The sequence below is a fragment of the Mauremys mutica genome, chromosome 1 (genome assembly GCF_020497125.1).
Source record: "Mauremys mutica isolate MM-2020 ecotype Southern chromosome 1, ASM2049712v1, whole genome shotgun sequence".
Lineage (NCBI taxonomy): Eukaryota > Metazoa > Chordata > Testudines > Geoemydidae > Mauremys > Mauremys mutica.
The window spans coordinates 176926599-177474941 of NC_059072.1; the positions used below are offsets into that span (position 1 = coordinate 176926599).

The following is a 548343-nucleotide window of genomic DNA, read 5'->3' on the forward strand; positions in this document are numbered from 1 at the left end:
TTCGTTGTCCCTATACCAACGATCCTGGACTACCTCTGGTCACTTAAGGAGCAAGGTCTCGTGGTCTCATCGTTGAAAGTGCACCTAGCGGCCATATCCGCCTTTCGGCCGCCCGTCGGTCACCGGTCCATCTTCTCCGATCCGACGGTTTCCCGCTTCCTCAAAGGCCTAGATCGCTTGTTCCCACCAGTGCGGCGTCCCACTCCGTCCTGGAATCTGAATCTGGTTTTGACCAGGCTCATGAGGGCCCCCTTTGAGCCCTTGGCCACGTGTTCCCTGCTCCATTTGTCGTGGAAAACAGCTTTCCTCGTCGCCATCACCTCAGCGAGGCGCGTTTCCGAGCTTCATGCCCTGACGGCTGGTCCACCGTACACCATCTTTCATGCAGACAAGGTTCAGCTTCGGCCACACCCGGCCTTCCTCCCTAAGGTGGTGTCGGCCTTCCATTTAAACCAGGACATATTTCTTCCTGTTTTTTTCCCGAAGCCTCACGCCTCGAGTCGGGAACAACAGCTTCACACCCTGGACGTCCGCAGGGCCCTTGCTTTCTACATAGAGCGAACAAAACCTTTCCGCCGTTCGCCCCAACTATTCGTAGCAGTTGCGGAGCGTATGAAAGGCAAGCCGGTCTCCTCTCAGAGGATTTCCTCCTGGGTCACTGCATGTATCCGAACATGCTACGAGCTTGCTTGTGTACCAGCTAACCGTCTCACCGCTCACTCTACGAGAGCTCAAGCCTCGTCTGCCGCCTTCCTGGCCCATGTCCCCATCCAGGACATCTGTAGAGCGGCCACCTGGTCTTCTGTCCACACCTTCGCCTCCCACTACGCGTTGGTGCAGCAATCCAGAGACGATGCAGCCTTCGGCTCAGCAGTCTTACACTCTGCCACATCTCACTCCGACCCCACCGCCTAGGTAAGGCTTGGGAATCACCTAACTGGAATGCATAGGAGCAATCACTCGAAGAAGAAAAGACGGTTACTCACCATTGTAACTGTTGTTCTTCGAGATGTGTTGCTCCTATCCATTCCAGACCCGCCCTCCTTCCCCACTGTCGGAGTAGCCGGCAAGAAGAAACTGAGGAGCGGACGGGCCGGCTGGGGTATATATCCAGCGCTATAGCGGTGCCACTCCAGGGGGCGCCCAGCCGGCCCGCCGGTGTTGCTAGGGTAAAAATCTTCCGAAGAGCCGTGCACGCACGGCGCGCACACCTAACTGGAATGTATAGGAGCAACACATCTCGAAGAACAACAGTTACAACGGTGAGTAACCGTCTTTTATATCAGTAATCAACGTGGAATTAACAGATCAAATTATTAATGACCAGTGGATTGCTTATTTCCCTTTCTGTAGGTTAATGCCATTTGCCTACTTCTTACATTCTCTCATAATCAATTAGGGTCTCCAGAGAATTGTGGTCTGAACCGGTTGTTGCTGGTGTAAGAACCAGCTGCTGCTTTTCAATGTCAGGCATCTTGAAAGTGACACTATCATGCATGTTCATAGGTGCCCCACATTAAAATTCTTCTAATGTCTTAGAAATATATCTAACACGTTAATCAGGCTGAACATTTAAAAACAAAGAGGAACAGATGACTGCAAGTCACAAGAAACTAAGCAGCGAATGAGAGTTTTCTGGTATAATACACAGACGCCTGTTTATTTCCCATAGGACATGTACACTCACGGACATGTTTATCTCGTGTTACACAGGTGTCTGTTTTCTTCTTTCTACAGTAGCCTGTCACTTTAGATGTGGCAAGGCTTCTGTTTACACTCTGCAGCTGCAAGGGATGCTGGAAATTGAGTGGGAGGCCTTAGGAAAGCAATATTTTCACTCCCAGAGGGGAGCAGCTGTAGTAAGACAAACTCCTCTTCACTGTCTGTTGGGAGCATCTGAAGCAAGAGCAGGAGCCAGGAATTCTTCCTTATACTTCTCTATACAGAGTATTGGCAAATGTGCAGAGGGGGAGGGGCTAATCCCCTTGGAATGCAACCATTAATACTTGTTGTGCAATCGTTACTGCATTTCAAGGGGATTAGCACATAGAGGCAATTATAGCAGAGTGAAGCTTCACTATAAGTTCCAATGCACTAAAATGCAGTGGAGCAATAGAGGACTGACTGCCTCTGGACTGGGGGTTCTCAGGACAAATTTTTTGGTGGCCTCAGAGTACGGCCACCAACTCTTACTGGTGGCCGCTCTCACACTTTTTCCTAAAACACTTACCGGTAATTAGCATTAGGAAAAACAAATAAATATGCACATATACATGTCCAAATCATTGTAATTTATTTATTGCTAGCTAGTAAGTCTGCTGTGAAAAATGATATTAACAAACATACAAGTATCACTTTTCACAGCAGACTTACTCAGCCCTGCCAAGCCTGGGGACAAATTAAGGTCCTGGATGGGGGCTGGGGGAGGCATCGGGGGACTAGAGCCTGAATCCCCGCTGCCAGAACCTGGGGCTTGTTGCAGTGCAGCCAAAGACTGGGACTGGAGTCCAGAGCCCCACGGTCAGAGCCTGACACCCCACTACGCCAAGGCTGAACCCCAAAGCCTGAGCCCCACCGCCCCGGGAAGGTGGGGAACTCACTGGTGCCTGCTCTTCCAGCATTGTGCCCCAGGTGTCTCCAAAGGAGGGCAGGGCCCAACCCCTGCTGGCAGCCCCAGCAACCAACACCAAGGCAGGGCATCCAGGAGTAACAGGGACAGGGCGGGGCTGTTACTTTGCCCCCCCCCTTCCCCAGCCCAGGAGGCTGTCGCCACAAGAAAAGTCCCTGGTGGCCGCATTTGAGAAACGCTGCTCTAGACTACATTTTGTCAATGTAAGTCAGTAGCTTGCATACCATAAACAGTGATATGCAGACTTCTCTTTTCTTTGCAGTGTCTTGTGCATGAATGGCAGGTCCAGCTGTGGGCTACATCCTGCTCACCATACAGAACTACTACTGTCTATTTGGTATCCATTATCTTTGTGTGAGCATCTCCAAAAATGATTGTAAGAGCTTGGTGTTGAATTAGTTTCTGGGGACTACAACACTACCATTTATTGCTGAAAATAGGCCAGGCTCTACAGACATTGTCTTTCTCCAACGTCTTCCAGATCCTCCAACAGGTGACAGAGGTATTACGTTTGTCTGAAAGTACTAACTGTAGCAGGTAGGATCAGGAGAATCAGATCTGCTGATAACAGATCTGCCCTTAATCCCAGCAGTCTGTATTGATGATTACAGGTAGGGTCTCTGTGGTAGCAGTGCATGAGCCAGAGGGCAGTGTGTCATTATTTTTATCCTCAGCTTGACTGTGGTGCAGGTTCATTTTTAGTTTTCATTTATTTCCTGTTTAAACTCCAAACCCTGCTGGTTCTTTATACCTCAAGCAAGCACACCCAGCAAGAATGAAAACAGGCTGCCTTTGGGGATGGATTAGCCCCCTGTATCAGAGAAGCTTGTGCTAGCCCTGCCTATGGCCAGAGAGAGAGATTGCCATATTGACACAGCATCTGGTGAATGTATGCTTTGTGTACTCTAGGACATTTACCAATCATAGGCAACAGGTGTCAGAAACAGGTGCAGCTTAACAATGCTGAGCACAGTTGAAATGGAAGTGTGCAGTATACCAAACTGTTCAGTACATTTCCAGAAACCATGGTTAAACCCATCTCCCTCTGCCAGTAATGGGTAATTTCCCCAATAGACATGGTGCTAGACATATACTCAAGATAGCTAAAAGCTTCTCTTAACCCTTCAGAGAAGGTCTGCTGTCTCCACTGTGAACTTGACTCGCTATAAAGTTGCAAGATTTGACATGAGCGTTTTGTCCAGTTTTGTTATAAATATTCCAAGCAATGGAGTTCCGCACCACTTCCCGGTGGAGACTGTGCCATAAGTTAACAGATCTCCGTTACAAAGGGTTTTTTTGGTATTCAAACTAAATTTCCCCTTTCTTAATTTCATCTCATAATTCTTAGTTACCTCCTTTGTACCAGCCTAAATAATTCTGCTCCTTTTATAGGCCCGTTGCTGCTCAAGTCAATGGTAAAACTCAATTTCATTGGGTAATATTCAGGGAGATATGTGCTCTGACCACCCCCTTAATGCTGTTTCTTCTGTCCCTTTAAAAATTCTGGCAAGCTAATTTCTCCATCTACATACTGGGCATAATAATGCTTAGCTGCTGCATCAGGCATGCTTGTGAGGCTAATTGAATTCTTTGAGCTCCTCAAGGAAAAACACCGTGGAATGGCTCAGTATTATTAACACTGTGAGCTGACAACAGCTAGCCAACTGACTAAGAAAAGAGCCCTGGAGAATGAAATCTGCCAAGTTACTGTTCACTTGAAATAACTCTTCTGTTACTGCCTATATCGTTTGTTAAATTGGAACTGGGCTACTAAAAGGCGCCTTAGTAGTCTCCTATTTGAGTCTTTTATTTTGAATTGTATATTAAGTGCTGGTTGAAGGTGTTAGATTGAAAGCCCCAAGGAGTCCTATTAATTCCCAGAGCATAACAGTTCAGGTAGAAGCAGGGCAAACATCCCCCTGCTGCACCCTGCTAGTGTGTCTCAATATCGTCATGGAGGGACCACTTCTAGGGATGAGAGGGTTGTTCAGTCTCCTGGCCCACTCAGGCCTTTAGTGAGAGGAGATGTGGAGTATGTAGCTCGGACACTGCAATGCCATTTGTTTTAAAAGGTACTACACCTTTAAATTTTCTAAGAACTCTCCCTCTGTGCAGAGGTCAACAGCCATTTTATTCTGAGTTGTGGCAGCCTGTCCAGGGGGCACAGACAGAGTCTCGCCTACAGGCTGCAGCAACTCTGAGAACAAAATGGCAGCTGAACTCTGAGAGAGGCAGTTCTTAGCTATGTAAAGGAAGGGGCGGCGGCACCTTTAAAACAAAAGGCATTGCAGTTTCCCAGCTACCTACACCCAACAGGGGCCTATTAGTTCCAAATTTGATGGTGCTTTCCTGTCATGTGGACACTTGTCTATAAAGAACAAAATTGAGACCAGCTCCTTTCACACAGGCCACCGAGTAGCCGAAAGAGGATAAAAACTTGTGGTCCCTAGTGGCCGGTTCTGGATTTAAATCAGTGACCCAAGCTGAAGAGCTCCACCAATCACCGGAGCCATGTAGTTGTCCGAGGATGACTGTGTTATGCCCCGAGTTGTATTTTCACCTCGGTTTCTGATTTACTATACATTGGACATACAGTTATATTCCATCTCTTTTGAACTGTGAATGAATATCGTACCATGCGTACTTCATAGGCTTCTTGTAGAAGTTCAGCTGCTGCTGATTTAGAATTTCTGAGGCTCCATCAGAAAAACTAAAAAAAGAGGAAAAAAGAAAACCCCAAACATCAATACCAAGAATATGAAACCAAACCTCTAAAGCTTCCTGGTTGTGAAGCAAAAGAAGGAGCGTGTGTTTCAGCCACACTGCCGGCAGGTGGACTCTGAAAGATCTTATAGACCTCGCACTTCCTGTGGAGGCAGCCAGAAGAACAAAGCCAGTGGAGGTGCCTTTTCTCCTCACCATCCCACTATCTGTTAACTCGCGGCCTCCAGCCCCCCAGTGCAATCCGGGGGGAGCAAGATGAAGTGGAAGGGGATTGTTATCTCTGCTGTCCTGCAGGCACAGCTCCCAATTACAGGTAAGGCAGGCTTTTCATATGACAAGGAACTATTTTAAAACCCTTTTGAGGTGGGGACGGAACACAACGTTTCTGTCAGCTCCCCGCCCTTCTGGTAGCAGGAGGGCATCTGCGTGTGAACCTCTAGCATGTCTGTCCTCCTAATTATGACTAGTTATGCACTAGTTCAGAACCGGCAGCTGCAGAACTTGCTGAAAATGAAGTCTTTGCTATAAAGAAATCCTTTGGAAGGTGGGGAGGGGCGAACGAGGCAGGAGCTACCTACTATTGATGAGGCCTGCCTTTGTTGTGTCAGAGTAAAAGATAGGATAGCGGAATAACATCTTGTAATTAAATGGGGTTTCTAACCCTCCCCCCAACAGTTCTCTGTTTGGGATTTAAAAAATGAAAAGTTGATATGCTGAGTGCAACCACCTTCAATATGCTGCCCAAGAGATATCTTTAATTTAGCTGGATAGAGTTTGGGCTGCACTGATCCTTAGTGGCACGTTCAGTGCTTGGTTTCCAATAAATGTCACACCCTAGCAGCTCAGAAGCTGCTGTTGAGGGATTAGAGGAAGGGTAAAAAGGCTGTGATTCCCCCCATCTTTTTCTATACCTGCACACTTGCTTTCAGGTAATTAAAATGAATAAAGTTTCCGTATCTTATGTGTTTATTTGGTTGGTGTTTATAAACCGACCCCACTCAAGCAGCAAATGGAGTGGGTTTAACATGCAAACATCCATGATTTAAGTTAATTTGGGGGAAGATGGGCATACATTTTAATAATCTATAAAATCAAGGAAAACTAGATCAATTTAATTTGCATCTAGAGAAGGGGCAGGAAAAGGCCTGAATTTGAGTAAGTCAGCAAACATGAAAGACAGCGAGGCCACCTTCGAGTGTATGCAGAAAATCCATATGAAGAGTTTCATCCATGTTTTCTCTAGTTAATGTACACAACCAATGCACCATAAACAGCACTTTTATATCAAGTGTTTTGGGGACCTCAATAAACTTTCAAATAAACAAAGTTTTTGATGATTAGGAAAATGACCCAAAGCATTCACTGATGCTGTGCGACATAATCATGTTCCAGTTAACCTGTGTACCATACATTTCAACAGGATTTTAAACTAGATTTGCATTATCCACAGTAAGTACTCACAGCTACATTTATGTTAATATATAACGAGTACATGTCCTTTGGGATATTAATGAGTTTCTACATACATTGAGCTGTGTGTGCACATGCACAAGTATAAGATGTGTACCAAAACTAGGAAAAGCATTTCTTTCTGTCCTCTTAGAATATTTTCAAAATGCATAAAGGCCTAGGATGTCTGAAGAAAAGGTGATTGTACTTATGGGCACGTAAAGATTTAGAAACTACTTAAGGTCAGCATTTGTTTCTCTGATCCTTCTTCTTTCCTTCTTTTATAAAACATCAGTATCTAGCATGCTACAGGCTCTTGCTCTTATTTGTTCTTTTTTAGCAGAAAGGCCGTACTGAAAAAAAAAACAGCAATTCAATCAAATCTGCTAATTACTAAAGTATCAACTTTATTATGGTCTCTCTGTTCACACACCTTGGGGGATAACCACGCTCACAGGAAGAGACTATTTAGCTACGACACACCCTGGACCAAATTTTGCCCATAAATTTGAGGATGTTCTGATTTGAGGTTTGACCAATAAAGCAAGAGGAGCTGCTGGAGAAATTCAGATCCATGTTTGGATTTTGGAATGCTTCCCCTTTTCAAAGTTCAGCAGGAGGAGATCTGGAGGTCTGGTTCAGGCCCTCCTATAAATATTTCACTAGAAGGAGTTTATAAAAGAAAATAAATATGTTCTGAGTCTCTGAGCAGAGTGATTTTGTTTATCACACTGTTCTCTGCTGCTTTGGGAAATTCTGTTAAAAGACATTTCTTCTGTCTGTACTGAAAGAACCCCCCCAAAACAAAAACAAACAAACCAAAAAACCAGGAGAAACCAAAAGCCCTGCAACAGGGGCGGCTCTAGCCATTTCGCCGCCCCAAGCAGGGCGGCATGCTGCGGGGGACGCTCTGCCGGTCACCGGTCCCGCGGCTCCGGTGGACCTCCTGACGGCGTGCCTGCGGATGCTCCACCGGAGCCGCGGGACCAGCGGACCCTCCGCAGGGACGCCTGCGGGAGGTCCACTGGAGCCGCCTGCCGCCCTCCCGGCGACCGGCAGAGCGCCCCCTGCGGCATGCCACCCCAAGCACGCACTTGGCGTGCTGGGGCCTGGAGCCGCCCCTGCCCTGCAATATGCTGCAGTGGTTTGTGTTAACCACTGCAGTTTCCAATAGTAATATGGCAGTGTTTGGGGCATACTACCTTTTTTTCCCGTGAGGGTGATCAGCTTAATATGAGAGCCATATAAAGACGTGCAACAGGATCCTAAAAGAAGGTTTCTCTCAAATTCTCCTCAAAATCTCCTGTTGAAGTGAACCCAGCACTGGATTATTTGGCTGTAGTGAAGCTAGAACATGTCCACCCTGGAGAGACATCACTCACACAGTTCAGTCAATCAGCATTTAGCTGCCCTGTGCAACTGCTTCTTCTACCCCTAGGGTAGCGTGCAACTCAGGAGCGATTTATTAATCACCATATGGGTAACAGGAAGAAATGGGCAGCGTTGTGTTTTAAGGGTTCATTTGTTGGTTCATTCGTTCCTTCCTTAAAATAAGTTATTTAGAAGATTTACCCTTTAAAAAACAGAAAAAAAAATCTTGTTTACAAATACATCCTGGATACTTCAACCAAATATAAAGATAGAACATTTTTAGGTGCCACTCTCCATACTGTCTACACCGTCCTTGCTGTATTCTTGGCACTAACGCAAAAATCTACCAGGGACTTAATTTAATAATCGTGCTTCTTTCTACTCACAATGATTCATTAATAAATACTCGGAAATGGGACATTTGCGCATCAGACAAAATGTAGGCAAATATAGCCTCTCTTTATGACGGGCTGTTTATTACTCTCCTACAGTGCTAAATTCAGTTTCTTTAGCGATCGTTATATGTTATATAGTAAGCATTCTCTATTAAAACAATACCATGTTAAATTCTTAATGAGTGAGGTAACAGGTTAATGATTCACTCCATCTGATTCCTGTATGCAAGAGGGAGTGTATTTAAAATGGAAGGAGCCATTTGAAAATATATTTATACATTTTGAGTACAAGTCTATCCTTGTTATACTATTGTACTATGTGGATAAATTGAAGAAATTGGGTAGCTTGCTAATAATGGATACAAATTCGTACAACATGTAATTTAAATACCCGTTCTTTGTGGAATCAATGCACATTGTTAAATTATGATTTTGAAATACAAAATATCAAACAACAAAAAGTTTTAAATCTCAAAAAATAACACCTCCCCCCCCAAAAAAACCCCATTTAAATTCTAATTAACTCCATGTTTACACCAGTAAGAATTTTAAAATCTTTACCACTATATAACTATAGCCAAGTATTATAAAAAGACAACACCCCCGGCCACCATCTAGAACTTTAAAATGTGTCCGTGAAGAAACAGATGGGGACCTATTAAATAATATAAATGGTACATTTGCTCATTTAGGATGGCATGGGCAGGAGACACAGAATTTAAAAAAAAAACCTGAGAAAATATCAGGCCTGCTAAAAGCATCTGCTCTGTCTGTGTTTGTGTATGTTGAAAAGATTTCAGTGTCATATGTATATAACTTGGATCAAAACTTACATTAAAGTGTTGTTACTCCTTTTATTTTATTGCTAAGAAAATGTCTATACTTACTGAATCTTGGAGAAGTTGGGTTTTACAGCCTTTCTTTGATGTGTAATAATGTGCTACCTGAAATTTGGAGATTAGCTCTGACTGTAGATCTGTTGGTAACTAAATTCATTTCTCTTCCTTTAAAAAAGTATGTGCAATCTGTATCCTTTAGGAATGAGGTTTAGGATCAAATTTTTCAAAGAAGGGGTGAAAGCTATGCTATGTGAAATCCCACATTGCCATGCACAGGTGACTAGTATTCACATATACAAACCAGATAACTGTTCATGCATATGAGTAGTTGAGTTTGCAGTTCCTCAATTTGCACATGCAAATACTTCTTTGCCAAAAACTGGGAAGAAAATGGGTGCGTGAGTGTTTAGCTGTGTGCAACTGGTGTGTTAGCACTTGCGTGTGTACAAGGGGTATATGGAAGTGTTTGTGGATGCATCTTTTGCTCCCTCTTTTGACAATTTAGCCATTAAAAACAGAGAAGAAAGACCATACCTAGCCACGCTCTTTCCCCAACCCTTAAACACACACACTACTGTCAGTGCGTGTACAAGTCTGTTCAAGGACATGGAAGCTGAATTTTAATTTTAAATAATATATGTTTCAAATATTTAAAAAAACAAAATTGCTAGAAACAAACCATTGCAATTTGAATGCCCTCTCTGCTTTTTGTTTATGGTCATTCTTTATAAGATTGGGTTAGTCTACTGAATTGGAAATGACCACAGTCAACTTGGAGAGAAAAAGAATCCTAAACCAAAGGAAGAAAGACAAAATTAAAAAGATGGGACATGGCCACTTTCTGCACCATTGTTATTATGCTGCAACATGGCCGAAAGCAGGTTCCTGAGCCAGTTCAGATATTATTGTGTACAACATACAGCCTATGTATTATTTTGACATAATTACAGTGAAATAATAATTGCACATCTCCACCTGTCTCCTGATGCTTTCTGAAGAAAATAGTACTGACTGATTTGTGAAATTTCTAAGTGAAGGCAAAGCCACCCAAATAACGATATGCTCTTTGGATGCACAAATATTACAGTATAAGAACTTAGAATTGAATAGAAGTGGTGGAGGAAGGGACTATAATATTACCAAGCAAGTGATATAATACAAGGCACAGTAGAACAGAATGGGAGTGCGTAAGGGGTAGCAGTGTTGCCAATTCTCATATTTTCTTCTCAAGTCTTGCAATATTTGGTGGTTTTCTTAAAGCCCCAACTCCTGGAATCATGGGAGTAGGTGCAAATCTCAGCTTCCATTAAAAATAAAAGTTTTCAGCCCTCATGATTGCAATTCAAAGCTAGACAATGTGAACCAGAAAGGCTCAAAAAACAGAAAGCAAATTTCCTCCCTGAATTTATTATTTTTTTAAACTCTCATGATTTTTTGGGGACCTGACCATGATTTTTGAACACTACGGGTTGGCAATATTGAAAATTCATTCTTTGACTGGAAAGCTATTGAACTTTTAGAGCCAGGGAACAGATAGTTTAGAGGGAGAGGGGATGCCGATAGCTTCTTCCAGTACAAATAAATCTCTGGAGCCTGTACATTAAGAGACACAGTTCTTAAATGAGAGCTGGAAAATGGCTACTCTCAGTAACCTGCTCTGAGTTTTAGAAAGCCTACTCTGATGAGAGATTGACAAAGGATTTAGTACCAGGACAATGTCTTATGCCAACATTGCCACGGCAAAATCTATTGCCAGTGTCTTCATTCTGTGTTTGCCCCCGAAACTGTGAATAGTGAAAACAAGCAGACAAAACCAAATTTATTTAAAAAAAACCAAAACCTGACGCTACGCTGGTCTACAAGGACTGGTCCCAGACACTACACTAATGGTATTTTAAGCTGTAGCGTTTTGGTAACGTCAGGGTAGAATATTGATTTTTTTTAAAGTGATTATACAACAAAACTGGGTGAATACTGCACACTTTTAAAAACGGATAGTCATTCAGATTTTGTAATGAATTTGCTCTAGCCATAAACGTGCCCCTTTTGTGTTCACTTCTGATCAACATTAGAGTGATAGAGTTCTTTGTATAAATGCAGCAACCAAACTTTAAATCCACTTGGACAAACATTCATGTCACAATCCCACCAATGCTTGCCCACCAATCCAGTGATGGACCAGAAACAAATGTATTTAGCTTAGATGATAAATCCCAATTAAATGACACAGCTTGGCTATTGTGTACTGAAGACTGGCAGTAAGATATTTGCGATCAATCAATCCATACAGTTAAAATAATGTTCTTTTTAAAAGATTTGGGGAAACTCTCGTCTGCTACAAACATTCCACAGCAGAAAGCTACATTAATGAAGTATATGGTTCACTAAATTAGATGCACATTTTTTTCAGCATAGATTGGACCTTATTTTTAAAACTTCAGTCATATAATATTTCTTTTCCCCTTCTCCCATCCTTTGGGACAAATTTCTTAATGAGATGGATAACATTTCTGATCTGCATTCTGATTCACATGGGTGGATCCCTATGCCTGTGTGGAGACCTGTTGAAATTGGCCTATGTGGATTGGACAGTAGGTTGGGAGCTTAAAGTCATGGTATTTGTACTGTGCATACACACATCTTGGAGAGAGGCATTTTTGCAGATAATCCTCAGAGGACTTTGCTATTGATTTTATGTGGAAGGTGCTCAGATAATATGGTGATAGGCAGCAACTGAAAACTATAAAATAGGTAGAGTTGGAGAGAGAGAAATTACTGTCATAGCAAAGATTTCCATTTTGGATTTTGTTTTGATTAGTATTACCAACCATCAATCTAAAAATGTAGCTTTTGTGCGTCAATAAATGTATGCCATCATATCTAAGTCCACCTCTTTTCAGGGTTTTAAAATTCAGCTGTAAATAATTGTTGTGAGCGGCAACCTGCAGTATATGATTTCAACCCAGCAATCCAATGTATTTAGTCCTTTAAAAGATGTCATACAAACCATCCAGCTATTTTTGAGTATAATGGTCAAAACAAAATTAGGTTCTATGACTAGAGGGCTTTAGTCACCAATGTTATCAGGCTGGTATCTTTCACTAACACACATTTCACTGAAAATGCTTAAACAGTGATAATACTGCACAGCATAAAAATGGAATTTTTGTTTTATATTGATCTTTCAAAATCACCCATTTTGCATTCATTTTTATCACTGATCTTTTCCATGCATTGTACAGTAATTAAATACAAATCATATTTCCATACTAAGTAACTCAGGCTATTTTTTTGTAAATATGAAATATGTGGCCTGAAACAAATCACTAACGGCCCTGATCCTGCAACTAGATCCATGTGGACAGACCCTTGCATCCATGTGGAATCCCAAAGGAGCTCTGTGCAAATACAAGGATTTGCCCTTGCACATCCCATTGCAGGATTGGGCCTTATACTCTCTTTGTGAGCCTCAGTTTGCCGCCCATGTGTAAGATGTAGATAATACTGCTGACTTTATAAGGGAATTGTAAGGCTTGATTAATTTAAAAAGTGTGTGTGTGTTTGTATACACATATATATAAAAACATTTATTTAAGAGCTTCAGATGAAAGGTGCTATACAAGTGTAAAGTGTGTGTATGAATAATTTTTTTGTCTTTGATCTTTTTTTGGTGGCATCATTTCTTATTTAAATAGTTCCCAGGAGGTGTATAAATGGCTGCTAGTCTTTCAATCCACCTTTCTTCTGCATTTGATTTAATTTGTATCTAACTATTCAAATCTGTATGTGTTTGTCCCCTGATATGGACCAAAATCATCTGTGCTGAACGTCCATTGACTTCATGAGGTGCGCCTCGGGGATAAATTTGTCCGTATACTCTCCCCAGGTTCCAGGTCACATTCTCTCACCACTAGTAATGGACCTTTTCTGATCATTATGATTCCTGAACTCTGGACGTCCTTCTGAAATTTTTTTAAGCCTGGGTCCTGAGATTTGTGCACATTTTACTGGGGCTACTCACATGAATAAAGTTAAGCAGGCACATAAATCCTTGCAGGAGCTGGGCAATGAAAGGTAGATTAAGCATTTTCATCACCTCTACTCTGATTTCCTTTCCCTGTGCAGGAGGGAGTGCACAACACCCATATCAGTCATGATTTGGCTCATTTTTCTCTTAATTTTTTAAGTATGGAATTTTTAAATTTGATTTTTAAACAAACATACAGAGCTCAGCAGATAGGTGTTATTGTGAAAGTGACCCCTCAAAGTCCAGTGAAAACTGATAATCTGGTAAAGTTTGATCTTTCACTGAAAGTTGAACATTGCACTCAAGGTCACTTTTGAAGTTGGTTTCTTAAAAGCAAAAATTTTTATTGGATATACCTGAAAAGAAAAGTCAGTTTTCACAAGCCAATTTGACTGTAACCACTTTTAAAAATAAACACAGACCTATGAGTATCACTAACCCTGCTTCAAATAAATGTCTGTTCTTGTGCTTCTCAGAGGGACAGAAAAACAGGTCTGAACTAAAAAAAAAAACCAAAAACCCTCCACAGCTAATATAAGACCTGGCAAGAACAGATAACATTCAAAGGCTTCTTCGAGTAGGGCCTGATCCCATCGGGTCTTTAAAAGTTAGTGAGAAATCACTGAGAGTTTTGCCTGTATATAAGCACAGCCAGATTGCATCAAACATAGTGTGGCGGGGGGGAACCACCCATAATCCAGTGTAGCTTGACTTAGAGTGGGTAAGTGATAGTAGACTGTCATGGACAGCCACATAGCTTGGGCAGTTACCATTCTAGTATAATTATAACCCAGCACCAATTTTAGGCAGTGTGTACTTTAGCCAGATAAGGATTTGCTACTCCAGAATGTAAATTCTCCCATTTCTCCCCTTGTAAGTCATGTACAGCTTTCCTGGAAACACTGCTACCCAATTTAGCCCGTCTGTTTGAGGGATTGTGAGAGGGCTTGGAACAATTAATTTGTTTAAGACAACTGCTTCCTCAAGCAATTAGTAGCAGTGTCACAGCATTCTGTGACAGTTCTGATGATGAATGCTTATAACTTTGAAAGTATTGCCAACTCCAACCATTCCAAAATCATGAGTCAGGCCTCAGAAATTCATGAAATTGGCTTTAAAGTTATGAAGTTTTAGAAATAAATAAATATGGGGTTCTTTATTTGCCTTCTGGTTTTGAGCCAGTAGGGTTCATTTAGGTCACATCTTCAAGCTTTTTTTCCTGTAATCATGAGAGCTAGAAACTTACTTAACTTTTTAATGAAAGCTGAGATTCTCACATAACTACTTGTCTCCAGGAGTTGTGGCTTTAATAAACCATCAAATATCACGGGACTCACAATAAAATCAAGAGAGTTGGCTACATTGCTTTGATCACCTGCTTTAGCATTTGAGGTGGCCGGAGCTTATGTGAAGTGGACAGAACTGGAGTTCTCTGTTGCCAACCTGTTCATACAGCTAAATTAATCTCTTAGTTTGAATAACCTCAGCTGTTATTTTACTAACCTGCATTCAGACCCCACATTGCTAAAATGTATTTGTTGTTGCTGTGGTTCGGTATGTCTGCATTGGCTGAAGAACAGTAACAGATTTTCAGGCTTCACATGATTCTACTTTTATAACTCTCTTAAAACAAGTGTCAGATGTAAACCTATCTTGCTGTAACATCTTTTCCAAGACGTTTTTATCTGATTTTATCTCTCTCAGCTGCGAAGAAGTAGCTGGCAGGTTTGCCCCCTTTCTCTCTTGTTGTTCTTTTTAGGTATTGAAGCCACAGGCCTGTTTGCTCAAAGTGATCACTTAGTAGTCTACATATTAGGTTTAAAATACCTATATTTGTTAGATCAGGAACTACAGGTTCAAACCCCAGCAGAATTAGTTTAGTTCTTCCAAAGTAGATTAATTGAGTACCATTGTAATGCCAACAGACCCCAGATGTTGGGGGGTGGGATCGAACCCTGGACTTCTAGAAATTAGTGCATGAGCCTCTACCACATGTGCTAAAAGTCAGCTGGCTGTTAGTGAATACTGTAGAGCAGACTCATTTTATCTCTCTCTATGTGGTCTTGCTGCCGCTAGATGGGCCAGAACACCACACCCAGAATGCGTGTGGGTTACATACTTCCGCTAGCTGAGGAAGCATGTCCCGAGCTTTGGAGTCTTCCAGGTGAAATCCCGGACAAGCCCCCACTTGTAATGCCAACAGACCCCAGTTCTTGGCAAGCAGGATTGAACCTGGAACCTCAGTGCATAAGCCTCTACTGCATGAGCTAAAAGCCAATTGGCTGTTAGCTAAGGCCGTAGAGCAGACTTATTTTCTCTCTCTTTAAGTGCCACAAGATGGGACAGAACACCACACCCAGAAGGTGTGTGGGTTAAACCAGGCATTTTGCTGTTCTTTCAGACAAGAGGTACGACACCACAGTCTTGCCAGTTCTGTATGTCCTTTGGGTAAAGATAGTTTTTTGCCCCCATTAGTGCCTTTGCCCCAGAATTTCTCTTTCCACTGATAGCTGCCCTGCACTTCAGAACTGACTGCATTTCATCAAGTCTGGATTGCCCAGCCAGGCCCTTGCATGTGGGAGGGTCTGGAATGGGCTACAGGATAGCTGCTGCTCTCTCCCACCTGCAGGACAACAGAAATATGAATATTGCTACCATGTGGTTAGCTGTTACTGAACCCTAATCTTGCCACTCCTGAAGCCATACTTGCTCATCCCTTGATCACCTAGGCCCAGTTCTCCAAACTACTGTGAGATGGGTGGGAAAAATGATGGAGAGGGATTGGGGGAAAGTGCTAGAGTTCAGGCCAGCTCTAGTCCCCAAGGGATACAGATGGCAGAGGGAGGTTGCACACACTCTGAAATTAGAGCACTGCCTGAGGAGTGCTGTTGCAGGAGCAACAGAGCTGGGTGCCCACCTCTCTAATCTGGCAGTTTTGGGCAGCTGCAAGTCTCCTGATAAGAGTAATGGGCTTTATTGGAGAAAATGGCCTGGGAGTCAAAAGCTTGGGATACAGTTCCTGGCTCTGCCATAGACTCTGTGCAACCAAGTCACATAATCTATCTGTGCCTCCGTTCCCCCTGTGTAAAATGGGGATAATGCCTCCTTTCTCTCATACTTGTCTGCCTATTTAGACTGTAAGCTTTTTGCAGCTGTCTCTCACACTTTGTACAGTGCCCAGCATAAGGGGGCCCTAATCTCAGTTGCAGTTTCAAGGCAGTAGTGTAATACAAGTAGCAATGGGGCCTGCTGCCTTTTCCCATTTTAAATGCAACACAAGGAATTCCTCCAGGCTCATCAGCAGGCAGGATTAGGGGAAAAGCCACAGATCAGGTCCCCAGAAAGGGAGTTTCCTCCAAGCTACCATGCCCATATGTAAAGTGCTTAACCCTTATTTAGGGCTTTCCAGCCATACAAAGGAAAGGAAATATCATTTCATCTTCCCATATTGGAAGGGTGGGGAAGGTAAATTGAGGCAAAGACTTACCCAAAGTCACCAGAAGAACTAGGAATAAAACCTATGTCTTCTAATTCCCAGGCCTATGCCTAGTGATCAAACTACATTACCTCCTATATATAGATAGTTCCAAATTCTAATACTTGTGCTACTACTTGTGTTGATGATGCAGGCTAGGCAACAGCCTCTGTGAATAGCAGAGATTCTACTTCCATAGGGTCTATAAAAGCAGAGTCCTATTAAACTGTCTGTCTTCTCCCCCACCCCGTGTGTGTGTGGTGGATAAGGCAAGCAGTTTTAGTGAGTGTGAGTGGATATGAGGTGCAGGTGTGTCACTGGATAAGCATGGGCAGCTGTGTGGCATGTCAGTAAACAGGAATTAAGAGGTGGGGGGGGAAAGAAAAGTTGGTTTAGAGTATTGTAGAAAGAAGGAATGATCACAATGATATGGAAAAGTAGAAGGAAGAGAAAAGATGAAAAAACATAGGGGAAAGATGGAGCAAATAGAACTTGTAGGAAGAAAACAATCATTTTACTGTAGCTGAAAAGCTAGTCTGAGGGGGAAATGATTCCAGCATCTATCATAAAAGGAAAGGAAAAGAACTCGGGGGCGGAGAGAGAAAGAAGAACAAATCCAAGAAAGGAAACCTAGTAAGTTAAAGTGGTTTTTTTTTAATATATAGTGAACTAGGTACTCTAATATTACAATGAAATGTAAGTAAATAATACTAATTTGTACACTCCTCTTAGACAGAGAATTAAAAGTGTATAGGGGCTCCAATGAACTGCTTTCTCGGGGAAAGCCCAAATCTTTTCTCCACTTACCCTCCCAAAAAATAAAATAGTGCTGCTCTAAAGATATTCCCTGAGCTGCTTGTAACAATGGCTGGGATGGACTGCCTGTATCTTCTAGTCTGACCCTAGTGGTGGAAGAAGTGATTCCCCCTCCCCCATATAGATTACTTGTAAACTCCTTTGGGATTAAAGGCATTATCTAAAAGTAAGAAACTATTTGCTATGCCATTCCTCATTATAATTTGCATACCACTAACAACTTGATTTATAGCAATTTATATACGGCAATTTATAGCTAGATATGAAGACTGGGTCTCTACTTTTATGAGTTTATAACCTAAATAGCTCTAAATATAGTTCAAATGTTGGAGATGCTTACCATTGAGTGATGAATGTGACACTGGTGAAAGGGTTTATTTGAAAATGCTTCTAAGTGGATAGAAACAGTATTCTCTCACAACAGGGTGTGATCAGTCAATGGGAGTTTGTTGTGCAGTTGTAATGCTTTAACTTAATTTCCTTCTGGAGATCTTGGATGGGTAAAGTTCCCATGGATCTAGAATTCTCCCTTTCTAGCCTGCTCCTGCAGTTTCACCTACGTTCAAATTATTTAATGTCCTTTTCCTAAGGAAACTCAGTTGTGTGTTTTCTAATATGCTGCCACATTCTTAATTATTCTGCCTCCACTGAAATGCTGACTATTCTTTAAAGGGCCTTGTGATGCTTTCAATTCTGTCTAGCTAGAAAATTAATCTTGAAATACTGGAAATTATTGCATATGAATGGAGAGATTTCAATTTTGAATATTCCTCTTTGTGAAAGCTTCTCAAGATTAAATATTGGGGTCTACTGTTGTCTCATAAATCTGGTATCTCTCTCAGCCGAGAGCAGAAAATCTTTACGATTCTTATTGTCTCCATGGCTGCACAAAGTAACTCTGGCTTTATTGCAAGCAGTGTGGCTCAATGGCTAAAGCAGGGGACTGGGAATTGGCACACCTGGGTTTTGTTCCTCGTTCTGTCATTGACTTGTTGTGATCTTGAGTAAATCATGGGAATGTGTTTGGGTGTTTCTGCTAGGATAGTGTCCAGGCTAGGCTCCCTTTAGGATCAAGGTGCTCTACAAAAATAAAGGAAGACACAGTATTTGCCCGAAGAATTTACACTGTATTAGTAATTTATTCACCTGTAAGTAGGTATAAATATTTGCTTCACAAGGGTATCTAGAGGATTGATTGATTAATTCTGTAAAGTATTGTTGAGACCACTGATGAAATATGCTATGTAAGTGGGACAGTAGAAACAGCACAAGTGGGCAATTTGCTGCCATAGTCTTACTGCTTATAAAGTAACCTTCTCTGCACTGGGGAAATGGACACTTCCCCCCCCCCCAAAAAAAAATCCACCACACCAGGTTGAACTGAACTGTTGGGATATGTGTAAAAATAAATAATTGGTATAGAGACAGCCTTAATCTCTATAAGAGGGACATAATTTACCTACTGTGCAGTGAGGCTATGAGGATTAATTAATATTTGTAGAGCACTTTGAGCCCATCAAAGCACGGTGCTATAGAAGCACAAAATATGCATTATTTATGCGGAACTCTCTGTTTACCCAGGGAACACTTTACCTCATGGAATGCAGCAAGCCTGGACTGCCACTGTCTAAATGTTTGTACCGGACCTAGCCTACTGGGGCCCAACCTGGTTGGCCTCTAAGTGCTAGGGCGATAGAAATGGTGATAATATTAATGGTCTTATGCAGCTAGTCTTGCTGCCCTCTGCTCCTGCAAAATCACCCACATGGTGGTGTGATGATTATAATGGCTGTATTTCTTATTTGGGCTAGTTAGCGCATATGGATTATTTGAATTGCTGAACCTTTTTATAGATGTTGCTATGTCAGTAGATGCAGAAATTCATATCTCTCCTTTATCACCCAGTTCTCTCTTTCTCCCCCCCTCCTCCCTTTCACCCAGAAAAATAGCTTCTGACTGCTGGGGGCCTGCCCCATGCATTAACTATTTACTAGGCATGAAGACGCCAACTTCAGCTGGGAATTGACTGCAGCTCATTTGCTACATGTGTAGCCTCTGCTGCCTCAGGCACAGAGCAGCTCAGACTTGAACTCTGGTGTCCTTGCCTTCTCAGAAACAAGGCATCCTTAGGGGAGCTACACAGCTGCCAAGCTTTTGTTCAGAATGTTTATGACTTATACAGGGGTAATATCTGTATTGTAATTTAGCCAGGTTCCATATACTGGGTCTCTCACACTGAGGGAATAACGGAAAGTGCTCAAAGAGGTGTCTGGTGTTGACCGAAAGCTACTTGGGATTTTCTTCCAAGGATATTTTTCTGCCTGCTGGCCTTGAGGGCTAGATCTGAAAGGGAGGAGAAAACTGAAATATTCTGGAGGAGAATCCCACAGGCAAGTAATAATTTGGATGGAATTTGCATACAACTAATCAAAATGCTAGCTCTCCAACAGCTGTATATTTTGAGATACCTACTCAGTTTGCATATATGTAAAGAAACATGTATATCTGGGAGGTATCGAACATTCAAGCATGCACATGCAAAGGTACACGTGTGATATAAAACAGTACATACATACATGTACTTGCACACGTGTAAACACATGCACATCTAGGGGCATATATGCAAACATGCACCGAAAGCTACTGCATGTGTGTGTAAGCGCATGTACTGATGTAGATCTATGTAAATGCTTTATTAAACTCATGCCTGCAAATACACAGGTGAACACATAAGTATATTGAGTACGTCTATGCAGCAGCAAGGAGCATGGTAAAAATAACAGTGTGGCTGCTGCAGCAGGGGTGGCGGCTTGGGCTAGCTGGCCTAGCACAAACCTGCCCAACTTCCTGCGTATGTACTTGGGCAGTTAACCTGAGCCGACACCCTTACCACCATGGCTATGCTGCTATTTTAGCAGGCTAGCTTGAGCAGAGCTAGCATGTCTGTCCATGAATGTTGGGAATCACCCCTCCGGCTGCTGTGTAGACAGAAACTTAGAAGCAAATCCTCCTCTGTTCCCCACGTCAATTTTTCATATTTTTTCCCCTCTAGGAACATAAGTGCTTTTTAGCAGGTGTTGTATAGTACCATACATGTACATGCTTCGTGAAGTAGTGTAATATCTGCTAGTACCTTGCCATCACATCTCTCACGTCTGCCCTAATGCGAGAAAACATTGGCAGGGGGAGAGCAATTGCCTCCCAGCTGGTGCCCAGAGGAGCGGAGCAACAGTTCACTGTTAGCTCTGTTCACCTTGCTCAGAGGCTATTGCTACTGCTGCTTCTTTTTCTATTCCTCCTCCAGGGGCGGCTCTAGGCCCCCGCACGCCAAGCGCGTGCTTGGGGTGGCAAGCCGCAGGGGGCACTCTGCCGGTCACCAGGAGGGCGGCAGGCGGCTCCGGTGGACCTCCCGCAGGTGTCCCTGCGGAGGGTCTGCTGGTCCCGCGGCTCCGGTGGAGCATCCACAGGCACGCCTGCGGGAGATCCACTGGAGCTGCGGGACCGGCGACCGGCAGTGCTTGGGGCGGCGAAATGGCTAGAGCCGCCCCTGTCGTCCTCTGCCTCCCTTCCCTTGCACGTCTTGTCTCAGTTGTGTCCTCTCAGACACTGCTGCTCTATATTAGCCCTCCCACTAATGGGGGTGTGAGGTGATATAAACATCACCACCAATCCTCTGCATGGAAGAGGCATGTAGCAGCAGAATCCTCTGCCCATCTTCTGCAAGCCTAAGAAATGATATAATGATTTTTGTATTAATCAAAAGGAGACTATTTGGAAGTCAGGAAATCCAGGGGTGCGAATCAGCAAACAACCTAAATCTTTCCCTGACCACCCTACACTTACATCCCTGAATTGTCCTGAAACCCACGCAGTCTACCTTTTCTGTATTTTCAACATGTCACCTGCTCCCTATTGTTCCACCCCACCCTTTACAGATTGATGTGGCCACCATCCACCCACTACACATGCCGCCTCCAATTCTCGCTCCATTTTAACCAGCTACAGCTTCTCACCTCTTATTCTCCGTACACACATCAAAGACCTGTCCATTCCCAACCCACCTTCTCACTATAATAAAGAAACCAACAACACTTACCCTCTCCGACAGTCTGCTAACATCTCTTCTATCCACCCACCCATGTATAGAAACGTCCCTATGCTTATCCATCTTTTCAAAGACCCAGCTACCCACATAAATATGTTTACTTTAACCTTGTCAACTTTACAAGTAGTAGCCACAGACCCCCAAATGTTAGGTTAACTAGCATTTTACTTTATCTGGTCCACATATGGAACAGAGTTGACTTGTGCATACACCTTTATTGTAAAGAATTTTAAAGATTTGGAAATTTGTTGAAATATTTAGATGTGTATTTACATTATACAAATGATTTGCTGGTCTGGTCTATGCTACAATATTGTACTGTATCCAAATCCTCTTGGTAACCATCACGTTAGCTGAATGAGGGTTCAACACTGTTTCCCGGTCAGGGAAACCAGCAGGGCTTTGGAGCGGAGCCTGGAGCTGGAGCACGGAGTAGCTCTGGAGCAGTGGAGCTGCAGGTTTTTGCCTGGAGCTGGAGCGGAGCACGGAGCACAGTTCCAAAGCCCTGGAAACCAAGACAAACAGGCTACTAAACTGCGTTCACCTAGACAGCTAACGTGATTGATGAAAAAACATGTTCAGATGCAGTTCAATTTTGTAATGTAGACCAGGTCACAATGTTACAGGCATGGGACAGAATTATGTTTGTCTGTGAAACCTTAACTCCAAATTTCTTGACATTCACAAACACAAGTTTGTCAAACTTCAGAAGTCTAAGCAATGTTGAAAGTCTACTTCTTATTTAAGGGATGTGTATTTTAGCCTTGACTTGTGATGAAGGTTTATTCTGGAATTACAGCCACTCTGTACAGTCGACGTTAGCATTATTGTCCCTGTTCTGCATGTAGGTAAATGGACACACAAAGAGTTCAAACAACTTGCTTCACATCTTGCAGTGGCAGAGCTGCAAATAAAACTGTCTGCGTGACAGTAAAAGGAATATAATATGGTATTTGCCTACCCCACAGGGTGTCATGAGACTTAATATATTTGTTGCTAGAATGTATTTCATTAGATTATACAGAGCATTTTGTTGGGGAAATACAGGAAAGTGAGAATATGTAGGTGATAGCTTTAGTGAAAGGAAGACGCTCCTGGTTTTTCTTGTGATGCTTGCTTTCTGTTCTGTCCTCTTGTTCCCTCAATAGATGCTTTTATTGTCTTTTAATTGGCTTTGTGCATCCCAGTGCCTAAAACCTGGCACTATACTTGGCAGCAATTTTGTTTTTATGGCGAAAGAGCTTGCTGAAATATTTAAAATAAAAAAAGGAAAAATGGCCAATTAGTCAGAACCTCTGCTACGTCCTGAGAGCACAAAGCTTTGTAGCTGGAAATTTGAGGCAGAGAGACAGAAGAACCTGAGACACACACACATATGCACACACATGCCTATTAACATGGAGAGCAGAGCTGTGTTAGCTACAACCAAATTCAAACACAAGTCTTGCTAGCAGCCCTCTCACATGTTTTCCCCAAATGGTGGAGGTAGGGATTTTTTGTCTGGTCTAAATGGGCTCTCAATGTTATAACTATGTGCTCTGTGATGCACTGGCCCTATATTCTGCAGCACAGTAAAGCTGAAGTCTGCAGTAGAGTGATATTGTCTGTGGCAGCTACAATTAAATTCAAAGCAGAGTTTGTTTTATTAAAATAGAAAGGAATGATATAAGTGCACTGCTCTGTATTTGTTATTATGTCAATAAAAAATCTCCATTTTGGAATGTCCCTACCCAAAATTTCCCATTTTTAGCATGCTGCAGAATCTTGTACTGACAATCTATGAAGAACTACACTGTAGAAAATGATGTGGAGTGGAAGATGGGAGGTTTTAACAACAGGATAGGGTGCATCCAGGCAAGGGAGAGAAACAGATGAGGCATTTGAAGATTTTTAGATGCATCATCTCTGCAGTGCTTTTTCCCTGTCCCCTTTGCAGGCAGACATGAAGGCGACTTCAAAGTTTAGGCAGAGGAGTGGGAGAAAGGGACTCAAACTCCTAGTTACCCACTCCACATACTGACAGAAGCCAGTAGCCCTAATGTATCTCCCCAATACCCTCCCCTGCAATATCTGCTCCCGAATGTAACCATGATGGATAAGTATGTTAGCTGAATGACTAACAAAATGATTAGCAGTGAAAGAGTTAACAATGTTAACATCGAAATTGCTATTAGGTTTCAATGTTAATATCTCCATTGGGATGAATGGGAGTAGTTCATGCCTCAAGGCTATGGTTTCAGGCTGGCTGCTTGTTCAGGAAGACGGAATGCTGTATCAATTTACACTCTGTTCAGGTAAGAAGATTTTTCTTAAACTAAAGGGCAAGAAACATAACTGGGGGGAGTGGTTCTTACAGCTGGAGAATTCTGTGACCACACAGTTGTACGTACATGGGAACGCTGGTTGTAACCATGCCGTTGACTGTGTAAAGGTGTTAATAAGGGTTAGCTCTCTGGAGAGGACGAACTCCCGCTCATGCTGGGCGAAGAAACCACCATAGAACCTTTATAGCTACAAATACTGTAGCCAGTAAATCCTGCAACGATGTACACTTCTTCTTGGAAAAATCTTCCACTGGTGCTGCTTTAACTAACTTCAGCTAGTCCTCATCTGAACAGGTCTAGACAATGGGGGTTAAAGTGCTGGTGGCTGGACCATGACACTGTTCTATCATTGCTAGAACCTGTGGAGAGCTGCACCATTCTTGCAACAGTATGTGGGAGTTCTTCAGAGAAAACCTCAGTGTTGACTAGGCCCTACTGTGAAGATAGACTGAGAGAGAGGCCACATCTACATTGCAAAATCAACCATGTAGGGACACCCAGTTACAATGTGGTTAAAGCACAATTTGGTCTTGCAGCATAGACAGGACTGAACTGTGTCTTAACCATACCCCTGAACCATGCTATAGCCTTTCACTTCAGCTGGGCTGTCACATGATTTGGGAACTTGGCTTGGCACCATCTACACTGCGAGAACGAACTGTGTTCTAGTGCAGGATTTAGAAACGGCCATCTTATAATCGGGTTTTCTTCTCCCCCTCACAGTGTGGTCTTGTGTTTCTTTGATTCCGTGCTTGACACTTATGTTACTTTGCATTTATCGAGTGATTGTCTGGCTTCTCAAGAACTCTGTGCTTTGCAAGCACCAGACCCTCTCAGAGATCCAGAGAGTTCTGGGCCACTTCCAGCTTTTGAGGCCCCTAGCCATAATAAAAATAAAAAATGACGACACATGAAAACAAAATAAGGAACCAAAAAAAGTGAGGCCTAATTTGAACATTTTTTTTTAATTTAACAAATGCTTTTCTAGCCTTTTTCTGTGCAAATGCACTAATTATTGAGGGAAAAATCTAGATTTTGTGCAATGTCACAGCTGATGTTAAGCATGGCAAGCCCATTCAAACGCTCTTGTCCCATAGTTGAACGGTGATAGTTCTTTACCTGCTTCAACACGTTGAAGATGCGTTCACCTGAAGCCACTGATGCAGGCAAACTGACAAAAATATGCAATGCAATTGTGGTATTAGGAAAAATTAATAAGTGTCTAAATTTAAGGGGAGAAGGAGGAACCACCACTGAAAGTTTAAAAAAAAAATAGTAGTCATTAAGGGAGCAGAACTAAGGGAGGACCTTAGGTGTTTGAAGAGGAGAGTGATCAACTGTATTGAAAGCTGCAGAAAGATCAAGGAGAACCATCACGACACCTTGGCAAGGAAAGAGGCCTTTGGAAACCTTGGAGATAGGGGATCCAAGGCAGTGTTAAAGGAGAGAAAGTTGGGGCAGGGTTGTAAGTGATCTATTTACAGTGCTTGGAGGTGAAGGGAGATGAGATGCTAGTTAAATCTACAAGTTGGGTTGATGGGGAGGGTGGGCAATAGAATGAGCATCTATCGAGATTGAGAGGGAGCACAGTAGTAAGACAGATAAATAGCTGGGAGGGGAATGAGTCCAAATGACACCTGGAGGGGTTTGGAGGTAGGAAGTAAACGAGACACGTCAGTCAGATACCATGGTAAAGCAGGAAGAGGGATTCTGGGAGGGGAAAGTCCTATCTGATGTCAGATACAAGGCTCTAATGAACACTAATAACCAGGGACTAAATGCTGCTTTGTCATGGGAAGGCCAAAGTTGGGTGGGAAACTGAGACCCTGAAGCCTCAAGGTCTCTGTCAAACCATCCGGTCAAGGGCAGTTGGGAGCTGGCCTCTGTTTCGGAGTTCTGGCCATGTAATACCACCCCTGGGGATTAGCATTATTGGGGAAATACCATGGATTGTGGGGGGTTCATAGAGAGTTGGCAGAAGCCCAACCATTCCCCTGGCAGAACTGCTCCCTCACCAAATGTGCTGCTGAGGCCCTGCTGGTCACCCTCAACTCCCTCGCCCTCCATCGGAGGCTGACCGTATGCAGTCAGAGTTGATGTACAGAGACACTAATAGCATAAATATAACCTTTGGGCAAAAAGTGGCAGGGATAGGCTGGCCCTGAATACTAAAGGAGCTGCTACAGGTCTGGGTGTCCCATCTGTATCAAATTAGAGACCATATCAGTATTAATGCTAGGGTAACAAATGCCGACCAGGCCTGTTGCCAATCTCCAACAAGGAGCAGGAAGGTGGTGGGTGTCTGAGTTAGTCAAAGAGTTGGAATGTGTGTGACATACCAGGGCACAATCCAGACTAGTGGGAGGCTGTCACCCCTGCCCTGAAACCTTGGGTGCCTTGCTGTGGTAGCTCCCACATGGGTCACTCACAAACAGCCAAACTGCATGCAAGCCACGCCCTGAACGTGTCTAACTGCAACCTGCCAACTACACCCTGGCTCTTGCCAGCCTGGGTTATACCACAGGGTGACCCCAACACAGGCCCAGTTCTGCAACTTCCCACAGAAATGTGTGTTTTGCATTGCCCAGTCCTCTGCTAGACAGTACAAATATATTAAGTCTGTTATTCCTTTAAGGGTGTAATATGCTGGTGTATTATCTTAAATGGAGTTATCCAGACACTTCAACTTAAACACACTGGATAAGATAAAACAGTCAAACATGTTTACTAAGTACAAAGAGATTTTAAGTGAGCACATGTAATGAGGCATAAGTCAGAAATAAATATAAAACACTTACTAGTATCTACTTAAACTATTTTAGTTGCAAAGCAAACTTCTCACCACATGCTCCAGCAGACTACTGACCAAACTTTCAGGTCAGGAACCTCCCTCCCCCCGCAGAGTTCAATGTCTGTTTCCTTTTGTCCTCTCAGGTGCAGAGAATGAGGTGGCCAGGAAGAGAGAGAGAGAGGGGTGCCTGTGCCTCCTTTTTATAGTTTCAGTCCCTCTCTTGAAAAAAAATTTCCAGCTGAGACCCAGGAGACAGTCTATGTGGAAGGATATTCCCTGATGGGCTTTTCCCCCCGACCTATTTGCCCTTCCTTTGTTTTCCCTTCCTGCTTGATGAGTCTGTATACTGCTTAAATGAAAATTAAGGCAAGCACATAGTCCTTTGTTTAGGACAGACCTGTTTGCCAACTTCTGCTTGGGCAGGGCTGTGGGGTTTGGAACATGTGTTAACACCATATGGGGGAATCTTATAAATTGACATACAATGTTGACACATTTTTGTCAGGACAATACTGACCAGCAAATTGCGTTTTCAAATGATACCTTACAAGGCATACTTTGTACAAAGATTATTACTATAGGGTGTGCATACAGGGGTGTATTCTTTCACAGTATGTCATGAAATTTAAGTGAGTAGTAGGATTTTTTTCAAGGTGTTGAAAAGGACTGAAGAGGGATAGGAGGCATCACATTATCATAATCTGAATTTCTTCCACATTGGGAGAGGCTGAAATCAAATATCTTAAATGTGTTACTTAAGAATTGTTTGGCTAAATTAACGGTAGGAACTGGGGAGGTTTCCAAGTGTGTGCTGGTCGGTGTTGCAAATGAAAGCATGGTGAGGCCGCAACCTTTAAAATCATATAGTGGAAACCGTGAATTTATACATGAGGTTTAGGGTTGCCACATTAATTCTCTTGGTCTAGCAGCTGGAGAACTGAATTAGGAGAACTGGTCTCTATTCCCAACTGCGCCACTGATCTGGGCAAGTAACTTCATTTCTTTGTGTCTGTTCCCCCCGCCATCTTTGTCACATGGTAATTAGCCCCGTTGATTTTACACAGTGCCTAAAGTTAAATGGATGTATTAAGACTTTGCAGGTTCGGAGCCTAAATAAGCAAGTGACAAAGGGCGGCTGGGGAAACGGGCACAGAGAAATGAAATGGCTTGGCCAGGGCCATACACCAGGTCAGCTCAGCAGATGCATAAGTCTTTGCAGGTGCAGCACTATAAATTTTTAGGGATGGGGGCTGTCTTATTATGCATGTACATGAGTTCTAGAACAATGCACCCTGATCTCTGATGGGGCCTCTGGGTGCTATTTAATAACACTACCAATAATCACAACATAAAATTGTCATTCCATGGGAGCAACACACACCTAACAAAGGTCAAAACTTGTCCCTAAGGTAAGGAAGGAGGTTGAAGCCTGGAGTACAAGGTGAAGGGAAGATAAATGGCCAAATACACTGACAAAAGCCAGGAGCCAGCCTACGGCAAACTATACTCAATACATCTGGAAGGTGTCCTTTATTTTCCGAGGGTGTTATTTTCGTTTTCTTGCTAAAATAACTCATGCTATCTGCCTCTTCCTCTGGTGACTCTCCTTTGGTACAGAGAAGGGGGTTTCACCAATGAGGAGGCTGACCCCTTTGTTTTCAGTCTCTTGTTATGCACAGCTTCTGAAATATGCAAGTGTCTGGTTGCTTTCCCCACAACTCAGCGGAAAACATTAGTGCCACCAATCTCTGTGACAGAACACTGGTGACAAACTGCCTTGTCATTTCAATCAAAGCCACCCGCACTTGTCATCTGATTTATCCAGGGTTAAACCGTTTATTATGCGCCAGCTCAGGCTGCTCAGGGTAGCTGTTTTTCTTAATCTTGTGTCATAAGTGTTGTTGGGTGGCGGTCGGAGTGAAAACATCTGCTGGTTGAAGTGACAGCTTCATTCTGACAACCAGGGATTCTGTTAAAAGCAAAAACAAATGGGGATAAAAATGCAGTGCATGCAACTCCGCAGGGTGGTGCCTTCTACAGAATTAAGGTTATTTAAAAGAAACTCTACCACAGTTCTTGTCTCCTCCACCTTAATGCTCTCCTCATCTCCATCTCCCACCTGAAACTCCGGGTCGCCTTTTGTGTGCCTTTTCTGTGTAGGTGCACTAAGAGACTTTATGCTTCAAATCCCTCTTCAAAATTCACCACTTTCCACCAGTTTCCAGCCACTGATTTTTCGCTCTGGCACTAACTTCTTAACATAAATGCAAAAGGAAAAGACAAAGCAGAACCAAATGGTGTAATCTGTCAGCCATTGTTACAATGATCACCCAAATGCATTTATCTTTCCTTTGTCTTGTCATCTCTTCTGCTTTGTCATTTCTCAGCATTTTAACTCTCTCTCTCTGCTTTCCTCTTTGCTTCTAGTGCTCTGACAACTGGGACTTGGGGAAACCTCAGTTCAATTCTATTCTTCACTCTGCCCCCACCTGCTGTGTGACCTTGGGCAAATCACTTCGCCCCTCACTATTTTGGTTTCCCCACCTGTAAAAAGATACTTCTGTCGCTGTGCCTGGTTTGGATCACAGTTGAGAGTGCCAAATTCAGGGCAGACTGTAGGAAACAGAGCAGACACACCCCAAAACAAAAGTAGTGATACAGGAGCTCATACTAGTTAACAAGGAGCTAAAATAGAGGCTGGATAGCCACCTATAGGCAATCACCACCCACACAACTGTACTTTTGTGATGTAAGGTTATTAAAACCAAAAGCACCACTTATAAGGTTTTCCAGTTCCAGAGAACCAGCCAAACATCCCAGGTCAATATACAATTCAGATCTTACCCAAAAATCATGTTGATGGCTAATTCCTTTAATAAACTAAACTAAAGAGTTATTAATTGATTCAAGGAATCTTGTACATTACAATTGATTTCAGAGTCTGTAGGTCAGGATACAGCAGTGATGGTAATTCTGCTAGCTTTCAATAAGTCTCTCTGGATCATCCAAGAATTGGGTGAAGATTGGGGATCATCAGTCCTTTGCTCAAAGCTTCCCTTTGTTAGAAATCAAAGTCCAGAGATGAGGAGCAGGAATGAAGACCATGAATGATGTCTCCATGCACCTGGAATAAGAGGTATAAATTGTAAAGTTACTGGCACAAACATGGAGTCATTGGTCACGTGCCTTGCTGAGTCATGAGGTATTCATTGGCTATGTGCTGCCAGAAGAGACCTCAGGAGGGGTCCCTGGAAGAGCTGATTGTCCTTAATGGGCCACCAAACAGGCAGGCTAGCCTTGATGTAAATCTGTCTTGGGGTGTGACCCAGAAAGGCAACAGGTTTCTGTTACTAAAACATAGCAAAGTTTCATAACTTCATATACATTGATAATTCATGCATATAACCAGGATAGTCCTACTTAGCAGACTATAACTTTTCCATTGATACCTTACATAATCTATTTTGTACAAGATTTATCACAATTGTGCAACAGGGGTGCTACATCAGTGATGACACATTAGTGTAAACATTGTCACTTTTCTTTAATACAGTGTCACAACTTCGTTTTGTGAAGTACTTGGACAACTGTGGCTGAAAAGAGCTAAGTGAGAAAAGTCAGGCATGTGGATGGTACCGTATACTTTATGAAAAGAGGAGCGGCCATGTCAATTCAGGGTTATTGCTTCAGAGAAGGAGTGATAGAAGAAAATAAATTGTTTAGATGCTTATTTTTAAAAATATATAAACTTTTTTTTTGCAAAGTATTTTTCATGCAAGAGTATCACAAAACACAGTACAGATTCAATAGCAACGTTACAGAATGAAGTAACGGAATTAATAATAGACATACAGAATTACATAGTACAGCTGTACATGGCATAGCTGCAGAGTACCAGAGGGAGAAAGGAACTATTTAAATAGATCTGTTTTTCCAAAACAAATTGCTGCAATTCAGTTACTCAGAATAAATACCTTCACAGCAGGCTCTTTGATTGGATAAAGTGTACTCCAGGTGGAGATTTAGACTTATAATTGTGTTTATACAGAAAATCACTTTTGTGGGAGAAATACTGCCCACTAACTTGTTTCCACTGGACTTCTAACTTTCCAGGAACCCAGCATTTAAAAAAACAACAAACCTGCTACAAAAAGTTTCCTTATTTCCATTCTCAAATACACTGGCCAAAGGGCTGTGATCTGTAAGAGAACAGGTTTGAGGTTTAATACCTCAGGACCCTGCATGCTAGTGTTGTGGAAAATTGACCACATGGATGATTTTGGATCAGACAGCCTGAGGCTCCTTTATTTCATACAAACATATATGCAGGGAGAGTCAGCATGGCCCCACGCAAGAGGCAAACTGCTCTGCTCTCCACAAATTTTACCAAGCTTATAAAGGCTAAAACCGCAAGCACGTAACGCACTCGATACATTTTCAGTTGACTTATTTGGAATACAACATTAATCAAGACCAAGCTTAATAATTAGTTTTCCATATACGGTTTTTCCTGTTATTGTTATCCCTAGGCAAGTTTGCGGTTTGACTGTTCTAACACCTTTTCTGTAGTCCCAAAAGCATTTCTGTCCTATCTCCTGGTTCCCCTTTATCCAATTCCAGTTCCTCTTTCATGGGCCCCTGACCGCACCATTCTGCCCACGCATGCCCTTTGTACAGAAGAACAAGCCTAGCTGAAGCTCTTAAGTTTCATAGCTTTGTTACAGGCCTTTGCTAGAGGCCCAAACCCCTGGGGAAAGGTGGGGGGTACCAATTTTCTTTGACACTAGCAATGGGAGTTCAAGCTATATATAGACTAGTGGTTCCCAAACTTGTTCTGCTGCTTGTGCAGGGAAAGCCCCTGGTGGGCCGGGCCGGTTTGTGTACCTGCAGTGTCTGCAGGTTCGGCCGATCGCGGCTCCCAGTGGCCACGGTTCACTGCTCCAGGCCAATGGGAGCTGCTGGAAGCAGTGCGGGTGATCGGCCGAACCTGCGGACGCGGAAGGTAAACAAACTAGCCCAGCCCGCCAGGGGCTTTGCCCGCACAAGCGGCAGAACAAGTTTGGGAACCACTGATACAGACCATTGTAAAAGCTGCCCACTGGAATATACAGCACTTGCTCTTCTGCTGGTGTAGGTCCTTGTGATACTGGTTCTCAAAACCATGGCTTCATTCTATATAGAAAAGCTATTTTAGGGTAACTTTTTGAGACTTCAGCGGCTGTATTATATCAAAGATGCCTCTCTTTATAGACCGGGATGTGGGAAACAGTCACATAATTTTTAAAAGCTTTGTAAAATAGTTTTCTGTACACAGCACGTATGTTACAGAGAGACATGTTGCTGTGTGGGGGATACAAAAGTTTGTGACAATCACTTGAGAGTAGCTGCCCAGCTCACTTTTGGCTTCACCCACCCCAAATCTTTACACCACATCGCATGTACTCTCTCTGTATCTATTATGCGCAGGTGCTACTGTGAGTAGGTGTGCATGTAGGGCCTGCAAATTGTGGAGGAGAGGGACAAAGCTGGACTATGAAGAGAGTCTTGGCTCCATCCAGGGGCCTAGCAACAAAGAGGGCTCCAGAGTAGCAGGGAGAGTGAAAGGGGAGCCAAGTAAGAGGTTGTGGCTTGGAGAAGCCTGCAGTTCTACTCCCCTTAGCCATAGAAGGGGTTGTGGGGGCTACTGCGGGAGCGGGGACAGCTGAATGACTTGAAATATGCAATGCTTGGTTACAATAGTCCTCTTCCATCCCATGGGCACTAATTTGACCCCCTTCTTGGTTGTCTCAGCAGCACAAGGCCAATGACTGAATGGACCATGGAGACTGATTTGTGCTTTCATCCCTAGATGTGGGTCCACCATGGCAGGTTTGAGCCCTATCAATGAGATGGTGTGAAAAAGATTCTGACTCTGTTGCATGGCTCAGTAGGGGAGTCAGTCTTCAGGGCTGTCAGTGCAGACCCCTTCACCAGCACTGATTTTTCCCACTGAAAAAATAAAAAAAGAGGGTGAGAAGGAAAACAAACGGGTGAGCTTGGAGTGTCTTCCTCTCTCCTTCCTGCAAAGAAAAGTGGGGAGCAGCTGTGACTGGAAAATAGCAAAGATTACATGGTATTTACAGGGAAACGGGGAAGTTCCTAAGTTACTGTGGGTGCTGCCAGACAAATACTAGGCAGTTTGTAAGGTACTAGCATTTGAAACTCTTGGCCTGATCCTTTGAGGTGCTGAGCACCTGCAGCTCCCACCGAGATCCATAAGAAGAGTAGAAGCGTAGCAGCTCTCAAAAGCAGGCTCTCCAAGATCAGAGACAGTGCTTTGGTCATTCATGTTCCATTTTCAGCTTGATGTAATTTGTTCTTATCTGACGAAGGGAAACTGAAGAGCTTTTCTGTGGGGGTGGGAGGTGGGGAGGGAGAGAGATGAAAAGAGTGAGAGGGGGAGAAAGGAGGAAAGATCATGAATAAGGTTGGAAGGAGAAATTATGCTGTAAAAGGTTAAACTACTTGCGGAGGCAGCCAAGATGAGAACAAAAGGGAAAGCATCTGTGAGTGGATCAGAGGATAAAAAGCAAAGTATTAGATTAAGGGGGAGAATTGAAGACATGATGCTCTGGTAACTTACCTTTATGTCGTCCCCTTCATGTTAGAAATGATCTGTGGAAGCCAAGCTGTGATTCAGGGAAAAAATGCAAATCAAATATCACTTTAATCATGACCTCTGAGGCAATGGTAGAATTGCTCTTCCCAAATCTTTGCTGCCAGCAATTAGGGTCGGCACAAAATCCCAACGAAAGCTTTGAAATCCTCTAGTATTTAGCAAATATTGTTAGTACTGGCTGAATTTCTCAAGGCTTGGGGGTTCTTTTCAACTATGCTTATCCAACCCTAATCAGGTTTATGGTGGACGTGCACCAGGCCTGCGCGTTCTCTTCTCTAACACATCCCATCCTCAAACGCCCCAGCCACCCCTAGATTAATCTTCAATAGTTTTCACTTATTTGACCATGACTGGATCTCTGAGTGGGGGTGGCTTGGTGGCCCACACCCAATTTGAGCTGGACTGTCTCCTTGTGGGAAGCCTTCTTTTCAGGCAGTCCCCTGGATGGCAGTTCTTCCTCACCTACTTGTTTTTAAAAGCCTTCATAAGGGGGTCTGGGAAGGCTTCTCCTACCACCCCCCTTCTCACCTTTCCTGGGGAAGCCAGGCTCAGGAACTTGCCCACAGGCCAATCAATCCTTCTTTTTTCCCTAAAAAAAATAAAATAGCAGCTCTTTGGGGCTTCCCTGCAACTTATGCCCCAGACTGTATTGTGCAGTTGTAAATCAGTTAGCTTATGAAATCACCTTCCCCCTCCCCACAGGAACTGCTAACATCATGGAGGGAGATTAAGAAGAGGGCTTTCAGTCAAATTTCTCTGAACTTCAAAAAAGTTTTGGCCCAGTTCTAGGAGTAGCTGAAAAATCACCGTTGTGGGGCTTGCTTTTTATTTATTTTAATTGAACCAGTTCATTTGTCCATACTATTATAGTGTCTCATGTCTGTGGCTGCATTTAATTCAGTGATGAGGCATTCAAATCAATTCATGTCATCTGACATGTCAGAACCCTCCTTCAAATGTCTTGAATGTGTTCCCTAGATGTAGGACGTATTGTACTTTTGTTTTGTCCTTTTTTTACACCGAGGGAATGAATGGCAAAAGTGCTTAATCTTAATGCAACATTTTGGCTGGAGCGCCAACTCAAAGCTATGTTTTCCCTGAGAGCAACTATAATCAAACATATTGCACATTCATTTACTTCTAATGTATTTTAATTAACCTAAGATGCATTCTATATGATATTAATTAAGAATGAAACACCTTTCTCAGCATCGTCTGTAACACAGCTACTGGAAACATTCAGAAATATCATGGGTACATATAGGGTCTGAGCCTGCTCCTGGAGCTTGCCTTTGGCTTCATTGGGAGCAAGACTAGGCCCTCAGAGAATTCATGAAGACTGATGACAGCTATGGTGTTATAGTGCTGTGTACTGTGAGTTCAGAAGGTGTATTGGTAGCTTTCTAGAGAACTGTACTGAGACATTGCTCTCGACAGAAAGCTGCTGATGCAGTTTCCCTGCTCGCTTGCAGGGCCAAAGGATCCTAGGGATATGAATAGCAAATTACATATAGTTATACAGACTAGAATCTCCCTAAAACATTCTCTGCATCAGTCTTGCCAGCTCACATGATTTTTATCATGGTATTTGTGGCATTTCACATTTTACTTATAGCCCCAGCTCCTGGAGACTGTTGATCTACAGGAAAATTTCAGCTATTAAAGCTTTCACCATTGCACAGGAAAGACTGAAAACATGACCTAGGACTAGAACCCTATTTTTTTATTGTTTTAAATCGTGATCTCTCATTGTTTGCAGTGTTGTGTTATTCACAGGATATTAGAGAGAGAAGGTAGATGAGGTAATATCTTTTATTGGTCCATCTTCTGTTGGTGAGAGAGACAAGCTTTTGAGCCACACAGAGCTCTTCCTGAAGTCGTATGTTTCCCAGAGCTGAAGAAGAGCTCTTTGTAAAGCTTGTGTCTTTTGCCAACAGAAATTAGTCCAATAAAAGATATTACCTCGCCCAGCTTGTCTCTCCAAGATCTCATGACTTTGGAACTTCAGGGTTAGTAATACTTTGGCTATGATGATCTGCTTTGGCTCATATCCCGAACTGCTGGGCACTATTAATGTGCTCTGCTAAGCAGCAATCATATTCCAGCTTACCCCTCCAAACACTCACTGCACTTTTATGGTGTGTGTGAAGTGATTCCAGTTTGTGTAAATGGCTGTGAGTTCCTTTGGCATGTATTGGATGTTTATTAATGATTATTCCTTCATGTATTCTCTGCTCTCACCTTAATACACGCTGCTCTAAAACTTCAAAAGATCATTCTTGTGTCTGCGCAGCTGAGCTGACTAATAGGAAAGCCTGGTGTTTGCGGTGGGGCAGGGTATACTGGCTAACAGGTCAGACTGAAATGAAGGAAAGCCTTGGTGACTGCAGATGATCAGTCAACGACTTGAGTTTTCATAGCATCAGCAAGTTCTGCACAGACCTCCGCAATGGAACATATGTAGCTACATCACTGAGATTAAAAACAAACAGGAAAAAAAACCCACGTATGGCCAGAAACACAATGACTTCTGTGAACCATTGTGCGTGCACGTGATGCTGGCTCCCGGGGGTCTGTTACTGCCTTTTATTGTAAATTGTAGCAGCGTGCCGCTGAGTCGGCCCTTGCCAAGCAGTGTAAGCCACAGACTGCTGCCCGTAAAGGTCAGAGCTCAGCAATGTGCCAAGCCTGAACTCTGACAGGATGCCTTGATATATCATTTGTTAAATACTGACAGTGTACTCAGGACTGTACAAGATGCAAAGGTGAAGGCAGTCCCTGCCCCAAAGAAAGTAACCTGCTAACTAAGGTGGAGCGATTTTTTTTTTTAAATCAGTGATTTTTAAATAACTGAATTTACTTCAATTTAGACTTTGTAAAACTAATCTGAAAATTGGGCTATTGCAACTCTAGATTAAAATTTATAATGAACTGATTTATAAATATCAGAGGGGTAGCCGTGTTAGTCTGGATCCGACGAAGTGGGTATTCACCCATGAAAGCTCATGCTCCAAAACATCTGTTAGTCTATAAGGTGCCACAGGACTCTTTGCTGATTTTATAAATGTTTTTTGTTTTAAATGGAATTACAGTTAGGTAATCTTTTTTGAATCTTACAAAACTGCTATAGGCAACACTCTCTCCCTAGCCCACCAAAATATTGAAAATTTAAGACTGATTCTTCAAACACTTGCACAGTTATGTAAATTTATTCTCACACAGTCTCATTGATTTCAGTTATTCATGTGCTTCAAGCTAAATGTGTGCATAAGAATTTGCAGCATCAGAAGCTAAAATTGTATTCTTATTCAATTTTAGTGTTCTAAAATCCTTTCAAAATAAAACTTCACTGTTTAAAAAAAGTAATTTAGATGTTCAATAAATTAAAGTTCACAATAAGTCTGTCTGTTCACACGTGCTTAAAGTTATGCAATAAAACCCATATTAGGCACCTAGGGATGTGTTTTTTTTCAAAAGCACCAAAAGTGATTTAGGAGCACAAATCCAAGTGACTTCAAACTGCAAATGCCTATGGAAGATTATAGCCTGGTCAAATCACTTCAGCTTTCGTGACTTCTGGAAATTTGAATTTATTGGAAGGTGGTGATGGCAAATATTTGGTTATCAGTTTTTGAGTTTGTTGTGTTATTGCAACAAGGAAGTTATCTCTTTCAGCACAGATGAGCATTTCAAGTGTGAAACTTCTTACAGAAAATAGCTATAACATCTGAAATTCTAACAGTTAAAAAACTAATTACAGACACAAATACAAAACAAATCCTATTAGTGATTTAAAACTATAAAATGAAAAGAAAGTGAAAAACTAGCAACATGTAAATACAAATCAATTTTAAAAATTCATGCTTTAAATAAAATTAAGTGATTTCTATCGATCCTGCTGTTAACAACACTCCGGGCTTGTGTACACTACCAGTTACATCAGTATAACTTATGTTGCTCGGGGTTGTGAATGAGCCAGCTCCCTGAGTGACATAAGTTACACCGACCTAAGCGCTGATGGACAGTGCTGTTAGCCAGAGAAGCTCTCCCGGCCGACATAGCTACTGCCTCTTGTGGAGGGGGTTTTATTATGCCAATGGGAGAGCTCTCTCCTGTCAGCATAGAGCATCTTCACCAGATGCTGTAGCGCATCTAGTCTAGACTAGCCCACAGTCCTTATTTTCAAAATGCTTTACAAACATTAACTGTGTGTGTAGTCCGTCGGTTTGACAATGACATTTTCATGCATCTTTTTGTGGATTCTGGAGTGACTCTGACGTCCAAAGCGTGACGCACATGCTCATGAGTAGATCGGGCAGACAGTCATTGGTGAGCATCTTGGTATCTATAGCAGTAGTATGATGCTTTTCCCTTGCAGCTAACAATCAATTATTTCTGTCCTCTTCAAAGGCCTGGAAAGCTCTGAGTGTTGTGTACTTCCATGTGGATCTATTTAATGCAGCCTTCTCAAGATCATCGGGTTTTATTGCACCAAAGCGTACGTTATTCTTGATGCTGTCCTTGTAGCACTTTCTGGGGCGGCCTTGATTCCGATGTCCTTGTGCCAATTCTCCATAGAAAATTTTTCTGGGGAGTCGATACTCAGGCATCCTAATGATGTGTCCAACCCAGCATCGTTGGGCTTTTATCAGCATGGCCTCGATACTTCTGGCATTTGACTTTTGAAGAACCTTCAGGTTGGTAATTTTGTCCTGCCAGTGGATCCCCATAATGGTGCACAGAGACCGCATATGGAAGGCCTCTAGCTGGAGATCAAACATTAACTAACTATGCCTGATATGGTAAATTTAGTTGTTTTTGTTTTCTGTGTGATGCAACTTTTAAATGTCTAAGGGTATAGTGTCTGCAGAGTAGCGGCTATTTTGTGATGCAGTTAATGCATTAAATTAGAAGAGCGATACATTGCACTCTCCCAGAGAGACTTTTTAGTTTGTTTATTCTCTTATAGTCACCTTGATTGACAGTTCTGACAACTTGGGGAATCTGTCAATGTACAAATCATGAATTCTAGTTGATATTATGAAGCTGCTATTATGAAACTACAATATCATGGAATTCCTTGATGTGGAATCCACCATTTGCTGATGGATGGGGAAGGCAGGGGATGTTGTAGCACATTGCCGCCAGGCCATGGACAATGAAGAGGTGTTACCTTTTAATGACGTACTCGGACTGAACAATGGGTGTGCTGAGGAGGGTACCTGAGTGGGGGGGAAACCAGTTTAAGTTTCTCTGCGGGGGGCTGGTGAAGTAAGAGTGGAAAATGGCCAGCAACATCACAAAGACCCCAGGTGTTGGTAGGGAGACAAACTTGAGGGACTCGCAGAACAGGAGACACAGGAAGCCTTGGGACATGGATAGTGAGGGGGATCTGGCTTTAACTGTGGGACTAATCAGGGTCAGAGAAGGCTAACCAATCTAGAGAAGCTCCTTGATTCTGAAGACAAGCCATGGGCTGTAGGGGAAGGATCCTGGGCACCTCAGAGGACTTGGTCCCAGCCCAAAGGTCTCACCAGTGGTAAGGAACTTGAGATGTGGTAGTGTGTATAGGTGTGTTTTGTATAGATCTGTGTGTTGCTTATGCTATTCAGTAAAGAGCAGTGGTGTCTGAAATCCCATGCTGAGTCTGTTTGTCTGGCTCTATTTGATTTCAACTATCATGTGCCCCTGAAGAGTTAAACTGTAAATCCAGGGCGCCCCTCTGGCTGGAGGTCTGGGAGAAGGTGTGCTTAAATTAAAGGACACTGAGGGGTCAAAACCAGTCGCAGGGGCTAAGCCGTTCGAGTGCAGGGTCTCAGCTCTTGGAAGAGGGTGCTAGAGAGGGTCTGCACATCCAGAGCATGCTTAGAGACCACAGCGAGGGGTGGTGCCTGAATTTTGTTCGGATTAGAGGTTTTAAGAGCAGGACCTAATGAGGTAGGCCAGCAACTTGGGGAGCCTCCAGCCAGAGGGGGAACACTACCAGGGCTGTGTGTGACAAAAGTATAGGGTTTCTGTGACTGCAGTGATCTGTCTTAACAAGTGCACAGAAGCTAAGAGCAACAGAAATAAACAGTTCGGAAGCTAGTTGGGGATGGGGAAATAACGGCTGAGTTTAATAAGATCATAATTGAACTGAATATATTGGAGAAAAGGACCATAAACCTGGGCTTTTGCAAAATCCCACCCCAAACTCATCTGTAGGCTACTGATAACATACTGCCAAAAGAAATGCCAGGTTAGAAGGTTTGCACTGCAAGAACAACTTGCTGTCTCAACTCCACTCTCATGATTTTGTCACAAGTCTCTCAGTATTGGGGTTTTTTATTTTTAAAGCCCTGGCTCCTAGAGTCATTACCTGAGTTCCTGGAGACTACCTGAGAATCTGGAGTATCGTTTTCAAAAAAGTAAGTTTCTAGCCCTCATGCCTATGGGACAAAAAGCTTGAAAACATAAACCCTAAAGACTCAAGAAGACGCCAGGAAGCAAATGAAAAGAACCCCAATTTTTTTTTTAAACCAACATGATTTTAGGTGGCCTGGGTCCAGTGTGTTTGAATACCTGGAGCTGACAATACTGGATGCCATTATTTGTAACATCTCCTCCTCCAAATTAACTTTTCCATGGGTGTTGCACATTCCACCATGGAGTCCTGCAGCAAGCTGTGGGGTTAGTGACATATGGCTGGGTTACCGCCAGCTGGTGACTGTGAGGAGCATAATAAAGGCTGTTTCTATCCTGTATATATCTCTGTCTGCAACAAAGTGCAGGTTGGTTAAACTCTGCCAACTGGATCTGGGTCAAAAAGCCTAGCTCGCCCAACCCCACTAAGGCTTGTGGTTAGTGATCCATTGGCAGCTGGTGCAGTGCTGTGATAAGCAGTACGTCTTGGCGGCTCGCGTGTGCCCTAGGGACGCTTCCTGAATAGGAGGCAGAACTTGGTCACTGAATGAACTCTGGCCAAAGCAGAGCAGCAAATGGCATGTGAACTTAATGGTTTAACTTTCTTCCATTCTCTTTCCGTGCTTCCCTATTTCCCTCCTCTCATTCTTAAATACTGTAGGCTGAATAAAAAATGAATTTGCTGCTCTGCAGTAATTGCTGTGCCTCAGATTGGAAAAGAGGTGATAGTAAATGTCCAATTTTTAATAGAGACTTCTGTATCCCTTATCCTCCTTTTCATAAGACCACCTGCCCTCTTTCCCCCTGCTGTTATCCTGTTCTGTATCACCCTCCCTATAACTCCCTCTGACCCTCTTCTTCTAAGCAGTGAGACCAGTCTAACTGAGAATGACGTGGCAGTAAAGCTGGGCTGTGTTGATGATTAGGTGCTTTCATGCTGGCAACAGGCACTCTTTTTCCAACCCAGCGTAGAAGGGAGAACCTGGTAAGGGACCCTGCAGAGGAAATCACGTAGGAGGTCTGAGCACTGCACTAACAGCAAGAACAATTACAAAGGTGATGTGACTTTCTCTGTGCTGTGGCTTCAGTGTTCCTTCCTGCTGGGGTAAGGCAGGGGGTTCTCTCTATCAGAAAAGGAAAGCCAGGCTTGTTACTGAAATGGTCTTGTTGTCACACTGGGGTGTGTGTGTGTGAGACAGACAGACAGTGGGCCAGATTCATGCCTGTTGAAGTCAGTGTTGTTACTCTAATGCAGGGGTAGGCAACCTATGGCACGCGTGCCAAAGGCGGCACGCAAGCTGATTTTCAGTGGCACTCACACTGCCCGGGTCCTGGCCACCGGTCATTTTATTTTAATTTTAAATGAAGCTTCTTAAACATTTTAAAAACCTTATTTACGTTACATACAACAACAGTTTGTTTATATATTATAGACTTATAGAAAGAGACCTTCTAAAAACATTAAAATGTATTACTGGCACGCAAAACCTTAAATCAGAGTGAATAAATGAAGACTCGGCACACCGCTTCTGAAAGGTTGCCGACCCCTGCACTAATGATTTGTTTGCCCCAGAGAGTTGCATTCTGTGCTGCTGAACACGGTGAAACTGGGAAGGAGAATTTGTGCAGGTTGGGACGGGGGAAGAAGGGGCGGGGGAAAGCGAGCACTCCAGCTCTGTGGCCTTCAAGGAGAAAGTAGTAATGGCTGAACCATAAAGGCTTGGGGGGTTGGTTAGATTCTGAGAATCACCTATCAATCTTTCTGAATTCTATGGTTCTGAAAAATCTCTCCAGACTTCCTATGGGCACCATGATGACAATGGCATTTCTGCCTGTCTCTGCTGGTCCCAGAAGCAGGACACACAGAAGCAACATTAAAAATGGGAAGTAATGGGGAAGGGAGAAAATGAACTGAATATTTTTGAACTACAGATGTTCAGTGAAGGCTTGATATAGCCTTACTTCATTCTAACTGGTTCTCCCATCTCTCAGGATAGGATCATAGAATATCAGGGTTGGAATGACCTCAGGAGATCATCTAGTCCAACCACCTGCTCAAAGCAGGACCAATCCCCAGACTGTCTTTTGTTACGCCAGTTCCCTAAATAGCCCCCTCAAAGATTGAATTCACAATCCTGGGTTTAGTAGGCCAATACTCAAACCACTGAGCTATCCCTTCCCCCGCAGTGAGGATGACGTGGTTTAGATTAAATAAGAACCCATTGAACTTTTGTCCAAAGTGAACTCTTTCTGAAGTTTGAAAAAGTTCACAGAACTTTTGTTGTAATGCATTTTTACTTGCAAACTAACTCAAGAAGCCCCAAAATATTATGAGAATAAAATATGTCTTGTATTTCCCAGTTGACTAAAATTGGGAAATACCAGAATTCTTTCAGTAAAGTATGATCTCTCCTGACTAAGCTATCGGGATATGAATCTGAACTTTCGGATGCTTATTCAAACAATGTCTGAACTGTGGTGCATATAGCTATGTAACTGGAAAACGATGTTTTTCTGTCCTGCATCTTTAAATTTCCAAGAGTCTGCGGCTTTGCAGAGGCAGTGGCTGTTGTGTCAGGCAGAGCTGATGCAGCATGTTACAAAGCACACAAACAGTGCTCTCTCCTGCTCTTTGTCGTGGAAACTTTACTTGTTGTTTTCCCTAAATCTACAATAGAAGTCATTCTGACTGAAAACACGTGATTGCTCTTTAGATATGGAAAAAACATCGCATAAACATTCGGAAGGTCCCTTATCACTACTGTGTGTATGTAAGGAGAAATATAGTCTCTGTACCAGTAATCCGACTGAACTGATGTGAAGTTGTATAGTTTCAATTCCCTTCTGGCTGCTTCATTTCTCCTCAGCTCTGGTATCCTGGCCAAATTCTCACAAAAGTAACTAACTATATTCTGCCTCCCTAAGTGAACCCAGCATCTTCAAATGATACAAAATTCTTCACTTCCTGTGCCAAACTGAACAGGCACCCAAGGCTGGCCAATCTTGCTTTGTGTAGTTAGGCAGCTGTCGTATTCTACTCCAGAAATGGCTGTGTAACTCACTGTATAAGTGTGGTTTTCTGTTTCTTGCTAATAGCTGGACCACACTGAGGTTTGAGAGTTTTAGCTCAGGCTGGTGTGGAAGGGGCAGCAGATGCTGCTTCTGGAGTTGCAAAGGAGCCAGATGCGCCACCAGAATTCCAGGTCCAACTGCCAGCCCCTCTGAAACGTACCGTGCTCCGTGATCCCCTTTGGCAGTACAGACTCATAGAAATGTAGGGGTAGAAGGAACCTCCAGGTCATCTAGCCCATTCCATGCTGAGGCAGGATTAAGAATAGTGGCTCTGACCATATTTATTTTAGTCAGGAGACTGTGCTCTTTCTCCTCTCCCCCAGAGAGTGAGAAGCCATAGATCAGAAGTTACTGCTGCTTCTTGCAGCATTAACTTCCATGGGGGGAATCTGTCAGATATTACATGGCTTTCCTGGGGACATATGCTGCACCCAGACAACTCACTTTGAAATCCACAAAGCCCCAAATGCACAGGAGGATGTCAATGACTGAGCTGCAAGAAAAACCATGTAGACATGGCCATGCGTTAGTGGAACTCTTGGTTATATTATCTCCTATTTTTAAAAAAGGACCGAAGAACTAAAAACCACCCAAATAACATTTGGGCCTAAATAAAGACCCATTCTATATTTAGTTTTTTCTGAGGTAACAATTTCTAGCTCAGGTATTGCAGCTCTCAGCTACTTTGTGTCCTTCCTCAGATAAGCTTGGTGTTGCCTGTCTTTGCTAACAAACTTCTCAGATGTGTGTTTGCTAGGGCGGGTAGGTTTGGGGGGTAGATTAACATCTGTCTTTAAGGAAAGCGTAGTGACTCACTTTGAGGTTTCAGAGTGGCTGGGGGGGTGCTAGTGAGGGGACAATGAGCATATCTCACATCTTCTATACTGCTGCAGGGAACTCAATTAAAAGGACCTGGCGGTTATGGACATTGTGATTTTTGTGGTTGGTTGCTACAGAAGCTCACAGTTCTCTGTCTGCCAGAAAATGGGAACAAATCTCAGAGGTCAGAGCTGTTGGTTTCCCCAATGGGATTGAGAACCATCTTCGCAACTGGGTTGCAGAAGTGTCATGAATCAGCTGGCCTTGAGCAAGAAAGAAAGAAGAGAGGCTGAAAAAATGGATCAGGAAAGTTCTTGACCTTACTGGCATTTAAAATATTCCTGTCTTTGGTCCCCTTTCTTCCTTCCAACCTCATTCAGAGGTCAGGAGGTATGGATTTATGAAAGAATCCAGTTTGTGCACAAGAACCAAGTGGAGTGCAGCTGCAAATGTGTTCGGAGAGCCTAGCAGAGCTCCTGGAGCCTAGGGTTCTCTGCTGGCTGCACTGCCTGCCTGGTGGGGAGTATTAGCATGCAATTTGTGGAGAAGCCATTTCCTGAAGGCATTCATAAAAAGCAGGGTTAGACTGACACTGCCTTAAGGGGGCATGCTAGGAAAAGTTTTTCTCAGATGGAAATGAGGGAGAATTTTCCAAAGCTGGATTGGTGCATAGTAGCAGGCCAATGAGGTGAAATGCCAAACTGGTATCATTTTGCCACCTTCAGGAATTCCAGCACTCATGGAAGCAGAGTTCAGGGGTCAATTTAACAGAAGGACAATGGGCAGGGTATAGCTAGAGATAACACCTGACATTGTTGCCTCTGTGGCTGCTGGCAGGTACACACACCATGTGTCATAGCATACAACTTTTAATCCCTGGGAGCAAGCTTTCTCATGGTAGGCAGCAGAGGTGTGTGTTCATGTTCTTCCTTGGGTTTATTAAGCACACTGCTAGCTCTTTCTAATAGTGCCTGCCATGTTAGTGATCCTCTTTATGATGGTGTACGTGTATGTGAACCTTGGGAAATTATGGGCATAATCCAGATGAGGCAACATATCAGCCAGTGTTCATGAACACTTCCAGTTGCTAGCTGTGTGCCAGCATAGCTTTGATTCTTTCTCCTTCTGCAGTTCTGAAAATATGTTCCTCCAAGGATCAAGAATCCCTTTTGGGCTTGTCTGCTTCTCCTTCCCTTTAGATGTCCAAGGTGCCATGTGACTAAGGGCCCAGACTCCTACTGGAGGAAAGGAATATCTGGGTTGTTCAGGAGTGATGGTGTAAAGCTCTGAATTAGCCCTCCTGGGTCAGACCTGTGTTCTAATGTGCAGCATATACAGAATTTGGTAGAGCAGAGGGGGTAAAGAGAAGGAGTTTCCAAAAGCTTTGTAACACCTAAAGAAAGATGAGTGCTTGCTAGCATGGAAAGTAATTTTGTAAAAGTAAAAATTAACAATAAGGACAGAGAAATGTAACAGATCTGAACGCATATTAGTATTAGAAATGTGACGTTCCCATCTGCAGAAGATAGTAATATACCTTCCCACAGTAATGTACCTATTAGCTAAACCAGCTCATGAGACTGTTCAACGCACAGTGCACATGCAGGAAACCGTAAGCATGAAACTATGCTGCATGTTGAAATCCCTGCTGTGTTTTTGTCCCTTTTCTAAAATATCCTGACTGGCGTTAGCAGAATTATTCAGACTCTGAGTTTCATTTATCTAGATCCCTTTGACAGTAGAGTGAAAATCAAAAGACTAGGAGAACTTCTTGAACATTCTGTGTAGTTGCAGAAAACAATTTTAAATATTCAGGCTACTGGTTTTCTGCAGATACAGATTCTCTGTATAAAAATTATTTCTCCTCTAAAGGACTTATGACAAGTATTCGCGAAGTCTTATGCATCAGTTGTTTGGGGAGGATTGCTGAGGTTAAAACAGTGTAAATATATTTTTATTCCTATCTATAAACATTACTGTGTGTTCTTGTTTTCAAATAATCCCAACCATCCTTTTATAAGAATTAATAAGAGAAGAAAAACTCTTAACTCTCATGGGAGCAGGATTGGGCCTTCAGGGTGTACGGCACCCCAATATAGATATAGGTGAATGAAAAGAGAGACCTTTCTTCTCACCCCAGGTATTCCTGAAGATTTGGCGTTACCTGCCCCTAATTTTTTATGTTCCATAATATAATCTTTGCCCTATTATGTAAAAACATCTATATATTTTTTTTATTTTTGTACTTTGGATTGAAATTGAACAATCAACAACTAAAACTGCTGTAACAAGCATCTGCTGTGAGCATTACGGACATCATGGACCTAATCTTGCTCTCTGTTGCGCTGAGGTAAACCTGGAGTCAGTGGAGTTATTCTGGATTTACAGCAGTGTAAATGAGAGCAGAATATGACTCCATATGTTTATCATTGGGTCTTCTGAACACTACTAATAACAACCTGGCAATGGAGATTGAATGAACGGTAAGATTTAAACTGCTCCTCTACTACTAGTGCTCGACTGTTTGTAATAGAGAGCATGTCATGAGAGAGTTAATTCACCCAACTTTTGCAGTAAAATCTCAAATGTGAAACATGACCTTGATGAAAAACAAATTGTCTCCATTCATCTGATATACAGGCAAAGGTGTGACTTTCAGTAGAATCGTATTAATTTACTAAAATAATTTTTTAAATTTTAGATTTGTCATTTCTAAAATATAGGCTCGAAGAAATATAATTTAATGACACTGAATACTGGAAGAAGAGCACCACTAACTTTGAAATAAGATCTCATCCTTTTTTTTTTTTTTTTCTTGTTAGCTACGCAGGTCTCAAATTACAAACCCATTGTATATGAAATATAATCTTGCACTAGATCTTATTGTGTTCATTCAGCCTGTTGCTTTTTTCTGCAGGCGGTTTTGATAATTTAATGGAACCTCTTAGAAACTGGACATATTCTAATCTTGGAGCAACCAATCTAGAAGACGTTTATTTCTAAGTTGCAGCCAGTTGAGAACTTCAATTGTAGCAGAGTATTCAGTGCCATGGTTTCAGCTGTGATATATGGTTTATAAATCTCAATATAAACCTCACATTATCTAGCTGTCCAGAGAAACGGAGTGTGCTGTATATTACATAGGAGAGAGCTTTTGTCTAGGATTTATTAAGCTCTGGGTAAAATATTTTTTTCTGTTTTTTTAAAATTCATTAGCCAATGCTTGGTAAAAACCTATCTTACTCTTCGTGTGTATGATCTTTTTACAGGCAAAAATGTTATTTGTGGTAGACATGGCCAGGGGGATGGAATGTTGATACAAAGTGATGACCGTGTCCTAAAACAGTATAACCTAGGTCACTCATCACCAAACATGCTAGTCGAATAACTGACTAGAAGCTTCCTCTCACCTTTCAACTGGCTGACTTTTCCCCCCCTAGGTTTATTAGTATTACATTGATTGTAGTGTTATGGCTGAGTACTGGAGCAGACTGAAGCTCCTACCAGAGAAGGAGAGCTTTGGAAGGTTTGCAGAACTGTTTCAGTGGAACGAGGTACATCTGGCTGTGTGTGTATGTGCATGTGTATGTATGCCAATGAGAATTGGGGGAAATTAACCTCTGCTTTTATTTCTCCATTGCAGAGCTCTTTATTTTGCATAATACTTGCATATGAAATAAAAATGCATTTTGATGTGCATTACGTTAAATTGCTTTTCTAGCCCTTTTTATCTGAAGGTAGGGTGACCAGACTGCAAATGTGAAAAATTGGGATGGAGAGGCAATAGGTTCTATATAAGACAAAGCTCCTAATATCGGGACATCTGGTCACCCTCTCTGTGGGTCTTAAAGTACTTTACAGAGTTAAGTGTAATAATTATATATGCAATCTGTTAAACAGTGACATTTATCAGTTTTGCATCATTTTAGACACAAAACCAATGGAGAGGATGCACAAATCATGATGTTTGATGTGATTTCTGAAATCTATAATTTTGTTTGAAATAGGAGCTGTTGTTCCTGGATTATATTGATCCAAAGGGTAACTGTTTCATTATTTAACACATCCAGAACATGTCTGCAAATGTGTGTGTGTGTGTGTGTGTGTGTGTGTAAGATTCCCAGTGAAATTGTTTAGAGAGTCGTACAATCAAAGGCAGAATTTTGATCCTTTGCAATGAGCTAAACTGTCTGTGTCTTTTCCTTCTCTGGTTTTGCTCTCCAGGAATAAACCCTGCTGATGCAGTTCCAGCTTTTGAATGATAATTATTAGAACCATGCACACTGGGAATTTACAAAAGTGAGGCAATTCAGAGTTAAGGTCCTGCAGTAACTTCATTGCTGGCCTCTGGTGCCTCTGACCTGTTTTTTATAACCGATTTGAAGCGTTAATCTGAAAACAGGGCAGTATTGGTAGAAATATCAAAGACCCATAGAAGAGGGGGAGAAAAATAATTTTACAGGAATATCTGCTAATCTTCACAGCTTCCAAAACTCAACAATGACATTCCAGTAAGAAACAGCTTCTTGTAATACTAATCATAACTAATTTTATGCTGCATGTTTCACATCAAACTTTCACACTGTAAGTATTTTTTCAGAGCAATATGAACAGAACCCTGTCATGCAGTGCCCACTGTTTTTTTGGCTTAGTCCCAGATAGGCCCCAGGAACTTTAGGCATTAGTATAATATTCAGAACATTACATATATTCCAAAATAAAGTTGTTGTTTTTCTTTTTCTTTTTTAAAAAATGCTACTGCGTGTATTTTTGTATTCCCTGTGTGGCTTATGCATATTTGCTTAGAGTCCAAACCTGCTACTTCTGAAGTTGATGGCAAAATTTGTTTTGACTTAGATCTTTATCCTGCAGTTAGATCCATGCAGGTGGATCCCTGTGCCCTTGCCAAATCCCCTTTAGCTCAATTGTGCTTTGCATAGGCCCACTCTGACAGAACTGATTGCAGGGATGGGGCCTTAGATGGGAATGGAATTGTGCAGTTTATTTGCATTCACTTATATTTCATTTGGATCCAATGGACCTGAATATAATCACCCTTTCATCAAGGAGATTCTAATAACATTATTCCTCATTTACCCCAGCATGGATGAGATCAGAATTGAGCATCATAGGGTCTGTACAAGCAAGGTAACTTTTAAATAGTTTTCAAATTGTGGATTTGAAATCATCAGCATTCATTTCAAAATGGCTTATTCTGTGGGATGTATTTTAATTAGCACAAAATAAAGCAGACTCTTTAGTGAAAAGAAGAAATGTAATGTATAATAGCAGAACTAGGGTTTTCATGTGAGATGAAACAGCCGGCAGGCTCAACAGAAGTATAATTGACACCAACAATCCCGTACATGCTTGAATATTTTCTGTTATATAGACATTTTAATTACTCGCCACTGGTATAGTTTTGCAATTGTGCTCTTATTGCTTGTAGTTTTTATGAATTAAAAGTAGTTAAAAGCTGTATGAAACAAATTCAGACCTATCAGAATCACACTTGTACTTTAACACAATTTTAGTTGCATGTAGAAAATAAGTCCGCTGCCAGCCAGCCTTATTATGTAGCTCATGGTCCCAGAGGTTTCCCAGTATCGTGGATTTTGAAAGTTTATTCGGATACATAAGTATCCCATCTCTATTGTATAAACTCTGGTTATGTGGTGCTGTCTGTAAGCTATTTCTAGAGTAAAATATGGCTCTAGAAATAACCCAAAAAGACAAAGATATGGAGCAACAGAAATTCTACAATAAACCTCATCTTAGTACCTTATCAACTTGGACCCAGTCTTAAAGTCCACAAAATAAATGTGTCCCCCCCCCCCCCAGCCCTTATACTGATCTGTTTTCCAGGTTAACAGTGGTACAAACAAGGATTAAAATCACAGAATTAAAGTGAAAAAAGATACATCATGAATATAATTTATTTTAAGTGATCACTTCAGGGACATGCAATAAATGATCATCTAAGAAATTAAAGGTTGAACAAAATAGTACTGGAATCTATCTTGGGCATAAACACGTACTGATTATGCAGGCGAAAATGCCATTGGTTTGACGGAGTTTTGCCAGCATTAGTAATATAAGATCAAGCTCAGAGAGGTACTTTTAAAGCAATATCTCAAGACGGGGGATTGATCCATAGAGCAGGCTTTGCAATATGAAGAGTCTGACTACGGTGGGAGTATCTCTGATGTTTCTCCTGGAATTATGGAGGAGGTAAATGCATATATGTATATGCAAGCAAAGCAAGACTGGGCTTCTGGAATTTCTCTCTGCAGTGTTTTTCAGATAAATATAATTTCCCAGAAAGGTCCAAAAGAAAAACATATACATTTTGAATGCTATACTCCACAGATTAGATTGTTGTTCTATAGAACAACAAATCACCTTCCCATGCATAGACTGTCATCCCTCACTGCGTTTGTCTGACCTGGTCAGAGAGACCTTCTGGGAAAAGGATACTATAGTTCTAAGTGATCTATAAAGTACCATATATATGTAGAGCTCCATCAATAAGATAATCGTGGGTTTACAGTGCTTTTTGCATATTTTACTGTGCTGTGCTTTCATACTCTTGTAATTCAGTCTGTTAATTTTGTTTAGGACTTTTTGTATTAAAAATAACAAGTTTGAAAGTGTGGAGAAGATTCTCCTGCTATGAAGATTCATCCTTAATAAAACTGCTATAGATAAAAACCCTACAGTATTCCCAGTAATGGGATGACATCAGCCTCTAATGCTATTGCTCCAGTGGTTTGATCATTACGGTAGAATATTGTGGTATTTTTTTCTTAAGGAATATATATATTTTTTTATTTTAAATGTAACATGTTTGTTCTCAGAACATATTTTTCTGACTGAGGCCAGAATATCTATAAACAAACATGTCCCCAATTTCTTTTTCCATCTTTGTGTCTGGGTTTTTTACAGCCCTCCATTTCCTGACTTGACCTGGTTCTGCAGCTGTTTTTTGTGCGTAGTTCTTGAGACAGATAGGGCAACTGCCTGCAATATCTGCAGGAAATGAGTTTAGATACCTTTCGAGTCCATTGTCTTCCATGCTAAGATTAAGTATTATTGTGGGCCTGCATGATCAAAGGGCTATATTGACCAATGTGGCAGACAAGAATCAACTTTTGGGACAATACATGAGAAGTGGATTTCCTGGGAAATATCTAGGGGAGGTGAATGCAAGTACCCTCGTTTCATGTTCCTCCCCTCCCACCCCTCCGGTTTTGCAAAAATCCAGCTCTTGGAAGCTACAACGTGAGAAGAGGCTGACTATCTGTTCCCAGGGTCCCAAAATCAAAGGCCCAAATTGTATAAAGGAGTGAGTTTCAGATTCTTGGGTCTGTTTGTTGTGAGCTAACAGTATTGTGAACTTGTAACCACGGAGAAACCCCATGGTGGGGTTTCAATGACCAATCACCTGTTGGAGTCCATGGAATTGGGGTGATCTCTGGTAAGCTTATTAGCATGTGCATAGGTTCCTTTTATTGTTTTAATTTGTTTTCTCTGTAACACTTTCACCTTAAGAAAAAATGTGCTTGCTTAGGAAGGGTTTTGTGGAAACTTCTGTGGGGCATTATGCTATTTATAGATAGATTGATTCTTGGAGAAAGCAAAGCAGGCCTGTTATGGCAGTCTGACTTGCTTGGGAACTTGGTGTAGGCAAGGCGGTGTGCAGACAGGAAAAATCCCAGTCAGCAGGGGGAGACACATGACTCTGCCTGAGAGCAGTGACGGCCAAGGCACCTGGAGTCTAGAGTGGGTTTCTTGGCTGGACCACAAGGGAGAGATGCAGATACAGTTCCCTGAACTGTGACAATTGACTCCAGTGAGAGTATAGGAATTTCATGCCTGGAGAGGCTGCAGGATTGGGCCCAATATTTTCAGGTGATTTGATGCTGAGTATTGCTGTGTGCAATTAAAATGGTTTTTGTCAGCAACCATTTTGAGTATTGTACTAGTGACAAAGTCAGACAATTGACTCCAGAACTGGACAAGTGAGTGTTTTTTGGGAAGGCTTTATTTAAGTGGATCCACAACAGCAGCTTAATTACTACACAATTTGCTTCACTGTTAGGACCAAATAGAATCAAAAGTCTTAAAAGTACAAAAGCAAATGTTCTTTCAGAAAACGTGCCACATTGTGATTTTTTTTTTTGGTTCAGTTTTTAGGTAAAATTTAACTTTTTTTATAATTGGCTTCAAAGATAGAAGAGGTTATGCTTTGTTCAGTGCAGATTATGAAATACTGTGAAGTTTCATTACATATTAATCTTTAGGTAATTTTGTTTATGGATAGATGCACACTTTCAGCATTAATTGTTTGATTGTATGAACTGCATTTTTTAAAATGTGATGAATAAATTAATACATATTGTTAATAGACATGAACTAACAAAACAAGTGACACGCATGAATAAAAACTGATAAATAACACACTTAATACAATTTTTTGTCTAACAATTATTACTATCCATTAATGTTGATAAGTTAATTTTATTAGTAATAAAAATTGATACATGCAATAAATACCAACATTTGGTTGATAATTCATGCAAACGAATATTAATTTTTAATGTACACATATTGATATGCTTGTTTACCTGAAAGTCTATCACCAACACTGTCTGACATCAAGGACAGATCTGGACCCTTCTGGTAAATCTTAAGAGAATTGCCTTTTCCATGAGATATATATTGTTCTATCTCTAACTTTTTCTACAGCAAGAGCATTAGAGCTGGGCAGGAAATAGATTTTTTTTCATTCCAGGAGAACTTTTTTGAGATTTAAAAATTTTTCCCATCAACAATTGGGATGAAAATTCACTCAAAAAATTTTGCAAACCAAAAAATCTGGAAAGAATGGATTTAGGTCAGTTGAAATATTTCATTTCAATTTCAACTTTTAAAAACATATTTACTATAAATTAACTTCAATTTTGAAACAAGTCATTTTGAAATCAGACAATTCAATTTAAAAACTTTTTTTTTTTACTTTTTTCTAAATGAGAAATTTGAAACCAACCCACTTCCCACAAACATTTTAGGTCTTGACACATCAGCATTTTCCAACAAAAGTCTAGTCAAAATATTTCTGACCAGCTCTACTCAGCACTGAAATATCTAAGCATATAAAAATTCTTAGCACTTGGTATTTTGAAAGCACTTCAATGCCCAGGAGAGTTAGGTGACTAAATATTGTTCCCATTTTATGGATGAAGAAATGAAGGCACAGAGGGGTGAACACCACAGAAGTCAGCGGCAGAACTGAGATGTGGGTGTTTCTGCCCACTGGTCTTTTCATGTTCCTAGAATGCATTATTTTGTAGCAAATTTGCTAGCTCCCAATAATTTAAAGTCCCAAGTCTGTACATTCACATATACAGCATTCCTTGGTAATATACTGTACAAGTAAGTACATCACAAAAATTTGGTAAATGTAAAGTATTACGATACAAATAAAATGACACTGTAATCTGAGTTGGTGTCCTCCAAAATTGGGTGCAATGCTCTATTTGTGTAGCAATATTTCATTTTGATTTTCAATTGAAGTCTATATAACAAACTGTTGCACTGTACACAGCAAAGTAGCGATGGCTGTCAGCCCCAGCGGAAATGATAATTTCAGAGGTGGGTGAAGCGATCACTGTCTTCTCAAAGGACATTTGTGAGGCTTAACTAGTTAGTATTTGCCAGACAGTCTGAGGTACTCAGATGAAAGACTCTTAGGACCTCCAAAGCACGGTGTGTTGATTGATGTTAGTTAATTAATATATAAATTTTAATGATTTCACAGGCTCCTTTTATACAAGGCTTATGAAATGCCTAAATGTTCAAAGTTACATTCAGCTAAAGAGGATGAGATGCTGGGAGAATGTTGAGGGGAAAATATCTGATGGTGGTAACAATAATAATAAGAAGAAAACCCCACCCCAACGTTCAAACTCAACCTCTCTCTTTACTCTGCATTTACTGTAGCTGCATGTATTCTGGCCACGTTTCTCTTTCGCCACATGAGAAGGGAACAGAGGCAGGGGAAGTGACACAAATGGCTGTTCATTAAATGGGTCAGCAGCAGGGGATTGAATGTAATGGGAAAGCCTGCTTTTAACCTTCTGCCTGCCTGAGACAGAGATACAGAGCCTCAGACCTTATGACTGGTGTAAACTTCTTTCTGCCTGCTGCCTCCTCATCAGGACATTTATAATTCTCTCCCTGCCTGGCACCATGCTTCATCTGTGCAGTTGCTCATGCATCTACACCCTTCACTATAAACGTACAAAGAATCCAGCTTGCAAGTATATATCTATACTTGAACAGATATAAAATCACCTTGAGTCACAGCTCTTTGAAGTCGATGCCTACAGTGCATTACGTCAAGTATCAGAGGGGTAGTCGTGTTAGTCTGGATCTGTAAACGAAGTGGGTATTCACCCACAAAAGCTTATGCTCCAATACTTCTGTTAGTCTGTAAGGTGCCACAGGACTCTTTGTCGCTTTTTACTATGCATTATGACATACAATGCAAAATAAACCCACTGAACTCCCCAGCAGAAATCCGTGGGATCTCTCTCCAAGTGCTGCCGATGATGGTTGATGATGATAGTTGGTAATTAGATTTTAACCAGGTGGGAATGTGTCTGAGTTATGTAAATGCTACTGTTGCAGGTGTGCAGATCAAGGGCAGTGAGCAGAACCTGCTTTCTGGGTAGCACCCTCAAATTGGGGGCATTTCTGAATGAATCCAACCATTTCTCTTGATTATCACTTCTCCCTCCCTAGTAGATAGCAGTTTCATCTAGTGGTTGGAGCAGGGGACTGGGAGTTAAGGCTATCTATTCCCAGCTCTGTCACTGACTTCCTGTATGACCTTGGGCAAGTCTCTTAACTCTTTGGTACCTCCATTTACTGACTCATCTGTAAGGTGGTTGTAAGGGTACTTCCCTATATCATAGGGGTTGTGAGCCTTCATTAATGTTTGTAAAGTCTATTGAGAACCTTGAACGATAGACATCTTACAAGTGCCTTTATACTTTAATCCAAATTTGGATGGCTTTGACTGTCAAGCAGCTCTGCCCCCTACCATGAGGTAAACGAAGGGTCTGCATGTGCCTTTGCTCTCTGGCATGGGCTTTACTTGGCACTCCCAAGTGGTGTAGAAAGCAGTTGATTTCAGAAGAGGAACTGGCTTCATGCCAGCAGGATGGGGTGTGTTTTGTGTGCAGCCCGACCAGTTCTTTCAAGTGCTCACCAGCAGCAGCACCTGCAGCTGCGGCAGCTTTGATCCACGTTGACTGCATCGCAACAAGTTGTTCATACGTTGTAGCTCTTGCTCGTGTGCTACTTCCACGCTGGTGCCTGGAGTGCCCCAAAAGCATATCTATAAAACACTTGCTGCTGTAGTTTCTCCTCCTGTCCCTCCGTCCTAGTTTGCATGATTTTGGAGTGCTGAATTGGAATATATTCTCCAGAGTTGGCATTGAGCTCAGCGGAGAAGAGTGGTGCTTTTTTCACTAAGCCAGCGAGCTCTGGAAGCCAGTGTCTGCCTGAGCCGAGTTCAACGACAGGCATGAGAGCAAGGCTCTCTTTCCATCCCCAAAAGCCCACTTGGATACCGTGGCCAATTGTCCCTCAATTCTGCTATTATGAGATCACCTCTAGGCATGAAAGAGTCATCTGGGCTCTGTGGCTGCTATGCTGAGATTGTGTTTAAATGGGCTCCTTGTTAGCAGTCCAAAGACAGTGCTCAGTTTTGACTATTTGAGCACCGGTAACATTATTACAAAATCATCCAGCTGATGGAATTCCCCATCCAAGGAATAGGTATATGCAGTATCAGGAAGTTGAATTTTACAAGATGGAGATTTGCGGGGCTAGGGTGGTGTGGAGAGAAGATATCGGTTAGGTTATCCAGTCCAAGACTGTTCTCTATACTATTAGCAATTCTTCACTTGTGTTAAGCACCAGCAGCAAGCTGGGTGCTGTACCAGGCATAGTCCCTGTCCCAAGCTGCTTGGTGCTTAATATCTTTCTAATATATTGTTTTGTTCAGTCTAACTTTAAAATTCCATGTTGGTGGTGTTAGGGACTTTAACCCCGACAGCAAAGTTTGTTGTTTGACCACAGAGAAACAGGCAACACCAGCAAGGTTTGATTAGAAGCTTTTTATTGACAAGTGCACGGATTAATAGCGAGCAGCTTGTTTTCAGAGAGAACCAGCCCCACTTTACAGCTTAGTGTTAGCCTATATAGACAGTTTTATTACGTTATACATTATTTACTTGAGCAACCCACCCCCTTTGTTTAACAACTGGAAACTAGACACTTTTAATATACACACATGCCTAGTTTTTATGTTTATAGCATTAGATTAATAATATCTTAACAAAACACCAAAAGTTAGGAATGCAGGGGAGTTTTAAACAAGCCTATCACTCAACCTGAGAGTTAGAATTTGAACTGTGGGATGTTAGGGTTTTTATTAGTTTTTTAGACACTATTTTTAACACAGCACAGCTGGTACTATGCCAGGAATGCAACCCCTGGCTTATTTTACTCTTTTTTCAGGGCTTTGTGAGACAATGCTGCTTTTTAGTATTTTTTACTTTGGGATGACCCAGAAACCTTTGTTAGCCTGACTTCAGTCAGGTTGGCATACCTGTTTTGTTTGCTATATTTTTATTTAGGCCTAACAGTGGGATGCCCATCTCTCTTGGGTGATGATTCCACAGCAAAAGAGCCTGATGCGTTTGCCTTCTTGAATGCAGCTGGATATGTGCACAATAATATATTTACACTTGATCACTCTTTTGTGTCATCCTTTCTCCAACTCCTCATATTTTGTCTTTCTCGCTGTCCCAGGATGGTATTTCAGATAGGGGAAAATTTAGTCTGATTTTCTTAATGTCCTCTGATTACTCCCAGTTATACATTAAATATTTTCTCTTCCTTCTTTGTTTATACGCTTTACAAGTTTGTTGGCTGTTTATCAAGTTTTCCCCCTTACCCCTTATACGGATTCATCTTCTTCTTTTTTTATAATCATCCAACTGATTGTTGAGATGAGTTCTACAAATTGAATCTTAGCTTCTAAAAATGACAAAAACAATTCTGCAAATATAGTACCATATTTAGCTGCATATCATTGCAATAATATTGCTTTTTTTCTTGGATATGACATATGATCTCATTGTCAAGACTTGATTGCAAATGTAGGGGAAATTCCCTTTCTAGTGGCGTGTGAAATGTCCTTCTAGACTAGCAGCTGGAAGAATTTGTAGCTACTAAAAATTTCCCTGAGCTGAGGCTTTTTCTGAGGGGATGGAGACAGCGGCTGTCTATTTACATATTGTCCTTTCCCCACTCCCCCACCCCCATGATCTAGCTTGGTCATTTATTTAAGAGCCTTATGCATTTGCCTGCTTGAATGGTGGATATGTGTACAAAAATATATTTGATTGTCCTTGTCATCCTTACCTCATCCTCTCATATGTTGTATTGCTCTGTACTGGTGTGGCTTTTAAACACGTAAACTCCAAAAGAGAGGCTGATACATTAGACATCTGGTAGGGAGAGCTAAATTTGGGTGGGGGGGGGGAAGGAGGGACGAAAAGGTACCACCCACCAATCAATAAATGGAGAAGTAACCAAGCTAGAAGCAACCTTTAAAAATATAATACAATAGTGATGGTCCTAATTGCTACAGTATCTCTATTGTAAGCTGTAGATCTTTAGGCATTCCTACAGAATACGATTTTGGTTTCACCAAGGGGACTTGAAAGCTTCAAACAATCTCTACTTCGCAGTCTATATAATCTGTTTTATTTGGGCTCCTGACTGGAAACTCCATTAGTCTGTAAAATAATTTCCCAAGGGAAGTGGTAGAAACTGTCAGTTGGGGGCACTTAAAATAGATTGGACAAAGCAGTAGAAAATATACTGTAGGGAACAGTCCTGCATTAACTAGATTTGACCTCTAAGGTCTCTTCCATCTCTGAATATGGTTCTGTGCTCACTCTAGAAAAACACCTGTCTAGTCTAATACACCTCTAAGAGCTGAAAGGGGCTACGTGGCTAATGTCCGGGTCCGACATTGCCACTGGATAGGAGGGTTCTGTCCGCATTACTGCTCAATTTGCTGTCACTAGGAGCCTTAATCAGGTTTGTGTCAGGAAAGCCCTCTGTGCAGAGTTCTTTCATTTCTCAGTTTTGCAAGCAGTTGCTTTTTCTGAGAATGACTGACTGTTTTGATGAAGCTAGGAGTCCCCTTCAAGAGATGAGCAAGACTCTCCCTCCCCTCTGCTTCTGACGGAGGATCAGGAGACATTCAGAGATGAGGATGGTTACCGTGTTTTATGGGTATGTTGAAAGTTCATCTCTTTCCTCCTCCCCCCTCCTTTTCCCCCACAGCCCTTCAGATTGGGAAGGCAGGTGATTTCTCATGCTTGTGAGCGTGCTATGTCCCCTTGAAATAGCTCAGACAGCTGGGAGGAAACTCTCTTGACTTGCTTCTGTCACCATGCACTGGACCTTTTTATCCGTGGTTTTTATTCTGTGCTGTGGTAGAAAGGGCTCAGATCTCTGATTCTTATAACACCTTTTAAGCTGTGGCCATACCCATGGAGGAAAGACAGTGCTCTCTTCCCCTGTTCTTGAACCTATTGCTTTCCTCGTGAAACCTTCCCATAAGTGTCTGCCTGAATTGTGTCTAAACACTGGGACTCCAAGGACTTGCCAGGAGCCTGAGGGTTGCACAAAATGGCAAGAAATGGAGCTGTCTGTAGCTTCCTTCATCTTCCATATGGAGGTGTAGCATGTGGAGACGACCAGCATGCAATGGGTTATTTTTATCTAAGCAGCCTGACTGGCTCAGAAAGAACATGGGCCCTGCAGTCTGTCTGTCTGGGCTGCCCCTCCATTTTAAGGATGAGAGCAACAACGGGCCATGTTGTAGAACTCCATGGGGTGCCAGCTGCACTTTGGCCACTGCGGGTTACGTGCATGGATGGTGATGAGCTAATAGCGAATACAGAGTTCCTCCTGAGCTCTGAAATACCACCTGGGAAGGGAAGATCTGCTGCTGCAGTATCCGTGGCTTTTGGATGCGTTCACTTGCTGGTTTTGAAAGTATCTGGCTTGAAAAGGCAGAGCTAGAAAATCTCTGTCTGGAAACACATTCTGCAACTCTCCAGCTGTGGTGAATGATGTGATTGCTCACATCTGCACATTATAGACCTTGAACATACACTGGGGGAGCCTCCTGAACTCTTATTTCCAGCTCTGCACAGGAACTGTTTACTTTTGTGATTACTCATTTCTAACTCCTAGCATTATTTACTAGACCCATAAACAATTCTGCACTTGCTAACTGGAGAGGTGTGAGGTAGCCAATCCCTGTGTTCATTCCCTTCTTGGCTCATTTCCTTCACGCTGCTTCACCAAGGTGCCAAAACTCTGGCCTAGAGGATTCCCCTCCACCCCCGTCCTGTGGTGAGAGGGGTGTTTGGTCCCCGTGTTTGTTCAGTCCTGGGTTTCTCCGCAATGTACACTTCAGCCCCATGTTTTTGTGGCCTGTGATATTAAGTGGGCAAATAAACTAAGCCAGTAGCTGATGCCTGAACTACTTTTTTTCTTCACAAAGGCAGCTCAGCACTTAAGGTCAGAAATAGAAATTGGGGTTGTTCCTGTCCTTTCCCAAAGGAAAGGAAGCATGGGCTAGTGAGTGGAGTATATGGGCCAAAGATCTGGATTCTGATCCCAGCCTCTTCCAGTGCCTTGCTGAGTGATCATTGGCAAGTCACATTCAGCTGAAATTTCAAAGTTGGTCACTATTTTGGGTGCCTCGGATTTGGGACAGGGATTCTTTTTATTCTGTGTTTGTACAGCACCTAGCGCAATGGATTAGGACTCCTAGAGGCACGAGTGCACCATAAATAATATTTGATGCTCAGCTGCTGGAGAGTCAGTCTTATAGCGTCTGAAGTGCTGAACAGCTGCAGTTCCTGTTGACTCAAATTGGTGTTTGTCAAAGCGGGGCCCAATGTGTCAGAAGATGGGAACTCGGAATAGTGACCATGTTAGAAAATGTTGGACTTAATTTCTGTGCTTCGACTTCCTTATTTGTAAAATTGGCCTAATACTAGCCTTAGGGGATAAAGGTGCTGCAGGCCTTAATGCCTTCATGTTTGTAAAGCAACTTGAGTTCCTTGGATAGAAGTTGCTATGAAACTGCAGAGCAGTGGCGGTCTAGAAACAATGACTCCTTTATCCAAGTTACAGAGTATAGCGCTGCAGTACCCAGGCTGGGTCAGAGGGTAGTGCTAAGAGGCTATAGGATCCCGATCCCTCCGTCTAATTGTCTGTCTAGATGGCTCCTTTAAAATGGAATCTACAGCTTCCTACTGCCAACAGAATGTATCCAGAATTTCTTTTGTATAAAGGTTCTTATACTGTGCTCATCACTGCAGTTTCTGAACATCTTAATTTAATTAAGCCTTTGATTCAGCAAATCACTTACGCAAGTGTCCCAATGTGACTACTACTCACATACATGCTTAAAGCTAAGCATGTGCTTTGCTGAGTTGAGGCCCAAATGAGCAGGATGAACAACAGTTGGCTCCTGATTGCTGGATTGTGAGCGGGATGGTTTGGTGGCCCACTCTTCGGGACTGAAGCACCTAGAATCCCTCAAACCACAGGATTGAAGCCTGGCAACATCATGTCAGCTTCTTGTTGTTCTGCGGCAGGTAACCAAGTTGCTTGGAGAGAAGCCCATAAAATCCATCATCCTGGATGAACGCGTCAGATCCCATGGCACTTTCTGCATGAGGAGTTTGCCTTGGTGTCCTGGCCAATTCTCCTCTGCCCTTAGGAGGATGGATGGATGGATGGATGGATGGATGGATGTAGGTTATGAAATGTCTGAATAGCACCTCTAAGGTTGTGTTTTGAGGCAAGAATATTGGGCTCAATTCTGTTAGCGCTCACCAGTTCCTAGGAGACGCTGGAGACTGGCATTCGTGAAAAGTGTTGTGAGGCTGCTAGTTTCTGGCTCTACGTCAGTAGGGGGGAGGTGCGGGGGTGTGTGCATGCTGCGTGTATGTGTACATCGGATAGATAGATGACTGGGAGATAAGCCCCTGGGATTGCAACATAGCACAGGAAACCTCGCGCTCAAGAGACACAGCTGTCAGCTCTGAGTAGAGGGGTTGAAACTGCTCTCTGTAACCACACCGAGCATGCAGGCTGCGTTCAGAGCTGAGCTCTTCTTTGACTTCAGCATGGCCTCTCTCTCTCTCAGGCCCACAGGCTTCCTCTCCTTTAGTTACTATTTCACTCAGTTCTCACTAAATAGTGTGGTGGTATTTGGGTTGGGTTTTTTTTTTTGTTTTCTTTCCTTTTTTTTCTTTTTAAGAAAAAGGTGCAATGGGTTACCCTTGTGGGAACTGGGAATAGTCTATCACTTTTCTGCTCTGTGGGATATAAATGGGGCCCTACCAAGTTCACGGTCCATTCTGATCAATTGCACAGTCATAGGATTTTAAAAATCAAAAATTTCATGATTTCAGCTATTCAAATCTGAAATTTCATGGGGTTGTAATTGTATTGTCCTGACCCAAAAGGGAGGGAGGGGTGTGTGTGTGTGTGTGTGTGTGTGTGTGTGAAAGAGAGATAAGGTTACTGTAGGGTGGGTTGCGCTACTGCTACCTTTACTTCTACGCAGCTGCTGGTGATGGCGCTGCCTTCAGAGGCTGCCTTCAGAGCTGGGCTGTCGATCAGCAGCCGCCACTCTCTGGCCGCCCAGCTCTGAAGGCAGCAGTGCAGAAGTAAGGGTGGCATGGTATGGTTTTGACACACTTACTTCAGTGCTACTGCTAACGGGGCGCTGCCTTCAGAGCTGGGCACCTGGCCAACAGCCAATGCTCTCCGGCCACCCAGCTCTGACGGCAGCACAGAAGTACGGGTGGCAATACTGCCACCCCCCTAAAATAACCTTGCAGCCCCCTTGCAACTCCTTTTTGAGTCAGAACCCCCAGTTTGAGAAAGGCTGGTCTCCCCCATGAAATCTGTAGAGCATAGGGTAAAAGCACACACAAGACCAGATTTGTACAGGGGAAGACCAGATTTCACGGCCTGTGCTGTGTTCTTCATGGCGGTGAATTTGGTAGGGTCCTAGGTATAAATGCAGAGGGGGATTAAGGCTGCCTCAGTGGTATTCGGACTCCAGAGTCAGAGGGGACTTTGGAAGTGGTAGTAAGTCTTCAATGGAGCAAAAGAGTGGCTGCTTCCAGCTGACCACCTGCTGTGGAGGGGTAGGGTTCCTCACTTGGGAGGAGAGTCTGTCTGTGGGAGGGGGCTGGGAGGAAATTTCTCAGGGGTCTAGGCTAGGCTGGGAGGAAGTCTGGCTAGTGATCTTAAACACTAGGTGGGTTCCACTGTGTAAAGTTCAAACTTTGTGTTACAAAGCCCTGCATGACTCTGTCCCTCCTGCTTATCCTCCCTGTGTCATTCCATGTCTTCTCACATCCCACTGCTCTGCTTACCGTGCCAGCCTCATCCACCTGAGTGACGGCTTCTCGTGCATTGTCCTTAGGCTGCCACTGAGCATTTACCTATATGATCAAAGTACCGTATAGATCCTAGCTAATCCTCGCAACGCCCCAGGGAGGAAAATGGGTAAATATTGTACCTGTTATACTGGTAGAGCAGCTGAGACATCAAGGTGCAGTTACTCACCCAAGGCCATGCAGTGAGTGAGTGATAGAGGCAGAATTAGAGCTCAGAACCTCCCAATTCCCAGCCTTGCTGCTTTCTTAGGTGTGGGACAGCTGCCCGTCCTGAGCTCATCCACAAAGCCCCGACCATCTCTGCATTTAAGTTCCTCCTAGAGACTTAATTGTGTGTGATGCCTAAGGTGAACTTGCTGACTATCTATCTGTGACAAGTTTCAGGAGTAATCTGGAAATAGCTTACTTGTTTAAAATATTAAGATAACAGTACCTTCTCTCTCTTTAATTTAAGTTCCTTGGGGCAGGGATTGTGTTGTGTTCTCTGTTCAGAAAACACCTTGTGTTACCTCACCCCATTTTGACCATCCCTAGTGCCTGACGGTAGAACCTCTTGCTTTAAAAATGTTAGTTGTCTATTGTTGGACTCATCTAGCTGGGAGCAGCAGCAGACTCATATCCCTCTGTGGACTGGCCACGGAGGGAACATGTAATGTGCTCTGGACGGCTGAGTACCCAGGACCTATGGGCACTACTGTAGATAATCATTAATATTGAAGTAGCCCTGTGTGATTTTTAGGGCAAGAATCCTATAGGGGGAGTATTAAATTAAAAGTCCTTATTCTGTTAAAGAATTTTCACAGATTTTAAAACGTGTACGTGTGTGTGTGTGTGTGTGTGTGTGTGTGTGTGTGTGAGAGAGAGAGAGAGAGAGAGAGAGAGGATACTGTTCAGTGCATGTCATTGTATTTGTATCTTAGTATGGTTAATGTATGACAGTGAATGGACACAGACACTTTCACTGTCGTCTTGTCCACAGTGAGCCATTGATGAGTGATTATGCCTTAAAGCAAAAATATCCCCATCCTTTTAAGCCATTTAAAATATATATAGGTAAGCGTAAGCTTGCAGCTTCTGTGGTTAAATGAGTTACTGGTGTGTGAATTATCAAAGCCAAAAAAGCCTATTTATCAAAAGATAACGATTGCGCAGAGCCCAAGTTACAAAATGAGAAGCCATTTAAGAGGCCTGCGTGGGGTTTAATTCCTTTTTTACTTCAAAATATCTAAATATATATTTCTGTGTTCACCATATACCACACATGCTGTAGAAAGTATGTTAATTTACACAACAATAGATGGTTCTCCCATAATGTGGTTCTGGTCTACTTGTGTGACATTCTGGGGAAACCTCTTGTCTGATGCTCTGAGCAGCTCTGCAGCAGGTTCATTTCCTGGCCCCCCTCTTTCTCCCTTGGCTACTTTGGGTTTTGCTGTCTGCTGTGGGGGTGGGTGGGGCCTGTGGAGGAGGGGTGAGTAGGAGCAGGCTCCCCATGAGCAGCTTTCCTATTGCCTTTTCAGGCTAGGTTATGGTCACTCCTTGCCTGTCATTCGCATTGTCCCAGCTCATCTCCTGCTTGTCAGTCCTGAGGCCCAATTCGGTAAACCCTCACTCACAAATAATGTCATTTTTATTTTGGTAGCACCTTAAAGGCACTTGGTTGGGGCTCCATTGTGCTATGCACAAGCATAGAACAGAAGATGGCTTCTGCCCTGAAGCGCTTTCAATCTAAAATAGTCCCATTGAAGTGACTTGTAGGACTAATAGGTGTTCACAGCAGAACTTTCCTTATTACAGATCTAAGGAATGTAGTGGAATCTCTGAGTTAGGAACACTTCGGGAATGGAGGTTGTTCGTAACGCTGAACCAAATGTTACGGTTGTTCTTTCAAAAGTTTGCAGTTGAACATTGATGTAATACAGCTTTGAAACTTCACTGCGCATGAGAGAAATGCTGCTTTCCCCCCACCTTTTTTTTTTGTAGTTTACATTAACACAGCACTGTACTGATTTGCTTTTGAGGGTGGGGGTGTCTCTGCTGTCTGATTGCGTACTTCTGATTCCAAATGAGGGGTGTGGTTGACTGGTCAGCTCATAACTCTGAGGTTCTACCGTACAATGAAAGAAATGACTTGTCTTTGGCCAAGGATTCAGCATATACTTGATCTTAATTCTCCATTTATAAACCTGTTTTATTCATTCTTATATACCCTACTCTTTAACAATGAAGCAAGAAGGTATCAGGTTCTTTGTCATTCTTGAGTTGGCAAGGATCAAAAGGGTTTAATCAGCTAGAAAGAGAAGCCGAGAGGATTTAAGCACCGAGGAGGCAGGTTTGGCCCTTGTATCTTTGAAACTGGTGGCAGGTTTGAGGCCTGCCAGTATGTGTCAACGGGGATTTCCAGGGTCTGGCGTGCTGGCAAACAGGGTGCCTCCCAAAGTCAAGGGCCCTGTGCCACTATACACCAGGCGTACGTCTTGAGCTAAGGCTGCACAACAAAGTGTGGCCCACTGAATGATTAGAACAAGAAAATGGGCGTTGGGACTCTCAGGTTCCGTTCTGCCATAGATTTACTGTGGGACCTTGAGCAAGTGACCTTGCCTCTGTTTACCCTTTTGGAATTGGGGTATAATCCAATAGCAGATGAGTGTGGTGATGAAGATATTAATTAATATTTGTAAAGTACGTTGAGTATCCTTTAAAAGGCATTTATAGACGTGTTAGGATCATATATCACTTTCTTTCCCTAACTTCTACACTTAGAGCTAGAGTGTAGGTGTGGCAGTGCAAGTAGTGGAAGAGTAGCCACCCTGAATACATACCTCTCTAGATGCTACACAATTATTAAGGGTGGCTAGCCTCTCCTGCTGCAAACACTGCCACGGCTATATTAGTGTGCTAGCTCCATCAAAGCTAGCATGGGTGTGTTTCCTCAAACTGGATATTACTCCTCCAGCTCGAAGAGCAGACATACCCTGTAAGTGTATGGTTTCTAAGCACGTGAAATGTTTTGAATTGAATGCCAATTCCTAGTTTAGAAAAATCATTTTAATGTATTGACAATTTCATCTGTCTCAGTGTAATAACCCCTTCAGTTTAAACACAACTAGCAGCAAACATTTGTGTCCTGGAATAAATTCTTGTATAGTGCCCACATTAGAATTTACAATTGTATTATCAACTGTCAAAACATGACTAAAAGTTTGCGTGTACACAAACTCTCTCTGTATGAATATAGCTCTTTAAATCCATCACCGTTAACTTACTGGACACTTTGATCCTGCAGAAGGCAGATTTCCTCACATTGATGTGGCTGTTATATAGTTTTTTGCAGATAATGTTTTTTTCTATAACTAGAGCTTTTTAGAGTGAGTGGCCTGTGTGGGGGAACAAATCGGAATAGAGAGCCAGCATATAGAACATTCTATTCTGTAAAGGTTCCTATACTGCCCTAGCGTGTGTTTCAGTAATGCATTAAGCAATGTGACTAACATCTGTCATATGTGGTGCATGGGAATTGCCAGGCTGGATCAGATCCAAGGTCCATCTAGTTCAGTATCCTGTCTGACAGTGGCCAGTAGCAGATTGTAAAGAAAAAGGTGTAAGAACCCCGCAGTAGCAGATGTGCGTCTCATCCTGATCTCTAATAGTTAGAGGTTGGCTTAGACTCTGGAGCATGAGGTTTTATTCCCTTTCCAAAATTTTTATCCAGAAGTATCATAATTCATGATATGTTTGATATCTGTATTAATGACAAGTTTGAATCATGCTAAAGTCTTGGTCTCAACAACTTCCTGTGGCAACAAGTTCTATAGTTTAATCACATGTTATGTGAAAAAGTATTTCCTTGTATCCGTTTTGAATTTGCCACCTTTTTTATTTAATTGTGTTATGAGACTGGGAACTTCTGTTCTCCCTGTCTACCTCCTCTACACCATTTATTATTTTATATACTTGTCCCTTATTCATCTCCTTCCTAAGGTGAACAATCCCAGACTTTTCAATCTCTCTTCATATGAGTTTTGCGTACTCTTGATACTTTTTTTTCCCACCCTTCTCTGAATTCCCTCTAATTCTGCAATTCAAATAACCTGTTACCTTCCTCCTTTTTCCTGGAAAGGTGAGCTTTCTCTGCTTTTTAGATTACACTGTAGCCCTTTCTCTACAGATTTTTCTAGACCAGAACCTTCGATCTAAGACTGCTCCAACTTTTGGACCTGAACTGTTGGCTCCATGGCTGAACTTCTCAGCTCTGGCTCCTCTTTTTAGTTCTCTCTGAACAGGTGTAGTCATGACTATAATAGGTGCCACTGGAGTCAGGGTGTTCTGCTGCCTGCCATAAGATGGGATTGGGAGGTAACCTTAATCATGTCATATGACTGGGCCCAGGACATAAACACCAACGCTTAACAGCATTTCTATATCACAACTTCTTGTTGCCATGACTCCCTGCAGGGGATAATATTGGATTCTAATGACCGACCTGCTGGGTAATAGTTGTCTATGTCAGGCATTCTTCAAATAACTACATTGTTGCTGATCTTGACCATAGATATGCAGATATCCTAGTCACCAGCTAAACTGCACACACGTGCCACAGGGAATAGAATTTGGACTTTCTGCTTCATAACCGTCATCTTCAGCCTCTTTCGCTAAAAGAGAGTCTTCCTTTACTGCCAGTTGCCTTGGGGCTTTCATATCCTTTTGCAGGCCTCCAGCCGCTATGGGGGTACATAATCTCATACACTGAACTGGCTGTTGCTCTGTTGAGTAGAGGGCAGCACTGCCACATACACGCCAGCCTGTATATTATAATGCAAATTACCTTGTTTTTATTAATGTACTTGGTATTTCTGTACAGATGCTGCACCGGTTCCGGGACTGACAGACCCGAGACTCTGCTACATACTGGATGGGATCCTCTTCATCTATGCAGTCATCATTACGGCCCTCTTTTTGAAAGCTAAGGTTAGTCTAATCACCACCGTGCCTCCTCAAAACACTGAACCATTTGGTGTTTGTCAGGCTGTCTGTGGGCTGGGAAGTGGTTGGGGGAAGATCAGATTTTCTTGGATAGTTGCCTGGTTTGAAAGATGTTGTATAAGCCTATGGTCTTTTGGCTCTCATTGCAAATGAGACGTGCCAGGTTTTCAGATTGATCGTTGTGATGCCTGAGAGCCTGTTGCTGAGCACTGGGATCTGGCAGGAGTGAAAGCAGTTCAGTATTTGAGCACTGAAGATGTAGGGAAAGCATGGTAGGATTATTGCAACTTCCTTTGTGGTAAGGCCTTTCCTTTTCTGAAGTGGGCTGTGAGCACTCTTAACTGATTTTGTTTTTCCAGAGCAGGACCCAAAAGTGCACGAGTCCCAAGCATAAAATGCAAAATTTAGCAAAACGTTTTGTTAGATGATCTGTCTTGGTGGGTTAATTAAAAAGAAACAGGCAATGCTCCTTCAAGAGTCGCACCCACTCACCATCAGACTATGGAAAGTACAAGGAGGGGTCTGGGAGATTTCAGAAAGTAGCCAACTGAGTCACTGTGGGTGATGTTGGCAAGGTTCCCCAGAGTCAGCATCCTGTGGGGATTCAGCATCTGCAGCATTTTTTCTCTTTCCACCTTAGAACTTGCAGGTGATTTTTCGCTCATGTCCCACCTTTGGCCTGGTCTTTGGACGAGGTATCAACATAAAGAATAATGCCAACTAGCCCCAGCCTGATATCACCTCATTCAAGCCGTGGTCAGTGCTCTTCCTGCCTTTAGGCAACATGATGGCCATGTGATAATAGTTCAGCTCTGAAGGCTCAGGGACCCCAACATACCCTGCCAACAGAGCAAGGAATTGTGGGTCTGGTAGCCATTCTGAGTACATGTTTATTATTGTTGTGCCATGGGGCCTAGTCAGGGTAATGAAAAGACAGTCCCCGCCTCAGAAAGATCACTGTCTCAGCTTATGACCAGACAAAATGGGTGTATAAAACAGACAAATGGGAGTGGGGAAGGGGGACAAAATATTTTGCAAAAGCATCCACATTTTACTGTCAAACAGTAGCCTCTCCTTTGAGGAAGGATAAATTAGTGGGTCAACCCATTTTGGTGGGGAATAGTTTTTTCCTTCTCCACAAGGCTTGGTGTGGAAGAAGTGGGCAGTGAAGGTGGGAATTTTTGCCAGAGAGGAGACAGTGTCAGACGGATGGACGGAAACTTGAACACCAGTGGCTGGGGAAGTCTAACTGAAGTAGGCCTCCATGCAGTTCAACTGTTCCCAAACTTCAAAAGTGACTAGTGATGTTGGCTGTCTCAGGTGAAAGTAGACATAACCTTTCCCTGAAGGGAGGAATGGAGAGGAAACCTCACATGATAGATGCCAGTCTCCTTGGCCCAGAGCTGTAATGGTACTTAGCCTCCTAACTTTCATTGACTTCAACGGAATGAAGCGTAAGTACCTTGCTGGTTCTGGGTTCTTGTTAACTCTGTACGCTGCTCTAATACTACAGTGGTGGACATGGTATCAGAAGCTGCACAGAATAGGTAGGAGATGCTGGGTCAGCACTGCAAGTAGGTTTACGTCTCTTTGAAATGAAGAGACCGTGATAAATGGAGAGAAAGGAATACCTCAGGAACAGGGTCTGAGCACTTAGGAGAAATCCCAAGCTAAACTGTGTTTTAAAAAAAATAAAACCACTACTCCGGATGTCGAGTTGGGGATTGGTAATGGATACATGGAGTCTTAGGAGGCTTGGTGCCAGCTGGGAGCTGTGACAGAGGTAAGTGGGCAGTGATGGGCTGTTGTTGACATCTGATGGCTGTTCAGTGACCCATGAAGGGAGTTGGTGGCTTCAGTCCAATTCCCCCCACAGGCCAATTTAAGGGAGCTGGGGGGAAGCACAACCCCACCCCCCTTTCTGCTAAAAGCAGAGGGGAGCATCTCTCCTCTCCCTGGCTTAGGCAAGCAGCTCTTCCCCAGCATCTTCAGCCCAAAAACCCACTCAAAATGGGCACCTTCCTTAAGAACATAAGAATGGCCGTACCAGGTCAGACCAAAGGTCCATCTACCCCAGAATCTGTCTACCGACAGTGGCCAATGCCAGGTGCCCCAGAGGGAGTGAACCTAACAGGCAATGATCAAGTGATCTCTCTCCTGCCATCCATCTCCATCCTCTGACGAACAGAGGCTAGGGACACCATTCTTACCCATCATAGCTAATAGCCATTTATGGACTTAGCCACCATGAATTTATCCAGTCCCCTTTTAAACATTGTTATAGTCCTAGCCTTCACAACCTCCTCAGGTAAGGAGTTCCACAAGTTGACTGTGCGCTACGTGAAGAAGAACTTCCTTTTATTTGTTCTAAACCTGCTGCCTATTAATTTCATTTGGTGACCCCTAGTTCTTGTTTTATGGGAATAAGTAAATAACTTTTCCTTATCCACTTTCTCAACATCACTCATGATTTTATATACCTCTATCATATCCCCCCTTAGTCTTCTCTTTTCCAAGCTGAAGAGTCCTAGCCTCTTTAATCTTTCCTCGTATGGGACCCTCTCTAAACCCCTAATCATTTTAGTTGCCCTTTTCTGAACCTTTTCTAGTGCTAGAATATATTTTTTGAGGTGAGGAGACCGCATCTGTACACAGTATTCGAGATGTGGGCGTACCATGGATTTATATAAGGGCAATAATATATTCTCAGTCTTATTTTCTATCCCCTTTTTAATGATTCCTAACATCCTGTTTGCTTTTTTGACCGCCTCTGCACACTGCGTGGACATCTTCAGAGAACTATCCACGATGACTCCAAGATCTTTTTCCTGACTCGTTGTAGCTAAATTAGCCCCCATCATGTTGTATGTATAGTTGGAGTTATTTTTTCCAATGTGCATTACTTTACATTTATCCACATTAAATTTCATTTGCCATTTTGTTGCCCAGTCACTTAGTTTTGTGAGATCTTTTTGAAGTTCTTCACAATCTGCTTTGGTCTTAACTATCTTGAGTAGTTTAGTATCATCTGCAAACTTTGCCACCTCACTGTTTACCCCTTTCTCCAGATCATTTATGAATAAATTGAATAGGATTGGTCCTAGGACTGACCCTTGGGGAACACCACTAGTTACCCCTCTCCATTCTGAGAATTTGCCATTAATTCCTACCCTTTGTTCCCTGTCCTTTAACCAGTTCTCAATCCATGAAAGGACCTTCCCTTTTATCCCATGACAGCTTAATTTACGTAAGCGCCTTTGGTGAGGGACCTTGTCAAAGGCTTTCTGGAAATCTAAGTCAGCCTGTCGCAGAGAAGCCAAGGATTGAATAGGCCTGGAACTGGATCTCTCTTCTCGCGGGTCCCTCCAAGGCAGGACGGAGGTGTGCTAGTTGGGGCTGGCAGAGGGGAAGCTTGCCCTGGCACTCATCTGTTCCACAGAAAAACAGTGTCCCAAGGCAGCGTAGCCACCACGAAACAGATGAAAGTGCTGCTCTAGGAATGCTAGTCTGTGTGAGCCTGCCAGAGCGAAAAGACAGACAGATGGATGCCCCCCACACGCACATTGTACTTGACTGCGGGAGTCATGGACCTGTCCTGCTGTTGGGGAAAGAGAGCGATCATTAGGGAGGGCTCAGTAAAATTGCCCAGGAGTTTGTGAACCTGGAGCAGCAAGATGCTGAAGCAGGGGTGAACTAGCCCAGCAGTTGCTTGTTCCCAGCCCAGAACACCTCTAAAGTGAGAAACCAAAGTGAGAGAAATTCATTCCCCTTCTAAGCTTAAAGCTTAGTGACAGATTTGCAGGGTGATTTGAATATTGGCAGCAGTTGCATGTAATCTGCTTGGAGATGTGCTAGGCAGTGGATTTTACCCAGGGCCGCCCAGAGGGGGGGGGGCAAGAGGGGCAATTTGCCCCAGGCCCTGAGCCCCACGGGGGCCCCCACCAGAGTTTTTCGGGGCCCCTGGAGCGGGGTCCCTCACTCGCTCCGGGGTGCCTGGCAAACTCTTGTGCGGCCGGGCGCAGGAGCTTCTGCCGCTCCCGGTCTTCGCCGGCGGGGGGTCCTTCCGCTCCGGGGCGGAAGGACCCCCCGCTGGCGAATTACCACCGAAGACGGAGCGGGACCCGCCGCCGAAGTGCAGCTCGGTCTTCGGCGGTAATTCGGCGGCGGGGGGCCCTTCCGTTCCTGGACCCGCCGCCGAAGTGCCCCAAAGACCCGCGGCGGGGGCCCCCCTCCGCCGAATTACCGCCGAAGACCGGGCTGCGCTTCGGCGGCAGGTCCCGCTTCAGCGGTAATTCGGCGGCGGGGAGTCCCCGCCGCGGGTCTTCGGGGCACTTCGGCGGCGGGTCCAGGAACGGAAGGGCCCCCGCCGCCGAAGACCCCGGGCCCCTGGAATCCTCTGGGCAGCCCTGATTTTACCCATAGGAGATGGAATAGCCTACCTTCTGCAGTGTGTCTAGCTGTTAACTAGATGTGTATACAGTAATAATTCAGTGATAGCAGATAAATAAGTTGCTGCTTCAGAGGAAGAGGCAAGAGGATCAACCCATCCCTTTAAGATGGAGCTAAAAAATTGGACGCTGCAGCCTTCCTAGTGTCCTGATGGGGAGAGCAAAGAGGAGCTGTTCTGATTCCCCTCAGCAAGAGGAGTCCATACACGCAAATCCCGTCTACCTGGTGTTCTTCCCTCTAGAAAGTGGTGTCTGTGTACAAAGTTCTGTACATACATGCAGTGCAAATCCCTTGCCTAAATTCATAGTTTAGGGCCAGAAGAGACTGTCAGATCCTCTAGTCTGATCTCCTGTATATCACAGACCATTACATTTCTCCCAATTACCCCTGTATCAAGTCTTGAAACCCTTTGATGTAGACAAAGCTTCCATCAATCTTTTGCTATGTAAGCATGCCTGGGGTAGAAAGCTTTTTGTGTGATGCTTTCTTGTGTAGAAAGTTGGCTACAAACAGGCTTTGCTGAATTCCCCAGGTGACCCAGAGCAGCTTCAGTGGGATTAAAAATGTAACTATTTCCCCAGCAGCTCTCATAAATTCCTAGAACAGAAGCGATTTTGTCTTGTGGCACTTAGAGGCTCTGTAAAGCTTGTCAGTTCTTTGCTTTAGCTATTGGGCTGTAGAACTGTTATCTCTCCTGGCTGCTGCATAGGCAGAGCTGAGGGGGCCTTCACAGAACTGCTGGCTATCTCATTGCCCAGTAATGGAATTGTATTTAAATGAATTGATATTGGCCCCTGACAAGCCATCAGCCTGCTTTGGCCATCTTTGCTTTGGCAGGGTCTGTGTGACTACAATTGCTCCAGCCCCCTTTTAAGCCTGCTACAGCAGCCGCAAGCACCTTCAGACTGCAGAGGTGGTGAGATCCATACTGATTGCTAGAGCCCCCTCCTCACCCATGCAATGCTGGGGTCACAGAGCTCTTAAACGCAAGTTATGAATGTGCTGTCTTTGGTAAAAGCAGATCCAGACTAACACGGCTACCCCTCTGATACTGTCTTTGGTAAGCGCTTTAGCTGTAAGTGTGGCGCTAACGGGTATACAGCGATGCCTGCGTCCCTTCCAAGTAGTGGAGGTGAGGGATGCCCCAACATGCCAGGCACAGCTGCTCTGTAGAGATGTGCTTGGAGCCAGTGTCCTACTGTACCTGATTCAAAATGGCATGGGCAAAGAACCCGCCTTAAGGAGCTGTCATGGCTTCCAGGGATCAGCCTGCACTAACAGACCTTGTAGACTGTGTAGGTTTGGGACTTGGTTCCATGAGATCATCTTTCTTCCCATGAATACGTACTACGCTAGTCAGGATCAGCAGAGGCTGAAGTGGAGTGCCCTCCGTGAAAGGGAGGAGCTGCTAGCAGGGTGCTCTCTGAGAAGCCTCTATTTTGAACCCCACCCCACAATCCATTGGAGACCAGACTTCTTAATCTCCCAAGCATTCAGCAAAGCTTGTCTCTTCTCTCTTTTCTCAGTCAGTCTGCTGAGGAGGGCCTCATTTGATGTGGATATATTTATGGGTGTACGTTTGTCTGCTTATATTGTGATTAAGAGCACTGGATGGGCCCCTAGAGAGGGCCTGCCAAATATCCAAAGGAGGCTATGCCATTCGTGTGTGTGTGTGTGGGGGGGAACTAAATGTCAGACTAAGTTTACGTTTCTGGAGTCTGTCTGCTAGTTTTCAGCACATAAAGCAAATCTGAAGTGTTTAGGACAAGCTCCTTTGGAGCTATGAGAGGTTAAAACACTTGTAAAAATTTGGTGGTTTTTCACTTTTTGAAAAATCTCAGAACTCAAATGTCTGCTTTTAATTTATACGCTTTCCCTTCCTCCCTCTCCCTGCTGAAAAAAAACAACAACAAACAACTAAGCCTGGGCAGGCCAAGAAGAAGTGTGTGTGGCTGGTTGCAAAAGTTGTGCAGACGGGAGCAAAAATATTCAGACTTAAGTAGAAAATTTTCAAACACCCCTCCCCCAATCTATATAGCACCTTTTGCCACTGCACAGCCTGGGGACTTAAAAGGTGTCATAGTCTTTTAGAACTGGATCCTTCAGGGCGGGGCCAATGAAAGACCTCATTAATGGTCGCAGCCCTTGTCCTCATGAGAGACTTTCCAATAACGGACTGCGTGCATTGGCTTGGAGCTCGACGCTGCCCCTGCCGTAACATGCCAGTGTGCACATGCATAGTGGAGGGGAACACTCAGTAGGAAATCCTGTCTGTGTTTAAGCTTCCAAAGGGCTGTTGTAAAGCACCATTGAAAGGATGACCAATCCCTGAGAGTGGACTGAAATACAAAGGAAAGCTCCCGCGGAGAGCAGGGCAGGAATTTGTATAGTTTTTTGGCCCTTTTAGGCACCCCAGATGGCAAACTCTTGATGGCACTGGCAGGGCCACAGGCTGTTCCTTTGTAGGTTCCCCACCTAAGGTAAGAATAACTCCCCCAGGGGCTGTATCTACTATGCTGCCGTTGCCAGGTGCTCACTTTGCTTTCTCTCTCTTTCAGTTCAGCAACGCCCCTGAACCTCCGGCTCTGCAGGGCCAGAATGACGTGTATAATGTAAGTTACTGCTGCTCTTAGGTCAACATGTTTTTAATCCGCTCATCCAGACATGCTCTCTCCTCTCCTCCTGCTGTCCTGTGAACGAGGTGGCAATCTTCTGGCCAGAAGGCTCTCAGGCTGGGCTGGATGAGGCAGACTAATGAGGAACAATCACAAGTGGGCAGTGTAGTAGCTACAAGGGGAAGTGACCTCCCACCGGGGCTGGCTCCTAACCGCTCACCTTGAGGGAAACTTCCTTCTCACTCCCCTGTTACCAACAGAACACTAGGACTCTGCTTTAAGGCTTGACTCTATAATGTGCAGGAAGTGCACTTGGCACGTCCATTCACCAGAAAGTTAATTCTAGTATTGAGCTGGTGTGCTCCAGTTGGCAGATGCAGCCTGTCCAGTGCATGCGCGGGGGCTGGGGTGTGGATCACAGAGTGCTGTCTGTGAGTCCATGAAACACACATGTGCCCATCTGCATATGCTTTCCTCTACAGAGGGCCTGACCCTGCAGTACTACCTCACACTGCGTAGCGTGTACTTATTTGAGTAGCCTCATTTTAAGTCGCCTGCATCTCTTCACTGCTCCGTGTGATAGGGTTTAGAATATGGATCTCTGGAACGCAACACTTTAAGGGTCGAAGGTGAACGCTTCCCAGATTATTTATTAACTATTGCTTGAATTGCATTGTGGGTCGCTGGAAAGGGAGTTGATTATAGATGGTCTATAAGGTACCAAGTCTAACCTCTATGCTTATAAAGCGCACTCTAGTAAGGGACCAGAGCACTACACTTGTAATAGTGATAGTACAGTATGTGATGCTAGTGTACAATATTATGTATTTTCACAAATAAGTGTCTGGGTATTTTTTAAATAACCCCACAACGTCTCAATGTGCTGTTAATCTCCTGACAGGAATTAATTTTAGGTTTACTAGAATTTTATTTAATTTTATTATTTTATTTTATTTAATGAAGGAAGGTGATTTAAGGTTTATAAACTAACATATTTACACTAATTTTTACCTGCTCTCAGGTAAAGAGGCTGGCTAATGCTGAGGGATCAATTTAGTTATATAGCTTTTCTTCTACACACTTACACTGTGTCAGATTCTCTCTTTGCTGATAGAGACAATATGGCACAGCACAGTGGCATGACTATCTTCCATTCAACCATGACAAGGCACTAGTATAGTAAACTCTTGGGAAGGGGAAGAGAGAGAGAGAGAGAGAGGGATCACCCTACCCTTGCTTAATTAACCAGAATTCAGCATTAGACCTAGAACAGGAACATGCTTGTAGTGATGTTTTACCTGCCTCTCAGGCTTGGTGAGACCAGAGTAAGTGGAAGAGCCTGCTGGTCAGAGATTGATCCTGTCTTGAGCTGTAGGAAATGGATGAATTTGTGTAAACTGAGATTCACTGACCTACTGGGGTCCAGATCTAACTTCAAATACCCCCAGAGGTAACATTTGGAGGTTGGATTTTTATTTGACCCTGACAGCTGGCTGGGTCTGAATTTGGATCCAGCATTAGAATCCAAATGGTGGACATCTCATTCCAACATGTTTGCTTGCTTGCCCTCCCTCGGCCCCTGTTCTCCCACATCCTGTCTGTCTGCAGGGCCCCCACTCACTGCTCCTGTGTTTTTAAATGCGTCATCCACAAACCCCTTCCCATACCTGGCTTCCAGATATTTGGCGCTTTGCAAGAGATAGGAATTGACTTAACCCTCTTCTCCCCACTGAGGGCAGCCAGGGGCAGCAGCAGCATCAATGTCTGCTCCCTGCTGTGGGTGTGCCACACAGGAACTGCACACCCAAAAACATTTGTGTAGTCCCTGAGGTGGCTCCATTCTAAAGAACCCAGGAAGGGTGGAGGCCTGTGGCTCTTCCTCCCAGAAGGCAGCAAGGGTGAGTGAGGGAGGATGGGGCAGGGGGATCTGGGCAAGATCAGAGCTAGACCCCAGAAGTAACAACTGTCCATTTCCAGGTTTTGGATTTGAATGGTAGATGAGGTGGGATCAGACATGCAGAATCTGAGCACCACTGGGGGGATTCTGGTTCTTCTTTAAGTAACAGGGCTCACTTTATCTCCTGTGGCTCATGAGTCACCATGTCTCCATTGGTCTAGTCATGTGACTTGCTGTGTATCCTAGAACATGGGAAGTACCAGACTGGCTCAAACCTGTCTTTTATAGTGGCCGGTATCATATGCTGAATTGGACAATGCAAACAACTCCACAGTAGGCAGATGTGAGAATCTGCTCCTCATGAAGTGTTTGCCGAGCCCCAGATAGCTAGAGATTAGTTTAAGATTTGAAGCATGGAAGTGTTAGATCTCTTCCAATAATCTTTTTAGCATTAACTGTTAATCTCTGGATAGTCTTATCCATATAAATGTCCAGTCTCTTTGAATTTTGCCCAGTTCTTGACCTCAACCAGATGCCCACGGGATCATCTAATCGTTGAACGGATGAAAAAGTATTTCTTTTGTATGTTTTGAATTTGCCATCTTTTCAAGTCCATTGAATGTCCTCTCATTCTTGTGATATGAGATAGGGAGAATAGAAGCACCTGATCTATCCTCTTTTTATATCATGCCTTATTTTGGGTACTTCTATCATGGCCATTTCATATTTGTCTACTTTGTAAAGTAAACCATCCCAATTAAGAGTTAGCTCAGGCACAGGATTTACTGAATGCAAATCATGACTTTTTAAAGGGGAAAAGAAATCAATTATGTAATGTCGTGGCTGATGTAGATATGGCATCAGTGTATCTTCTGTTAAATAGAATCAAATCTGCTCCATGTATGAGTGTACATCCCCAGCTACTAGAGGGAGGCAGTATAAAAGCCATAATCCTATTTCAAGTAATTGTGATTTGCCTTTAGCTCTAGCGGCAGGGTCCTGTGGTTCTGGGGCAGGAAGATCTGAATTCTAGTGGGTAGACTAGCAAGCAGGGTGGCTGGTGCATACAGCCCTACATCATTAGTGTTTATTTTTCCTTTAAAACTACTTCTTGGCTTATTTATCAGTTATAACTTGTGCAGTAAATTGGATGTTGAACTGGAATTTCCTTCCAGTGTTAACTAAGCCAAGATCTAAGTTGCTTATTAGCACAATCTCTGTCACTCTGACTACTTTTCCTTTTTTTCATTGCAGAAATTGTCTCGTACAACCAGAGATGAATATGATGTTCTGGGAACTAAAAAGAGAGGCTCTGACCTTGAAATGGGAGGGAGAAATCAGGTAACTTCCTCTCGCCTGCACTCTTGTTTAACTTTCCTTTTGTGCTCAACCTCTCTCAGAGATGTGCATGTGCCCATTCACACGATGTCCTGGGTAGTGTGTACAGGGCACCATTATCCTGTTAGCCACGCACGTCTGATGTGCCATCTCCACTGCCCTGCACGACTTGTCCACAACCGGAGTAGATGCCTTAATGCTAAAGCAGTTACTGGAGAGCCAAGTGATAGTTTAACCTTAAGCAGGCTTTTGCAGCTGGCACGCTGCCATGGTGTGGCTAGAATTGAGGGCTGCGGGCTAGTGGCAGTGCATCTTATTTAAAGGGCAACATAAACTGACTTGGTTGTGGAAATCCCGCACCAGCTCAACTTCTTGAGACGAGGGTCCTGCATGCCCTTAGCCACAGTGGGTTTAAGGCTAGACGTCTTTCACTTAACCCCCTGAAACCTTTCCCTGGCATAGCTATGTTGTTGAGGGGTGCATGCATTCTTTGTTTTTCAAACCAGCAGAGCTGCACTCTAGATTGTTTGGTTCAGGGAACTGACCTACGCTATGTGCAGTTTTGGCAGCATACCTGTGCCCATTCCAGGAGGGCATTGCTAGTATATCTCCACTGCTGCTTTTTTTTTTAATCATCTCCCTAACATAGGCTAAAGATTGTTGCGGCACAGCTAACACCCCCCTTGCAGGGGAGTGTCAAAACACCCTGCTAGCTGCTTGTGTTGCAGCCTGTAGTTAACACTCTTCATGTCTCTCACAAGGCAAGGGATGACCATGGATAGAGACAGGAGAGTCCTAACAAAGCACAAAGCTGGAGTCTTTGATGTGCAGACAGTAAAATCTTCCCCTCTGCGCCTTTCTTAGGAGCTCACAACAGCCCAGAATAGGAAATCACACTCCATCTCAAACCCAACGGATGTGGGGGCAGGGCATACAGGGGCTGAGTGTCTCACTGTAGATCTGTGTGACACTTTAGCAAGTGCCAGCGAAGTAACATAAGAGTCATAATAACTGCACTTGCTGAGACCTCACTGCTGTTGGAGAGGAAGAGGGAGGGGACGCCTTCCCCTTGCTCAGTGTTTCAGGGTTTTCCTGCTGAGGACAGCTATGCAGATCAAGGGAGGAAGGATTAGGTTTCAGTAAGCAGAAAAAATAAACAACTCCTTCAAAGCAGCAGTAGCTCTTCTACTCACATCTGTCCAGGTGCCAGGCTGGAGAGCAGTATGCAGAAAAAGATGGCAGTAATATGCATCCACTCTGTACACTGGATACATAGAAACATGTCAGTACATAGCCATAGCTATGAAAACGGGCATGGTTAATACACAGCCATATGCACAGAGGTAAAGGATGCTGACACTATGTTGATTACTCAGCTCTTCCCCTTTGTTTTTCAGCAGAGAAGAAAGAAGTCATCTCAGGACACAGTTTACACTGTGAGTAAATTAAGGTGCTGCAGGCAGTGTTTGAGAGACACTCTCTCCCTCTCCAATGTCTGTGCTGATGTTGTGGGTCAGGTTTTGGATATGTTCCCCATGCTGTCACCTTTCCCCAAAATGAGCTAGACTGACCTGCTTCATAGCGAGAGGATGGGGACTGCACAGAGATATACAGCCTACCCCTGCACTTACTGCCCCAGTCTATGGAATATTTTTGCTTCCAGCTGGCCCCCTGCCTGATCTCTCAGAAGCAGCACTGGCAGAACTTCCCTTGTAACTAACTGCATCCCCAGTAGCATCTTACTGGGGATACTGGCTCATTAACACAACCCCAGGGAACGGGAACAACATCCTACCCTAGGGGGTAGCAGAGAACAGTAGTGAACTGGAGAGTTAGCACTGGAGTCCTGCTCAACTTCTCCCTGGGTTTTCATCCTGTGCTGGGAATTTTCAGCTGCACGTGGGAGTCAATCGGTTCCCCTTACAGACTTTCAGCACCACCTGAGTTAGCAAATCCCCTTCCCATAGCACATCCAGGAGGATCTCCTCTTTTTCTGACCTTGCAGAGTTCCTTTCTCTCCCTCCCTCTATAGCCTGAGGACCACCCTCTGCCTGGCCCTCAGTTCAGTTTCTCTCTCTGAAGGGGGTGCCCTGAACCTTGGTGATATGGTGATGAAGTGCTGGTAAAATAAATAGTCCGTTTGATTCCATCCATGCTGCATACTCAGTGGCTTGCCCCATGCACTATGCTATACAAAGACCAACTGGTCTGAGGTATAGAGGAAAACCCTGCACATAGTACTAATAGCTCTTGAGATGCTTCATGACCACAGTCCAAGAAAAGTCATCTGGTGGTGTATGAGAATGAAACAGGTGGCTGAAGGCTAGCCAGACTCATCCAGGATCTGTATCAGGGGGCTGTTACCACTGTTAGAAGGCCACGTGGAGAAACTGAACAGTTTCTAGTAAGAGCTGGAATACACCATGGCTTGGCAAAAAGTCCCTTTTTATTTACATGGGTACTTAATGCACTTTCAGAAAACAGCCAGAGAGTGGCACCCTGCCGCATGCTTTTTGCAGCTGATGATGTGCTTGTGGGGGAGAGCAAAGAGGAAATGAAAGAAGATTTCAGAGAGATGGAGGGGCATACTTGAAAGAAATGGCATGAAAATCAGCTGCAATAAAACGGAGTATAGGGGTTGTAGATTTGATAACTTGCAGGAAAGTGCCAAGACTAAGTCTGGAGGGCAGCTATTACTAACAGGTACAGAAGTTCAAGGACCTAGGTTCGATAGTAGAGGATAAAGGTGAGCTCAGCAATGAACTTAAGCAGAACAGGAAAGGCATGGATTAAATGGAGAGAAGTGAGCTGACTGCTCTGGAATAGGCGAATGCCTAGCAAATTGAAAACAAAGATCTTGCAAGACAGTAACAAGGCCTGCACATTTTTATGGCTCCAAATTCTGGGCACTGAGGGAGAGAGAGAAGCAGATCTTGAATACAGTGGAAATGAATGCATTAAACTGGATGCTTGCAGTTAGAAGGATGGAGGAGAAGAAGAAGATTGGAAGAACATATAAGAAACAGGATTAAACCCTCCATTTTTAAGTTTAAGAGAAGGGTTGGAAGACTCAGAGCCAGATGTCATACAAAAGGATTTGATTAGCTGTCGAATTTCCAAGAATCTGCTTTAAGACAGACTGGAATGGAGAAGGTCTCAAAGAACTAACCTCATCTAGATGGAACTAAGGCTAGGAGTTGTCTGAGGGCGGCGGGGGGGGGGGGGGATTAGAAATGAAAGTGAGGGAAAGGAGCAACTCTGCAGTGTGGCTAAGGATATCAATGGGGCTAGCATGGCTTCTTACACTGCTAACGCTGTTCTCTAAATTTGGTTGCCAGTCTTTGCAGAAGGACAAGATGGGCGAGGCATACAGTGAAATTGGGAAGAAGGGAGAGGTGAGTGGTACCTTTCTTTTCAACAAGGGCAAGTATAATGATGCTAAGGATTTTCCACCCCATATAAGAGGTTCCCACTACAACACACATCCTCATGACTATCACACACAAGGTGAATTCCCAATTTAAAAAAACCACCACCCCACTAAAGCAAGAATTGACTTCTTTCCAGTAGCAGCTGCAGTCTACTAGTGCTTTCCAAACAGCTAATACATTAAATATGGACATGCTTTGAGAGCTACTGATGAAAAGCACTCTACAAAAACCAGATATATTAATTATCAGAGGGGTAGCCGTGTTAGTCTGGTTCTGTAGAAGCAGCAAAGAATCCTGTGGCACCTTATAGACTAACAGACGTTTTGCAGCATGAGCTTTCGTGGGTGAATACCCACTTCTTCAGATGCAAGTGCATCTCTTGCATCTGAAGAAGTGGGTATTCACCCACGAAAGCTCATGCTGCAAAACGTCTGTTAGTCTATAAGGTGCCACAGGATTCTTTGCTGCTTCTACAGATATATTAATGTCACTTTTACTTTTCTGTTCATGACTTGAGTGCAACCTTAGAGGTTAGACAGAAGGTAGCATCCCATGGATACTAGAAACAAATGGTTACACTGCTGCCCTTATGCAGGGCATTCAGTTCTGTGCCTGCAGAATAACTTCAGGGGAAAAAAAGTAAATGTGCTGATTTTTAAAAACCATGATACTAATTTTCTTCCTTCCCGGCTTAATTTAAGTTTCAGTGGAAAGTCTGAAGAAAATCAGTTCTGTAGTTCCAAAGTTCTGAATGTTTAATATCAAGTGAATTTTGGAATATATTGGAAAAAATCTGGTGTGCACGCTTGGTGCACAGTTTACAAGTGCTCCCCCTCAAACGAAGTAAAGGAGCTCATGGTTCTGGGTCAGGATCATACCCTTGCTCAGTTTCACCTCTTAAGCATCTTTATGGTAGTTCTTGCTAAAATTGTGTCGGTAGACTTGTTTTCAAAAATGTAAATACCCCTTTCCCTTTCCTGTCACTCAAACAGGTACGCGCCTGGGCTCAAAGTTCCAAACAAAAATTCACCCCCAGAAAAAGACAAATCAGAGAATTTCATCCTCACTAAGAGTATTTTGTTTCAGAAAGCTGTAAAAACAAGGGCATTTAGTGTAAACTTTAACTTTAGTGGGCACTACAGCTGATAACGTCCACCTAACCCCCTCAGATGGGGGTGTGCATGCACCTTTTCATTCACCCTTTCGCGCATACATTGTAGTGCCCACGGACTGCTGCAGCCACTCTTTGAAATGTCACACTTGGAAACCTGCATCTTGCATGATACTGTGGTCAGCTGGTTAATCTGACAAAACACCATTCCAAGGGAAATGTTTCATTGATTGGCATCCAGGTCATAAGGCAGGTTTTTCTCCTGAAAGCCGAGAGAGACAGGGGTGGGGCTATTTACATGCATGTCATTTTACTGAATGCTGGCTGTGTGTTGTTTCCTAAAGGGCCCATGAGTGCTTCCTTTGCATCATAAGCTGTTCACAAGATTAACGCTGGGTGAATAGCTGAAGGTTAGGAAACTTACTGCATTGTCCTCTGTATTTAATAGAGTGCAGAGTCACTCGGCCCCCACATGGCATGCAGCAGTCACCACCTGAGAAATGAGGGCTATTTCTTAATTGTATCTAGCCTATAAAATAAGAGGCACTTTTGTGAACACTATATATTGAAATACAGTAAATCACAGCACCCCCACTACATAAAGCAGTAGTGGCTATTAATCCATGGCTTCTCTTTTACTTCCCAAAGCACCAGAGGCGGCGAGGCAAAGGGAATGATGCTGTCTACCAGGTAGGGAGTGCATACATAGCAATGTTCTCATCAAATGCAGTGATTTGATTGCAGCTCCTAACTGTATGTCTAACCTTTGCTAATGGATGATGCTATGGGGCTTCAGAGTGTCCGTCTGACCAGAGGTGATGTGCTGCTGCCAGGGCCTGCTCTAGACCCCAGCGCGCCAAGTGCGCGCTTGGGGCGGCATGCCACTGAGGGGGCGGCAGGCGGCGCCGGTGGACCTCCCGCAGGCATGCCTGCGGATGCTCCACCGGAGCTGTGGGAGCAGTGGACCCTCCACAGGCACATCTGCGGGAGGTCCACCGGAGCCGCAGGACTGGCGACCGCGAGAGCGCCCCCCGCGGCGTGCCGCCCTGCTTGGGGCGGCACAATTGCTAGAGCAGCCCCTGGCTGCTGCTACTTCAAAGCTAAGACCGCCCCTCAGTAACCCTTTGTTAAAAGTAGCCCAGATCATCTTAAATGTCCCTGCTATTTGGATTCTCTAGCAGGAGAGGGAGCTGCTCTACACTGGTTCCAAAACTCTGGCAGCTGGACTTCCTAGAAGAATCATTTGCTCCCTCTGTCTGCTCTATAGCCCCAGCTCGAGATAGGTCAGCTGTACCATGGAAAGGACATGGCTGCTTGTTCTTGAAGTAGCCTGAAGTACCTGCTATGTAATATGACCAACTGTTGGTTAAGGGCTGCCTAGCATCTGCAGCGACTCAAAGGTAAAATCAAAAGCTTAGTTCTCCTGGTTGAGGGCAGGTGGTGACCACCAGCTCCAGTCAACAAGCAGCTTTCGTTATCTTACAGAACTGAACAGGCACGTTCATTAAAGGATTTTCTTTTGCACATGTAGCATTGATCACTAGCGGAGAGGGTAGAGTAGCAGCAGGGAGTCAAACCAGCACTGCAGCACCAGGACAAACTGGTATTTTTACCTGAACCGGAACTGAAAGAAAAAAAGTTGGGTGAGGGGTTTAAAATAAAGGTTCGGGATTTTTAAGATCAATATTTTAAGCTATTGTGAACTTATTTGAAACAATAAACAGGCCTGGCTTGAGGCTTGTTTATACTAAAAAGGCTGTAGCACTTCAGTGAAGACGCTACCTATGCTGACAGGAGAGCTTCTCCGGTTGGCACAGGTCCTCCATCTCCCCAAGAGGCAGTAGCTATGTCTAGGGGAGAAGCCCTCCTGGCACCATGAGTTAGGTCAGTATAACTGTGCTGTAGTGACGCACTTAAGTTGGTTTAAGTTGCTAGTGTAGACCAAGCCCTAGTATAAGGAGAATAGGAGGAGGCAAGTCCACAAGCATGGGGAGGGAGAGGGGCAGCTTGGGAGCTGCCTGTACACCAAATGAGGCACCGGGGGCCCTAGAGATATATGAAGCGTTGCTGGATATTTGTATGTGCCAATACAAACCCATGACAGTGAGTCCCAGAGCCCAGGTCAGCTGGCTCAGGCTGAAGCCCAGACTTTGAGACCGGTTTCAGAACCAAAACATCTACACTGCTACTTTTAGCCCCACCACCTGAACCCTGTGAGCTCATTGGGCTGGGCTCTCAGACCCTGTACCATGGGTCTCTTATTGCTGTGTAGACGTACCCTCTGAGGTTGCCCTGCAGGGAGAGAAGAGGTGGAATGCTCCCTGGTCCCAGGAGTTAGTAACTTTTCAAGCCCCAGGGAAAAAGGTCATCTCTCCATCCTCTGGGGCAATGCATTCCTTCAGATGCTCCACCTGAGGCAGGGCCCATGTCCTAAACTCACTTATCCTTTCACTGCAGAGGTCCTAGATAGGAAAGAGCAAATGGTCAAAGATGTGATCTGAGGGAACTAAAACAAAGTGTTCATAAAAAAAAGTTTAACAGAAAACACTATGAAAACTCATGTTAAAGTTGCAAAATAAAAAAAAAGCTTCAATTAAGTTTTAACTCTTTGAATTTACTTTCACCAAGACTGAAATTTGATGTGAATCAGTTCTAAACAGTAACCAAACTTTGTTTTGTTTTTGGTGGCTTGAAGCAGAACTGAACTGAACCAAAATGTAGGTTTGTCCCCGCCCCCGGATACTATCCCAGATGCCCTACTTCAGTACAGAAGTTTATTTGGGCTCTTGGAGGAGCCTGGCAGATGTATTAAAGGCACTGAAGCTCAGATGATTATCTTATATTCCCTAGGAAAGTTCCTCATGGAGAGTCAAGGTGGGGGAACAGGGGGGAAAGAGAGCTTTTTTTCCTTCTCTCCTACACTTAACTTCCGGTGAGCAACTTTGTCATGGTGGTCATACTTGTAGCTGAGGACTGAGTGGGATCTCCCCGAGAAGCTGTCTCCACAAAGGCCTTAGTTACAGGCTAGATCGCTACAGATTCCCCAGTAGTAGAACAGAACATTTTTGCTAAATGGAATGGAGACTGACTCATGCTACAGCTGGGTCGTTGGGTTACTGGCTTGGGATGTGGGACACCCAGGTTAAAGTCTCTACTCTGCCTGATTTGCAATGACCTGGGGTAAGAAAAAACCCTCTGATCTCAATCAGGCAGAACAAAGACTTGAACCTAGGTCTTCCACATGCCAGGTAAACATAACTTACACAGACCCATACCTACCTGAAAAGTTGCCATGAACCTGAATTGTCATTGGCAGGTCAGCTCTAACCAATGATTTTATTCGAGGTTGGTTTCAACTAGGCCCTTGTGAGACTATAGACTCACAGAAAGGTAGGACTGGATGGAGGATCAAGTAAACCTAAGAATATTCAGTATCAGCCAATGAGCGAGGAAACCTGCCTTTTTAAAGTGGCACAGAGCATCTTGCTTTTAGCCAGTATCCACAGCCTGCGGGAACCTCCAGCAGCTTGTTGCTCAGTTAGCTGTAGATGGCGCCTTTGGGCCTCAAGTACCCCAGAATCTTGTGTGCTGGTTGTTTATCACTTTAGTATACTGTTGCAATCAGTGCAAAGGATGCTGGGACAAGTAAAGCAAATAAAGTGGAGAGATGCCAAAGACCATACATTGTAGTGGAATAGAAAATCAGAGGGGTTGAGGTGGACTGAACTGGGGAAAAAGGGATTGATGAGTACTCTTCCAGCTGCAGTGCTGCTGCCATACCAAATGCACCAGGCTGGTGGCAGGAGGTGGTGTTAAACTCAGATGTCCTTCCCAAATTCTTACTTGGGTCAGTACAGAGGGAAATTTAGGCAGGCAGAATGTACTTTCAGTTGGATATAGGTTATTGTAGTGTGTAGCTCTACCTAGCTGACACGTCTGCTCGCTGTTCAGACACAGCCACTATGTGAGTGGAAGTGCTGCTGCTGAGGTTAGTACTGTAAAGCACTGTGTGAGCTTTCAGGAGGAGTTGCTATAGCAATGTTTTTCATTAACCCCTATTCAGCATGCATCTTACCTTAAGGGTAACTGACAACCATTGACCTTTCATCTTCAAGGGAAGTAGTGATTTGAACAAGTGCCTCTCATCACTGCTACAGAACAGATTAGTGTGCTGAACACCCGCTTCCCATTTCAGGCAAGACTAAAGGCAGGCGACTGGTCCAAGGTCTACCTCATTCATCTTACCCTCTCTTTCTTCTTTCAGGGACTCAGCTCCGCAACGAAGGACACATATGATGCCCTCCAGATGCAGCCATTGCCCCCTCACTAAGTGGCATTCGTGCAGTGGATGGGCAAGACTGAGAAGTCCAGATGCTTTGGGCGAGGAGAGAAGGGAAACAATTTTCAATCCAAAAAAGGCCATTCAGTCAACACCCATTTTTTCAGGACTGCAAATTTCATATGCATGGTTCGTTGCACCAAGTAGGACAAGTCTGGATTTAGTTCCCCTCCTCCCTTCCCCCCTTCAAAACTATACAATCTCAAGCTTTAGCTTTTAAATGTACATATCTGTAAAACTATTCCTAATGATAGTGGCTGTTTCATACTAGCAAGTGTCGGGCAGGAGACTAGGACGTTGGGTTCTCTTCCTCCTCCTCACTGAGCCAGTTTCTCTGGCTATTTAAAAAAAAACCCCAAAACTACACCCCATATACCCACCTCACAGGTGGTTGACGTTTAATTATGGCTAAAGCACTTCTAAGGTCCTCAAAAGGAAGGTGCTATAGCTACACCCAGTATTATCTACAGGAAGGCTAATCTGCATCAGCATAACTATGGCAGTCTAGCTCCAATATTTTTCTGCTGTAAATTTAGCTTTATTTCTAAGTTGGTTTTAGCTGTGGAGAGCTGTTCTTACTGTAAATGATGACACGTTCCTAGAGTGAAAGACAAATGCTAAAAGCAGGCTCTACCGTGACAGTGTGAGGAGGATTCAGTGCTAGGCTGCAACAAGCAATCAAGAAAATAACATCCCAGTGTGACCAGCTCTTGCAGCACACGGACAGCATCCAGAAATGCTAATGGAAATATATGAAACGTAGGACACCTTTACCGGCGAGGTTCCATGGTAAAAACAGGAGTGGTGCAGCACATAGATTATGCTCGAGAACACTGGGAAAGTTGGAATTTAATTAAAAAGGGAAGTTTTTTAAATCAACAATCCAAAACTTGAGCGCTCTCTTCCATCACTATTGCTCAATCCACACAATTTTTAAGGGCTATTCCTCCCCCACTTAAAAGACAGCACCGAAGTATGTTCCTGTTATATAAAACAATGCCAGCAAGTGATGAGTATTTTGCTGAGGAAAGTGTACAAAAGCCGAAAGAAAAGTAAGAATTTTTAAATACCTGGTAGGATAATTTTAAAGATGAGGAGTACAGATTCAACGCAAAGGTGATGGTGGCTCAGCAATTCAGATGGTTTTTGATGAGGTAATAAAATGGATGGGAAAGCCATGGATGTGTAAATGTGTTTAACTGAGTTGTGTGCTAGTCCTGCTGTTGCTCTCCCGCCACAAAAGCTGCCTGCACCCACCTGAACAGTCACAATTGTCACGTCAAACTAAGCCAGGCTGGACAAGGTTAGTACGTGCTGGAAGGCTGCCATCCACGTATTGCTGAAATCTTCAGGCCTGGTCTGTATGTAGGTAACTTTTTTGTACTGCTTTAATAATGATATTGGTTTAGAAACAGGTAAACTTATTGAAATGAGCTATACCAATATAAGCACCTTTTTAGAGTGATATAAATGCATCTGCAGTGGGGGGTTGGTGGTTCTACCACATTTTTTTGTACCACCTGAACTATATAGTTTCTAAAATCAATACAAATACTGGCAGTAGGCAAGCCCCTTAACATGGCACTGGGGGCTCTCTCAAATATAAATTTGTGGACTTACTATTCTTGTTGTGAGACAAAATGATTAGAGGCATGGAAAGATGGAGTAAAGGGGATATGCTAGAGTGTCCGCTAAAATAACAAACAGAGAAGGTCAATCAAACACTCATACTTTCATAATACAAGACCAAGCTGCCAGTCACTGAAATTAGAAGACACTGAGTCTACAACTGCCAAAAAGAAATTGTTCTATACAACACAAATAAGCTAGGACCTAACAGCTATAGGGCAGTAAAGCCTAGAGTTTCATATTAAAAAAATCTCATAGGTGGCTAGGGAATAAGACAACCACTAATCTGGGGGAGTTAACGAGAAAGTTTCCCTTTATGCTGTCTCTAGCTGTGAGAGGATGTTGGCTCTCAGAAGTTCCCTCTAGTATTTCTTCCAGGACTCGCAAGGCATCGAACATGCAAGGTGGTTTGAAAACTAACAAACTGGCTTTTGCGGGAGAGGCTGGCTCTGGTGTTACACACATGGTAATTACATCCTTTCCTATTTTCCAAATTCAGTCTTTACATTCAAGAACCTTTGTCCACAGTCCCAAGAAGACAACCCAGGCTGCTGCTTCTCTTTTAGAAAAGAAGAGTGGACAATGCAATGGTGGCAGAGCAAAAGCTTCTCAATGAGAGCTGATCACCTGCAATCTGTTTGGCACAACTGACAAATAGCAAGAGGGAACATCTCTCAGGACCAGCTTGATGGATCTGAGGAACAGAACTAAGGAGATTTTTGCCCTCCAACTATTGATGTATTTAAAAACCACAAACAAGTACATACATGTTAAAACACTTGGAAAATGGTTTAATGATGTTTACAACAGAAATGAACTGTACAGTTACAGTAAGTTTAATATATATAAAAAATTACAGCAGACAAATGCATCTACACAAAATCTACCATTTCATCCTGATTCACTGTAATCTACACAATCTCTCAATGCCTACAGCCACCTGCAGGCAGCCACTGGGAAAAAAATAAAAGGCATCTTTAAAGAAACAGCATCCCTTTTATCCCCCCATCAAGAAAAAGATGTCAATTAGTTTCAAAATCATAGGGGTCTTTCACATTTCAGTCTCAAGACCAGATGAGAATGTATTTCACCTGGGTACAAGTATCGCATTAAGGTCCCTGACTTCAAGTGTTCAGCTGACACCAGGTGTACAAGTGATAGTATAGGAGGAGAGGTGAGAAAAAGGGTTAACACCCAGACTGCAAATTTATCTTTGGCTGAAGAGATGCATAAAAGGATCCCCTCCCGCCCAGGCTAATCACAACTCATTGCTTCATCAAAAACTATTGGCCAGCTTCAGCAGAAACATTTTTTCCCAAATTCCAACTGATGTTTTCAAACTAACATGCTTCCAAGATTTTTCTTAAATAAATCTTGCAACCCCCCCGGCCCCCCAGGAAGAAAAAAAAAGAAAACACCCTTTGACCCAGTTATGTAAAAAATAAATTCAGATCTTTAGAAACATTAAGGATGCTGTCTCCTTAAAAAAGAAATAAGGAATCCCAGCTGGGAATGGCAATCAGTGAAAATGCAATCCAAATTGACAGTCTGGTGGAAGTTCATTATGGAATATTATGTACACTTTAGAACTTTTTAATTATGAACACCTAGGCAGTGAAAACTGTTATGTTAATACATACATAGACACACCCAAAACATACAAAAATACTATTATTTCAAACTACTAAGAATAGGACAGTTCAGTTATCTCCATGCTATGACTTTAAGAGCATTACACTGAAACAAACAAGAATTTAAACGACAATTCTTTTAATATCCCAGAAATATACCAAAATATACATCTAAGCTTTGGAATTACTGAGGTTAGACTAATGCAAGTGCTGGGTAATCGTACTTAATACACAAGTCTAAGGTTCTGCAGGAAAGAAATTATCTTTGGTATCTGCATCAGGCTAATATTATTAACATTTGGATTTTGCTTTGGGATAGAGCTTGTATGACCCTAGAACCAAACACCCCCCAGTCAACTGAGATTAAAAAGATCCATGTATAAAGTTCCTTCATTTGCAATCCCCCCCAAAAGTTAAAAAGTCACAGGCATCTACCTAGCATAAAAGGTTGAGAAATACAATGCATAGTTGCACAGTGGTGCTGCAAAAATAATAAAAATATAGAAAAAAAGAAGCTAGAGGAGAAATGAAAAGCTTTTTTCTTCTTTCAAGAGATTTCTCACAACAGGACAGCCTCTTCCAAGCAGTTACGTGGCGGGGGGGAGGGGAGGGGGAGAAAAGCTCAGAAGTGCACCTCAGCGTGTATTAATCATCATCACCCAGCCCCCAAAGGGTTAAAGCACCTATCAGAGCAGCCAATCATGCACCAATGTCTTCAGCTTCTCAACCAATCTGTGGAGTCCCATTGGCTGCAGCAACTCATCTGCTCTCCCAACCCACCTCCCCCAGTGGCTGCACCCTGGTTTCTGTGAGCTTAAAGAGCAAGTTTCCTCCACAACACATTAGCAAAGGGTGGGATGGAAATTGCCTGGCTCAGATTGAGTCCACTTTGCTGTGGAAGAGTCACACAGTGTCAGGCCATGGGAAGCCAGGCATTCCACTTTAGCAGTCTGCTAGGAACCCCTTCCTCCTCTACCAGGGCTGGCCTCCCAGATGGGATTGCTGAAGACGCCCCTTTGTCTTTGGTTTGTTTGTTTGTTTTGAGTTTATACAATCATTAGGAAATCTTTGGTTTTGGCTGGAAATTTTAAAAGAACAAAACAAAACAAAGAAACCGCCCCCCGGCTTATAGCAGCGCATCGTGACCTGTCAAAGCTTCTCTTTCCCATGGGGGTGGAGGAACTACATTCAAAGTAAAGGTGGAAGGGATCAAGGATGCAGCGTCTGGACAGCCCGGGGGATACAAGATTGTCAAATAATAAAGAAGAAAATTAAATATTTGAAGAATTTTCTTTTTTGGTCCTTTTTTTTTTTTTTTTCCAAAAAGGATGAGTAGTGTGTGCGCAGCACTCAGCTGAAAGACGCCTTCAGGGACCTGCCTGGCCCTGGAGTTTCAGTGTAGTCCTGACACCAGGAGAGCGGGGAAAGGCAGTTGTGGACGTTTCATGCACGGATTGGAGGGAGGGTGCCTTTGGATATTCAGACTAATCGAGAGGACCCCTTGTAACCAAAAGAAATAGGATAAGATTGCAATTTGCCCTCATTTTGCAGTAGCTTTTAAGCAGCAACATTCAGAGGCTTTAGGGGGTCACTCCCCAGGTTGCAGGTCACGGGCTGCTATATGCCAGAGTTCAACGTTAATCAAGGGAGGGAGGGCAGACTTGGCAACTCTGTAGGGTTTGGAGAAAGTTAAAGCAAGTTACTCAGTTACGAGTTAGAAATGAGGTATACGACAGCTCCTGTACCTGTGGCGGATAAACACCCCACACCTACTCACACCTAGCCTTAGACACTACTGCAGAGGAAGGAAATGGAACAACAGCAGCACTGGCAGGCCTGGGGATGGCTACTGCACTGATCTTTCCGATAGACAGTGGGCACGTGATGCTCTCCAAGGTGATCAGCACTTGCCCCTCCATCAGAATTGCCCTATTCACATTACTCCAAACCAATGGCGGGCAGTTCTGTAGCACCCCTTTCCTCTCCCTGTTGCAAAACGAGGGGCCAATCCTGCTCCCAGTTCTCAAAAAGTAGCAGAGCTGGGCGATGAGTCTGTATAGGTGTCTCAGCTTGCTGAGATTTCATCCTTCGGCTCACTTGTGCAAAGAAGGCACCAGGACCAACACAGTGAGGGAGACCATGGGGAAGGACTGATTTTTATCTAAACTGCCTTGTTCTGAAGGACACTATCAAGGGTGCTGTGTTTGATTTTTATAAGAGCTTTCATTTCTGAAGGGGGCTGTGTGATTTCCATGGTTTATGACTTGGCATAAATAGTTTCCAGTGTCCTGGATGGAGCCAAAACAGGATCCTCTTTGTTTAATAACTTAGGATTTCTATAGCACCTTAGCATGCCAGCACCATCCATAACATTAGCACAGCTCAGAGAACAATGTTTGTTAGCTAGATGTTGCTACAAAAAATCAGCAGGGGGCAATACATAATTTTAGTGGGTCCAACAATACTAGATTGAGAATTTTGGGGGAGGAGAAGGAGGAGGTTAGTTCTTGGGGACAGAGTGGAGGAGTCAACATTATTTTATCGTCTATATAAAACTCTGGAGGGAAAAATTCCCCAGCAGACTAGAACAATTTTAAGGTAAATTACATTTTTGGCCTGAGCTATTTGACAATGTCTTGTTTGGTAGAGAGATGAAATAAGGCAGAGGGGGTGCTCCAGTCCTGGGGCAGAACAACTCAATAGCACTAAGGAATCCCAAAGGATATCACCCTCCCTTCCCTCGCCCAGGTTGTTTCATTTCCTTCCTCAGATTTGTTTACCTTAAAGCACACCTTGTTTTCCACATCTTTTGTTCCAAGTGCTCTTATAATTGAGAAGTCATTTCTTCAATATCCCTATTACCTACCTATAAATCTATCTAGCTCTTTGAAAAGTCACACAATATTAATACCACTTTTACATAATGTCAGAACAACAATTCTATTAGTAAAGCTTTCAGTGAAGTTCTGCAACCCGATTGGTTTCCGGAGGAAGAGTAGCTGGACAATTCATCTATTTTCCACCCTTTCCCTTTCTTCACAAGGTTCACTGATAAAACAACTCAACCCAATAGCACAATACATGACAATGTACATGGCTATTTTGGGGAGTAAAGAAAGGAGTTTCCTGGGTCCCCCATCTTCAGAAGAGAAAGACAACACATGCAAGATGTTGGAAGGGACTCTGACCTTGGTACCACTGCTTCAATATTTGAAGGGAAGAAACAGTTTTTCCTATTTCCAGCAGTAGCTGAGACCTAGGCTGCTGCACTGAGCAATCCCCATATGCAGTTTGTCCTCACAGAGCCAAAACATCCCTGTGCACAAAAAGGCGGCAACACCCATAGGAGACGAGATCCTTACAGAAAGGGACATCCACCCAAAGCGCGAAAAAGGCCCAGCTTTTCCTCTTATCTGCTCTGACAACAGCAGAGCTGACGACTCATCAGTGCCTTTGGTTCTCTACCAAGCCATTGGAAATTTTCCCATCCCAATGGAGCTCTGAGCTCCTTGGAAATTCAGCTCTTTAGATCCACACAACCACTCAAAAACTCACTCGCTCACTCACCTCCTCATCTCCCCCTGCCCCCGCCCCCGCAGGGAAGTCGGAACAATGGAAGGGATGCCTTGAAGTCAGGATGGAAGAGGCTAGGAATCCCTCCCAAGTCAACACCACTTCCCCCAGTAGTCCCACCCCAAAGCCAAGACAAACACCATGAGAGGAATGCACCTCCCTCCTCCCCAAACACCCCTCCCCCCAGATTGACTCACAGTATTTCGATCCTTTCAGGTACACCAGCCAGGTGTTAGGAGCAGGTTAGCTTTCACTTCTCAGTTTGGTTTTTCTTTTGTAGTTTTTGGTCTAGACAGGATTAGCATTGCTATTAGAAAAGGAAGTGTTTAAAAAGTTTTCCACTTATTATCAAGCACTACAAGCCCTACATTCAGTAACAAGACAAGGGGGATAAAAGGAACCTGTTTCATTTTTTCTCTCTCAGTTAGATTAAGATGCAACAACTGTTCTCTCTTTCCCAAACTTAAATGCCATGGCCCCAATTCAGCCCTGGTGCAACACCACTGGCTAAAATGGATTTATACCTGGGCTGAATATAACCATCTCCTCTCCCCCAAGCTCCCAATATATACACACCTTGCCTAATCTTTAGATCCCTACAAGGGCCCTTATTATTCATAAGGAAAAGGCAGGGAGGGAGGGGAAAGCATGTGTGCACCTAAAGGACCCTGAACAGCCACCCAATCAGTAACCTGCATGCCATCATGTGCTGTGCTGCAGATTAGACCACAGATAAACCAACCAAACAACAATCCCAAACCCAGGAGCAACAAAATGTTTCCTTTGGCAAGACAGATACAAGGAAAAAAATTCATGAGCAACATTTTCCTTCTAACAGAGTCAACTCCCTTCGCTCCGCCCCCACCCAACATCCACCCACCCCCACCCAACCCTATAAAGTTGTAACCTATCAACAGGATCTCAAATACATACAGCATAATCATGTTTATCAATCATAACAAACATCAGTTCAACTAAACTCTACAGCTAGAATTATCTCCACTATTTATAAAGTTTGTTTTTCTCTTCTGATTTTTCAGTTTAAAACCAGTTATGTGACAATGCTAAGCTATGCTGAGGTATTTTATGAAGGTGCCAGAAGCCAGCTGCTACCCACAAGCATTGTTCTCACAGCTCTGTGGTGCTACCTCTTACTGAAGGAAGGGGAGGGAAGGGCAGGAGTGGGACCCAGATTATTCCAGTTGGGGACCCTCCACTTACTCAGGGACAGGAACTGAAATGTCTCCCAAGGAGATTCACCCAAGCAAAGCATGCTTTGCAGGGAGTATTGGCATAAAGCCCAGGAGATGCTCCATGAACAGAAATTTAGTCAGAAAAGCCATATCTGGTGTGTTTGACATACCTGACCACACCAATCTATTCTGTCAAACCACTCTCTCTTCCCCAAGGACAAAACTATCTGTAGTTCCACTGCAGTCTCTAAAACCCTCCAGATGGAGTCCCAAGGGAATGAATGAAAGAGTAGTCTGTTCATTCATGGTATGAGTATGCATATGAGAGAAAGAAAAAGGAGGACAGAGTTGGATTAGTACAAGTATGCAATCAGATTGACATCTGAATTGTACTGACTAGGGATGAAAGTAGGTGTGTGTGTACATACCAAACTGATAGGAAGAATACATGAAGACTCAACTCTATTATCACCTTAATCATAGACAGGATAGAGTCACACAGGAAGCGGTAATTAGTCCATTTATCCTCCTTGTTGATGATGAAAGTCAGAAGAGAACAATCATGTTTTTATATTGTACTGTCCGTGTGTATAGTTATATGGGTGCATGCACGTGTATAGACATTTCATTCCTTCCAATGCTCTTTGACGTAAACTGCTTTTAGGTTTATGGAATCTGATCCTATTCTGAATGGGTGGCAATACATAAGATACTGAACATAATTTGCAAATCATGAGTCAAACAAACAACAGATTTGCGTTAGATTAGAAAAAGGAGCAGATGACACTATATCCACATGCAATGCCTTTATCTTAACAATACACAAAAAGAAGAGTGGTTGTGCCAAGGACATATGCATGTGAAATGCTCTGTAAGATAGGAGATCCATTGTCAAGTGCCTAAGGCACTCTATGATCTGATCCAACTCCCAGTGGAGGCAAGGGAGACTCCTACTGACATCAATGGGAGTTGATTTTGACTCCTCTAAGGAGCAGAACCAGTGCAACTGAACTTCCTGAACTGTGAATTGTTTTAACAACTTTCTGGGTCATATTTTTGTAACAACTGGCAACAGACCCAGAGCAGGCTGGTTACAGATCAATAACTATATAATAGATGTATTCATCAACCAGTCAGATTCCTCCTTTGATAATGTCCAGTCTATAAGTATATAAGCCAGAACTAAATTTATTTTCAATATGTGTGTGTGTGTGTGTGTGTGTGTACACACACATACATACAAACTTAAGATAATCCTATTCTTCCTCAAGACAGTAGAATTCAGTTTAACTGGCTCTAACACAGTTAAATGGACATGTTAAGAGTTTACATTTGGGATTTTGCCCAAAGATAACCATAAGATAATTGGAAATGGAATTTTTTGAACCAAATGTCATCAATAGCTAGGATCTGATGTAGTATTTAGTCTGTCCCAAAGCCTCTATTTCCATTACAAAAAGAGCTCCTTTCTGACAATTTTGTAAAGTAAGGTTTCAAATTGGAAAGAGAACAATTTTATTTAGTAAAATATTAGGCGTTGACAATTAAGGTAAATTAGAAGTAGTTTTAATTATGCCTCCATTATATGGCTCCAGCTGCAATGGAGCTAAGATGTTCTGTTTTATGAAAAAAATGGTCTTTGTTTTATTGAATGTTAGTTACTCTACTCCAAGAATATGCTTCACAGAGGACTTAGCAATTCTGCACTTTCAACACCTCAATCGGGAGGAAAAATGGAATCTGCTCCAGTGGACTGCTGGGTACCTTCTACTTAAACCAACAGAGGAACAACAAAAATCTAACTCTTCAGTGATGTTCTTCATAATAGTAGCAGTGAACAGGAAATCACTATCACTGACCTAATCATTGTTACTGATGTGCAGGGAGAATTCTCTCAAGTTGTTTTGGTAACAGACACACTCCTCTGTTGCCCCCTGAGCACAAGGAGAGTCTCTTATTCCTTTTTTATTTTTTTTAAGTTGCCCAAGTTATTTTGATGTTTAAGAAGTCCATTGGAAAGACACCACCCATAGATCCAAGTTACATTTTGTTTTCATTTAATCTATAGACTAAAAAAACCTCCCTCCCACGCTATATGGGGAAGAAGATCAAGAAAGGGATGAGGGTGGAGGGGCAGTGGAATGCTCAATCAACACAAATGGAAGGCCATTATAACATGAGTTCATATATTGTTCCTACATCTGTTGAGATCAAGATTTGTTACCCAAAAGGGGTAACAAATGATGAAATGCATTTCCAAGTAAGTTAACATATATATTACATACATCCTGAATGTTTTCTTTAGAAATCTCTCCATTATGGCCATAACAGCCAGTTCACTTCCAGATTAAATTTAAAGCTGTAATTTTTGAAGCCTACAAGAATATGCAATTCAAATTACAGAAGAGAATGTCTCCATTTCTGGGCTCTATCACAACTGTTAAAATCTGGTGGATGGTTTTATTAGTGACTTGAACACAGATGTCCAGTATTACCAGCAGAGCATTTTCATATGAGGACCCTCTACTTTCCATTGTGTTCCCACTGATAGTCCATCAGAGCGCAAGTGTTATGGACTTCATGGCAAAGTGGTTTTTGGGGTCGGATATGGCTTTTAATTAATTTGTGTGACTTTACTTATTGAAGGCAGAGGATTTGTTTGAGTAGGTCTGGGGCAATGATGTGTTGTCAAGAGTCTCCCAATTAAAACAATTTTTTAAATGTAAACTATATTGTACTTAGGCTCTGAGTATGATACAAAACTATTATAAACCTGGATTTTTCTTATGTAAGGAGTATATCTCAGTACTAACTGGTATAGGGCATGTGTATACATACACATACATGCATATTATATGTAGCATTCCTGCATATACACTAGGTAACAAGTCAGTAAAGAAACTAATATTTTAACTGGCTTAGGATTCCTCACAAAATTCACATTTGTCAGGAGACTCCATCTAAGGGTGAGTATGTGCATGTGTGTGAACAGCACATGAATCTTTCATCCCCTAACTACTGGGGCAGAGGTCAACTGGGTGGGTCAGATTTGTCTGAACCAAACCTGAATGAGTTCTCTACCAAAATTCACATGACCACCACCGTTTAAGACTTTTTCCTGACGAAACATTTGTGCGTTTCCCCTTCTCCATATCTTTTTTGGGAAGGTCTTTATTTCGTGTGTATCTTCATACATATGTCCCTCCCCGGGCCTAATATACAGATCCTAATTGTCCTTGGAGATGATAAAGTGAATTGGTCTGTCCCACTAGCTTTTACCTGCCATGAGATATGCTTGGAAATGAGAAAACAAGCCCAGACACCTACATATATGGAGTTTTATGGAGTTGTGGTAGAGAAAGATGCACTACATAACTTGCAATTTTCCCTTCTATGTACAAGGGCTTTAAGGAATTTCTTCTGGCCCTGGCCAACAAAGCCTGATTTGATTTTATTTCAATTTAGTTATTTGTGTGTGTGAAATTCTATTGAATTCAAAATTCTCAGAGATAATCCCATAAAACAACAAAGGAACAGTTTGTCCACTCAGTGATGGATTTAAGATAAGGACTATGACATTTGCGGGCAAAAGAAAACCATTTTTGGTAAGACATCTATATGGACTTGTATTTTTGGATTATAAAGAGTAAACTATTGTCCTTTGGGGTGGAAAAGTGACCTCAACTGCAAAATAATGCCCTCAGCCGCTGTTGGCTAATTTTTGAATCTGTGGGACAATACTTTTTCACTCCAATCCTTAAATCTTCAGTCTCTAATTCTCAAAGTCCATATATCACCATCACTATTGAATCTCCTTGTAGACACTTCAGTTTCTGTTGCAGTCATGATCAAGGTTTAAAACAGCAATTTCCACTACATTCCAATACCCGATCATTCATCCATCTCAAGTTCTGAAAGACTGTGCATGTATAGTCTTACTAGGCAAATATAATTCCGCTGCAACCTCATCTCTGGGTTCTTCTCCTCTCTCCTTTAACTAAAATAGTAGAGGTGACCAATGTTCACAAGAGGAAACAATACTACCAGTGAGGAGCAGGGTCCAGGCAGATCAACTGAACAAAAGAGCTACAATCAGATGTTGACATGTTATGATAGGAAATAAAAACACACTGGGCTTGAGCCAATGGGGGGGGGGAAGTGGAGGGTGTGGTAGGATATGATAATCTACTGCCAGTTCCCCAGGGCAAAAAGAAGAGCATTTCAGCCAAACCTCCCTGGACATGTGGCTACTTAAAGTTTCCAGTTTCTTTCAGAAAAGACCACTAAGAAGCTCTCTGGAGTCTGGGCCCCTTAGAGGGTGATTGGGTAGCAGAGGATGAGGGAGGGAGAATTTAAGGTGCTCACACCAAAGCCATGTGACCAGTGAAAAAGGAATCAGGAAAAATCAATTTGTTTATAATAAATAACCATCCAAGCTGCATTAGTGTTCCAGATATGTATGCATCACACCCCCCTCTCAACCACAAACCAACAAGAATGGTAAGTTAAAAATCATCCAGACAACCGATGGCACAGTCCCTTTGAACTGTGGAGAGAGGTTTTGATGCTGATTTAAGGCCCACATTCTTTGTATTTCCTAGATAAATGCACAGGACCCACCCCACAGTCTCAGATCCATCAGAAAATAGAGGATACAGTGGAGAGGATATCATCCAAATGCCCTTTAACAAAAAGGCTCTTGGTAAATTTTACTTTTACGAGTGTCTGAAGGTGACTGGGAATTTTCAGACCCAAGTGCAAGCATTGTAGCTTCAGCATTTCCTGCCCTCTTACTTGGCTGACTACAAGTCCCATGGGACTGATATTTCCTTTGGTAGAAACTATAGTCAATGCTATGGCCTCTAGACCAACATAGTGGGTAACCAGCATCTCCTCTTCCACTTCTCCCTCCCTGAATCATACCCATCTATACCTTTTACTGCTCCAAAGCTGTTACACTATGAGCAATTTATATTCTATATTATTCATAGCCCTAAAATCTTCTCCACAGACTGAAGTCACAGAGACTTCAGTCACACCAGAATATTTAGATTTATTTAACTGGTAGGGTGGAGGAGTGGGGGACCACTTGGATTAGTAATCACCTGACATTGCCATTCTATTTACACACCAAACAAACAAACAAACAAACAAAAAAACCTATTTAAAAAAAAATCAAGTTAAGAGTCTGCCCCAAGGATATACAAATTATCAATCCCCCCCCCAAAACAGATTAAAACAAGCAGCAACTTTTATATAAAATTAATAAAAAACAAGACAAATGAAAAAGAAATTGTCAGTAGCATCTATCGCGCCTCTGCGTCTGAACTGCACTTATACAAACTAGTCCATTAGTACAGCAGCTTGCTAGAAATTGACTTTGGTTCAAGCTTAGTTTTAAAAAACAAAACAAAAAAAATCAAAGAACACATTAAAAATGGTGGACGGACATTTGTTAGTTTCCCTGCTTGCAGTTCACTAGTTTTGAAATCTCATGGATAATTATCTTAAATAATCTATGAAACAGGAAGGTGGAGAGAGAGTTAGACGTGAACAGAGAAAAACATGAGGGGAAGAAGAGATAAGAGTTTCTGCCATTTGAGTATAAATGTAAATCCCACACACTTGGGTCACAGACCCAAAAGTGTATGTTGGGTTTAAGTTCCTGTCTTATTGATCTCAGGTGGTGAGAGATTCCAAGATCCCTCCTGATAATCAGCAAAAGTGAACAGAACTGCTGCATAAACTTGCTATCCTGAAACTCCCTGGTGACATCCCCCGCCCCCTCCAAAAAAACCAAACCAAACCCAGAGAGGGCACTTGTGACACCTTCCCCTAGCTGAGTGTAAATGTGTTTTAAACACATGGCAGAAACTTTTAAATCCAACAGGAATGGAAAGTTCAAAGTGAACTGCACTGCAGCGATCCAGTCTTCTCTTCAGAAATCTTTTTGGTTCAAATACTCGATTGATATATTAAAGAATATACATCACTAACCTCTGGAAACCCACTATTCTTCCTCATCCATTCTCATAAGCTCTCTGTTCTCAAATGCTCCTTGCTATGTGGATTGGAAACAACCCTGGAAACACAGCTATGTCAGCAAGCCAACACTGAGTCTCTAGTCCGAGATGCTTATTGCCATTTTGATCAAGGTAGTAACATCACTCTTCAGAGACCACACGAGAACACCAAGATGTGTGCAAAGTCCCAGCATTGACTAGATTGGTGCTATTTCCCACATCAGGCTGGACAATTCCAGCTGATTGGTCACTGTCTTCTATTTCCAAAGCACCAAGTAAGGTGGTGGTGAAGAAACCTACAAGTTATTTCAAACAGAACAAAGGCGCAAGGAAGCCAACAGTGCTTTCTTACGGTTGTGTGGGCATGAAATTGGCAGCAACTTCTGTTCCAATAGACCTGACATCTATCCCTGTAGATAGAAGCACTTGACAATGGAAAACTGTTCCAATGCAGCTCCCTGTACACAACAAAAAACATGCAAAGGAATATTCCTTTGATTAGAGAAGCCAGTTTCACCTTTCAAAATCCTGTACCAAGTTAGTTGGTAGGAAGCTTGGACTGTGGATGCCTTTAGATATTAGTGATATTGGCGTCCTCAGGTAACTTTGCATTTCTAGGATTTTTTTTTTTTAAAGGGGCAAAATCCTAACAATACAGGAGAACCACCAAAACAGGTGTCTGAAATAGATTGGGCTCTAAGTGCCAAATCCTGCTCTCTGACGTCAATACGAGCAATGCACATGCAACTTAGAGCAAAATTTGGCTCTTTAGCCTAAGTAGTTGGGTGAAGGAGAGCTGCAGTATAGAAGTTCTCTCTACCTCCCTCACCACAAAAGCACAGACTAGCCTGGAGGTTTGCACACAACTTGCTGCCTCTACACCGAGATTCCTGCAAAAGTGGTGAAAATGATCTCTCTCTTGATACCTCTGGATAAGTCACTGTAAAACAAGTTCAAGGATGAGGAAACTGAGGAACGCTCCCAGGAGATTAGGACAGAAAGCCTCCTTATGTTCCCCTCTCTCTCTCCCCCCTCCTCATGGTGTGGGAGCTCACTGAAAACAATCCAGGAGCAAAGACAAATGCATCCAAACCATATATATAAAAATAATAATAATAATAATAATAACCATAATAATAATAGAGATACACCAGTAATACAGGCCTGCCTAAATTGTACCAGTTAAGAAAGGAACCCCCAACACGATTGATACGATTATAAACACCTTGTATGACATAACGGCCTGTACAACAGACCTATAAAATGATAATTAAAAAAAAAAAAAAAGATATTTAGACCAAAAGAACTAAGAAATCCCCTTCCTATGTTTGAGTTGATAACCCACCTTAACTTGTCATTGTGACTGCTGGAAATGATAAGTAGTCCTTTCACTTTTTTTTTGTTTTTTTTGTTTTTTGTTTTTTTACATTTTTGGTTAGAAAGCTCTCCGATCCATGAAGCGATCCTGAAAAGACAGTGTTTATTATAAAATTAGGCAAATGTCTGTCCCAGCTTTAAATCCTTCCTGTTTTGTTTTTATATTTTCCGTCTCTCTCCCTTGTCCCCAGCAACATGGCGAGAGGAAGCCGATCACATTTTTCAGTTTATAAACCCAGCTGGCAGCCAATCCCACTGCAGAGTGAAACAGGCTGGTGGTAGCACAGCTCAGCCCGGCTCACTGTGCCTTGGAGGCAGTAGTGGTGGTGGAAGTGGCCCCACTGGCAGAGGCCACTGTGAAGAGAGAGTTCTGGATGGACTCAGCTGAGGTGGAGGTGGCATGAAGGCTGGCGACTGGTCCAGAGGCCCCTGCGGAGGCGGCAGCTGCAGAGACCAAGCTAACTGGGTTGCTGGTGAGCAGAGAAAGGTTCTGAGGGTTCAGGAACAACGGGGCAGTGACGATGTTAGGAGTACCTCCAGCATTGGCAAACACTAAGTTCCCAGTTGCATCCAGTGATGTTATTGGAAGAGAGCCACCAGATGCAAGAGCTAAAAAGGGAGAAAAGTGAAGGGAAGAGAACATTAGCATTAACAGCACAGAGCAATGCAGCAAAGTGCAACAGAACTTTAGTTTTCCCTCCTATGAGCATAACCTTCTTTCCATGACTAAAGATTCCTTCCTCTTGCTTCAACCCAACAAAAAAAGATTCACAAATCATTTGAAAATGGGATTTGGCATTATCGAGGCTGGCAGAACTAAGCACGTAAGAGAGAGGACCCTCTCACAATCCCAAAGAATAGAGAAGGGTCAAAAAGAAGTTTTTTGCTATTCATTTTTACCTATATCTCCCTAACACATTTCTCTATATAAAAGTAATCCAGAGTTTGTTTTTAACAAGATATGTCACAAAAAAGAAAAGAATAGATGTTATGAAATATTTTAATGCATTATATAGTGTATAATCCTAACTCATTTTCAAACTATCTGCAAAAAACTGCTTTTATCTGCTTCTGAAAAACCAGGATCTGTTCTACAATAACTGTTTGTTGTCAACCTCATGCAGCTAAGTAACTGCGCAAGCATGTGGCATAATTCAACCATGTGGTACCAGATGTCTTTGGAGCATCACTTCACACTACCCAGATCAGCTGCAGTTGGATTTTGGCTGGCAAAGGCTGAGCAGCTGAAGCTAAGCACAAGCTGTTTCTAATTTTTGTAAAAATATAAAAATAAAGTTCCTATCTAGAATAAAAATTAAAGGCATCTCGCTGGATACTTTCAAATCTTAAAAAAATAAACCCAAGCACGAGTCATCCGATTGTTCTCAGAATTTCCCATCTGAATGTACTCAAAGCATCAGCACAGGGTGAAATGTCTGGCAGCAGGGAAACTGCCCTCCACTGTTCTGCCACCCTATAACAGGACCAGTACTTATTGAGAGAAACCTCCTTGAGAGCACTGGATAAGATTTTGCAGAAATTGAAATGGCTCTAAGGGACTGATCCAAAACCAATTGAAACTGAAGGGGGTCTTTTCCATTGACTTCAATGTGCTTTGGATCAGGACCTTGGTGGGGACACACTGCTCCATCCTATTGGCAAGAGAAAGGCCTAGTCAAGGAACCTAGAAGCAAAAAGGGGTGTAACACATATTCACACAGAATGGGAGCCACTACAGTATTTCTACATAGAGTGCTTCCGCCGACATGCATGAGCTGAAATTGAAGAAAAGCAACATCAACTTGCCCCATAACCTCAGCTATGCAGAACAACGCAATCCACAGCCTCAGAAACAACTCTGACATCATAACAAAAAATGTTGACAAAGGGGGTGCTGCAGTCATCATGAATAGGTTGGAATATGAACAAGAGGCTGCTAGACAATTCTCTGACCCCACATTCTACAGGCCATTACCCTCTGACCCCACTGAGGATTACCAAAAGAAACTACACTGTCTGCTCAAGAAACTCCCTAAAGAAGCACAGGAACAAATCTACACTGACGCACCCCTAGAGCCCCAACCAGGGGTATTCTATCTGCTACCCAAAATCTATAAACCTGGTAACCCTGGACGCCCCATCATCTCAGGCATTGGCACCCTGACTGCAGGATTACCTGGCTATGTAGACTCTCTCCTCAGGCCCTATGCTACCAGCACTCCCAGCTATCTTCGAGACACCACTGACTTCCTGAGGAAACTACAATCCATTGGTGATCTTCCTGAAAACACCATCCTAGACACTATGGATGTAGAAGCTCTCTACACCAACATTCCACACAAAGATGGACTACAAGCCATCAGGAATAGCATCCTCGATACCATCACGGCAAACCTAGTGGCTGAAATTTGTGACTTTGTCCTCACCCACAACTATTTCAGATTTGGGGACAATTTATATCTTCAAGCCAGCGGGACTGCTATAGCCCCATAATATGCCAACATTTTTATTGTTGACTTAGAACAATGCTTCCTCAGCTCTCGTCCCCTCACACCCCTACTCTACTTGCACTACATTGATGACATCTTCATCATCTGGACCCAAAGGAAGGCGGCCCTTGAGGAATTCCACCAAGATTTCAACAATTTCCACCCCACCATCCACTTCAGGCTGGAACAATCCACACAAGAGGTCCACTTCCTAGGCACTACAGGGCTAATAAGCGATGGTCAGATAAACACCATCCTATACCGGAAACCTACTGATGGCTATAATTACCTACATGCCTCCAGCTTTCATCCAGACGACATCACACGATCCATTGTCTACAGCCAACCTCTAAGATACAACTGCATTTGCTCTGATCCGTCAGACAGAGACAAACACCTACAGGATCCCTATCAAGCATTCTTAAAATTACAATACTCACCTGGTGAAGTGAAGAAACAGATTGACAGAGCAAGAAGGGTACCCAGAAGTCACCTACTACAAGACAGGCCCAACAAAGAAAGTAACAGAACGCCACTAGCCGTCACCTACAGCCCCCAATTAAAACCTCTCCAGCGCACCATCAAAGATCTAAAACCTATCCTGAAGGAGGATCCCTCACTCTCACAGACCTTGGGAGACAGGCCAGTCCTCACTTACAGACAACCCCCGAGCCTGAAGCAAATACTTACCAGCAACTACACACCACACAACAAAAACACCAACCCAGGAACCAAACCCTGCAACAAACCCTGGTGCCAACTCTGTCCACATATCTATTCAAGGGACACCATCATAGGACCTAATCACATCAGCCACACCATCAGGGGCTCGTTCACCTGCACATCTATCAATGTGATATATGCCATCATGTGCCAGCAATGCCCCTCTGCTATGTACATTGGCCAAACCGGACAGTGTACACAAAAGAATAAATGGACACAAATCTGACATCAGGAATCATAACATTCAAAAACCAGTAGGAGAACACTTCAGTCTCTCTGGTCACTCAGTAACAGACCTAAAAGTGGCAATTCTTCAACAAAAAAAATTCAAAAACAACACCAACATGAAACTGCAGAACTGGAATTAATTTGCAAACTGGACACCATCAGATTAGGCCTGAATAAAGACTGGGAGTGGTTGGGTCATTACAAAACCTAAACCTATTTTCCCTAATACTAATTCCCCCCCCACCACTGTTACTCGCACCTTCTTGTCAACTGTCTGAAATGGGCCACTCTCATTACCACTTCAAAAGTTATTTTTCCTCCCTTGGTATCCTGCTGTTAAGTGAATTGTCTCATTAGACTGACCTCACACTTGGTAAGGCAACTCCCATCCTTTCATGTATTTATACCTGCTCCTGTATTTTTCACTCCATGCATCTGATGAAGTGGGTTCTAGCCCACGAAAGCTTATGCCCAAATAAATTTGTTAGTCTCTAAGGTGCCACAAGGACTCCTTGTTGTTTTTACAATATGAAGGTTACTTAACTTGTTTGAGAAAAGCCTTTTTAAATTTTGGTTCCCCTTAATAGTTACAAACTACCTCACAAATCTACCCAGAGTTCAATTTGCCATGAAATCTGCCCTCAAAATAACATTCTTCTCTGCTCTTTGTGCACTTGGTACCAGGGCCGGCTCCAGACACCAGCCTACCAAGCATGTGCTTGGGGCGGCACCTTGGGACGAGGCGGCGCTCGGGGTTTATTTTTGTTTTTTTTGGTTTGGCCGGGCAGCACTGGGGGGGAGGGGGCGGGACTTGGGCGGCGCGGCGTGACGCTCGGGGGGGGGGCGGGGACTTGGGCGGCGTGACGCGACGCTCGGGGGGGCAGGGACTTGGGCGGCGCGGTGCGGTGCTCAGGAGGGGTGGGGGGCTTAGGCGACATGGCGCTCGGGGGGGGGCGGGGGCTTAGGTGGCACGATGCGACGCGACACTCGGGGAGCGGGGATTTGGGCGGTGCGACACTCGGGGGGCAGGGACTTGGGCGGTGCGGTGCAGTGCTTGGGAGGGGTGGGAGGCTTAGGCGACATGGCGCTCGGGTGGGTGGGGACTTGGGTGGCATGGTGCGGTGCTCGGGAGGGGCGGGGGGCTTGGGCGACACGACGCTCGGGGGGGGCAGGGACTTGGGCAGTGCAGTGCGGTGCTCGGGAGGGGTGGGGGGCTTGGGCGGTGTGACGCGACGCTCGGAGGGGCGGGGACTTGGGCAGGGCCGGGCGGTGCTCGGGAGGGGTGGGGGGCTTGGGCGGTGTGACGCAACGCTCGGAGGGGCGGGGACTTGGGCAGCACGACGCGATGCTCGGGAGGGGTGGGGGGCTTAGGCGGCACGGCGCTCGGGGGGGCGGGGACTTGGGCGGCGTGACGCGACACTCAGAGGGATGGCGACTTGGGCAGCGCGGTGCTCGGGAAGGATGGGAGGCTTAGGCGGCACGGCGCTCGGGGGGGCGGGGACTTGGGCAGCACGGTGCGGTGCTCGGGAGGGGTGGGAGACTTAGGCGGCACGGCGCTCGGGGGGCGGGGACTTGGGCGGCGCGACGCGATGCTCGGGTAGGGGCAGGGACTTGGGCGGTGCGACGCTCGGGGAGAGGTTCGGCGGGGCGGCGCTCTTTTTGTTTGCTTGGGGCGGCATAAATGTTAGAGCCGGCCCTGCTTGGTACAAGATTTTTTTTTTTTAACTGAATAGCTAAATTTAGTTTATAAATAAATTGCCTGATTTTCAGAGGTGATGAGTATCCAAATGGTTCTCAGTAAAGTCAATGGAAATTGCTGGATGCTCCACACACCAAAAAAAAAAAAATCAGGCCACTCACTTAGACATTTGAATAAGGAATTAATTCCTTATTTTATGGATTTATAGCTCCTAATTAAGGACTTTAGATACACATTTTGAAAGTCTTGATCTTGGATCTGTGTGTTCAGGTTTCTTGTTCTCTGAACTGTTCTGCTATTGGCCTCGATCAAGGCAACTATACTAAAGTATCTGCTAAATGAGCTGTAAAAAGTAGATCTCTAAACAGCCTGTTAAAATTGTCCCTCCACGTCCACTGAGAGGAGCAAAACTAATGCAGCGCCCAGCCACTCCCTGCACCACATTCTTCCTTAACATCACCACCAAATCCCTGAGATTGTATACTGTCCTAACCTGCCTCCCAACTTTGTATCTTACCATTCACAATTCTAAAAAAAAATCTCTGTGCCATCTTTGTAAAGCTTCTGTCCCTGACTGAATGTTGGGGTTCAGGAATGTTGCCTCTCTTTTTTTGGTGAGTAAAACATACAAATAACAAAATCAGTTAGATATTAAAAGGAATTTTACTAACCTTGAATAGTTGCCAGTGTACTGTTGCTCATCAGAGCTGGGCTGAGAGCACCGCCTAGCGTCCCTGGATTGAGACTGAGTAAGGCACCTCTGTGATACCAAGAAAACAGGAAAGGAGATAGATCAAGGGAGGTTGTGTTACTATTCAGAGACCATCATACAGAGAAAGAAGGTAGAATTCAAGGGTCTGATTTAAAAAAAGAACAAAACCCTTTCCTGTAGTATTTTAATTTCTCTCATACCACAATGTGGTCTTGGATAAACCTTCACAACTGCCTTTCAACACTTTGCTTAACAACAAACCTGAAGAACAGGCACCCCAAAAGCACAGATTGTAGTGTATTACTGCTGTGAATTACACTCAAAGTGACTTCTTGGGACACTGCAACTCTTTAGAGAGCTATCGGAAGGAAATGAGAATAAAGAGAAACTGAAAGAACTACAAGGCATTTACAGCAATATTTTTTTAGTCACACAGCATCAACAGAATGATTTCCAATAAATATTCAGATGTTCTCCATCTTGCTCTGGGACCAAAGGAACAGAACTGAACACAGGAGAATGAAGGGACTCTAAGATGCCAATTCAATTTAAAGTTAGCAGCATGGGTAGTGTAGTTTAATGGTCACAGCAAAGAAATAGTAGTCAGAGCTCCTTGGCTCTACACCCAGCTCGGCCACTGACTTAATGTATGACTGATCAAGTCACTAAACCTTTCAGCTTCCTCATATACCAAATGGGGATAACATCCCTATAGGGGTATTGCAGGGCTTAATCCATTAGTATTTGTAAACCCTTTGAGAGGTGTAGGTGAAAGATGCTAAAGTGCAAAACACAGTATTAAAAAATCATGATAAATAGAGCCCATGTAAATAATTCCAAGCATTGCTATTTTCTTCATTTATCATCTAAAATGCAAAGACAATCCTTACCCAGCTGCAAACTGTGAGGGTGCCATCAAGCCTGGGTTTAGTCCTGCTGCAGCAGCCATGGCAGCGAGACTTGCATTTGCAGGCAACTGTGCAGCACCTTGTAGTGCAGCTGCTGCCGCTGTTTGCAACCCTGATGCCGTCACCATCACCTGGCTGGTCCCAAGAGGGGAGGACAAGGGAGTAGAGGTTGTCTGTGTTGTGCTGGTCTCACTGGCACTGGATGCCTCGGAAGTGGAGGCTGAGGCAGAAGGGGAAGGACTCAGAGAGGGTGAAGTCACTGCTGAGGAAGCTGGAGGTGCTGTAGAGATCACGGTTGCTGTGTTGTTGGAGGTGGTTTCTGTTGTGCCTGGAAGGAGGATTCCAGTTAGAACAGTCCAAAGCACAGGCATGCCTGAACAGAAACCTCTACCACCTGGACTGGTCAGCATAGGAAAGAGGAAGTGAGACAGACATGTCTCTGTGAGACTGAAGGGCACAGTGAATTCAAGAGACGAGGACTAGTGAGTGTGGATCTCAGATCACAACTGTCTCTTCAGGAGGAGGCTGGGTGGCTCAGGTTGGTAATGGGAGTGCCTTTCGCTTCTAGGTCACCACAGGGTGTTGGTCTCAGCAGAGAGGCCAGACTGAACAGCCATGAAAAATGAATTACTCCAACATAGGACTGAGGCACATTGGCAGGGCAGTGTAAGGGAAGCTTGCACGGCAGTTGCCCACACTGTCATTTCAGTGGCAAAACAGAGGACTTCACTCTCTATGACTGTCAGTCCAGAGTTTTCCATCAGCACTGAATTGCTTTTTAATTAAAATGTTTAAAAGGACAAGGTGAGAGTGAGATGAGAGGAAGGAAATCAGACTGAAGTCAAACTGAGTATCTGGGCAGTGAGAAGGGAAATCCTCCATATTGTTTCTTTGCATCTGTATACCTTAGCTATATTTGTGAGTTCCCAGAGAATCCTTTGCTCCCCACAAAGCACTGCTTTTGTACTCTATTTTTCACCTTCAGCTAGGCAGGTTATGGCATCTGAGACTCCTACACAACATGTCTTACAAGGATACAGCAAATCCAAGAGCCAGTTCTCTACAGAGATTTTAGACTGCAACACAGGAACATCAAAAAACTCAAAAGATTGTTCACCTTAAACTCTTTATCTGTTTGATATGTAGACGTCACCAGTAATCCACTGGACTTCCATGCTATTATCTGAATTGGTTATCCCTGACTGCAGGGGTTTTCTGAAAAACCTGCTGTGCTGATGCAGCTTAGGTTGTATCTTACCTGTGACTGACAGACTAGTGACAGCAGCACTAGTTAGAGGGAGCACAGGGTTGACAGTCAGAGTAGTAGCTGCACTGCTTGTCACAAGGCTTGGCGTGGTTGCCACCTAGAGGTTAGAAGAGAACATAACTGTGCAACTCATAAGAAGGAAAAGAGTTACCTGACTTGGGTTCTTATCTCCTCATCCTCAACTGAAGATGAGGATAGGAAATGTGCCTAAAACTCCCAGATGAAAAAACAGGGTTGACACTTCTACTCCTCAGGCATAATGTAACTTTACACCACAAGGTAAAACGTGTGATTGCAGGCAACAGAATTTTCTCAAGGGCTTGTCTGAGACTGGAATGAACTTCCACGGGAACTAAACCTATCACAAACCTCACCACCTTCTGCTTCAAGTGTAACGTGCACGTCTTCCACCTTTCCTTCTCTAGCATAAATACACAGCAACATGTACAAAAAACCACCTTCTAAAACAACTGCACTACACTGCACACATAATTTCATCCCTGAGGAGAGGATGACAAAAAGAACAAACCACACATGACAGATGTTAGTCATGACATTTAATATACTGCTGGATGGTGCTCAGATACTACAGTGATGAGGGCTGTATAAAATCATATGTAGAATAGACTAGCTAGAGGCTACATGAAATGCACAGACTTCATATTTTCAGAAGCACAGCTACCATCTCCAGATAACAACAGACCTCCCTGAACAATGGTGGCACAGACCTCCCTGAACAATGGTGGCATGGAGCTCAAGGAACCTTGATGAATGCACTTTGTTTACTTATGTTTTCAGTAAGTTTGTGTTTACTTCAAATATAAGGTTTAGAAAATGAGTTACAAAGATTAGCTAAACTTTTTTTTCACTTTGATATACATTAACCCTGCCCAAAAGGGACAAAAATAGTAGAATCAGGTTTGGGTGACTTAGTCTGCCAACTACTGCCTAGAAACTGATAGGATCTATGCATGATTCAATGCATTAATGTGACTGGAACAAGATGGAAAGGGTGGAACTGGGTAGCATTTTTTTCCTTTTACAGAAAGGGGTTTGGATAAGTACACCGATATGGAAAAGAATTCAAACACGAATTATGATTTCTTAGCATATGTCCAAAGCAGTAATATAAACTGCATCTTTGTGAGTTGTATTCAATCAGCTGTGAATTACTGCCAGAGCAAGTTAGGAGTTCAGTTGGGCATTTAAATAATGCATTCACACTGGCTGATTTGTAACATTTACCTTTTGTTTATAGTACACAGTGGGAACCAGTAAATATAATATTGAAAATGCCAATTAAGTATCTCAGTTACATTTGTGAGCACAACTCTGCTGCACAGAGCAGGTGAAAAATGTGTGTAATTCCCATTATTGCCAGAAGGAGAGGAGTGACTGATCTTTTCCAATGTGCTGAGCCATCTTCATTTCTTGATTCTTACCAGTGAGGTTGGGCAAGGGAAAATTGCTTTGATGGGAGAGCTGCTGGTTCCACCACTACTGGGTGGGTTGATCCTTTTCTCCTTCTGGCGCCGGTTACAGAACCAAACGCGGATCACCTCCTTCTCCATGTTCAGCTGGTCAGCTATCAGGGTGATCTCCTCCGAGGTAGGCTTTTGGTTCTGAAAAATGAGAAATATTTGAAAATCATGGAAATTACTTTGATGAGTGCTGCATTATGGGTCCAGCATAGCAGGATTCTAAACTAAAGAACTGGAGGAAGGAACAACATATAGCTGGAATAGGCCTTCCTGTTTTACCAAAGCAGATGTTGTCAGGAAAGGATTAAGCAAAAGTGGGACCTGATGGACCATCCTCCCAATCTCCTAACCTCAGATGGAGCCTTCCTGTTCAGCATCCCCAACACTCAGAACTACTTCTTCTCATCCAGCCCCGCCCCAACTAAACAGACTCTTTTTTCTTCCTAGCTGCCAACTTCCAAGTTTGTCATTTTACCGTTCTCACCCAGCTCCCCAAATGCTCCTTCCTCTAAGTTGCACCCAAAACCTCTTCTGCTTTGTCAGGGGTAAGCCCTCTCCCTGAAATGCCTCCTTACTACACTTTCCCAACATGACTGCTACTGAACATGGGTGTTCCTCTAGCACTTCCTGAGCTAGATTCTCTTTTGTGTTCAAGCAGACAGGGTGCCACTTACTGCTCCCTGACATGGGGGCTGGTCTGTGCTGGCCCCATCGTTAGTGCGAGATACCTTGGGCCTGCACTAACCTACACCACTTGCCTAGGGACCCTAAGCTCTGCTATGCATCCGACATGTGCCTTAAACATGTCCTTTCAGAGAGAAGGGAATAACCATAATTTTGGCAAGGCAGAAAGCCAGGGATGAAGCCTGAGACCTTGCAATAAGGGGAGAGTCTTTCATCACCTCATGGGGAAGGGAGAGGCATCAGTGACGATCAGATGATCTGCAAGTTGTCTGCCCTGAGAGCACAACAAAATGATGTTCGGGAGGCACCTGCAGAGGTGAGACTTGGACTCTAATTTATCTTGCGCTTGTCACCACAGTACTTAAATTACCAAAGTTACATATAGTCAACTAAGAGTCTAAACATAAATGATGTTTGGTTCTCTTTCCACCTTTCCCAAGTGCACAGACACTTATTTCCTTTTCTTTTCTCTTTCCTGGTGTGCACAATATCATGGCTTAATCCACTGCTTGATATCCTTGAGTAAGAAACTAAGGGGAAACAGAACTGTCAAGAACCAATGGGACAGCACTTACATTTTTTAATTTATTAAAATTAGGTGAATACAGATAATTTTGCTTGGTACAATATTTACTATTTCCCCTTCCTTGGTACATACACTTTACTAAGTGGATTGAAAGATTGCCTAAGTATGGCCCTCTCTGAGCCTCTGATGAAATGATACTCTCACGGTGGCTGGGCCTTTAAGGGAAGTCAGGGACAAGACTACTCATGACAGGCTCCTATAAGGGAGAATGAGCCAATTTAGTTACTGGTAATTAAATCCCTTGGTGGTTGGTTGACAGCTAATTAATGAGAACGATCAAGGGTTGGCTCCTAGAGACAGAAAGTTCATGAGAGCTATTTTCCTCAGAGAGCTCAACAGAGCCAGGGGCCTGGAAGGCATGGTCTGAGGGACAGGGAACTCCCAAACAAAGGCAAGAAGGCAACTACATGTTGCCCCAGAAAAGAGGTGCAGTTGACAGATAGCAACAGACCTCTGGCTCTGGGGAAGGATTATTCCCAGATAGTGTCAAGAAGTCTAACTCCAGGGAAAGGGGTTCAGCCGACAGAACTTTGCTGTAGGGGAATGGTGGACCCAGAAGTGGAGCGAAGTTTTGCTTGTATTTTCATTGAGCCTTTGGTTAATAAACAGACCTCTCAGTAGAGGTATTGTTCCCTGTGTAAAGCTTCACTGAACTTGTTGATGACATTCAGGAAAACTGAGGGAGCAACTACAGCACCACACTTGGCCAGTAGAAGCGCTATAGGGAAAGTACACCCTCTGACGATTTGTAACTGTTTTGCAATACACTTTCACAACTCACTACAGATTTCCCCACCCTTTGACAGGAACAATCTGCCCACAACATACAGATTGATAGACCTGCAAATGTATGAACACAAAGACTAACACAGCTAAAGATATCAGCAGATGCACACAACAACAAACTTATATTGTGCTTTTCAGTTGAGGATTTTACAAACCTTGTTTTATATCTGAGGAAACAGAGGCAGAGCGATTATATGATTTGCCTAAGGTATCACAGCAAATCTGCCACAGAACATGAGGGATGAGAACTGAAGAGTTCTGACTCCCAGTCCTGTTCAACAACTAGATGACAGACACAGATTGAAGATATACTAATTTAAATATTTAATGTCTATTATGTTTAATATGCATCTTAAATATACTATTTCTTATATTGTATCCACAACAATCATTGCATATCTTAAAATGTTTCCTAGCTGCAGAATTCTTTTCACCTTAATGGACATGTTCTTGAGCAAAGCCATTATTCTACTTTATTACAAATTGGCTGAGTAGAGCAACTGATTCACTGACCTCCAGAAAACTCTTCTCTAAGGCCACACGTATGTTGGTCTCTATGCTGGTGCGTTTCTTCCTCCTACGGTTCAAGCCCTCAATCCCCAGCCCCGGGGAATTCAGGGCACTTGGGCTGGAGAGAGCTGAATCAGATGAGAGATTTTCTGAAAGAGAACGGAAGAGCATGTATCAGCAAGAGACTTTGTGTCAGTGCACTGCAATCCAATTAAAGGATCCCACACATTCTACCTGTGTAAGAGATGGCAGAACGTACCCCATATTCGTTCCAGACCTGGGTGGGCTCCTTCACAGCAGAGGTATTAACCTGGTATTACCATTTATATCTGAAATTTACAAGCTATGAATAGGGCCCTGTGTCCTTTGTGACAAACAAAAAATGACTGCTCATCTTATGCAGTAACTGTGGTTCTTCAAGATGTGTCCCCCTATCGGTGCTCCACTCTAGGTGTGACAGAGACTCCCACACCTTTGATTAGAGAGTTCTCATAGCAGCGTCTGTTCGTCCCATGCTTGTGTGACAGTCAGTCTTGTGCCCCCATCCTGTTATATAGCACTGCACGGGTGAACTGCCCTCGGTTCCTTCTTGTCAGGGACTCGAACCCCGACAGCAAAGTTTGTTGTCTGACCGCAGAGAGACAGGCAACACCAGCAAGGTCCGATCAAAAGCTCTTTATTGACAAGTGCACGCATCAATAGAGAGCAGCTCGGCTCCAGAGAGAACCAGCCCCCCTTTACAGTTTAGTATTAGCCTATATAGACAGTTTTATTACATCATAGATCATTCACTTGAGCAACCCACCCCCCTTTGTCTAATAACTAGAAATTAGACACCTTTTAATATATACGCATGCCTAGTCTCTACAGTATTAAATTGTTAATATCTTAACAAGCGCCAAAAGTTAGGAATGTAAGGGAGTTAAACGCACCGAAAACTAAACCGGGGAGTTAGAGTCAGAACTGTAGGATGTTAGTGTTTCTTACCAGTTCTTCAAACACTGTTCCTAACATAACACAGCTGGTACCAGCCCCTCACTTATCTCACTCTTTCCCAGGGCTTTGTGAGACAATGCTGCTTCTCAGTATTTTTCCACTCTGGGATTACCCAGAAACCTCTGTTAGCCTGACTTCAGTCAGGTTGGCATAACTGGTTTTGTGCTACATCTTTATTCAGGCCTAACATTCTCTATCATGAAGCCCCATAGCAGAGAGCTCTGAAGCAGATGAGAAGGAGGGCAAGTGGTGGAGCACCTATAGGGGGACACATCTCAAAGAACCACAGTTATTGGACAGGGTGAGTAACCCATTTCTTCTTCTTCGAGTAGTGTCCCTAAGGGTGCTCACTATAGGTGATTACCAAACAGTACCATCTAAGGTGGAAGGGACTTTGGAGTCGAATCCAGTACAGCAGAGAGTACAGTCAAGCCAAATATATCGGAGGCAGAGTTGTGGGTGATTGCATAGTGTTCAGAGAACGCATGCACAGAAGCCCAAGTGGCAGCTTTACATATTTCAATGATCAGTACGTTTTTGAGGAATGCCGTGGAAGTGGCAATGGACCTTGTCAAATGGGTGCGTATGAGTGAGAATGGCTCAATGTTATGAGATCAGTAATAAGAGTCTGAAATCCTCTTGGACGCAGACTGGAGATTGCAGAGCCTTTTGATGTGTGTGCAAAAGACACTTCTCTGTCTTTCTGAAGACTTTTGTTCTGTCTAGATAGAAGGTCAGAGCTCTTCTGACATACAGGGTATGTAGTATTGCATCCTGGGGATTCATATACTGATGGAGTAGAAGTCAGGAAGTGAGTGGTCTGACTGATGTGAAATGCAGACGAGATCTTAGGTAAGCATTTGGAGTGAGGTCAAAGCATGATCTTCATCCTTAAAAAACACCGTGAATGGGCTGTATGCTGTCAGGGTCCCTAGTTCACCAACCCATTGCGCTGATGTGATGGCTATCAGGAATGCTGTCTTCATAGACAAATGGAATAAAGCAAGAAGCCAAGAGGTTCAAAGGGCGGTCTTGTGAGGCATTTAAGCACCAGGTTGAGGCCCCATATTGGAGATGGACATTGAACTGGTGGCTAGAGGTTTCCCGGCCTTTGAGAAACCTTGTTATGGTCAGGTGGATAAAGATGGACTAGCCCCCTATAGAAGGGTGAAAGGTCATGATGGTTGCCAGGTGGACTCTTATTGAGCTCACTGATAAACCGAAAATGTTTAGGGCTTAGGTGTAGTCTAGTATATCTGGAAATGATGCAGTCCATTGGTGAAAGCTGTCTACAGCCACACCAACAGGCAAAAGGAGACCATTTCTGACAATACGTGTAGCCAGCAGGTTGTTTCCCGCTGTGTAGTAGCATTCTTTTTACATTGTCTGAACAGGCTGCCTCCACCCTGTGAGCCATTAAATTAACCACACTTTGAGATGAAGTGTCGAGACTGGAGTGAAGAATCCTCCTGTGCTAGTGGGAGAGGAGGTGGGGAGTGTTGCGAAGAATGATCGGAGGGCAAGGAAGGTAGCTGTAGGAAGTAAGAAAACAACGTTTGCCTGGGCCATGTGGGTGGCTATTAGGATGACTCTTGCCCTGTCTCTCTCTTGGCTATTAGGGGAGTTGGAAGGAATGCACATGGTAGGTTTGACAACCACTTAAGTTGAAAAACATCCCCTAAGGATTGGTGGCCCAGTCCGCCTTTGAGCAGAAGTGGGTACATTTTTTGTTTGCCTCTGTGGCAAAAAGATCTATCGGGGGGGGGGTGCCCCATTAGTGGAATATGTGGGATCTATTTCCCCATTCATGATCTTGGAAGAATTGTCGGCTGAGTGCATCTGCAGTCACATTCTGGATACCTGGGAGATACGCTGCTGTGACAGTAATCTGGGTTTGTATGCACCAATTCCAAAGTTTGAGTGCCTCATTATAAAGGGAGGGAGATCTGGATCCTCCGGGCAGCTGATGTAAAACATGCATGATATATTGTCCATCATGATTTTTATATGCTTTCCTTTTATTAGTGGTTGGAATCAGAGATAAGCATATCTGACTGCCTTGAGCTCCAGGAGACTGATAGGTGGCATCGTCTCCTGCGACATCCACTTGCCTTGGATCACGTAAACGTCTAGACACACTCCCCAGCCTAGCAGAGAGGCGTCTGTCATTATAACGACTGTAGAAGCAGGATATGTGAAAGGAACTCCTGTGCACACGTTATGATGGTTCTTCCACCAATCAAGGTATTGTTTCACGAAGGCAGGTACACAAAGGAGCATATGTAGACTGTGTTTGGTGGGCAAATAAATGGTTCTGAGCCATCCATGGAGGCAGCATATTTTAAGTCAGGCATGCTCTGTCATGAAGATCATGGCCACCATGTGGCCCAGTAATTGAATGCAGTTCCTGACCATGGTGTGTGGACTGAGTTGAATCATGTTCACTATGTTGGAGGGGGCCACGAACCTGTGCTGAGGAAGGCAGGCTCTTGCTGTCACTGAATCGAGATGTGCCCCTGTGAACTCTAGGCTCTGTACTGGGGTCAATGTGGATTTATGTATATTCAGTTGTAGACCCAATTGGAGGAAGAGGTCTATGGCCTTGGAAGTTACCCAAGACGTCCTCTCTATGGAGCAGCCTTTTAGCAACCAATTATCTGGGCAAGGGAATACTAAAATATCTTTCTTGTGGAGTTGGTCGGCTACCACCAACATGACCTTCGAAAAGACCCCGGGGCAGATGACAGATCTAAGAGGAACACTCAATATTGGAAGTGATTCTGGCCAACAATAAACCAAAGGAATCATTTGTGGGATGGGCAGGTAGATATACATATCCTGAGTGTCGAGGACTGAAAACCAATCCCCTTCCTCTAGTGAGGGAATTATCCTCTACCGTGGACATCACCATTTTGAATTTCTACACCTTTACATAGGTGTGGATTAGTCTCAGGTCTAGGATGAGTCTCCGCTCTCTTTTGGTACCAGGAAGTACCCTGAATAAAACCTCTGTGCTGCATGGGGACAGGTTTTATAGCTCCCCAACGTAAGAGAGCACCTATTTCTTGGTACAGTACGCTCTCATGAGCGGGGTCCCTGCAGAGGGATGAGGACTGAGGGTGGTTGGTGGACGTGAAGTGGCTTGAGTAATCTGTGGAGACCATCTCCAAGACCCACTTGTCCGTAGTGATCAACTCCCAAGACCGCATGAAGTGGTGAAGGCGGTCACTGAAGGGGGGTGTGAGGGGGAGGGCAGATGCAGTGGGAGAGGATGAGGATGGTAATTCAGACCCTTGACCAACACGTCAAAATTCCTGCTTGAAGATGGACAGATCCAAGGCAGAAGGCTGAGAAGCGGATGGTGTCCTTCTTTGGAACCTTTGCCTTCTTTGGTTCATATGCCTTCTGAGGGAGGAGGAATTGGGGTGGGGGTGGGGGTAATCTCTGCGCTGTCTGGGCTTGATGAGTTCGCTCTTGTATGCAGGGGTATAAATGTCAAGAGAATGCAAAGTAGCTCTGGAATCCTTCAATGTTCATACAGACTCATCCATCGATCTGCGAACAACTTAGAACCGTTGAAATGAAGGTCCTTGACTGTGATCTGAACCTCCTTAGGGAAATGAGATAGCTGGAGCCAGGAGACTCTTCTCATTACCAACGCTTTGGCCATCAAACAAGCGGTGGTGTCAGCAGCATTGAGGGAGGCTTGCAACATTGTTCTGGCCAATAGCTGGCCTTCCGTCATAAATGCATGAAACTGCTCCCTGTGTTTTGCAGATAGGAGGTCGACAAAGGACGTGAGTTTGATATGGTTATATTTTGCCATCGAGGCCTGATAACTGGAAATTCTGAATTGAAGTGAGGCTGAGGAGTAAGACTTTCTCCCGAATAGGTCCAGATGCTTGTGGCCTTTATTGTGAGGTGTTGATTTAGTGTGGTGCTGCCTAAACCTTTCATTCACCACATCTACCACCAGGGAGTTAGGTTAGGGGTGGAAAAATGAAAACTCCAAGTGCTTTGCTGGGACATAACACTTTTTGTCTGTTCTTTTACATATAGGCGGAATGGACACTGTACTGGTGTGTGCCAAACAATATTGCTGGATGTAAAAGCCTCATTAACAGGTAATGCTAGACAGGCCACTGACGGTGAATGGAGGATACTGAGCAGCTTATGATGAGGCTCCGTAACCTCCTCAAGTGGAATCTGTAAGGCATCTGCAAGTCTCTTGATCAGATCCTGGAAGCGTTTAAAATCATCCACCAGGGATGAGAGAGGAGACATAGCTGCTTCATCCGGGGATGAAGAGGAGATATTAGCTGCATGCGAAACCTCTTCATCAGCTCTAGGCTCTGGCTCCTCAAAAGATTCCTCCTGAGGGTCAGGTCTTCTGAGGGGAGCAGGTGATGCCAACTGTTCTTGCCCATGGTGGGTAGTACTGGATGTCCTGGAGAACTGTTGACTATAAACAGCCTGAAGTCCCAATATGGCCAAGGAGGAGAAACATAAGGCATTGGTGGAGGCACCCAAAGGTGCTCATACCAGTAAGGCACTAGGTAATCATGGGCCGTGAACAGTCGCAGCTTCAGTCAAAGCCTCTGGAAAGGGATCTCTGAAGGAGTGAGGAAGAGAGCCCTGGACCGACACTTGTCAGATCGAGGTCAGATCCTCAACAGAAGCCTTCTCCTCTGGTTCACTCAGGAATGATGGAGCACCTTGAGAAACCTGAGGTGAAATAATTGGTGCCAGGAACACCTGAGGTGATCTGGATGTCCTCAATATTGAGAGCACGCCGGAGCTGAGCAGTCTCTGATACAAGCAGGTCCCGAGGACCATGGAACGCCTGCGGTACTGCGAGGGGCATCAGTACCGAGGCTGACAAGTGTAGTACAGTAGTTGTGGCTGAGGGTGTTGTTGGTGCTGTAGACTTTGATGTTGCCAAGTGCTTTGTGCGTTCTGAGGGAGGTGCAGTTGGAGCCCGAGCGGGCTTCTTCGTTACTGAGGGAGCAGAGGAAGAGCTGTTCTTCCTGCCTTTGTCTGATGCTGGTATCGAGGGTGTCTCTGAAGCTGAAGCCCTGCTGCCATGCAGGCTAGCTATGCTCTGGGTACCAGTGGGACCAGGAACCTCGTCAGTACCTAACTGGAAAGCCGGTGGTGCCAGAGTAGCAACAACCTCAGCTTTTTAGAGGTAGAATCTCTACCTGGAGAACCTGGGGCATGATCCTTCGAGAGCTTGTGAGAGGAGTCCTGTATCTTCCTCTTGGGCATCCTAGAAGTGTGGTGTTCCAAGACAGCTGACTTATCTGGGGACTGGTGTACAGTGGGGGTCCCTTGACTTGTATCAGAGGCTGGACGTAGAGAGCTCCCCATCATAAGGAGGCGAAGCTTAATTTCTCAGTTTTTCCTGGCTCTTGATTTCAACGCCAGACAAAAAGTTATACTTTTGAGTGACATGTGACTTCGCAAGGCCCCGGATACATCATGAATGTCTGACACTAACTACCATCACCTCCTGGCATGATAAATAGTGTTTAAAGCCTGGACAACCAGGCATTGCCATGCAGACAGAAAATGTCTAACCATCTAAAACTTATCAAAATAGAGTATAAAAAAAGAGATTTTTTTTAAGAAGCTAGAATAAAGGAAATTGACTACAATGAAGTAACATTAATATTAACACAACCACTAACTAACAGTAAGGTTGAGGAGATCTGAAAGGACAACTACTAGAGGTCAGTCTCAGGCCAAGGTGATTGAGAAGGAACTGAGGGTGGTTTGCCTGCGCAGTGCTAGATAACAACAGGATCGGGCACAAGACTATTGCACACATGGTCCGAACAGACACTGCTATGAAAAATCTCTGATTGAAGCCACGGGGAGTGCTATTGCACCTGGAGTGGAGCACCTGTAGGCACACTACTGGAAGAACTCCTAAATTCCACAGCAATGTTAATTCGTTGCATCTCCATGAAATACCCTTCATTCCCATCCCTCATGCTTCAAACACACGTTACTATGGCAGTTAAAATATTCATTGATGTACAATTCATCAATGATTATTTTCAGCAATAATTCTTAATAATTATGGATTTTTTTCACTATTCCCCACAGCCCAGCTCTATGAGCTTCAGCAGTTGTCTGAGCAGCGTAGTACAGAATCTCTTTCCCCTGCTCCACATGTGCCTGGGAAGGAGGGAACTAGTAGTTGGCTTCAGTGGCTCATCTCAGCTACCAAGGTGTTGTCTGATGCTATATTCTCTAGATCAGGGGTTCTCAACCTTTTTCTTGCTGAGGTCCCCTTCAACATGCTATAAAAATGCCAGGGGCCGGAGAGCGGGGAGAGCGCGGGGCTCCAGGGACCCTTGGGCATTGGCATAGTTTTACTTCGGGGGGGGGGACGGGGAGGGGCAAGGGCTGGTGGGGCTCAAGCCAACTCCGCTCGAGTTAAGTGGTGGGGCTTGGGGGAACTGGGTTTTAGCCATGGGGCTCCACGGCCCCCCTGAAAGGGCTCATGGACACCCAAGAGGCCGCGGACCCCCAGTTGAGAACCGCTGCTCTAGATAACCCAGATGGCTATCACACACTTCTGGCCCTCTCCTTCCCTCACTGAAAGCTGGACTTGAGCTCTGGCTCCCTGACCTCCCCACTCTCCTGATTCTATAGAACAGTGAAGGAAGTACTGTAATCCAGTTAATTCCCCATTGTTGGAAAGGGTGCAGGACAAGAGGCAGTTGAAGGCAGGTCAGGTCAGGTCAGATAGGAAGCAAAATGCTGGAATAATAATAAATAATGAATTCAGCTGCAGAATCATGGAGTCCACAAGCTCTGAGTGAGATGAAAAGGGCAGCTCACACCACTCAGAACTACTGTTCTAGATTCCTTGCAGACTCAGATGGGCATCAATTACATTCAGCTCATGTTTCCAAGATTATCTTTGTAACTGTGAGGGCCAGAAACTTTCATTTAAAAAAGTAAGCTGAAATCCTGGAGTACAATTTTGTAGCAAATTGCACAATCATGGAATACACAGGGTCCTGGCTGAGATGCTACATCCTTCTATGTACTTCTACTTAGGTTCCAATTAAACTACTGTTGAAGTCAATAGGAGTCTTTCAACTGACTTTAATTGTAGCTGGATAAAATTCTAATGCAGGGGTTCCCGAACTTTTTGACGGCATGACCCTATTTTAATGAAGTATTTCCTGCCAGGACCCCAGACAACATGGAAGATTTGTGGTGCGATTGTGAAGAAGTTCACAGACTCATTCACCTGCATCATTGAGCCACTTTTCCAGAAGTGGCTTTAACTTGCACATGTTTTTAAAGCTGAGGTTCAAGGCTTCAAAGCGAGAGATGGTAGTTTGGCTGAAGTCATTTCCATAGAGTTTGCCCATAGCGAGCCCAACATCACCCTGCACAGAGAGAAAGACAGAGGGATTCATTAACATATGCCAATCCAGATGATGACAAAAAAGATTCAGTCTTTCCAAGTCTCTCACACTTTAAACTGAACTCTTTCCAGGATATCTCAGATGTCTTTGGCTTGGTCTCCACATTATCATGGAGCGCCACATCCCACCAAATATTAATTCAAGCATTTACAGCAAACACTATAACTCTTGGGAGCAGAATTGGAGATGTACCTACTTAACTCCAAAAAAGAGAAATTCAAATAAAAGAATTGGGAAATACTAATTATTTCAGGGCAACAATTCAGTGCAACATCCTGGAGATGCAGCAAAGAGTCTTGTGGCACCTTATAGACTAACAGACGTTTTGGAGCATGAGCTTTCATGGGTGAATACCCACTTCGTCTGTTAGTCTATAAGGTGCCACAAGACTCTTTGCTGCTTTTACAGATCCAGACTAACACGGCTACCCCTCTGATCCTGGAGATGGTGAGAGGATCAGATTTGTCCATAAGCCAAGGTGCTCATCTCAACTTTTACTGTATTTTATATTTTGAGGTTCAAACTGAGTCTCTCCAGCAGATCTGTTTCAGAAGCAGAAGAAAAGTTAAACTGTTCTCAATAATGGTCAACTATTCCATCAACATCACATGTCTGTCCAAAGAAGTCAGGAAATTTGCAGCCAGCCAGACCATCTTTACCACTACATCTGGAGTTACTTTTCCAAATGGAGGGTTTTGACTCTGTATCAAGCATTCTGCTTGCACTAGCATTTATATATAAAAGGATCTTAAAGTGTTTTACACACAGGGGTGGGCTCTTATCAAATTCAATTAAATAGTAGGGAGTCCCATCATTAATTGGACTGGAGACCTCCAAAGAAAACCCAGTGTGGCCTGATGCCTCAGAAGAAGAAGTCTCTATCCTTTTAGTAAGTAGTGAGTTACCCATCTTGCAGGTGGCTCAAGGGCACTATTCTTCAGGAGCTATCATTTTAAAAAGTTTCATTAGAAAATTTATTTCCTGGTTGTGGTCACTAAAAATCCTTTGGTAGTTTTTGCAAGGGCAAAGGTCTTGCCCATGGTATATACTTTAAACCACCTTAAAGAAAACAGCATGGTATAGGAGTAGTTAATATAGTTTAAATCTACAAAATTTAAAACCCATTTTGTAACAGAGCCGAAAAATCCTTTTAAAAAAAAAAAGAAGAGAGATTGGCGGGGTTGGTTGGGTTGAACACAGTGTAGTTTAAAAGTGGTTTAGTTGGACTGTGAACAGTGCTTACTGTATTCTCCTCTAAAGCTAGTCCCACAACCCAGCCTCATATCAACAAACTAAGGGAATGAAGAGTGGCTACTTCCAAGCCAGAGAAAAAGAACAGGCAGTCTGGTAAATTGCACAATGCATGTAAAGGGAAAAAAAAGATACCAATGTGGATTTGAAAAGTAGACTAAACCCATTGATGGTTCACCAAGCTACACGGTCAGAAGAGGAAACCTGTATGAATTGTGAGATGCTACCTCATATGTCCCATAATTCTGTGTATTCCTAAGCCCATTAACTGGCTCCCAGAGAGGCAATGTGGATACTCTAGCAGGGTTTATGCATCTGAAACCTTGTTATTTCAACCATTTTGGAGATGGTTCTGATCTGTGCTTAGATTGGACAGATTTATTAGGAGGCTTGTGACAGCCCCCTGAACAACGTCCAACTCTGCTATTTATGCTCTTCCTACCAATATTTGCCCTTTGGTTTAACTTAAATAAGGAACGGTTACCCACCGTGTACAGTATCTGGAGTTCTTTGAGATGTGTGTCCATATGGGTGTTCCACTTCAGATGTGCACACATCTGTGCACTCTTGACTGGTGATTTTCATCAGCAGTGTCTGTGGGTCTGCACCTGTGCCCTAGATATCCTTATGCTATGATACAAGGATAGATGGGGGGTGAACCACTGCCACTCCTATTCCTTCTCAACCAAGGAAGTCCAGTGAGAAGAGATTGAGACAGACAGGAAGTAGGGTGGGTAGTGAAGAATCCACAGGGGGACACATCTTGAAGAACTCCAGTTACCGCACAAGGTAAGTAACCTCTCCTCCTTCTTCAAACAGAGTCCCTATGGGTACTCCACTTCAGGAGCTCCTTGAGTAGTACCTCAGTTATGGAGGAGGGTGCTGATGACGTAGATTGAGTACAGACTATAGAATGACGTCACTGAAAGCCACATCAGCTCTGGAAGCAGGCACGATAGCATACTGCTGGGAAAACGTGCACTGGAGATCAGAGCATACTTTTCGGTAGGGCCACAGAGGTAGACTGAGCCTTGGTGAAACAGGCAAACACTCTAGAAGAGTGACGAGTCCCTGAAGCATTATAACAGGTCAAGTTACATCCCAAAACATATTTGGACAGTCTTTGTGTAGAGATAGGATGCCTCTTCATTCATTCTGTGATCCAGGTTAGCTTAAAGCAGGGTTTCTCAAACAGGGGTTGCCGCTTGTGTAGGGAAAGCCCCTGGCAGGCTGGGCCGCTGTGTTTACCTGCCCCGTTTGCAAGTCCGGCCGATTGCGGCTCCCACTGGCCGCGGATCACTGCTCTGGGCCAATGGGAGCTGCTGGAAGTGGCGCGGGCCAAGGGACTTACTGGCTGCCGCTTCCAGCAGCTCCTTTTGGCCCGGAGCAGCGATCTGTGGCCAGTGGAAGCCACGAATGACCAGACCTGCAGATGGGGCAGGTAAACACACCGGTCTGGCCCACCAGGGGCTTTCCCTACACAAGCGGTGACCCCTGTTTGAGAAACCCTGGCTTAAAGAGTTTAGTCTGGTTACGGAAGAAGGCGAGAGTCTTTCCTACATTGTGTATGGAGGGTTGCTTCTTCTCTTGATGAGTGAGACTTGGGATAAAACACCAGTAGGTGAATTTCCTGATTAATTAAACTTACCTCATAGTGGTTGGGTGAGTAAAGATTGAAAACCTTTCAGGGAAGGGGGAGTGAAAGACTGCATGGCAGCCAGGTGAACCTTAATCAAGCTCAGCAATAAATGAGTGTTTTTAAAATTTGGAATGTAATCAAGAATGTGGGTCAGGCAGGACTGGAGAGGAGCCTGGAAGTATTTCCACTTCTGCAGACAAGTCTTCTTTGTCGTGGGTTTTCTACTATTAAGCAGTACTGTTTGTACACATCTGGGAAGCAGTCCTGTTCTATACGAGAGAGCCATTTAGAAACCAGGTCTTGAGGTGCATGATTAAGCATGACTCCTGCATGAGGAGATTCGCTGTCCAGGGAGGTGGAGAGAGGTGGTTGCCAAGACACACAAACCAACTCTGAGAACCACATCTATCACAATCACAATGGTGCTATAAGAATGGCTACTAATGTTTCCTGTTTCAATCTGTTTAGGATCTTGAGAAGTAAAGATGGTGGGGGATAAGTGTACAGCAATACGTGAGGCAAAAGGATGACTAGGGCATCTCTCATTGAGTTGCATCTGTGCCCTCCCCTGGAAGATAATCATCTGCACTTTGCACTGGATGATATCATGGAGAGATCTATCTCCGGATGACCCGTGGTAAGACATATCCTTTTGAATACCTCATTATTCAGCTCCCACTTGTGGTTGATGTGGAAATGGCTGCGGAGAGAGTCCACCACTATGTTCTGCAGTCCTGGTAGATAAACCGCTAAGATCTGCATGCACTGTGATATGCACCAGTTCCATAGTCTTATGGGATTTGGCACATAATGACTGGGATCTTGCTTCTCCCTGTTGACTGATATAGTACCTTGCTGCTCTGTTCAGTATTATTTGTATTGTGTAGCCCCTGATGTGGAGTAGGAAGACCTGGCAACATAGTGAACTGCTCTGAGCTCTAGTATGTTGATATGAAGGATTGGCTTCTGAGAGGTCCATATGCCCTGAATTGCTAAATTCTAAAAGTGCGGGCCGCCTCAACTTATCAGAGAGGCGTCCATTTGGGATGATCGCTGTGGGCAGAGGCTGCAAGAACAGAACTCTTACACATACTTTTTGTGGCTCCTTCCATCACTTTAGAGAACCAAGGACCCTTGGAGGAATGGACACCTGCTTGGATAGACTATGCTTGTTGGGAGATTGTAGACAGTTCTCAACCACATGTGAAGACATCGGGAGTGTAATCTTGCTAAGGCTATTACAAAGTACAGGATACCAGAGGGCTCAGAAGCTGTAGGCAAGTAGTTGCTGTGGTTTGAAGGCTGGACTTTGGGGCAAACCTATCTGTGTGCAAGTATGCTCTGACAGTGGATGAATCCAGAGTGGCCCCAATGAAGTCAATGCATTCAGTGGGTGAGTGACGATTTTTCCACGTTGAGGCGGAGGCCCAGGGAGTGAACTGAAATAAGGAGCTTGCTGGTTGCTTTCTGTAGCGGCTCATTGGTCTAGGGGTATGATTCTCGCTTAGGGTACGAGAGGTCCTGGGTTCAAATCCCGGACGAGCCCTGTTTTGGGGGGGGGAGGGATAGCTCAGTGGTTTGAGTATTGGCCTGCTAAACCCAGGGTTATGAGTTCAATCCTTGAGGGGGCCATTTAGGGACCTAGGGTAAAAAAAAAGTCTGGGTATTTGTCCTGCTTTGAGCAGGGGGTTGGACTAGATCATCTCCTGAGGTCCCTTCCAATCCTGATATTCTATGATTCTATGAAATGAATGACCTTTTTAGGAGCCAATTGTTCATGTAGGGAAAAAAGATTATTCCCATCAGGAGAAGATGGGCTGTAGCTGTTGAGAGGACTTTGCTAAAGATCCTTAGGGCAGTGAAGAGGCTGAAGGACATGACGCAATACTAGTAGTGGTCCTTGCCCATCATGAAATGTAGGAAAAACTTCTGCAAGGGGCCCAAGGCTATGTGAAAATAAGCATCATGAAGGCTGAAGAACAAACCAATCTCCCAGATCCAGGGAGAGAATTGTCCCTGCTAGGGTTACCATTCTGAACAAGTGTGCATAGATGAAGGTGTTCAAAGTCCTAAAGTCCAGAACTGTCTCCATCCCATTCTTATTTGGAACCAGGAAGTATCAGTTATACAACCATTTCATGATGAATTCCAGTGGAACATGTTCTATCACCCCCATTGTTAGGAGGGACCGGATCTCCTGCTTCAAAAGACACTCGTCAGAAGGGCCCTGAAGAAAGATGGGGAAGGGTGGGGCAAGTAGGAAGGAGATGAACAATGAAAAAATGTACAGAAATAACCTCCAAGCTCCATCTATCTGAGGTGATGAGCTCCCAGGAAGGTAGAAAATTGGAGATGACCCTCACAGGGTTCGAGGGGAGATAGATGCAGTGTAGTATCCAGAGCAGGAGACAGTTCATGACCCTAGGCCAATGGGTCAAAATAGTTGTTTTGAGGATGTTGCCCACTAGCAAGTCATTGTAGAGGTTGCCCTCTTTCTTAGTGACTCTAGGTTTATTTTTGCCAGGTTGAGCTGGTAGTGGACTGGGTGACAGAGTTGAGCCATCTGAGATACACTTCATTTTTTCTTTTTGCAGGTGTATAAATGCCCAGAGATCATAGTGTCACCTAGGAGTCTCTAAGTGAATGAAGAGACTAGTTTGTGGCATGACTGAACAACTTGCTCTCCTTGAAGGGATGATCCTCCTTGGTGATTGTCTGGCCTGTTATGAGGGCTTGGAATTGTTCCCTCTGGTCCTTTGGTAGGTGTTCAATAAAAAAAGAAACCTTGGAATAGTTTGCAAAAGTCTTGATAACTGGCTACTCTGAACTGCAAAAAGGCACAGGATTAGCTTTTGCAGCCCAATGGTCTAGCTGTTTTAGCTCATCAGATGGAATCAAATGGGATCGATGTCTATTTCATTTGTTGACTGCCTCAACCAGCAAGGAATTAGGCGTAGGGTGGGAGAAAAAAAACACTCAGTCTCTTGGTGGAATACAGTATTTTTTTGTCAGCCCGTTTACATGTAAAAGACGGTTACTCACCGTAGTAACTGTTGTTCTTCGAGATGTGTTGCTCCTATCCATTCCAGTCAGGTGTGCGCGCCGCGCGTGCACGGCATCTCGGAACTTTTTTACCCTAGCAACTCCGGCGGGCCGGCTGGCGCCCCCTGGAGTGGCGCCGCTATGGCGCCTGCTATATACCTCAGCCGGCCCGTCCGCTCCTCAGTTCCTTCTTGCCGGCTACTCCGACAGTGGGGAAGGAGGGTGGGTCTGGAATGGATAGGAGCAACACATCTCGAAGAACAACAGTTACTACGGTGAGTAACCGTCTTTTCTTCTTCGAGTGATTGCTCCTATGCATTCCAGTCAGGTGATTCCCAAGCCTTACCTAGGCGGTGGGGTCGGAGTGAGACGTGGCGGAGTGTAATACCGCTGAGCCGAAGGCTGCGTCGTCTCGAGACTGCTGCACCAACGCGTAGTGGGAGGCGAAGGTGTGGACCGAAGACTAGGTGGCTGCTCTACAGATGTCCTGGATGGGGACATGGGCCAGGAAGGCGGCGGACGAGGCGTGCGCTCTCGTCGAGTGAGCAGTGAGGCGGCATGGTGGCACGCGAGCAAGCTCGTAGCATGTCCGAATGCATGCTGTAACCCATGAGGAAATCCGCTGTGAGGAGACCGGCTCGCCCTTCATGCGGTCGGCGACTGCTATAAACAGCTGGGGCGAACGCCGGAAGGGCTTCGTCCGCTCGATGTAAAAAGCGAGCGCCCTGCGGATGTCGAGGGTGTGAAGCTGTTGCTCCCGAGGCGAGGCATGCGGCTTCGGAAAGAAGACCGGGAGGAAGATCTCCTGGTTCAGGTGGAAGGCCGAGACCACCTTAGGGAGGAAGGCCGGATGCGATCGAAGCTGCACCTTGTCCCCGTGGAAGACAGTGTAGGGTGGACCCACCGTTAGAGCACGGAGCTCAGAGACTCGTCTCGCTGATGTAATGGCGACGAGGAAGGCCGTCTTCCAGGAGAGGTAGAGCAGGGAGCACGTGGCCAAGGGCTCGAAGGGGGGACCCATCAGCTTGGCCAGCACGAGGTTCAAATCCCAGGTCGGGGCAGGACGCCACACCGGCGGGTACAAGCGGTCCAGGCCTTTAAGGAAGCGGGAAACCATCTGGTTGGAGAAGATGGACCGACCTTCCACGGATGGACGAAAGGTGGACACTGCTGCCAGGTGAACTCTTAAGGAGGAGACCGCAAGACCTTGCTCCTTAAGGTACCAAAGGTAGTCCAGGATGGTAGGAACAGGGACTACGAAGGGATTGAGGCCTCGTTGGTCACACCAGAGTGCGAACCGCTTCCATTTCGCCAGATAGGTGGAGCGAGTGGAAGGCTTTCTGCTCTCTAGCAGGACTTGCTGTACTGCCGCCGAACAGTCCCTCTCTGCGTGGGTCAACCACTCAGGTACCAAGCTGTAAGATGGAGGGACTGTAGGCTCGGATGGCGGAGTCTGCCGAAGTCCTGAGTGATGAGGTCCGGCCACAACGGAAGGGGGATGGGATCCCGAACGGAGAGCTCGAGCAGCAGGGAGTACCAATGTTGCCTCGGCCAGGCCGGAGCCACGAGAATGACGGTGGCTCTGTCCCTCCGAAGCTTCTGTAACACTCGGTGGACGAGCGGGAACGGAGGGAAGGCATAGAGGAGGTGATCCTTCCAGCAATACAGGAAGGCGTCCGACAGGGAGCCCGGCGCGTGACCCCGGAACGAGCAGAACAGGTGGCACTTCCTGTTCGCCTTGGAGGCGAATAGGTCTATCCGGGGAAACCCCCACCTGAGGAAGATTGTGTGCACCACGTCGGGACGGAGAGACCACTCGTGGGAGAAGAAAGACCTGCTGAGATGGTCGGCCAGCGTCTTCTGTACTCCCGGAAGAAAGGACGCTTCTAGGTGAATGGAGTGGGTCACGCAGAGGTGCCACAGGAGCATCGCCTCCTTGCAGAGGAGGGAGGAGCGGGCTCCGCCCTGTTTGTTCACGTAGAACATAGCTGACGTATTGTCCGTGAACACTGTCACACAGCGGCCTTGCAGGTGGGTGCAGAAGGTGCGACAGGCCAGACGGATCGCTCGCAGCTCGCGGACATTGATGTGCAGAGCGAGCTCCTGGGGCGACCACAGGCCTTGGGTGTGAAGATCGCCCAGGTGAGCTCCCCAACCGAGCGCTGAGGCATCCGTGGTCAGAGTGGCGGACGGGCGAGGAGGATGGAACGGGACTCCCGCACAGACAATCTCCGGGTCTAGCCACCAGTTGAGGGACTCGAGGGTTGACCTGGAGACTGTGACCACCATATCGATGGGATCTCGATGCGGCCGGTACACCGACGCGAGCCAAGACTGGAATGGGCGGAGGTGAAGGCGCGCGTACGCGGTGACGTACGTGCATGATGCCATGTGGCCCAGGAGGCGGAGGCAGGAGCGCACCGTCGTGGTTGGGAAGGAGACGAGGTCCCGGATGAGGGCGACCATCGCCTGATGTCGAGATCGCGGTAGGCAAGCCCGGGCCAACGAGGAGTCGAGGACCGCTCCAATGAACTCCACCCGCTGCGACGGGATCAAGGTGGACTTCTCGGTGTTGATGAGAAGACCGAGTCGTCGGAAGAGGGACAGTATGTCTGTCAACTGGCCCATCACCAGCTGTCGAGACTGTCCGCGAACCAGCCAGTCGTCGAGATACGGGTAGACATGTATCCGACGACGGCGGAGGGCTGCGGCAACTACCGCCATGCATTTGGTAAATACCCTCGGTGCGGTGGAGAGCCCGAACGGCAACACGGCGAACTGGTAGTGGGCGTTGTTGACCACAAACCGGAGGTAACGTCCATGGGGAGGATAGATCGCGACATGGAAGTAGGCGTCCTTCATGTCGAGGGCGGCAAACCAGTCTCCCGGATCCAGAGAGGGAATGATGGTCCCCAAGGTGACCAGGCGAAACTTGGGCTTGAGCAGGTACTTGTTCAGCTCGCGAAGGTCCAGGATAGGACGTAGCCCCCCTTTCGCTTTGGGGATGAGAAAATAACGGGAGTAGAATCCCCTGCCCCGCCTGTCTTGAGGCACTGCTTCTATGGCACCCACGCTCAACAGAGTCTGGACCTCTTGTAAGAGGACTTGCTCGTGAGAGGGGTCCCTGAAGAGGGACAGGGAGGGTGGGTGGGAAGGCGGGGGCGAAACAAATTGAAGGCGGTATCCCGACTGGACTGTTTGAAGCACCCAGTTGTCTGTTGTTAATTGGGACCACGCCGAAAAGAAATGGGAAAGGCGGTTGTAAAATAAAGGGGTAGGATCCGGTAGGGAGAGTGATGGGCCGTCCTCGTGCGTCCCATCAAAAGGCCTGCTTGGACCCCTGAGGGGCCTTGGAAGAGGCCTGGCCCTGGCTACGCCTATTGCCGGAAGGACGACGGCGATTTGGAGCCGGTCGCCGGCTATTGTACGGCCGGTAGCGTTGTTGCTGGAAGGTCCGGGGGGGTTGCTGCCGGAAGGACCTGCGCTGTGTTGCCGGCGTGTGCATCCCGAGGGTGCGGATGGCAATGCGACCGTCCTTCAGGGTCTGGATCCGGGAATCAGTCTTCTCGGAGAAGAGACCCTGCGTGTCAAACGGCAGGTCCTGCAGTGTATATTGCACCTCCGGTGGCAGGGTGGAGGACTGCAGCCAGGTGATGCACCGCATCGTCACGCCGGAGGCTAAGGTCCGAGCTCCCGAGTCCGCAGCGTCGAGGGCGGCCGTGATGGAGGAGCTGGACGATTTCTTTCCCTCGTCCAACATCGCCGAGAACTCCTGGCGGGAGGCTGTCGGCAGGAGCTCTGTAAACTTCGCCAGGGACGTCATGATGTCAAAGACGTACCTGGCGAGGAGGACCATCTGGTTGGCGATGCGCATTTGTAGGCCGCCCGCCGAGTAGATTTTGCGGCCTAACAGGTCCATTCGCCGCGCGTCCTTCGACTTGGGCGCAGGGGCAGGTTGACCGTGCCTCTCCCTGTCGTTGACCGACTGGACGACCAACGAGTCCGGGGTTGGGTGAGTATAAAGATACTCATAGCCCGTGGGGGGGACTGAATATTTGCCCTCAACCCCACGAGCCGTAGGGGGGATGGACGCAGGCGTCTGCCAAAGTGTGGTGGCGTTTTTCTGTATTGTTCGCACAAACGGTAACGCCACTCGCACGGGAGCCTCTGCACCGACGACGTTCGTGATAGGGTCGTCGTCTTCCTGAACCTCCGCCACCGGAAGAGCCATAGCCGTCGCCACGCGGCGAAGCAGGTCCTGATGGGCCTTCAGGTCTATAGGCGGTGGCTCCTTGGTAGACGCTCCGGCCACCGCCTCGTCCGGTGAGGAGGACAAGGACAAGCCCTGGACAGCGACCTCCGCCGAAGGACCTGCGGACTGTTCATCGGCTGGGTCGGGCTGCATGGTCCCCTCGCGGTCAGGCTCACGTGTAGGAGACGGGGGCGGTCGGCTAACCGTCGCCTCTGGTACCCTGCGCTCGGAAGCAGGGGCTCTCGGGGGCAATGGCACCCCCTGAGTCTCGTACTGGGCCCATGGCACCCAGAATCCCCACTGCTGTGCCCCCTGAGGTTGGCTGTGCGGGGTAGGCAGAAGGTGGGCAGTGCTGTCCACCGCGGAGGCGACCGATGCAGAGCGGGATGGCCATGGCGGTGCCGAGGCGCTGATAGATTGCGCCGCCGATTGAGGCAGTCCGGCCCCGGACGGAGCCGAGGATCGGTGCCGGTCGTCACGGTGCCGGGACGGTGACCGAGACCAACGCGTGCCGCGGTGCCGGGAGCTCGACCGGTGCCGGGAGCTCGACCGGGAATCGGACCTGCGGTGCCGGGAGCGGCTGCGCGGGGAACGGTGCCGGGAACGGTGCCGGGACGGAGACTTTTGTCGGTGCCGACGCGACGGCGATCGGGACCTGGTTCGACGCCGGGAGTGCGACTGGTACCGTGATGACGAGCGGTACCGGGACTTCAACCGACGTCGAGACGGCGACCGGTACCGCAATGGCGAGAGGTGCCGAGATCGCGATCGACGGGACGGTGATCTACGGCGGGACCGGGAACGTGACCGGGAGGGTCGTCCGTGCCGTCCGTCCGGAGAGGGCGGCCGGAACATCATGGCCGGTTTTCCTGCCGACACGACAGCCCGCGCCGGCGGTGCCGGGGGCCGGAGGCTCGGTGCCTCTATGAGCTGTATCAGCTCTCGCGCCGAGGAGAATGTCTCCGGCGTAGATGGCAGCCGGGGCTCAACCACGGTCGGTGCCGGGGAGCGTGGCGATGCCGGACTCGACGGCCCTTGCGGCGCCGGAGTCAATGGCCCGGTGCACATCTTGTGCACTGCCACCGCAGGGGTCGCAGGTGGCGCAATCGTCTTCGCTGAGTCCTCAGCGCGGGCCTTAGCAAGTGCCTTCGCCAGCTTGTGTTTTCTTGAGGGCGAGAGCGAGCGGTGCCGGGTCTTCGGAGCCGCTGGCTGAGGCAGTGGGGCCGCGGTGCCGGAGCGGCTTGGTGCCGCCGGTGCGCTCTGCACCGATGAAGCTCTCGGTGCCGGTGCGGACGGTGCCGGGGGCTGGAGCGACGCCTCCATTAGGAGTTGTTTCAAGCGAATATCCCGCTCCTTTCGAGTTCGCGGCTTGAAGGCGGAACAGAAAGAACACTTATCTGTCCGGTGTCCTTCGCCCAGGCAACGGAGGCAGGCGTCGTGTGGGTCACCGACTGGCATAGGCCTCTGGCACGCTGCGCAGGGCTTAAAGCCCGGTGCTTTGGGCATGAGCCCGCACCGGGGAGGAAAGGGAGGGGATACCCCCCTTAACCCTATCCTAAAACCTAACTAACTAACTATGAACACTATCTACACTAAGTACTAACAAACTATATACACAGAACAGTAGCGAGAGCTAGGGTAGTGGAGGACAGAGAGCACTCCACAGTTCCAACTGGCCATCACGGGCGGTAAGAAGGAACTGAGGAGCGGACGGGCCGGCTGAGGTATATAGCAGGCGCCATAGCGGCGCCACTCCAGGGGGCGCCAGCCGGTCCGCCGGAGTTGCTAGGGTAAAAAAGTTCCGAGATGCCGTGCACGCACAGCGCGCACACCTGACTGGAATGCATAGGAGCAATCACTCGAAGAACTGGTGTGGTTGCTGGAATTTGCCATACCACATGGGCTGTGGCCAGAGCATCACAGATGGGCATGTTGAGTTTACTGTGAGGAGACATATGGGGGATGTTAAACAAGGAATTTCAGGATTCCTGTTATCTCCTTGTAGTGAGTCAGTGTGGCTCCCCTCCCGCCCAGCAGAGGGAGTGCCCCTGCAGACACCGAAGTGGGCAGAGCCACCGCCGCCTGTTCCCGCCCCCCGGAAGTCAAGGGGCAGGACAGGAAGTATAAAAGCCGGCCGCCAGAGCTCAGTCAGGCCCCAGCCGCCGCAGGGAGCAGACGTGCCGCTGGGAGCTCGCGACTACGAAACCTCCAGGACCCGAGGCAGTTGCCCTGACTGGCCGGAGCTTCCCCGCGCCTGCTACGAGGAGGAGCCGCCGGAGCCCGCCGGTGCCTGTTACTGGGAGGAGCCGTTGGAACTTCCCTGCGCCCGCTATGAGGAGGAGCCGCTGGAGCCTCCCCGTCCCTGCTGTTACCCGGAGGAGCCGCCCGAGCCCGCCTGGCCGGACTTCCCCGAGGAGCTGCCATCTTAAATCTGCTACTTTTCCATGTAGAAGGAGGGGTGGGGACCCAGAGAGACAAAAGATTTCTGCCTCATGCCAGAGCTATAAAAGGGGGTGAAACAGGACAAAAGGGGCCAGTCATGAGAAAACCTCTAGTTACCACCTGCCACCAAGCCCCGGTCGAGAGGAACCTATGCTGGTAGACTGGCCTGGGACCGGTGTCACGGATGAGGTAGGCCCTGAGGGGGGAAGCTGGAAGTGGCCTGGGGGTAGCCGACCCTAGTCAGGCTGCAGACACGCATGAGCCTATGTCAGTGTGTTGCAGTCAGGACCCCACTGACTGTCAGCGGTGATAGCCGCTGCTAGGACCCCAGGCTGGGACGCAGTGGAGTGGGTGGGCCTGCGTCCCCCCTGCCACCCCAGTCACGGGTGGCAGTTTTCCCCCTCACCCAACGCTCAGGTGTAAGGACCTGGGCCTATATACCAATCTGTTTGTTGCTGCTCCGCCCCTGCACCAGAGGGCCTGAGCTTCCTTGAACTGTTTGTTGCTGCTCAGCCCCTGCACCAGAGGGCCTGAGCTTCCTTGAACTGTGTACTGTTGCTCAGCCCCTGCACCAGAGGGCCTGAGCTTCCTTGAACTGTGTACTGTTGCTCAGCCCCTGCACCAGAGGGCCTGAGCATCGTGACTGTCTTTTGGTGCCCGCCTGACCCTAGGGTGGGGCCCCTCTAAGTGGTACCATTGCGCAGCCCCGAAACAGGGAGCCCGTGCCGTGCGGTACTGCGTTGGTCACCCCGGAACGCCGGGGCCAGACCAGAACAGAGGACGTGTAGTGAGCCGGCGTGGCTCCCCTCTGCCCTCAGGGGGGGGTCGAGCCCCGGCGCGAACCTTTACACTCCTGTAACAGAATTTGTAAGATCTTATTTAATGTGATCTTGAAAGGCCTTGAAATCACTGGTATAAGATGGCGGGGGTAGGCATAAAAGCTTTATAGGGCAAGGAGGATTTGTGGGAAGGTGTTCGTGATATTGCACTCCGTATGCTTTATGAAAATATGCTTAAGAATGTGAATATGATGCAACTGGAATATGCTTTATGCAAAAGGTCTCTTGTAAAGTGTCATTACAAAGGTTATAATCTACTGCATGCGTTCATCCTATTTGTTTGCATGTATTATTTCTATGTCTGGAGTTAGGAGAAGAAGATATAAACTTGTATTACTGATGAAAATATATTAAGTGGAAGCCATTAAGGGTGCTTCATAATCAATTAACTGTAAATGGCTCTGTTTACTTGCAAACCTTCCTGTGTACATGTGGGCCAGCCCAGGAAGAATGGAGTCTGGGGTGTCACAGGACAGGTGACCACATCACAGGATACTGGAATCCATCTTAAATCTGGTACTTTTCCATGTAGAAGGAGGGGTGGGGACCCAGAGAGACAAAAGATTCCTGCCTCATGCCAGAGCTATAAAAGGGGGTGAAACAGGACAAAGGGGGCTAGTCATGAGAAAACCTCTAGTTACCATCTGAGATGGCTGCTGGAACTAACAAGGACAGTACATGGGGAAAGGATTGGACCCAGACTAGGAAGGAGTTTTGTCTGTGAAAGAAGCTTATTGGAACATCTCTGAGGATGAGATATTACTTGTAATCACTTTCTTAATGTATTAGGTTTAGACTTGCGTGTTTTTGCTTTATTTTGCTTGGTAACTTACTTTGTTCTGTCTGTTATTACCTGGAACCACTAAAATCCTACTTTTTATAACTTAATAAAATCACTTTTGTTTATTAGTAAACCCAGAGTAAGTGATTAAGACTTGGGGGAGCAAACAGCTCTGCATCTCTCTCTATCAGTATTATAGAAGGTGGATAATTTACGAGTTTATCCTGTATAAACTTTATACAGAGTAAAACAGATTTATTTGGGGTTTGGATGCCATTGGGAGCTGGGTGTCTGGGTGCTGAAGTCAGGTAACCTGCAGAGCTGTTTTCACTTAAAGCCTGCAGCCTTGGGGATGTGACCCACACCCTGCGTGTGTGTTGCAGCAGGCTAGTGTGTCTGGCTCAACAAGACAGGGTTCTGGAGTCCCAAGGTAGCAAGGAAAACGGGCTCAGAGGTAATTTCAGCACATCAGGTGACAGTCCCAAGGGGGTCTCTCTCTGATCGAACCCATCACAGTGTGTTTCTTCTTCCCCTGCTGTCACTAACTCTTCTACAAATTGTTCCTGTGGAGCAGGGTCCAAGGATGGTGGTGGTGGTTTTTGGTGCGTCTTCTTGTGAAATGGAACATTGTAGGAGTTAGTCGCCATAAGAGACTGATGAGCTCCAATAAGACCACTGAGATAGGTCATAAGAGAAGGGGCAATACCCAGGGTTCTCCTTGCCACGTTTGCCAGCTGTATGTCCTGCAGGGGGTTTCTTGCTCAGGGTGCATCTCAAGGGAGGGAGGCTTATTGGGGAAAAAATGATTATCAAGGCCCTAAAATAAAAGGCGCCCCTCAAAAATGCAATAGGTAAAATTACTAGCAAGGCTTTTTAATAATTTACAAGCATGACGCTAGAACTCTTGAGCAAAAAAATCCCCTAGAAACCAATGTTTGAAGACAAGAAATGCTGACAGAAGTCATTGTGTTCCCTCATAACTTACACATTCAAATAAAAAAAATAAAGGTTAATGAATAATGTAGAATGGCATGCATGATGCACATATGCTGATTTATGATACTGAAATATTAAGATGAAGAATGGCTGAATGGTAAAAATAGGTCAAATAGGTTGTTTGGATATGATAATATTTGCGCCAAGGTCTTGGCCTAGCTTTTGCCTGCATGAGTGCTGCCTCTCTTTCTAGTATATAGATTTGTTTAGATAATACTTCTTGCTGATTGGAAAAATGTTTTGTTAGTGTGCTGGAGGAAGTTAAATAGTGTAATAGAGTGGTTTTCAACCTGTGGTCCGTAGACTCCTGGGGGTCCGCAGACTATGTCTAAGATTTCCAAAGGGGTCTGTACCTCCACTCGGCATTTTTTAAGGGGTCCGCAAACGAAAAAAAGTTGAAAAGCACTGGTATAATAAATACACAAAATGCAATGCTAAGAGTCCCTATTACTGGGACAAACCAGAGGAAGGTGATATGAGGACATGATGACATGAAAATAGTGTAAACAGCAAAAGTTGTGTAAAGCTTTCACATGCATATTGTATGGATTATGCAAGATACAATGCTTAATGTTGATTGGAGGAAGGCTGATGAATACATAGTATGAAAAAGTATAAGAAGCCTAGTGAATAAGGGCCCAAGTCCAGATTGCCAGTTCAGAAACTCAAGGAATGAAACCGAAGGACTGGACCGGAGAACAGGGACTGACCATGAAGTGCAGGAGAGCTTCCCAGTACCCCAGAACTTGGTAACTTGGGTCCCTACCTGTTCTGTCTTATCTGTTTGTTGTCTGGCATAAATATATGTTGAGAAACTGTCAGAATTATTGTTATTTATAAATTATGTAAAGACGAAAATTAATTAAGCCTAAATTGGGTGTATTTGGGATGCTGTTACTCACTTCTTACAGGCTGGACCAGAAAAGTAGAGGAGCACTGTATGGCCACCTCAAAATCAGATGAGATGTCATCCCTGTGTCCATCAGAAGGGCAAGTGGTGCTGGTACCAGGGATGCCGGAACCTCCGTAGAAGTTGAGGGCCCCACTGCTGTTGGGACAGTGGCCCCGCCCCCGTTCTTCCTCTTCTCCTGGAGGCCTGTCCTCTGCTGCTCCTCTTCCCCTTGAGGCCCCACCCCCAGCCAAGCCGGAAGCCAGAGCTGGGACATGGTAAGAACTGCCCCGGGAGCCAGTACTGCTGTGGGGAGCCCTGGACCCTCCATTTTCCCTCGGCGGGGAGCTGGGGTGCACCGCCCAAGGCACAAGGAGGGCCCAGGGCTCCCCACAGCAGCTTGGGTTCTCTGGATGGCCTTTACCATGGTATGGCTCTGGCTTATGGTCTGGCCAGGGGGGTGGGACCTCAGGGGGAGGAGGAGAGAGAGGGGGGCCCATGGTGGTGGTGGGAGGCTAAAGCCCACCTCAGCCCCCCACCGGGAAGAGACTGGGGATCACCTTATCAGCTCTCCTGCTGTGAAGCGCAGCCCCCTGCCACTGCCACTCCATGCCTGCCCATGTTAAAGAATGGGTAGGCATGGCCTTTCCACTTTTAAAAGTATGGGGGCTATAGTCCCTCTGGAGTCCCCCACAACCCCGGTATAGGCACCTGTGGCTGGTACCAGGGATCAAGTGGGCACTGCAGACCAGAGAGGATCTGGTAACTGCATCAGTACCAGAAGTAGAATCTTGGCTGGTTGGTGAGACGGTACTGGAGGATATGTCTGTACCAGCCAGAAACTCTTCTCAGTACGCTCCATGGGTTTGTGTGGAACCAGTGACCACGTCAGTACTGAGGATGAGTCACCATTATAGATAGCAGGACTGTAGGGTAGGTCAATTCCAGGAGGTAAGTTGGTACCAGCAGAGTGTCTCTCTTAGTAACTCTGAGCAATGACGACTCAGGTTCTTCTAGGATCCAAAGATCCTTGTGGAAAAGGAGCCTGGACGGTACCAGAGACTCCAAGTAAGGACCCTCAGGAGTTAGTACATAGAGTGGCACTGGAAATGGTACTGAAGTGCTATCTGTGCACTCTTCTCTGCTGGCTCTGGAAGGTAGTACCAATGAAGATTTCAGCTTAACTTTGTCATTGTGTTTCAGAGGTGCTGGGTCCAGTGCCAACTCTGGTGTTTACAACATGGCTTCTCAGTACGTGGTGTGGTTTTCCTCGCCAGTACCAGGGTCTTGGTACTAGAGGAGATGAGGCCTCAGAAGAACCCTTGTTTGGATGAAAGGTCTCCTGAGAGCTGGATCCACAGGGTGATTTTTTCCTTCTTTGACCCCATTTTGGGGAACAGACTTGTTTTTTATGATTTGAGCAGTTCTGAGGGGTCCCCAAGATGTTTGTTTACTCCAGGAGCGGTGATGGTCGCCAGGGCTTTTTGAGTAACTGAATATATATATATATAGAGAGAGAGAGAGAGAGAGAGAGAGAGAGAGAGGAAAAGGGGGAAAGGCAATCTGATCTGACTCAGACCCTGCAGGTCCCAGGCAACATTCCAACAAGAGTTTTAACCTGTTGTCCCTCAATTTTTAGGTCTACTTTTAAATCCTGAGCAGATACATTTGGAGGGGATGAGAGTCTCTCCCAGGCAGCGGAGGCAGAAGCATCTCTTTCTGCAGGGAAAAAGACCTATGGCATGTGTGGCAGGGCTTGAAGCCCAGGATCATGGGCATAACCTGTTACTCAAGACCACGAATTGAGGCCTAAGAAAAAACAAACAAGAATGGAAGGCGCACTCCCCCCAAATACAAACTGTGCAAGATAACAGAAAAATAAATAAAATAAACTACTAACAGAGTAAAAAAAAATAAGCAAGAGAAATAGCAAGCAGCTTGGCAAGCTAACAGACTCTACAACATTCTCTCAAGTTGCAGGCAGTTGAGAAGGACCTACAGTGATGGTGACTCTGCTCCCCCAAATATCCTCATATTGGAGCAGAGGGTTATCTAGGGCACAGACAATCTCCAGGAACAAGTGCATGTGTAAATGCACATCCCGGGGAGCACCCATAGTGATACTACTTGAAGTAGTAGTTATTCATTTCTTTGTGAACAATTTTCCCCAAAGATGGTGAAGGCATTACTGTATGGGAATTAGCAAAGAGTCACCCACTACTGAAGTAGAGGAAAAAGATACTTTGCAATAAACAAGTTTGATCCACTTCATAGAATGACTGAATCCTCTTACAGACCAATGAAAACAAATATGGAGCACAATATGAGCAGTTACACTTCATTACAATAGTGTCATTCGTGCCAGAAGAGCGGTGACAAGAGAGAATATTCCAATCTGTTTGTATTACATCACAAGATATTATAACACGTCAAATCATAAGTTTCCATAGTAGGAATACATCTAAACTAGCCAGTGTGAATGTAGATAATGTCTGTATTTCGAGGATTATCAGCTATCTCAGATGGAATACTTGGCTTGGATTTAAATGCATCAAACATGCAGCTATTTTAAAAAGAAATTAAATTATATAAAACCCCTAAATTAATCTGTTTTGGGCACTTACTTTAAAATGATACAGAACTATCGCAAGTCAAAACCAGTTTATTATATTACCCCCAAAATGGAATGTAATAGGCAATTAGTGTACAATGCAAACTAGATCCTTGTAATTATTTTTGAAAAGAACAAAAGTAAATCCAATGAGTTTGAAAATAACCTACTATGTCACTGGCAATGAATTTTTCTGTTATCCTTTGGCATGCAATCTAATTATCTGACTATAGGAAACCTTAGTAATAAGATCCTTAATTACTACACAATTATGTAATTAGGTAATAGTTATCATTAAAAACTAACTACATTATGTACATATTTACTCAAAGAATAAGAATAGATCAATCAAGTAAATACTATGCCATTTAGAACAGGTTGTTTTTTTTGTTTTTTTAAACAAAGGGAAATTTAATACAAACAGCTGCCTTTGTATTATACTGGAATTGTGATACTAAGCTCAAAAGCCAGGGCTGATCTAGAATCCTTGAGTTATTGTGTCTGCTTTTTCCTCCACAGTACAAATTCAGGACAGTGTCAGTAAGGAGAGTTAACCCCTTAACTTAAAAATCCTGGTTTCTGCTGCATAATCATTTCACAATGACACAGCAAGGCAGGCTAATTGTCACAATTGTGATGAGCACAAACTAGAAATCCTCGGTCAAGCAAGAGAAGCTATTCTATTCAATACAGGTGCTTATATCATGCTTATCACAATAATATCTGGGTAACTCCTTCACCTCATGAGGGAGAGACTGAAGTGTGCCAACAAAACACTCTTCATCTTACTAAGAACAAGCTGTTCTTGTGCGGTAATGAAGATTCTGGCAGGAACTTGTATTATGAACCCTGATTTTTCAGGCATTTAGAATGTTGTCAGAAAAATAAATCTGATCTTGGACACATGCTTTCAGCTACAGTGGGTTCACTTATTCTGAATTCACAAAAAATTGGATTGGCTGCTTTGAATTCAGACTTCTGATTTTTGTTTTCTCCTTCCTCTAGCAAAACATGCTAATGTGTAACAGCATGCTACCAGACTTCTTGATAGGGACAGCGGATTTTAATTTTTAAGGAAAAAACATTTAATTTTAATATTTTCAAGAAGCAACTCCTGAATCCAAGCACAGTGTCACTTAGCAACAAGAAAATGGAATATATAATCATACTTTGCACTACTAGTAGCACCTTTCATCCAAACATATTCAATATATTCAAAATTATTTTCTTCAGCCTCACCCTGATGGGTTCTTGTGCTCTGACGCCACCAACCTAAATGGATTTCACCATTGGGCTTTAGGTAAGCAGACAAGTGAACCTTTGCTCTGATGAGCCCTATCGGGTGGATGTTGCTTTCCCTTAATTTTGCTTCTCTATCCTCACTTATACACTGCTAAATACTTAATGGCAAAAATGGGTTTTGTTTTTTTAAGGTGGGTTTTTTAGAACTCAGGAGTCCAGGCACCTACTTCCTTGCTCTAACCCTAAAACAGTTCCTTCCTTATCAATTATTTACATATGAACCTGGTGAAAGGAAAATGATTGATAAGCTTGTCTTCAGAGTATTCAATGTGAACACTATTCCAGAGTGGTGATCAAACCTCATATACTTTAAGTTTATTATTTTCTTATTCAACTTATCTTTTCAAAACTTGTTTCTGAATCATCTTTTAAGATTTCTCCTCTGCCATTTGAGTTCTTATTTGCGGATCCTTGCAAGCCTTAAACCTCAAATACAGAATCACTAATATTTAAAAGGAAAATGAGTTCAAATGATAAAACCCTTCAACATATAAAGCAGCTTCATCAGTTTTGGCACAATCTTTAAACACTTAGAACGGTGCAGTGTGCTATATGACTTTAGAGGTTGCATTTCTGAGGGCAGCTTTTAAAGTGTTTTGACCTATTCTTTTTAAATCTTCTAGGCTGAACAGTGCACATTCAATAACAGCCTGAGCTGGTAAATGCATGCACCTGCTGGGAAAATGGCTACCTTTTAAAACCAACAAGGGAGCAAGTAAGATGTGTATGGCCTTTTCTGTTCTTTCCTAGAACCCTCATACAGAAGGGAAAGACAAGAACTTAATTCTATTTAAGAAGGCTCTGCTTAAGAGGGGGTGCTATTGTCCCCTCCCTCCAGATCTGAAAACTGATTTAACCCTATATTGGGAGGTATAGGGTTACTCAATTTTACCTGAGTGAATCCAAGTTTGATCCGTCTTTGTTTGAAAGTCTTGGCAAACTGCTCAAGCTCCTCAAGGTCACTGGGCTCCTCCAAGCTGGGAGTGTCAATTCGCTTTGGTGTTGATTGGCTCTGTGGAAGTGGCTGAATGGGGGTTGCTGCTATTGTGCGTGTAGGGGTTGCTGGCTGTTGAAGGCAGGAGACAAGAAGAGAAAAACAAAAAAATGAAAAGATTTTTAGACACAAAATAGTGGAAATAAATCTCACTCGGGAGTCCAGATTCCCACAGGAGACAGGTTGGATACGAATATATCTACCATTTCTAATAAATCCCAAAGCGCTCTCAAATTTATTGACACTGCTCAAATAAAGGCCGTCACAATGCACTGTACTGTATTAGTACACAGTCTTTCAAGAAGGACTCAGTCAAAACCAGCCAAGGAAAAACAAAAGATACATTGTACCAGTTTACCAATGCCTTCTACCTGCTCCAAGAACAGTTCAGCATGACTCGTAATATATTTCAATATTTTTGAAGAGTTTGGCATTCATCTCCTTTAATTATTTTAAAATTCAATTTACTGTGGGTGCAGTATCAAGTTGACAGCTCTACAGACTCAAATTCTCTATTTTTCCTCAGAACAATCTCAGCAGAGGCAGCAGCACAAATATCTCTAACATTTCCCCTTGTGAATGTGACACAACCTTGACCTGGAGGGACTACTTTGGGAAGGGGAGAAGTTTGTTCCCTTGGCACCTCTGCTGAGACTGCTCACAAGAAGAGTATTTATAATGGTGACATTATATGGCAATAATTCCTCTTCAAAAAAATAAATAAAAACTTGCAGAAACGAATTTCTTTTAGGTCTCTGATTTTCCCAGCATAACCAGATAGTTTCCTAGGAAACTACTGAAAAGTTTGCTATTCCTGCCAATTAGCCTATAAAGATAATTTCCCAATATAAAAGTAGGAATACAGGGTATCAGTAAGAGTCTGAGATATGTCTGTGTGCTATGGAAACCACACTCAGGCTAGGTTTCACACAATCAAAATATATTAAGAGAACATTGGGGTTGCACAGTTAAGGTTTTGCACATAATCTGAATGTTAGAATTTCCTGAGCTTTGAGTGCTTTACTCCACCTCCTTGGGTGTATGCATTGTTAAAATGCAGAGCTGAATCCTCTTCTTTGGCCAAATTCTGTTCAGTGCAGCTGAGGGGCTTGGGCAAAGATGGTTTTGTGCCAGTTTATGCCCTCAACCCAATTCTGACGCTGTTTATGCTCCCAATGCAACACAGAGAAGCTTCAAGATCGCTCTAAATTGCGCTGGTTGGTAATAGCCCCCAAATGGCCATTCCATAGCACCTTAGTGCTACAGCCATATCTCCTACAAAGCTGAACCTCCAACTGGCTCACTAAAGTGGCTTTTTACTTTGGTTAGTGCTAGTGATATTCTGCAATGCAGAGCAGGTGGTTTGGGGGGAGGGGGAGAGGGGGCAGGATTTAGCCCACTATCTTTAAGTACACGAACACGTATTATTGCTCAAATAATATACAATCTTTTCAAGAACCGTAGATACATATGTTGCACACTAATTTTTTTTCAGTATTTTAAACTTACTTAAGCTATATTGGACTATACAAACATATCTGACTTCAATTTTTATTGAAGTTCTTTTTTTCCCTATGTTACATATTAGAGCAAATCTTTGTTAGGGACATGTGAAGCTCCCCAAGCTGTGAGCTAGAATAGATAATTTCCACTATTCTTCATTGCATATAGAAAATGTAGTAAGCAATACAAGTACTGGTACTATGTACTTTTCATATATGGGACTTTCACAGACTGTTAACAGACGCAATAGTATGTGCTACAAAATACTACTTGCGTTCAAAGAAAAACATCATGTGATAGTTATTCTGTTATTTCAGAAATAATATGTGATCATATAATTAGAGACTATTGTAATGCACCAACACAAGCAAGCAGAGTTAAAGCTGCAGGCACTTTAACATTACTTTTCCAGAGTTTTGAAAGCTTAACCATAGAACTTTAATAGTCTCTTAAAATAATTTAATTTTTTTTTAAAGAAATAAATAATGGAAAAACAGCTAAAAATTAGCTTTACTCTTTTGCTGACTTGCAAAACATTGGCAACAATATAGAACTCTTTGGCTAGAAAATAGACCACTTTGCCCCCAGATCTTTGGAAAACTTCCAGGAGAGAAACCCTCTCTTGCACACTTTAGGAAGCCCTCAACCCTTTTCCTGTAAGTTTTAGGAACTCTGAGAAGCTTATAAAGAAGTGGAGGCATTGATGCTAATGTTCCTATGGACATGTTGTCTTAAACCCCACACATCTGCTAAGTAAGCAGCTAAATTAACTGCACACTCCTGAATAGTATAGCCTCTTTTAGCTGTGTAAAGTATACACAAAAATTATTCTAACTATATAACATGAAGTCTTCAGTCTTATAATTTAGTCAAATCAAAAATACTTTTCACTAGAACAATTAAAGGCACTTTTACTCACTGAGGGCTATTTCCATGCCAAATATCAATGTACAGCCCTTTAGGTTTTAAATCTATTAAAAACAAGGTTGCAAAAATGTTTAATATAATGGGAAAAGGGTATTGTTCCACCACTCTACTTGTACTCAAAATTGACTCAACCATTTTTGTTCAAACTACTAAAAACTTCCACCTTTAGGAAAAGGCCAAGCATGGAAAATTTCAGTCCAAAGAGTAAAAGTTTTGGTAAATTATGAGTGAATGAAAACAGGGAAATCTGAAGGGAAACTATTATGCAGCCTTAATATGCAGATAACTATCACTGCAGCTGGCACTTCTGTTGGATTGTAGTCATCTAGAAAAGTTAGAAGACTAAGTAGCTTAATGTTCATTCTTGCAACAAACATGTATGTGCCCCTCTTGCACATTAGTTTGAGTCCCTCAAAGAACTGCTGAAAAGCTGCAGGAGGAAAACTGACCTGTGAGGTGAGGGTGATGCTTGGCTGAGACTGCAGGAGGTTGGCTTGGCTTTGCTGAGGTAGTTGCGTTAAGAGATTCTGCGCTTGCAGGAGACCTGAAAAGAGGTGGTTTGGCAAACAGTTTCAGAAACTTTAGAAGCAGACTGAAATGAAACATTTATTTAAAGATAAATGAGAGGCTGACATCTCCAATGTCTTTAATTCTCAGTCCACAATTCCCCTGCATTCCTCTAAAGCATAGGGAAATTCAGCATTACTTTAGCTGTGATGCAGACACAATAAGTGCTGACTGGGGCTGCGCTTATATTATATGTAGGAAGTGTTTCATCTAATGACAGTACTATCAGCTTAATGCCTTGGAGGTGTCACTTGGCCTTCCCTTTCTGATTTGGTACTTGACGGTTAGTAGATAGCTGAGGGTTGAAGAGCCAAGTAAAAATAAACTGAAGCCACTGATGAAAGTGATTAAATGTTACACTCTGCACAATATATTTCAGCTCTTGGAACATCCCTTTAGAATGAATGAAGAATGAAATGGCTTTAGCAGACAAGTAGTATAACACACAGAAGAAACATATCCAATCACTTGCAAATACAAAACAGAGAAATAATTACTCCTTTCTAAAGAGTCAGTCTATCTCAAATGTTAGATAACATACTGAACATTCTTTAGGTTGCAGCACAAAAACGGAGGTTACTTACCTGTAACTGGAGGTTCTTTGAGACGTGTGGGCCCTATCTGTGTTTCACAGGTGGGATACGCATGTGCACCATGAGCCTGAGCTCAGAATATTTTGCAAATAGAGTCCATGGGCCCACACATGCACCATAGCTCTCCTCATGCACCGAACCAAGGACATAAAAGATTGCGTGGGCCAATGCCTCTCCAGTTTCCCAACCTTACCACTGTTCAAACAATCCACAGCAGAGGGGATTGCGGATGTGTACTGGAATACAGATAGGGACCACATACCTCAAAGAATGTCCACAATTACAGATAAGTAACCTCCATTTCTTCTTCAAATTAAGGTCCCTATGTGTATTCCACATGTGGGAGATTAACAAGCAACAGTCAACAGGGGGTGGGTACGAGGACACCGAAGTGATGGCTGACTGTAGCACTGCTGTCCCCACAGCTATATACACAGTTGACAACTGGAACAGAATGTAATATCTTGTGATGGTATGCAGAGTTCCAAGTAGCTGCCCTATACATCTAAGAGAGGTAAGTCTCTCAGCTATGCAGTCTAAGTAGCTTGCCCTCTAAAAGAGAGAGAGAGAGAGAGAGAGAGAGAGAGAGAGAGAGAGAGAGAGAGAGCGTGCGTGATGAGCTGAGGGATAGCTCAGTGGTTTGAGCATTGGCCTGCTAAACCCAGGGTTGTGAGTTCAATCCTTGAGGAGGCCACTTAGGGATCTGGGGCAAAAATTGGTCCTGCTAGTGAAGGCAGGGGGCTGGACTCAATGACCTTTCAAGGTCCCTTCCAGTTCTAGGAGATTGGTATATCTCCAATTATTACCTTATTACCTATTAGTTGGTAACAACTAGCTGATATCCATTTTGAAAGTCTCTGTGCCAATACAGCTAGACCCCTTGATCACTCTGCTATGGAAACAAATGCTTTAAAGTGTCTTCTAACATCTTTTGATCATTGCAGATAGAAGTTCGAGCCCTTCACACATCTAGAATCTGTCCATCTCTCTTCATCTGAGGCATGTGGGAAAAATACCTATAAGTGGGTTACCTGACTCACATGAAACTCGGAAACTACTTTAGGAATGAATCTAGGGCGGAGTTGTAATCACACCTTTTCTTTATAGAATGTAGTATATGACACCATGAGCGCTCCCAGCTCACTGATTCTTCTGGCTGACACTGTGGCTATTAGAAAGGCCACCTTCATGGACAGATGGGCCATAGACCATATGGCTGGAGGCTCAAAGGGGGGTTTAGCGAACAATGATAATATAAAATTGAGGTCCCACTGAGATGTGAACTTCACAAATAGTGTAAAGGATCTGAGAATTCTCTTCAGAAATCTAAATGTGACAGCGTGAGTGAATATTGTACCGTAATCCACAGGAGGATGGAAAGTGCTGATCGCTGCTAAATACACTTGCAGAGAACTGAGTGTGAGACCCAAAGATTTAAGGGTAAGTAGATACTCTAAGACAGGGGTATGCAATCTATGGCACACATGCTGAAGGCGGCATGTGAGTTGATTTTCACTGGCACTCCCACTGCCCGGGTCCTGGCCACCAGTCCAGGGGGCTCTGCATTTTAATTTAATTTTAAATTAAGCTTCTTAAACATTTTAAAAACCTTATTTACTTTACATACAACAACAGTTTAGTTATATATTATAGACTTATAGAAAGAGACCTTCTAAAAACGTTAAAATGTATTACTGGCATGCAAAACCTTAAATTAGAGTGAATAAATGAAGACTTGGCACATCACTTCTGAAAGGCTGCCGACCCCTGCTCTAAGATGATAGGGATCCTGGTGGATTCTGGAGACAGCTGCATTGGTGAGCCCAAGTGGAGAAACATTTCCATTTTGCTGAGTAACAGCTCCTTGTAGAGACTTTTCTGCTTTGGTTAAGGATGTATTGCACCCTTTTAGAACGTGAGTGCTCTATTTCTGATACCCATTCAAATATCAGGCCTTGAATTGCAGCGGTCCTGGATTGACGTGCTTGTACCTACCCTTGTGCTGTGTTAGAAGGTCCAGCAACATGAACTGAGAGCTTCAACAGATCCGTAATAAGAACTGCCTCGGCCAGTTGGGTGCAATCAGGCTGACTCAAGCTCTGCCCCGGTTGATCTTCCATAGAACTTGTGGTATCAGTGGGATGGGAGGGAAGGCATACCCCAGGCAACCCTTCCATGACACCAACAGGACATCTCCCATTGAGCCTTTGCTCAGGGAAGCTGTGGAGCAATGCCAAGGAAGTTACCTGTTTTCCCACAAGGCGAAAAGGTCCCAGGCTAGTGTGCCCTATTGGGAGAAGGCATCATCGAGAACCAAATTATGTATCGCCCATTCCTGATTTACAGAAAAATGCCTGCTTAGGCAGTCTAAGGAGTTTTGCACCTCTGATAAATATGCTGCTGACAAGGTTACATGATGGCTGATACATCAATTCCAGATAAATCTTCTCCAGTTTTGTTCTCTGGATGAGAGTCAAACTTTGGGCAGAACTGTCACTTTGCTGTTTATTTTGAACTTCTCTGGTGAGTACAGAGAGAGAAGCCAGGCTTGTAGGCAGCTAAGATAAAGCGTGACGAATGATGTCATGTGTGCATGAGGCCAAGGAGTGAAAGGCAAGTTTTGACTGACGTCCCAGGTCTGACAGTGACCTGATTCATGAGTGTGTTAATGGCATGAAACCTCTCAAGTGGTAGATACGCTCTTTCTGTAGTCAAATTCAACTTCACCCTATAAAATGTATGAACCTCATGGCGGTCAATGTGGATTTTTCATGATTGACAGATATCCCGGGAAGGCAGAAGACTGAGCAGAACACTGGTTGCTCACTGGACTGTCCTGTAAGAACTGCCCATCAGAAGCCAGTTGTTGAGGTAAAGGAAGACTATAAATCCCTCTCTTCTCATCGAAGCTGACACTACTGAAAAAACTGTTGTAAAGACCCTTGCTAGACCAATAAAGAGGACTCTGAATTGGTAAAGCTCTTGATCGAAGAGAAACCTCCAGTGGGCTGGCTTGATGTTTGTGAGAAAATATGCATCTTTCATATCAAGAGCAGCGATCCGTGTGTTCTCCAACAAGAAAATTATTGATGCCAAGGATATCATGTGAAATTTTAGTTTTTGAATGAACCTGTTCAGCTGTCTCATATCGAGAACTGGCCTCCATCCCCCATTCTTATTAGGGATGAAGTAACGGGAACAGAATCCTTTTCTTTGATGTTGAGGTAGAACCCTTCCTAGGGCACCTCTTAGGAGAAGGGAATTTACCTGCTGTTGAAGAATCTCATTGTGAGAGTGGTCCCTGAAAAAAAACTGCGAGGGGAGTTTGTGGTAAGAGGTACCAGAAACTTGATCAGATACTTGCCATGAATAATCTAATACACATTTGTCTTTAGTTAAGGCCCTCCAGTTTTTGGCAAATTGGATAAAGTGACTTCCAAATATCAGAGAAAGGGAATGAAGCAGAATCCATAAAGAAATGTGGGTCTCAACAGTCCCATTGAAAGAAACTCTTTGCTCAGGGTTTAGAGTATAATATGGTGGTGGATGTTGCAGAGGCTGGGTTCCTGGGTCTACAAACACTGTCTCTTGCATGGTGGCCTGAGGATGCTGGTGGTAAAACTGCTGAGGTGGTGCTCTTAGCCTATGCCCCAATCTATGGTGTTTTCTCTTAGAGGCAGGGGTATAAATGCCCAACGAATGAAGTGCTGTCCTCGAGTCTTTGAGGGAGTGGATAGACTCATTCATTTTGTCATGGATTAGGTTGGTGTATTGAAGGGCAGATCTTGGATGGTACTCTGCATCTCTCTAGGGAAACCTGAGGATTGTAACCTCAAGTCACTCTTTATAAGCATGTCTGTAGACATCCCCTAGATATAGTATCTGCCACATCCACCATGTCTTGGAGGGAAATTTTGGCTACCAATCTCCCCTCATCCACTAAGGCCTGGAAGCAGGGTCTATCCTCCTAAAGGAGCTTGTCCTTGAATTCCAAAACCTTCTTATAATTAGTAAAATCATATTTGGCCAAGAATGCCTAATAATTTGAGATCTGAATTCAAGAGAGGTGGAAGAGAAGACCATTTTCCCTAGAAGGCTGAGCTGCTTGTCTCACCTATCAGCAGGAGCAGACTTTTGGTGTGTTGTTTGGACCACTCTGTAGCTGCTTACACCAAAGAATTAGGCAATGGGTGAGAACAAAAATGCTCTCCCCTTGGATGGAACAATGTAGTGCTTCTCAACCCTCTTAGGGGTGGGAGCACAAGAAGCAGGTGTGCACCAAACCCTCTTTACCAGGTCCATTGTAGGGGTAGGATTTTACGTTTGTATTAAAGGTCATAATGCAGTATGTATTATATGTATTAATGTATGTCTTGAGTTCATCCTGCCAGCCACCCTTTTTGAATAGCAGAAAGGAATGACTCTTTGAGGCACTGGTAGAAACGCATCTGACAGACTGTCAGTGTCTGTACTGACATTAAGGCAGGAACAGACCAGAACAGTCCTTATGACTGATTATGCACCCTTTGTTTTAGGATAAGTTGTATCATAAAAGATGGGGTCTTGTTTCCTATATGCATAACAAACTAGGCCCTCTGGTCATTTCTTTGTTTAAAGGTTTAGCAAGTAAGACAGGACCTTGTATTGTGTCTGCTAATTAGATTGGAGGAATACTGAAGGCCCAGGCCACAATGTGAACTGTTTTGACCACAAATTTAGTAAAGTTTAATTTACAATGCCTTTCTTCTCAATATAAAACACTGCTGTTTGTATACCTTTGAAGGTCTCTGTAAAAGACTGTTTGTGTGAATAAGGGTGTATGCATCAGGAAAAGATAAGGTGTGAAGGCCATTGTTGGAGCCAGATGGTCAAGGGAGGAGGAGTGAAGAGACTTAACGAGACTTATTGACGCCAGAGAACCATCAATGCGCATCCATGACTGAGGGAAGGCAGATTGATGACCCTGAGGTGGAGACTAGCACCCCTAAAGACAACACAATTGATTAAATCAAAACCAGGACAGGATAACCCTCTCGGGGGTGCTTTGGAATGTTTACGTCAGAGGATAACACCAATTAAGGAGTAACCAGTCAAACTGACACAGCAAAATTCACAAACTTGAACAGAGAAAAAGGACTATAAGAACAGGGTGTTTTGCCATTGGGCTTTGGGTTCGTCTTGCCACAACTCCAGGAGCATCGGATTGTGACCGACAGAGCCCGGCTCCCGATCTGGCTGGCCACTAGATTGATCCAGACTCTGGACTGGTAACTTTAAACATTGACTGGAAGGAGAGAGAGAGAGAGAGAGAAGGAGAAAGAGAGAGACTGAAAAGCATATGCTAACTGCTGTATTCTCAATAAATTTGGCGTGTTGCCTTCTCCCCTATAAAAGATCTCGTGTACTTTGTATAAGCATAACATCATGATGGCCTCGCTGATAGGGAGGGCCACTCAACTGGGACTGGAAGACTGCAGCATGTCTAATAAACTGTGGTGAGGCTCCTGGACTTCCTCAAGCTGAATCTGTAGTTCTGCAGCCACCCTATCCATGAGCTCTTGATACTGTTTCAAGTCATCTGGAAGGGACAGAGAAGACTGAATAACCACCTCATTCAGTGAAGATGATGAGACTGCTCCCAGAACTGTTGGACTTGACTCACCTTCCCCTTTCAAATATTCCAGTGGGGTTGGCTGTGGATGTCCAGGCGATGGCAAATAGAACTCCTGCATGAATCCTAGGTGTCACTAGAATGGATTAACTAGTGGAGATGGACCTCTTGGCATAGGGTACCACCTCTCTCTTGGCTAAGTGTATTTGGTTGGAGGTTGGAACCCTGATCTTCTGGGGCTCCTGTCTCATACCACCTCTGTCTGATGCTGAAGACACTCCTGCAGGGGCCTCAGACTCATTTAAAGAGAAAGCCGGATCCCTTATATCTGGCAGAACTGATGGTACTGTTGGTTGCGCCTCAAGACTGGGAGGTGGGATAGGAGAATGACTGTGCCTCATTGGGAAATTCCTTTCTTTTGGTGTATTAATGTCCTGGAATGTCTCAATCGGAGGGTTGAATGCAGACAGAAAAGACCAATATCTCCTCTGGGGGGATGCAGGTCTCTGATCATCATGAGATATGAGAAGAGTCCATTGGTGGAGCGGTCAGAACTGGAGCTTCCCTGGCCACTGGGGCAGTTGGCTCCCTCCAGGTCAGGGTTGCTACTAGTATCACATTGGCACTAGAAATAGATGGGAACACCAGGAGCTGTTTATCCCAAGCCTTCAGGGGGGGGGGGGGGATGAGGGGGAATTTGATAGCTGCTTTCAACTACCTGAAAGAGGGTTCCAAAGAGGATGGATCTAGACTGTTCTCAGTGGTAGAAGATGACAGAACAAGGAGTAATGGTCTCAAGTTGCAGAGGGGGAGGTTTAGGCTGGATATTAGGAAAAACTTTTTCACTAGTAGGGTGGTGAAGAACTGGAATGGGTTACCTAGGGAGGTAGTGGAATCTCCTTCCTTAGAGGTTTTTAAGGTCAGGCTTGACAAAGCCCTGGCTGGGATGATTTAGTTGGGTTTGGTCCTGCTTTGAGCAGGGGGTTGGACTAGATGACCTCCTGAGGTCCCTTCCAACCCTGAGATTCTATGATTCACCATTGGAGCTGACATCAGAATCACTGGATTCATACCTCTGAATGCCTCCTGCTCCTGTTGAGAGGATTTACTCATGACTAAGGTCTTAGTGCTCATATGCTCTCCTGATTCTGATAGGGTCGGGGAGCGATCCTCTCTCTTTAGGAGCAGTTTTAGATGAAGATGCCTTGTCCTTATGTCTGTGAATGTGACCGTTGCTTCTTCTTGGGTGTAACAGTCTTATCCTCTGTTCCTGAGCTCATGCTCAGCAGTGCACTACCAGCCTGGTGACAGTGATGGGATAGTCTCCGGCCCAGATCTCACTGGGGCCTCATTGCCTTCTCCATGAGATGTTTTCTGAGTCTCAGTTCCTGACCCTCATGAACTCTGGGAGGAAAAGAGCGGCGGATGCTGCACTTCGCAGAAATATGAACCTCACCCAGACAGCAGAAGTACCACTGATGTTTGTCGCTCACTATAAAGGAGCGAGGGCAGGAAACAGTTTTTGAACCCTAGAAATAATCCCAGACCTTTTGGGGGATGGGGGGAATCCCCAAAGTGGGAAAGAAAACTTTTTAAAAATGAAAATGTAATTGGAGAACGTTTAATTTGTTAATTAAAACTAATTAAATAAATATATACTGGCGATGAAATGTTGAGGGTTGATATTCATGGAGAATAAAGCCCTCTGCTTATGCGTAGAAGAGGTTCAGCATAAGCAGCAGTGATCCAAACTTCCCCAAACACCTAGACAATGTGCTTCAACCCTGCCCCTCAAGTACCACTGAGAGCAAGAGGGCACAATTAATCCATCGTTCCTTTGCTGAGACTGTCCATAGCTCTACTTATGCCGTGGTTTCTATGATGTGGACATCTGTCTAAAAATTTGACTGAAACTCCAGTTGCAATAAATAAATCACTCAGCCAGCTGACAGTAATGGACTTCTCAATTTTACTGACCTGCAATGAACTCCAACTAGTGACCTAAAGATGAAAGGCTCAGACTGGTTTGGTGATGCCACCTGCTGATATACTGATGATGGATAAAAATTAGCTGTCCATGCTGATGTCATCAGATCTCTCAACTGCCTTTAACACCACTGATCATGAGTAGAATTGGCAAAAAAAAATTGTGAATATATAATTTGCTGAAAAATGAATTTTTCAGAGCACCAAAACTAATCACAAATTCAGGTTCTATTTGGCAAAAGTTTCAGTGACAAATTCTTAATGTTTTGTTTCAAAATGTAGCTAATTTAAAAACAAAGCTAAGGTAAAACACACCAAAAACCAACCTGAAACGACCCACTGAAAAAAATTAATTTTGGGTTAAATTAAATGTTTTGTTCAAACCAAAACATTTTTGATTTTTTCAATTTCAGCAAGAAAAAAAGACGGTTACTCACCGTTGTAACTGTTGTTCTTCGAGATGTGTTGCTCATATGCATTCCAGTTAGGTGTGCGCGCGCCACGTGCACGTTCATCAGAAGATTTTTTTACCCTAGCAACACTCGGTGGGTCGGCTGGGTGCCCCCTGGAGTGGCGCCGCTCCTCAGTTCCTTCTTGCTGGCTACTCCGACAGTGGGGAAGGAGGGCGGGTCTGGAATGGATATGAGCAACACATCTCGAAGAACAACAGTTACAACGGTGAGTAACCATCTTTTCTTCTTCGAGTGATTGCTCATATGCATTCCAGTTAGGTAATTCCCAAGCCTTACGTAGGCGGTGGGGTCGGAGTGAGATGTTGCAGAATGCAAAACTGCTGAGCCAAAGGCTGCATCATCTCTGGACTGTTGAACCAATGAGGCAAAAGTGTGGACCGAGGATCAGGTAGTTGCACGACATATCCCCTGGAAGGGTAAGTGAGCCAGGAAGGCAGCAGAAGAAGCCTGAGCCCTGGTGGAATGTGCAGTAAGGTGGCTCGATAGAACATGGGCCAAATCACAGGAGGTGCGGATGCACGATGTCACCCAAGATGAAATCCTCTGGAAGGAGACAGGTAGGCCCTTTGTCTGGTCTGCCAGTACAACGAGGAGTTGGGGCGTTACGAAAGGGCTTTGTTCGCTCGAGATAGAATGTGAGCGCCCTACGGACGTCTAGGGAGGGCAAATGTGCTCCCCTCGCGATGAGTGTAGCTTCGGAAAGAAGATATCCTGGTTGATATGAAAGGTCGACAGCACCTTGGGGAGGAAGACCGGACGTGGTCACAACTGCACTGTGCCCTTGAGAAACACAGTATACCGTGGGTCCACCGTGAGAGCCTGAAGCTCGGAGACTCGTCTGGCCGATGCAAAGGCTACAAGGAAAAACTGTCTTTCAGGACAGGTATATCAGCGAGCATGTTGTCAGTGGCTCGAATGGGGCAGTCATAAGACTGGTTAGAACCAGGTTGAAGACCCAGGTTTTGGCGGGGCGGCAAACTTGGGGGTATAAACGCTCCAAGCCCTTGAGGAACCTAGAAACCACAGGGTGTGAGAATATGGTGCGGCCACTCTCCCCTGGGTGGAAGGTAGAGATGGCTGCCAAGTGTACCCTCAATGATGACACCGCCAGGTGCTGCTGTTTGAGAGACCAGAGGTAGTCCAAGATGGAATGGATCGGAGCCTCAGTGAGAGAAACATTGTGCGTTTCGTAGCAGCAGGAGAAACGCTTCCACTTGGCCAGATACGTTAACGGAGTGGAAGGTTTCCTACCACCCAGGAGAATCCTGTAGAACCGAGGCAGAACAACGTGACTCGGATCGGTTTAGCCACGCAGCAGCCATGCTGTGAGGTGCAGGGATTGCAGGTCTGGGTGGTGAAGTTTGCCGTGATCCTGCGTTATGAGGTCTGGGAAAAGAGGCAGGGGAATCGGGTTGGCTACCGACAGATCTAGCAACATGGTGTACCAGTGCTGTCTGGGTCACGCTGGAGTGATCATGATCAGGTGCGCTCTGTCCCTGCGGAGTTTTAGCAGGACCCTGTGAACCAGCGGGAACTGTGGAAAAGCGTACAGCAGACAGCTCGTCCACGGCATCAGAAAAGCCTCCAAGATCGAGCCCGGGGAGAGGCCTTGGAATGAGCAGAACTTCTCTCTTTCTGTTCTCGTGAGAGTGAAGAGGTCTATGCGGGGAAAGCCCCACTTCCAGAAAATGGAATGGATAACGTCCGGAGAAATCGACCACTTGAGAGACAGGAAGGATCTGCTGTGGAGAAAGGACGCTACCAGGTCTATCGATTGGGCTGTGCAGAAGTCCTGGAGTTGGATAGTTCCCTGCAAAGGGGGGAGGACCGTGCTCCTCCGTGCTTGTTTATGTAACACATGGCTGTTGTGTTGTCTGTGAACACCGAGACACAACGGCCTTGCAGGTGCTGCTGAAACGCCTGGTACACAAGGCAGACTGCTCTCAGCTCCCGGACATTGGTGTGCAAGGCCAGCTCTTGAGCCGACCGAAGGCCTTGAGTGCGAAACTGACCCAGGTGAGCCCCCCAGCCGAGAGATGGGGCGTCCGTCATGAGGGACACCGAGGGGTGAGGTGGATGGAACAGCATCCCTGCACACACCAGGGAGGGCGTCGATCCCCAGTCGGGGGAGCCTAGGACGCTCAGGGGGATCGAAGCGACCATGACTATGCTGTCTCTGCCTGGGTGGTACACCGAGGTGAGCCATGATTGAAGTGGACGGAGGCGAAGCCTGGCATGTTTGGTTACGAACGTGCAGGCAGCCATGTGACCCAGGAAACCTAGGCAAGTGCGAGCCAAAGTTGTCGGAAAGGTCTGTAGACCTTGTATAATTGTTACCATCGCGTGAAACCGAGGCTGAGGTAAGCAGGCTCTGGCGAGACTGGAGTCCAGGATGGCCCGAATGAATTATATTCCCTGTGTGGGAATCAGAATGGATTTCTGTGTATGGATCATCAGGCCTAGACGCAGGAATAGGTCCTTGTCAACGCCCACATGACTGGTAACTTGTGCCCCGGTGGTCCCTCGAATGAGCCAATCATTTAGATATGGAGAACGTGTAGCCGACGGTGGCGGAGAGAGGCGGCAACTACAGCCATGCACTTTGAATACACTTGGGGCTGTATAGAGGCCAACCGGGAGGACCGTAAACTGGAAATGACGGTTGGCCACGAACCGGAGGTACCTTCTGTGTGGAGGATAAATGGCGACGTGAAAATACGCGCCCTTCATATCGAGGGCGGCATACCAGTCTCCGGGATCCAAGGATGGGATGACGGTCCCCATGGATACCATGCGGAACTTCAGGTGTATCATGAACTTGTTGAGTTCCCGCAGGTCTAGGATAGGTCTGAGACCTCCCTTCGCCTTGGGGATTAGGAATTAGTGGGAGTAGAACCCTTTGTCCCTTTCGTCCTTTGGTACCTCCTCTTTAGCTCCGATGGTGAAGAGCATCCGCCCCTCTTGCAAGAGGAATTGCTCGTGAGAGGGGTCCCTAAGAGGGACGGGGATGGATAGGCTTTTGCACCATTGGTGGTTAGAAGGACCCTGATTCTGGCCCCTTTGGGGTCGACTGACGCCTATGACTGCCTCAGCGACGCCTGCTGGCAAAGTCCTGTTTTTGTCTAGGCGCAGAGTAAGGGCAGTGAGCGGAAAGGTCGGCGCTGAGTCATCGGCGTGTGCGTGCCGAGAGGGAGCGCATAGTGACCTTGCTGTCCTTTAGGCTTTGCAGCCTAGGGTCAGGTTTTTTTTGTGTTTTGTTTTTTTTGTTTTTTTTTGGAGAACAGGCCTTTGCCATTGAAGGCAAGTCCTGTATAGTGTGCAGCAGCTGCGAGGGAAGGCTCGATAACTGGAGCCATGAAATGCGCCTCGTGGGAACACCCGAGGCCAGAGTCATGGCTGCGGAGTCAGCTACATCCAACGAGGCCTGGAGGGAAGCTCTCGCCACCTTCTTCCCTTTTTCCTGGAGGGCAGCAAACTCTTGACGGGAGTTCTGAGGAACCGACTCCGTAAATTTGCCCACCGCTGCCCATAGTAGCGGCTAAGCAGGGCTTGCTGGTTTGCTACGCGAAGTTGCAGGGCCCCTGCCGAGTATATCTTACGGCCCAGGAAGTCCATTCACCTAGCCTCCTTGGATTTAGGGGCTGGTGCCAGCTGACCATGGCATTCCGTCTCATTGACGGACTGGACGACAAGGGAGCAGGGGGGAAGATGTACATATAGGTACCCGTAGCCCCTGGAGGATACCATGTACGTGCATTCGACTCCCCTGCCCGCGGGCGGGATAGTAGCTTGAGACTGTCAGATAGCATCCGCATTGGCATTGATCGTCGGAATGAACGGTAGGGCCACTCTAGTGGGGGCGTCAGCCGACAGAATGTCTACAACTGGATCCCGTATCTCCGAGACTTCCTCCACTTGGAGATTCATATTGAGTGCCACCCGTCTCAGGAGGTCCTGATGGGCCCCCAAGTCGATTAGAGGAGGGCCCGAGGAGTAGGCTCCTGCCACCGCCTCATCTGGGGAGGGGAAGAAGAAAGGCCGGGGACAAGCGGGTCCTGTGTGGGCTCGCGCTCCTGGATGATCTCCTGATCCGGTGGGATGTGGGAGTCCGGTGGCTGAACCGGGGCTTCCTCCATACCGGTCGGAGGGGGGCGGCTAACTATCGCCTCTGGCACCCGGTGCTCTGACGGAACAGAACGAGATGGGATCACAGGTAGGCCTTTGGCCTGATGGCACGCCCAAGATGTACAGGGTGACCACTGATGGGGTCAGGGTCCTGGGCCTGGGGCACTTGGAAGACTCTGGTGTGCACATCCGAATCACAGTCCTGCGCGTATAAACTGCCTGCGCAGGACGACACTGATGCATATCTGGATGGCCATGGAGCTAAAAAGCCCTGGGCAGAGTCTCCCTCTCTAGCTGACGTCGCTTGACGCGGCACCGGGGATCGGTACCGGGAGCCATGCCGGTACCGGGAGCGAGAACGGGACCTGCAACTGGAGCGGTGGCGGGAGGTAGACCGAGATCTCGTGGCTCAACGTCGGGAGTGGCGACGGGAGTCCAGTGCCTGGAGCGGTGCCGGGAGCTGGATCGGCGCCGAATGTACCCGGCCAGCGAACGGGACGCTGATCGGTGCCGCGAGTACGACCGGTACCGAAATGGAGAACGGCGCCGGGACTGTGAGCGGCATCGGCACCTGGATTGGCGACGGGACTGAGAACATCTGCGAGACCGCGATCGTGAAGGGTGCCGCTCTGCAGTGCCGACGCAGGGTGGTCTGATCAAGGCAGGCTTGCCGATCGACTATATAACCCGCACCAGCAGTGCTGGGGGTTGAGGCAGCGCAGGCGCTGTCATTGCAATCAACTCCCTCGACGTGGAAATGTCTCCCGCGTGGAGGGAATAGTGAGCTCAACCACGGCTCGCACCGGGGAGCTTTCCGGCACCGGACTCGACGGCTCTTGCGTGGCCGGAGTCGATGGTGCCGATATTGTCGGTGCCACGGCAGGTATCGGTGCCGGGCGGTCCAACTTAGTATAGCGCTCAGGCTGCGGAGCAGGCGGCTTGGACGCAGCAGGAGTCTTGTGCCTCTTCATCCTCCAGAAGAGGGATCCGTGCCGAGCGGACGTCGGTGCCGGCGATGGCCGGTGCCAAGAGGCCTTGGCGGTACCGGCGATCCGGTGCCGAGGGAGCGCTTCTTGAAGACTGACCAGCGCTCGGTGCCGAGAGCGGAGGAGTAAGAGCTGCCTCCCTCAGGAGCTGCTTGAGACGAAAGTCTTGCTCCCCTATTGTTCTTGGCTTAAAGGCCTTACAAATGCGGCACTTATCTGTTAAGTGAGATTCCCCGAGGCACTTAGGAGAGGATCTCTTGCCGGCATCGGCTTGTGGCCAGCCGAGCACGGTTTGAAACCCTGTGAACTGGGCATAGTACCCGGCACTGGGTGCAGGGAAGGGGATAATCCCCGAACCCCTGTGAACTATATACACTAACTATACTACAAATAAATAAAGTTAACGACAACTATATAAATCTGAACTATATATACAAGAATTAACGAGAGAAACTACGAATAGCTAGGGAAGTGGAGGTCAGCTAAGCCATGCTCCACTGTTCCAATGACCGACACGGGCGGTAAGAAGGAACTGAGGAGCGGATGGGTCGGCAGGGGTATATATTCGGCGCTATAGCGGGACCACTCCAGGGGGCACCCAGCTGACCCACCAAGTGTTGCTAGGGTAAAAAAATCTTCCGACGAACGTGCACGCGGTGCGCGCACACCTAACTGGAATGCTTATGAGCAATCATTCGAAGAAGAACTAAAATAAATAAATCAGTTTTGGTTTAGAAACAAACCAAGGTAGTTGTTTTTTCCCCATGCCCTCAGATTTTTGGTTCAGTCCCCAAACAACAATAAAACAAATTAATTATTCACTCCATCATAATCATGAGGCTTTTACTCATCTGGTGATTGTGGAAGTAGATTGTACTTGTCTTTTGGTGATTATGTTATTTTCTCTCAAAAGAAATCTTGGGGATTAGGCCTGGTCTACACTACAGAGTTTTGTTGACAAAAGTCAGCTTTTATTGACAAAGCAGTGGTGATGTACACACTACAATGCTTTCACCGGCAAAACTCTCCTGCTTTGCTGACAAAAAAAAACAAAACAACCTCGACAAGAGACAGAGCTTTTTGTGGCAAAAGTTGTATATACAAAGTGTCAGTGTAGACACTGCGCTTGGCTATGTCACTGCAAATGGCCTCCAGGAGTTGTCTCAATGCCCATCCTGACCACTTTGATCAGCAGTTCGAACTTCGCTGCCCTGCACCCAGGTACATAGGCTTCTACCTCTCCCCCTTTTAAGGCCTGTGAATTTTTGAAATGCTACTTCTTGTTTGCTCAGTGTGGACAGCTCACATTGCATCTTCCCAGGTGAACATGGCAGTTCCATGCAGCAAACACTCACCTGCTTCAAGCACACCTGAGTTCTTGGATCTGCTAGCACTGTGGGGAGAGAAAGCTGTCAAGTCCCAGCTCAGCTCCAAGCATAGGATCTTCAAAACCTACAGTCAGATTTCTCATGGCATGTTGAATAAGGCCTATGAATGGGACACACATCAGTGCCATGTGAAGATAAAGGAGCTGAGGCAGGCATACCAGAAGGCAAGGTAGTCAAACCATCACTCTGGTGCTGCACTGAAGATCTGCCACTTCTATAAGGAGCTGGACACCATCCTCAGTGGCGACTTCACCTACATTGCCAAGAGCCCAGTGGATACTTTGGTGGGGCTGGAGACAGCGGACTCAACCCCAAGGACGAAGTTGTGGACAAGGAGGTCGAGTTGGAGGATGATGTGGAGCACGTCAGGGTCATTTGGTGGTGTGGCAAGTCAGGACCTCTTTTCCACTCCAGAGGAGTCTAGTCAGTCCCAGCAGTCGTCTCTGGTGCATAAGATTCAGGAGAGGAGAGCTGTGGTAAGTGATCTTTTTGAGTTGCACAGTTAATGAGGTAGAGCTGTCCTTTGCTTTGTATATTCTAGACGTGGATGATGGGACAGAAATGTAAAGACTAGCTGTGTTTGAGTGTACTTCACATTCCCCGGTGTAGCTAAGCTGTGCAGTGGAACAGCATGTTAATGCACACCAAGATTTCACAAGAATCCTCCAGAAAGATCTCTAGGAAACTTTCTGGAGGCATGTGCCAATCCTCTGTTGAAGGTTCTTTGGCAGAGCTGCTTTGTTCCTTTCCCCGTTGCAGGAAACTTTCCAGTGCCAATTGGCAATCACTTGTGCAAGGATCAAACCAGGACACAGGTGAGCAGTATAGGGACCTGGTCTGAAGCCGCACACATGCAGGAGACACAACTTGCATCCTTGCTTACCCTTAGGAGTGAGATATCAGCTTCCATGACCCTCACCAGTGGAAAATGGTGGCAGAATTTACAACATTGTCCTTAGTTGCCTGCAGTGATCCCCTTAAAAAAAATCTGAGATCTTCTGCCCCATCTTGAGCACTCCCCAGGCCTAACTCACCATGTTTAGGGTGTTCGCCGAGCTGTGTGCTTGCCAAGGGACAGTGAGAAAAAGACGGTTACTCACCGTAGTAACTGTTGTTCTTCGAGATGTGTTGCTCCTATCCATTCCAGTTAGGTGTGCGCGCCGCGCGTACATGGCTTCTCCGGAACATTTTTTACCCTAGCAACTCCGGCGGGCCGGCTGGCGCCCCCTGGAGTGGCGCCGTTATGGCGCCTGTTATATACTCCAGCCGGCCCGTCCGCTCCTCAGTTCCTTCTTGCCGGCTACTCCGACAGTGGGGAAGGAGGGCGGGTCTGGAATGGATAGGAGCAACACATCTCGAAGAACAACAGTTACTACGGTGAGTAACCGTCTTTTCTTCGAGTGATTGCTCCTATGCATTCCAGTTAGGTGATTCCCAAGCCTTACCTAGGCGGTGGGGTCGGAGTGAGACGTGGCGGAGTGTAATACCGCAGAGCCGAAGGCTGCGTCGTCTCTTGACTGCTGCACCAACGCGTAGTGGGAGGCGAAGGTGTGGACAGAAGACCAGGTGGCCGCTCTACAGATGTCCTGGATGGGGACATGGGCCAGGAAGGCGGCTGACGAGGCTTGCGCTCTCGTGGAGTGAGCGGTGAGGCGGCATGGTGGCACGCGAGCAAGCTCGTAGCATGTTCGGATGCATTGCGTAACCCAGGAGAAAATCCGTTGTGAGGAGACCGGCTCGCCCTTCATGCGGTCGGCGACTGCTACAAAGAGTTGGGGCGAGCGCCGGAAGGGCTTCGTCCGCTCGATGTAGAACGCGAGGGCCCTGCGGACGTCGAGGGTGTGAAGCTGTTGCTCCCGAGGCGAGGCATGCGGCTTCGGGAAGAAGACCGGGAGGAAGATCTCCTGGTTGAGGTGGAAGGCCGACACCACCTTAGGGAGGAAGGCCGGATGTGGTCGAAGCTGCACCTTGTCCCCGTGGAAGACGGTGTATGGTGGACCCACCGTTAGAGCACGGAGCTCAGAGACTCGTCTCGCCGATGTAATGGCGCCGAGGAAGGCAGTCTTCCAGGAGAGGTAGAGCAGGGAGCACGTGGCCAAGGGCTCGAAGGGGGGACCCATCAGCTTGGCCAGGACGAGGTTCAAATCCCAGGTCGGGGCAGGACGCTGCACCGGCAGGTACAAGCGGTCGAGGCCTTTAAGGAAGCGGGAAACCATCTGGTTGGAAAAGATGGACCGACCTTCCACGGATGGACGAAAGGCGGACACTGCTGCCAGGTGAACTCTCAAGGAGACCGGAAGACCTTGCTCCTTAAGGTACCAGAGGTAGTCCAGGATGGTAGGGACAGGGACCACGAACGGATTGAGGCCTCGCTGGTCACACCAGAGCGCGAACCGCTTCCATTTCACCAGATAGGTGGAGCGAGTGGAAGGCTTTCTGCTCTCCAGCAGGACTTGCTGTACCGCCGCCTAACAGTCCCTCTCTGCGTGGGTCAACCACGCAGGTACCAGGCTGTAAGATGGAGGGACTGCAGGTTCGGATGGCGGAGTCTGCCGAAGTCCTGGGTGATGAGGTCCGGCCACAACGGAAGGGGGATGGGATCTCGAACGGAGAGCTCGAGCAGCAGGGTGTACCAATGTTGCCTCGGCCAGGCCGGAGCCACCAGTATGACGGTGGCGCGATCCCTCCGAAGCTTCTGGAGCACTTGGTGTACGAGCGGGAACGGAGGGAAGGCGTAGAGGAGGCGAGTCTTCCAGGAATACAGGAAGGCGTCCGACAGGGAGCCCGGCGAGTGAGCCCGGAACGAGCAGAACAGGTGGGACTTCCTGTTCTCCTTGGACGCGAATAGGTCTACTTGGGGAAACCCCCACCTCTGGAAGATTGTGTGCACGACGTCGGGACGGAGAGACCACTCGTGGGAGAGGAACGACCTGCTGAGATGGTCGGCCAGCGTATTCTGCACTCCCGGAAGAAAGGACGCTTCCAGGTGAATGGAGTGGGTCACGCAGAAGTCCCACAGGAGCATCGCTTCTTTGCAGAGGGGGGAGGAGCGGGCTCCGCCCTGCTTGTTCACGTAGAACATCGCTGTTGTATTGTCCGTGAACACTGTCACACAGCGGCCTTGCAGGTGGGACCGGAAGGTGTGACAGGCGAAGCGGATCGCTCGCAGCTCGCGTACATTGATGTGGAGAGCGAGCTCCTGGGGCAACCAGAGGCCTTGGGTGTGAAGGTCGCCCAGGTGAGCTCCCCAACCGAGCGCCGAGGCGTCCGTGGTCAACGTGACGGACGGGCGAGGAGGGTGGAACGGGACTCCGGCACACACGACCTCCGGGTCGAGCCACCAGCGGAGGGACTCGAGGGTCGGCTTGGTGACGGTGACCACCATGTCGATGGGGTTGCGATTCGGGCGGTACACCGACGCAAGCCAAGATTGGAACGGGCGGAGGTGGAGTCGGGCGTACGCGGTAACGTACGTACACGATGCCATGTGGCCCAAGAGGCGGAGGCATGACCGCACCGTCGTGGTCGGGAAGTTGCCGAGGTCCCGGATGAGGGAGACCATTGTCAGGTGCCGAGAATGCGGTAGGCAGGCGCGGCCCAACGAGGAGTCGAGAACCGCTCCAATGAACTCCACCCGCTGTGATGGAGTCAAGGTGGACTTCTCGGCATTGATAAGCAGGCCGAGGCGTCGAAATAGGGATAGTATGTCTGCCAACTGACTCATTACCCGCTGTTGGGACTGTCCGCGAATTAGCCAGTCGTCGAGATACGGGTAAACGTGTACCTGACGACGGCGGAGGGCTGCGGCTACCACCGCCATGCATTTGGTAAACACCCTCGGTGCGGTGGAGAGTCCGAATGGTAACACGGTGAACTGGTAGTGTGCGTCGTTGACCACAAACCGGAGGTAACGCCGATGAGGAGGATAGATCGCGACATGGAAGTAGGCGTCTTTCATGTCGAGGGCGGCAAACCAGTCTCCCGGATCCAGAGAGGGAATGATGGTCCCCAGGGTGACCATGCGAAACTTGGGCTTGAGCAGGTATTTGTTCAGCTCGCGAAGGTCCAGGATAGGACGCAGCCCTCCTTTCGTTTTGGGGATGAGAAAATATCGGGAATAGAATCCCCTGCCCCGCCTGTCTTGAGGCACTGCCTCTATGGCACCCACGCTCAACAGAGTCTGGACCTCTTGTAAGAGGAATTGCTCGTGAGAGGGGTCCCCGAAGAGGGACAGAGAGGGTGGGTGGGAGGGTGGGGGCGAAACAAATTGAAGGCGGTATCCCGACTGGACTGTTCGAAGCACCCAGTTGTCCGTTATTTGGGACCACGCCGAAAAGAAATGGGAGAGGCGGTTGCAAAACAAATGGGGAGGATCCGATGGGGAGAGTGATGGGCCGTCCTCGGGCGTCCCATCAAAAGGCCTGCTTGGACCCCTGAGGGCCCTTGGAGGAGGCCTGGCCCTGGTTCCGTCTGTTACCAGACGGACGGCGGCGATTTTGGGCCGGACGCCTGGGAGTATACGGACGGTAACGCTGTTGCGGGAAGGACCGGGACGGTTGCTGCCGGAAGGACCTGCGCTGCGGAGCCGGCGTGTGCATGCCAAGGGTGCGGATGGCGATGCGCCCGTCTTTTAGGGTCTGAATACGGGAATCGGTCTTTTCCGAAAAGAGACCCTGTGCTTCAAACGGCAGGTCCTGCAGCGTGTACTGCACCTCCGGTGGCAGAGTGGAGGATTGCAGCCAGGAGATGCGCCGCATCGTCACTCCTGAGGCTATTGTTCGAGCACCCGAGTCCGCTGCGTCAAGGGCGGCCGTGATGGAAGACCGAGAAGACTTCTTCCCTTCGTCCAGCATCGCCGAGAACTCCTGGCAGGCGGTTGTCGGCAGGAGCTCTGTAAATTTCGCCAGGGATGTCATGATGTCGTAGACATACCTGGCGAGGAGGACCATTTGGTTGGCGATGCGCATCTGCAGGCTGCCCGCCGAGTAGACCTTGCGGCCTAGCAGGTCCATGCGCCAAGCGTCCTTGGATTTAGGCGCGGGGGCAGGTTGACCATGTCTTTCGCGGTCGTTGACAGATTGGACGACCAACGAATCCGGGGTCGGGTGAGTGTAAAGGTACTCATAGCCTGTGGGGGGGACTGAGTATTTACGTTCAACCCCTCGGGCCGTGGGAGGGATGGACGCGGGCGTTTGCCATAGTGTGGTGGCGTTCTTTTGGATCGTTTTGACAAACGGCAATGCCACGCGCACGGGAGTGTCTGCGCCAACCACATTGGTAATTGGGTCCTCATCCTCCTGGACCTCCGCGACCGGGAGATCCATGGCCGTCGCCACCCGGCGAAGTAGGTCCTGGTGGGCCTTTAGGTCAATGGGCGGCGGATCCTTAGCTGAAGCCCCGGCCACCGCCTCGTCCGGAGATGATGATGAGGACAAGGCCTGCACAATAACCTCCGTCGCAGGGGCTGCTGACTGTGCCTCGGTCGGGTCGGGCTGCACGGAGGACTCGCGTGGAGGTGACGGGGGCGGGCGGCTAACCGTCGCCTCGGGGACTTTGCGCTCGGATCCCGAGTCTTTTGGGGGAAACGAAACGCCCTGCGTTTCGTACTGGGCCCAGGGAACCCAGTAGCCCCACTGTTGAGCCCCCTGAGGTTGGGCGTGCGGGGTCGGTGGCAGTAGCCTGTTGCTGTCAGCGCCGGAAGCTACGGATGCAGGGCGGGATGGCCAAGGAGGTGCTGATGCGGTGCCGGATTGAACCGCCGACGGCTGTGGCCTATCCTCAGATGGCACCGAGGAACGGTGTCTGTCCGCACGGTGCCGGGACGGTGGCCGGGACCATCGGTCACCGCGGTGCCGGGAGCTCGAACGGTACTGGGAGCTCGACTGGGAGCTGGATCTGCGGTGCCGGGAGCGGCTGCGGGAGTCTCGGTGCCGAGAACGGTGCCGGGACGGAGACCTCCGGCGGTGCCGACGCGACGGCGATCGGGACCTGGATCGGTGCCGGGAGTGCGACCGGTACCGGGACGACGACCGGTACCGGGACTGCGACCGGCGGCGGTATGGCGAACGGTACCGCGACGGCGAGCGGTGCCGAGATCGGGAGCGGCGGGATGGCGACCTGCGTCGGGACCGGGAGCGTGACCGGGAGCGTCGTCCGTGCCGTCGGTCCGGGGAGGGCGGCCGGATCATCATCGCCGGCTTCCCTGCCGACGCAACAGCCCGCACCGGCGGTGCCGGGGGCTCGGTGCCTCTATGAGCTGAATCAGCTCTCGCGCGGAGGAGTATGCCTCCTGCGTCGACGGGCGTCTTGGCTCAACCGCAGTCGGTGCCGGGGAGCGTGGCGGTGCCGGACTCGACGGCCCTTGCGGTGCCGGAGTCAACGGCTCGGCGTCTGCCTTGCGCACGGCCACCGCGGGAGTCGCGGGTGGCACAATTGTCTTGGCTGAGTCCTCAGCTCGAGACTTAGCGATTGCCTTCGCTAGCTTGCGCTTTCTAGCAGGCGAGAGCGAGCGGTGCCGGGTCTTCGGTGCCGCTGGCTGAGGCTGCGGGGCCGCGGTGCCGGAGCGGCTCGGGGCCGCCGGTGCGCTCTGCACCGATGAGGCTCTCGGTGCCGGCTCGGCTGGTGCCGTGGGCTGGAGCGACGCCTCCATAAGGAGCTGCTTAAGTCTAAAGTCCCGCTCCTTACGCGTTCTCGGCTTGAAGGCGGAACAGATCGCACACTTGTCCGTCCGGTGACTTTCGCCGAGGCAACGAAGGCAGGCGTCGTGTGGGTCTCCAACCGGCATAGGCCTCTGGCAAATAGCGCAGGGCTTAAAGCCCGGTGCCTTGGGCATGAGCCCGCACCGGGGGAGGAAAGGGAGGGGAAACCCCCCTAACCTTAACTCTAAAACCTAAGTAACTAACTATAACCACTATCTATACTAACTATAAACGAACTATATATACAAACGAGAGTAGCGAGAGCTAGGGTAGTGGAGGACAAGAGCACTCCACAGTTTCAACTGGCCGTCACGGGCGGTAAGAAGGAACTGAGGAGCGGACGGGCCGGCTGGAGTATATAACAGGCGCCATAGCGGCGCCACTCCAGGGGGCGCCAGCCGGCCCGCCGGAGTTGCTAGGGTAAAAAATGTCCCGGAGAAGCCGTGCACGCGCGGCGCGCACACCTAACTGGAATGCATAGGAGCAATCACTCGAAGAAGAACTGACTTGTATTTTAAAAAAAGGTGCATTTTACTATGATTCGATACTGTGTGCACACTAACAATCATGCTTCTGTTTATTGTTTCTTGTGCTTCTGCAGATGTGGCTTTCAAGAGAATCCCCTAAACACTGGCAGAGTGCCTCCGCCAGATAAGGAAGCGACCAAGGAGGACATGTTTTGAGAGGTGCGCCAATCCTCAAAGGCTGAAAACCAAGAACACAGGGTGTGGAGAGAGAGAGAGAGAGAGAGAGAGAGAGAGAGATTTTAGAAGAAAATTATAAAATAGACAGGCAGGAGAGAAAGGAAAGCCAGGAGCAAATTTTAATGGGCCAGGAGAGAATGATAAAAGTGATGGAGAAGCAAATGGAAATGTTGAAGTCCCTAATCATGCTGCAGGCTGTGCTCAGTACCCCCTGCAGCCGATAAAAGAACTGCTTTCCATGCCCTCCCCAAACTCCTCCTATGCATTGCTTGCAACTTCCTGGCCTGTCTTGGTATCCCGTTCACTTCACCCCTTTGTACAGCTTCCAAAATGATAGCTGGACTTACACACAGCTATAAGAGCAGACACTGCCCTTCATTGTTATCTCCCTTTCCACCAAGCCTTGTGTGTGTGTTAATTGGTATTTAATAAAAACATACTCTCTGAAAGATAACCAACCTTTATTTGTCTCCTACACACAGTGGATGCTAATGGAATGAATACACAGTGGCAATTTGATTATTTGCTGAGTACAAATCATGGTAAGGAATCATCAAAATTTTCATACAAGGCGGCAAATAAAGCATGGCAGAGTGCTGTACAGAGAGACATATTACTGGAGCTCATTGTCAAAATGGTGTCTCAAAGCCTTCCTGATTCAAATAACTCCGTTTTGCCCCTCTAATAGCCCTCGTTCTGGCTGCTAAAAATCAGCTACCAGATGATCCACACTCCACCCCAATTGAAACTCTTTACACTTAGCCTCACAAATATTATGGAGCACGCAACCGGCTGCTATGACCATGGTAATATTTTCCTCATTTATGTCTAATCTGTGATAAAGGCAGTGCCAGTGTGCTTTTAATCTCCCAAAGGAACATTCTATGATTATTCTGTACCTCCTCAGCCTATGGTTGAAGCGCTCCTGTCGAGGTTTCCTGTGTAAGGCGTCATGAGTCATGGGAGTAAGGGGTACACTGGGTCTACAAGGATGGACATTTCAACATCCCCAGTTGGAATCTTCTGGTCAAAAGGAAGTCCCTACTTGCAGCTTTCTGTATGGTATTCCTGAAGATGCATTCGTCATGAACCGTCACTGACTATCCTGCTCTGATGTCAGTGTAACGGCCACAGTGATCCACATGCATGTGCAATACCATAGAGAAGTACCTCTTTCTATTGATGTACTCCATTGCAAGATGGCGCGGGGCCAAAATTGAGATATGCGTGCCATCTATCGCCCCGTCGCAGTTAGGGAATCCCATTGCCACAAAGCCATCCACTATTTCACGCACATTGCTAGAGTCACAGTTCTTCACAGCAGAATATGATTAATGGCTCTGCACACTTGTGTTAATGCAGCCCCAACAGTGGACTTCCTGACTTCAAGCTGATGACCAACTGGTAGCAGTATGGAATTGCCAAATTCCATGCAGCGATCGCCATGCCCTTCTCCAAGAGGGCAGCTCTCATTTTGGTATCCTTGCGCTGCAGTTGGAGCAAGCTCCGAACACAGTTCCAGGAAGGTGGCTTTCCGTATCCAAAAGTTCTGCAGTTATTGATCATCCCAGACCTGTATAATGATGTGATCCCACAACTCAGTGCTTGTTTTGTGAGCCCAAAAGCAATGTTCCACCGTGTTCAGCTGCTCCGTGAATGCCAAAAGTAATCTGGTGTTGTTTTTTTCCATGGCACACAGAAGATCAGGCACCTCTGCTTCCTGTTCAGATTGGGTGCTCATAATATACTACATAACTAGCCATGATGTGTTCATAACACTGACCACAACAGTAGACAGCAGCGCAGGATTCATCCGTCCACACAGAGACGGTGGGCGCACAGTAAACTGGGATCATTGAAAAATGCCCTGAAGTGCAGTCAGAAGCCCGTGGAATGATGGGATGGAAAAAACTGTATCATGGGATGTTAAGCCAGCACCCATGATGCACTGCAATCTATTCTGCCTTCCCACAACCCTTAGCTATAGAAGGTGGCAAGTAGCACAGTGGGATAGCTATCCACAGTGCACTGCTCTCTCTGTCAATGCTAGAGCACCAACCCTGGACGCACTCTGCTGACAGAAAAGCATTGTGTGAAAATAGACAAGCGATGTAATTATACAGGTTTTTGATTGTTCACATATGTAGCCTTATAGGGCTGGCCTGCTTGCTTGCCTATATATCTTTTCTTATAGGTTTTTTATGGGTTTGATTATTCGTTTTATTATAATAGGTTTATATTAGAGTATGTTTTGGCTGTAATGCAAGGAACCTACAGGCCACATCCTATATTTTAAGCTAAGGCAAAGTTAGTGTACATATGATTGGGACCTTTCACTTAAATAGGTGGTGATGAGCTAAACCATAAGGTCCATATATAACTAACATTTAACACAGATAGATATAGGATGCGTTGAAGCAGGGTAGCATAGGGGGCTTCCTAAGTTCATACCCTCTTTAAACTTAACAGGTACACAAGGAAATAACCAGAATAACCTATTAGGACAGAAATAACATGTGAGAATGAGCCAATGTCATTAATATGTATGTATAGGTCATCAATACATACAAATGTACCAGCCTACGGAGTAAGTGTACCCTAACATTTTGTGGGTGAGGCAACTAAGTATGGACACAGAAAGAGGGCTCAAGTGCTTAAGGTCTATAAGACCCACTATACCAACTGAAGGAGGCTTCAGTTTTCTAAGCTTCTGAGCTTCAAAGCTTCTTCGGTCTTAGTTCTTTGTTTACTAGTCTATTAGACTGTTAGTTCTTAACTAATTAACTTAAACTTATAATTAAGTACAACTCTAAGTTAGCTTCTTTAGCTCTTCGGCGTCACCTAAGTTCCGCACCTCCCACCACGTTATCAAGGGTGCGAGCATATTAATCAAAAGCTTTATTGTACATATCACCACATGTACTTCTACAACATTATTGCCTTTGTAACTTGATTTTACCATTTGATTACTATTCCATTTACCTTAATAGAAGTCTTTAAGTCTATATTTGTCATACATGTCCTTGTCATACATCCCATGGGTCCTTCCCAACCCTGTGTAGCCTAATTCTGGGACAAGAACTATACTATCTTCTGATCAGATTACCTGGTGAGCCTATAATCCATATCATCCCAAATAATAATATTAACCTCCTAAAATCAGGCAACAACTTGCATTGACAAATCTTTGTAGTGTAGACAAGGCTGGTTTTGGGCAATATATCTTCTGCTTCAAGGACATTTTACTGCAGGGTTCAACACAATGCCACTCTCTCCCTCATCTTGTTCTTATGTGCATATGATAGACGAGTTAGTGAGGAGGCATGAACTGAATGTTTTGAGCATACTGAGTACACCTAAGCCTTCTATATTCATTTTATCCAACCCAAAAGATGTGATCAAGCATTTCTTTGTTTCTGGTAGAGACGGAGAATGAGAGAGAGCAAGCTGGTTGAAGCTGTCTGGATAAGACTAAAGAAATAATGGTAGAATGGGGGAAGCAACCAAAGAGTATGGGAAAAGATTATACCTGTCCCTTTGACTGAGGATCTTTCAATCAGTTGTCATGAATTCACAATTTGGGGGTCGTTAGAGTCTCTGGTAAGGAAACTAACTCATCTTTTGGATATCAACCTCACTACGATCAATCCAGTCCCTTATTATCTTGAGAATAGATTACTGCAACACATTCTGAACAGAGCTACACCTATAAGCCATTCAGAACCTGAAGCTGAGCAGAAGGTGACATTGTACTTGTTAAGTGGAGCATCTTGCTATGAACAATAACTATACCAGCACTGCAGGATCAGCACTATATGCCTGTTAATTTTTGGCATTTAAAGTTCTGTCTTGACCTATAAAAAGACAAAAAAGACTAGGACATGTTTGCTTGTGAGACTGGACTCTCTTTACACAATATTGCCTCACTTGCAATCAGCAGAGATTCAAGAGCTCAGCCCTTTTGATATGAAGAGTGAGCTGCTAGCAGGGCATTCTCCAGGAGGGCCTTTCAACATTGAAATTCATTTCCCACTTTGGTGTGAAATGGCATACATTTACTGACCTTTAGGGCACAATGCAAAATCCATCCCTTTGAGACGGCATTCTGGGAGGGCTTAAGATGTGTGAAACACCGGGCTTTCTGGGAGCAGTTTTGTAGATGTTTTGCTTTTTATGACTGGCAGCTCCTCTGCTACTATTTTTGTTGCAGTTTGCATTTTAAACCATTTGTAAGGGTCTAGAGCCTTATGTCATTTGTTGAAACCAAAATAAACAAGATGTTTGTCAAGCATTCAGATTCTCTAATGAATGGCATTTAATTATGTACAAAATATTACTAGTAGTAGTACATTATGGAAATTTCAGAGAATCAGGTTATTTTACACTTATTTGTTGGTGTTGTCTTTTGGATCCACATGAGTTTTCCATCAGCTTATTTGACTGTATGATTTATTTAATCTTTTAGGCACTAATGTATGTACAAAACACATCCTTTATGTAACTGCTGTGATTTTGTGCATTTCAAACTCTTCTGTATGCTTTAAGTAGTTTAAAAGTAGGAAAAAAATCTTCCCAGAGAAGAGCAAATTAAGATTTTCAAAGACACATCATTAGGCTTTTCACTTCAAAATGAATACTCTAACTCTGGGCTTGGCTACACTTGCAAGTTGCAGCGCTGGTAGAGGCTTTCCAGCGCTGCAATTAGTAACCGTCCACACCTGCAAGGCACATCCAGCGCTGCAACTCCCTGGCTGCAGCGCTGGCTGTACACCTGGTCAGGTTGGGGTGTAGCGATTGCAGCGCTGGTGATCCAGCGCTGCTCATCAAGTGTGGACACACACCAGCGCTTTTATTGGCCTCCAGGGAATAAGGAGATATCCCAGAATGCTTTTAACTAAATTACTCTCTTTGTTTTGTTATGCAGCCTCTCTTTGTTTTGTTGTGAACTCCGATCGGAGCTCCGTTGAACTGCTTATCTAAAAAAAACAAACACTGATCACAGCAAACAGGAGCTATCTGTACCTGGCTGTGAACGATCAAATGAGAGGCAGGGAGTGAATGAAACAGCGTTGGATGCAGGCTGTTTGCAATTAAGACTAAGGGTTCGCGAACATTTTGTGATTTTTCAATCCAGGAAGCTAACACACAGTGTTGGCTCCAAAAATCCACTCTCTCTCTATCTTCCCCGCTCCCTGTCACAGTACACCACCCTCCACCCCCCTCTTTTGAAAAGCACGTTGTTGCCACTTGAGTGCTGGGATAGCTGCCCATAATGCAGCACTCCCAACAGCGCTGTAAATGCTGCAAATGTGGCTCACAGCTACCAGCGCTGGTGTGTGGTGTGGCCACACACCAGCGCTGTTCCTGCACAGCTGCATGACCAGCGCTGTAACTCCCAGTGCTGCAACTTTCAAGTGTAGCCAAGCCCTCTAACATAAGATCAGAAACACAAACTGTTTTTGATTGGCTTTCGCCACAGATGTGAAGAGCATGATGGTGGATTGCCATTACAGTAGCAATGCCAATCATAATACATATGGTGCTCTAATAGAATGAATGTGCTTGGGAAGGTAAGGGTGTTTGAGAGATCCTTACTTTTAATTTTAAAAGAATTAAAATAAATTTAGCTACCTCAGATCACAAAATTTCCTGGAATAGTTAATGACCAGTGAGAATTAATAGCCCAAGGCAAAAACTCTCCCTGCCAGCCAGCAATCCCCAAGGAACAATCTGAAACTCAGTTGTTTCTGTCTAAAATTAACACAGGAAAATTAAACTCATTCTCGTGTAGATTTTCATAGAGTAATTTTTTAAAAGGTAGCCCAGATGTGTAATATATAATTCACATATCTAACTGATCTCATAATAGAAGGATATTTTCCATCTAAAAAGGAAAAAAATCCCCTCCCCCATCCTCTGTAAAACCACTAGATTTTCTAGTGGTCATATCCCAGAGGTTAGCTTTCAAGACAGCACTGTGAGACTGATTCACAACAAAACTGGGAAATATCTGGTGGGGAAAAGAGGTTCTGTAGTACACTTTATACATTAGACACTTATCTGAAGCATCTCTGCTGAGTGTAGTTGTGTTTCAGGGGGAAGAGGGTTGAAGAAAGTGGTGGCCTTTGCTCTAAGTAGGTTCCCTATTTCATTAAGGTATTTCAAGATTAGGACCAGGTCCTTGAACAACCATATCTGGGACTGTATTGGGAGCCAGATAGAGGAACAGAGTACTGATCTGATGTGTTCCCATCAATCTGCTCCACTGAGTTGACAAACTAATACATGCTGCACCATTTCCAGTTTACAAGTGTCCTTTAGGATCAGATCCTGGCAGAACATGTTGCAGCAGTCCAGCCCAAAGATGAAAAACTGCTTTCTGATGGAGACCCAAATACAATGCAAAAGGAGAAGTTGCATTGTCAATCTAAGATGAAAGGCAGCATTTCTATCCACTGATACAATGTTGATGCCTAGAAGCAGTGAGGATTCCAACAGGACTCCAACATTGAGTACCTCTTTGAAGACTTGAGGCAAGGTGATAAAAAAAGCACCAAAAAAATCTGGGGTTTTTTGTGTGTTTAAATCAGATTTTTGTTTAAATTAACTATAGATTTTTTAAAATAAACCTATTTAAAATTGAATGTGAAATTATGACAACTTATGTTAAGACCTAAACTTATTTAAATGATTTAATACATTATAGTAAAATATTAAGCAGTGCATCTTTGTTAACAAGATCACTGGCTTCTTCTTGTTCTGTTCTTCTTCTTCTTGTTGTTCCTGCTACATCTGTGCATATGTAATTGCCCGATCGTTGAACTCCAGCATGTCACTGGAAGAGCACTCATGCTCAAGCACATAGCACTGCATGAGATACTTCACATTTTGAAGGTCTCTGCTGCAATCACAGGTATTGGGGCCAGTGGTGCAGCTCCATTTGTTCACTGTGTCACCAACCCACTCCAGTGCAGAGTCGATTTAGGCAACACCATATAGTCCAAGGTTGATGTGCATCGGGTGTTATGTGCTCAACAGGCAAAAGCCGGAGTGCACAAGCTACACAGTCATTCTCTACTCGTTTGCCATAACTGATCCTTTGTGGGTGACAATATTAGGGATTTAATGGTGGCAAGAAAAGTCTGCCAAGACTTCAGTTGACTCAGTCAGTGTTATGTTATACACTGTATGTCTTGGATCTATCAATACTGTACCTTGTGATCTCCATACTAGTAGTAACTTCCTGGTGTATATCAGGAGGAGCAACACCTATGAGGATGTAGAGGCTGTCGATGTGAGTAGGCTTAAGGCATCCTGTAATATAGCAGCAGACAATGTCAAGTAGAGGGTCTAGTGTCTTTGCGTGAGGGGATCTTGCCAACATTGCAAAGGCATATTCAGCAGAGAAGCAGCAAAGTGGCTATTCTGTTGGATCAGATTGGACATGTCTGCATCTCACTTTTATATAAACACCTTGCTGAGAATGTTGTTTGGTATGCTAACCTTGGGTTGTTTTCTCGATGTGAACTCTAAAGAAGAGTTTGTGGTCAAGAATAACATCAAGGTATTCAGGATTTATGGAGTAAGTAAGTTTCATATCAAGCGCTCTGATGTTGAGTTCACGTTTGGCCTCTCAGTTTTTGAGATGGAATGCACTGACTTGGCATGTTAGACACTGGCTAAGCACCTAGAACTAGTTAGCTGAAGCACTAAGCCAGCTTTTGCTAGCAGAAGCCTCTTCTACAGGAACAGAGAGACAATTTTCTTTATTTCAATTTACTCAACTAGTTCAGTTCAATGACTAATTCATACAAACTTAAATTGGCAGTTGAAAAAGCAGAAAAGCTTGTTTTCCTCTTCCAACCGTATGAATTAAAAACTAGGTGTGAGAGAATGAGATCTACTAGTTCTAAAATTTTGACAACACGGTGACCAGAAGTAATCAGTTCAACTTCTTAACTACAAAAAAATAAGTCCTTTGTTTAACAAACCAATTAGTTTTAATGAAATCAGGTTTTGATGAACTCATACTTTTTTTCTTATGCATCCAGTACATTTAAGGGAGTTTTATTTAGCTAATAAGAGTCAAATTTTAAAATGCCAGTTTTGTGCATTTAATTGAATTTTAGTTTTCATCTAACTAGAGCTTGACACAAATCACAAGTAAAAAAAATAATCTAGTAAATAAACGATCATTTTCTAATGTAATAAACAATGTAAAAATTAAGAATCTGAATAAATGTAAAATTAAGCTATATAATTGCTTAAATGTGTATAGCTATAGCATATCCTCCTGGTTAGCAAAAAGAAGCACCAAATCTAGTGTAAAACCAATATGTTTTAATGGTTATGGATCCAATCAGAAGTCAACCTCTCTAGGAAAATAACTAAAAAGTACAAATACAAAACATATTAAAAGTATGCTTTAAATTAAGATTTCTCACTTACTGATTTAAATCATGACTGAAATTGATGATTTTAAACTCCTCTAATTTAAATTAATCCACCCTGCTTGAAGATAGTGTCTTCAGCAATAGGAGAGATCACAATTTAAGCAATTTCTTCCAAGTGCTTCCTCTTTCCATTTAACTCCTCCTTCATTTTACTTGTAATGAACTTGAGCCACTACTTTTCATCCAGGTTCCCAATCATTTGCTGTGTCAGCAAATAAAAAAGCATTAAGAATTTGGTGAGGTGAAAGATCTGGATAGCCTCATCTGCATATTGATGGCACTGAACTCTATAGTTTTTATTCACTTTCAGCAGGCTCACATATGTATTAATAGTAAAATGAGAAGACAGCCTCATGGGACTCTGCAGGCACAGGCTCTCAGAAGGGTAGCTGCCCATCAGAACTCTGACACAGCAGAGCAAAATGAACAGACAGCTTAAAATTCCTTTTTCCATTCCTGACATGTTCTATAGCACTTCATGTAACAATGGCATGTAGCCAATCTGCAACAGCTAGCAGCAAACATCTCCAATGGCTGGTGATGGGACACTAGATGGGGAGGGCTCTGAATTACTATAGAGAATTCATTCCCAGGTGTCTGGTAGGTAATTCTTGACCACATGCTCAGGTTCTAACTGAAGGGTCTATTTGTGGTCGGGAAGGAATTTTCCCTTAGGTCAGATTGACAGAGACCCTGGAGCTTTTTTGCCTTCCTCTGCAGCACGGTGCTTGGGTCACTTGCAGGTTTAAACTAATGTAAATGGTGGATTCTCTCTAACTTTAAGTCTTTAAACCCTGATTTGAGGACTTCAGTAACTCAGCCAGGAACTAGGGGTCTATTAAGGAGTGGGTGGGTGAGGTTCTGTGACTTGAAATTGCAGATCAGACTAGCTGATCAAGATGGTCCCTTCTGACTTTAGAGTCTATAACAGGGGTCTCAAACTCAAATGACCCCGAGGGCCGCATGAGGACTAGTGCATTGGCCCGAGGGCCGCATCACTGACACGCCCCCTTGCTGCCCCTGGCCCCACCCCCAATCCACCCCTTCCATGAGGCCCCGCCCCTGCCCTGTCTCTTCTCCACCTCCTCCCCTAAGTGCGCGCAGTTTTAATAAATATATACACTCAGTAATGCACCTCACTCAAAGGACAAAACACGCACTTAGATTTACTGCCTAAGGCTCTGGGAGGGAGTTTGGGTGGGGGAGGGGGTCTGGATGCAGGCTCTGTGCTCGATGCAGGCTCCAGGCTGCGGCAGGGGTTGGGGGTGCAGGCTTTGGGACGGAGTTTGGGGATAGGAGGGAGTGCAGGGGTGAGGGCTGTGGGGCTGAGGGCGAGGGGTACATGATGCAGGAGGGGGCTCAGGGCTAGGGAAGAGGGTTGGGCTGTGGGGTGAGGGCTGTGGATGAGGGGTTCATGATGCGAGGGGGCTCAGGGCTAGGGAAGAGGGTTGGGCTGTGGGGTGAGGGCTGTGGATGAGGGGTTCATGATGCGAGGGGGCTCAGGGCTAGGGAAGAGGGTTGGGCTGTGGGGTGAGGGCTGTGGATGAGGGGTTCATGATGTGGGGGCGCTCAGGGCTGGGGCAGAGGATTAGGGTGCGGGGGGATGAGGGGTTCATGATGTGGGGGCGCTCAGGGCTGGGGCAGAGGATTAGGGTGTGGGGGGGATGAGGGCTCTGGCTGGGGCTGAGGATTAGGGTGCAGGGGGAATGAGGGCTCTGGCTGGGGCTGAGGATTAGGGTGCAGGGGGAATGAGGGCTCTGGCTGGGGCTGAGGGTTTGGGGTTGGAGAGGCTCAGGGTAAGGGCAGCCTGCCTTGCCACTACTGGCGGAGGGCAGGCACTAGGACCCTGCGGCAGCAGACAGCAAATCTGCTGGGAGCCCTCCGGGCAGCAGGCAGGGGAGAGGCGCGCTGCGTTCTGTCAGGCAGGGACGCAACACAATGCGGCGGAGGGGGGGGGGACACGCGGAGGGGGGGTGGCAGGCGGGGGCTGGGACCTGCTCCAGGCAGGGTCGCGGCGGCGGGGGGAGACCTGCGGTGGCCGGGGCCGATCCAGGCAGGACCGGGGGGTGGGGCGGGAAGAGACCCAGCTCCAACTATTGCTGGAGCAGGGCGCCCAGCCCTGAATATTGCTGGGGCCCGGGCCCCACACAAGTATATAACCTGCCACCCATGCCCCCCGGCCCGGCCCGGCCCAGCCCCGGCGGGTCTCGCTTCCCTTCCCCCGGCCCGGCCCCGGCGGGTCCCGCTTCCCTCCCCCACCCCCCGGCCCGGGCCGGGCCCGGCCCCGGCGGGTCCCGCTTTCCCCCCCCCTTACCCGAGCGCGTCTCCGGCGAGGCCTGAGCTTCGTCCCGCTCAGAGCCGTGTGGTGAGGGGGCGGGGCTGGGAGCTCCACGCCGAGCGCAGCGCTCAGCCCAGAGCTCCCAGCCCCGCCCCCTCCCCACGCGGCTCGGATCGGGGCGGGGCTCAGGCGCTCGGACGGAGACTCGGCGCTCTATGCGCCGAGGCTCCAGGAGAGGGGCGGAGGCGGGAGCCTCCGCTTTTCTCTTGGGGGCCCCTGCGGAGCTCCCCTGGGGAGCTCCGCGGGCCGCAGGGAAGAGCTCCGCGGGCCGCATGTTTGAGACCCCTGGTCTATAAGAACATAACAGCAGCCATACTGGGTCAGACCAAAGATCCATCAAGGCTAGTATCCTGTCTACCAACAGTGGCCAATGCCAGGTGCTCCAGAGGGAGTGAACCTAACAGGTAATGATCAAGTGATCTCTCTCCTGCCACCCTCTGACAAACAGATGCTAGGGACACAATTCCTTACCCATCCTGGCTAATAGCCATTAATGGACTTAACCTCCATGCATTATCTAGTTCTCTTTTAAAGCCTGTTATAGTCCTAGCCTTCACAACCTCCTCAGGTAAGGAGTTCCACGGGTTGACTGTGTGCTGTGTGAAGAACTTCCTTTTATTTGTTTAAAATCTGCTGCTCATTAATTTCATTTGGTGGCCCCTAGTTCTTATATTATGGGAAAAAGTAAATAACTTTTCCTTATTCACTTTCTCCACACCACTCATGATTTTATATACCACTATCATATCCACCTTTAGTCTCCTCTTTTCCAAGCTGAAAAGTCCTAGCCTCTTTAATCTCTCCTTATATGGGACACGTTCCAAACCCCTAATCATTTTAGTTGCCCGTTTCTGAACTTTTTCTAATGCCAATATATCTTTTTTTAGATGAGACCACATCTGTATGCAGTATTCAAGATATGGGCGTACCAAGGATTTATATCAGGGCAGTAAGATATTCTCTGTCTTATTCCTCTATCCCTTTTCTAATGATTCCTAACATCCTGTTTGCTTTTTTGACTGCCGCTGCACACTGCGTGGACATCTTCAGAGAACTATCCACGATGCTGACCCCTTCAAAGAACTCTAATAGATCAGTAAGACATGATTTTCCTTTACAGAAATCATGTTGACTTTTGCCCAACAAATTATGTTCTTCTATGTGTCTGACAATTTTATTCTTTACTATTGTTTCAACTAATTTTCCCGGTACTGACATTAGACTTACCGGTCTGTAACTGTCGGGATCACCTCTAGAGCCCTTTTTAAATATTGGCGTTACATTAGCTATCTTCCAGTCATTGGGTACAGAAGCTGATTTAAAAGGACAGGTTACAAACCATAGTTAATAGTTCCGCAATTTCACATTTGAGTTCTTTCAGAACTCTTGGGTGAATGCCATCTGGTCCCGGTGACTTGTTACTGTTAAGTTTATCAATTAATTCCAAAACCTCCTCTAGTGACACTTCAATCTGTGACAACTCCTCAGATTTGTCACCTACAAAGGACAGCTCAGGTTTGGGAATCTCCCGAACATCCTCAGCCGTGAAGACTGAAGCAAAGAATATGTCTGATGATACTGAAGGTCCCTGATTTATACACCAGTATGAGTATGAATGGATGTTTGACTTCTATCCATTGTCCTAAAGAAAATTTTTCAGAGCTACAAATGAAGCCTTTGTACTGCTTCTACGTCAGTAAAAGAATTGGAAAGGGTCTAGAATATTGAAAGAGGATGTTACTGGAGTTGACTTGCCATCACTGTCTCAATTACTTTATAAAGAGATTAACAGCTGAGAGATAATGATTGATATCTTTGGCAATAAATGATGGTTTCTGGAGATCAGCCTGGTTATAGTGTATTTCCTGCCTATATAGATATTAAAACCATGCTTTATCACAATAGTATGCAAGTTTTGTCCAAAGGCAATTAGTCTTCTATGTGGTGTTGATTTCCCCATGCCTTGTCAACCTTTGCTTGCTGGATTACACTAAGTTCCATTAGATGAAAGACAGCACAATATCCCCCTTCTGCTCAGACTATTACTGTAAATCTAGAGAGAGTCTTTCATGAAATAAATTTTTTTTCTGTATAAAAATGGATGAAAGCTCATCACAATGGGAGATATAAATTTTTATTATTTTTAAAGAGAATTTTAGTGATAGTGAAAGCTAGCATACTGACAATTACAAAGATGGAAATCTTCTATTACTAACAGAAGAGTCAGGGAATGTTAAAGACTGTGCAAAATACCACCACATTGCCCTACTAGTGTGCTTCAATAAAGATCTGGATAAATAACCTCCATGGATAAGAGTATTCCAAATTTCCATTTCCATTCAATCTTTGGCTCATCTACAGAGAATGGATACATTTATGATGTATTCACCTGTCTCCTAGGAGGAAAAAACTCCACCAACTTGTTTCATATAAACACTCAAACAACAATAATCAGACAGAAATTGATCTGTTGATTATACTAGATACATGGTGATGATTTTATATAGAAAATTTCTCATCTGCTGCATGTTGGGGAAGTTGAAAAATAAAAAGCCTAAACAAATTAGACAATGTTTGGGCTTTAGATCTTGTATAAAAAACTTAAAAAATAGAAATCCTAGTTTCTCCAAAACTGAGTCATGCAGTTCAGTTTGAACAGACAGACTTTATAATCCAGTTGGAGTAATTGATGATGCTACTGCACTTTTTTCAAGAGTAAACGTGTTACCTTTGGTGTACAGATTCCCCAGTAAGTTTTGCTTGGAGAAGTTAATTTTCACACTCTCACCTATTGCAAGTAGTGTCAACAACACAGAATGGCTGCCATGTTTTTCTTCATAGTGCTACATGATATATTTTATTTACACACAAACACACACACACACACAGATTCACACAGCTTGTAAAGCACGATTTTCTCATGGACAGAAAGTGTTTTACATAAATCTAAAGTTATTCTGTAATTACTAAAGGGGTGGATATATATATATATATATATACACACACATATACATACATAGATATACATACACACACACACACACACACACATATACATACACACACACACACACACATACATACACACACACAAAATGCAATAGGGGTTTCTCTGAAGAAACGAAAGACAGGTTCTGTAATTAGTCCTCCGCATTCAGAGCGGAAATATTCCACTAGCTTTTTATGAGACAGAATCTCTGCATGCTGCACTAAATTGTGTCTAAGATGCCTGTCCACCATGTTGTCTAAGTAACACTCCAGATGGTGAAGGGTTATCCACTGAAGTTGCTTTCAGCTTGCTTTAAAGAAAGCTCTGAACCACCTCTGTGTTAATGACCTCAGAAGTAATTAATTTTGTGTTAAGAAATTTCCTGATGGAGCAATAAGATTAGAACAATGCAGAAAACCCAGCTTAGCAAAAGGCAGTTTCTGAGTCTGCCTTCCCTTACAATTGGGGGGAAGTGTTTGATTTGTTCAAACTGCTGCCTGAAACCCTGCAAAAGCCACCCCAAAAATATGAGATAAAGGGTATATTTATGGCATGCATGTTACTTTATTTCCATGAGCAGTCAGTGGTAGACATGTTCAAGTATTTCAGCTATTAACTATGTCACACTAATGGCTGAAGATCTAAAGAGAAAATGTAAATCCTGTGTTTCTGAATCAGTTCTGTTGTCTAGGCTGCAGGTTAATACTTAAATGTGTGTGTGTTTATTTACAGGGTCACAGATAGCAAACAGAACATTAACTGTAGATGAGTGGCTTGTGAAGAAACTTATTTTGATTTTCTTGAAAAGACAATACCAAATTATTTTCTGATGGAAGTTCCACCTCAGAAACATAAAAAGAAAATTTCTCTAACAGTTTTATCTTTTTCCATGTGCCAAAAAATTCATTTCAAACTCCCCCCATATTTCTCAAAGTCAACATAACATTTGATTAGATTCCATGTTTGTGAACCATTTAAAGAGATTTATTCATTGCTATTATGAAGGCATCAAAAGCCACATGAAAACTGTAGGCCTATATAAACAGTGACTGATTAAAAAAAAAGAATCTCTAAAAGCAGTGGTATTGTGGATATTTTCCCCTTAAAAGAAAGATTATTTGGATTCTGAGGCTCCCTTGAACCAAATTTTGGAAGTTCTAAGGTAACTCAAATTCTGTGCCCTATGTTCTCTGAACTGTGTCCCTGTAGCAGGTCTTACGTAGTTTGGCTTCAGGCTCTACCACTATCTCAGTTTACCTTCTGTCTTGCAAACAAAAACTACATCTGATGTTTTCACAAAACACCTCTGCTTCTGATTAGCATAAAAACAAAATTCAAACTTCCAGCCCTCTTCCTCAGGATCAATTAGTTCTTTCAATCGACAGTGGGCTTCAGTATCCACATAGCCCGCCTTCTAGGCTCAAAAGACTTCCTAGTCCTTTAGCAGAGCTTCCCCTTCCTTATAGCCCTGCCTCCAGTTTGTAGTCCTTTGCAGCCCTTATAGCTTGGCTTCTCACCCAGCAGGCTCCTGCTTCTTGTAGGTGTTTCAGCTGAGGCTTATCCCTCAACAGGCCCCAATCCTTGCCAGTCTCTCTCCTAGGCTTTCTGTCTACGAGCTCTGGGGAGTCATCACCTGTCCTCTTCCCATCAGGCTCTCTCTCCTTGAACTCTTTCTGACTGAACACAGGCTGCTTTCATATTCTCCAACAAGCCCAGCTTTTAGTAACATGACTCCCATCGTGTGACCCCTTGACTCATTCCTTTCACCTGGAAAGGCAGGATACACGTAGCACAGGTGAGGCTGAACCTCAAATTCTTTAAAAGGGGCAGCTCACACTGTGACACTCCCCCTAAACCCAAACACTGCTATTTCCATGAAGGACTGTCACAATGGCAGAAAGACACAAAAAGGACCCCCATGACTATTCTTACTGAACCCAGCTCTGAATTTCTCCCAGAAAGGTCACACTCACCCTGCTGCCCCTGCGGCGTTTGTGAGATGATAAACTGTGCTGGCTGCAAGTTGGTTGTTGGATGCACCAACACAAACTGTTGCAGGTTGAGATTCTGCTGTTGGAGCTGCTGCAGGTGCTGCAAATCCTTAATGAAATAAAGAGGTGTGCATTAATCATTCAAATCAGTCACAACTCCTAAAACATTTGAGATATCTAGGACTTTTCTCCTAGCACTGGGAGATAAAAGGGGATCTAGCACCAGAATGCTTGCTACTGAATAACTTAGTTTATTCTTTCATTTTTAAAACTGAGTAACCATTACAAGTGCTTCACTGGCATACCTGGAACTGCACACAACACGGTTTACTAAATGTCCCAGTAAACAACGTCCAACATTGTAAAAAAATTTGCAGCATTTATATAAGGTTAAGGATCTGTCAGCACTTCCATTGTCAAACTTCTGCTTTTCTGAGGTTTGTAGAATCTGCCATCGCTGACAGATGAAATAAGGATTTAGCCTGGGAACTAGTGGGGTATTTTGGGGTGCTGAGGATTGTTTAGTTTTTTAAACACAATTTTTAAGAAATCTGGAATGGCTATTTATTGAGCTACAGGAAGGCAAAAAGAAAACAAAACTAGAATTTGTTAGTTTGCACTTTAATCGTTAAATATTGGACAGAGTTAATCCATAAAGTGGACTAATCTATTTGAGTAGTTTAAAACAAAATTGCTTAGGTTACTATAGCAGGTATGATAGACATACCTGTAGTTAAGGCTCAAGAAAAACACTGTCAACTATTATGATTCTTGTGTTTTCATTAACTCATTCATTTTGCTGCTCAGTCTCTACCTGAACGGGAATTTTTGAGGAATATCTCTTGACCTGCTCGAGCTGGAGTGTGAAAACACACAATATAGCCTCATTTTCTCTTTTATTTTAACAGTGATACACTAAAAGCAACTGAAGTTGAAAAGTTGAAGCCTGGCATGCAGATAGCCAAGAGGCTGACCTTCTAAATGATTTCTGTTATTAATCTCATCATTACTAGACTGCCTTTTAAGGATTAGTGCTTTTGCTGAGTTTGAAAACAAATTGCTTTTGATTGCACAAAGTTAAGAACATTTGAAAATTGAGTATTGAGCATGCAAAATAAAATTTATCATTACACTGAGAAGTATGCACTTTAAAAACACATGCGATGTGTGGGTGTGCAAAACTCAGGAAGTGAGCATGTTCCAAAAAAGACTGTTACTCACCTTTGTAACTGTTGTTCTTCGAGATGTATTGCTCATATCCATTCCAATTAGGTGTGTGCGCACGCCTCGTGCATATTCGTCGGAAGATTTTTACCCTAGCAACACGCCTGGAGTGGCGCCGCTTTGGCCCTGGATATATACCCCTGCCGACCCATCCGCTCCTCAGTTCCTTCTTGCTGGCTACTCCGACAATGGGGAAGGAGGGCGGGTTTGGAATGGATATGAGCAACACATCTCGAAGAACAACAGTTAAAAAGGTGAGTAACCGTCTTTTCTTCTTCGAGTGCTTGCTCATATCGATTCCAATTAGGTGATTCCCAAGCCTTACGTAGGTGGTGGGGTCGGAGTCAGATGTTGCAGAATGCAAAACTGCTGAGCCAAAGGCTGCATCATCTCTGGACTGTTGGACCAGTGCATAATGTGAGGCAAAGGTGTGGACCGAGGACCAGGTAAGCTGCGCGACATATCTCCTGGATGCGAACGTGAGCCAGGAAGGCAGCAGAAGAAGCCTGAGCCCTGGTAGAATGTGCAGTGAGGTGGCTCGATGGAACATGGGCTAAGACACAGGAGGTGCGGATGCACGACGTCACCCAAGATGAAATCCTCTGGGAGGAGACAGGTAGGCCCTTCGTTCGGTCTGCCACTGCGACAAAGAGTTGGGGCGTTTTACGAAAGGGCTTTGTCCGCTCGATATAAAATGCGAGCGCCCTATGGACGTTTAGGGAGTGCAATTGTTGCTCCCTTCGCGATGAGTGTGGCTTCGGAAAGAAGACTGGAAGGAAGATATGCTGGTTGATATGAAAGGCCGACACCACCTTAGGGAGGAAGGCTGGATGTGGTCACAACTGCACCTTGACACAGTATATGGTGGATCCATCGTGAGAGCCCGAAGCTCGGAGACTCGTCTGGCCGATGTAATGGCTAAGAGGAAAACTGTCTTCCAGGACAGGTATAGCAGCGAGCAAGTTGCCAGTGGCTTGAATGGGACAGTCGTAAGTCTGGTTAGAACCAGGTTGAGGACCCAGGTTTGGGCGGTGCGGCGAACTTGGGGGTATAAGCGCAGCAAGCCCTTGAGGAACCTAGAAACCACAGGGTGCAAGAATACGGAGCGGCCACTCTCCCCTGGGTGGAAGGTAGAGATGCCTGCCAAGTGTACCCTCAATGATGACACCGCCAGACCCTGCTGTTTGAGAGACCAGAGGTAGTCCAAGATGGAATGGATCGGGACCTTGGTGGGAGTAACATTGTGCGTTTCGGACCAGCAGGAGAAACGCTTCCACTTGGCCAGATATGTTAACCGAGTGGAAGGTTTCCTACTACCCAGGAGTACCTGTTGTACCGAGGCAGAGCAACGTAACTCGGATTGGTTTAGCCATGCTGTGAGGTGCAGGGATAGCAGGTCTGGGTGGTGAAGTCTGCCATGATCCTGCGTTATGAGGTCTATGCGAAGAGGCAGGGGAATCAGGTTGGCTATCAACAGGTCTAGCAACATGGTGTACCAGTGCTGTCTGGGCCACGCTGGAGCGATCATGATCAGGTGCGCTCTGTCCCTGCGGAGTTTTAGCAGGACCCTGTGAACCAGCGGGAACGGTGGAAAAGCATACAGCAGATGGTTCATCCACGGCATCAGAAACGCATCTGAGATCGAGCCCTGGGAGAGGCCTTGGAATGAGCAGAACGTCTGGCACTTCCTGTTCTCATGAGAAGCGAAGAGGTCTATGCGGGGAAAGCCCCACTTCCGGAAAACGGAATGGATAACGTCCGGACAAATCGACCACTCGTGAGACAGGAAGGATCTGCTGAGGCGATCCGTCAGAGTGTTCCGGACCCCTGGGAGAAAGGACGCTACCAGGTCTATCGATTGGGCTATGCAGAAGTCCCAGAGCTGGATAGCTTCCTGCAAAGAGGGGAGGACCGTGCTCCTCCCTGCTTGTTTAAGTAATACATGGCCGTTGTGTTGTCTGTGAACACTGAGACACAATGGCCTTGTAGGTGCTGCTGAAACGCCTGGCACGCAAGGCGGACTGCTCTGAGCTCTCGGACACTGATGTGCAAGGCCAGCTCTTGAGCTGACCAAAGGCCCTGAGTGCAAAACTGACGAAGGTGAGCACTCCAGCCAAGAGATGAGGCGTCTGTCGTGAGGGACACCGAGGGGTGAGGTGGATGGAACAGCATCCCTGCACACACCAGGGAGGGCGTCGACCCCCAGTCGAGGGAGCCTAGGATGCTCGGGGAGATCGTGACAATCATGTCTATGCTGTCTCTGCTCGGGTGGTACACCGAGGTGAGCCACGATTGGAGTGGACGGAGGCGAAGCCTGGCATGTTTGGTTACGAACGTGCAGGCAGCCATGTGACCCAGGAGACCTAAGCAAGTGCGAGCCGAAGTTGACAGGAAGTTCCGTAGACCTTGTATAATTGTTGCCATCGCCTGAAGGCGACGCTGAGGTAAGCAGGCTCTGGCGAGATTGGAGTCCAGGATGGCCCCAGTGAATTCTGTTCTCTGTGTGGGAATCAGAGTGGATTTCTCTATATTGATCATCAGGCCTAGACGCAGGAATAGGTCCTTGACGATGCCCACGTGACGGGTTACTTGGGCCTCGGAGGTCCCTCGAATTAGCCAATTGTCTAGATACGGAAAAACGTGTATCCGACGGTGGCGGAGGGAGGCAGCGACTACAGCCATGCACTTTGTGAATACTCTTGGGGCTTTAGAGAGGCCAAACGGAAGGACCGTAAACTGGAAATGTTGACGGTTGGCCACGAACCGGAGGTACCTTCTGTGTGGATAAATAGCGACGTGAAAATACGCGTCCTTCATATCGAGGGCGGCATACCAGTCTCCAGGATCCAAGGATGGGTTGATGGTCCCCAGGGATACCCTGTGGAACTTCAGCTTTATCATGAACTTGTTGAGTTCCCGCAGGTCTAGGATAAGTCTGAGACCTCCCTTCGCCTTGGGGATTAGGAAATAGCGGGAGTAGAACCCCATGCCCCTTTCGTCCTTTGGTACCTCCTCTATAGCTCCGATGGCGAGGAGCATCCGCACCTCTTGCAAGAGAAATTGCTCGTGAGAGGGGTCCCTGAAGAGGGACGAGGATGGAGGGTGGGAGGTGGGGGACGAAATAAACTGGAGGTAATGTATCCTGGGTAATAACTGGTACGCCGTCGTCGGGCGTGCCTTCAAAAGCTACGCTTTGGCCCCATTGGTGGTTTAGAGGGACCCTGATTTTGGCCCCCTTGGGGTCCTGACTGATGCCTACGACTGCCTCGGCCACGCCTGCTGGCAAAGTCCTGTCTTTGTCTAGGCACAGGGTAAGGGCGGTGAGGCTGGGGACGGAAAGGTCGGCGCTGAGTCACCGGCGTGTGCATGCCGAGAGAGCGCATAGTGACCCTGCTGTCCTTTAGGCTTTGCAGCCTAGGGTCAGTTTTTTCGAAGAACAGGCCTTTGCCATCGAAGGGCAAGTCCTGTATAGTATGCTGCAGCTCCGGGGGAAGGCCCGACACCTGGAGCCATGAAATGCGCCTCATGGAAACACCCGAGGCCAGCTGACCCCTGGCAGCGGAGTCAGCTGCATCAAATGAGGCCTGGAGGGAAGTTCTCGCCACTTTCTTCCCTTCTTCCAGGAGGGCAGCAAACTCTTGACGGGAGTCCTAAGGAACCAACTCCGTAAATTTGCTCCTGGATGACCTCCTGTTCCGGTGGGATCTGGGAGTGCGGTGGCTGAACCGGGGCTTCCTCCGTACCGGTCGGGGGGGGGGGGGGGAGGACGGCTAACTGTCGCCTCCGGCACTCGGTGCTCTGACGGAACAGAGCGAGATGGGATCACAGGTACACCTTGGGCCTGGTGGTACGCCCAAGGTGTCCAGAATGGCCACTGATGGGGGCCAGGGTCCTGGGCTGGGGCTCCTGGAAGACTCTGGTGGGCACATCCGAATCACGGTCCTGCACGTATGAACTGCCCGCGTGGGACGACACTGATGCATGTCTGGATGGCCACGGAGGAGCTGAAAAGCCCTGGGCAGAGTCTCCCTCTCTAGCTGACGTCGTTCGACGCGGCACTGGGGATCGGTATCGGGAAGCATATCGGTACCAGGAGCGAGAACGGGACCTGCGACCGGAGCGGTGCCGGGAGGTCGACCGAGATCTCGAGGCTCGACGTCAGGAGTGGCTACGGGAGTCACGGTGCGTGGAGCGGTGCCGGGAGCTGGAGTGGTGCCGAGTGTACCGGGCCGGCGAACGGGACGCTGACTGGTGCCGCGAGTACGATCGGTACCGAAATGGAGAACGGTGCCGGGACTGCGAGCGGCGACAGGACCGAGAACTTCTGCGGGACCGCGATCGTGAACGGTGCCGACGGAGGGTGGTCTGATCAAGACTGGCTTGCCGATCGACTGTATAACCCGCACCGGCGGTGCCGGGGGTTGAGGCAGCGCAGGCTCCATCATTGCAATCAACTCCCTCACCGTGGAAAATGTCTCCGGCGTGGAGGGAATAGTGAGCTCAACCACGGCTCGCACCGGGGAGCTTTCAGGCACTGGACTCGACAGCTCTTGCGTGGCCGGAATTGACGGTGCTGATATTGTCGGTGCCACGGCAGGTATCAGTGCCGGGCGGTCCGACTTAGTATAGCGCTCGGGCTGCAGAGCAGGCGGCTCGGACACAGCAGGAGTCTTGTGCCTCTTCGCCCTCGGGGAGAGGGATCCGTGCCGAGCGGACGTCGGTGCCGGTGATGGCTGGTGACGAGAGGCCTTGGTGGTACCGGCGCGATCCGGTGCCAAGGGAGCGCTTCCTGAAGACTGACCAGCGCTCAGTGCCGAGGGCGGAGGAGTAAGAGCTGCCTCCATCAGGAGCTGCTTGAGACGAAAGTCCCGCTCCTTTTTTGTCCTCGGCTTAAAGGCCTCACAAATGCGGCACTTATCTGTTAGGTGAGATTCCCCGAGGCACTTAAGACAGGAGTCGTGGGGATCTCTTGTCGGCATCGGCTTGTGGCATGCCGAGCACCGTTTGAAACCCGGTGAACTGGGCATAGGCCCCGGCCCTCTGAACTATATACACTAACTATACTACAAACAAATAAAGTTAACTACAACTATATAAATCTGAACTATATACACAAGAATTAACGAGAGAACTACGAGTAGCTAGGGAAGTGGAGGTCAGCTAAGCCGTGCTCCACTGTTCCAACGACTGACACGGGCAGTAAGAAGAAACTGAGGGGCGGATGGGTCGGCAGGGGTATATATCCGGTGCCATAGCGGCACCACTCCAGGGGGCGCCCAGCCAACCCACCAAGTGTTGCTAGGGTAAAAAAATCTTCCGACGAACGTGCACGCAGCGCGCGCACACCTAATTCGAATCTATATGAGCAAGCACTCGAAGAAGAACTGCAACCTCCCACGTCGTGGCCAGCCTTCTTATTGTCCCTTTGCCCACACCAGCATATAAGATTAATTGAAAATTGTTAAACTAAAAATAAAACAAAATCAAACCAAATTACAACTACAATTTGGGGGACGAAGGAACAAGAGTTCTTACAGATATTTTGTCAACTGTGCACTTATAAGGCTATATACGTGTGCACACACTGAAATGAGTTCCTAGTCTACATTACAAACACATCCTAGCCATCATTTGGCCAACTTGTTCTTGGTAAGTCAGCAAGTATGCACTTTACCAATGAGGTAGATAAACACTAGTTGGCACTGACTGAATGATGCCTGTTATACTATTGTAGACTTTTACTGCAGTATTTAAATTGTGATCCCATTTTCACTACTTGCTTTCAGGAAATTCTGGAAGCACTGCAACCACCTCCTCCAGTTGTCTGCCAAGTTTGCTGTTCCAATTTTGCCAGAGATTCAGTTTATTTCTGTCCTCATTTAAATAATGCTATGAGATCCAGGAGTGCTGGTAAAAAATATCTATTTCTTGGCCCCAGACACATGATATAGGTCAGGATAACAAAGTTAAACCTTTGCCACATGACAGGGGTCAGTATCCAGGATTCCATTGGTTACTGTTACAGAAAGGAATAAGCAACTTCTGAACAGATCACCACCATGGAGAGAGCCTCAAGACCACTTGGATGTGAGGAGCAGATGCAGGGGAAGGAGGAGGTGAAGAGTTACAGGGCAATGCAGGAAGCCAAAAACTCTTGGAAAAAGACACTCCAGGGGAAATAGAAATCAAGAGAGACCAAAGGATGGGAGGTCCTGCGAACTGAGAGAGAAATGGGACCCTCAATTAGGGGTGCTGGAGAGAATCTGGAGAAGAGAGTATGGACAAAAGAATGAAGGGAAACACCAGAAAAGAGAACAGGTAGCCCACCTCAGGGGAGTTGGGGAAGAACCAAGAACAGAGATCTCAGAAGTGGGAAGAGCACTACATTTAAGGAAAGAGTGGGAAGGAAGAGAACAAGGCAGACAACACTGAATCTAAGAGGCAAAGAGGTAAGAAAACATATGGATTTATTTCTTGCCTATGCTATGAAATCTAGCAAGTGTCAGACTCAGTTAAAATATGGATGCTCCTGTTGACATGGTTAACTTTAAACACTGTTGAGTCTCAGTGAAGATCGGAGTAAGCTGTGTTTAAACTACAGATCTGATTCTGAACTCTCACCAGTTTTACTCCAGTGTAACTCTACATATGTCAGTGGAGTTACTTTTCATACACAAGTGTAAATCAGAAAGGACTCAAGCTCATCTTGTTCCCAAACTGCCCTACACCCTACAACTGGACTATTGTACTTTGGGAACGTGGATTAACAGAGTTTAGCTTCGCAAATGTAGATGGGACCCAATTATATTTTCTATGTTCATTTCACAAAAAAATATATTAGGATGTTTGGGAGCCGGTGACTGCTCTTCTTTGCACCTTCCCACAGTGTCTATAGTAGTCATCTACTTTTTTTTGGCCGGCTATGATCTTGGATAAGACCTGTTAGGTTATGCAATCTCTCTCTGCAAGTGCAGGATTGTTCCCTACAGCATATACTCTATTTTTCCAATACAGCTTTAAAAATTCCAAACAACAGGGCTTCCAAAGCCTAATAAACTTTATGCCAGAGAGTTTGAGATATTTGGCATAAATTTTGCCTTTGACAATTAAATCTCATTCCCAGTCTAGTCTCATCTATCATTCTAGTTCCAGGTCTCACTCTAAATAATTCCTCTCCATCCTTGGCATTTAAACTCTTTACAATATTTATAAATTTATCTCAGACATACATGAATTTAAGGATGGGACAGAAAATGTATGTATTATTTTACAGTATGAACTCAGGTAATTTAAGACTGCCAGGAGGAAGAGTTAAGGTTGCCCTTTCAATAGTAATTTCCACATTTCATCATTTTTGAGTGCCAATTGTGCAAACTTAAAGTTGCATTAAAAGAGTATTTTTTGGATTTAACTGTTTGGAAATCAGTTTACATAGTAACATTTGAATTAGCACAAAATCTGGAAACTGCACCAAACAAATCATGTCTGTGGCCAATGTAGCAATGTCAGAAGTTGCACTGAAGTATGTGATTTGTAGTATTGTTCTATTCTTCTTTCTCTGCTCAAACACACACAGTAGTGAGGATTTATTTATTATAATACTTGACAAGTTTATTTTGTCATATGCCATTGGAGCCACTATGGTGCAGATCTACATCATGGGAATGGCATAAAGAACCAGCTATCATAAATCCAGGACAGGCAGTAACCTTGCACACCACCAGAGGGTTAGGAGAACATACGTGAGAAATGGTCTTGCTTTGAGTCATCTTAGCTAAGAAGATAGAAACTTGATATAATCAGTACCATTCTCCTAATCTTCGTCTTGGTAACTAACATCTTGGCTGAGCCTTCTTTGAACTGGAAATTTCACCCTAGCTATGTTGCTAGCAATGCTGTTTGGAAGAGCTTTGTGGAAGAGATGTGCCTCTTGGACTCATTCAAATTCTGTCATTTATGCCTATTCCTAATGCAAGTATGTTTTATTTTTCAGGTAATTATAGCACTATTATAATTCTCACTTTAATGACCAAGTAAACAACCACTGATCATGTTTTCCTATTCAGATCTCATTTTTCTCTATTGCAAGCTTGTATTACATCAGCACGAGAACAAAAGAAATTAGATGGGAAAAACACTTAGGTCATCTAGTCTATCCAACCAGCTAACACGATGGTTTGTAGAGTATACAATTTATGATATTTTGTCAAATCTGATGCGACTTCCTTCACTTCCTTTAGGAGACTATTCCATGACTACATAGATCTTTCCAGGATGAAGCTATTCTATCTAAAGTTCTCTGAGCTCCATACCATTACGCCTACTTATAACCAATGTACTAACCTAAATATTTCTCTCCCTCTGACATTTATTTCATTCAAATATTCACCACGGATCCCAACAGAAGATGAACAAAGGGCCCAGTATCTAGGTACTAAAAACTTGGTACAATTGTTAGTGGTACTTCTGCAGTAGCACCAACAATCTTACCCACATCTCCGCAGTAGATGGCTTGTGTTGACTGCAGAGCACATTAAAGAAGCCATGCTTGTGCAATTAGTTAATTAAAATAAATACGGTAATCCCTCTGCTGCAGAAACCTGCCAGTTAATCAATTATTCAAGAATCATCAATTAAAACAAACAGTCAGCTATTTGGGTAATCAGCTCTGTGTTTACAATAGCAATGCAAATAAGCAAACCTGTGTGCTGTTTACAGATCAGTGTCAAGATGGAATGGAGAGCCTGGTCTCATCCATCTGCAACTGTAGAGGATACAAGTTTTCCCACAGAGTCTCTCAACTATGCCCAACACAGGGCTGCACTTTCATTTTACCAGGAAGCCAAGGGTCACACCTACATTTTATAAAGAGGATAGAATGCAGTTAATTTATAATTACATACCAAAAATCTATGTTAAAAGAACATTAATTGTAAAGTCAACAGTCAGGAAATGTCAGAATTAAGATTGCCTGTGCAATCCAAACGCAGTCCCCTTGTATATGCATTATGATACAATCTTTACTTGCATGATCACATACTACTTCTTCCATAGGACTGCAGCCTTATTCAGTGCACAAGATGGACTGTGCTTGATTGATGAGCAGCTATTCAATATTTTGTTTCCTCCTTGGTCAGTGTATGGCTAAAGGTCTTATTTACTGCACACTATTCAAATTCTCCTCTAAACACAGAATTAATATCTACAGGGGCTACTATATTGTGCTCATCACTATAGCATTTAAACACTTCACAAACTTGATTTTTATAGCACCCCTGTAAAATGAGATGGTGGTATTATCCACATTTATAGATGGGGAACTGAGGAACAAAGAGATGAATGTAAAAAGGTACCCATCAATTTTTGCTACCCAATTTTAGAGCCGAGAACTTAATTTTTCAGAGTACCTAGCATTATATAGCACTTCACATGTTGAAAGCACAGTTCAGAGTTGCACCTGATGTTAATGGGAGTACTCAACACTTCTATAAATCAGCCCCCGGATTGCAAGTTCAGCACCCACAAAATGAGAAATACAGTTAGTGATCACCTGCGAAAAATTTGGTTTAAGTGACTTGCCCAGAATCACATAGGAACTCTGTGGCAAGGGCAAGGAAAGACTCTAGAATTCAGTTCTGCAGGGGGAGCATTCAGCTTCCTTAACCATAAGGTCCTTTCTCTTCCTGCAATCTCCTCCCTCATTCACTATCTATCACAGGGGTAGGCAACCTATGGCACGCGTGCCGAAGGCGGCACACGAGCTGATTTTCAGTGGCATGCACACTGCCCGGGTCCTGGCCACCAGACCGGGGGGCTCTGCATTTTAATTTAATTTTAAATGAAGCTTCTTAAACATTTTAAAAACCTTATTAACTCTGCATACAACAATAGTTTAGTTATATATTATAGACTTAGAGAAAGATCTTCTAAAAACGTTAAAATGTATTACCGGCACGCGAAACCTTAAATTAGAGTGAATAAATGAAGACACGGCACACCACTTCTGAAAGGTTGCTGACTCCTGATCTATCATCTTCCAGCTTCTGCAAAAAAATGAATCAGGGGTCCTACAGACAGCAGACACCTTTATTACGCAACCTGAGCAGTTCTATCCTGTGCATTGAATGAGACAGGGGCCCTCAAGAATAAGCGGTATGCAATCATGTAATTAAAGACTATATCATAATGCATAAGCACACAAAGGCAACCTTAATACTGGCATTTCCTAATTTCTGAGTGTTTATTTATGCAGTCTTAATAATGTTCTTTTAACATAGTTTTGTATGCAAGTTCCTGAATTTTCACTGAAAAAAAAACCAACCCAAATTCCATCATGTGGCATCATATTGACACTCACATGAGTCATCAGCAGGGTTGCAACATTTAGATCCATTGCACAGACCTTTGCCACTTCAGATTATGGTTTAACTGAGAGCAGTAGTAGGTTCTCATCCTCTACGTGAACCAGTACTAAAAGAGGAGGGGACACTGTCAGTGGGTTTCACAGATATTTGCTGACAGCAGAGGAATGGTGAGTGTCAGGAATCTTGGGTCCCACTCTGCGGTGGGGAGAGGAGTATGCTCTAGTTTGCACAAACTCTTCTGCCCATTGCCCCGAAGTGTGACCTCTTCTACCTAGTCCCCTCCAACCTGTCTCTGTTCCGTCTCTTCATCCCAGACCTATTCTCATCTAGCCAGTCCCAATATCCACTCAAGTTTTTCATCCCAGTCGCATTCTCCTTGTCCATCAAATCCTAGTCTGACCTATCTGGACTCCTAGTCCAGTCTCCTCACTCAGCCATTCCCAGTTCCCACCCAGCCCCCAGCTCTTTTTCCCCAGTCTCCTTACTTAGTCAGTCCCGATCTCCTACCCCCTCCTTCCTGGCTCACCTGATCTGTTTGTCTTTACCACCTGTCCTCCAATCTGCCCTCCCCCACATTGCCTATCGCTAATTTTCTCACTAGACTCCTCATCTTATCTAGTGTCCTGTCCATCTGCCCACCTAAATGCCTTGTCTCGGTCTCTTTGTCCACTAAGTTCCAATTCACCCCAGCTCTTTGCAGATCTCCTTTCCCCCACTCTACTCATTCGCAGTCTAAATCTCCATGCCCAGCCACTCCCAGTCCCTGCATCAGACAGGCCCAGTCTCCACACGAGGCTCCCAGGCCCAGTCTCTCTCCCCAGAACCCCTTGGCCAGCCTCCAATCCCCATCTTCCCCTTCTACCTCAATCAGGCTCTTTGTCCAAATTACTCCCTCCACTCCTCCCCCATGTCTGGCTCTTTTCTTCTCTGCATTCAAATCAGGCACCTTCCTCCTCCATCCTCAGCAGGGAGTGATTGAAAGCATAGGAGAGAAGTCTCTGGGCTCTCCGTTCCAGTGGCAGGGACTAGACCCAAGATAGTCTAGTGCAGCCCAGAGCTGCAATTGTAGAGAAAATCCTGTCCTGCCCCAGGCTGGCATATGTCAAGTGTGGATGGAATCTCTGGGGAACTGAACTGCTAAAATCTAAGAAGTCTACTGAGCATGTGAGAACTGCAATTTTTCAAACACTGATAACTTTTTCACAGAGGAAAAAACAAAACAAAAAAAAAAAACCCTAAAAAAAAACCCACATCTGTGTCCCCACTTCCAAATTGCAAGCCCTGGCTCCAAAGCATGGGGGAGCTACGGATTCTCAAAGCAAACATCAGCAACAATTTTTAAACCTGGGCTCAGAAACAGCTGCACAGTAAGTGGTGCTACCAGCCGGTGCAGCATGTGGAGACTACAGGATGCAGGATACCATGCAGCCAGGTTACTCAGATCAAGATAAAATATTGCATGCTAGGAACTATAATTTCCAGGAGACTGGGCCTCCATGTTGAAGATGAGGCCCAGCAACAGGTTTCATTACAGAACCTTGTGATCCACATTTGGTTACTCATGTCTGGAGGGATCTAGAGACTTCCATACTGTACATGTTAAGCACAGAATCAATGGTGCCAAGTCCTCCACAGTGGACTATGTCATCCTGGACAGACCCAAGGACTTCACTACCACTCCTGCCAGGCACATACTCACTTTGGTTAGGAGTTCTTCAGAAGTAAGGGTGCCAGACCCTCAGTACAGGACTTCAACCTGGTGGATCCAGGCACCAGAATCATTTTGGCAAGCAGTTCTCCAGTGACAAAGGGTGCTGGATCTCTGATGCTGGACCTGATGCACCAGGATGGATCCAGGAACCTTAGAGACACTGGCATGAAGAACACAGCCGGTGTGGTGAGTTAAGTCCACCACATAGCTGACTTAGCATGAAGAGCCTTCCAAGTCAGTGGGGGTACAAGGCCACCCTCCTGCTCTTGTTCGTCCTACAATTCCCATTTCATATGAGCATCGTTTCTTTCCCTTCTTTCTTAAGAAAAACTAACTAACTACAAACAAAAATAGGCCCCAAAAAGAAAAAGTGAAAAACAACAAGGGAAGTGTTGAGGACAAGGTGTGTGATAAAAGTTTGTGGCACCATAAGCAGTGAAATAGAACTGAGGGATAGTTGGAGACACACCTTTTTTAGATCCCCTGAAGTCCTCCATGAAGGGGTGAGAAGAAGAGAGGAATGAGTGATCCCAGGGGACACTGCTCAACACAAAAGATTCTGGAAGCCTGTGATCCCACAAGTAAAAATATATAGAAGCCACTTGAAGAACAAGTGGGTGTGTTTTTTCAGGTTAAATCTGCTTCCCTCAACCCACACAAGCCCCAGTGCTCACCTGTGCAATCTGTATTGGCTGAGAAAGAGGAATCTGCGTCATCGGCGTCGCAGCGGAGGCCGAGATGGTGGCGCCTGCAGCGCTGTGCTGCTGACTGGCTGAATGCTGCACTGCAGCCGCCAGCAACTGTGCCTGTGCCTGTTGTAATAATAACTGCTGCTGGGCTGGCGTCAACGTGAGCTAGAAAAAAATAGAACAAACAGTCATTAACAGCAGAAAGAATTGTTCCCATTACAAACTACCAGCTATTAATCAGGTAACGGACATTGGCCAACCCAGGCACCTTATGTAAGGGCAGCTGGCTACTCAACATAACATAGCAATCAACCTACAGCACAATTTTGGTAGAAGCATTGAAACTTTAAGTGTTATGCTGCAATCAGAACCTGAGGAATCACGCAAGCTTCTCTACAGCTCTACTCCAAGGTTCATGCAAAAAGGTAATTAACTAGCAGGCAAAAAGAAAGAATCAGCCCTGACAGGATTTGAAAGGAAATGTACACCAAACAGAGCAGCAAGTGATTAGCCAGATGAAAGAAAAGCAGGAGTGCTGGCTATGGCTACTGAATGAACTGATAACATCCCAGCTGCTTCACATTAGCATGAATCCCTGCCATATTCCATCATTTCCATTATGTCCTAAGATATAAGTGAAGAATATGAGCTCCATTTGTTTCACTTCAAGTCTCCCCTCCCATCTGCCTTTTTAAAAAAAACAAACAAACCAGAATAGAGTTGGCAAGTTTACATCCCTTCATCTTCCAAAACACATTATCTCTATGAAACAGGTGGCTAGTCTCTCCTTTACATATAAATGAATCCTGATGTCCATATTTAATACAATCCTCATCTACACAAACCTGGAGTTTTGAATGTCTCAGTACTACAGACATTCATCAGACAAAACAAAAATGACTTATTTAGAATAGGTTTTAATAACTTCCTTCCACCACGTAATTTTTTTTGTTGTTGAAAGCAAATGTACTTTAACATAGTAAAATACAAACTAAATTAAACAAAACCCATTAAATGTGGGCCTGGATCATTTACACAGCTATTCTACTTTGAGGATTCTGCAGCAAACAGGACTGAATTAGACATGGCACCATTCAAATTTGCAGGTGACATCACCCAACAATTTAAATCATAGACCCAATGCATTGATGGAATAATCTCCTAATACCCCATTCATGGGCAAAAACCTCAATCTGAAGAGCTGATGAAATGGAAATAACCTCTCCAACCAAACCAATCCTCTCAAGTTTGTTTTTCTAATTCATTTTAAACACTTCTGGCGGTTGCCGCAAGCACAACTACCCTTAAAAAAAAAACAAAAAACTTCCACACCCCCAAAACTTTACTATTTAAAACAAACAAAAAACTCTAGAAAAATCAAGACTGACAGGTTAAATGGAGGGGCTGAATTCTGTGAGCATAAGCAAAAAGGTTGATGGTATCTAAAGATTGAGTTGCTCAGAAAACACAAACTTTATGACCTTTGCAAAATATTTAAAAAGTTTGGAGATATAAAGTTTCCATCACTTTTGCTACACATGTACCCACATTTTGACATGGTGTTTCCCTCTCATGCTTCTATATGGTCCCACAGTAAAGTTAAAATGTTGACTTTCTGATATCCATGACTTCTACAATAGTCTAATGTCAAACCTAGAGTTCTGATTTCATTGCAGGGTCAAGTAGGAGAGAATGAATAGGAACCAAGAAATTCTAATATTGTAATACACATTTCTCCAACAAACACCAGGCACTAAGAACTACTGACAAGCAGACTGCTTTTTATATAAAAATGTTCTCGCTCCCCTTGTCACCTGTGTGAAAGTTCCTCTTTAATGAAATGACAGTAACCTTGGACAGCCACTCTATCTGTTGGTGGGCGATTCTAATTGGATGGCGAATGATAGCAGTACTGCCAGACAGGAGGCTTACTACAATTCTCTTGGGTAAACCTTACCCCGGTGATCTGTCCTCCGGCCAGCATGAGCTGGGTCTGGGGTATGGCCGCCTGCACTGAAGGCTGCTGGGAAGGCTGGCTTGGCTGCTGGGTGTCCCCAGATTCTTCATTAGATTTAGACTAGGAAAAAAATATAACTCTTTATAGTGTAAAACAGATGTTAACGTGTACACTACTATCTCTACACTGTACATCAAAATCTTTCATCTGCATACAAAAAGCCCTTGGGTTCATTTTAAGAGTGGGTTTTAGAAATGGCTCTTTCTGCCCACCATCTCAGCTATGACTGCTCCAACATGTGTAGCTAACACAGCTTAGGGTTAAAACAAAATAAAACGCTCAGTTCTTTTGTACCTGAAATATTTTCAGATCTCACTTTGTTTGCTGCAGCATCACTGAAGTTGATGCTACTTTTTACCACAAAGAAAAAATATTTGCCTACCGCAAAGCACTTAAAATTATTCACGGACTAAAATCCAGAACAATGGAGTGAAGGGAGTATATGTTTTTCAAACATCTGCATTAAGGACATTAAGTCAACAGAATGCTAGCTAAACGGGGGACTGGTTTGAAATTCCCTCATATGCTTCACTAAATCTAGCAAGAAGCCCAACACAAATGGTCTTAAAATAAAAAATTAAGCATTTATATAGCTGTGCAGTGTGTTTTACTTAAAATTAGTTTGTTTTTTTTTAAAAACGGAGAAGAGAATACTGCAGCCATGAGGGAGGAAATGCAAGAGAGTGTCTGAAGAGGAAAGAGAGGGTTTTATGGTAATTAAAACTGGTTATGCAGAGCATTAAAATTCTGCATAGATTTGCATATTTTCCACCACCTGTTTTGGGGACTGCAGAGGAGGCTAATTAACATAAAGCCTCTGATTAATTCTGCCAGTCACTGAGAGATAATTACAGCATAGGACTGTAAACATTCTGCACTAGTGATACAGCCTGTTTGCCAACATCTCTCTCAGGGATGGAAGTTTACCATGGCAACCAAGGCAATTTTCTGCCTCCTTTCTCTTAAAAAGGAAGATCACTGTATTTCTCCTTCTTTCTAAAGCATCATCACATGTAACTGGGTCCATGTTCTATTTGGCTTCATGGAATGCACTATCCCATTTCTTTAGTATACTGCAGTATTGAAACCAGTTTTCAATAAAACTACATCCCTTTCCCCTTTCGGCATGTTGCTTGAATATTGTATTGAAAGGAAGCAGTAGGTTGATTGAAATGCTATGGAGCATACTGCATCACACAAAGTTTGAATGCTTTTCTATACCATGCAGATCAATGAGGAGCAAGTAGCCCAGTTTATTTTTAAATTACTAGGTATAATTTACTTGATGCTGTAGGAAACCCAAGTGATCCACACCAGCAACCTTAAAAATCAATGCTACATCAGCCCCCTATGTTCAGCTTTCAAAAACAGCTTGCAAAGTAATCTATGATTAAAATAAGGTTGGAATCAAGGAACATGTGAGATTATTGGAGTTTGTAATGAAGCATGAGAACTATTTACAACAGCTCACTAACCTCTGACACAAAATTATTAGCACCAATGAATTAACCAGCTCCTACTGCTGACCATCACCCAATCTGTTCTGCAGCTGTGAAACTATTACTACTCAACCTCTCTTTTATTTTACAAACCCAAGCAAATGTAATTAGAATGGGTCAGCTTGCAGCCTGAAAACTATCTTTAATGAAACAGATACTTGATGGAGAATGGGAGAAGGAGGGGCAGTCCTTACCTGTACATTTAAGGACTGAGCAGCAGCCTGTAAACTTGTTCCAGCGAGCTGGACCTACAACACAGTGCAAAGAACTGAGATGAAATGAAGTAACGGTCATATAAAGCTTTGAAAGATGAAACAAGGACCCCGTAAAACATTCTGCAGTAGCTGAAAGTAGGGGCAGTGCTGAGAAATATTAGACACAAGTCCATATGGACCTTGCACAGTGTTATCTGTCCACCTCTTACTGAGAAAAGATTCTGTCAGTTTAGGACCTCTGGATGGTGATGTGAATCTGACTATGAAAGGAGCATTTTTGGGTGGGTGAGTCTTCTTTGGGAAATATAATTTTTATGCAGAAATCTCCTACATTCTTAAAATGAAAACCCTATTAATCAACTTCTTAACTTCAGAACAGACATTACCCCAAATACGCATGCTGCATTCACCACCTTCCTTACATCACACAATGGGAATTTACAGCAGGAACCTCTTATACCACATAAAAACTGTTCTCACCCATCAGTCCACGACCCAGGCACTCTCACTGTCCCTAAACACTGCAAAAAGAAATTACATACAGAGGACAGGACACCCTTAACAAGGGCAGCATTGACTGAAGTGTACTCAAACTCAAATTCAATTTTTGAGATCGATGACCTGGGCCAATACTCCCAGGAAAGTGTTTTGGGGGAGGGGAATGGGGGGAGCAGGAAAGTGAAATGAAAGCAACATTCCAGAACTTGGGATTTTTAAAAGCAAGATAGAGACAAAAATATTACGAACAGGAAAAAGATTCTCTCTCCTGTTACCACATAAATTATACGCTCATATACTGTAGTCAGCTTCAATAACTCTATTCATGTTACCATCATCAGCATCACTCCTACTACGAAGGAAGAATGTTACGTAATTGCCAATTCTTCCAAAGGGCGGGATTATAGCCTGTAGACTATTTCGTCACTGACCATGCTTGAAATCCACTGCTTTACTGGGAACCAGGAAACACATAATGAGTACAAGAAAAACAAATGATCAAATGTGGTATGCTATCCTTTAAGAAAAGGAAGACATCCCTATACGGAGATGTGTTGCATGAGAGTAACAACATATTTAACTATACTTGCTTTACTGTTGGCTTGTGTGGGTTGGAGAGCTTTAATTCAGATCCAGATACAAAAATTCCATGCTGTGGCAGCTCTGACCTTACAGAGCCATCTCTTGAAATGTTTCATACGTTTCTATAAGGTTTTCTGCATTTCCTCTGTTGCCAAACAGAGCTCATCTCTAGAAGTTAAGTTTAATTTGCCTTGCCTGTTGTGTTCTGAGATTTCAACAACATACAGCCCAAACAGCCTAATCAAACTGCTGTCCTAGTGAAATAGCCTGGATATAATTATTTTTACCTTTCTCAGCACTAAAGGTTGACCTTACAAACTTAGGTCTCTTAAGTGCAGCCAGCACACACTTGAACATAGATCGTGTTGTTCTCTCTCTCCCCCACCCATCTCCATAACCTTATGCACACACTTTCCTATTAGAGTATTTTATAAGACTGTTTCTGAATGGCACCTTGTATTGTATTTGGCATTGGTCAGTAAAGCACTCCATCTTGAGAGTAATCACAGCTGTCACCACTAAGAATTCCTATAATGGAAGACACTAATAGTTCATATCTAAGGTGGTAGCCAGCCTGACACTGGCCATTGCCAGATGTATCAAAAGAAGACTTGGAGATTTCTTGAAACTAGAGAGTCAAGAAATGCAGCATACATCGTCACAATAAAAGTTATGGTCTTAGCAACTTTTTAAAAAAATACTTTTCAGGGCAAGGTGACAAAATACTGTACTGATAAAAGTTATTGATTTCAGGTAAGTTCATATGACAAATGAACATTAAAACAAACTGTACTGGAAACACAAAAAAGACCTTCAGCGCTCCTGAATTTGCATACCATACTGACACACAACCTTCAGGGTACTGAGAGTGAAGTGTGCAAGAACGGCATTCTCAAACAGCCTATTGGTTCGGTGTACTCAAACATTCACACTGTTATTCCACAGGTCCTAGGTAAATCTCTATCCTTTGGAAAATTATAATTTTGTGACAAAAAAGTACTGAATGCTCAGTACAATAAAATGGCAGCTCTGCGCTCTTGAAAGTGAACATAAAAGCTTAATTATACCGTAACAATTGTGTAACCCCAGACCCTGAACACATGGGGTCAGCCAATTAGTTCCAGTAATTTTAAGTTTAAACCTGGTGCCAAGGAAGGGAAAGACATTTGTTCTCAGATCCTAAGTGTGATCTGACACCCTACCTCTGAAGTATATCTTTGACTCTGTAAGAATAGGGGCTGTAGAGAAGCAATTAAGGGAAACAGAAGCCTGAATATCCTAAGGAAAACAACTCCATGAAATAAATCTTCCTAAAAATGACTCAAATTTGTAGAAACATATGCTTGTCTAGTTCCATCATTTTAAGCTTTCCTTGAGCATGGGAAGCAACAGGAGGACTTGAACTGTGTACTGGTAGCCCTCACTATCACTTCTCCTTTCTTTAACTAGGCATTGACAAGTTCCAGGTCCATGTTGGAACAGTTATTGGTCAAATATAATTCTTAAGAGAAGAGACCAATTCTGGCCTTGTCTTTGGACACTCGTGATTCTAATGGACACTTTTCCAAAGAGGAGTAAACATTAAATCCTAGTGGCCTGTACCGTTCCAGAGTATTCATTTCCTATGCTCGTCTCCAGATTTTTGAAAGAACTATGAAAGGCATATGGTGTTTTAATTATAGGTACTCTCATCTGTAATATGGCCCTGTGGTGGCATCTGTTATCTAAAAGTTTCCAAAAGAGCTATTTCCAAATAATAATTCTCAGTGTATTTGATATGTGGGCTACAGACCAGTACAATAATTCATGACTAGCCTCTAACTTTAGCAGGCAGAAAAAAAAAATCTCACATCCTACTCAGGATGACAGTGCTCCCCTACACTACTCATGGATTCAGCTGCCAACTGTACAGGAAAAAAAAAAATCTTTCCCCATCCACTTCTTTCCCAAACCACCTCCAGTTTAAAAAGTGTCTTGGTTTTACCTGATGAAGGTGTCCAAGGAAGGCCTGAGCCTGGGCTGTAGAGATTGCCCCTCCAACGGGCACAGGCTGCTTCTGAAAGTCCAGGCCATTTGTCTGTGTGCCTGAAGAGGCAGAAGAAATTACAAAACTGTTGAACAGGACTCAAAAAAGAAATTATATTAAGAAATTTTAAATTAATTCTTGCTGAAGTCTCTTGCTACTCTGGACTTCTAACTCTGAATTCCATGAAACATCCTCCAATAACAACAAGGGTTTGAGTCTCCCCAGAAATGAAAGCAGCACTGTCACTCCCAGCCAGTCAAACATAAGCAATTTCATAGCACCCTTAATGCCTATCATCTTGATCACCCTGCGCTATCAGTGCTGACAATGGTTTCACAACAGGATGCTCTGTAACTGTATGTGCCAAGGGTTAAACTCATAGTTCAGTTTTGCAAGTACCCTCTACCTAATTGCTGCTGATGGCAATTTTGAAGTTTAGACTTCTGCGAAAAACAAGGATCACAGTGGTAATAACACAATCCCTACTTCTTTTTCATCAGTAGAACTCAAAGCGCTTCATGCTTAAATGTATTTAAGGAAAAAAAGGATTCTTTTCAAGAAAGTGAAGGGTGAGGGGAGAAGACAACAGGGAAATAATAGTGCCACATGTGCATTAGAACATGGGGACATAGTCCTCCTGATAACTATATACCAGTGTTCCGATGAATATTTGTGCAGAGATCTTGTTACACTAGATTGCTCTTGCTCTATTATCTTTTATCCACTTTGAAATAATTTAGAACTGATTGCCTCTTTGCAATCTTTTCCCGCCCAGGCCTGGAAGAAGGGAAAGCCCAAAAGCTAATGCTGGCACATCTGGTTGAGAGAAATGAAAAGTATCGGAAACTTTTCTCCAAGATATTGTCAAAGTTTTTCTCTTCTGCTAAAAAACAGCTGTACGGTGGTTTCAGGAATCATTCCTCCATGTTACATGAAGACAACAGAATAAGTATTGTAGACAACTGTTTTGGTACACTGTTGATATTATTACCACCCACACTACAACATCCTCCTGGACTACTGGTGACTATGGAAAAGGATATTTCCAGTTTATAAAATTGCACTGATGTTCTGTAGCAGATGATACAATACATAGATTCCAAGGCCAGAAGGAACCACTGTGATTATCTAATCTGACATCCTGTATAACACAGGTCATAGATTTTTTCACAAATTCCTAGTGCATATTTTTTCTAAAAATCCAGTCTTGATTTAAAAATTGCCAGTGATGGAGAATCCACTCGGACCCATGCTACATTGTTCTAATGGTTAATTACTCTCACTGTTCAAAATGTACACCTTATTTCCAGTCTGAATTTAACTAGCTTCAAATTCCAGGCATCAGCTCATGTTATACCTTTCTATACTAGACTGAAGAGCCCATTATCAAATATCTGTTCCCCATGTAGGTACCCACAGACTAACCAAATCATACTTTAATCTTCTCTTTGATTGAGCTCTTTGCGACTATTACTACATAAAGCATATTTTTCTAATCTTTTAATCATTCTCATGGCTCTTCTCAGAACCCTCTCCAATTTATCGGTATCCTTCTTGAACTGTGGGCACCAGAACTGGACACAGTATTCTAGCAGCAGTTGCACCAGTGCCAAATACAGAAGTAAAATAACCTCTCTACTCTTACTCAAGATTCCTGTTTATGCATCCAAGGATGCATTAGCCCTTTTTGGCAACAGCATTACACTAGGAGCTCATGTTTACCTTATTATCCACCAGGACCACCAAATTTTTCTCGGAATCCCTGCTTCCCAGGTTAGAGTCCCCCATCTTGTACATATGGCCTACATTCTTTGTTCCTAAATGTATACATTTACATTTAGGTTATTCAAATGTATATTGTTTGCTTGAGCCCAGCTTACTGAGTGATCCAGATCACTCTGTATCAGTGACCTGTCCTCTTCCTTATTTACCACTCCAATGTGTGAGTCATCTGCAAACTTTATCAGTCATGATTTTATGTTTTCTTCCAGGTAACTGGTAAAAATGTTAGTGTAAGGCCAAGAGTCGATCCTTGTGGGACTCTGAGAAACATACCCACTTGATGTGATTCCCCATTTACACTTACATTTTGAGACCTATCAGTTAGCCAGTTTTAATGTATTTAAAATACACCATGTTGATTTTATATCTTTTTAGTTTTTTTCCCTATCAAAATGTGGTGCGGTACCAAGTCAAATGTCTTACAGAAGTCTAAGTATATTACATCAATACTATTACCTTTATCAACCAAACTTATCTCATAAAAAATATATCAAGTTAATCTGAAAGGATCTATTTTCCATAAATCCATGTTGATTGACATTAATTATAATATCCTCCTTTAATTCTTTATTAATCGAGTCCCATATCAGCTGCTCCATTATCTTGCCTGGGATCGATGTCAGAATGACAGGCCTATAATTACCCTAATCTTCTAAGAAATGGGGTGACTAAAATGAAAAAAAAAAAGTGCTCAGATTTGGAGGAAATCTCAGTAGGATCACTGTACTGCTATCAGATTTTGTCTACCGGTGATGGATAGGTGCTCAACCAGTGCATGAGTGCCCATGGCTTATTATAACAATCCCATACCCACTAGCCCCCACTTTTGTCCTATGACTACAGTAATATTAACAGGCCTCTTCACCTTGAATGGTCCCTTAGAATATGTGCTAACTACTTATGCTAATCTGTTCGACCTTTTATTTAGCTGAAGAAGAGCTCTGAGTAGCTCAAAAGCTTGTCTCTCTCACCAACAGAAGTTGGTCCAATAGAAGATATTACCGCACTCACCATGTCTCTCTAATATCCTGGGACCGACACAGCTACACCACCACTGAATATCCCCACGCCCCCGGGCCACATCTATTCAGATTAAAAATTGTGACTAGCATATCTGGGTTATTGACTAAATGAAAGAGATGCAGTTGTTATATCATGGGACTTAGGCATCACTTTAAAAATCCATGAAAGCAAGTATGGCTTATTTTCAGGAAAATCAAGGAGGCATATACTTAGGCTTGGGAGGATTAGATTTTATCGGTAAATGTCTGTAAACATCAATTTCACCAAACTGATGAAAAAATATTTCCACTGATAATAGAAATTTACAGTTAGGTAAAGTAAGAAAAATGCTGCTTGAGAATTTACTAGAATTTGATTTAAAGATATTTACTTCGTATATTTTGACACATGTTGATGACAACTTGTGTTTTAACAGTTATAAAGCTTTACCTTTTTGAATCTCAGTGTCCACTGTCATTATTTATTGTCTAACACTCCCATAATTTCCTGCAACTGTTAAAAGTTAATTAAATAAAAATATTAAAAAAGGTTTAAAAATAAACACTCACTATTATCCAGTGAACTTTTAAAAAAAGAAATGGTTACTCACCCTGTGTAGTAACTGTGGTTCTTTGAGGTATGCCCCACTACGGGTGCTCCATTCAAGATGTGCTAGTGCCCCCTGCACCTTTGATCAGAGATTTCTCATAGCAGTGTCTGTTCAGCCCGCATATGCATGCTAGTCAGCTTCATGCCCCATGCCACTGTTATATAGCACTGCACAGGTGAACCACTCTTAGGGCAGGTCTACACTACCGCTTAAGTTGATCCAACTTCTGTTGCTCAGGGATGTAAAAAAGCCTTCTTCCCCTCCCAATGCAAGTTCTGTGCTGTCCACACTGGCGCTATATTGGCGGGAGACACTCTTCTGCCGACATAGCTTCCACTTCTTGCTGACATGGAATAACAACACCGATGGGAGTGCAGTCTCCCATCGGCATAGCGTGTCTTCATCAGGAGATGAGAAGCGGCAGGGAGAGTAATTGGTGAGCAAATAGCCAGCTGAATCTGGTAAGGAAACCATATTTGTCAGGGCCAGATTGGAATTCCTAGGATAATTCTGGCTTTGCCTTTTTGTATTTGGTACATAACTTTAGCTATTAAAGGAGTCAATAGGAATGCGTACAAGAGAGCTGACCAATGAAGGTGAAAAGCATCCTCCCCCCGCCTCCCCCAGGACTGGTGACCCAGTCCGTCTCTCAAGCAAAACTGGGTACGTTTCTTGTTTCATTCTGTGGTGAGCAAGTCTATCCGAGGGATGCCCCATTGACAGAATATGTGGTATAATGTGCTGTTGTCTATTTCCCACTTGTGGCCTTGGAAGAAGTGGCTGCTGAGTGCATCCATGGTCACATGCTGATCCCCTGGAAGGTAGGCCGCTGTGGTGATGATCTGTTTCTGTATGCACCAATTTCCAAGCTTGACAGCCTTGCTGTAGAGCAGTGGTCCCCAACCTTTTCGTCTGGCGGGCACCAGACGAAGGACCACTGTGGCGGTGGAGCACCCGCCGAAATGCCGCCGAATTTCGGCGGCGACGCTTCTCGATGACGCCGCTTGCCATCGACAAGTGACATCATCTTGAGCTGTCGCCGCCGAAATTCGGGAGCGACACCTCTCGATGACATCACTTGTCGATGGCAAGCAGCATCATCGAGAGGTGTCGCTGCCGAAATTTGGGGGCGATGCCTCTCGATGACGCCACTTGTCGACAGAAACTGACATCATTGAGAGGTATCCTTGCCGAAATTCGGGGGCGACGCCTCTCGGTGACGTCACTTGTCGACGGCAAGCGGCATCATCGAGAGGCGTCCCTGCCGAAATGCCGCTGAAATTCGGCGGCATTTCGGCGGGTGCTCTCCCGGGGGCCAGGACGCGGGTGCATTAAGATGCCCCTGCGGGCACCGTGTTGGGGACCCCTGATGTAGAGGGAGGGCTATCTTGCTCCTCCTTGGTGATTGATGTAAAACATGCATGATAAGTTGTCCATTATGACCTTTATGTGTTTGTCCCTGATAAGTGGTAGAAACTAGAGACAGGCCTACCCAATCGTTCTGAGTTCCAGGAGGTTGATGTATTGCGGTGTCCACTTGCTCTGGGTCGCATGAGCATCTAGATGCACTACCCACCCTAGCAGAGAGGTGTCTGTCGTTATGATGCAACCTAGATGGAGCTACTATAATGGGAGTGCAAAACTGGTTGGAAAACTGTTCCCAGAGAATTGTCCAAGAAAAACAGAGTTCTCACTCTCAGGTTGGGTGCAGCAAGTTATCAGTGGTTCAGAGTCATGCTGGAAGGGCATAACGAGTGGGGTCCCACAGGGATCATTTCTGGGTCTAGTTCTGTTAAATATCTTCATCAATGATTTAGATAATGGCATACAGAGTACACTTATAAAGTTTGCAGATGATACCAAGATGGGAGGGATTGCAAGTGCTTTGGAGTATAGGATTATAATTCAAAATGATTTCGACAAACTGGAGAAATGGTATGAAGTAAACAGGATGAAATTCAAGAAGGACAAATGAAAAGTACTCCATTTAGGAAGGAGCAATCCATCAGTTGCGCACATACAAAATGGGAAATGATTGCCTAGGAAGGAGTACTGCGGAAAGGGATCTGGGAGTCATAGTGGACTACAAGCTAAATGAGTCAACAGTGTAATGCTGTTGCAAAAAAAGCAAACAATTCTGGGATGTATTAACAGGAGTGTTGTAAACAAGACATGAGAAGTAATTCTTCCACTCTACTCTGCACTGATTAGGCCTAAACTGGAGTATTGTGTCCAGTTCTGGACGTCACATTTCAGGAAGGATGTTGACAAATTGGAGGTGGAAGGGTGAAAGTGGAAGGCTGAGAAGTGGACTGTTTCCTTCTCTGGAATCTGGGTCTCTTTTGATGCGGTTCATATGGCTTCTGGGAGGTAAGAAATTGAGCAGAACAGGCTCTCTGAGCCATCTGGGACTTGCTGAGCTACCTCTTGTAGGTATATTTATATAGATACCAATAAAATGCAAGGCAGCCCTAGAGTTCTTAGGGATGAACCATAGATTCATCTATGCTGTCCAAAACCAACTCAAACCCACCAAAAGGAAGCTCCCCCACTGTATTCTGGATCTTTTTTGGAAATCTTGAGAGCTGGAGCTAGGAAGCCCTTCTCATAACTACTGCTGTAGTGACTGAATGGGAGACAGTATCAGCAGCATTGACAGAGGCTTGTAGAGATGTCCTGGCAAGTACTGGTCCTCTGTAATAATTGCCTGGAATTGCTCCATGTTCTGTGCTCCGTGTTCTGCCAGTAAGTGGTCAACAAAAGAGTTCAGTTTGGTATAGTTTACGTGATTAAAATTTTGTCATTAGCATGTGGTAATTGGTGATTCTAAATTGTAAGGAAGCTGAAGAATGAGATTTCCTACCCAGTAGGTCCAGACGCTTGTGCTGCCTTCCACGTACATTAACTGTATTGAGTACCAAAGAGTTAGGTGAGGGACGAGAAAATAAAAATTCGGAGTCCTTTGTTGTGACATAATATATCTTATACACTCTCTTGCATGTAGGCAGAATAGTAGCTGGAGTGGGCCAGACGATCTTTGCTGGATCTAGAAGGGTTTTGTTTATGGGCAAAGCTATGCAAGTAGATGAGGGTGAATGGAGGATATCAAGCAGCTTATGATGAGGTTCTTTAACCTCCTCAAGAGAGATCTGTAAGGAGTCAGCAATTCTCTTGACCTGATCTGGAACTGCTTAAAATCATCTGCCAAGGATGGCGGAGGCATGACAGCTTCATCCAGAGTTGAAAATGAGATGTTGGCCACAGGAGAGACCCCCTCATTGGCTCTAGCTCCCTGGTCTTCAAAGGATTTATCTTGAGGGTCAGGTCTCCTGGAGGGAGCAGGTGATGCAGGTTGCCTCTCTCTGCGACAGGTGGTGCTCAATGCGCTGTTGGCGATAGGCAGCCCAAGGGTCCCAATATAGCCAAGGAGAAGTATAAGGTGCAGGTGGAGGTGGCACCCATGGGTGCTCATACCAATGAGATGTTGATAGTAATCTTGTGCCACAAGTAGTTATAGTCTCAGACTTCTGGAAAGGGGCCTCTATAGGAGTGAAGGGGAGAACCCTGAATTGATATTTGAGACACTGAGGCAAGGTCTTTATTAGAATCCTCTTCTTATAAATTGCTCTGGAATGGTGGGGCACCTGGAGAGATCTGAAGTGAAACCACTGGTACTGGGTGAACTTCAGGAGATCTTGATGTTCTTAGTACTGACAGCACATCAGAGCCAAGCAACGGAGAACTAGGTGCCTCAGATACAGCCAGGTCCCAGGGAAAACAGAAATCCTGGGGTACTGAGTGTGTTATCGGTATCAAGTCTGTGGTCCGCATCGAGGTGATGATGAAGGCACTGATGGTACCGTGAGTCTCCAGCACTTTGAGGGAAGTGTGGTCGGAGCCCAAACCGACTTCTTTGGTACCAAGGAAGCAGAGGAAGAGCTTTCCTTGCTGCCTCAGTCTATTAACTGTACCAATTATCTATCCGGGCCTGAGGTTTTGCAGTCTCTCAGTCTAGCAGTACCCTGGGTACCTGAGGAACTAGCAGCCTCATGGGTACTTGACTGAAGAACAGATGGTGCCAAAGTGGCTGAAGTTACTGACAACCTCAGCTTTTTAGAGGTAGATTCCCTACCTGGTGAGCCCAAGGAACATGGGCGAACTGCCCTCAGTTCTCTCTCAGCTGCCTCAGCCTGAGACAGAACTCTGACAGTTGTACCCGTTGAGATTTCCTCAATGTTGTACTCATTTCTTATTCAAGTAGTTAGTTGTAGTAGCTCTTAGCATTACTCTAATTAGTCAGTAAGTAGCAGTAGTAATTTTAGCTTTCTAGTTTAAAAAAAATAAAAAATAAAAGTTCTCTCATATATACTATATAGTAGTTCTTGTTCACTGGGTGGTTTTGCCCAGTTCTCCCAGCTTCAAATGTCTGTTGTACAGGGAGGTGATCCTGGTAAGTGATGGGCACTCCCACTACATCCATTGCCTCGGGGAAATCGCACGTTGCCCAGAAGCGTACCTTCTGTCTGGCACTGAAGTCCAGAGCCAGAAAAAACAGGGAGATAAAACTTAGTCTTCTCATGATGGAGAGAGCTCACCATGCCTCCACTATATCAGACTGCAAACCAGCCTCCACTATATCAGAGCCCCAAACCTCCAGGGCCACAAAAGGAAGGCCACAAAACTCCTCTCATAAGTCCTCCAAGGACTGTTCCCAGAGCTCACCAGGCAGGGAATCTACCTTTAAAAAGCCGAGGTCATTGGTGTCTTCAGCCACTTTGGCACCATCTTCAAAGCCGAACAACAGATTGATCTATTCCCTCCATCACATACATTGCTGCATTAATCAAACCACCATACGGGACATGAATGGCAGTCACTCAGATACTCCGGAGTTAGCAATGGAAGATCATTGGTGCATATTGGACAGACTTATACCAGGAATAATAATTATACTATGCATCTGTTTAGGGGGAGGGATAGCTCAGTGGTTTGAGCATTAGCCTGCTAAACCCAGGGTTGTGAGTTCAATCCTTGGAGGGGGGCCACTTAGGGATCTGGGGCAAAATCGGTACTTGGTCCTGCTAGTGAAGGCAGGGGGCTGGACTCAATGACCTTTCAGGGTCCCTTCCAGTTCTATGAGATAGGTATATCTCCATTTATATTATATATAGTGTCTTTCAACAGAAGGAAAAGTTTTACAAAAGGTGTACAAATACAATCACTATTTTACAGATAGAAAAAACTTAGATACAGAAAGTAGCCCAAGATTACACAGCATTTCATTTATAGAATCAGGACTTCTGATTCTCCTTCTCAAGCTCAAGAGACACTGAATTTATGCTGTCTCCCCTCTACTTGCATCTCTCTTATAATACACAGATACAGTAGACTAGCATCCAGGAACACTGGAAAATTGTAGTTGCAAGATTATGGATTTTGCAATTTTGCTCTTTTCTACAAATTTAAAACATTTATTCAAATACAATAAAGCTTTTATAGTACTCTCCACTGCACAGTTACTGTGGAAAGCCTGAATCAGAAAACAATTTCTGGCCAAATAGTGGTAGCAATTTAAAAAATAAAAGTTTGTTATGTTCAAAGGCCTCTGTGACAAATTAAAATATTAAAATCTTAATCCCTCCAAAATAAGTTACTTCAGTGAGCTATGAAGTTTAAAGACTAGGGGTCTGATGACAGTCTTTCTATTGACTTGAAGGACTCTGGATTAAGCCTTAGTTTACGTTACTAACATTAAGCATGGCAGTCAAAACAACTAGTAAAACAGCAGCAAAATGAACTTATTTTTAATGCTCACCTCCTCTTTTCTTCAAGCCTACTGGTGGACCTCTGCTAGACCACTAAACCAGAACTTTCCTGTTTGTCAAACAGCCTAGGCTAGAATGAGGCTGGGGTCTACCTTTCCTTTTAACCTTTCTGTTTGTTCAGTTTCCCTTCTGGGAGGGACAGGTGATAGAGAAAATTCCCCATATCCTTATATGACCAACTAAAAACTGCATTCAGCTGACCTTTGAAATTTCATATCTGTTTTTAAAATTCTTACAAGTCTATAAGGCATGAGTGTTTGGCTTTACTTTCTTAAAACACAAATCCCTCCACAATTTCTCAATGTTCTATGCATATCAGACAACACAATTTCCTGAGAATAATTTCTTTGTAGCAATTACAGTGAAGTGCCTTCACCTCCAGCCTGGACGATGGACCCAAATTCCAAGGCCAGAAGGGACCAGGGTGTAATTATTTAGTCTGACCTCCTGTTATAATACAGGCCACAGATCTTCCCGAAAATAAATCCTATAGCATATATTTAAAAAAAACATCCAAACTCGCTGACTCCTCTGTTTCAAAGCTTCATAAATATCACTTATTAAAAGAGTGTTATAAAATGACCAGACCTCAGTCTTATATTTGGAAATCCAGCAGAGTTATCCCACTTTGCTGCCTGATTATGCTTTATGTGAGCTGTTGCATAAAAGATTAAGCATTCTTGATAATGTAGCAAGATTAATCGATTTGTCAATGTGTGTATATATAAAATATCTTTGTTTAGAATGTATAATACTGGTTAAAGATGAATTATAGATTATTCAAATTGTATACAAGTTCTGTTCTTCTTTGGGAACAGACCAGTCTACATATGCTCAACAAAAAGTCCATAGTCACCCTCCCTACTTTATGACAGTAGTGAGCAGTCACTTTGTTTGAGGGCAACCTTATTCAGTCCCACTGGAAACAATAGGGGACTGCAGCCATCTTTGCAGATGGTAGATAGAGGCTCCCCCAGTAAAGGATGTAAGGCATCTCCAATTGCCTCAGTTCTTTCCACTAAACTGCACAATCCTACTAGAGTAGAGCTCCCAGGAAGAGGAGAAGGTGGTTAGGTAAGCATGAATATACACAGGCAACACTCCTGACAAACCACTATTGTAATTAAATAACAAACCATTTTTTCTTCCTTCAAGGTATCATCTTGTATATTCCCTCTTGTGAGGCTCTACCTGGAAATATATTCCCAGGAAGTTGGGCTGAGGCATTCTAATTAACTGTCCCCTCCCAAAGAAAGCATCAAATCAAGATTCCATGTTAGGAGAGAACTGCTGTGTAAATGTGTATACAGGACTCCAGGTAGCAACCCTACAGCTTTCTAAGATGAAACCATTATGGAGGCATCCCATTAATGCTGCCTTAAGCTCTGGTAGAGTGAGCGCCAAGACTCTTAGGTACTGACTCCCTAGCTAATATATAACATGTCTCAATGCACGGCTTATTCCATTTAGACAGGTGCAGAAAAGAAATGGCATTTCCTTGATAACGATCCTCAAAAGGCTACAGAAAGTCTTCAGAGCAGCAAAGAGTCCTGTGGCACCTTATAGACTAACAGACGTATTGGAGCATGAACTTTCGTGGGTGAATACCCACTAACTTTCTAAATGCCTTAGTCCTATTAAAATAAAAACTGGAAGCACTCTTGACATCTAGGGAATGGACTCTTGTTTCCCCTATACTTAGAACGCAGTTTTGGTTTTGGGAAGAACCCTAGGACCTTACTTGAGTCTACTACTGAATTTCCAATTTGCCACAGAAACAGAGAGGGTGGGGTGGTGTAGAGGGTCGAAGGGGGGAAAGTGGGGCCTTGCCTTAGATTTCTGAGAGAGCTGGTGAGATGAGACTGTAGCTGGCATGGATTTTGAAGATCAAGAGACCAGAAGGGGCATGAAGGGACCAGAGAGTCTCAACTCCTACTGTGCTTAGGAGCTAAGCACAGAAAACTAGTGCTGCTTAAAGACAGCAGACATGGGGCCCAATTCTTCTGAACAATAGCAATTACTATCTGACCTCTCTACCCACACGTCTTAAGGTGTGTGGGGGTTGAACTCTCAATACTCCATGCTATCTTGGTCGGTGTGTATGAAAAGTGGCAGTGGACATGGGGCTGGGGAAAATGCCACATAAATCCGGGATGCCCTAGGTCTAATGTGCTTGACTGCACATGTCTACACTGCAAAAAAAACAAACCAAAAAACAAAGCCACAGGATTGGTCATAGGAAATAACTTTGGAATGAGTGATCAGAAGTTGATTCAATTTAAATTAAATGGAAGGATAATCAAAACTAAAGTCATCAACTGTGATTTTTTTTATTTCAAAAGAGCAGACATTGGGAAATATAGGGCATTAGTTAAAGCAGTAAATTGTACTGAAGACCTCTGGTAAATTTTATGCCATTCTCTCTCTTTATAGGACAAAAAGACTCCCAATTTACCATTAGGTGCCTGGACAGAGGTTAGGAGAGATGTCCAGAGGCTTGCTATTCTCTCTATCCTTCAGTGCCTCCAGGGGACATCCAGTTAGCTTTCCTGGCTAAGACTGGGGTTAAGAAGCAGGATTTGAGAAGTTTGCAGAGTTTTGTTTAGGGTAGGGAGGAATCCCAGTTTGAGGGCAAGTGATTATCACAAGTTCCATAACTTCAGCAGCAACTAGCTCCTTTTGTGCCTGAGAAACTTGTATGAGATCCCTACTAAAAGTTACAGTCTCATTCGGGCACATTGCTGACACTAACCTGCATGAGATCCCCAAAAGGAGCAATCTACTTTATGCATTCTGTTGAGACTGTAGTCTCTGCAGGGGGGACCTGACTGAAGTTCCAAAGGTTTAAAGTATCATAAACGGCAATTTGTCTAATTTCTAACTACAATACTTCTCTAACTTCTATGAACCTTAGCTATTAGTCTCATAGACCTTGCAAGGTATGTTAACTTTACCAACAATGATTGCATTTTTTCTGAAGTTACAATCTCTGCCAAATGTAAATTCCATACACCTTAGCTATTTCTGTCATTAAATGTATAAGCTCCATCAGTGATTCAAACAGAGAAAAACAGCAATGATTCATTGTGGTTAAGAGATCTGCTGGCAGTGTATACACAAGAGACTCACATGAGTTACAAGCGCCACTGGGAAACCAGCAGAGTTTGTAACTTCTTTTAGCCCTGAAAGTGATAAAAATAAAATTCTCTGAGATTAACATCTGCCAGCTGCCTGGTGCTGCCTGTAAGGTGTTTGAACCCTGGATGGAATGGTTCATAAATGTTACTAATTGCTAGCTTCACTGGTTTGTGAGCACAAAAACAATGAGACCTAATACAATAAATACAGAGAACCCTCCAAAATTCTGGGTTCTGTCATCTTGCCTACTGAGTTTATAAATTATGAGCCTAAAATGAACAGCTCAGGAATATTTTAATTTACTAGAGATGATACTTATAAAGGTCCAAAACACATGCCACTGCAAAATATAAAAGTTTAGCCTCATACAATACAGTGATTCCCATCATTAGGGAACGTAAATGAGGAAATCACAGAAACTATAGCCCTATGTTGTTGCAAAGACATCCATACACATCTCCATAAATCAGCAGGTTACCTTAGGTGATCAGCTCTTGAGGAGTTAGAGCCTGTTCTACAACTGAGCTAGGGTGTTGCTACAACAGCTATATACGAGAGGAAGAACAGCCCATGTACAAACCATGGCACTCTCTTTGGCTGCATACTTTAGTCAAGAAGTGGCATGATAATTGTTTACAGCATAAAGTTACATTGCACACACTGCCAAATGGCAGTGCATTCCGTCCAGTGTATCTTATCCACCACACTTCTGTGTTCTGTTCCTACTCTGAGGTTGTGCTATAGGCAGGAAGTTGCTGTGACTGACGTAGAACATCAAATTTTCCTCAGGGCTTTCACACACCTCCAGCTCCAGTGCTTTTGGAGGAGAAAGGGAGAGTTAGAACCACTGTCCTCCTGAGAAAGCCTACACAGTTCCAAAGTAGGGCCACTTGAGAGAATCTGAAAGGGATTAGAACTTTTAAACCACACCGGAGAGTCTTTTAAATTCATAATGGATTATTTTTATGTACAGAAAAACAAAACTCTTAAGACTCAGGGTTAGTCTACACTGGCAATGCTACAGCGCTGCCATGGCAGTGCTTTAACATGGCTTGTGTAGTCATGGCAGAGCACTGAGAGCTCTCCCAGCGCTCTAAAAAAAACCCACCTCCATGAGAGGCATGGCTGGGAACACTGGTGCACTGTTTACATTGGCACTTTACAGCGCTGAAATTTGCTGCGCTCAAGGGTGTGTTTTGTCGCACCCCTGAGCGAGACAGTTGTAGCGCTATAAATTTTCAGTGTAGACAAGCCCTCACTGTAGCATCAGCACTACTGTGGAAGTTACAAAAACTGAAAAGGCAGTATCAGGGAACAGACATGCGAATGAGCTGAAAAAATTTGACTGATTCCACCTATTGACAGGAAAACATCCATCAGCCTTGGATTAGTACAGGGAACACTCAATTGTCCTTACGTGTATGTTATTAAAGCCCTGCACAAAGAACATGGAGAGAATCAACAGCATAAAATGCTGCAAATTGCCAGGTTCATTACTGTTCCTAGAATTGAAATGAAGGAAGAATACTCTTATTGTTATTGAGGAAAATGAAGTGAAAGAATGATTGTTTATCCCATTCAATGAACCCAGACTTCTCTAAAAGCAATGAGAAATGATTTCTTACAATTAAAATTTCCCCTAACTCATAACCTGGACTGGTCTGCAGAGAGAGGCTAATTATGAGTTATTTCATTCTATTTACTTTTTCATTCGGAGTTCTCATTTCTACTCCTTGTTTCCAAAAAGAATTACTAAATTAAATGGCATCTAGAAAGGAACTAGTAGAACAAAATAGTATTTTTTTAAATCTAACTAAAGGTAAAAACATGAATTATGTTTTTAATACAATTTTAATTTTAAAATAATACATAATGAACTCTTTACTCTCCATCACCTACAAGCAGCTCTTTAGGGAACTCTTAAGTAAAAGTGTCCTAGAATTGTGATATTAGGGAAAATAGCGAAGAACCTAATAGGTGTCAAAGTCTACATCAGCTCCCATCAGCAACCCTCTCTCTCTATAGAGGTGACCTTGCAAGAATGGGAAAAAAAATTATTATTCTGTGTGAGGAAACAATAGATCTGCATAACAGAACAGTTAAATATACTGTAGTTAATATATTAAATGGCAAACAGGGGTCCCTAAGGATATGACTACACTGCAATGAGACACCCGTGGCTAGTCCATGCCGCTGACTTGGGCTAAAGGGCTGTTTAACTGTGGTGTAGATGTGTGTGCTTGGGCTGCCACCCGAACTCTGGGACCCTCCCACCTCACAGGGTCCCAGAGCTCAGACTGCAGCCCAAACCCATGCATCTACACCACAGTTAAACAGCCCTTCAGCCTGAGCCCTGCGAGCCTGAGTCAGCTGGCACAGGCCAGCCGCAAGTGTCTAACCGCAGTGTAGACATACCCTGAGGCCTGGTCTACACTGGGGGATGGGGGGGTGTATGGGGGGGTGAATCAATCTAAGATACACAACTTCAGCTACGAGAATAGCGTAGCTGAAGTCAACGTATCTTAGATCGACTTAGACTGACTTACTTTGCATCCTCGCAGCGCTGCATTGATGGCCACCGCTCCCCCTTCGACTCCGCTTCCGCCTCTCGCCCTGGTGGAGTTCCAGAGTCGACGGGGAGCGCGTTCAGGGATTGATGTATCACGTCTAGACAAGACATGATACATCGATCCCCGATAGATCGATCACTACCTGCCGATCCGGCGGGTAGTATAGGCATACCCTAAGACTAAAAAAAAACCATAAGAAATGTACACAAAACAGCCCAAGTATTCATACACAAATAAAGGAGATTCTCCCTTTTAAAGCCATCCAATTCTCCCAGAAGGCCAGATCTGAACACTAAATGTTCATTTCTTACCTGTGTTCCCATCCCCACTCTCCATTGGTGGTTTACTGGTTTCTGACGGATTGTTCATTCTTGAGTCTGGATTAAAAGAGAGGTAAAGAGAGGTAAAGAGATATAAAAGTAATAAAGTGGAAAATATTGATGTCTTTTCTAAAAAGCTAAGTATAAAATATTACAAGCCTGAATGACATATCTCTCACATACAATGATGATGATCAAGGATGGGATCACAGAAATGTAGGGCTGGAAGGGACTTCAAGAACACCAAGGGATGCAATGGCGAGTCTTCCAATCATGGACTGGGCCATTGTTTTAAAGGATAAATCTCAGCAGCCATATACACAAAACAAGAAAATGTTGAGGGAATAACAGAAAGGATTCAACAGGGCAAGGGTGTCCAATACTGTGAAAGAATTATAGATGCAAAGGTCTGGTGAAAAAAGCAGCAATTTATAGATTAAAAAATGCTGGCTTATGCTATGTCCAAATACATTTTGTTTTTCATAAATTAGGAAATTCAGTCATTAGAAGGAGAAATATTTATCTAGTCCTGCATTTTTACTTGATAGGAATGTCAGCGTTAAATTATTTTTTAGGTCTCTTTTCAGTCTCTTTGTGGGTCAATCTCAAAGTGTGTGCTCCTAATTTTCAAGTTTGTCAATTTAATATGGTTAGGCTTGGCAGAATTTGATTTTTAATTTTGTTTTATAACTTTGACAAATAACAGATTTATTATAAAGCTTTTTTATTTTTATTAATTTAAATTTTCACAGTTCTGGATATTATGGTGGAGGAGGGCTTTCAGAAGGGGTCAGACAATTATTTAATGACAGTAGATATTGAGATTGAAAAAGTTAAAGCTTTACGACCATTTAAGCATAATTTGTCAACATCACATGTCAAAACATAAAAAGTAAATATCCTTAAATCAAGCTCAAATAAGTTCTCAAGCAGCTTTTTTCTTACCTTACCTATCTGTAAATTTCAATTACTATCAATGGAAATATTTTTTCATCAGTTTCTGTGTATGGTGAAACTTACATTTACTGATACTTATCAATAAAAATCTGATCCTGCCAAGATTAAATATAGTGAACACAGCAGAGAGCCTTCCCAGGTGGCAGGGAGAGAATACAGTTTCTAACAGCTGCTGTCAGTACAGTATCAACTCTAACTCAGGCCTTCTCATGTCTTGCTGGTAACCGCAGCATCTCAGATTACCATAGATACAAGACAAGACAGACTATGTCAAGTGGTTAAACAGAATAATTTGGACGGAGAAAAACAAACAAATCCTCAAACACATCTTCCATCCTCAATTAGCTCAACATAAAACTTTTGATTCAGGGTGTTCTTTTGATGGGTGTTTAAGAGGGTTGCTCCTGTAATTGGTTTTCATTAAAGCAGTGGTTCAAAAACTATGATCCATTGATCAATGGTCTGCAGAGGGCTGGCCACTGCCACTACCTGCTCTAGCTTGTTCCAGTTGCTTCTATAGTCGTCCAGGATCTCTGTTGCCTAGTGGACTGAAAAAGCAGCTGGAAACAATGAAATGAAGCCGGCCTCTGTCTACTCGCATCAGCTACTAAATAGCAGAGGAAACTGGAGTCACCCTCAGATACCACAACTACCATTGGTACTGAAAATGACAACCAGCAAAAGGAAAGGCATGACAAGAAGCACAAGAGAAAGAATGATCAGAGCTGGACAGCATGTCCAGCCAAGTGGGGAAGAAGGGAACCAGCCACAGAAAAGCTTGTGTGGGAAGAAAGGAAAACAGGCAGACCAGGCAGCAGAGAGGCATATGCAGGGCTGGAGGAGAAGAGATAGGAAGGAGAAAGTCAGGTGAAGAGCAACAAAAGTGAGTGAGTAGTTTTTTGGGTTTTTTTAAGTCAAAAGTCATTAATTCAGTTAAAAATACATCAATAACTTTCCTGATGTAACTTTTCCATGTAAATAACTGATGTAGTTCACCTAGGTATGGCTTGAAAAATCCAGTCACCTATAACAAGTAGGAACTTTTCCCAAGTGAGGGGCATCAGCTTTTACAGAATCTCAATGTTTGTTGTGTTTTTGTTGTTGTGTTGGGGTTTGTTTTGTTTTTTTGGGGCGGGGGGGGGAGAAGGGGGAGGATATTCTAGCCTGTATGGCTGAGATTAAACCTTTCGAATTTGAGCCAACTGTAATGGATACGTTGATGTCTGCCTGGGGTAGCTGACACACATCCAGAGCCAATGTCATTGAAGAGTGTAGGAGGTGGCACTGCCTCTTAGAGTGTCCAGGAGAGGCCTAGCTGCCACTGTCAGGGAATAGGGAGCACTGGTGTGAGTGTGTCTTGCAACATCCCCCATCTCCTGAAACAGGAATATGTCAGTCCCACTTTTGCTGTAATGGGCATGAGGAGAGAGAACACTCCAGCAGAGGGGTATTAGTCAACTATCCCAGTAGAAGGGTCTATGGCAGGGGTGGGCAAACTACGGCCCGCGGGCTGGATCCGGCCCACCAACCGTTTTAAGTCGGCCCTCGAACTCCCGCTGGGGAGCAGGGTCAGGGGCTTGCCCCGCTCCAACTGAAGCTGCAGCATGGCCACCTCCAGTTCCTACGCGTTCCAATAGCCCCACTCCAACGACCCGCTCCAGCATTCCAACAGAGAAGGGACACGACACTGCTTCCAGGAGCCGCTTGAGGTAAACGCCGCCCGGAGCCTGAGCCTCTCCCCACATCCCAGCCCTGATTCCCTTCCCTCCCTCTGAACCCTTCAATCTCAGCCCGGAGCATGCTCTTGCACCCTAAGCCCCTCATCTCCAGCCCCATCCCAGGGCCTGCACCCCCATCCAGAGCCCACACCCCTTCCTGCACCCCAACTCCCTGCCCCAGCCCTCATCCCCCTCCCACCTGCCAAACCCCTCGATCCCAAGCCGGAGCACGCTCCTACACCCCAAACTCCTCATCTCCAGCCCCACCCAAGAGCCCGCACCCCCAACCAGAGCCCTCACCCCCTCCTACACCGCAACCCCAATTTTGTGAGCATTCATGGCCCGCCATACAATTTCTATTTCCAGATGTGGCCCTCAGGCTGAAAAGTTTGCCCACCACTGGTCTATGGGATGTGACTGGAGGATTCCTTCAAGCCCCTTCCCATCCATACAGCCATCAACTTGGTAAAGTACTGTCAACAAGACCTCCATCCCAATAAAACAGCCCTCAGCCAGGTGGCCAGGAGAGGGTCTACTGCCACTGGTCCTCAAATTGGCTGGGCCCTGGTTCCTCAAGGCTGTAACTCCCCAGGGAGAACTAGTGTCAGTTTCTGGAAGAGGGAAACCACTGACACCATAGCAAAGAGCTGTTTGTATGCCCCCCGCCCTGCCCACCTCTCACAGATGGGTCTGTGTGTAGGACCAGCATACATGGATTTACTTAGATGGGGCACTATCCAGCACTAAATTTGTTGAGGGAAAGCATTGGAAGTGTCAACTGGCATTAATTGCAGGCTCTGATTTTAGTCAACAAGAAACTGGAGACTTGATCCAAGTAATGATGAATGAATGACCTGTAGATAAATAAGCAAGAGGACTAGGAATACCAGTGTATTTCAGTGTAGTGGCAACCTTGGGCTAGCAGGGTTTTCAAGCCCTGAATACAGGGGATGTTATGAATTCATAAAGGGGAAAGAAGCTGGTCAGCATGATCACAAGTGGAAGGGGCAGAGGGCATAAGATCATTTCTCCATTAAACTGTGGTCCACACTATGAAAATGGATTAAGCCTCTGCATGAAGGAAATAGCACTGTGCTTCCCATAGGACTTCATTACAGAGACTAAAGCATTGGGGCCCTGATCCTGACTGCGGCCCTCTAATGGCACATTATAAATAAATTGTTATTATTAAAGCTACTGAAGAAAATTAATTGGGTACAGTGCACTGCAGAATATAGTAGACATTCTCCCTCTCTTTTTACAGAAGGCTCATGCAATATGAAAATATTTTGTTCCACCCCTAGTGGATGATCAGTAGTGTGTCTTTAATGAAGTTACAAATACCATTCCACAGGGCAAAAAGAATAGTGTTTGCCAGACTGCACTGGAAAAATCAAGGCTTCAGAAAGAGGTTTTTAGTGGTTGTTTAGTGTTAAATGTATATGGGGAATTTAGGCAGGTAGTAAAATGTGCTTGCAGTAAGAATATTTTACTATTAAGATTCACCTCTGGCAGCAATATATTTGCAATGTTCTGTCTTCCATCAAACCTCCAAACACCATAACAAGTAAAGAGATAAACCCGCTGTAGAAACTTCCTGCCAGAACTGCTTTGTACCCAAGGAAGGATAAACCTTCATTACTACTTCACCAGCTTGAACAAAACCTTGTGGGTGTGTGGAGGGTGATGTTCTCTCTTTATTTTACACAGAAAGGGTCAAGCTCTCTATAGTGTTTCCATTGCAAATAGCATCACATGCATCTGAAGCACAATACTGTTATGAACAAAATAGACACTTATCTATAGGGCAAAGACCTACAATAATGTACTTGATTTGTTTTGTAGATACTCAAAAGAATTTTCTTTTGCAATTAAAAAAAAAATAAGGGTGTTAACACCTTTTCCCACTTTAGACTTTTCTTGAGTTTTAAATAAAGGCTGGGCTGCAGATTTCTGTCAATAGCACCTAAAAACAAACCTCAGGCACAGAAAGAAAGATCGAAAGCAGCAGGTGCATGACTGAAATCAAACTCAGAGGAGCTTTTACATTCATTCTTGTTACTCTGATAGAGTTTGAGTGTGACACAAGGCACTACTGTTCAGGTTTTCACTGCCTCTCTGATATTTCAAAAGGTATTCAGAAAAAACTAAAAAGCAGAGGATGGACAAGACCGGAGTGATAGCTAAATTGCAAATTAAGCAATGTGTACATGTAAAATTATCTTAAAATAGTGCGTGAAATTCTGTTTCCCCTCAGACCCATTCAAGGGAAACTGCCCCAATACTCCATCAGAACCAGCATAAATAATTCTCTGGGAAACATAGGTCAGAGGGATTCCTCAACGCCAGCAAAACAACCAAATGGGTCACTTACATATGAATCTTGGACTCAAACTTGCAACTGCCGCATATCTGGAAATATGCATGTTCAAATGTCTGCTTAAAAACAAGCATCAGACTAATGATGGTCCAGTTATACCTTTTATTATAGAACCAAAAAGAAAATACTCTTAGGTTCAATGTGTGGAATTCAGAGCTCTGAAAATAACACTACCTATTGCAAAAAAACAAACAAACAATTATTACAAATAACTTTTAAAATATAGTAAAGGGAAGAAATGAGCACAGGACTGACAGGATGCTAATGGAAATACATTATCCCAGTACCTTAAGCATAGCTTGCATCAGAATCAATGGCAACTGTGACCTCCACCTTATTTTCCATTACACAAGAAGAAACCTTGATATTATGTCAGAAAAACACACATACACACATAAACAAACTATAGGTTATGTGAAGAGGTGATATGAGTAAGTAGTTTGAAATTGGAATTTTTTTTTGTTTTTAAAAAAAATTAAACAAAAAACAAACAAAAAGAGTACATGGATCTGCAATTCAAGTCTTAAGTCTTAATGTCTGTCAGAAGTCAAATGATTCTCAGAATAAAATCCCAAAAGCAAAAAGTTCTGTATTGACTATCACCCAGACCCAAGAGCAAATCTATTTTTTCCAATGCCAAAGAGTACAATTCTCCTGAATCAGGAAAAAACTGGAATAGCAGGGTGGCACTTGCTGTTGATTTACTGGTGAGCTTCACCTTTAAAATGCCTTCTGCAGATCCTGCATATGTGATTAAGCCACCATGCATAGTCAATCTCACACCCTCTATTTCCATATTAAACGCTTATAAGAAAGAGCAGAGCTGGTACCCACCTAGAACGTAGTCACTGCAGTCCAACATTGCTGTGAAATCCTCTACAGGTTCAGATAGTCCAAGGAAAGAAATAAAGAGGGGGAAGACTATTTCTAACAAATTTATGCTACTGCTCTCAACAGAACAAGAAAGGGAGTGGGGGTGAGGGGGAGAAATACAACTTCAGTTACACCATAGCAATCTTCAACTGAACAGGGAAACTTCAGTTGCTCTGTGGAGTTTTAGTCTCTCCTACTAGCTGTGTCTGACATTGTCAAGGCGACTGAAGCGTGAAAAGTTCCCCTTTTTGTAATAAAACAGAAACAAAGATTGCAGCTGGCAGTTTCCATAATGAAGCTTAATCAGTATGCGCCTGATTAGGGCCTTATGCAAATCTCCCCTCGTTAGCACAGCAGCCAGCACTTTGAAGTCCATGAACAATTCATTTGCAGAGTACACTGAAAGCGTTCCCTGCATAATTTAAATCATGGTATAAATATTTATCAGCTCATTTGCATATTAATTGGCAGTGCATGAAGGGAAAAATTATCTCCCAAGTGCCAGCATAATAATTAGGGAACAAAATGAAATCTCTTCCAATAGCTTGGCTTCTCAGACTTAACTCAAGCACAGTACTCGTGGAGTAGGGAGGGAGAGAGACAGAGTTCTGTTAAAATGCCACTGAAATGACACATACAAATTAGAAACAACTCTACAGACTTTAGCACCTTTAATCTTATTCCTGCTGGCAACAATAACTTCAGTAATAAAGGGGATTTGGAAAAAGCTTTCTATATCATCCAAATAATCCAAGAAAACAATTAGCAAGGTAGGAGCTGAACACAGAGATGTCAACCTGGTGTTTTCCAAATGTTAACATGAACTGTCACAAGATGGTCTCACTCAAAAACAGAAGGCAACATTAGGGGCAGGGAAGCAGCACACTTCTTTTTAAATGGTCAGAAAAGCCTGGTGATTCATTATCTGCTAATAGCTTTGCAACGCTAGATTAACAGCAGTGTATATGTCCAGTATTGTGTAACATTTGACACTCATTAATCTATCCCATGTGACTTTGCAAATAATTTTTACACTTTCAAAAGATTTCCAAGTAAAAACTATTAATCCCTTCTACAAGTGTAAACTGAGAGCTAAATAAAGCTTACTCTGGAGCTTAGATTCCAGGAGGGGGATACCCGAGATCAAGGTTGTGGTCCTTGGACCACCTATGATTGGCAGATTCTTGCCCAGCAATCTGTGGAATTAACCATTTTGAGACTCAAGCAAAGAGGGAGTGGAGATTAGGAGTGGTTGTGGTCCATGAAAGGATATTTCTTACAAAGTGGTCCACAGAATGAACACACCAGAGAACCACAACTTTAGACCAGCTCTATTAAATAAAATCTCTCATATAATATACAAAATTCAATTTCCAAGACAGCAAGAACAAGATACGTCTCTATGGTTCAAGCGATAAATGCATAGCCTGGATGTGAAAACTCAGCAGCCCATTTTCTATTCAGGAATAAATCAAGCTATGGCCAATACTGGATGAATGCAGTCATGGCCACTTTCAGGTACAAATGTATATGAAGTTGCAGAGGGAAAGGTACTTCTTTAACTAGTTGCTCTTCTCGCTCCTTTATGAAGTGAAATTCAAATCCCACCCCTCCACACCAAAGAGAAAAGAAGAAAAAAAAAAAGATTTCCAATTCCTGTACTATTGACTCAAATTTATTTTCACTCTGGACCTCTCCTGTTCAGGCTCACATCTCTGCCTACCTCTCAGGGTATGCCCACACCTCAGAATCATAACGGACAGCATCCACACTACAAAGTAACAGTTGAGTGCTGGATGGGTTGCTATAACAATGGTGCTCTACTTGTTCCTATATAGCACTAAGACTTCTGGGGGGAAATCCCATGGTTCAGAGAGTTTCAGTAAATAGCACTATTCTATGAATGTTTTTGCCGTGTATTGTAGGAGAACTATCCATCTGGGGATCCTAGGCAGAAATGGCATGACACCAGCAACTCATTAAAGCAAGCCATTGCTGGTGTCTACTAGCCTCTGGCCAGCTGCCAGCACAGTGAGATACCCTCTTTGGGACCATTCGAAAAGAATGGAGCTCTGTATAAGAGACGGATGAGTTCAAGTGCTGATACTAGAAGGTGCATGTGAAAAAGAGAACAAATGCTAAGACTCTGGGTCAGGAAACACGGAATAAGTAGACGACAAGAAAAGACCAAGGGGTTGGGTATCTGTCATATTGTGGGAGGATTAGTGCCCCACAGTTGTTGTGTCACAGGCAACCTGTGTCCATGCTACAGATATGGCACGTTGGCAGTTGACAAGGGAGGGTCACTCAAAGTCTGCCCTATATTCCCAATTGTGCTAGCCAACTTGTATTACTACCACCACCACACACAAAGGGTTTGTGTGTAGGTGCGAGGGGTCAAGATAACAATACTTGAGCTGTAACCTTGTGTTAACTTACTAGTGAAAACAAGACCTCAGTTATCTCCTCCTCAAACTAAACATGTCAAAAACAGAATTCACCTTTCCTTCCAAATCGACTCCACTAAACCTCTCCATTTCCCAGTGATAATTTTCTTACCTTCCCTTTCACACAAGAATGGAAACTTAATTCAAAATAGCCAGAATCCGTTGCCTTTATGGCATGTTACTAAAACCTTCTGTTTACTAAGGTTCTGGGGGAGGACTGAAAGCCTAAGTGCGATGAGATTTGGGGTGGGGTACTGTAGAATTTACTGCTTCCAAATTACGGGCTAGTTAAGATCATTTAATTTTGTATTTGGGTTGCGCCATACTGCAGGGTGGTTATTCCTGCATGGATTGCCATTCTAAGTAACTGTCCTGGTGTCCTGAGCTGTGAATAGCCTTTTATTTTATTTTATTTGTATTTAGAGCTAAATGAAATAAGCCTTTCAAAATCCTGTCACTCTTTCCTCTAAGGATATGTCTATATCAAGAGAAAAGGTACACCACTTTTCCTAGCCTAGACATACCTTAAATCATTTCCAATACATCATCGCTGCAAAGACTGGTTCTCTCTCAAGTTGACAACTGTAAACTTCTCCAATCTCACCTCACAGCACAAAACAAATCACATATGACTTTTTCCTGGTTAATCCTTCCCTCACCCTGGCTTGCCAACTGTTATGCCAAATTTAGAGTGTAAAACAATACACTCCTCAACGGCACTGCATAAATAATATTGTTTATTAAGAAGATACTTATAAAGTAGAAAAAGGCATCTTAATTCTTATTGTTAAAAAATCCAAAACATTATTGGCAGAATAAGAGGCAAAATTATTATCAAAGGCCTCCCATCCCACATGCAATTAGGGGGAGAAAAGAATCTTCATTTTTACTCACACAAGTTTTGATCTATTAGTAAAATGTCACTTACTACGTGTCCTCAATGACAGCTAGGAAGTTTCTACTGTTAGGTATCTCCATTTGATAAGCGTGATCTTTACAAACTTCCCAGGCACACTTTCTGCCCCAATACTGAAAGATTAGTCTTGAGGCCAACAATACATTAGTCTCACTCCTGAGCATGGTACTGTGAATCCTACTGTGAAAAGGAGTATGGCATCAACCATAACACATACCTCCCTTCTTAGTATCTCAAACTCCAGCCCAGTTTTCTCTCTCAGTAATCAAGCAAAACACTGGATAGCACAAGATTTGAAAATAGCCCTGATAAGTATACACTCTGTCAACTAACACTGAAAATCCCACAAAGAAGACTGCTTTCCATTGGTCATATCAGCCAAGAGTAATATGTTGGAGCCTGCTCTAGTCTTTAAACCACACAACAGAATACAACCCCTCCCCGCCCCCCCCCACACATTTTGAGGCCTCAAACTCCATTCTTCAAATTAAGTGATGAGATTTCCTGTTCCAAACAGAACCCCAATGTATTGTGAACAGAAAACACTTATGAGCAAAACAAACCATTATTTATGTTAGCTCAAGCCTCAGAGTAATTAACAACAGGCAATAGCCTCTTAATAATTAAGATTACAAGTAGGTTCCATTATATATTCTAATTTTAGCTCCAACCCATGTTTTGGTTTGCAAAACTAGTTTAATCTAAAAATTGCTGAGTCCTGGTCTACACCTAAAACTTAGTCAACCTAACTACGTCGACACCACTAGGAATTCTTCCGTCAGCCTAGCTACCGCCTCTTAGGGGATCAATTACTTACACTGATAGCATCTGTAGTATAGACTCAGCCCTAAGTTTACTCTGAAGCCTAAGGGCAGTTTTCTGCAGAAGTCAAATAAAACTGAGCTGTTAAGAGTTACAGGTAAAACTTGCTATGAGTTGAAATTTTTTAATCTGCGTCTAAATTTTCTGAACTCCCCGACTAGCTCAAACAAAACTCACTTCAAACTTTCCATATAGTTAAATCTCCTTCAAAATTCTTGCACATTCCATATCTGAAGAAGATTAAGAGAAGACAGTTACCTGTTCTGTAACTGGTGTTCTTCGAGATGTGTTGCTCATGTCCATTCCACATTAGGCATGTGTGCTCACCACATGCACCGGTGCCGGAAGTTTTTTCCTCAGTGGTATCCATAGAGGACTGGCTCTGGCGCCCTCTGGAGTGGTGCACACATCCTGCAAAATAAGGGGTGCCGTCGGCTCCCCCCACTCTCAGTCCCTTCTTGCCGGAAACTCCAACAGTGGCGAAGGAGGGCGGGTCACAGAATGGAAATAAGCAACACATCTTGAAGAACACCATTTATGGAGCAGGTAACTGTCTCTTCTTCTCCTTCAAGTGCTTGCTCATGTCCATTCCATATTAGGTGACTCCCAAGCAGTACCAATAGAGGCGGGTAGAAGTTCATGGACGTGTAGATGGCAACACAGCTCTGCCGTACCCAGTGTCGTCTCTGACCTTCTGAGTGATGGTATAATGCGCAGTGAATGTGTGAACCGAAGATTATGTCACAGTTCTGCAAATGTCCTGGATGGGAATGTGAGCCAGGAAGGCCACCGAGGACGCCTGAGTTCTGGTCAAATGAGCCCTCACTATCGGTGGTGGTGGGACCTGTGCTAACTCATAACAGGTCCGGATGCAGGAGGTGATCTAGTTTGAAATCCTCTATGAAGATACTGGAAAGCTCTTCATCCTGTTCGCAGTCGTGATGAAGAACAGGGTTGACCTGCGGAAGGCCTTGGTATGCTCCAGGTAAAATACCAGGGCAGGTCTGACGTCCAGGGCATGTAGTCTCCTTTCCTCAGTAGTGGCTGCAGCTTGGGACAAAACACCGTGAGGAAGATGTCCTGGTTGACGTGGAAGGAAGATACCATTTTTGGAAGAAAGGCCAAATGAGGTTGCAGTTGAACTTTGCCCTTGTAGAACACCGTATACGGCAGCTCCAATGTCAAGGCTTTAATCTCTGACACTCGTCTCAGCGATGTTACTGCCACAAGGAATGTGACCTCCCATGAAAGGTGGTAAAGGGAGCAGGAGGCCATAGGCTCAAAGGGCGGGCCCGTGAGCCAAGAAAGAACCAAGTTAAGGTCCCACTGTGGGGCAGGAGCCTGGACCGGCGGGAAGTGTCTCTCAAGGCATCTAGGACTCAGCTGAAGAGCAGGATTGACAGGAACACATACATCAGGATCCCTGACCAGGGAATAGACTGTTACCAGCAACTGCTGCAAGGGTCGCATTCTGAGCCTTGCACTGCGGATGACATACGTACAATGCTGCCATGTGGTGCAGCAAACGCAGACATACCTAGGCTAGTTAGAGGGAACGCAGAGACCCTCGTAATGAAGTCCACCATTGTCTGGAACCTCTCGTGTGGCAGGAAAACTCTGGTGCAGGTGGAGTTGAGCACCGCTCCAACGAACTCTATCCTTTGCACCAGAACTAACGTTGACTTCTTGTCATTCACCAACAGGTCCAGGGACTGGCACGTGACCTGTAGCACCGCAACTCCCTTTGGACTTGGGACCTGGAGTGACCTTTGACCAGCCATTCACTGAGAAACAGGTAGATCTGAATAAGCCTGAGGTAGGCTGCTACCACCGTCATGCACTTGATAAACACTCTCAGTGCTGTCGCTAGGCCGAAAGGGAGAACCGCAAACTGGTAGTGGTCCAATCCCACCATGAAGCATAGGAAGCGCCTGTGCCCTTGAAAGATCGCTATAAGAAAGTATGCATCCTTCAAGCCGAAGGCAACATACTACTCTCCTGGATCCAGGGAGGGGATGATGGAGGCCCAGGAGATCATGTGGAACTTCAACTGTGTTAGGTATTTGTTGAGATCTCACAGATCCAGGATGGATGGATCTTAGACTGCCCCTGGCCTTTGAAAGTACTGGGAATAGAATCCATTGCTCCTGTACTTGCAAGGAACTTCTTCCACCGCTCCCAGTTGCAGCAGGCCCTTCATCTCCTGCGCAAAGGGACTTGAGTGAGAAGGGTCCCTGAAGAGGGACCGGGGGGATGGGAGCGGGGGGGAGAATAGAAAAAAAACTGTAGAGTTTAGCTCTGGGCCACTGTGTTGAGGACCCAAGGTTATCACAGTCCATTCAGGGAGGAAAAAAGAAAGGCGGTTGGAGAAACATAGGAAGGCTCTTTAGGATATAACATAGTGTGTGTTAAAGTATACACATCAATGACCATTTTGCATCCTTACAAATGTCTCTTATAGATACCTGAACCAGAAAAGCTGTGGAAGCTGCTTGAGCTCTTGTGGAGCGAGGTATCACCCTGCTCTGTGGAGGCACATTTTCATATCATAGCCTTACGCAGGATGAAACTCACTATGAAACTGTGTTGCCTTTCATACTGTCCACAACTGAAATACACAGCTGGATAGACCTTCTAAAGCACCTACTTCTGCCCAAGTAAAACACCAGCTCCCTTCTAACATTCATAGTATGAAGCCTCTCTTCATTCTTATGAGACTGTGTCTTAGGTGGGAAAAGGATGGTAAGTATATGGCTGTATTACAGTGGAACCCAGAAACAACTTTACCAAGGAATTTTGGATGAGGATTTACATATATATATATATATATATATATATATATATATATATATATATATATATATATACATACACACACACACACACACACACTTTCTCCTTACCTATATATAATAGCCACCACTATATATAGGGTCAGCAATTAGGGAATGTAACTCCTCCAACCTCCTCATGGAGATAATGGACAAAAATGCTAACTTCATAGATCAATGTATCAAAGCAGCGGTGGCTATTAGCTCAAAAAGCAGACCCATCAGTTTAGCCAGTACCAAATTCAAGTCCCATGGAGGAGTGGGAATCACTATATGAGATACAGTCTGTCCAAACCCTTTAAGAATCTGACGGCTGGAAAACACCAATCTGCCCTCTGTTGGTAGATGGAATGAGGAGATACCACTAGATGAACTCAGAGAACAAAGAGATCTTGATGCTTCAGGTGAAGCAAATCCAGGGTATGATGGATAGTGGCCAGGATTGGCAAAATACCATTCCGCTAGGACCAGTTGGAGATTTTATTTAATCAGGTAAGCATATTTGTTGGACCGCTTCCTGCAGTTTAGAATGTTGTTTTGCAGTCCACAGAAAATGCAGCCTCTTGAAGTATTAACCACTGAGTATCCAAGCCATAAGATGAAGAGTGCACAGGTTGAAATGCAACATCTGACTGGGGTTCTGGGATATTATGTCAAATTTCTAAAGTAGTGGTACTGGACTCCTGATACAGAGGTTCAGCACACTGGAGAAACAATGTTGAAGAGGCCAAGGTAGCGCTATGGGGATCATGCAAGCTTGGTCCCGTTTGAGCTTGCGCAACACTCTGTGGATCAGAGGACTAGGAGGATAAGTATACAGCAGAGCTTTCCCTTCCACAAAAGAAAAGCAAGAGTCCGGACTATACCCCCGCCATGCAACAAAACCTAGTATTTTCTGGACAGCCAAGTGGCGAATAGATCGCTCTCTGTGACCCCCCACGACTGAAAGATGAATCTCAATGTCTGGTTTGAGATCATTCGTGGTCTTTACTGAACATTCATCTTTGATGATCTGCCAAGCTCTTCTGAACATCAGGAAGGTGGGAGACTATGAGATGTACTGCACTGCAGATACAAAAAGTCCCAAAGATCTACTCTACTTAACAGAGCGGATTTGATCGGGCCACCTCACTGTCTGTTCACATAGAACATTACCACAGTGTTGTCTATTAGGATATGTAAGGAAGCCCACTTGATATAAAGGAGGGAACCCTGACATGTCCGGTGAATTGCCCACAACTCATATTATTTATGTGTAGGGCAATATCTTGATCTGTCCACAGACCTTGGGTCTATAGACTCCGTAGGTGAGCTTCCCAATCCAGAGAGGAGGGGTGAAGGGAACTGCCATCCACCAGTCTAGAGAGGCTAAGATTCCTGCAGGTAAGCAAATAAGCATGTCCAACGGAAGACGAAATGGAGAATAAGCTGACTTTCTGAAGTGATGTCTGGCATGCCAAGTCATGTACATGCACAAAGCTGTGTGTCCCAGAAGTCTTAGACAGCTTCTTACTGTTCTGAGCAGGTGGCTTTGAAATTCGCACACGTAGCACTGTCTGGAATCTGGCTTGTGGCAAGAACCCCCTGGCTACTGTAGAGTTGAGGATAAAGTTCTATCCTCTGCCCTCGAGAAAAAACTGATTTGTCCTCATTGATCCCCATGCCCAGATACTGGGAAATAGACTGGATTTTGATGAGACTGACTTCCACTGGTGCTTGGAAGAATCCAAAAACCAGGCAGGAACACACTTGCACTCCCGCTTTTCTTAAAAAATGCTGCTACCACTGCAATGCTTTTTGTAAAAACTCATAGGGCTGCCCAAAGGCCATGACTGCAAATTGATGAGTGTTGTGAAGTCTTAGGAACTTCCTGTGACTCTGGTGGATAGCCATATGATAATATAAGTACCTCAAATCAAAGGCAACATACTGGTTGCTGGCACCTAGCGAGAGGATGATGGAGGCCAGGGTGACCATAAGAAATTTTGCTTTCTCTATGTATTTGTTTAAATCTCAAAAGTCCAGAATGGGCTTAAGACCTCCTCTTGCCTTTGAAATCAAAAGATACCAGGATTAGAAACCCTTACCCCAATGGAGAGGAGGAACCTCATCTATGGCTCCACTTGTTTAAAAAAAAAAAAAAAAATCTTTGGAGAAAAAAATGGCTTCTGAGAATAGTCCCTGAAGAGGAACCAGGAGGAGGTGGTGAGAAGGAAGGCAAGAAAAAACTTCAGAGTGTATCCCAGTTCCATGCGGCTTAGAATTCACCAATCAGTGGTAACAAAGGCCCAAGCACACAGGAAATCAGATCACCTGTTGGAAAAAACAGGGATGGGAGAATCTCTAGTACAGCAAGCTGTCCTCGACAAAGCAGTCTGAAAGCTGGCGCAGAGGCCACAGCATCTGTCAAAGAACCTGCATTAGAAGGAGGCGGTCATCTCCTCCTGTGTGTCTTGTCACATTTTCTGAACTGATCAGGGTGCTTATGTAAGTAAAATGGGTACCTCTGAAGAGTAGAATTGCTTCCTTTTAGGAATAGCCATGTCAATACCCCAGGATTTCAGCATAGCTCTGGAATTCCTGAGACCATGTAACAACTCATCAGTCTTTTAAGAGAAAACAGTAGAATTCTAAGAGCAGATTCTGGATTCTCTGCTGAACTTCTAAGCAGGAGACCAGAAGACTTCAGCCATGTAAATCTGCGCATAGTTATTCTGGACACAGTGACTCTAACCACAGAGTCAGCACGAAGGAGGGCTGCTTGCTTGCTTGCTGGGAGGTTCTAGCACCTAGTTCAAATCCTCTATCATGGCCTGAAAGTCATGCCTGGTCTCCTCTGGCAACTTATCCAAGCATTCAGCATTTTATTCCAAAATGATAAATCATATCTAGTCAATAAAGCCTAGATGTGGAATAACAAAAGATCTAGTTTCTTTACTTCTTTGGGGTAGAAGGTCGACCCTGACATAACCTTTCATTCACCACTGACACCACTAAGGAACATGGTGAAAAGCACGTGTAAAACTGTTCACAACCTCTAGAACGCTCCAAAGGGAACCTCCACAAGAACATGGGGAAGTCTCACCTCCAGTAGCATAGCTGGGGGGGAGCGGGACAGTGGCCGCTCCTCCACCGAGCACAAATGGCGCCTTTTTAATTTTACTCACTCAGAAGCGGAAAAAAAAAAAAGGCGCCACCCGCTGCGGTGCTTTTACTGATGGGGCAGCGCTCCAGGTCTTCGGTGGCACGACCTTCATTTGCTCCGGGTGTCTTCGGCAGCACTGAAGCTTCATTGCTGAAATGCCGCCGAAGACCTGCGGAGCGAGTGAAGGTCCAGCCGCCGAAGACCTGGAGCGCTGCCCCGTCAGTAAAAGCGCCGCAGCGGGTGACGCCTTTTTTTTCCCCCCGCTCCGCCTCTTCCCTCCACCTGGCTACGCCACTGCTCACGGGAGCCTTTTTTGTACATGGCTGGAAGTCTCTGTAGAACTGGCAGCTGTCTCGAACATGGCTCTCACCTAGACATTTCAGACAACTGGAGTGAAGGTCACTAATCTGCCTAGACTTCTTGCAACCAGCACAGGACTTAAAGCCTGGAGACCAAGGTATGCCCCAGTACCAAGAGTTAACACCTGACCGTTAAAAGGGACTCAATGCCAAACAATCAAGAATGAAAGAAAAATGAGACTCATTATAAGAACGAGTACCACTAAACAAAGAAAGAAAAACCACTGATAAATGGGGAAAAACTTGAACAAACAAGTCCACAATCTCAGTCTCCAATTATGGGTGGTAAGGAATTGAGAGGGGTCAGGGGCTGCTCTGCCCTTTATATCATCGGTCAATAGCATGAGCCATGCACCGCCCTGACAGGTACCGCTAAGGGAAAAGCATCTCTGGCTCTAGTGCACAGGGTTCACGCACACCTGAAGTGGAGTGGACATGTATGATCACTCAAAAAATATTTAAGTATTTTTAAAATATTTTTACTGATTTAAATTTTTACAGTTGGGCGACATTATGGTTTTAAGTTTCCTCCCCTATTTTTATCAATTTAATTTTTCACAGTTGTGGGAAAATAAAAGGGGGTATCAGATAATTATTATTTAATGACAGTAGACATTGAGATTCCAAAAACATAATAAAGTATTTAGTTACTACATTAACTATATTCTCATCTTGATTTTTGTGCAAATCTATTAACATAAGCAGATCGACTGACTGTGGCCTGAGGGCAACGTAGTCCTAAATTTATGCCCCAGTTATGGACCATAATTAACAATAGAATTCAGACCTCTCCAAAGAACAGAGGTTGACACACTGATGTAGGGGATCACAGCTGTCCCATGATTGAAGTAAAGCAGTTTTATTTTGCAACACAGCGAGGACCTAACACAGGGGCGGGCAAACTTTTTGGCCTGAGGGCCGCATCGGGTTTTGTAAATTGTATGGAGGGCCAGTTAGGGGAGGAAGTCATGCTCTCCCCCCCACTGGGACTCCTGCCCCATCCAACACCCCCTATTCCCTGACAGCCCCTCTGGGACCCCTGCACCATCCACACACACCCCTGCTCCCTGCCCCCCCCAGACATCCGCCACCTCATCCAACCTCTCCTCATTCCTGACGGCCCTCCCCGGAACCCCTGCCCCATCCAACCACACCTTCTCCCTGTCCCCCGACTGCCCCCAGAACCCCTGCCCCTGACTGACCCCTGCTACCCTATCCAACCCTCCATCCTTCCTGATTGCCCCCTGGGACCACTGCCCCCATTCAACCCCCTGTCCCCTCAACTGTCCTGACCCCTATCCACACCCCTCCCCACCCCCTGAACTCCCCTGCCCTGTATCCATCCTCCCCCCCCCGCCCCGACCCCTTACCGTGCTGCCTGGAGCACCACTCTGCAGCTGCGCTGCCCCAGGAGCTCACAGCCCTGCCGCCCAGAGCATTGTGCCGGTGGCAGAGAGAGCAAGCTGAGGCTGCAAGGGAGGGGGACAGCAGGGGAGGGGCTGGGGGTGAGCTTCCCGGGACAGGAGCTCAGGGGCCGGGCAAGACGGTCCCGCGGGCCGGATGTGGCCTGGGGGCCATAGTTTGCCCACCTCTGACCTAACATGTTGTAACCACGTCCCCCATCACCATGCACACACCTTTTTATTCATAACATTATGAAAGAAAACTTTCTATAAAAGATACCTAGGTATCACTTGTTTTACCTTCTTTTCCTTTGGCTAGCATTTTGATGTTTCTGCAACAACATTTCTATACCAGCAAAAGTCCTACTGTTGATACAGTTATGCCAACATACATGTGCTTTAGCTGACATCTTCCTTTTTTGCTTGGGAAACCAATATATCAGCAAATGCACTTTTTTGTGTATAAGCTGTGTCTACATTAGGAGAGTTTGCTGGTATAGCTATTATCAGCAAACCTTTCCTAGCATAGACGTGGCTTAAGAAAGGAGACTGATTCCAGAGAATTCAAAGAATGACACAGAATTATTTTAAAACAGGTACTAAAAACTCTACAGTTGCACAATGGACCAAACTACAGCAAATTAGACAGGAGGATCACCTTGAAAAGTCTGTATTCCAATAAAACAACTTAATTCCACAACAGGGATACTAAGAATTGAAGTCTGAATCCTACGAGGAATCAGGAACCAAATTTGATCAGAACAATAAGAAAAAAGTTCAGGATGCAGGGTAGAGAGCATGTACAGGCAGACTAAATTTCCTCCAAAGCCTAGCAGGAGTTTACATTTGGCAAAGGTGGAGAGGGTACCTGACCTTTCGCCAGGCCCTACAGCCCTGTCAATCTGGTATTTAAAAAAGTCTCCAACATGACAACCCTCCAGAGAAGGACTAAGCCAACTTGTCAACCATACAGCACAACTGCAACAGCAGTTTCACCTGCTAGAGACAAAAATCAGCAGAGGAAAAACACAAAGAACAAGTCAATGTACAGTGTTAGTCTGCTCAGTTGTATCCAATCTCCACCAGTCAGTAGGAAAATCATGTCGTCCAGAATTGGCACAGGAAGGCCAAATGTGCAAGGATTGTGAAAGACCGGAGAAGAATCAAAGTAGCAAATCAGAGATGCCAACTTACCACCACTCTGCCTACAGAAATCGTATGATGTCTGGAGTCAGGCAACATCAATATCTGAACATAGCTATTGACCATTTAAATAGGCAGCAGTGGTATTGGCACCTCTTGGAACCGTCCCACTGCCCTCTCAGTAAGAAGTCATGATAGTCACCATTGAGGGAGGAGGGATTTCAGCAGTAAACAGGGAAGAGAAACGTAAAAGAAGATTCCCCCTTAATTTCCCAGCAGTACTTGATATCACACTAACATTCTAATGTTGCACTGAGTTATTGACTGAAATGCAATTTCATAAAGACAAAAAAGACGACCTGTAATCCACGCTCACTTTGCAGTCCTTCCCTGCCATTCTGAAATCTCCTATTAAAAATGCAGAGTATATAATGAAGTTTGCTGGGATTTAAGAAATGAAGAGAGAATGGTACAGAAATATGTGAAACTGCAGCAAATCTAATCTCAAAACCACTCTCAACACATGGTCAAAATCCACATACACCTTCCCAAAATGTCTACCCAATTCAAACCCGTGTGGATTTGCAGGAACTTAGATGAAGAACAGCTTTCCTGTCCAATGCGACAGTCTCAAAATGACAAGCCTTTTCTGGCTGCCCAGTGGCTAGTCTATGCTCCCCATTTTTTTCTTTTGAATTTCCCACAACTTAAATTGAATGCAAATAAGCCAGGTGTGGTCCCCAGAACAGCAATTGGCAGATAGTCCCCACTGAGTTCCCATAGCAACATGCACAGCTGTCAATAAGAAAGAGGTTGCATCAGCCTCAGATTGGCTAGAAAGTTTAAACACTGAGTGAAATGCAAATTATAGTATCTTGTAAAAGAAACATTTAATGGAAAAACCCACCCATCCATCCTTCCTTGACTAATACAGCAAAATAAAACTAAGAGTATACTGCTCAGTCTAACAAAGAATGCTTATTTGAAGAAAACTAGCTGCTAGAGAAGTATCTTGCACTTGTGCAGTAAAAATACTGAAGTTTAAGAATCTACCGTGTTTAGAAGATACTCGTGGATCGGTAAAATGTAATCATAATTATACAGGAGACTGAAGGAGAGTTAGGAAGTATACCACATATTAAAATATTAGCATTTCCTGTTCAGTTCTAGGGACTCTTTCACTAGACACCCTCTACCTCTTACTGCTACTATTATTTGCTTTCTACGCTAACTTTAAAATTTATAGACTCAAACCCAAAGATGGATCAAAGCCGAAAGCCAACAAGCTGCTCTGCTAAAACTAAAACCAGTCAGTGGTGCTTGAGCTTCCTTTCCAAAATGACTGCACAGAACATCATTGACTTAACCAGTTGGCAGATTGCTTGTCAAAAACAGTAGGGCAAACGTACAGTGCAAAACTCAGCCTGTTACTGTACAAACAAGACTGCCACCAACTCCTCACTCACACAGCAGAAGACTGACAGGCATTTATTCATTTATAAAAGAATAAATTATTTGCATGAGAGGAACTTAATGTGTGTTAGGATGAGCCATGAATTTTATCTGTACATCACCACACGTACAAATAAAATACTAAAAGCCGGTAAGCTTTATCTGTTACCCCTCCTGTGGCAACAATCCCATAATCCATCACTACCTTGAAAGTTGCACATTTGCTAAAGGAGCTTTAGTTTTAATTTTCTACTATGCTCACTCTCTCCATTCCCTTCAGGCTAATCAGCAGCACTTCAAAGCTGAGCTGGTGACAAAGTGACCAGAAACACACAGAGATTTAATGGGGCACAACCACTGGGCAAGTGAAACATGCCATATGCTGTTAAAACTGACGACTGCAAGACCACTGAATAGAAAGAGTTCTGCAATTCATCGGATAAAGTAGATTACTAATTCCCCTTGGTACAGGGCTAGTATAATTCAAACACTCAGAACCATATTACAATAACATTAAGGGTCCATTTTAAACTGACAACAGCCAGGAAATTATAAAAAAATGAAGGCTGTAGTGCCCTATACAGTCGGCCATATGTTTATATACACTAGGAATTACAACGGACCTTATTCAAATAGGTGGTGCTTGCATTTGAGGCAGAAAACACGTATATCATTGTCTTCTGTGTTCTACCACCCTTTTCTTCTCTTTTTGGACTTTGGAAGAAACAGAACAATTCCACTTGGAGTCTGTGAATCACCAATAAACAGGCTCAGAAGTGTCGTACTTTTCCTTGGGATTTCACTCAGATTTTGGTTTCCCCACTAAAAAAAAACAATTACCCACCTTTCATAACTGTTGTTCTTCAAGATGTATTGTTCATGTCCATTTCATTCTAGGTATGTGCGTGCCTCCATGCACAGTTCTCGGAGATTTTTGCTTTAGCTGTATCCGCAGGGTCAGTTGTGGCACCCTCTGGAGTGTTGTGCTCATGTGTTGGTATATCAGGCCCCACTGGCCCCACACCCTCTCAGATCCTTCTTGTCAGCAACTCCAACAAAGGGGTAAAGAGGGAGGGTAATGGAATGGACATGAGCAACACATCTCAAAGAACAACAGTTATGAAAGGTAGGTAACTGTTTTTTCTTCTTTGGGTGCTTGCTCATGTCAATTCCATTCTAGGTGACTCACAAGCATTATCCAGGGCGGTGGGCTTGGAGTTCACAGTCATGTGGCTTCCAGCACTGTGCTAGCGAAGCCAACATAGTCTTGGGCTTGACAGGTAAGTGCAGTGTGAGACGTGTGAATGGACGACCAGGTAGCGGCCCTGCAGATATTTTGAATTGGCACCTGGGCCAGGAAGGCCGCCAAGGAGGCTTGCACCCTAGTAAAGTGGGCGGTTACAACTGCTGGTGGAGGCACTTTCGCCAGCTCATAGCAAAACTGGATGCAGGCTGTGATCCATGACTAAATCATCTGGGTGAACACTGGATGATCTTTCATTCTGTCTGCCACTGCAACAAACAGCTGCGTTGACTTATGGAACAGCTTAGTCGTTTCAATGTAAAAGGCTAGTGCGCTCCTGACATCCAGAGAGTGCAATCTACACTCCTCCTCAGGCTGATGAGGTTTTGGGAAGCATACAGGCAAGAATATGTCCTGGCTCATGTGAAACTGTGAAACAACCTTGGGCAGGAAGCCTGGGTGCAGTTGCAGCTGGATCTTGTCCTTGAAAAACACTATATAAGGTGGCTCAAAGGTAAGTGTCCTGATCTCAGAGACCTTCAAGGCAGACGATATCGCCATCAGGAAGGACACCTTCCAGAAGAATAGAAGCAAGGAACAGGAAGCCAATGACACAAAGGGGGGCCCCATGAGCCACACTAGCACTAAATTTAGGTCCCAAGAAGGGACAGGGTCCTAGACATGAGGGTAAAGTCGCTACAGACCTTTTAGAAATCGGACCGTCATGCCATGATTGAAGATCAACCTGCCCTGGAATGGGTGGTGAAATGCCAACGTCTTGGCCAAGTGGACCCTAAATTGATGAAAGGCACAAGCCCTGGAGCTTGAGATGTAGAAGGAAGTCCAACATGGACAGCAGTGAGGCCTGTTCAGGCCTTATACCCTAGTCCGAGGCCCAGCATGTGAACCGTTTTCATTTGTCCAGGTAGGTTGCCCTGGTGGAGGGCTTCCTGCTGCCCAACAGAACCTGTGGGACACAGGCCGAGCACTCCTGCTCCTCCGCATTCAACAATGCAGCAGCCAACTCATCAAGTGGAGCATTACCAGGTTCGGGTGCAGGAGACTGCCGTGGTTCTGGGACAGAAGAACTGGCCAGAGAGGCAGCTGTAATGGGGTTGCCACCAAAAGGTTCAGCAGTGCGCCAAACCAGTGTTGGCGAGGCAAAGCCAGGGCTATCAGGATTATCTTTGTCCTGTCCTGTTTGATCTTCATGATAACCCTGTGGATTAATGGCACTGGTGGGAAGCCATATATCAGATCCCCCGACCATAGGAATAAGGCGGCATCTGACAGGGAGCCTCTGTCAAGCCCCCAAATCGAGCAGAACACATGGCATTTCCTGTTCTAATAAGTCACGAACAAATCCACTCAGGGAGTTCTCCACCTTTGGAAGATCACGCTGACCACCTGGGAATGGAATGACCATTCGTGGTAAGATGAGAAGGTTCTGCTGAGGTGATCTGTTTGTACATTCTTGGTCCCCGAAAGATGCGCAGCCACGAGATGAATGGCATGGTGCACACAAAAGTCCCAGAGCCAGAGAGCTTCCTGGAAAAGGGCCAATGACCTGACCCCCCTTGCTTGTTGATATAAAATATCACGGCGGTGTTGTCTGTCAGGACTTGTAACACCTTCCAAGTGGGACCGGAAAGCCTGGAGGCCAAGCAAATTGCTCTGAGCTCCCTAACATTTATGTGGAGGGAGTGATCATCCCACAACCAGCGGCCTTGTGTGTTGAGCTCACCCAGATGGGCTCCCCAGCCCAGGTCAAAAGGTGTCGGAATCCAGGTTCAGCAATGATGCTGGGGCCACAGAGGGAACTCCCCCTCCAACACCAACCTGGGGTCCACTCACCATTCCAGTAACGACCGGCTGCGGACTGGTACTCTGACTACCAGCCCAGATCGTGCTTGCAGAGGCCAGAAATGGAGCCGGGCATAACAGACCATGTAAGTGCAAGCTACCATGTGGCTTAATAACCTCAGGCAGGTCCATGTGGTGGTGAACAGGTGTCCTTGTATATGAAAGATCAAGTCTGACATGGCTTGAAAACAGGACCACCCCTATGGTCGAGGTCCACCCCTATGAATTCTATTTGTTGCACTGGTATGAGGGTCGATTTCTTTTAGTTTACTAACAGACCCAGGTCAAGACAGGTGAAACACACCAGATCGACATTCCTCTGCACTTCATCCCGCAATCTGCTCTTGATGAGCGAATTGTTGTGATAAGGACAGACCTGGACCCCTCGATGTCTCCGGTAAGCCCATGAGGCTGACAAGAGACTAAAGGGTAGTGCCATAAATTGGAATTGGCGCTGGCCCATCATAAAAACGGAGGAACAGTCTATGTCTGAGGAAGATGGAAATATGAAAATAAGCACCCTTGGGGTCGAGAGTGGCATACCAGTCTCCCAGATCCAGGAAGGGAATGATGGAGGCCAGGGAGACCATGCAGAACATCAACTTCTTGAGATATTTGTTGAGTGGTCGCAGGTCCAAAATGGGTCTTAGGCCCCCTTTTGCTTTTGGGATTAGAAAGTAGCGGGAGTAGAACCCTTTCCCCCTCATTTCCCAAGGGACTTCCTTCACCGCCCCCACCTGCAAGAAGTTTTTGACCTCCTGAATGAGGAGCAGCTCGGGAGAAGGGTAGGAGGAGGTATAGCTGAGAATTGCAAGGTGTGGCCCAGAGATATGATTTCTAACACCCAGCGGTCCAATGTGAATTGCAACCAGGCCAGTTGGAAGAGATGTAAATGGTTAAGAAAGGGGTAAGGCGGATCCACAATGACTGGGGTGGTGCTCTCCAGTACACCATCAAAACGAGCGCTTCTGGCCCCCCAGGTGTTTTGCTGGGCCAGGCTAAGCTGGTGAGCAGGAGGTGGAGGGATGGTAACAACTGAAATTTGTGTCTCTGTCCCTTCTCCCAGCAGAGCCCTGCCGAGATGGCCAAAGCCCAGAAGGCAGAGGCAGCCTGAATTGTTTCCTCACCGTCTGTGGTGTATGCATGCCCAGCAAATGGAGAGTGGCCCCCATGTTTTTGAGCCCATCCAGCCTCGCATCCATCTGCTTTGCAAAGAGTCCATTCCCATCAAATGGGAGGTCCTGAATGGAGGACTGCATCTCCTGTTACAGGCCTACAGTTTGAAGCCATGAACTGCGCCTCATAACCATGGCCAATGCAACTATCCTGGCTGGAGGGAACATCTGGCTGCCCACCTCTACTAGGGCTATGAACTCTTGGGACAAGTCCTGGGGCAGAAAGTCCTTAAATTTTCTTAGGGAGTCCCACAGATTAAAGTTATATCTTCCCACTAGCACCTGGTGGTTTGCCACCCTGAACTGAAGGCTGGCTGTTGAATAAAACTTCCTTCCAAAAAGGTCCAACCTCTTGGCCTCTTTATTCTTAGTGGTAGAACTGGTCTGCCTTTGCCTGTCCTTCTCGTTGGTCACGGACACACCAGTGAACCTGGGGGCGGATGAGTATAGAAGTATTTGAACCCCTTGGCCGGGACAAAATACTTCTTTTTGGCCCTTCTGGAGGTGGGAGGGATGGAGTTTGCCAGTGGCTTTAGCTATTTATAGGGCACCTTTGTATACTGGCAGCATAACTCGAGGGGGGGTGCTGCCAAGAGCACATTAAACAAGGTGTCCAACTGCTCCGTCATCTCCTCCACCTCTAAGCTCAAGTTTGTGGCCACCCTTTGGAGCAAGGCTTGATGCTCTTTGAAATCGTCTGGTGGTCTTACATGTGATGGTCCAGCCATTGCCTCGTCAGGTGACAAAGAGGACGACAAGGGAGGGCCTGGCCATCATCCCCCATGGGGGAAGGGTCTTCCAATTCTGCTCCATGCACCGATCCTGGTGCCGTCAGTGCCGGCGGTTGTTTTTCTGAAGCATCACTGAAGAGTGGTGCGAGAAGGGCATTAGCATAAACAGCATGCCCCATGCATCCCAGTAAGGTCACTGGGCAGGCCACTGACCCTGCTGCCAGGTCGGCATTGCGGAGGTCGATGCGGTCTCCAAATGTCCACATAGGCCACTGCTGCTTTGGTGAGGGGCTGAACTCCCGATCTAACCCGGAAGAATCTCCTTCTGGAGACCATGGTGGGGACATCCACGCCTGAGTTTGACAGCTAACTGTTGCTGTAGGTGAGCGGTACTTTGCACAGGACTTTTTTCCTGGGGATTGGTGCTGGTAGTGAGCAGATCAGAACCACCCTGGAGATCGTTCTCGGAGTCTGGGAGATGGGGATCTGCATCGTGGAGTCGGCGGACAGAAGGATGACCGGCGCCAGGCATACCATGATCGACGTCTCCATCTGGTTGACCCGTGTCTAATCGACGGAGACTGCGAACGCGGTGCCAGTGATCTAGGTCTGTCAACCTGAGACCTCCACTATGGAGACTGAGATCTCTGTCACGGAGATGGAGAACTCTGCCTCAGTTCTGGGGACCAACAGCATTCGCTAGCCCTCTGGGGGGCTCTCATGGCTGGCTTGCCCTCATAGGGAGCCTTTGCCAGATCCAACACCATGCGGGGTGCGAGCGGCGTTGGAGGGTCTCTCTGCTCCCTGGTCTCTGGGAGGGCCTGGGAAGATGGCAGCCCAATAGTGAGTCTGGGTCCCCTGTAAATCCTGGGAGCCGGCAGCAGATTCCTGGGGGGACTAGTAGGTCCAGTCGGAGAGGCACCCTCACGAGGCTCTGGGGTAGGCGGGTGGCCCGAACTAGGTCCCTTTGCCCGATGTCCCTTGACCCCCTTTTTGCTCCCACTTTTTTTTTTTAACCACTTCTTGGGCACCAGCGAGGGGGAGCGGTGCCAGGAGTGCACTACGCACTGAGATCCTGGGCGTAGAGTCCTGCTGGGAGGGCTCCGATGCTGGGCAGAGTGCAGCCTCCATGAGGAGGGCCCTCAAATGAATCTCACTCCTTCTGGAATCTCAGACGAAAGTTTTTACAAATCCAAAACTTGTCCGTCATGTGTGATTACCCCAAGCACTTTAGGCAGCTGCTATGGGGGTCACTCACAGGTATAGACCTACTGCAGGCAAAACAGGGCTTAAAACCTAGAGACCCATGCCCCACCCAGGGCCATGTCCCACCTCGGACTCTAAACTTCCTAACTACACTACTTAACAACTACTTATTAACAAACTCACTGTAAATGAACTATTTACAGGGCACTGAGAAACAAAGAATGCAAGAACCGCTAGCCACTAGGCTCTCCAACGTACTGTCAGAGGCAGTAAGAAGGAACTAAGAGGGCATAGGTCTGGTGGCACCTGATATACCAACACATGAGTGTAGCACTCCAGAGAGGGCACCACAGCAGACCCTACAGACACCACTAAGGCAAAAATCTCCGACAACTGTGCATGTGGGCATGCACACAGCTAGAATGGAATCGACATGAGCAAGCACTCAAAGAATAATAAATTTTTATGTGATACTTACCTGCACTTTAAAATTTAGAAACAGTTTTGAGGTAAAAAACTTCTAACAAACAGGTAGCATAACTATGTTCCAGATGTGTGGATAGATATGGACTTCAAAGAACTAATGTGTCACTATCTTCAGTCTTCAAAAAGATACCTTTGGTGTGTACAGATGGCATTGTGCTGACATATTCTGTAGATGGTTGAGACTGATTTCATACAAGATTAATCTATCAGACAATGGCAGAAGACAGCCAGAATTACAACAATGAGCTACTTTATCAATAGAACAAAGATAAGCAGGGAATTTAAAAAAAAAAAAAAAGGGTTCTGGATACCCTACCAAAGCTAAATCCTATTTTCTTTTTACAATGTCAACCTGTGGTAACTGACTATGGAGCTTTTTTATCTGAGAAACGGTCTCAAATACAGTTCAGGGCAATAGTTATCAAAAGTCACTAAAACCCAAGTGTTGAATAACCAATATCAAGTGAGTTTGGGGAGTTTTAGGAAAAGAAATTCCATTCAGCAAATCCTAGTAGACAGGTGTTCAGATAAAAAATAAAAAAAACACCCACCACAATCACTATAGCACTAAATTATTCCCTTGATGACAGTCTCAAAAGAACCAAGTACTGAATGGGTCCGGGAGGGACAACATGAAGAAACTTCCACTGAAAGTGCTCATGCCTGGTCTATATTTGGTAGAAGAAGAAAGGACTTCCTTTGGCAGGACTGTTAATCTGGTACCTTTCACCAGCACTAAATCTACCTCTATTCATTTAGAAAACCCTTAAGTTGTTGGATGGAAAACGAAGATTTTGGCTCTGAAGAGGGGATATTTGGGCCTTTAGGCACCTGGAGAGATACAGGAGATAATCATGTTATCTGGATGTTTCTGTTAATCAAATTAAACTACTCAGATTCTGCTATGATGAAAGCTGTATTAGAAACATGGATATCAATGAAAAAGTTAAGAGTGTTGTTTGTAGTGTTGTTGCAGCCATGTTGGTCACAAGATATTAAAGAGACAAGGTAGGGGAGGTAACAATCTTTTACTGGATCAACTTCTGCTGGTGAAAGAGAAACTTTTGAGCTACACGGAGCTCTTCTTCAGGTGTGGGAAAGGTACTCAGTGTCACAGCTAAATATAAGGTGGAATAGACTGTTTAGCATAAGTAAACATATTCTAACAGACTAATCAATCAAAGTGAAGTAGCTCACTAACACTGCTGCAGTGTACTAAATGCACTTATAACAACTCTGTGGGTGAAACAAAACAATCACTACACTCTCAAATGAACTCACACAGCAAAATGATAAAAGACAAAGATGCCATATCACCAATGGACGAACACTTTTCACAAAAGTGACCTCTTAGTCCTCATCCTCACAGGAAATCTGCTCCACACCATCAAAAGATGTGCCTGGGAGCTTCAATTCATAACTTTGCTTGAAACAAAAAATCATGGTCTTAATAGAGACACTGGATTTATGGTTTATTACAACAATCTAACCCACTAATCCAGTGGTCCCCAAACTTTTTATGTCATGCCTCTCCATACCCGTAATGTAATCCTGCCCACCCCCAACCCGGGAGTAGAGGTGGGAGCTAGGGCCAAGGCTGGAGCTGCTACTGGGGCCTCAGCCAGGAGCAGTAGCTGTGCTAGGGAGTCCAAGACCAGGGCCGGAGTGGAGCTGGGGGCAAAGCAGGGCTGGATAGCGCTCCCTCCTCATCCCCCATGGGGGCTGGCCTGGGATCTGCTGCACCCCTCCAAACACTCCTCCACGCTCCCAAGGGGAGCATGCCCCAGTTTGGGGACCACTGCACTAACCCCCATTTTTTTGTTCTCTGACTGCACAGAAATCAATGGGACGCTTCACCTTTAATGGTCCCTTAGAATATGCATTAAATATTCATGATAAACAATCTGTTCCACCTTATATTTAGCTTTGACACGAGTACCTTTCCCAGCCCTGAAGAAGAGCTCTGTGTGGCGTGAAAGTTTGCCTCTTTCACCAGCAGAAGTTGGCCCAGTAAAAGATTAACTAAAGAAACAAAGTGGATGAAGGAACAAATGGTCACAAATGGTGACATTTTAAGGGGAGATTTTTCATAGATTTTTAAAGGCCAGAAGTGACCATTATGGTCATATCTAGACTGATCTCCTGATAACACAGGTCTTAGTCTCTGGTTGAACTAGAGCATATCATTCAGAAAGAAATCCAATCTTGATTTAAAACACTCCAAGGAATGGAGAATCCACCCTTTCCCTTGATTCTAATGGTTAATTACCCTCACTGTTTAAAAAGCATATCTTATTTACAGATTTAAAGTTTTTACACAAATTCAATTTCCATTTGACTGAAATGAAACACAAATTAGATTAAGGCAAGGTAACAAGGCAGTCTGGACTGCACCAATCTTTGTGTTATCTACAAACTTTACCAGCAATGATTTTATATTTTCTTTCAGATCATAGATAGAGTTATTAAAGCACTGGATCAAGCACAGATCGTTTAAAGGGGGGGGGGAAGAGAAGCTGCCCATGACACCCCTCTACCCTCTTCAAGCAATACATCAATAAACACATACTCACACTGGCGCTTGGCACTATACAATTCAGGAGGTTCCACATCCTGGCGTACACTCTCACAGTTGGCCAATTCCCCAGAAAGAATACCACATGCATACAATGTGAGAACCACTTCACAGCGTTTTACAACTCCATTACACTTACTCACAAGATCTGCTCAGTGTCCACAGTGAGTTGTGAGAAGAGCATCCCTGTGCTAAAGACAGAACCCATGTTGATGGAATTTAAAAAATACAAAATAAATTTTGTTTCAAATTTGCCAAACATGGCAACTCAAGCTATTAAGTCCTTTTTTTTACGGAGTAGTTCAGACTTGCCTCAAAACCATTCAAAAGCAAAAACAAAGAGTGGATTCATTTGCCCCTAGGTTTCAGGTTTCTGCACAATCCTCCTTCCAGGTCTCTCCACCTGAAAGCAAAGGGAGCATTCAAATCCAGTATATTTACCCCCAGATGTCTTGCCCTAGTCCAGGATTAGAACCTGGCTGTAAGGAAACCACAGTTTCCAGCAATCCTGCTCCACTGGATTACAGAGATAACTGCTGAGAACTAACCTGAGCCAGCCATGTTCCTCACCCCTCATCAGTACAGCTTGTGGGACTTTGGAGACTCTGGTTTTAAGGCTTGAGAACAATCTAGTTTTTTCCCCAAACCGCATAATATCTCCCCAAGACCTTCTCTCCTAGTGTGAACATCTCCTGTACCACAGGTATAAAGGTATTTTGTAAAGAGGCAAACTCTGGAATGGGGTAGTGCTATACCAAGAGATCCCTTAACAAGCTTTCCAGAGCTAGAACACGCAGTTACAGTCACTGTTCCTTCTCATAGAAGTGAGCTCTTCAAACGCTGTTCAGCTAGCCCATGGAAATATTTAAGAGTAGGTTAGATAAATGTCTATCAGGGACAGAGGCAGGGGACTGGACTCTATGACCTCTCGAGGTCCCTTCCAGTCCTAGAGTCTATGAATCTATGCAGCGACTGGCCATCAGAGAATTGCAGCACAAAAAAAATCAGTAGTCATTAGCTACTTAAGGAACAATCCATTGCACACATACAAAATGGGAAATGACTGCCTAGGAAGGAGTACTGCGGAAAGGGATCTGGGGGTCTGTAACAGGGTGCTGGCTAGGAGAAACAAGCCAGGCCCCTGTTAGCCCTGTTCCAGGGGAAGAAGGGTAGTAGTTGGACTGGCTGGAGGGCCACGCCCTAATTACCAGAGTGGGTCCACCTGCAGGCCTGGGTAGCCAGCCTGCCCTATAAAGCTGGCTAAGAGACAGGAAGCCGGGAGAGACAGGAAAGGGAGGAGCGAGGGCTCTAGAGCCTTGCTGGCTGGGAAGTTAGCAGTCTCCCAGAGTGTTGGTCTCTGTAAATATCTGCAAATAATAGGTGGTGGGAACAGACACAAACAATAAAAGGACACAGGTGCTGCACTTCAGCTGGTCTCTGACTGCGTTTGAGGAGGGGCTGGGAGAAGGCACCACTACTGGGTCATAGTGGATTACAAGCTAAATATGAGTCAACAGTGTAAAGCTGTTGCAAAAAAAAAAAAAAAGCAAACATCCTTCTGTGATGTATTAGCAGGAGTATTATAAGCAAGACATGAGAAATAATTCTTCCGCTCTTACTCTGCGCTCATTAGGCCTCCACTGGAGTATTGTGTCCAGTTCTGGGTGCCACATTTCAGGAAAGATGTGGACAAATTGGAGGAAGTCCAGAGAAGAGCAACAAAAATGATTAAAGGTCTAGAAAACATGACCTATGAGGGAAAATTGAAAAAATAGGGTTTGTTTAGTCTGGAGAAGAGAAGACTGAGAGGGGACATGATAACAGTTTTCAAGTACATAAAAGGTTGTTACAAGGAGGAGGGAGAAAAATTGTTCTTCTTAACCTTTGAGGATAGGACAAGAAGCAATGGGCTTAAATTGCAACAAAGCAGTTTAGATTGGACATTAGGAAAAACTTCCTAACTGTCAGGGTGGTTAAGCACTGGAATAAACTGCCTAGGAACTTTTAAGAGCAGGTTTGACAAACACCTGTCAGGGATGGTCTAAATAATGCTTAGTCCTGTCCTGAGTGCAGGGGACTGCACTAGATGACCTCTCGAGGTCCTTCCAGTTCTATGAATCTGTGATGGCCACAGAACAGGCAACTGAGTTCTATCAATAACCCCACTATAGATGGAGATGCACCATTCATACTCAAAACCTTCCATTATCTCTGGGATATTTCCATCAGTAATCATCCTCTTCCACAGAACCTTTATTTTTGTACAAGCTTCCTCCCACACATATACCAGAAGATGTCCTTCCTCATTCAGAAGCTCCCAGAACAACCTCATCCTACTATCAAGTTGATCAAGATCTGACACAGGACCAACTTGGGGAAGGTTCATAGCCAAAAACAGATAAGACATGTAATGTCAGACTGTTTTTCTCAATCTCTCAGTCGATTTACATAGAGGTTACTACATCCATTAAATTTCCTTGATAGGATGGTTTTAAAAATCAGAGAATAGTGATTTAAATGCTGTTTGCCTGTTTTTGAGAAGCAGTAATCTGAAACCAGTACTTTGCGCAGAAAAAACAAGAGAATATGGTCATGCTACTGTGCATTTAATGTAAAAGAGTTTAGTATATCATAGTACCACAATAAAACTAGTTATCTAAATTAATGTTTGTAAATAGCTATAGAAATATTAACTCAAATGTATTCCCACGGAAAACAAGCATACAGCCTTTTTCATACTTTTTTCTTTCTTTCTTTCTTTGCTGGTTAGGGCTATATGGACAGAGCAATTTCCCTCCTCTCAAATCTCTTTTCCTTGCCTCTGCCATCCCATAATACAATGGGCACTTATTTCACAGCATCTCACCTTCAACTTGAACAACAGCCCAGTTTGTCTGAAATCTAGCTTGTTAGCACCACAAATGTGAAGTCAACCAAGGTCAATGCAAAGCCAAAAAAAAGTTCTAGGGCTCAGAGGAGGTACAAAGAACAGAAATGCTTGATACAAGGGCTAAAACAGTATGCACTAGGACAGTGGTTTTCAAACATTTTTTTTCCCCGCGACCCAGCCGAAGAAAATTGTTGATGCCCGCGACCCAGCGGAGCTGGGGATGAGGGATTCAGGGTATGGGAGGGGCTCAGGCAGGGCTGGCTCCAGTGTTTTTGCTGCCCCAAGCAGCGGAAAAAAAGAAAAGAAAAGAAAAGAAAAAAAGCCGCGATCAGCAGCACTTCGGCAGGAGCTCTACCGCCGCTGCTTCAACCTTCGGCAGCAATTCGGCAGCAGGTCCTTCCCTCCAAGAGGGACTGAGGGACCTGCCGCCGAATTGCCGCTGAAGAGCCAGACATGCCGCCCCTTTCCCTTGGCCGCCCCAAGCACCTGCTTGCTGCGCTAGTGCCTGGAGCCGGCCCTGGGCTCAGGGCTGGGGCCAGGAATGAGGGGTTCAGGGTGCAGGAGGGGGTCAGGGCTCTGGGCTGGAGGTGCAGGCTCTGGGTGGGGCTGGGGATGAGGGATTTGGGGTGCAGGAAGTGGCTTTGGATTTGGGGGGCTCGGGGCTGGGGCAGGAGATTGGGGCATGGGCTTAACTCGGGTGGCTCTCGGTCAGTGGCACAGCGTAGGTGCTACGGCAGGCTTCCTGTCTGTCCTGGCACCGCGGATCGCACTGCGCCCCAGAAGCGGCCAGCAGCACGTCTGGCTCCTAGGCGGAGGTGCGCAAGTGGCTCCGTATGGCTCTCTCCCACAGGCACACAGCCCCCAGCTCCCATTGGCCAGGAACTGGTCAATGGGAGTGCAGAGCCGGTGCTAGGGGCAGCGCGCAGAGCCCTATGGCCCCGCCACCTAGGAGCCATAACTGCTGCTGGCCACTTCCAGGGCGCAGCGCGGTGTCAGAACAGGTAGGGACTAGCCTGCCTTAGCCAAGTAGCACTGCTGACGGGACTTTTAACAGCCCGGTTGGTGGTGCTGACCAGAGCAGCCGTGACCCAGTGCCTTATATTCCACGACCCAGTACCGGGTCGTGACCCGGAGTTTGAAAACCACTGCACTAGGAGGGCAAATTTTAAAGAATCAATTTCATATAGAGCAAAAAAAAAAACAACAACCCTATGGTACGGCGTCTGTTTGACACCATGATATACTGTGTAGCCTTGGTGACCTGCAGAGTAATTTTATTAGCTGAGAGGCAGGCCTTGAAATCAGACTTTTCCCAACTTCCATGGGAAAATATTTTTCATTGCAGAGAATAGGGGAAAATTTCCTCAAACAACTGAAGTTTATTTTTAAAGTTCTTCATTGGGCAAAATAGTCTCAAAATATACCAGCAGGGAAACTTGTCCCTATCTTAATCGGAGCAATATGCAGCTTGTTAAATGGCCCATGCTGAAATAGAGACATTTAATTTTCATCTGAAACAGCAATAGTAGTTGGCTCTTCTAAAGCACCCTCCATCAGGTGAGCTCAAAGCACATTACAAACATTAGTGTATTAAGCTTTAGAACACACATTTCCATGAAGTCTGGATTTCAGTACAGATTACATAAACTAATCAATGGCACTATTCTCTAGAAGGAGGAAAAAAGCTCCATCACTGACATTGTTCCATTGCAACTGTAAGTCAAATTAATTTTGCCCTACCTTGAGAAATAGTCCTATGTTAGCTAGTAACTGAAGACAGATTACATTACCTAGTATATAAACTATACATACAAACAAACATATGGCTATGGCTTAAGGAAAACAAAGGTATTTCCTATAGTTTTAAAAATAACATTTGGTTCTGCTGTGCATAGTCAACCTTTCGCTATGCTCTCAGCAGTGCTACTTACGAGTTATCATTTGAAAATGTGCTAGGCCCAGAATGGCTGCAGAATGAAATTGACATTCTTTATGGTTTTTCTGCTCCCCACAAGGTTCGGAATATGAAATTAAGAAGTCTTATTAACTTTACTCTGACACTATCTGACAAAGCTGTGAGCAGTGGCAGAGGCACTGGAGTAGCGTATCTGCAGACAAAACATGACAAATCTGCTTCAGTGCACATTCATTTTATAGCTCAAAGGTTATGTTTGCAACCATCTGGGATAGATTTTTTTGTTTTTTAAACGAAAGCTTACATTCTGCACAACAGTATGTCATAGGTGTCTATACCTAACAGGGAAACTTTCCATTCAACAAAAGCAAGTGAACATTTAAAGCCCTCTCCTCCATCACTGCTCTTTCCAGATTGGATTATTGCAATGGAACTATACCTGAAGAGCAAAAGAAAATTTAGCTAGTATGGAATGCAGCAATATTATTGTCTCACACAAGATGTCTGTATTCTAGAGTCTATATTGGGTTGTAATCTGTTTCCAAGTGCAATTTGAGGTATTGGGTTTGACTTATAAAACCCTTTATAGTCCAAATATTGGGAGTGGCTGGCAGTGAATTCTCAGCGAAGGACTTCTCATGGAAATCACCCCCCTCCACTGTCTTGAGAGAGAGTTCATTTCTATTGACTGAGCACTTGTTGAAATACAACTTGCTCTGTCTACATTAGGGTTTTATAACCTGTTCTCTACCTCCCACTCCCTTTTTGTTTTTTAATAAATGCCGTTTATCCTAGTCTAGACAAGGCTTAGCATGGTTATTTTATTGAGGCCTTTAAAAGTGGAATTTAGGTTGAGTCCTCCAAGTGACACTGGGTCAATTTTATGATTATTTAATGCATTTTGTATACACTTCAAGAAACTGAAAGTACATTTGATAAATAGAACAAGAAAGTGAAATTATACTTAGGTAGTTATCCACTGGGGACTTGAGGAAAAACCTTCTTTCAGTGTATACGGAAATTTGAAATACTTTTATGCTAAGGACAATATGACTTGGGGGTCATGGTAGACAGTCAACTGAACATGGGCTCCCAGTACGACGCTGTGGCCAAAATGGGCTAATGCAATTCTTGGAAACAAACAGGGGAATCTCGAGTAGGAGCAAAGAGGTTATTTTACCTCTAGATTTCATAACGGTGTGACCACTGCTGGAATACCGTGTACAGTTCTGAGGTCCATAATTCAAGAAGGATGTTAATAAATTGTAAAGTGTTCAGAGAAGAGCCATGATAATAGTTAAAGAATTACAAAGCATGTTTTATAGTGAGAAACACAAAGCTCAATCTATTTAGCATAACAAAAAGAAGGTAAAGGGGTGACTTGATTACAGTCTATAAGTACCTACATACATAGTACCTACCAAATATTTAATAATGAGCTCTTCAATCTAGCACAGAAAGGTATAATGTGATCTAATGCCTGAAGCTGAAGCTAGACAAATTCAGATTGGAAATAAAAATTTACACCATAACAGTGAGGGTAATTAACCAATGGAAAAATGCACCAAGGGATCATGGTGGATATTCTCCATCACTGGCACTTTTTACATCAAGATTTTTTTCTCCCCTGAAGGTATGCTGTAGGAATTATTTTCTGGAAGTTCTGTGTCCTGTGTTATACAGGAGGTCAGACTAGATGACCACAATAGTCCCTTCTGGCCTTGGAATCTATGAATCTAATAAGGCCACAGAGGAGGATACTAGTACAAACAAAGCACGTGCCAAGTAGCACAAAAACTATTCTGCACGTGTGAACTATGGAATCTTATTAGACAGAGGTTATTCAGGAATCAGTGAAAAAGCAGAGATGAGGAAGAAGAGAAAGAGTAATTCTTTTAACACCTCCTTCCTTCCCCAACAAGTCACAAACCTTTCAGGCACCTATATTACAACTGCTCAGGTAATTAATTCAGCCTAACAGCCAGAAGCGGCAATAGTGAAACGGCCACAGTTAAGCAGTCTGTGCTTTGCTGTAAGGAGATTTTTCCTGAAGACAGATGCCACCCAGAGGAACAAAAATAGAAAAACAATCCAGTGCCTGACCAGAGGCAACACAAGGAAAGATTAGAACTGCAAGTCTCTCTCTCTCTCTCCCCAGAGATTTCAAGTCTGCATCCTTAGAACAAACCTGCACAGACAACAGAAATGGTAATTTCCAAAACACAATACAAAGCAAGAAACTCTCTGCTCCTTATTCTGTTGCTATCTTATAACCACAGAGCCCCATCAAAATGTTGTACCTACTAAGAAAACAAACATATTTCCTGAAAGCAGAAACAAATTTGGACAACACAGCTCACTACTCCTCTTGGGTCTGTGCAAGATCATAAATTCAATATAACTGCCTTCCCAACAGTAACAAGACAAAAGGAGGATTCTTTACCTATTAAATAATTATTTGAGTAGATTGACAACACAGATTCCCAATCTTGGGAGCCCATGTATTCTTGCACACAGATTGAAATTCTCTGGGAAACCACGGCTATTAGGGCTCATCTTTCCTCAAAGAGCTGAGCATTCAGATCTAACAACTTGATAAGGAGCCAAAGACATGAAACAACTCCAATTCCTTTCTGCTTATTCAGAATATGTACTAATAGTCAAAGATGGAGGAATGTGGATCTAATTACTCAAAGAACTATAGTTTTACTAAGTAATCACTCTTCAGGTATTGACCATCACAGTACCCTTTTCTTGGGAGATTATTAGCATTAATCGCCTCCAAATCAGGTGCATCTAAGGAACTGCTCCCCCAGATTGGACAGTAGTCCTGAAAGCCAAATCAGGAGATTACTGCTGAATCAACGCATGCATTTAACTCATGTTAGGTACCTCTATATATGTCAACAATGCAAGAATTTAAAATATATGCTAAAAACAATGTTTTGGACCTGGCAGAGTACATTTTAAGGTCTTCATACATCGACACACCTGCAAGTTCATAATATAGTTACATATAAAAGTTTGATCAGTTAGAGGGACTTCAGGGCAGAAACAGTGTTTGCCTGAACCCAACAGTCTCTTCCCAGACTATAGAAAACCTAGATGGTTTACATTAAAGTGATTTTTCATCTCTAGATAATAGCTAAGGATAAGATTATGGAGGTCATGGATTCCATTACTTTCAGAGACTTGCATGACATTTCCACTTCAGCTGCTTTGGGGGATCTCTGGAGCCCCAAGCTGCTGGCCCCTAGAGCCATCAGCTGCCCTGTGGGTGGTGGTGGGGCCCTGGCGCAGTCAGCCACCTTACAGGCAGTGGGGGGGCTCCCGGAGCTCTAAGCCACCAGGGCTGCAGTGGGGCCACAGAGCTGCCAGCTGCTGCGGTGTCAGTCCTGGCCTCCCCTCCCTCCCGCAGTGGGGCTTGGGCTCTCATCCCCCCCTCAGGGCTTGGACTTTAGTTGTTCCCATCAGCCTCCACCCTGCCCCATTATTTTTAGTAAAACTCAGACAGGTCACAAGCCTCTGTGCATTTTTGTTTATTGCCCATGACCTGTCCTGACTTTTACTAAAAATAACCGTGAAAAAATCTTAAATTAATAATAGCATACGGCCAGATCTTAAAGAGTGCTCAGCACCCAACATCTTCCATTGAGAACAATGGGAGCAGATGAATACTGACCCCTTTTGAAAAACTGGCTATAGAGCTCATGACGGGCAGGTTTACACTATAGCAGAGATGGACGCTCTGAGATCGATCCACCGGCGGTCAATTTAGCGGGTCTAGTAAAGACCCGCCAAATTAACTGCAGATCGCTCTCCAGTCAATACCTGTACTCTACCCCCGACGAGGAGAGTAAGGTAAGTCGATGGGAGATGGTATAGACGACCTAATGTATGTCGACTCCAGCTACGTCATTCACGTAGCTGGAGTTGCGTAGTGTAGGTAACTTACCGCGGTAGTGTAGACATAGCTGTAAATGTGTAACAGGCCTTCCTGGATCTTAATAATCATAGACTGTCCAGACCACTTCAGTAACAAGAAAGTCTAACACATTGGAACTGTGGAAGCTGAAGGATTAAATCCTTTGCAAGAGACCCTCAATGAATACCTCTTAGGGCTTGGCTACACTGGAGAGTTGCAGCACTGGTGGTGGCTTTACAGCGCTGCAACTCACTGACCGTCCACACTTGCAAGGCACATACAGCGCTGTATCTCCCTGGCTACAGCGCTGGCTGTACTCCACCTCGGCCTGGGGAATAACGACTGCAGCCCTGGTGATGCAGCGCTGCTCCGCCAGTGTGGCCACCAAAAGCGCTGTTATTGGCTTCCAGAGGTATTCGGAGATATCCCAGAATGCCTGTTCAGCCACTCTGCTCATCAGTTCGAACTCTACTGCCCTGGCCTCAGGTGACCCGCCCTTTAAATGCCCCGAGAATTTTAAAAATCCCCTTTCTGTTTGCACTCCACACCTGGCTGAGCAATCAGTGAATCTTTCCAGGTGACCATGCCTCCACGCGCCAAACGAGCCCCAGCATGAAGCAATGGCGAGTTGCTGGACCTCATCAGTGTTTGGGGGGAGGAAGCTGTGCAGTCCCAGCTGCGCTCCAGCCATAGGAATTATGATACCTTTGGGCAGGTATCAAGGGCCATGCTGGAAAGGGGCCATGACTGAGACACGCTGCAGTGCAGGGTTAAAGTGAAGGAGCTGCGGAGAGCCTACTGCAAAGCCCACGAGGGAAACCGCCGCTCCAGCACTGCCCCCACGACCTGCCGTTTTTACAAAGAGCTGGACGCGATACTTGGGGATGACCCCACCGCCAATCCGAGGACCACGATGGACACTTCAGAGCGGGGGGGGGCAGAAGAAGGGGGGAGGGAGGAGGAAACCGAGAGTGAGGGTACTGGGGTGGGGGGGAGACACCCTGGAGTTCCTGGAGGCATGCAGCCAGGAGCTCTTCTCAAGCTAGGAGGAAGGTAACCAGTCGCAGCAGCCGGTACTTTGTGGAGGACAAACAGAAGAGCGGGTTCCCGGTAAGCAGCTTTTATTTTCAGGATGGAAATTTTTCGGGAGAGGAGGGTGGGTTAGGGCTGCATGCATGCCTAGATGTGGAATAGCGTGGGCAATGCGCTTGCGCAAGTTTATTGGGAGAGCCACTGTGGTCCTTGTCCCAGTCAGGCTAACGCGTCCGTGCCACTGTGCTGCGAGAGGTGGGGGGGACCACTGCAAGACACAGGCAAGCTGCATAGGGGCCAGGGCGGAATCCGCATTGCTGCAGAAGACCCTCCCGCTCTTCCCAGGTGACCCGCAGCAGCGATATATCTTCCAGGATCAACTCCTGTGGAAAATGTTGGGAGAGTGTTCAGTGTAGGTACCCCCTGCAGCTGTTTGCTTTCCTCAACGCACAGAAACCCCGAGGACAGTACAGCCCTGAAGCAATCAGTCCCCCTTACTCACCATTTCGGGGCTCCTGTGGGTTATGTGCGCTCTCTTTGGTATGGGAAAATTATGCTATTGTGAAGACTGTAAACTCCTTCATTGTGTGGGAATAACTGTCTGATATAAACAATGCTGCCTCTTAAGTGTTGCCTTTTTTGCCTTTCCACAAGCAACCTTGAGATCTCGGCTGCCCGTGTTATCAACAGCTCAAAGACTCCAAAACCTCCGGAAGAAGCCACGAAAAAGCAAAGACGACATGCTGCAAGCAGTTATGGATCACTCTGTCACAGAGTATCAAAAAGTGCAGGACTGGAGGGAAAGGGAAAGCAGGATCCGCCAGAAAAACGCAGCGGCCAGGAAGAAAAGCACAAAGCAGCTGATAAGCATCCTGGCGCGCCAAGCGGACTCAATCCAGGCGCTCGTAGCCGTGCAGGCAGAGCACTACTGCGCCGGCCCCCCACTCGTCCCAAAGCTCTTTCCCTTGTGCCCCAATGTCAGCTCAAAACCCTCTTCCCCAGCATCCACGTTCTTACCACCACCAGCTGCCTCCAACATCTGTACGTTCACCAACCAGCCCTGAGAACTATGACCCTTACCCTCTGCACTCAACCCCCATCACCATGCAGTATAGGCATCCTGAAGTGCAGCAGTCATTGCACAGCACTCCAGACAGGATATACACAAACCTGTGACTGTACAGTTCCCCACCCCACCTCCCTGCCCTTTTAGGTTCCCAAAATGTTGTGTGTCTGTCAAAGTTATTTTCTTTTCAATAAATGAATTCTTGGCTTTGAAAACAGTCTTTATTATTGCAGGGTGGGGGCGAGCTCCTCACACAGTCCCATTAAAGTGGCTTTTCTCATCCGAAAGTTCTGCAGCCGCTGCTCGTCATCCCAGACAATGTGGGGATGACAATGTGATCCCACCACTCAGTGCTTGTTTCCCGAGCCCAAAAGCGGCGTTCAACGGTGCTGAGCATTTCCGTGAATGCCAGAAGCAATTTAGTGTCATATGTGTCAGGCGACTTACTATCATCGTCGGACTCCTCATCACTTTAGATCTTAAGGAATAGCTCAACTGCCAAACGTGATGTGCTGGCGAGACTCGTCAGCATACTCCTCAGCAGTTCGGGCTCCATTTCCCACAGAAATCGCGCTGCACAGAAACCGTTGAGAGAGTCAAGATGGCGCCAAACGTGGATGGAAAAACAGGGATTGCTGGGATGTGAAGCGATGCATCACGGGGCGTTGGGACAGGAAGCAGAATGACCCGCACCCTCCGCCCCCTTCCCACAACCCACGGCGCCAAAATGGGACAAGGTGCTCTGTGGGATAGCTGCCCATAATGCACCACTCCCAACACCGCTGCAAATGCTGCAAATGTGGCCACACTGCAGCGCTGGTAGCTGTCAGTGTGGCCACACACCAGCGCTTTCCCTACACAGCTGTACGAAGACAGCTTTAACTCCCAGCGCTGCACACCTGCAAGTGTAGCCAAACCCTGATATTTTAAACATAAGTTTCCCTAGTATCATTTTTCAGGACTCAATGGACTTCACGTAAATCATCTGAATTAGAGGTAGAGCCATATACCATCAGCCTGAAAGACTCAGGCCTTGGCTACACTGGCGCTTTACAGTGCTGCAACTTTCTCGCTCAGGGGTGTGAAAAAACACTCGCACTTCAAAGCGCTGCCGCAGGAGCGCTCCCGCGGCAGCGCTGTACAGCTGCAAGTGTAGCCATACCCTCAGGGTCTTCAGACATGAAAAAAGATGATGACCCAGAGATCTGAAAGGCAAGTGAAGGTTCTTATGTAAGGGATAGGAGGTCTGAGAACCAGACCTAACAAGCCTCAGGCTGAAGCTCTTATTTGTATTACAGTAGTGTCTACAGGCTCTAATTAAGATTGGGGAGCCATTGTGCTAGGCACTATACCACAGAAAGAAGCAGTCTCTGCCCCCAAAAGTATACAATCCCAATACACACAACAAACAAGGTAGAAGAAGAAAAGAGGAATACAGTGATGAAGTGACTTGTCTGTGGTCACACAGCAGGTGAGAGAGGGAAATAGAAACCAAGGAGTCTTCTTGTTCCCAGTCTAGCGCTTGTCCTATTTAATCTTCCTGAGGACTCTTGGCAACAGAGGTAGAAGTGACGAGACAAGACATAATAAAATCCTCTGTTCTGGTTCAGGAGAATGGCATCTCATGGAGTTAATATCTCCACCACCTTGCAGGTGGGAGGAAAGATACTGCATTCCTCTTTGTTGAAAACAAATCTAATTTGGGGGTTCTTCCCCCTTCAAAGGAGTCCTTCAGACATCACGTGTGCTGAGTACTTTATCTTTGGCTCAAGTAAACTGCTAAAACATTGTTCTTGCCCAGCATTATTATAGCACAATGGTAGCTCTACTCTCTCTCTCTCTCTATATATATATATAAGATTAAGACCAGCTTTCTGTTTAAAACTTAACTGTTCTAAATGCTCTAAAAATCATATGGTTATTTAGATTGCCTTCAAATTCTGTCTCTCATGGGGTTCAGGAAAGACCAGTGATCCAAATTTGGGACTCTTTGGCCCAGGGATTCCTGAAATACAACCCTCCTCCTAACCTCCCCCACTCCACACACAGCTTTTCTTTAAAGTTGACCTATTCTGACAATGCTTTTTTGCGCAAAGAGAGAGACCAAATCAAGGTTTAGATCATCATTGCCATGGTCTAGTACTTGAGGGTCACCTCAACTGTGCATGGCACTCACCAACCCTTCGAGGAAAATCAAATTAAAATATTATTTGAAAACATCCAGCTAGAAGCACTCCAAGCAGTTCTAAGGGTTCACGGGCCAAATGAATTACACTTTGCATGTACAGAGAGTGAGTCTAACCATCTGGAAAAATATCTCTACATCACAGGACCCATGTGGCTCTGAGGATATGTTAGGCTCATCAAATCCAAGCACTATCCCAGGCACTGAGAGTCTGAATCCAAACCAGAGCAGAAATCTGAAATAAAAAAGGGGGGGATCTTGCTCCAGTCTGCCTCTGTCAAAGGTTTGTTTGCTTTTGTTTTTATTTTGGGGAAATGTAATCTGAGTATAGCAGAATATTCAGAAGACACTGAAGCTATTTTTTAAAAAAGAAAAACTACATCAGCAAATTCCCCCTGGAAAAGGTAATTAGAGGTGCAAGAGCAGGTGGGAATACGGGGAAAGAGGTGGGACACTTGGAAGGGGCAAACTCCAGTCCCACTTTCCCCTGCTATGTGTGTGCCACAATCTGGGGGGCCCAGCTCCACCCCTGCTTCTTTTATGGGTGCTGGGAAAGTTCTGCTGCCCCTCTGGGTGGGCATGATAAGAGCAGACATGCTCAGAACATGCACTGAGAACACTGCTAAGGGTATGTCTACACTACCCACGTTACAGCACGGCCACGGCAGCACTGTGACGTGGGCAGTATAGACAAGCTTTATCAACGGGGCAGAGCTGTCCCAGCAATGATAAAAAACACCCCTAACGAGCATTGGTAGCTTTAAAGCACTGTCTCTACTGGTGCTTTTCAGCACTAAAACTTTTGTCGCTGGGGGGGGGGTGTTTTTTTCACACCCCTGAAGGACTAAAGTTTTAGCACTGAAAGTGGCAGTGTAAACACAGCTTAAGAGTGGGGTGAGGAGGCAAGAACCAGCATGCTTGACACACATCATAAACACTCCAGCACTGGGGTGGGGGAGGAGGGAACACCCAGGAACATCATGAATGCAGAAATTCACTCATCTCAGATCTGTTTTTGACTGTATTCATCCCCATTGGGTAGTCTCTTTCAGCTGAGAGCATCTCATTCAGATGAATGGGCCACTTAACACTTCTCTGAGCTGACAGATATGTACAGCCCCTCCCCTCCATTCTCCCTCTAATTTCATCCAAGGAGTCCAGTGGCACCTTAAGGACTAATAGATTTATTGGGCATAAGCTTTCATGGGTAAAAAACTTAACTTCTTCAGATGCATGGAGTGAAAATTACAGATGCAGGCATTATATAATGAAGAGGAGAAGGGAGTTACCCCACAAGTGGAGAACCAGTGTTGACAGGGCCAGTTCGATCAGGGTGGATGTAGCCCACTCCCAATAACAGATGAGGAGGTGTCAATTCCAGGAGAGGCAAAGCTGCTTTTGTAATGAGAAAGCCACTCCCAGTCCCTGTTCAAGCCCAAATTAATGGTGTTAAATTTGCAAATGAATTTTAGTTCTGCTGTTTCTCTTTGAAGTCTGTTTCTGAAGTTTTTTTTGTTCAAGATTAGTTACTTTTAAATCTGTTATAGAATGTCCAGGGAGACTGAAGTGTTCACATACTGGCTTTTTTATGTTACCATTCCTGATGTCCGATTTGGGTCCATTTATTCTTTTATATAGGGACTGTCCGTTTGGCCAATGTACATGGCAGAGGGGCATTGCTGGCACATGATGGCATATATCACATTAGTAGACGTGCAGGAGCCCTGATGGTGTGGCTGATGTGGTTGGGTCCTCATCTATTATTGGGAGTAGACTACATCCACCCGGATCCAACTGGCCCTGTCAACACTGGTTCTCCACTTGTGAGGTAACTCCCTTCTCTTCATGTGTCATTATATAATGCCTGCATCTGTAATTTGCACTCCATGCATCTGAAGTGAGGCTTTTTACCCACGAAAGCTTATGCCCAAATAAATCTGTTAGTCTTTAAGGTGCCACCAGACTCGTTGTTTTTGTGGATACAGACTAACACAGCTACGTCCTGATACTTGATACAGTATTATAGTGGACTGCCAGTTATGCTCTAGCTAAGACTGAGATGGCGTTCCCTGTTTAACAGATGACTTCTAAATCCACATGCTTACAAATTGTCTTGAAATTTTCTTTGAGTCATGGCAGTGTACAGTGGGGTGAGTGATCCAAATGAGGGGTCATTTGAGCAAGGGGTTCCCAAAATACACAACCTGGGGAAAGGGGGAATTAAAAAAACAATATTTCAGTAAATTCAGTTTTTAGTGTAGATATACCTTCATACTTGCTAACTATTAAAACGTTCATTTGCAATTAGCCTTTACAATACATTTGATACTTTTTTGCAAACTAGGAAGATGTACAATATCTATACAAACTTATTTAAGTAGTTATGGAGCTTAAACTTTTATTCAGTTTCTTAATGTTTTACATTTTTTATATTACAAAATAGTGAATGATGCATTTCACATTTACTAAAGGATTTTTTTTTTTTACACTTGTGATGAGAGTAAAAGCTCTATTTGCTTGGAAACTGTATATGACAGGGTGTACCAGGACATTTGAGGCCCCCCTGATTGTAGGCCTCACAGTCCTACTAACATCCTGCCCCACAAAAGGAGCAGTGAAGGTGGTTCCTCCAGGCCTGCCTAGAACGGCTGCAGGCAAGTGGCCAATCAGAGTGAAGCAGGCTCAAATAAAAAGGAGCTGCAGGGGCTGAGCAGGTCTGTTCCTGGTGGGGACCAGAGGAGCAAAGAAGGTACTCCTTGCTCGAACTCAAGGGAGAACCAGAAGATGGATTCTGGTGACACTGGAATTCCGTGAGGAAGAACTTCAGCCCTGAGATAAGGGTGAAGAGGAAATGGCTATGTGGGAGGTGGCCCAGGGAATGGCAGTAGCAATTATTAAAGGAAGCAGCATGTGGCTGCTATTTGTAGGGTTCCTGGGCTGGGACACAGAGTAGTGCACAGGCCTGGGTCCCCTTACTGACCACTGGGGAAGTGGCCAAAGCCCCTAGAAGGGGATAGGGCTTGTCTGAAGGCTCAAGTTAAGGGCAGGACTTTAAAAAGTGTCCAGGGAGAAAGCCCTGGGGTACTGCCCTATATCAGGGTAAACATGGCCCAGAAGGAGCTGAGAACTGAGCCCAGAGACAGGGATAACAACGGTAACAAGGGCAGAAGAGACAGGCCCTGTTGGACCTTTTGCCCCAGGAGGGGTTTGTTCGTTCATGCATTAAACTCCATGTGACTGAGCCAGAGGGCTGAGCCACTGAAGACCCACTTGACGAGGTTAACAGCTGACACGGGGTGTCAGGAGCAGAGAGAGTGAGTGTGCAGGTTTGCACCCGACTGACAGGCGCCCATGAGAGGTGAGTGTACTCCATCACACTGAACTCAATTAAATGCATAAAACAGTGTTTTCATTTATTTTTATCAGTTAAAGCTACCTTAAATATGTGGAATACATAAGAAAAAAAAGAGTAAGTTTGTCAAAACATGTTTTGGATTTTAAAATTATTAAAAAGAAAAGTATTATCTATAGGTAGTGAATTGAACTGATTGTTCTGATCACCATGACTTTAAAGTGCTGTTAAATGAAGATAATAATACTTTCCTACCTCATGCAGGGATCATGCAACTTATCAAGTATTTGTAAAGCGTGAGCCTCAGATGAAAAGGGCTATAGAAGTGCTATTATTGTTCAATATTTTAGAACATCCTCTCACACCTAGCTTTTATTCACAGTTTGAAAGAGGGAAAAGATATTTTCCTGATTTCTCACCTCCCAACTGGTTTAACTGTGAATTAAGTGATCACTGAACTGAAAGGACAGTTACCTTTTCCGTAACTGGTGTTCATCGAGATGTGTTGCTAATGTCTATTCCACAATAGGTGTGTGTGCTCGCCACGTGCACCGGTGCCAGAAGTTTTTCCCCTAGCAGTACCTGTATGGAGGAGTGCCCTCCGCAACCCCTGGAGTGGCGCCTGCCTAGCACGGTATAAGGGGAGCTGCACGCTCTCCCCACCTTCATTTCCTTGCTGCCAGACAACTCCGACAGAAGGGAAGGAGGGTGGGATGTGGAATAGACATGAGCAACACATCGCGAAGAACACCAATTATGGAAAAGGTAACTGTCTTTTCTTCTTTGAGTGATTGCTCATGTGTATTCCACAATAGGTGATTCCAAGCTATATCTGTTGGAGGTGGGTAGGAGTTCACAAGTTCCCAGGATGAAGGACAGCCCTGCCAAACCCAGTGTCATCCCTGGTCTGGGAGACTATCGCGTAGTGCGAAGTGAATGTGTGAACCGAAGACCACGTGGCGACCCTACAAATGTCCTGGATGGGAATTTGGGCCACAAAGGCAGCCGACGAGGCCTGCGCCCGAGTCGAGTGTGCCCTCACAATGGGTGGCGGGGGAACACCCGCCAGTTCATAACAGGAACGGATGCACGAAGTGATCCAACTGGACAGCCTCTGAGTGGAAATCGGCTGGCCCCTCACGCGCTCAGCCGAGGTGATGAACAGTTGCTAGGACTTTCTGAATGGCTTAGTCCGGTCGAGGTAGAAAGCCACACATGGAGCATGTGGAGATGGCGCTCCTCACTGGACGCATGAGCCTTGGGGCAGAGGACCGGTAGAAAAATGTCCTGACCCATGTGGTAAGCAGAGACTACCTTCGGGAGGAACGCGGGGTGTGGGTGGAGCTGGACCTTGTCTTTATGAAAGACTGTGTATGGCGGCTCGGCGGTCAGGGTCCTCAGCTCCGAGACTCGCCTGGCCAACGTGACTGCAACTAGGAAGACCCCTTTCCAGGAGAGGTGAGACCAGGATCACGTGGCCAGTGGTTCAAATGGGGGCCCCGTGAGATGAGCCAACACCAGGTTTAGGTCCCACTCTGGGACCGGGGGTCTACAATACAGAAAAGGACGGTCCTTAAGGAATCAGCCAGTCATAACATTGGAAAATACCGTGTGCCCTTGCACCGGCGGATGGAAGGCCAATATGGTTGCCAGGTGCACCCTGACCAACGAAGGTGCCAGGCCCTGGGTCCTCAGGCAGAGGAGGTAACCAAGGATAAGCTGGATCGAGGCGGTCACTGGGGAGATGCCCTGGTCCGCCGCCCACCTAGAAAATCATGACCACTTTGCCAAATAAGCATGGCGAGTGGAGGGCCGTCTACTTTTGAGGAGGACTCACTGAACCTGGTCCGAGCATGTCCGTTCCTCCCCACCTAACCACTGAGCAGCCACACCATGAAGTGAAGAGCCACTACGTTGGGGTGGAGGAGGCTGCCCTGGTCCTGAGACAGCAGGTCCATGCAGAGTGAAAACGGCCACAGCGGAGGTATCGCCAGGCCCGTGAGGGTCCCATACCAATGCTGCCTGGGCAACGACGGGGAAACCAGGACTCGGGCCTTGTCCGACTTTATATTCTCCAGGACCCAGCTGATTAGGGAGAACGGCATAGAGAAGCCCCGCTTTGCCTGTTGATATAGAACACCGAGGCCATGTTGTTCATGAGGACCCTGACTACCTTGCCCTCTAGGTGCAAGCAGAAGGCCATACACGCCAACCGCACAACCCTGAGCTCTTTGATATTTATATGTAAGGTCAGGTCTGAACAGGACCCCTTAAGAGCATGTTGTTTGGGGCGGACCACCACCGTAGAGAGGCAACCACAAAGTCCGGCATAGTAAGGACCTTGTCCATCCTGTCCATGGCCTGGGAAAACTTCAAGGCCAACCAGAGCTGGAGGGGCTTCATCCTGAGTCTGGCGTGACGGATCACGTACGTGCACACCAACATGTAACCCAAGAGTTGCAGGCAAACCCTGGCTTTTGTCACTGGGAATCTTGTGACCGAGTGTAGTGGGGTGATCACCCCGCTCCAGCCTTGGAAGGGTAAAAGCAGCCTGGAGAGGGCTGCAGCGGAGACAGCTAGGCTGATCAGAAAAGCAGCCACAGCTGTGGGCTTCCTAATCAGGGCCCAGCTGTCCCTTATAAGAGGGCTGGGGACAGAAGCTGAACACACAGTCTCTCTCTAGATGCTGAGAGGGATGAGCCTGGCTGCTGGGAGCTAAGCAGGGTACCTAGACTGGAGCAGGGCTGGGGAAAGGCCAGAGGAGCTGGGAAGCTCCAGCCTGAAAAACCCCAGGTTGCAGGCCTTGTTAAAGGCCGAGAAGGTACTGGGGTTGCAGAGGTGCAGCCCAGGATAGGTAGAGGCAACAGGTCCAAACCCTCCATGATGATGATGAATGACAATTATACTGCAGTCCGCCCCAGTGAGCGGAGTCTAGATGGTGACTGGCAGTAGCCAAGACTGAGGCGAGGTGGGGATAGAGGGTTTCCTGGGGAGGGGAGACCCAGCAAGACTGTGGGGTACTGCATGGGGTGGAACCCTGAGGTAAGGGGCACTGGGGCCTGGGAGGGACACTGGGGCCAGCGGCAAGCGGGACACCGGCCTGCAGAGGGCGCTCCGGAGGCTGGCGAGCTAATTCCCTGGATAACCAGCAGGAAGCACCGCGGTGGTGAGTCGTCGCCTCGCTACACCGAGTCTATGAGATCTTTCAGGGTCTCGAACCTGTCTGGTAGGAGAGAGAACCTGGTCGATTCTGCGTCCAGGAGTGCCCCGATAAACTCTACGTGTTGGACCGGGACTAACATGGACCTGGTGTTGTTTACCAACAGGCCCAAGGTGGTGCACATGGACAGGAGGAGCGCCACATGCTCCCTCACCCGTGACAGGAAGATGCTCTTGACAAGCCAATCATCCAGATATTCTCCTATCTGGACCCCACACCGTCTGAGGCAGGCCGCTACCACAGACATGCATTTTTAAAACACCCTGGAGGCAGTGGACAAACCAAATGGAAGGACCATGAGTTGGTAATGATTCTGTCCCACCATGAAACGGAGGAAGCATCTGTGCCCCTCGAATATGTGAATATGGAAGTATGCGTCCTGTAGATCGAGGGTGGCGTACCAGTCCCTGGGATCCAGGGAAGGGATGATGGAGGCAAGGGAAACCATGCAGAACTTGAGCGTCACCATGTACTGGTTCAGACCTCAGAGATCCAGGATGGACCTGAGCCCCCCACTTTGGCCTTCGGGATAAGGAAATAACGGGAGTAATACCCCTTGCCCATGAACTCCTTGGGCACTGCCTCTATCGTTCCTAGTCCTAGGAGCCGCCCCACCTCCTGCTCGAGCAGAGCTTCATGTGAGGGGTCCCCCAAGAATAACGGGGGTGGGAGTGGTTGGGCAGAGAGGAAGTAAACTGGAGGGTGTAACCCCAGGAAATGGTATTGAGGACCCATCGGTCCGAGGTTAGCCACGACCATTCCGGGAGGAAAGCACACAATTGGTTGGAGAAGGGAAGCTTTATTGGGGGTGGATCCCTGATGAGGACTGGTGGGGTGCCCCCGAGCATCCCGTCAAAAATGCCTTTTCCCCACCTGCTTGCCCTTGGAGGACCCAGGCTGTGGGGCAGGCCAAGACTGCCTCTGAGGGCGTCTTTTATAGTCCTGCTCCTTCTTATGGGCAGCCTCATACTTCGGGAAGGCGGCCTGAGCGGGAATCCGCCACGGCTTGAATTTAGGTTTTGCCGGAGCTAGGACATGGAGGCCCAGAGTCTGGAGGGTCATGCGGGAGTCTTTCATGCCATGCAGCCTTGTACCTGTTTCCTCCGCAAACAGAGCTTTTCCATCAAATGGGAGATCCTGCATGGAAGACTGCACCTCGCTGGACAGCCCAGAGAGTAGGAGCCATGACGCCTGTCTCATGGACACCACAGAGGCCACTGATCGTGCGGCCGTGTCAATGGCATCCGAAGCTGTCTGCAGGGATGCTCTAGCAGCTGCTGTCCCTTCTTCCACTAATGCCTTAAACTCCTTCCTATCACGCTCCCGGAGGGAGTCCTCAAACTTAGGCAGGGAACCCCACAGATTGAATTTGTACAGGCCCAGGAGAGCCTGATGGTTCGCCACTCATAACTGGAAGCTCGAAGATGAATCATTTTCCTTCCGAAAGAGTCCAGTCTCCAAGAGTCTTTGTTCTTTTGGGTCGGGACTAGCTGACTCTGACGATCCCTATGGTTGACCGACTCAACCACCAAGGAGTTGGGCACCGGGTGGGTATACAAGTATTTGTGCCCTTTAGTCAGTACAAAGTACTTACATTCCGTCTTTTTAGAGATGGGGCCAACGAGGCCGGTGTTTGCCACAAGGCATTTGAAATCTTAGCCACCCCTTCATGGAGAGGCCAGACCACCCTGCCTGGTACCAATGGGACAACATGTTAAACAGGGAATCCGAGGGCTCCTCCATCTCCTCTGCCTGGAGGTGTATGCTCACTGCCACCCTCTTTAAGAGTTCTTGGTGGGCCCTAGAGTCCTCCTGCAGGACATAGGGGGGCGGGGCCACAATCACCTCCCCTGGGTGGGGCAAAGAGGCCGGCACTGGAGGATCCACCACCTAGACGGACTCCAGGCACGGTGCCGAGGACGTACATCCCACCGACTCCTTCCTCGGGGGTCTGCAGAGGGAGGCCGACAGTGCTTCCAAAGCTCCGGTCACTGAGCGAGCCCCCACCAGGGGCTACGCTGGAGGCCACGGTGCCCACTGGTACCATTCGGCCAGCCACAACACTCTGTGCCACTGCATCTGCTGTGGCACCGGCGGGACCGACTGTCCGGGTTGGCCGGCCTGGCCCATCGAGGGACAGCTACGGATGGAGACCAGGCTGACGTAAGATCTGCTGCTGTCCCTGGACCAGGAGGAGCGGCGGTGCCAGGATCTATGACAACCACGGGACCACGATCTCAATGTGGAGGACTGGTACCAACGGTAATAGCTACTCCGCGAACGGCTTCAATGGGTGGACCCGCGACGGCGAGATGCCGTCGATCAATGCCCAGGGCTGCGATGTCTTGGTGGAGACTTGGAGTGGGAGGCCGAGTGGGAACTGTGTCAACAATCGTGTTGTGACCGACTGCGGTACCCTCTCTGAGGCAAGGACTGACGGCAACGCCCGCCGCGGTCCCATCGATAGTCGCTTCTTGAGGCCAAGTGGTGCCGTGAGTCCCAGCCAAACGTAACCCAGCCAGACAGTCTGGTCGACGTCGAAGGCAATCCACCTGGACTCTGCCCCGAGCAGTTGCTGGGCGGTGATCGGCATTGGGAACGTTCCCTCGACTGAGATTGGTACTGGGCCATAGGCGGCTGCGGGGATCCCAGCAGTGGCTTGCCTCTGGAGCGCGGGGCCGACATCAACAGTGCTCCAGGCACCGGCATGGACATGATGTCCCAGGCTGCCTGGAGGGTTTCAGGCATGGAAGGCATCCGGAGAGGCCTATTCCGAAGGGGCCGAGCTACTCCACTCAGCTTGAGTCGGAGGCCTGGGGCCCGGTGGGAATTGAGGACTGCACAACATGGGCCTAGCCTCTGTCCCAGATTTCCCTCGGTGCCGCTGCGAAGAGGGAGTCTTTTTGGCTCTCTTGGCATGCCCCACGGACGGGGAGCGGTGCCAGCTGGTCAATGGTACCGGAGGGTTGCCACGTACCAACGCCACAGTGCCGGATACTGGTTTGGAGCTGCATGCTGGGGTCGGGGTCAGTGCCGACTCCATCAGGATGGCCTGGAGACTAATGTCCCTTTCTCTTTTGGTCTGAGGCTTAACCGACTTGCAAATCTTGCACCTTTCACTGATATGAGTTTCTCCCAAGCAGCGCAAACAGTCTGCGTGCAGGTCACTCCTTGGCATAGAAAGCCTGCAAGAGCCGCACAACTTAAACCCCAGGGCATACCCCGGCCCGGGCTCACTGACTAACTAAACTAAACTAACTATGGTACTAACAATTGAACAAACAAACAGTTCTGTGGACAAGCTAGAGCAAAGCTGGAGCTGAGTAGTTCCGACGCACCTTCACTGGTGGCAAGAAGGAACTGAGGATGGGGGGAGCGCGCAGCTCCTCTTATACCACACCAGGCAGGCGCCACTCCAGGGGCTGAGGGGGGCGCTCCTCCCTACGGGTACTGCTAGGGGAAAAACGTCCAGCACCGGTGTACATGGCAAGCACGCACACCTATTGTGGAATACACATGAGCAATCAATCGAAGATTCAATTATTCAATAATTGATTCAATTATTCAACTAATTGAATAAACTGAAATGAACAAAATATTCTCTCTTCACCTGCACAAAAGGCTACTGGCGGCAAAAGCTGGTTTACCCCTACAACAAACTCTAGTTCTAGGGGCTTAGCCAGTTAGGCTTAGCCAGTTAGTTCCACCAGTTCAGTGGTTCGACTGTCTTTAAAACTTCAACAGAAAACATGTACTGCTTAAATATAATTTAATTTAAATATTAATAGATTATAAGTAGTTTAAGCTTTAACATAGGTTGTAAATTTTACATTTGGGGGCAAAGAAAGCATAAAGTCATGCTAAATACCAACAAATCTGAAAGATTATTCCTAGGGAACCACTATGGCTCAGAGTCAAAAGGCACCATGTAAAGGAATAGACAGTGCTGAAAGAGAAGTCTAGAATGGCTCAGAGATATTTTGTCACAAGATAGCCTCTACACTAATATCTGTCAGCCCTGAATTTTCTCTCAACCCTGAAGCCTCAGCAGTTCCATGACTACTGTACCTCCTTGCTTCAACGAGAAGGCCAGAGGAGCAGTAAGAACTATGGAGTTTCTTCATCCATCCTACTCAGGGATTCAGTCCTTACAACCCTATAGGGAACCAGGACTTGGATCCTGCTCTCTGTTGATTCCCTGCCTCTTTAGAGATACTTAAAAGGCAACAGATGCCAAGGTAGAAACCTGACATGGTTCTGAAGACAACATCAATTTATAACCTATGGCCAACTGATTAAAAAATGCTGTCTGAGGAATCTTCTAGCAGAGGGCTCTTTAATTTAGCGAAGACTTCAGAGCCGATGCCTGGAAGTTGATGCTAGACAAATTCATATTGGAAATAAGGTACACATTTTTAAGTCAAGGTAAATTGACCACTAGAACAATTCTCCATATCTTGACGGTAAATCAAGACTGGGTATCTTTCAAAGAATTATTCTAGTTCAGTAAAAAGTTATTGGGCTTGATATAGTAATTACAGGATGAAATTCTATTACTTGTGTTATGTAAAAGGTCAGAAAGTGATCATAATTGTCCCTTCTGAACATAAAATATTAGATCTATGATAAAAGTTTCCTCCATCTAAGAAGCCTTATGTTGATATTCACAGTCTCTAAGAACTCTTGAGGTAAAGGCAATAGATATGCATCACAGGCTTGCTCTATGCCTCCACAAGAAACAAAAGATGCTCATCTGTAACTGAAGACAAAGTGCCCACACTAAATTTTATGATCCATACCAGACTGGTTCCCTGAAAATTATGACCAGAACAGGAGCCAGACAAACATTTAAAATAAGTAACTACCTATCAACAGCAAAGAAAAAAGATCAAATCATAGGAAACAAACTAATTTGGAGCTCTAGATCATTATTTAACCTTGAGACTGAATGAGTAGCGCCCTACCAAATTCATGGCCATGAAAAACAAGAGTGGCAGCTGCTGGCCAACGGCCCAGCTCTGAAGACAGCAGCACAGAAGGATGGCAATATCATATCATGCCATCCTTATCTCTCTGGCCGCCCAGCTCTGAAAGCAGCTCCACCACTAGTAGCAACACAGAAGTCAGAGTGGCAATAGCATGACCCCCCTACACTAACCTTGTGACCCCACAACTCCCTTTTGTGTCAGGACCTCTACAGTTATAACACCATGAAATTTCAGATTTAAATACCTAAAATCATGAAATTTACAATTTTAAAAATCCTGACCGTGAAATTGACCAAAATGGACCGCGAATTTGGTAGGGCCCTATGAATGAGGTCTAGAAGGGATCATGCAGTTGGCCTTCAATGGCTGTGGTTTCCCAAAAGGTTTCAACACACAGGTTTCAACGGTCGGTCTACTGAAAGGGGAAATTTTGCTTCAAGTTCAATAGCAAAATACACTATAAACTGTCGGTGGGCTTAGAAAAAGAGGTAAAATATGGAAATTTTTAACATTTGCATCATGGTGTATGCCTTTGGGGGGGTGAGGGGGAGAGGAAAGGATAAAGAGTGGAATGTCAATTCTCTTTCACACATCATCTGCAACAGTCCCTCACTCTGTGTGCTGGAAAGGCTATTTAGAAATGTTCTATCCAGCAAATTTTGTGGGGTGTTGGGGAAACATATTACAACATGGTTTTGTATCTTTAGACAGGACCAGTAAGTGATATAAGCATGTTTTTGCCCTAGTCTTTACAGGGCTGTGAAAGAGTTTGGCCCAATCTACAGAGAGAAGACCAGGCTGTGTTATAAACACATTTGAGGTACTCAGGGCTGCCCAGAGTATTCAGGGGGCCTGGGGCAAAGCAATTTCAGGGGCCCCTTCCATAAAAAAAAAGTTGCAATACTATAGAATACTATATTCTTGTGGGGGCCCCTGTGGGGCCTGAGGCAAATTGCCCCACTTGCCCCCCCGGGCGGCCCTGGAGGTACTATAACATAAAATATTAAGATTTGCCCTCACTCTGAGCTTGTACCTCTCTAATTAGTGACCAATCCCAAGCCAGGTAAATAATGCAAATACATAAATGCCAGTGTAAAAATACAGTGCAAGTAAGGTAAAATAGGACAGTTTCCAAGGGGAGGAGTATTAATCCCTTCACAGTGGGAAAGAGGTATAACATGGGTATTTCGCTATATAAAATTAAAAGAAAATGACTAGAACTTTTATAAAGAGCACTTATGACCAATAAAAAAAAGAGCTATGACCTGGGCGGTCAGTAGGCAAAAAATGAGTTAAAGAGCACTGACAAGGTATCAAGGTTTCAAAGTGGATTTTTCCTACTTTATAGCTTACAAAATCATAGGCTGATTCAAATCATTCTTACTGTTCTAAGCAGGCTTTGGAAAACAATGTTCACACTCTGTGACTGACAGGATGCATAGCTCACAGAAATACATACTCCACGAGAAAAATTGCTGGCTTTAAGCAGGAATCATAACATTGATTAATGGGTGGTTTTATTTTTGTGGTGTTTGACTATTATATACATTAATAAAAATATACACTGACTAAATCAAACAGCACAATCACTGGAGGGGGAAGATGTATACAAACATCAAAAGAAAATCCTTAGAATTGAAGGGATTGCAAAAAAGAAAAGTCATAAGAAGTGGGAAACTAAAGCAGTGGCTGTCTGGAATCTGCAGTCCTTGTAAGAAGTGTGGACACTATTTTATATTTCTTCATGTAAATTATTTTTGTTTTCCAAAAATTCCTTCCATATAGCCAAACACTTTTGTCAGATCATCAATCTTTCAAAGAAGCTATTTCAAATATTTTGCTAGATTTTATTTTAAACCCAGAATGATACTGTTCACAACCTAAAGCTTTGAAAACTCTACCATTTTAAAGATTGCTTTATAGTATTTTACATTGGATCACATTTTCAAATCTGAATGTGTAAGCTTCAGTGAGATTTGCAGATGCTCAGCACTTTTTCAAAAATCAATCCATTTTTACTTAAGTGCCTCCTATAGATTTAGAAGCCTAACTTTAGGCAATCATTTTTGAAAATTTTAGCCATTTTTTACAAAAACTCTGAAAAAGACAATTTACATTGTATCATATGTCAATCTATTTTTTTTTTTAAAGAAACAATGCCACCACGTTAAACTAACCATCCAAACCTCAGGCAAAAAAATCAGTCAGAGTAATGAGGGCCGATTTATACGGATTTAACATCTCATGGTAGCTTATAAAATGTGTCCTCAAAGCCCCAGTTTACTCCTACTTGCCTGGTTCTTTGTTGGAATAAACAGGAAGGAAACATTAATTCCTCTCTCATGAATACAAATTGAGATGGGACTTAGAGACAATTTATAAGAAAAAAGAAAGTAACTGCACTGCCCTCCTAGTCTCTTCCACCTGGAGTACGTTCTTTGGCTGCAGTTTTTCTCACAGCTGTCTCCTTTTCTGAAGGCATTTACACAGTATCTAACACTATCCACTACCATGGCTACCCTTGGAGTTTTTATGAGTGGGAACAATCTCTAAGAACTACTATGAACATCAAAGACACAAGACATTTACTGAAGGGGGAAGAGGAAGAGAGCGTGAGGTAATGAGGGTTCTACTGTATTTACCTTATGTGCAGGGCATGTGGACAGCAATAGAAACCATGTAGGGAGCGATTTTGGTCAGAGAAAGAACACGGCAGCCTAATAGGAGGCCTTTGTTCTTCAAAAGGGTCTCCTTTTCCCCTTTTGTGCTTCACTTAATTCATGGCATCTGAGCTGCTCTTGAACTTGACAGACGGTTGGGGGGGGGGGGGGGAGGACGGAGAGAGAGGGTGACAGACAAAGAAAAAAAGAAAAGGAAAAAAAAGAAAGGACTTCAAAAGAGTTTTCCTTTGAAAATTCAGTTTTGCTGCTGAAGGCTCCAGAATCAGAAAGGGGCAGAAAACACCATCTCCACGACTAAATTATATGAATTGTCCCAGCTGTTAAGGAAGCTGCAAGGCAGTAATAAAAAGGGCAAATAAGGAGTAAAATAGGCAAGAGCATTATTCGCCTCTGGGTGTTTTTCATTTATTTTCATCTTTATTCTTATTTTGTATGGATAAAAATATTTATTAAGACACTACCAGCAAAACATCTGGTTTCCAGCAGTGTCCTGGAAAACATACATTTTATGCACGGTCCAATCAATCAAATGATTCCCCATACAGAAAATTATGTTTAAACAGCCGCAGGAAATCATCAAAATATCCAGCGCCATCTGGAGGAGGAACTCAGGGATGAATATTGTATATTTCTCTAAAACTCACTAAACTGAAACTCACTAGTCAAACTTGTCAATTGGTATTTAATGTGAATTTTAGACATATGAAAGCTGCTAAATTTTGCTTCCACTGACTATTAAACATCCAATGACTCTTCAGTATGACAAGTGACAGAGAAGCTGCCAGTGCTAACAAAAGAAAAACATCAAGTTCTGAATTTTAGGAACCTCTAACCAAGTTGAAGTAATTCATTTTTGTTCGTTACTCTTAAGAGTTATGTTCAAATGAGCTAACTTAATAGTACAGTTTTAATAATTTCCGGGGAATATGAAATAGGGTCCCAACCTTTGTCCTCACAAGTTGGTGAAGACTACAAAATGCATCACACCTGTGTGTGCTCCATACAACTAGACAAAACACAACTTTCAACATTCTCTCTCACTCTCACACTCTCTCTCTCTCGCTCTATTTACCCTCTCACTCTTCTTAGAAATTCCATAATCCATAGAGTTTGTTAATCTGGTTAAGGAGAATATGGACATGTAAGAATTCAACCTGTACATTTCACATTCATTTTACACATTCCACAGATCACCTCCAGTGTCATGCATCAATAGCACATGTAGATCTTTGTATTAAGTATATACTTTATACTAATTGTGCATCAATATGTTGTGTGTGTCAGAATTAATGTTGTATGCATAAAAGACGGTTACTCACCTGTAGTAACTGGTGTTCTTCGAGATGTGTTGCTCCTATCCATTCCATGTAGGTGTGCGCGCCGCGCGTGCACGGCTCTTCGGAACATTTTTAGCCTAGCAACTCCGGCGGGCCGGCTGGCGCCCCCTGGAGTGGCGCCGCCATGGCGGCGTATATATACCCCAGCCGGCCCGTCCGCTCCTCAGTTCCTTCTTGCCGGCTATTCCGACAGTGGGGAAGGAGGGCGGGATTGGAATGGATAGGAGCAACACATCTCGAAGAACACCAGTTATTACAGGTGAGTAACCGTCTTTTCTTCTTCGAGTGATTGCTCCTATCCATTCCATGTAGGTGATTCCCAAGCCTTACCTAGGCGGTGGGGTCGGAATGAGACGTGGCGGAGTGTAATACCGCAGAGCCGAAGGCTGCGTCATCTCTAGACTGCTGCACCAACGCGTAGTGGGAAGCGAAGGTATGGACTGAAGACCAGGTGGCTGCTCTACAGATGTCCTGGATGGGGACATGGGCCAGGAAAGCGGCCGATGAGGCGTGTGCCCTTGTGGAGTGGGCGGTGAGTCGGCACGGGGGAACGCGAGCAAGCTCGTAACACGTTCTGATGCAGGACGTCACCCAGGAAGAAATCCGCTGCGAGGAGACTGGCTCGCCTTTCATGCGGTCAGCTATTGCCACGAACAGCTGGGACGAACGCCGGAAGGGCTTCGTGCGGTCGATGTAGAACGCGAGCGCTCGGCGGACGTCGAGGGTATGCAGCTGCTGCTCCCGAGACGAGGCATGCGGCTTCGGGAAGAAGACCGGGAGGAAGATCTCCTGGTTGAGATGGAAGGGCGACACCACCTGGGGGAGGAAAGCCGGGTGTGGTCGAAGCTGCACCTTGTCCCCGTGAAAGACGGTATATGGGGGACCCGCCGTCAGGGCGCGGAGCTCTGAGACCCGTCTGGCGGATGTGATCGCCACGAGGAAGGCCGTCTTACAGGTAAGATGGAGGAGAGAGCAAGTAGCAAGGGTGGGCCCATGAGCTGGGCGAGGACCAGGTTAAGATCCCATGTCGGAGCAGGAGGCCGCACCTGCGGGTAGAGACGGTCTAACCCTTTAAGGAATCGTGACACCATCGGATTGGAGAAGATCGAGCGACCTCCTATAGCTGGTCGAAATGCTGACAGCGCTGCCAGGTGCACTCTGAGGGACGAGATTGCAAGACCTTGACCCTTGAGGTACCAAAGGTAGTCGAGGACAGTCTGGATGGGGGCCGAGAAAGGGTTGATACCTCTCTGGTCGCACCAGAGGGCAAAGCGCTTCCACTTGGCGAGGTAAGTAGTTCGCGTTGACGGTTTCCTGCTTTCGAGCAGCACTTGCTGCACCGCTGCGGAGCAATCCCTCTCTGCGTCGGTCAACCACTCAGGAACCAAGCTGTAAGATGCAACGATTGCAGGTTCGGGTGACGAAGCCTGCCGAGGTCCTGGGTTATGAGGTCCGGCCACAGCGGAAGGGGAATGGGTTCCCGAACCGACAGCTCGAGCAGCAGGGTGTACCAGTGCTGTCTCGGCCAGGCCGGAGCGACGAATATGATGCGGGCTCTGTCTCTCCGGATCTTGAGCAATACTCGGTGGACGAGCGGAAACGGAGGGAACGCATAGAGAAGAGGCTCTGTCCATGACAGGAGAAACGCATCTGAGAGGGAGCCTGGAGCTTGGCCTTGGAAGGAGCAGAACCTGTGGCATTTGCGGTTGGTCCGAGAAGCAAAGAGGTCTATCTGGGGAAAGCCCCACCTCTGGAAGATGGAATAAGCCACATCTGGGCGAAGGGACCACTCGTGAGAGGCGAAGGACCTGCTGAGGCGGTCGGCCAACGTGTTCTGCGCTCCCGGCAGAAAAAACGCTTCGAGGCGAATCGAGTGGGCTACGCAGAAATCCCAGAGGAGCAATGCCTCGTTGCAAAGTGGGGAGGACCGCGCTCCGCTCTGCCTGTTGACATAAAACATGGCTGTGGTGTTGTCCGTGTAGACCGCTACACAGCGGTTCTGCAGGTGAGCCCGAAAGGCGAGACAAGCTAAGCGGATCGCTCTCAGCTCTCGGACGTTGATATGGAGGGAGAGCTCCTGGGGTGACCAGAGACCCTGGGTGTGTTGGTCTCCTACGTGAGCCCCCCAGCCCAGCGCCGAGGCGTCCGTCGTCAGGGTGATTGACGGGCGAGGCGGGCGGAACGGAACTCCCCCGCAGACCGTTTCCGGGTCCAGCCACCAGGTGAGCGTCTGGAGAGCAGGGTTTGCCACCGTCACGACCATGTCTAGGGGATCGCGATGAGGACGGTACACCGACGCCAGCCACATCTGGAATGGGCGAAGTCGGAGCCTGGCGTGCGCGGTCACAAATGTGGACGCTGCCATGTGACCGAGGAGGCGGAGGCAAGATCGCACCGTTGTCGTCGGAAAGGCCTGCAGTGCCCGAATGAGGGAGGCCAACGCCTCGTGCCGAGTGCGAGGTAGGCACGCTCTGGCCAGATTGGAGTCTAGGACCGCTCCTATGAACTCCACTCTTTGCGCTGGAACTAGGAGGGACTTCTCTGTGTTGACAAGGAGGCCGAGAGACCGGAACAGATGTAGAACCTCGGATACTTGATTCACCACCAGCGCTTGGGAGCGGCCCCGAATCAGCCAGTCGTCGAGATATGGGTAGACGTGGATGCGACGACAGCGGAGGGCTGCGGCGACGACCGCCATGCACTTGGTGAATACCCTCGGCGCGGTGGAGAGGCCGAAGGGGAGCACTGCGAACTGGTAATGAGCTCCTTTGACCAGAAAGCGGAGGAAGCGTCTGTGGGGGGGGTAGATTGCCACATGAAAGTAGGCATCCCTCATATCGAGGGCAGCAAACCAGTCTCCAGGATCCAAGGAAGGGATAATGGACCCCAAGGTCACCATCCGAAATTTGAGCTTGCACAGGTGTCTGTTGAGCTCCCGGAGGTCTAAGATGGGACGAAGGCCGCCTTTCGCCTTGGGGATGAGGAAGTATCTGGAATAGAATCCCCTGCCTCGCCTGCTGGGAGGTACCTCCTCGATGGCACCCACGCTCAACAGAGACTGGACCTCCTGTAAGAGGACTTGCTCGTGAGAGGGGTCCCTGAAGAGGGACAGGGAGGGTGGGTGGGAGGGAAGGGGCGAAATGAACTGTAGGCGGTAGCCGTACTGGACCGTGCTGAGGACCCAGCTGTCCGAAGTTACAGATGACCACGCCTGGAGGAAGTGGGAAAGGCGGTCGGAAAACAGAAGGGGTGGATCCTGATTGGAGAGAGGTGAGCGGCCCTCGGGCGTCTCGTCAAAAGGCCGACTTTGGGCGCTGAGGGGTCTTGGACGATCCCTGGGTTTGGTTCCGCCGCCCGCCCGATGGTCTGCGGCGGAAGGGGGCCGAGCGCCGATTGTTAGGCGGGCGAGGTCTGTTGTATTGGAAGGGTCGATAAGGTTGCTGCCGGAAGGGACGCCTTTGGGTGGCCGGCGTGTGCATCTCTAATGTGCGGATCGCCACTCTGCCGTCCTTCAGGGTTTGAATGCGGGTATCGGTTTTTTCTGAAAATAGACCCTGCGTCTCGAACGGAAGGTCCTGGAGCGTGTACTGGACCTCCGGCGGCAGAGTAGAGGACTGAAGCCATGCAATGCGTCGCATGGTTACCCCTGACGCTATGGTCCTGGCCCCCGAGTCCGCGGCGTCTACCGCTGCCTTAATTAAGGTACGGGAAGCTAGCTTTCCTTCCTCTAGCAATGCCGAGAACTCCCTGCGGGAATCCTGCGGGGTGAGCTCTGCAAATTTGGCTAGGCAGCCCAAGATGTTGAATGTATATCTTGAGAGCAAGGCCATTTGGTTGGCGATACGGAGTTGGAGGCCGCCCGCCGAGTAAATTTTTCGGCCTAACAGGTCCATGCGCTTGGACTCCTTCGCCTTTGGCGCCGCGGCGGGCTGGCCGTGTCGCTCCCGGTCATTGACAGATTGGACAACTAGAGAGTCCGGAGCCGGGTGAACGTAAAGGTATTCGTAGCCCCTCGGGGGGACCGAGTACTTCCTCTCAACTCCGCGCGCTGTAGGCGGGACGGAGGAGGGCGACTGCCAGATAGCGGCATTGTTTTTCTGTATTGTTCGAATGAAGGGGAGCGCTACCCTCACGGGGGCGTCCTCCCCCACCACGTCCGTGATGGGGTCCTCGACCTCCTGGACTTCTTCCACGGGTAGGTTGATGGCCTTAGCTACCCTTCTGAGAAGGTCCTGGTGAGTCTTGAGGTCGATCGGCGGGGGCTCCGACGGTGCCGCCCCTGCCACCGCCTCATCGGGGGAGGAGGATGAGGAAGGACCCGGTAGCACTTCCTCCGGTGCCTGCTCCGTGTCTGCGGGAACCGCTTCATGCCCCAAGAGCGTGCCGTGGTCGGCGGCCTGCGGAGTGGGGGACGGAGGTGGCCTGCTGACAGTGGCTACCGGTACCGACCGCACCGAGCCTGGCTGTCGCGTCGGGAGGGGGGGCCCCTGTTCATGTTCGGCCCAAGGGACCCAAAATCCCCATTGCTGCGGTCCATGTTCTGGTGGGAGGGACCCCGCCCGGAAGTCAACTGCGCTGCCCCCAGGGGAGGCGACTGAGGGCTCTCTTGATGGCCAGGGAGGGGCCGAAGTGATGGCCGGGCGGACGTCCGGTGCCGAAGTAAAGGGCCCCCGCGGTGCCGCCGGACGGTGCCGGTCGTCACGTGGTCTGGCCGGCGAACGGGACCTGCGCGTGTCGCGGCGCCGGGAGCTCGACCGGCGGCGCCGGGAGCGCGACCGGCGGCGCCGGGAGCGCGACCGGCGGCCCCGGGAGCGCGACCGGCGGCGCCGGGAGCGCGACCGGCGGCGCCGGGATGCGGATCTGGACCGCGTGCGGCGGCGTCTGGAGCGACTACGCGACTCTCGACGCCTCTCGTGGTGCCTGGAGCCGGACCTGCTACGGTACCGGCGACTCTGCGACCGGGACTTGGAACGTCGCCGGGAGTGCGACCGGTACCGCGACTGGGAGCGGTACCGGGACTGCGACCGGCGAGGAGACGGGGAGCGTCGTCGTGACGTGGATCGTCGTGCCCGGTGCTGCGGAGAGCGGTGCCGTGAGCGAGAACGGGACCGCGACCTGGCGGCGGTGCTGCGATCGGGTCGGGCGCCCGGGGACGGGGGTCGCATTAGAAGTGGCTTCCCAATAGACTTGAGAGGCCGCACCGGTGGCCCCGGCCGCTGAGCGCTTGCGTCAGCGGTAAGTTCGATTAAATGTCTTGCCGTCGCGAACGCCTCGGGCGTGGACGGCAGCCTCAGCTCCTCATCGGTGGGCACCGGGGAGCTGGGCGGTGCCGGACTCGACGGGCCCTGCGGCGCCGGAGTCGACGGCACGGTGCACGTTTTGTGCACAGCCTCAGCCTGCACCGTTACAGTCGGAGGCGGCTGGGCTAACGGTCTCTTTTGCTTGTCCGAGACCGTCTTCGGCACTTTGTGCTTCTTTCCCGGGGAGACGGAGCGGTGCCGGGTCTTCGGTGCCGGGTGCCGCGCCTCGGCACCGGGGCGGCTGGGTGCGGTCGGCGCGCTGCTAGTCGAGGCAGTCTTTGGCGCCGCCGGTGCCGGTGCCGGAGGTTGGAGGGCCGACTCCATGAGGAGTTGCTTCAACCGCGAGTCCCGCTCCTTCCTCGTGCGAGGCTTGAAAGCGACGCAGATGGGGCACTTGTCCGACCGGTGAGCCTCTCCAAGACAGCGGAGGCAGGCGTCGTGCGGGTCACTCACCGGCATAGACCGCTGGCAAGCCGCGCAGGGCTTGAAACCCGCCGGTCCGGGCATAAGCCCGCACCGGGGCGGAAGAAGAGGGCTAACCCCTCTAACTCCCTAATGAGTAAGATAACACTAACTATAGAACTATTAACAAAATTTAACAACTACGATAACTATATACACTAACTAACGGAGAACGCTAAGCTGTGGAGGACAGGAGAGCACTCCACTGATCCTACTAGCCGTCACGGGCGGAAAGAAGGAACTGAGGAGCGGACGGGCCGGCTGGGGTATATATACGCCGCCATGGCGGCGCCACTCCAGGGGGCGCCAGCCGGCCCGCCGGAGTTGCTAGGCTAAAAATGTTCCGAAGAGCCATGCACGCGCGGCGCGCACACCTACATGGAATGGATAGGAGCAATCACTCGAAGAAGAAAGTGAGGTTTTAAATACCCATATTATCAGTATCAAAACATACAATTTTATGGGTCTTGGAATATTTTATACAAATTACTATAATGAATCATTTCTGTGTTTTTTAATATTTAGGGTGCTTGGGTTATTTTTGTTGTCCCTCAGAGATAATTATCCCATCTACTGGTTAATTAACATAATCTGTACTAGAATAATGAATGTTCAACTGCAGGACCTCACTATTTCCAGAACAGAAAAACAGGCAGAGTACGGAAAATGTAAATATATACCATAGTTTTCCTACTTGATGTCAAGTAACTTTTTTATTCCGCTGTGTTGGTGTTTGGGGGTTTTTTTTGCTACTGCTCTTTACTTGACAAAGGGTGTTCTCCTCATCCCCACAAAACCTCTTTAAAAATTTGGCACTCAAACTTCGTAACACTTTTCATGTTCATCATCATGCATTTTGGGAACATACTTCTTTAAAATATGCACTAAAAAGTGCATCTCCTTTTAAAAATTATGTATTATGATTAACCTGCCACTGAAATGAAATAAGTTCATTTTAGTAAAAAACCCAAAGCAAAACTAGGCTATGCAAATTAAGCAAACCAATATGCAAATTCATGTGCTACTTGGGAAGACACTCAGGCAAATTGATTTAATACAGTCCTTGATGTTGCAGAATTTGGATACCCCTGTTCTATTGGGAAAGAGATTTGCTTGCCCTATTGCTACCATATCTACTATAGAACCCCAAAATGAGATGTCCATGTTATCTACCTAGACTGTATACAAAGTGCTACGGGCTTCTGGAACCTGAAAGCATTTATTCAGATTCCTCCATTCAATGTCACTTTTATGAGAAAAGTCTTCATAGACCTGGAGCACTAAAATGGAGATCATCCCTCACCCATCATCAAATTTTAAGTGACCACATGTCTAAACAAAGAGTAAAAACTTAGGCCACACATGAAATAGTTTGTCTGAACCTGTGCTCTTTGAAATCAGACTTCTCCCCTTTCTGTCAACCAGAATATGCTCCCGTCCTGATTCTGCAAAGTACATGCAATGCTCTTAAATCCCACCAAAATCAATGGGTTTAAGCATCCACTTAAGTGCTTTGCTGAACTGGGGAGCCATATCCTGAAAAAAGCAAAAATATATTATGTGGCCTTGTAGTAAAGTGCCCCTGAATTAGACAGAGGTCTATCTGATGCCCTGGAAACATTGAGGATAAAATAGATGTCTTGACTTCATCATAAACTTGGTTCATAATCATGGGAAACCGATGTTTTCCTAAGGCTCCCCGCTTTTAAAAAATTCTTGTGGGATTCTGCACAAGGGAAGACTGAACCTATGAGACAATTTTGCGAGCAGTATGTGTGCACACATGTTTTCAGACATATTAATTTGAAGGAAAAGCCTAGATTACTAGAGAGTAGTTTGAGGAAATGTTTGAGGATAAAATAAAGAGGTTTTTTTTCTATTTGTATTTTGAACATCATGAGTGCTTGAGGATTAATTAATGTTTGTAAAGCTCTTTGAAGATTGAAAGTGCTACATAAGTGCTATTATTAAGTAGACAGTTTAAAGTCCTTATAGGATACTAATTATGAGTAATGCACTATTGCACCAGAAATTTGATACACTCAAGAATGTTACTATGAATTTTAATCTACGGATCTTTGGGAAAGAGCAGGAGTTAAGCTGCAAATTTTTTCTATCTTTACTGAAACTGTTCCCTCTTCTCCCTCAAAAATGGATATACCCTGGAAAAAAGATTTTTTTCTAGGGTCCATTTTTAATTTACACATATCCCCAAAAGCCTTCACTCTACAATACCCTTCTCTGTTTGGTATGACAAAAGGTTGTCAGATGTGGAAGCAGGGACTATATCTTCGGAAGAGAAAAGTTTAGATACTTCCCCACATACAAATTGCCCATTCAACGTGGTGCTGAAGAAAACTAGTTGCTGGGGCAGTTTCTTCCTTTATGAATAGATACAGCTGATTTGATCTTGGGGAAATATTTAGTGGAGTGGTAAATGAACAAATATTTATGAATATTATGATACCCAGCTGTGTCTGACAATTCTCACAAGAGATTCTATTTTGTAAAAATAAGAGCGGTAGAGCAGCATGTTGATGAAATTATTTGTATGGTGCTCCAACATCTCAAAAACCCAAACTTAAAAAAAATGAAATTTCTGTTATGTAACATGACCAGAAACTCAGCTGATAAAAATAACTGCCCCTCCTACTTCAGTTGCTAACAATCTCAATAATAAATACATTCTGCACATCACAAACTAAAAATTAATCTGAGTCTTAGTTTTACCTAGCAGAATGTCTCTTATGCACTTTGGTGCACCACAATGAGAGAACATATAAAACTAGAACAAATAGTTCCAAACATAAGGATTGTGAGTTCTGTGATTGGGTCATAAAATGAGCCTTCAGGTAGACTGGTGTTAAATTACTTTCAAATGTATATATGATGTATGTAAGACAGTCAAGGAAGTACTGCTGCTGAACAAAAGGCAGCAATTCTGAGTGCAGGCATCACTGATTGTTGAGGGCAAAGACCCTTGGTGCAGTCGTGTACAACATTATGCACTAATAGCCATCTATGAATGGTTTATAAAGGCCGCCCTAATAAAAAGTGCACTGCATTACTGCAGCCCACAGGTCACAAAAGATTCACTGTGGCAAGATCTTTGTCAGGAAAGAATAGTTACAACTTGAAAACATTTTGAAGGCGAAAAATAATTTTACCTGTTTATTGTATTAATACAGCCTCTGAATTTGCTTTCATTGTGACAGGGAGCATCTAAACTTCTTTAACAACTCTGTATCCCAGTCATCTTCTCTGCTCCTCCCATCAGCCATCTTGCCACTTGAGAAATTCCTACTCTGAAAAGTGGCAGCCTACACTCACTACATTAAACTATTAACTTTGCTTAAGTGTGCATTCCTGTTAGGAAGTCCTGGGAGGAGGCTGTACAAGTCTTTACATACTACAGAAAACAATTAACAAGTGAGAAAAAATTGCTTTTCCATGGCTGCCTCTAGTATAGACTCTGGGAACACACACTAAACAGAAATGGAAGGGAGGAGAATAGGGCTGAAGAGAGAATGAAACATTCTGGCCTCAGAGGAAAAAGAAGAGGGGAGAATTACATTTGTTCCTTCTTCTCAAAATGGTACCAGATGTAAGACTGAAAGACTTACGTCCATGTTCTTGCCTTACATCTTCCTGCTTCCTTTTCTTTTCATCTTTTTGTTCCATACTGTTTTCTCCCAACTAGGCAATGGCCAGAAAAAAATGGAGTATGAGCCTGATATGACTGATGCTGCGTCTGTGAGATGCAGGAGCAAAACTATGGAGTCAGCTGAGGGAAAGAACAGGAGGAAAGAAGGAAGAAAGCTGGGCACAAGACTTCCTCATCCAGATTAGGGCAGAGACTTTCAAAGGAGCTTAAGGGACACTGGCTCCCAAATCCCACTGAAATTTAACTCCCCTAGGCACCTCTGAAGATGCCAATCTAGTTGCCACCTGTCTCAGTTACAGCTAAGGATACAAAACCAGAGTCTGTACTGGTAGCAATCACGCCATGGATAAAGCCATTTTTTATCATGCCCAAAAGAAAAAGCTTCTGTGTTTATCTCACTATCAAAATTCACTCAAAAACTGCAAGCCCTGAACTTAATTGGGCAAACCCAACAATAGGGAGAACATCCTCCACACAAGGAAAGTTCCTTAGTTATTTGCTCGCACACAGCACCTCTGGTCTTATTTGGGTTGTACCTCAGCCAACTACCATATATACTCATTCATAAGCTGAATATTTTTGGTAAAAAAAAAAAGATGCATCAAAGAGCGGGGGTCGGCTTATAAACGGGTCTACACCAAAATTTGATGATTTTAAACACTATGGAATCATTGAATTGAATATCTAATGCATTGTCGTTTCGTTTACCTGGAGTGTCTGCAGGCATGGAGCCCCTCAGCTCCCTGTGGCTGCCGTTCGCCGTTCTCAGCCAATGGAGCTGCAGGAAGTGGTGCCGCGCCGCGGCCACAGAGAGCTGAGGGGTTCCATGCCTGCAGATGCTCCAAGTAAACAAAACGTCCCGACCCGCCAGCGGCTTACCCTACGGCCGGGAGTCAAAGTTTTTCAACCCCTGAAATATAGGGTTAGCTTATGAAAGAGTCATACAGTTTTTGCTATTTTTACCTATCCATTTTGAGGGGTCGACTTATAAACCAACGGGCTAATGAACGAATATATACAGTATTTCTTTATAGCTCTGTGCCAGGCAGCACAGACATGCTTTAACACAGAAAACGGAATAAGGGATGGACCATCTGTAAACTAAAGAAATGTGTTCTAGATTTTGTAATATCAGCACACTGACATCACCTTAGTTCATGCCTCTGTATATGGGATTCTGGTGGGGAACCAAATTATAAGTCCTTTCTCCCCAATTGGTTTCCCCTTACTGCTGCAGTTTTATATAATTCGTGTATTCTTGTGAAGAAAGAAGATTTTGAAGATCTACCTATGTCCTTTTTTTGGAATATTGCAAAAGAGAGTTTAGATGCTTTCTTGATTAGCTCATTTATAAGGACTGTGAAGTGTACCTGTTTTTGTTTTACTCACTCTGGTTTCACTATCATGTGCTTAAGGGTCTAGCCTTTTGGATTTATATCCTTCAGTAACCAAAGACTCCATAGAAAAGCTGAGAGATTAATATTTTACACTGTATATTTTTTCATTAGTATTAAAGTTATTATAAATGTAAGTAAAAATACTTAAATATATGAAGTAAGACAATAAGCCAAAGGACAAAAAAAAAGGGGAAACTGGATTCTTATGTCCTTTGACAAGGTCATCCCTGTCACAAACCATGTCACACAAGCTTTTCAGAACAGCAACTCTGCAATGTATGGACCAGCAACTCTGCAAAGCCTTCCTATAAACAATTTAAAGGAATTAATGTAATCGAAAACAAAGCCCAGTTAAATAGTACTACTCATAATAGTAAATATACAGTAATGTTACCAACTACGTGCTCACAGATAGCATACATCCTTTATATCAGATAATATGGCTCCATTTTCCTTACCTTTCATTTTATTTGCAATTACACCACAAAATAAGTACACACATTGTCTTGACTAGTTATACAACTTCTAGTGGATCAATTTCATTTTTTAAAAAAGCTGCCTCTCCAAGACAAGGAAAGGAGAGGACAGAGAGTTAGAAAGGCTACTGGACTAGAGGGAACAGCTGTCTTATTTTGTACTCCTATGATGATTTTTCTTGCTCCACTTGCTAATTAACATTTATTTAAATAAAGGCTTATTTACTCCTTCCTAGCTTACCCTGCCTTATTTTATCTTTCAGTGAGACTAATATTGAATTTCTGACATACCGGTACTCATTTTTATGCAATGCATTGTGCTGCCAAAATATAGGATTATGGCTTAATTGCAGAAGTAACTGTAAATCCCCTACCTGAAATAAGTAACAGGTGCTGCCTCATATGAACTTTCCCTAAACCTTTCTCAGACCCAGTAATATTTGGCAGTGACTCCTCAGTCAGCCAGTCCTACTCACCACTGGGTGATCTTTATTGGCTTAATCTGCACTGTCAATTTATTTCTATAGTATCTATTTTTTAGGTCAAGAACGGGGTTTGTTTTTGCATGGCTTTATTCTTAACCAGAAATGAAACCTACAGGAACTGAATCACCTTTCACTAAGATTTCTTCACTAGTGCCCACATCTTACACTCCACTACAAATAACTCAGATTTAGATTTCTACCACCAGTGCTTGATAATATTCATAATTTTCACATTTAAATAGGTTCCAAGATGTGCAGTAAAGAAATATCCAATACTAACCAAATATTACAATATTATGGAATGTATAAAGGAAGAAAAAAAGATTAAGTTTGAAGAGCTGATGCACCAAAAAGGTAAACTACTGCTAAAGGTTCCTGCGGCCTGAATAGTATTCAATTAAATATATAAATTAAGTACTGTATTATACACAGAAGTGTTTAGAAAAAAGTGTAGAATCTCAAGATGATGATGTCTAAGAGGTTGAATTTCTGGTTTCCTGGACAGGAAAAACATTAAGTGGATTTAAAAATAAAAATAAAAAAAATCTGTCACTGGATTTGCACCAGGGATGAATTCAATCCAGCATTTTTAATTTAGATTACTTAAAGAATTGGTAATAATCTTTGTTACCCTACCATCACCACATACTGACATAGCACCTTTCACCTAATGATCTGAAGGCACTTTACAAACATTACACCTCAATAGCCCTGCTAGGTAAGAAATTTTACTTTTTTTAAAAATACCCAAGTGGATAAACTGAAGAATTCAGAGGTTAGGAGACTTGTCCAAGATGACAAAGGGAGGCAGTGGTAAAACTTAGAAGAAAACCCAGAAGTGCTCTCAAACCCCTGATTTCAACCACAAGATCATGCTGTGTAAATATGGTACTCTAGCGGGGAATCAACAAGCATCTTATAAAAGCATTAACTGGTTTTGCATTCTGTCCTTCTAACACCTATTTTCTTACACTGATTTCCAATGTCAAGTCACTAATTTGTTTCCCCAATCAATTTAATGAATTTCTCATTTATATCATACTTCTTAGTTCTTTGCTCCCCAATTAAGGTATTTGTCCACATTTAGATTAAATTTCCCATCTCTTGGCCCAATCAGCTAAAATATCCACATCCTTTGGAACTTAGTTGTATTATGTATATATACGCAATATGGCTGAGTCATTTTGTTGATGGAATCTCAAAACGTGTGTGTCCATTTTCTGAAAGCCCTACACACTTAGAAGGTACATGGCTCTCCCATAAATAATATAAGCACTTGTCATGTCCATCCTTTAGGGCAGTGATTCTCAACCAATACCCCTAAGGGTACACAGAGGTTTTACAAGGAGTACTCAGCTCATCTAGATCAGTGTTTCTCAACCGGGGACTGTGACTCCGGGGGGGGGTGTCACAAGGCAGGTTTAGGGGGTTGCGAGTGCAGGGCTGGCAAGCAGGGCAGTTGCCCATGGCCCCATGAAGCTAAGTTACATGCTTCAGCCACAGACGGCAGGAACTCTGGATTTAGACAAAGCTCACAAGTGAAAAAAAAACAGGCTGAAGTATCACTGAAATGTAAGTACAATATTTATATTCCAATCAATTTATAACTATGGTAAAATGAGAAAGTGAGCAATTTTTCATTAATAGTGTGCTGTGACACTTTTGTATTTTTATGTCTGATTTTGTAAGCAAGTAGTTTAAGTGAAGTGAACCGCGGTACACAAGACAAATCAAACTCTTGAAAGGGGTACAGTAGTCTGGAAAGGTTGAGAACCACTGCTTTAGGAGAATTACTGTTCTACACAATGCACAAGACTTGAACCTTGGTGAATGAGACTCAGGTATAACAACCTAACCCTTCTTTTGCACCAATGGGTAACCAAAATATTACAATTTCCAGTAACTAAAAGCAAAACATTTACCATAACTACATTAATAAACTAATAGACACAAAATAGGACACTATGTTATTCCATCACTATGTCAAGACACAGTCAGAAACAACCAAATGACAATTGGAGGTCACTCTGCCCTTTATGCCCTCAGGAGGGAGACCCTGAGGGGATAGAGAGCACATGTGCAACCTCTACTGGATAGTGCTGGAGAACTTTCTGAACACCCATGCATCTCGAGAGTATTTTTTCCTGCTGGGCAAGCAAGGTAAACATTATAAATTTGGTTTAATTAGCCCAGGAGTAAGCAACCTTTCAGCAGTGGTGTGCCAAGTCTTCATGTATACACTCTAATTTAAGGCTTCGCGTGCCGATAATACATTTTAAAGTTTTTTTTAGAAGATCTCTCTATAAGTCTATAATATATAACCAAACTACTGTTAGATGTAAAGTAAACAAGGTTTTCACAATATTTCAGAAGCTTTATTTAAAATTAAATTAAAATGCAGATCTTATCAGTTTAGTGTGATCCTTGCCCTTGCTTTTCCTTGCTGAGTTTTCCAATGTCTGGTGGCACGTATTTGGATACTGTAAGCTGCACACAAGCTTCTGAGTGATCAGTTGTTAACCAGCTGGAATCCCAGATTGGCAACTGAGGTGAGTGGAGCTGGCAGCTAGTAGGGCTGAAGGCCTGGACCCTGTCTGGCAGGGGGCCTGTGCTGGAACTCCAACTGGAAGCAAGGTGAGTGGGGTTGCGGCGGGGACCCCAGCTGGCAAGGGGCCAGCAGCCAGAACCCCAGAGCAGCAGCAAGCTGAGCGTCTCCGCCCGCCTCCACTCTGGGGTTTCAACCTCCGGCTCCTGCCAGCCGGGGTCTCAGCCCACTGCCAACCTGGGGTTCCTTTACCCAAGCCAGCAGCGGGTGCTGAGTGCGACCCTGGCTGGCAAGGGGCCAGCAGCGGGAACCCCAGAGCGGCAGCAGGCTAAGCAGATCAGCCCGCCGCCGCTCTGGGGTTTTCGGCTGCCGGCTCCTGTCAGCTGGGGTCTCAGCCCGTTCCTTCCCCCAGGCCAGCAGCAGGTGCTAAGTGGGACTGGCAGCAGGATCCCGGCTGGCAAGGGGCCAGCAGTGGGAACCCCAGAGCGACGGCGGGCTGAGCTGGTCAGCCTGCCGCCACTCTGGGGTCTCAGCTGCCAGCTCCTCTCAGCTGGGGTCTCAGCCTGGTTCCTTCCCCCAGGCCAGTAGCGGATACTGAGTGGGACTGGCGGTGGGACCCCGGCTGGCAAAGGGCCAGCAGCGGGAACCCCAGAGCGGCAGCGGGCTGAGCGTCTCAGCCCGTCCCGCGTGCCATCAAAAATCAGCTTGCGTGCCACTTTTGGCACACATGCCATAGGTTGCCGACCCTGAATTAGCCTTATGGTTTTCATTTTTATTTTCTTCATCCCAGGTGTAGAAACAGTTTCAGTCCTTGCACATATTGAAAGGCTAAAATTAAAGATAACATCACTGAAGTGTACAAAGAGAAAGGAAGCAAAGCAAAGAAAGGAAAAATCTAGTGCACATATCACATCATTACTTGATTAGTTTAGTAGCAGAAAAGAAAAACATGTATGGGCCCGCGATAAAACGTGTAGCACAAGGTAGAGCCTATGTTTACTGCATGGTTTTACTTTTGGCAGTTAATTACATCAAAGTTTCACAGAAATTATATATGAATCTTTATTTTTCTTTTAAAAGAAAACAAAAGTCAAACAAAAGCAACAACAGCTAGAATGGAAGTCGGATTTGTATTTAAATGGGAAAGAATCTAAGAAATAATAAAGAAAATGGGTAGAGTACATGAAGTGAGTCAGAGGGAAGTCCTCAAGTGATGAAAAAAGTTAAAGGGAATTCCTGTGATAAAGAAAAAAATTTGAGGGGGAGGGGAGGAAGTGTCAGGCCTTTATATATCAAGAAAGAAAGAAAGAAAGAAAGAAAGAAAGAAAGAAAGAAAGAAAGAAAGAAAGAAAGAAAGAGCATATCCTCCCTTTTTTCCTTTGATGGTCACCTTTTAATGTATAACACAAAGGAAGATCAAAAGGAAAAGGAAGCCTGAAATTTATATTTATTTTTTGCTTGACTTGCTGAATGTTTTCAAATCAGTTTCAGAAGTTTTCCATCATGAGAAAATTCTGATCACACATTAAATGCAACTATGGAAAGCACTGACACTTGGATGAACTGCATGCCAACACTGAGGAGGAGAAATCATCAACCATTCTACTGAGGATGAGTTCATTTGCAGAAGAAAGATACAGATCCAACTGAGTGGAAGTACTTTGAAAAGAAAAGGTATCTGCAGCCACATCAGCAGCATAAGACGCAATTCAAGCACCCAGATTATTTTTTAAACTAAGAAGAAAGTTGGAAACTCTGTGGTATATGCTTTGGCCAAGCAGTTTATGGATTCTCTTTTTCATGAATGCAAGGAAAACAGAATATTGCAAGAGAACTGTGCCTTGAATCAGTAATACAAATTTTCAAGAATATTTTACTGAGGACTAGGTTGAATATTATTGTAGCGTACATGGCAATTTCAGGAGCAAGTTGTTAACATGGCTTCAAGTGTGATGAATTGCATTGAAAGAAAGATCCAGGCTGGCAACGCAGACATGGATGATCTGATGACGATGGTAATGATCTCACTCAGAGTAACAGTGAAAGAGTACGATCTAATTCCTTCAATTAAAGAGTAGTTTCTAAAGACATTCTATATTATAATGCAACAAGCAGCAACATACAGCCAAAACTGATCACCACCACCGCATTAAGGTGTGGGCGAGCAGACAAGTCTGGGACTGGAACACTGTTTACCCAATTAGGAAATATTCCCTCATCCCAAATCCAAATATGAAGGAATCATGCCATGATCTCTTGTTGAAAAGATGTTTGGAGGTCTCTAGTAAATCCCCATATCATAAAACCAAGTCTCACAAGCTGGAGTGCCTATCTGGGGGAAGAAAAAAAAAAGCCATACAGCTCAAAGCCTTCAGGGGACTTTCATCTGCAGTGACAGCCTTAACTTCTGACAATCTGACAGACCACAGATTTTTCACTTCTTGTCCACCAGTGAAGAGTGCATGGAATAATCCATTCATATGTAGATTGGGGAAATGCATGTGCTAGAAAGTAATTTCTCATGACAGAGGGCCACTTTTCTGCCCAAGTCACACTTAAGATTTTGATATAGTAACATCTCTATAGACAGGGCCACAAATATAACAGAGTTTGCAGTAGAATGGTGTGCCTCTACATAGGAACTATGGGCAATTTTCTTTTTAAAGAGAACATCCTTGAATGGTATAGCTGGTCTGGATATATTCCTATCACCACCATCCTATAATTAAAAGGAAATTGTCATTGTTAAAAGGGATAAAGTGTGGATGTCATGCTTTTCTGCCTGTTTTTTCTGCCTTTTAGAGACATCAGCCAGTAACAACCACTCAGCTTGGATCTGGGTAAGATTGTCTGAGATATCCCTAAAAAAATCTTGAAATCAGCCCCCTTCTAGTACTCCACTTAATGTACTTGTTCTACTATCAATTATTAATGCTTCTGACAAAGGGATCATACAGGCTCTCCTCCCATATCTCATTTCATTCTTAGATATTCTCTCTGTAGTTATTAACTTTTCTTCATTCAAGAAGAATTTACCCCAGATAAACAATCTGTAGGAACCATGACCAGACAATCATTCACTCCCCTCTCTCTTCCTCAAAGCAGTCTACAATAAAGTAGCATATAAAGTCCACTCACATACTGCATTATTTACAGGCTACAAGTTAACGTATGTTGTGTTCTCTTCCTTCCTGGTTCTCTTTCCTAATCCTCTTACAGTTTTAGTTTTTTCTAACCTTTCTTGATGATTTACCCCACCCCCCACACACACTTCATTTCTCTCCACAGTTTCCTCTTCTTGTTTCCCTCCCCTGACAATTCCATTCCCCACATCTTCTCCAAAGCAGAATGTTTCAGTAGAAACAGGAGAAAGTGGAGAAAAAACAGGAACTAGACACTAAGATACTCAAATGAACAAAATAAATTTTAAAAACAAACAACCAAACAAAACAACTCAACAACGCTTTCATACAACCTACCTTGTGGAACTTAACTCACAGAAACCTTTTTTTCCCTGAAAACTATGGAAGGTTTTTCTTTCAAATAGAGAAATTATCCTATCTGAGTATGTGTGTTGAGAAAAATTTTCTATTATCTTTAGGTAAAGTTTATTTTTGTTTTTAAACTTGTTCAGAGTACCTCAGGGAATTGTGGTCTCAACAGAACCCCATTTATCTAAAGCCCACTTACATAAAAACAGTCTTCATCCAAACATGGGTTATATCTCCCATCCTCCATGTGCATCATGTTTTATTTTAACAGAAACTCCCTCGTTCCTATTTGAATAGATGGCATCCTTGTATAGAGCTTGCTGCTTTTCCTTGACGATTACACCATCAAGGGGAGACTGCTCTACTACTGCTGTGCTTTGGAGCAGTATAACATGCATTGCTACAGAGAAAATTTTTCATCTTAAATTTCTGTTAATTATAAAGCTCTGTTTTAGTAAGGACCATTTAATGCCAGTAGGAAAAAGACCAGCTCTCTACATCAATGTGTTCAAGAAAAAGTATCACTAACTTTTCTCACATGATGAACTTTTCCATTCCATGGAAATCTGGAAACGCAGCAAAGTACCGTTTTACTGTTAAAATAGGGACTTCAATTTATACCAAATTCAAGCAGACTGTAGCAATTTTAGTCTCATGGTTATCACCAAAACATATCTGGTCACCCTACTACTAATTCATGCAACACCAAAATTGAAACAGAGACAGTAAGCAAGGTACCCATGCAACACCCTTAGGTGGCATGGTCAGTGAAAGATAATTAGAGATAATAAAAGTAATATGCTGCAATACAATTATGACATTGCATTAAGAACAGTACTTGTGGCACCTTAGAGACTAACAAATTTATTTGAGCATAAGCTTCCGTGGGCTACAGCCCACTTCTTCAGATGCATAGAATGGAACATATATTGAGGAGATATATATACACACATAAGAGAGCATGAAAAGGTGGGAGTTGTCTTACCAACTCTGAGAGGCAAAAAAAACCTTTTGAAGTGATAATCAAGATAGCCCAGTACAGACAGTTTGATAAGAAGTGTGAGAATACTTACAAGGGGAGATGGATTCAATGTTTGTAATGGCTCAGCCATTCCCAGTCCCAGCCTAAGTTGATTGTATCTAGTTTGCATATCAATTCCAGCTCAACAGTTTCTCACTGGAGTCTGTTTTTGAAGCTTTTCTGTTGCAAAATTGCCACCCGTAGGTCTGTCATTGAATGACCAGACAGGTTAAAGTGTTCTCCTACTGGTTTTTCAGTGTTATGATTCCTGATGTCAGATTTGTGTCCATTAATTCTTTTGCATAGAGACTGTCCGGTTTGGCCAATCTACATGGCAGAGGGGCATTGCTGGCACATGATGGCCTATATCACATTGGTAGATGTGCAGGTGAATGAGCACCTGATGATATAGCTGACGTGATTAGATCCTATGATGATGTCACTTCAATAGATATGTGGACAGAGTTGGCATCGGGCTTTGTTGCAAGGATAGGTTCCTGGGTTAGTGTTTTTGTTCAGTGATGTGTGGTTGCTGGTGAGTATTTGCTTCAGGTTGGGGGGTTCTCTGTAAGCGAAGACAGGCCTGTCTCCCAAGATCTGTGAGAGTGAGGGATCACCTTTCAGGATAGGTTGTAGATCTTTGATGATGCGCTGGAGAGGTTTTAGTTGGGGGCTGAAGGTGACAGCTAGTGGCGTTCTGTTATTTTCTTTGTTGGGCCTGTCTTGTAGGAGGTGACTTCTGGGTACTCGTCTGGCTCTGTCAATCTGTTTTTTCACTTCAGCAAGTGGGTATTGTAGTTTTAAGAATGCTTGATAGAGATCTTGTAGGTGCTTGTCTCTGAGGGATTGGAGCAAATGCGGTTGTATCTTAGAGCTTGGCTGTAGACAATGGATTGTGTGGTGTGTCCTAGATGGAAGCTGGAGGCATGTAGGTAAGTATAGCGGTCAGTAGGTTTCTGGTATAGGGTGGTGTTTATGTGACCATTGCTTATTAGCACAGTAGTGTCCAGGAAATGGACCGCTTGTGTGGACTGATCTAGGCTGAGGTTGATGGTGGGATGGAAATTATTGAAATCGTGGTGGAATTCCTCAAGGGCTTCTTTTCCATGGGTCCAGATGATGAAGATGTCATCAATGTAGCGCAAGTAGGGTAGGGGCGTTAGGGGACGAGAGATAAGGAAGCGTTGTTCTAAGTCAGCCATAAAAATGTTGGCATACTGTGGGGCGATGTGGGTACCCATAGCAGTGCCGCTGACTTAGCATTAGACAGCTAAGCTCAAGAAGTGTCAGAAATGTATTCTGGCAACAAAACATTATGAATCAAATAAGTGTCAGTTATTCTGTCTGCCAAACCAGAGAAAAGAATAAATCTTTATTTTCACACCACTGCTGGTAATTTGGTATAGAGTGCCTTATTTTTTCAACTACCAACTTAATCAACTATTGAAATAGAGTTTTACCTATTGCCACTGGTGAACAGGAAACTTTCACTGGTGACTAAAGAGACATGGCATCAATTTCTGCAGAATTTAAGCTTTAATGTTAATATATCAGTTTCTAACCCTTCATATACTTGTGAAAATGTTCCAAATATATAATAAATTTAAACCATACAAAGTGAAAAATATTTGTCCTCCCTAGCCTATAGAGACAGCTCCAATACCTCTGTTACTGCTCATAGCTTTCCCAAGAAGCAGCAGAGCAGAGTTAACAAGACTCTGGTCAATTTGATTGCTGATGTTCAAACTAGTAGACAGCAGTGAAACTGACAAAAGACTGATAGGGCTCAGCTGGAGGCTGGGATTCTCACCAGGCACTGCCTCTGGACCCTTCTGATGACTCCCATCCCATCATTCTTTACAATGGCCTTTAGCTAGTAGGATACACTAACTTTTCAAGCTGTGCTTTCTCCTTTTAACACTCTCTGGTACACATCATACATTGCAGTGGCTGAAGAGAGCTAGGGCTGCCTCCCTCAGGATTATGCTCCGTCAGTTGGCCACAGTCAGTTGGCGGAAGAACTGCCAAGACATATCCTTCCTCCAGGGGCTGAGAGAGACTCACAGGCAGTGTTTCCAACTTTAGCTCGCATAGGGAAAAACCACCAAACTTGATCCTGGACTCTAAAGTAATGCCACTGCAAGTCAGTCACATCTCCACCTACACATCTCTCAGCTCTTTCCACATGCACTCTCTTTTGGTGGATCTACTCCGGGGGATAGGGGGAAATCTTCATAGCAGCAGCTGGCAGAACCAATGCATCTATATTAGCACTAATGGGCAATAGGTCTCAGCCATTTTTAACCACCATGTAAAGAAAATCTGATTTGCCATTAGATTCACATGACAAAATAGTTAAAATGCCTGAGCTCTGCTCAGACAAGCACTTACAGCCATTGTTATCAACTGGTGCACTTGCACTACCGGAGGCAACTGTAATACAGGTTCTAGTTTTTCCTTGCACAAACGTTTGTGTCTCTCCTTCTGACCACAGGCTTGAGATGTATTATTTACTTCTTCACACTGTGCTTCACAAGTAGCAGTGTGAAACCAAGACAATTTCAATTAGTTTCCCTACTGCTGGTGGTGGTGATCAAGAAAGGAAGCAATCTTTGCTGAAGAGTCAAATGCCTGATCCTCCAATGCTCTCCTCACTCTCCATTCCAAATGCCCCTAACAGCCAAAGGGGATTATGTCTGTACTGATCCTGCACATGCTTCCTTCCCACCCATAACACTGACTAATGTGATGACTATTTCTGAACTACAATGCAGTTAAAACAGAATCTTCCCAAAAGGGATTATTTTTAATGGAGTGGGAACCCATGTTCACACAATCTAAATCTCTGCTTTTTCCACTCTTCTTCCAGTTTGGTCCTCTCATTCTGTGTGTTGTTAACATGTTATTACGCACAAACTTTGCACAATGTCTCTGGCCATCTTCCCACAAATTTATTTCAGTGCCACCTCCATATACCTCTACCTCGATATAATGCTGTCCTCGGGAGCCAAAAAAATCTTATCACGTTATAGGTGAAACCGCGTTATATCAAACTTGCTTTGATCCACCAGAGTGCACAGCCTCCCCCCAGAGCACCGCTTTACTGTGTTATATCTGAATTTGTATTATATTGGGTCGCGTTATATCGGGGTAGAGGTGTACTTTCAATTATCCATGTCCTCTGCGTGCTCCTTTTTAGTTCTTAGGAACAACCTGCACTGTTTATTGCTCGATCATACGCAGCCCAGAACTTTCAGTTCTCACATAATCCCAAACAGTCTTTGCACCAACTGCCATCGTGCCACTTGTGAGCTGCAGCAGCATCAGATTCAAATACTGCTGGGGACTGAAAGACCTGGTCTTCATGGGACCGAATAGAATTCTTACTTGGTAATTTTGATAATGCTGAGATGCATATACAGATAGCGACCTTTAATCACCTGTTTTTTTTCCTAATGCCCATATCTAAACACTAAGCAGGTAAATTAGATCTGAATACACAGACTATAATGACCTTCTTAGAGGATTCTGCTCTTCATCCTTCCTAGCTGCCAGGAAGCAATGCTTGCTTGTTTTAATACAAAGGTCTAGTCTACACTACAAAGTTTTGCCAGTTTAACTACACCAGTATAATTAACCCATCAAAATCCTCTTACCACAGAGTAAGACCAGGTCTACACTACAAAATTTTATCAGTGTAGCTACGTGACTATGACGGCAACCCCCTCCCACCCACTTCCATGTAGACGCAGCTATACCAGCAAAAAGAGTCCTTTTGCCAATAGAGAGGATGTCATTTGAAAAGGGGATTTACCTATACCAGCAAAAGATATCCTTATGCCAGCATAAACTACGTCTCCATTAGGAGGCTCTGCCACTATAGCTATACCAATACAGCTGTGTCAGCAAAGCCTTTCTAGTGAAGACTCACAGTTATGTCAGAATAAGAGGGATATCTCAATATAGCATATACTAGTGCCCCAACCAGCATAAAATATACTGGAATAAGTACTTTTAAAGGTGATAATTACAACAAGGGCTTTTTTATTTGGCATAGCTATGCCAGCAAAACATTCCAATGAAGATTTGCCCTTAGATATGGCGGGGAAGCATTTCCAAATAAATGAGTTTTGAAGTGTGCCCTGTAAGCAGACCAATATTGCCTCATTCCACAGATGAGCAACGTCAATCAGCAATGTTCTAACTCCAGACCCAACACGCCAGAATTTGACTCGCTCCTGGATATTCATCATATCTGATAAGTAGAGATAAACATGAGCAAGGATTTGCTCTCATTTTCTTTCTCTACTTCCACAAATGAAGTCACAACAGAAGCAGCTCCTTACTCTTTCCAAGTTCTAATTTTTCTTTTAATTAGATTTCATCTCATTCACTGGTTGTCCATAGCCTTCTTCTCAGATTCAGTACTAGTTGCTCTGGAAGTCTCCTCCCCTCCTTCCTCATCAGAACAGGTAGTGTGTGTAGAATGAAGTAATTTAGTTCTAATCCATCAAATGGGAGATGCTTGCTCAACACAGGTCATGCAGACAGACTCTGCAGTGATTAGCTGTAGAAGAAATAAGCATTTCCTCCCTTGTTGGTCTGGCTTTCAATATACGTAGGGCTTGGCTACACTTGCAGATGTGCAGCACTGGGAGTTACAGCTGTGTTTGTACAGCTGTGTAGGGACAGCGCTGGTGTGTGGCCACACTGACAGCTAACAGCGCTGCAGTGTGGCCACATTTGCAGCGCTGTTGGGAGAGGTGCATTGTGGGCAGCTATCCCACAGAGCACCTCGTCCCATTGTGGCGCCGTGGGTTGTGGGAAGGGGACGGAAGGGTGCGGGTCATTCCGCTTCCTGTCCCAACGCCCCGTGGTGCATCGCTTCACATCCCAGCAGTCACAGTTTTTCCAGCCACGTTTGGCGCCATTGTGAGTCTCTTGCTGTGTTTTATTCTCTCTCTGTGAAGCGCGATTTCTGTGGGAAATGGAGCCCGAGCTGCTGAGGACTTTGCTGATGAGTGTCGCCAGCACATCACGTTTAGCAGTTGAGCTATTCCTTCAGCTCCAAAGTGACAGTGAGGAGTCCGACGATGATAACGAGTCGCCTGACGCGTGTGACACTAAATTGCTTGTGGCATTCACGGAAATGCTCAGCACCGTGGAATGCCGCTTTTGGGCTCGGGAAACAAGCACTGAGTGGTGGAATCACATCGTCATGGAAGTCTGGGATGACGAGCAGTGGCTGCAGAACTTTTGGATGAGAAAAGCCACTTTCATGGGACTGTGTGCTGAGCTTGCCCCCACCCTGCGGCGCAAGGACACGAGATTGAGCGCTGCCCTGATGGTGGAAAAGCGGGTGGCTATTGCAATCTGGAAGCTGGCAACTCCAGACAGCTACCGGGCGGTCGGGAACCAGTTTGGAGTGGAAAAGTCGACCGTTGGAATCGTTTTGATGCAAGTTTGCAGGGCCATTAATCGCATCCTGCTAAGAAGAACCGTGACTCTGGGGAACGTGCAGGACATTGTGGATGGCTTTGCACAAATGAGTTTCCCTAACTGTGGAGGGGCGATAGACGGGACGCATATTCCTATTCTGGCACCCCCCCACCTAGCATCCGAGTACGTTAATCGGAAGGGGTATTTCTCTATGGTTCTCCAGGCGCTTGTGGATCGCCGTGGGTGTTTCATTGACATTAACACAGGCTGGCCTGGAAAGGTGCATGATGCACACATCTTTCGGAACAGTGGCCTGTTCAGGAAGATGCAGGCAGGGACTTTTTTCCCCAGACAGGAAGATCACAGTAGTGGACGTCGAAATGCCCATTGTGATCCTTGGAGACCCCGCTTACCCGTTACTGCCTTGGCTCATGAAACCTTATACAGGGAAGCTTGACAGGAGCAAGGACTGGTTCAACTACAGGCTGAGCCGGTGCCGAATGACAGTGAAGTGTGCTTTTGGCCATTTAAAAGGGCGCTGGAGATCTCTGTATGGGAAGCTAGACTTGGGGGAAAGCAGCATCCCCGCGGTTATATCCGCGTGCTGTACCCTCCATAATATTTGTAAAGGGAAGAGTGAAACATTCAGTCAGGCATGGACCACCGAGGTTCAAGTCCTGGAGGCTGAATTTGCACAGCCAGAGAGCAGGGCTACTAGAGAGGCCCAGCACAGGGCTACAAGGATTAGGGATGCCTTGAGGGAGGAATTTGAGGCTGAAAGCCAACAGTAATGTTTGCTGCCTTGCACGGGAGTGAAGTGCAGTGGTTACAATGTTAGTAGGATTCTGTTTCTTTACTGGGCTATGGTATCTTTCACTTTCTGCAATAATAAAGACTGTTTTCAAAGCCAAGAATTCTTTTATTGAAAAGAAAATAACTTCCTTGACAGACACACAACATTTTGGGAACCTAAAAGGGCAGGGTGGTGTGTTGGTGAACTGTACAGTCACAGGTTTGAATATGTCCTGTCTGGAGTGCTGTGCAATGACTGCTGCACTTCAGGGTGCATATACTGCATGGTGATGGGGGTTGAGTGCAGAGGGTAAGGGTCGTAGTTCTCAGGGCTGGTTGGTGAACGTACAGGTGTTGGAGGCAGCTGATGGAGGTAAGAACCTGGATGCTGGGGAAGGGGGTTTGGAGCTGACATTGGAGCACAAGGGAAAAAGTTTTGGGTCAGGGGGGAGCCGGCACGGTTTTGCTCTGCCTGCATGGCTACGAGTGACTGGATAGAGTCCGCTTGGCGCGCCAGGATGCTTATCAGCTGCTTTGTGCTTTTCCTCCTGGCCGCTGCGTTTCTCTGGCAGATCCTGCTTTCCCTTTCTCTCCAATCCTGCAGGTTTCTACTCTCTGTGGCAGAGTGATCCATAACTGCTTTCAGCATGTCTTCCTTGGTTTTTCATGGCTTCTTCCTGAGGTTTTGTAGTCTCTATGCAGTCGAGGAGACGGGCAGTCCAGCAGTCAAGGTCGCTTTTGGAAAGGCAAAAAATGGCAACAGTTAACAGGGGTAGCATTGTTCATAATCTCATCCAGACAGTAATTCCCACACACTGAAGGAGTTTACAGTCTTCACTTTAGCATACTTTTCCCATACCAAACAGAGCACACATAACCCAACAGGAGCCACGAAATGGTGAGTAAGGGGGACTGATTGCTTCAGGGCTGTGCAGGGGTTTCTGTGCATTGGGGACAGCAAACAGCTACAGGGGGCATCTGCGCTGAACAGTCTCCCAACATTTTCCACAGGAGTTAATCCTGGAAGATCTCACTGCTGCGGGTCACCAGGGAAGAGCGAGAAGGTCTTCTACAGCAATGCGGATTCCGCCCTGGCCCCTATGCAGCTTGCCTGTGTGCAGCAATGGTCCCCCCACCCCTCGCGGCACAGTGGCGCAGACGCGTTAGCCTGACTGGGACAAGGTCCACAGTGGCTCTCCCTATAAACTTGCGCAGGCGCATTGCCCATGCTCTGGCTGAAACTTTTGAGGAGATTACCGAGGGTGATTACCGCGACATGATATACCACATCAATGGGCTATTCCACATCTAGGCATGCATGCATGCATGCATGCAGCCTTAACCCCCCCTCCTCTCCCGAAACATTTCCATCCTGAAAATAAAAGCCGCTTACCGGTAACCCGCTCCTCTGCTTGTCCTTCACCAAGTACCGGCTGCTGTGACTGGCTACCTTCCTCCTGGCTTGAGAAGAGCTCCAGGCTGCATGCCTCCTGGGACTCTGGGGTGTCTCCCCCCACCCCAGTACCCTCACTCTCGGTTTCCTCCCCCCCCTCCTGTCCCCCACCCCGCTCAGAAGTGTCCATCGTGGTCGTCGGATTGGCAGTGGGGTCATCCCCAAGTATCGCGTCCAGCTCCCTGTAAAAATGGCAGGTCGTGGGGCCAGCGCCGGAGCGGCGGTTTCCCTCACGGGCTTTGCAATAGGCACTCCGCAGCTCCTTTACTTTAACCCTGCACTGCAGTGCGTCCCGGTCATGGCCCCTTTCCAGCATGGCCTTTGATACCTGGCCAAAGGTATCATAATTCCTATGGCTGGAGCGCAGCTGGGACTGCACAGCTTCCTCCCCCCAAACACTGATGAGGTCCAGCAACTCGCCATTGCTTCATGCTGGGGCTCGTTTGGTGCATGGAGGCATGGTCACCTGGAAAGATTCACTGATTGCACTCCACACCTAGCTGAGCAAACAGGAAGGGGATTTTTAAAATTCCCGGGGCATTTAAAGGGCGGGTCACCTGAGGCCAGGGCAGTAGAGTGCGAACTGATGAGCAGAGTGGCTGAAAAGGTATTCTGGGATATCTCCTCATACCCTGGAGGCCAATAACAGCGCTGGTGTGTGGCCACACTTGACGAGCAGCGCTGCATCACCAGCGCTGCACTCGTTATACCCCAAGCAGACCAGGTGTACAGCCAGCGCTGCAGCCAGGGAGTTGCAGCACTGGATGTGCCTTGCAGGTGTGGACAGTTACTAAGTTGCAGCGCTGGAAAGCCTCCACCGGCGCTGCAACTCTCAAGTGTAGCCAAGCCCTTAGCTTGTGTCTACACACTGAAATTCCACTGGCCAAGTTAAACCAATAACCCAGCTGTTAAAAGATAGAGACATTCAGCACAGAGGATTATACTAGCTAAACTAAATCTTTTTTTTTTTTTTTTTAAAGGCACAACTTCTGTATTTAGACCATAGCTTGAAAGAAAAAAATTGGGAACAAGTCCAGCAAATGCTTCTCCTGTGACAATCGTCACGCAGCAGAGGAGATGGCAAGATAAAGAGGCCAAATTTAGTTGGCTCTGCTGCCTGCAAATGACAAAAGGAAGAGTACAATCCAGTAAAAAATTGAAGTATGAGGACAGAAAAAACACCAGAATGCTAAAGGCTTGTCTACGTAGGAAGTTTATTGGCATAATTATACTAGTCTAAATCCCTGTGTGTACAAACTCTTTTGGTGGCACTAGAAGGATTCTTGAACTGGATAGGAAAAAAGCAGAATTAGGAGTGTCAAGACATCACTGAAGAAACTCTTGGGAGGAACAAGATAACAGGTCTGTGTCCTGCACTCTTTCACAACCTCAACAATACCTGGATTGCTGTCAACTCAGGTAATCCTGGTCTACTTGAATTATGAAGGGAGTCCCAAGTATTCTCTCTCCTCATCTGTAATCTACCTGGACGTCCCTTTGATCTGAAATAGCCCCAACTCGTTAACATTCAGGGCACAATGCAAGACTCCTACTTTCTCATACTTACAGGGAGGGTTTAAAGGTAAGGGATGACTGTGTTTGTTTTTTAATTTAATAATCTTACTCCCTTTTAATGAGGCTGATGATTGAGGGTAGGTTTTCTGTTTTTATCCTTTAAAATATACAAACCACAAAAATATGTACAAATGCCTGATTCTGCTGATAAGCCCAGCAGAAAAGCCTATAAATACTTGACCCTGAAGTGAAGTCATAATACTGAATTTGTGACATCACAACTGTCTCCATAACAACTAATAACTCTCAAACACAATATAATGTCTCTACTGCAAAATCAAGAAGCAGCTGGGCTGCAATGGAAGAAATGTTCTTATTCAAAACACAAAACTTCAACAAAACAGGGAACGTAGGATGTTACTAAAGGTAAGCTGCCTTTTGTATAGCTCCTATTTTATTTGCCCAGTGTGAGACTCCTTTTAAATGCTCAATCATATATAAAAGGCCTGTTGAAGTGTATATACACATTTGTTGGACAATGAAAAATGGTCCAATAAAACACTGAAGTTTTTCCAGAAGTAAAAGTGTTTTGAAGAGTGCACCTGTTCAACTTTTATTAAAGTACAAAAGAATAGTTCTACTTACACTTTGCTCCTAAGGAAGTCAACGTAGTCACATTTTCAAAAGTACCCTATAAGACTTGAATCTTAAATACAAGAACTTAAAGAAAAACCTCTTCCAGTTTTTGGGTATTTCAACACATCCAACAGATGAAATGTCAAATTATGATTGCCATATAGCACATGTTCCAGGTTCAGAGCCATAGTCCTTTATTTAGTTGGACTATGGCAGGGCCTTTACATATCAGACATGTTTTCAAAAAGCACTTGCTAGCACAATACATTACATATGCAAGATTATGAGAACTGCTCAAGCATAGTTCTCATCTGCCCAACTACCAAAATCTGTTTTCCGAGTATAGCCACCGCCTATGCCACATGTAAAATACCTGCTACCAGCAATTTCTCACATTTACAAACCCCACATGTAAAAGTGAGAATTAGTCTTTCTGAATCATGCTTAGGGCTTTGGCTTAGACTGAGTGATATTTAGCAGTAAGAGCTAATCACAGTTAAGTTTCTGATCAGAGGATATGTATTAGTTTTACATACACAAAACTAAAGTCACATTTGATATTGCAATCACAGATGTCTGTTGATTCTAGTCCTGGCTCATGAAGGGAAAAGCAATGAAAATGTAGGATTTCAGATGTTCATTTGCTCAATTCAGGGTGTGTATCAAAGTTAAATTGAATAAATGAGATCCTACATTTTTCAGCAAGTGTCAGGAAGTGCCTGTGTGGTTTTCACCTACACTTACCTATACCCATGTAACACCTGCATTTTAAATAGCAGCATCACAGAATTGAAATATTTTTTAAACAATGTTTAACTTTGTAACAGGCTATTTTTATTCCCTGTCTCTTTTGTGAAGCGCTTTGAGATCTACTGATAGAATACAAGACTATTACAGCAGTGGTTCGCAGTGATCCAAGGATTACTGCTGGGCCAAGGAACATTTCTAGGTGGCCATAGATATTGAGCTTTTGTGACCAAAGCAGTTAAAATATGCAAGCAGTAATGTTTCCCCTTTGGTCAGTCCAGGTTTCCAGAGGCTATTTACCAATTAAACTTTAAAAAACAACAACAACAACAACAAAAACAACCCCCCTCTCTGCATCCTGCATTATACCTTTTTCAGCCACTTCAACTGTGATCAACTGCACCAAAACTGGAAGACAGAATCAAACTCTAAAGCAACCAGACCTCTTAGCCTACACCAGGAATTCTCAAACTGGGGGTCGGGACGACTCAGGGGGTTGCAAGATTACATGGGGGGTCGCGAGCTGTCAGCCTCTACCTCAAACCCAGCTTTGCCTCCAACATTTATAATAGTGTTAAATTAAAAACACTTTAAAATATATTTATAAGGGGGTCACACTCAGAGGCTTGCTATGTGAAAGGGGTCACCAGTACAAAAGTTTGAGAACCGCTGGCCAACACTATCCTTATGAATGGAAATCCTGTTTATAACCTCTCTTTGGTGTAATACTACACATTTTTGGGACAGAACAGAAAGTGGGGTGTTTGGAGGACAGAAATGGTAGCCAGCAGCTGTTCCCCATTGCTTTAAAGCTTGCTTTCATTTTTACATTCAACACTCTGCAAGTACTTCACATAACCAAATATTTCATATAATCAAGCAATACAGCCACTGCAAGGAAGATGTTCTCATGCAAATCTCTAGTTTAAGAAGTGGTCCACAACATGAAAAGTGCTTAAGAACCACTTAACTACAGATTCTAAGAAAATGGCTGAATTGCGTTTCCCCCCAGTGAAGGTAAAATAGTAAACAAATCTTTCCAAGTATTTTCCTACAGTTACTGCCTCTGGAATGGAAGACCTGTGTAGTGGTGAAAACTCACATTTTGAAGTATATTTGTACATATTGCCAAAGTGGCAGACAATGCAGCTGTAATAATCCAAGAAAGATGAGAAGGAAGTTGAAGTGGCATAGTCTCTCAATAAGAGAAGACACTATAATACATAAGATTTAGGTAAATTATGTATTACACAAGTATGTAGTTTGTAATGTTATACATCAGAGATGAAGCCAATTCCACTCCCCTCCCCCCCAAAAAAATTTCATATGCACAGCATTACCTTGGAGTTCTCAGAATTAAAGTGTCTGTATACAAAACAATACACCATTTCTGTGCCCAGGAACTAGGCAGATAACCTCAGATCAACATCTCAATGGACAGTGAAAAGGTTTCACATCTGAAAGAGTTGGACAGATTAACTGGGCAAATAAGTCATCGACAAGCACTAAGATTTTTCTCATAATGCATGGGAAAATATATCAGTCATCCTCTATACTTCAAGTCTTTAAAAAACAGTCCTTTGTAAAAGAACGGTTAAAATGTAGTTGCTGAGTGAGAATCTCTTCACAAGATTCTGGGTATAAAAAATTTCTTTTTAAGTCTTCAACTTCAGAAGTTCTAAATTACTGCTTCTCAGAAGTCAAGAGGTATCAGCAAGAACTACAAATATTTGCCATGAATTTTGGCAAGATCTGCAGGGATTCCTTCACTGTACCCTCACCCACAAGCCCCTCAGAAAACTAGAAGCTATGCAAAGATTTTTCTTTTCTCTTGTACTTGTCCCTACCTATATTTGAATCCTTTGCTTGCCACCTGTCCAAAACAAAAACACCCCAACAGGATATAGTTATGGTAGTAAACAGACCAACTTAAACTATTATTTGAACATTGCAGTTTATAAGAAACAAACGTTTGAATGTCAATCACTCAGGATGTGAACTCAGGAGTTCAAAAAACCTACACAAAGCCTGGAAACCAGTTACAAAACCAACACTAACTTTACTCACCTTTCTAGCTTTACTTTTCTCCCCCTTATTCATTGGATCATCTCACTGATCTCACATGAAGGAAGCGTAAATCTTCCCTGTTGCATATAAATTAAGTATTTAGTCTTACTGTAAAATAATCTAATCTGTGCCCACTTTCACATAAATGCAAATGATGTGAGTGGGGAGGATGACAGAAGTCTATCTTGTGCATGCATGTTTTCAGACGTTGACCAAAACCAATCATTATTATTCATTATTTGTATTATGGCAGTAACCAATCCATCATGCTAAGACCTGAACACACACACAGTGAGAGATAGTCCCTGCCCTGAAGAGCTTACTATACCAAATAACTAGGGCCCTACCAAATACAGGTCCATTTTGGTCAATTTCACTGTCATAGGATTTTAAAAATTGTAAATTTCATGATTTCAGCTATTTCAATCTGAAATTTTGCAGTGTTGTAATTGTAGGGGTCCTGACCCAAAAAGGAGATGGGGGGGGGTTGCGGTACTGCTACCCTTACTTCTGCACTGCTGCTGGCAGCGGTGCTGCCTTCAGACCTGGGCAGCTGGAAAGAGGCAGCTGCTGGCCAGGAGCCCAGCTCTGAAGGCAGAACTGTCGCTAGCAGCAGCACAGAAGTAAGGATAGCGTGGTATGGTATTGCCACCCTTACTTCTGCACTGCTGCCTGCAGAACTGGGCCCTCAGTCAGCAGTTGCCACTCTCCGGCCACCCAGCTCTGAAGGCAGCAGTGCAGAAGTAAGGGTGGCTTAGTATGGTATTGCCACACTTACGTCTGCGCTGCTGCTGACGGGGCGCTGCCTTCAGAGCTGGGCACCTGGCCAACAGCCAATGCTCTCCGGCCACCCAGCTCTGATGGCAGCACAGAAGTAAGGGTGGCAACACCACAACCCCCCTAAAATAAACTTGTGATCCCCCTACAACTCTCTTTTGGGTCAGGACCCGCAATTTGAGAAAGGCTGGTCTCCCCCGTGAAATGTGTATAGTATACAGTAAAAGCACACAAAATACTAGATCTCACAGCCCATGATGTGTTCATGGCCATGAATTTGTTAGGGCCCTACAAATAACAAAAACTAACCTCTGAATCTCCCTAAAATACCTTAAAACATCAATCCTCAGATTAGTAAACCAAAATAGAGTATCTGAGTCAAGTCATTTTTGAGATATCACTCCAAAAATAACTGATTTTTCCACACAGGTAAGATGCCCTAGACATTTCCCTCAATTTTTTCCTCTGACTGAGGATCACACACAAGAAGTTTCAAGCAGATTGGTTTAGATTTGACCAAGTTAAAAAGGGTTTATTGGTTCATGATCAGGTTTACAACACTAATCAAAAACTTAACTAGTGAAGGACTATCCTTCTACAAGTTGTAAGACAAGATGGGTCATTCTGTGCTTCATAAGCTAATTCCTTTTGTTGTTACAAAGTTTACTGCCCATAACTATTCAAAACTTAAGTTCACAGACAGAAAGAAAACAGTTACTTACCATTTACATAGATCTACACTTAATAAGCTTTAGTGTAAAAGTATTTATATTAAATCAGGTTGCAAGTCCCATAGCTAGGTCCAGTCTGAAGTTATAACTACCGTATTAAGGACAACATTACAATGCTGTAGTTCTCCAACAAGGACAGGACAAATCATGTTTTAGTCAGATTCACAAATAGAGTTATGAGACTGGACTAGTACAATTTCAGAACACAGATCAGCCCCAACTGCACAGGCACTACTATGTGGTAATTAGGTTCCACAACACAGCAGACTAATACCTAAATTCAACATCACATTAAGATAAACTGAGGAAGCTCTTACCTCTCAGTGCCAGAGTCATTTTAGTCTATCTGTAGACTCAAAGTGCATCATTTTACAGTATCAAGGTTATCCTCACAATTAGAAGAGGAAACAGCTTTAAATATTTGTGTTCTAGAATTGTGCTAAGCTCTCCTGACATCCTATATTGTATCACAATTCCAGAACATACTTAAAACCCACAGGAACCTTTCATGGAGCCAGATGCAGCAGGGTCTCCACCACAAGTCCCTTCTATAGGGACAGAAGCAGAAAAGGTGGTTGAACCCTTCCCCGCCCCCACCTACCTACCTCTTCATAGGGCTGGAGACCTTTCCAACCATTAGAGGAGTGAAGTTCTGGAACAGCCTTCCAAGGGGAGTAGTGGGGGTAAAAGACATATCTGGCTTCAAGACTAAGCTTGATAAGTTTATGGAGGGGATGGTATGATGGAATAGCCTAATTTTGGCAATTAATCTTTGATTATCAGCAGGTAAGTATGCCCAGTGGTCTGTGATGGGATGTTAGATGGGTTGGGATCTGAGTTACTACAGGGAATTCTTTCCTGGGTGCTGGCTGGTGAATCTTGCCCACATGCTCAGGGTTTAACTGATCGCCATATTTGGGGTCGGGAAGGAATTTTCCTCCAGGGCAGATTGGCAGAGGCCCTGGAGGTTTTTCGCCTTCCTCTGCAGCATGGGGCACGGGTCACTTGCTGGAGGATTCTCTGCAGCTTGAGGTCTTCAAACCACAATTTGAGGACTTCAATAACTCAGACATAGGTTAGGGTTTTGTTATAGAAGTGGATGGATGAGATTCTGTGGCCTGCATTGTGCAGGTCAGACTAGATGATCATAATGGTCCCTTCTGACCTTAAAGTCTATGAGTCAGAGCAGGAAATGGAGTTTCCACCACTTTAACCCCCTTTTCAAAGTAGGTAAAAAGCAGCTGGTGGGGGAGGGGAAGCCTTGCAATTCCCCAATGGAGTTGGAGATGGGCAGGATGGAGGAGGGATGTCTTCGTCCTTGGACCCCAATGTAAGAGCCAATGAGCACTAGGCAATAGACAATGAAGACTGACATCCCAGGAGCTTTACACGGGGTCTAGAGACCACTGGAAATTGGCTGGAAGTGGAGGCATAATGGGAGAAATGCCACTTTCTGCTTTAAGTGCAAGGCACATTTCCTTGACCTTGTCTTCTCTAACAAACCATATATATTTTAAAAACCCTACCAAAACAAGACATTCCACTGCATTCCTGGGGAGAGGGGAACACAAACATGTGACAAATGTGTACCACGCTGCTTAATGCACTATTGGAACATTCTGAGATATTACAGTGATAAGAGCAGTATAAGAACCTAAACAGAACAGAATTTCTATTATCCAGTCTCAGGGTGGGGGAAATTTGCACAACCTATAATGCCTCTTCCCAACCCTGTACGTTGTTCATATTTGTGTGGGCTTAGAAGCCAGGAAGACATGGTCAGAAAAATTAATTTCGTAGGGGACTTGGAAGCATATTTTTCAAGACTGGTCTCAGTCAGTTTGGTGAAAACTGCAGCCACTTCAGGTTGACTGTGTTCCTTATGCTGTCTCCCCTCTAGCTTGTTTTGGACAGGGGAATTTCTGCACTAACACCTCTGCAGCCAGGCCACAGACAGTTTCTACCATCATGTCATCTAGACCTTCTCTGGGAAGGATCTGATATGTGGTGGTTTAATATAGCAGCTTCTGGAATCTTGTTTACTCTAACACAGTGGTTCTCAATGAAGGGTCCACGATCCCCTGGGTGGCCAAGGGACCCTACGGCTGAAACCCAGAGCCCAAGCTCCAGCGCCCCCCACTGGGGGGCTGAAAGCCAGAGCCCCGGCGCCCCCCTCCCACTGCATTGCCAGAGCAAGAGGTGGCAGCTCCACACACACACACACACACACCCCTTCCTCCTCTTCCCACCCCCAAGACCCCCCACCCTCTGGCCACATCGGAGATGGAAAGCTCGGAGTCAGGCAGTGTGGGGAGCTGCTGCTCTGGCTAGTGTCATGGAGCAGGCAGCCACGGCATTCCCCATCTGCTGCTGGTGCCCAGGGTTGCGGCTGCTCCTCAGCTCATGCAGCCGGTAAGAGTTGCCTAGGCAGGGGGACCCTGCTCTGTGTCCGGGAGAGCCCTTGGGGAGCTGTGACCACAGGGGAACCTTCCTGGCACACAGCCCCTAGTATCCCCTCCCTGCATCCTGAGCTACCCCCCTGCCTGCACACAGCCCCTAGTTTCCCCCTCCCTGCACCCTGAGCTACCCCCCTGCCCGCACACAGGCCATAGCTACCCCCTCCCTGTACCCTGAGCAATTTTCAAACTTTTTGAGCTTAACCACACACACAACCCAGACAGGATGGATGGCCTGCTGAGGTGAGTCAGGGGGTGGAGATGGGGCTGCCTTCCTGGACCCTGCTGTGCAGAGCTGACCCAAGCCCCACCAGCCTCTGCCCACCCAAAATAGAAGCCAAACTATGCCTACGCCCAAGGCCCCACTCCCAGGCCTGTGTCCCTCATCTCCATGCTGAGCCCTGGAGTTTTTATAGCATGTTGAGGGGGGCCTCAGAAGAAAAAGGTTGAGAACCCTTGTTGTAGCACACCCACTCTAAAATAGGTGGAGCTGCACCAAATAGTACTGCACCAGTGGGAGGCTTGTTTGTTTGTTTGAAGGGCTTGTGTAAACTCAACTTGCCCAAAGCCATGAAGAGACATGGTGTGTGGAAATGGCAATGGAAATTGGAAGCTCCTGGCCCCCAACCCAGTGTTAAGTACACAGAAGCTTAGATTCTGAAGAATCTTGAAAGATGGCCCTAAAGTCTCAGAATTCCAAGATTTCTCATCACAAGCTGTCTAAAACACTCTGAAGAAGTGTGAGAACAAGTCAATGACAGTAGAGGCTCAAGCTTCAATATAAGGATGACTGAAACCTACTGGTAAACTCCGTTTGTTCATTTATATTCCCTTGAGCTATTCAAATAGTTATAAATTTATAAATATTAGCCAGGATGGGTAAGAATGGTGTCCCTAGCCTCTGTTCATCAGAGGATGGAGATGGATGGCAGGAGAGAGATCACTTGATCATTGCCTGTTAGGTTCACTCCCTCAGGGGCACCTGGCATTGGCCACTGTCGGTAGACAGATACTGGGCTAGATGGACCTTTGGTCTGACCCGGTACGGGCTTTCTTATGTTCTTATGTTCTAAATGTTTAAGTTGTGCACTTCAGCTCCATCTTAGTGAATTTTACATTGGTCTTGAAATCAGATGCACCACAGACTAGTCCAGGGGTCGGCAACCTACGGCACACATGCCAAAGACAGCACATGAGCCGATTTTTAATGGCACGCTGCTGCCTGCCGGGGTCCCGGCCGCTGGCCCCGCTCAGCCCGCTGCCGGGACCCCAGCAGGCAGCAGCAGCATGTCATTAAAAATCCTGCCTGGCCCGCTCTTCTCCATCCTCCCATTGGCATTTGCACATGCTTTCCTGACCTCCGTCACTTCCAGCGGGAGGTTGTGTTTCCAGGTTAGCGTGTCCATACCACTACCTGGTGTCCACAGAGTCTGAGCAGCCCCGCCCCACAGGAGTTGCAGCGCCCGTGAGGCCTGTAAGTGGGGAAGGGTCCTGGTCCCAGCTGCACCATGCACCCGCCTGCCCCGAGCACGGCTGGCCCCACTCCCTGGACTCAGGCAGGCTGCCCCGGGGTTGGAGCCCTGGTGCCAAGATGAGCTCAGCTCTGTTCTGGGGCAGGCCACGTCCCACAGCCTGAACCCGAGCCCAGGGGCTGCGGCTCGCCGCCTGCTGGACCCTGGGAACAGCTGGGTCGCGCCTCTTTCCCCACCCCAGGTCACTGGACCCCGCTCCCCTCCGGCACTGAGGGCAGAACCCAGGAGTCCAGAGCCCTAGTCGCCGTGTGCTCCCAACCCCCTCGAACAACTAGAGCCCAGCTGGAAACCTAGGAATCCAGAGTCCTCGCTCCCAGCACTCCTCCCACGAGCATCAGACACCAGCCCCTTCCCGGAGTCCCAACTCCCACCCCACTCCCCGCCCTACCCCCCGCACACACAGAAAGCCCCTGCCCTGACCCCTGCACCACCCTCACATACACCCAGCCCTCTGCCCTGACCACCCTCCTCACACACACCCTGCATCCCCACACATACCCAGCCCCACACGCCCCATGCCCTGACTCTTGCACCCCCGACATCCCCACCCCCACCCTGAGCACCAAATGGGAGCTCCTGCACCGCCCCCCCCCCCACATTCCCACCTGCACCCCTCGCACCAAATGGGAGCTGCCCAGGTAAGCATTCCACACCCAAACCTTCTGCCCCAACCCTGAGCCCCCTCCTTCATTCTAGCTCCTGGCCAGACCCTGCAACCCAATCCCCAGCCTGCTCCTTCACTCCCAGCCCTGTGCTCAGTGCACTTCCACCCTCAGCTCAATGGAGAGGGAGAGGAACAGAATGGGCTTGAACCAGGGAGAAGGTAGGTACCCACTCTCTGTGAGCAGGGCCAGGACCCCAGACCGGCAGCGGGCTGAGCGGCAGCGCGCTGAGCCGCTCAGCCCACTGCTGGTCTGGGGTCCCAGCCACCGGCCTCGCTCAGCCCGCTGCTGTCCCCGGGTTCTGGCTGCCAGCCCCAGGGGCGGTTCCAGGCCCCAGCACGCCAAGCGCATGCTTGGTGCGGCATGCCGCGGGGGGCGCTCTGCCGGTCGCCGGGAGGGCAGCAGGTGGCTCCAGTGGACCTCCCGCAGACGTCCCTGCGGAGGGTCCACTGGTCCCGCGGCTTCGGTGGAGGATCCGCAGGCACGCCTGCGGGAGGTCCACCGGAGCCGCAGGACCGGCGACCAGCAGAGTGCTCCCCGCAGCGTGCCGCCGTGCTTGGGGCAGCAAAATGGCTAGAGCCGCCTCTGGCTGGCCCCTTGCCAGCTGGGGTCCCAGCCGCCGGTCCCACTCAGCCTGCTGCCGGCCTAAGTGAACAGAACCCGAGGCTGGCAGTGGACTGAGTGGGCTGGTGGCGTAAGATCAGCATTTTAATTTCATTTTAAATGAAGCTTCTTAAACATTTTGAAAACCTTGTTTACTTTACATACGACAATAGTTTAGTTATATAATATAGACAGAGAGAGCCCTTCTAAAAATGTTAAAATGTATTACCGGCATGCGAAACCTTAAATTAGAGTGAATAAATGAAGACTCGGCACACCACTTCTGAAAGGTTGCTGACCCCTGGACTAGTCCCACATTTTTAAATGGTGTAGCCTGCTTTCCAGATCGGGAAAAGAGCAATTGTAAGAAATACAGAAGTAGGAGGGAGAAAGGCGGGGGGGCGGGGGGAAAGAGGAGTGCAAGCAGTATTTGCAGTGAAGGTGTTTGCTGGCACCACCAAGCTATGTGCTGCTCCGCAGATACCCCAAGGCGCCTTAAAAAAAATACAATTCAAGGGTTTTTTTTTTTTAATAGTTTCAGCTTCCATAAGAAATAGACAAATGAAAATGATACCCTTATTGGTGCTAGAGAGCGGCCTGGTAAGAAACAGAATTGTGACTAAAATACACTTTGCAAGGAACCTCTGCAGTAGGATTCCTGGAATAAGCTTAAATCACATTTTTTATTCAAGAGATGATTAATAATACAGAAATGACTAATTCATGAGATGACTGAGTCATTTCTACCATTATCACATGCTCCTCCCCTTGACAAAATCCAAGTTGTACAAACCTGCTACTTTGCAGTAGCATTGTCAGGCACAAATTAATAAATTGCATGTTATTTTGAAATAAAACAATCAGAGGAGGAACAAATGGTGAGGCAGTTTGCTGCAAAGAGGACAGTGCCTCATACTAGTCTTTCAACCTGAGAAAGACAAGCAAAATTAGGGTAAATCTCCAATCTCAATGAACAGGATTTTGTCTATTTAAAAAAAATCTAAATATTACAATGTTTACCATTTCAAGGTATTATCAGTACACATCTTTCTTCTCCAAAACACTGTTCTAAGCCCTACAGTATACATTTCGTGATTTCAAAATAAAATTAAAAAAAATCTAAGCTACTTCACATACAGTATAATTAGGTAAATTCAAATTCCAACAAAAGTACATGACAAGTGAAAGCTTTAACGGTGATACATGATTTATAGATTAACAAAATCACTCTCTGAAATAGGTTAAATGCAGCAAGCTAGTTGGCAACTTTGTCTAATCAATTTTAAATAAATAGATACTAACTATACCTAAGTCCCCCTGCCAATCTGTGATTTTTGCAATCTCATTTTTTTAATTAAAAAAGGTTTCTCTCTCCAATTTGCTGTGTGAAAGATGTTTGCACGCAGGAAGCCAATTAGGTCTTTGTCTACATCAGATCTTTTTTCATAAAGATTCCTGACACTAGCCACTAAAGATTTCTTTGAACATCTGTTTTGTCTAACCCTACTTAAAGCTGGTCTACATATTACACTGTAGTTAAAAATTCTGAGAGCCACCAGCACCTTATTCATACTAGCACTCTCATTATTGCTACCATTGGTGGAGATGCACAGGGGGTATTAATGGTGAGACTTATTAATAAAAAAGTTTAGTGCATATACAGTTTAACTGAGTATATACATGGGGATATGGTGAAGCTGATTATACAGAAAATGTAGTCAGATACACAAGTAAACAAACGGGGGGGAAAACAGTAAGATTTTTCTTAAACGTCTTCGATCATATATCTTAGGGGAGGGCTGAAATGTTAAAAGGCCAAAAAACTTGCACACAAAAATGTAATTTCTAATTTGATGGTCTCCCTTCAAGCAGAAAGGCAAAAACTCTGCTACAAACATCTATTAATAAAACTTGGCACTTACATAGCACTTTAATCTTCAAATCACTGTACAAAACATTAACTAATTATCTCCATTCTGACTCCACAAAATCTCTGAGAGACTGGTATTTATTATCCCCATTTTACAGATGTAGCCTAAGGTCACATAGCGAGTCAACTCAGTGACAGAGCCAGGAATGGAACTCAGGAATTCCTAGATCCCAGCCTAGTGCTTAATCACTAAACAATATTGCCTAGTAGCCTCAAATTCATTAATACAAGTAGCTATTAGCAATTCATTAACATCCTCTTTCCCACAAGAAATCTGTAGTATGCTAATGAAGACCTACTGAAAAGTAATCTGACAAATTTGGACATTAGCTGATTCCAGTTCTGCTAGTCAGTTGTGCAGTCTGCCAAAGGTAAGGAAAGGAATTAACACAGAAATTTTAAGTATTGTCTCTCTAGGAATTGAAATGATGAAGTGTACAGAGTCTGTGAGGTGCTTCTCCTCAAAGCTTAATAAAGTTAATGCACCCAACTGTGAAAAGGAAAAATAGTCACATTTACAGAACTTCCTTTAATTAGCAGCTGTGGAATTTAGACAGGTTCCAAGTGAAGTATAACTAATTCAGGAACATACAGTGAAAGATTACAGAAAAAAAATAAATGTATGTGATTCCCTCCCCATTTCTACTGCTGTACTCAATGCGATGCAAGCCCACACTTGGGCTGCAATGTATTGCAACACATCACAATAGGAACATGGTGGGAAAAATTGTTAATGCAGAAGAGAATCTCTGCAGTATCAAGCAGCCAGCCAGTACTGTAAGTCTATACAATGACATAAGAGTCCCTCATTCACAGGATACCAGCTCAGTACACAGAGCAAGTAATATCAAGTTTGGAGCAATCAGTTTAAGCTTAATTTTGCTTAAAGATTCAATCTTCCTTTTATTAACCGTGTAAATGGCACTTACTTGTATTACACTGATTAGAAATATGTATCTCATACAAGCCTTTGTCATCTACAAGGACCAGAACTGTAACTGTTTCTCTCAAGACAGTATGCAGTTTTAGTTATATTCAAGTAATTAGTGACTGTTTGAAGTGGCAAAAAAAAAATGCAGCCTGCTGTACCAGAGTGATTTTTAGAAAGTGGAATAAACTATTGTAGAATGTAACAAAAAATTAAACACACTAAACTTGCATGTTAAGTAGTGTAAATGCTTTTTAAAGTCCTTGAAGTTCACAAAGGAATCAGGACTTGGTGAAAGTGAGTGAAAAATTACTACTTCCCACAAACTCTACAACTCAGCCATACTCCACTGGGCATGCCAAATTTTGTTATGCCTATGCATGTCAAGGATAACCCACTGATGAGGGGAACTAATTACTGCAATTTTTTCACAAAACTGGGCAAGGGGAGGGAAAAATCAAAGAAGGATCAAAGGCCTATGGAAAGGATGAACAATATTTCACTTCTTTAACAGGAAAAAAGGCACAATGATAGATATCAAAAATTAAAATTTAGACACCCCATTCCATCAAGCTTTTCTGCACATTTAAACTTGTGTCAGATAAGAACTACAACTAGAATGGGCTACTCTGTTTAAATGCAACAATGGCAATTCTGACTGGACCATCGTGCTTTAAGTGATGAAAATGCTTCAAAAAATCTCATTTTCTAAACAAAGTAGTCATCAATCATCAGGACCTTGACTACAAGCAGGAACTATACTACTGTGTTTATGTAATATTCTGGTACATTCCCACACAACGAGCACAGAATAATTGGTGCTATACCAGGCTTAATAGCTAAAGATCAGATTTGAAAATTGCATCAATTTCCCCATATATACACACCAAGTTAAGCAGTGCTAAACATCATCACTACTCAACAAGGAAAGTGTCAGAATCTAACCATTTGCTTCCTAAAGACTTCAGATTTGCTTCAATTAGGACTATAGAAAGGGTGTTTTTTTTTAAATCCAGTCACTAGTGGCAAGAGGAAAGGGTGGGGGCCCAAAATATTTTTTCCTTTCATTTAAAAAGTTAGCAAGCTTCTAGATTTTGTAATTACAAATATAACCTTCCAAATGTGAACTAATACAGTGTTGTCTTCCCGAGTCTGCAGAGAGTAGCAGCAGCAATTACTGCCACTGTTTCACAGCTCTCCTAACCAGCAAAGTAAAATTAACAAGCTTTTGGTCACTTTTACTGGTGAAAGTCAGAGTCCTCTTGGTAGGTGAAACTGTCAAGAATCATGTCAATTTCTGATTTTCTGCTGCCACTGAAAACCAGAAAACTCTGGAGGGATAAGAGAAAAATTCCTTGTCTCTTCCATCAAATGGAAAAAACAGGATAAAGTTTCAAGTTTAGCAGAAGACTACTAGCCAGAGACTGATATCGAAAACGAAGCCTCACTCAAGATCCATTGAAAGCACCCTGAAAGAAATCACAGCTCAGGGAAAAAATGGGCTTCTCGCCCAGATGTTGCTGCTGATTTGCACTGGTGGAGCCACCTTCCATTCTAACCATATCACGTGGGAGGGATCAGTAAAATTTTAAGCCATAACCTTAAGTATACAACATCAGATTGAGGTGGACAAATTTGTTTTTAGCATGTAAATGGCAGAATGCTGGGTCCATTAACCCCATGTCAGGTATGTGACAGTACAAGGCCAGAGTCCAGCAATCCATCCTTTAAGAATTACTAAATTGTCAGTTAGAATCAAATTTTTGTTTGCAAGATGTGATGTACATTTTTATCATCTTGGATAAAATATCTACAGTCTCAGCAGTGGTTAAATTGCTGCTATAAAGGAAATTGTCCTGAGATAAATGGTTTCTCTATGAGAAGGTTTCACTGCTACACCTCACCCCAGGTCAATAAATCAAATTAACTGCACCTTGTCCTCTGGCCAGTTACATCATCAGCTTGACCACATCTTGCGAGGCGAGTGCAAAAACATATGCTATTTAAGGCATGAAATCATATTACTGCTTTTTGTCCAGCCAACCTCATGCTGCTGGTCTGTGAAGCAGTCAGTCACCTGAACAGTCTCATTATAGCGGCTACAGATCTTTTCTTGCAGAATTCAAGTCCTGTCTTTACCAAAGGTGGGGGAAAATAGGTAGCAGTGAGACTGGTTATTTTAAAATTAAATGCTTTTCATTAACTGAAGTCTAGTATTTTGTAACAAATTAACCTTCAAAGCAAACTACAAAATACGCCAACTGCACTATTTCATGAACTACTCTTAGCCATGCTTCAAAGATGTTTACATGCTAATCTGATATGGCTACTGTAAGATACCCTTTGGTCAGGTCCTTTTCCTCCAGTTGAAAACAATGGTCACTAATGAGAAACCACACAATTTTATCAACACTAAGGCTACATTAAAATAAAATGACTCCATTACCTCCCTTGAAAAAGGAGTCCATTTTGCTTGTTGTCAAGTTGCCTGATGTCTGGCTAAAACATATACTTAGCCCTGACAATTTAAGAGGGGAAATATTTTTCAATTTTCACTCAGCCAACTATGGCACACAAACAGAGAAAATTTATCTTGTTTTTGTTTTCTCTTGTACTGTCACATTTAAATTAAAAATAATTCAGAAGGGCCAGGGACACTGACAAAAGCTTCAAACAGACAGGACTTCTATATAGCATCCACATTTTAAACATCAATGAGAAAGAGGTTTATTTTATGTAATGTTATATGACCCAGTGTGTTACAAAATTAAAAATTCAAGATTAGCTTCTATGTATTAAATCTAGTTTGTATCTGAGGATAGGAGGGAGGCTTTGTAGATTTTGAAAATGTTCTCACAGCCCCATGAAGTGTAAATTAAAATCAACTCCTTTAAAAAAAAAAAGTAAATCGGGGACAAAGGGATGAAAAATGCTCAATACTCACTGAAAAGCAGTTATGAAAGGGGCAGCTTTACAGTCTTGTGTTGCTATAAATTAAAAATAAGCCCTTTATTTAAAAGACATGAGTGTGTGAGAAGCTGTGAGCAGTTCTGATGCTGCTCAGGCCCCAGGAGGGTTTTGTTTTTGCTCGCGGGTGTGGGATGGGGGGTCATTTCGGTTATTAGTAAATAAATCAAGCGGCAGAGAGTGAGGCCTAGGCGTCTGCCAGAGGAGCCAGGGCCTACCTCTTCCTCCCCCCCTCCCCTCCCCACACAGCCTGGGTTTGATCTCGGCCCTGTGGGTTGCCAAGAAAATTTAAAAAAAGCGAGAGAGCAAGAAAGAAGAATCATATTGAACCACACAAGCACATGGGGCGAATGTAAAATATAAACACGGCTTTGGGCTCTGAGTGGCTGTTATTAAAGGTCTGAATTACTAAACATGAGAGGCGGGGAAACTCAGGCGGCCATTTCAATAATATAAACCTCCCCGAATTAGACATTATTCAAATGAGAGAGAGACACACAGAGAGGGAGAGCGAGCCCGGCCCCGCACCCCTGGCAGCCAGCCTGCCACCCCACGCACCCCTCAGAGCATCGCTGTTAGACACCCCCAGGGGCCTCTGCCGGGGCGCCCCGCACTGCGCTGCTCGGCCTCCCTCACTCCTGGGGGAAAGGGGGCGATGTCAGGGCAGCCCAGCCCCCCGGGTAACAGAGACACCCCCTCGCAGCCGCTCGCCACCAGGGAACCCCCCAAGAAGAGTCGAGTGGGGTGGAGGCACCTTCGCTGTGGGGGGCGGAGGGAGGCCCCCGCCAAGCTCCCCTCCCCCCCCCCGGGGCCTCCGCACCCAGCCCCCCGCTGCAGGCAGGCCTGGGGCTCTGGGGAAATAACGCTGCCAAAGGGTGGGGGGGGCTAAGGAGCCAACCCCCAAAACCCCACGCCCCAGCCTGGAGCAGCAGCGCGGAGGGGACCTCGGCCCCACTCGAAGGGAGGGTGCGGGGTGCTCGCCCCCCAGCTCCCTGCCCGAGCCGGGCCCGCTCCGCCATGAATATGTAAAGCGGCTTTATTGTGGGCGTGCGGGCGCTGCCAGCCCGGCCCGGCGGCCTCTGGCCGGGTTCGGGGGCGGGGAGGCGCCCCCGTGCCCCCCGCGCCCCTGTGTGTGTTTCCCGCACGGGGAGGCTGCCGCCGCCCCCGCTCCCCCCTGTGCCGTTAATTATAATAATCCGGAGTACTAATAAATTATGCTAAGCGGGGCGGGCGGGCGGCGGGGGGGGCCGCGCGCGCGAGTATGAATATGAATATGTAAAACGCAGTAATGATTACCTGCCGCCGCCACCGCCGCCGCCGAACTCTCATCTTGACTCGCTGCTCCTCCGTCCGCCATTTTGAATATTTTAACCAAAATCGGCCGCCCGATAAACCCTCCCTCGCTCCCTGCCCCCCGCCCGCCCCAATCGCGCAGCCGCCGTCTCCCCTCCCCTTCTCCCCCGCCCTGACTCCGGCACAGGGCCTTTGCGCATGCGTGCTCTACCCCGCCCTCTCTCGCGGGCGACCGCTTCGCGCTTGCGCCATCCGCCCTTCCTTCTCGCTAGCCCATTGCTCCCGCCCCCCGATGTTTACCCTGCCAGCATCTGTGCGCATGCGCCACTTCCCCTGCCATTCACCTCTGCCCCAGCCTTCGTTAACATGTAAAGGGCCTCGATACGCGCGCCACCTTGTTGCCCTCCTCCCCACTAGAGAGTGCGCCCTTGCGCAGAGCGACTGATTGGCTGGGGACTGCGCTGTTGGTCGCTCCTTGTCTGCTCTCTGGGGACTCATTCCAGCTCCAGTGCAGCAGGGCAGGCCCCGCCCCGCCCCAGCGGAGGTGCATTGTGCCACTGACACGCTGGCGTATCGGTGTATTGCTGTGTGATGGGATTGATCGTTTCTGTATGTTGGGGGGGGGGGTCAAGGGTATTAAAACCATCTATGCCAATTACATTTCCAGCTGGGAGTTGGTCTGAGGGACGGAAATGATCCAACGTACATGGCTAGATAGGCAAGCTCGGGGCCGGGGGGGACATACTGGTCCCTATCACCTAAGGCTGAGCCCACCTGCATGTGGCTTTTTCACAATGTTTTGTTACTTCTGCAATATATATGTATATATATAACTGACAATCAAAGGAGACCCCTTGTACTTATGTGAAGCTTGCAGCAAGATAAAGGCCAAGGCTGTTAAAAATGACAAGAACACCAGACACATTAAAAGAAGAAATGCTTGTGGCATGTTTTGATTTAGTTTTCATTAACTATTTTACTGCCAGCAAGCTACTGGGGAGTAGCATAAATAGGGAATCACAGTAAGTAAAATAGATAATCCTAAATGAAAACATCTTCAAATATAATGGTTAGACTGACGAGGCATCTAAAAAAAAGAAATATCTGCAAGTGGTGTTCTGTGAAAATACCCATCACAACTGTTACGTGCAAGACAGGTACTCCCCAAGCTCAAAGTGAAATTAATCCCCTATGTATAAAAGGGTATTGAATAATAAGAAAATGAAATAGAACCTTCAATTCTGTGCAGAGCAGGGTGTGTGAGTGGTGGTCTTTCATATCTTCAGAGAAGAACAATTACAGGAAAGTAATTTTCTCTTTAAAGAAACCCGTCATAACACATCTCCAGTCTTGGACAACACAAAACTCCAGGGAGATCTCTCTCAAACAAATACTTTAACCTCTCCTATACTCTGCATCAAATTTGACTGGCCTAAAAGGAAAAGAGAGTCAGACTTTGTGCCTCACTCATCAAAAGTAGACAGTGTATATTGAGGTTTACAACTAAAATTGGCTTTATGTTAAAAACTTCCATAGCCTTACAAAGAAGGGTGGACAATAATCTTAAACAGGTGAGGTGAGAAAACATTGCTGGTCACGTTGCTGAGTTTAAAAACTCAGCAGAATTAAGTTTAAATGATTAATAACTTTAATCATATTCCTTATAATATTTTGTTGCACACATCTACACACAAAAGCCAGGAATATTATACCCCATATAAAGAAAAAAGAAACTGAGGAGAGTCTATGCAATATTTTTCACTAAGGGCCTGATCTGAAGCCCAGTAGGAGGCTTTCCATTGACTTCAATAGCCTTTTTTGGATCAGACCCCAAAACAACAAAAACGCCAATCAGTTTCACTGATAATATTCAAAACTCTGGGTAACAATGACACTGGGAAGAACCGTATCTTGCATGCTGCTGCTGGAAAAAGTTATGAGCAGCAGCAGAGGCAGACACTGGAGGATCCAAAAAAGAGAGGCATAGGAAAGATTAGAGCAGAGCTGCTCCATAAGGGCTGCATCAGAAAGATTTTTTTCTTGAAAACAGTCTAGGAGTGTTCTTCAGAGTATGTGATTTTTGTTCCTATGTAAAGTCTCCTAATATCCCAGAATATATTGGTGGAAATTGATTGTGCTATGGAATGGTAAAGAAAGGCCTTCTAATCACGTTGGTTCCATGTCTACATTCATTTTGATGATATTCCATGCTGCTTATTAGATACTTTGTAATTTGGAGGACCTATTTGTAACTAAGGATGGATGACTCTCCAGAATGAAAATGTAAACAGAAGCATACTGGATTGCTACTCTTCAATTTTGCCTCCAGCTGGTCCTCCATGGGCCAGCCAATCCAATTTTATGGCCAGATTACATCAGCAGTACAGTCAAAGTGATCACACCACATGAAAGAAACTGGCCCTTTGTCTGCACCTTTAAGACTCTATGCAGCTCTACTCTTGCATAAATTTAATCTCCTCTCCCATTGCTTCTCATCTCATCCCTGCACTATCACACCTGTATGCAGCTTCCTATTACCTTCCTCTCTAAATGATGCTTCTTTCTCATCTTCTAAAGGTCAACCTATTTAATCACATTTAATCTTCTTTCTTGCTCTTGCATCTACCTGATTCAAGTTATCATCCCCAACTGTAATTCCAAGATGCAACCTTCCACAATCTTCAGGAATATCATCCAAAATATGGTTCCCTTTTGACTAGCTGTAAACAGCAAAAGAACAGCACTCCCTTTGTACTCCATCATATTTGCCCACATAACCTCTCTGGCTCCCTCTCCAGAGGCTTCTCTGGATCTCTATCTGCATTCTCCTCTCAGGTTTACTTTGACACATCTCTTTCTGGCTCTTTCCCCAAGGCGTAACACACATCTCTGTGGCTATATATCCAGTAAAGCTTGGCAAATCATTGGTAATGAATAATTTATTGGACAAATCTTGCCTCTATTTCTGTTGTGAATTGTCTTCAAACAGATTGTGATTTTCTCAAGTTTATTTCTTATTTGAATTTTTTTGCCAAATACTTCTTGGCCTGTGTCTTACACAAGCAATTTGTTGTGATTATTTGAAATTCAAGATGATTTGACACATAGGCAACACATAGCTCAATTCTGCAAGGTACTGAGCTCTCAAGCTCCAATTCCTCAAGACAGTTAAGTATTTGCATAATTTTGAGTCCATAAGCTGTCCTGTTGAAGCCAATGAGACTGTTCACATGCTTGATGGTAAGCATGTGCTTAAGTTCTTCACTGATCAGGGCCCAGAGTGCTTAGTCCCTCACAGGATGGAGCCCCTAGTTTGCTCTGTTCCCTGACTGGATAAGTGCAACACATCAAATCAGGTTTCTGGTATGAGTACTTGCACATGTAAATTCAAAATTTGCTAAAATAATCTCCATTTAGGTGAATGTTCCTGCCAGTGAATTCACTTAATGCAATATTTAAAATGAACACATACTTAAAGGGCATACATTCAATCAATAGAAATTCTTTTTAAAATTCAGTTGAATTTTTTTTTGTTTTTTTTGTTGTGTTTTTTTTTTACAGTATGTACCCATCTCTAATTCCCAATCCCTACTCTGGGCCTCTTTTCACAATTCCCCCCAGATCTCTGGTTGTTCCAGTCATTGAAGTTAGATGCCCTACTGTCCTCTGTACTGCTAGTTGTGTCTATGACCCCAGATCTATTGGCTCTACCCATAACCAGCTCTAACTTATTACTGTTTTATAGACAATAATTTACTGCATTGTGGGGGCAAAAAGAAATACAGGCAATTATATATAAGCAAAAGGCAGATTTGGCAGCAAATCCAACCCTTCACACAGCCCTAGTTCAGGGAGAAATTAAGAAGCATGCTGTATGCACCTATTTTTGGAAGGGGCTTCCTCAGCTGATTCCTCCCCTTCCCCTGGCAGTTTCTATGCTCTAACTTTCTCCCTGGTTTCTTCTTTTGCTCCATTAAATTTCCCTCTGCAGCTTGTGCTCATGTCCCTGATGCTGTTCTTTTCACATACTTTCCTTCCTCCCAATTATTTTTTCTTCCCAGCCTGTTCCTATCCTCCTCAAGGAGGTGCTGCTCCTGTCACCATGCTTTCTTAGGTCTTCTCATGCACTGTTTAAAACTGCCCCCCCCCCCCAACTGCCATGGAAACGTATGGTCCTAACATTCTGTCCTTTCTCCTTAATGAGGTATCAGCCTTTGAACATTGTGCTTGCCATTAGCACAGCAGCAGAGGAAAGAAATATCACTTCTGTGTAGCCCCCTTCCTCTTAGATCCCCCTCTCACTTCCAGACCATTCACCTCTCTGACTCTCTCACGATTCAGGCTCATTTTGAACACCTCTCTCTTTGGCTTTTCTCCAGTTCCCACAGGCAGTATCCACACTTCTTATAGAGATCCCAGCTGAGATTGTGGCACCATTTGTGCAAGATGCTGTATATATACATAATAAAAGACAGTCACTGCCCCAAAGAGTCTGCAATCTAAAGAGAAGACAGGCAAAGCATGACAGGAAGGAGGAATTATTATCTCTCTTTTACAGATGGGGAAGTGAAGAGCAGAGAGCAAAGCAAAGCGCATAAGTAGGCTAGGAAGGATCTGATTGTTGTTGGCAAATGTCAGTTTCACCATACACACACAAACAAACCAAAAATATGTCCATCGATAATTATCAAAATTTATAAATAGGCAAAGTAATCAAAATGCTGCTTGAGAACTTATTAAAGTTTGATTTAAGGATATTTACTTTGTATATTTTGACATGTGATGTTGACAATTTGTGTTTTAATGGTTAATAAAGCTTTAACTTTTTATACCTCAGTGTTTATTGTCATTAAATTATTATTGTCTGAATACTCCCTGTCATTTGATGCCTCATAATTTCCTGCAACTGTGGAAATTTAAATTCATAAAAATAGAAATAAATGCTTAAAAAATAAACATCAATATTTTCTGCTGAGATTATAAAAATATAAAAATTGAATTCTGCCAAGCCTACCCATAAGCAATTTGTCAAGGTCACAGAGGCAGAATTAGGAATTAAATCCACATTGCCTGAGTCCCAAAGTCAGTGATTTAACCACAAGACCATCATTCCTCTCTCTCACCAATCCCCACATGCCTCTTTAACTTTTACTATAGTTGCGGTAGGATGAGCCAGAGTCCCCTGTTCCAAAAGGCTGACACCCTCGTGCACACTTTTGACTCCAACATTTTCCCCCTTTCCTGTTAAAAGGACATCACTCCCAACATGTGGACTGCTGTGTGCATAGCAGCAGAGAGGCATTTCATATGTACTCCATTGTAGTTCCCTACTCACCTCTCTGGCTTTCAATATACACTTCAAGTTCTCCAGCTCCCTTTTACCAGATGGCTTTCTTTGCTCTCTGCCTGCATCCCTCTCTTGTTGTCTCTGTATTTGAGGAAGGATGACCTAAACTACCCTATTCTGATAGTTGTGACTGACACTGGATCTCAGACCGATGAAACTACTGCAGTGTAGCAGATCACCCCAGAACTCTTTAACCCTCACTATAACCAGCTAACTCCTATTCTGGAGATAAGGAATAGAACATGTAGGAAAAGAAACATGAGGTTTTATTTTTATATTTAATGAGGCAGTTCAGGCAGTAATTCAGACCCTTCACACATACTCAGAAAAGGGCGAGGTAATCACCAGGAGCACACTCATCTTTTCATGTGAGTTTTTCAATCTGCTTCTCATTCTCTGCTCTCACTTCCTCTCTGGTTCTATTGATATATAAGCATTTCCATGATCATCACCACCCTAGCCTCCGAATGCTTCACAACTCTCCATGCACACTGGGTAGGGAAATATCATCATCACGGTGTTACAGTGGGGGAAACTGAGGCATGGAGAGATTTAAGTTGACTTGCCCAAAGTCACATTGTGAGTCTGTTACACAGGCAGGACTAGGACGCCTGACCCCCTTTCCTGTGTATTAACCACAAAGATTGTGCCTCCTCCTATTGGTTTCTTCAGCTCACTGTCATTGCTTTCACCAGAGTCCACACACACTGTTCATTGTGTTCTGTTAACTTTTTCTTCCTCACTGTTCCTTGTCTGTCTGGTCAGGGGGGATCCTGCAGCTGTCACCATACGTTATTCAATTTTCTCCAGCTGCCCAGTTCAAATTGCCATCCACAACTGTCATTTCCAACTGCCATAGAACCTTCTGCTCCCAACATTCTGCTCCTCCAGCTACCATCACCCAAAACACTGTTGTGAGGATTAATTGATTAATGTTTGTGAGGTGCTCAGATACTACAGTAATGGAGGCCAAATAGATACTGTAGAGAGGGCCAAAATGTGTTTCACGCCCATTGCAAAAAGAGTTCTGAACCCCTCATTCCACAAGAATCTAACACTTTCTGTTAGAGGCATTGGAAATGCTTTGGCCCTGTTTACACCAGTAACCCAATTGTTTTTGACCCTGGGGGGCCAGGAGGGACACACATTTGACAACTTTTATCAACCACAAGTCATTTTCTTAGCATAGGCAGAGCCTATGAAACAAATACGCAGCTGGAGCTGGGCGCTGTTGAAAACATTGTCTTTATTCTCTCCCAACCCTTTATTCCAGGACAGGTTCTTTGCTTATTCCCTCTTCAGACTTTTCTGACACACAGCCGGAGCCGGGTAAAGATTAGGGAATCTCTCTACCCCATCATCCTTGAATATTTCCTTTTAATTTCACAGTTTAAATTCCAATTGAGTAAGTACATTCTGCCTGTCTCAAATTCTTCTGTAATTTCAATTGGATACGGTGTCCTTCATTCACTGAATCTTGCAGCGCTGCTGGGCGCAGTTCAAAGGCAGACACGTTCCATTTCATATGTATTGGAAAAAGGTATGGGATCAGGGCCCCTTTAAACAAAAACTAATGCTGCACACATCATAGATAGAAGTTGTTGTGGAGTAACAAGGCCATCTTAACCCTTGGCTGCACAGCAGACATTTTTACAGTGTCCCTGCCTCTACATATTTTGGGATTAAAAGTCCAAGTCTGGTTCTAAGCATTTCTCCCACTCAACACATACACTTTGCTCTCTGTGAATCTATGCAAGGAACCCCTCGCTACTATTCTGAATTTATGTTGCCAGAGTGTACCTGCTTGTGCCATTTTAAAGTGTCAGTAACATCACAATGATTTGACTAAGGCCTGGTCTACACTAGAAAATTAAGCTGACTTAACTAGGTCTCTCAGGAGTGTGAAAAATCTATATCCCTAGCAGCATAGTTAAGCCGACCTAACCCCCAAGTGTAGACAGCACTTGGCCCACAGAAAACTTCTTCCATCGACCTACCTACCACCTCTTGGGGAGGTGGATTAGCTAGGCTGATGGGAGAATCCCTCCTGTCAGCAGAGGCAGTGTCTACAATGCAGCGCTACAGCAGCACAGCTGCAGCAGTGCAGCTGCACCACTGTAGCATTTCAAGTATAGATAAGCCCTTAGGCCTTATCTATATTTCCGCTACATGAATAACGCTGAAGTCGACGTACTTAGATTGACTTACCATGGTGTCTTCACCGTGGTGAGTCGACTGCTGCCACTCCCCGATCAACTCTGCCTGCGCCTCTCACTGAGCTGGAGTACAGGAGTCGAGTTATTATTATTATTATTATTTATTATTTTTTATGATGGGAGAGCACTTGGGGGTCAATTTATCGTGTCTAGACTAGACACGATAAATCCACCCCCGCTGGATCAATTGCTGCCTGCCGATCCTGCGGGTAGTGTAGACATACCCTTAGATTCAAGGAGTTGTGTAGCAATGTGAGTGTGACCAGCACAAAAAACTGGTTTAAATAAAATGCCTTCCAAAAACTGGAAAATTCCCTGTATTTTATCACACATCACAAATATCTCTTGCAAATTTTGCAAGCCTCAAACATTTGACCTCAAACCCTGCCCATGATCACCTGAGTCCCACATCCCAACTTGTTTAGAACAGTGATTTAAAAAATAGACTCTTTAGTGTTGGTATTTGTTTTACATCAATCTAAAAAGATCCCTGGTATCTCTGAACCCAGCTCTCAGTCTTCCCTCTCCCAGCCCCTCTTGCATGTTATATCCATTATTTCTTCCTCAATCTGCTCAGGGTGTGGTTAGATATCAGCCCCGTCCTTGCCAAATTCCGTGAGCAGGTCCTGCCTCATACCAGGCCTGATACAAGGGCTTATGTCTCAGCCTCTCTTCCTACTACAGAGGGTACAGCTGATTACTTTCTTCATGTGCCTCTGTGCTGCCCAGCAGATACTGGTAATGTTTTTCTTTCACATTTTTGCTACCTTTCCTCTGGACCCTGTAAGAATAGGAATAGTATCTATGACTCTCTCAGACCAATCTTTCTCTGGCAAACTCCACAGTGGGTTTCAAGGAGTCTGCTCACCTGGTTTAAAATTCTGTTTAAACAACAATTCCAGCTAAAAATATTTGGCTGTTCAGGATGGATGGGGCCAAATTGTGGTTAAATTATTTTGTATGGAACCATGTCTAAATGGGGTCTTAACTTGGTTGAGTCCTGTGTCAATTGGGCTTCTGCTTTCTCTCTCTCTCTTTCTGGATTGATCCTGTCCCAGTGGAAGCTTTGCCATTGACTTCCATAGGAACAGATTTGGGGCCACTGTCTTTGTGTCTCTGGCATAAAGCAGTAAGCTTAGCTGAAGCCAAAAAGAACACAGCAGCCCCATACCTCTTCTTGCCAGCTTGTGCTCTCCGAAAAGTGGCATGTTCCTGAAGAGGAGGAGAAACACATAGTGTCAGTGCAACAGCTGGGCTTTGTTTGTTTTTTAGTCATAAATCTTTAAGGAAGGAGGAAAAGAAAGGAGCCATGATATTCATGTTCATCAGTTGGCAAGGGGCAAGGCTGTAGTACCAGCAGGAAAATGAAACATGTGAAGGTACAAGCGCCAGCGGGGGGAAGTCACTGTTGCTTATTGTCAGTTTTGGTATGACACATAAAGTTCAGCTAATCCTCTTAGTTACAGAGACACACTGGTGGGGAGAGATTGTTATCTCAAGCAATTTGCTGGCTTTACTCTTTTTTTCCTTCAAGTTTCTTTTCGCCTAATTGACCAGCAGCTCTTCCTGCAACTGGTTTGCAATAATCCTGGGGCCTCATCAGGGAAAACATTCTGAAAAATACAGAAGGAAAAGCTGCCCAAGCGAGCCAGTTTTTGCCACGAGTCTCCCTCTGCAGGCAGGCATTGGAAAGGGGTCCAAATCATGAGAATTTCAAGAAAAATGTCAATGTAATATAAATATGCTGATCATAAAGAAGAGCAAAGTACTCAAAAACATATGATCTAATCTGAATGAATAATTAACTAACTGTCAATCAGAAAACTGCCAGTTCGACACTCTGAGATGAAGAGTCAGAGCCAGGGAACACAGATCCCACTTCAGCCCTACTTTCATTGCCAAATGTATGTGTCTGAGGTAAAACTGACTAAAAAGAATAAGAGTAATAACAATTTAGGAGTATAGTTTATTTTATTTTTTTATTTATTTAAGAAAGAAGAATTCAACTCCAGGAACAGAAAAGAGAAAATCCCTGTTCTGTCTTTTTCTACAGATGTTTCATGCATACTACAGCTCTCCACTAACACTAGGGTATCAAGTTACAAATAATTACATCAAGACTGTCTACACTCTGAAAATTTCTCACCATTGCTATCACTTGTTTAGCTCCAATGGTGTTAGCAGTGTTGTGAACCCTATTATAGGTATTTTGCCAGCTGCCACAAGTGCTTTTAATATCATGTTGATTAGACCTGAAGAGTTATGTGACATGGTCTTAAAAATGGTAGCAGCCAATCTCTATTAGAGCTGGCCACATTGTTATGCAGAATAGGTGTTAGCAATGGTAGGAAATGTTTAGAAAACTTTGCTAGTGTAGACAGAGCCTTTGACTGACCAAGCCCTGTAGGCATGACACTTTTTCCAGAACCTTAATGCTTTCACAGATGTAAGATAAGAGGGAAAGTGCTGGAGCAGGGGACAGGGAGTCACTCAACTCTGCTACTGACTTGCTGTGTAATCTTGGGTAAGTCACTTCACCTTTCTGTACTTCAGTTACCTCTGTAAAATGAGGTATGTGAGGCTTGCTTAATTAAGCATGCAGAGAGGCTTAATTAAAGCATGCTGAGATCCTCAGATGAAAGGTGGTATTGAGGTACAAAGGGCCTGATTCTCGTTTACACCAAGGCCCCACATCGTAAACAAGAATCAGGCCCAAAATATTAGTACTGTAGACACCAAACTTTCACAGTTGTAAAGTAAGTTCTTTAATGTTTTGAGAGGAAGTGGGCCAGTGTTCAGGGCACTAGCCTAGGATTAGGAAGAGCTGGCTTTAATTCTCTGATCTCCCCACCCCCAGACTTCCTGTATGACCTTGCATAAGTCTTAGTCTCCCTGTGCCTCATCGCCCCATTTGTAAAACGAGGGTAATAGTACTTCTCTACCTCACCTGGGCATTGCGAGGGTACATATATGAAAGATTGTGAGGGGCTTAGATACTATGATACTGGGGTTATCTTAGGGAGCTTCTATTACATTTTTAAAATATTGGTTAATTTAATCAAAAAGTAGAATTTCTTTTATAAAATGGTATCATACCATTATTCTTTAATATTAGCTAGATTCTGCCTTGCTTTCTTATGAGTGTGCAGTGGTGGTGGGAGAAAGGAATAAGGAGCCTGCCCCTCTGTTTGAGTGTCCAGAATAAGGGCCAGGCAGAATTACAGCCTCTGCAGTCAGAGGAGCACAGGGAATGTTCCCTAGTGACTTCCCTGGGACTGCATATTGCCCCCAAAAGAACAGGGAGGGGCAGGAAAAGGTTGTAGTAGGTAGCATCATGAATCTGTCTGGGTTGCTGCACAGACGAGTATGCCACACCCCTTAACTCAGTCAGTGAGCATCTGAGTGCCTTACAATAGAAAGACCTTGAAAGTCATCTATTTTCCTTGCCATTCAGATATGTCCCTGTAACATCAGATGAGGACTCTGACAGTGAGAACTCATTCCTAGTTACGGAGATAGTGAGAGAATGACAAATATAGAAAAAAAAATTTAGAAATACATGTATTTATATTTAATAAATATTCCTCAGCTGCCCATGTTATTTTAACTAACTGACTCATTTTAGATTCCCTTTAATCAGCAGATGACAGACTGAAACCAATGAGAGAAAGAGAAGGAACTGCCAGCTGAATATAATGAATGAAAAAATATTCACATCTGTAAGTAGGATCATCATCTTCCTCAATGGCAGTTCTCTGTCTTTCCCATATTCTCTCCACCGCTCAAACGCACACACACACACACACACACAATGGGAGGAATGACAGCTGTTCTTCACAGAATGACAGCCCAGGGATATTACATCCTCCCTTTAAAAAAAAAATCAGGCAAGGTACAGAATAAGGTCAGTGAAAGGAGACAAGAGGGTCTCCCAGAGAAGACAAAGGGTAATTTATTGACAGATGAGATAGACGTTACTACAGAAAAATATTAAATGGATTCTTTTCCTCCTGTCTTTGGGAAAAAAAAGAGGGGAGGACTACAAGGGACAGATGCCAGAAATGGAGACAAATTTCCCAGGAGATGAAGAAGAAATCCTGAAGGAAATTAGGATCACTATGGAGCAAGAAATTAGACCTTCTGAAAAAATAAGAAATTCTATCCTAGATTTCTGCAAGGAAACAACAAAAAGCGATGGTGGGGAATGAGTACCAACTGCCAAATTGCTTCAAAGGCTCTCTGGGAACAGGAGGAAGTGCTAGTTAAAAAAAGAGAGAAGCTAATTAAAAGCCAGTATTTGAGAAGGGTTGCTAGGAAATTACAGAGCTGTGCACTTGACATCAGCAGTAGGGAAGACACTGGGATCACTAATCAAGGAGAGACTAGGGCAACATATGGGGCAGGGAAGATTTTATTAGGATAGTAGTCAGCCTACGTTCACATAATGGAAGCAGTCAAGCTCAACAAATGACAGACAAGTTTTTTGGAAAGGAAGGGCCAGATCTCCAGTTGATGTAAACTGAAATAGCCTAACAACATTAATGGAGCTATGCCAATTTACACCAGCTGATGATCTGCCTCAAAGTCTTAATTAGTGGGAAGTCATAGCTATAATTTCTCTGGCTAATCTGTGGCTGGCCCCTGCATGTGAGTGCAAAAGAAGACAAGTAAGGTATAAGGAACCTTCCACACAGCCATTGGACCTCCAGAGATACAATACCTCTGGTCACTCTCCATGTGATATTACAACTCCACAGCATGGGACAGTACTAGAAGACACATATCAGACCCTGAAATGTTAGAAGAGCTTATGATACATACCCACCAGGGCCAAATTAATGAATATCCTCCTGACAAGGGGATCACCAAAATCAGCTGCTCAGAAAGTAAAATTAACAAAAGCAAAGAAATAAGAAAAGGAACAGATTTAATATTTATTTTTTCCCCAAAGAAAATTCACAAGCAAGGTTGGATTTAAGCTAAACAGAGCCTTAATCTGCTCCCTCTTGGCAAGGAATATGTTTTTATCAATATGTAAATCATCTTGTGTGATATGGAGGAGGGGAGCAGCAAAACTTTCCATATGCCCTTTGTAACATGCCACACAATGGTATTGATGAGTCTGCATTTCTGTCTGTATCAGTCCTGGCAAGGCTCTCACTCTGGGCAGTCTCATCTGCCACTTGGCCAGCCTCACCTGCAGTTGCCATGGGCCTCCTGTTCCAGCCAACACTATGACACCACATTGCGATCTGGTATTGGGATGTGATGCCACTGCAATACCATGCCTTGATACCACATTGTGATATGATGACAATGTGTTATCCTGCCTGGTTGCTCTAAAGTCATGATGTAACTTTATGAGATGAGGCCACTACCATATTTGGGGGGGGGCGGGGGGGGCGGGGAGATCTCATCTTGCAATATCCCACCAGTACTGCCCTTCAACTTGACAACTGTTGTGTATGCCCATCATTTAAACTGACATTAATTCAAACACTAAACCTACTCAATGGTATCTTTTACTAGGTTATTAGCAGAACATCCCAATGTTTCCAAGAAACAGAAAAGCAAAACAAAACTTGCCTAACATGACTGGATAGCTCAGGGTCTTGGTAATGCTAGACGAATCCTTTGTTAGCCACTAGTTCAAATGCTGGGTAGGACAGTATGGAATGAAAACCATTACCAGCTAATGGCTGTTTGGTTGCCTATGTGAAATGAATTGGTGACCTCATTCCAGTTGCCAGTTAGAAGATGTCCATATTACAAAACCTTCACTACAATTGGCACCAACTAGCTTCATTGCTAACAATTCCAACAAAGAGGCCAGGATTGAAAATGCCATGGAGACTGACCTATTCCATTCATTCCTACAAGTGGTCCATTCAGCTTAGGGTTGAAACACAATTATGTGGTGGGGTGAGGAAAAGTTTTCCCAGTCAGTGTCTATACAGCTTGTGGTTCAGAGGATTCAAAGAGCACTTCAGTTTCCTGTCCTGTCAGTCCAGCACCTTTTACACACAATGAAATTCACATTAAAAATGTCCAAATTAAAATGAAAGCATGGCTGTACATGACAGACTCCTGGAAAAGCCATCCTATATCTGCGAGGCCACGTTCACAGTTGAGGCAAAAATAAAACATCTCCAAGCAAGACTGATGAATGTGAGATCCAGGAATCTTAGAATCTTGAGAGAATGGAGATGAGGTGGCTAACACTGGAACTGAAGCTTTGGTGAGTCTAAGGGCTGAATGCACAAAAGGAGTTAGGCACTTAAGTCCCAAATGTCAGTGCCTAAGTGCCTGTTTTTGAACCACTGCAATACACAAAACCCATGCCTAAACTCACTAGGCACCTACATTTCCACTGTAAAAGTTCCCTAGGCACTTATGTTTCTTCCTCTGGATACACACACTGCTGCCTTCCCTTAGGTGTCCAGATGCCTATCTGCCCCTAAGCCCAAGAGCAATGCATGAATTGGGAGAAGATAAGCATTTCTTGCCCTCACGTGTCTGTAGGGCTGGATCCAGTAGGTGCTGATTGGGCCCCGCCGGTGAGCTCAAACACTGCCACCACTACCACCACTGTGGCGGTCACAGCAACTCCCCCATAACTTTTAGCTCGGTGGTTAGGGTACTTACCTGGGATGTGAGAGACCCCTGGTTCAAGTCCCCCTGAACCTTATGAGAAGAAGGGATTTGAACAGTGATTTGCAACCTCTCTGATGAGTGTCCTAACTACTGAACTATGGGATATTCTGATGTGGGCTCCCTCATCTAAACTGTTCCACTTTGAACAGATAATGAGTCATCGGTCCAGAGAGAGAGAAGCATGAGAATGACTCTGTAGTCTGGTGGTTAGCAGGGCCGGTGCAAGGAAGTTTTGTGCCCTGGGTGAAACTTCCACCTTGCACACACACACCCCCCCGCCAGCAGCTCCCCGCCCGCCCCTCCACCCTGAGGTGCCCCCCCACATGGCAGCTCCCCCCCTGCCCTGAGGCACCCCCTGGCACTCCCCCCCCGCCCGGGGAGCCGTGCAGAACCTCCCCACCCCAGCTCACCTCTGCTCCGCATTCTGAGCTCTAATTCTCCTCCCAGGCTTGCAGCGCCAAACAGCTGATTGGCGCTGCAAGCCTGGGAGGCAGGAGAAGTGGAGCAGTGACCGCATGCTCGGGGAGGAACCACTGTAAAAAAAAAATTGGGGGCACCGCTTTTTGGCACCCCCAAATCTTGGCGCCCTAGGCAACCGCCTAGTTCGCCTTAATGGTAGCACTGGCCCTGGTGATTAGAGCACTCACCCAGGAAAGACCACTGACTTGCAGCAAGTTATAGCTCCATCTCTTTGCTAAACTGGGTGTGCAAATTACTTGAAAGGCTTATCCTTCAAAGAATTGCCACTACCATTGATGATATCCTGGGTGTAGCTCAAGCGGGTTTCAGCCTAAACTGCAATCCCTGCAATCAAGTGCTGGCACTTATCACTTACACTGAGAAAGACAGACCAGGCAGAAGACAGGCACAGTATTCCTGGATCTTACTGCTGCATATGACATGATCTGGCCTACAGGCCTACTGTACAAACTGTCACTGGTCCTACCGAAATGTGTGTTAGGGATCAGGACGTAGGAGGTTTGGCCTAGTGATAAGAGCAGGAGTAAGAACTCAGAGCCAGGACTGGTAACTGATGGTTGGAAACATGGTGTAAGGGTAGGAACCAGAGGAGTGGCAAGGAACAGGCACAGATCAAGAGCATGGTGGGAACTAAGAGTGAAGGCAGGGGTCAGGCAGGAGCCAAGGGCAGTTCAGGAATAGAGTAGGAATCAAGAACAGGGTTGGGTGCAGAATGCAGGAAACAGGCACAAGCAGAGTCTGATGCAGCAACAATAGGGTACCACCTAGTTGCTAAGACAATTTCCTGTGCCTCCTTCTGGCTTCAGTAGCATGATTGGACTAGTCAGTGAAGCTGGGCAAGCCTTCAATCAGGGTTCCCAAGGGTGGTGCTTTGGTTGAGACCTTAGTCCCGCTGTCTCCTTGGTCCACCAGGTTTCAACAGACAGTGGGTGGTGGCCAAGATGTGATGGCTGCAGGAAAACTCACAGGTCTGGCTCCAAAACCTGGGACAGCACGGTGGATTGTCATGGCTGTGGAATTGTTTATATCATGTGTTTGATACTGCCTAGCACAATGGGATCCTGATTCTTAGTTGGAGCATCTAGATGCTAATGTAATAAAAACGATTATTATTATTATTTGTTATAAAATACATATAAGAGCCCAAAGTGGGTCTGAGAGATAAAATGGAGTCATGACAGGGAAAAATTTGTTAGTACTGAATAATTCATAGGAAAAAAGCCCTCTCTGCTCTGGAAAACTGCTACAGCTATGCTAACCACAACTGGGTTAGAAAATGGTTGTCAAGCACAGTTAATTACACAGTCATGTTTAACAGCTATCACTACTTATAATTCTGGCAAGCACAATCCAAATTCTAGCGTGAACAAGACCTGTGGTTTCAAAAGGATGAAAATAGTGTGTGTTCTCTGTACAATGTGGCAATTCTGCTGATAAAGAGGAAACATACTTTCAAAAGACAAAGTAAAAAAAACTCTGTGCCTCGGTTTCCCCATCTGTAAAATGGAGATCGTGCTTCCCTACCACACAGAGGGGCTGCCAGCTTCAGTAATCAATGTTGGAAAGCATCATAAAGCTGCTACTATTATTCCAATATATGAAATTCCATGTTAGATTTTTTTTAATTGCTGACAGTAGCTTTAAAAATATTGGACATCTGTCTGTTTTGTCAGAAATGTTGTTAAGAATCCCTGTCATGTTCTAATACTGTAATGAAATTTTGCTCAGACAAAATGGATGCTTTTGAACTAGAGATTTCTATGAAAAAATCTTTTTGCTCTCAGCAGCAGCATTCAAGACCTTGAACTGGGCTACATTCTGCTGTTAGCGCACTTTTCTGAATGGCTGAAAATATTTTGAACAGCAGAGAAAGAAAGGTATTGCCAATGTACAATCTTCCAAATGATGTGAATACCAGGTTATTTTCCTCTTTGATGGTTAGGGCCTATTTTCTCTATAATCACCACCAAATCAGATTACAAGACAGTTCCATTTTGTAGTGTAAACAGAATCTAACATCATTAATATTTATTTACTGTAGCACCCAGGGTGTGTGAGGGGATTTCCAAACATGGAGAAAAGATGGTCCCTTCTCCAACGGGCTCATACTCTAAGGACAGACAAGGAGACAGAGGTCAGGGGAAAAGGGACTGGGAAAAATAATAAGTACATAATATACAGTTTCTATACAAGTCAATTGGATTCATTGTAGGCAACATGGCAGACATAGGTTTTTAAGAGGGTCTTAAATGTGTACAGAGTAGGAGCCTTGTGAATGAGCTGAGGGAATATTGTACAGTATTTTAACCATATCACTGAAAAATCATGTGCTTGGCTTCTGCCCAGTGAAAGATCACTCTTAAGGCCCCACTCATGCTACAGAATGACACCTTGTTGTAATCGGGTCCCCTGGCAGTATTGACAAGCCTTTTGTTTCTGCCTCTCCATGTCACCTTGCAGCTACAAAAGCGCAAGTTAATTTTGAGGGTGTATGTATTGATGAATAAAAGCCTGTACAGAGAATGGCTGCTCACCAGTCTCTGCTTGGGAAAGTGGGGTTAGAAAAAACTTAGACTTGTTTAGACTTGTAAATGGCAGTTAAAAATGCTAACAGCTCTTTCATGTTACAGTTTCATTAGCAGCCTGATCAAACAGAAACCCTATAAAGTATCCAGAGAGATTCTGGTAGCCAGCTCTACAGACCTGTATTTCTGGTTTGCCTTCCTATCAGAGGGGGGAAACCTGTTATTCAGCACTAAGGGTATGTCTGCACTACCCGCCAGATCGGCGGGTAGTGATCGATTTATTGGGGATCGATTTATCGCGTCTAGTGTAGACACGATAAAATTGATCCCTGATCGCTCTGCCGTCGACTCCGGAACTCCACCGCGGTACAGGGGAGCGGCAGCGGTCGACTCACCACCGTCCTCAAGGCCTGGTAAATCAACCTAAGATACACCGACTTCAGCTACGCTATTCGCATAGCTGAAGTTGTGTATCTTAAGTCAACTCCCCCACCAGTGTAGACGTAGCCTAAGTAACTGCAGTCAATGATCTCAGAAGGTGGAAAATGAAAAGTAAAGCTTTGTCAAGAATCTACTGCTCAAAGGGGAAGCCCCAGTTTCCTATCAACTAGAAAACCTACAGTACAAACAGTGTAATTCAACAAGTTAATCAGTCTGAATTGTTCTGAAGTCAACAACAAGATGAAATTCAATAAAGACAAGTGCAAAGTACTTCACTTCAGAAGGAAAAAATCAAATTCACTACTACAAAATGGAAAATAACTGATTAGGTGGTCATACTGCTGAAAAAGGATCTGGGGTGTGGATGGAGAGTGATGGTGGCAACCTTAACGTGGCCCTCCCAGTTAAGTCAGCAGCAGCAGCAATCCCTCAATTTGAGGATGATCTCTACCACGGATTTACATATGGGTCTCGAGATGACTCAGTAGTCTGATCCTAGAACCACAGATCCTCCCACAGTAGGTACAGACATTTCCTGGCAGGCCAGCTGCCTGCTGGGAGAAAGTTTGTTCTTTTTCCTTCCTTCTCTCTCTCTTTCCAGCTTTGAGGGCAAGGCGCTTCTCCTCAAAGTGGGACCCTGCCTGACAGAGGATGTGGTGCCATTGGAGTTAGTTGGTGGCTTTCTCCTTCCAGCTTGTGATGTCCACAACCCAGTTAAGTAACTTTAATCTAAGTGTACGAACTAATGCCACCACTTTGGAGAGCGGAGATCATTCATTGACCTCCCTGTCAAAATAGCAACTTTTCCAAGAAAGGCCCTTTTCAGAGCCATGCTTATCAACTAATAGGCCCATCGATTTGTCTATGCCAATTGAATGTTGAGGGCCTATATTGTTTGAAGGCTGATGTCATTGCGAGGCTGCTGATGGACAATAACACTGACATCCTGGCACTGCAAGAAACACATATTTCAGAAGAAGACTCAGTGTGCCTCAAGATACCAGGATAAATCCTTCTCTCCAACCAAAACCATCCAGAACATGGAATGGCCACCTATATCAGGCTAAAATGAAAAGATATAGCCAAAGCATTGCCAACAACGGACAACAGTTTCACAATCAGTATCTGAGGTGGTGAGCTGACAATATATAATGTGTATAAGCTGCCCAACAGGCAGAGTGACCCTTACTGGTCCTACCAAAATCACAACACCCATTGGGTATCTTGGCAATTTTAACAGACACCGTTCAGCATGGGCTACTCAATGAATGATGCGGCAGGCAAACAGCTCATTGAGTGGGCATTGGCACAGGAGCAATACTTGCTGTTCAATGTAAACCGAAAGGGCATCTTCCATCCAGCACAGTGGAAGAGAGAATACACATTATTGTGTCCTAGGACTCCACTGGATCACCACTTATTGCATCTGGAACTGTCCTGGACCCTTTGCTACACAGTCTGTACAGGTTCGTGATGGTGCACATTGACTTTGAACTCCCTTTCATTACCAGTGTACCAGTTCCATGCTGGAACCTGAGACAGACGAATTGGCTGGGTTTCTCCACTGCTGTCAAGAGATCCATCAATAGCAGACTACTAAAGCCTGGAAACACCAACTGCTTCTCAGAGCTTATTATTAAAGCCACAAAGAAGAATGTCTCCCAGTGTTTCAGGAACTTCTTTATATCATGCTGGAGCTCAGAAAGCAAATGCTCCTAAGGGGGTATGAAGCTACTGGTGACCCAAGCTTAGTCAGTGCTCTACTGGAATCATTGGACTCTATAAGATGACAACAGTGGACAGAGAGGGTGGAGACCACAGACTTCACTCACTCAAGCTGTAGAGCATCGGCTTGACTGTGGCACCTAGGCAGAGCAGCACTGTCACAAATACAGACACTTCAAGTCACTGCTAACAGCATTGCCAGCCTCCTACTAAGAAGTTCAAACATGACTGTATGCTGACAAATGAAAAGAGAAGTGAAAACAGCTCTCGAGGAACCCTGTGCATGAAGTGCTCCTTCATCAAGTCTCTGTCAATCCTTCACAAGAGCCAAGATCGACACTGCCCTCTCTGCTACAAAAGCAGGAAAAGCAGATGGCATTGATGGCATCCTTCTGGACTTCCTTAAATATCTCAGGCCGAGAGGGTGCAGCTGGATGGCAGCACTTTACACAGAAGTCATCACCTGCAGCAAACTCCCAACAGCTTGGAAATGATCATAGGTCATGACCATTTAAAATCCTGGAAAGCTGCCCGATGACCTCAAAGCTACTGCTCGCTCTCTCTCTCTCTCTTCTCTGAACAACACACAAATTACTGGAGTGGGTGATCCTGGCGAGACCAGAGTCACCCTAGAACAGGTAGGTTTCATGGCAGGTGAAGCTGCTGTGACCAGGTGCTTGCACTGACTACACATATTGAGTCCAGCTTACAGTGGAAGCTTAAAAGGCCACAGCTTTTATCAACTTGTCATCAGCCTATGACTCCATCACCATGGAGGGAGCTACTGCTGAAGCTATCCAGCCTGCTTCAATGCAACCAGACATTTCCTCTCTTTAGATCAATACTTTTGGACAAAATGTTCCATATCCATCTCAGAAGTCAGGTTAGCAAAAAGCAGAGTCTGAACAATGGCCTCCCACAGGGATCAGTAATAGCACCATCCCTTTTTAACTTATATATAAGTGATGTGCCCAAAACGATAGGCTGCAAGTTCACTTATGCCGAAGACCTGGAACTAGCGACACTGGCCACAACACTCAAAAAGGTGGAAGACACCCTTTGTGATGATCTGAAGAGGATGGAAAACAACTTTTAGTATTGGCGGCTCAAACCCAAGCCATCAAAAATGGTGTAATCAGTTTTCCATAGCAGCAATTCTAAAGCTACAAGTCAGAGGATGATGAATGTAAACTTCTGCGATAAGGTAATCACCCACAATCCTAACCCCTGCTACCTAGGAGTCAGCAACCTCAATCAGCAACATGTGAAGCCATAAAACAAAGAGTCACTTCAATATCATCCAAAAACTAGCAGGTTCTAGCTTGGATTGTGATGCCCAAATGTTATAAACTACACTGTTTGCTTTAGTTTATTCCACTGCTGAGTACTGTGCATGTGTACGTAAAGAAGCTCACACATGGACCACATCAGTATCCAGCCAAATGTGGCTAGGAGACATAACTGGCACCCTGAAGTCCATGTCGCTGCCTTGGCTTCCAGTCCTTGCGAACATTCTTCCTCCAACCATCCACTAGGAGGAGGGTACATTGTGCGAGCAGAAGAAGGCTCTTGCTTACCAAAAGCTCCCTCTCCATGAAAATCTTGTTCACTCACCTTAAGTTCTGCCAACCATTCTAGGTGGCTAGAGAAGCTCTTCTGTCATCCAACATCAACCCACAAGACACCTGGCGGATGCAATGGGCAGGCTCTGACATAAACAACGAGTGCCTCATAGATGATCCCACTATTGAACCGCCTGGTTTCTTGCTCCACTGAAGGAAGTAGATGACCATCAACCGTATTAGGACATTACATGGAAGATGCACACACCTGATGCACAGTGATGAATCAAGGATTTGCCACAGTGCAAATACAGAAACTTCCAAACCATTGAACACATTGTGAACAAGTGACCCATCTTTTCATTTCCAAGAGATATAGCAAAGATGCATTCTGCATCTCCTGAAGCCCTCAAATGGATTTCAGACCTTTCTACTACCTTGTAAATGTTGCTACTTCCATACAAAAGAAAAAGTGGATCACAAATTGAATATGAGTCAACAAAGTGATGCAGTTGCAAATAAAGCTTCTGGGGTGCATAACAGGAGTCTTGTATGTAAAACATGGGAGGTAACTGTCCTGTCCTGAGGTATTGTGTCCAATTTTGGACACCACACTTTAGGAAAGATGTTGACAAATTAGAGAGTCCAAAGGAGAGCAACAAAAATGATAAAAAGTTTAGAAAACCTGACCTATGAAGGTAAGTGGAGGAAAAAAACTGGGCATGTTTAGTCTTGAGAAAAGAAGACTGAGGGGGGACCTGATAACCATCTTTACATATGTTAAGGGCTGTTATAAAAGGATAATGATCAATAGTTCTCCATGTCCACTAAAGACAGAACAAAAAGTAATGGGCTTAACCTGCAGCAAGGGAGATTTAGGTTAAATATTAGGAGAAACTTTCTAACTAGAAAGGTAGTTAAGCTCTGGAATAGGCTTCCAAGAGAGATTGTGGGATCCTCATCATTGGAGGTTTTTAAGAACAGGTTGGACAAACACCAGCCAGTTGTGGTCTAGGTTTACTTCCCCTCCCCGCAGGGGACTGGACCTGATGACTTCTTGAGGTCCCTTCCAGCCCTACATTTCTATGATTGTATACAAGTTCTCCAGTCTTAAGGAGGTTTGTTATAAAATAAAAAGGCAGCTTCTTAAGTTGATCAATAGGAGCAAAAGAAGGAGATGAATTAGAACTACACTACGAAAATTAGGTCCAATTTATAGAAGTCAATTTTTTTAGAAATCGATTTTATACAGTCGATTGTGTGTGTCCCCACTTAAGACCATTAACTCGGCAGAGTGCGTCCACAGTACCGAGGCTAGCATCGACTTCTGGAGCATTGCACTGTGAGTAGCTATCCCATAGTTCCCACAGTCTCCGCCGCCCATTGGAATTCTGGGTTGAGCTCCCAATGCCTGATGGGGCAAAAACATTGTCATGAGTGGTTCTGGGTAAATGTTATCAGGCCTCCCTCCCTCCATGAAAGCAACAGCAATAAATCGTTTCTCACCTTTTTTCCTGGGTTACCCGTGCAGACGACATACCACAGCAAGCATGGAGCCCACTCAGCTCACCATCACCGTATGTCTCCTGGGTGCTGCCAGAGGTGGTACTGCATTGCTACACAGCAGCAGCTCATTGCCTTTTGGCAGCAGACGGTGCATTACGACTGGTAGCCATCGTCGTTGTCTCCTGGGTGCTCTTTTAGCTGACCTCGGTGAGGTCAGTCGGGGGTGCCTGGGCAGATATGTGTGTTCCTGGATGGCCTCAGTGAGGTTGGCCAGGGGTTCCTGGACATAAATGGGAGATGACGATGGCCAGCAGTCGTACTGCACCATTTTCTGGCGAGCAGCCAGGAGACGACAATGGCTAACAGTTGTACTGCACCGTCTGCTGCCAGCCTAAGATGTATAAGAGAGATGGAGCGGATCAAAACAATAGAGACCTGATTTGTTTTGTATTCATTTGCTCCACCCTCCCTCCCTCCCTCCATGAATAGTGGGGGGAGGGATAGCTCAGTGGTTTGAGCATTGGTCTGCTAAACCCAGAGTTGTGAGTTTAATTCTTGAGGGGACCATTCTGTGTGACAATCCTGTCAGCCACTCCTCGCAACAGCAAGCAATTGTTTCACACCTTTTTTTCATCGCAGACACCATAGTATGGAGTCTGCTCAGATCACTATCGCAATTACGAGCACTGTAAACACCACGTGCATTATCTTGCAGTATATGGAGAGCCAGAACCTGCAAAAGCAAAACCAGGCGAGGAGGTGACAAGAGGGATGAGGGTATGGACACAGACTTCTCTCAAAGTAGGGGCCCCGGCAATGTGGACATCATGGTGTTAATGGGGCAGGTTTATGCTGTGGAATGCTGATTCTGGGCCTGGGAAACAAGCACAGATTGGTGGGACCACATAGTGTTGTAGGTCTGGGACGATTCCCAGTGGCTGCAAAACTTTCGCATGCGTAAGGGCACTTGCATGGAACTTTGTGACTTGCTTTCCCCTGCCCTGAAGCGCAAGAATACCAAGATGAGAGCAGCCCTCACAGTTCACAAGCGAGTGGCAACAGCCCTGTGGAAGCTTGCAACACGAGACAGCTACTGGTCAGTCAGGCATCAATCTGGAGTGGGCAAATCTACTGTGGGGGCTGCTGTGATCCAAGTAGCCAACACAATCAAAGAGTTGCTGATATCCAGGGTAGTGACTCTGAGAAATGGGCAGGTCATAGTGGATGGCTTTGCTGCAATGGGATTCCCTAACTGTGGTGGAGCAATAGATGGAACCCATATCCCTATCTTGGCACCGGAGCACCAAGCCAGCAAGTACATAAACTGAAAGGGGTACTTTTCAATGGTGCTGCATGAACTGGTGGATCACAAGGGATGTTTCACCAACATCAGCATGGGATGGCCAGGAAAGGTACATGACACTCGCATCTTCAGGAACTCTAGTCTGTTTCAAAAACTGCAGCAAGGGACTTTCTACCCAGACCAGAAAATAACCATTGGGGATGTTAAAATGCCTATAGTTATCCTTGGGGACTCAGCCTTCCCCTTAATGCCATGGCTCATGAAGCCGTACACAGGCAGCCTGGACAGTAGTCAGGAGCTGTTCAACTATAGGCTGAGCAAGTGCAGAATGGTAGTAGAATAAGCATTTGGACATTTAAAAGCACACTGGCACAGTTTACTGACTCGGATAGACCTCAGCAAAACCAATATTCCCATTGTTATTACGCTTGCTGAGCACTCCACAATATCTGTGAGAGTAAGGGGGAGACATTTATGGCGGGGTGGGAGGTTGAGGCAAATCGCCTGGCCGCTGATTACGTGCAGCCAGACACCAGGGTGGTTAGCATAGTACAGGATGGCGCAGTGCGCATCAGAGAAGCTTTGAAAAGCAGTTTCATGATTGGCCAGGCTACGGTGTGACAGTTCTGTTTGTTTCTCCTTGATGAACCCCCCCCACCCCTCTTGGTTCACTCTACTTCCCTGTAAGCTAATCACCCTCCCCTCCCATCTTCGATCACTGCTTGTAGAGGCAATAAAGTCATTGTTGCTTCACATTCATGCATTCTTTATTAATTCATCACACGAATAGGGAGTTAACTGCCAAGGTAGCCTAGGAGGGGTGGGGGAGGATGGAAGGACAAGGCCACACTGCACTTTAAAACTTATTGAATGCCAGGTTTCTGTTGCTTGGGCAGTCCTCTGGGGTGGAGTGGTTGGGTGCCCGGAGGCCCCCACACCACATTCTTGGGCGTCTGGGTGAGGAGGCTTTGGAACTTGGGGAGGAGGGTGGTTGGTTACACAGGGGCTGTAGCGGCGGTCTGTGCTCAAGCTGCCTTTCCTGAACCTCAACCATATGCCGGAGCATATCAGTTTGTTCCTCCAGTAGCCTCAGCATTGCCTCTTGCCTTCTGTCACCAAGCTGATGCCACCTATCATCTTCAGCCCGCCACTTATTATCTTCAGCCCACCACCTGTCCTCGCGTTCATACTGTGCTTTCCTGGACTCTGACATTGTCTGCCTCCACACATTCTGCTGGGCTCTTTCAGTGTGGGAGGACTGCATGAGCTCAGAGAACATTTCATCGCGAGTGCGTTTTTTTCACCTTCTAATCTTTGCTAGCCTCTCGGAAGGAGAAGATAGTGTGAGCGTTAAAACATTTGCAGCTGGTGGAGAAAAAAAGGGAGAGTGGTAGTTAAAAAGACACATTTTAGAGAACAATGGGTAGACTCTTTCACAGTAAACCTTGCTGTTAACATTACATAGCACATGTGCTTTTGTACAAGGTCGCATTTTGCCTCTTATTGAGGGTATGCCAGTTTGGTGTGAGAGATCTTTCATGCAGAGCCGGGCTACAGAATTTGCCATGGTAAGACACAGTCTTTTGGCTTCTTTAACCTTCATAATATGTGGGAATGGTTTCAAACAGCAGCACCTTCATTTCTGATAACAAGCAGCCGTTGGGTTGGCCATTTAAAAGGAGGAGGGGCTGCGGTTTTCGGGTTAACGTGCAGCACAAACCCAACTCACCCGCCTCCACACCCTCCCCCAATTCTCTGGGATGATCACTTCACCCCTCCCCCCACCACGTGGCTAACAGCAGGTAACATTTATGTTCAGCCACAGGCAAACAGCCCAGCAGGAATGGGCACCTCTGAATGTCCCCTTAATAAAATCACCCTGTTTCAACCAGGTGACCAGGAATGATATCACTCTCCTGAGGATAACACAGAGAGATAAAGACTGGATGCTGTTTGAATGCCAGCAAACACCGGGAACATATGCTGCCATGTTTTGTTATGCAATGATTCCAGACTATGTGCTACTGGCCTGGCGTGGTAAAGTGTCCTACCATGGAGGACGGAATAAGGCTGCCCTCCCCAGAAACCTTTTGCAAAGGCTTTGGGAGTACATCCAGGAGAGCTTTATGGAGATGTCCCTGGAGGATTTTTGCTCCATCCCCAGACATGTTAACAGACTTTTCCAGTAGCTGTACTGGCCACGAATGCCAGGGCAAATTAATCATTAAACACGCTTGTTTTTAAACCACATATAATATTTACAAAGATACACTCACCAGAGGTCCCTTCTCCACCTGGCAGGTCCGGGAGGCAGCCTTGGGTGGGTTCGGAGGGTACTGACTCCAGGTCCAGGGTGAGAAACAGTTCCTGGCTGTCGAGGAAAATGGTTTCTCTGCTTCCTTGATGTGAGCTATCTTCCACCTCCTCCTCATAATCTTCCTTGTCTCCAGAACCCACATCCCTGTTGTGTGCTACTCCATTGACAGAGTCAAAGCACAGAGGTGGGGTAGTGGTGGCTGCCTCACCTAGAATGGCATGCTGCTCATCATAGAAGTGGCATGTCTGGGGCTCTGACCCGGAGTGGCCATTTGCCTCGCTGGTTTTTTGGTAGGCTTGCCTCAACTCCTTAAGTTTCACGTGGCACTGCTGCAGGTCCCTGTTATAGCCTCTGTCCTTCATGCCCTTTGAGATTTTTTCAAATGTTTGGGCATTTTGTCTTTTGGAATGGAGTTCTGAGAGCATGGATTCGTCTCCCCATACAGTGATCAGATCCCGTACCTCCCGTTCGATCCATGCTGGAGCTCTTTTGCGATTCTGGGACTCCATCATGGTCACCTCTGCTGATGAGATCTGCACTCACCTGCAGATCACCATGCTGGCCAAACAGAAAATGAGATTCAAAAGTTCACAGGCCTTTTCCTGTCTACCTGGCCAGTGCATCGGAGTTGAGAGTGCTGTCCAGAGCGGTCACAATTGAGCACTCTGGGATAGCTCCCAGAGACCAATACTGTCAAATTGCGACCACACTACCCCAAATTCGACCCGGCAAGGTTGATTTCAGCGCTAATCACCTTGTCGGGGGAGGAGTTCCGAAATAGATTTTAACAGCCCTTTAAGTCGAAAATAACAGTTTCATCGTGTGGATGGGTGCAGGGTTAAATCGATCTAATCCTGCTAAATTCGACCTAAACTTGTAGTGTAGACCAGGGCTAAGAGCAAGATGAAAATGACCTTCAGAAATGCAGCTGTTATAGTACAGTCTGATCCTGCTTACTTCTGATCTTGATTTGAATGAGGGAAGGTTACTTGTTTCTTTGATTTATTATTATTAACCCCTTTTCCTCTTCTAGCCAATGAGACAGAGCAACTCAGCACCAGCCAGTGTGTGTGAGCTCACATCACAGAATGGAGGGAGGGGGGCAGGATTTTCAAAACTGGGTGTCTAAGTTGGGCTCCTAAGTCCATATTTAGGCAATGGACTGATTTTCAATAGTGTTGTACACCCAGCAGCTCCCGGTGACTCCAGTACTATTTCAGAAAGCATGACTGAGCCTTAATGGAAGAAAATCTCAGAACCGCTTCCTGAAGCTAAATTGGAAACACTTTTATCATGTCTACACTAGCACTTACACCATTTTCTGAAATGGTTCAAAGAAAAAGGTTGTTGAAAACCACTTTCAGCCAAGGGTCCATTTCCTAGTGCATTCAAGGTTTAAATATCTGAAAGGCAAAAGGGGTCTTTTGCAAGCCACCTCCTCATCCCAGGCTAGCAGCTACAAGCAGACCAGACAGTAGCAAGTACTCACCAACTTGCTCTTCTTACAGTTTCCTCATAGGAAAAATTCTTCCTGTTGAGTTCAGCATTGTTCTCCACTTCATGGGTTCACATCTTTGCCAATCTCTTCAATGAGGGCTGGGATCCATCATTGACTGTCAATGGGCAACATCTATCCATACCATCACAGTGTTGGGTTGGACATTTACATGAATATTGCTAAGAACCTCTACAGTTACACGAGACAGGACAGGATAACAAAATTTGGAAGAGATATTAAAACACATGCTTCAGGGCATGAACCAAACTCTAACCCATGGAGACTAGGAAGAAAGTCCCTTCTTGACAGGAAAGGAATAACTATACACTTCAGCATTTCCTACTCCTTCCTGTGAAGCATCTGGTACTGGCCACTGTCAGGCACAGGATACTGAATTAGATGAACCTTGGGTCTCATCCAGTATGACAAGTTCCTATGTCCCTAATATTTTTGCTGGTGGTTTGGATAGGTAACCTTTTATGATCCCAAAGTACATCCCTGTTCCAAACATGGACTTCTGCCCTGCCAGTGATAGCCAAATCCTCTTCCCCGCCCCCCTCCAATACCACACCCTTTTCATTTCCACAAGCAATACAGAAAGGAGCAAACCCAGGTCAAGATGATGACAAGAACAAAGCCCTGAAGACTGCTCTTAGATAGCAGCTTTACTTTAACAGAGGAGGGATTCTTCAAAGAAATGAACTCTCTCTGTCTGTCTCTCAGGCAGGAGTCTCATGGGAGGGGAAAAAACAGTTTTCATTTTCGCAAGTTACGATATTTATGGTCCTTTTATGAGTTTTGTTTCAAAATATAAAAGTAGATGGACTTAAACCTGCTTCAAAAGAGAGAAGGGGAGAGAGAGAGAGAGAGAGAGCGCATATGAAGGGCAGGTGAGTCTGAAGCATCTCTGTCCACTTAAAAATAAGTCTCTTTGTTTTAAAATATGCCCCTTCTGCCAGTCATGAGGATAATGGCTAACCTTTATTATTACGGCCCTACCACATTCACGGCCAGGAAAAACGTGTCATGGACCGTGAAATCTGGTCTCCCACCGTGAAATCTGGTCTTTTGTGTGCTTTTACCCTATACTCTACAGATTTCACGGGGGAGACCAGCTTTTCTCAAATTGGGGTCCTGACCCAATAGGCAGTTGCAAGAGGTCACAAGGTTATTTAAAGGGAGTTGTGGTATTTCCACCCTTCTGCACTGCCTTCAGAGCTGCGGGGCTGGAGAGCGACTGCTGTTGGCTGGGTGCCCCACCACCAGAAGCACAGAAGTAAGTGTGGCAATACCATACCATGCCACCCTTACTTCTGCACTGCTGCCTTCAGAGCTGGGTGGCCGGAGAATGGTGGCTGCTGACTGAGGGTCCAGCTCTGCAGGCAGCACAGAAGTAAGGATGGCAATACCATACCATGCCATCCTTACTTCTGTGCTGCTGCTGGCGGTGGGTCTGCCTTCAGATGGGCTCCCAGCCAGCAGCTGCTACTCTCCAGCTGCCCTGCTCTGAAGGCAGTGCCGCCAGCAGCAGCAGCAGCACAAAAGTAATGGTAGCAGCACTGCAACCTGCCCTACAATAACCTTGCAACCCCCTGATAACTCCTTTTTGGGTCAGGACCCCTACAATTACAACACTGTGAAATTTCAGATTTAAATAGTTGAAATAAAGAAATTTATGATTTTTAAAATCCTATAACCATTACATTGACCGAAATGGACTGTGAATTTGGTAGGCCCCCTAGTTATTATATAGCCCCTTTCATCCCAAAGTGACTTACAAACTTTATACACCTATTACAGCCAAGTACGCCCACTTCAGGATACAGCATGGCAGCTGTTTAATAGTGCACAGCGGCACTATGGAACAGTTCAGGTCCAACTGCTCATGACTCCTGCAAAAGTGAAGGCCCTCCACTGGATTCCTGAGGGGCAACTGTCAGCTGTGCTTGCTCACATACCAAAGCCTTATGTGGGCTTTTATCCATCATGCTTGTGGAGTCTGTTCTGCCACTGAGGTTTCACCCTCTAAGGAGCCTCCTGCTTTTCATAACCTGAATCTCCCCTAACCCTTTGCACTCCTGGGCAGTATTTTCGGATCCTATTCAGAGAGTACAGTGCACGTGCCTGGCACAACAATCTCTATCCATCTGGACCCCATCACCATAAAATCTGAACTCATCCTAAGTACTTAAACTTAAGCTTGAATAGTTCATAAAGTGTGTGTGTGTCTGTCAGAGAGAGCGAGCGTATGAAGTAATTATGGAGGGAAAGTTAAATTGAAGAATGATCTTTTGCACTTATTTCTGAATGTAGTGAGGCCTATGATCATTATATCATCTGTTCACGAGTTCCATAGTCTAGGTCAGCTCCTGTGAAAGTTTTGTCCCCCATGACCCTCCCTCATTAGTTGGCAGTTTCATGGCAGCTTTTGTGAGAGGCTGTGGTCAGGAAGGGAGAGAGATCTTTGGCCAATTCAATGGAAGGCTTCAATGGAACATCAGGACAGAGTCTTTGAATTGGACTCTGGATTTAATGGGGAATCAATGCAGAGAGCAGAGCACAGGGGAGACATTAGCACAGTGATGCTAAGCAGATGGACCACTGCATTTTGGACCAGGTAGAACATATGGTTTCACTCTTAGATATGACACACTGCAATAATCAAGCCTAGAGGTCATGAATGAGTGGGTCACTGTGGTCAGGTGTGTTCCTGACAGTATGAAGTTTAATCTCCTGGCCAGTCATAGATAGAAGTGGACATTTTTTGCTACTTGACTATTTGGGCATCTAATAGTACTGAGAAATCCAAAAGGACCACAAGGCTGCAAACCAACATCCATCTGAGGGCAGATGCTGTGGCTAGTTGGGAGATGTTATAGAGGGTAAGTTCTTTTAAATGCTTCTCTCTTCCTGCCAGCATCACCCTAGTCTTGCCTTGGTTCAGTTTTATGGCTCCAGTCCCCTCTTGTGAATGGAATCATTTTCCCTCTCATGGTTACTTGTTCAGAGTCCTTGCATAAGTCTGAATCAGGTCTTAAGATTTATTGATCTAGCCTTGTCCATTGTGTGGTGCATTCTCTAATTTAATGACTATAAACCACTCAGGCATGTTGGCATGAAGGATGCTATAAAGAAGTCTAAGTGACTGATTGATTATGGAGAGTCATTGGTCTCTCCATAGTTAATGACGAGGCTAGCTTTCCATTATAAACCCAGTTTGTCTCCCAGCACATAACTTCACCAAAGGTAAACCAATCTGCCTGAAATTTTACAGGTGTGATTTATCTTTCTAGGTATTAGTGTTGTGATCTTATGCCAGGATAGAATTTTTCTGGAAGACTGAGGCAAATCAATAAACCAGACAAGGCAACTGAAAGATACAAGCATTCAAAAATGGAGGTGATATCCTTTCTGGTATTTTACATGAATACTTTCCTAACAGTGTACGGTTGATCATCATTCCTGGGCAGCTTGGCCTAGAAACTCTGAAATGTGTTTTAACCTGTTGGTTGCCTTTGACTAATTTGGAGGCAGTATGGTTGGCTGAAATTTTAGGTGTTCAAAGGGTTTTCCTTTTACATCATGGAGCCCACTGTGGACAGCTTGATGGGGGAATGGCAGTCATGGAAATACACCTGTCAGGAGAAGTGGGGGAGAGAGAGAGGTGGAGGATGTTGGTGCAGGCAGGAGCTCACAGAGGCCAGAGTGATTGTAACAGAAGGATGAATGGGAAGTGACAGAATCAGTACTGCTCCTGGGTTGAGAAAGACCTAGAGTATCTGGAATCAGACAGAGCCAAAAAAAGTGGGACTCTTCTAAGTTCTGTCTACAAAATAAGCTCCACTCATGTGAGGTGCCAAAATGAGATACTGCTCACAGTAGACTACAGATATTATAAAAGAAGTGGTGGTATCGCCTAAATGCCACCTACTCGTGGAACCAAAATAAAACAATTGTGCAGATCTGTGACCCTCCCCTTCCTTCTTGCACAATTAATGAAATGTAAACAATGCTGACATTTAAATTATCATTGCTGTGCATGTGAGTTAACACCTCTCTGAGATGACCAGGACAGTCCACATCTCGCAGACTCACATGGACACCACTGCATCCTTTACACTCAGTTCACATTTGTGAGGTTTTCTTTGCAACTACAGACTTTTCTTTTAAATGAGAACTGAGATTCTGGATAACAAGACAGCAGCTCTCAGAGAGGTCCTGATATGGTATACGGGCATTTATAGTTTATTTCCAAGCCCTGTACGTATTAACCTTGTGTTTTCCAGAAGCTCTGCCGAACATTCTTAACATTCAGAAAGGTTCTCCCTGGGTCATGACTACATATACATGTTATAGTCTCATTTTCTAACAATATATATCCAATGTGGTCTAGCTAAAAAACTTTAAAGGGATGATAAGGCAGACTATCTGAACCTCTAAAACTATTGAAAAGATTATGCTGCCTCATAAATCAGCCTCTCTCTATTAGGGCTAGATTGTGAGCATCTCTTCAAGTGTGCAAGAAGGAGGGATTGTACGATCCTTTCTCCCATAGTGCAGCCTAAACAAGGGCCACACACTATGGCATACTGCCATGCAGAGTGGAGCAGACACACAAGAGGAGCAATTTCTCACAACATTTCTACACATTCCAAAAACTCCAGTCCCCCACAACTGCTAACCTCTTAGTCTCCCACAGATGTCACTTCACAACCTTTCCATGTCCCCTCCATCAACTTCACCCTCTCCCACAGGCCCCATTCCAATCTCTCATATTTCCCAAGCAAACTCTAATCTCCATTAACCTCACCACCTCTTACTCTCACACAGAAGCTGTTCCATCACCTTTCCATGTTCTACAGACCTCCCCACAACCCCCCATCTCCCACAGAAACTGGAGAATTTCTTTATTTTCTATTATGTGAGGAGGTCAGCTCACCACTGGTGCCTCCTCATGGCCAGGCATGGTAGCTCTCCCTCCACTGGCTGTTCCGGGTCTGTGGTGTCCTATCTCTTCCTATGACTTGCCCTCTGGCCAGGTCACTTCCAAGTCTCTCCCCTTCCAGGCTTGTCCATAAACAAAAAGCAAAGGGAATCAACACAAACAAACTCTTAGCAAGAGAGGGAGGGGAATGCCTCCCTTTCAGGGTGTATCAGGATCAGGCCCTCCCTTACCTCAGGCATTTGCTATCGAGGAAGATCCTGCCTTCCTTCAGCCCTTTCTTCCGGAACTGAGGGTTGAAGGTCTGTTCTCTTCCTATGTCTGCTCACAAGTGAGTTGTTCTGCTTCTCTTTTAACTCCTTCTCCAGCCTGTGCATGCCTTGAAGGTGTGGTGTGGTGGGGCAGACTGAGCCCAGAGCAACTCCTTAACCCCCTTGTTGTCCAGTGTGGGGTTTGTAAACCCCATCACTTGCACACCCTCTCAAGATGTCACCTGGGGAGACATTCACCAGCACATAACCTGGGGGGTTGTGGCCTTCATGGCATTTAACTACATTAAGGGAGCATGATTGGTGATGAGCTTGAATGGATTTCCCAGGAGGTAATACCTTTCTTTCCTATCACGGAATAGAGCTGCTCCCAACGGGACAGTTTGCAGCTCAAATAGAGTACAGGATGTTCCTTTCCATTTGTCTCCTGGGACAGTACTGCACCTAGTCCCACTTCTGAGGCATCAATTTGTAAAACGAACTCTTTTGAGAAGTCAGGACTGAAAAAGACAAGCTCTTTACACAAGTGCTCTTTCAATTTCTTAAAGGCCTTTTTTCAGGCCTCAGACCAGTGCACCTTCTCGGGACTACTGTCCTTTCTGAGGCCTGAGAGGAGGCTGCTGTCATCAAAAACCTTGGCACAAATCAGCAGTACTAGCCTTTGGACTTACTGCTTCATGACTGGGTGTGGGTATGTTTTGAGGCCCTGGATTTGTCTATGAGGGGCTGTGTAGACGGGTTGGACTCACCCCTGCGGTGCCTCCTGCTGGTGCTTCTGGGAATTAGCTCTGTCCAGGGTTCGGAGCGCCCTCTGCAGGCTTGTGATCCACCTGTCTTCAGGCCCCCATGTCCCTCCCTGGACCCGGTGCCCTTTTACATGGGGTGCTGCCCCCTAGCAGTAACTCCTTTCTCTTAGGGTCTCCCCTCCTCAGGGAACCCTCGCCCTCTATCCCCACCTTGCCTCAGTATTGGCTACTGCCAGTCATTGTCTAGCCCCACACTCTGGGGCAGACTGCAGTATCAGCCTATTCATCACAGGCAAGGAGGGTTTGGACCTGCTGCCTTGGCCTACCCCTGGGCTGCCCTCTGCAACCCCCAGTACCAGTTGGCCCTTCGCTAGGCCGCAGCCTGGGGCTTTCTAGGCTGGAGCTCCCCAGCTCCTCAGCCTTTCCCCAGCCCTGCTTCACCCTAGGTACCTTGTCTCAGTCCCTGCAGCCAGGCCCTTCTTCCTCTTCAGGCAGAGGAAGACTGTCTTTTGCTTCTAGCTTCCCTGGCCTTCTTATAAGGCCCTTGGCTCAGTTTGGGGCGTGGCCCCAGCTGCAGCCACTTCCCCAATCAGCCCAGCCTAGAGCAGCAGCTCTCAAGCCCTGCCAGGTTGCTTTTAAACCCCTTCAGGGAAGGAGCAGAGGTTCACCCTGCTACAGGCTGGACTTGGCCCTTCTCAAAAGCATATCCCAGGTAGATGGTCTTTTTACCCAAACTTGCACTTTGATAAATTTGCCATTATCGCAGACCCCTGTAGGGAGCTGGTACAGTGTCGACTTGTGTTTGTTGTTCCTCCTTGTAGATGACGATATCACCTAAATAGTCTTTTGCATATGAGCCATGTGGTTGAAGAACCTGATCCATGAGACACTGTAATATTGCTGGGGCACCATTGAGGCCAAAGGGCATAATCCTAATTTGATAGAGGCCAAATGATGTGGCAAAGGCAGTTTTCTCCTGTACTCCAGCGTGAGTGGGATCTGCCAGTATGCCTTCGTTAAGTCTAACGTGGTGATATATCAGGCCTCACTTAGCCAGTCTAATAGCTCTTCTACTTGGGGCATGGAGTAAGCATCAAATTTGTAAACAGCATCAAACTTTCTGAAGTCTATGCAAAGCTGAATACTACTGTCCAGCTTAGGACCAATACACCTGGGCTTCGCTGCAGGATTCTTAAATGACTCCAGCTCCAACATTGCCTAGACCTCTTGCTTCATGGCATCCTGCATTTTTTTGGGAGTGGCCATGGATTCTCCTGGACAAGTTGCCCAAGTTCTGTTTGGATATGGTGGTGCATGAGATGAGTCTGCTCTGGCCAGGAGACAAACACCATTGAGAAGGTCTTTACAAGGCTTGTCACTGGGTCCCTCTGTTCCAGGTGGAAGTGTTCCCCCATCTGCAAAAGGTCAAGGTCCAGTGAGTTGAGCACTTGGAGCCCCAGTTCTGGCTCGGGGGGATAAGGCATGATAAATAAGCTCTATTGCTCATTCCATGACTTCAGAAGGTTAACATGGTAGACCTGAATAAGTTTCCTCTTGTCGGGCTGCCTGATATCATAGTTAACTGGCCCAACTTTGCATACTACTTCATATGGTCCTTGCCATTTAGCAAATAACTTGGATTCTGTACTTGGGAGTTGAAATAGTGCCTGATCACTCAACTTATATTTGTGCATATGCACCCTTTGTTGTAGGCTTGCTCCTGGGTCCATTGAGCACTCAGGAGGTTTTCTTTGGCAAAAGCCCCTAGGGTTTCAAGCCTCTCCCAGAGTTTCAGTACACATTGTATAAAAGACGGTTACTCACCTGTAGTAACTGTTGTTCTTCGAGATGTGTTGCTCCAATCCATTCCAGTTAGGTGTGCGCGCCGCGCGTGCACAGCATCTCGGAACTTTTTTCCCTTGCAACCCCGGCGGGCCGGCTGGGCGCCCCCTGGAGTGGCGCCGCTATTGCGCTAAATATATACCCCAGCCGGCCTGTCCGCTCCTCAGTTCCTTCTTGCCGGCTACTCCGACAGTGGGGAAGGAGGGCGGGTCTGGAATGGATTGGAGCAACACATCTCGAAGAACAACAGTTACTACAGGTGAGTAACCGTCTTTTCTTCTTTGAGTGATTGCTCCAATGCATTCCAGTTAGGTGATTCCCAAGCCTTACCTAGGCGGTGGGGTCGGAGTGAGACGTGGCGGAGTGTAATACCGCAGAGCCGAAGGCTGCGTCGTCTCGAGACTGCTGCACCAACGCGTAGTGGGAGGCGAAGGTGTGCACCGAAGACCAGGTGGCCGCTCGACAGATGTCCTGGATTGGGACGTTGGCCAGGAAGGCCAGAGATGAGGCGTGTGCCCTCGTCGAGTGTGCAGTGACACGGCCTGGTGGTACACGAGCCAGCTCGTAGCAGGTCCGGATACACGCAGTGACCCAGGAGGAAATCCGCTGGGAGGATATCGCATCTCCCTTCATGCGGTCAGCCACCGCGACGAACAGCTGGGGCGAACGCCGGAAGGACTTAGTCCGCTCAATGTAGAAGGCGAGCGCCCTACGGACGTCGAGCGTATGTAGCTGCTGTTCCCGAGGCGAGGCATGCGGCTTCGGGAAGAATACCGGGAGGAAGATCTCCTGATTGAGATGGAATGCTGACACCACCTTCGGGAGAAAGGCCGGATGAGGGCGCAGCTGCACCTTGTCCGTATGGAAGACCGTGTACGGCGGATCCACCGTTAGGGCGCGAAGCTCTGAAACTCGCCTCGCTGAAGTAATGGCCACGAGGAAAGCCGTTTTCCACGAGAGGTAGAGCAGGGAGCACGTGGCCAAGGGCTCGAACGGAGGACCCATCAGCTTGGTCAACACGAGGTTCAAGTCCCAGGTCGGGGCAGGGCGCCGCACCGGCGGGTACAAGCGGTCCAAGCCCTTGAGGAAACAGGAAACCATCTGGTTCGAGAAGATGGACCGACCTTCCACGGAGGGACGAAAGGCGGATACTGCTGCCAGATGGACTCTCAAGGAGGAGACCGCCAGACCTTGCTCCTTAAGGTTCCAGAGGTAGTCCAGAATGGTAGGGACCGGTACCAGGAAGGGATTAAGACCTCGGTGATCACACCAGAGAGCAAACCTCTTCCATTTCGCCAGGTAAGTGGAGCGAGTGGAAGGCTTTCTGCTCTCGAGCAGGACCTGTTGAACCGCTGCAGAGCAGTCCCTCTCCGTGTGGGTTAGCCACTCAGGTACCAAGCTGTAAGATGGAGGGACTGCAGGTTCGGATGGTGGAGTCTGCCGAAATCCTGGGTGATGAGGTCCGGCCACAACGGAAGGGGGATGGGTTCCCGAACGGAGAGCTCGAGCAGCAGGGTGTACCAGTGCTGCCTCGGCCAGGCCGGCACTACTAGAATGACGTGGGCTCTGTCCCTCCGAAGCTTCAGGAGCACTCGGTGCACGAGCGGGAACGGAGGGAAGGCGTAGAGGAGGCGATCCGTCCAGTGATAAAGGAAGGCGTCCGACAGGGAGCCTGGCGAGCGACCCTGGAACGAGCAAAACAGGTGGCACTTCCTGTTCTCCCTGGAGGCGAATAGGTCTACTTGGGGAAACCCTCACCTCCGGAAGATTGTGTGGACGACATCTGGACGGAGGGACCACTCGTGGGAGAGGAACGACCTGCTGAGATGGTCGGCCAGCGCGTTCTGCACTCCCGGAAGAAAGGATGCTTCCAGGTGAATTGAGTGGGTCACGCAGAAGTCCCACAGGAGCATCGCTTCCTTGCAGAGGGGGGAGGAGCGGGCTCCGCCTTGCTTGTTCACGTAGAACATCGCGGTGGTGTTGTCCGTGAATACTGTCACACAACAACCTTGGAGGCGGGCGCAGAAGGTGCGACAGGCCAGGCGGATGGCGCGTAGCTCGCGAACGTTGATGTGCAGGGTGAGCTCCTGGACCGACCACAGGCCCTGCGTGTGGAGATTGCCCAGGTGGACCCCCCAACCGAGCGCTGAGGCGTCCGTGGTCAAAGTAGCGGACGGCCGAGGAGGGTGAAATGGGACTCCCGCACACACGACGTCCGGGTCGAGCCACCAGCGGAGGGACTCGAGGGTCGTCCTGGTGACCGTGACCACCATGTCGATGGGGTCTCGATGAGGGCGGTACACCGACGCGAGCCAAGACTGGAACGGGCGGAGGTGGAGCCGCGCGTATGCTGTGACATACGTGCACGAAGCCATGTGGCCCAGGAGGCGGAGGCAGGAGCGCACCGTCGTGGTTGGGAAGGCGACGAGGTCCCGGATGATGGAGACCATCGTCTGGTGCCGAGCGCGAGGGAGGCAGGCTCTGGCCGTCGTGGAGTCGAGGACCGCTCCGATGAACTCCACCCGCTGCGTCGGAATCAAAGTGGACTTCTCTGTGTTGATGAGAAGACCGAGCCGCTGAAAGAGAGACAGGATCTCTGCCATGTTGCCCATGACAAGATGCCGGGACTGGCCTCGAACCAGCCAGTCGTCGAGATACGGATAAACGTGCATCTGACGACGTCGGAGGGCTGCGGCGACCACCGCCATGCATTTGGTAAACACCCTCGGGGCGGTGGACAGTCCGAACGGCAACACCGTGAACTGGTAGTGGGTGTCGTTGAGCACAAACCGAAGGTAACGACGATGTGGAGGATAGATCGCGACATGGAAGTAGGCGTCCTTCATGTCGAGGGCGGCAAACCAGTCTCCCAGATCCAGAGAGGGAATGATGGTCCCCAGAGTGACCATGCGAAACTTGGGCTTGAGCAGGTACTTGTTCAGCTCGCGAAGGTCCAGAATAGGACGTAGCCCGCCTTTCGCCTTGGGGATGAGAAAATAACGGGAGTAGAATCCCCTGCCCCTTCTGTCCTGAGGCACTGCCTCTATGGCAACCACGCTCAACAGAGTCTGGACCTCCTGTAAGAGGACTTGCTCGTGAGAGGGGTCCCTGAAGAGGGACAGGGAGGGTGGGTGGGAAGGCGGGGGCGAAACAAATTGCAGGCGGTATCCCGACTGGACTGTCTGGAGCACCCAGTTGTCCGACGTTAACCGGGACCACGCCGAAAAGAAATGGGAAAGGCGATTGTGAAACAGAGGGGAAGGATCCGGTAGGGAGAGTGATGGGCCGTCCTCGAGCGTCCCATCAAAAGGCCTGTTTGGCCCCCTGAGGGGCCTTTGAAGCGGCCTGGCCCTGGTTGCGGCGGTTGCCGGACGGTCGACGGTGATTTTGGGCCGGACGTCGGCTGTTGTAGGGCCGATACCGGGACTGGTAGGTCGGTCGGGAGGGCTGTGGTCTGAAGGGCCTACGCTGCGTCGCCGGCGTATGCATGCCCAACGTGCGTATCGCGATACGGCCGTCCTTTAAAGTTTGGATCCTAGAATCCGTCTTCTCAGAGAACAGCCCTTTAGTGTCAAAGGGGAGGTCCTGCAACGTATATTGGACCTCCGGCGGCAGGGTGGAAGACTGCAGCCAGGCAATACGCCACATCATGACCCCGGAAGCCAAAGTCCTCGCCCCCGAGTCTGCAGCGTCGAGTGCGGCCGAAATAGAGGATCTGGACGATCTTCGTCCCTCCTCCAACATGGCCGCGAACTCCTGTCGGGAGGCTGACGGCAGGAGCTCGGTAAACTTCGCCAGGGACGTCAGGATGTCAAAGACGTACCTGGCGAGGAGGACCATCTGGTTGGCAATCCTCATTTGCAGGCCTCCTGCAGAATAGACCTTTCGGCCCAGCAGGTCCATACGCTTCGCGTCCTTCGACTTGGGCGCGGAAGCCGGTTGACCGTGCCGCTCCCTGTCATTAACCGACTGGACTACCAGGGAGTCCGGGGTCGGATGCATGTACAAGTATTCATAGCCCGTGGGAGGGACAGAGTACTTTCGCTCAACCCCACGGGCTGTAGGGGGCACGGATGCTGGTGTCTGCCAGATAGTGGTGGCGTTCTTTTGCACCGTCCGTACAAACGGAAGTGCCACCCTCACCGGCGTGTCGGCCTCGACCACATTGGTGATAGGGTCCTCGTCCTCGTGTACCTCCTCTATGGGCAAGGCCATTGCCGTCGCCACCCGACGAAGGAGGTCCTGGTGAGCTCTTACGTCAATTGGCGGAGGCTCCTTAGTTGCTGCACCAGCCACCGCCTCATCAGGCGAGGACGAGGAGGACAACCCTTGGACGACCGGTTCGTCAGAGGGGTTCACCACCTGCCCGCCTGAGGGTGCGGGCTGCGACTGGTCCTGGGATTCCGACGCCCCAGCATCCGCCGCCTGTGGCGAAGGGGCCGGTCTGGAAATCGTCGCCTCTGGGGCTCTGCGCTCCGCCGTGGGGGGCCTAGGTGGAAAAGGCACCCCCTGGGCCTCGTACTGGGCCCATGGCACCCAAAAGCCCCACGGTTGTGCCCCTTGAGGATGGTCTCGTGGGGTGGGCGGCAGGAGTCCGTAGCCATGCGTGCCCGAAGCGACCGACTCGGGTCGAGAAGGCCAGGGCGGTGCCGAAGCACTCGCAGAGTGCGCTGCCGAATGGGGCAGTCCGTCCCCGGGAGGCAGAGAAGCGCGAGGTTGCTCCGGCCGGTACCGGGAAGGAGACCTGGAGTAACGTCCGCCACGGTGCCGGGAGCTCGACCGGTGCCGGGAGCCCAACTGGTGCCGGGAGCTCGACCGGTGCCGGGAGCTCGACCGGGATTGAGATCGACGGTGCCACGAACTTGCGCGCGAGTCACGGTGCCGACGCGATGGCGACCTGGATCTCGTGCGGCGTCGGGAGTACGACCGGTACCGCGATGACGAGCGGTACCGGGACTGCGACCGGCGTTTTGATGGCGACCGGTACCGCGAAGGTGAGCGGTGCCGAGATCGCGAGCGCCTGGATGGAGACCTGCCGCGGGACCGGGAACGAGACCGGGACCGGGAGCGACGTCCATGCTGCCTGTCCAGGGACGGTGGCCGGCTTCCCCGCCGACACGACAGCCCGCACCGGCGGTGCCGGGGGCCGGAGGCCTGGTGCCTCTATCAGCTGGATCAGGTCTCTTGCGGAGGCGAATGTCTCCGGCGTTGATGGTAGCCGGGGCTCAACCGCGGACGGTACCGGGGAGCGTGGCGGTGCCGGACTCGACGGGCCTTGCGGCGCCGGAGTCAAGGGTCCGGTGCACGGTTTGTGCACTGGCACCGCAGGTGCCGCCGACTGCGCAACCTTTCTTGCAGAGTCCTCAGAGCGGGCCTGCGCTACTGCTTTCGACTGCCTGTGCTTCTTCTTCGGCGAAAGCGAGCGGTGCCGCGACTGCGTAGCCGCCTTCTGTATTGGCGGCGCCGCGGAGGTGGAGTGGCTCGGTGCCGCCGGTGCGCTCTGCACCGAGGCAGTTCGCGGTGCCGGCGCAGACGGTGCCGGTGGTCGAAGCGACGCTTCCATTAAGATCTGCTTTAGACGGATGTCCCGCTCCTTTCGGGTCCGCGGTTTAAAAGTCAGGCAGATTGAACACTTGTCCGTTCTATGCCCTTCTCCCAGGCAACGGAGATAGGCGTCGTGCGGGTCTCCGATGGGCATAGGCTTCTGGCACGCCGCGCAGGGCTTAAAGCCCGGTGCCTTGGGCATGAGCCCGCACCGGGTGAGGTAAAAAGGGGGAAACCCCCCTTTTTCACCTTATCTATACTAACCAACTATCTAAACTGTAAAACTAACTACAAAAACTAACTATATATACAAGAGATGTAAACGCTAGGGATCGTGGAGAACGAAGAGCACTCCACAGTTCCAACTGGCCGTCACGGGCGGTAAGAAGGAACTGAGGAGCGGACGGGCCGGCTGGGGTATATATTTAGCGCAATAGCGGCGCCACTCCAGGGGGCGCCCAGCCGGCCCGCCGGGGTTGCTAGGGAAAAAAGTTCCGAGATGCTGTGCACGCGCGGCGCGCACACCTAACTGGAATGCATTGGAGCAATCACTCGAAGAAGAACATTCTCCATCCTAGGAGCCTGTCCTTCCCACATCTCTTGGACCAGATCAAGAATTCCCTGGGGTTTTCTCCCATATAAGAGTTCAAACAAGGAGAATCCAATAGATGATTGGGGGACTTCTCAAATAGCAAACAACAGGGGAGGGATTAGCTGACTGAAATGACAGAGGTACTCAGCAACAAACTTTTTAAACATTATTTTCAGGATCTTGTTGAACCGTTCAACCAGACCATCCATTTGTGGATGATAGACAGATATATGTAACATCTTTATTTTTGGAAGATTGCATACCTTTTCAGTAGCCAAGATGTAAAGTTGGTGCTTTGATCAGTGAGGATCTCCTTAGATACTGCTACTCTGGCAAAGACTTTTAGCAGTTCTGTGGCAATAGTCTTTGCGTTGGTGTTGCACAGCGAGGTTGTTTCAGGATAGAGGGTAACGTAATCAACTATCACTAATGTGTGTTTGTGCCCAGCTGTACTTTTTTCCAAGGATCCAATGAGGTCCATTCCGATCCTTTCAAATTGAACATTAACTATGGGGAGTGGGACCAGAGTGACTTTTGTCCCTGCCTCAGGTCCTAAGAGTTTTCACTTGGGACAGGAGCTGTAAAAATCTAGCTTCCTGGTGAATTATTGGCCCAAAAAATGATCCAAAATCCTGGCCAGGGTCTTCCCAAGACTGACATGGCCCACAGAGGGGACAGCATGAGCCAGTTGTGTGACTTCGTGCCTACGACACTATGGAACGACGAGCTGCAACCGAACTTCCTCCATCAGTTGGTCTTTCTCCAACTGGTACAGTCACTCTGCCTGGAGCTCAAACTGGGGGTACTGCTCTGCTCACTGTGGTTCTATCACTTTCCTGTTAACCACAGACAGTTTATCATTAAGTCTGGCTTAAGATTTCATCCTCTCTCCAGTACGGGGGGGCCAATATTGCTTTGTTGTTAGAAGGTCCTTCTGAAGGAGCTTCCCTGGGGCCAGGTCCCCCCTTTCCAGGGTTCAGCTCCACAGCTACACCTGCCAGCATTTCAGGTTTTGGGCTCCCATCTCCCAGCATCCCCTGAGCTACTCCATCTGGGGTGTCTGGAGTTGGTTTAAACCCTATCAATACCTTAGAGAAATACTTCCAATCCTGATCCAAGATAATGCGGTAGGTTAGTATCAAAACCAGCCCCTCTGCCAGGGACTTTGTGTTTTCCCTACAGTCAACTGCACATGTGCACTGGGATAGGGTTTAATGTGTCCATGGATACACCATAGGAAGAGTTTCTCCAGGGGACCTCAGGGTTTGGGATGACGTTGTCCTGGACTAGGGTCTTCCCACACCCAGAATTCCCCAGCCCCATTACCTCAGTTCCATTTATCTGCACAGGGACCATTGCTTTAGCTGGAGTTCACTTACAGGCATGGCTTTCTGCCATCCACCCCTGTCCACACACACCATATAGAGGCACTCACATTACCTGTGAGCTGGATGCCCACTACGGTGACCAGATAGCAAAGGTGGTAATAGGCACCTATATAGGAAAAAGCCCCAAATATCGGGATTGTCCCTATAAAACTGGGACATCTGGTCACCCTAGTGCCCACATGAAAAACAAGGCCCTGCTGCCAGCTGAGTGGCTGCTGGCCCTGAGCCTTCCCTATCTGACTTGTCAGCTCTCCCTTACTGGCTTCCCAGTGGAGGACTTCACAGGGGTTCCCAGGGTCTTTGTCCAGGCTGGGGCCTCAGAGGCTGGGATTTCCCACAACAGCCCAGTCCAGGGTTCAGCAGCTTGTTGGTCTCCTTAGAGGCTGGTACTTCTGAGTCCACCCTGTCTGATTGCTGGCTCCCCTGGTGGGCTCTCTGTTCAGTCGAGGGGCCCCTTTGGCCTCAGGCAGTTCTCGTGTGAGACAGTCAGAGCCGTCTCCACTGCTAAATAATTATCCATCAGCTAGTCTGTGTTGGCAAGGGACTCTGGCCAGTTTTTGAGCACCCAGTCCCTACAACAAGGGTGGGAAAACTACAGCCCGGGAGCCGCATCTGGCCCTTCAGATGTTTTAATCTGGCCCTTGAGCTCCAGCCAGGGAGCAGGGTCTGGGGCTTGTCCCGCTGTGGCGCTCCAGCTAGGGAAAGGGGTCGGGGGCTAGCCCCGCTCCACGTGTTCCGTGGCTCCGCGTGGTTCCTGGAAGCAGTGGTATGTCCCCCACTCTGGCTCTTACGTGTAGGGGCAGCCAGGGGGCTCAACACACTGCCCCCACCCCAAGCACTGCCCCTGCAGCTCCCATTGCCAAGGAACCATGGCCCATGGGAGCTGCATGGGTGGCACCTGCAGATGGGGCAGCGTGCAGAGCCACCTGACCACGCCTCCGCATAGGAGCCAGAGGGAGGACATGCCACCACTTCCGGGAGCTGCTTGAGGTAAGCGCCGCCCAGAGCCAGCACCCCTGAGCTCCCACCCCCCATGCCCCAACCCCAGCCCCGATCCCCCTCCAACCCTCCAAACCCCTGCATCCCAGCGCAGAGCACCCTCCTGCACTCCAAACCTCCCATCCCCAGCCTCACCCCAGAGCCCACACACCCAGACAGAGCCCTCACCCACTCACCCCCACGCCCCGAGACCCTGCCCCAGCCCAGAGCCCCCTCCCACACCCTGAACTCCTCATTTCTGGCCTCACCCCAGAGCCCACTCCCCCAGCCAGCACGCTCACCCCATCCTGCAGCCCAATCTCCAATTTCATGAGCATTCATGGCTTGCCATACAATTTCCATACCCTGATGTGGCCCTCAGGCCAAAAATTTGCCTGCCTCTGCCCTACAACCAGCTGGAAGTAAGTGGACAAACTGCTTCACCACAATAAGCTCAGCCACCTCAACTCCAGTCTAAGTCTCCAGCTTTAGTAACCTCCAACATAGGCCTCTTAATTTCTGGTCAACCACACAAGGCCGGGATCCACAGGGGTATTTCTTACCACAGAACCTCTGTTGGAAGGTTTCCTCTGTGATGTCAAAGTAGTCAAGAAAGGCCAATTTCACCTGCGTGTTGTCTTGGCCAGATACCGTGTTCAGCCCCCACAATATGCAGCCTGCATTGGTCACATCAGGAAAGGTATCAACAGGGTGGCCCACTGGTCAGGTGGCTATTGGGCTGCTGTCACCACTTGCTTAAATGTTATCAGGAAGGCCTCCAGGTTGTCCCATCTTTGAGTTTCACTGGCATAATGGGGCCACTAGACCCAGGCCTACATCTCCTGGAAGAGAAGCCCCAGGGATACCTTGAGGCTGCATCAAGACCACTCTCTGTTGGATCAGTCTTTATGGCTGTTCTTGCTATTTTGCCTCTAAAGCCTGGTCTACACTAGGCGTTTAAACCAGTTTTAGGAGCGTAAAACCGATTTAACGCCACACCCGTCCACACTGAGAGGCCATTTATATCGGTATAAAGGGCACTTTAAACCGGTTTCTGTACTCCTCCCTAACGAGAGGAGTAGCGCTAATATCGGTATTACCATATCGGATTAGGGTTAGTGTGGCCGCAGATCGACGATATTGGCCTCCGGGTGGTATCCCACAGTGCACCACTGACCGCTCTGGACAGCAATCTGAACTCAGATGCAGTGGCCAGGTAGACAGGAAAAGCCCCGCGAACTTTTGAATATTTCCTGTTTGCCCAGCATGGAGCTCCGATCAGCACGTGTGGTGATGCAGTTAAAAATCAAAATAAAGAAAGAGCTCCCGCATGGACCATGCGGATGTGATCGCAGTAAGGGCAGGCAAATCTGTTCTATCAGCGCTCCGTTACAGAAGACGAAATTCAAAATCATTTTTTAAAAATCTCCAGACAGATGCCATAGCAGGGGCTCAGCGCACTGCTGCGTGACAAGCGTAACGGAAAGCCAAAGAATCAAATGGACGCTCATGGACTGGAGGACTCAAGCTATCCCACAGTTCCTGTAGTCCCTGAAAAGTTTTTGCATTCTTGGCTGAGTTCCAAATGCTTCTAGGGTCAAACACAGTGTCCGTGGTGGGTCAGGGCATAGCTCGGCAATCTACGCACCCCTCCACCCACCCCCAGAAGTGAAAGGGAAAACAATCCTCTCTTGACTCTTTTACATGTCACCCTATCTTTACTGAATGCTGCAGATAGACACGATGCTGCAGCACTCAACACCAACATCCTTGCTCCCCCCTGCCATGGGTGGCTGATGGTGCAATAAGACTGATATCCATTGTCATCATCAGCCTATTGGCACATGGGGCAGTGCAAAAGGACTGGTAACCATGCAGACTAGCATCCGTTAGGTCGATCAAGGGTGCCTGCCCCTAATTTTTCCTGGTAGATGGTGCAATATGGCTGGTAACCATCTTCATCATAGCAACAGGGGGCTGAGCTCCATCAGCCCCCACCCTTCATGTTTAAAGAAAAGATTCAGTTGCCCCTGGACTAGGAGTGGGATGCTGGGCTCCTCTCCTACACACTGCTTAATGTCCTGTCTGGACTATCATAGCAGCTGGAGGCTGCCTTCCACTCATTTCTCACTAACAAGTCACTGTGTCATCACACAAGTGGGGGGACAATGCTATGGTAGCCCAGGAAGGCTGGGGGAAGAACAGAATGAACAGGTGGGATTGTTGCAGGAGCACCCCCTGTGAATAGCATACAGCTCATAATTTCTGCAGGATCTGACACAGAGCAGCTGTGCTCTCTGGTTATGATATACAGTGGTTCTCTAGTACACTTGCCCATATTCTAGGCAGGACTGATTCTATTTTTAGATACCAAAAAGGAAGGATTGACTCAGGGAGTCATTCCCAATTTTGGCTTTTGCGCCCCTGGCTGATCTCAGCCAGGGGCACTTATGACAGCAGCAAATGGTGCAGTGCGAAAGGACTGGTAGCCACGATCATCTTATTACCAATTTATGGTATGGTAGATGATGCAATATGGCTGGTAACCATCTCTGCTGTCATGCAAAAGCAAAAGCATGCTGCTGTGTAGCGCTGCTGAATCGCCTCTGTCAGCGGCATCTAGTACACATATGGTGACAGTCACAAAAGGCAAAACAGGCTCCATGATTGCCATGCTATGGCATCTGCCAGGGCAATCCAGGGAAAAAAGCTGCGAAATGCTTGTCTGCTGTTGCTTTCCCAGAGGAAGGAGTGACTGACGACATTTACCCAGAACCACCCGCGACAATGATTTTTGCCCCATCAGGCACTAGGATCTCAACCCGGAAATTCCAAGGGGCGGGGGAGGCTGCGGGAACTATGGGATAGCTACGGAATAGCTACCCACAGTGCAATGCTCCAGAAGTTGATGCTAGCCTTGGACCGTGGATGCACACCACCGATTTAATGTGTTTAGTGTGGCCGCGTGCACTCGATTTTATACAATCTGTTTTACAAAACCGGTTTATGCAAATTCGGAATAGTCCTGTAGTGTAGACGTACCCTTAGATAGAGAGTTAAATGAATCTGCTTTACAGCCTTAGCTAACAACCAGTTGGCTTTTAGCTCATGTGGTAGAGGCTCATGCACTAAGCTAAGGAGATCCCCCAGTTTGATCCCGCCTGCCAATGACCGGGGTCTGTCGGCATTACATATGCAGAACACAGGATCATAAAAATCTCCAAAGCAGGTGTTTCTCAAATGAAAAAGATATTTGGATTTTACTTTAGTTTCACAAGCTTTCTCTTCCCAAATTATGATTGTGAAGCATGAGACATCAAACTGCTCAAGGCATGGGCTGCAGCATTGTGAAGTACTAGGCCTCATGTGCAACTCTGTCCTGGGTGACTACTACTAGCCATGGTGCAGCAGTAAGATGCCCCTAGACACTGAGATTTTGGAGCACCCTAGATACAGTGTAATAATAAAAGCCTCCTGAGTTTTGTGATTTTGAAATACTTTGGGACTAATGCAGCTTTGGGTGCCTTCAGTTCTAGAGTACTGAGGTAAAATTGGCTACGTGAACCTCCCTGTCCTCCCCCCAATTCCAAAATGACAAAAGTCAAATCCTCCTGCATGCAGCAGGCATGTGAAGCTGTACCAGAACATCAATCCCTGTGCAAGTGGCTTCTTGCTCACTTTCACTGAAGGATTGTGGGGAGGAGGAAGCTGAGGCATTATCAGAGGGTCACAGAAAGGTAGTCTGTCTGGATAAATTTTGGATACCTATCTACTCCACTAATCTAGCGCCAGACCACTGCAGTTGGTATAAAAGCCATTCCCTCAGCAATTCTGGTTGCCCGAAACAGTCTTTGTGTATCTCTCCTCTTTATCTCTGTTTAAATTCTCATCTTAAAACCTGACTTTTCTACCCTGCCTCCAGACCTCTTCATTTCTCTCCCTCTTGCTTATTGGCCTTATGACTGAATGCTTTAATATTTTCACCATGCAAGGCCTTTATGTCACTGTTTCATGTAATTTATACCTGTGAGCTGGAGCCTTTCCCAACCTGCTCTCAAACACAGTACACACAATGTGTAGAGTCCAAAATCACCCCCTTCCTGTTTGGGGGTTTGGCTTTATTAATAAAGATACCAGCAATAAGAAAACAAAGTTCAGCTGTTTCTCAGGTTTCTCCCTCATGACTGCTCAGCCCACATCCTAGATTGTCTCCCCAGACAGCCATTTCCATTCCCCTTTTATACAAGTGCAGTAATAAGCCACCTACCTCAATGAGTCAGCAAAACCCACTTAATCCTTTCCCAGAAGGGTCAAAATTTGCTAACAGGGTGGAGCGTTTCAGGCTTGTTATACGATCATATACTGTCCTCTGTCTTGAATAATTTAATTCTGCAGCAGCCCTGGGATTCAGTTTAAATGAAAAATGTAATCTGAATTTACTGCAAAGAAACAAAATAAGTAAAATCTGTTCCTTTTTTTATTTCCCTCCTTCTGTTATTGTTTAATCGCCTGATTTTGAGAACCCCTTTCCCTCATAGATCACTGACCCTCTAGTGATTAACCTTGTCTTGGATCCTTACTTCTAACAGATCCAGAAGTCTAATCAATGAGGGATAGTTGAGTGAAATGGTTCTAAGCTTATACTGAATTTAAAAAAAAGACAGACACATTTTATCATTCATTATTATGTAGATGACACTGCTGATGTGCATGGCACCACACAGACAAGTAGGAAGATAAAGTCCATGCCCTGTGTTGCTTACAATCCATATTAGGGAGTTACCATACTGGGAAGTGATAAAATCATAACAACATCTCTCTCTCAAAAGGGAGACGAGATGAAAAGACACAGAAAGAGAAAACTATTTTTGAGGGAAGACTAGTACACCAATGACAGGTTTCTACCTGGGTTTCTGCTTATATTTAGTTTTAGGAATGCTGTTGCGGAGGTGTCTGGTGTTTCAAAATATAATCTAAATATGAGAGGGAGCAGATAATTTCAGAGTGGAGATCAGTGATGGAAGCTGGCTAAAGGTATTTTGAGATAAGATTTGAGGGAGAAATGGGAAATTTGGCTGGTGATATATTATATTATTCAGCCAAATAGTAAGTGTCTTCATGTGTCAGAGACTTACAGTGATGTACAATCCACACAAATAACTCCTACAGTGGTGTCTAGATGAGATGTCTTGTCACATGGGACGTCATAGGATTCAGCACACCATGGCAGGGATTCGAACCAGGGTCTTTGAAGTAAATGAACATAGAGCATGCTGACTTTAACCCAGAGGCTGATTAAAATTGCCATCTCTTGAAAATAAATGTGAAATTACCACAGAGTTATCATTCAACAGAAACAAGATTTTCTCTTTGAGCTGTAGTCTTTGCATGTTGTATTTCAGCATGTATTAGTCACCCATTTGTTTATTACCAGAGATTGGTATGAGTACCACCCTTTTATTTAAGGCAATAATGCTGAAAAAAAATAAAAGACACAGTCGGACTGCAGACATAACAGACAGGGACCAGCTGAACTGCATACATGCATGAGCCAAATTGAACTCAGGACCTGTCCTCCAAAATAGAGCTTTACCTTTTGAATGAGATCAGAATATCCATTATTAAGACTACTAAGCAGCCAGCAGTATTAAGTATTTTTCCTCTTGTAGACCTCAAGCAACTAGCAGGAGACATAATCATATTGGATTGTGTCTAATTCCATCCAGTTGTGAGCAGTGGTATTACACAGACAGATCCATGAGTGTATTAAACTTCTAACAAGGAGGATGCATTCTTAGAACATAAGAACAGCCATACTGGGTCAGAACAAAGGTCCATCTAGCCCAGTATCCTGTCATCCGACAGTGGCCAATACCAGGTGCCCCAGAGGGAATGACCAGAACAGGTACTCATCAAATGATCCAACCCCTGTCGCCCATTCCTAGCTTCTGGCAAACAGAGGCTAGGGACACCATCCCTGTCCATCCTGGCTAATAGCGACTGATGGACCTATCCTCCATGAATTTATCTAGTTCTTTCCTTGTTACTATATAGGTTATGTTAGCTCTACTATATACATGTCAAGATCCACCACCCTAAATATAATCATTTTAAAAAGGGTCAGACACTGTCAAGTAGTAATTTCAGAGTTTGGCCTTATGCTATATGCAGTATGGGACTATCCTTGAGTTTCAAAGTCGCTTTCCTCCCTGTAGTCTCAACCAATTGACAACAAATAAATTAAGAAACCCTAAAATATAAATCCCCACAATAGCTACATTGAATGGATATTTTGTTCTGCTGCAGCTACTCAGTGGAGCAAACCTTAAATGTACTGTATGCCTCAAAATCATGTTGATATTTATGACACTGATGAAGTACACATAAAAAAGCCAAATTGGCTTTTGCTTAATAAGAAAAGGAGTACTGTACTAAAAAAAACCCTCAATATTTTCCATATGGGAAAAGGCAATGCTGATAAGAGATGAAACCACACTGTCAAGCATCTAGAGAGATTGTTAGTTCCCCATTCCCCTATTTATAATCAAAACAAAGCTAGAAATAATGCTAGAGTGACTTTTAAATGACTCCAGAAAAGTGAAATAATCAAAACAAGACCTGACCAAACTCTTGACTTGTGGGTGCTGTCCCAGAGGGCAGAATAGCTTTACCTGCTATTGTTACTAAAATACTCTCTGGATACAAGTGTTTCCTAAAGATTTATTCACACCTATGCTAATCATTTAGCACAAGCTTCTTCTTTTTGACAAACCACAAACACTTCAAATAATTAACCTTCTTCCTCCAAGTCTGTTGATTAAGGTGAAGAAAGCTTCTTCAGGACATCAGCAGTGCCCTGGAAATCATGAAGGATGATCTGAAATATAATGATGAGTGATTCAGGTGAGAGATCTGTGTCTGGAACTCCTGCTGAGGCTGGGACCCCACTTCAGTCCTGATGGTGCCTTAACAACCTTGTCCTCAGTCATTCCTCTCTTCTTCGCCGGAGCTTTGCCTTAGTTTCTTCTTGCCGGCTTCTCCAGGCAGCAATAATGGCATCATCATCCATTTCTTCTTCCTTGTGGGTGCTTCGTCTGTACTGTGAGAATTGCCTTGATGCAAACCTCTCTTCACTTTCTTCCACCTTCTCTTCTCTGTCTCCGTCATCTTCAGACTTTGAAAAACTCTGAATGAACTTTCTCTTTGCTCCAAATTCTGACATGTTGGAACTAGACTCCTCTTCAGATTTTTCCAAGTGACGGGATCTGACTCGACTCTGCGTTGATGGTCCTGGGGATTCAGAATCATAGGACGGCTCTGGGTTTTCTTCCCTAGAACTTGTCTCTCTGGCCTTTGTTCGTGTGAACTTGTACATTTCCTTGTCCTCTTTTGCAGAGGTAGAGGAAAATCTTGATATGGTTCTCAGTGAATCACCTTTACACTGATAGGAAGAAGAACTGTTCACCTCTTCTCTTTGGGATCTGGAGAAGCTATACTTGCATGCTTCAGAGTCCACCTCTCTGAGAGTGGATGATCTATTGTATTTCTCTCTAGCCTTTTCAGCATGGTCATGATATGATGTCTTTCCTTCTGCTTTCAGGCCACTCAGCCACTTATCAACATTGGTCTCCACCTCTGAATTCATGGCACCAGTATTTGCAAACTGACCGGAGAAAGCAGAAGCTGGATCAGTTCTGTCAAGATCTGTTTGGAAAGGGTACCGAATGCCACCTATTGTGTTCTCTGTGTTGTCTTCGACTTTCTCTTCATCTTCTCCCTGGGCCTTCTTCTTCTTAAATAAAGTGCTGCGCTTGTTGTCTCTGACAAGCTTCTCGATTTGATAATCTGACATTTTTTCTCTCATCTCCATCTGCATCTCCTTCTCCTTCCGGCTGAGTTTTTTCAGGTCAATGTCATCTGCAAAGAGGCTGTACAGTGGCTTGCTTGTTTGAGTCACCCTCATGCTTGAGCTAGACCCTCCTGCCCTCATGCTCATTGAGGCACTGGAAGACAGAATGGACTGGGTGTCAGCACCGTTCATGTCCCTCTGGCGGAGCAGAGAGCTAGCTACAGACATACCACTCTGTGCACTGAGAAGGGAGGCCTTGTCATCATCGAGGCATCTGCCAAAGTCACCTGACCTCACGCTGGAGGCCAGTGTGGAGGGCGGGTGGGACAACATCATTATCTCATTTTGTTTCTGAGCAATGGTTTCGTTAACCACACTGGCAATCCAGTTCTGAATGCTGGCCATGGATATCACATCACCTGGGCCAACTGGGATGTTGGGTAGAGGTGTAGTTGGCATTTGGGGCTGCATAGCCCCAGCGCTGCTTCTGTTCTGAGGTAAAGATGAACGGTTGCTCTGCATGCTCAGTGAAGAAGCTGAATCTTCAGCACCACTTATGGAAGGTGTTGAGGGCCAAAGAGATGACAGCGGGATACTCCCACTCATTGCGCTCTCTGTCTCCCAGCTGCACAGGGACTGGCTTTCTTCCAGGATCTTTTTTGAATGTTCAAGTAGCTCCATTCTCCTCTGCTTCCTTTTGGCTGAAGCAGAATCTTCGCCCTTGGCAAGCTCCACAATATCATCCTTGTTATCATTGCCCACCCTCTTCTGGTGTTTTATTTTCCAGGCCTGGTAAGCTGTCAGGTTGACATCTGATAGATCCTTCTCTTCTTCTGCTGACTCCTCGACTGGCTGGCTGCCATCTTCCATCTTGGGGGACACAGAGGTTTCTAAATCCTTCTTGTGAAAGCCAAACTGGATTCTCTTGATCTTCCACCTTTCAAGAGGGGTCAGCTTGTCTTTGTTCTTTTTGCAGAAGTTATGAAAGGAGCTGGTATCTGAGATAACATTCTCCACATCCACATCTCTGCCCTTTCTTCCTGGCTCTGGTTCTGGACTTTCAACACCACTTTTATTCCTGGAACGGCATCTCTGAGCAGCTTCCTTCTCAATCTCCAGCAGCCTCTGGTTCCACATATCCCAGGTGCTCTCCGTAGACATAGAATCTGTGCGGCCCCTCCTCAGTCTGTTGATGCTGCTGGCTTCCAGTTGTTGCTTCAGGATTTGGATGTCAAGGCTGCTCACACTCTCCGTGTCACCCAGTTCACTTGAAGGATACGGCCTTTCTCCCATGTTGGAGACTCCATCCTCCTCCCTGGGTAGCCAATAACCTTCCTTTTCATATTTTGCATTTCGACTCTGCCACTCTTGAATAATCCGTTCCACATTCTCCTCAGATTCCTCTCCTCCTTGATCTGGAAATTTTGTAGGTGTGCTTTCCACATCCTGATTTGGTGGCTCTCTTGCTGGCAGGCCTTGCTTCTGCCTCCATTCCTCATACAGCTGTTCCTCCTCCTCCTCACTGATCAGAGTGGGTTGTTTGGAAACCAAGCTAGCTTTTCCCATGGAGGAAGAACTCATAACACTTCCCAGAATGCTGGTGGTATCCTCTTCCTCTACTGTGATGGGGTGCACTTTGGCTCCCACGACACTCCCAGAGACCTCCACTCCAGACAGCAGGGAATGGGTCCCTGCTTCGATGACAGAACTCTGGCTGGCTGTGTCATCATCATCCCCAGGGTCTTCCTGCTCTCGTTCCTCCAGCAGCTTCTCATTGAGCTCCCTGAGCTGTTTCAGGAAGCCGTCATTGGGGTAAATGGCACGCTTCTTCCTTATAGTCATCAGGGCCTCTAAGATGGTCATGTGGTGGAAGATCATCAGGTAAGCAGCCACCAGCACAGCTGAGCGACTGATTCCCATTTCACTGCTTACCAGGATTTTACCTACAGGTATGAAATATAAAAGTGTCAGATGCTTTCAACAACCTACAAGGTTAATCTGCAATGCACCCCAAAAGGCCTGATCCAAAGTCCATTGATGTCAATGGATTTCTTGATTTCACTGCGGTTTAGATCAGACCGATGTTAAATATTTTTTTCTGTTTTATTTTCTGATTTACCTTAATTAAAATTTGAGACAATCAAAATAATACCAAGTAACATGTGTACATGTGCCACAAACTGTGGATGGGCACATTTTAAAATAAGCTAACTACAGAAATTGTATTAATAGTTTGTACTTATGTAGTGCATTTAATCAAAAAAAATCTCAAAGCACTTTACAAACATTAGTGACTCGAGCCTTACAATACTCTTGACTTGCTATGTGACCTTGTCTAAGTCACTGAGCCTCAGTTTCTCCAGATGTAAAATGTTTACACTTCTCCCATTTATCCCATGTATATCAATGTGCTATTCACTCTGAAACCCAGCGAAGCAAATCTAAAGTGTCAGCTATTTCACTATTGATATTTTACCAGAAACATTCAACTTCCCCTACTATCCCAAACTGCCTCGCACAAATTCCTACTTGCCAGAAGCCCCAGCTGCCTCCTTTTAGCTCATCAGTTTTTCCTACTGAGACCTTTTGCAATGTAGTTATGTTGTCAACACAAAAATTAGCAGCACATTCAAAATGTAAGAGCAGAATAAAATTAAGTGAATTTATTATGAAAATAAATAACACAAGGGATACTGAAGACCATGGTAGAGGTAGAGGAAGACTGACTGTAGTATTCATTTTCATATTTAATTTAGTTAAGATCTCTATTTTTAATTTTAGCTGATATTGCTACAGAATTTCCAGAATGCTATACTATAGTTCCATAGAAATAACCAGGCCAGGAGAGGTTTTGCATAGAATTTAGGTCCAACAGAGCATGCAGGACTTTGGCTATAACCACCTAGAAATGCATTACCTGTTTTGTCTTTCAATAGCACAGTGACCCCTACTGTTCTGTAGTAGATAATCTAGCAAAGGTAAGGACTCAGCATACAGGACATAGCAGCAGATAGCCTTGAACAATAGCTGGATATTATTGCAATAGTAACACGTGATATGCTGGGCCTTATGTGGGGGCAGTGCAGGACTAGGCCTGGGGTATTCACCAGGAGCCTTCCATCTGCCATATACAATGGAGCCAAAGGGCAACTAGAAATCTGGTCCAAAATGTTCTCTGTGATGCCTCCTGCATCGCTGGATTTCCAAGTGTCCAGGAACTAGCCCAGACTCCTTACCTCTGTATGTCAGCAGTGCTTCATCAAGGAACTCCGCAGCCTGGTGAAAGTGTTTGGAAATGTCCATCTCTGGGAAATCATCCACCTCAATGCCCAAGTACTGGATATTCAAACCATTGTAGAAATCTGGCCCTGTGTACACGCCAGTACCATGAGCCGCATTCAGGATATGAGTGATCCCAAGCCTCTTCAGACGGCCTTTGTTCACTGCAACACTCCTCCAAAGAAGAGAAAGCAATATTAGAAGTGGGCTCCTGTTCTGACGCTGGAGAGAGCCAGTCCATTGTCCAGGGGGCCAGCAGAGGTGGTGTTAGAAGGAGAGATGTCAGTAAGAGGGTAACCATGGCTTGATTAAAATGGAAAAACAACCAAACAGAATGAACATAATGGGGCATGGAGAGTGACAAGCCAAACTGGATTTCACTCTTTGCCAGCCCAGTGAATGCTGTGGAAGGATCTCTACGAAGGTCCTTTGCAATCTGAGGGGTTAGAAAAGGAACAGGTTTTTGGCTGAGAGCCCTGAACAATCTAAGGGCAAGAAAAGGTATATGATATTGAAAGACAAGATCTTTAACATGTATGATTGGTGCCCTCAGATTGACCTAGCAGCAGCTTAGATAGATTCCCATGCGGGGACTTTCCCTTTGTCTTTAAACTCAGGGACAGATTGGAAAAAACACTGTGTGAGGAGGATACTCTCCCAAGCTCCTGCCACAACTGAAGCTCCACCCACTCATGACTCCACCACCCACTCATGACTTCAAAATGAGATTACACTCTCAGTAGACTATGCAAATCTTTATCATATGATAGTCCCTCTCCTTTCTTGGAAGCTTTGATTAACAATATTCACATGTAAGTTGCCATAGGTAGTCTTCAAAGCTGAATCCCCACTGAGATACATGAAAGAGTTCAAATCTCTTAGAGCTATTGTTTCAGACTCTCTTCAGACTCAGGCAAACAGCAGGGGATTGGTTAGACTCTGTTCACATTTTGAAGCTTCCTTTGCAATCATAAGAGCCAGAGACTCTTAAATAAAAGCTGAGATTCTGGAGCACAAAACAGTGGCTGTCAGGCAGATGTACCCAGTCACCAACTTGGTGCAACCCTTCCCAGCCTGACCTCTGCTTAAAGAAATATTCTATCTGTTGGGCTGTCTCTGCTTTATAGACACTGATACGGACACACAAGTTTACCCTTTCCACCCAACCATCTGACTGCTCTGTTTCTCAAATGGCTAATGCAGATTTCAGAACTGTGAGTAGCAACACAGGCTGTCAAGATTTGTGAATGGTGAAAATGAGATGGGAGCAGGAGATAGGGCCAACTCAGCACCTTAGAGTAGGGTTTCTATCCCATTTAGGTGAACAGAAGACAAGCCCAAATGCAAGTATGTCCAGCCCAAGAGACTGAGGTGTCTGTAGATACAGTAACCTCCCTCCCTCTATTATAAGATTAGGCAGAAGAGTAGCACCATCTCAGTGGTCTTCTAGCAGTTATAGTCAATACTTACTTGAGAGATGCTCAAAAAGAAGCAAGGTGCTGCAGGACACATTACTGGTGATTCATTAGACAGCACTCTTCCCTCTTAGTGCTGAACCAATGCCCCAGCACAATGCTAGGGAGCACTAGGCTGCTGAAGGTGCTGTCTTTTGGAAGAGCCATAAAACAGAGACTCTGGCCACTTGTCTTCAATAAATTGCATGACATTTCCCCCGTCTGGGCCAAATTCCAACTGCAGTAATTTCATTTTGCTTACAGTTTCCTGGGTACTTTTAATTGGATATGGTGTTCTTCCCCTCTTTTCCTAAACTGTTCTGAAGTGTCAATGTGTGTGGTGCAAAAGCTGTGGTTTTTCACAGAAGTGGTTGCTTTTCAGTGCAGTGTGATCTTTGTACACATAGACTGTAAAATGTCTTTGGATCTCTGGGGATGAAAGGCATTACATGTAATATATATTATGCTGAGGTGACTTTAGTGACTCCATCAAACCCTTCACTAGGAATTTTGTGCGATCTCAAGGACAAAAGTTCATACTCACTTTTCTGCTATAAAGACGTTGGGCCAGACTTCATCCACAGGATCCCAGGGGGACTCCAGCCTGTCCTTCATGAGTGCCCTCTGCAAGTCCATCACACACGGTGTGTTGAACAAGCTGGTGTCATCAATCTTTTCTTTAACTCGATTGTACAGGTCCTCCACCAGCAGCTGCTCTGCAGACTCCAACATCCCCGGACAGACTGAATCCACTTTGACCTCCTTTGTCTTCAGCTCTGGAATGAGCTGACTGTCACTCAAAGCATTTGAAGAATTCACTATTCTTTCTCCCTGGAACAATCCTGGGGGCTTCTTAACTTTGTTGAACAGTGTCCACCCAGCCAGTCTGAAATGTGTGCATGTGTGTGCTTAGGCAGTAGCCTCAAGACAGTTAATAGGGGACTGAGCACAGTAACCTTTCCTTTCATCCCTTGTAGATCTAGGGTGGCTAAGTTTACAAGTGAAAAGGAGTCTGGGGCAGTCTCATTTTAATCCCAAGCATATGGGGAAGGGAGCTTGCCCAGTGGTTAGAGCCAGGAGTGGTGGAAGTTCCCTAACAGTGTGTGTAGGGGGGGACCAGTGCCCAAACCAGTTCCTCACCCCCTCTTCTCCCCGACACCCTGCCCCTGTCCTGCCTCTTCTCCCCGAGAACCTGCCCCTTGCTGGCTCCTCTCTGCCACCTCTCCACCATTGCTTGTCCTTATGGCCGGTAAAAAGTCGGAGGGCATTGTCCTCCCACTTTTAAAAGTGAGGGGGCCATGGACCCCTGCCCCCTCCACCCCTGTTCGGGTGCCCCTGGTTAGAGCAGGCAGCTCTGAATCAGGACTCCTTCACTGTATGCTATGACTTTGCCACTGACTCACTATGTATGTGACTTTAAGGCAAGTCTCCAAACATGTCTGTGTAATGGTAGGTAAAATGGAGATAACCTCTCTACCTCATGGCGGGGGTGGGGGGTTATGAGGCTTCATGAAAGTTTGTTTAGCACTGTAAGATCCCCAGATGAAAGAGGCTAACCTAGTGCAACCAAAGTCTTTCTTACTTACCCTGCCCCTTTGATTCGCTTACCTTCATTTATTATCTGTTTAGCAGCTACTGCAGAGGACAGGTGGATAGGCTCCATGAAGATGCTTTCTGTGTCTGTGTCCGATATCACTGAATACCTGCCAGTCAATGATATTGGTATTAGACAAACACTTCCTGCACCTCTGGTATTGCTTCCCTTCTCAACCATTTCAGAGGGAAGCAGCAGGAAGGGCAGACAGAGGACCTTATGAGGGATGGAGGGAAAGATACCCCCCCCCCGGACAGTGTGACAAGTGCCTTTGGAAGAGATCTCTATCATCCAAAGGATGTCTGCAAGAGGTGGTGGTGGGGTCCTATGGGAGAGGATTTGGCATTACATGTAATATATGTAGTATAGGAGGTAGGAATGAGGGGCTATGTGGCAGCAAGTGGGTGAGAGTGAGGCCTGCAATGAGGATCTGCGGTCAGTGGAAAGAGACTGCAGAAGAACAGACCTGGAGAGGGAGTTCCTTCAGGTAGGTGGGTGGGATGGGATTGTTAGATGGGTTATTCATGTGAAGGAGAATTTAAGGGTACATCCACACAGCTAACTTTTTTGCTTGAAAATCACTTCTTATTTATCATTAGTTATAGTAGAAGGAGGCGCTAGAGATTGGCTCTATAGATTAAAGAGCATCCCACTATCATGGCTTCTGAGCCCAGGCTCCAGCCTGAATGTCTACACAGCTATTTTAGCATAGTAGCACAAGCCCCAGTAGCCAGAGTCTATAGACTTGGACTCTGAGACTCACTGCTGCAGGCTCCTGCTTGCTGTGTAGCTGTATTACTCCTGGGGGATTTTTCACCACTTTTGTGCATGTGCATAATTCATGTGCCATGCATATTTTTATTTTTTTCAGCAGCAAATAGCTTCTGCCAGAAAGTTGCTGGAGTTCTGCCTTTTGCCCACCAGAGGGCACTGTGATGCTAAAACAGAGCAGCCACTCCTGGCCAGCCCCAGCTAGGATAGGGAAGAGAAAAAGCCTTCTTCACAGCTCATGTCAGGAGACAGACAACATGGGGCACATAGGGTTGCTGGGGGTCACAGACAGGGGCAGGGGCTGAATGGGAGTGGAAGGACAGGGACATGGGGGGAGTAGGATGCAGGGCCACATGGGGGAAGGAGGGTGGTTGAGTGGGGGCACAGAGCCAGATGGGGACAGGAGGGAGGGAGGTGCAGGGCCACATGGGGATGGGGAAGGGAGTGCAGGGCCACGTGGGGGAACGAGGGTGGCTGAGTGATGACACAGAGACACATGGAGATGGGGGAGGGGGTTCAGGGACACATGGGGATGGGGGAAGGGGCTGGCTGAGGGGGTACAGGGACAGGGGAATGGGTGTCTGAGTGGCGGTGGAAGGACAAATGTGGATGGGGTACAAGGACACATAGGGACGGGGCAGATGTGCCTGACTGAATGGGAGAAGCTAAGGATCAGTCAGGGTCTGCATGGGGGAAGTTCTCTAACAATCCTTCTCTGACTCCCAAAAAAACCTGTTCCATACTTTTCCCATCCATACCCAACAACCTTTCAAATTCACACCCATGCTCCTTCCCAGGAATTATTTCCCTCTCCCTTAGCTCCTCCATTACTCGTAACTCCCTGCACGGCTTTTGAGGGGTGTAGGAAATATGGTTCTGTATTGTAGTTTAAATGAATTATTATTCAAGAGTTCTGTATTAATATGCCTAGTAAGGAATCTATTTGTCAAAAAACATTTCCTGAATCTTTTTTGTTGTCTGTATTGTTAGACATATTTGCTGACAGGTATTTTGAAATAAATTACGAAAATAATTAAAATTGGTGTGATTATATTGTGTTAATTTGACAAAAAATATGCAGAATTTTACAGAATTTTAAAATATTGTGAGCAGAATTTTTTATTTTTTTGGACAGAATTCTCCCAGGCGTAATGTATCCCACGTTATTGTACCTCCCTCATCACTAATATCTGAGTGCCATTCCAGACACATCTACTCCAAGTCTGCTGCTCTGCTTTTATATGAAGGGTGGCTTCTGACTAGAGTTTGGTGAAGAATTCAGAACAAATTATGCTGCAATTTTGGCCCTTTTTCTGTTAAAAAATTGTCTGCAAACACTATTTGACTTTTAGAGATGTGTTTGTTCTTCCAGATTATTTGATGGATGGTTTAAGTGATCATATGGCAGGCTATGGATCTCTTGCAAACTACTCACCACAGTGATTGCATCATAATTTGACATTCTTCTTCGAGTGATTGCTCCTATGCATTCCAGTCAGGTGCGCGCGCCGCGCGTGCACGGCTCTTCGGAACATTTTTACCCTAGCAACTCCGGCGGGCTGGCTGGGCGCCCCCTGGAGTGGCGCCGCTATGGCGCTGGATATATACCCCAGCCGGCCCGTCCGCTCCTCAGTTCCTTCTTACCGCCCATGACGGCCAGTTGGAACAGTGGAGTGCTCTCTGTCCTCCACAGCCCTAGCGTTTCTCTACCTTTGTATGTATATAGTTGTTAAGTACTTAGTTGTTAGATAGTTGAATAAGTTAGTTAGTTATAGTTTAGGATAAGGGAATAAGGGGGGTTTACCCCTCTTCTTCCGCAACCGGTGCGGGCTCATGCCCAAGGCACCGGGGTTTAAGCCCTGTGCGACTTGCCAGCGGCACATGCCGGTCGGGGATCCGCACGACTCCTGCCTGCGCTGCCTCGGGGAGACTCACCGTCCAGATAAGTGCCCTATCTGCACAGCTTTTAAACCTCGAACGAGAAAGGAGCGGGACAGTTGTTTGAAACAGCTCCTCATGGAGGCAACACTCCAGCCCCCGGCACCGACACCGCCGGCGCCAAAGTCATCATCGGCGCGCAGCGCACCAGCGGCCCCGAGCTGATCCGGTACCGAGGCTCCTCGGCCTCCGCGAGCGGCACCGGCGACCCGGCACCGTTCCCTCTCCCCGTCAAGAAAGCGTAAGCCGGCGAAGGCGACCTTGCAGCCGCAGCCTTTGGGACCAGTAGCCCAGCCATCACCGACACCTCCGGTACCGGCTGTGGCGGTGCACAGACCGTGCACCGTACCGTTGACTCCGGCGCCGCAAGGGCCGTTGACTCCGGTACCACCCTGCTCCCCGGTGCCGACCGCAGTCAAGCTACAGCTCCCGTCCACGCCCGAGACGTTCTCGACGGCAAGAGAGCTCATCGAGCTCACAGAGGCACCGAGCCTCCGGCCCCTGGCACCGCCGGTGTGGGCTGTTAAGTCAGCGGGTAAGCCGGCTATGATGCGGCCCCCTTCCCCTGACGGACGGGATAGACGGCGCTCCTGGACTCGGTCTCGCTCCCGGTCCCGAAGACGGTCACCGTTGCACCGCTCCAGGTCCCGGCACCGCTCACCATCGTGGTACCGTTCACCTTCTTGATGCCGGTCGCAGTCCCGGTACCGCTCAACATCGTGGTACCGGTCGCACTCCCAGAGACGCTCCCGGTCCCGATCACCATCCCGTCGGCACCGCAGAAAGTCCGATTCCCGGCACCGTTCCCGGCACCGTGACTCCAGAAGCCACTCCTGGCACCGCCGGTCGAGATCCCGGTCGAGCTCCCGGCACCGGTCGAGCTCCCGGCACCGCGGCAGTCGATGGTCTCGTTCGCCATCTCGGTACCGCGACGACCGGCACCGACCCTCGGCACCGTCCGGGGACAGGTTGCCAGTTTCGACGGCGCAGTCTGTCAGCGCCTCCGCACCTCCGTGGCCATCCTGTCACTCATCGGTTGCTTCGTGGGCAGACAGCTATGGCCATCTCCAGGCGGCCCCGCACGGACAAGTCCACGGGGCACAGCAGTGAGGTTTTTGGGTCCCCTGGGCCCAATACGAAGCTCAAGGGCTACCTTGCCCCCAGCGGACCCCAGCCTCCGAATGCAGAGTGCCAGAGGCCACTGTCAGCAGGCCGCCCCCATCACCGGGTGAGGCCCAGTTACCGCCTGATCCCACGGAGCATCCACGGTCCGAGTCAGCTGCCCACCCCATAGAGGACCCACTTGCGGAGGCGGTGGTCCAAGGTCTGTCCTCGTCATCTTCACCAGACGAGGTGGTGGCGGGGGCTTCTACGGCAGACCCTCCACCTATTGACTTGCGGGCCCACCAGGACCTTCTTCGCAGGGTGGCGAAGGCTATCGACCTCCCGGTAGCGGAGGTCACTGAGGACGAGGACCCGGTGACAAATATAATTGGAGCTGAGGCTCCAGTGCGGGTGGCCTTGCCATTCATCCGCACTATTCAGAAGAACGCCACTACCATCTGGCAGTCACTGGCGTCCGTCCCTCCCACCGCCCGCGGTGTCGAAAGGAAGTACTCCGTCCCCCCGCACGGGGTACGAGTACTTATACACCCATCCTGCACTAGACTCGCTCGTGGTCCAGTCGGTCAACGACAGGGAGAGGCATGGTCAGCCAGCCCCAGCGCCGAAATCCAGGGAAGTGAGGCGCATGGATCTGTTGGGCCGAAAGGTCTATTCGGCAGGGGGTCTCCAGCTCCGAATCACCAAACAAATGGCCCTCCTCGCCAGATACACCTTTGACATCATGGTGTCCCTGGCGAAATTCGCAGAGCTGATCCCAACAGCCTTGCGCCAAGAGTTCACGGCCCTCCTGGAAGAGGGCAAGAAATCCTCCAGGTCCTCCATCCAGGCAGCTCTGGACTCCGCGGACTCAGGTGCTAGAACCCTGGCCTCAGGAGTAACCATGAGGCGCATCTCCTGGTTGCAGTCCTCCACATTGCCACCGGAGGTGCAGTACACTTTGCAGGACCTACCCTTCGACACTCAGGGTCTGTTTTCTGAAAAGACGGATTCCAGAATTCAGACCCTGAAGGACGGTCGCATAGCCATTCGCACTCTGGGTATGCACACACCGGCTACCCAGCGAAGGTCCTTCTGGCAGCAACCCTACCGACCATTTAACCAGCCTAGGTCGCGACCCTACAATAGCCGGCGTCCCGGCCTGAGTCGCCATAGACCGTCGGGCAACAGGCGCAACCAGAGCCAGGCGCCTTCCAAGGCCCCTCAAGGGCCCAAACAGGCCTTTTGATGGGACGCCCGAGGATGGCCCATCAGTCCCTGTACCGGATCCTTCCCGTTTATTTTGCAACCGCCTTTCCCACTTTCTTCCGGCGTGGTCCCAAATAACATTGGACAGCTGGGTGCTTCGTACAATCCAGTCTGGTTACCGCCTTCAATTTGTTTCGCCCCCTCCTTCCCACCCGCCTTCCCTGTCCCTCTTCAGGGACCCCTCTCATGAGCAATTCCTCCGACAAGAGGTCGAGACTCTGTTGAGCTTGGGTGCCATAGAGGAGGTGCCTCACGACATGCGGGGCAGGGGATTCTATTCCCGATATTTTCTCATCCCCAAGGCGAAAGGAGGTCTCCGACCCATATTGGACCTCCGGGAGCTCAACGCGTATGTGCTCAAGCTCAAGTTTCGCATGGTCACCCTGGGGACCATCATTCCCTCCCTGGATCCGGGAGACTGGTTTGCCGCCCTCGATATGAAGGACGCGTACTTCCATATCGCGATTTACCCACCCCATCGACGCTACCTGCGTTTTGTGGTCAACGGTGTGCACTACCAGTTTGCGGTGCTACCCTTCGGCCTGTCCACCGCGCCGAGGGTCTTCACCAAATGCATGGCAGTAGTTGCTGCAGCCCTCCGCCATCGTCGCATTCATGTATACCCATATCTCGACGACTGGCTGGTTTGTGGGACATCCCGACAGCTGGTAAAGGACCAGATGTCAGAGATACTATCCCTATTTCAGTCCCTCGGCCTTCTCATCAATGCCGAGAAGTCCACTCTAGCTCCATCGCAGCGGGTGGAGTTCATCGGAGCGGTCCTCGACTCCACTTTGGCCAGGGCCTGCCTCCCTCGCTCTCGGCACCAGACGATGGTATCCATCATCCAGGACCTTCTCACCTTTCCCACGACAACGGTTCGGTCCTGCCTGCGCCTCCTGGGCCACATGGCGTCCTGTACGTTCGTCACGGCGTACGCGAGGCTCCGCCTTCGCCCCTTTCAATCTTGGCTGGCGTCGGTATACCGCCCACACTGCGACTCAATAGACATGGTAGTCACCGTCACAAAGCCGACACTCGCTTCGCTCAGCTGGTGGCTGAACCCAGAGGTCGTGTGTGCAGGAGTCCCGTTCCGTCCTCCTCGCCCATCCGTCACCCTGACCACGGATGCCTCGGCGTTGGGATGGGGGGCTCACCTGGGCGACCTTCACACCCAGGGTCTCTGGTCCCCCCAAGAGCTCGCTCTCCACATCAATGTCCGGGAGCTGCGAGCGATCCGCCTAGCGTGTCACACCTTCTGCGCCTGTCTGCAAGGGCGCTGTGTGGCAGTCTTCACGGACAACACAACGGCAATGTTCTACGTGAACAAGCAGGGCGGAGCCCGCTCCTCCCTCCTCTGCACGGAAGCGATGCTCCTGTGGGACTTCTGCGTGACCCACTCCATTCACCTGGAAGCATCATTTCTTCCAGGAGTTCAGAACACACTGGCCGACCATCTCAGCAGGTCGTTCCTCTCCCACGAGTGGTCTCTTCGTCCGGATGTGGTGCACACAATTTTCCAGAGGTGGGGGTTTCCCCAGATAGACCTGTTTGCCTCCAAGGAGAACAGGAAGTGCCATCTGTTTTGTTCATACCAGGGTCTCTCCCCAGGCTCCCTGTCAGACGCATTCCTCTGCTCCTGGACGGATCACCTCCTCTACGCCTTCCCTCCATTCCCACTCATACACCGAGTGCTATTGAAGCTTCGGAGGGACAGGGCCCACGTCATACTCGTCGCTCCAGCCTGGCCGAGGCAGCACTGGTACACCCTGCTGCTCGAGCTCTCCGTTCGGGATCCCATGCCCCTCCCGTTATGGCCGGACCTCATCACGCAGGACTTCGGCAGACTCTGCCACCCGAACCTACAGTCCCTCCATCTTACAGCTTGGTACCTACGTGGCTGACCCACGCAGAGAGGGACTGTTCGGCGGCAGTGCAGCAAGTCCTGCTAGAGAGCAGAAAGCCTTCCACTCGCTCTACTTACCTTGCAAAATGAAAGCGTTTCGCGCTCTGGTGTGATCAACGAGGCCTCAATCCCTTCGTAGTCCCTATCCCTACCATCCTGGACTACCTCTGGTACCTTAAGGAGCAAGGTCTTGCGGTCTCCTCCTTGAAGGTGCACCTGGCAGCCGTGTCCGCCTTTCGTCCATCCATGGGAGGTCGGTCCATCTTCGCTAACCAGATGGTTTCCCGCTTCCTTAAAGGCCTGGACCGCTTGTACCTGCCGGTGCGGCGTCCTACCCCGACCTGGGATTTAAACCTCGTTCTGGCCAAGCATATGGGACTGCCCTTTGAGCCCCTGGCCACGTGCTCTCTACTCTATCTCTCCTGGAAGACAGCCTTCCTCGTCGCAATTACATCGGCAAGGCGAGTCTCTGAGCTCCGTGCCCTAACGGTTAGTCCACCATACACCGTCTTCCATGGCGACAAGGTGCAGCTTCGACCACACCCGGCCTTCCTCCCTAAGGTGGTGTCGGCCTTTCACCTTAATCAGGAGATCTTCCTTCCGGTCTTCTTCCCAAAGCCGCACGCCTCACCTCGTGAGCAACAGCTTCACACCCTGGACGTCCGCAGGGCCCTCGCTTTTTACATTGAGCGGACGAAGCCCTTCCGGCGTTCGACCCAGCTGTTTGTAGCGGTTGCCGATCGCATGAAAGGCGAGCCGGTCTCCTCGCAGCGGATTTCCTCCTGGGTGACAGCATGTATCCGGACATGCTACGAGCTTGCTCGCATGCCATCATGTCGCCTGACCGCTCACTCGACGAGAGCGCATGCCTCGTTGGCCACCTTCCTAGCCCATGTCCCCATCCAGGACATTTGTAGAGCGGCCACATGGTCTTCTGTCCACACCTTCGCTTCTCACTACACGTTGGTGCAGCAATCCAGAGACGATGCAGCCTTCGGCTCCGCAGTCTTACACTCTGCCACGTCTCACTCCGACCCCACCGCCTAGGTAAGGCTTGGGAATCACCTGACTGGAATGCATAGGAGCAATCACTCGAAGAAGAAAAGACAGTTACTCACCGTAGTAACTGTTGTTCTTCGAGATGTGTTGCTCCTATCCATTCCAGACCCGCCCTCCTTCCCCACTGTCGGAGTAGCCGGCAAGAAGGAACTGAGGAGCGGACGGGCCGGCTGGGGTATATATCCAGCGCCATAGCGGCGCCACTCCAGGGGGCGCCCAGCCGGCCCGCCGGAGTTGCTAGGGTAAAAATGTTCCGAAGAGCCGTGCACGCGCGGCGCGCACACCTGACTGGAATGGATAGGAGCAACACATCTCGAAGAACAACAGTTACTACGGTGAGTAACCGTCTTTTCACTGTGTGTTTGGTCAATCAAGTCACATGGTATTGTTTCTGTTCTCTGGTTGGACAATTACTAACCCCACCAACAGCTTTCATAATGGCTGCTTGTACATTCAGGACCAGATTTTCAAAGCTAATTAGGTGCCTAGTGGGATTTTCAAAAGCATCTAGGTATCTAACACCCATTGAAATCAATGAGTTTTAGGTACCCAGTTGCTTTTGGAAATCTCACTAGGCACCTAAATACCTTTAAAAATCTGCCATCATTTGAATACACATTTATATGAGTATTTGTGACCCATTCTCTGCCTGTGAACATTTTTGCAAACAAAAATGTGCTCCTTTGATTGTCAATGGAAAATGAATTAAAGGGTTCATTAATATAATCATAGTGGTTCTGTGAATTATGTGAAATAAGTTTGGGGGTCTCAATTCCATTCCCATGGGACAGGTAGCCACATAAAAAAGCCTCCATTGAAACTGCTGCTAACTGGGCTCCTTGTTGATAGTCTCAACAGAGGTGTCAAGGACAGAACACGTCATATATACTGAGCTCCCCTCTCATCCCTGGAGGAGGTCCCTCTGGGTTACTTCCACAGGGGCTTGTATAGAGGAAGCGTATTCTGCTGCTGGTGGTGCTGTACTTGTTCAATGGATAAATAGAGAGCATCAGTCTCCAGAGCTGTCAATCCTACACCTTTCACCAGGAATAGATTTATATACAAAGAATATATTAAAGAAAGACATGCTGAGTTCATTGTGAGCAAGTAAAGGATAAAACCCCAGGGAAGCTTGTCCCCTGTGCCCCACTCTGGTCCTCAGGGCCCAGCATGGCATTGGGGTTAGACAGCTGACTGTGGAGACTCTCTCTCTCTCTCTCTTTAACTTGAATTGGTGGCTGTTTCCTCTTCTTCCATGAGAAGGCCTGGACATCTCAGGCTTCTGCACATACCAGCCTGGCTGCCAGCAGCATGGATTAAATTGGTTCCCATAATAACTGGCCATGGGAAGGTAGGTGGACAGCATCATTCCAAACCCAGGAGCAGCTGAGGAGACTGGGGTAGGCAGGAAGGACTGTGCAGTGTGATGGGTTGGTCCAGAAAGAGTTGGAGAGTTCAGACCTTGGCTGATACAATTAGATGGAGGCGGGAAGTGGTAGAGAGCGGGGGCCACAACTGAACCAAATTTTTACAGTGGGAAAATGTATTACCCTTCCTTTCCCCTCAGTCAAGACTTTCTGAACAGATTTTGCACATGCTTGGTCCCCAAATTCCCCTCCAGGTTGACACCAAGCATGTGGTGTCTCAGCCCAAACCAGTATTTGTGGAGAGAATCTTGATGAGCAACTACAGACAGGGAATTGAGGGGCACCCGCTCCTGTTAGATATGCAGGGTGGGGAACAAAAGTGGGTGGGAAACCCCACAACATCTGCCGAAGAGGGATTTGCAGAAGGCTTCACAAATCTAAATGTGATTCTGGCAGTAGGGAGAGAGAAGAGCAGGGTAGTAGCCACTGCATGTAGCATGCTTCCCTCTGCAGAGCTCAGCTTTCGCTGTGGAAATCCATGTGCGTGGTGGAATGTCCAGGTCTGCAGTCTGTTTGAAAGGGAGGAATGGGGCTTGGCTGTTGGAGCCACAGACAATGGTATTGTCTCCAAAGGGAGCGGTGCTGCTAGGGGCACCCAGAGACCCATGCTGAGGGGATGGCTCTACATCATCAGTTCCCAAACTGGGGGCCGCACGCCTGTGGGGGGGGGGCATGAAGAAATTCCAAGGGGGGCGTGAGGCTGTGAAATGTTCATAATAAAAAAAAATTATCAGCATAATTTTTTTAATTTTTTTTATTTATTTAATAGACCAGACAATAAATAATACATATTTTGTATACAAAATAACTATTCATAAAGTTGTCCAATTACAGGCCTATATTATTTAACTGCAATAAAGGTAATAATTGAAGATATACCAATCTCCTAGAACTGGAAGGGACCTTGAAAGGTCATCAAGTCCAGCCCCCTGCCTTCACTAGCAGGACCAATTTTTGCCCCAGATCCCTAAGTAGCCTCCTCAAGGATTGAACTCATAAGCCTGGGTTTAGCAGGCCAATGCTCAAACCACTGAGCTATCCCTTCCCCTAGTATTAACAATCTTCTCATTTTTGATTATGAATATAAGTAGACAAGAATAAAGGTATAACATAAAGTACAATAATAAACTATAAATAAAAGTATATAACTGCAATGTTTTCAAAGTTCATACCACGAAATGCTAATTCTTTTTGCCTTTCAACATGTAGGAGTGCCATTTCGGTCGGTGGGGAGGCCGAAGAACAATGTAGAAAGTGATGGAACTTTTTAAAACTTTCTAGCTTGCTTGTGAGAGCGTTAGAGACTGTTCTATCGTGAGAGTGGTTACCTCCACCACTCACCATGCAAGACGGGCCACTTGCCAGATTGGTGGTGGAGTATATACAGGGTAGCACGAGTCCGTACATAATAGTAGTAGTAAATAAACGTTCGCGATAACTCACATTAACTTGCATCCGTTATTAGTCACGAATCAGGAAAATTATTTTTATAGATTTTTTTTATTAGTATATTATGGCCGCGATTAAGAAAAGGAAGTACGATGAAGACTACATTAAGTTTGGCTTCACTGTCATGGAAAAAAATGGGATTGGTCATCCTCAATGTGTAGTATGCCACACAGTTCTCAGCAATGATGCCTTGAGACCTAGTCGTCTTGAGCAACACTTGACAAAGAACCATAGCACTTTGAAAGACAAACCAAAAGAGTTTTTTGCTGCTAAACTTCAAAATTTAAAACACATAAAGTACCTATGCTGTACCTATGTCCCAGAGTCTTTGTTCAAAAGATATCGGACGCCCTACAGATCCCCTGGAAGCTCCACACGCCATGGCGACCACAAGCCAGTGGAGTAGTGGAATGCACAAACCAGACACTCAAGCGACACCTCTCAAAGGTCTGCCAGGAGGCCTCTCTTAGGTGGCCTGATGCTTTGCCCCTTGTTTTACTCCGCATTCGCGCTCTCCCAAAGGGCAGGTTAGGGCTCAGTCCCTTCGAGATTATGTTTGGAAGGGCATGGCCTCTGAATGGTACACCGGTTCTGGCAGGGGAGTGGGAGATGGGGTGTGGTTTCTTATCTCAGTACATGTGCTCTCTGTCTGCTGTTCTTTCTTCTCTTCACAGGTACACCAAAGATTCACAGCCTCTTCTGCTGGATGCCCTGGTCCACTCCTTGCAGCCAGGCGATTCTGTACTCGTTCAGACCTGGAAGGATGAGCCTCTCCAAGAGAAGTGGAAGGGACCCTACGCCGTCCTGCTTGTTTCCCACACAGCAGCAAAGGTTGAAGGACACAAGAACTGGATTCATCACTCTTGCCTAAAAGCAGTGCCCGCTCCTGAACAATGGACTGTCCAGCCTGCTGAGAAAACTTCCAGTGACAATTTGGGACTCAGACTGTTGTTCAAAAGACAATAAGGTTTGCTGGGAATGCCCTGTGATCTCTCTGAACAGCCACAGCGCACTCCCCGCATAAACTCTGAGCAGTGGTTGTATAGCTTTTCAGAAGGCTGGCCTAACCTGTGGGCCTGGTCCTTTTATTTTCTAATTTGTTTGGTGTTAATAATTCTTATCCACTGGGCATTTGGGGTGTTGTAATTACAGTATGGGTTCAGGTTTAGGGTCTATCACAACATTTCTTTTGGTCACAGAAGCAATCCTTCTGTTACCTCCTGTTTCACCCATAGCACATGCAGAATGGGGAGCAATCCCTACAGACATGGCTACCAACACATATGAGGCCCTGAAAATTGCCTTTGCCCACGAGTTTAATCTCTCCAACTATTGGATATGTACCCAGATTCCCCACCATTCAGCGGGGCTGCCCTGGCGTGCCATTCCCCAAAATCGGTCTGATATCTGCCAGGAAATATTGGTAACCTCTTATAATATGCGGAAGCCTTTTATGTCGGGCAGGGTTGGAGGAAACCTTAGCCATAATTGTTCTCAGGAGCGCTTTTATAGTTTAACCAACTGCTCTTGGCAACCCTTTGGCAACCTCACACATAAACCTACCCCCATCAGGCTTTGGATTGTACCCCAAGGTCTGCTTTGTTTTAAGGAACCTTCTTCACCTAATGCACTCTGGTTTGCGGGTAATAGTTCTTGTCACTATTACTTATCCCCGACAACTAATGTAACCATCCCCTTCCTCAACAGTACTGGCCAGGATACTGGAGAAGGGCTCCAGTACTGGCCCCCTCATATTGCCGCCCAGCGCCAGCAGGGGATTAATGGACTGGTTGCTAATGGACAGGCATTTTTTATATGTGGCCGCAATGCCTATAAGTGGCTCCCTCATGGGTGGCATGGGAGTTGCTACAAAGGATTCCTTGCCCCTCTCCTCCGTGTTCTGGCCCAGGCTCCCTCAGGTCGCCCCAGGTACCACCAGTCCCTGAGAGCTACCATTGAGCCTATTGGTGAGGGAGACAGGTTTGGAATGATATTCATCCCTACGTAAGGAGTGGGACGGCTAGCCCAACTCTACCGGAAACTTTCTGTATTTCTCACCCAGTTTGCCAATGACACCCTGGCCATAGAAAAAAGCAAAAGCTCTGAGCTTTACCAACTCCAGTTATTAGCCCTGCAAAACCGTCAGGCCCTAGATTATGTTCTGGCCTCACGGGGTGGAGTCTGTGCCCTTATTGGGGAAGAATGCTGTACCTATGTCCCAGAGTCTTCACAGGATATTAACAAGCACGTCCTGTCAGCCAAACAGGCCTTTAACCAGTGGCAGGCCCAGGAAGGGGAACCCACTATTTTTGATTCCCTCTGGGGCTGGTTACCTGGTCTGGGAGGACTATGGGGAGGCATTGTTCGCCTCCTGCTCACAGGTGTTGTAATATGTTTTGTTGCTCTTCTTTTGCTCGCTTGCTGTAAAGTGTTCTTACGCAAAATTTGTACCTCCCATCGCCCAGAAATTCCCTTATACCCTCTCATTGATGACCCTAACTGCATGGAGCCTAACTGCATGGAGCTTAATTGTCTTTAGAATATGCGAAAACTCAGCCAAAAGGTTTGGTGAGTGTTCTCAAAGGAGGGAATTGTTGGTGTCCCTAGGCCTAAGTGAACCAAAGTTGTGTCTCTAGGCCTGAGTGAACCAAAGTTCTTCCATGTTGTGAACTTTAACCAGCCTAAAATGCTAACAGCCAAAAAGCAAAAATTTGTAACTGTCAACATTTTAGCTCACAGCTGCAGTCTAGCTCAAATCAGCAAAAGTGGTAGTGATACGGGGGAGAAAGGAGGGGGGAAAGTCTGCATGTGGTCTGTATCGTGAAGGCCATAGATTAACATGCGGTTGAGAAAAAGTTCTAACCAGCTACAATTATTGCCTAATGTATCTGCTGCAAGGGGACGGAGGAAGGGGGAGACAGGGAGAAAACACAGGCTTGTACAGACAGCTTGAAATATAAAAGGGGAACTTGCTTGTAACCAGCGTGCTTGATTTGAGATATTAATTCTCCTAGTGCCTTTTTCAAGATCTTGAATAAACTTGGTTTGCTTCTCCACCCTGGTGTGTTAATTAGTGCGAAATTTTAAAATTTAAAACACATGAAGCTGGACACTATTGGAGCTTTTCATCAAGCATCGGCCAAATATAAACTGTCATTGTTCATCGCTAAAGCCAAGAAAGCGAACATAATAGGAGAAACTCTTGTGAAGCCTTGCTTGTTGAAAGCAGCTGATAGTGTGCTTGGTGCCGAAAGCAAGAAAAAAATATAAAAAATTTCACTTTCCAACAATTCCATGAAATTTCGTATCGATGACATGGTGAAAGATCTAAAACTTCAAGTTGTGGAGGCAGTGAAAGCTTCTCCTTTTTTCGCAATTCAGTGCGACGATACCACTGATGTAGAACAATGCTGTCAGTTGCTCGTCTATGTTCAATTCATTAATGATTGAACTGCAAAAGCAGAACTGCTTTTTTCGAAGGAATTGACAACCACATCAAAGCTTTCTGATGTTGGTTAACGGTTTCTTAGGCAGGTCTTCAGTGACTCAGCTTTCTGGACAAGTCACGCACGCTGTCTGTAGGTGGAAGAGAACAAACCCCTTCTGGGGTATATAGACTTTACCTTCTCCCGGCCCTGGTATGGGGACATACCCTCAGGGCGTCCTCCCTGGAGACACTGTCTTCTTGTTGCTTTCCCTGGGCTCAGACCTTTCCAGTCCCAGCAGCCAGCCAGGAACTCCTTCTTAGCTCCACTGGTCCCTGCCCATACTGAGCTGTCTGTGATCCTGCTGTTCTTTCAGCCAGCCATGAACTCAGTCCTCTCTCTGCCAGCTCCAGGCAGCAACTGACTGACCAACTCTATCTAGATGGATCTAGACTGTTCTCAGTGGTAGAAGATGACAGAACAAGGAGTAATGGTCTCAAGTTGCAGAGGGGGAAGTTTAGGTTGGACATTAGGAAAAACTTTTTCACTAGTAGGGTAGTGAAGAACTGGAATGGGTTACCTAGGGAGGTGGTGGAATCTCCTTCCTTAGAGGTTTTTAAGGTCAGGCTTGACAAAGCCCTGGCTGGGATGATTTAGTTGGGTTTGGTCCTGCTTTGAGCAGGGGGTTGGACTAGATGACCTCCTGAGATCCCTTCCAACCCTGAGATTCTATGATTCTATGATCTCTGCTGCTTCTTTTTATATAGCCCTCCTGGTGCCTGATTGACCACTCCTGCAGCCCCTTTGATTGTCTGCTTTCCCTACGGCCAACTCTAGGCCACCTCTCCTCTCTGGGATGGGGGATGGCAGGGCCCTGAGGCCTCCAACATGGAGCCGCTGGACCTAGTCCACCCCGTCACACATCTCAACAAAACAAAACCATAAAGTGACTGCACTGGAGTCCCTTGCAGGGGTGTGCTGGTGTCTCAAGTGCTTGTGTGAGTACTGCTCCTAGTGCTTGCTTCAAAGGGGAGTTGTGATGGTCCTGAGCTACTGCCAAAAGGTTGCAGGAGTTTCTGTGCTGCTGCCGCCACTTGAACAGCTCCTTGGACATCTCCTCCTGAGAACCCTCTTCCAGTTCCTCCAGCTACTGCCCTTCCTCTGACTGACCAGCGTCACTGACCAGCAGAAGGGGAGCAGGGCCGGATGCCAGTAGGGCATATAACACTGAGAGATCTGGGTTGTCCGTGGGTGGGATTGAACCTGGGACCTCTGGAGCTTAATGCATGAGCCAAAAGCCATATGACTAGAGCCTCCTCCCCTCAGTGGTGTTGGTGCCACTAGATGGGACACAACACCACACCCAGGAGGCGCGTGGGTTACAAGCCCTGATCCTGGGAGGGCAGCTTGTAGCCGTTTGAATGGAAGTGTCTCTGCAACTTTAACTGTGGTATTTGGTACTGACAGCAGAAAAGGTAATAAGTGAAGGAGGTGGCTCTGTTCAGTCTGAATGGCTGATCAGGTGAGGAGGAGGAGGAGGAGAGAGAGGTGGTGATTAGGCGATATTTCTACATGATTATGTTGCACATTAGCCCAGAAAATTGCATGAGTGAATACAGTAAAACGAAGCAAACATTCTAGCTGTTGCTGGTAGCAAACCTCATGGTTAAGGCTGTTAATGGAAACCATGTATTCCCTATTTGCATACAACCACATGCCCCAAAATATCTCCTGTTTGGCAGAAACTTTCCATTGCTCCCTACTTCCTGCCGCAGGTGCAGTTTGAAAGTTTCTGGGAAATCCTGTCAAGAATTTTGCATTAAGAAGCAGGCACTTAAAAAAAAAAAATCTCACACTTATTTTGACTGGCACCTCAAAATTGGCAGAAGCCCAACTTTTGCTGCCTGTTGTAAGTGGCATCCTTCTGCCTTGTTCTCAGCCCTCCTGTGAGAGAGAGAGAGAGAGAGAGAGAGAGGGAGGGAGGCCTGAACCAAAACCCAAAATCCAAATAGCCTCAATCTCTAGGGGGTTAAAATCCACACATGGGGTTTGCAAATCCATATAATGGGCTGAATCAAAAGCCTGGATCCCAACATACCTGGATTTTGAAAGCCAATCTGAATTTTGCAAGTTAACAGGAGGAGGGAGAGTATAAGGAGTGGGAAAGCAATAATGCTTCCTCCCAGTAATGCTTTTGTCTCTCTCTCTCTGTGATCTAAGATGAATGAATGGGATAAATAACACATGAGCTCCATCCCCACAGCGTCTCCCCCCGTCACCCAGTACGGCCTATACTGGTATTCTAAATCCCTGCCTCTTAGAGGAGAGGGAAGCCTGAGGCTATGTTCTTGATCTGAATAAGATGGGTATGTGTGGGGTAGGGGAGGAAGGGGAAGCAATTTGTTACTTGCAGTCAGGAAGCCATGGCAGTCCCTGTGGCAAATACACTCACTGGCTGGGGGAGGGGCTGCGGAGGTAGCGGGCCTGCACTGCCTTCACGTCTGGCCTATCCTCTTCATCTGGTACCACCTGCTCGCTGTCGGAGTCCTTGCCGCTTGCCATGGCCAGCTCTGAGGATCTGATGCAGGAGGGGAGATGGCAGGGAGAGGGAAATAAGAATACAACATAAGCACTGCACTCAGGAAAACCCCTTCAGGAGAGGCATTGGCTGCCACCTGTCCAAATTTTCCTAGGATAATCCTTTTGTGAGGTAGTTGTCTCAGGAAATCTCTAAGGGCGCTCAGCACACACTGCCAGCTGTGCAGTTTATTGGGCTCAGGATCATCCTGGATGTCCTGCTTTTTTGTACCTCAGAGGTGGCAACCCTAGGCTGGGCAGGCTGCAGGCAGGGCTTTCCCCATGCCCTGCGGTGTGGTGGTACAACAATGATTTTGCATTGCAGACCATTATTACAGAAGTGGCATGAACACCTTCCTGGCTGGCAGGGGCTGGGAACTGTGCAGAGAAGGAGCAAACAGGCATGGGGGCCAGGAAGGAGGACGGGCCTTGGGTGGCTGTGCAGAAACTCTATCTCCTTCCACACAGCTCAGCCCTGCTAATAGACACTAGAACAGAGGTACCTGAACTGTGGGGCGTGCCCCCCTAGGGGGGCATGGAGGAACGTTCGGAGTGGGGGTACGGCTGGGGCCAGGTCCATCCCCCACAGAGGGGCAGGGAGGGAACGCCACCCAGCTCCTCTCCTGGCCCTGGCTGCTACCTGTGCCCAGGGCTCCATGCCTGGTGCCCCGGCTGCTGGCCCTGTGGCCAGTGCCCTGCTGCTGGCTTTGGCGCCCAGCCGAGGCTCTGCTCCCGCCCCCAGCTGTGGCCCCAGCTTCAGCCTCCTTATCCCTCTCTGTGTCACCCCCACCCTCAGAGTCATGGCCCTGGCTCCGGGGTGGGAGTGGCGTGAGGAAAAAAGTTTGAAGGCCACTGCACTAGAAGGAGACTCATCCAGCTAAGTATGAGGGGCTGGACATGGAGACTGAAGAAAATGAGGGTGGGGAATATGAGGCCTACCCTCCTCATAACCAAACACTGCAAAGGATCAAGGCCAAACCCTTGATTCTGACCAACTTTAAACCCCAGGACTTGCCCTCAGGAGGCCTTTGCCATGAGCCAGCCTCTGCCAGCGTGCAGTGGAGTGTGTGCGCGTGTGTGTGTGGTGGGGGTGGGGGTGACATTATTTGGTTGGGAACTTGGAGAAGCAGCAGCCAGTTCCACAAGCATCACAAAGTGAGTTCTGGCTCTCACTCAGGGAGTGTCTGTCCCATTCCAGCCCCAAGGGCTCAGATATCCCTTGGCAGCTGGTCTCAGATATCAGTGCAGCCATGTCCCATAAACAAGGGCTGACGTTGCAGCCGCTCATGGAGTCGGGGAGATGGGAAGCAAAGATGTTAGGAAATGGCACTTACTGTCTGTGTCCGGAGCTCTCCTGACAGCAGAATGGTCACTCCCCGTCTTAGGCTCAGTGACGGAGCCCAGTGGATGGGGCAGGAAACTTGGCAGGGGACACAGCTAGAGCGAGAGATCAGCCGCCCTTCCTCTCTCTCTGCGACTTCTTCTCTAAGGGGAAGGACAACTGTCAGCACCAAACCTTTAGCAGCTTTCTAAATATAGGGTCTGCCCCACACTGGCTGCTGGGTCGCATGGGAAAGGAATTCAGTGCCTCATAGACAGCCCTTGGTCAAATTTTTAACTCTTCCCATGCTGGGGGCTGAATCTCCTGATATTTTCTGGCTTGGATTTTCCTCTCACAGACGAGGCCCAGAGAACAGCCAAAATTCCACCAGCAGGGAGCCCCCAGATAACTGCCCCCCCCAGGGGCAGTCTGAAATGCTGGTGCACTCCCTAGTGCCTTGCTGCAGTGCAGAGTGTGATCAGCTGCTTCATGCTGAGTGGGAACTCTGTGGTATCAGAATGGCTCCCTCTCCATCAGGGCTCACATGGGGGTGAATGGCAGTTTCCCCTCTCCTCTTGCTTAACAAGAAAACCTCCATATCCAATCCCTTCACGGGTTCTCACAACATATTTTTTGGTGGCTTCAGAGTGTAGCCATCAACTCTTGCTGGTGGCCGCTCTGAGAATTTTTCCTAAAATACTTAATTAACTTTAGGAAAAACAAATAAATATGCACATATATAAGTCCAGATCATTGTAATTTATGTATGTAGGGTTTTTTTGCAGACTCAATAATAAAAATAATGTATGGTTGTCTCTATTCTTTACTGGACCTAAGCAGAATAGAAACAAAAATAAGGTGCTTTGCATGTTTTGATTTTTTTTTAGATTGCTAGTTAGTAAGTCTGCTGCTGTGAAAAATGATATTTGTATATTTGTTAATATCACTTTTCACAGCAGACTTACTCAGCCCTGGCATGCTGGGGGACAAATTAAGCCCTGGATGAGGAGGTGGGTAAGAAGGCAGGGGGACCAGAGGCAAGAGGGGGCTGGAGGAGGCAGCGCGGGTTGAGGTGATGGTGGGGGAGTGAGTCCAGGGATGGAGCCCAAAACCCTGCAGCTGGAGGACACAGCCCGCTGACATGTGGCCAGAGCCTGCCACCCACCACCCCAGAAGCCTGAAGCCCAAGCCCCACTGCACCTGTGAAGGTGGGGAACTCACACTCATTGCCTGCTCCTACAGTGTATGTGGCTCTGGACGGGGTAGGGACCAACCCCTGCAAGCAGCCCTGGGGAAGGAGCCACTGCTTTGCTGCCCCCCATTCCTCCTCGATCACAGCCCAGGAGGCTGTGGCTGCAAGAAAAGCCCCTGGGGGCTGCATGCGGCCACGGTGGCTGCATTTGAGAAACACTGCCTAGACGCACACAAACCAGCCCAATGGAACCTCTACATCCCCAGGTAGTAGGTTGATTTGCAACTAACTGTAGCCTTTACACTAAATTTGGTACTTCTTTCTGGCTAACCAGGATGACACTCTATTTATACACATGTATTTAAGCAGTTATAGAGCTCAACATATGTTTATTCAGATTCTTAATTTTTACCTTTTAGAAAATGATGAAATGTTTCTTATTTACTGAATGATTATTAATTTTTTGCTTGTGAATTGTGTCAAGCTGCATTTGGCTGGAAGTTGGAATTCAATTAAAAATGCACACAAACAGCATTTTAAACTTTTTATCAGTTAAATAAAACTAGGATATATAAGAAAAAAGTAAGTTAATCAAAACCAGTTTTGCATTTAAAACTAACTGATTTATTAAACAAGGGAAGTATTATTTGTAGTTAGTGAATTGAACTGATTGTTTCTGTTTCTGGTCATGATGTCCTTCTAGATTTTGGAGGTAGTAGATCTCATCCTCTCATACCTCAATTTTATGAATCAATTAGAAGAGTAAAAAAACTTCCCAGCTTGTTCAACTTCCAACTAGTAGCTTAACTTTGAATGGACTAATAACTGAACTGAACTAGCTGAATAAACTGAAATGAAGAAAACAAACGTTCTCTCTGCACCTGCAGAAGAGGATACTGCTGTCAAAAGCTGGCGTAGCACTTCAACAAAGTCTAGTTCCAGGTGCTCAGCCGGTGATTTCCAATGGTTCAATGGTTTGACTTTCTTTAAAATTTCAGCAACAAGTATGTACTACTTGAATATTATTTTTTACATAATTGAAATTAATAGATTATCGTAAATTTAGGACAGAACATATCTGCCATAATTTTAAATTTAAATCATTTATTTTTTTAAGATAAAAATGTATTTAATTTAAATGAAAAATATTTGGTTTAAAGAAATGTCTAATGTAAATTAAACAGCAATACAATAAAAAGGGTTATTTTTTTAAAATTAATCTGTTTTTATCAGCCATGGTTATTTGTCACTGTACAGATCGCTCTAAGTGCTGTCTTTTGTGCACTTTTACCTGGCCCTTTGGATTAACTCGTCATTTCCTTTGTGTACCTATCAATCAGCAGAGACCAGGAAAGGTGGTTTATTTGCCTGAGAGGGTAGGGCAAGTTCATAACATACAGCAGCTTCCCTCGGGTAGAGAACAGCAAGAGATTTCTTCTCTAGTAGTGAACTAGCTTGTCAATCTAGCTGAAGTGGGTGGGGAAGATGAGCAGAGTCGAAAGAGCAAGTGAAAAAGGATTGGGGAAGTGAATCCAAGCTACAACCGTGAGGCTGCCCTGTTAGCCCATTAACTAAAATAATTCAGCTACTGAGCAATCCTACAGGGAAATACTCTGTACGGAGGATAAGGAGAGACCATGAGAGCTACGAAGGGATCTCAGCTGTTCATGTTGAGTGTGGGTGAGTACTGTTTTGGTACTACAGGGGATGGGTGGAGACTGGAGGGAGGTGAATGTTACACAGGCAAATATCCCAGCCATTCCTATGTGTCAATGTCCTTTGTTTAGTACAAATCTTAGCCTGTTTATGAGATGGCAGGTACAGTGATAATGCCTCCATGCTACAGTGTCGGGACTCTCAGGCAACTCCAGAAGTCTCTGCAATTTCAGGGACAAAAAGGGAATGGAGTTTTGTATCATGGTGGCAAACATTTTTTAAACCAATTTAGAATGGTTTCCATAGATATTGTATATCCTTTGTCCCTAGAATTCAAAGGGGGAAAGTCCTTAGCTTCTACTCTCTACACTGTATGTAGCTGTTTCGGACCCAAGGTACAGACCTGCCAAAATCTATAAATCAAATTGCTTGTCCTTGCTTTTATAGCCAAGAGCCTCTGCCCACTTCTCTGAGCCTCTGCCCTCTCATTCCCCCCTGTACAGCCCACTCTGCTAGTGACACCAGCCTTGACCTGCCTTTGTTTCCTCACACAAATATCACTGTGCCTTTTTTCCATGCCAGCCTAGGCGTAGAACACTCTCTGCCACTCCCTCTGCCTTACTCAAACCCCTCTGAAAAATCTCACTTCTTCCGTGAAACCTGAGAGACGGGAATTTGTATTTAATACTTTACAATGGAATTACAAAAACTGTGTTCCTCAAGAAGTGGGCACAGACTGAGTCACTGGCTGATCTTATTGATATAACCTGTTTTACCCCATCCCAGACCATTCCCCTGCTATTTGTTCTCACCCTCACCTCTTGTGTCATGAGTGATTCAAGACCTAAAGCTGTTTGGAGCAGGAACTTTGTCTCTCTTTTTAGTGACACACCTTGCACCCTTCGCCAGGGCTGGAATGATGGACAGGTTGTTCGCAGTGTAGTCTGGGCCGGGGTTGTTCGCAGCGTAGTCAGGGCCAGTGCTACCATTAATGCAAACTAGGCAGTTGCCTAGGGCGCCAAGATTTGGGGGCGCCAAAAAGCAGTGCCCCCAATTTGTTTTTATAGTGTTCCTCCCTGAGCGCGCAATCGCTGCTCCACTTCTCCCACCTCCCAGGCTTGCAGCACCAATCAGCTGTTTGGCGCCGCAAGCCTGGGAGGAGAATTAAAGCGGGGGCGGCGTGCTCGGGGAGGAGGCGGAGCAGAGGTGAGCTGGGGTGGGGAGGTGCCGCACTGCTCCCAGGGGGGGGAGCTGCCACAGGGGCGCCTCAGGGCAGAGGAGGGAGCTGCCATGGGGGCGGTGCCTCAGGGTGGAGAGGGTGGGCGGGCAGCTGCCGCAGGGCTGGAGGGGGGAGGGGGCAGGTGGAAGTTTCACCTAGGGCACAAAACTTCCTTGCACCGGCCCTGAGTGTAGTTGTAGACCTGTTGGTCCCAGGAAATTATAGAGACAATGTGGGTGAGGTAATATCTTTTACTGGGCCAACTTCTGTTGGTGAAAGAGATGGGTTTTGAACATACACAGAACTCTTCTTCAGGTCTTCTTCAGGTCAGACCCAAAGAAGAGCTCTGTGTAAGCTCAATAACTTATCTCTTTCACCAAGATTAGTTGGTCCAATAAAGATATTGCTTCACCTACCTTGTCTCTCTAATAATAAACAGGGCCATTTGGGCTGAGTATAGGCCATGTCTTTTAATGCCACTATTAAAACAGTGGAGTGGGAGAGTTTTGTAAGAGATTGTTGAAGCCAAGAATGGTGCAGCATAACCAAGAGAGGACTCAGGCCCATACACAGTAGTACAGACAGTCTCTAAAGAAAATGCTAGGTCCAAACTTTGGGAGAGTTCAGATTCAAATTTTGCAAGATGGGCTCATCTCCAGCATTTTATTTATTATTATTTATTTGTACTGCAGTTGCACTTAGAGGCCAAGACTCCACTGTGCCTCCATCTCTCTCCACTTTACAAACATATAACAAAGAGACAATTCCTGCCCCATGGAGCTTACAGTCTGAATAAAGATAATAGATAATCTAAGTAAAGATAATGGGTGGATACTGCAGACAGATAGGGGTGAGGGGTAGGAAAGGAAATTATCATGTATGAAAATAGTGGTTACACTGAATGGAGTTCTGAGGTACAGGAGCGTTTCTTAGAAGAGTCTGCCAGCTCATTCTATTTCAAGGTGATAAGAGCAGTGTTTTCTTTGCAATTATGTAAGCTTTGGTTGGATTTATGCAGCTAGAGTAGCTCCACATTTTGTCCTATTTGTTAGTTCCATTTGATGCAAGATGTTTTAAAGAGATCATCACACAGGGCATGGATGGTTGGGGGGAGGGATGGAATTTTGTTTCTGCTGGGCTGGTTTCTTTTGTAGATGGATCTACCTGAATGTTTCCAAGGGTTGTTTGTAAAAAAATGTACAGTGGCTGGAGTGCTAGACAAGTGCTCAGTAAGGAAACAAAGGAACATTATCACTCTCCTACTCAGATTTTCTTTGCAAAAATGTTCTTAACCCTATCACTAATGACACCTGAGATGATTAAAACAGAAAGAACTTTTACAATCTCATTAGCTTTTCACCCTTTGTTCTGTTTCTATGCCCCTTACCATTCATTCAATGTTGCCAGTGGAAGTAAACAAGTCACTGAGACTTTCTGGTTTCTCTGCTGCATTTCCAGTACTGCAAGGAGTTGGGGAGTTATCTTGAAAGGGGGTGGAGGGAGGAGAGGTCTTTTCAGTGATTTATTTAAAAAATTGATAAACAGCATTTCTATGTCAGAACAAAATCTAAATCTAGGGTTTAAAGCCTGTTGACAATGTCTCTTTATCAATATTATAGGCTATTTCCCCTCTGAGTTTGATTGGATTTTAAGGCCCCTCTCCCTTCAGTGGGATTTAAAACAGGTTCAGTTTCCCATCCAAAAAACCTGATTTTGGACATGCCACCTGTTTTTAACTAGCTAAGCTGTTTGGTGACAGAAAGTATCTCCCGGCCCTGCATCCCATTGCTGAACGGACTACCCCATTGAAAGTGCTGGTGACTCGAGGGGGAAGGAAACACCTTTAGTGGTATCACCGGGACTGGATGTAATTAAACAGAGATTCAGAGAACCAGAAGGATAGGTAGTGGGCAGTCTTTATTCTCCATTGAAAAACTGGATTATGAGCCAGTCAAACAATCAGACTAAAGATGTAGGAAATAAGTGAGAGGGCACCTAAGAGATCAGCCCTTTGCATGGGGGTGGCCAGGCAAATTAGAACAATCCTTCAGAGTGACATACAGCTGTCTTATTACTGGCTGCTTCTGCTACGTGGTTTGGTTTGGTTTGGTTTGGCACCTTTGCAACTCTGAACTGATAGTGTTTTTAAAAACCTGCAGTAAATGAAAACTTTGGCATTGGCGGGAGGGTGAGGAATAGCTGTGAGTGCCTGGGGTTGGGCCATCTCTCTTTCTCTCTCTGGGGGTTGGGTGAATGACCTGTTGGTGAACCCTAGCCGGGTGGAACCAGTTTCTGAGAAGTGACAGTGGAGTAAGAATAACCTGTTCTACCAGAAACCATTGGGGGGACTGCAGGTGCTTCCTGGGAGAGTCAAGATACTGCTCATGCTTCTGGAGAGGAGGGAGGGACTCTTCCTACCCACACAAAGCAAGCCAATGTCTTTGTGTGTGTGTATGTGCGAGGGGTGAAAGGTTGAAAGGATGGGCAGAGCCGGTTCTGGTGTCATGTACACAGTGCTGTTGTACGAGGTGCCCCATAGCAGCTAACATGCAGGTGGCAGCTGCAATAAAGTAATAATAAAAATACTTTGCCCTACTAGATCACCTTCCTTCTGAGGCTCTCAGAGCACTTCACAGCTATGAATGAATGAATCCTGCTGTGTGGGAAGGGAGCATCACTCCCATTTTACAGATGGCGACACAGGCATAGAAATGCTAAGTGACTTACCCAAATTCACACAAGAAGTCAGTGACAGAGCTGGGAACAGAGCCCGGGAGTCCTGATTGTTCTTTACTCTAGCCACCAGCCTTCCTTTCCTCACCATTTATTCTGCTGATGGAAGGGGTGAGAAGAGCAGGAGCAGCAGTAGCAGAGAGGAGGGAAAAGCCAAGTAACTGGCAACTTCTTACACTTCTTGTAAATATATGTCAGGCTGGTTCAGAAGGTGCTGGGTAGGGGGGTGCCTGCCAGGTAGCAGGAGAAGGTGCTTGCAAAGCAGGAGTGACCCAGGGTCAAACTCTCCATTGCAGTGACCCTAAGGGAGGGAGGACACACTGGGACTCCAGTCACACAGGTCATTTCATAGGGAAGGTCTGGGTCTAGAGGGATGGTTTCTTCTAAAGAAGGTCTATCAGGAGTGAGTGGCAGAGAGGAGGGTGTGAGCTGAACCAAAGAGGAGAGCTATGTACAGTCAAAGGGGGAGTCCATTTGACAGGGCTTTCCCAGACTTTGCCATTGCTGCTGCCTCTCAGAGAGGAAATGTCTCCCAGAACTAGCTATTCCTGTCTAACCACGGCATGTCCCTAGTATCCTGCAGGCCTTTACCTAACTCATCATAACGGTCCCAGCCTCACTTTCCTCATGACATCCCTGCACTTAGGGCAGGCAGGTGTGGTCTTTCTTCACCTTTTGGGAGCACGTGTTAACCCTCCACTCACCAACCCCTAGATGGAGTCTATACAGCTCATCACAAGGAGAAATTAGCTTTGCCGTCTCTCTATCCCATGCATTAAATTCACTCGTGGGACTAATCTGAAGGTCTGACATAAGTAGCAGGGATGTGACTCAGCCCTAATCTGCACTTAAAATACAGATCGACCTATCTATGTCACTGAGGGGTGTGAAAAATTCACACCCCCGAGTGCTGTAGTTAATCTGACCTAATCCCTAGTGAGGATGCAGGTAAATTGATGGAAGACCTATTTTATCGCCACCCGGCGAGGTGGATTACCTACATTGATGCAAAACCCCCTTCTGTCACTGTAGGAAGCATCTACACTATAGTGCTACAGTAGCATTTCAGCTGTGCCATTGCAGAGCCCATAGTGTAGGCATGGCCTGAGACAGGACCCAGAGCTGGCTCTCCTGCACTGCATCTCAACCACCAAGTGACCATCCTGGCACTCTGGGAAGGCACAGCTCTTCACTATTCCCCCCCCACACACACACACCCATGCTCTGCGACAGCACAGCCCTTCACTAGCCTATGTCACTGTCCCTTTTCACCCTGTTCCTGAAGGGAGCCTGCCTCTACACTGGGAGTGCCTCTGCCCCTCCCGCATGCTAAGGTGAGGTAATCAGATTCTGGTTTCGATCTCATGCCTTCTCTCCTCTAATGACTCAGCAGTGCCATAAAAAAATAACAACCCAGAACTATGCAGAACAAAGCAGGTGTTTTAAAACACAGCTTCCTGGGGACACAAAGATCATGGAGAACTGAGTGTAAAACAGAACGAGGCCTCCATATCCAAGATCCCTGCATTGTGCTCTGGAGAGAATTCAGTTTTGACCAGAGTGGCATGGTTTTGTGCTCAGCAGACACAGCATTACAAAAATCCATAATGTAGCTGCTTCACCAAACCACAGGAAAGGCCCCTCCCTTCTGCGACCTTCAGCTACCCTCCTCCTCCTTCACCCCCTCACCACCCTCCTTAAAGTCTGAAGCAAGTACTTCAGTACAGGAGGATGGCCAGTGTTTCCCATCTCCTCAGGCAGCTGGCCTGCTGTTGTGTCTGCACTCCCCCTCTCATGCCTGAGCCCCACTACTATTCCAGGGTTTCCCCTGTGTGGGGCACCATAGTGCATGTTACAAGTCTGGGAACCCCAGGGGCCATGGCATCTCTCAGTGTGGTTCTCGCAGAAGAGGAAGGAATGATCTGATATGCACTGAGGCTTCCCCTGTAAGCATGGCATGAAGTCACTCCAGAGCAGCCCCAGGGTAAAAGGGAGTAGCTGTGTGACCCAGCCAAGATGATGCTGAGCCCCACCACCACATCCCATGTAGGATCTGCTGGTGCTTCAGGAAGGGAGTGAAGGTTCATGATTGTAGTGACTGAGGAGGTGGTGGTGGGTGAATGTGGATAAGGACTTTATTTATTTATTTATTTTTGCACCTGGAAAAGGGGTTTCCATGTCAGGGCTTGGACTGGTTCTCATTTACCCAAATCTGCTCTCCCCTCCCTATAATAAGCACAACTGAACATTACTGCTGCTCGTTTAAGCATTGCACTAACAGGGAAAATCGAATCTGGTGGGGGACTGAGGGGAAGGGTGGACATGGGGAAACAGCTCTGAATGCAAATCAAGCTCCTGCTCTGATATCTTGGAGCAGATTCTCTAGCCTCAAACTGCTCACCTTACCTACCATCAATCACAGATTCTCTATACTGGATAACTCCCAGGAATGCGCATCCAGTTGCTTATACCATGGGGTATCCATACTGCAGCTAACTTAACTAACTTGTGGGGAAATAGTACACCTGGGATCTACCCCCTGGGATTTCCAAGGAAATCCTGTGGGATTATCTAAACCAACCACTGGGGAATGAGAGCCTGAGGTCTGATAAACTGATGATGGGGAACCCACTCTGGGAATTAACCCAGACATAAAGCTGGGTTTAAGGGGAGTTAAGGTTGCTATCAATAACTTCAGAGGGGGAAATATCACAAGAACATGGTCTTTGTCCCCAAAGCTAACATACAGACCCCAGAATTCACTGCTAAGGTTCAGTTTACAAGGAATGCAAACATGACAAGGTTTGGAAATGGACAGGTAAGGCAGCCAAACAACAGCAACTCTGGACCAGCCCCTCCAGAATACCAGCCAGCCATTTCCCCCTGGTCTGATCGTTTCCCCATGGCACAGCCACGTGTGGGTTTGGGATATGTTTTTGCAGTAATACTAGCTTTGGCGACTTGGGCTTGGGTCAGGCCATTGAGGACTGCTGCTTGGGAGAAGACCTAGTCCACAGAAGGACTCTTCAGAAGAGGTGTAGAAATAAGGCCCAGCCTTTGGAGCATGATTCATTATATTGATTGGGAGTTGCCCGTGTGCTCAGTGCTGTGCAGACAGAGAGGAAGACACACTCCCCACCCAGTCTCAAGCAAACAGAGACGGTACACTGCAGACTCATATGATACCCAGGGGTAGGGCCCAATCTACTCTGGTTGAGTGCAGGTCCCTCCTTAGTACCAAGAGAAGCATTTCTCTGATGGGGGAGATTGACCGTATTTGTTTGTTTTTTGTCTCTCTCTCTCTAGTTCTGGTGACTGCCCAGGCCCTCACTGTGAACACACGCGTCAAGGAAGTAAAGGTAGCACAAGGGACTAATGCCACCCTCCCATGTGAATTCCAGACCTCTGCTACCACCAGCAACGCAGACTTCGTTACCTGGAGCAAAATGCCTCAGGAGGTAAATCATGAGCTGCATGAGAGCGTATTGGGGATGATGGAGATGTGGATATCAAGGGGCCTCAGGCTGCTCTTTGATCTGTGGTGGAGGGTGAAGAGGCCTTCTGGGCTCTCTTTGGACTCAAGAGACCAGGGGTTGAGGGCTTGGTTGTCATCTTGACTCTGCCAGACACTCATTGTGTGACCACAGGCAAGCAAATGGGCCTCCATGGTTCTCCTGGAAGGATTGTGGGGAAGGAGCATGAAAGGATCTTTGTAGCCTCGGGGGGATTTAAGTGGCCTTCAGGGAACTATGGGACTCTTCTTTGCCCCAGTATGTTGAGGGATAGAGGGAGGTGAAAAGGCCCCTGCAGGATATCGGGATGAAAGTCTCCAGGCATTCTCCTTGGCCTCTAGGGAACAGGATATGAGGGTATCTCTAGGAGACTAGGGAAGGGTAGTCCCTCTGCTTTTTTCCAGTTCCTGCTTCTCTTAGAATGTGCCAGTCTGTGGTGTTAGCTTGAGGACACACATAGTAGAAAATACGCTTGCTGTTTGTTGTCCCCTTCTCTATTACAGGAAGATGTTGTCACAAGGTATTTTGATGGCCTTGAGCGCTGTAGCCAGAGTTACGAAGGCCGTCTGCAATTCCCTAGCTCTCCAGTCACAGATGTCAGCATCACCCTCCGTGGGGTGACCATGGCAGACAATGGAACTTACAGGTGCACTGTCCAAGTGCGTGAAGATCTCCCCAGTGCCTCTGCAAAGATAGATCTTTTGGTCCTTGGTAAGCCACTCTACCCCCTGAGCTAGTACAGATTCAATGTCCCAGCTCAGTGACAGACAGCACTATGCAACAAGCAGGAAGTGATGTTGGTGGGAGTACTCTATCCTCTCAGTTAGCACTGATCCAATGCTCCACAGCAATAAGAGAGAGAGACAATGCCAGGTATTTCAGAAGAAAGCATAAGCCATCCCCATCATGCACATATGCTGTACCTCATGGGTAGGTTATCCTTTGTTGATGGTGGAGGGGAAGTAACATATATGTCCAAACATCTTATGATTAACTCCTGAACTTGGGTGGATGTGGGAGGGAAGGGCAAAGGGTAAAAAGCAGTGGGAGAGGCCAAAATTCATTCTAATTCTTGCAAGAAAATGGTATGAGAGAGACCAGTTCCTGGTTGGGAGGAAAACACACAGCTGCAGAAGACGGATTGCAGGGATTCATAGAAAGAAATCTCAGCAGACCTCTCTGTATAACCATTCTCCCTTCTTTGCCTCTAGTGGCTCCATCCAAGCCAGAGTGTAAAGTCATAGGGACACCAGAATATGGACAGACCATCAACCTGACCTGCAACTCTCAACTGGGGTCTCCAAAACCTGAGTATACCTGGCAAAGCTTCAGCGTACTGAACCAGCCCCGACCGCTGGTGTCAGCATCAGGTACGTGAGATGCGAGGAGGCCAGGCCACGGTACTCGCTGCAGTTTGGGAGTTGAAACATTTTGGATTGAGGATTAACAATGCAGTTAGGCCTTCTGAGAAGGTCCTTTAACAAAATAGGACTTTAAAAGGTTATCCTCCTAGGGTGAGAAACACCTGTGAGTACCTGGGTGGCTGTCTGGAGCAGCAATGGGCAGCGATGCTTTCACGGCTAGGTCACTGATTCAAGCCCAGCCAAGAGCCAACCAAAGTAATTACTTCCTAATGACCATTTGTAACCAGCAAAGTATTTCACACAGTCTCCCCCGCCCAAGGCAATTTCTCTTAGTGGACCCATCTATACCTTGCCACAATTAACACTAATCAGCTTATTGATGCTTACAGGAGCGAGGTCAAGGAACAAACTGGCCATGGAGGCTGAACTTTTCCACTCTGAGATATAACCGCCCAGCTCATGGCTGAGAATGGGTGGGATGGAGGCTGTCAGGACAGTAACTGTCACTAGCACGATAGTCACTTTATTTTAAAATAGTGTCAGAACAAAAGGAGTTGTTAAGCTCCTGAGAAGTGGGAGCAGGGAGGGATGTCTCTAAAGGAGATAGGGGTGCAGCAGTCTCTCACATGCAGTCAGCCAGCAAGAGAGAGTAGTGTATAACAGGCCCTTAGGCGTTATTGCCAGAAACTGCCCTGTGTTTCTTGACCAGCTCCACAATGGAGAGTGCTTCTGTGTTTCAACCTGCCAGTCATGGTTTCAGATCCAGTGCTGTGGTGTAGGTGCACAGATGAGCTGAATATGATCCTAGCTAGGAGGGGCACTCACATGTTACTCTCTGAAAATTGCTTGAGTTAATACCAAGGAAAAAATCCACATGGAATCTCTTATTCACTTGTCTGGCCACTGGGTGGTGCCCCGGCCTCAGACATGGTAGCTTTCATCTTAGCTACTACAATGTATTTTCCTAAAGAGAACAGACCACTCTGAACTTTTCTGCCTTCATTATTCTCCTCCCCCCAGGGCAGGAGTTTGTTCTAGCCTCCTTGCATTTGATACTGATTTTCAGGGAAATGCTGTCCATTAAGGCTGCACATGGAATTTCTCCTTCTGGGATTTAGGGCCAACAGTGGGAGGCTATAAAAGGAGTGGGACTGTCAGGGTAGCCGTGTCCGTGAGCTGCTGGAATGTGTGTGCTGGGGTAATGCTGCAGGGTATGTGGAATTTCCTTGGTATCCATCCAGTCCTGTTTTTCTCATCTGCCCTGCATCTTTCCAACTTGGCTCGTAGGGCAGGATATTTATTTACAGATGTTTAAAATTTCCTAGGAATTTATCAGTGCTTATTATAAAAAATTAAAAACAGGTAAAATCAGTGCAGTAAAATTAAGTTCAGTTTTCTGGGTAAATATTGGGGTAAACCTGACTCTCTGTTCGGGTTTGTTTGTCTGAAACTTTCAAGAAACCACTACATTCTAAAACCCAGAGTTTTTGTTTGTTTTTGACCCATGTTAGCACGTAAAGTAGTTCACTAACTTATTTGCTTTGAATGCTGATAACTATTTGTGTTATCTGTAAAGTTGGTGAGGTATATGTGCTGGGCATGGGATTGACAACAATATGCAGACCAGCCAGGTTGGACTGATTTAAAATCAAAGCAATTTAAATCATGATTTAAGTCACCACCTGGAGAGCCTCAATTTAAATAATTTATCATATTCATCTTTTCCATTTGTACTTCAGTTATGGTCCAAAGAAAGGTGCATTCTCATTGGCTGATCTAACCATTAAATCATGTTGAGCCATTACACAGGATTAGGTAGATTTTTTTGCTACTTTGGAGGGTATAACACTATAACTATTATACATTTACTTAAGCAAATATATAGTTTAATATGTTAGATTCTTATTAATTGTACATTTTAGTATGTTAGAAAATGGTGAATGATATATTCTACTGTAATTTATTAGATAATTAACTTTTTGTTCATGATTTGTGTCAAGCTGCATTAGGATAGTAACTGGAATTTATTTAAATGCACAACTGCATATAAAATGTATTTTTATTAAACAAGACAAGTCCTTAATAAAGTGCATGATCTACTGTGCCATATTTATAAAGCTTGACCTCAAAAGCTAAGATGTTTTCCTACAATTCTTTCTTTAAATAGAAAAGTAGCCTTTAACTCAAAATTTTAGATAGAGGCTCATATATTCAGTATATTTATTTTTTATTTAAATGTTTTAAGAGAGTATGATAAGTTTAGGGCCTAACATGCTTTGTATTAAATTCAGATTTCTTTTTAAACAGGTTTATTTAAAAAAAACTTTTAAAACAAAAAAAAATCCAATTTAAATAAAAAAGACATTTTTTAAAAAGTTAAAAAAACAGATTTTTATCTGCTCTGACACCAGCGCTTGGGTCATGGTTCTTCTCTGGAAGGAGAAATGACAGGTAACCAAGCCGTGATCTCACCTTTTAGAGCAGAAAGCTGAGTCCAGGGAGTTCTGGCACTTCCAAAATTGGGTGAAAAAAAATGGGTGGAAACCAAATAATGGCTTTTGTAAAACCCACAAATTTTTCGGTTAAAAAAAATTGATAAAAACTGGAAATGAAGGGCCTTACTCATAGGACATTTATTCTCTACTCTGTTCATTTTGGGGGTTACAACCCAGAACTGCACTATAGTGTTGAAAGCTGTAAACATTGTGATGCCAAAAAAATGACAGCCTAGACAGGGACACTGAGAAAAAGGTCTGGGAGAGAACAAAGTCATCACTGACAAAAATTGCAGATGACACAAAAGTTGGACAGGATAGGTAAATAATGAAGAGGACAGGCTGCTAATTCAGAGTGATCTGGATCGCTCGGTAAACTGGGTGTAAGCAAACAGTATGAATTTTAATATGGTTAACTGTAAAAGTATACATTTAGGAACAAAGAATGTAAACCATACTTTCAGGATGAGGGACTCTATCCTGGGAAGCAGGGACTCAAACGTTCGTGGTGGATAATCAGCTAAACATGAGCTCCCAGTATGCTGCTAGGGCCAAAAGGGCTACTGCGATCCTTGAATGCATGAACAGCAAATCTCAAGTAGGAGTGGAGAGGTTATTTTGCCTCTATTTCCCATTGGTGCAACTGCTGCTGGAATACTGTGTCCAGTTCTGGCGCACACAGTTCAAGAAGGATGTTGATAAGTTGGAGAGGGTTCAGAGAAGAACCACGAGAATGATTAAAGAATTAGAAAGCATTCCTTATAGTGATTGAGCGGTTTAAGTCTATTTAGCTTAACAAAGGGAAGGTTAAGGGGTGACTTGATTAGAGTCTGTAAGTACCTACATGGGGAAAAATATTTAATGATGGTCTCTTCAATCTTGCAGAGAAAGGTGTAACATGATCCAATGGCTGGAAGTTGAAGCTAGACAAAAATATATCTTATTTCCAGTGTGAACTTAATGCTTATGTAAGCGGGGGAATGGTCCCGCTATTGTGGGGAACTTTCCTGGCTTCTGCACTACCCCGGTGAAGTGGGCTAGCGAAAGGATCTGAGTCCTTGCTCCCACTTCCTTTACCCAGAGGCCTCCCTGCCCTTGAGGACTCCCCTTCCACTCTCCTGTCTGGCAGAGTCCTCGTAACCCCAACATCATACAATTTAAAGCAAATACAAGTTATTTAATTAACACTTAATTTAAAAAAAGAATAAGAAAAAATGGGAAAGGTTACAGGAAAACACATCACCCTGCTCTGTGGCAGGGAACATCACAAACAGTTTCTCTGAAAGGTCAGGGCAGTTCACAGTCTGTTCCTTGTAGGTCCCAGGCCTCCTTCTCAGGTCCTGGCTGTGCTGCAGGGATGCTGTGGGTCGGACACTTGCTCTGGTGGTGGCCACACACTCTCAGGCTCTGGGTGGCAGGACCCTTCTCTCCAGCGTCACCCCCGCCCTGTCAGGGTTACGATCCCCCTCCCAGTCTGGCCTGCAGGGCCTCTTGGCTGAGGTATCTCCCTGCGCTGGGCCCACTGCCCGGGGTCCCCCTCGCTCTCCCCAGCTGCTTACCGCACCCGGCTCCGGACTACTCCAGCTCCAGCTCCAGCTCCGCTCTGCCTCAGCACGGCTGCTGCTGCTGCTCTGACTTCAGCTCCCTGGACTGCTTCTCTGGCCTCTCTGGCTCCAGTTGCTACCACTCTGCTCCCAAGGCAGGGCTGCTCTGCAGGCTGCTTCTGTGACTCTGCTCTGAGCTCTCATCTGCTTCCTGGGCTGTTTGTCTGGCCTTTTTGGGCTGAAGCTCCGCTCCCATCAGCTTAGCTTGGGGCCCTGCTCTCTCTCCTTAGCTCAGCCCCACTCCATCTGACTCAGACAAATTCAGCTCACACGGAGGACGGGACCCCCTGGCCTCCTGACTCCTTGATTAGCCTGCCTGCCCTGTCAATCAGGCTGGCCTGGAGCACTGGCCTCTCCACATTGTTCCTGGAGACTGTCAGTCTCAGGCTCCTGATTTCCCATCGACCACTCCCTTTTTAGTGCTGGGAGCTAGCAACCAAACACCCCCACTGAATGTTAGTAAGGGGGCAACAGTCCCCTTACACTTAGAATAATTAACCATTGGAATAATTTACCAAGGGTCATAGTGGATTCTTCATCACTGACCATTTTTAAATTAAGACTGGATGTTTTTCTGTAAGATCTGCTCTAGGAATTATGTTGGGGAAGTTCTCTGGCCTGTTACGTACAAGGTCAGAGTAAATGGTGCCTTTTGGCTCTAGAATCAATGGCTCTGTGAAAAGAACATGTATGTGAGAGAGCTGTGGTGCCAGATGATGTGCTTAAATATAGTTACCAAGCCCACTTTAAAAACAGGGAGCTGGCCCTTTTCCAACAGATGGTTGACAGGGGCCATCAGAGAAAAAAAACGGAATTGCCATTTAGGGGTGAAAATGGAAACAACCTGAACAAAACTACGTTTATACAGAGGAAATGATAAACTCTAATTTATAGTACTGAGCTCCAGTAGCTCAGGGTAGGGAATCTGCAGCTTCATAGCACTCCCTGCCAAATACATGATTTCTCCCCATGGATTGTTTATACAGCCTGATCTGCCTTTGCCTTATGCTACCAGACCATAGCTTCCCACTAGCTTCCTTTACTGGCAAATAATTATGGCATTGTGACATCCTGAAAGCTGGTGGGTTGAAAAACTGTTACAAGACTAGTGTATTAGCTCTTCAAGTGGCCATTTCTCTGAGCCAGCTGCTCTCAGCTGCCATACTCCTCCTGACAGTGATATGTCTTGTGACAAAGCATACGAGGCTGCCGGCCACGTATAAAAGAGCAAGACAAACCTTTGCTGAACATTCACTTACCCACAGCCCCACCCACAATGGCAGCACTGAAACCAGCTGAAAATTAAATGTATTGCCAGTAGCCAAAGGCACGTTTCTATTTAGCCTTCCTTATGTCTCCCACTAAGAACCAGATAGAGGCCAAACTAATCTCACACAAGTCACAAAACCAGCCAAAAACTGTAACAATTTTTGGTCATTCCCAATTTGGGATGGATTTAGATGTGAAGGGATCCTTTCCCCAGTCCCTTCCTTGACCTTATCCTCGATGATTCTTTTATATTTTGGGTTTGTATTTTGCACCAGGACAACAGATAACTCTGAAGAATGTCTCTGCAGACACCTCCGGCTTTTACATTTGCACTGCCACCAACAGCGTTGGACAGGAGTTCTGCAACATGACAGTCTCCATTCTACCTCGTAAGATGCTACTGGCTGCTTGGGTGGGTAGGGCAACAGAGCGGGGAAATGTGTTCACAGACTAAATATAGGGCAAGGGACTGAATGGGAGAGCTACTGGAGTGCAGATGAGCGTACCCCCAGCCCTCCAAGAACAGCCCCGTTTCATATCTCCAAAACGAATTCCACTGCCTTGCTTGAAGTGCTCACATTTAGACCTGTCTGTAATAGTGAATAATACTAAGGCTGTATCTAATTAGACAGAGGCCTGAGCCACAAAGTTAAGATCTTAACTTGATCAGAGTATGGGGGGAGGGTCTTCAGATCCCAGGGGTCTGTCTCCATCTCTGTTGAATCAATCGCTCCTGCGGACCTGTCCCTGCTACCCATTGGTTCAGTGCAGAGTCAAGAACAGTTGCTATAACTAAACGGATGTCCAGATCCATCTTTACGTGTCTGGCACCCCCAGGGGTTTGGTCTCTGATGGGTGTGAATCTGACCTGATTTGAAGTCATTCTCAATGCATGCAGGTTTCTTTTGTCAACCCTGCTGTGACTGTGTTTGGTCTTTCCCTCCATAGCATCCATGAACATTGCCCTCTATGCTGGAGTCATTGGTGGCGTAGTTGCGGCAATCATTGTCATCGGGATTTTGGCCTACTGCTGCTGCTGCCGGGGCAGCAAGGACAACGACTACGAGATGACGTGAGTGCCTTTCCCCAGAAGAGTGGGTGGGATATGTGAGGGACTTTGTGAGAGGTAGAATGCGCTCCCATCTTCTCTCTGCAGCATGGATGCATGACGGCTGGCGGAGAGGGACAATGATGTGGAAAATTAGCTGATGATGCCTAGGTTTTATCTGTTGCAAAGTGAATGACTTAAACCAAGAGAGGAGAAGGCGTTGTGCAGTCCCATCTTTGCCACTGCAGTTTGCTTCCCAGTTCTCCTTTACCATACTAGTTCTGCTCTTATGGGCCCCTTTGTGATCGTTGGTGCATGATGTCCCTTAAGCACCATACAGGGTGCAGGACTGAGCTAACAAGACCAAGGAACCAATCAGGAACCACCCATGGATATCTGAAGTTCAGATCGGTTACCCCATTTCTCCCCAGCCTCTGCAATTTCTGTTCTTGGGGGTCTGAGTCACCCTAGCCGCTCATACTCCTCAATCCAAAAATGAGGAAAGGGTCACTGCCCCTGTAGGGAGTGCTGTGGAGAGCTCACAGATACTCCAGTCTTTGCCTTTCCACACAAGTGCTGTAGGAAATGGGAGAAGGCAGTTCACAGCTACTCCAGCCTCAACAAGCAGTGTGGGCCAGTGGTTCTCAAACTGAAGTCCAGAGAACAGTCCCAGGTGGCCTGTCAAGTAGGTGGGATATGCAAAGGACAGTGGTAAAAAATATTCAGAATGAAAGTAAATTAAAACCAGCTAACATCTCTCTCTATCCCTGGATAATGTTTTAGTGAGACAGGAGATGGTGGGAAGGAGCCCGTCAGGATTCGGGGACCAGCTGAAGAAGAGATAGAGGATGAGGAGGAGGAGGAGGAATATCGGACGAGAGGAAGGCCACAGATGCCACCCACCAACAAACCACGGCTAGAGATTTCAAACGCTGAGGCATAGTCACCACCAGAGTAGAAAAGGCAAGGAAGAGGGGACTGATTTAAGTAATACTGTTTACTCCCGACTGGTCTGATCTCAGCTGTGGCGTAGACTGCAAGCTTCCAGCGACTGGGGTCCATTTCTTTAAATCCTCCTGGGAGGTGCCTAAAGCACAGTAGGCACCACTATAAATAAATAAGTAAATAAGACACAATGTGGAACCAAAACTTGTTTTTCAGCACTAGAACCCCTGCTTCACCCACAGTAACCCACCTTTCTGCAGAAGAGGCCGTGTCAGGTTCATTTGGGGAGCAAGGGGTAAATCCCTCAATGCAAATTACTCTGTATCATTAGATCCATGGATAATTTCAGATTCATTAATTGGGGGTCAGTGGGAAAGGGCAGACTAGTTAACTTGGATACTTTGGTAAATGGCACAGGTTTCAACCAATAGCATGCACTGTATAAGCCCACCAGGCACAAGCACAGTGGCATTACGCAGTATCGGATCGTTTCAACTTTAATTTGATTTTGAGAAGCAAGCAAGTTTAGAAAATGTCAGGTTTCTTCTTAAGCGTTCACTAAATGGGGCTTTTGTATATAATCAAAAATATAGAACAAAAATATCGAAGACGATTGTAGCTGATTGCCAGGAGACTCCGCTGGGAACAGCTATTGCATTGGTACTAATGGGATGTCTAAAAACAGCAGAACTGACCATTTGATCTTACTTTTTGTACTTGTAAAGCTTTTTTGTACTGTATAGGCATTGTCTGCAGCAGCTGGACTCTAATCCATAATTGGCAGCTGGGAGGTCTAACAGCCAATTCTTCGCCACCTCACTCCATTTGCCTCTGCACAGAACAGACCTGTTCCCTCCCAAAGGGATTCTAAATGTGCATTTTCATGTCCCATCCCAGAGTCCTCTATCCTCTGTTTACTCCCTCACCCCAGAAACAGAAGGGGCAGACAGTGGACCATCTGCCCTTCACACATGTAGTGGTCAGGAAAAGGGAGAAAACATGGCAGTTAGTATCAGAGTGCTAGCCGTGTTAGTCTGTATCCACAAAAACAACGAGGAGTCCGGTGGCACCTTGAAGACTAACAGATTTATTTGGGCATAAGCTTTCGTGTGTAAAAAGCCCACTTCTTCATGGCAGTTGGATCTTTTCACAGAGAAGGCGAGAAGAAAAATATCCTAATTTTTCTTCTAGTGCTGCCGGAAGGAAGTAAAGTACAGATCAATGCACTCAGCATAGAGTATCCATGTGCCACACTACATTCAAAACTGTCACACATTCCCTCTCCCACCAGCAGTTTAGGGACTACTCTCAAACTGGTATTTGCAAGTCCCAAAAAGATAGCTCTTCATTTCCCCATCACCATTCTCCTATCTCCTACTTATGACAGAAGGGACAGTCTCATATTTCCAAGAGGCTTTTACAATATTTTGTATTGAGCTAGTTAAATTCTGTTTTTAAAAAAATCTGATAATAAATGTTTTTTATTGATTCAGTGTTATCCCGTTAATATTATATTGTTCCTCTGCCTTCAGTGACTTTACAGAACTCACAACAGCTGCTCAGGGAAACTTAGCCACTGTTAAAACAACAACAAAAATCTAAAAAATAAAAGAAGGTACATCAGAACAACACTGAAAGTCTCCCAATTTTTTCTAACATTTGAATATTGTACAGCATTTCCTGGGTCCTAAATTATGTAATCAGACTACCAAAATAGCACCTTTCTTTTGGCATTTATTTTATATCTGATACTCAGTAGAAATTTACAATTTACTCTTTGCAATTATTAGATCACAAGTGTATCTACCACAGCTGTTTTCAAAACCATCTCCTTGCACTGAAGAAGTAAAAGTCTAACTCAGAAATGTACAGTTCAGATGCATGTCAGCCAGAGACATCAGACATGGGCATAACATAGGAAGGCTTCATTTAAAAGTGGGTTTTAAAGGAGATAATTGTAGAGAGGGTGTTGCACACAGGAACTGGGAAGCCATTCCAAGCACAAGGTGCATAAAAAGGCATGAAGCTGAGAAGAGATGACAAAGGTGTTTTAAGATACAGAGGCATGTAGAAAGAGGAGGGGGCTTAAGAAGAAAGAGGAGCAGAACTGTAGGTGAGGCAGAGTTACAAAGAACCTACAAGGTGAAGAGAAAGTATCTGAATTTGATGCAGTGAGACAGGAAGCCAATGAAGGAACTAAAGAAGGAAAACTACAGCAGTAGCATTTCGCATACAGTTACAGTAGTCAAACAATGACCAACCCCACCAGCAATGATTTAGCAGTAGAGGGCAGAATATGAAGGCCAGATTTGAGGGATATTGGGAGCAGGGGAGTAGCAACAGGATCTAGTGAGTCTGGATGGAGCAAGGCACAAGGGGAGAAAAAGAGGAGTTGAAGGCAATGCTGTGAGCCTGACAGACAGGCTGTAGTGGTTTGAATTGTTATATTAAACTGCAGTTTTCTTTTAAGTGAATTTGCCATTATAATGTTGTTTCTGTTCATGGGCAACAACTGCCTTTTCAACAAGAAAGAATGCTGCAAATTATATAACAAGCTACCTGTGCACTTTGGCATTGCCTCCTGTAGAAGAAAAGCATCTATCTCATTGCTGCTATAGACCTACATCACCATTCCATTTTCCCTCAGACAGATTGTAGGAAAGTGCACTCACCATTGGTGCACCCCTTCATGGCTGGGCATGGCATCACGGGCTCTCCTTGTTGAGTGACCCCTGCCAACAGCCGTTTATGCCTATTGGTGGTCCACTTCTTCTTGTAACTTGGCCCTCTAGCAAAGTCACTTACATTTCCCCCACCTTCCATGGTATCAATGTCCAATAGGACAGTGTCCCAGGTGACACTAGACAGCCATATGATGTCTTCTGCCCCTTCAGGGATCCTCTTCCACTCCACTCTCCTGTCAGAGCAGTGGCCCTACAGCTTCTCCCTCAAGTCTCTTAGGGTATGTCCACACAGCAAAGCAAAACCCACAGCTGGCCTGTGCCAGCCAACTTGGGCTCAGGCTGTGGGGCTGTTTCATTGCTGTGTAGAGTTCCAGGCTCAGGCTGGAGTCCAGGCTCCGGGACTCTCCCACTCCACAGGGTCCTGGACAGGGCTGGCTCCAGGCACCAGCAAACCAAGCAGCTGCTCGGGGCGGCCAATGGAAAGGGGTGCGGCACATCCAGGTCTTCAGCAGCAATTCAGCGGCGGGTCCCTCAGTCCCTCTCCTCCTCTTTGAGATGCTGGCAAAGTGCCGCTGAAGAGAAAGAGAGGGAGTGAAGGACCCGCTGCTGAATTGCCGCAGAAGAATGAAGTGGCACAATTGAGCTGCGGCCCAAGGGCCACCGATCGGCTTTTTTTTTTTTCTCCTCATTTCGCTGCTTCGGGCGGCAAAAAAGCTGGAGCCAGCCCTGGTCCTGGAGCGCAAGTGCCAGCCCAAGCCCGGAAGTCTACACAGCAATGAAACAGCTCGAGAGCCTGAGCCCCACGAACCCGAGTTGGCTGGCACGGGCCAGCTGCAGGTGTCTACTGGCTGTGTAGACCAGGGGCGGGCAAACTTTTTGCCCAAGGACTGCATTGGGTTTCAGAAATTGTATGGAGGGCCGGGTAGCAGAGGCTGTGCCTCCCCAAACAGGCAGGTGTGTCTCAGCCCCCGCCCCCTATCCGACCCCCCTTGCTTCTCACCCCTGACGGCTCCCCGGGACTCCTGCCCCATCCAACCCCCCCGTTCCCTGTTCCCTGACAGCCTCCCCGGGCTCCCTGGAATCTTACCCTTAGTCTGGATCTTCAACTCCAAAGCTATCTGCCTGGGGGTTGGCCCTGTCTCAGTCCCACTTTTAGGAGTCTACTTCAGCCTTGCTGCCCTCTATCATTAGGGACCATCCCAGGGTGTAAACTCCCTCCCAACAGCGGTGGCTCCAAGCGCGTGCCTGGGGTGGCAAGCCATGGGGGCGTCCTGCCAGTCCCTGCGAGGGCGGCAGTCAGGCAGCCTTCGGTGGCATGCCTGCGGGAGGTCCGCCAGTCCCGCAGATTCAGCGGCAATTTGGTGTCGGGTACGCCGAAGCCACAGGACCGGCGGACCTCCCGCAGGCAAGCCGCCAAATCCGCGGGAGTGGGAACTTCCCGCAGGCAAGCCGCTGAATCTGCAGGACCTCCCGCAGGCAAGCTGCTGAAGGCAGCCTGCCTGCCATGCTTGGGGAAGCAAAAAAGCTAGAGCCGCCCCTACCTCCCAAAACTCTTTTCACCAACTGAGCGCTCTCTCAGCTGTTTGTGCAAACCCCCGCGCTCTCTCAGTTGGGGCCAATGATTATGAAAGTTCATCTGATCCTCAGCTGAGGAGGATCAGCTGGTAGGGTGCTGATTATCACAAGCAAGGCTGAGCCTGACTCCCTTTAAAGACTAGCCAACCTATCACATAAGTCCATTGCCCTCCCTGGGCTGAAGAGGGCCCTTTGGTGGACTCACTCATGCAGGTTCTGAACTGGAGAAATCAATGGAAGAGCAAGACAGTTGCCAACAGTATATTTGTGGCTACTTGGACACATGATGTAGTTTTGGCCTTTAAAATAGTTTAACTTTACTGTATTTCTTCTCCCATGTTCTTGCTCTTAGCTTCTGCTCTGCACTAACAATGCTTTGCCTGAAGTGAGCAGAAACCAGACACACAAGAAACTAAGGTCACAGTTCTGAGATCATATTTTTAAGTAAGATTTCACAGAAGCAGCGATACTGGTTCAAGAGGCTGAAAATAAGTTCCATATAGTTATCAGATGACTAAGCAAAAAATGAATCATGGATAAGGTTACGAGTCAGTCATGGAGGTCACAGATTCCATGATTTTATTAGACCTCCGCAACTTGATCTTGGTCAGGGACTGTGCAGCACGTCAGCTCTAGCTCTGGGCAGCGGGGCTTCAGGCTGCAGTCCCGGGTGGCGGGACTCTGGATTTCCATGATTTATTGTTTATTGCCCACGTCCTGTCCATGACTTTTAATAAAAATACAATACTAGTGCCAAAATCATAGCCTGAATCGTGAGCAACTGTAACATGACTAAATCTAGGACTGTGTCTGTTTACATTCAGTGATATTATCATCTCAGTTTTACACTAGGAAATAAACCAAGTGATAGCACACTGCAGGTTCAGATAATCTAGGTTTATTATTCCTCACAATAAGTTTATTTATAGAACTAGGATTTTGGAATTACATACTTGTTTTTAGAGAGAGGCAGTATTTATTTTCTCAACTGATTTGTTTCAAGCAAGCCAAAGCTCAACCAGCCAGAAATACCTTCAATTCAAATCCGTAGCTTCCTCCCCAGCTGCTCTGTGACTAACCATCCTACTCTTGACATAAGTTAGGCTCCTAACTACTCATACTCATGGGGGCTTTTTGGCTATGATACAAAGAGCCCTGGGAACCGCACTATGCTCCCAACGTACAGCATAAGCACATTGTTTTAAAAAAGTAATAGTATTTTGGGAGGGGGAGGAGAAAAGGACACGGTTCACTTCTTAATGGTGGTATATCCACATCTGTAAACTCACTATCTTACTTAGTACTCATTGGCTACACCCACACTTGAAGCTAGAAATGTTATTCCAAGTTTGCCCAGACATACTCTCACTAGCTCTCATCAAGCTAGTGCTAAAAGCAGTAGTGTATCTGCAGTAGCATGAACAACCGCGAGTGGCAGCATGGGCTAGCCGCCCCATGTACATACTAACAGGGTCCAGCATGACTAGCTGGTGCCATTGCTGCCCCTGCCAGTGCTACTGGGGCTACACTACTCTTTTTAGCACTCTAGCTCAATGAGAGTTGGCAGAAGTACGTATATACGAGCTAGGAATCACACTCCTAGCTCCATGCATAGACATAGCTATTGTCTCCCTTGGTTAGCCTCTCAACGAGGTAGGTAATGAATGAATGGGCCAGAGTCTAGACTCCCCTTTCACCCCATATGGCACAGCATGTTCAGGACTCTCCGCTATGCATGACACACACACACACCGGAAGATACATACACGATTTTTCTGTGCAAGGTATAGGAAGAGCCAGATGACAAATACTCAAGCCCCCGCCAAACTGTTCCCCCATCTGCAGCATTGCTACAATCTGCTACTCAAATGGGAAGAAGTGGAACAGAGACAGCAATGCTTCATTACTATGTGCACGTTCCTTCGGCAAGCACACTAAAAATAATGAAATGTTAACAACCTTCTCCTAACAGTACCCCAACTTTCAGCTGTGAGACTATTTCTTGTGTCACCCAAGTAAATTATATCCATGTTAGAGGAGTTTGAGCCTCCCTCCCCCAGTCCTGCCCACCAGTCTCACTTGTTTGGGAGCGATGACGGTTGGCAGAGAAACTCTCCTGGGGACTTAAAAGTAAAGCAGTTTTAAAAAGGACTTAGACAAGACAGGGATTTTACTGCATGTTTCCCTGTGACATTTAAAATGAAAAATGGTCCCTCATTCAAGCTGGTGCAGCTTGACAGACCTTCTCTCTCCCTTCCCAGCCCTGTTGCTTCATGCAAATACATCACAATCCTTACTTCTTTATTAGCCTGTGAAGGGAGCATGGGCTGCACCCCACAGCGTGGCTATCTGCTAAACACACACTAGCAATCAGACCTGGGTAAACAAGTAACGTTAACGGCTACAGTGTTTAAGTTTTGGATAGCTCCCTTAGGGTACGTCTACACTGCAATTAAAAACCCGCGGCTGGCCCGTGCCAGCTGACTCAGGCTCCCAGGGCTCAGGCTGCGGGGCTGTTTCATTGCAGTGTAAATATCTCAGCTCAGGCTGGAGCCTGAGCTCTGCGACTCTCCCACATCACCCAGCCCGAGCACAGAAGTCTACACTGCAGTGGAACCACCCCACAGCCCAAGTCCTGCGAGCCAGCTGGCATGGTCCAGCTGCGAGTGTCTCATTGCAGTGTAGACATACCCTTAATAACTTTGCCCTCATATAAGGACCTTTCACCCAAGGAAAACGCTTCATAACAGGAGCATTGTAACCATTTTACAGATGGCAAAGCCAAGACACAGGTTTAGTGACTTGACAAAGATCACAGGCAATTTAGAAGCACAGTCATCAAGACGGTCCAGACAGGAATCCTGACTCTCCATCCTTTGCTGTATCCACTGGAAAAATCACTGTCTCCCAGCAACCAGTGATGAGCTGCCAAATTTTTAACAACGGGTTCCCTCCTCCCTCCAAAATTTTAACAACGGGTTCCCTCCTTCCCCCCACCTCCGGGGGGGGGGGTCGTTCCCCATCCAACCCCTCATGTTCCTTGACACCCTCCCCCGGGACCCCTGACCCATCCCCCCCTTCCCTGTCCCCTGACTAACCCCTTGCCGCCCCACCCAACCCCTCCTCTCATTCTCAATGGCCCCCCAGAACCCCTACCCCATACAACTACCCCTTCTCTCTGTCCCTGAGTGCCCCCACCACCTCATCCAACCCTGCTCTTTCCTGACTGCTCCCCGGGACCCTTGCCCCCATTCAATCCCCCTGTTCTCTGCCCTCTGACCCCCCCACCCCCAAACTCCCCTACCCTCTCTCCAACACCCCCTCCCTGCCCCCTTACCGCGCTGCCTGGACGTGGCCGGGCCAGGACAGGAGTCGCGCGGCCGGAGGATGCGGCGGGAGCCCAGCGGCCGGAGCCAGGTGGCTGGCCAGGTGGAGCCAGGGAGGGCTGCGGCCAGAGCTGGAGCCGGGCAGCCGGGGCCGCCGCCACGCGCTGCCGGAGCCCGGCCCCCTGGCAAAACAGCAGGGGCGGCTGGAGCCACGGGGCCAGGCCGGGCTGGAGGTGGGGGGCCGTGTCCAGAGCCGAGCATCCCGGTAGGTGGGGGCACGGCAGGGCCGGGGGGGGGGTGCGGCCGGAGCCGGGCGGCCGGGGAGGGGTTGGGGGGGGGGGTCAGGGACGCGGGGCCGTGCCGCAGCCAGTGAGGGTCGGGCGGGGACCCGGGGACGGGGGGGGGGGGCAGGGCCGCGAACGCGGGGCCGGGACCGCGGGGGTGGGACGCGGCCAGGGAGGGTCGGGCGGGGACCCGGGGCCGGGGGGGCGGGGGGGGCCGCGGGGGGGGAGCCCGGGTCGGGGGGGGGACCCGGGGCCGGGCGGGGCGGGTGGCCGGGCAGGGTCGCGGCCGGGAACGTGGGGGGGGGGGGACGCGGCCAGGGAGGCCGGTGAGGGTCGGGCGGGGACCCGGGGCCGGGGGAGGGCCGGGCAGGGCCGGGCAGGGCCGCGAACGCGGGGCCGGGAACGGGGGGGGGGGGGGGGCCCCGGCCAGGGAGGGTCGGGCGGGGACTCGGGGCGGGGGGGGGACCCGGGGACGGTAGGTGGGGGCACGGCAGGGCGGGGGGGTGGGGGGTGCGGCCGGAGCCGGGCGGCCGGGGAGGGGTTTGGGGGGAGTCGGGGACGCGGGCCGGGCAGGGTCGCGGCCGGGGAGACGGGGATGGGCCGCGGCCAGGGACCGGCCGGGGCACACGCCCCCGTTTCCTACCTTAGGGTCATCTTCCTGGGCCGGGGAAGCCTGCCTGCTTCTCAGCCCTCCCAGGCTTCCCGCGCGAACAGCTGATTCGCGGGAAGCCGTGGGGGAGGAGAAGCAAGGAGGAGCTTCATGGCAGGAGGTGGAGGCAGAATTTTCAACTGTTCGCGCGAACTGTTTGCTAAAATTAGATGCCGGACAGAGAACTTTAGCAAGCGGTTCGCTGTCCGGCGTCTAATTTTAGCAAACGGTTCGCGCGAACCGTTGCGAACCGTCTGCAGCTCACCCCTGCCAGCAACTACTGCAGCTCTTACTGTAGCCTCCTCCCCTTTGGCATATTAACCCTCCTCTCTCTCCTGTCCAGCCCTCTCCTTTAGAGCATCCCTCCTTTCCCCTACTCAGCTCTGTATTTCTCTCCCCAGATGTGCCCTCCCCACTTAGGCCCAAGACTCAGACTGAAGATCATCAACAGGAAGTTGAGTCATATTAGGAGTACATGGCAGGAATCAAAAGGGGCTTTCCAGTGGTAAGAACAGGACTTGTTCCTGGCAGAAGTCCTGTCCTGCTGCTGGAGACCCTCCCTGAAATCCAGCACAACACCCCAGATCTGTTTTGGAAGGGGTGTGTGGAATGGAGGGAGCCCTGAATGACCAAGTCCAGGGTGGGTGGTGGTCTCTTCAGAACTGGTCAGCTGCAGAAGGGTTAGTATTATTATTTCACAATGCTGGTTGCTATAGTTACAGCAGTACTTTTCTATTTACTCAGACATCTGTTCTAGGAAAGAGACATTGCTGCACTATCATCTGAGGAAGCTCACAGTATGGTGAGCTAACCACCAAAGCGAATTCAGGGTGCATCAGGACTAACACCACATGGGCGTGTCCCCACATAAGGGAATTTGGAAGTAATCTCCCAGCCAACTTTTCACCTGTTCTATTGGGAGCAGGAGAATCTTTTGAAAGTTGTAATTACAGCAGCTTGCCAGAGTTTCAAAGATAGAATCAAGGAAAAGTGAGGGAACAGAGATAATAAAGGGTTAGACTAATAATAGCATTCACTGCTTTTTTTTGTAGTTATATTAAGCTACTTTATTAAAAATTAGCACCCTACTCCAGGCTGGGTTGGGGGGAGTGGGGGAGGATACTATGCAGGGATCCAAGTCTAGATAATATCTTCATTCCTCTTTCATCTTCTCAGCCTCACTACACTGCACCTTCAGCTAGCACATATAGGATGGAAAACTTTTATTCAACTGACAAAACCATTTCTATGCTTGTCAGTTATGTACCTTGACTAAAAATTAAAAAAGCTCAATTTCATGCACATACTGTAATCTAACTACTCCAAACTCCTTATTTTTGAGGAAAGGTCACACTTTGGGATAGGGCAGGGGATTAGCCACCATGGGAGATGAAGCCTTTCACTTTTGGTTTGATTCTGGAAGTGGGAGCAGTAAAGATATCACCCTACAGTAACTGGGTTTTTTTTTTGAGAAGTTGCTGAGAGTGTGTATCCTCTGCTTTAGGAGAACAGGTTTTTCATGTGCACAAACCTGGAACCTTTTGAATAGCCATGTCCAGCCATGCTACCCAAACACACATGCTTCCTTGTGCTCCTGTGTGAGGACACAAAAGGCAAAGTGGCCACAACCCTCCCTCAGTTCCCTCACAGAAGTCCATGACAGCAGAGTAGGAAAAGCAGCGATGGAGTACAGGTTGTGGGATCCACACTGACTACAAACACCTGGATGCCCCATAGTTACTATAGGAAAAGTAACAGTTCTTTTTTCTTCAAGTATATGCCAGTGTGGATCCCATCAAATACAACCAGCAGCTGTATACCCTCTGGAAGGGAAGAACAAAGTATTTCAGCTTTATTCGCTGAGCAATAATTTGATTGTAGTACTGCTTTTCTAAACCTGGCACCTGCCCTGGTAGTTAAGTCCATTGCATAATGTTTGACAAAATTCAATGGGTTATTATTCTATGTTGGCAGATTTAAAAAACTGGCGTGTTTCTAAAGCAGCGGGAGGATGTTACTTAAGCCTTAACGTAAAAGGATTACACCAACCAAGTGGTAACACTCTGAGCTACACGGCATTATCGACTTCAATGTCCTTTGTGATCAGAGGGCTTGGCCTTCGGCATGGGGGAGAAACAAATGGGGAGATGACAGAACCAAAGTGTTCAGGCTAATGTAATACAGTAAGATTATGGAAACATTCAGCTTGTATAACTTCTCTCCTGGTGTTGAGTGGGGTTCTGAGAAGAAAACAAGCAGGTAAATTGGCTGATTCAGAAAAAACTCTGAGGTCACGTTGGGGATGAACTTAGGGAGAGGTTTCAGTAACACTTTGTTCCTGTGACATATGGTGCAGAGGTCAGCCATAAATGCATGGAGATCATCCACTGTCCTAGCTGAAGCAATAGTAACTAAGAAGACCATCTTCAGAGTAAAACAAAATAAGGACCATTCTGACAGAGTCTGGAAGGGTGAGTGTCAAGAGGACAATGTTGAGGTCCCAGGCAAGAGTAGGTTCTCTGACTGATGGATAAGTATATCAAGATCCTTGAAGAACTTCAATATTTTTGGGTGAGAGACCAAGCACGACAGCACAAGCAGATAGCAAATTGAGATCACTGTGACGGGGACTTTAACGGAGCTGAATGAAAAGCCAGGGTGCAGCAAATAATTGAGGATCTTCAGCATCACAGCCTGCCAAGGATCCAAGCTATGTTGGGTCATCAATATTAAGAATCTCTTCCATTTTGTCAAGTAAGTCTTTCTGGGCAAGGTCTTCCTGGGCATGTCAAGAACTGTCCCTGTCTGAGGTACTCAACTAGCCAACATCCAGCTGCCGGATGTAGACTGTGGGTTTGGATGAAGTATCTGACTACAGTGCTTTGAAATCAGGTTTCAGCAGGGTGGGACCTGAATAGGTGAATGGACATCAGTAACAAGTCTAAAACTGCCTTGGCCAGGAGAAAGCTATGACAATGATCATGGATGACTCGGTCTCATTTGACTTTGGATATCACCCTAGATGAGTTAGCAAAAAGCCATAGAGGAGGTGTCTGTTCTACCATAGAGGAGGCAGAAGAAAGGCATCTAGTAATGATCTTGGGTTCAAAACTAAACAAACAGGTCTGTCACAGCAATCCTCCATAGAAGGAGCATTGGGTCTATGATGGATCTCAGCAGGGAGCACCCATGATTGGCCATTGATTGTTCAGGAAGACTGCCACGTCACTGCTGACTCCCAGGAGGTGAACCACTGGGGTTACTCTGTGTTGGCAGCCCCATGTTCAGAGCTTGATGGCTTCCAAAGACAGAAGTGCTGAGCTGATGATTCGTTGTTTGTTGTGCATCATGGATATGCTATCATCATCTGCACTGTGGAATTTTGGAGGACGTTAGGAACACCATATGGGCTAGCCTGATGTCTCTGAGGTCCAGGACATTTATGGGAAGTCTCATGTCTCTAGCAGATGTCATCTGAGCATCCCCAGACCTGCAAGTCCTCGAGGAGAAAGTCTGGCACCCAGAGCACTTGTCTGGGATGTCTCGCTATCCCAAGCAAAACAGACATCAACTATTCCTGTCCATAGGGGAGATGAGCCCATTGCAGGATGGTCAGAGTTTGAACCCTGACAGCTTAGAGTCTACCATGAGGTCTGGTGGCTGGCACAAAATTCCTTACCCCACTGTGTGGAGGGGAGGGGTTGCCTAAGCATAGTAGTTCTTTTTTCCAGAAACATCCAATTTAAAGGAGTGGAAAAGATAAAGTTCACAATTTTTTGAGACAGGTTTTGAAGCCTTCAGGAGAGTAGTGGCTGAGAGTAGAGGGCACTTGCTACATTCCACCTTGCTGCCATGGGTGGTAAGAGAGAACTGAAGGAGGGTCGCAGCTGTTCCACCCTTCATGCTCTGGCATGGGAGCATGAGACGGCATAGGGCAGCCCCAGTGGACCCTGCTGTTCAAAAGATTCTGATGCTCACGTACATGAGGCCCATGTGCACTTACAGTGGGATCTACGCTAACATACAGGAAAAAGAATCGTGTTACTAGTTGATGGATGTTCATGCATTTACTGTATGTACAAGTTGTTGGTCTCAGTCCAGTTACTAGTGAGCATGTGTCCACATCACAACTGCCACCCTTATTAGCAGTCTCCTCAAAAAAGCCAGAGAGTAGACAGACTATGGAGACACATTCCTTTAATTCTAAAAGGTAGTTCCTTTTAGGATAGATCAATGTATACTAGAAGGGTTGTGAAGGAAAGTTTGCACTACCACTGCCTCCTCCATTTGCGGTAGGTAGGACATTGGTCTCCACAACTAAGTTTAGTACCTGACCTTTTCCAGAAATGTGGTATTACACTTATGCATATCAGATCAGAACTGTATCAGTAGTATGGCTGCACCCTATAGACTGAATACAAAATATCCTACATCAAGTCCAGTGGCCTACAAGTGGATGGATATGTACAGAGACTATCATCTTTACACACAAATTTTGAAAAACTAGTTTGTAGAATCTATTTTGGAAAAGTTTTGCCAGTTGTTTCACTGTGGTTCTATGGTGCCCCATTATCCTTTAGTAAAGTGTTACAAATATTTCAACAAACTCAGCTAATCAAAACCTGCTATATCACCAAGTGTATGTGAGACACCCCTCATGTTATGGCATAGTACAAAAACCTCTTGGCCTGAAGTTGAGGGGAGGAAGGAAGTGACCCAGGGGAACTTCTACTGTGTTTTCTTTCAAAGCTTACTGGTGTGAAGGAAAACTTGAGTAGGCCTAAAACTTTGGTCAAGAGAGCTGGGTACGTGGTAGGGGCGAAAGAGGGGAGTATGGAAAATTATAAAGTAAAGCAACTGTAATAGCCAGTCCTGAGAAATGTAGCTGTAACAGCAAAATGTTAGGAAAGCCGTTAGCCACAAAGGAACAACCTGTTAATCAACAGAAAAGCTTGTGCTTTTGTATTCCTAATAAGGGGGTGTTCTTCATTAATAATTTTCCCCAATACAGAAAAAGTGTGCTTGACTAATTTTGGTTTTAAGCTATATACGCTTCTGTGTTTCTTTATTCGAGAGAGCTGCCAGACTGGTGGTCTCTCCCTGCATTGCTTGTAATAAAGGAGCCTCAGGCTGTTCTGATCCAAACACAATGCATGGTAATTTTCCCACAACATTGGTAAGCTAGTTAAAAATGTGTCTGAGCAACGTTCAGATGTTACCAGAGTAGAGCATTAACAATTTCCCCTGTACAAGGGCAATTTCTCCCATTTTCCACAAGAACATGCTTTCTTTTGAAACTGCAGCCATTTTTATTTCTCCTTTGAAAGAAGCCTTGATTGCTAATATAAGTGCCCATCATATCAACCACTATAAATACTCTTTAACTAAGCACCAGCTTGTCTTACTTCACTCCATTTTCATAACCCTCAGACAGTAGTAGTTTCTCTGGCCAATACTGCTGTATGGGCAAGCAAAGGGCAATGTCATACTTGACTAAGCAACTTATTCTGGTAGAGTGAATTCTTTGATACAGACTTAGCTTAAAAGAGGGTGATTTTTTCCCATCAGTGTCACTGGACTGAGCCAAGTGACAACCCACATTAGCAGGAGGGCAATGAGTCAGGTCTGACTAAAGTAGTTAATTAAAGGTGGCTTTTGGAGGGTAGACACTTAAAGACAGTTTAATTTGTAGAGAGGCTGAACATCCACACGCCCACACAATATTAAGCATGTACTTTACACATGGTGAAGAACAACATTTAAAGTCAGGTTTTATCACTCAAACTTTTCCCAAATGTTATATTCCCCTTGCCTTGTTCTTTATTTCCCCAGTATAATTTCCACGGCAAGATGACTGAAAGTTCACATGGACCTGCTGCTGCTTACAATAGTCTGTGCATTAGCAGACTATATGTAATGGTGACCTTCAGCATAGTTTTTTTAAATAAAGAGCATAATGACTGTGGTTTAGTTGACACAACTACCTTCTCCTGTCACATAAATGCAAAAGTTGAATTTGAAAAGCTGAAATTTCAAGCGCCAGATGCAATGGGACCATTCACTACATGCTCTCACATCTATTAACAGGATCCTCCTTTACACAACACATGTACACTAGTAAGGCAAAGTGTACTATATCCAACTTAAGTGTAAAACACTCTTTAAGACATGCATTTTAATATTTGTATTACAGTAGCAGCTCATTTTGCTGGACACAATAGAACAGTCACTGTCTTGAGTTTACAGTCCACTACCTATGGTGTATAAATATATCTTGTATAATTTGCATACTATTGTAACACAAAGATGCAGAGAAGCAGACTGGTGAGAATCATAACTCTGAATTTTTGTCTTTTTGGGCAGCCACATTTCAGCTGTCACAGCATCTAGATGTCACGCCAATAAGCACATTAGTGTTACTCATTGCTTTAATTTGTGGGCTTATTATCACAGACACTATGAACCAAGAAAGTCTATTTTTTTTAAATAAATACACTGTCTTGTGCATGAGCAACATAATCAAAACCAAAACACATTTTTATTACAACTTTCAATTCTCAAAATAGCCAAATAATTATCAAAATTTTTGAGTGAATTGAGAGAGAAGGGGAGGAGCAGTGGTGATCATAAGTATGATCTTAGCCTAAAGGTTTGTCTTCATTAAAAAAACCATCTGGGCCGGTGTAACTACAATGATGTAATCACCACTTCACATTTTCTGAATAGAGACAAACCTTTAGTGTCACCCAAAGATGACTGGTGTCTTGTTTCTTCTTCACAATGATCACATCAAATATTTCCAGATATTTCACTGCCAAAAAACTCAGTTTCAAAGGCTTTCTGATCTCCTGCCTGGTGAAAGTTCATCACTAATACTGGAAACCGGGAGACTTGTCAAGTGGATGGGTGGCCTCTATGGAAGCAGTCATGGGACTTTGGAATCATCCAAGGAAGCTTCACGGGCATATAGGCTGGTCTGCCAGGTAGGAGGTATCAGCAGGGCCGGCTTTATGACCCGTGGGGCCCAACTGGAATACTCGGCAGCGGTCCGAGGCTTTGGCAGCACTTCGGCGGGGGGGGTGTCTGCTTTGGGTTTTCCATGGCACCAAAGGACCCCCTGCCGCCGAAGACCCCCGGAGTGGGGCCTCCTTAGGCACAGGCCCCTCTTCGACATGGGGCCCAATTCCGGGGAATCGGCTTAAAGCCAGCCCTGGCCAACAAGGCAGTTCACTTGATAGCCGCCGTACAACTGAAGCTAATTTCCAGATGAAACAATACCTATCCAGGCACTTATCCCTAACTTATTACCGTGGTATCTGAGCTCCTTATAATTATAAGGGTAAGCACATTAAAGATTTCTTAAGTGCCCGATGGAATGAGCTAACTCATCTGCATTTTGCTTCCTACCAGGGACACAATCCATTTTGTAACATCACCATCAATTGTTGTGGAATTAGCATATAACGGCAACTTCAGTTGGAGTAAACTGTGAAGCAGCTCAGAGGAACTTAAAGGGGAAAAAAAGAGCTTTTGTTTATTTCTACAGGCAACTGTCTCAAAATGTAAGATAAAAAAATAATTTACAGAAGACAGACAACTTTTCAGGAAACTGTTAAGACATCTCTTTCCCCAGAGGTATCCAATTCTCTAATAAAATGTGATAAAGTGTCCCAGTTTCCATATTTACTTTCATTCTTACAGGTACTCCAAAACACTAATAGTCAGCAGTCACTCCAGCCCTGCTAGGTGTCTGAAATTGTGCCTGCAGACATGTACAACAGACTAATGGTTTTGGGATTCCTTTGAAAAAGAGAGGTTATACTATATTGTTATGAACCTCAAGATTTGAGGAGCTGATGACAGTTTGTAACGCCAGCACAGCTACAAAGAAAAGCCAAGACCCCTGTCACCCTAGTATATTGTCAATGCCCAACAGAACATGAACAGCTGGACAAGACTCCTACCATATTTTCACAGTAAGTATAAGACAAAAGGAAAATTTTCTACCAACAAGTACTTTAGTCTATTTACTTCCCCAACTCAACTATTTAATACAATCCTCCACTCATGAAAAATTTATGGCAGTACCCCTTTGAGACACTCCCACCACCCAGTCTTTCAGCACTAGAATGCCTCCCAGACACGTGTTATTTTACATGGCTATATGCGGAGACAACTGTCTTCCAACATCTAACAGAAATGGAGGTGGGGAAGACACCACAGTGATAGGGAAATTAAAGAACTAAACCATTCAAACAACATGTTTAATGCTATATTAACCACCAAAAGAACGTTTAACATGCAGTTACTGACCACCAGCTTCTCTTTCTTGCACTTCTCCTCCCATGAGCTAACAAAAGAAAAGCCCAAAGTCTGCATTTAGTCAAGAGAGCAAGAAGTTCCCAGTTCCCTTCAAAATAAGTACTTCTATAGATAAAACCAGGATTTCCTTCTAATTGAAAGAAAATTCCCCTCCAGTCAACAGGTTTGTCATCACTCTAAGGGAACTGTTACACTGGGTCAAGGGAAGGGGAATGTATTTTAGGGTTTTGCATACAGGGACAGACAAAGCAACTGCAATCTGGTAAAGTCCCAGACTACAATGGGGCTAAGGAAGTGCAGTTCTCCTGGTAAGGTTAGGAGGGCAGGTAGGCTTTCAGTTGCTGGAGGACTTGGAAAGTCTGGAGACACTCTCCAGCAAGCGAGTGATTCCTCTTCCTCGCGTGCTTGTTCTACATGATGACATCACTCCAGAGGGATGTTCACCTATAAAATTAACCAGTACATTTTGCAAGTCAATCAGCATTTAAAACATTCATAACTCAAGAGATCTGCTGTCCTATCTCCCCTTGCTCCATCTGAAAACTAGTGGGGCTGCACCTTTTGACTGACCTAACCAAGAGGCAGAGTCTTGGACTTTGAAATGCTGTCCTCAAAGTACCAAGTCCATCAATGACGTCTTTCTGGCAAAGGCTCATGACTTGTAGTTTGTGGTCTTAGTGCAGGGGTTGGATTAGGCAGGTCAGAGAACTGGTATTTTTCCCTGTTTGCATCTTGTGCTTCAGAATCGAAATTTTCATTTAAAATCCCTCCCCACCCCAGTCTGGTCTACATGAAGGATTGAACCAATTCTAGACGCTGTTTTGGCTGCCCTTACTCAAACCCTTAATGAGTATTGGTCTACTTTAGTGTCAATCAGTGGTAAATTGCAACTCAGCACATCCTAGTTTACCCTATCTACAGTAGGGGTTTGCATCAATGCAGCTACATCACTGGCTGGAAACAGGGCAAATGAGGTTCACAAAACCTAATTCTCTAGCCCTTAGGGATGTAAAGGAAACCAGTCTTAAAAGTGTGAACAGAGTGTTGAGACAGTGATGTTTGCTAGAGTTTGCAGACAGCTGACAAACCAGATCTGAGGGAGGAATGAACGGCAGCTTTCATCCCGTGTGTAGACCCAAGCTGGAACACGCTATTGACAACTATTTTGCTGCTAGTAGGATTCTTTAGGTTGGTATGGAAACTTAGTTTGATGGAACCTTTTTGCCCTTTTTCACATTTTCTATTAGGCATTCAGATGTCTGAGCACATGTGTAAAGTTACAAGTTAAATGTAAATCTTCATCAGAGTAACGTTAAAATTGAGCATTTAAGGAAAAAGAGTCTAAAAAGGCAAGAGTTAGGTTCTCCTAGCAATGTCAGTCCACCCATATTGCACACAGCTATTGAACTTGAAAAGCAGAAACCGGTCCACTGTCTGTTGCTCCAAGCAAACCACTGCCTTTAGTGAGGTTATACAGAGCTAGAGCAGAATTTGGCACAGTACATGCCGTGCATGTGGGTTAATACTGCCAAGAGTATTTATACAAAGGAAAAGTTCTCAGTTGTTTTGCTTTTCTTTGTGAGCTAAGTAAAGAGCGTTTGCTCCAACTCCACAATACTGCAACTTGAAATATAGCAAGACTGTATATGCAGTAAAAAAAGATTTTAAAACAAAGACTATTTAAATTGTTTTTCTTGCAAACTCACAGCTACTAGCCCTCACTGAAGACTAGCCATGATCTGACATTTCAGATACCCTTGTGAAAATGTCATACTTTGTGGCTTAGGAAGATCTGTTTCCTTTGCTCACTTAACTCAGAAGTACCTGGGAAAATGCAGCTCTCATTTTTTCATAAAATAAATGTCATCTTTGGGCTCTGACCAACTAAAGAATGTTTTAGCCCCAAAAAGACAGATTTTCAAGGAGTCAAGTTTATAATGGAAGCCACACTGCAACAAGTATTCATTGAGTTTGTATGTACTGTACTTTTTATACAAGACGACGTGTTGGGAAGACAACCCTACCCCAAATACCCACCAGGAAGTCCTCTCTCAACCCTGGTGTATGCTGAGAGAAAGGAGGGCTGCAGGAAGCTGGAGGTAACAGCACACAAGGAGTGCTGAACACAATGAATTGGAGGAGTCTTTTTTGGCTCTGGGAATTCTTTCCAGTAAAACTGGCACTGGCCCATCTGGTTAAGGTCAGACATTAGGAGTTCAACCAAATCTACAACTGTATACATGAATGAGCTGAAGCTGTACCACCCAAGGGAGGTGTTGTGATGATCATCTCGCCATTTACTGTATCCAGAGACAAGGGAGGCAAAGGAGGACAATGTCACAGTCATCTGATAAAGACTTAATTCTCATTCTTTCCTTTCCGAAATCTGAAAGTCTCAAACTCACCAGCAGAAGAGGCAGCACCTTGTTTCTCAACTGGAGAACTGAAGTATCGATTACAACCGGGATTCTGAGCCTTCAGCTTCTGTAGCAGAAAAAATTCAAGCCCCCTTCTCAGAACAGAGAAATGTTCTCTTTCACACAGCATCCACCACACCTACTCACAATACCCAAGAGTGCCGGGTAAAGATTTAGGCAAGACAGAATATCTGGCTGCTTATTTGCATAGGATTTAAACAGGTTAATTCTCCCTGCCTCTTATTCTAAAAGAAGCATTTTTGCTGGTATATTTTGGGGGACCTCATGGTCAGATCAGAGCTTTTGTAGCAAAGGGTTGGAACAAACTTCAGAAAGATGTCTAGTCAGCTAGTGGAGAACTGTCCTGGTTGGCTTTCCCAATAACCATGGTGCATTATGAACCAGAATGTCACCTGCTGTACAAGTGAATATAGCCAATCTGACACTGGGAGGTCAACTCCACTGCCCCAGAAAGAAACCAGGCCACCTTCAGGAAAAGAGTAGTCATAGCAGCCTGAAATAATTCAGCACAAATTCAAAGAAGTTGACCTGGAAACGTCCAGCATCCAGTACCACCACCGTGGGATTTATATTGTTGCTGGAATCATGGTCTTGCAGAGGTAGGTGAGCTGTTGTGAGCGAGACTCCATACACGCTTGCCAGAGTGTTACTGATGCAATAACTACAATGAGCAAAGGGAAAAAAAAGTTCTGATAAGAATTCTGTACTGTATTTCCTATATACAAAGGCAGCAAAGCCTCACCCCTCTTTTACAGTGAAAAACATACAGAAGGAATAGCTGCTATCAACAACACTTTGCGGGGGGAGAAGGTGAGATGGAGGACTACATCCTAATAACATCTTTTCATCCAGAAAAAAGGCCAACTTTCTTTAAAAATTATACATGAAGCTACGAGAATCACTTGCCCTCATCACCCAGGGTGAAACATGACAATTGTTTAATGGTGCACAGCATTATTAAATCAGTTGAACAGGAAAACTGCTTCTATATCCAACTGTTGGGGAGATAATGCAATTATTTAAATGGATATTTGCCTAAATTACCCCTACTTTTACTGCCAAAAAGCACAGCGTCATACGTGAATTTCTAGGATATAAATTGGTAGAAAGTCTTCACTATATTTCATCCCAACACAGGAACTCTAAGCTGCTATTAAGAAAGCACAGTGAACTCTAATGCAGATGGCACAATCATCAATATAATTCTAATACATTAGAGCAATCAGTCTCACCAGACATCCAAAGTACAGGCACTCATGGGCAGAGATTGGGGGGAGCACTGCCCCCCCAAACTGGATATATTGCAGAGGTAATGCATGGGGGGGCACACCCACATTTCTCCCTTCTATTTGGCCCTGCTTCCTCCATGAGGAGAAATGTTCGGGGAGGGGGAAGGCTGTGCGGGGAAGGGCACAAGTGGTGACACCAGGCCCTGTGTGTCCAGGTCAGTTTCCCCATGTGACCTGTGTAAGGGAAGGACAGGAGAGCAGCTCCTGATGCCTCTTAGCACAGCCCAGGTGGGGAAACTGAGCTGGACTCACAGGGCGCCTGGTGTTGCTACTTGCCACCACCGCCACCGCCAGCCTCCTAGGGGGTGCAGAGGGACATCTGGGGTGGCGAGCGGTGATGCAAGGTGCTCTGTGCTTCCAGGTCGGTTTCCCCATCTGGGCTGCGTAAGGGGAAGGCAGGAGAGCAGTTCCTGATGCCTCACAGCAGAGTTCCAGCTTGGGGCCTTTTCAATTTTACTAGCCTATAAAATAAGAGACTTGAACCAGAAACACAGGCATCTAGACATCGGGGCCACGTTCTAATCAGCACGGGTAACGTCGTAGCAAGTGAACACAAGATCTAAGCTGCTTCCAAGGGTCTGTGCAGTTACTGCATTGACTGTGTCAAGCCCAGGTGAGTGACAGAGTGAACAAAGTTAAATGTGAGTGGAATGTGCTTAGGCAGATGGGCAAAGGGGACAGGCTTTAGCAATGGATTTTTTCTGATGTGTGCACTGCACATTTATGTGTATCTAAAACCAGGGAAACATAATTCATAGTTACATGAAATTGCTTGTTTCTGTTTAGTCAGGAGTTTGTTTTTATGCACATGTTAATTTTTAAAGGGGTAGCTTGTAAATGTGGCAGATAATTAAGTTAAAACAAAACATTAAGGGTGATTAAATACTGAATGTAAACTTTATCTGTGATTTCAAATACACTAATTTAAATACCACTAACAATCGATAAATCCAGACGTTAGACCTATACCTATTAATAGTATTAAGCCCCTTGCCCCCACAAATATAGAAGTCAAACTACGTCTATGCAGGCACTGATACCATGGGATAACATTATATTATGATCATGTTGCTAATATTCAAACTACAGAAAACAATAAGGGACACTAATGAAGAGATACCTACAGAGAAAAGGAAGCCATTACAAAAACAAGACTTGGGAACAACCTTCCTCAGAGGAGTAGAGAAGCCAGAAGCACAGGTCTAGAGAGTCCAGAAGCTAAGAATTATCTGCAACATATCAGACACATCCCCTTCATGGTACTCACGCGGTTTTCTTGCAGGATGCTAAAGCGCAGAACAGGATGTCATTCTCTTCATGCCACTTGCACCTAAGTGCAGATTGAAATTCTTCTGAGTTCATAATGGAAACAAAACTACACCCTTAATTGAGATGGATATAATTAATCTAGTTGGATTAGAAATCCCTTGGCTGATGCTAACCTCCCTTTCTCCTAGTCACTTTCAATGTAATTAAACCCAGACCTAGAAAACTCCTGGCAGTCTTGGTGCCCAAAAGCAACATAGCTTAAATTTAAAAAAGGGACCATGTCACATAGCTTGGCCCCTTAAATTTTACATTTAGTTAAGAGGTTGTAGTTTTATAAAACCTAATAGAAATTCTCTTTTTCTTAAAAAAAGAAAAGTGAATTTAAGGAAAACCATCCACTTGAAGTCTTTTTAATTTCGAAGACTTAAAAGTAGTTTTTGGTAGTATACCTGCCCCAGATTCTCCCTGGGAGTTTGTAATTTTGTAGTCACAAGGTTGTCTTTTTTTTTTAATTATTATTATTAAAAGGACAGTTTCTTTTCCCTGTTGGTATGTGAATAACCCACACAAACAGGGGGAAATGACTATACAAAGGAAATGATGACACTGACTACACAGAGTGCTGTCAAAAACTCTCAATAACCAGACAGATATTTCTCTGCTATAATCTTAGAGTTATAAAGTTTACAGTCTTAGTTGTTACTTATAACAATAGCAGGTAAAATGTCAGAAGTAAATTCACAGTGTCACTTTAAACTTCTCCTGCAGCATTTGCAGCCCAGATGTTGCAGCACTGTGCTAGTGCATGAGAACCTGAACGTGAAACCAAGACGTCTATCTTTACTGTCCATGATACACATTCAAAAAGTGAATGTAAGGCAAGAAATATATTAAAACTGAATTCTTATTCAAATATAAGGTGTTTCACTCTCAGACATATCCATGAAAGCCCAATTAAATCAATGGATTTTCATGGATGAAAAAAGAACCTTGCTCTGATTTCTAATCTAAGCACCTCTATTAAAAAAAAATAAACTATTTTGGCAGACAGAAATGGATATACAGTCCAGCAGGATAATTCTGACAATTTACCTGTATTTTAATTTATGGGGTACAAATAACATCTGACTACTATAATCCAATGGATTATTAATGAAGCAAACATTCTTCCAAACCTTTTCTTAATGCAACTTTAATGGGTTTATGAAATTCAAAGCAGCAAAGATGTTCATATTTTGAGATTATACCTCCCAAACACAAGCACATGGAAGTATTATCTCACCCCATCCCTTTCCACTCTCAAGTCAAACCCACAAGCCTCTGCTTCACAGCCTTCAAACCTATGCTTACACTTGAAAAATCAGAGACATACTGTTCAAGATCGCATTTCCTCCAGCCACATCTGAGCCATGATCCAAGGAGGACCAGCCTTAATGACGAGACTAGAGTTTTCAGCTAACCTAACACTGAAGTAAGAAAGGTGTATGTGTGCAGGGCACTGGGGGACAGTATAAAGCACCTGACTAACAGACAGTTACCACTATAACATCTTCCTGTTCAGGAAATAGGGAAGAGCCAACGCCAGCATACCTAGTGTTACTGGAGTAATCCCACACGAAGACATCCAGCAGGTTGCGCACCCAGGTCTTGGAAGGCTCCTTTCGAAGTTTCCGCTGGTACAGTTCCACCACCAGGTTTTCCACACTGAAAAGCTCCAGCTGGTTCTCAGTGCCTGTTATTCAGAGAAGACCGAGTCAAGAAGAGGAGAAGGAAGGGCAGAAACTTTGACAAATATAGGTGGGACAGAGGAGATGCTGCTGAGATACTAAGACTCCTTACAATCTTAAAAAATTAACTTCTCACCTGCTTCCTTAGCCATCCATTTCAGACACCAGTTGACTCTGTACCAGTCATCAGACTAGAGAGAAAAAAGTTTCACTGTCACATGCTCCAGAACCCAACTACAGCTATGGAGTAGAGTTTAGTTATCTCCTCCACCCCATTCCTAAACCATCTTCTCCAGCTACTTTAATTCTTGCACAAAGCCATTTTCACTCTTCCTGAAAGTTCTCCCTGCATCCTAAAGAGGGCTCCGGCTCGGGCTCTCGGGAGGGGCTGGGGATGAGAGGTTTGGGGTGCAGGAGGGGGCTCTGGTCTGGGGCCAAGGGGTTTGGAGTCCAGGAGGGGGCTCAGGGCTGGGACGGGGGGTTGAGGTGTGGGAGGATGTTCAGGGTGCAGGCTCCAGGAGGGAGTTTGGGTGCAGGAGGGGGCTTAGGGCTGTGGATGGCGTGTGAGAGGGGGTGCGGACTCTGGGAGGGAATTCGGGTGTGGGAGGGGATTCCGATCTGGGGCAAGGGGTTCAGGGTGAGAGCTCCGGCCAGGCAGCGCTTACCTCAGGCGGCTCCAGGTCGGTGGCGCAGCAGGTCTAAGGCAGGCTCCCTGCCTGCCCTGGCTTCATGCTGCTCCCGGAAGTGGCTGGGATGTCCAGTCCCTCGGTGGAGGCATGGCCAGGAGGCTTTGCCCCCGCAGCTCCCATTGGCCACAGTCCCCAGTCAAGGGGAGCTGTGGAACCATCACTGGGGGAGCAGCATGCGGAGCTTCCCTGATCACCCCTGCACCTAGGGGCCGCAGGCACATGCCAGCCACTTTGGGAGCTGCGTGGAGCCAACTAGACTTTTAATGGCCTAGCAACCCTAGCTTCCCCCCGCAGCGGGGCGAGACGGTGCTTGCGGCTCCAGCCCCATGGGGGTGCGGGGGGAGGGCAGGACGCTGACGCTCGGGGCTTCCTTCCAGTGGCATGGAGACTAGCCGCAGGCCGGATGAAATTAAGCAGCTGGCCAAAGGTTCCCCACCCTTGCTATAAAGGCTTCTTTGGGCAGCTACAATAGGACTGTGTGTTTTGAACGGCTGCTCTAACTTAGAGGGGGCTGGATTGTACCTTGCAGTACACAGGTGGCCACCTGCCACGGTTTGGCCGAACAAATGAGTAAAGTTCACGTAACACAACAGGGTGACCAGCATTCGAGAGCTCAAAACCAGAGATGGGGATCTTGTGAGTGGCATCGCCTAATGGGGGTTAATGAGGAGAGAGAAAAATGGGATATGAGCAGTCTATTTTTTTTTTAAAAAGAAACACACACTCCTTTCTCTACTCCCAGTCCCACCTACCATCCACAAGTAAAATCTGCAAGATTCATGCACCCACCAGAACCTCACCTTTAACATGCACCTACTTATTTTCCCCCAAGATCTGGGATGAAAATGCTGCTTTAAAGAGAGTTACCCAAGCATTTTGATAAAGGGAAGCAGGAGCTGTGTCAGTTAGCAGTGTGTGTAGCGACAGAAGTCCACTAACTGGAATCTATAAACACTGCTCAAATGGCGATACAAGGGAAAGGTAAAAACAAAGCAGCGCAAGTCAAAATAGCAGAGAGGGCCAACCGACAGGGTTGTAAGAACACTTTAACTTGCTGAATGTCAATGCTGCATAGAGAAGTATTAGGTTTGTATTTCTAGAGGTTCCTCTTTAATAATGATACTTTATATTAGCATCTTCCAGTTTGGGAAAAAACAAGATTCCAGTGTATTTTTTTACCCATTTATTTATTTTTTACAAGCTACGCGCACACATGGGGGAGATGCTTTACCCACCACTGAAAGGCAGCCACCTCAGAGATGGAAACGAGAGCTATGAAACATCATGCACTGAAGTTACACAGTCGTTTAGGACAGAAATACTGACGCTAACTGGAATTCCATGTGGGAGGGAAGATCATAGCCAACAGGACATGATTACTCACAATGGACGTTTGGGCAAGACACCATCATTAGTGAAAAGTGTCAGAGGTTCTTTAATGACTAGTTATTCAGAAAGAAGAGCTCTTGGTCTACAGAAGACACAGCATTATGAAATCCCTCAGGAAGTTTGCTCTAGTGCCCATCTCTCTCTTGGATGCGAGATGCACAGTTCTTAGAGAAACATCACTTCTCACAAGCAAGGAAAATGTTTGAAGGACTGGTGTACACAAGCCAGTGAAACTGCCAAACCCTGCATCTCACCCCTTTCCTTCTCTGATACTCACTTGCTGCTTGACAATGAAACCGAAAGCCACGTGGCACCTCTCCTGCAAGAGGAGAGAGAATACACATTATCAAGCAAGAAACAGATACCTGAACACTAAATAAGGAACAATACCTCGTTGTGCTATAAGAATGGCCATATTGGTTTAGGATAAAGGTTCAGCCCAGTATCCCTCTCTCCCGACAGTGGCCAATGCCCCACAGGGAATGGACAGAACAGGTAATCATCAAGAGATCCATCCCCTGCCACCCATTCCCAGCTTCAGGCAGAGACTAGGGACACCATCCCTGCCCATCCTGGCTAATAGCCATTGATGGACTTATCCTCCATGAATGTATCTAGTTCTTTTTTGAAACCTGTTATAGTCTTGGCCTTCACAACATCCTCTGGCAAGGAGTTCCACGGGTTCACTGTGCGTTGTGTGAAAAAAATACTTTTTTGTTTGTTTTAAACCTGCTGCCTATTAATTTTATTTGGTGACCCCTAGTTTTTATGTTATGAGAAGGAGTAAATAACACTTCCTTATTTACTTTCTCCACACCAGTCATGATTTTATCTCCCCTTAGTCGATTCTTTTCCAAGCTGAAAAGTCCCAGTCTTATTAATCTCTTCTCATATGGAAGCCGTTCCATACCCTTAATAATTTTTGTTGTTCTTTTCTGAACCTTTTCCAATTCCAGTATCTTTTTTGAGATGGGGTGACCACATCTGTGCACAGTATTCAAGACGTGGGCATACCATGGATTTATATAGGGGCAATATGATATTTTCTGTCTTATTATCTATCCCTCTCTTAATGATTCCCAACTTTCTATTCACTTTTTTGACTGCTGCTGCACATTGATTGGACGTTTTCAGAGAACTATCCACAATGACTCCAAGATCTCTTTCTTGAGTGGTAACAGCTAATTTAGACCCCATCATTGTATACGTATAGTTAGGATTATGTTTTCCAATAATCAACACTGAATTTCATCTGCCATTTTGTTGCCCAGTCACCCAGTTTTGAGAGATCTTTTTGTAGCTCTTCGCAGTCTGCTTGGGACTTAACTATCTTGAGTAGTTTTGTATCATCTGCAGATTTTGCCACCTCACTGTTTATCCCCTTTTCCAGATCATTTATGAATATGTTGAATAGGACTGGTCCCAGAACAGACCCCTGGGGGACACCACTATATACCTCTCTCCATTCTGAAAACTGACCATTTTTTCCTACCCTTTGTTTCCTATCTTTTAACCAGTTACCAATCCATGAGAGGACCTTCCCTCTTATCCCATAACAGCTTAGTTAACAGCTTTATTTACCATCGTGTGTCCTTGCATAACCACCATGAATGTTCACTTATTTTCTTAGTTATACTCATTTGAACAAACTCTGCACAATACACATATTTTACAACCTGTTGCATACCTCTGTGTTTCGGCTGCTATCTAGGCAAATGCATTTTACTATTAAATCCAATGCACACGAGCACGCAGTATCCCACCTACACAGTAGTAGTTTTTCTTCCAGCTGATGGCTAGACAGCTTCGTAAAGGCTTTTATTTCAACTACTTTCTCACAAGATTTCTTTTACCTTCCAAGTTCTCACTCAGTCGGATGCCAAAGGCCACCTTTCTGCAGACTTTAGTAGAAGACAGCATTAACCACAGGCATTTATGCTGCTGCTATCTACCTAAAATGCTCAACCTCTGGAAACAGGACCGTGTTTTATGCTAGAAACTTGAACTGGGTTGGGAGAAGTGAGGTTGGAAAGTCTTCATCCTTCCACACAACTGAAATGATGAGTTTCCTCCCCTCCGTCTGTCCCTCAAGGCTCACCGGGATCTACAAAGCGGTGGAAGTCTGCTGTTATGCCATCCTGTAATGAGTATTTGACACAGCCAATCTCACAAGGGAGGAAGCGCTGCTGACAGGGAGAGGGCAGCTCTCCATGACTGTAAATGTTCAGGAAGTTGAAGATGTTCCCAAGCACAGCTGGAAGGAAAAATTTGCAGGGGTCACTAGAGGAGAGAGCAAGCAAGTTTTTTTTCATCCAGTGAACATTATTATTTATATTGCAGCAGCACTTATAGGCCCCAATCAAAGATCAAGGCCCCACTATGTTAGGCCACACAACTGAGTAAAGACACAGGATAACCACTGGATAAAACAAATAGGGAGTGGCATGTGGGAGGACAAGGTAACTGTTAAAAGGACACTTTTGCATAAATCAGGAGATTCTGTGGTCACAGTTCACCTCCAGCTTAATTCAGATGGTACTGTTTGTAAATATCACAGCACAGGTTAACAAGAATGTCAGGGGCCTGGAATCCATCAACCACTGCCACTCATGCCTCCCTCCAATAAAGCTCTCCAAGATTTTGTCTCTAAGTAGGGATGGGAAATGTCACCGATACCAGGAACTCTAAACAGCACATTAAGCTTCAACCAAATGCAGTGGGAGGCAGACTGAACTAAGGATATAGTGCTTTTACACTGTGGAGGGCTGAAAAGAATCAAAGAGCCCTTAGAGAGCGCTCACCTCTAAAATAACAGCGCAAGAACATGTGACAGGTTACGTATGATACAAACAAGAAACAATGCTCATAGACTTAGCATAGCAACAGGTCCAAACTACTAAAATATTGACTTCTATCAGTGAGAACTAGACAGATAGTTGTCACTGAAACACAGACAAAGGGTATTCCCTCACCCCCAGCCTAGCCCATTCTCTCTTCAATAATATTTTACTGGTTTTATGTATCTTGGCTGGTGGCTTGACTGTTTACAGCATTTTGTAAGTGCTACTGTATATTTACTAGCACTTCTCAGATGCAGGGTGAAGAGCACTGTGGCAGTGCTCTTTCTGAGTGTTTCCTTTGCGGCTAGTCAATGCTGATCAAAGTATCAGATGGGAACAGATTGGCTTTTCAGAGTTCTAGTTAGTAAGACACTAGCCAGCCAATGTGCAAGTACAGCACTGACTGACAATTGCTTTCTCCCCTGCTAGGCTGTCCTGTTATCCAGTGTCTATACTGTTGTTCTGAGCTTGCACTCGGACATCTAAAAACTCCCCACCGTTATACTTGACATAAGGATTGGACTAGGTCTTGTATATCCCTAATAAAATGGAAGTTACAATAGAAATGCTTCCCTGCAGCAGTTCATTTCAGTTTATCTCCAATCATTTACAGACATTAAGGGCCTTATTCAGTCCTCAAATATGTACATGCAACTCCCATTAAGTTTAAAAAGAGGTACAGCCACACATCTGTGGGCAGAAACTGCCCCCAGAACACTATGAACAACATTTCTATTATGAAATCCTTTGTTACTGTAGGACAACTTACAATAGTAATTTTAACTAAGTTAGTTTTTGTCTGACATGTTAAATATATTCAGATCTAAATTAAACATGAATTTCCCACTTTCCCCAGCTAAGTCCTATAAGCCAGATGTAGCAATTCTGCTCCTTATGGAAGTCATCCAACACTACAAGATCCTTAGGATTAAGCTTCTTTAGGTTTACTCTACCCTGATCGTTCTTCCAAGAAAGACTGATGGCATCTGGAAGAGAAGTGCATCTCTGTATCTGCATGGGCAGTGGTGCAGGAACTGGAGAAATCTGACTGGGAGGCTGCAGAAGACAAAATAGAGTTAAATCTATAGTCTGCTCCTCCAAAGTCAGAGAAGGGCCATAAGATAGCTCCTCCTTTGCCCTCTGTAAATGGATGGCAGCACTGCTCCTTCTAAACCCACATAACCACAGTTTGCAGTATGCAGGCAGAACCTGCAGATTATGAGCAGGTATGTTTTCTCCTCTGACACAAAGGATATTAGCGGTGCCCACACCAATTTACCAACACATGGAAAGAACTATAGCCAAGCCTCTGAATTAAAAAAAGAACATCCACAGAAGGGCAATTCATCCATGTTTAGCTTTGTCACATATCTTCCAAGCCTACAGACTTTTGCCCCTTCCCCTAGGTTCTCACTAACAAAGTTTCCCCGCTAACTGAAAAGCCTACAAAGAGCAGGCTAAAGACAATTTCTTTCACATCAACTTTATTAGTCATTATTACACAATATTTCAGAAGTTAGAATTACAGGGTAAGTAATGTCCATTTATTGCTTCGCTGAAGGTATCATCATGCAGGATTCGCAATGGGTCTTGCATCTCCAGAACAAATCACGAAAAAATTCTCATTACTCTTAGGGTTTTTTACCTTCTGATACACCTCCAGGCTGGCCTCAGAGCTCTGGACTCCAGAGTATGCTCTAACTTCAGGAACATCAGAGGCCCCAGAACATTTAAACTAGCTCCTTTTAAAATGTAGAAGCAAGGACTCCCCAAACTTCAATTATATGTAAGAGACCTTCACACTTCTCCCTTACGCCAATAATTTTTTCTTAAAAAAACAACAAAAAACAACAGTACAGAGGAAGTCAACCTTCTCAGAACATGTAATCAACAATGTAGAAGTGAGTGCTCACGGTGTGAACAAAAGACAAATTACATTATCAACTGAACCCCTCAAACTCTGAGGTGTACAAGCACGACAACATTGCTGGAGAAGCAGAATTACAAGGTAAGCAATTTTCCCTTCCTTAAAGATATTATTTAATACAAATTCCCAACCCCGGAGAGGAGGTATGTTCAAGGGATGTCCTGAAATAGTAAGTTTAACAATGAACATGACCAACATAGGTGTGCGCAGGCACACCCTAATGCCCGTGGGCCGGATCCGGCCCCTCAGGGCTTTGGATCCGTCCTGCAGGATCTGCCCCCGTGGTGCCGCAGGCCCCGCGCCGCTCTCAGAAGTGGCCGGCACCATGTCCCTGGGGCCCGGGGTGGGGTGGGGCAGAGGGCTCCATGCATTGCCCCAGGCACTGCCTCCCCATAGCTCCCATTGGCCAGGAACAGAGAACCGTGGCCAATGGGAGCTTTGGGGGAGGTACCTGGAGGTGTGGCAAGGGCAGCAGGAATATGAGGGAGGGGAGACAGCATAGCAGAGATTCTCTCGCACATCTTGTATGTGTGAGAGAGAGATGCACACTGTCCCTTTAAGTAAGCTGACCCATTCTTAAGTGCATTGTCTTTTTAAGTGGATCAGGAAGTTGAGACAGCAGCTGCTGCCCCAAGCTCTCTATGTCTCTCTCCCTCCGTGTCCCCTTCCTGCTCTATATGGAGAAGGGGTAAGCGGGGTGCAGGAGCAGGGGGGAGGGAGACACCCTGACATTAGCCCTCCCTCCCCCTTCCCAGCAAGCAGGAGTCTCTGGGCACAGCTCCAAGGCAGAGGGCAGGAGCAGCACATGGCAGTGGGGGGAGGGAGGCACAGGGAACTTAGTGGAGCTAATAGGGTGGCTGCCGGTCCACCCTGGTTCCAAGCCCCCACCAGCTAGCCGCAATGGGCTGCTCTTCCTGCAAGCAGTGGACAAAGCAGGCGGCTGCCAAACGACGTTAGAAGGGAGCATTGCACAACTTTAAACGAGAATGTTCCTTAATTGATCAGCAACGTAACAACGAAACAATGTTAACCGGGACGACTTTAAGTGAGGAGTTACTGTAGTCTAGATACAGCAGTTGCACCAGTGTAAGGCTGTGGCTACACTTGCAGATGTAGAGCGCCGGGAGTTAAACCAGCCCTTAGAGATAACAGCAGGGAAAGTGCTGCCATGTGTTCATTGTCAGCTGCAAGCACAGTGGTGTGGCCACATTAGCAGCTCTTGCAATGCCACAGAGAGCAGTGCATTGTGGTAGCTATTCCAGTGTGCAAGTGGTCGCAGTGTGCTTTTCAAATGGGGGGGGGTGGAGTGTGACAGGGAGTGCGTTGTGTGTATGGGGGGGGGAGAGTGTGTCAGCATGCTGTCTTGTAAGATCAGACAACAGCAGTGGGAAACCCTGACATCAGTCCCCACCCCCCGCCTCGCTCTCTCTCACATACGCACAAACGCCTGCCTCTGCAGCATTCCACAGTAATAGTTTGCTTTGTCCCGGAGCAGATAAGCATGCCAGCTATCAGAAACGGAGCTTTGAAAGGGGATATCTGCATGCCTGCAGCAGAGTTCAAAACAATGACAGGAGTGGCCACTTGACTTCAAGGGACTATGGGACGTTTCCGGAGGCCAATCACAGCACAGTAATGAAACACATCGTCCACACTGACATCCCAGTGCTCCAGCCAGGGCGCAGCAAGCTATATGCTTCTTGTGGAGGTGGACTACCAGGGGCGCTCCAGCCACAGAGTCCAGGCGCCCTACGTGCCTTGCCAGTGTGGACACCTCAGGAGTTAGGGTGCCTTGGGCTGATTTAATGTGCTCTAACTTGCAAGTGTAGCCAAGCCCTAAGTTAAACTAGTTTAGTTAAACTGGTGCAACTTGTCTCTTATGTTGGTTTAAGTTTATGTACTACTGTAAATTTAACAACGCAAGCAAAACTAACATAAATGAGTGTCCACACAGAGTTGCATTGGCTTAACTAAACTGCTATGAAATCACACCTTTAAACTGGTATAATTTTGTATTTAGACCAACATACTTTACAGTTACAACCTCAAGTGCCTGTGACCTTAACAGTACTGTCATAGCAAAAGGAGTAACATTTCTTGTTAACATGATAGCCCTAATTAGTTATGCTTCAACCCCAAATCCAGAGTAAGGCAGACTCTGGAGGAAAAGTCCACAGTGTGGCAGAATACTGAACTGCAGACTCTCTCCTCCATTTAAGAGTAGTTGTAGGATGAAGGTAAAGCCGCTCAACTATAGGTTTTCATTGTTGGTAAATTCAAGACATTTCTGGACTACCAAGGAAGATACAATTACAAACTAATATTCTAGTCATGCATATTTCTACACTAACAAAGGAAAAGGGGCAGAAGGTGGGCTTCTCGCAAGTTCTTAGGGTGGCCCCGTGTGTCACAATTTTTTTTTACCAACCCCTGTAACTGTGTTACTCCTCTTATTCAGCCCACTCCAAATTCCAAGTTTCTTCTTCTATCTTCCCATTTACCTGTTTCAGTGATGCCTGGGTGGAGTTCTCCGCTCTCCATTTACGAGCCATCTCTGCATATTTCTCCTTTTCATCCTCAGTCAGCAACTGGGAATAAAATTGTTACATACGTTATTGTCTGACCATTTCATTCTAATAAGACAAACCTGCTCCAGAATCCAGCAAGCTCTTAGGAGAATAAGTAGTCTTCGGCTTAGAGGAGGTTAGATAAAGCAGCAGTGGAGCTGGATTGAGCCAGTACTGGCTGATGCACCATATTAAACACTAGAAGGGCCAGTTGGCAAGTGAATTTCTTAGTAGAAAGAGATTAATATTTAAAAAAAAAAAAAACAAAGCGGGCACTGGGGGAGAAATTATGCACTATTAATAAAGCTGCAAGACTAAGAGCCAAAATGAGGTTAATGAACATTTTAACACACCGATCTTGTGCTACTAGCCACACCCTAGCACAGAGGTTCTCAAATTGGGGGGCAAGAGGAACAGAATGTATTCGAGGGCGGGGGCTGAGAAGCCGCTCTGCCTTCAGAGTTGGGCAGCTCTGAAGGCAGCACCATTGTCAGCAGCAGCAGAGCTGGGCAGCAGTATATGTACCACTGTGGCAGGAGCAGGGGCCTAAAGGACTACAGACACAAAAAAAGCAGGGCCCGATCAAATAGGTTTGAGACACACGGCCCTAGAATGAATAAATAAAAGAATTTTAGCAATCTAATTCACTTTTACACTAATGCCATTGATTAACATTTTGCCTTTTCTTCCACTTGGTCTATGCAACCAGACTGGTCGAAGTTTCATTTACTGTTTTTAAGTATTGGCAAAATGTTTTGTTCTCATAGATCAAATCCAGCAAATACTGACGCACATGCTTAAAATTAAGGATCAAGATTTTAAATTTTTAAATTTAATTTTAATTTTTTTTAATAAGATTTATTTTTTAAAAATGCAAAATTACATTTCTATATTCAGACTTGTATTTGTTCCCCTTTAAAGAATGGCATATTTGTCCCAAATTTTAGATTTGGTAATAAGCATTTTTAAACTTTTGTTTAAAGTGTCCTTTTTAAAAAATTCTAACTGAAATAATCTTTCATTATCCTGTACTATTTATAATTTAGAAACTTCAACATTGAAAACCTAGGAGACAAACCTCACTGATTCACCAATAACATGGAAAAATGTAAAACAAACAGTATAAATAGTGAAGAAAATTGGCTTTTAAATCCCTTTAATAGTTAAAGAGGTTTCTACTTAACAGATCAAAGAACTGTCTACTATTTACATCTTAATAGTATCACATCTAAATTGGGCAGTTCAAACCAGTTACCCACTCCCCACAAGAGAGTCCCTTTAAAACTGAGTTAACTCAGGAAACATGCAAACACCATAAACAGAGAAGAGAAAAAACATTTCCTACTGCCTTTCTCTAGCTAAAGAGGAAGACACTTCACCCCAGAGAGGATCTCTGTGCAGCTTGGAAAGTGATGGGTGGGTGTGTACATGGGGGGGGGGGGAGACTTGTAGACGGGGTGCATGCCCGGGGTAAGTATAGGGAGAAGGTAATAAGGGAATACACATCCAGGGCAGGGTGTGTGTTGGTGGGGGGGATACATGCCCAGAGTCAGAAGATATGTGCGTGGGAGAAATATGCACACCCATGGTTGGGGATCCACACCCAGGGTTGGGTATGTGTATATGGGAGGAATGCATGCCTGGGGTTGGGTGTGTGTATGGGGGCAATGCACATTCACAGTTGGGGGGATATGTGAGAAGGGTTGCATGCCTGGGGTTGGAGGGGGGGTGTGGCGGGGAGGGAAGGGGTTGTACACCCGGGGTTGGCGGGGGTTTGTTGGCAGGGGAAGGAAGGGGTTGCTTGCCCGGGGTTGGAGGGGTGTGTTGGTTGGGGGGGTTGCTCTCCAGGGGTTGGTGGGGTGGGTTGCTCGCCCGGGGTTGGAGGGAGTGTGTTGGTGGGGGGGGGTTGCACATCCGTGGTTGGCGAGGGGGTGTTGGTGGGGGGGTTGCACGCCCATGGTTGAAGAGGTGTGTTGGCAGGGGGGGGAGGGTTGCTCGCCCGGGATTGGCGGGGGGTTGGGTTGGCGGGGAGGGTTGCTCGCCTGGGGTTGGAAGGGATGTGTTGGTGGGGGGGATGCATGCCCATGGTTGAAGGGGGGGTGTTGGTGGAGGGGGTTTGCACGCCCGTGGTTGAAGGGAGTGTGTTGGCGGGGGAGGGAAGGGGCTGCTCGCCTGGAGCAGGAGGGGTGTGTTGGCGGGGGGGAGGGTTGCTTGCCCGGGATTGGGTTGGCGTGGAGGGTTGCATGTCCAGGGATGGAGGGGGTTTGGGTTGGCGGAGGGGGGTGCACGCCCAGGGATGGAGGGGGGTTGGGTTAGCGGGGGGGGGGTTGCACGCCCAGGGATGGAGGGGGGTTGGGTTGGCGGGGGGGTTTGCACGCCCCGGGTTGGAGGGGGGGTGGGTTAGTGGGGGGTTGCACGCCCAGGGATGGAGGGGGGTTGGGTTAGCGGGGGGGGTTGCACGCCCGGGGATGGAGGGGGGTTGGGTTAGCGGGGGGGGTTGCACGCCCGGGGATGGAGGGGGGTTGGGTTGGCGGGGGGGGTTGCACGCCCAGGGATGGAGGGGGGTTGGGTTGGCGGGGGCGGGGGGGTTGCACGCCCGGGGATGGCGGGGGGGTGGGTTGGCGGGGGGGGTTGCACGCCCGGGGTTGGCGGGGGGGGTTGCACGCCCGGGGATGGTGGGGGGTTGGGTTAGTGGGGGGGTTGCACGCCCGGGTTGGCGGGGGGTTGGTGGCGGGGGGGGTTGCACGCCCGGGGTTGGCGGGGGGGGTTGCACGCCCGGGGATGGAGGGGGGTTGGGTTGGCGGGGGGGGGTTGCACGCCCGGGGTTGGAGGGGGGTTGGGTTAGTGGGGGGTTGCACGCCCAGGGATGGAGAGGGGTTGGGTTAGCGGGGGGGGTTGCACGCGGTTGGGTTAGCGGGGGGGGTTGCACGCCCGGGGATGGAGGGGGGTTGGGTTGGCGGGGGGTTGCACGCCCAGGGATGGAGGGGGGTTGGGTTAGCGGGGGGGGTTGCACGCCCGGGGATGGAGGGGGGTTGGGTTGGCGGGGGGGGTTGCACGCCCGGGGTTGGCGGGGGGTTGGGTTAGTGGGGGGGGGTTGCACGCCCGGGGATGGCGGGGGGTTGGGTTGGCGGGGGCGGGGGGGTTGCACGCCCGGGGATGGAGGGGGGTTGGGTTGGCGGGGGCGGGGGGGTTGCACGCCCGGGGTTGGCGGGGGGTTGGGTTGGCGGGGGGTTGGGTTGGCGGGGGCGGTTGCACGCCCGGGGTTGGCGGGGGGGGGGGGAGGAGCTGCACATCCCGAGACGAGAGGACGTGGGGGGTCCAGCCCTGGCCGCCCCTCCCGCGGGGTTGGCCAGGCCCCGCTCACCGCCCAGTCCCGCGAGCAGAGCGGGATGGCGTCGGGCACGCGGGCCACGCGCAGGCCGCGCCGCTGCAGCTCGGGCAGCTTCTCGCGCACGAAGAAGTAATAGGCGTTGCGCGCGCCCCTGCGGTTCGGCATGGCGGGGCGGGCGGGGGGGGAGGGGCACCGACTAGGCCTCCGAGCCCGGGCCGGACGCTGCTGCTTTATCGCCTTCGCGCCAGCAACCTCCCCGAATCCGCGCCCTCTCAGCCCCGCCCCCTCCGCGCAGAAAGAACCAATCATATCACCGAGCAGCCCGCGCGCGCATGGGCCCGACGGAGCCACGAGGCGGCACGTGCGCCAATCTCCTATTGGCCGGTGAGAGAGGACCCCAGGGGTGCGCGCCCCGCGGGCTTCCGAGAGAGAGTGTCAAGTGCGGCGCCAGCAGGGGCCGCGCCTTCTCGCCCCGGGGCACGCTGGGACTGGTAGTCTCGATGTGCGGTTCCGAACCATGGGGCCAGGGCATGCTGGGAGCGGTAGTTCTGCTTGGCTCGCCCACACCCAGCAAGGGCACGTGCCAGCAGGGGCTGCTGGTGCCAGCGGGGGCGCTGTGGGGCGGGCGCGCAGGGACATGCACGGGGGGGATAAGCGGCTCGGTTGGCACAGGGAGACCAGACTACCCCCACCGACACAGGTGTGCGCCTTATGTACCAGAGTCCGAGCTGCCCTCCAGGAACAGCCTGCGCCTCTATAGCCCTGTGTCACTGCTCAGCTAGCTGTGAGCGGGGTGTCACTGATGCAGCAGTGGCTGCCTGAGACAGTAGCTCTGAGAGGAGTCAACAGCTCTGTTTGCTCAGTGGGGGGTTAACTCCTGTAAAGGGCAACAGGACATTAGGCCGAATACCAGCACAAGCGCTTTCCTAGTCGGCCTGCAGGCCCCAGCGCAGTAATGAGAATGAGGGCAACTGCAGGCTGCATTAGAACCTGACAGGCCTCCTGTGCTTACTACTAGTTTAACTGAATGCTGCCTACTTGACTGTCACCTACAGGAGGCAGGACATCAGTGAGTACACAGGAGGTTCTAGGCTGCTGGAGCTGGAAACAGCTCTGCCACAGACTTCCAGTGAGACCGTAGGCCAGTCACACAGCCTCTCCGGACAAGATTCTGAAAGGTGCCTAATACCTCAGTTGCCAACCTGCAAATACATATAAATACTGTGTATTAGCTATAGTTGGCCATAGGTGCTGGAACTTAAGAGTGTGGGGGAGGGGGTTACAGTTTGGTTCAATGGCTCTCAGCACCCCCACTATAAAAATTGTTCCAGTGCCCCTGTAGTTGGCTGCAAGGGGACACTAGTTGATTATATAGGCATATTTGAAGAACCTCATTAAGAACCAAATATGGAATTTCAGTTTGTCTCTCTCTGCCCCACACTCTTTCTTTCTCTCACACAAGCAAGAACATAGGGATTGTACTGTACCCAGTGTATACTATTAATAATCATGCTGGAAGTGAGATGCATGACCCTGCGAGCCCCCCCACCACAAACACACACACAGGTGGAATTCCAATTGACTCTAGGGAGCACTCAGACAATGAGGCTCTGGGCTCTCACCCAAAGATGACAGCTCTTTCAGAATTTTGTTTTCTCCTTCTCCCTCAACACAACACACATACTCTTCCCCTGAAAGTCTCTATACTCCCCCATTCACATTTTAACTCTGATTAAAATACAGAAACAATGCAATCAATATTGTTTTGATCGTTTTCTCTCACGTTGGAGGGCAGAGTGAGCTGCTCCCACACTGTGCTACTAATTTCTTCCTCTGTCAAAAGCTTGTGCCCTCCATTTGCCAAAATGGAATGAAATCTCAGAGTCCTATCGGACTCATTGCTAATCCTAGCCATGTATGTAACAACAATAAAAGACATTACCTCACCCATCTTGTCTCTCTAAAGATAAATACTTTCTTCCACTTCCAGCTCACTAGGATGCTGTGCCTCTTCATCTCAGTGGAGGATCTATCTAATCACAACGATCCATTCATTCATCACCTTCGGACTGAATTATTGCAGCTTGCTATATTTTGAGGCTGAAGGTGGAGGCTACCATGTAGGGCCAGATCTTTGTCCCGGTTAAGTATGCTTTGCCCTACTGCAGCCACTGGCATAGGGGGTGTGATCAGTGTGTCCTTGCCCAGTGATATGTGGCTGATTTCCTTTTGGGGACCATTGCAGATGGCACAATTTAGAGCCTCCTTGAGGCCTGGATCTATACTTGGCAGCTAGAGCATTAGGGGCTATTCTATGTTGGTATGGACCTTTTTTAATGTATTGCTTGTTTTTATTTTATATCAGGGAGCCAGGTATTTTTGTGATGAGCAGTGCTTGAGCACCTCAAAATCATTATGTAAATTAAATCAAAACAGGCTTAATTTTGTATCTTTTTTAACCCTTTAACTGCTGTGGAAAACTACCTATATTCTGGTTTAGTCCCTGGTACATCAACACTAAATAGCTAGAGAAGGAGTAAAGGAAAGAGACTTGTGCACAGAGCACATTTTTTCATCCAACAAGGCTATGTTTTTCCCAATATTCTGCTATATTATTGTAAGTGTGTTGTATCAACCAAGCAAGGTACTAAGAACTTCAACAGGACTTTATTTTTACAGTGGCATCCTCTGTACCAAGCTGCTGCTGCACCCTCTGTAACTCTCACTCAGCCTCCTCAACTCCTCCCCCCTCCTTCCTGTTTCCTTTCAGACTCCCAACAGCCAGTGCTCCCAGTTCTAATAATTACAAGCACATCTAAACAAAACAAAGTGTTGTTGCAACTAGTGCATTTTTGCATGTTCATTTCACTTCCTCTCGTACATACTGTTCTCCAGTGTGCAACCTTACCTTGACAACCTTGTTTCTAAGAGGACGATGCCTGTCAGAAATCTCACGGCAGGGAGTGCTAGCCACTCATGGACAAACCTTCTTCCTAGGGACAAATTAAAAATAATATGATGTGGATAATTAAAAAAGATGGCTCCAAAAATGACACTCCTTAGGATGGAGGTGTGACTGGAAAAATAAAATTCACAAGCAGCTCAGGGAAAAGGGTGTTCCTGGAGAAAAATTGGAGGCAGTGGATCATCGTCAGGGTGTCTGATCATCAGACATCTTCCCCGCTGTCCTGTATAGCTGACTGCAGGAGTTCACACCGTTTAACAATTCACTTCTTTGCCTATTAATTTCAACTATACATAGATATGAACCTGCACTGCCTGCAGTTCTTACTATACCCACACACTTTCATAAAACTCTTTTTGCTCCTCTGTTGCAATTACACATATACCAGGGTTTTTATATCCTGTATTGATATTCTGTGTGGCTTGAGTACAATGAAAAATAATTTTAACAAATATTGTACTGGAAGCAGTCATCTTATGTCCGTATGTCTGTGGAGAAAAACAACTCATAGCTGTATTGCTAATCTGCAGCTGGTGTGTTATTTTAGGTGATAATCTTAAATTCCCACCTGAACAGCAGCAAAGAATCACTATGACTGAGGCATCTGAGAAAGAACTACAGGAAGGGTGGGATGGGGAAGTTAATACAGAAAGGTAACTGAGTGATTTTGAACTACCCACCAAAGAGAGTGAATTAAAAAATATCAAATTATAAAATAGGGTGACCAGATGTCCCGATTCTATAGAGACAGTCCCGCTTTTGGGTCTTTTTCTTATATAGGCTCCTATTATCACCCACCCCCGTCCTGATTTTTCACATTTGCTGTCTGGTCACCCTATTATAAAATCTATGGTCTATTGTGCTGAGAATGTAGAGGTTTTCCACTGAATATATTGAATGCTTTGTTACTTCAAATGGCATACTTGGGAAACAAATTTGGTTTATCCACAGTACCCTCTCTCCTGAGTTTGATGAGAAGTAAAAACATAACACTATTATGCCATCAGGTGCAGCCAGACAGCCCAGGAACAAAAATGTATACAAATATGGTGCATGTACTTGAGTAACATTTTGCTTTGAAGCTACCAATAATCAAGGAGAGATTCCAATTTAATAGAAGAAACCAAGAAAAGGGAGAAAATGTCACAGTTTATGGCTGTCTGAACAGTGTGACTCTGATGGTGTATTAAATAACACATTTCATGACATGCCAGTCTCTAGTCTACGTACTGAAGCAATATAGCATTGTCTACTGGCGGAATCTGACCTCACATCCCAGAAGACTGTTGAAATATCAGTTTCTATGGAAATTGCTGCAAGGAGAATCCGAACGGTTGAACAGATGTGCAAAAGGGCATAAGAAAATTATGGAATTTCCAACCAAAATGTCAAGTTTTCAGGAATGTTACCAGAAGTGAAGTGCTGGTGTAAAGATGTCAGATGCCAGCAATGTGTTAAAAAGAGCTATGTAGAATGTGTCTGTAACCAGAAGAAATGACTGCTAGAAAGGCTGGTATTGGAAAATGAGGAAGGTGTGTGTGTGTGTAGGGGGTGGAGGTGGAAATGGCTAATGAGGGTTAGTACACCAGTACACCATGGGACTCAAAAAATAAATGAGCTTGTATATAGTCATTAATGTTCACATGACTTTGGGTGACTCCATTACTGAAAGGAGAGCCATTTCAGATAGAGTTGCAGTATATTTTTGTAGCAGATATGGTGTATCATAGCGTGGCGTTCTTCCACCTAAATTTATCAGAATTGTGCTGGGGACAGGCACAGGGGAATTAATTAGTCGTCAGTATGGGGGACTAAAGCAAGCAAGGTAGAATTCTATGGCTTAAATTGCCACTGTTTGTAATGAATACTGAGAAACCATACGTGCTGGGCTGGGCTTGAAAAGGTCCTGCTAATTATTCAGAAACTCATATAATAATGAAAAGTGAAACAGGCCTAACTGCAATGTGGCAGAAACATGCTTCTGTTTTAGAGTTGCCAGATGTCCGGTTTTCGACCTGAACGCCCAGTTGAAAAGGGACCCTGGCTCCAGTGCTGGCTCCAGTCAGCACTGCTGACTGGGTTGCTAAAAGTCCAGTCAGTGGGGCTAAGGCCCTGCCCTGGATCCACACAGCTCCGAAAGCAGCTGGCATGTCCGGCTCCTAGGCGCAGGGGCAGCCACAGGGGCCTGTGTGCTGCCCTCACCCCAAGCGCCAGCTCCACAACTGCTACTGGTCGGGAACCACAGCCAAGGGGAGTTACGGGGGGGGGGGTACAGTGCCTGCGGGTGCAGGCAGTGCGCAGAGGCCCCTGGCCGCCCTTGTGCCTAGGAGCCAGACATGCTGGCAGCTTCCGAGAAACACCTGAAGTAAGCACCACTCAGCCAGAGTCCGCACCCCGAACTCCCTTCCACATCCGAACCCCCTGCCCCAGGTCAGAACCCCCTCCCACACCCTAACTCCCTCCTGGAGTCCTCACCCCACACCCACTCCTGCATCTCAACCCCCTGCCCCAGCCCTGAGCCCCCTCCTGCACCCTGAACCCCTCATTTCCAGCCCCATCCTGGGGCCTGCACCTCCCACACCACAGCCCCCTCCCTCAGCCCAGTGAAAGTGAGTGAGGGTGGGGGAGAGCGAGCAACGGAGGGAGGGGGGATGGAGTAAGTGGGGGCGGAGCCTTGGAGAAGGGGCAGGGCCTCAGGGAAGGGGCAAGGCAAGGGGCAATGCAAGGATGTTTGATTTTGTGCAATTAGAAAGTTGGCAACCCTATTCTGTTTTCAAAAACTGGACAAAATTAAAGTCATCACTGAAAAGTTAACTATTAAGCCAGGCAGCTAGCCTAAAAGTTTCAAGGGGAAGATAATACCATAAACATTCAGACCAAAGGTCTAAGCAAATCTGGAACATTAGCTAAAGCAGGGGTATTGTCATCTGTCATGCATAATGAATTAGCATTTCCTGTCTAGTGAAAAAGGATTGCACCCTCCAAATATGTGGACATTTCAAAGTGACTATAAATCCCATGTTGCATCCAGAACAATAACACTTCCTTGTATTGAAAATCTCTTTCCTTCCTTAGTCGAGAGTCAAAGGTTTATCTAAACTGACTTATGCAAAGCTTACTTGAAAACACTGGTGAAGGAAAAAAAATTCAGGAGTGGCTAACACCAGTGATGCATAAGAGGTTGTACTGATCCCAGTGTTTATCACCAGAGAGAACATCAACAACAGCCTTGTTCCAAGGGGATATGGATCGGGGGTGAAATCTTGGTCTCATGAAGTCATTGAGAGCTTTTCTATTTAATTCAGTGGGGCCAGAATTTCACCACAGATTTTGAGAGGATTGTCAGGAGTACAGTGAATGGAAAGTGGCTGGAAAAAAGCTGATGTCAGTCAACATAGCTCCATTTACTTAAGCGGAACTACACTAATTTACACTATACGGGGTCTGGCCCTGAATGAAAAACCCCACTCCATTTCCTTCTGTGTGCGTGCACAGAGGCAACAGAACTCTGCGAGAGAGTATACTTAGTGAGAAATTCTATTCAAAGTACATAGAATTTTAAACTCTGGGGCAGAGACTTTTTGTTACATGTATATGTACAGTGCTTAGCACAATGGGCCACAATCCTTAATGGGGGATTCTAGGCACTATTATGATAATTAATTAAATAATAATAAGACCATGTAATTAATTAATCACAGGATAAAAACAAGCATACACGTGCAAAGTACATTTTTAAAATCCCTATCATTCGACTAACTCTAAATTCATTTCTGACGGACCATCAAAAGACACACCTGCTGCCTAGAGATTATCTCCCAGCCTAATTTCACATTCCTACCACCTTAACTGAGGCAGTAGAGCTGTTCCAATAAATGTTACAAAACATTTTTTCATCATGGCAAATGTGTATTTTTTTCATACTGAAAACTGACTGGACTATTTTTGTTCAAACTATTTTTTTTAAAAGGGCTCTCTTGCCAAGAACAAAGGTAGAACGTTTCAGTCTGAAAGGCAAACGTAGGTGGAGTTTATAGGCAATTGGAAAATGCCCTTTAGAATGGAAATGCTAATGCAATCCTAATTATTGGCATTACAATGCACTCTGCCTATAGTACAGTGTACAGTCCAGTACTGTCCCAAGTTTTGGACCTGATGTGGCATAGGAAAATCAGAATACTTAATATCTGAAGATCCAGAATAGGACAAAGTTGAAGGCCACTCCCTTCTCCGATGTGGTTCATCAGCATCTACAGATTCAAAGTCTTAATAAAAAAAATCTAGCCCTTATGATTATGAAGAAAAACTTCCAAATGTCAGAAAAGTGCAAATTGAAACTGTGCTGACTCGGCTGCAAACAGTAGTCTGTAAACTGCAAGGTGCTGAGCACTGTTCCAGCAAAGCACTTAAGCCCACGCTTAACTTCAAACACATAAATGGTCCCACTGACTATACCACCCTCTTCAGCTGTCACAGAAAGTTCAAGAGCCTTAGGTACTAAATGTGTGAATGGGGCACTTTTTTTTTTGCTATAACTCTTCTATTTCAGAGCCACTTTCATCTTCAATGTTAGTAAATGATCTTCTGTCATCGTCTGCTTCCACACCAGTAATGATTCCACTCAGAAGTCTTTTTCTATACTATATCATGCTGTAATGAAAACCCAGAACCCCACAACCCAGATATCATGCAGTGAGAGCTAGAAGACGTCCTGATCATCTGAAATTATAGTTTGATATCACCTTAAAGACTAACAGATTTATTTGGGCAGAAGCTTCCGTGGGTAAAAAACCCACTTCTTCAGATGCACTTCTTCAAATCTGTTAGCCTTTAAGGTGCCACTGGACTCCTCGTTGTTTTTGTGGATACAGACTAACACGGCTACCCCTCTGATACTTGAAATGATAGTTGTTAGTCACAATACCATGTTTTGGGTGAGAATTCACAGGGTTTTAGTACAGTAATCTACACTTATTTTCTAGTTTATAAATTTTGTTAATTAAGGGGAGAAATATGTGTAGGGTTGGTATTTTGTGTGGCTTGGTATAGCATAAGGTGTGCAATTTAATGGGCAGATTTTCAAAGTTGTGAATGTAGCAAATGCAAGCACATTTAATTTTGTGTGCACAATTATCACAACTGTGAATGTAACATGAATAATTAAGCATATAAGCAGCCGTTTGGGTGCATAGTAGGCCTGTTAAACATGCTGCTGAATTGCAGCAATTGCACATGGACATTAAATGTGCTTGATTGTTTGCAGACCTTTTTTGAAAATCAAACCAGAGTCTACCTTAAAATCTACCTTCAATTGGTGGCAGCCAACTTACATCTGGCTCTGTGTACAGGAAGATAGTTTAATAAAACAAGAGCTTTCTTAATGATGTGCAGCTGGCATGTTACTGATTTTTATTTATTTCAGGGTCTACTTATGTTTGGAAGTTAGTACATTTCAATTACACACATACACACCATACAACATTGTGTGTGTGCACCCCTCAGTTCTAGTCATAAACACAATGCTGTTTGCGTGCTCCTCTGTTCTAGCTCGGTTCGTACATACACAATGCTGTGCCCCTCCATGGTGTGTAGGCAGGCACAGTGCCCCTTGATTCCTGTTATATACACATGCATTCTATGCACCGCAGTTCTATTTTCATGCATGCATTCTCTGCACCTTAGATCTAGTTTATCGCACACACACACACAGCCTCTCTCCTCAGCTTGCTCTTCTCTGTCTCTCAACCACTGTCTCGCTCTCTGCCACTAGACACTGGATTGCTCAGTGATGAACTCTTTTTTGCTCCTGGACAGCTTCAATGGACAGCCATGTGATTTAGAAACTCCAGTTACCACTGGAGCCTGCAATACAGGGGGGTAAAAGGAGGAGGAGTAGAGCAAAAAGAGAAAAAAAGAGCTTTCCTTCGGTTTGGGCTCAGTCTGTGGAAATATAGCTCGCTAAACAGAGGTTTCCAATCTCATCTGAGATTGATCTGGAGGCCACTGGGGGAGTGGAAACCTGGGACCTAAAAGTATATTTCCTTTCGTCCCCAACGCAGTGGTAGCTTCCATTCAGAAGTCTCTCCGATTCACACACTGGGTGGCTGCTGAGTCCCGCAGATAACGGTGAAGGGAATACTTAGGTGCCAGTTGATTCATACCAGGAGGGCTCTTTATTTTTCTTTGTGGTTCCAGTTTACCCCCTCCCCCCCGTCTGTCTTTCTTTCCTGCATGGAAAGACAAGGACGATGGATGGATTCTTGGTAGGATGGATCGTTCTGCTGTGGGTAACAGGTAAGGGTTTGCCTACCACAAAGAGTAATAACTTTTTGGATTCCATGGGGTGCCGATTGTGTCTTTTCCTGGAGCCTGTGTGTGAAAGTCCTTGGCGACGCGGTGCAGTGGTGGGGGGAGGATTACATCTGGTGATGATGTGAGTGAGAGACATGCAGAGAAATGCAGGGTGAATGTGTGTTTGTCTCAGTTAGCAAAGTCTGGTGTGTTGTTTATCAGGGTCATGGAAGTTAGAGGCAGGAATGCATTGTTAGGTCACAGTCAGTGCTGCTCCCTGCCAGCGTTCTCTCTTTTACACATTCCCTCCCACCCCCAGCCTTCTCCCTCCCAACTTCAACATGAAATTCGAATGCAGCTGGGCTTTGGGTGCAGGGTGTTGGAGAACGTATCAGGAGAACTGGGGTGATCACCTCGTGCTGGGAGGAAGGAAAAACCTAGGGGAGTCCTCACTGATATTTTGGCAGCGATTTGTATTCTTTGGCCAAAATCCACGGTTTGGGGGCCTACAGGAGGACAGATAGAGGTGAGAGTGATCAGCAATATCTATGGGGAGAAGGCTTCTGATATCCTGAAAGCCCCACTGCATGCCCCCAAAACATAGTGTTCACAGAGATTTGGGGCTTAAGGGTTAGACTGTAGTCCTAACACTGCAATGGTGCATGGCTAATGGGTCAGGGTGGCAGCTCTCTGCCTTTGAGGTGAGTGGGCCAGGGAGGTATTGCTCTCTTTCTGCTTCCTCCTGGCTAGGGGACATCGGTTGCTCCCAACTTCCTCCTTCCTCCCACGGTGGCATCACCTTTCTCTCAGGCTGGTATTGCTTTTGCTGCATCCCTCTCCCCACCTCACTTTGAGCTGAGAGAATCAGAGGGAGATTGCTCCCTACCAGACAGTGTCAGAGTGAGAAATTCCCTCTGACGTTCCCTTTCTGATAACTTTGGGTCTGATGTCTGTGGCTGGGACCAGAGCGACGCTCAGGCACTTCTGTCCTAGGGTGCTGATGACGGTGCCTCTGCGGATGACTGTTATTTGGGGTGAGCAGGAAGTGGGGTGTTTGATGGCGGAGGATTGCCTCAGTGGGTTGGTGTGTGGGAGTATGAAAGGGAGGTACTGGGCTTTGGGGAGGAGACAGTGTGAACCCAGAGGAACAGATTGTCCTTGGCTGCTGTGCCAGAGGGATAGCACAAGGAGGCTTTGCTCCCCGTGGACACGCCCACACTAGGGCCAGGAACAATTGTAGGAACTGCTCCCTTCCGGCGCTCCTGGCAGCACACACCAGTCCAAAGGGGTGTGAAGGAGGCAAGGCCATGTCCACCCTCTGCATTGGCTCACGGAGAGGTCCAGGCCTGCTGCAGGGGGCACCCAAAGACGGGGCAGCCTGCATGCTTCCTTTATGAACTGGGGAGGGACTATGACTGCACAAGCCCTCTCCCAACTTCTTGTGGGATGGGTGGCTCTTGCTTGTCCTCCTCAGGGCAGTACTTAGTTTGCAGTTTAGCCTACATAGAGCCAATAGGAAACAGCACCTGAGAGCAAAAGGGGGTGGGGCTCGAGAAGGGGCAGGGGAATGGGCAAGGGGAGAAACAGACAACAAAGAACAGACTGGAAATGGGGCTAGAAGCAAAGGCAAGTTAGGGAAGGAAAGGAGAAGGGAGAAACAGCAGGATAAGACTAACTGAATAGTCACATAACAAGCCATGGAGGAATAGCAGCCCCTTGTCAGTCACAGGTAGGAGGTGCTGCCTCTCAAGGAGCCAGTGCAGGCAAAGGCAACTGCAGGAGTAGTAGGGAAAGGCCACCGTTGCCTGACCTAATAAAAAGAAAGAAAAGAAAATGAGGTCAGAGAGAGAGGAGTCACATTTTTTTAATTTAAAATGCTTCTAGGTGGTATCTGGTTTTCCAAAGTTTTCCCATGAAAGGGCCCTCAGACTTCCCACTCCTACCCAGATTCAGGATTCAGACAGCAAAATCAGCCTCTCCTTACAGCACCTCTCTCTCCGTCACCCACCCACCTTCTGTCCCTTCCCCCTCCTTTTTCATTCTGAGTCACTTCAGTGCCAGTGCTTCCTACAGCTCCCTACCACGTCTCCATTGCATCAGTTGGGGCTTAGGCAGCTTCCAATCCTCCACCTCCTCCTCTCAGTTGCTGTCGTAGTTTAACATTTCAGTATGTGGGTTTAGAGCTCCTGCACTTCCAAAATTACCACTACACTAGTGCCTGCCTGCTTACAGTGGGGTACTGATATCTGGCCCCCCACCATGCCCTGTCTAAAGGAGCCCTGGCCTGGTAGTTAACAACAAGGTATTAAATTTCCTCCCTTCTAAAAGAGCTTCCTATCTGGGCATGATCTGCTGGCTAACACCATGGAATAGATACATTTCCCCTTTCTAAAGGACCTGTAGATCAGGATATTCCAGCTGCTACCATAAGAGTTTGCTGATATTTCTTCCTTCTCAAGGAGCTCCAGATCAGGACATTCCCAATGATCTAACACTGGGCAATTGACTAAGTTCCCTTTTTTAAAGGAGCTTTTAAAGGGCACTGACTGCAGTTTGGAGCAAGTGAGACTGGCATGGGGAACAAGAGTTACTATTGCAGTAAGACGGCCTTCCAAGCTTGTCTGGTGCTTGATTTTCAGGATATTACTGATTGGTGCTGACTGCCAATAGACAAAGGCCTCAAAAGAGGCAACAGGTTAGCAGTTGCTGATGCGCCAGTGGAGCTGAGCCCTGTGAATGAGTTCAGTATCAGCTTTCTTCCCTCCTGCCCTCCATCCACTGTCTCCCAGTGTTTGTGCAGGTCCTGTGTGTCTCCTCTCAGTGGGGAGAAAGCAAAGGGATGTGTGTGAGAGTGTATGTGTGTGCGGGGGGAGAGACTGACTGATTGACAAACACGGATGCAGGCTTTAGTTCTCCCCACTGGCCAAGCAGAGGAATTAAAGGTCTGTATCAAGGTAAGGAATTCCAATTCAGCCAAATCAGCAAATTAATTCTCTGGAAAAAGAGAGTGGGAGTGGGGGAAGGAGAGAGAAGAGCAAACGAAAGAGCGGGTGAGACAGAGAGGAAGCAGAGAGACAAACATAAGAGAGAAACAGATTCTCGCCCCCTCTACTCCCCACCTCCTTCCTTTAGGTGGGCTGAGAAATTTCAAATCAGTACTCACAGTTCCTTTCCTCCCAGCAGCTAATTCCTCTATGTCCTTTGTCTGCTTTTCATTTTCGGCCCCTGCATTTATCTTTTGTTTGGTTCTGTGCATTGTGATTTCTTACTGCAATTTCAAAAAATCCTGTGTCAATTCCAGTGGATATGGTTGGCTTTTTCCTGCCCCCAAGTGCCTGACAGCTGGTGTTTTAGTGACAGCAGTGAAAGAATAAAGGGCCGTTTCTTGTTTATTCTTTGCCTGAAGGTGGTAGTGAGGATATTCTCCCCACATTCTGGAAGGACAGGTACAATTTGTTGAATACCTTTGAGCTCATTAGCAAGGTTGGCCCAGGTACTGTAAACCTGCTTGCTGTCACTGGGTTATGTGGGTTATGGGGTTAGCATCCTGCAGTCAGATTTGTGTCTTTTATGGTTTTAAGTGAATTTGGTGCTGGTGAAAGGTTCAGCCTTGGAGACTGAGGTCCTCCCTTTATCTATGGAACAGGCACGACATGGGCAGCAACAGAGCAAAGGGACTACGTCTAGGAGAGCTTCCAAACTAAGTACACCGCTACCTCGATATAACACCACCCGATATAACAAGAATTTGGATATAACGCAGTAAAGCAGTGCTCTGGTGGGGCGGGGCTGCGCACTCCGGTAGATCAAAGCAAGTTCAATATAACATGGTTTCACCTATAACGCGGTAAGATTTTTTGGCTCCCAAGGACAGCATTATATCGAGTTAGAGGTGTACTTGATCTTCAGCTCCCTGTAGATCACTGCACTGCTGTCCCTTAATGCTACCCTCAGGGGCGGCTCTAGACATTTTGCCGCCCCAAGCACGGCAGGCAGGCTGCCTTCGGCGGCGGGTCCGCTGGTCCCGCAGCTTTGGCGGACCTCCCACAGGCACGCCTGCAGGAGGTCCGCTGAAGCCGCGGGACCAGCGGACCCTCCGCAGGCAAGCCACTGAAGGCAGCCTGCCTGCCGTCCTCGCGGCGACCGGCAGAGCGCCCCCAGTGGCTTGCCGCCCCAAGCACGCGCTTGGCGTGCTGGGGCCTGGAGCCACCCCTGGCTACCCTACAAGGACAGTGGAGGAATCCTTGGATGGTATAAAGCCACCATTAGCTGGCTTTACTCTCTCTGCTTCTCCAACCGCAGCTGGGTGGGTGTGCTAGGGCTGGAGGGGGCAGTGCTGGATTGGCCCCAAGGGAACTGCTCTAGCTGCTGTAAGTTAGAACAGCACTCTAGCCAGCTTTGCCTTCCCCCTCTCAGCTGTGCCAAGCATGAGCTAGGTGCAACTGGGTACTGACCTGTGTACATTTTCTTATCTATTATTCCCAATGGGTTGCATGTGAGTGGTGCTAGCACTGGTGGAAAATACTAGTGCACTCTAGAGCTCTGTCAGAGTAGCAGTCGTGGATGGCCTACTCAGTTCTCAGGCTCCTGGTTGGCACTAACATTTATTGGCAATTTTGAAAGTGGTTTCTGTGATGTAGGGTTGCCAACATTGTATTTCAAAAACAAGGGACTGTTTTCTTAGCACCCTCTCCCCTCCCTCTTCCTGATATTATTATCATTATTTTCATAATTATTATTATTAATAATAATAATTAATAATAAGCACCACTCACCTACATTCACCAAGGGTATTTCTTGCTGCTTTTTGCAGCACTCAGAAACTCCCAATCTTGCTGCACAGAGATGAAAAAATGAAGGACATCCATTGTAATAAGGGACTGATGGGGACCCTACTGTGATGGTGAGCTGAGACCACATAGCAGATGCTATGAAACTACTATAAGATGGTAGTGACTTTCAGTCAGTAATGGGATGGGTGGTATTTGATCCCGTGAGTAGACCTGTATTAATATTTTACTTGAACATATAACCGTAGGTTTGAGGAATATAACAAAGGAGCAGCAGTGTGAAGTATTCAGGAGTGAATGTCACATGATTCTGAGAGTTTAATGAGGTGGGTGAATTATTGATGAGAGGGTGACCCCTGGTGGATCCCTGACTCTTGTAAAAGGCCTGGGATAATCCCAAACATTGCAGGGATTGTTCAACCTCGTGCTGCAGTGCAACCCTCCAGTTAAGTCAGGAGCATGGAGTATCTATGGAGCCACATCAGAGTGAATGGGGAAGATCAAGGAAAGGCCAGTGTCTACTGCCATTTGTTAGGCTGAAGAACCCAGATTAGATTCTAGGCCGAATGATTTCATACTGGGGTTCCATGGACTGGGTCTCAAGATTTACACAGTTTGTGCCTTCTTCTGCCCATCTTTCCTTCTTTAGCCTGTGAGTTTAGGGGTGATTTGGCTGTGGCTCTCGCTTTGTCCATGGAATAGGTACAGCAGCAATACATGCTTCTCCACACTACTCCACCAGTGTACCTCAGATCTGGCCTGGAGGGTCACCTCTAGAGCTAAAAGTATTGTTCAGTCTCTATGGCCTATTCAAACTTTGGTCTCTTGCTAACTAACAAGGTTGACAATTATTGCCCATAGTAAGAACACCAGTCCACTGGGGAGTGGATGGAGGCCACAGTTCATTTCCCGTAAGTCACTGTTGTGGAAAAATTACAACATGTTGTGTTTGGATCAGAACAGCCCGAAAGCTTCTTTACTATCTAGCTGCTCTGCCCTAATACAGGAAGACAGAAGCTTATATACATTAAAACTACTTCTAGTCAGGCACACTTTCTCATTAATACTTTTTCTTTATTAGGAATACAGCAAAAACAAGCTTTTCCTGTTATTCACAGGTTGTTTTTTTGAAGCTTATATTTCTCAAGATTTGCTGTTGCAATTGGCACTTGTAATTTTTTTTTCTTTCTCCTGCTGCCCTTTGACCACGTACACACAGCCTGACCAGACTTTAGCACGTACATAGTTTTCTTGACCAGAGTTTAGGCCTACTAAATTTTCCTTTACAGTCAAGTACCAGCCACCAATCAGATAGCAATGACTTTTGGAAGGTACTTAATTGGACTGGATTCAAACCAGCAATTAAGAGGCGAAAGTCTCTATATAACATTCCAAATCCCTTTAGTTATGTACTCACTGGCTCTCATCTTCTTTACTCATAGAATTTTAAGGCCAGAAGGGACCATTGTGCTCATCTAGTCTGACCTGCACATTGCAGGCCACAGAAACTCACCCACCCACTCCTGTAATACACAAGCCTGTGGCTGAGTTACTGAAGGCCTCAAATCATGATTTAAAGACGTCAAGTTACAGAGAGTTCACCATTTACACTAGTACACACCAGTAGGTGACCCAGGCCCCAGGCTTCAGAGGAAGGTGAAAAAAAAACCCAGGGTCTTTGTCAAGCTGACTTGGGGAAAAAGTCTTCCTAACCCCAAATATGGCCGCAGTTTAATCCTGAACATGTGGGTGAGACCCACCAGCCAGATACCTGGAAAAAAATTCTCTGTAGTAACTCAGAGTCCTCCCCATCTAGTGTCTTATCTTCGGCCATTGAAGATATTTGCTAATAGCAGTTGCAGGCCATATGCCATTGTAAGTAATCTCATTATAATACCCCCTCCATTAACCTATCAAGCTCAGTCTTGAAACCAGTTAAGTTTTTTATCCTCACTGCTCGCCTTGCAAGGCTGTTCAAGAACTTCACTCCTCTGATGATTAGAAACTCTTATCTAATTTCAGACATAAACTTATTGATGGCCAGTTTATATCCATTTGTTCTTGTGCCAACATTGGCCCTTAACTTAAATAATTCCTCTTCCTCCCTGGTGTTTATCCCTCTGATGTATTTGTAGAGAGCAATTATATCTTCCCTCAGCCTTCATTCTGTTAGGCTAAATAAACCAAGCTCCTTAAGTCTCCCCTCATAAGGTAGGTTTTCCATTCCTCTGAACATCCTAGTAGCTCTTCTCTATACCAGTTCCAGTTTGAATTCATCTTCCTTAAACATTATTCCAGATGATGTCTTATCAGTGCCTTGTATAATGGTAATAATGCTCCTCTATTTCTACTGGAAATACACCCTAATGTATTTTAGGCTTACATTAGCCTTTTTCACAGTTCAGAGTTATTCTGTGATCAACCAATACACCAAGGTCTTTCTCATCATCTGTTGCTTCAAAATGAATCGTCCCGTACTTAAAGCAAAAATTCTTGTGGTTGGTCCCTAAGTGCACGATCTTGCACTTTGCACTATTAAATTTCATCCCATTTCTATTACTCAAGTTTTCACGGTTGTTCAAATCTTCTTGCATGATATTCTGGTCCTTCTCTTTGTTGGCAATACCTACCAACTTTATGCTATCTGCAAATTTTATTTGCACACTCCCACTTTTTGTGCCAAGGTCAGTAATGACAATGTTAAATAAAATTGGTCCCAAGACCGATCTTTCAGGAATTCCACTAGTAACCTCCCTTCAGCCTGACAGTTCACCTTTCAGCATGACCCATTGTAGTCTCCCCTTCAACCAGTTCCTTAACCACCTTTTGATTCTCATATTCATCTGCATCTTCTCCAATGTAACTAATATTTCCCATGTGGAGCTGTATCAAATGCTTTATTAAAATTCAGGTTATCTCTCAGAGAAAGAGCTCAGGTTGTCTGGCACTACTTGCCTTTTGTAACACCATGTTGTATATGATCTCAATTAATGTTTACCTCTATGTCCTTAACCACTCTTTCAAAATTTGTTCTAAAACCTTGCACACATTTGAGATCAAACTAACTGGCTTATCATTTCCCAGTTCACTTTTTCCCCCTTTCTTAAATATAGGAATTATATTTGCAAACCTCCAGTCATAGGGTATGACAGATTCCTTAAAAATCCTCGCTATTGAGCTTGCAATTTCATGTGCCAATTCCTTTAATATTCTTGGATGGAGATTATCCAGGCCCTCAGTTTGGTCTCATTAAGCAGTTTGAGTTTAGCTTCCACCTTAGATGTGGTAATTTATACTTCCATATCCTTTTTCCCATTAACCACCCTGCCACTGTCAACAAGCTCCTCATTACCATTATTAAAAACGGAGGAAAAGTATTTGTTTAGGTGGTAGGACATACCTAGATTGTCTTTAATGTCCATGCCATCCTCAATGCTTAGCGTCCTGCTTCCTCTTTCCTTGTTTTCTTTTTATTTATATGTCTAAAGAACCATTTACTATTGGTTTGAATTTCCTTTGCAAGGTCCCACTCTGCTTGGCTTTTGGCAATTCTCACATTTTCCCTATACTTTCTGACCTCAAAGAGGTAGCTTTCCTTGCTAATCCATCCCTTCTTCCATTCCTTGTAGGCTTTCTCATAACTTCTTTGAGATGCTTGTTTTGTCCAGTTTGGTCTGCATTCCATCCCTACGAATTGTTTCCCTTTGCTTGGGAATGCAGGATCCAAATAGTTTCTGAAATTTTGACTTAAAATAATTCCAAGCCTCTGCCTCCTTTGCATTCTGATCCTTAAATTCTTCAATCTGGTCCACTTCCCTAATTCATTCCCTTAATTTTGTAAAGTTTGCCCTTTGAAATCAAGGACCCTAGTTGCAGACTTACTTTTGTTTATCCTTCCATTTAGTTTAAAATGAATTAACTCAGGATCACTCAAACCAAGGCTGTCCTTTACAACCAGTTCTTCTATGAGATCCTCACTACTTATCAACACCAAATCTAAAATGACATCACCTTTTGTTGGTTTGTGACTATTTGGTGAAGAAATCTGACGGTTTTAACATACAGGAATACCAGGGTCTTACCATTATTAGCAGCAGTTGTCCTCCAATCTGTACTGGAAAGTTAAAGTCTCCCATAATCACACAATCCCCAGTTGTATTTATTTCATTAAAAATATTAAAGAGGTATCTATCTATATCCAAATTGGATCCTTGGGATTTGTAGCAGACCCCAAGCACTATCCTAGTGGAGCTTCTGTTTCCTTTCTTCCCCAAAGTGATTGTGACCCAAACAGATTCCATCATTTTTAATTTCTTTATGATCTATCTTGTCATTAATATACAAGGCTACTTCACCACTGTTAGCTTCATTTCTGTCTTTTCCTAAACAGCATATACCCTTCAATACCTGTATTGCAGTTATACCGACTGTTCCACCATTATTATCCCTATGATTTCCAGTTCCTCCATTTTGTTTCCCTGGTTTCTTGCATTGGTGTACAGTCATCCTAGCTCAGGGGTTCTCAAACTGGGGGTCAGGACTTCTCAGGGGGTCGTGAGGTTTTTACATTGGGGGTCACGAGCTGTCAGCCTCCACCCCAAACCCTGCTTTGCCTCCAGCATTTATAATGGTGTTAAATATATTAAAAGTGTTTTTAATTTATAAGGAGTGGTCACACTCAGGGCTTGGCTACACTTACAAATTTGCAGCGCTGCAGCAGGGTGTGAAAACACACCCTCTCCAGCGCTGCAAATTGCAGCGCTGCAAAGCGCCAGTGTGGTCAAAGCCCCAGCGCTGGGAGCGCGGCTCCCAGCGCTGTCCCTTATTCCCCACAGGGAGGTGGAGTACGGACAGCGCTGGGAGAGCTCTCTCCCAGCGCTGGCGCTTTGACTACACTTAGCGCTTCAAAGCGCTGCCGCGGCAGCGCTACCACGGCAGCGCTTTGAAGTGCTAAGTGTAGCCACAGCCTTAGAGGCTTTCTATGTGAAAGGGGTCACCAGTACAAAAGTCTGAGAATCACTGTCCTAGCTGTTTCTGCTTGGCTTCACTCAGATTCCTCGCCCAGGTACAGTCATTTTACTGCCAGTGTCACCTACCTGACAATTGCTGTCAGTGGTATTAATAACATAAGAACATAAGAAAGGCCGTACCGGGTCAGACCAAAGGTCCATCTAGCCCAGTATCTGTCTACCGACAGTGGCCAATGCCAGGTGCCCCTGAGGGAGTGAACCTAACAGGCAATGATCAAGTGATCTCTCTCCTGCCATCCATCTCCATCCTCTGACGAACAGAGGCTAGGGACACCATTCTTACCCATCCTGGCTAATAGCCATTTATGGACTTATCCACCATGAATTTATCCAGTCCCCTTTTAAACATTGTTATAGTCCTAGCCTTCACAACCTCCTCAGGTAAGGAGTTCCACAAGTTGACTGTGCGCTGCGTGAAGAAGAACTTCCTTTTATTTGTTTTAAACCTGCTGCCTATTAATTTCATTTGGTGACCCCTAGTTCTTGTATTATGGGAATAAGTAAATAACTTTTCCTTATCCACTTTCTCAACATCACTCATGATTTTATATATTGTCACTATCTTTCCTCTTGATGTCCATTCCCCTACCTTCTGTTGTTCTTTTCTCCATTGTTGTACCCTCTCTTGATTTTTCTCCTGTTCAATATTAGAATAAGGCACAGGGCCGCCCAGAGGGGGGGGCAAGAGGGGCAATTTGCCCCAGGCCTCGGGCCCAGCAGGGGCCCCCACGAGAGTTTTTCGGGGCCCCTGGAGCAGGGTCCTTCACTTGCTCTGGGGGCCCCGGAAAACTCTCGTGGGGCCCGGCCCGGGCCCCCGGAGCTTCTTCGCTGGCGGGGGGTCCTTCCTCTCCGGGATAGAAGGACCCCCCGCCGCAGAATTACCGCCGCTGCCGGACCCGCTGCCGGAGTGCAGCCGGATCTTCGGCGGTAATTCGGCGGTGGGGGGGTCCTTCCGTTCCGGGACCCGCTGCTGAAGTGCCCCGAACACCCGCGGTGGGGGCTGCACTTCGGCAGCGGGTCGCGCTTCGGCGGTAATTCGGCGGCGGGGGGTCCCCGCCGTGGGTCTTTGGGGCACTTTGGCGGCGGGTCCCGGAACGGAAGGACCCCCCGCCGCCGACTTACCGCCGAAGCGGGGCCCCCCGCCGCCCAAGACCCCGGGCCCCCGGAATCCTCTGGGCAGCCCTGATAAGGCATGGAGATTACTTGAGCGTCTCCCCCAAATTACTAGTTTAAAGCTCTTTTAATCAGTTGTGCTAACCTCCCAGAAGTCTGTTTCTCCGCTACTCAGGCAGAGTCCATCCCATGAGAAACAGTCCTCTGTCCGTGAATGCCTCCCAGTGGTCGAACATCCCATAGCCCTCCTCATAGCACCGTTGTCTGAGCCATCTGTTGATCATCATAAACTTTCATCTACTCCACTTTCCTTCTCTCAAAACTCAGGTTCCTGGGTCTCCTGATTAAAATTTTTACAGAGATTTTCCTAAGCCATGTAGTTCAGAGTCCAAGGACTCCTGATTTCATACATACATAATCATCTTTCTCTCATATACACAAAGTTATGTAAAACCAAGGAATGCTGGTTCTATGGTTTCATAGCATTAGCCATACTAGATCAGACAATTGGTGGTGTGGGCCCTATAAGTACCTAGACAGACCTCTGTGCACGATCTCCTGGTGACCTTAAGAATAAAGTTCATTTTATTCTTTCATCAGTTTGGACTAATCTCCTCTCTTACAATAAATGACTGCTAAATGGACGCAGCCAGGACCCTCTTAAATTCTGGTGATGTATTTGATTCAATCATTGCTTGCAAATGTAAGTGCCTCAGATTACCTTTATATTATGTAATCATTTCCTGTAAATTTTCTTTAATCACTACGAAATGTACTGGTCATTACTTGCGTCTATTGCAGATTGCATCGCACAGGAGTGAGTAAATGCAGTACATAATTTAGAACCCTAGAAGGAGCTTAGAAAGGAATCAGCAGGAAAAGAGGAATACTATACAGTATTGCAAGCCCCAAACATAGAAAAATTCAGTCCCTCTAGTCCTAGTTGTATTAAACTAGATGAAGAGGACACAATCAGTTGCTCATAACTAAACCTTTCATCATTTTTAAAACCTCCATCATGTTTCTTGTTGCTCTTCTCTCCAAACGTCCCAGGTTTCTGTACTTCACCCTCATATACGCACATGACGTCCTTTCTGTCCTCATGATTCCTTCAAGTTCAGCCACATTTCTTGGAGGTGAGGAAACTTAAACTGGAAGCTGCATCTGGATTATTGCTGCACCATTGATTTATATGAAGTCACCATCACGTTTTCACTTTGTTTTAATGGAACCTAGCAATCGGATATCTTTTTTTGATGGCTACTGCTGAAGCAGAAGCAGCATAATGAGTGAACAGATTCAGATTTTTTAGCTGAAGAAATAACAGGTTTAAAATTCCCAGTTCCACACTGTGTGTGTGTGTGTGTGTGTGTGTGTATTAGGGTTTAACTAGAACTAGGGTTTCCATTGCTCCAGCTTCTCAATCTAATGCTACATTGCTCTTGCTGAACATCATCACTGGGCACTGAATCTTAAAGAATATAAAAAAGCAAGTGGATAAGAGTGCTACTAGACTCCTTGTTGTTTTTGTAAATACAGACTAACACGGCTACCCCCTGATACTTGTTGTTGCATGGAAGATGCCAAGTTGCTCATCATATGCGTCCCATACACTGTCTGATGGAAACAGAACCCCTATGCTGTATTGTCCCACACATTCCCACTCTGTTTTCCCCTATGTGGACCTCCAGAAGGGCATGCGGGTGGTTGGTCAGATGAGAGTTTGCTAAAGCTCTGCTAATCATTTATTAAAGCAGTCCTTGGCTTGCCCAAGCCCTTAATCTCATTAACAGGAAAGTGGGCTATGCAGGGAAGGGACTTTACCGTATAGAATTCACTGAAAATAACTGTGTTTGCTAAGCAAATACTTCGTTCACAAGGGAAAGATTTAAATACCCACCATTTCTGCAGAGTCACTGTTTTATCAGCTGAGCTGCAGCAACATGATGGGTCATCTGGTTAGCTAATTTAACACACTGTGTGGGGTGCAGATAGTATGGAGTCATGCATATTACTTCCTATGGCAGGTTTGTTACAGAGCACTGGGATGGGGAAGGTATTGAGAATGGGAAATAGGGCCTTTAATCCATAGGTGACCAGTTCAAATCCAGCCTAAAGCAGAAGTAGTTGCTATTTGTTACCAGATCTCATGGGTTTTGGTGTCCAAGTGAAATAAGTTGTGGGTCTCAGTCCCAGCTCCTAGTAGACAATTATCTCTATCCCTCAAAACTGGCATTAATAGGCTTCTGTGTTGCAATCTCTTCACAATCCAGTGACTGAATTGGTTCTGTACACTGTGCCTTGCTAACTTCTTCAAAAAGAAAAGTCACAACATTAGTCCAAGACTCTCCATTCCCCGATCCCTTTGCTTCTGCTCCGAATTCTGAGATCTCTGCTTATTTTCTGCTTCTAACCTTTCAAACTGCCTCCTGTGGCTGCATCCCTTCACACCCACTATGTCCCTGGCTGACTCTCCTTTATCTTTAATTGGTCTTTCCTCTGCTTCATTGTCCTCTCTCTCCCTTCAAGCACACTCTTGTTTCTCCATCTTAAAGAAACCTTCCATCATTCTAATATCATTCTATAACTACTACCTTAGCTCCCACCTCCAAGATCTTTGAGTACCCTTGCTGACTTCATTCTTCTCCTCCATATCTCTCCCTTGATTTCTTACAGTCTGGTTTCTACCCTCTTCACACTGCTAAACGTGCCTTAATTGGGGTCACTAAAGACTACCTTCCAGCTACATTTAACCATTCTGTACCTTAGATCTCATTTCCTCCTACTCACCCTTATACTTCCTGTGTTCATCCCAATGTTTCTCCTCCCTTTGCCTCCTTTTCCCCCAGTCATGGGCACCAGCCATTGCGGGAGGCTAGCCCCCAGCCCCTCCCCTTCTGCCCTTCTCACTTTAAACTACCGAAAAAGAAGGGTGCATCAGCAGTCACACATGTAATTCACTCCCATGTGTCTGCTGTGAGGTCCAATATGTCAGGCGGGGACGCAGCTCTCTTGTCAGCTGGCAGATAAATCGAATGTTAGATACTGAATGACACCTATTTCCGTGAAGTGCAAAAGCCTAAGAATTCTGGCCACTATCCTTTGCTCCTCCCACATGGAGAGAATTTGCTTAGTGTCCAGACTGCACTCCAGTTGCAGCAAGAGTTGTGTGATCTGGATTCATACCTATAGTGTCTCAGTATGGGTGTGGGACTGTGTTATGCACATTACAAGGAGCCAGATTCTGCTGAGAGTTATGCCGGAGATAAATTTGGGTAATTCCATTGAAATCAATGGAGTTACTCTGGCTTTGCACTGATATGAGTGAGATCAGAATCTGGCCCACTTACTGAATGTCTTTAGTTCATGGAGTATCCTTATCCATAAAGTGCCTAGTCCTTTACAAGTGCCTAATATGCCCACCCCTCTCATCCACTTTCTTTTTTAATATCAAAACTAAACTCACATAATCCTAATGTTCTCTCATGCTTGGATCTTCCTCAATGCGTGGACAGAAACTGCTTGTAAATTCACCTACAATAATAAAGGCAGTTGTCCAGTTCTGTCCTCGTCCCAGTGCGGCTGTTGTTATTATTTGTATAAGCTGTAGTGCTTAGGGACCCCAGTTGTGGGCAAGGACCCCATTGTACTAGGCACTGTACAAATACAGAACAAAAATGTGGTTCCTGCCTCAAAGACGTTACATTTGACCCTTGAGCCAAACTCTGGGGGGTCTTATTCCTACTCCCCAAACATCCTTGTTAACATACCTTGAGGGAAATTCCACCCCAGCACCTAAAATCTGATGGTCATTATAAGTCTATGTGAGAATGACACCATTGTAAAACATCTAATCCCATCTGTGCCCAGAGCATGTTGTCCGTTCCACTCTGGGGGATGACACCAATGTTTTTGTTTTGTAGCACTTGCTGAGGGACTGCAGGTCACGGTGCCTGAAAAGAAGAAGGTTGCTATGCTGTTTCAGCCTGCCCTGCTTCGCTGCCACTTTTCTACTTCCTCCACCCAGCCGGCTGTGGTGCAATGGAGGTTTAAATCCTACTGCCAGGACCGCACGGGAGAAGCTTTGGGTCTGACCCCCTCAGGGATACAAGCGGTGAGCAAAAGGAACCTGGAGTGGGATCCCTACCTGGACTGCGTGGACAGCAGAAGGACGGTCCGTGTCGTAGCCTCCAAGCAGGGATCCGCGGTCACAATAGGGGACTTCTATAAGGAAAGAGATGTCACCATTGTCCATGGTAATGCCCCCCTAGCTGCTTTAGTATTGTTTAGAATCATTCCTTGGCAATTATGAATACTGAAGGCTGTTGGAAATTTTTTAGTTAACTCCACCTGGGGCAAGGGTATTAATTATTATTTTTTGCATAATCCTAGTGCCTGGGGACCCTAGTCATGTACCAGGACCCAATGGTACAAGTTCATTCTTAGACAATGGACTCTACCAACTAAATCTGACCCAGAAAGGGGAGTTTAAACTCATTCCTCCTGGACTTTCAACCTGCTCCACAAAGGGGCTCTAATCCTGACCCGGAGGGATTACTCTCTCCTGGGTCAACAGGGGTGTTCTGTTTCCATGTGCATTTAGTTCTGAGCTTCTCCATACTGCTCCCACCGATGGGCCCAAATGCTGACTTGGTGGTGCCAGCTTCTTCTGTGGTAGAGAATGGGGAGTGCAGTCTCCATGGCTGGGCTTTCCCCCTCACGAATCTTCCTATCCTTTTGAACAGACCTCCTCTCCTCCTGCCCTGCCAACATGAAGGAGTAATTCTGCATCTCATGTTCATTCAACTCTGGGCTTCATCACCTACTCCAATAGGGACCTAAACCCACTCCCGCTTCAGGAGGGAGAAAAGGAAGAGATTTAAGCTGTGTGAAGTCAACTGGGGGGAGCTGAGACTTCCCTCAATCTTTTGCGGGAAGAGGCCATGTGAGACTAGGACTCCTTAATAAATGTCATCATCTCTAATTCAACAAGCCAGCTAGCTGGTAGGGGTTACTAGCTCCTTGCTCCCTGGTGTGGAGGAAACACACTCACCTCTTGGAGGGGAGGGAATATTTTACTTTGTTTTCTAGTGATGTCTTTGGGAGATGGTTGATGTGTTCCAGAGGAAGTAGCATCTAAACCCCGTTTGCCCAGCAGGAGTACTGTCAAGACACTGGGGCATTGCCAGTAGGGAGGGCAAAAGGAAGGGGAGTTAGTGGTTTGTCCAAGGGCTCCATCCTCTGCCTTGCACTCTCTTTGTGGGCCTTGCCTGTGGTGTTTCTCCAACTCCCCATTCAACACCACAGCTTACTGAGCTACATCCGTTTTTGGAGTAATGGGCTTGTGTTACTCTCTTAGGGTCCAATCCCACCTCCCTCTGGAATTAATGGGGAGTTGGATCGGTCCCTTAATCTACAGCTAGAGGCTTGACCTGTCACACAGCACTAGCTAGGGATGTAATCCCCGCAAACCACCAGGGAACAAAAATCTCCCGTCAGTGACAGCTCCCAGTGGGTTGCACTTGGAGTTGGAGCCAGTGTTTTCAACCCTTCACTTCTTGAGGGGGCTGGGGAATGGCCCCACCCTCTGCATTTTTTGTTTTTCAGATGCAGACCTCCATATTGGGAAGTTGATGTGGGGAGACAGTGGGCTCTATTACTGTCTCATCATCACCCCTGACGACTTGGAGGGCAAGAATGAGGAGTCAGTGGAACTGCTGGTTCTGGGTGAGCCATGTTTCACAATTTGCTTCTTCCCCAGTGGAAAGCTCTCATGCTCTGTCTCCTGCTGAGTAGGTTTATGTAGTATAATGTGAGGGCAGCATATATATATATATATATATATATATATATATATATAAAATTACATTGCCTGGGTCTGATTCTCCCCTGCTCCTCACCTTGGGCAGTCATTTGCATCTGGAGAAAGTGGGTGTCCAGAACAGGAATATTTCACATCCACATCGTCTCACTTGGCACATGGGCAAGTGGCTACCTAAGGGGCAGGGCAGTGAAGAATCTGGCCCCCATATTTAAGATTTAAAGTGATAAAATGCTAGCAAATAAAAAATCTGAGATTGTGTCTTTTTTAAAATACACACTAAATAGATCCCAAATGCACTGTTTTTTGCTGCACTGAGATCTGTAATGGGGGCAGGCAGCCCCTAATGTTCTCCCAGGTTGTCTGGAAGCTCATCCCTGAAGAAGAATTGAGAGGGCACCAGTTTTTGCTATAAGGGCTTGTCTATATTGGAGATGTTTCCAGTTATACTGATATAATTATATCACTATAGTTCAACTTCTATAGTTACACATGGTACACTTCCTCATGTGGACACATTTATTCTGGAATAAGAATGAGCTTTTCTGGTTTAACTGAAACTGCTTCCAAAGCAACATAAACTAAATTGGGGAAAGCCCCCTGTCTGATAGCCAGCCAGCCAGCCAGCCAGCCTAGTGATCAGGCAGTGGCTCTGCAGTTCTTTCTGTCCCGATCATTCTACAGCAGGCCCCAGCTAGGAAGGCCACTCATCCAGTTTTATATTGGACAGTCCTCTTTTTGGCTGGTTTGTCCCCTGTTCAATACTGGGACAATACCGGAGTTGTTTTTGTCTGGTATTGGACAGGGGACTCTATTTTGAAGAGTGTGCCACTCCGCTCGCAGCAGCATAGGGCGCTCTTCAAAATAGAGTCCCCTGTGCAGTGTGACCTCTCACGCACCGTGTATACAAGGTCACGCAAGCAAGGGTGGACCCACACCATTCCCGGAAGCACCAGAATGTCCGGTATTCCAGGAACATGTGAATCCGTAGGCGCCGACTTCCTGTCTGCCCGGGGGTGTTCGGCCCCCCTGGCCTCATCCCTGCACCGCCTCTTACTGCTCCTGCACCGCCCTTGCCCCATCCCCATTCCACCCCTTCCCCAAAGTCTCCACCCCACCCTGCCGTTTCCCACTCCAGCCCTGCCCCCTTCCTGCTCCTATTCCACTCCCTTCCCCCAAGTCATCGCCCCGTCCTCCCTCTTCTCCGTCTCCTCCCCTGAGCGCGTGGCGTCCCTGCTCCTCCCCCTCCCTCCTGGAAAGTCCTAAGTGCTGCCAAACAGCATGTGAAACATGGGGGGGGGGAGCGCTGGGAGGAAGTGGGAGGAGTGGGGATGCGGCACACCAGGGAGAAGTAAGTGAAGAGGGGGAGCTTGGCTGCCGGTGGGTATGGAGCACCCGCTTATTTTTTCCCGGGGGGCTCCAGCCCCCGCACACCCATGGAGTCGGCACCTGTGTGTGAGTGGCCACATTAGCCCCAATTGGGTCATATGTGGCAGGTCTCAATCTCTCTCCAGAATGTCCCTTCCATTCCCCTTAGGGTTTTGTCATCTGAGAGGTTCAGAGGCCCCAGGTAAGGAGACCCGGTCCATCCACTCCACCCAGGTCCTGACTCAAGAGGGGCATTACAGTGTCCAGACCACTGTTTGGTCCATGTCCAGATATACTCCACACAGGTCACTTCTGCTTAGTCTGCCAGTTGAACATTGCCCAGTTCTTCACAGTCTCTTGTGAGTTTTCACTCCCAAAGAGAAGGGGGATCTGGATCACTGCTCCCAGAGTGCCCTTAACAGTGCTGGAGCCATTCTTCTCATAGTTCCAGGCATCAGTCTCACTTCCTGATACAGCCTGTATCTCCTTTCTCTGGGCCACTCATGTCCTTTTAAATTATCTGTCCACCTGGAGCATGCCCTACAGCTGCTGAGGGGTGGGGCCTCTCTAGCCCAGTACTATCCTATCCCTTCTCCTGGTTTAGTAAACTCCAGCATAGTCACTCTTGTATCTTAATAAGAATGTCCACATGGGGGTTTATACCAGTATAATCAAGGAAAACAATATTTTAAACATCAGCCCAAACCAACTTTTTTCTCTTAAAGCGTGAGCCATAGTTTGCCTTAAATTAATCCCCTAGAAATCAGAAGTTAAAACCTGAAATCAGAGAAGTGGCAGGTGATGAGGGCATAGTCCCTCTGGAGAAATATTACCTTCCTTAATGGTGTATGTTGTATATTGATATATTGCTACTGTGGTGAAGGTCATATTAAAACACATGGATAGATAACTTGTGTAAAGGCTGTACATGCACACACTGGAACATATATGTTGGCCTGCTTGGTCAGATGGGTATTTAGATGACATCTAAAGAGAGGAGGACAGTGTAGCAAGTGATAGTGCTGGAGGAAAAACACTCAACCAATATGGAAGATAAGCACAGTGATGTATTTTAATGCACTGCCAAAGCCCACCTACAGACATGAGGTAGACAGTGGGCTCTTGGGCAGGGTATATCAGCATTAACCACTGGCACATCCACGTCCAGTTCCATGGCACTATCATGCACCATGTACTTGACACAAGCCTGAACCCCAGATCTGAACGCTTCTGAACTTTGGTTTGCTCTAAATCAGGGGTAGACAACCTATGGCATGTGTGCCGAAGGCAGCACACGAGCTGATTTTCAGTGGCACTCACACTGCCCGGGTCCTGGCCACCGGTCCAGGGGGCTCTGCATTTTAATTTAATATGAAACTTCTTAAACATTTTAAAAACCTTATTTACTTTACATACAACAATAGTTTAGTTATATATTATAGATTTATAGAAAGAGACCTTCTAAAAACGTTAAAATGTATTACTGGCACACGAAACCTTAAATTAGAGTGAATAAATGAAGACTCGGCACACCACTTCTGAAAGGTTGCCGACCCCTGGTAAAAATCCTGGTCTGATCCAGACTTTTCAGTTTAGGCCCATCTATGCCAGATACTAGCCACGGGTGTTATTATGTGATGCCAACACGGATATTGTTATGTGGTAATAGGCTATTTAACTGTGCCTCATCCTCACACCTCAAAGGCACCTAGCTGGCCACCAAATCGCAGTATCATAATAAATAATAATAATAATATAATTAAGAATACCTAGCTCTGATATAGCACTTTTCATCAGTAGATCTCAAAACACTTTGCCAAGGAGGTCAGTTTCATTAGTCCCATTTTACAAATGAGGAAACTGAGGCACAGAGAGGTCCAAGGTCACACAGCAAGACTGTGGCAGAGCCTAGAATAAAACCCAGTCTCCTGAGTCCAAGCTCAGTGGTCTATCTACCTGGTTGCACTGCTTCTCAGATACCATGGTGAAGCAATGTGCTACCATGGAGACAGGAGAAGGCTAAATAAATGGATGTTGTTTCAAATCTTGGGACCTGTGTATAAAAGATTATATGGGGAAAAGAGCCTTGTCCTGCTGTACTGGCTGTCGGGGGTGCCTGTGTGCCCCAGGCTGGCAGTAGTGTCCCACAGTGAGAGTCAAGAGCTCCTCTGCCTAGTGGCTATAGTTCCCAAGGGAGGGTAGCGGAACCTTGGCCCACCCTACTCCACTGGGTTCTGACCCAGTGTCTTTCAAAGCCATAGGCCATATATATATCATTATGTGCTCCCTGGGTCATTTCCTACCACTGTTTCCTGAACCACCGTCAGTGTCACAACTCTGTCTCGGGATCCCTTCTGGCTTTCTCCCAGGTTCATCTCTGGGGCCCCTTCCCCTTTTGGCAGCAAGTCATTGTCCTCAGTTCCTGCGGTCAGTGGGCTTCTGTGGCTTGGCTAGGAGGCCTGGTCCTGGTAGCTTCTTGGCAGAATGCTGCTGCAGCCAACAGCTCTCCTCCTTGGTCAGTCCAGACTGGGCTGAGCTGCTCCCTTTTGAATGCTCCCGTCACTGGGAGCATGCCCAGCAAAGGCCAGGGGGGCTGACCTCCTGCGTCCAGACTAGCTGCTTAACCCTCAGCTCACCAGTGCGGAGTTGATACATCCCATCACACTGCCCTAGTCCTTTGTGCTTTTACTGGGAGGGAACTTGCAGCTCGGACAGCTTGTTTTCTGTAGCTGCACTTTGTCTGTTTGTCTGTGTGCAGCACTTGCACATCAGGAGAGTGTACTTCAATGGGTTCTCCAAGAGCATGAGGGCAGTCTTGTTCTGGGTGTACTTTGCTCTGCTTCGTAGGCTGGTTGGAGCAGCTTGCATTCACTTCCTCTCCTGGGTGTTGGTCATCAGACAGAATGATCAAGCCCGTTAGTTATGTGTATCAGTGAGACCCCAATTATCTTCCCTTCTCCCTGTCTCCTTGTCCTTCCAACTCTTCTTATTCTTTTTCCTGCCTCTCTTTCTCTCTCTCTCTCAACGTGGTGGTGACTGAAAGCAAGACAGTGCCCTTTGATGCAGGAGATAGGCAGCCAGCAATAAAGAAATAGCATTTTTTAATATTCTGGAACTTCTTGGGATATTCTGATTCCATCCCACTTCTCTTCTGGATATTAGTGAATTGCAAGGGCAGACTGAATATAAATGTAGATTTGAGAACTTCTGCAATCCTAGGGGATGCTCAATGAGACATTTTTGTTTGCTGTTTGCTAATCAGATGAAAGGCTGACTCCCTATTGGGAGCAGCTGAAACAGTAAAGGGATGATGTCTGAGAGAGTTTGAGTTTCCCATCATGCACAGGATCTACTCCCTATTGACATTTCCTTTTAAAATACACTGTACATTGCTTATTTTGGGGGTCACTGCATCTTTTAAAACATTGGTTGGAGGTTGTGAGGGGAGCAGGAGTTCTACCTCTTTATCATATTGTTGTGGAAAATTAACCACACCGTTGATTTTGGGTCAGACACAGCCTGAGGCTCCTTTATTAGAATACAAATATGCATATAGGGAAGGTCAGCATGGCCCCATGCAAGGGGATAGCTGCCTTATTCTGGCTCAATTGCAACAAGCTTTTAAAGGTAAAAACCACAACACATCATCACACATTACAAATCTTATTCTTAATAACACCTTATTTGGTACAATCTTTATTATCAGCAAGCCAATCAAAGCCCCTCACCATCTAGGGGTTTTCCTGTTATTGTCCTAGATGCTCCCCACTTACGCCATGTCCCTCTTCTTGCGTTACCTTATTGCTTACTAATGTAATTTTCCAATACAGTTGTACAATAAGCTTTTCCCTATCTCGTGTTTGCCCACCTACGTGCGGTTATATTGTACAATACTGTTTTGCTTAATTATAATTTCTTGCTAATAAGCTGCTATCCTAAGGCCAGGTTACACAATTGCCCGTTGATTTCAGTTCCCTTTTCTTTCCTTGGCCTTTTGATTGCCACACAAGCTATTACAAATTTTCTTATACCCTAATGTCAAGCTGGCCTACAGTGGCCTGTAATACGTGTGCTTAGCAAGCATTGTCTGGGGTAAGCGGGGCCCTGTAAAATCCCCATCAATATCAATAGATGAAAATGGAAATTGAGGAGGGCAGAATAAGAGAGGAGACCAATGAGTGCTTAAGAGGAAATAGGAAAAATTTCTCAGATTTGAACCTCAGAAGTATAGGAAGTATGCAGGTTAAAGGGAGGATGCTGCTTGACAAGATAATTTGACATCAATAACAACGTGGAAGATTTGGGAGGCGGCAAAAATACAGTGATATTTACATAGTTAAGGGCAGAGGGTCCCAAACTTTGCCCAAACAAGGACTTCATTAGCAACCTCAGGAGCTCAGGAGCTGCTTCTACTATAATTTGAATAAAATGGAGTAGATTGCAGCTGCACATGTCTTTATATGGACATACAGCCCATGGAGACTGCAGGTTGCATCTGCAATCTTCCATCTTGATCTGAGCAGCCAGGCTGGGATTTTTAATGTCCCTGGAGCACACTTCCATACTTCTAAAGATAAGGGTCATTCCTGGTTGCACTGTAGAATTCCACTGGCTGTTCTCACTTTGATCCCAATTCAGCAAAGCATTTAAGCATGTGCTTAAATCCATCCCCTGTTCAGTAAAGCCAGTGGGATTTAAGCATATGCCTAAAATTCAGCTAAGCACTTATGAACATGGACTGCTGAATCAGGGCCTTTATCTACCCCTGTCTTAGAGGATCAGTGGGGAAAAAGTGTTTTGCTATAGGGGCAAGAATGAGATTGGGAGCAAGTGAACCCACTCTAGAATAAGGACAGGATGCTATTCAAAGAGTATTAATACAAATTATTATTAAATATTTGTATTATGATAGCACCTAGAATCAGAGATCAGAGTCCCAATGTTCTAGGCACTGTACATACTGCAGTGTCAGGGTTAATATAGTGCCTTGCAATGACATCCTGGGGTTTTGGTGATGCTAGTTTAATTCATGTTCTTTCCTTGGAGATCAAGACCCTTTAGTTAGGCTAAGTGACTTCTGTAGCTCCATCTCACTGTCTCTATTAAACATACAGAATGTACTAAAATAATTATTATTTATAGCCCTTTTCATCTGAGGACCTCAAAGCTCTTTACCCAGGTTATTAAATATGATCCCCATTTTACAGCTGGGGAAATTTAGGCACAGATTAAGTTAGGTTGACTAGCTCTCAGACCTACAGTGAGTTTCTGGAAGAGACAGGAGTAGAGCCCAGGAATCCTAACTGGTAGTTTGGTGCACTAGCTAATGGACCACACTGCTTTGCTAAACAACTGTTGACATCTTTTATTCTCTGTTCCATTTGGCAGATCAATTAACACAACATGAATTACACAATTATCAGATAGTATTTTATTAATGAATCTCCTAGAAGCCTAGACTTCCTCAGTCATTACTTTTTAAATTAAACAATTAGCATCTGAGGTTTTCTTAATCCCATGTTAGTAAGCAAACATTTAAAGGTGATAAATTAAAATTTGGTAATTTTACCTGTCAAAATTCATGAAGCATAAAAATCAAATTCTTCCTAGCCTAATACACACAGAGAGGCATAGTTGTAGATATATATACCTTCTTGTATACTTACACACATTGTAATAATAGCTACCTACCTGTCTAATGTATTGGTTGTGTAAATCAATGCATGCTGCTGTGTGTGTGTGGTTGGACCTTTGTGCTATGTTCTTAGTCAATAAGGTGACTTATTTTACCTGATATAAGCAGTGCCAGCTTTAGTCTCTTCTGCCCCAAGAGAGATTGAGCCCACATCAGCTTCTATAATCCAGAGATGGGAAAGTTCATGGCGGGAAATTGCCCTGACAGGATGACAACTGTAGCATTTCATTTTATTCCATTGAAGAGCTGCCAATAACATCCCAGCCTGCTTGTCCACAGTAGTTGGCAGATGTGTTAGTGTCAGTGGCATGTGCAAGAGGCTAGAGGCCCAGAATTCAGCCCAGGAAGGCCCACAAACAGCTTTATAACCAAAACTTTCTTACCCATAGCTCTGCCTGGGCCAGAGAACCATAAAGTGGGCAGGAGCAAGGAGTAATTATTTTACAAAGGACAAGACAAATGAGACCAGTTTGTACTCGCATCTGTGAGTGCCGTCGTGCCAGGAGAGGGCACCAAGGGTGTCCTCTCCTGCTAAATTCCTGTGTGATGTAGCTTTTCCATAGATCCTTCTGCTGCGCACCCATGCCTCTCTCTTGAAACCTTGTCCAACGCCCCCTTTACCCCCCAGTTACTTATTTCATGCCATTTAGAAATGCTACTTGTTGCCAAGGATTCCCCCCCCCACCTTCTTATTTGCCAGCCCCAGCCACACGCTGCTAACAAAGGAGAATGGGACAATTAAAAGGCCTCAGCTACTAAGGTTTCCATGGCAACAGCCTTCTTGGAGGTCTTTGTTTCCTGCTAAAGCTTTGATCTCCAAGAACGGCTGCCTCTGTTTCTCCCTCCGACTGACAAACGGAGAAAAGAGGGATGGGAAAAAAGAAAAGTTTACAGCTCACAGAGGGAGCAAGGAGGAACTCATTACAAGGCCACACTCTCCCAATAAATCTCCCAGCAGCTGCCTTGGAAGAGCCTCCGATTTATGAGAGCCACGCTTTCTCCACTCTGCTTTCTGATGCCCCTACTGGGTCAGTCTCCAAGTGCCAGGGCCCCTTAAGTTTAACATAGGTCGACGACAACAGCATGTTCATCCGCTACTGGGAAGGAAATAGCTGTCCTCCGCTGCTGGGAGGGACCAGAGCATCAATCCCCGCAAAGGGAACATATTGTCACTCACTTCCATCCCTGACTCCTCCTGCTCTTCAATGTACTTACCCCTGTGTTCCTTCATTATTTTCTCCAACTCTATTTTTTTTTACCCTCTTCTCTATAGACCCCATTCCATTCAGCTATTTGTCTCCTCTGGCTCCAGGTCAGACCTAAGTTCTTGCTCCTCTCCTTCTGGGTGTATCATCTACCCTGCATATTAAGTTCTTAAGTTCTTTTGTTTTCTCTCTCCCTCCTCCCTCTTTCCTTCCCTTTCACTTCTCCACCTTCCAGGTCTGCTCTGCTTTCTCTTGATTTATCCCCATTTCCAATTTTCCTCTCCCTCCCCAGTCCTTCTACACCAGAGCCTGTCTATAGGGCTAACGATCCTACTCCCACTTGGTGATGGCCCTTGCTGTGCTTGTGCTGCCACTCTAGTCTTTGTGCCTCTCAGCTGCAGCTGAGTGGCCATAACTTCCGCTTGTGCCTGAGAGGCAGCAGGTGCATGTTAGAGGAACAATTGAGAGGCAGCTGCTGGAGTTGCTTGTGTGGAAAGCATAATCAGCAGTGCGGCAGGAATAGAGACAGTGCCAACACGTCCCAGATTTTTATTGACACAAGGACAAACTCCTATTTTGAATAAAACCATCCGGGACAATCCTGGAAAATTGGGCCATCTAGACATAGAGGTGTCTGCTGGGATTCACTGAGGGGTGTTAGCATAAGAAGTTACAGTCCTTGTGGATATAGAGGCATTTACGGAAGAGACATTGAAACTAGACAGCCATTTCAGTCCATTTATCAAAATGCCCATAGTCGCTTTCTGAGACAGGCCAAGCAATAATAAATAGGCAACAAAATAGGACGACCTCTTATCAGGGTATTTGAATAAACTGTTTTCTCCTTGACAGCTCTTTTCTAGCCCCCACTCTCCCTCTTCCAAGCTTACTTTTAAAAAAATGAGTTTGGTGCCAATGGAAGGAGCTAGAGTGATATGGAGTGCTGGCATTTATTCACGGGACAGGGACAGTGAGCTTTCTCCTCACTGACCTGGGTCAGACTGACCACCTAGTCTAGGGGGGCAGAGGGGCGTATAGCTCTGTGGCCCATTCAGCCCTTGGCTTTTCTATTGAGATTTCAGAGCATGGGAGCAGCAGGCAGCTAATCCCAATTGGGGTGGCCTGCAAGGGGGCCTGTTCCCTAGGAACTAGGCTGATGCCCCCAATTCATTTCATGCACAACACTTTTTGTCAGTATCATTCTGGGCCTGAATCAGGCTAAACCTAGAGGTGAAAGAATCTTATACCTCACTCCCTGCCCCCTTGATCCATCTAATCCCTCCCTCTTGCTGTATATTTTTGCTTCACTTGTTGCTCATCACTGTGGGAGGAAAGTCGGCCTTCAATTAGCGAGCATTCATGACAAGCCTGTGTGCTACCTCCCCCAGCCGTTGCTGTGGTAACCGCTGGTATGAACAAGAGCGGCTGGGTCAGCTGAAGTGTTTCTCTGCAGCCTAGCCTACTTAACAGCCGTTATTAAAAATGAGGAGCAGGGGGAGGGTCTGTGAAGGGGGGAAGTTACATGGCACTGAGGGGACGGGTTATCAGTGAATTAACTCAGCCCCGGGGAAAGAATCAAAGTGCTGAAAGCTAGTTGAGGCACAGTCACTCAGTGTATTGTTTTCTGGTAGCCGGCTGGGGTATTCACATCAACATGTTTAGGTTCAGATGTGGCCTCTGCCCTGGGTTTCACTGAATTGGCCTCTCCTGAGAGGGCTTTGTGAATTCTTTCACAGACTGAATCCCTCACACAGACAGGGGGAGGAGTGGGGAGAAAGCCTTGAGTGCAGAGACAATGCAGAACCTGCTGATGCGAAGGTGGGAATTTTGCTGAATTCTCAAGATTCCAGCTTTATTTGCCCTTCTGGCATGGTGAAGAGATCTCTCCTCCTAAATCCAGACACATCACATTGTGCTTATTGAAGGGGCCTACTGAGTAAACTGTTGCACAGATTGCATGGAATGGTTGTCCTGCTTGTCCTCACAACAATTTAGGATTTCCAACAGCAGCATGGTTTCTGACATTTGCCTCCCCCCACATATCACATCTTACAGCTGTGGTTTTACCAGGACATTTTTGGAACCATGAAGCACTTATCCATAAAACCCAGCACTACTGCAGGGAGCTCAGGTTTTAGGGTGGGCTTAAAATGAGAGGCACTACATTGTGAGATGGAGTTACCCAGGCCAGTTCCTGCTCCCAACTGGTGTATTGCCCTCTTATCTCTTCATATTTTACCATCCTCATACCTCTGATGTTTCTGCAAGGGACACAGTCTGCCTGCATGCAGAGTAAACAAACAGGAGGCAGACACACTTTCTGCAGCCATGCAATGTTAATGTGTGTTTGTACCTTCAAATACATTTTGCATGCATGTGATTCTTGTGTGTAAATAAGGCATATATTTGATGTGCATGTGGAGCATGTATGAGTATAGCATACTTGTGATGGGAGCCATACATCTGGTATGCATGTGTAGAGCATGCCTGTGATATGCAAGAATTACCTGGCAGGAATCTGACCCATACGATGCATGGCCCAAGTCTTGTGTACATGACACAGATATATGTGTATGCTGGCTGAGAGTAGTCTGGACATTTAGTACTTCCAGGGAATGGAGTACCTGGATTCCATGAAATTCTTTGGACACGTTTATGAAAATGTTGCCATAGACTGATGGATAGAACCCTATTTTAAAGTAATAAATAAGGAACACTTCATCTGAAGGATCAGTTTTATATCTTCTGCTAAGACTCTGACAGCTCATTGGGACTGATGGTTTTACAGTGAGTATCAGAACAGCTTTGATGAATTGCAACAGGTTGCAAAGTGCTGCCTGAATTTAGAATGTTCCTTGTGGCTCCAGCAACCATTTGTGTGGATTTTTGATCTCTCTAGACACTCTGCTGAAGCAGTGAAAAAGTGGAGAGTGAGATTCTGGTTGATTTTAACATGCTTCAGGGAGAGACAAGAAACCAAAGATTTTGGGTCCAGTTAATCACTGTGTTTGAGCTTTGCTCAGTGCAAAACCCGGGGGTGGGGGTGTTAAAGGTGACTTTATACCACCTTTCACTGACTTACACTTGGCTGCCTGCCTTACTTTCCATCCCCCATATGTGTCTGTTCAGATTGCTAGCTCTTCTCCTTCCTGCATATCTGTAAATAATCTAGCAAACTGTTGGTGCTATATAAAAATACACACAGCACAGACGCATGCAGGGGCATTCTGTATATGTTCTGGCATATACATATATGTCTGTAGTATACTTTACCTACATTCAGGACATATGCTGTTCATTAGCAACATTTCATACATGCAGTTCCAAAACAAATAGGTACCAAGTTGCCCTTAGGGCTTGCATTTTGTTTGTCGCATTCACTGTAAATTCAAATGGAAAAAGCAAGAGGTGCAGTGAGGTTTTACAGAAATTAGTTCCTGGTTGGTTTGCTTCACTTGGATATCAGCTCCATATCTCAAAGCATCTGCCAGTTATAGAGACATCCCGTCATACCCCCACCCCCATAGTCATTATGGCATCTCTTATGAACCTCTCTGTGCAGCTGCAGTGTCCCATATGGAAAAACATCACACGTACATGTGCTGTATGTATGTGGCTTTCTTGTAGGGGGCATTGGGGTCAACCCTTTTCTAATCCAGACAGCTATGGTCTTTTGCACGCTCTCTCTTTTTTTATGCCAGTAAAATGATTCTTTAAAAATTGAATCACTCAAGCCCCCAGATAAGTGTGTTTGAGTGTGAACGTGCATGCCTATGTGTAGTGTGCGTGCTTGTTGAACAGTACCCTGCAGGCATCACCTTGTAATCATGCTGCACGGACCCCCTTCTTGCAAGCCTCTGCCTAGATTGGAGAGGCTCCATTCCTGACCCTTTCCCCCCCCCCCAAGCCCAGTTGGTCAAATCGTGGCCAGACAGATACATAGACAGCCACCAGGCATTGAGCAGGACCAGTTACTATGGAGGTGATGAAATCCCTGAACCATATAGTTCACTTCACAGAGCATATGTGGGTCGATCCCATGTTGAGAAAGGGGGCTGAAAGCTCAGGCAGGAGCTGGGGAGTGTGTTTTTCCTGCAGTAACCTCTCTCCCTGTTCTCCTCCTTCTGTCTTTTCTAGGCAGGACAGGGCTGCTTGCTGATCTCTTGCCCAGTTTTGCTGTGGAGATTATGCCAGGTATTCAGTCATTTAACCCTTTATTGACCCACCCTCCCTCTCACCTTGTTTGTCCGTCCCTCTGCTGCACTGCACATTAATTTCTTTCTTACTTGTGTGCGTCTCCTATATTCTGTGATAAACTGTTGCTTGTTGGAAGTGCCTATTGCACTGAGAAATATCAAACCTCATGCTGGGGATAGGGAGGGGCTGTAACACAGGAATGCAAAAGACAGAAATAGCTGAGAGAGACAGTCCCAGCACTAGAATGGAAAAGTCTATTTACGGGAGGTTTTATATCAAGCTGTATGCCTGTGTGCTCACACACCACCATGATTGTGGCAACTCCGTTTTGTCCATACTGTAATATCTTGACACCCTTGTACGACTACAAAGTACAGTGTGGATGCACCCATGTATGCCCTCAAAAAGTACTCTTCAAAGGCTTAACTTAATATTATGGGATACTGTTAAGAAAATCAGCCACCGAAGGCTGCACATATGTGGCATCCTGCTAAAGGAGGGATACTAGGCCAAACCTGGCTGTGGGAGCTGTTCTTTTGTGCAACAATGCTACATTATCAGGGGATCTAGCTACAGCCAGATAGTTGGGTTGGGCCTGAGGATTTTCTGGACTCACAAATCTCTTACTATCCAAACTAATGGGATCCCACTTTTAAGCATTTCCCAACCTTGTAGAGGATCTAGTCCAAGATTCTACATCAGATGGTCTTTCAGAGGGAAGAGATGAGAAAGCATTCAGCTCTGGGTACATCTGAAATGACTGTAGCCTGAGGGCATTAAACCAAAGTTTGTCTCTCCCCACAAAATAGATTTCTCATACACACTTTCATACACAAGAACAGCTCTAAGTACACATGAAGGGGGAATAATCTGTCCCAGACACACACATGGAAAAGAGGGTAAAGACCCCTAATGTTAGCCATAACATTAGAGCCAGCAGAGGATTCAGTGTAGTAGGAGGAGTCATTTCAACAAATATACTCAACAAGGCTTGATTCTCCAATTCCTTGCACCTTTTGTCACCATTTACACCTGTGCAAAGTGGATGTATAATGCTAGCATATTCATCAGGTAGCTTTTTATACCTGCTTTGCACAGGTTTAAGTGACAATAGAGAAAGGCAACGGCAAGGACTCCAGCCAGAGGGGTAGGGAGAGAACAGATTTAAGTGACAAAAGAGAAACACACACACACACACACACACACCTCTTATGGATTGTGAGGACTGATGTCTGATTGTGAGGACACTTAGCAACTCAGACATGGTAACCACAGTAACCTTAATGTTTATGTGAATTTGATCATATTTAGAACTGCTGTGTGAAGAAATAACAATGGCTGTATCAGGAAAAGGATTATGGCATCACACTTTTCACTGGAAAAACGCCTTGATTTGTGTCTATAATGGATCCAGCAGCGTCTTTTGCTGTTTCTTTATCCTTATTACTTAAGCAAGACCCTAACTTGGTACGCAGCAAAGACCTCCCTATAACTCCAAGGCCCCTGTGACAGGAGCACTGACTCCAAACATCCACTTGCTAGGGCTGAGTTGCAACCTATAATGTACTTAATAAATCTAGCCTCTTTTCCTGCTCCTGGAATGGCTGCAGGTAGATCCCAGTCTTCTCACATTGATTTGGTGAGTTTTTTCCCCACAGGCTTTTTTTTCCTTTATGGATTGATTGTGAAACACTGAGGGCAACTGCTGTTAGAGATTTTAAATTTGAGCTGTATTGCTGAGCTGCGATTGGTTGCCTGTGTCATATGATACTGTTTCTTTTCCGTGACTGGATGAATGTCATTCCTTTAAAAAGAATGAGGACTTGAAAAAACCCACTGTGCCTTTAAGTTTCTTAGGCTGTGGCTACACTTAGCACTCCCAGCTGAGAGCTCTCCCAGCGCTGTCCGTACTCCACCTCCCTGTGGGGAATAACGTACAGCGCTGGGAGCCGCGCTCCCAGCGCTGGGGCTTTGACCACACTGGCGCTTTGCAGCGCTGCAATTTGCAGCGCTGGAGAGGGTGTGTTTTCACACCCTGCTGCAGCGCTGCAAATTTGTAAGTGTAGCCAAGCCCTTAGAGAGGGATGGATAAGGGAGATTAGGGAATGTTAGCACATTTTTAGTCTTTTCCTTTCTGGGCCACATGAAGCTCTCCTGAGGCATCAATGGTAGAAAAATGTGGTTGCTGTCAGATTTCCTGGCTGGATGCAGCGCTGAATGTAATATTCTCCAAGTACATTCACAATAATAATTGTGTGCGTGGGCCTAGTAGTGAAGGGGCAGGCAGAGCCTTGTTTGGTTCATTTACCAGGCTATTTATAGTGTGTTTTCTGCCACCGTTTGTGTAATTAAAACTAGAATGCTGGGGTAGAGCATGCACAAACAGGGCACAAACGCAGCTGGAGAAAACAAATGTTTGTGTAACATGTTTTATGATATTTGTCTAGCTCTGTATCTAACCCCAAACTCCAAAGGGTATTCTGTCCCACAAGAACAGAGTAGGACAAGTGCCTTCATACTGCTCACCCCCCAGCACCTCCTCTGTTCAGCACAGTGAAAGGGAGCCTGTCTCCATGCTTCTCACCCTCTGTCTCCGAGATGTGACTGCAGGACATATAGATGTACTCAAGCTAGCTTTGATCTAGCTAGCTTGAATAACAGCAGTAGTGAAGCTGTGGCAGCACGGGCTAGCCACTTGAGTACGTACCCAGGGTCCTGGTTGGGCTTGTACAGCTGTGCTGCCACAGCTTCACTGCTGCTGTTCTTCAAGCTAGGTAAATGACAGCCAGCTTGAGTATTTCTACACATGTTGCAATCACACCTCTGATAGCAGTGTGGAGTGTAGGAGGGACCTATTGTCTCCTTACTTCTCACCAGGAGAGATCCTGCTCCTTCTATTAGCCCACATGCCTGTTCTCTCCCTATCCCTCCGGCTGGAGTCCTTGCCGTTGCCTTCCACAGGTGTTGTGTCCTTTGACCATTTGTTCTCATTTGGTTTCCAGAGTGGGTGTTTGTGGGCCTGGTGATCCTGGGGGCTTTCCTGTTTTTTCTCCTGGTTGGGATCTGCTGGTGCCAGTGCTGCCCACATAGCTGCTGCTGCTACGTCCGCTGCCCCTGCTGTCCAGATTCCTGCTGCTGTCCACGGGCATGTGAGTGATCTGGGACCAAAATGCCAAGCTTCCGCCCATATCCCTTTTGCTATGTGTGAGGGAAATCTGCTCATACCTTTCCCCATCCTGAGTGCCCCACTTGACTAAAGATTGCCTTTTACTAAGAATGAAGCAGCCACCCTATAGTTTAATGGTCAAATGCTCTGAGTTAATTAAGAATGTAATTCCCAGAAGTCTCCTGCCAGCGAGGTCCTGGCAACTGTGTCTGCTCCTCTAATGTCACATTCCCCATCCTGAAACAGCAGTCCTGTCAGCTGTGTTTGTTAGAAAGTGCTGTGGCTGCAGAGCAGAGAGCATTCTGGTATGGGTCTTTCCTACGTTGCAAAGCAGCTGCCTACTAGAGTCATGCAAAAGACCTGCAACAAGGCCAGGTTCCATTGCAAACCCAAACCTCAGGCCAGGTTTGCTGAGGTTCATGAGCCTTTGGAGTAAGCTTGCGTCTTGAGAGTCCCATTCTGGTCTTCAGGATGAACTGCTACAAACCCAAACAAGAAATTGAGTGGAGCCTAGATTTATGTGCTGAATGCCCTTGACTAACCATGCTTTTGAGGGCCGTCAGCAGAGAATAAGCTGCCCCTTACCATTTTTGAAACTCCTTTTAAGCTCAGAGAACTCCACTGTCTCTTGAGTTCCATTCATAACACACCAGATGCCTCCTGCTGGGCAGTCACCAAAATCCAAAGCAGGAGCAGCAGCAGGAGTGTTGTTTTGAAGCACCTTAGAGGGGAAGGGATGGCACTTTGTTGCTAATTATTGCTCTCTTTTCAGTGTATGAAGCGGGCAAGGCTGCAAAAGCTGGATACCCATCTGCTGTTACGTCCATCCCAGGTCCTTACTACATCCCCACTGTGCCGGGAGCTGGCGTGCCATCTCCTGTTGTGCTGATGGAGAAGTCGCATCCCCCTCCCCTAGCACCAAGTGACTCCAGCGGAGGAAGCCAAAATGGTAATCTGCACCCAGTCTCTCCTGTCAGCTTGTCAGAGCATTCTGAGTCAGCAAAGTCCTCAAAGGGAGTGGGGCTGGAGAAGGAGGGTTAGCTCCACGGAGAGAATGGTGTGATCTAAGCACAAGACTTAGAGCCTGAATTTTAATCATGAATTTTAATTATTTTAAGCAAGTCACTTTGTACCTCAGCTTCACCATCTGTAAAATGGGGGTAATTATGATCTTCTGTGATTGGGAGTTCTGTGGTTAGGGACCCTCCCCCTGGATGGACACGGACACACACAGAGCCTGCCCCTTGCCCCAGCACGTCAGAACCTGGGCTCTGTCAGTCACAGCTTCCTGGAATGACATGGTACAGAGCACAGTGACAGACATTCTGACATAGGCAAGCCATAGACCATTGTGGGCTTTAAAGATGTGGAACTTAACTTTGAAATTAGATCTGGGAGTGGACTGGTAGCAAGTTTACAATATCTGTGTGATGTGTCTACCCAACCTACTTCAGCCACCATCGAGGAACAGACATCCCTGGGGAGGAACAAAACATTTACTTAACAGGACACAGCCACATTACAGAACAATTTAGGGTGAGAAGTGGGAAAGAGCACTATTGCCATATGAAACTGCCCAGGGAATTTGGGGAGGAGGAATGTAATCATTAATTAGCAAAAGTTGAATTTTATCACAGCACCACACTGACATGACACCATTGAGAAGGCAATTAGATAATTTAAGCAGGGAATCAGGCTTTTGAAATAATCTTCCACCTCCCTTATCAGCATATTTGCTTTTTTTTTTGAACTACCAAAAAATTTATCAGAAGCAGGAAGCCTGCCAAACAGTCGTGGGGCCACTCCATGATCAAGGTGCTAAAGGAGCACTCAAGGAAGACAAGCCTGTGACATGGTCCCTCACCAAAAGTTCTTAAGCAAAATAATCCGTCATGGGATAAGAGGGAAGGTGCTCTCAGGGCTTGGCTACACTTACAAGTTGCAGCGCTGGTGGAGGCTTTCCAGCGCTGCAACAACACCCCGTCCACACTTGCAGGGCACAACCAGCGCTGCAACTCCCTGGTTGCAGCGCTGGCTGAAAACCCATCCCGGCAGGGGTATAAGGAGTGCAGCGCTGGTGATCCAGCGCTGCCCAGCAGGTGTGGACACTCACCAGCGCTTTACCTGTCCTCCAGGGAATAAGGAGGTATCCCAGAATTCCTGTTCAGCCACTCTGCACATCAGTTTGCACTCTAGCTCAGGTGACCCGCCCTGTAAATGCCCCGGGAAATTTAAAAATCTCCTTCCTGTTTGCTGCAGCCAGGTGTGGAGTGCAATCAGTTTTAATCAGTTACAGGTGACCATGCCTCCACGCGGCAAACGAGCCCCAGCATGGAGCACTGGTGAATTGCAGGACCTCATCAGTGTTTGGGGTGAGGCATCTGTTCAGGCACAGCTGCGCTCCGGCCGTAGGAATTACGATATCTTTGAGCAGATATCAAGGGCCATGCTGGATCGGGGCCATGATCGGGACGCAGTACAATGCAGGGTGAAAATTAAAGAGCTGCGGAGTGCCTATTACAAAGCCCGAGAGGGGAATCGACGATCCGGAGCTGCTCCCACGACCTGCCGTTTTTACAGGGAGATGGATGAGATACTTGGGGGTGACCCCACTGCCAATCCCAGGATAACGATGGACACTTCTGAGCAGGCTGGGGGACAGGAGGAGGAGGCGGAGGAGGCGGCGGAGGCGGAGGCGTGGGGGGGGGAGGAAACCGCGAGTGAAGCTCCTGGCATGGGGGAAGAAACCGCAGATTCCCTGGAGGCATGCAGCCAGGAGCTCTTCTCAAGCCAGGAGGAAAGCACCCAATCGCAGCAGCCAGCAGTTGCAGAAGGACAAGCAGAGGAGCGTGTTACCGGTAAGCGGCTTTTATTTTCTGGGTGAAATGTTTCTGGAGAGGAGGGGGGGTTATGGATGCATGCATGCCAGCCTCTAGATGTGGAATAGCCCGTTGATGTGGTCTATCACGTCGCGGTAATCTGCCTCAGTTATCTCAGCAAAAGCTTCATCCAGAGCGTGGGCAATATGCCTGCGCAGGTTTATAGGCAGAGCCACTGTGTCCCTTGTCCCAGTGACGGTGACGCGTCCGCGCCACTCTTCTGCCAGTGGTGGGGGGACCATTTCTGAACACAGGCAAGCCGCATAGGGTCCTGGGCGGAATCCACATTGCTCTAAAAGAGCCCCCCGCTGTTCCCTAGTGACTCGCAGTAGGGAAACATCTTCCAGGATTAAGTCCTGTGAAAAATGTTGGGAGACTCTTTAGTGAAGAGATAGGGAGATAAGATCACCCCTGCATCTGCATCTTCATTTCACTCAACCCCTCTAGCACTCCAGATTACCCGAAGCAACCAGCTCCCCTCTTACACCCAAGCCCCACTTCTCCCCATATAAGCACTGCTCACTCACCATGTCGTGGCTTCTGTAGTGTTATGCGTGTGGGTAAAAGAATGCTTAAATAAGAACTCACTCCCTCAGTGTAACAATTCATGTCTGGAGATAGTGGATACAATGCTGCCCGTGTTAAATGTTGTCATTTCTGTTTCTACAGTGACCTTGACTACTGGACTGCCCAGATGTTCAACATCACAGAGGCTTCAAAATTTGAGAAAAAATCCCCGAAAGAGCAAAGAAGACATGCTGAAAACTGTTCTTAATCAGTCTGCTCGAGAGAGTAAGGACTTGAAGGATTGGCGAGAGAAAGAAAGCAGGACACGCAAGAGAAATGCAGTGGCCAAGAGGAAAACCACGGAGCGGCTGCTAAGCATCCTGGAGCGCCAAGCGGAGTCTATAGAGTCACTCGTTGCCATGCAAGCAGAGCACTACCGTGCTACTCCCCCACCCGCCCCGTCCTTTGTGCCTTGTGCCCCAATGTCAGCTCAAACCACCTTTCCCCAGCATCCAGGTTCTTACCACCACCAGCTGCCTCCAACACCTGTATGTTCCCCAACCAGCCCTGATACCTACCACCATCACCCATCACCATGCATTCAACCCCCATCACCATGCAGTATATGAACCCTGAAGTGCAGGATTCATTAAACAGCAATCCAGACAGGGCATATGCAAACTTGTGACTGTACAGTTCACCAACCCACACCCCTGCCCTCTTGTGTTCATGAAATGTTGTGTGTCTGTCTGTCTGTCAAGGAAGTTTTTTTCTTTTCAATAAAACAATTCTTGGCTTTGAAAACAGTCTTTATTATAGCAGATAGTGAAAGATACCTTAGCCCAGTAAAGAAAGAGGCACTACAAATCATATTATTATTATGGATAATAGAATAACAGTGTAAGCAGTGCAATTCACTCCCATGCAAGGCAGCAAACATTATTGTTGGCTTTCAGCCTCAAATTCTTCCCTCAAGGCATCCCTAATCCTTGTAGCCCTGTGCTGGGCCTCTCTATTAGCCCTGCTCTCTGGCTGTGCATATTCAGCCTCCAGGACTTGAACCTCGGTGGTCCATGCCTCACTGAATGTTTCACCCTTCCCTTCACAAATATTATGGAGGGTACAGCAAGCGCATATAACCGCGGGGATGCTGCTTTCCCCCAAGTCTAGCTTCCCATACAAGCAACGCCAGCGGGCTTTTAAATGCCCAAAAGCACACTCCACAGTCATTCTGCACCGGCTCAGCCTGTAGTTGAACCGGTCCTTGCTCCTGTCAAGCTTCCCTGTATAGGGTTTCATGAGCCAAGGCAGTAACGGGTACGCGGGGTCTCCAAGGATCACAGTGGGCATTTCGACATCCCCTACTGTGATCTTCCTGTCTGGGAAAAAAGTCCCTGCCTGCATCTTCCTGAACAGGCCACTGTTCCGAAAGATGCGTGCATCATGCACCTTTCCAGGCCAGCCTGTGTAAATGTCAATGAAACGCCCGCGGTGATCCACAAGCGCCTGGAGAACCATAGAGAAATACCCCTTCCGATTAACGTACTCTGATGCCAGGTGGGGGGGGGCCAGAATAGGAATATGCGTCCCATCTATCGCCCCTCCACAGTTAGGGAAACCCATGTGTGCAAAGCCATCCACAATGTCCTGCACGCTCCCCAGAGTCACGGTCTTTCTTAGCAGGATGCGATTAATTGCCTTGCAAACTTGCATCAAAACGATTCCCACGGTCGACTTTCCCACACCAAACTGGTTCCCGACCGACCGGTAGCTGTCTGGAGTTGCCAGCTTCCAGATTGCAATAGCCACTCGCTTTTCCACCGTCAGGGCAGCTCTCAATCTTGTGTCCTTGCGCCGCAGAGTGGGGGCGAGCTCAGCACACAGTCCCATGAAAGTGGCTTTTCTCATACGAAAGTTCTGCAGCCACTGCTCATCATCCCAGACTTCCATGACGATGTGATCCCACCACTCAGTGCTTGTTTCCCGAGCCCAAAAGCGGCGTTCAACGGTGCTGAGCATTTCCGTAAATGCCGCAAGCACTTTAGTGTCACACGCGGCAGGCAAATCCATATTGATATCATCGTCGGAATCCTCACTGTCACTTTGGAGCTGAAGGAATAGCTGGACTGCCAAACGTGTTGTGCTGGTGACACTCATCAGCAGAGTCCTCAGCAGATCGGGCTCCATTTGCCACAGAAATCGCGATTCACACAGAGAGTAACAGAAAGACACTCACAATGGCGCCAAACGCTGCTGGAAAGAGTGAATGCTGGGATGTGAAGCGATGCACCACGGGGCGCTGGCAAACAGGAAGCGGAATGACCCGCACACTTCCTTCCCCTTCCCACAATACTCAGCGCCAAAACGGCGCCAAAACGGGACGAGGTGCTCTGTGGGATAGCTGCCCACAATGCACCTCTCAATACAGCGCTGGAAAGTGCTGCAAGTGTGGCCACACTGCAGCGCTGGTAGCTGTCAGTGTGGCCACACTCCAGCGCTGGCCCTTCCACAGCTGCATGACCAGCGCTGTAACTCCCAGCGCTGCAACTTGTAAGTGTAGCCAAGCCCTCATGGATCAGTAACTGGTTAAAAGATAGGAAGCAAACAGTAGGAATAAATGGTCAATTTTCACAGTGGAGAAAGGTAAATAGCAAGTTCCTGCAATGATCAATACTGGGACCAGTGCTATTAAACATATTCCAAAGTGGTCTGGAAAAAGGGGTAAACAGGTTACATAGTTTGCAGATGATACAAAATTACTCAAACTAGTTAAATCCAAAGTTGACTCAAAGAGTTACAAAGGGAATTTCACAAAATTGGGTGACTTGGCAAGAAAATGGCAGATGAAAGCCAATGTTGATAAATGCAATGTAATGCACATTGGGAAATATAATCCTAACTATACAAACTAACTGTTACCACTCAAGAAAGAGATCTTAGAGTCATTGTGGGTAGTTCTCTGAAAACATCTGCTCAATGTGCAGCGGCAGCGAAAAAGCTAACAGGATGTTAGGAACCATTAGGAAAGGAATAGATAATAAGACAGAAAATATCATAATGCCACTATATAAATCCATGGTACAGCCACACTGAATACAGTGTGCAGTTTGAGTCACTCCATTTTGAAAAAGATACATTAGAACTGGAAAAGATGCAAAGAAGGGCAACAAAAATGATTAGGAGTATGGAACAGCTGCCATATGAAGAGAGATTTAAAAGATAGTGACTTCAGCTTAAAAAAGGCAACCAAGGGTGGGGGGGAGAATATGACAGAAATCTATAAAATAATGAATGGTGTAGAGAAAGTGAATACAAAAGTGCTATTGACCCCTTCACATAATATAAGAACCAGGAGTCACCCAATGAAATTAATAGGCAGTGGGTTTAAAACAAACATAAGGAAGTGCTTCTTCATGCAATCCACAGTGAACGTGTGGATCTTGTTGCCAGGAGATTTTGTGAAGGCCAAAGGTATAACTGGGTTAAAAAAATAATTGGATAGGTTCATGGAGGATAGGTCCATCAACGGCTATTAGCCAAGATGTTCAGGGACACAACCCCATGCTCTGGATGTCCCTAAATCTCTGAATGCCAGAAGTTGTGACTGGACGATATGGACCATAGGTCAGACCCATTCTTATGTTCAGCTTCAACAATCTGTATATTTCTTCACTCTTCCACTGAAATCAGAATAGGTGAACTAATGAGCTGGTGGAACAAACTTTCATCATCAAAGGAAAGATCTGGAACAGAGTGTTTAGAAATAGGAAATAAACCAGCCATTGACCCAAAGCAGAAACATATCCAATGAAAAAATCATCTTCAGAATATGTTGGACTCCAGCCCAGTGCTTAATATTATTTTTTTGTAAAATATCACTGCACATAGAATGCAGCACTGGACGTTGACTGTGGACTTGGGCACATCAGGGGATTATTGAATAGTTAGGAAGCATAGCCTCCCCCCAAAAAGTCAATGCGTGCTTTCAATAATTTCACTGCACGTCACTGTCAGAGCACCTGGTTTCAGGCCTTGTTCCAGGCTCTTCAACAGAATTAGGGATATGCTGCTTGAGATCCCAGCTCATTAGCACAATACAAGTGTAAATTAAAATTTATGACTCAGGTACAATTTAAAGCTGAGTGGAAAGGCTCTTTACTTGCCAAGACCCCAGTTTATATAGACTTTGCACTTATAAAATAATAAAAAGACAGTTGAGGATCTTAAAAAGCTTTCTTATTTATATTACTATAGCCCCAGTCATAGTCCAGGACACCATTGTGCTAGGTGCTGTACAAACTCAGGACAAAAAGATGGTCCCTGTCCCAAACAGCCTAGATGTTTAGAAAACATTAATCATGAGATCCCTGCAAGGTGAGTTAATATGATTATCCCCATTTTATAGATGAGAAAGCTGAGGCCTAGAGAGATTAAGTGACTTACCCAGTGTCACACAGTGAGCCAGAGACAGAGCCAGGAATAGAACCAAAGTCAGGATCCCCAGTTTGCCATTCTGAGTAGGGGGAACAGAGCCCTAAACTCAAGGCTTAACAGGCAAGTAAACAATAAATAGACTTTTGGCTGTTCCGTTCGTATTTGTAGTTTTTAAGGCAATGTGTCCATTTTAAACTGAGTTGTTACTAGTGAGGCTCTAGCATGGTTTTCCTGACCAAGGAGGTCAAGGATTTTTTTTGTCCAAGAGGTGTATTACAGACCTTGTGGAGTGGGAGGTGTCTGGGATGTGGGGAGGGAAGATGGGCAGTCATTTCATTTGCAAACACAGTGCTCAGAAAAAGCAATCCTTCTCCATTCTGGTGAGAGAAACACTGCAAGATCTTTAGGAGCACAGTCTAAACTTGTAGCTAGTATGGTTCAGCTGCCAGTGTGGAAATGGTCTTTTAGATGGCTCAAAAAGCAGTGCCCCAAGGGACATAGTTAACACATAAGAACACATTAGCAGTTCATGAGGATGGAGTACAGTCTAACGGTTAGGAAGGGCTCTGTTTCCACTGATTTGGCATGTGATCTTGGACAAGTTTCTTAACTTCTCTGTGCCTTAGTTTCCCTATCTGTAAAACAGGAATAAAAATATTTACTCCACTGTTAAAAAGGCCCTGGCAATCTTCAGATGAAGAAAACAAGTGTGAAGTACTAGTATTTTGGGACCATACAGAGGCATAATAAAAAGGTTCAGTAAGTGGAGCATTTTGCATTGTTGTAATAAGATCTGATAAGTCAAACCACAGACACTAGGCTTCACCTGTAATAGAAAATATTTTCCATGCACTTACCACCATCGTCTTAACAGACATAATGCCAGTATTAGTTCCTAGATGCTTCCAGAATTAGCCAGGAAATTAGTTTTCCTTTTGATACACAGCAGCAATAGCAAGCCAAGCATGAAGTTTATAAGCCTAACTAATTTTCTGTCAGTTCCAGGAGCTATAGATGTAACCCAAATAGATATCTGGCACAACCTCAAGATGAATAATGGCTCAAGGGACTGGAATGTGAGATGGAGCCTGTAAACCACCGGTTCAAATTTCACAAAGGTTGCTATGGACTCAAAGTCATTCCCACTTGATGGTTGTTCAGTGGCCTATGTAAAACAAGGTGTGGGGGTGTCATGCTGTCTGGAGTGGCTCACAACTGTGAGTGGTTCAGTGAGGGCAGACATCCCAAACTGGTGGTAAGTGCTATAATTAGACTTCACACAGAGGTGAAAGTAAGCCGGTACGGCCCGGTATGGAGTACTGGTAAAAAATGGTGCAGTAGTGTACCGGCAAATAAGTGGAGCATTCAGTACTGGCTTACTTTCACCTCTTTTGGCTGCATAACAAAAAGTTCAAACTCAAAGCTAATAAAAGCTTGGAAAGGGAAAACTCACTGTCACATTTGTTTGTTGTTTCTCTCCCTCTCCTCCTCCAGCCAGGCTGCCCGATGTGGCTAGGCTCCGCATTCCCCCGACCCTCCCACTCAGCATGGACTGCAGGGGCTCCCCTCTAGCTTGTAGCAGGGAGGAGGGGGACTGGCTGAGGCAGAAGCCTCCTCAGGTAGCCTGCTGCCCGCATAAGAACAATTTAAATTTAGCTGTTCTTCAGTAATATAGATCGCCTCATCCAGGGGGCAGAAAAGAACTGGCTCAGCTTTGGTCACCCCCTCCCCCAACAACTGAGAGTGAAATTAACAAGGATGCCAGAAATAGCCCCGAATCCCGCGGTTCAGATCCGGGAGTGAACAGCTAAGTTTAAACTGTTCTTATGCAGGCAGCAGGCTACCTGGGGAGGCTTCTCCCTCAGCCAGTCTCCCTGCTACAAGCTAGAGGGGAGCCATTGCAGCTCCTGCTGAGTGCGGGGGTCGGGGGAACACGGAGCCTAGCCATGTCGGGCAGCCTGGCTGGAGGAGGAGGAGGGAGGACAAGGAGAAAAATGTGACAGTGAGTTTTCAGTTTTTCAGGCTTATTCCAATAGTAAAGTTTTATTACAGACAGTACTGGTAGTAGTAATAGTAGCTTTATTTTCTATATCTAAGTCATGCAATGGGAGGGATCCATGAAGTATGTAGGAGAGGTGGGTTGCTTGTGTTTGGACTGTACGGGTAAGAAATGTAACTTACTTCCACCCCTGGCCCCGCCCCTTCCATCTGATGCCCCACCCCTTCGGAGGAGAGGGGGAGAGACAGAGTGGGACCCGTACCGGTAAGAGCTGTATTTTACTTTCATCCCTGATTTCACCAAACCAGTAACAAATGTGAACTTCTGGATCACTCTAACACAGCATTTCCCAAACTGTGTTCCACGGAACACTGGTGTTCTGCAGGATGTGAATAGGTGTTCCGTGAAAGAATCGTAATTTTAAAAAAGGGTCTTTAAATTTTTTTTTAATTTTTAATTTCGCATATTTGAAGTGTAGTTTACAACTCTTTTTGAATGACTATAATTTAACGTAAAACTCTTTTTTCCAGTTATTGATAGATCTCGTATTGAGTATCATGGCGTAAATTGAACGCGGCACACAGGCATGTTGACGTCTACCCCTTTTGGGCACGTTTCAGTTAGTGACGTCGTACCCCTTCCGCTCAAGGCTGCGCAAACTGCAGCGGTACGCACACACCATTCTCTTTACACCATGTTGAATATAAAATATTCACGCAACACGTTCAAACCTGTGGGTCTTTACCGTGTGTGCGATAAGCACAACTAAACTAGCTTCGCTCGAAACAATATAAATATTTGTGACCAACAAAATTTGACAAAAATCAGTATTTCTAAATATTGTTACTAAACCTAATCGCCATTTGTGGCTAAAAGAAGGAACTTTGAAACGAAAAGCAAGTTCTTCTGGTACTCCGACTGTGGCTGAAATAAACGAGCAAGATATTGTGACACTTCAAGGTGAGGATGAACAATCGCAGTCTTTTGTTGCTGAAAAATCTGTTAGTACTAGTGAGTTATCCAAGGTGAAAGAATTTCCACCGAAGTATATCAAAAAAGAAAAAGAAGCAGGTGTTAAAAGACCGAAACGAAAGTATGATGAAAGTTATTTGTCTTTCGGTTTTACGTGTGTTGGAAATAAAGATGTTCCTCATGCACAGTGCGTCATGTGCAACAAAATACTAGCAAACAGTTTATTGGCTCCTGCTAAACTTTGTAGGCATTTGGAAACCAAGCATGCTGAATACAAATACAAAGATATAAGTTTTTTCAAGAGGCAGCATGACTCACTTGGAAATTGTAAACTTTCGATGATTAAAATTGCGAAACAGATAATGAAAGTGCAACAAAGGCATCTTATTGAGTAAGTTACTGTATAGTACTTGCCTGAGATGCTCACACTATTGGAGAAACGCTTATCAAGCCTTCTGCGAAAGATATTGTAACGTGCATATTGAGCAAGCAGTCTGGTAAAAAAATTGATGCTGTACAGTTGTCAAATAATACTGTTGCACGCCGTATTAAAGATCTTGCTGATGACATAGAAAAAGAGCTAGTTTGCCAACTGAAAACACTGCTCTACAGCCAAAATGCTTCTGACATAAATGTAGTCAAACTTTACTAATTCTGGGTCACTGAGAACGAAAATGATGCTTAAAATTGTTGATTGGCTCTAGTTTTCAAGTTATGCTATTGGGTCAGTATATAGACCCTTGACTTGGGAATAGTGGAGGATAAGTGCGTTATAAAGGGAAGGGATCTCAATTTAAACCAGAAATGACTAAAATACATCTTTGACTGGATCTATGAATAAATCTATGACTGGGTTTGGACAGTACTTGCTTTTTAGGCAAAACAATGAATGATGCAATCTGAAGCTGGTATTGCGTCATACATGATATGAATTGCATCATGTTATTCCTAGAAGTCATGGATGATGCAATCATAACGAAGCTTACATCACTCTGCTGAACAAATTGCCCTATATCAGCTCTAGAAATCATACAGTGTCGTGCTCTCTTATTTGTCAGTGTTTGATTTTGCAAAGGGACACATTTCTGTTTAGCCAAAGTGAGCAGAGATGCCTCGTACTTGTGTGAACAGTGCAGATAACTTCTGCTATGTTTGTGGTGAAGTGACTTTTGCATCACAAAAGCGCAGTATAACCACTATGGTTAAGAAAGGCTATCACCTTTATTTTGGCTGCAAAATTGGAGATCAGGACAAGAGGTGGGCCCCACACATATGCTACAACACTTGTGCAACAAATCTTCGCCAGTGGTTGAACAGGAAAAGGAAATAATGCCTTTTGTAGTGCCAATGATTTGGAGAGAGCCAACAGATCATACCAGCAATTGTTACTTTTGCATGGTGCCTCCAGTTGGGAAAGGTGTGTCAAAGAAGAAAAAGTGGACTGTGCATTATCCAAACATTCCATCAGCTATACGCCCAGTACCCCACGGAGAAGTACTGCCGGTTCCTGATGCACCAGTATCATTCTCACTTGAGTCAGACGAGGAAGAGGAAGAGAATGAAACTTCTGGTCCTGAACCATCAATGTCACAGGACCCACATTTTCTCCCATCCTCCTCCTCTGAACCACACCTCATAACACAAGGTGAACTGAATGACCTTGTCAGGGATTTGGAACTACCCAAGAGTAAGGCAGAGCTGTTGGGCTCCAGACTACAGCAGTGGAATCTCCTGGCAGGTGATGTTAGTGTTTCCATGTTCCGTGACCGTCAAAAGGATCTTGTCCCATTCTTCTTCATGGAAGGTGATCTTGTAGCCTGCAACAACATCAATGGTGTGATGGCAGCCCTCAACATCGTTCACGATCCAGATGAGTGGAGACTGTTAATTGATTCATCGAAGACGAGTCTTAAAGCTGTTTTACTGCATAATGGCAATGTTTTGCCATCAATTCCAGTTGGTCATGCAGTCCATATGAAGGAAACCTATGACAACATGAAACAACTTTTGAGGTGCATAAACTATGACCAACATCAGTGGCAGCTTTGTGGCGATTTGAAGGTTGTTGCTCTCTTGCTTGGTCTGCAGACTGGATACACAAAGTACTGCTGTTTTCTCTGCGAATGGGATAGTCGTGCAAGAGATTCCCACTACATCAGGAAAGATTGGCCACTCCGACAGTCATTGGAGCCTGGGAGGAAAAGTGTTCAGCATCCACCACTTGTTGAATCAAGGAAGATTTTGTTACCACCCTTACACATCAAGCTGTGTCTGATAAAGAACTTTGTCAAGGCCATTGACAAAACACAAGCAGCTTTCAGATACCTCCGTGGAAAATTTCCAAGGTTAAGTGAAGCTAAGATAAAGGAAGGTGTCTTTGTTGGTCCTCAGATTCGTGAACTTCTTCGAGATGATGCATTTGACCATGCACAGCGTGGCAAGGAAAAGACGGCATGGAAAGCCTTCCAGTTAGTGGCAATAAATTTTCTCGGAAACAACAAGGCAGACAACTACAGGTTGTTGGTGGAAAACCTCCTCAAGGTATACAAAAGCCTTGGTTGCAACATGTCACTAAAGATACATTTTTTGCACTCTCATCTAGATTTTTTTCCACCGAACTGCGGAGCAGTGAGCAACGAGCACGGCAAGCAATTTCACCAGGACATTGCAACAATGGAGAAACACTATCAGGGCAAATGGAGCCCATCAATGCTTGCAGACTATTGCTGGACAGTGACAAGAGATGCTCCATTTAATGAATACAAGAGACAAGCCAAGAAGCGCCGAGTAGACACTGAATAGGACTAAACTATGTACATAATAGTTTTTTGCCTTTTGTTTCATAATACATTTTATTTATATAACCCTTTTGCTGATTTTTAAAGTGTTACATAAACAGGACAGGTGAAATATTATCATGTAAAGCAACCATAAACACATGAAAAGACCTAGATTTACAATTTATGATTAAAACTCTACTATCTACACAATATACATAGACATAAAATGTAAAAACTTAAATATCTTAGAAACAGTAGCCAATCAGTTGTTTTAATTGTCATATTTGAATTCAGCACATCAAAATACATAATAAATAGCACATTTTATCTCTGAAGCAGACGACTTCTCAAAAATTGTAGACCAGTGAAATTTGCCATGAGTGTTCATTGCAGCTAGATGAGTCCACTGACGTTTCAGGACTTGCTGTGCTACTAGTATTTGTCCGATATAGGTTTAGTAATATTATTGACGAGGACCTGCTCTTATGTGAATCTCTGCAAAGCAACACGACTGGAGAAGAAATATTCAACTGCATCAACAATTTTATCAGAAAGCATGAAATTAGTTGGGGAAAATGTATTGCTGTATGTACTGACGGTGCTCGGGCAATGATCGGGAAGATGAAGGGAGCTATAATGCGAATCATAAGTGTGGCACCAGAAAGCACTAAGAGCCATTGTGTTCTACACAGACAAGCACTTGCAGTTAAAAAAATACCAGCATATCTGAAAATTGTGCTTCATGAAGCAGTACAAAGTATCAATTTTGTCAAATCTTGACCATTTCAATCCAGGTTATTTAAAATTTTGTGCAAGGAAGTGGGTAGTCAGCACAAAATGCTTCTTTTACATACGGAAGTGAGGTGGCTATCCAGAGGAAAAGTGCTTGTGAGGCTTTTTGAGCTTTGTAGTGAACTACTGGTATTCTTCACTTCAGGTAATTCAGGATGAAACTTTAATGACTGTCTGACAAATTCCTCGTGGCTAATGAGACTTGCGTATCTTGCAGATATTTTTGCAAAATTAAATGAAATTAATCTGTCGCTGCAAGGAAAGAATATGACCATTTTTACTACAATGGATAAAATTTCGTCATTAAAAAAGAAACTGGAATTCTGAGCATCTTCTGTAGAATAGAATAACTTTGACTGCTTCCCTACAGTACATGAATTTCTAACTGAAGTAAATTCTACAGTCCATGGAGAAGTTTCCAGCACCATTTTACAGCACTTATTTGACTTGCAGGCCTCTTTGTTAGAATATTTTCCTACAACTACTGATAATGCTTGGGTTCAAAATCCGTTTGTAATTACAGCCAAACCAGTTGGCTTTACTGCGCACGATTATGAAAGCCTAATTGACTTAATTTCTGACTCTGATTTGAAACAAAAGTTTAAGGATCTTCCACTGAATAATTTATGGAGTAGCCTAATAGAAGAGTACCCTAATGTGGCTAAATGTGCAGATTGAGTGCTCCTTCCTTTTGCTACAACTTATTTGTGTGAGACGGGATTTTCGTATTATACTGCAACAAAAACCAAATATAGGAATAGACTTGATGCTGCACCTAACATGAGGATTCAACTTTCCAGCATTATTCCTAATATTAAGTGAATTTGTGATAGAAAAACACAGAAACATCAATCCCATTAAATCCAAATTTGTATTTCTGTTTATAAAATAGATTTTCCTAGTAAAAATGTAATTTGTTTGGTGTTTGTGTATATATAAAAACAGGTTTTTTTTTAAGTAGGACACTGTTTTTAATTTTGACTGTTGCACTTGATTTTTATACTACTTTATACGCGCTTTCCCGTTAGAAATTTAGTTCAAGTTATTTTAAATTTGTATTTTTGCTTTGTTTTATAAAATAAAATATATTTGAGCATAAATAATGCAATTTTTTATTTGAGAACCAAATGACTACAAAATAATATTATGAGTGTTCCGTAATAGGCTAAAAAATATTCCATGGCCAAAAAAGTTTGGGAAATGCTGTTCTAACAGTCTTACCAGGGGTGGCTCCAGGCACCAGCACGCCAAGCGCGTGCCTGGGGCGGCAAGCCACGGGGGGTGCTCTGCTGGTCGCCGCAAGGGCGGCAGGTAGGTTGCCTTCGGCGGCATGCCTGCGGAGGGTCCGCTGGTCCCGCAGCTTCGGCAGACCTCCCGCAGGCGTGCCGCCGAATCCGCGGGACTGGGGACCTCTCGTAGGCAAGCCGCCGAAGGCAGCCTGCCTGCCATGCTTGGGGTGGCAAAATACCCAGAGCCGCCCCTGAGTCTTACCATTGAGTCACAGACAATCCCCTTAGACTCTCCAGTCTATCTTGCCACCCAGACAAACTGGACGTAGTGATAAGTGGTCACTTACACAAAAAGTCACACCACATTTAGGTTGCTTCCAGTCCCATGAGACCAGTCACTTACACCAGATCAATTGGAAATCTAGATCCTAGACCAAAGACAATGCCTGTAGTCAATCGTCTAATAAACTATCAAAAGGTTTATTAACTAGAACAAAGGAATAAGAGAGTTATTTACAGGTTAAAGCAAGCAAACATACACACACCAATGAAAAAAAACAGGAGTACTTGTGGCACCTTAAAGACTAACAAATTTATTGTAGCATGAGCTTTCGTGAGCTAAAGCTCACTTCTTCGGATGCATAGAATGGAACACACAGACAGGAGATATTTATACATACAGAGAACATGAAAAGGTGGAAGTATGCATACCAACAGGCAGAGTCTAATCAATTGAGATGAGCTATGACACACCAATGAGTTACCATATAAATCCTAAGAGTGACAGAGTTGTAGTGATCTGGACCTGCCTGAACTGTCTTTCAGGGCAGACCCAAGGGGCAACCCCTGAGGATATCTGGCTGCAGTTTAGAATCTCTGGCCCTTCAGAGTTTCAAACAGCCAACAGGTGCAGTTTCTTCCTGTCAGTGATTTTTATTCCCTTCCCCCATAGTTCAAGATGATTGAATGAGTCCAAGTGCACCTCTCCTCTTCATGGGAGGGGTAGGAGGGCAATCAACAAAATCTTTTGTCCTCTGATGTCCCACAATGGTTTGTCTGGTGTCTATGGGCCTCCTTCTGTTGAGCAGGAGATAACACTTCCTGTGGCAAACTAGTATTTCACACTTGGTAATGTTTCTCTCCTGACTCTGAGGGCTTGAAGTTCAGAGCAAACACTTCTACAGTTACAGAGCAAACGTGTAAATATCACCTTATAACATGGGATATAGCTATTATCAATGAGATTAATGCACGCAGCAACATACAAGCATTTCATAGAGTCTAAACACTAAATATCTTCCTAGAATACCTGTTTTGAGCAAAACTAACATACAGGTGACCTGGTCAGGTCTCCAGTTACGAGGTTGTCAGTTCTGAGCTAATGCCTGTAGCCTGGGCAAGAGGTGGCATCTGGCCTGCCAGCGTGACGGGGGTTAATCCAATTCCTAGTAGATACCGGAGTGCTGGAACAATTTTTATAATGGGGTTGCTGCTGATGGAAACCATGTATTTGGAATTACTACTGGAAGCCAGGGGTGCAGCAGCATCCCCAGCACCCCTAGTTCCAGCACTACTGAGTACATATGTCAGAAAAAATATCCATAATTGGCACTTCCGTTGGCCGTGGCCAGGCTAGAGTTCAGGCACACTGGCAAGGCAGAGCGGGAAGTGCGGGACTGCTGTACTTGCTCTGTCAGCGCAGTGGAAGAATTTAGTTTCCAGATTTGCCAATCCAGCACCTTTCACTGGCACAAAAATCACGTATAGAGATATAATGTAATAAGCTTTGTAGAGAAGGGATAGTACCTCTGTGTGATCTGTACATTTGCTGGGCTTATATGCACATAATTTTAACAATAACAAAGCACAATGGAAGAACAAAATTGTAGACTTCCATCAGCTGAGCTATTTAAGAGTGTTTTTTTAAAGGTAGACAAACTGCAGACACTATTCTAATAGCACCAGACTATATCTTATGCATCTAATTGTCTTTACTAAGTACACATACACAATGTCATAGTTTAATAGGGTTATTTACCTTACAAATATACAGTAACATACAATAAAGCACTTTCACACCAAAGTACTTCACAAACTAATTATAGGAACTGATTTACCCACAGCTGAAATGCAGCCATCTCTGGAGTGGAGCACAGCAGCACTGCACAGCAGTTTAGGACAGAAGGTGACTCAGGACTTGTCTACACGGCAAGTTACTGTGCAGCAAGCCAGGGTATAAATCTGCAGTGCACCAGCCTGCCACATAGTAACTCGCCACATGGACACAGCTACAGTGCAGTGAATATCTTCAAGCAGCAGTATGCTAAGCTGCACTGCAGGAGTTTCATGTGCTGTAGCCGTATCCATGTGGCAGGTTACTGCATGGCAAGCTTGTGCGCTGTAGATTCACAACCTGGCTTGCTGCACAGTAACGGCCTGTGTAGACAAGCCCTTATAGTCTAACCAGTGCACACCATGCAACGTAACATGGAATCTGTTAGTCACTACCGTATCAGGATGTGGAATAAATCTTTGAGAGAATCTTCCAGCACAAAACACCAACCAATGTTATTGAAAACCACAGTATCAGATAAGTGTACAAGCAATGTCTGGTGCATGCACAAATATGAGCAAGCATATTAAATCCAAACAAAATGGATTGGTTGGTTTCAAGTTCTAGATGATTTAAGAGTTCCCAGCTGGATTTCTTTGCTTGTTTCCCTGAGCAACTTTCTCCTAGTGGGGTGAGTTTGGGTGTTAGATTGTTAGTCACATTTTGCAGGCAGACCAGTTCTGGGATAGCATGAGACTGGGACCTTTGCTTAACCCTCTCTGGTAAATACTTTAGTTTCTTCAAAGACCTGCGTTTTGTAATTCTCTGTTTGCAGAGTATGGGCCACATTGGCATAGGCCCTTTTGTGGGCTATAGGATAGGGAGAGGAAATGCACAAAGAGCCTTCCACACAGTGTACCCTATGCAAGAGCCCCTCATAATTACAGTCCCTGTGGCTCCAGGCACGTATAGCAAGCATAGAGGAAGCAAGAGCATGGAGCTGTCCAGGCACACAGATGGGGAAGTATGCCATATGCCACGAAGGAGTATAGCACTCCCCTGGCAGGTGGGATAACTTACTAGTTATGACTGAGCCCTACATTTTGTATAAAATATGGTATGTACAGACTGCAGCAGCCTGCAGTTTTGCAGGTACCTTATAGAACAGATGGGATCTCTTTTAAGATTCTGCCATTGGCTCACCAATACATTCAGTATAAACGTCAGAATTTTATTATTTACTTTTAAGGCACTTAAATCTGAAGACACTTAATGGGCTTCCCTCTATATTCACTGGAACTTCTGATACGCCATGGAATATACTCTTCACCACATCCAAGCTGAGCTCAGGTGGAGTAGGGGAGTGGGAGAGTGCAGCGGGCCAGTTGCAGCTCCCTGATTCTCCGCCACCTGGCTTCAGTGCAAGATAGTGCAGCTTAGGAGCTTATGCCACTGGCCCTTCTGCTAGTAGAGGGCCAGGCATAGCAGGATTCCACTCTGCCATGCCTCCTCTCACCCCATTGCTGCCCTGACAAATCCTTTCCTGAGGGTTTGAAATGGGGGGTGTTCTCTAATGTTGACAAGGGTGTTACTTTACCCTTTGCCAGTTCCTGTGTGGGGTAGATTCACCCTGTCACAATGACACTACATCAGTGTATTTTGTTGTATGTAGTGGTCTCTTCCAAACCCATTTTGCTATTGCTGCAAACTTTACAAACAACGTAGTTGTTCAACCTCATATCATGTTGCTCTTGAATGTTACCTGAAGCAAAGACAAAATGACCAATCCACAGGCTTTGGGAGTTGTAGGCCACCTGCCTGATGATGTGGGCTCAACTAGCTACAGAATTTGTGTATACCAAAAGCCACTTCTTGGTTTGAAAGTGCTGTCCTCTGAATGTTTTCTTCTCCCAGCAGTGCGCAAAGGGTACAGGATCCAGGCCGACAAGGAGAGGGACTCCATGAAGGTGTTGTACTACGTCGAGAAAGAACTGGCACAATTTGACCCAGCCAGGAGGATGCGAGAGCGATGTGAGAAACAGGCATTGTATGACCCTTCCCAGAGGGGCCTGGACTAGATGACCTTTCGAGGTCCCTTCCAGTCCTATGATTCTATGATGAAAAGTCTGGAAATTCATAGTGAAGGTTCCACAAACAAATTGAACTTAGACCCTATGGCCTAGCTTTTCAAGAATGCCTGATGCCTAGTGTTAGGCTCAGAACATAAATAGGCACCAAAATATGTGGCACATGTTTTTTAAAGATGCGGCTAATCTACCAGCTCTCACTTAAGTCAGTAGGAGCCGTTGGATGTTCAACTCTTTTAAAAATCATCCCTGTTTATGTAGGAACATAAATAAGGAGTTAGGACCCTAACTTTTGACACCCATGTTTGAAAATCTAGGCCCACATTCCTGCCTTCTCTGTCATATAGCTATGGTATAACTGTGGGTGTATGAGACAATGTGGTGTCTGTATACTTTTAGGAGGAAATGTGGGTCTGTAATAAGTCTCTAAAGGTATATGTTATGTTATTGGTATAACAGCCCCAATATGCTTTGGGGGATGGAGAGGTAGTTTGTATTGGCCACCTCAGTGAAATGGTGGATCTGAAACAGTACGGTTGTTTCTTGCATTTACCAGGAGAAGAGTTGTCAGGGATTCTAGCTGTCAATGTGTGGGCAGTTACAGTAGAGGAAGGTTTGTGACACTGGGCAATATGGGATGGGTCAGAGGCACTTTGTCGATTGGTATTTACAGTCTAGGGGGTGCGGGATAGAGTTCACACAGGCAGTGTGGAAGAGGTATCATGGCATGGCAGTACACTGACTGGGAGTCAAGGGGCTGGCGGACATGTATAGAGGATATCAGTCTGTGGTGCTGGCAGACATCAAGGCAGAGTTCCTCTGAGTGGCCTCCACTGACTTCTAGGACACCTTCTTGAAGTGGTGGGAGCTGTGCAGGGTTCTCTTCTCCATAAGGATTCCTCATTTTGACCCTAAAACCTGCACACCCATCCCTGTTTTTTCATTCCTTGTACCTCTTTATCTGTGGGTTCTCTGGCCCCTCCCTCATCTGAAGGGCTGGGCCTTTCATTGTTTTGCTGGGCTCTACCCATCAAGCCAGGGTTCACATAGCTGGTACCTTCTGCAAGCACACTTAAAAATAAACAGACGAACAGACCTAAAAACACTGCTGGTGAAGAAGACAAGAGAGATCAAATGCCTGAGGTAGCCTAGTGACTGACTCATCCAACCCGATGATATGAGGGGTCTTGACATTCGTATGTGGTGGATACAGATCATTTTCCAAAAAACTTGTGCCCATTATCATTAGCCTGTGCATCCAATAGGTCCAACGAGTAGGTGTCTGTATAGAGATGCCTTTAGATCCTGGCAGTCACAGATGCATGAGCTCCCTCAATCAGTGACGATAAAGGTTTAGGGAATGGCATTAATCACAGCTCTGTACTGATTAGGAGAAACTAACAAATTACATGTAGTTCTAAAACAGTCATCACGGAACGCATTGCCATTTACACCCACCAGATCTACTATAAAAAGACTCTCTCCAGATTGGAACGTCTGGAATCCAGATGTCATTGTGCTTGACAGGGTAGTGATTGACAGCGATTCAGCAGACGAGAAATGGCAGGGAGCGTGCAGATCATTTTTATGAGGGGGTTGATCTTGTTTTAGTTTGGCTAGTCAGGCCAAACCCATGGCCAGCCAGTCTGACACCAGAGGAGGTGCGTGTGTGCCTAAGTGTTATGCCACACTTATACAAAACAGAACACCCATATAAGGCTGAAATTGGTCAGGGCTGCACACCAGAGGCATTCTCCAAATCTGTTGTGAGTTGAGATCTAAAATTCACCCTCCTGGGATAGGAGGGGCCCAGGCCAGCATTCTGAGAATGGGTTTGGATTCTGTTTCTGATTATTTTTAATAGAGGGAGACTCGGCTTCTGTCTGAATGTATCAGACCTAGTCCCACCATAGTCTCACTGTCCCTTCTCACACACACATCTCCTCTGCAGTATCTGTTTCTCTCCCCTGTGTCCTGGCAGATAACAACACCATCTCTGAACTCAGCTCCCTGCACGAGGACTCAAACTTCCGTCAGCCTTACCGGCAGGTGCGAAGGAAACCCCTCCCGCCTGCAGGGGACCTGGATGATGATGCGGAGTACTGGGCAGGGGTGATCAGCGGAGGTGGTGCATCAAGGACACAGGCGGTTTCTGATTACAGGGAGGAGAGGGACAGCTTTAGGCACAGGTGAGCGCAGTGCTCAGGAGACAGCTGTACCTGGCCAGGGAATGGTGAAGGAAGAAAGGTCTTATGCATCACAGCTGTCCTCACTTTCCTGCTGATTTGTTCCTGGCTGGCAGAGCAGAGGGGATACAGAATGGAGGAAGATGGAAATGGGGCCTGTCTTGGACAAAACCAGAATTGATCTGATTCCCACAGCTCTCCTTAGCCCATCCACTCAGGCAAAGCCAGACCGTCTCCCATTCCATGTCTGATAATGTGAAATATTTGATAGTCATTTATAAGGCCAAGAAACCCACACCCCACCCCTGTGTTCAGTGGGGCTCCTGGAAATGGCACCCCAGTCTCTCTAATGCATTAAGAGATACAGTGAACTCTAGCAGGAACCACACCCCAGTCTCTGTGCCATATGGTCTGCAGTGCTGGCCCAAGGGAATGGCACTCCATTCCTTAGAGCACACTAATCCACACATTCATCACCTGGGAATCTCACCCTAGTGTCTCTGGTGGAGCAGCCTGTAGGAAGTGCAGCTCAGGCCCTTAAAGGCAATAGCAGGGATTCCCTCCCCAGATGGTCTGTTGGTACAATGTACATAGTTCACTCAAAGCTTGTTGGTGACTGCTCTATTGCAGGCTGGTTCTTGGTTTCCCCATCAGGGCATGTGTGTGCCAACAGGCTTCAGTGCTAGGGAGCTCTTACTTCCTCCTCCCAGCTCCAATGGGTCACACACTGCATCTCACAATTCTGCCCTCCTCTCTCCTGTAGCCAGCAGAGATCGAAATCGGAAATGCTGTCGAGGAAGAACTTCTCTGTGGGCGTGCCGGCCGTCTCCATGGATGAGCTGGCAGCCTTCGCAGAGTCCTACAGCCAGCGCGCCCGCCGGACAGATGGTGGCCAGGAGCCCCGGCGTTTCGAGAGGTCTGAGTCACGAGGGGGACGCGGCGGGTTGGTGCAGCACCAGGACAGCTCCTCGGAGGAGTACTATGGCAAACGCAGGGGGAACCGCGAGCCGCTGACAGACTCGGATCGGGGCTGGTCATACAGCCCGCCCAGGAGACGGGCCCACGATGAGAAGCACCTGCCCAGGCTGGTGAGCCGGACACCTGGAGGAAGTCAGAAGTATGACCACTCCTACCTCAGCAGCGTCCTAGAGAGGAAGTCCCGGAGCTATGAGGAGAGTGGCGAACGCAGTGAGACACCCTCCAAGCTGAGCTCGCAGCCCAGCCAGCGAGGTGGAACGTATTACGCCTGGTCACCGCCGTCCACCTACAAAGCAGGGCAGCAGCAGCAGCAGCAGCAGCAGCAGCAGCCGCCAAAGCAAGAGGAAGGAGAAGACACTCTGCCTCCATACAGCGAGAGGGAGCTGAGCCGAGGCCCTTCGTACAGGACCAGGGAGCAGGCTTACCTCAATGCCTCGGACAAGAAGAGGAAAAAGGAGCCCAAGAAAACAGTGAGGCCGTGTCTGGCGCTCCTGATCCAAATGGGATGAGCGGGGACACCAGGCAGGGGATGCTATCTAGGGTCTGGGGGATCACCAGGCAAGAGATGGAGTTTAGGGTCTTGGTGGAGGAACCCCAGGCAAGGGGTAGAGTGTGAGGGACCTTGCCAGAGATGGTACATGTAGATTTAGGAGATCCTGAGGGTGAGGCAGCTATGGGGAATTTTACGGGATAATGATGGGGAGAGGCAGGGATTGTGATCTTTGCATTTAGTCAATCATCCTGGAGTGGGTGGGGCAGGAAGGGGAGGTTATCTGGGATAGAGCAGTCAGGGTGGAGTGGCTGGGGAGGGGAGGTTATATTTGGGCCTAGGCGGATCAGATCGAGTAGGTGAGGAGGGAAGTTTAGGGGCATAGGAGGATCAGGATGGGGCGAGGGGGAGGGGAGGTTATCAGGGTCAGGGGGAACATGGTAGAGATGAGACATTATCTGGGGCTTAGAGGAACTGCGGGCCATATCCATGGCAACCATGCTAGATGAGGAGTGGGGTATCCATTTTGTGGGCTGGGATGTATTTAGTGGCGAATGCTTGTGTAACAGCCCTAAGAGGAATGGTTTTGGAAAGGTGTGTCTATGTGGAGATGCACTGCTCTGTGTCTGTGTCTGTGTGTGCATGCATGTGCCAAATGCGCTGCTCCTCAAACTGGTTAGTGGGGAGGAGCAAATTCCTGCTCCAGTCTGGTTTGTGGGGGTCACTGAATCTGTTCAAAGGCCTTGGTAGGTCAGGGTGTTGAATGTCCCCTCATCTCCCCTTAGTGGAATACATCCCTCAACTTGGGTAGTGTGATCAATACCCTCTGAACTTAGTTAGTGTGTGTGAGAGAACGGGGGGCCTGCTGCTTAGTGTGGAGCTGCCGGCTGCCCCCTTGGCAGCAGGTGCATTCAGCACTCTCTGGTGAAGCTAATGCCATTCATTCTGTTGTGCAGGCCCCCACCTTGCCCAAGCTGCCTCTTTCTCCTGGTTCCACATGTGATTTTATGTTTACATTTCTTCTTCTCTCTCCCTCAGAATGATTTCCCAACCAGGATGTCCCTTGTGGTTTGATGTTGTCACAGAAGAGTCGTATTGATGGGCTGGGTACCATGAGGTGGCCGTGAGGCTGAGATACAGAGCCCTGAGCAAACAGGTCCCAATGAACCTTTGCAGCCACCAGCCATGGACATTCTCTTTCAATTGTCTGTTTCACCATGGGAGTGGAGGCCATCTGTAGAGGCAGACTCCAACGAATAGCTCTCATCCCACTTGCTGTGGGAGAGTCCTCCAGGAAGATCAATGATGGGGCTCTCTTTGGAACTCTGTTCCACATTGCAAGGCAGCTGTCACCATATTCCATATCCCAAGGGTCCCAAACTGAAAGAGAGGCTGGTTTCTGCCTCTCACCCCAGAATGCCTCATCCCACATTAGGAGAGGCCTGTCTGCATACTGCTTGCTCTCACTGTTTCCCATGGCCTAGACTTGGAAGGAAGTTGTCTTCATGCCTCTCACACTCAGAGCCTTAGGAGGTGGGGACTGCCTCTCACGCTCATTACACCGAGATGTCTCCATGTCTCATCTCTTCCATGCTGGGAGGAGGCCTCATTCTAAGAACTGCAGGTTTCCTCAAGATGGCAAGGTCCCCATCCCCTGAAAGTTCTGAAAGAAAATCTGTAGCAAAAAAATGCTGAGCGTGGCACTATGCTAAGGGCTGAGCAGGGAGAGAAACAAACGTGGGTTAGTTTGTTTGATATTTTTAGTCCTGTTCATTCAGTGATGGGAACTGCGAGTGAGATTTTATGTACTGTTTTAAAAGTGGATCTAAGTAGATTTTATTGTAATGAGAACAGAACATTGTTCTTCTCACTGTTGCTTGTCTCGATACGTGTGCATTTCTTTGAGGCTGAGATATGACTATATAAAGCTTCATTCAGATGGGTAATCTGATCATATGACAAACCCAGCTCGACCTTGTCACTGTTCTGCTTGTGGTGTCAACACACTGCTCTGGACAGTGGGCTTTTTGTTTTAAAGAAACAAGAAGGAGAAAATCTTGGTGTGAGAGAGAAGCCATGGCTCTTCCTTCTTCAAGGATCAGCATTATCCCTTTCTGGTTACCAATCCAGGACATCCAATAGAGAAACAACAGAAACTGAAAAAAAAAAATCTTGGCTGAAACACACACTTAAAAATCACCTCATTCCAGTTACTTCCAGGTCGCCCACTTCCATCTTGACATGATTTTAGTGGCTGATGTCTCAGGAACAGCTGAATTTAGAAATGTGTGCTTCACACCATCTGGAAGCATGACATTTCTGCTTTCAAAGAGTATAATATAGTCATTTCTCACTCTAATTTAATTTCTAACTGCTAAAATCATGTTGGAATTCATGTGGAGGGGAAAAAAAGAGATGGTGATCAGAACATGGTTTTAACTTCCACCTGCCAGGGCTAGAAATTAATGGGCACCTTATATCAGTGGGATGGCCAGCATTCCCCTGTGACATACAGCCTTTCTATTCCAAAAAGTTAATAAAGTGTCTGAAATCTGTTGCTAAGTGCTCTGCAGGATTGGACCTTGCAGCAGTGTGATTCTCTGTCCCTATTTATTAACAGAGCTGCAGTGCTCCATGACTGTTACAAACTTCTCTTTGGATTTGCATTGAACTTGGCACTTTCCTTGCCATATACTGGTAATTACTCAGCACCCTATTTTTGCTCCAGAATGGTGGGGGATAATCCCCAAGAATCTGATGTTGTCACTTGAAGTCATAGTGGGAGATGGGGATTATGGACCATGTGTTAGAGCAGTGGTTCATGACCAGGAGTCCGGGGCCCTGTGGGGGGCCACAAGCAGGTTTCAGGGGGGCCACCAAAATACATCAGAGAGCAGGGCTGGCATTAGACTAACTGGGGCCCGGGGCTGAAGCCCAAGCTCTACCACCTTGGGCTGAAGCCAAAGCCTGAGCAACTTAGCTTTGCGAGGCCCCCTGTGGCGTGGAGCCCTAGGCAGTTGCCCTGCTTGCTACCTCCTAATGCTGGCCCTGGCTTTTAATCTACTGGATATGCAGAAAAAGTTGTGGCACAGGCAGGCTGTGGAGTTTTTAGGGCATATTGGGGGGGGATGGGGGGGCTCAGAAAGAAAAAGGTTGAGAACCCCTAGGTTAGAGGAAGGATCCATTCCCATTCTCCCTCACCACTCTAGTGAGTGTATCTTTGTAAATCCGAGAGAGATTGATCATCTTGTGAGTGCACACCATCCTTCTGGGTTTGTTCTGTGTTACTGTTAGAGAGAATAAATTTAAAGTAATTCATACTCTGCTCCTCATTAGTGTGTGATCCTGGAAAGTCCCAGCATCAAAGCCTCCCAAAGAAGAGCTAAGGAGGTTGAAGGAACTCATCCCATTGTGTCCTTTCTACCTGGCATCCAACAACCCCAGAGACCATTATATGGGGAGATCTGAAAGAGCTCAGTCAGCCAGTACCATAGCAGGAGGGAGGAAAGAGAGGGATTTCAAGTTGTCTTGGAAATCTGTATTTCCCAAAGCATTCTGGAAATGGTAATAGAGTTGTGCCTCCTCCTTAAATCAGTCACTGGTTCATTTGATCAAACCCTCAGGAATCTAACCTATATATTAAAAATAACACACCTCTCACCATATATTTGGATCACTTTTACTCATCTGAGGCTGATGCTTTAGAACATTTGAATCCTGGCTATATAAGGTTGCCATTTAGTTAATGAGGATGAAGTCACAGTTGTGAATGGGATAAATGCAGATTTGTAGACTATTAGATTTAGGATATCCTGGTAACATACTTATATCCTCTCTCTCTGACTCTCCACATGTCTTATATTACACTCAAACTTTAATGACTGGGAAAGAGTTGAAAGTTAAAAAAAAAAAAGTGTTGATGTTTCTGATCAGGATAATTATACCTGGAAATGCACCAGGACTAGAGTCCAGGCACATTTTTTCCCTGGGTGACTGTGACGATGCGGTTCTGGCGGGACCCAACTGAGAGTGCCAAATCAGGACCAATTGCTTAAACAGGGCAGTCACAGCCCTAGGCTGGGGTTTTTCCACCTCTAAGGCAAACCAAACCAGCCAGACAAAAAGGACTTTGGTCTCACCCCACTGGCTAACCACAAGTCACACAAGCAATTTACTTAGACACTCCAGTCTCCCAATATCACCACCAGTGCACTCGTCCTGGGGATAAATGGTTATGAAAACCAACACCCCAATAAAAGGAAAAGGTTCTCTCGATCCCAAAGGACCAAGCCCCAGACCCAGGTCAATATACACATCAGATCTTACCCACAAATCACGCTGTTGCCAATCCTTTAGAATCTAAAATCTAAAGGTTTATTTACAAAGGGAAAAAGGTAGAGATGAGAGGTAGAATTGGTTAAATGGAATCGATTACATACAGTAATGGCAAAGTTCTTAGTTCAGGCTTGCAGCAGTGATGGCATAAACTGCAGGTTCAAATCAAGTCTCTGGAGTACATCCCCCACTGGGATGGGTCAGTCAGTCCTTTGTGCAGAGCTTCAGTTTGTAGCAAAGTCCCTCCAGAGGTAAGAAGCAGGATTGAAGACAAGATGGAGATGAAGCATCAGCCTTATATAGGCTTTTCCAGGTGTAAGAATCTCTTTGTTCTCACTGTGGAAAATCACAGCAAAATGGAGTCTGCAGTCACATGGACAAGTCTCTGCATACCTTGCTGAGTCACAAGGCGTGTCTGCCTTCTCTCCATGGGTCAATTGTGTAGCTGATGGTCCTTAATGGGCCATCAAGCAGGCTAGGCAGAGCTAACACCAGCTTGTCTGGGAGGCTTCCCCCAGAAGCACAGCACAAACTTGAAATACAGACAGCATAGAGCCAACATTCATAACTTCAACTAAAAATGATACAGACATACAGACAGCATAATTATAACCAGCAACCCATAATCTGGTTTTAGACACCTTAGATGACCCCCTTTATCTAAGATTTGGTGCCACTGCAGGACCTTGGTTGCAACCCATGTTCTATATGGTCCCAATTTATATCAATAACGTCACAGTGACACACACAACATTCCAGTCTCAGAAAAGGACCACACTCCCCAAAGCCACATCAGGACACTGCACAGTCCATGCTGTTCCACTCTTAATCTATAATCTCCCAGTTCCTAAATAATTCACACACACCCGCCTGGCTGTTTAATATTCTCTGTATGCAAATGAAATGCTATACACTTGGTGACTGAGACAAGCTGTAGACTGGATTATTTCTCAAATAGGGAGGGGGATCTCTGCAGCAGCCCCAAACAGAACAGTTCATAAGATGGATGGGGGAAAGGGAACTGTGGTTTCTATAGCTACAAGAATCCATTGTCCCATAAACTGAAAAGCAGCACCAGCAGTGCTATTCTAGCCCATGGGTTGATATAGTGCTGGGAAGATTCACTTGTCATTGTTTCAGATGAGGAAAAATGGCAAGTGTTTATCCACTTAATCTGTCAGAACATCTGTAGAGTGATCAGCACTGTAAAATAAACCAACCTAAGTATTCCACTTAATCTGGGAGTGACCAGGATCTAAAATTCTATATTCTCTATTGATCAATTTTATAGCTGGCTGTAGCAGGGTGGTCACCCACTCCTGCCTTAAAAGGCTTAAAACAGCTCGGGGAGAGGGCAGTGGCAGGGAGAGAAAAGCGGGGCTGATTGAGGAAAGCAGCCTCAGCTGGGGGCCACACCACAATCAGGCCAAGGCTGGCTTAATGAGGGCCCAGCTGGCCCTTATAAGAGGGCTGGGGCCAGAAACCAGAGACAGACTCTCTCTAGGTATGAGAGGGAGGGATCTGGCTTCAGGGAGCTGAGAGAAGGTACCTAGAGTGGAGCAGGGCTCGGGGAAGGCCAAGGGAGCTGGGGAGCTCTGGGCTGGAAAACCCCCCAGGCTGTGGCCTAGTGGAAGGCCAATTAGGTACTGGTGTTGCAGGGGGCAACCTATGGGTAGGCAGAGGCAGCAGGTCCAATCCTCTCCCCCACCCCCTGCTGCCTATGATGAGTGGCTTACACTGCAGTCTGCCTCAGTGAGTGGGGGCTAGATGGTGACTGTCAGCCCATGACTAAGGCAAGGTGGGGATAGAGGGTTGGGGGTTCCCCTGGGTGGGGAGACCCTGAGACTGTGGGGGTATTGCCAGGGGGCAGCACCCCAAAGAGAAGGGGCACCAGGTCCTGGGAGGGACACGGAGGCCAGCAGCAGTGGGACACTAGCCTGCAGAGGGCACTCCAGAGGCTAGAAATGCTAATTCCCTGAGATGACCAGCCGCAGTGGTGAGTCACGCACTGTGACACTGGCATAAAATTAAGATCCTTTCCCTGCAGGCTGTCAATATCTGAGTCACACCAAGGACATGGATATTTTATAATCACAACATGAAATGTAACCTCCCCCTCCTTTCTAGATTATTTGGGAGCAGGCAACACTCACCTGTGTGCCCAGGTGCCTGATGATGTCAACAGTAAAGGAGATCTTGAGCATCCCAGTGGTGATACTGGACAGGTGGGAATCCTCTATCCACCCTCCTGCTGCAGTCATTTTACTTGTAAAGGAAATTAATCTTGGAGGTGCCTCCGCCTGGCTAGGCCCTGTACACACCAAGGGTGTGCCTTGGGAGCTTCTAGGAGTAACCCTGAGCTAATCTATGCTCAGAGTCTAACTCCAAAGTACCAATTTTAAATAATATACATCCAATATGCACTTAGATTAGAGTTAACAAACCTTTACTCAACAATTTAGAAACACATGATGTAACACACTGAGAATGAAAATGCCACAACCACTTTAAATCAGCAGGGGGCACTTCAATAAATCAGTTAACTGCCGTTTACAGCAGTAAATGAAATTTCACCAATTGACATTTATGCTGGCACCATTTCCCCACCCCCTGAGTGTGTGCTCCTCTGAATTTCAGAGTTCTAGACGCTTGCATGGGCGTACTGGCTGTCAAAGCTGAGGACAGCACTCTGTTGGTCCAGCAAAGTAGTCCAGCCACAGCAACATGGGGAGAGCAATTCTAACTTGGGATCATTTCAAGCTGCACAACCCCTCGGAAGATCCCAGCTGTTATAGCCAGAGGTCAGTAACCCCAGATCTTGGTTAGACAATATGACCACTTCATATCTTCTCAGACTCAGAGAAACCCCTTAAAGTCTCTTTGCTGCCTCCCTTCCCCTGCAAGCACTTTCCCGAACAACAAAGGTGGTGGTTACCCAGACTGCCGTCACTCAAGGCCAACCTCAGCCAGTTCCGGGCACTGGACTGTTGCTGTGAAGCCCAGCAGTTGCCTCCGTGAGCCTCCCTGCTTGATCAAAGAGCCAGCGGCTCCTGGGTTGGACAGAGCTCCACAGAGCAATCGCAGCTCCCTTGACCAGCATCCCAGCTCCTCACCAAAACAGAGCCCAGTGCATGCTCCCCCTGCATCCCCTGGAAACAGAAGTCTCTCTCTTTTGCCAATGGAAGTTGTAGTCTCCAAGGCTGGCTTGCACTACTCAGGGCCTTCTTGACTGGAACACTCCCACTTAAGCTCAGAGGCCCCTCTAGAGAAGCATCACTATGTTGACAAGCTAAGACAAGAGACACAATAAAAGAATACTTTTAAAATGTTTCAACTTTTAGAGCAGCAGCTGGATCAACCGTAGACGGTCAGTCCACTTGTTCTGACAGAGATGTGGTCTAGGCTGCTGAGGGAGACTGATGGAATGAGAGAATATACTTTAGCTAGCAATGAAAATGACTTCTCAGTGATCTTCAGCATTTCTCTGCTATACATTGTAAACCTGTCCAGGGATGATTTATGAGTAACCTCTCTGACAACTGAAATTGAAAACTAACAGATCAAGCATTTGAATATCTACAAACTTTGGGAAACAATTGTGAGTGTCTCCTGAAAGATGGAGGGGCAGATTGTGGCAGGTCCCATGCTGGCATTGTAACTGAGGGAGAAGGACTGACACTTTAAAATAAACCTCCTGTCCCTTGATAATCTGTGTTGAGGCCAATCATGTCCGTTAGTTCAAGGGCCAGACAACCCAGTGCCACGGCTCCACTCCCCCTTCTGTATCAGTCAGCGGAACCATGGTGCATCCTTTTAAAAGGTATCAGAGCTCCCACTCCGACCTGTGCTTCCCCAGTGACCCAAGGAATTCTGGCTGTGAATCAGCCAAATGCCTCTGGGGACACCTGCTGGCATGGGCTATGTCCACAGCCCCTGCTTAATGTTCACACGGAGCCCTGGTGGTGCTTTGTAGAGGCCTATTTTGTTTATATTTCACTTTCCTTTTCCAACCAATATATTGTAGATTTGAGAAAATCTTGATCCCCACCCCTAAAGCAACTGAAGAAATACAGACTGGATCCAACTTCTGCCCCATGCTGGACAAGGGCACCACCACAAGACCAACAGTCAGTTATATTTAAAGTAGTGGAATTTCCCATTGCTTGAACTTGTAGGACAGGTGATACCAAGGCTGAGCTGAGTTGTTCAATTTTCAAAAGCTGCATTAGCTTTATGAGTTTCCCAGACACCACGATGGGCTGGGGTTCGTTCCTGAATGGAGGTGTGTTAGAACTTAAGAACTAGCCCATTAGTGCTTGTCCTGGACTACTTGAATCAATGGAGAGGGTAGTGTGACCCTTCCAGGGGCAGCTCTAGCTTTTTTGCCACCCCAAGCATGGCAGGCAGGCTTCCTTCGGCGGCTTGCCTGCGGGAGGTTCCCGGTCCTGCGGATTCGTCGTACCCTCCGCTGAATTGCCGCCGAATCCGTGGGACTGGTGGACCTCCCGCAGGCAAGCTGCTGAAGGCTGCCTGACTGCTGCCCTCGCAGGGACCAGCAGGGCGCCCCTTGCGGCTTGCTGTCCCAGGCATGCGCTTGGAGCGCTGGTGCCTGGAGCTGCTGCTGGACCCTTCCTTTTATTATTTTCTACCCCTCTTCAAATATTTTCCCTAATAAGGGTCCAATCATGCTAGAACTGAGCACTCTCAATTCCCACTGATTTCAATTGGCGTTGATGTCACTCAGTATTAGGCTGAAAATATTTGGCACTTTCTTCCATCCATTTGGCCTTCCATGCTCAAAATTTCTACTTTTGTCAGTTGGAGTCTGGGGTACTCTCAGTAGCTCACAGGATCAAACCCTTGATCAGTAGTAGGTCAAACCCAGCACCACAACAAAATTTAACCCAGCCTATTACTAAAAGAAAGAGTAAAATTAGTTTCAAGATTTTTCTGGGGGAAGCTGGTGATATCAGTAGGTTGCTAAGTCACAAATAGAATGATAAAGGGATGGCAGGAGTTGAGTCACTGCAATGGGGATCTGGACTTAACTCATCCCTTCTGGGGGGACATTTTTCAAGAACTTTGAGCAAAAGCTCTTTGGTCACTAAGGTTTAGGGGAGTTAGATACAAACACACACATGCTTTCCCCACTGGGTATGTGACCAGACAATGAAAGTTTGTACAAATGGTGTAATGCTTATATTTGATATCCTGCTGGAGAGTTTTGCTAGGTGAAATTTCCTTGAAGCTGGAATTCTCCCTTTCTAGCTTGCTCCTGCAGTTCCAGCTGGTTCTAGACGAATTAATTTTTTATGCGTCAAACTCAGTGGGGACTATTTTTCTAGCACCCCTTTGAACTCTAAAAACTTTTTTCTCCAAGGAGACACAGCTTAGTTTCTGGGCTATCAAAATCAAACCATCTGACAAGTGGTGACTATTGATATTTTCAAATAAAATACTGTCAATTTTGTTATTTTTAAATCTACCAATAAAGTGTATTTACCCTACATATGTTACGCTGAAAATTTATGAAGGGGAAAACCAAACACATAGCATGAAGATTATCTTCCTGAGAAACAACCACCTGGAATGCCTACAAGATTTCATGGATGACATTCTGCTCTGTGCCTCTAAGAGGTGCAGCACAGAACTCATAGCTCAGGAGGAGGCAGGGGGCTAAAGTGATTTTAAGCCACTTTTGAATCCTCCCAATTCTGGATTGCTCCATGGGGTCAGAGAGGCCCCTGGTATAATTTATACAGCCAGGGGTCTGTGGAAATTACAGCAGCCATCCTGTTGCTCCAGATTTCAGAGGTGTATGTACCGCAGAATTCAATTAAGCTAATTGCAACCATATTATGTGCATTCAGCCACCATGAATTAATAAAATAGAACACCACATAGTTAAGGGTTAATTTGAACAAGCAGGGCTTTGGGAAGCAAGGTCAAATGCTAGCTGCATGCCTGTTGTTTCTGCTAATCAGAATAGGAGGAGGGGAGAAAAGAGTCAACAAATTGAGACTGAAAGAAAATAGGTGGATTGAAACCTTGAGTTTTGGGTGCCTTTGATATAGAAGCTTTTATGACTAAGATTGTTAGGAATGTTTGTTGCTAAGTAGTTTATTGAAGTTAGGAGAAGTGATGACCCGGTAGGGGTCACTGTGAGCTATGTGTTTCATAAAAGTTAGTTACAAAAGACTAGGTAATAGAGTGTACTTTGGAGCAGTTCTCTAAAGCTATCCTGAGAAACTTTTTCCTGACACCATACTCCCCGGTGGTGAAGCAACCGGCCATCATGAACCTGCTGTAAATTACTCAATACCATCTCAGATTCTAGGTAATTATGTGGGATGTTCTAAACCTATTACTTATGTCTGTGTGTGCTTGAGTCCAATAAATTGTAGTTTTAACTCACTTGTGTTAATCTCCCATCAGAGGGAATTGCTGCATTCCCATTGATTTATTCCTGACACCACCTGGAGTGAAACAGTTAAGTTACCACTGCTTTGGGTTCTGAAAACCCTGGGTAACAATCCCAGCAGGCTACAGCATGACCCGGAATCTCTACAGTGCTGAATCCCCACTCCTGGTAGGCCAGGACGTCTGAGTGAGGCTTTGAAGGACATATTTATGGCTGACTCCTGCAGTCGCTGGGCCAGGAGAATCTTCTCTCAGATGGATATGGGGTTTTTAGTGCCCCTTACCACTGTTCTGGTTCTTTTACCTTGTAGTAAACAATAGAATGGGGGTGAAGAGTTCAGCCCCTGAGCCCATAAATCTCATGCACCACTCTCTCTCAAATGTCCCTCATTCTGGGGGACAGCTCAAAGTTCCCTACATTCCACACACATCTTATGTTCTCTCCTCTTTATTATTTAAAATGACTGGCATCAGAAATAAAGGATCATGAAGTTGAGGTTATAGAAAGTGTTGCTGACATTAAGTGAATCAGTCCCATATTCTTTCAAGTTTCCTGCATAAATAATTGTGTGACCGTCATTATAGGCCTTTGTTATGCTTGGTGGCCCATTTTGGGGCATTGACAGGTTTTTTTATTTTTTTTATTTTTCCAAAATGTTTATTTTACAAAATCAGAAACCAAGGAAAGGGCTGGATTCGGCGGCAAGGGGGCAGCAGAGAGGCGGGATCACAATGTGTCCATGGTGTCTCCCTTGAGCTCATTGAAGAGGAAGGCGTCCTGGTACTCCTTCATGTACTGGGTGGAGCGGGACTTGTCCAGGAACAGGGAATACACCCGCTTGATGTCCTCCACCTGCACCTCCGTGCCCTTCCTCTTGCGGCACACCAGGCTGGCAGCGGTGATGAGCTGCATGGCGTAGCGCAGGGAGGTCTCCAGCTCAATGCGGGTCAGCACCGTGTAGGTGTCTTCATTCATCTCCACGTCCTCCTCCTCACACCTGATCTTGAGGATCTGCTTGGTCTCCTTGTCGCTGTAGGGCGTGGTGGAGATGATCAGCAGCTGGTCCAGCAGGTCGATGGGGATCCCATGGGGGCTCTGGTAGCTGGTGCCGCGGATCCTGAGAGGTTGAGAGGCATTCACCTACATCACTCCTCTACTGTTCTAGCCTTTTGTTCAAGCTCTTCTTTGGCTCCTGTCTTCTCACTCCCCTCTTTTCTTTGCTATCCTTAGTTAAACCTTCAATCTTTCACTTAAGGGAACACTGTCAGCTTAGATTTGGCCCCAAAACAGTTAAAAAAATAGGAAAGTTTCCATTAATACTTTAAAAATCCATGCAGAACATGGTTTTGAAACATACAAGCATTCCCCAGCACCATTTGCAACCCTAGTCTTGTTGTACTATGAACCTTGAAGTGAAAATAACTAAAAACAAAAAAGGAAATTAACTTCATAGATTTTCATCACCCACACAGAAATATATTAAAAAGAAACCCAATGGCATATGCCATGGAAAGCAACTAGAGTCTAAGGTGTTATTAGTAACAGAGCAGGTAATGGGTTTAAAAGGATGAACTTTAAATTAACAGGTTCCTTTTAAAACTACAGTTGGGGGTCTAAAAAAGCAACTCTTCAGGAGACTTCATGTTTATTGTCTCTCAACAATTTTAGATCAAATTGGCCCACTTTGTAAGTAAAAAATTGTTTCCCCCTAGCTACCACATCTGCAAACTCTTCATGCAGTCTGAAAGTCAACCATCACTTCCTTTCCCCATCATAAAGATCCTGCAGGCCAAATCAGGCCCTTAACAGTCAAGCTAGCTCATTATCTCCCATTTATACACTTAGTCACAGCTGTGCAATCCAATCAGCTCCAAATTATCTCCTCCCTCACACCTGTATAGACCAATGGGCTTCAAATTGGGCCCTCAGTTACACCTATACAACTACATTGTTCTTAGGAGGGACTCACGCTTCAAACAAGCCACCATAGTGCAATAGTGAATGCAGAGTATGGGCTGGGGCTTTAAAGGGATGTTAGGGTGAGATCCACAAATGGACAGTGCTGAGTGTTGTGATGCCTAACTTTTAGTTTCCTAGAAAATCACAGCAACAACACTGGGATCTATAAAGCCTGAGTTAGGCACTGAGGTTCCCTGTGCAGTGAATGAGAGAGGTAGGTGCCTTACAATGCAATCCACAAAGCCAGCATGCTAGGAGGGGAGTCCCCTAAGCTAGCTAATGGGAGATGCCAATGAGAGAGGTGTGTGCTAAGCCCCAACCCTCTCCTGAAGATAGGTGCCTAAGCCTAAATCCAGGCTGCAGTGTGGTGCTCATGTCTGCTAAAAATCCACCAATGGGGAGAAGATAGACATTTGGCCACCTAAGGTGTATGCAGGGCCTGAAACAAAATGGCTAGGGGTGGAATGAAAGAAGGAGAAAGAGGAGCTTCCCTTATAACCTTTAGCCTCACATACTCATGCACAATGTGGGAGAGACCCAGTTCAAGGCCCCCCCTCCTCCTGATGGGGAGAAGGGATTTGAATAGGGATCAGCCACCTGTTAGCTCAGCACCCTAACCACTAGGATTATAGAGTTATTCTAACTTTTGCTTTGGCTCAGTTAATATTTATGTATTCCCTTGCTTAATTAACAGGGAACAACTTCGATAAGAGAGGTTGAGGAAGCCCCCATTAGAATAGTCCACAGCCTAGTGATTGGGGTACTCACCTCAGGACTGACTGAGGCCTGTTCAAACCCCTTCTCCCCCTCAGGAAGAGGAAGGGACTTGAACCAAGCTCTCCCTAAGCCTGGGTGAGGCCCCTCCCCTGGCTGTTTTGTGTGGACTAGCCTGAAGGGGTCAATCCCATAGGGTATACCCAGCGGCTGCCTACTGGATCTGCCCCCCTGTGACTTAGACAGTCAAATGCCTATCTAATATCTTTCCCAGCTTGTTAATCACTCTGGGGCGTAGGTGGGAGATGGCGTCTGGGTGCCTATCACAAGGCATTAGTGCACATGCTGAGGCAGGAGATAGGTGCCTGGAGTGATGCTGCAGTGTACATCCCCAGAGGGAAAAAAATTAGGCACCAAGTGAGATTAGGCACCTACAGGCTTAGGCAGCAGCCAGGCTGCTGTTCTGTGGACCACAGTGATCTCTAAAAATAGGCCTTCAGTGCCTAAGTACTTTTGTGGATTGCAGTCTGTGTGCCCAACTGCTAGTGATTCCCATAAGCCCCTTTGAAAATCCAGTCATGGTACATAATCCCCTTGTTGTTGTAGTCACGGGTTATGCATTGCTCATGTACATGGCAATCTTTTTTTCTCCCAGTATGCCAGGAACGAGTTGTTCTGTTTAACTGCACTCAGCTTTTGTTACTGCTCCTGTGATCTTCTCTGCACACTGAGGTTATTTTCAAAAGAAAAAAAAAGAAATAATAATGCCAAAGATAATGGGGAAAAATAACAGAACGTTTATTATTTTTTTAATATCTGGTGTTTTTTTCTCTACACCCTTCTCATCCAACGTTATCCATTTGTCAACATTTTAAAGCAGGAAAAGCGAATGCCAATGTGCCCTGATTATCCTGTAGGTAAGTAATTGTTTCCCTTTCTCTCAAGAATCCAAGTAACTTTGCTTTAGTCTACCCATAGGGCATATTTGCTCATTTTTTGTAGGCCTGCAGACTTCTTTTGCACTGGTTTTATTGGTGCAAATTAGGGCTGTTGAATAATTGCAGTTAATTCATGCGATTAGTTAAAAAAATAATCATGATTAAAAAAAGTATGGCAATTAATCACAGTTTTAATTGTACTGTTAAACAATAGAATACCAATTGAAATTATTAAATATTTTGGATGTTTGTCTACAATTTCAAGTATATTGTATTCTGTGTGGTAATTGAAATCAAAGTGTATATTACTTTTTATTACAAATATTTTCACTGTAAAAATGATAAACAAAAGAAAGTGTTTTTCAATTCACCTCATACAAGTACTGTAATGCAATCTTTGTTGTAAAAGTGCAACTTACAAATGTAGATTTTTTTGCTACATATCTGCACTCAAAAACAAAACAATGTAAAACTTAGAGCCTATAAGTCCACTCAGTCCTACTTCTTGTTCAGCTAATTGCTAAGACAAACAAGTTTGTTTACATTTACAGGAGATAATGCTGCCCTCTTCTTATTTACAATGTCACCAGAAAGTGAGAACAGGCATTTGCCTGGCACTTTTGTAGCTGGCGTCGCAAGGTATTTATGTGCCAGATATGCTAAACATTTATATGCCCCTTCATGCTTTGGTCACCATTCCAGAGGGCAGCATTATCTCCTGCAAATGTAACCAAACTTGTTTGTTTGAGCGATTGGCTGAACAAGAAGTAGGACTGAGTGGACTTGCAGCTATTAAAATTTTACATTATTTTATTTTTGAATGCAGTTCTTTTTTTACATAATTCTACATTTGTAAGTTCAACTTTCATGATAAAGAGATTGCACTACAGTACTTGTATTCGGGGAATTGAAAAACACTTTCTTTTGGGTTTTTTTTTGCAGTGCAAATACTTGTAATAAAAAATAAATAAAAAGTGAGCACTGTACACTTTGTATTCTGTGTTGTAACTGAAATCAATATATTGAAAATGTAGAAAACATCCAAAATATTTAAATAAATGGTATTCTATTATTGTTTAACAGTGCAATTAATCACAATTAATTTTTTTAATCGTGTGATTAATTGCGATTACTTTTTTTAATTGCTTGACAGCCCTTTTGCTGTCAAGCGATTTTATTTTATTTTGCTTTTATTTTGCTTGTTTGAAACTCTTGCACCCTCCCTTCTCCCTAACAGTCTGGATTCATTTTGTTCTTTCTCATAACCAATTGTATTAATTTCACCCCCCACATGTTTTAAATTAATGGTGAGAAACCACAGAATGTTCGGAACTTGATTTGACAAGCAGCTACATGTGTGGATGCATATCCACTGAGAGGCAGCATTATCCACAGATTAGATCCAGAGTCAAGAGAACTGTGTTCAGTTCCCAGTTTTGCCATACATTTGCTGTGGGACCTTGGGCAAGTCACATCATCTCTCTGGCCTGGGCTACACTGGTGGGGGGTGTGTGTGTGTGTGTGCTAAGATACACAACTTCAGCTACGTGAATAGGGTAGCTGAAGTCAAAGTATCTTAGTTCGACTTACCTGGCCGTCCTCACGGCAGCGAGTCAACCGCCGCGGCTCCCCCGTCGACTCCTCTTACTCCTCCTGCCGAGGTGGAGTACAGGCGTCGATTCGGGGATCGATTTATCGCATCTAGATAAAATCGATCCCCGATACATCGAACATTACCCGTCGATCCGGCGGATAGTATAGATGTACCCTCTGTTTCTGTTTTCCCAATGACAATGTGGGAATAGTATATACTGATCTGTCCCACGAGGAAATTGTAAGGCTTAGATAATGTTTGTAAAGTGCTGATGGGCCCAAACCAAAACCTCAGATTTGTCTTTCTTGGACTTTGGGAAAAGTCAAATCTTGATCCAAACTTCATTTCTGTCCCCATTTTCCATCATGAGCTGAACCAAAAGCCTAGCTCTAAACTTTAGAAAAGTTGGATCCAGATCCAGATTTTGTGGTTGGGGACCATCTGTATGCTCTCAATCTACTGGATCTACAAACATAGGGTGGAAATCTCATGAGAACAAGCTCACCCTTCTGAGCTATGCACTGCTTCCTAGTGTTGGCCAGACCCTCTCCTGGAGATTTTCAGCACTCTTATTTCCATTCCCAGCCTAACCCAGCAAGCACAAAGGCAGCAGCAAAAAAAAAAAAAAAATTTTTTTAAAAAGCCTGGATTTTTTAAACGTGAAAAGATATCTGAGGTTTTTCATGATTTAGGCAAAGGAGCTCCTTGATTTAAACAGGTTTGCCTGACTCTGCTTTATATGCTTCACACAAGGTGGCATCACAGCATTTCCAGACATGGTATAGGAGAAGAGATCATGAAATTTCTTTTCTCTCTGTGTGACCTTGAACATCCCATGTTTCTGTAATCTAGTGTTGGGATGAAGCGCCATCTGGTGGCTCTCATAGACCTTTGCATTAACCTCTTCATAGGTAAGGTTACAACCAAGCACCACTTTAGCCCTTCAGGTGTTTTGGCTTGAAAACTGCCACATTTACTCTGAAGGCAAAGAAGAAAGTTTCTGCAGAGTCTGAACACAATTAATAGGTAATTAAAAATACTGTGATTTGAAATTCTGACTTTTGTCTGTTTCTTCGACTTCCATTATCTTGAAAAGAAAAATCCTCCTGTTTTCAAAGTAGTACCATGTCTCATTGCCCATTAGACTGTTTGATGAAAAGTTTAATTACATTGAGTATCTTTTGTGATTACCAGATTTAAATTAGTTCCGTTTGAAAATATTTGCAAAGTGTTTAATGTACCCTTTTTTCTCCAGCAAAACCATGCACCACCACAAAGTCTGATGAGGGGTTTTTCAAGAGTAGAAGTAGTAAAAGGTTATACTACTGCTCAGGCAATTCATTTCAGAGGGTAAAGGTTTAGACTATTATGAATTAAAGTAGAAATGGGAATTACACCTGCATTTCAAAGCCTTCAAAGTCCAGGCATGTTCAGATGATCCAAGGTTTTGGTTCAGCCCATTGTAAAGATGAGGGTTATTTGCAAAATTCAGATCCAGATCTCATTTTGGATTCAGAGTTCTTGGATATACAGGTACAGGCTCTTGGTTCAAGCTCATCTCTAAATTGGAAAAATAAAAATGTCTCCCAAAAAATGTTGTCAGGGAACATTAAGTCTTGGTCATTAGCTTAACTCTATTTTTTTTTCTTTTTAGTTACATGCCAGACTTGTTTTCATCGCCCCTGCCCTGTAGCAGGTGTCAGTTATTTGCATTTTCTAACTAACTATAACATATTAGCTGCAAGCAGTAGATTATTCAGTGGTTTTCTCACTGAATACATACGGCAGGGTAAAGGTAGCACTAATCAAATGTGTAGTTTTACTAAAGATCCAGCTGAACATTTCATTTATTTGACTCCTTGAAGTTCAATGTTTCTTGACAAAATCCCAGGTTACCATTTTATCTGCATCCAATCCAGCAGATGGGCCTGATCCTGCTTTTACTGAAGTCAGCATTTTTATCAAGGACGTGGAGTAGGATTGGACCGTAAATCTGGGATCTGTTGGCATACCCCGTGCGGACTCTTCACTTGGGGTGAGATACCATTCAAAGATGCTAGCGCTGGATAGCCATCAGTATGGAGATGCAGTAGCCTGTTCAGTGCGCTAAAAAAAGGTGAGACTTGTTTTCTGTTGGAATACTAGTTTTGCACACCTCCCCGCCAATTCCCAATGTTGTTTCTGCTTCAAATGGAGCATGTTTGGCCTGTTGCTAGGGAACAATATATAGTTCACATTTTGGGGTGGGGGGGACGTGGAAGAGGGGAAATCATTGCTGAGCTATGGGACTCAAAGAACCTCTTTGCCTTGGATTTTCAAGAGGATAAGGGAGTTAGGTGTTCAGGTGCCAGTGAATTTCAGTGGGATTTGAGCTCCTAGTCCCTTAGTGTCTAATGAAAATCCCAGGCTTTGTGCTTATTTTATCTGGGATATCACATCAAAGGTCTCAACCATTTATCACCAATGCTTTGTACTTCTATACAAGGATAACAAAGTATTATTGTTAATAAATGTATCCTTATTAATTACAAATCAGAAGTTGTTCTCTGTATGTATCCTGACATTTCAAAAAACAATATCCTTCTCAGAGCAGAGAGGGAGTTTAACACCCTCCCCAAGTTTTTCAAGGGGAATAAGAGGCAGTTTGGAGGGACAGTTAGAAGTTGTCCCTTCTCTCCAGACCTCCAAGAATCAGTGCCTAGGAATGCTGTTTCTTGAAAGAGAAAGGTCTTTGTTGTCCAGATTGCTACGATGCTCTTTATGGTCTTGTGTTTCTAGCTTCTAACAACCTTAGTCTTAGTACATGAATGTAAACAATGGAGGGGTTTGGGAGGGGGGGTTAGTCTCCCGATAACAAATAAGTTATGGATTGCATTAATAAACACTGAATTTGGAACAGAAGCTTGTTTATTTCACTTAATTATCAGTGGACAAACCACCATAGTACAAAACTGCTCATTAAACCTATAGTCAATAGCTGTTATTTTATTATTGTTTAACTCTGCCTCCCTAAATTAAAAAAATGGTCTATGCTCTTGTAGGAAGATTTAGGCCAGAGTAATTAGGTTCTAGGAATACATTCTTATGCTCAGATCCTCCAGAAATGTATGCACATGCTTAACTTGACTCCTGGGACTATGCACAGTAGTCAATTGAAAACATGCATAAATGTTTGCAGGATTGAGGCCCTGGGCTTGATGTTTTTGAAGTGCCAAACATCCACAGTTCCAGATGAAACCACTGGCAGGTCTGGGTGCTCAAAACCACTGAAAATTTAGCTCTACTTACATATAAATATATTTATTTTCACCATTTTTGATGTTATGTGATTTAGCCTAGTCCTTGTAAACAGCTGTAAAATAAATGCTTGTGCAGCAGGATCTTTATAAGCCAGAAGCTCCAGACAGCCTATCATCCTGATTTAGTACAGCTTCCTAATCAAGAGAGAGTACCATTTTGTACTTGCAGTGATTGTCCAGCTTGTGTCAAACCTGTTGGCTTACTCAAGAATTAGGAGTTAAGTTGAGCTGCCAATGACAAGTGGCTTAAAAGGAGTTAAATTGCAACTGAGCTAGAGAAGTGTAAGGCCACAACATTTCTATCAGAAGCCTGAAGACAACTAACTTTGAAGAATGTTTAAAAAGGCCAGGGCAGGGATGCCTGTTAAGGCAGTTTGTGTTGTTAAACCAACAGCAGAGGTCTTTGGAGGGGAAACACAGTCCAGCCCCTGAGCATCAGAGGGGCATGAAATCCTTATACTCTAGAAGAATCACTTCATCACCTGCAAGCAGCCAATTAAGCAGCAGTCACTGCCAGCTCAGTTTAATTGGGTTCCCTGTTAAACATCCCAATTAAGATAAATTCAAGATTAGGATTGTCCCAATTAATGGGAGTAACAAAAAGAAACATGGTCAAAATATTGGGTACACTGTGTGTCTCTTAATGAGAGAGGGCAGCTGTTAAGCACTTTTGTGGGGGAGGGATAGCTCAGTGGTTTGAGCATTGGCCTGCTAAACCCAGCATTGTGAGTTCTACCTTTGAGGGGGCTACTTAGGGATCTGGGGCAAAATCAGTACTTGGTTCTGCTAGTGAAGGCAGGGGGCTGGACTCAATGACCTTTCAGGATCCCTTCCAGTTTTATGAGATAGGTATATCTCCATATATAATGAGAGAGTGGAGGAGAATGGAAAAAAAAACCCACTGCTGTTTATTAAGAGCTAAATTCAAATTGCTGGCTTTTTCCAGGTCTCCACCCACAGAGCTCTGTACCAGGACACTGAGCACAACATACACATCCAAGGAAACACAAGATAGCAGCACTGCATCATGAGAACTGGCATCAGCTCACTAATAATCTCAAGAGAAGAATGTTGTCATAATAAACATGTGATAAGAGATTGCACTTTCTTTCCTGGCTCCACTCACTTTGCCCTGGCCAGCATTACAATGGGTATATTTATATCAGGAGTTAGTATCCACAGTCTCCAAGTACTTACTGTTACAGCTGTAGCCAGCTCTCAGGAATGGTTAATCTTTTGGTCTGCATCATATATTGTACATCATGCTCCTTCCCCTCCTCTGAAATTGCAGGTTTCACTAAAGATAAAAAAAAAAAGTACCACAAACAATAAAATAAATATGGCCACAATTTTTCTTCTGTAACTGTAGTCTGGCTGGAGGCTGATGTGCTGAGTTCTGGTCATTAACACAGTACAGGCTAGATTCACAAATTACTTACGTTTCAGAGTGGTAGCCATGTTAGTCTGTATCAGCAAAAACAACGAGGAGTCCTTGTGGCACCTTAGAAACTAACAAATAAATTTGTTTGTCTCTAAGGTGCCACACGGACTCCTTGTTGTTTTTACAAAATACTTAGGTGCCTCACTGCTTCTTTAGGCACCTCAGGTCAATATTAAGGCATTAGTAGCACCCTCAGAACTGCCATTGAGCTACCATCCTATCCTTTAGGCACCTATGTTTGTGCCAGTGGCGTGTGCAAAGCCACCTAAGTCCTGGTGCTGCTCCATAGCTCATGAGCTGCTTTGAGCCATAGCTCAGGATTCTCAAACGAGGCATCCCCCTACCTGTTTTACCACTGGGGCGGACCCAGGAAGCTTTCTCAGAACTCATCTACTGCATTGGGCATCACACAAAAGACAACCTGGAGTGAGAGACAGAGAGAGCTGGTGTATGTGTCTAGAAGAGGCAGTGGTTAGGGCATGTACCTGGGATTCTGGGGAGCTGTATTCAAATCCTGGCTCTGCCTGATTTGGAGCAGGGACTTGAACACAGCTCTCCCAGGCAGGGCCGACTCCAGCGTTTTTGCCGCTCCAAGCGGCAAGGGAAAAAAAAGAAAAAGCCGCCATCGGCGGCACTTCAGCGGCAGCTCTACCGCCGCCACTTTATTTTTCAGTGGCAATTCGGCAGCGGGTCCTTTCCTCCGAGAGGGACTGAGGGACCCGCTGCTGAAGAACCGGAGGTGCTGCCCCTTTCTGTTGGCTGCCCCAAGCACCTGTTTGGTGCCCTGTGGCCAATCAGTCCAGAGTGCTCTCTGATGTTTTTCGTGTAGCTGGTGCATTAGTAGAGTCTCTCTCTGGTGTGCACTCACTGGTGGCTGATGAGGATGGAGCTGATGATGAACCTTTTCCTGCACGGGTACATTTATAGGGTTTCTCTCCCATGGAGCTGGCTCTACTCCCAGGTCAGTAGTCGAATCACTAGGGTAGTAGGTACTTTAGACTGGATACAAATAATGAATGTAGGAAACCTGGGTTCAAGTCCCTGCTCCACGTCTACTTCAATCCCATCATTGCACCAGCCCTTCAGTCACCCCAGACACTTGCAGGGTAGACATGAATCTCTAATGCAAAAATGCTTCTGTGGGGGGCTCCTTCCTCTACCATAGAGAAGCAAAAGAAGGCACAATCCCAATTATTTTCCTTTGCAGGTCACCTGTAGAGGAGTTTCCCTAAGTGCCTCACCTTGGGGTCCCAATCCTGGCTGCAGAAGCAAGAGGAAGACAGTCGTGTGTAGCCCACCAAAAATGGAGCAACAGGGTCTGACGTATCCTCAAATGCACACACTGCTTGTCATTTGCACTTCTATTCTCCCCTGCCCTGCCTCTACCCACGCTGTTCCCTCTGCCCAGGGAGAGCGACTTCTGGCATTGAGCAAAGTTCTTAGGCTTTCATTAAAAAAATAAAAGTAATCAGCCCTGAGGGGACTGCAGGGCTAATCAGCAGTGCCTTCCACACAGGATGCAAATGAGTGTCCATAATAATACCTTGTCCACAGCACCTTCCGTCTGAGGAGCTCAAAAGTGCTTTACAAAAAATGAATTAATCTGCACAACACACTGAGAAGTAGGTCGATATTAACCCCGTTTAACAGATGGGGAAACTGAGACCCAGAGTTGAAGTGAGCTTCCCAAGGCCACATAGCAAATCAGTGTCAGTTCCTAGCTCCCAAGTCTGTGTTTTAACCACTGGGCCATGCTGTATCTCTAGGGAGGTCTAGAAAGACTATACTTAAATGCAGCTTCTGTAAAGCAAGGACTGGCTGTGTAAATGGTCATTTAAGGAAAAGGCTTCAGTGGGAGTTGTGCTCAATATAAAGCTTCCAACAGTTTCCCTGGAGGATTCTTTCATGTGGTGGCGTCTTCTTGAGCCATGCTCTGAAATTGACTTGCTAACACAGCAATCACAAAGAAGTGGATGGGGATGAGAAACTGTGCACAATGAGATCTTGGGAGTGTGAAGGACTCTTTGGACAGGTAAGGGGCTTCAGGGAGCTTGACCTGATCTAGCAGAGTACAGGAACTAGGCTGAACAGGCTGCCTGATCAATGACTGGTGCAGCGTGATAGAGGAGCAGAGGGCAGTGTGCTCTGTGGAGGCTATTACACTGGTGCTTGCTGCCAGCACTTGCACTGTATTGATGGAGACTGGCACAGTGGCAGATGCCATGGCATTAGCCTTGCTCAGGCCAAGTGCAATCCAAATGTCTGTGTGAACTGTTGGGAGGAATTTTGTTTGTGAAGGCATGGTGTGCTACAGGAGCACTGGGGGATCCAAAGAGGGGCAAGGATGCCAAATTTCTATAGGGTAGACAAAGCTCAAGCAGGCAGGATCTTCTGATAAACCCAGAGTCCTCCTTTGAAAGCTTGGTGTTAAGTCCTGGGTCAAGTGCAGGGAACACATTTCTATGTCAGGTTAAGCACTGAGACTTGGAAGCACATTTATCAAAGCAGACGTTTTCAAAAGCATTCTCTTCTAATACTGGATGCCTAACCTGTGGTTTCAGAGGTGCTGAGCTCCTGCAGCTCCCATTGACTTGCAGTTGTTAAGGGTCTGGCACCTCTGAAAATCATCTTCTGGGTGTCTCGAGCTGGGCACTCAAAATCCAAAGTAATTTGGGGAAATCTGGGTCTACACATCTCAGCGGCATGATGTGACTCCGTTTAATCTCATCCCTCCCCACAGTCTCCAAATGATCACTCCCACCACTGCCTGCCTCCCACCCACCAGCTCATTGATTCCTGACTAGTTCATCTCCTTTTCACACACACCCTTACTTCACTGCCCAGCACTGCCCCCGTACCCCGAGTCCCGCAAGGCCCTGTGCCCAGCGGCCGATTGCTATGTGGCATACAGTCTCTGGTGCTTTCTGAACTATAGCTGGTATTGGAAGCTCTCCCTGCACTGGGTGCACCGGAAGGGTTTCTCTCCCTGGTGGATGCTTTGGTGGCTGCGAAGGGTGGCGTTCTGACTGAATGCCTTCCCACACTTGGCACAGCTATAAGGCTTCTCCCCAGCGTGGCTCCTCTGGTGACTGTGAAGGTTTGAGCACTGGATGAAGTGCCGCCCGCAGTCAGCGCACTGGTAGGGTCTCTCCCCAGTATGGGTTCTCTGATGCTTGACGAGGTGCAAGCTCATCCCAAAGCTTTTCCCACAGACGGTGCAGGGGTAGGATCTCTCCCCTGTGTGGGTCCTGCAGTGCTGGAGAAGGTTGGAGATGCGGCTGAAGCCCTTCCCGCAGTCCGGACATTTGTAGGGTCTCTCTTCCATGTGGGTGATCTGGTGTCTAACCAGGGTCGAGGTCTGAGCGAAGGTTTCCCCGCACTCGACACACTGGTAGGGCATCTTCTCTGCCCTGTGGCCAATCAGTCCAGAGTGCTCTCTGATGTTTTTCGTGTAGCTGGTGCATTGGTAGAGTCTCTCTCTGGTGTGCACTCACTGGTGGGTGATGAGGATGGAGCTGACGATGAACCTTTTCCTGCACGGGTACATTTATAGAGTTTCTCTCCCATGTGAGTCCTCTGGTGTTTGACCAGATCCAACCTCTGCCGGAAACATTTCCCACACTCAGGACACTGATAAGGCTTCTCTCCTGTGTGGATCTGCTGATGTTTCACCAGGTTTGAGCTCTGGTTGAAGCTCTTCCTGCACTGAGTGCATTTATAGGGCCTCTCCCCAGTGTGGGTCTTCTGATGTTTAATAAGGTCTGTGCCCCGGCCAGAGCTCTTCCCACGCTCCGTACAGTTATCGGGTCTCCCCCACACATGGATTCTCTGGCAGTTAATAAGGTTGGAGTGGATGCTGAAGCTCTTCCCGCACTCCATGCATTTGTAGGGTCTCTCACCCGTGTGAGTTCTCTGATGCAGAACAAGCTCAGCACTCTGGAGGAAGCTCTTCCCACTCTCAGCACATATGTAAGGTCTGTCCCCCATGTGGGTTCTCTGATGCTGGATAAGTTGTGAGCCCCAAGTGAAGCTTTTCCCGCACTCAGTACAGGTGTTTGGTTTCTCTCATCTGGGTTCTGCCCTGGACAGTGAAGCCTTTGGGTCTCCTGCAGTGTTTGGGAGATATTGTGTCTTGTCTCTTCTCTCCAGAGTTTTTCTGCTCTCTTTCTGACCTGTGCTGACCCAGACAGTTTCTTCCCTGGTCAGGACTCAGGGAAACATTCCTGTTAAAGCTTCCCAATAACAACCCAAGTGATCTCTCAGAGCCTTCCTGCTGAGGATTTTGCACCTCTCATCATTTGCACTCATCATCCCATCATCTGCTGGAAAGAGGGAAAATTCAGACATGATTCATGTCCTTTATTTGACAGAATGAAAACTTTGGGAAGGGAAATTGCAAAGGGATGAGAGTTGTTGGTTTTTTTTATTTGTAAAAAGTGTTGATAAGCTTGAAAATCAGGATATGAATCCCACAAAACTCTTTCCCAGAGGCAGAAACAAGGACTTGGTGGGTGCATTTTCCAAAGATCTGCTCTGCCTTTGCTAATTCACTCCCCATATGAAATTAACAGGATCACTCATACAGCAGTAGCACTAACTCATTGTCTTTTTTTTTATTACGTGTAGAACAGATTACCAAGAGATGTGGTGGATTCTCTATTACTTAGATTCTATAAATTGAGGTTGGAAATCTTTCTAAGAGAGATGCTTCAATTAAATCACAAGTCACTGGGCTAGATGCAAAAACTGGGTGAAATTCTATTGCCTGCTTTATACTACAGGATCAGACTACAGGATCATAATGGCCCCTGCTAGCCTTACAATTGAGGAATCTAGGAGAGATGTAAATGTTTAACTTATTCCTCACCTGTGCATGAGGGTTGGATATTTGGGACACACTGCTCTTCCCCCGTTCCATCTGAGATTAAAAGTCCATCTTCGGAATAGGAAATCCTGCTAACAGAAAGCAATAAGAAAGTATGGCGGTTAGTTAAATGTTTAGTATAATGATAGTTGCATGATTTGAAACCCCAAGGGGAGACTAGAGAGGGGAAGTAGCCAGTTCCTGGGTCCACTCAGAGCAATCAAAGGCTCCTTCTCCTCACAGCTCTTCAGAAGCCCCTCATCTGTTTGTCTCCTACCATCATCTTCCCTTCACTGATCTGGTCACAATGGCACCCCTGGATCCAGGGAGGTATTTATATTGTGGAATTCATGGTCCTGTTTGAACACTAACAAATATACGGTTTAAGTATCAGCGATCCTCTTATTCTCCCCCTGTTATACCAATATAATAAAAACCAGCAGGAGCTTATTAAGAGGGATAAGGCAAAGATGCCACATTTATTGTAAATATAATAGTAAAGCAAAAGATAAAAGCAAACAACATTGTTTTACTACTTATTTCTATCACTACTTATTTCTTATACATACACACACACACACACACATATATATATATATTCATTCACACAATCATTCATTCAGGTTCTGTATAGGTGTTATATTTACCAGCCTAGACCTTGCTCATGCCAAGTTACTGGCCAGGTATCTTGGTCATGAGGATGGAGCCGAGTCTGTGTCAGATGCACCTGATGCTCCTGGAGGCTGGCAGCAGAACCATAGACTCAAAGTCCTCAGTCTTCAGAAGCAGCAAAGAATTCTGTGGCACCTTATAGACTAACAGACGTTTTGCAGCATGAGCTTTCGTGGGTGAATACCCACTTCTTCGGATGCAAGTAGTGGAAATTTCCAGGGGCAGGTATATATAAGCAAGCAAGAAGCAAGCTAGAGATAACGAGATTAGATCAATCAGGGAGGATGAGGCCCTGTTCTAGCAGTTGAGGTGTGAAAACCAAGGGAGGAGAAACTGGTTCTGTAATTGGCAAGCCATTTACAGTCTCTGTTTAATCCTGAACTGATAGTGTCAAATTTGCAAATGAACTGGAGCTCAGCAGTTTCTCTTTGAAGTCTGGTCCTAAAGTTTTTTTGCTGCAGGATGGCCACCTTAAGATCTGCTATTGTGTGGCCAGGGAGGTTGAAGTGTTCTCCTACAGGTTTTTGTATATTGCCATTCCTAATGTCTGATTTGTGTCCATTTATCCTTTTCCTTAGAGACTGTCCAGTTTGGCCGATGTACATAGCAGAGGGGCATTGCTGGCATATGATGGCATATATTACATTGGTGGACGTGCAGGTGAATGAACCGGTGATGGTGTGGCTGATCTGGTTAGGTCCTGTGATGGTGTTGCTGGTG

The 548343-nt window shown here is 45.8% G+C and overlaps 8 protein-coding genes and 3 long non-coding RNA genes across 27 annotated transcripts; 5 read left to right on the plus strand and 6 right to left on the minus strand.

Moving 5' to 3' along the window:
- The first annotated feature begins 4805 nt into the window (after positions 1-4805).
- CD247 (CD247 molecule) lies at positions 4806-89081 on the plus strand. 2 transcript variants are annotated; one of them, XM_045001985.1, is made up of 8 exons: positions 4806-5666; positions 67348-67454; positions 74477-74530; positions 77685-77771; positions 79169-79204; positions 81107-81163; positions 82959-83000; positions 86575-89081. In XM_045001985.1, exons 1-8 carry the CDS (start codon positions 5609-5611, stop codon positions 86638-86640), a joined length of 507 nt encoding a protein of 168 aa, XP_044857920.1. In that variant the 5' UTR covers positions 4806-5608; the 3' UTR covers positions 86641-89081. The 2 variants fall into 2 exon arrangements, with proteins under 2 accessions (XP_044857920.1, XP_044857919.1); XM_045001984.1 differs by having other exon boundaries at positions 4808-5666; positions 79166-79204.
- POU2F1 (POU class 2 homeobox 1) lies at positions 89049-324776 on the minus strand. Of its 2 annotated transcripts, none has more exons than XM_045001982.1 (17): positions 324726-324776; positions 221029-221094; positions 205749-205849; positions 202664-202717; positions 200911-201030; positions 198939-199118; positions 184948-185074; positions 146513-146607; positions 143532-143705; positions 122415-122556; positions 114152-114297; positions 111544-111723; positions 110093-110198; positions 108817-109162; positions 107886-107974; positions 102044-102684; positions 89049-93770 (listed from the first exon to the last, which is right to left on the minus strand). In XM_045001982.1, the coding sequence occupies exons 2-16, from the start codon at positions 221084-221086 to the stop codon at positions 102374-102376; spliced, it is 2229 nt and encodes a 742-aa protein (XP_044857917.1). In that variant the 5' UTR covers positions 221087-221094; positions 324726-324776; the 3' UTR covers positions 89049-93770; positions 102044-102373. The 2 variants fall into 2 exon arrangements, with proteins under 2 accessions (XP_044857917.1, XP_044857916.1); XM_045001981.1 differs by lacking the exon at positions 324726-324776 and adding an exon at positions 312669-312778.
- A 26520-nt stretch (positions 324777-351296) lies between these two features.
- LOC123361827 lies at positions 351297-358313 on the minus strand. Of its 2 annotated transcripts, XR_006576240.1 has the most exons (5): positions 358257-358313; positions 357472-357731; positions 357236-357363; positions 352288-352485; positions 351297-351356 (listed from the first exon to the last, which is right to left on the minus strand). It is a non-coding gene; the product is annotated as an uncharacterized LOC123361827 (long non-coding RNA). The 2 variants fall into 2 exon arrangements; XR_006576239.1 differs by having other exon boundaries at positions 357472-358287.
- Positions 358314-375141: 16828 nt separating this feature from the next.
- Positions 375142-416795, minus strand: STYXL2 (serine/threonine/tyrosine interacting like 2). Of its 4 annotated transcripts, none has more exons than XM_045001979.1 (7): positions 416752-416795; positions 401030-401180; positions 399571-399696; positions 382788-382882; positions 381724-381955; positions 379683-379900; positions 375142-378389 (listed from the first exon to the last, which is right to left on the minus strand). In XM_045001979.1, the coding sequence occupies exons 3-7, from the start codon at positions 399678-399680 to the stop codon at positions 375583-375585; spliced, it is 3462 nt and encodes a 1153-aa protein (XP_044857914.1). In that variant the 5' UTR covers positions 399681-399696; positions 401030-401180; positions 416752-416795; the 3' UTR covers positions 375142-375582. The 4 variants fall into 4 exon arrangements, with proteins under 4 accessions (XP_044857914.1, XP_044857915.1, XP_044857913.1 ...); XM_045001980.1 differs by lacking the exon at positions 416752-416795 and adding an exon at positions 406471-407718 and having other exon boundaries at positions 401030-401175; XM_045001978.1 differs by lacking the exon at positions 416752-416795 and adding an exon at positions 406471-407718.
- On the plus strand, positions 403613-421666 carry GPA33 (glycoprotein A33). The gene is made up of 7 exons (XM_045001983.1): positions 403613-403888; positions 411123-411274; positions 411832-412039; positions 412540-412698; positions 418336-418449; positions 419009-419132; positions 419892-421666. The coding sequence occupies exons 1-7, from the start codon at positions 403846-403848 to the stop codon at positions 420049-420051; spliced, it is 960 nt and encodes a 319-aa protein (XP_044857918.1). The 5' UTR covers positions 403613-403845; the 3' UTR covers positions 420052-421666.
- Positions 421667-433916: 12250 nt separating this feature from the next.
- Positions 433917-456805, minus strand: MAEL (maelstrom spermatogenic transposon silencer). Of its 2 annotated transcripts, none has more exons than XM_045001991.1 (12): positions 456674-456805; positions 452963-453049; positions 449488-449590; positions 447793-447948; positions 445972-446013; positions 444828-444955; positions 443753-443807; positions 443480-443621; positions 441888-441950; positions 439860-439992; positions 439299-439377; positions 433917-437337 (listed from the first exon to the last, which is right to left on the minus strand). In XM_045001991.1, the coding sequence occupies exons 2-12, from the start codon at positions 453011-453013 to the stop codon at positions 437228-437230; spliced, it is 1062 nt and encodes a 353-aa protein (XP_044857926.1). In that variant the 5' UTR covers positions 453014-453049; positions 456674-456805; the 3' UTR covers positions 433917-437227. The 2 variants fall into 2 exon arrangements, with proteins under 2 accessions (XP_044857926.1, XP_044857925.1); XM_045001990.1 differs by lacking the exon at positions 456674-456805 and adding an exon at positions 456393-456644.
- An 8380-nt stretch (positions 456806-465185) lies between these two features.
- ILDR2 (immunoglobulin like domain containing receptor 2) lies at positions 465186-524706 on the plus strand. Of its 9 annotated transcripts, none has more exons than XM_045001993.1 (10): positions 465188-465618; positions 480472-480804; positions 482156-482275; positions 494775-494831; positions 497837-497983; positions 498773-498949; positions 517560-517676; positions 519714-519921; positions 520682-521418; positions 522425-524706. In XM_045001993.1, the coding sequence occupies exons 1-9, from the start codon at positions 465573-465575 to the stop codon at positions 521403-521405; spliced, it is 1929 nt and encodes a 642-aa protein (XP_044857928.1). In that variant the 5' UTR covers positions 465188-465572; the 3' UTR covers positions 521406-521418; positions 522425-524706. The 9 variants fall into 9 exon arrangements, with proteins under 9 accessions (XP_044857930.1, XP_044857928.1, XP_044857927.1 ...); XM_045001996.1 differs by having other exon boundaries at positions 465193-465618; positions 517563-517676; positions 520682-521366; XM_045001994.1 differs by having other exon boundaries at positions 465196-465618; positions 520682-521366.
- A 2423-nt stretch (positions 524707-527129) lies between these two features.
- On the plus strand, positions 527130-529841 carry LOC123363385. Its single transcript, XR_006576744.1, has 4 exons — positions 527130-527266; positions 527849-527946; positions 528359-528522; positions 529746-529841. It is a non-coding gene; the product is annotated as an uncharacterized LOC123363385 (long non-coding RNA).
- A 2144-nt stretch (positions 529842-531985) lies between these two features.
- LOC123361833 (ruvB-like 2) lies at positions 531986-534110 on the minus strand. The gene is made up of 2 exons (XM_045002007.1): positions 533859-534110; positions 531986-533410 (listed from the first exon to the last, which is right to left on the minus strand). Exon 2 carries the CDS (start codon positions 533115-533117, stop codon positions 532869-532871), a length of 249 nt encoding a protein of 82 aa, XP_044857942.1. The 5' UTR covers positions 533118-533410; positions 533859-534110; the 3' UTR covers positions 531986-532868.
- Positions 534041-543555, plus strand: LOC123361834. 2 transcript variants are annotated; one of them, XR_006576242.1, is made up of 4 exons: positions 534041-534315; positions 535693-535732; positions 539267-539463; positions 543295-543555. It is a non-coding gene; the product is annotated as an uncharacterized LOC123361834 (long non-coding RNA). The 2 variants fall into 2 exon arrangements; XR_006576241.1 differs by lacking the exon at positions 543295-543555 and adding an exon at positions 541593-541853 and having other exon boundaries at positions 534045-534315.
- A 1461-nt stretch (positions 543556-545016) lies between these two features.
- LOC123353253 (zinc finger protein 436-like) lies at positions 545017-546074 on the minus strand. Its single transcript, XM_044994264.1, has 2 exons — positions 545686-546074; positions 545017-545542 (listed from the first exon to the last, which is right to left on the minus strand). The coding sequence occupies exons 1-2, from the start codon at positions 546072-546074 to the stop codon at positions 545017-545019; spliced, it is 915 nt and encodes a 304-aa protein (XP_044850199.1).
- Between the last annotated feature and the right edge of the window lie 2269 nt (positions 546075-548343).

Bases quoted from the DNA above. Each gene is read 5' to 3' on its own strand.
- CD247 (XM_045001984.1), top strand. From the start codon at position 5,609: ATGAAGTGGAAGGGGATTGTTATCTCTGCTGTCCTGCAGGCACAGCTC. The intron at 5,667-67,347 runs GTAAGGCAGGCT...ATTTCTGTACAG, and splicing joins GGCACAGCTCCCAATTACAG to ATGCTGCACCGGTTCCGGGA. The intron at 79,205-81,106 runs GTGAGTAAATTA...TTTGGTTGCCAG, and splicing joins CTCAGGACACAGTTTACACT to TCTTTGCAGAAGGACAAGAT.
- POU2F1 (XM_045001981.1), bottom strand. The intron at 122,557-143,531 runs GTAAAATTGAGT...CTCTCTGTGCAG, and splicing joins TCAAACTTGGATTCACTCAG to GGTGATGTTGGGCTCGCTAT. The intron at 102,685-107,885 runs GTTAGTAAAATT...CTCCCTTTTTAG, and splicing joins TACACTGGCAACTATTCAAG to CTCTTGCATCTGGTGGCTCT.
- STYXL2 (XM_045001979.1), bottom strand. From the start codon at position 399,680: ATGGCAAGCGGCAAGGACTCCGACAGCGAGCAGGTGGTACCAGATGAA. The intron at 382,883-399,570 runs GTGAGTGTATTT...ATTGACTGGCAG, and splicing joins CGCAGCCCCTCCCCCAGCCA to GTATTCAGTGATATCGGACA. The intron at 379,901-381,723 runs GTGAGTATGAAC...TCTTCTTTGGAG, and splicing joins AACGTCTTTATAGCAGAAAA to GAGTGTTGCAGTGAACAAAG.
- GPA33 (XM_045001983.1), top strand. From the start codon at position 403,846: ATGAGAGCTACGAAGGGATCTCAGCTGTTCATGTTGAGTGTGG. The intron at 412,699-418,335 runs GTACGTGAGATG...ATTTTGCACCAG, and splicing joins ACCGCTGGTGTCAGCATCAG to GACAACAGATAACTCTGAAG. The intron at 418,450-419,008 runs GTAAGATGCTAC...TTCCCTCCATAG, and splicing joins GACAGTCTCCATTCTACCTC to CATCCATGAACATTGCCCTC.
- MAEL (XM_045001990.1), bottom strand. From the start codon at position 456,524: ATGCCGAACCGCAGGGGCGCGCGCAACGCCTATTACTTCTTCGTGCGC. The intron at 449,591-452,962 runs GTAAATGGGAAG...TGTCTTCTGCAG, and splicing joins CCCAGGCATCACTGAAACAG to CCTCCCAGTCAGATTTCTCC. The intron at 444,956-445,971 runs GTGAGTATCAGA...AACCCCCATTAG, and splicing joins GTTTCATTGTCAAGCAGCAA to GCGATGCCACTCACAAGATC.
- ILDR2 (XM_045001993.1), top strand. From the start codon at position 465,573: ATGGATGGATTCTTGGTAGGATGGATCGTTCTGCTGTGGGTAACAG. The intron at 497,984-498,772 runs GTGAGTGATCTG...CTCTCTTTTCAG, and splicing joins CTGCTGCTGTCCACGGGCAT to TGTATGAAGCGGGCAAGGCT. The intron at 517,677-519,713 runs GTGAGAAACAGG...GTGTCCTGGCAG, and splicing joins CAGGAGGATGCGAGAGCGAT to ATAACAACACCATCTCTGAA.
- LOC123361833 (XM_045002007.1), bottom strand. From the start codon at position 533,117: ATGAATGAAGACACCTACACGGTGCTGACCCGCATTGAGCTGGAGACC.
- LOC123353253 (XM_044994264.1), bottom strand. From the start codon at position 546,074: ATGGGGGACAGACCTTACATATGTGCTGAGAGTGGGAAGAGCTTCCTC. The intron at 545,543-545,685 runs GTTGGATCTGGT...CCAATGCACCAG, and splicing joins GGGAAATGTTTCCGGCAGAG to CTACACGAAAAACATCAGAG.